Source organism: Neofelis nebulosa, chromosome 2 (assembly GCF_028018385.1).
Source record: "Neofelis nebulosa isolate mNeoNeb1 chromosome 2, mNeoNeb1.pri, whole genome shotgun sequence".
Lineage (NCBI taxonomy): Eukaryota > Metazoa > Chordata > Mammalia > Carnivora > Felidae > Neofelis > Neofelis nebulosa.
Window position 1 is genome coordinate 51,539,155 of NC_080783.1, and position 460,237 is coordinate 51,999,391.

Sequence of the window (460,237 nt, forward strand, 5' to 3'; positions counted from 1 at the left end):
AATATTCAACAAAGAATATGTATATCAATAAATAGAAGCTACAAATAAATGATACAAAAATCTAGTATATTACAAACAGCTACCTCAAAACAGGAGGGTAAAAGTGGATTGGTTAACAAATGGTCTTAGGACAATGGGTAGTTTTTTGGAAAAAATAAAATTGGATGCACATTGTAAATTACATACTATGATAAATTCCAAATGCATTAAGAATTTACATATAAAAAAAAGAAGCCCTTAAATTCTAGATGAAAATTCATTTTTCAATGGGAAGGCTTTTCTACATAGGAATCGAAATCCAGGCCCCTCAATTAAAAAAGATTAGTAAATTTAGAAATATAAAAAGAAAAAAATCTTCATGACAAAACACAACATGGTAAGTCAAAAGACAAATTGCAAACTTGGAAAAATTCTATAACCCACATCACAAACAAACAGTTAATCTCACCGTTATATGGAAAGCTACTAAGGCTCAACAAAAGACTGATAACCCAAGTATAAGAAGGCAAAAAATATGAACAGATAGCTCACAATTAACAAAATACAAATAATTTAAAAATATATAAAAAGGTAGCAACCTCACTGAATATTAGAGACATGCATACAAAAGCTACACTGGAGCCATTTCTTTTGTCATATTGGCAAAATTTTGAGTTTTATAATGTAATCTATCAGTAACAGGAAACAAGCCCTCCTATTCATTGCTCAGAGTGGTATAAATAAAAGTGACTGCATATAAAGGGCAATTGACAATATTTGTCAAAATTACAAATGTACATTTCACTTTTTTAAACCAGTAGCTTTATTTCTCATAGATAAATTCTTAACGTGCGAAATGATAGATGTGCCAATCTACAGAGTATATTGGCTAAATAAATTATGACACATTAATACAATTAAATATTTTTCACTTGTTAAAAACAAAGAAGAAAGTGCTCTATGTACTGACTTAGAAAGTTTTTAAAGATACAGTGTTAAATGAAAAAGTAAGGTATAGGAAGGTATAATATGCAACCATTTGTGTAAATTGACAAAGTGTGTGTGTGTGTGTGTGTGTGTGTGTGTGTGTGTGTGTGTGTATACACTCATTATATAAAACAGTTGTTACTGGGAAGGAAACAATTGGGAACTGGGCAGATGGAGATAATCTTGGAAGGAATCTTTACTGTACATTGTTTTAAACTTTGTAATTTTTTTTTTTTTAATTTTTTTTCAACGTTTTTTATTTATTTTTGGGACAGAGAGAGACAGAGCATGAACGGGGGAGGGGCAGAGAGAGAGGGAGACACAGAATCGGAAACAGGCTCCAGGCTCCGAGCCATCAGCCCGGAGCCTGACGCGGGGCTCGAACTCACGGACCGCGAGATCGTGACCTGGCTGAAGTCGGACGCTTAACCGACTGCGCCACCCAGGCGCCCCAAAACTTTGTAATTTTTGACCATGTGAATTATCTATTATATATCTAAAAGTCTGAATTAAAAGAAACTTTAATATAAAATTCTTTTTTTTTTTGATCCACAACATGGTTTTATTCAACCTGAAATCATGCAGAAATGGCAAATTTTTTACTAAGGTAGAAACCAAAAGCAAAGGCCATAGTTGCATCTTGTGAAAACTTCATTCTGCCATCTTAACCTTCCACCATATCCCTGTCCTAAGCCATTCTTTCTTAGCTCTTTCGCATCTATGCTGAAAGGAGCCTTTTTTTGCCAAGCCATGGGAAGTACTAAGAATGGAGTTGGAAGGCACAACGTCTCAGCTGGAGCTAAGAATCAAAGAGGAAATATTTAAATTGTCTAGAAATACATGTGCTGTGAATTTTCAGTGAAAGGTCGGTATAAAAAGGGTGTGTTTAGTTGGTTTTGTTGGTACAATATTTGGTTTGGGAAGAGAAATACATACATGGTACTAAATAACACTGAGACCCTTTTAAGGTGCCTTTTAATTTCAATTATATCAATGAGAAAGTCTTTGGTGATAATGCCGCTCTTGGATATTAATCTTATATCCTGTAATTTTTCTATAATTGTTTATTAATTCCAGAAGTGGAAATTTGGGATTTTCTACATAAACAACTATGTCATCTGTGAACAAAGATAGTTTTATTTCTTGCTTCCCAATCTGTATATATTTTACTTCCTTTTCTTGTCTTATTGCATTACCTAGGACTTCCAGTACAATCTTGAGCAGAAGTGGTAAGAGGAGTCATCCTTGGCTTGTTTCTGATCTTAGGGGGGGAAATTTTTAGTTTGTCATAATTACATATGACGTTAGCTGAAGGTTTTTTGTAGATGTTCTTTATCAAGTTAAGGAAGTTCCACTGTAATTCCCACTATATTCCTAGTTTGCTGAGGTGTGTGTGTCTGTGTGTGTGTGCATGTGTGTGTGTGTGTGTGTGTGTTTTTTAATTTTTTTTAACATTTATTTATTTTTGAGACAGAGAGAGACAGAGCATGAACAGGGGAGGAGCAGACAGAGAGGGAGACACAGAATCTGAAACAGGCTCCAGGCTCTGAGCTGTCAGCACAGAGCCCGACGTGGGGCTCGAACCCACAGACCGTGAGATCATGACCTGAGCCGAAGTCAGACGCTTAACCGACCAAGCCACCCAGGCGCCCCATGTGTGTGTGTCTTAATCATGAATGGGTGTTGGATTTTGTCAAATGCTTTTTGTACATTTATTAATATGATTATATGATTTTATTCTTGTTGATGATGATTACATTAATTGATATTTGAATGTTGAATGTGCCTTGCATACCTGGGATAAATTCCACTTGGTCATGGTGTATAAGATAAAAAAATTTTAAAAAGAAAAAATAAAGGATTTTACTATTGATGAAATAAGAAACCCTTTTATCCCCATTCAAAATGTAGCTGTTTATCCCATTCTCCCCTCCTCACAATCAGATTATGAGAGCATGTTTTCATAATGAAAGATATCTGATTTATTCTTCTAAATTTTAGAATTCAGACTACGCTATTGATATCCTTTAAGTCGCATGGTCTTACTTATAATAATGGTAACTGCAGTTTATTTTCACATGGAGCAACGTTTTATGCCACCTTTTATTTTGCACCTGGTTTAAATATTTCTGGAACAGGTTCAAATCATTAAGATGAATGTAGTAATTAAGGGTCTAGTAAAGATGAATCATCATCTATATTTGCTACACGAATTTTGATCACTCTGATATGCCACTGCTGTTAAAACAATTCATTCTTATTTTATCAAGTATTTTGTAGACTTTTATTTTCCTTTAGTCCTCACATTAGAAAGTTGTTTTTTTTCCCCTCTGAATACCACAAAACACTACCCATGTGAGATGAGGATTTTGCATTACAATAGTGACACCTGCAATCCTTAGTGTAACAGAAAATGGTAATAGGATCAGTTTCATGCTGCAAAAATGACAGTTAAAAACTTCTTTCAGCAAAGCTGCTACTTCTTTTTCTGCTACTGCTTGATTTGTTTCAGTTGTTTGTGCTCTTTAGTCTACCCTGTTCCTGGAGTTATTTTCATTTCCTCCAATACTTATTATCTTAGTATTGTAAACGCATTGGAAATGGTCATGGTACATCCTCTGTGTTTGATCTCTTCTGCATAGAAAATCTCCTGAGAGAACTCTCTGGGATAACCGGATTTTCCTATGTCTGGTTCAAGCTTTATTGGAGTTATGTTGGTCCATGAGGTCATATTGTATTTGAGTAGAGGCTCTGTACCTCAATTCATCTTCCATTTATCTACCTTGCCAGTTAAACTGGTACTCTGCATTCCCTCTGCAAAACCTAGCCATGTCCAGAGCAAACTGAATGTGGATAGCTGAGGATTGCTCTGTCATTTCTGCTCCTCCTGGGACAGGCTAATATTTACCTACCTTAAGTCAGGAAGCTTGTCCCCACACTTTATTTCTGTCAGCTTTTTTGGTAATCACAAGAAGATCATTTTAATTAAATATTCCAGAGGCTGACAGACTGAAAAGAAACTGATGTCTCTATGATAACTAACCCGAATGCTTTGGAAAGACTCCATTAAAAAGGTCACTTAAAAATCTTATCAGGTTAAGTATTAGTGAGATATCAGTAAAAACATTAGAAAAGAATTATACAGTATAAAATGATTTCCTATTCAGATTACTCTGAAGGGCCACATTTCTGAGATTTCTCTTCATATTAAAAAATGAAAATTGAAAATCCTAGACTGCATTAGGAGTGTGGTTTACACAGGAAATCGTGCAAAACTCATTGGAGTCCCAGGTAGTAAATTTATACTCACAAAAATTTTGGGCTCCACATGAAAAAACTGGAAAGTGAATATATGTTTGTATATTTTAAATTCAAGTAAAATGTTTAAAGTATGTATATAATACTTTTTGATGATTCACCTCTTTACACTTTAATTCACTAGCTGATATGTCAGATAAGATTTCAACTAAACTTGAAGTTGAATGGCTGTCTTTTTTTTTAAATTTTTTTTAATGTTTATTTATTATTGAAAGACAGAGACAGAGCATGAGCAGGGAAGGGGCAGAGAGAGAGGGAGACACAGAATCTGAAGCAGGCTCCAGGCTCTGAGCCATCAGCACAGAGCCCGACACGGGGCTCAAACTCACAAACCACGAGATCATGATCTGAGCTGAAGTTGGACGCTCAACCAACTGAGCCACCCAGGAGCCCCTGAATGGCTGTCTTTTTAATCCTTTCATGTGGACCTAGATTTTTGAGATAGGTAAAAGTGTATTTTGGGGATCTGTGTTTTTTTAAGATGCAGGCAAACTGATTAGAAAGATTTAAGAGAATATCTGATATAAGGGCAGAATGGCATAGGAACGGGGGCAAAGTGAGAAAAATGTGGATCTAAAAGTCATGTTCTTCCTATTCCCTCTGGAAGAAGTCCATGACTCACGTCACAAGTTAACACCCCTCCCCCCCCCGCCCCCACTGCTACCTTTTCTCCATGGCTTCCTTTAATAAGGGACAAAGACTTTCATGTCAATATTAAGAATATTCCAAATACAAAGTACTAGACATAACACCAGACATTTTTATTTTACCGTGAATGAGTTTTTATTTAGGCTTTGTAAAAATGACTGGCACTTATGGGGGTCCTGGAAGATAATGTGGATAAGAAACAGGAAGAAAAGCACAAATACTGGGCTGGAACAAGGTGGGACAGAGTGGACTTTCTTAATCCAGTATTAGATGAGGAAAATCTCTTTGACTGCATGGATAAAGCTTTTATTGATTGATTGATTGCAAGTGAGCGAGGGGCAAAGACAGAGAGATGAGAGAGAGAGAATCCCATGATGGGAGAGAGAGAAGCGGGGCTCATCCAAAGTGGGGCTCGTGTTCACACAAAGTGGGGCGTGAGCTCACCTGAAGTGGAACTCGAACTCACAAACTGTGAGATCATGATCTGATCCAAAGTCAGATGCTTAACAGACTGAGCCACCCAGGAGCCTGGATAAAGCTATTATTTTAAAAACTGTCCATGCAATCTATGGCATATTGTTGACCTGAGCAACTAAAATCTTATTCATGTTGTAATATCAACCCATTTCAAGCCTACCTGTTATCAAGACATTTCAGTCTTCACTATATTTGAGTAAGTCTATTCATCATGCCATTTACATTTTAATTTGTTTTGGTTGTAGCTAATGGAGCCACCATGACATTCATCTTTATTTGTAATGTAGCATGATTGGAAAGTGAGTCTGTAAGACCTAAATGGATAGAGTAGAACCTGAACGCTACCAAGTCACATGGTTTGATTTTACTGTGATGTCATAAAATCATTTTATGTTTTCTTCAGTTTCTGGAAAAAAAACCACATGCCTTTTATTTAATGAAGTAAATTCAGAGAGAAACAAAGCAGCATTGTCACCGTATAGCCGTCATAATTTGAGACTGTCCTGCATCATGAAATTGATTCTCCTACTTAAAATTGAGGGGAACTATGTAAACCTGTGTGTAATAATCTTTAAAAATGAAATTTGAATTGCTATAAATAATTCTTTGTTGTATTCCATTTGTTTTCAGTTATAGAGATACTTGAAACATTATTTCTTAACTTTGCAAAAATAGGAAATTGCTTACCATCAGTTTAGAACCCAGTTGGGCAAAGGAGTTATGAAAGAAAGCAAGCATAATTTTCAAGGTAAAAGACTTACTCCTTGTGGTCTAACAGAGCTATCCTATCACTAGAGGCAGAAAAAAGGCAACTAGAGTAGCAGAGACATAATTACAAATAAAAAGGGAAATATAATTATGTATTGTTGAATATGTAAAATGGAAGCTTTAAATTTTTTTTTAAATGTTTATTTATGAGAGACAGAGACAGAGACAGAGAGACAGAGGTGAGCAGGGGAGGGTCAGAAAGAGAGGGAGACAGAATCTGAAGCAGGCTCTAGGCTCTGAGCTGTCAGCACAAAGCCTGATGCAGGGCTCAAACTCACAAACCACATCATGACCTGAGCTGAAGTTGGTCACTTAACCGACCGAGCCACCCAGGCACCCCTAAAATGGAAGCTTTAAGCTTGTGCTTCTCCTTTCATTTGCTCAGGTGAATGAGAAATCTTGCAAAGTTGATAGTAAAAATCTCAGATTTTGTATATTTGGCTTCTAGGATAAAAGTGGTCTGGTTAAAATATACTGGCAATTTAAAATCTTATTTCCAGTGGTGGTACAGTTAAAGAAAACCTATTGTGTTTTTGCTTGACTTCAAATCTGATGAAATATTTGTCTGGAAAAAATATACCTGATTTTGTGTGTGTGTGTGTGTGTGTGTGTGTGTGTGTGTGTGTGTGTATTCACGTTCATGCATTTACATGTTATTATCCTGAAAACTTTCTTCCTTTTCCATTTATCTCCTCACAACCCAAACCAACTCTTTCTCACATCTTACATACTTCAGTCTGGCAATGAATAAAACGCTCTGAAAGTTGTTTACAATTAGCATAAAAAAAGGAAAAAGAAAGCACCCACTATAATTTAGTATCAATGTATCTGATTCCATTGATTTGACTGGTAACGCTTCCTACTTACGGGAATTACAAAAGCAAATATTATTGCCATTTCTTCTGCACTCTTGAGTTCAACTTATATTTGTAAGAACAACAAATATTACAAATTTTGACAATTTCCTAACATGATACCTGATAAAACTGAAGAGAAATATTTCTATGTGGAAACCTTGCCAGAGTGGAAGAAAAGCGGATTGTGCAAAAGTTTTTAGTTGCCTTTATGCAAAATTTGCTTTTACTAAGTTGACTTCTGTTAAAGCAAATCCCCAAATATGTAATACCTAATCATGTTTAAGTGTTTTGCTATTGTAGGGACCCAAATTCTCATTAAATGAGTAAACATCAAAAAGAAAAGGGAATGGAGGGGGAAAGGAGAGAAGGAGAAAATTTTCTGGGCTTATGATGTCTGTGTTACAGTGAGTCCCTGGATCCAGTGAGAGTCTCAAGGAGAGAACTTGTGCTGGACTCATCCTTATGTGGAAAACTACAGATCTGATGGTGCCTGGGTGGCTCAGTAGGTTGAGTTCGGACTTTGGCTCAGGTCATGATCTCTCAGTTCGTGGGTTTGAGCCCTGCGTCCGGCTGGCTCTCTGCTGACAGCTCAGAGCCTGGAGCCTGTTTCAGATTCTGGGTCTCCCTCTCTCTCTGCTCCTCCCCCACTCGTGCTCTGTCTTTCTCTCTCAAAAATAAGTAAACGTTAAAAAAAATTAAAATACAAAGAACACTACAGATTTGTTTCGAAGAATATAACGCGAGATGTGAATAAGGGGCTGGAATACATTTTTGGGTGCAAAGGACTAATAACATTTAAGTGTGAATCTTCTAAATGTTAATATAAAAGTGAAATTCCTGTTTTAATTAGAACTCCCAACAAACTAACTTTTTCAATATGATGAAGTCTTCAAAATTTTTTTTGAAGGAATAAATACTTAAGGTAAGGTATTTTTGAGAAGAGGACTAGAAAGGAGAACTTGCCTTACTAGAAGAGAACATGCTGTAACTTACTGTATTTAAATCAATATGGCATTGGCATCAGAACAGACCAGTGGAAAAGAATCAAAAGTCTGAAAATAGTTCCTGGTGAGGATGAGAATTTAACATATGGCCAAGGTGGTATTTTAGCTCATTGGGAAAATGGTGGTTTTTGTGCCATATGGTGCTAGCCCAACTGGCTATCCATCAGGAAGTAAATATGATTGCACCAGTACCTCACGCCATATAGATGAATTTTGGGTGGATTAAAAATTAAATTTAACAAAAACACAATAATGAACACCTACAAAAAAATCCAGAAGAACATGGGTATAAACTGAGGGGAAAGAATTTTATTTTTTAAAAAGTAAGTAGAGGGGCGCCTGGGTGGCTCAGTCGGTTGAGCATCTGACTCTTGATTTTGGCTGAGTTGTGATCTCACGGTTTGTGAGATCTGAGCCCCTACTGCACTGACAGAGCAGAGCCTGCTTGGGATTTTTTTCTGTCCCTCTCTCTCTCTGCCCCTCCCCTGCTCACACTCTCTCTTTCTCTCTCTCTCTCAAAATAAATAAATAAACATTAAAAAAAGTGAATAGAGGGGCACCTGGGTGGCTCAGTCAGTTAAGCATCCAACTTCAGCTCAAGTCACGATCTTGTGGTTCATGAGTTTGAGCCTCACATCAGCTCTGTGCTGACAGCTCAGATCCTGGAGCCTGCTTCAGATTCTGTGTCTTCCTCCCTCTCTGCTCCTCCCCCACTCACACTCTGTCTCTCTGTCTCTTAAAAATGAATAAATGTTAAAAACATTTTTAAAGTGAATAGAAAAAACAATATATTTAGAGAATATATTTGTATGCAGAACACAGACAGAAGGCTAATATCTATAATGCATAAAGAGTTCTTACAAATGGACAAGGAAATAATCCAAGAAAAGAATATGCAAAGGCTAACACCAGGCAAATCATAGAAGATCTAATAAAAAGGATTCAGAATCCTTACAGGCAGGCAAAAGTAAATTAAGTTTACACCTGTGTATCTCTCAGACTGGCCAAAATTAAAAAGAAGGAAAATACCACTTTCTGCCCAGGGATGGAGAAGTGAGTATATTTTCAGATTTTACTAACAAAAATGTAAATTATTGCATCCTTTTTGGAAAGCAATGTGGTACTATTAAAAGAAACAAATGCATAGTTGACTTTGATGGAGCAGTCTCTCTCCTAGGAATCTAGCCAGTAGAAATAATAGCACTCATGAAGATTGTATACAGAATATTGGTTGTAACATTATTCATAGTGGCAAAGAATTGGAAACAAAATGAATGCCCATCATAGCACATTTATACCATGGACTCTTTTGTATCCATTAAAGACTGTATAGAACCATACTTGGAAACTCAGAAAGATTTCTATGCAGTATTGGTGACTGAGCAAATGGATCAGGATGCAGATGATGTTGCATAAGATCCAAGTTTTGAAATATAAGTGAGATTCCCCGCACTCTAAATACATGTGTATTTTGTAAATACTTCTAGTTTTGTAATCTAAGAGTCCCTGTCACCTTTTACCCAGGTGGTGACGGTGATAGTGATGCTGTGGGTAGACAGGAGAAAGAAAAAAGAGAAGGGTAATGTATTAATTGTCTGCCATTGTATAACAAGTTAACACAAATGTAGAAGTTTAAAACAACATACACCTATTTTCTCATATTTTTTATGGGTCAGGATAAAAATGTGCTCAGCTGAATCCTCTGCTCAGCATCTAGCAAGGCTGCAGTAAAGGTGTTGCCAGGACAGAATTCTCTTCTGAAGCTTGTGATGCTTTTCCAAGCTCACATGACAGTTGGTGGTCTTCATTTTCTTTCTTTAAAAAAAAATTTTTTAAATGTTCATTTATTGTTGAGACAGAGACAGAGAGAGAGAGAGAGAGACAGAGAGACAGAGAGACAGAGCGTGAGTGGGGGAAGGGCAGAGAGAGAGGGAGACACAGAATCCGAAGTGGGCTCCAGACTCTGAGCTGTCAGCACAGAGCCTGACGTGAGGCTTGAACCCACAAACTGTGAGATCATGACCTGAGCCAAAGGCAGAAGCAAACCAACTGAGTCACCCAGGCACCCTGGTGGCATTCATTTTCTTGTGACTGTATGGCTGAGGGCCTTGTTTTCTTACCGGCTGGTGGCTTGAGGCCACCCTAATGTCTTAGAGCCCACCTGCAATTCCTTGTCATGTGTTTCTTTCTCTAGTCAGTTCACAACATGGCTGTTTGCTTCTTCAAGGCCAGGAGGAGAATCTCCTGTTGCTAAATCAGCTAAGATAGAGTCTTATAAAAAGGGATGTAATCAGAAATGTGATATCCCATCCCATCACCTTTGCCATATTCTATTGGTTAGGAGAAAGGTCCTGCCAACACTCAAGGGCAGGGGATTACTACAAGGATACAGATCACTGGGGGGGTTCAAAATTAGAGTGTGTCCATTACAGAGACACAAGCAAACAATGAAAAGAAATAATATTTCAAAAAGACCAAAAATGAATAGAACACAGAAACATAACAGAAATGTAATCATACTATGATTACAGAAATATACTAAGAAAAAAGAAATATAATCATACTCTATAAAATTGTACATGTGCATTAAATAATTTTTTAAAATAAAGAAATTTTTTAAAAAAGAAAATGACTACCATGTCTCAGATCATTTGTATTATTCATTCCCTTGGGTTCTTCACAGACCATTAATAGGCTATATGGTACCATGTCACTTCTTGGGGTTTTTCATGAAGAACATGCATGCCCTGTTGTTTTCCTCCATATTTCATCCATTCTAGCATGCCCTCAGTTGTCAAAGGCTCATTATTTTGTGTGCCACAATGAAAGAAAATAGGATGCTATTTAAACTAGGCTTTTCTAGCATCATTAATTATGAGACATACGCTAACTTAAAAGATATGAAAATATATTCATCTCAGATTTCATAAAAATTACTTGGGGGCATTTTCTTCTTGGACAAACTCTCTTTAGCTTCTTGCTGGAGGCCCTTAGACCCCAATGGGTTACCTCCTTCCTCTCAGACACTGCTTGCTGAGAGCCACCGCTTGCCTCACATCCTTCTTTCTTAAAATGTAAGTTAAAAATAACAATAATCAAATTGAGGCCAAGCAAGAATAAATAAGATACTTTGTAAGTGCAAATTCCTCTGGAGTCACTCAATAGTTCTAGGGCACTAGGATTTCATTTCTAGGTCAACTAATGCCAACAACTCTCTAAAGGTATATTTTTCTTTTTCTTTTTCTTTTTTTTTTCTTTTTGTGGAAAGAAGCACTGCTAAGGTGAAAATAGTATAGGAAAAATTTGAATTAATTTTTAATTATCAGCTGTAGATGTCTGGAAATTCTTTTAGCTAAGTATGGCAAATAGATGTAATTATAATATTGTGTATGAACAATGTTTTTCCTTAGATAAAATGAATGCTAATCAAACTTGAAAAGCAATTTAAATGAACTATCTCATTTCAAGTGCACTGAAAGTGACTCGACTTGTTTGAAAGAGGTTATATTTTTTAAAATGAAGGCAATTTGCTCTTTTCTTTGGCCATTTCTTTGTTCCAAGTCTCCCATATACTAGAAAACATTTTTCTTATGAGACCTATAGGTTGCTGCTAAATTTGTATGTGATATCTATAGCATTCTCCAGAATGACCTCTGTTACTAGGATTTTTCCATACCAGTATAAGGATTAATATTATAAGCTCTAAAATTAGTTTAATATACTTAGTAGGTCTTTGAAATGATTAGAACTTTCCAAAGAAACAGCCTAAATTGCTAACTTTAAAAAGTTTATATTCTTAGGCTTAAAAAAAATTCAAGTGTCCTTGCTTCCATTCAATATGTTGTAGATCTCAAACCCTTTTTCTTACCTTCTTCTGAAATTGAATTTCATGGTGCTATTCTAGTTTTCATCAATAAAAAGCTTTAAGTAGAATGCCAGGAATTTATTTACCTTTCCTGTTTCATAGTGACCTGAAGCTATCTGACTTTGAAGTTTGCTTTTTGCTTCAGAAATCAGTGAGAGCATATCAAATACAGCTTCAAGTTAGTCTAATTTTCAGTCACCTTACATACCTTCCACATGCGGATACCCTACAGATTTCAAAGGCAATGGTGAGGAGCAGGTGACCTGAATCAGCCCGCCATTAATGCTTTGTTAGTGTTATCATCTACAATTGTAGGACACAACGTTCTCTCTTTGTCTCTGATCTTGGTCATTGTTTGACTTTTATCTTTGTAAGTCTTCCTAACTCCCAGTCTTCTCTTTTGTTTTTTTTCAAACATAAGTCACAATGGATGCCAACGATATGGCATACGTTGCTGTGCGTGAGGAAGGATGTCTTTATTAGTAAACATAACTGCTTGGGTTTCTTTTCTTTTGAGCTAGAAGTACACGATGGCTTGACTTTCTATCCCTGGGCCCTTCAAAAATATATCTTGGGGTTTTGATATTGTGTGATATTAACAAGTTAAAAGCAATGTAAACTGATCTCTCATTTTCATGTTTTAACGTTACTAAGTGTTCTCACATGAAAGCTAGAAGACTTAGACTCTCCTAGAATTGGTGACATGGCCCTGTATCCAACCAGCCAGCCAGACAAGAGTTATTTTCCAAACCTAGTGTAAATTGGGGCCACCTGTATGCTGCTCACTAAAACAGAGAGATCTCTTTTCATGGTGATGCTCCTGCAGTTAGGCAGGTGCCTCAAACTCAATCTCATCTGTTAAAAGTCCAGAGGAGGTAACAGATATTTGGAAGAAATAGTCAAAGAGAGTCAAGCTAACTACCTAATACTCCAATTTCCATACTTGTGTAAAGTCAGAGCACCAGAACATATTGTACTTCCAAAGAGCTACCTCATCTTGCCTTCATTCCATGGTATTTGTAAGATTTTTTTCTTAGCTCTAGTTGCTATAACAAAATACCATAGACTTGATGGGTTAAACAACAGAAGTTTATTTCTCACAGTTCTGGAGGCTAGACATCTGAGATCAGTACCAGGAAGATTGGGTTCTGGTGAGGATCTTCTTCCTGGCCTGCTGACAGCTGCCTTCTTGCTGTATCCTTACATGGTGGAGAGAGGAAACTCTGATGTCTCTTCCTCTTCTCATAAGGGCACTAATACCATCATGGAGGATCCATCCTCATGACCTCATTTGAAACTAATTACCTCCCAGAGGCCCCATCTCCTAATACCATCACATTGAGGGTTAGTGCTTCAGCATATGAATTTTTGGGAAACATTCAGTCTCTAACAGATTTAAAGGTATTTTATTTTATATTTTTATGGCAGAACAACACACTGACACTGGGGTCGATGAGACAGATGAAAGGTATAGTTCTTCGTTACTTACTGTTCTAAATAACAGAAAGTTGTAACTCAGGGACACATAGGGAATTGTATCCAGGGACAGGGTAACAACAAGCTAGAACTATAGGAGGCAGCTTATATATGGTAAGATTGGTGAGTTTAGCTAGGTTTTGTGGGCTCCCTGTGGATTGGCAATTTGAATAACTTGCAGGTTCTGGAACATGGAGGCTGCCCCTAGATGTTTGCCCTGATACAATCAGGGCTGGTGTGTGTGGCCCAGAGTATGGGACTCTGATAAGGGAAGAGGCTGGGCATATGGACTCAATCAGCAGCAGCCTCTAGGCGGGGCCTTTAAACTGGGTCAAGACAGCATAAAAAATTATCTTACACATAGTTGCCAGGAGCATAATTTCATATTATTCTCTCAGTTTTAATTAGGAATTGGTATGAGCGCTGGCTATAAAAGAAAGATTTCATCATTTTTTAAAAGTACTATTGAAAATAGTGTTCACTGGCATCCATGATACCAACAAATTCCTCTTAGCATGTAGTGTTAGCGACAAATGTTTTCAAATGCATCAGTATGTGAGCATCTCATTATTGTGTAACAAAGTCTGTCGTTTCTGTTTCTTCTTTGGAACACAGACTTTTTCAATGAAGAGCTGTAGTCATGAGCAGAGGCCCCCACTTGTGCCTTGAGCATGCCCAGTGGCCAAGTATCAGGGTTTATTATTACTATTATTATTGTTATTGTTATTATTATTTTAAATCAGGAAACAAAGTTAAATTTCATGATGGGTGATACTGAGCAGGTATTTATCTTTTTTGAATTTCAATATAAAACGAGAGTAAAAGTTGTGTCATCATCTACTGAGTTTCTATAAAGTGAGACGACTTTATAGAAAGTGTATGAAACAATGTTTCATTAAGTAACCATTACATTCAAATAACCCAGGCTGAAGCCTGTGGGCATAAATGAAGTTATTTGGTATTAAAATCCACATAAAGAGGGCTTTTTAAGTTACCCTGCTCATGCAAGACCCGCTCTTAACTCCCAAAGTTCTCCATGTATATTTACTTATCTTCTGAAGATATCTCATAGGCATTCAAGGGCCCCTGTGGTTCCTTGCTAATATCTCTTCTATGCCCTGTAAGTCAGGTTGCTGGTGACAACCCTGAGCCCCAGGGCTTAACCCTAGTCTGGGGAAGAGCATGTAAAGTGCTTCTTGCTTTAATTTTATTTTGTGTCTGTCTCCTAGCCCTGAAACAAGATTCCTTGAGATTTCTTGTGCCTGACTTCCACATAGGCTTTCCTAGAGAAGTACACTAGGTCTTTCTGCTCCCAGATGTTTCTCTCCATATAATGTCTATGCCAGTCCACTGGGCTAGGCAGGAAGACGCTCACTGTGCTTTCACCTCTATTTTCATTTCTTCCTCTCACTAGATTCCTAGTTCAGTGCATGCACAAGCCTACATATTCTTATCTTTTCCTTCTTCTTCTTCTTCCCAGACCCCAGAACTTTCTACGGATGTCAATTAATGCACATAGATAATTCCAGAGCTGCAGTCTACTATCTGCAAATCTGCAAATCGCAGTTCATTGTGGATTCAAGTACAATACCTCATTATAATAATAATGACTTTGTCGAGTATCATTTCTTAGAAATTAAGCCAAATCCTTTTTCTGGTGGTGGTTGTTCTAACTGTGCTCCACACCCGTGGACTCTCTGTTGTTACTAAAATGCTTCCTTCCACCGACGATTGGAGTTTGGGACTCCATTTCTGAGTATGTCCTTGGATTTGTCTGTCCCCTGTTGTTTCTAGTCCCAGTTTTCTTCTCATTTTGGACCTATTTTGACATCTAGTCTTCCAGAGTTTTTAATTTCTGGGCTAGCTTTGGCTTCTATCAAATCTAGCTCAGCCTTTTAAGACCCAGCCCAGGCCAATGACTTTGCTTCCTACTCATCAGGGCATGGAAAATGGGTGAACTGATTTCTAAAAATAATATATATTCATTCCTGTCATTGCTGTGTAGGCCCTATATAAAGAATATTTGTTTTTCCTTACATTGTGGAACACTGTTAGTCTTGTAAGAACTAGGTTCAGGAGAGTTTAATTTTATTCTTTTGGGAAACTAGCACTGTATAATTTTCCTTCTCGTGTTTAGCTGCTCTCTGACCTAATGATATAGAATTGCGGTGCTCAAACCTGGCTGCACATTTTAAATAACCTTGAGTGGTTTTGAAAAAAATGCCTCATTCCAGATCAGTTGAATCAAAATCTCTATAGATGGATCTAAAACATAGGCATTTAAAAAAAATTCTCCAAGGTGTTTCCAATATACAGCTAGAATTGAGAACCAATAGGAGTAGAACAAGCTTTCAAAATAATCACTTGCTTTCTAATTTTAAATAGTAGTTCTATCTCATACTAAATATTCTCCTTCCCCTGCGCCCAATCAATTCTCTTTGAAACTAAAAGTATTTAAAAGATACTCACCTTTCAATTCTTGTTTAAGAACATTTATGTATCTGGAGATGGGTTAACCATTCTATAGTATTTAATAGTTAATAAATTGAACCATTAATTAAATTTTCAAATCTTATCCTCCAAAGTCTTGAAAACGTACATTTCTCTCCTGAGGCTATTTTCATTATTAAGTAAATGAATTATAAATTAGCAAACCAAAAGAATATGCATGAACTGTAATTCACATCCTGTAAATTTCAGACTAAATCACAAACCTCATTTTTCTTCAGGATGTGCTGTTATACTTTTCTTGTCTACCATCCTGAGCTTAATTATGTAGAAATTAAATACTGTGAAATCCTCCAGAATCTTATAAATGTTGGAAAAAAACAACATTTTGCTGTATTCACACAAAAATCAAACTTTTAAAATGCCTGTTGGAAATCTAAAACACCACAACACACTCAGAGGGAAGGAGAAACAATGGATTATCTGTAAAATGATAAAGATTGAAAGAAAAGTCATCTTAAATGGTTGAAAATAGTTGATGGGTTTAGAAAATAACAATATAATTAAAAAAAAAATGATGTTTCTTACTGACATTTCCCCTTAGGAGAGTGTGTTTGTTAGGTTGGAAACTAAAAAATAAGATTAGAGTCTCTGGCTTTTGTGTTTCCAAAGGCACAGCCACACTGGAGATTTTATTAGGTGCTCTTTGAAGCAAAAACATCTGATAAAAAAAGAAAAGATTCTTGTACTCTCAAAACAAGATTAAGGGTGGAAGTTTCAAGTGGAGATAGCTGAAGATTACCCCAGACTTGAAGGAGCTGGTGATTTTTGGTCACAGAGAAAGAGATGCATACCCCTGCTTCTGAGATAAAATCTTCAATTTTCAGACTTAAAGGCTTGGGATTTGGCAAAGCTTCAGAGAGGAAATGACTGCTTGATGTATTTGGATAGAAAGAACAGAGAGAGCCTGGTGGAGATGATTCCTGGGTCCCTAAGTGCTATGGACTTGAGTGTTTATATTCCCCTCCCCCCAATTCATATGTTGATTTTAATGCCCAATATGATGGCATTTGGAGGTGGGGCCTTTGAGCACTAATTAGATCATAAGGGTAGAGCCCTCATGAATGGGGCTAGTGCCTTTATAAAAGAGCCCTCAGAGGTAACTCACCATGTGAAGTCCCTTCCACCTTATCAGGACCCAGGGAAAAGTCAGCAACCTACCTTCCTTCTGGAAGGGGGCCCTCACCAGAACTTGACCATGCTGGTGCTCTGATCTCAGTCTTTCAGCTTTCAGAACTTTGAGAAATAAATTTCTGTGGTTTATAAGCAACCCTCAGTCTATTGTATTTTTGCTACAGCAGCCCTGAAATACAAACACACTAAGATTAATATAGAGGCAGTGGAGAGAACTTCTGGCAAGAATGAGGATGTCCTAAGTGTCACATGTGGGCTGATGATTGGATGGGATGCTGGACATCCTAGTGAATGTCTACATATCTTCTCAATTGAGGACCAAATGTGTTCTACCCAATCCTGTGGCAGTACGTAAACACCCAGGATTTAGAGCTCTAGAAAAATAAAAATTGGGATGTCAAATTAGCTAAGATTAAGGTTTATCATCCTGATGAGACAGATATTCAAAGTAGAAATTGGGTTTCAGGAAAATAAAGACAATTATACTTTTGTATATAAGTCTATGGAATTATATTCTTTAGGAATCTGAAAAAGATGAGTATTTATTACCATTTACATTCTTTTAATGGCATTAAAAAATCTTGTAACTGTAAAAGGCTTTAATTACATAGTTTTATAGCCTCTATTGCTTTTTTTAAAGAGCTTTGTAAAATTTATTTAATCATTTTTATTTTTATTTATTTATTTTTTTAAATTTTTTTTAACGTTTATTTATTTTTGAGACAGAGAGAGACAGAGGATAAATGGGGGAGGGTCAGAGAGAGGGAGACACAGAATCCAAAACAGGCTCCAGGCTCTGAGCTGTCAGCACAGAGCCCGATGCGGGGCTGGAACTCACGGACCGCGAGATCATGACCTGAGCCGAAGTCTGCTGCTTAACCGACTGAGCCACCCAGGCGCCCTTATTTAATCATTTTTAAATCTTTGGTCTAACTATTTATTCTGGTTCAGCCTGACTCAGTTTGGATGGGGGATAACAACAGAAGATACCTCCACAATGTTACAATATTCTTGGAAGAATAATTTCCCATATACATCTTAATAAATTTATAGGTGCTATGATCAAAATCAAAAAATTGTGGGAAAAAATGGATTTCAATTAGATGTTTAAAACAATAAATGAAGACCAAAAACTATTTTAAAAATCATTAAAAATAAAATAATTAAAATTCATATGAATATAAATATGCATTCCCATCTACTCAAATAGACTCATTTAATTAATATTACTATTGAAAAAATAAATACATTAAAAAATTATATTTTATGGGATCCTGCACTTGGCTTAATTCCCACTAAAAAAGCCTGGCAAATCTTCTCTGAAAGTCCAGTGGCATGAAATTCTCCTGAATTTGTATGTATTATGACTCTAATGTATCAGAAGGAAAATTTGATAAAAGGAACAGAAATATTTTTCATTTACAGGTTAGTTATAGTGATGTAAAAATCTTAGAATATCAATGTTTCACAAAGAATATTTCCCAATGTCAAAAACCTCTCTGGTGATTTTTTTTTTCATGGTGGGATCATGTAGCCACTCTGTGTGTGGCTCTGACAGGTTCTGCAGCATTTCCCTCTGTTGCTGTGGTTTGCTCACATGACTCTGCTCTTCTGGTCACTGGGGAACATAACTGACTGCACATTTCTCTGCTTGTTGGGTCACACAGTGTCTTCTCAGAGCTTGCTCACTCTCATTTTCTGAGGCATTTATAACACTTTTGAACATCATGATCAGTAATATTCTCAACTTTTGTGAAATTCTCAACTTTTGAGAATTATCATAGTGTTATTTTTCTATTTGGCCAAGTGAGTATGTTAATAAAACAAACCAATTACTACCCATTTTTATTATATTGGGCAAATGAATGTTTTTGTAAGGGGAATAGAGAAAACATAATGGCAGAAGTTAAGAATGTGGAATTAATTTACCTTCAGTTAAACTTATTGTAGTATTTTTTTTTTTTCTTTAACAGAGAAATCAATGACAACTTAGTAACTGACTGGTGCTGGACTAAGGCCTGGAATATGGGAGTCATTGCACTGGATAATTCCTCCTTCTTGTTATGGCCAATTTCAATGGCACCCATAATTCTAACATGGTGTCAAAACAGGAGTTGTCTTTCTCTAAGGTTTATCTTCTCTTTGTAGGGCACTCATTTATTTAACTAACACAATCCAGGCCTGTGCTTTGTGCCAGGGACATAGAGATAAAAGTCCCTGCCTCCTGAAACTCGCAGTCTGTAAATAGATAATTTTTTAGTTGAATCTTGTTACTGACTCACGTTCCTGGAAATAGTCATGTATCCTGAAAATACATAAAACAAATGTAATGCATACCATCTTTTAAAGCAGTAAACCTATTGACAATACGCAGGAAAAGCTTTCCATTCTTTCTATATTTATTAAATTCCCATCTGTATCTTCTCATTTTTTGTAAACAATTATCATTTTTATGATGATAAATTCTGTAAATTACTGTAAATTCTTTGGCTCCACCACTTTTTGACTATTATTGTATTGTTTGCCTTATTCATCAAACCCTTTCACTGCCTCTACTTTCCCTTGGAACCAGTAAATTATTTTCCAGTCTTTTTTCATTTTTTTCTTTTCTAATTCCTTCTCTGAGTCTCATATATTTTTAAATTTTTCCAGCAATTTCTCACAAATAAAAAACTCAAACATAATAACACAATGCCCATGACCTTAAGACATTGAGTAGGGAGCAAAGCAGGGATGAGAAAAAGAGTAAGATGGATATGAAATCTTGAAGTTCCTCTGATGCTAAAATTGGGGCTTTGTCAAAGTCCTCTCAAAGATATACGAATTTGGAAGAAAACAAAAATACCAACCTTCAGACATGAGTGTTCCAATATCATAAGTATATGTTAGATGTGAGTATGAGGTCCTATGAAAACAGGAAGGGCTAAGATATAATCCAGGTGGGTTGTGGAGGTTTCTGGAAGCAAGTGACACTTGAGACAATTTATAACAAATGAGGAAGAGTGAATTGGTGACGGAAATGAGTAAAGGCATCCCCAGAAAGGGAAAACTGATGCAAAGGCATGAAGATATGACAGAGTGCTGGGGCTGCACTCAAGCAGAGTTACTCAGTGTGGATTGTTGGTGTCTCCACAGAGACCATCTGAGCCCAGTGAACTGGATAGGCCACACACAAAGTACAGGAAGTCCCCAAGACCACCCTCATTTCTGATCTCAACTGCAACTTCGAGGGTCCCCCAAACCATCCTCAGGTTCAGCAACTCACTAGAAGGACTCACATAACTCACTGAGGTGATAGCTTATTACAGAAAGGTTAGAGATTAAAATGAAACAAAGGAAGTGGTGCATAGGACAGGATCCAGGAATGTTCCAGGCACAAGCTACCAAATATCCCTTCCTAGTAGAATTTTGAGGACAACACTAACTTTTCCCAACAACAATGTGCAACAGCATTCACAGAGTACTGCCAACCAGGGAAGTTTACTTGAGCCTTGGTGTCCAGAGTTTTTATTGGTCATGTAGATATGTTTGACTACCCATATGGCTGATCTGAGTCTCTAGCCCCTCCAGTGGTCAAGCTGACACTCTGTGACTTAAGGTTCCTCAACCATAATTGACATTGTTAGCACAGACTGACATGGCCCATTGTTCCCAAGAAAACAAACAAACAAACAAACAAACAAACAACACTCTTATCTGGTAAGGCATTCCAAGGGCGTGATCTCAGGCAAAGGCCCATCTTTCTTTGGGCAAGGTTAATACTTTATTACACACCAGAAAACTCTGAAGTTCCAGTCATATTTCCTTTAGAGGAAGTCTTATGTAAGGCATTCCTCATTGGACCAGGGGTCAGCTTCTGATTCAGAAATTCACTGAGGTCTGGTGGATCTCAGCCCTGGCTGCACATTGGGCTTACTTAGGGGCACTTAATATTGCTCATGTTTAAGTCTAATCCCCTGACCCAAGAGATCCTGATTTAATTTGTCTGGACCAGATCCAGGATTTGTGTTTTTAAAGTCCCCCCCGGGTGATTCTAATTTATGGGAACCACTGCATGGAAAACCTGGGAGAATTCTGCCCAGTAAAGATGCTCTCAGGAGCATGATGCTCTTTATCCTAACTCTGGCAGTGGATGTGCACAAAGATGCAGCCTCAGGAGAAGAAGCATAAACAAAGAAGCTGAGTCAAGAGAATGATTTTCTACCGGAGTTGCTGAGGTATCAAGACAGACATGCCAGTTTTCATGAGGCCTTACTCTACTTCTGCTAAGTTGTACCTTATCCTAAGAGTGGACATCTATCATCAGAGGTAACCTGTCTTTCAGCTGTGCAATCTGGATGAATTTGCCTAATATTCCAGCTTCTGCCTTTCACCTTCTGGGTCAGGTTAGCTAATCTTTTGAGCCCCAGCTACCTCATTGATAAACTGGAGATAATAGTAGGTACACCCATAAGTCGTCCTAGGATTAAATGGTTGAAACCTTATTATAGCCACTGTGCCAAATTATTTAGTTTAACACATGACATATAAATTAGTTCATTTAATTTTTATAACAGCCATTATAACAGCGAAATAGATGCCATTATAATTTTCATTTGATAGCTGAGAAACTAGGACTTATTAAAGTTAAATAATTTGTTCATGGCTTTAACATTAATAATGCTATTAATAAAACTGATATATTGGGATAAATATATTTAATCTATTAACAGGGAAATTGCTTACTTACCATATGACGATGTAAGGTTTTGTATTGCTTTTGAACTTTCCCAAGTGTTATAGTTTTATCTTCCCAATTAGATTGTAAGTTTTATCTTCCTAATAACATATCTTCCCCAAAAGATATAAGATATAAAAACCAGCTTATATTTTGTTTTCATCCTTTACTAATCTTGGAGCATGACAAGAACTGATCTTGTCATTTTAGAGGAAACAAAATTGACACCTAGGGATGTCAAATGATTTGAAGTTACTCACTGAAATGGGAGTAGAATCTCAATCTATTGGCTTTTATTCAGGAGTCTTTCACTGGACCTTACTCTCATGGAAATGGAAAAGAAATTTATTTAATAATTTCACATATCCTCAAATCATCTGTCATAGCTACATATTTACAGGAAGCAGTGAACATGGCATGAAAATGAACTCAATTGCAAATGAACTTTCAGGAAAATAGAGTATTCTAGTTAATCAAAGATTCTGGTTAACCAAGATTTTCTATGCATGTCATATAGGAATTATCCATTTTAAATATCCCCTCAATACTAAAATTCTACAGGGCAGATTGTACTTTATGCTTACTAGTTTGTAAAACAGTTTGCTGCTATGGTCTAGGATCAGAATACCATCTCTCCCTCCAGGTATAACTGAATAGATACACTAGATTATTTTAGATATATAATAAAGTGGTACTTTCATAAAGCTTTCACATAATGTTGCAAAAATGAAATGTTCAATCAATCATTCAGGAAATTAAAGAATTAAAACTTTTAGTTTCTATGGTTAATACTTTTACATGCATTATGCACTCTTTCACAACAGCTCTGTGAAATTGGTTTTATATTCATTTTGCACACACAGAAAATGTACCTCCAAGGGATTAAGTCAGAGGTTCCTAAATTTTTTCAGTTCACAGTATCCTTTGTGTTCTAGTAATTTTTCATGGCACCATTCTGCCAAAAGACACACCTAAAAGGTTGCTTTATTAAATTGTTGGTCCCAACTTAGGTTCTAACAATTTAGTACCCACTTGAAAATAAAAATACACAAATTAAAACCAAAATTAATATTTATGCTTCATTTTTAAATACCCACAATTACTAGTAGGATGTGTGTGCCTGTTGGAATCTGCACAACTGTGCAAACTTTGCACAGATTACACACTACTGCTTTCATTTTCTGTTCTACATTGACTTTCAAATGATACTTGCTTTTTATTACACCAATTGCTTAAAATTTGCGAAGAGATGTCATCATTCAGAGAAATGTGGCATTGTCCGATGTTGAGACCGTAAACTAGCTTGAGTTAGTAGTTTGCACTGTATTGAAAAGATGTCAAGTGCCATCGTGAATCCCTCAAAAATGTAAACTATCCTATGGTGCCGTGGGAATTCTATCATAACACCAGTTTGGGAACCTCAGGGTTAAGTAATTTCTCAAAATTAAATAGCTAGTAAGTTTTGAAATTAGAACTTGAAACCATAGTATGTTTATACATTCAAAATACCTTAATAACTGAAGATATTTGATCTTATTGACTAAGGGTTTATCAGGATGGCATTCAATGGAATCCTATTTAAAAACTAAGTAAATTTAAATTTTACTAATGTCATTTGAAGTCACGTGTAGAAGAAATGAATGAATCATTGAAAATTGTTCCTCAACAATATAATTTTAAAAACATATTAAAACAACTATCAAAAATAGTTTCATGAATGTGATTTATCTCCAATAACAGAGGCAGAAATGTTTGAATCTCTTATATTTCATTTAAACCAGGATTATTTAAACCAGGATATTAAATTTACTATGAAATTAAAAAAAAATTTTTAACGTTTATTCATTTTTAAGAGACGAACAGATAGAGCGCGAGTTGGGGAGGGGCAGAAAGAGGGAGACACAGAATCTGAAACAGTTCCAGGTTATGAGTTGTCAGCACATAACCCTACGTCGGGCTTGAACTCACGAATTGTGAGATCATGACCTGAACTGAAGTTGGATGCCCAACAGCACGAACCATTCAGGCGCCCCAAATTTACTGTGTATTTTTAAACTTGAATTTTCATGGCAACACCTGGGTGGCTCAGTTGGTTAAGCGTGGGTTCAAGCCCTGCGTCTGGCTCTGTGCTGACAGTGCTGAGCCTGTTTATGATTCTTTCTCTTCCTCTCTCTCTCCCCCTCCCCTGCTTGTTCTCTCTCTCTTTTTCTCTCAAAATGAATAAATAAACATTAAAAAAGTAAACTTGAATTCTCTTGTGAAAATTTGTAACCACAATATTTGCATTTCAAAATAGTTTTTGTCTTGCAGATTTGCTGTGAGAGTAAAAGCTCATGATCATGAAACTCATAAAAAGATCATGAAACTTCAGAAATGAAAAATATTGGCAGTTTATGGATGAAAACTGATCCCACAAATGATTTTTCCCATTCTCTCCTGTTGGATACATAATTTTGCTAGAAGAAAATTTTGTAAAATAATATGGTTTGTATTCATTTAATTTTTATGCAAATATTTTAGATTGGACCTACTTTCCTTTTGTTCAAATTAATTGACATCTTAACAAGTAGGGACAGAAAATATAACATGTTTACTTTTTTGTTTCTTTAAATATTTGCAGGGTCATCAATGAAAAGAAAAATAGAGTATAATGAGAGCCACTTTGACTCTTGCCTTATAACTAATTTATAAACAAACTGAACAAAAATATTTGGAAATCTTTATATTATATCGCTTTTTTTTTTCCTGTTTCCATACTTGGATATGATCTGACTAAAGACATGCAAGTTCCAGATACAGTCCTGGTTACAGGTGCTCAAAATAGAAATAAATTCCCATTGTTGCACTTGCATATGGAAGCATAAATATGTGGGATTTATGAGAGTTAAGTATTAGAGTTTGTTCACTATTTCTGAACAGTAGCCTATAAAAAGCTATTTCAATCCATAATATTCCTTCTTTCTGATATTTTCCCATCCCGAATACCTATGAAATTGGTTTCTGTCTAAGCAACCTGATAACACAATTCACAAGGACTAAATTATTAAATATCAACCACATACATTAAGAATACAGAATTTCTATAAATGAGATTATTTTGACATTAATTTACAGCTTGTTCTGAATATTAAAATACTGTGCATAGTTCTTCTGGGCTGGAGTCTTTTGTGAAGCAAAGTGGATTTGAGTTGACTCTTTTTCATCTCATTAAGAGCGACTAGAGAATGTGGAGCTGTTGGTTTGGTGCAGAGTTCAGTGTTGAGGTTGATATTTTGCGAGCGGCATGGAAGATATCTGAGCAGCAGGCCTGGCTATTCTTGTTTTGAGTAAAGTAGTCGTTTGGCAAACATCATCTTTCATTTATATTTAACTTGTTACTTGAAGTCAATCATCAGTTTCAAATATTATAATTCCTAACATTTGGTTATTTTTGTACTTTCCAATTCTTTTGGTTTTTAAATAGACCTGATTTTTTTCCTCATTCTTTTCCCAATATATATTTCTTGATGGTGTAAATTGCTGAATTTAAAAGTAATTACTAAGGGAAACTGCAGAGTCACCATATTTGGAAATCTTTAATCATAGGGTAGATTTTTCTGGGGCTTTTTAGGCTATAGTTGAAGGCAGAGGAATAAGCTTATGTAATTTTCAGAGTCTACTAGCTTTATGGTTGTGGAATCCAGAAAACAAACCATGTTTGTTTTTGTTTCAAACAAAATAGAAAATGAATTGAGATTTAAATTTGCTGACTGTTGATACTGGTTGAGAAGATTAGACTGATGAAAAGCATAATCAAAGAGAAATACTATGCCTTGGAATTACTTTACGTCAAATCTACCTTTTGGCATATATATTTGAGACACATTTTTTGAGGGGGAAGGTGTTTCTTCTCTTTGAAGTCACTTTCATCTAGTGCTGTTTTAAGGCTTAGTTTTCCTAGTTTCTGCCCATTCTTAGCTCTCTTCCCCACACCCACACTGTAGGTGGTAAATAGTTTGGAATTCTGAGTGGCTTAGGTGCTAAGTAATTCTATGTTATACAGCATCTCAAAATGGCAGTATATGGAATTGGCAGTGGGCTGAATCAGTTAATTGTGCATTTCAGTTATGGAGGTCAGGGAACTGGAGGTTGTGGGAGACATGAAGGAAACTGGGCATAATAAAGGTAGAGCCCACATTTACTGCTTGAGTGGTGCCCAGGAGGGAGAATTGTGGGAAGGAGGGACAGAAATGACAAAGGTCATCCCTAAAGGCTCTCATAACTTCAGCTTTTGTTCTTCATCTAAAGACTTCACTTGGGAATCTTTGCAAAGAGATTTGTATCTTCAGATGGCAAGTAAGTAATCAAAACAGAAATTCTTGACATCGTCTGCACTAAGCTTACATTTGCTTTCCTTATCTCTCATGCGCTTTGGAACAACTTTTATTTTTTTATACTTAGTCTTTATGCATTAATAGCTTATATTCTTAATTAAGAGTGTGTCTTTGCCTTCTATCTTCTTGTTTGTAAGATACTTCATTTACTTTCACTTTTCAATTTATCTTTTTGCTTTTTTTTTAGTCTTATGAGTTTCTTATAATTTAGTTTTATCTAATAATATTAAATTTTGAGCTGTTGGTCTTGTCTTACATTTTTATAAAATTAGGACAATTTTTTAAGAGTAGTTTTAAGTTCACAGCCAAATTGAAGGGAAGATACAGAGATTTCCCATATATTCCTTGCCCTAACACATGCATGGTCTCCTCCATTATCACCATCACTCACCAGACTGGTACATTTTTTATGAAGGATGAATGTGCACTGAATCATCATAATCACCCAGAGTCCATAATTTACACTAGAGTTTGCTCTTGGTGTTATATATTCTACGGCTCTGGAAAAAAGAATAATGACATATAATCCATCATTATGTAATATGGGCATTATAACTCAGAGCTCTCCCAATAAGATCAAGTACAAGGCAAATATCCCCTCCTATGACTCTTTTTCAGCATTGTATTGGAAGTCCTTGCTAATGCACGTCAAAGAAGAACTAAATAAGTGGAAAAATATTCCGTGTTCATACATAGAAAGACTCATATTGTCAAGACATCAGTTCTTCCCAACTTGGTTTATAGATTCAATGCAATTCTAATAATAATTCCATCAGTTATTTTGTGGATATTAACATACTAATTATAAAGTTTATATGAAGGGGCTATAGACTCAAAATAGCCAACATAATATTAAAAGAGAAATAAAAGTAAGAGGCTGATGCTACCTGACTTCAAGACTTACTAAAATACACAGTAATGAAGACAAAGTGGTATTGGTGAAAGAATAGACAAATAGATGAATAAAACAGAATACAGAGCCTAGAAATAGATTCCCATAAATATAGTCAACTGATTTTTGGCAAAGGAGCAAAAGCCATATGATGGAACAAAAATAGTCTCTTAAACAAATGGTACTGGGACAATTGGACAGCCACATGCCAAAAGATGAGTTAGACACAGACTTCACACTTATCACAAAATTAACTCAAAATGTATCATAGGCCTTAATGTAAAATGCAAAATTAGAACATTCCTATAGGATAACATAGGAGAAAACAGATGATCTTGGGTAAATTCATGTTTTTTATTTATTTTTTATTTAAATTCATTAGTTAACATACAGTGTAATATTAGTTTCAGATGTACAATATAGTGATTCAACACTTCCATACAATACCTGGTGGTCATCACAAGTGTCCTCCTTAATCCCCATCACCTATTTAATCTATGTCCCTAACCACCTTTCCTCTGGTAACTATCAGTCTGTTCTTTATAGTTTTGAGTCTGTTTCTTGGTTTGCCTCTCCCTTTGTCTTTTCCCTTTACTCTTTCGTTTTGTTTCTTAAATTCCAAATATGAGTTAAATCATATGGTATTTGTTTATCTCTGACTGACTTATTTCACTTGGTATTATACTTTCTAGCTCCATCCATGTTATTGCAAATGACAAGGTTTCATTTTTTATGGCTAAGTAATATCTCATTACACATATTCTATGATATATATATATGTACATACACATACATATACATATACATACACATAAAACATACATATACACACACACACACACATACCACATCTTCTTTATCCATTAATCAATCAGTGGACACTGGGGCTGTTTCCATAATTCAGCTATTGTAGGTAATGCTGCTATAAACATTGGGGTGCATGTATCCATTTGAATTAGTGTTTTTGTATTCTTTGGGCAAATATCTAGTAGTGCAGTTGCTGAATTGTAGAGTAGATCTATTTTTAACTTTTTGAGGAAACTTCATACTGTTTTCCAGATTGGCTGCACCTACAAAAGAATCAAACTGGGCCACTCTCTTACACTATACACAAAAATAAACTCAAAATGGATTAAGGACCTAAATATGAGACTTGAAACCATAAATATACCAGAGGGGCACACAGGCAGTAACCTCTTTGACATTGGCCATATCAACTTCTTTCTAGTTATGTCTCCAGAGACAAGGAAAACAAAAGCAAAAATAAACTATTGGGACTTCATCAGAATAAAACCTTCTGCACAGTGAAGGAAATAATCAACAAAACTAAAAAGCAACATACAGAATTGGAGAATATATTTGCAAATGACATATCTGATAAAGGTTTAGTATTGAAAATATATAAATAACTTATATACTGGAACACCCCCAAAGTGATTAATCACATTAAAACTAGGAAGAAGACATGAATACACATTTTTCTAAATAAAACATACAGGTGGTCAACAGACACATGAAAAGATGCTCAACATCACCGATCACCAAGAAAATACAAATCAGGGGCGCCTGGGTGGCGCAGTCCGTTAAGCGTCCGACTTCAGCCAGGTCACGATCTCGCGGTCCGTGAGTTCGAGCCCCGCGTCAGGCTCTGGGCTGATGGCTCAGAGCCTGGAGCCTGTTTCCGATTCTGTGTCTCCCTCTCTCTCTGCCCCTCCCCCGTTCATGCTCAGTCTCTCTCTGTCCCAAAAATAAATTAAAAACGTTGAAAAAAAAAATTTAAAAAAAAAAAAAAAAAAAAAGAAAATACAAATCAAAATTACAATGACATATCCCTCATGCCTGTCAGAAGGGCTAAACTCAACAACACACAAGAAACAATAGATGTTGTTGAGGATGTGGAGAAAGAGTAACCCTGTAATGTGGTTGGTGGGAATAATCATGCATTTTAGATACAACACCAAAGACACAATTCATGAAAGAGATAATAGGCTAGACTTCATTAAAATTAAAAATTTCTTCTCTGCAAAAGACAATATCAAGAGAATGAGGAGATAAGCTACAGACTACATGGAAATATTTGCCAAAGACATATCTGATAAAAGACTATTAGTCAAAATATATGAAGAACATTTAAAACTCAACAATAAGAAAACAATCATACTTAAAGATAGGCCAAAGAACTTAACAGACACTGTATTAAAGAATATATACAGATGGAAATAAGCCATGAAAATATACTCATCAAGAGTATTAGGAAAATGCAAATTAAAACAACAATGAGATGCCATTAGACACCTATTAGAATGTCCAAAATCCAGAACAGTGACAACAATAAGTTCTGGTGAGGATGTGGAAAAACAGGAACTCTCATATATTGCTGGTGAGAATGCAGAAATGGTACAGCCACTTTGGAAGACAGTTCGGTGGTATCTTACAAAATTAAACATACATTTACCATATGATCCAGCAATCACACTCCTTGGTATTTACCCAAGGGAGTTGAAAAATTATATTCACACAGAAGCTGTACATGGATGTTTATAGCAACTTTATTCATAATGTTTAAAACTTGGAATCAAACAAGATGTCCTTTAGTAAGTGAGTGGATAAATAAACGATGATACATCCAGATAATGGAATTTTATTCAGTGCTCCAAACAATTGAACCATCAAGCCATGAAAAGACATGAAGGACACTTACATGCATATTAGTAAGTGCAAGAAACTAGTCTGAAAAGGCTGCACACTATATGATTGCAGGTATATGAAATTCTGGAAAATGCAAAACTATGGAGACAATAAAAAGGTCAGTGGTTGCTAAGTGTTAAGGAAGTGGGAAGGATGTACAGGTGGAACTCAGAGGATTTCTAGGGCAGTGAAAATACTCAGTATGATACACTATGTTGGATACATGTTGTTATACATTTTTCTAAACCCATAGAATGTTCAAATCTATAGAATGTACAACACCATGAATGAATCCTGATGTAAACTATGGGCTCTGGGTGATAATGACATTCAGTGTAGATCCATCAAATGTAACAAATATACCATTCTGGTAGGGATTATTGGTAATAAGGAAGGCTATACATATGTGGAGACAAGTGGAACATGGGAAATTTCTATATTTTCCCCTCAATGTTGCTATGACCCTAAAACTGCTCTGAAAACAGAAAGTTTAAAAAAGCTTGGTTTTTGAAAGCCTACAACTTCTGTCATTGATTCTTTTTTCCTTAATGTCCCCCTGTGTTCTCCATGTTCTTGGGCTTAGCAAATGATTACTTTTATCATTTTAAATGGTTCTTCATAGGAAATGCTATTTTTCTTTTTCCTGAATATAATTTTATCTTCTCTGATAATTATAATGATTGACAGCATGTTTAAAATAAAGATCATTCAGTTAGTATTCTGGGAGATTTTCAAGAATTAACAAATTTTCCCTTGAAATTTCTTGTGTAATATCTTAAATTTGTGATTGCTAGCTTAGTAAAGGCTCAAAAAGCTGATAACACTTTGAGATAATGGGACTAGTTATCCAAACACTGTTACATGTAAGTGGGATATATATTTTAATGCATTGACACCATAAATTAACTAAAAAGTATTCCAAAAAAAATTAAGATATAATTTGCTTATATCTCATTAGAATTCTTTTCAAATATTAATTTTAAATTCTTATTATGTAGTATTCTTGCAAATTCTCTGCAATTTATAGGCACTTTATGTATAGTTCTGGCCATTCTTTAGGAAAAGTGGAAACTGTATATATTTATGGAAACTATATTCTTAGACATAGTATGTAATTTATTTTAGAATATATCTATAAAAGTGGTTTACTTTTGGGGTGCCTGGGTGGTCAGTTGGTTAAATGTCTGACTCTTGATTTTGGTGCAGGTCATGACTCATGGTTTGTGAGACTGAGACCCAAATTGGGCTCTGTGTTGACAGCACAGAGCCTGCTTGGGATTTGCTCTCTCTCTCTCTCTCTCTCTCTCTCTCTCTGCCCCTCCTCCCTACTCTCTCTCTTCCTCTCTCTCAAAAAATAAACATTTAAAAAGGTGGCTTACTTTTAACTTAATGAAATATTAGTGGTTTGAAATATTTCAAAATGAAATGAGAATGTAGATATCACTCTATGAAATTATAGAGGCTTAAATTGTTGCAATTTTAAATATTATTAATATTCTGCTGCTTAATTTTATTTTATTTATTGATTTTTTTTCTTTTTTCTTTTTTTTAATTTTATTTTTTATTTTTTAAAATTTAAATCCAAATTAGCATATAGTGAAACAATGATTTCAGGTGATTCCTTAATGCCTCTTACCCATTTAGGCCATCCCTCTTCCCACAACCCCTCCAGCAACCCTGTTTTTTCCTTCATATTTATGAATCTCTTCTGTTTTGTCCCCCTCCCTGTTTTTATATTATTTTTGTTTCCCTTCCCTTATGTTCATCTGTTTTGTCTCTTAAAGTCCTCATATGAGTGATGTGCTTCTTTCTTGGTATAGAATTTACATTTTTGGATAATGTTTCCTGTTAACCTGAGTTTTGTCTTTAAAAATGAATTAGCTGAAGGCCATATCTTGTTGAACAAAATAGACCTTCAATGACGGTTAATGCAAACTTTCTATTTTGCTACTCTCATGGTCTGCATTTTATCTGAGGACTTTACCTGCATTCTACAAGTATTAACAAACTTCAACTCACCCCTCCTATTCCATCCTCTTCTGGTCATCAGGGTGGTCATAGTTAATACCATTTTCATGGAGTGAATATGAGCAAATTCAATGATAAATTCTCAAACAACTACTTACTGATAGGAAAGATAAAGGAACTTCTAGAAGCAAGAAAAAACATTGTGCACTTCAAGTACAGCCACGGATATGGTTAATCTTTAGTCCTGACCAAGTTACCTTTAAAAAAATGTTTTTTTACGTTAATTTATTTAATAAGTAAATTCTTTATTACTCAGGGGCTGGGGCAGAGACAGAGGGGATATAGAGAGAGTTCCAAGCAGGCTCCGCACTGCCAGCACAGAGCCAGAGGTGGGGTTTGAACCCACCCGGAGGTGTAGTTAATGACCTGAGCTGAAATCAAGAGTGGGTTATTTAACTGACTGAGTCATCCAGATGTCCTATGTTGCCTTTCAAATTAATTTCAAAGATGAGTAGACAAAGTGAGTATATTTTAGCCTCCCCAGGATATCTTTATTATTATTATTATTATTTTTTTTTTTTTTAACATATAACCCATGTTAGCCTCTTAGATGCTCAATAGGTCTACTGGGTTATCTTGTATTTTTATTATTATTTTTAATCAATCTCTTCATAAAATTGGCTCCAACTTCTAATCCAGTGTCATTTTTTAAAGCGTCAGTTTCATGAATGCCAGTTACTACTGGCTTGAGTTCTAGATGTTATGTTATCCTCTTTGTCTATTGTACTATTTATCTTCCGCCTATATTAATTCTTTTCCCATACCATGTCATCCAATTATTCTGCCTCTAAATTACCACCATTGTCCAATTTTATTCTGCTTCCGAATTGTCACCAACATGGGCTGATTCTCTAGAAAATTTTTGTTGCATATTTAGAACAAAAGAAAGTTTACATCACAGGACAGCATACCATTTAAACTCAGATAATATTTAGATCTGTTAGATTTTGCTCCATGACAAATCACCTCAAAACTTTAAGGTAAGGTACCAATCATTTTATGGTTGTTCCACTTTATGTTTAAGGTAACAACTCATTTTATGAGTTTGTGGGTTGACCATGTAGTTCTACAGCCATCTGTGGGCTGGGTGTTCTAGAATGGCATTTCTCATTTGATGTTGGCTGTTGGCTAGGGTAATTGGGATGACCGGGCCATGCGTCTATTATCATCGAGAAGACTAGCCTTGGATTTTAACATGGTAGCAGCAACAGAGATCTGAAGAGTAGCAAGAGATAAACCTTTAATAAATAGGCACTTTCCAAATCTCTGCTTATGTCAGTTTTGCCACAGCGAGTCACGTGGCCAAGCCCAGAATCAGTGTGGAAGGGAAATAGTCAAGGGTAAGGAAATAGGAAGGAGAATTATTAAGCCAATTTCTAAATAACCTATGAAACATTGTCTAACTTCTATATCTTTTTTTTTTTTTTTTTTTTTTTTTTTGGTCATCTATTCTTATAGAGCACGTATATCCCATTACATTGCTGGGCTTCTTTTCCTCTGACCTTTTCTCTTTCTACCCTGTCTCAGTAACTCAATCTTGCCCATTTCCTGTTTATTTTATGCAAAGCACTTTATCTCTTTTAAACTCTTCCCATGTCATCTATTTTAATTATTTTATTTTATTTTATTTTAATTCCAGTATAGTTAACATACAGTGTTATATTAGTTTCAGGTGCACAATAGAGTGATCTTCTTGTGTCATCTAAATCCCGACCTCCAAAGAACCTAATTCTTGTTAAAAAACGTACTGATGACATATGTTTATAAATAAAATAGCTCTCTCCGTGATATTTCAGTAGACAACTTAAATCTTTTTCTCATAGCTAAACAAATATAAAGATGAAAATGTGAATTCTCACAAAATAGTTATAGTACTTTTATCTAATCAGTGTATAAATAAGGCTTAGGATTTATAAACTTATAATAGTGTTGGAGTCCCACTAAGTGTCCTCTATTGTTGAAAATTTTATAGCACATTTGGCAAAAATCTTTCAGATAATGTAAATTCCAAAACAGAAGAAAGACAACTGTTCAATGACAACGGAAGAAAGCATAAACATTTTGAAGTAGTGTTAATTGTTATTTTTTAAAAACAAGCTGTATAAAAATGGCCAATTTTATTTTAAAAACTTAAGAAACCTTTGCTGTGGAGTTTTCAAATCTAATGACAACTCTAAAATCTGAAAAATTTTACTTAATGACTTATTTTGTTTCTGGAAGCAAAGTAAGATTGTGCCCAGATCAGGCTCTAGGGGCCTTCCTTATCACGCTGAGGTAGCAACCTGAAGATCTGGGTGTAGAATAGGTGATTTCACTTTATGATTCCTGTATAGGGAGTAGAGTTTAGTGATCTGGTATATGTAGTTATTCAGTAATATAATCAGATACAATATTTGGATCGATAACAGGTATAACTGAATCTCTCTGATACCTATGGCACAGAGGTATGTGCTTGAGTAGGATTATCTGCTAAAACAAAGGAGTATCCACTTTAATTTGAATTTCAGATAAACAACAAATAATTTTTTAGTATGAGTATGTCCTATATACTGGATTGGAGATACCTATCTATGCTAAAAAAGTATTAATCTGAAAGTCACATTTATTGGGGAGTTCCATATTTTTATTTGCTATTTCTGGCAACTCTATCAGCTTAGGATAATATGAAGCTGAAGAGCCAAGACATATACATAAAAAGTAATGACATAAGGAAATGCATCGTAGCAGTTTAAAAACATATATCCACAAATCGTTTAACATCCCATAAGAAGTGGAGTGTATGTCCCTTCCTTTGAATCTAGTTAGATTGTGGAATTTGCTTGTAGCCAACAGAAGGCAGAGGAAATGCTGCTGCATCACTACAGAGGTGGCTGGGTCATGAAAAGCAATGCGGCTTTTGCCTTGCTCACTGTTGAAGCACTGAGCCTCCAGACAGAAGACCACCACTACCCTGAGGCCATCAGGTGACTGCTTCCTCCTCTAAACTCCTATGGCACAGATTATGTTAAACATTCACTTTGTACTTAACATGTGTATTACACCTACTATTACCGCATAACAATAACAAAAGAATTACCCCAAAATTTAGTGGGTTAAAACAACCCCTTTATTATGCTCTAGGACTAAGAAAGTCAAGAATTCAAATACCACACAGTGGGAATGGCTTATCTCTGTTCCACGATGTCCACACTTAAGCAGGGAGTTACTTAATGCCTAGAGGCTACAATCATCTGGAGATGATTTCACTCACATGCCTGGTGGTTGATACTGGCTCTAGGCTGCTACCTCAGTGAGACTTAAACAGGGGTTGTCAACCAAAGGACCTACTTCAGCCTCTCCATGTGGCCTGGGCTTTCTGGTTACTTTTCAGCTTTCCTTGAGACCTTGGCATTTGCCTTACTCTCTTTGTCTTTGCCAGACAAGATACATTCTGGCATTTTATCTTTCATCCATCCATCCATCATCTAGTTTATTATTGATGTGAACAGCTCATATTATACAATAGTCTCATAGTTACTTATAGTTCTTAACTTTGATACACTTATTTCTTTTGCTTTTTATTTTCTTTTTATTTTTTTCAATATATGAAATTTATTGTCAAATTGGTTTCCATACAACACCCAGTGCTCACCCCAAAAGGTGCCCTCCTCAATACCCATCACCCACCCTCCCCTCCCTCCCACCCCCCATCAACCCTCAGTTTGTTCTCAGTTTTTAAGAGTCTTTTAGGCTTTGGCTCTCTCCCACTCTAACCTCTTTTTTTTTTTTTTCCTTCCCCTCCCCCATGGGTTTCTGTTAAGTTTCTCAGGATCCACATAAGAGTGAAACCATATGGTATCTGTCTTTCTCTGTATGGCTTATTTCACTTAGCATCACATTCTCCAGTTCCATCCACGTTGCTACAAAGGGCCATATTTTGTTCTTTCTCATTTCCCTGTAGTACTCCATTGTGTATATAAACCACAATTTCTTTATCCATTCATCAGTTGATGGACATTTAGGCTCTTTCCATCATTTGGCTATTGTTGAGAGTGCTGCTATAAACATTGGGGTACAAGTGCCCCTATGCATCAGCACTCCTGTATCCCTTGGGTAAATTCCTAGCAGCGCTATTGCTGGGTCGTAGGGTAGGTCTATTTTTAATTTTCTGAGGAACCTCCACACTGTTTTCCAGAGTGGCCGCACCAGTTTGCATTCCCACCAACAGTGCAAGAGGGTTCCTGTTTCTCCACATCCTCTCCAGCATCTATAGTCTCCTGATTTGTTCATTTTGGCCACTCTGACTGGCGTGAGGTGATATCTGAGTGTGGTTCTGATTTGTATTTCCCTGATAAGGAGCGACGTTGAACATCTTTTCATGTGCCTGTTGGCCATCCGGATGTCTTCTTTAGAGAAGTGTCTATTCATGTTTTCTGCCCATTTCTTCACTGGGTTATTTGTTTTTTGGGTGTGGAGTTTGGTGAGCTCTTTATAGATTTTGGATACTAGCCCTTTGTCCGATATGTCATTTGCAAGTATCTTTTCCCATTCCGTTGGTTGCCTTTTAGTTTTGTTGGTTGTTTCCTTTGCTGTGCAGAAGCTTTTTATCTTCATAAGGTCCCAGCAATTGATTTTTGGTTTTAATTCCCTTGCCTTTGGGGATGTGTTGAGTAAGAGATTGCTACAGCTGAGGTCAGAGAGGTCTTTTCCTGCTTTCTCCTCTAGGGTTTTGATGGTTTCCTGTCTCACATTCAGGTCCTTTATCCATTTTGAGTTTATTTTTGTGAATGGTGTGAGAAAGTAGTCTAGTTTCAATCTTCTGCATGTTGCTGTCCAGTTCTCCCAGCACCATTTGTTAAAGAGACTGCCTTTTTTCCATTGCTTTGTCAAAGATGAGTTGGCTATACGTTTGTGGGTCTAGTTCTGGGGTTTCTATTCTATTCCATTGGTCTATGTGGCTGTTTTTGTGCCAATACCATGCTGTCTTGATGATTACAGCTTTGTAGTAGAGGCTAAAGTCTGGGATTGTGATGCCTCCTGCTTTGGTCTTCAAAATTACTTTGGCTATTCGGGGCCTTTTGTGGTTCCATATGAATTTTAGGATTGCTTGTTCTAGTTTCGAGAAGAATGCTGGTGCAATTTTGATTGGGATTGCATTGAATGTGTAGATAGCTTTGGGTAGTATTGGCATTTTGACAATATTTATTCTTCCAATCCATGAGCACGGAATGTTTTTCCATTTCTTTATATCTTCTTCAATTACCTTCATAAGCTTTCTATAGTTTTCAGCATACAGATCTTTACATCTTTGGTTAGATTTATTCCTAGGTATTTTATGCTTCTTGGTGCAATTGTGAATGGGATCAGTTTCTTTATTTGTCTTTCTGTTGCTTCATTGTTAGTGTATAAGAATGCAACTGATTCCTGTACATTGATTTTGTATCCTGCAACTTTGCTGAATTCATGTATCAGTTCTAGCAGACTTTTGGTGGAGTCTATCGGATTTTCCATGTATATTATCATGTCATCTGCAAAAAGCGAAAGCTTGACTTCATCTTTGCCAATTTTGATGCCTTTGATTTCCTTTTGTTGTCTGATTGCTGATGCTAGAACTTCCAACACTATGTTAAACAACAGCGGTGAGAGTGGACATCCCTGTCGTGTTCCTCATCTCAGGGAAAAAGCTCTCAGTTTTTCCCCATTGAGGATGATGTTAGCTGTGGGCTTTTCATAAATGGCTTTTATGATGTTTAAGTATGTTCCTTCTATCCCGACTTTCTCAAGGGTTTTTATTAAGAAAGGTGCTGGATTTTGTCAAAGGCCTTTTCTGCATCGATTGACAGGATCATATGGTTCTTATCTTTTCTTTTATGAATGTGATGTATCACGTTGATTGATTTGTGAATGTTGAACCAGCCCTGCATCCCAGGAATGAATCCCACTTGATCATGGTGAATAATTCTTTTTATATGCTGTTGAATTCGATTTGCTAGTATCTTATTGAGAATTTTTGCATCCATATTCATCAAGGATATTGGCCTGTAGTTCTCTCTTTTTACTGGGTCTCTGTCTGGTTTAGGAATCAAAGTAATACTGGCTTCATAGAATGAGTCTGGAAGTTTTCCTTCCCTTTTTATTTTTTGGAATAGCTTGAGAAGGATAGGTATTATGTCTGCTTTAAACGTCTGGTAGAACTCCCCTGGGAAGCCATCTGGTCCTGGACTCTTATTTGTTGGGAGATTTTTGATGACCGATTCAATTTCTTTGCTGGTTATGGGTCTGTTCAAGCTTTCTATTTCCTCCAGATTGAGTTTTGGAAGAGTGTGGGTGTTTAGGAATTTGTCCATTTCTTCCAGGTTGTCCAATTTGTTGGCATATAATTTTTCATAGTATTGCCTGATAATTGTTTCTATCTCTGAGGGATTGGTTGTAATAATTCCATTTTCATTCATGATTTTATTTATTTGGGTCATCTCCCTTTTCTTTTTGAGAAGCCTGGCTAGAGGTTTGTCAATTTTGTTTACTTTCTCAAAAAACCAACTCTTGGTTTCGTTGATCTGCTCTACAGTTTTTTTAGATTCTATATTGTTTATTTCTGCTCTGATCTTTATTATTTCTCTTCTTCTGCTAGGTTTAGCCTGTCTTTGCTGTTCTGCTTCTATTTCCTTTAGGTGTGCTGTTAGATTTTGTATTTGGGATTTTTCTTGTTTCTTGAGATAGGCCTGGATTGCAATGTATTTTCCTCTCAGGACTGCCTTCGCTGCATCCCAAAGCATTTGGATTGTTGTATTTTCATTTTCGTTTGTTTCCATATATTTTTTGATTTCTTCTCTAATTGCCTGGTTGACCCACTCATTCTTTAGTAGGGTGTTCTTTAACCTCCATGCTTTTGGAGGTTTTCCAGACTTTTTCCTGTGGTTGATTTCAAGCTTCATAGCATTGTGGTCTGAAAGCATGCATGGTATAATTTCAATTCTTGTATACTTATGAAGGGCTGTTTTGTGACCCAGTATGTGATCTATCTTGGAGAATGTTCCATGTGCACTCGAGAAGAAAGTATATTCTGTTGCTTTGGGATGCAGAGTTCTAAATATATCTGTCAAGTCCATCTGATCCAATGTATCATTCAGGGCCCTTGTTTCTTTATTGACTGTGTGTCTAGATGATCTATCCATTGTTGTAAGTGGAGTGTTAAAGTCCCCTGCAATTACCACATTCTTATCAATAAGGTTGCTTATGTTTGTGAGTAATTGTTTTATATATTTGGGGGCTCCCGTATTTGGTGCATAGACATTTATAACTGTTAGCTCTTCCTGATGGATAGACCCTGTAATTATTATATAATGCCCTTCTTCATCTCTTGTTACAGCCTTTAATTTAAAGTCTAGTTTGTCTGATATAAGTATGGCTACTCCAGCTTTCTTTTGACTTCCAGTAGCATGATAAATAGTTCTCCATCCCCTCACTCTCAAGCTGAAGGTGTCCTCAGGTCTAAAATGAGTCTCTTGTAGACAGCAAATAGATGGGTCTTGTTTTTTTTATCCATTCTGATACCCTATGTCTTTTGGTTGGTGCATTTAGTCCATTTACATTCAGTGTTATTATAGAAAGATATGGGTTTAGAGTCATTGTGATGTCCGTAGGTTTCATGCTTGTAGCGATGTCTCTGGTACTTTGTCTCACAGGATTCCCCTTAGGATCTCTTGTAGGGCTGGTTTAGTGGTGACGAATTCCTTCAGTTTTTGTTTGTTTGGGAAGACCTTTATCTCTCCTTCTATTCTAAATGACAGACTTGCTGGATAAAGGATTCTCAGCTGCATATTTTTCCTGTTCATCACATTGAAGATCTCCTGCCATGCCTTTCTGGCCAGCCAAGTTTCAAAAGAGAGATGAGTCACGAGTCTTATAGGTCTCCCTTTATATGTTAGGGCATGTTTATCCCTTGCTGCTTTCAGAATTTTCTCTTTATCCTTGTATTTTGCCAGTTTCACTATGACATGTCGTGCAGAAGATCGATTCAAGTTCTGTCTGAAGGGAGTTCTCCGTGCCTCTTGGATTTCACTGCCTTTTTCCTTCCCCAGATCAGGGAAGTTCTCAGCTATTATTTCTTCAAGTACACCTTCACCACCTTTCCCTCTCTCTTCCTCCTCTGGGATACCAATTATGCGTATATTATTTCTTTTTAGTGTATCACTTAGTTCTCTAATTTTTCCCTCATACTCCTGGATTTTTTTATCTCTCTTTTTCTCAGCTTCCTCTTTTTCCATAATTTTATCTTCTAGTTTACCTATTCTCTCCTCTGTCTCTTCAATCCGAGCCGTGGTCATTTCCATTTTATTTTGCATGTCGTTTAAAGCGTTTTTCAGCTCCTCCTGACTGTTCCTTAGTCCCTTGATCTCTGTAGCAAGAGATTCTCTGCTGTCCTCTATACTGTTTTCAAGCCCAGCGATTAATTTTATGACTATTATTCTAAAATCACTTTCTGTTATATTATTTAAATCCTTTTTGATAAGTTCATTAGCTGTCGTTATTTCCTGGAGATTCTTTTGAGGGGAATTCTTCCGTTTGGTCATTTTGGATAGTCCCTGGAGTGGTGCAGAACTTTGGGGCACTTCCTCTGTGCTGTCTTGAATAACTTGTGTTGGTGGGCGGGGCTGCAGTCAGACCTGATGTCTGCCCCCAGCCCACCGCTGGGGCCACAGTCAGACTGGCGTGTGCCTTCTCTTCCCCTCTCCTAGGGGTGGGATTTACTGTGGGGTGGCATGGCCCTTCTGGGCTACTTGCACACTGCCAGGCTTGTGGTGTTGGGGATCTGGCGTATTAGCTGCGGTGGGTAGGCAAGGTGCATGGGGGCAGGAGGGGCAGGCTTAGCTCGCTTCTCCTTAGGTGATCCACTTCAGGAGGGGCCCTGTGGCAGCGGGAGGGAGTCAGACACGCTGCCGGAGGGGTGGCTCCGCAGAAGCACAGCGTTGGGTGTTTTCGCAGAGCCAGCAAGTTCCCTGGCAGGAACTGGTTCCCTTTGGGATTTGGCTGGGGGATGGTCGAGGGAGATGGCGCTGGCGAGCGCCTTTGTTCCCCGCCAAACTGAGCTGTCGTCCTGGGGCTCAGCAACTCTCCCTCCCGTTGTCCTCCAGCCTTCCTGCTTTCTGAGCAGAGCTGTTAACTTATGACCTCCCAGATGCTAAGTCCCGCTTGCTGTCGGAACACACTCTGTCTGGCCCCTCTGCTTTTGCAAGCCAGACTCGGGGCTCTGCTTGGCTGGCAGGCTGCCCCTCCACCCTGGCTCCCTCCCGACAGTCCGTGGAGCGCGCACCGCCTCGCCGCCCTTCCTACCCTCTTCCGTGGGCCTCTCATCTGCGCTTGGCTCCGGAGACTCCGTTCTGCTAATCCTCTGGTGGTTTTCTGAGTTATTTAGGCAGGTGTAGGTGGAATCTAAGTGATCAGCAGGACGCGCGGTGAGCCCAGCGTCCTCCTATGCCGCCATCTTCCGACGATACTCCATTCTCCAATAAGTAAGGTCAAATGCCAATATGAACCAACTGGTGAAATCCTGGGTATGCTTTGGAAGATCTTTGAGGGCAGGGTGTGGTTTGATTTCTGTTTCAATTACTCATTGAGCAGTTCTGTAGTTCAGAAGTGTAACACGGGCTTCATGGAACTGAAATCCAAATGTCCATAGGGGTGCACTTCTTTCTGTAGACTCAAGAAGAGGATCTGTTACATTGCTTTTTCCTACTTCTAGAAGCTTCTTGTGTTCTTTGGCTCATGCTTCATTTGCCTTCATCTTTAAAGCCAGTAACAGAGCATCTAACTCTGCTTCCATCTTTATAACTCTTTCTGACTCTCCTCTTGTTCTCCCTCCTTCTCTTAGAAAGACCCTAGTGATTACCCCCTTATTTCTTTTTAAGTTTAGTGACCTGGCACATAGTGAACATTACGTTAAAAAAATAAAAATACTTAAAAGGCAAATCAATTGTTAAAAATCATCACCAGACTCTGGTAATAGATGGGATCATCTGTCTATTACTAATAGCTCAATTTCACTGTCCCTTGCTCTCCCCTTACCTGTAAGAACTTGCAAGTTTTCACCAGTTTAATACGTCAACCTTAGTTGAATGTGGTGGGGCGGTGCCTCATATGTGTCTCAGAAAAGTGTGTCATGTGCAGTCACTGGTATATTGTCTATCGTGGTTTTATTCTGTCCTTCAGTGAGCTTCTCTTCCCTTTGCCTGAGGGGGCTGTCAGTGCTGTACCTGCAGGTATCTCCATGACCATGCCCAGTGTTCACTTTCTTTGAACTTCCATAGCTGCCAAATCCCAAAGTGGGAGAGAACACAGCCTACTCAATTAGACTTTTATCTTGGAGACTTAAGCAACACCCTTTATGCGTGTTCTATTTTGGATACTCCTTTATGAAACAGTTTTTTTTTTTGTTTGCTTTTTTTCAGCTTTTGATTTCATTTGCTTATGCTATAGGTTTTGTTAGTAATGGTTCTCAACCTTGGCCGTGCATTAGAATCATCCATTTAAAAATGCTGACTCCCCAGCTCGGGAGGTTCTGATTTAATCCACCTAGGGTGGGCCCAGCATTAGGTGATTCCACTGTGTTGTGAGGGTTGAGAATCTATGGTGTATGGTCATTGACAGGAGACCAACATTGTGCTCCTCTCCACATTCTCCCAGTCTCTATTTCAGGTGCCTTCAAAATAGTGGTCTTCCTTTGGATCCTAAGAAACAAATCATGTGGAAGCACCCACCTGATGGCCAGACAAATCTGAATTTTAGTTTGGTGCTCAAAGTATAAGTGCATGGCAATTTTTATAAGGAAAGAATTCCAGACACAGACTTCTAGGGGAGAAAAAGATAGCCTTCCTGGTGTTGGAGGTTTCTCCATTCTAAGGCATGAGAAAAATCTTTGGCCCAGTTTTGGAAAGAATTGATTAGGATAGAAAACTATATATTACTTAATTTTCATCTTTGACCTATTTGATTTTCCTGTTCACATATATGAAAACATAGTTAATGTCATATATGATATTAATTCTGGATTTTAATAGATATCTCAATTTTCCAGGTTCATAATTTATATTGTGCACAGGAGAATCATTTGAAGAGTCAATTACACAACTTCCTCTGAATAATACATAGAGGTGGATTTAGTGATGATAATGAAGTTGAAGATTTAGGCCTCTAGAAGGACCTCTAGGAATGTGTTCATATAAATGTATGTTTTTGTAAAATTTGCGTAAGACAGGCGTTTTCTTTTTTTCTTAAGAAAAAAATTTCAGAAACTTCAGACCTCACTTAACCTGATTACGTGGAATCACAAAATACTACAAGATGGGACTTCGTCAAAGAGAAACAGTTATTATTTCAGCTGTCTTTATCTTCCATTTTCATTTCTATTAGAAAAAAATAACAAAAAAGACTTAAAACAGGTTTACTTTCAACCTATATGTACTATTAACCATGTATAGTTGCTAAATTATCGAAATATCACTCTACCTGTTGATAAACAGACATTGCCATAAATCCCCTAGTACCTCCTACTACCATTCCATCTAACCCAGATGTTCCCCTGGAACTTATCCCTGCCTCCCATGATTCAACCCTTAACAAGGTAACATCTGGCACATCAAAGAGGCCTCCAGGGCTCAGGTTCAGTGCTATAGTCACCAGATCCATTCAGATTGGTCAATACCTGTGCTAAATGAGTTATTAAATATATTGAACATCACCTTACTTAAAGACAACTTTTAAAAATTCTGTAGTTATACATTGTAGGTAAGAAGACTAAATGTTTAAGGAAACTAAATGTTTAATGAGGTATATTTATACATGAAGTGATCCTATTTAAAAAAAACAACTTTTTTTTTTTAGAAATTATTTTTGGAAATCTGTTTGAAGTCCATTTAATATCTGGTTTATGTAGGACTAAGAAAAGTCATGCCATGAGGAAACCAAATCTTAGATTAGTCAAAAAGAATTTGAGGAATACCTTAATGGCGCTTTAGTTTGCAAGTAGGACGGTTCTTAAAATATATTGAAAGGAAGCCAGCTGCTAACACAAAGGAGTACTACTCAATAGTCACTGTGTAGGAGTTGTTATGAGGGCTAGAAAGTAGACAGTACAGATACTCAACAATTGCTTAAATCTTTACCAAGAAATACTTTGGGGAACGTGCCATACTTAAACTCTATCTAGAGATGAGGTTTAGACAGTTATAAGCTGCTGGTATTCTGTGCATAATTTGGTAACCTAAGAATGAATACGTTATTTAGGTCAGATTTAATGTACACAAATATTGAATGGAAGTGAAAATGAATTTGAGGCTAAGTTGTTTTAGAAATACAAGCTCACTTTAGAAATAAATCATAGCATAAACTTTGGTAAGAGTGACCCCACATTATTTTCACAGACATTTTTGTTTGTAAGCTGAGAAGAATCTATGGTTACACTATATTTATAGATTCAAAGATGTTTTGATAAGTTTAATTTTTAATAAACAGGTAAAAATAAGCAACAAAAGGAATGGGAGAAGGATAGTATTGGGTAGAAAAAGCAATTCTCAGGCACTTTTAAGGCAGTTTCTTTTGAAGTTTCTCAAACACCTGAAAGCACACAGGGAATGCTCAAATTTGCAGATGCACTAGCTTTTCTGAGTAAAGACTCATGTGTTTATTCAGCTCTCAGACAACAGTTATTGGATACTTAACATATCCCAGGTATTGTATTAGACAACAGATATGAAAGGATGAAGACAATGCAGTCTCTGTCCCAAAGGACACAGTCCATGAAGTGGAGACAAGTTAGGTAAATATATAACCTCATCCAACATAACATCTAAGAGATCTGCAGAAATGAATTAGTCATTCTATATAATTATATATCTTTTTAGTATAAGATGCTGCTTGGCAGAAACTCTAAAGGAGTTTTCAAACCCAACACTGATTCTCTCCCACGAGTCTGACTCATCAGGAGGGATTATTCTGTCCTGTGTTAAGTGGAATCACATCATGCCATCTTGGAGCCCAAATTCCTTGAGTACATAATTGATAAAACAGTGGAACAATGGGAATTCTATTTGATCTCTGCCAATCCCTCCCATTTTTTCTGGTCTGGCTATCATGCTCTTCTGCTCACCTTCCTGAGACATAATATCTGCCTTCTAATCTTTTAGTAATGAACTTTAGCCATAACTGGATTCAAGGGCATACTTGTCCAGTTTAAATCCCAGGTTTGATCCCAAGTTCCACCAGCAGGTGGTAGGGAAGTCAGAGTTAACCTGTTTATAGGGGGCGGAGACCTCAAGGACAGTAACCATTATGATACTTCTGAGTCAATAACACCTATGTTTATAACAACACCTGTAGATAATGTTCCCACTCACTTTATTTGACTTGTAAAATCTGTGTATTTTTTTTGAGTCACATTTTTAGTTTCCCAGAATTTCAAGTGTCGGCATTATTATTATTGTTAAAAACTACTGTCTGCGAATGTGTGTACATATGTGGTTTGCCTTATATAAAGTAAACATAGTCTTTATATCCAAGAATATTATAATTGAAAGGTCTGAAAGTCTAATTTGTATGTGCTGATATTAATATCTAGGAAGATTCGCTTTCTAGAATAAAAAACTCAGAGAATGTATTTATCCATTTTCTATTTCATTTCTTATTCTGCAAATGAACCAAAGAGACAGGGATTTACTGACCATCATGGTCTGCATGTACTTGGAGACATTCATCTGCTTTTGGCATCCATCACCCCAGGATTCCTAAGGTGCTTTAGCATTCTCTGTGACATGGAAACTGGTGAACAAACATCAAACACCTATGGGTTTTTTTTCCATCTTTTTTTTTCAAATAATTTTATACAAGTCCCTGCATGTCTAAGCTTAAAATAAAGAAAGCAAAGGTTGAAGCAAAGGTTAATTAGAAGTCAAAAATCAATCGGGGCACATGGGTGACTCAGTTGGTTAAGTGTCTGACTCTGGATTTCGACTCAGGTCATGATCTCATGGTTTGTGAGTTCAAGCCCTGCCTCTGGCTCTGCACTGACAGCATGGAGCCTGTTTGGGATTGTCTTTCTGTCTCTCTCTCTCCCTCTCTCTCTCTCTGCCTCTCCCCTGCTCGTGCTTGAACACTCTCTCTCTTCCAAAATAAATAAATTTTTAAAAAAGTAGAACATCAAGCTAATTCTCCTTAACTGGCAAACTTTCTGCATATGTATGGGACTGTAATATTGCATTTTTTTAAAAAAAAAGTAAGTGTTTTTATTTATTTTTGAGAGAGAGAGAGAGAGCATGAGTGGGGGAGGAACAGAGAGAGAGAGAAGGAGACACAGAATCTGAAGCAGACTCTAGGTTTTGAGCTGTCAGCACAGAGCCCAACGTGGGGCTCAACTGGTGAACCACTAGATCATGACCTGAGCCGAAGTTGGACACTTAACTGAATGAACCGCCCAGGCACCCCAGATTGCATTTTAAATATACTTTGAATACTACTCGGTGATGAAAAAGAATGAAATCTTGCCATTTGCAAAAATGTGGATAGAACTGGAGGGTATTCTGCTAAGCGAAATAAGTCAGAGAAAGACAGATATTCTATGATTTCACTCGTATGTGGAATTTGAGAAACTCAACAGATGAACATAGGGGAAGGGAAGGAAAAATAAGATAAAAACAGAGAGGGAGGCAAACCATAAGAGACTCAAACACAGAGAACAAACTGATGGTTGCTGGAGGGGGCTGTGTGTAGCAGGATGGGTTAAATGGGTGATGGGCATTAAGGACGGCACTTTTCAAAATGAGAGCTGGGTGTCATATGTAAGAGATGAATCACTAGGTTTTACTCCTAAAGCCAAGCCTACACTGTATGTTATGTAACTCAAATTTAAATTAAAAAAATACACTTTGTGGCAAATATCTCCATGAATTATCCTAAAAGGAAATTAATTTAACGAAGCATGTTTGTTTCAGAACTTCTTTGTTTTTTAGGAAGCATTTTGAGACAATGCATTGCTTTCTTTAAGCATATTACTTAGTCAAGAAAAGTGTTTCTTTTCCAGCTTTTTGTTTCCTTTTTTTGTTTTTTGTTTTTAATTTTTTTTTTAACGTTTATTTATTTTTGAGACAGAGAGAGACAGAACATGAACGGGGGAGGGTCAGAGAGAGGAAGACACAGAATCTGAAATGGGCTCCAGGCTCTGAGCTGTCAGCACAGAGCCTGACGTGGGGCTCAAACTCACGGACTGCGAGATCATGACCTGAGCCGAAGTCAGCCGCTTAACCGACTGAGCCACCCAGGCGCCCCCCTTTTTTTGTTTTTGTACAACAAATATTTTCTTGATTTTGGGGCAACTCTATTTTAATAAAGTAATGAAGATAATCATGACAAATGAGTCTTTCTTGATAATATATTTAACCATTATCATATGAATTAATATTTGGCAATTAGAATGAGAAGTCACTTTTCTTTTGATACAATTTTCACATTCAAAAATTTAGTGTTAGGAAATAAAGTTAACTTGTCTTGATCTATTGCAATCAATATATTTGATACATGGAACATTTGGCATTAGGCATGTAGTGTTAACTTGAAATCTTAAATAATATTTCCTTTTGAACTCTGATGACATGTCATCATAAATTATGTTGTTGAAAAATCATTTGATGGGAATATAGAGATGATTTTTGGATCTCCCCAAATCCCCACATAGAAGTTAACACAGCAACTAGACAGCAAAACCAAAAATATTCATGGGCAATATTTATAATAAAATTAGGTGGCATGGTATTCTCTTGAATTCCAAAAGTACAAGTAGGTTCAAACTACCAAGAGGAAAAATACAAAAGATACTGGCTTATGTTCAGGAGAAAGCAGAGGAAAACAATGGAGAGTCTGAAGGACCTGGGACAGGAGATCCTAAAATAACGCACTAATGTTCACTAGAAAATATAGTGGAGGCAATCTGATAGCAGCAGCTGACACTGGGAGTGGGTTTTGCCCACTGTCAAGAGTGCTTTCAGTAAGGCCTGAAAGCACTAAAGAAGTCTAGGGCCTTTGGACTCTTAAAGTTGACCAGCTAAGATTTCCTTTCAAGACAAGATCCCACACCAAGGAGAAACTATTTAGAGTGGATTAAAAACTGGCCAATAGAGAGACAATCATAGGACCAAAGGACAGTGTTTAGATAAGACTGGGGGAGGAGACAGAGGCAGGAAATCTCAGCAAGCTGCTTATTATTTAACACTACACAAACAACAGTGGATCAGGAAGCCCTAAAATGAAAAAAATAGCTGAATTCTAAAAATTCATGAGAACCAATTTTACATAAAACACCCAGAAATTATTGAGATTAAATCTCAAAAAGCTGTTATAAGGGGCGCCTGGGTTGCTCAGTCTATTAAGCAACTGCCTCTTGATTTCGGCTCAGGTCATGATCTTATGGTTCCAGAGATAGAGCCCTGTGTCTTGCTCTGCTCTGACAGTACAAAGCCTGCTTCGGATTCTCTCTCTTCCACTCTCTCTGCCCCTCCCCTGTTTGCGTGTATGCACTCTCTCTCTCAAAATAAATAAATAAACAAACATTAAAGAAAATGATACAAGTTATGAAAAATAATACAAATAAGAATGAGAAATTCTAACAAAGTGACAATGTAAGAAAGAATTGGAAGCGGAAGAAAAATCACTTCAGAAATGAAAATTAAATTGAAGGAATACAAGACTGAATAAGCACAACAAATAATGCTTTAAAAGAAATATAAGGCAAAGAAAGAAAAACTTCAAAAATCAAAAAGAAATTTAAAATAAAAGATTTGAGAGAAAGTGATAGATACTGAAGATAGACAAAGAAAATCTAAGATAAGAATATTTTTTTAAGAACAAAAACCAAAGAAAGAATAAATATCAACATATAAAGTTTAAGAAAAAAATTTCTAAAATTACAAACTATATATCTGAACATATATTTTGAAAGAGCTTACCTGGGAATATTGACCCAAATGACTATCACTAATTTACTAATTACTAATTTACTAATTTACACTAATTTAGTGAAAGTACTAAAAGAAGAGGATATCTTATATTTCCCAACTAATTGATCATCAGAAATTTACATATATAATTACTATTTAATTGATGAAACTTCTATTTGATTATGTAAAATTGTGAATGTAACAAACTTGTTTCTGAAACCGAGTTCAAAAAAGGAATGTTCCATTTATCTATTGTTGCATAGAAAACCACACCAAAACTAAGTGGCTAAAAACATCAATTGCATTCATTTTGCTCACGGATCTGCAATTTTGTCGGAGCTTGGTTGGGTCGGCTCATCTTTACTCTATTTAGTGTCATCTGTGATAGCTCAAAGGCAAAGGAGTTGGAATCATTGAAGACCTACTTGCTCATTCATATGTCTGGCAGTCGATGATGGCTGATTGTCCAAACAACTACACATCATCTTTTCATGTGAGCCTAGGCTTCCTTACAACATGGTAGTTGGGTTTCAAGAGTAGCATTCCAAAAGGGAGAGATCCAGGTAGAAGCCCACTATCTATTATGATCTAGCCTTGGGTGTTATGCAGCATCATTTCCACTATATTGTACTTAAAGAGGACTCACAAAGAGTTCATCAAGCTCAGGGAATGGAAACTGACTGTCAATCTTTTGATGGAGGGAGTGGCAAGGTGCTGGATATTTTTGTGTTCCTACAAACATTTTTGGGCTTTGTTTTGGGATGCAGTAAAGTTACTAGAAAACAGTTTGATTCTTTCAAATCTTATTTTTGAGATATGTTAGCCATTCTCAATCGAGGGCTGATCATTCTCCAACCCTGAGGGAAGACCTTTTTGTATACTCTACTCCATGTCCTGTGAAACATGAATCTTCCACTTTGGCTGGTGGGAGGCAGCAATATCTCTGGTCCTGTGTGAATTCTAAGCACAGGAACAACTAATCTTCTTGGTAGTTATTTTCTTGGCCCCAGGTAGTCTCCTTACATTCCTGGTTGGTTGGTACTCAGGCAAATGCTTGACTGGGACCTTCTGCTGTTTTCTGGAGTTCTCTCTCTGCACAGTTCTTTCCCCTATGGAGCTCTGTCCTTCAAATCCTAGCTGCCTGGTTCACCCAGGACTCAGTTCTGTCTTCTCAAATCAGGGAGTCAACTTGGTTCTTCTTAGATCTCCCTCCTATGCTGCAGCTTGGAAACCCTCTCAAGGCAGTAAGCTGGTGCAACATAGGGTATACCCTATTTGTTTCTCAACTCTTCCTAAACTGACCCTTCCTTGTCTAACATTCTGTGTCTTGAAGACCAATATTTCAGATATTTTGCCAATTTTTTGGATGTTTCAGGCAGGAGGGTAAGCTATATCCCTGTTATTCCATCTTGATTGGAAATGGAAATCCTGCTTGGCTGCCTTTTAGTTATGCCTTAATTTATTATCTGTGCCTCCTGCAAAGACTCTTAAATCCATATTTAACGGAATGTTTCTCAAAGCACAGTAAATACCTGTGTTCCTACCTAATGTTTCAAGTGTTTTTCACTGATCTTATTTGTCAAATCACTAAATTATCTCTTTTTATTTCTGTCTCAATCTCTAAGGAATGTTATATTGTTTTTCTAGTGTTGCTGTAATAAATTGCCAGCAACTTTACAGCTTAAAACAACCCAAGTTTATTCTCTTGCAGTCTGTAGGCCAAAGGTCTGGTCCAAGAAGGGCTTGGTTTCAAGCTCCCTTGCCTCAAGTCCACAAGGCTGAAATCAAAGTGTCAGCAGGCCTGCGTTCCCTTCTGGAGGCTCCCTGGGGGAGAATCTGCTCCCAGGCTTATTTGCGTAGTTGGCAGAATTCAATTCCATGTGGTTGTAGCACTAAGGTCTCTATTTCCTTCTAGTTGCCAGCTGAAAGCTGCCCTCATCTCCTGGAGTACTCCCTCCAGTCCTTGCACAAAGCCCCCTATATCCCAGAACCAGCGGTGCTGCCTTGAACCCTTCTCATGCTGCCATGACTCTCTGTTTTGTCTTTTCCTGCCACATCCTTCTGAGAGACTCTTTTGCCTTCCTGTTCTAATTTTAAGGGTTAGACCAATCTGGATATTCCAGGATAATCTCCCTATTTTAAGGTTCATAATATTAAAAAGCCCCTTTTGCCATGTGGCATAACATATTCACAGGTTCTGGGGAGTAAGGTGTGGATATCTTGGAGGATGGACATTATTATGCTACCACAGAAATAAGTTGGTAATTATTTTTATTATAGGTTCTATTTCTCTGAAGCTTTAAAAAGAAAATACTGTGTGTTTTTGAATCTGGATTTCCTTTGGGGGCCAGTCTGCTTTTTGAAGAATTAGGTCTTTTCCTTTGTCAGATTGTTGAACCCCAGTCATGCTTTCTGAAAAGGTAATAACTAAGCATCTTCTTCTTTTCAACATCCCCTCTTTAAGAGAACTAGACTGGGGTCCCTCTACTTTTCCCATTTATATACATTCAATATGATTTCCAAAATCTCATCCTTTTCTTCTAGCTCAATCTTTTGCTTGCTTCTTGCCTTCCTTCTTTATTCTTTCATTATCATGCTTCTGTCTAAGCATATTTTTACAGCTAATTCAATCTCTTCTTTTTCTGAGCAAATATGATTTCTAGAGACAGATTGTTCCAGGAACAGTTATTTTAAGTTGCCTACATAGCTGTTGTATTTCCAATAATTTTCTTGAGTTATTTATATATATCAACTGAAGAAGATGGCATATTTCCTATATAATAAGGTCTCATAGTCATGGATTATATAATTAATAAGTTAGAGCCAGTTTAAAACTATTATACTGTGTGGGTACATGTGTGTACATGTGGGTACATGTATGTGTGTGTGTATGTGTGTGTGTGTGTGTGTGTCTATGGAGACTTCTAGCCTGTTGACAGCCTCGTGAACATGAGTTTAGCCTTTGATCTGTGGGTAAAGCTACAATAAGCTGCTGGGAAACCACAATGTCAGAATCCCACTTAAGTCTTTCTAAACTGTCAAACTTTAGAGCCACCTACAATGATCATGCCAGAAATCCCAATATTTAAGTGTTACAGTGGTCTTCATACGCTAGTCCCTGTTCCTATTTCTCAAGGTTTCTTATGTTTTATTCTGTTGTGATTTGGCAAATATTTATTATTTTATTATCTTGCTGAGTACAGAACTAACAGAGACATAGATAAGAGAACAGAGAGAAATCAAGATCTCAGCTTCATAACAGGTGAAAACCGGACTGAAGACTGTAGTGTAGATGTACTGCTGTAATGAGTTTCTTAACACATCACTCCTGCCTTAGCCATTCAGGAAGTGACACATCTAAACAATGGTAACTTAGCACTATGGGTTTCCCATAGGGTTGAGAGCAGCCTAGAGTGTTTTCTCTTTATTGGCAGGAAGGTCCAAAAGAGAAAACCCAAACATACTAAGTCAAGCAAACTCATTTATTTTCCCAGATGCACTAATTAGGTACATCAATTTTCTTCTTATGGAGAGGTGGAGTGAGTAATGAGGGATTTAAAGGACTCAGAAAAACATGAGATGAGAGGAATAAGGTTTTCCCTTTTCCTAACCAATTTATAGAGGGTGTGTTTATCATCTCTGTCTCCCCCACTCCAGCCATGTAAGTCAGTGAAGGTAGATATAATGTCTTGTGTAGATAAGTCTAGCTATTGGGTAGAATTTACTCCTCTTTCTCTTAAGATGTTCAACTAGATCTCTTACTGGGTGGGTGCTTTCCTCTGTGTTCAGAGACTATTGCATTCTCAGACATAAGACCTCTGGGTTACCTAGATTGTTAATGCTTTTAGTTCTTCCCTGGGTGGATCAGCAGGTATAGGCACATTGTCCAGAGATGGAGAACAGTGTGTATGAAAGGTGTGTGTGCCTTGACAAATGTATCAATTGCCCTCTTTACCTTCTCTGACTCATTTTCTGATTCCCTCATTCTCTTTCTCAATGGGTCAGGCGTAAAATCTCTGCTGCCCTGGCAAGGGGCATACTTTATCAAAAACACCTCCACTGGGCTGTGATTATTTAATTGGATTCACTTGGCTTGGCCTATTCTATTTTTGCCTGTATTTTGTACACAAAAGACTAGCTGACTTTTGTCAGCATAATTATCGTTTTACTCAGGCCCTACTTATAACAAAAACCAAAATTGAAATAATATAAAACTATAATGCCTCTCAATTTTGACTCATTGAACCTGATAATGGGAAGATACTGATCAGCCCTCAGGTGTAAAGAAAGGCATCCTATATACAGACATCGCCCACTATTCAAATCTCATTATCCATTTACTCTATATTCTTGCAAAAATTTTACCCATACTTCATTCTTTGAACTGAAAACCTGCTATAATGAATATGTTTGTGCATCAACAAAATCATTTTAATTGGGCAGGACTCAGGGCTAGAAGATGTAAAGCATGCCACATCTTAGCTGTTCTCCCAACAGAATTACAGCATGTGTATTTGTGTTGTTCAATATGTTTGCACTATTGCTCTCAGTTTTATTAGTTTTTCCCTGAGAGTTCAGTCTTTATGTTTTCCAGTGGTTGCCTCTGCAAAGTGCCTGTAAGTACTACCAATCTGGGGTCTAAATTAGATACCAAGTGTTAATTTTATTTGAAGTCAAAGGCATGGTTAGTTAGCATTTGAAATACTCTAATCAGGCACACACTCAAGCAGTTAGTTAGCATTTGAAAGAATCCAATCAGGAGAACATTCTCCGGAGGCACCTGCTACCAGGACTCTCACTATCTAGATCTTGATCAGTACTAGTAGGTGTCCTTATTATAACATATGGAATGTTGAAATGAGTTCTCACTGGTGAAATGAGAATGTTCAAGATACATGGGTTGGTTAGACACATTGCATAAAAAGAAACAGAGTATCCAGTGAACCAAGCAGCCTAGACCAGGGGTTCTCCATTAAGGAGTGACTTTGCAATTTGACAATGTCAACATTTATGATTTTTCAACTGGGAAAGGGGTTGCTACTGATATCTAGTGGGTAGATGCTAGGGATGTTGCTGAAAACACTACAATGCGCAGAAGTCTCCCACCCCTTAGCCCTGTCCCCCTCCCCAACAAAGAATTATTGGCCCAAAATATTGGTAATGTCAATGTTAGAAACTGTAGCCCACACTCTTCAGAGTTGTGCCCTAGGTCTAGGATTCTATTTATTTCTACGTATAGCCATTAACTGAGGAGTCTGTCTTCTGCTTCTAACTAGAAATTTAGTTGACATCTGCTACTAAAATATCGCTGCAATTCCTTCCAGTAAACCTTTCATGGGAGGTGCTAGTTGGAGTTCCTATGAGGTCAGAGAACTAGAACTTAACTATTTTTGTGCCTACTTGCTAATGTATGTTTGGATGTGTTGCAGAATTCAGTCTGAGACTTACTCTCACTGTAATAAACACTTGATGGATTGAGAGATCTTCAGAGCAAAGACCTATATAGTTTTTACCTACTATTTATATTGATGAAAATAGCCTAATTGTTGTGCATAACTAATTTTACTTAGATTAGTTCCCAAAGGGCAAGGGATAGCTTCAATCTTCTGTGGCACTGGCTACTACAGGATCTTGTGATGCTTTTTACATGCTTAAATATTTGTGCATACATTCAGTACGTTACACTGAGCACCTTATATGCACCAGGCATTGTTATAGTTCCTAGAGACGCAATGGTAAACAAAACAGACATAGTGTTTGCTTTCCTGAGGATTATATTAGAAGTATGTCTGAAAAAAAAAAAAAAAAAAAAAAGTATGTCTGAGTTCCTGTTGTGAACATGGGTGAGTTCTTTCGCTAGTAGGCAAGTCATTTCCAAAACAAATTGGTGGATGCAAATATATGTGAGAATGTGGGGCGGAGGGGCGGGGAGGGAACACATGCTATTGTCAATTTTTCAAACATAAATTTTGCCCCCAGAACAAAGATTTCCCTAAATTTTAGTGAAAATCTTTGCCTATGAAATATCTGGGCTAATTACTCATAAGTCAGAGAATTTACAAGTACAAGATCTGCAATTCATTGGTACAGGAGATAAAAAATGTAACAGAATATTTGATACAGTCTCTTGGGTCTCCACTTGTTTCAATTTCACCTCTACAAACCACCATTGTAGTGTTTTCATACCACATCACATTTATGCACATTTCTGTCTCTCCTGCTAGGTTGTGAACTATTTCAAAGTGGGAATGGCACATTCCCAGGACTTACCAAAGAACCTAGCACAAAAAGGTAACTATGTTTAAAGGATGAACGAAACTGATGAACGGATAAAGAAATTGTGGTTTATATATATGATGGAATACTACTTGGCAATAAGAAAGAATGAAATATGGCCTTTTGTAGCAACGTGGATGGAACTAGAGAGTGTTATGCTAAGTGAAATAAGTCATACAGAGAAAGACAGATGCCATATATTTTCACTCTGATGTGAATCCTGAGAAACTTAACAGAAGAACATGCGGGAGGGGAAGGAAAAAAAAAAAGAGAGGGAGGGAGCCAAACCATAGGAGATCTTGGAAACTGAGAATAAATTGAGGGCTGATAGGGGGTGGGAGGGAGGGGAAAGTGGGTGATGGGCATTGAGGAGGGTACCTGTTGGGAGGAGCACTGGGTGTTGTATGGAAACCAATTTGACAATAAATTTCATATAAAATAAAGGATGAATGAATACATTGATACTTATATACACTTATTTCTACATTCAGAAATAACACATATTATTTGTATTTATGGTTTGAACAGATGATTTAATATTCAGAAGAAATGGGTGAGTGTTTAGTTGTAGAAATTTCAAATGGAGAGAGCAAATAGCTAATATAATAGTCAAAGTGTCCACTTAAGAAAGACAGGCTGATAATTGGCCAAGGGGACTCACAGATGGCATTTACTATCTTGATAAGTATGTAATCCTAAATCTTGAATAGTTAACTCTGACAGTGGATGTGCTAACCACTGATGTGATGAATTGCCATTAAATGGATTCATGAGGTTGATATATAGCATATAATTATTAATGCAACAATATTCAGAAGCATTGGCATGATCAGAGTATTGACCTATAGGCACATTCATTTGGAAACAGAATCAGAGCAGTGAGATTTAGATACAAATTTCTTTAGTCTGATATATCCATCTCCCTTAAAGGGAGAGCATTTTTTCATGGGATTGAAGTACTCTAAGTGTAATTGGTTAGGATGTTTCCTTCCTTGGATGAAGCTTGGTGGGGCACCCCCAGTTTTTGCTATTTCAATTTTCATTTTTAAGACTTTCATTACAGAACACTTCTGATTTTCCATAACCTCCACTAATTCATGATGGAAACTTGCTTTCTTTAAGGATATTATTATATTCACTCAGATTAAATTTTGTCTTTTTGGCCAGTAATCTCCGCATTCATGCATTATTCATTGACTCTAAATCTCAGTGGAGACTGTCACACTGTAGCACCTATGAATTACGACATAAACTGTATTACTCCCCCTTTTCTCTCCCTTCTTCATGTCCCCCTCCTTCCTTCTCTTCCTCCCTCCCTTCCATTCTTCCTTTCTTTTTTTCTTCTCTCTCTCTCTTACTCTTATATCCTTTCTTCTTCATTTTTCTCTTTTTTAAAAATCAGATCTAATGTTGCTAAATTAAAGAAATGATAACAATCTAATCTAATCTAAAAGAAATGATAAACAATCAAAAGATAATTTAACTTTACAATTTTAAACTTTAACTTAACTTTTATTGAATACCATTGAAAATTTAAATAATTAGGAACAGAGAATTAAGTTCCAATCTTCCCCTTGTAGATTTTATAATCTTAACTGGACATTTAGATATAGCCACATACAAAGGATGAGCTCCTTTCTAAACCTAGATGGCAGATAATATGCTGATTTTAAGGGCCCTGCTGTGAAATTTAAATTTAACTTTTAAAAGAAAACTTAGAAAGAAGTAGGAGTTTTAGGGAAGGTCAGGTTTCCAGCACTTGAAGGCTTTGTAAACATTTAGAATTAAAAATGCAAGAGAAAGAATTTATGGGAAATTAAAACTCCAGGAACTCTTAACCTGTGAGAGAAAAATCAATCGACAAGAATTGCTTTGAAGTGTGTGCTAAGGTTCAAAGGTAGAGGTCACTCACCCACTTTTCTAGATGTGAAGATGGCTCCTTACAGAACTGGAGGGAAAGCTCATTCTTGTATTTTCCCCAGGGCTTTCTTTCCTCTGTTTCATGCTGTAGTGAACAGATGAGGAGGAGGAAATGAATTCAAACGTATTTACTTGCTAACAGACATATTCTACAAAGCTTTGCTTTGAGTAAGAATACTAAACAGCAAAGCAACCCTACCATTTTTTGTCCTTCAAACTCCAAATTGATTCTATCAAAAACACATTCTGTTAAAATACAGTCACTGCTTGGTTAAAAAAGAAATTCTCCCAATATGTTGAGCATTCATTTGACTTTCTTGTATGTGACTCAGATATTACTCAAAGTCACATCAAGTTGTTTTCTCATGCTAAATGTCTTCTTTAGTTCTGTGGTATATTGAACAAACATCACCTGCCTATTTAATGTTTTAAAGTTATTATTTTAAAAAATGTTTATTTTCTTATTTTGAGAGAGGGAGAGAGCATGCACCAGCAGGAGGAGCAGAGAGAGAGAGGCAGAGAGAATCCCAATCAGGCCCCGTGCTCTCAGTGTAGAGCCCAATGTGGAGCTCGGTCCCATGAACCATGAGATCATGATCTGAGCTGCAGCCAAGAGTCAGATCCTCAACCAAATAAGCCACCCAAGTGCCCCTAATGTTTTTATTAATGTTTTATTTTTTAAATGTCTATTTATTTTTGAGAGAGAGAGATAAAGAGAGAGAGAGGGAGAACAGGGAAGGGGCAGAGAGAGAGGGAGACACAGAATCTGAAACAAGTGCCAGGCTCTGAGCTGTCAGCACAGAGCCTGACATGGGTGTGGCTTGAACCCTGACTGAAGAGATCATGACCTGAGCCAGTCGAACGCTTAACTGACTGAGCCACCCAGGAGCCCCATGATGCCCCTAATGTTTTTAATTCACACAAAGAACCAAATCTATTGCTTATGTAATATATATATTAGACACTTTATTGTAAAAAGTCTTTATAATTCAGAAGTTTCCAACTGAATTCTAGAGAAATCTAATAAGATATAACACCTCCAGGCTTGGAGAAGGGGAAGTCAGCAGGCTTTGTCCAAACTTGACAGCCATTGATTTGCTTTTTTCTTAGTTTTGTATGTAAATGGCAAGCTAAGTATGCACTTTTGTTATCTTCTTAAAGAACTTTTCCTTTTTTTGAGCTCTAGTTTAATTAGTACACAGAAAACTTCATACTTTGGTAACAACCACATGGAATATTTTTAGAATTTAGAGTTATTTGTGTAATAGTGAAAAATTTAGGATAGCTTCAGTTTTAATTACAGAGATAATTTTACATTTTTAAATGATAGACTAGGAAGGAAGATTGATGTTTTGTGTTTTGTTGCTGTTAAAAGAGTAGAGAATTTGGGGATGTTTTGGGCTGGCATACAGGTACTCAAGACTGACTTACACTGGAAGGACATTTATCTGAAGTTACGAAAGTTAGCCAACCAGAGTGACTGTCATGAAAAGCAAGATCATAGCTCACTACTATCATTACAAAAAGGTCAAAACTCCTTAATATGAAACATATCACCTCATGTGACTTGGTCCTTGCTTACAGTTCTTAGTGCCTCAGTAATGTTGATCTGCTTTCTCACCTACAGGCTTTCACTCAATTGTTCTCTTTGTCTGGAACACTCTGTCCTTTTTAAATTTTTCACTGAACTAATTCCCACTCATCTTTTTGGTGTCAGGTTAAGTGTCTCCTCCTCTGTGAAAAGCTGGACTCCCTCCCCCCTCCCATACTTGGTTAGAAGTACTTACCTTATAAGTACCTTTTCATTCTGCTACAGTAGTACTTTGTTCTTACCTCTGTGATAATATTTTATATATTAAGTTGTAATTGACAATTTCCTTGTTCACACTTATAACTAGACTTCAGGATAGAAAGGGCAAACACTACATCTTTCTTATCATTGTAGTCCAGTACTTGGCACAAAGTATGCATCTGAATAGACATTTATTTGAAGGGATCAATGCATAAATTAACAAATGTCATTGTAAACCAGTGTTTTTCAAATGTGGGTGATTGATTGACCTTGCCTACCAGTGAATATTTGGTAATGTCTAGACACATTTTGATTAACAAGATTTGGGAGAGGTAGTGCTATGGCATCTAGTGGGTAGAGGCCAGAGATGCTGCTAAAAATCGTACAGTGCACAGGTTCAGTGCCCCATAGCGAAGTGTTATGTGGTCCAATGTGTAAATAGTGTCAAGACTGAGGAACTCTGCTATAAATAACACTGTGCTTATTATAACACAAGTGTCCTCAGGGGAAAGTAGTAGAAAAAAATGGGTAGCAAATGTAAACAACTGGGATGTTTGGAAGCAGTTCAAAGTGTGGTACAATTGGTTCACAATCAAGGTCAATGAGAGTAATGGGAGTCAATCTTCCTGTGTTAATGGTGCTTCCTGTGGTGCCTGAATAGAGGAGTTTAAAAGGTTCAAGCTTAGATGTGCTGTTCAATATATTTACTATGATGATGATGATGATGATGATGATGATGATGATGATGATGATAATGATAGAAAGAGAGCAGAGGAAGGGGAGAGAGAGAAAGAGGGAGAGAAAGAATCCCAAGCAGGTTCCACTCGCTGTCATCACAGAGCCCAACGCAGGGCTCACCCTCATGAACCGATAGATTATGACCTGAGCTGAGATCAAGAGTTGGATACTTGACCTACTGAGCCACCCAGGAGCCCCTACTATTATCTTCTTATTCCTTCTAGTTACTGCTCTTTTGTGTTGCTTTAACTTTCTACTGTCCATAAAATATTTATCACTCAATTGTGAAGTTTTAAAAAATATATTTTCTTTGAACATTCTAGGTTATATGCTGAGGAGGAAAACTGGAAATAAATAGCCCATAATTTATAGGAGAAATATGGTGGAGACAGAACCTGAAGCAATTCTAATACAGGGTTAGAGAAAACATTGTCTTTCTGACCTGTCTCCCTAAAACAAGGGATACATTATTTCATATGATCTGTATTACATCTTTCTTTGATCATATTGTATCTATTGCCAAGCATCTTAAGACCATTGTTTTTATATGTACATCTGAAATGAATCTAAATTTATATCAAACCAGCTTTTAAAATCATATATGGCATAAAAAATGGAACCAATTAGTAAATAAGAAAATGTTTGGAATATTAAATAAGGACAGATGATATTCAACTGGCTTCATAATTTATAGTCTATCATTCTGATTAATAATCAGATGTACTGTATCTATGGAAACGAAGAGGAAAATTATTTCTGCTTCCAACAAATGTACAAAGATGAGAAATATTGTGCTACTCTGAATAATCGGCACAGATGTTGCCCTCCTTGTTAACCTTGTGTTATTATCTATTTAATCATGAGAAAAACAAAGTCATGTGGGTGGAAATCAAAAGTTGTAAGATAAAGAAAATGGATTGATGTTGCCTTAAAGAAAGTTGTATACTGTCAGTTAATTTGGAATTCTGAATTGCTTTTTGAATTAGGGCATAAAAAATGTTCAAACTTACATAGTTTCTAAGTTAATTCTGTGATTTGACTCATGAATATGCCCAAGTTTTAAAGGCAAATTTTAATGGAAAATCTCTAAGAATATGAACATTGAAGAATGAAAAGTAACCAAAGAGGGAAGAGACCCCTAAAATACATTTCATAAACATAACACATCATTAATTTTAAAATGGGATGTCCTATGGGCCATGTTGATGTGAATCTGGTTTTCATCAGGATATGCAGCTTGATAAGATTTCTTGGAAGATACCATTATTTTCAAGGTGATTTTCACCAGATATTAAGGACTAAATGGGATTTACATGAGAGTTAGGGCTGAAATACAATTCCTATCACCCCCATATCCACGTCTTATCCCTCTACTGAAGTTAAAAGGTTGTTGTGTTCCTCTCTTTAGGTTTAAAACAGGGAAGACCCTATGAAGACACTGGGAGAAGATGGCCATCTACAAGCCAAGGAGGAACCAACCAAACCTCAGAAGAAACCATCCCCATCAACACCTTGATCTCAGATTTCTTGTCCCCAGAACTGTGAGAAAATAAATTCTGCTGTTTAAGCCATCCAACCACTCTGTGATATTTTATCATGGCAGCCCTAGAAAACTAATATGGCTCTTGAGGCTAGAATTCAATAGCCTATGAATGACGGATCTTATTTTGACTTGGTAATAGGAAAGAGTTCATTAATATTTTTATGTCGTTTATAAAAAAAAGATTTATATCAAGTTTAAAATTAGAGTATCCTAAGTGTTTTAGATACACTGCAATTCACCACAGCTGGCCTGGTAAAGGATTACATCTGTAATGAAGGTGCAATATGTATCTGTTTCCTAGATTTGCTGTAACCAGTAACAAACTGGGGTGTTAAACACCAGAAGTTCATCATGCAACAGTTCTGGAGGCTGGAAGTCCAAAATTAAGGTATCAGCAGGGCCATTCTCCCTCTAAAGTCCTTTCCTGCCTCTTCCTAGCTTCTAGTGGTCAGCTGGGAATCTCTGGTGTTCCTTGGCTTGTGGCAGCTGTATAACTCCAGTCTTTGCCTCCGTCATCACATGGTGTTCTTCCTGTATCTGTGTCTCTGGTGTAAAGACACCAGACATATTGGATTAAGGGTTGATCATTCTCAAATATGACCTCATTTTAACTCAATCAATTACATGTGCTAGGACTCTATTTCTAAATAAGGCCATATTTTGAGGTATTGGAGGTTAGGCTGTCAACATACCTTCTTGGGTCATACAATTCAACCCATAAGGGATTCTTTGGAATATGGTGAATTGTCATGGAAGAGGTAAATTTAGGAATTTCAAATGGTTAATATGTTTATTTATTGTTAGCAATTAAGGGAGTAGTTACAGTTTGTTTTCCAAATGTCATTAGCCTAAGTGGATTACAAATAGGGTCTGGATATTTATCTGCATTTAATAAAATCGTAGTGCTTACGGTGAGCCATTAATGAAATAAAGTGCTGATGGCATCAGTAGGAATAAAAAGGTTTTTACCAGACAGACATTTTCTTACTACTTGATTTTCTCATGGAATGAATGCCCAAAGTCATCTTTTTAAAATTCAAATCATTCTAGTTTATATTGGTTTGCTATAAAAATTTATATGAAAGTAATTAAAAACTCCAACTTAAAACATTTTTATCTTAATTCCAGTAGAGTTAATATTACAGTGTTATATTGGTTTCAGGTATACGATATAGTAATTCAACAATTCTATACATTACTCAGGGCTCATCCTGAGAAGTGTACTCTTAATCCTCTAACTTTTCCACTCACCCCCCAGTTACCAGCAGTTTGTTCTCTATAGTTGAGTCTGTTTTTTTGGTTTGACTCTTTCTTTCTTCATTTTTTTTTAAATTCCACATATGAGTGAAAACATATCATATTTGTCTTTCTCTGACTGACATTTCACTTAGCTTTATACCCTCTAGATCCATTCATGTTGCTGCAAATGGCAAAATTTCATTGTTTTATAGCTGAGTAATATTCCTTTGAATATATACCACTTCTTTATCCATTCATCTATCAATGGACATTTGGATTGTTTCCATACTTGGTTACTGTAAATAATGCTGCTATAAACATATGGGTGCATATATCCTTTAAAATTAGTGTTTTCATATTCTTTCAGTAAGTACCCAGTAGTGCAATAACTGAATCATGATAATTATATTTTTAATTTTTTGGGAACTTCCCTACTGTTTTCCACAGTGGCTGCACCAGTTTGTTTTCTTACCAACAGAGCATGAGGGTTCCTTTTTCTCCAAATCCTCAACAACACTTGTGCTTTTGATGTTAGCCATTCTGATAGATGTGAGGTGGTATCTCATGGTGGTTTTGATTTGCATTTCCCTGATGAGGAGTGATTTTGAGCATCTTTTCATGTGTCTGTTGGCCATCTGGAAGTCATCTTTGGAGAAATATCTGCTCATGTTTTTTGCCATTTTTTAAATTGGATTATTTCTTTTTTGGGTGTTGAATTATATAAGTTCTTTATATATTTTGGATACTAACCCTTTATCTGACATGTCATTTGAAAATATCTTTTCCCATTCAGTAGGTTGTCTTTTAGTTTTTTGTTTCCTTTGCTGTGCAGAAGCTTTTTATTTTGATGTAGTCTCAATAGTTTAATTTTGCTTTTGTTTCCTTTGTCTTGGGAGGCATATCTAGAAAAATATTCCTATGGCTAATGTCACAGAAATTACTGCCTGTGCTCTCTTCTCAGATTGTTATGGTTTCAGGCCTTACATTTAGGTCCTTAATCCATTTTGAGTTTATTTTGTGTATGTTATAAGAAAGTGCTCCAGTTACATTGTTTTGTATGTAGCTGTCCAGTTTCCCCAACACCATTTGTTGAGGAGACTTTTTTTCTCATTGCATAGTCTTTCCTGCTATGTTGATGATTAATTCATCATATAATCATGGGTTTAATTTCTGGGCTCTCTATTCTCTTCTATTGATCTACATGTCTATTTTTGTGCTGGTATCATACCAGCTGATTATTTCAGCTTTGTAGTATATCTTAAATTTTTTAAAAAATATTTATTTATGAGAGAGATTAAGACAAAGCATGAGCGGTGGGAAGGGCAGCAAGAGAGGGAGACACAGAATCTGAATCAGGCTCCAGGCTCTGAGGTGTCAGCACAGAGCCTATTGTGGGGTTTGAACCCGGTGAACTGTAACATCATAACCTGAGCCAAAGTCAGACACTTAACCAACTAGCCACCCAGGTGCCCCTTTATAGTATATCTTGAAAGCCAGGATTGTGATACTTCCATTTTGTTCTTTTTCATGTTTGCTTTAGCTATTTAGCTTTTGTGGTTCCATACAAAATTTAGGATGATTTGTTCTAGTTCTGTGAAAAATGCTATTGGTATTTTGATAAAGATTGCATTAAATCTGTAGATTGCTTTGAGTAGTGTGGGCATTTCAACAATATTTGTTCTTCCAATCCATGAGCATGGTGTCTTTCCATTTGTTTGTATCATCTTCAATTTCTTTCGTCGTACTTTCATAGTTTTCAGAGGATGGGTCTTTCACCTCCTCGGGTAAGTTTATTACTAGGTATTTTATTATTTTAAATTATCTATTTATTTTTAGTTTTTAATGTTTTAATTTAATTTTGAAAGAGAGAGAGAGATAGGGTGCAAGTGTGGGAGGGGCAGAGAGAGAGGGAGACATGGAATCTGAAGCAGGCTCCAAGCTGAGTGGTTAGCACAGAGCCTGACACGGGGCGCGAACTCACAAACTATGAGATCATGACCTGAGCCGAAGTTGGATGCTCAACTGGCTGAGCACCCAGGAGCCCCTAGGTATTTTATTATTTTTAATGCAATTATGGGTGGGATTGTTTTCTTAATTTCTCTTTCTACTACTTCATTATTAGTGCATAAAAATGCAACAGATTTCTGTATATTGATTTTGTATCCTGGGACCCTACGAATTCATTTATAAGTTCTAGTAGTTTTTGGTGGAGTCTTGAGGTTTTCTATATTTAATATCATGCCATCTGAAAATAGTGAAAATTTTACTTCTACCTTACCAATGTGGATGCTTATTAATTAATTAAATTTTCTTGTCTGATTGCTCTGGCTAGAACTTCCAGTACCATGTTGAATAAAAGTGGTGAGAGTGGACATCCTTGTCTTGTTCCTAACCTTAGGGGAAAAGCTCTCAGTTTTTCACCATTGAGTATGATGTGAGCTGTAGGTTTTCATATATGGCCTTTATTATGTTCAGGTATGTTCCCACTAAACCTATTTTATTGAGGGTTTTTTTTTTTTAAATCATGAATGGATGTTGTACTTTGTCAAAAACTTTTTCTGCATCTATTGAAATGATTACATATTTTTAACCTTTCTCTTGTTGATGTGATGTATCATGTTGATTGATTTGCAGATGTGAACCACTCTTGCATCCAATTAATATCTTCCACTAGATTGTGGTGAATGATTTTTTTAAATGTATTGTTGGATTTGGTTTGCTAATATTTTGTTGAGGATTTTTTGCATCTATTTTCATCAGAGACATTGGCCTGTAGTTCTCTTTTTTTGAGGTGTCTTTATCTGGTTTTTGTATCAGGGTAATGCTGGTCTCATAGAATGAATTTGGAAGTTTTTTTCCTCTTCTATCATTTGAGAAGAATAGGTATTAACTCTGTAAATGTTTGTTGAATGCCTGTGAAGCTGTCTGGTCCTGGACTTTTTCTTGTTGGGAGTTTTTGATTACTGATTCAATTTTATTGTTGGTAATTAATCTCCTCAAATTTTCTGTCTTCCTGATTCAATTTTGGGAGGTTATGTTTCTAGGAATTTATTCATTTCTTCTAGGTTGTCCAATTTGTTGGCATATAATTATTTATAATATTCTCTTATAATCCTTTGTATTTCTGTGTTGTTAGTTACTCTTTCTCCTCTTTCATTTCTGATTTTGAGCCCTCTCCCCTCGTGTGTGTGTGTGTGTGTGTGTGTGTGTGTGTGTGTTTTATGAGTCTGGCTAGAGGTTTATTAATGTTGATCTTTTCAAATAATTAGCTTCTGGTTTCATTGATCTGTCCTGTGTTTTTTTTAGTTTCTATTTCACTTGTTTCTGTTTAAAAAAGAGAGATCAGTCACGAGTCTTATAGGCCTCCCTTTATATGTGAGGGCACGTTTATCCCTTGCTGCTTTCAGAATTTTCTCTTTATCCTTGTATTTTGCCAGTTTCACTATGACATGTCGTGCAGAAGATCGATTCAAGTTCTGTCTGAAGGGAGTTCTCTGTGCCTCTTGGATTTCAATGCCTTTTTCCTTCCCCAGTTCAGGGAAGTTCTCAGCTATTATTTCTTCAAGTATACCTTCACCACCTTTCCCTCTCTCTTTCTCCTCTGGGATACCAATTATGCGTATATTATTTCTTTTTAGTGTATCACTTAGTTCTCTAATTTTTCCCTCATACTCCCGGATTTTTTTATCTCTTTCTCTCAGCTTCCTCTTTTTCCATAACTTTATCTTCTAGTTCACCTATCCTCTCCTCTGCCTCTTCAATCCGAGCTGTGGTCATTTCCATTTTGTTTTGCATTTCGTTTAAAGCGCTTTTCAGCTCCTCGTGACTGTTCCTTAGTCCCTTGAATCTCTGTGGCAAGAGATTCTCTGCTGTCCTCTATACTGTTTTCAAGCCCAGCAATTAATTTTATGACTATTATTCTAAATTCACTTTCTGTTATATTATTTAAATCCTTTTTGATCAGTTCATTAGCTGTTGTTATTTCCTGGAGATTCTTCTGAGGGGAATTCTTCCATTTGGTCATTTTGGATAGACCCTGGAGTGGTGAGGACCCGCAGGGCACTTCCCCCGTGCTGTGGTGTATAACTGGAGTTGGTGGGCGGGGCCGCAGTCCGACCTGTCTGCCCCCAGCCCACCGCTGGGGCCACAGTCAGACTGGTGTGTGCCTTCTCTTCCCCTCTCCTAGGGGCAGGATTCACTGTGGGGTGGCGTGGCCTGTCTGGGCTACTTGCACACTGCCAGGCTTGTGGTGCTGGGGATCTGGCGTATTAGCTGGGGTGGGTAGGCAAGGTGCACGGGGGCAGGAGGGGCAGGCTTAGCTCACTTCTCCTTAGGTGATCCACTTCAGGAGGGGCCCTGTGGCAGCGGGAGGGAGTCAGATCCGCTGCCGGAGGTTTGGCTCCGCAGAAGCACAGAGTTGGGAGCGAGCAAGTTCCCTGGCAGGTACTGGTTCTCTTTGGGATTTTGGCTGGGGGATGGGCGGGGGAGATGGCGCTGGCGAGCGCCTTTGTTCCCCACCAAACTGAGCTCTGTCGTCCGGGGGCTCAGCAGCTCTCCCTCCTTTTGTCCTCTAGCCTTCCCGCTTTCTGAGCAGAGCTGTTAACTTATGACCTCCCAGACGCTAAGTCGCGCTTGCTGTCGGAACACAGTCCGTCAGGCCCCTCCGCTTTTGCCAGCCAGACTCGGGGACTCTGCTTGGCCGGCGGGCCGCCCCTCCGCCCCGGCTGCCTCCCGCCAGTCCGTGGAGCGCGCACCGCCTCGCCGCCCTTCCTACCCTCTTCCATGAGCCTCTCGTCTGTGCTTGGCTCCGGAGACTCTGTTCTGCTAATCCTCTGGCGGTTTTCTGGGTTATTTAGGCAGGTGTAGGTGGAATCAGCAGGACGCGCGGTGAGCCCAGCGTCCTCCTACGCCGCCATCTTCCCTCCCTCTCTCACTTGTTTCTGTTCTAGTCGTTCTTATTTCCTTCCTTCTACTGGTTTTGGGTTTTATTTTTTCCTCTCTGGCTCCTTTATGTATAAGGTTAGGTTGTTTATTTGACATTTTTTTCTTGGTTCTTGAAATAGACCTGTATTGCTATAAGCTTCCCCCTTAGAACAAGATCCCAAAGATTTTGGACTATTATGTTTTCATTTTCATTTGTCTCCATGTATTTTTTATTTCCTCTTTGATTTCTTGGCTGACCTATTCACTGCTTAGTAGCATGTTATTTAACCTCCAAAGTATTTATGCTCTTTCCATATTTTTTCTTGTGTTTGATTTCTAGTTTCATAACATTGTGGTCAGAAAAGATGTATGGTATGAGTTCAATCTTTTTTGATTTGTTTAAACTTGTTTTGTGGCTAACATACAATCTATTCTGGAGAATGTTCCATATGCCCTGGGAAAGAATGTGTATTCTGCTGTTTTAAGATGGAATGTTCTGAGTATATGTGTTACATACATGTGACCCAGTGTGTCATTCTTTTTGGATGATCTTTCCATTCTTTTTGGATGATGTTTCCATTGATGTAAACAAAGTGTTCAAGTCTCCTACTATTATTGTATTACTATTGATTACTTCTGTTATGTCTTCATACATGCTTTATGTATTTGGGTGTTTCCGGGTTAAGTGCATAAATATTTACAGTTGCTATATCTTCTTGTTGGATTGTTCCCTTTATGATTATATAGTGTCATCCTTTGTCTCTTGTTTTAAAGTCTATTTTATCCAATATAAGTATTGATTTATCCCAGCTTTCTTTCACTTCTATTTGCATGATACATGTTTTTCCATCCCTTCACTTTGAATCTGCATGTGTCTTTAGGTCTGAAATGAATCTTTTGTAGGCAGTATATAAATGGATCTTGCTTTTTAATCCATTCTGTCATCCTATGTTTTTTATTGAAGCATTTAGTCCATTTACATTCAAAGTAATTATTGATAGGCACATACTTATTGCCATTTTGTTACTTGTCTTGTTGAATTTGAGTTCTTCTCTGTTTCTTGCTTCTCTTGCTCTCTTGCAGTTTGCTGGCTTTCATTAGCAATATACTTGGATTCCTTTTGTTTATTTTTTGCATCTCTACTACTGGTTTTTTGATTTGTGGTCATCATTGGTTTATATATAACATCTTGTGCATGTAACAGTCTATATTAAGTTTGTGACAGCTAAAGTTTGTATCCATTCTTTACTCCTCTCTTCCCAATACTTTACATCTTTTTATTTTGTGAATCCCTTGACTGATTTTTTATAGATATACTTAATTTTACTGCTTTTGTGCTTCTTACTTTTCTTACTCCCACTTATGGTCTGTCCTTTCCATTCAGAGTCCCCGCCCCACTCCCACCCCCCCCCTTTTTTTTTGCTACTTGTCTTATATTTATTTTTTAAAAACTTTATTTAAATCCAAGTTAGTTGGCATATAGTGTGATAATGATTTCAGAAATAGGATTTAGTGATTCATCACTTACATTTAATGCCCAGTGCTCATCCCAAGTGTCCTCCTAATGCCATCATCCATTTAGCCTATCTCCCTACCTAATATCCCTCCAACAACTCTCAGTTTGTTCTCTGTATTTAAGAGTCTCTTAGGGTTTGCTTCCCTCTCTCTTTTTACCTTCTTTTTCCTTCTCTTCCCCTATGTTCATGTGTTTTGTTTCTTAAATTCCACATTTAAGTGAAATCATATATTTGTCTTTCTCTGACTGACTTATTTTGCTTAGCAGAATACACTCTAGTTCCATCCATGTTTTTGCAAATGGCAAGCTTTCATTCTTTTTGATTGCCAAGTAATATTCCATTATATATATATATATATATATATATATATATATATATATATATACATACATACACACAATGGATAAAGAAGATGTGGTCCATTCATCAGTTGATGGACATTTATGCACTTTCCATAATTTGGCTCTTGTTGATAGTTCAAAGAGTTCCTTTTAACATTTCTTGTAGGGCTGGTTTAATGGTCATGAATTTTGGTAACTTTTGTTTGTCTGGGAAACTTTTTATCTCCCCATTTACTCTGAATGATAACATTGCTGGAAAGAAGATTCTTGGTTGCAGATTTTTTTTTCTTTCAGCACTTTGAATATATCATACCAGTCCCTTCTGGTTTCTGCTAAAATAACCATCTAATAGCTTTACTGGGTTTCTCTTGTATGGAGCTTTTTCACTTGCTGCTTTCTAAGTTCTATCTTTATCATTACTTTTTGCCATTTTAATTCTATGAGTCTTGGTGTGGACCTCCTTGGGTTGATTTTGTTGGGTGCTCTCTGTGCCTTCTGGATCTGAATTTCTATTTCCTTCCCCAGATTCAGGAAATTTTCAGCTATTATTGAGTTCTTCATCTCTGTTTAATTTTTTTTATGTTAATTCTTTGTTGAGGGTCTCACTGAGATCTTCCACTTTTTTCCTCAAGTCCAGTGAGTATCTTTATGACCATTACTTTAAATTCTGTCCCAGGCCTATAGCTCATCTATTTCATTTAGCTTTTTTGCTGTGATTTTTGTCTTGTTATTTCATTTGGGACATATTCCTCTGTCTCCTCATTTTCTCTAACTCTCTGTGTCTGTTTCTATGTGTTAGGAAAGTCAGGTATGTCTCTTGCTCTTAAAAGTACCAGCCTTATGAAGAAGAGGTCCTGTAGTGCCCTGCAGTGCAATGTTCCCTATTCACCAAACCTGATGCTTCATTAATGTTTTCTATATGTGTTGTATGTGCTCTACTTTTGTGGCTCAGATGCTTTTCCCTTCAATGTGGTTGTCTTCAATGGCTCTTTTTGTTTGTTGTGGGCAGGTTTTGGTCCTTGTGCTGTTAGTGGGCCAGTCTGGTGCTGCCTTGGGCTTGAGTTGAGTCAGACCAGGCATTGCCATAGATAGTAGCACTAACTACAAGGCAATTTCCCTGTGTTGTCCCCTGAGAAGTTTTCATTGGTGGGTAAGGCCTGTAGTCAGAGCAGATATCTGCCCTGGCCCACTGCTAGGGCTGCAATCAGATGGGTATGTGTGGTTATCTTCCTCTTTTCCTGGGGCAGGAGTCACTTTGGAGCACTGCTGGCCTCTTGGGGCTGCTTGCACACTGCCAGGTTTATGGCACTGTTTTGGATGAATTTCAGCCAAGGGATATCAAAGGTGGGGCCACGTCCACAGGAGAACATGGGGGTGAGGCATGTGGTGCCACCAATGTCCACCCTGGTCTGCTGCAGGAGGGGGCCTACAGCTGCCTGAGAAAACTCTGGGTGAGATCTGCTGGGTTGGAGGGGGCAGGACCATAGAAAAATATGAGGGTGGGCACACTGTTAGCAAGCTAGGTAGAGAGTGCTGGTACTGTGTTGGTTTCTGCAGGGGTACACGTATCTAGGTTGGGGAGCGGAGATGGGAAATGACACTCACCAGCTCTTTTGTTCTTGGAGAAATTTCCCAAAGAAACTTGCCCCTCCAGCACATGCACTGAGATTAGTAAATAAGTCCCCTTCCCATGTACCCTAGGTATTTTTCATACTGCTGACTCTATACTGTATCTCAGTGGGGCTCTTTTTTGTGCTGTCTCTTTAAGGGCAAGGACTTAATTTTCTCTCACCCTTCTGGCTCTCCCAGAGCTGAGTCTGCTGATTTTTAAAGTTTCAAGTGTTAAGTCCCACTGATTATAAGAACTAGTGGAGTTAAGCCTTTCTGGTTTTAAAAGCCAAATGTTATGTGGATTCATCTTCCTCATGCTCGGTTTGGGGGCCTACTCCTCTCCCCTCTCTGCACCAACCACGTTCTTCCTAACTATGGACAATTCTGTGGGTCAGTTTTGTTCTACACCATGTCTTTACCCTTCCTACCCTCTTTGATGTGGCTCTTCTCTACATTTAGCTGTGGAGAGTCTGTTCTGCCTGTCTATGGGTCATGTTCTGGGTTATTTACACTGCTACGGGTGTTATCTAGTTGTTGTATCTGTGAGACGAGGTGAGCTTAGGATCCTCCTACTCTGTTATCTTCCCAGGAAGTCTCTCATTTCAACTTTCTGAATATACCATATGCTTATTTCCAGGTATGAAAGAAAAAAGTCATCTTTCTCTTCTCAGATTTGCTCTCCTTTCAGACTTATGCCAACAATGACATTGTAAGTGACTATATACACTGATAGTCCTTGGCTGATCTCCAAGCTCCCACAGACCATGTCATTTGAGGGACAATTAAAAATATTTGTGATCCTTTACAGAAGGAATCTTCAGTAGCTTATTCACTTGTTAATTTTTAGAAGTTTGTCTCCCTGCTTCACTATGGGCTATTGGAGGGCAGGGACTGAATCCTACAGCAGAGTGCCTAACTCATTTACTGAAGATTCATTATGTGCCTGGCACTATTCTAAGGGAATTATCTCTCATTTTACAGATGAGCAGTTGAAGGCCTATAGAGTTTAAGTAATGAGTCAAATACTCCACAGCAAGTGAGTGGCAGATAGGATTTGAATATAGGCAGTCTGACTGCAGGGTTGATGCTCCATTAAGCATCTCTGCCTTCCAACACAAATGGCCAACAAAAAGCATTTCTTAAATCCATAGTAGGATATTTATTTTAGGATATGTTCTGCTCACTGTTTCCCTCTCATACTCAACCAAGTTAGAATTAAATGTTCATGATCTTGCAAAACTGTTTTTGGGTTTTTATATCACTCAAAGTAAAAACATTTTTTTCCCTTATATGTGATTAGAAAACAAAGTGCCTTTTAGGAAAAAGAAAGTGGAATAACTCCATTGCTTAGAATTTGATTTTAGGAATTGTATTTTTGAGGCCAGAGCAGAATTTTACATTCTTTTCTTTACTATATGCAAAATTACAAAGTAGTACTTAGTTGCTGCAACAAGATGGCAATATGAGATCTAAAAACATGGATCATATCTCCTTCAACTCTTCCTCCAGTCCTAAAGTAATCCATGTTAACATTCCACTGTTTACCCTTCCTTTCTGAGCTCACAGTAGGGTCAAAATATATACATTTCTATAACTTGCTATTTTCATTGAACAGAAATTTCATTTCTTCAATTTCATACATAAAGATCTAATTTATTTTTAAACTAGCAGTATAATTTCCCATTGTCTAAATGCACTGATTCGAGCATTCCCCTATTGATGAGCATTAGGGTTGTTGCCAATCACCCTGGCCTCTTGGCTGTTAAACAATAAGCTTATGAAAAGTGAGCCTTCTGGTCAAAGTACCTGTATATTTTAAAATTGATGTTGCCAGATTCCATTGCCCAAACCTTAGTCATTTAAACCTTTAAATGTAGATGTTCCTTTTTGAAATTAGACAATATTGCCTTTCTGATATATTGGAAGCTTTTAAGTCTTCATTGCAATGTTTTCATTATCTCCTATAATCAGAACAAAATTCTTAAGAAACTCAGATGGTAAGCCTGACAGATATGTAGGGTATTAAGGAGAATCCTTAAACTTGCTTCCTCTTCCCTTCCAAAAAATAGAAAGGAGTTTAAAAGAAAATAGATCCAGGTTATGCTTTGTTGTGAGGGACACACAATTTGAGTTAGTTTATGGCCTTGGGCTCCTTCTAGACTAAGGCTCAATGTTCAGAAAACGGAAAATTTTTCCTTTATGGTCTCTATGCAAAGATACTTTTTATTTTAACTAAATTATTCCTCACTCTTATCTACTTTGAAGGTATACATCCAACTCTCTTTAACAATTCTATAGATTGTTGAGTGTAATTTTTGAGAGTATCTCACACAATGGACCTGCTATCACATTCAGACAATTCCTTTAATAATATCTGACCCCTTCAACTCTTGTCTTTTTCATTCCAAAAAATGACAATCTGTCATAAGTCTTGTGTGACTATCCTTTTCTAAGTACTTCTTATGTCAAAGAAGATAATATATGAGACATTTGGCTGTCCAAGCTCTGCCATCTGGGGAAGAATTTCTCTTAATTCAATCAAACTCCATGTTTGTAGAACTGACAAATCTGCACATTCAGGATGGCACAGAAAGTTTATTCTAATTAATTCTTAATTTTGTAACAGTATAAATATTGAAGCCAGTACTACAGAATAGTTTAGTAGAAAGATGCCACACAGAACTGAATTTGAAACTCAGCCTCACCTTGTAGTAGTTGGTGGAACTGTCCACGTTAACTGTTTCTCCCAAGCTTTAATTTATTCATGTATAAAATGTGGCTATAATATCAATCTCTCAGAGTGATATGAAAAACAAATAAGGTTGCAAAAGTGGAGAAAATAGATAAATTACACTTTACCAAAATTAAAAACTTCTGTGCATTTAATGGCACAGTCAATAATGTGAAAAAGCAACCCATGGATTGGATAAAATGTTTGCAAATCATACACCCAATACAGGGTTAATATCTAGAATATATAAAGAACTCTGACAACTCAACGACAATAAAACAAATAACTCAATTAAAAATGAGCAAAGTACCTGAATAGGCATTTCTTCAAAGAAGACGTACAAATTGCCAAGAGACGCATGAAAGGTGCTCAGCATCACAAATCACTACAGAAATGTGAATCAAAACCACAAAACTACTGATACCATCTCATACTCATTAAGATGGATAGTATGAAAAAAACCTCAGAAAATAAGAGATGTTGGTAAGAATATGGAAAAATTAGAACCCTCTGTACTGTTTGTGGAAATGTAAAATGGTGCATCTGCTATGAAAAAAGTATGGTAGTTCCTTAAAAAATGTAAACTAGAAGTACCGTGTAATTCAGCAATTACACTCTGGGTATATATCCAAAAGAGGTGAAAGCAGGATCTTGAAGAGATAATTTGTATACCCATGTTCATAGTAGTATTATTCATAATAGCCAAAAGGTGAAAATAATATAAGTATCCATCAATACATGAATGGATAAATAAAATTCGATACGTTATACACTATATATACCATACACACACACACACACACACACACACGCAATGGAATGTTATTCAGCCTTAAAAAGGAAGGAAATTTTGACATGGATGAATTTTGAAGATATTTTGCTAAGTGAAATCAGTTGGTCACAAAAAAGCAAACACTGTATGAGGTACCTAGAGTAGTCAAATTCATAGAGACCAAAATTAGAATGGTGGTTGTCAGGGGCTGGGAGAAGGGGAAAATGAGAAGTTATTGTTTAATGGGTATAGAGTTTCAGTTGTGCAAAATGAAAAGAATTCTATAGATGGATGGTGGTAATGGCTGCACAAAAATGTGAATGTTCTAAATGCCGTTGAATCGTATGTATAAAAATGGTTAAGATAGTAAATTTTATGTCATGTGTATTTTACCATAATTAAGAAAATACTTCTTAAAAAGTATTTTACCACAATTTTTAAAAAATGAATAATGTATGAATAGCAACTAGTGTGGTTTCTAGTTCTAGTAGGTGATCAACAAAGAGTTATGAATAACAGCAGTGATGGTGTTTAATTTCACTGGGTTACTACTTTTCTCTGGCTTGTTTTATCGTTAATTTATGAAAATCCTTTTAAGTACATAAGCTTTCAAATATACAGAAAAGGTGAAATTGCTCACTAGACACCTGTATGCGTTTAGCCAAGATTCAACAAAGTTAACATTTTGCCATATTTGATACATGTAATATGTGTGTGTGTAAACACATCGTATAAACATTACAAAATGGGAATGTGTTCCACTCACTTAAATAATACTGTGATAAACCTTTCTTACAAGAAGCCTTTTGAATCATCTTGTAAGAAGTGTTCTTAAGCACTTCAGTACATATATTATAGATGTATATATATCTTTCACTCACTATAATAGCACTGTGCATGTATATTTGCATACATGTTTTTTAATCTATTTGATTTATGTATTGTTAGAATTTATATATTATATAAAATATATTTTTTACTGAACCATTTAAAATAAATTGCGGGGGTGCCTGGGTGGCTCAGTCAGTTAAGCATCTGACTCTTGATTTTGGCTGAGGTCATCATCTCATGATCATGAAATCGAGCCCCACATTGGGATCCACACTGAGCATGGAGCCTGCTTAGGATTCTCTCTCCCTCTCCTGCTGCCCATCCCCTGCCTGCCTCTCTCTTTCTCTCTCTCCAAAAAAGTAAAATAAAAAATAAAAAGCATTTAAAATAAATTGCAGAAATTATCACACTTACTAAGTATTCTAGCATGGATTAAAAATCAGAACAAACTTCTACATAATTACAATACCATTATAATAACTAAGAAAATGAATAACTATTCCCTACTGTCATATATTATTTATTCATAGACAAATATCTCAAGCTGTCTCCAAAATGTCTTTAATAGGTGATTTTTTTCAAAGCAGGATCTATTTAATGTTCTTGAATTATATTTGGTTGTTATGTCTCCTTAGAATCTATTCTAGTTTACTCACAATCTCCCATGTTTGTTTTACCCCATGACACTGGCTTTTTAAGAGAAAACACTGTTTTGAGGAATAGCATACATTCTGGATTTGAAAGAAAAAAAGATTTCCTTATGGTACAATTCAGTTTGTTCTGCTATGTCCTCTATTTCTGTAAAGATAGAAGTTAGGTTTAAAGCCTTGATGCAATTCAGATGAGATTTTTAAAAATAACTTTATCGAGATATCTTTGACATATAAAATTATATTTAAGGTGTAGGATTTCATGTTTTGATACATGTATAGACTGTGGACAGATCATTATAATAACCAAGCTAAATACCATGAATCACTTCTACATAGTTACCATTGCGTGTGTGTGTGTGTGTGTGTGTGTGTGTGTGTGAGAGAGAGAGAGAGAGAGAGAGAGAGAGAGAGAGAGAGAGAGAGAGAGATGAAAAAGTTTAATTTAAGATCTATCCTGTTAGTTGGCACAAAAACAGACACTCAGATCAATGGGACAGAATAGAGAACCCAGAAATGGACCCACAAACATATGGCCAACTAATCTTTGACAAAGCAGGAAAGAATATCCAATGGAATAAAGACAGTCTCTTCAGCAAGTGGTGCTGGGAAAACTGGACAGTGACATGCAGAAGAATGAACCTGGACCACTTTCTTACACCATACACATAAATAAACTCAAAATGGATGTAAAACTCTTACAAAACTCAATGTAAGACAGGAAGCCATCAAAATCCTTGAGGAGAAATCAGGCAAAAACCTCTTTGATCTTGCCCACATCAGCTTCTTACTCAACACGTCTCTGGAGGCAAGGGAAACAAAAGCAAAAATGAACTACTGGGACCTCATCAAAATAAAAAGCTTCTGCACAGTGAAGGAAACAATAAGCAAAAGTAAAAGGCAATCGATGGAATGGGAGAAGATATTTGCAAATGACATATCAGATAAAGGGTTAGTATCTAAAATCTATAAAGAACTGATCAAACTCAACACCCAAAAAAACAAATAATCCAGTGAAGAAATGGGCAAAAGACATGAATAGATACTTCTCCAAGGAAGACATCCAGATGGCCAACCGACACAGGAAAAAATGCTCAACATCACTTATCATCAGGGAAATACAAATCAAAACCACAATGAGATACCACCTTATACCTGTCAGAATGGCTAACCTTAACAACTCAGGCAACAACAGATGTTGGTGAGGATGTGGAGAAAGAGGATCTCTTTTGCATTGTTGTAGGGAATGCAAGCTGGTGCAGCCACTCTGGAAACGAGTATGGAGGTTCCTCAAAAAACTGAAAATAGAATTACCTATGACCGAGCAATTGCACTACTAGGTATTTATCCAAGGGATACAGGTATGCTGTTTTGAAGGGGCACATGCACCCCAATGTTTATGGCACCACTATCAACAATAGCTGAAGTTTGGAAAGAGCCCAAATGTCCATCAATGGATGAATGGATAAAGAAGATGTGGTATATATATACAATGGAGTATTACTCGGCAATCAAAAAGAAATGAAAGCTTGCCATTTGCAACCATGTGGATGGAACTAGAGGGTATTATGCTAAGTGAAATTAGTCAAAGAAAGACAAATGTCATATGACTTCACTCATATGAGGACTTTAAGACACAGACTGGATGAACATAAGGTAAGGGAAGCAAAAATAATATAAAAACAGGGAGGGGGACAAAACATAAGAGACTCTTAAATATGGAGAACAAACAGAGGATTACTGTGGGAGGAGGGATGGGCTAAATGGGTAAGGGGCATTAAGGAATTTATTCCTGAAATCATTGTTGCAGTATATGCTAACTAATTTGAATATAAATTTAAAAAAATCTATCCTGTTAGTAAATTTTAAGTATATAAGATGAAATGTTTTTGGCAGGAATATTTCATCAGTGTTGACTTTATATTAGTTCCCAAAAGGCACATAAGGCAGGTTGTCCTTCCAAGAGTTTGCTCAGAAAGCACAGTCAAATGTCTGTGCTGTAAAAGATATTACATAATTCCCAAGCAAACTATGGAATAACATGTGGGGCAAAGCCTGCTCCCTACCATCCTTACCCCAAGTGGCTTTAACATTATTTGTTATTTGAATAAATTAGTATTTCATTGGGAATTTAAAAATGGTGATGAATTAGGCTTCCTCCAAAAAGGCAAGTTAGATACTTAATTCTTTTTTTTTAATTATCACTTTTCAGAGTGAAGATTGGATGTAGTTATCTCCTCCAGTGGTGGCATATGAGATTTGTTTGTTATTCACTTCTAAAACACCATATAGACTATATAAATGTTTAGCAATAGGTTTTATAATGAAACAAACAATTTCTTTGTAGGTGCAGGACTGATATCTTGCCTTACGCCTTAAGGTAACAAACTCTCAATTCTGAAGAGAAGGCTGGCTGTTTAAACAAATAGAGGTTTAAACAACTTTCTACTCTTGCCTTTCTCCCTTACCAGATACTTTCAGTTACCTTACTGAAGCATTCTCCTTGGCTGAGAGAAAAGGAGACATTATTGTATGAATCTCTCCACCACTCCTCTTTAGGGAACACTCACTCTTCCCATTTCCTCCATCTCATAAAATATACTCCTGGAAAGACATCTTGCTGACTTCCACTGTCTCAATAATAAAGAATTACTGAATAGTTGTAGAATGTCAGGCACAGCATCAGTTCCTAAATCTATAGAAAGATAAAAACCACGGTCTCTGCTTTTTAGAAGCTTATGAAACATTCTGAAATTATCTTTCCAATAGGAGCCAGATGATACCTTACATATAAGACAAATGATGATCTGTGGACTATCATGAGGTCTTACAAAGATGACAATTAGCTTTTCTTAGGAAGTGAACACAGAAAAAGGTCAATTTTAAAAAGGACCTTTTCTGGATAATGAGATAGGGTTGAGTTGTTGCTAGGTGGTATATTTAGAATTCTGCTGGCATAATGGATCTTGATTCCCTTCCCAATAAGTCGCTACTGCATTAGAGACCTGAAAATTGTTCAGGTTTTGTTGTTACTCTCAGACATCAATTTTACTGAAATTTAAAGTAATTTTTATGCTGATAGTATTTAAAAATATATTATATATTTAAACGTATATTATATATATTTTATTCATTTTTTAAAATGAACTAACCTTATATAATTTACTTTTTTAATTAATTAATTTTTAAATTTACATCCAAGTTAGTTAGCACGTAGTGCAACAATGATTTCAGGAGTAGATTCCTTAATGCTCTGTACCCATTTAGCCCATCCCCCCTCTCACAGCCCCTCCAGTAACCCTTTGTCTGTTCTTCACATATAAGAGTCTCTTATGTTTTGTCCTCCTCCCTGTTTTTATATTATTTTTGCTTCCCTTCCCTTATGTTCATCTGTTCTGTGTCTTAAAGTCCTCACATGACTGAAGTCGTATGATTATTTTATATACATTTTAAATATTATTGTTTTTAAATATAAATTTGTTGTATAACTCAGCGTTTAGCACATTCTTTCACTGTAACATAACAGGAAAGTATCACTGTATATTACCTTTGATTCACTAACAAGCACTTCTTGTATTTTACCAGGATCTTCATTTTAACAATGAATTAGAGATTATCCTTCTTATAACTCATGACATTTGCCTTCACAATTCCACATTCACTTTAGATAAAGAAATAGAAATAATAAAAGGTTAAATGAGTCTCCAAGATCTCAAAGTTCGTAGATGACTATATGCCATTTTCTTAAGCTTTTGTCTTGTCACACTATCTCTTCTTTGATTTGATCTGTTGAATTATATTAAAAATATTTGCATTTGCATTTTCCATTCTCTCCCACTTGGTAAGACCTCAGTGACCCAAATTTTAAAAGAAAACATATGAAAAACATAATTCTAAAATTGTGAATTACAAAGTAAAAGTTTCTTCAATGTTAATAGCTCTTGCCATTCTCTTCGTAATCAGGAAGAATTGAATGAATAATCTGTGGGCCTCTATTGAAATAAAAACCCCAGTCCACAATCTCAATTTTTATGTATTTCAACATTACCATCTATGTAAAATGAATGAGCAACCACTTTTATAGCAGTAAGTTTCTAAGTAAGTAAGGTTCTAAGAACCTTATTAGTATTACTGCTATAATGGTCACATAAAGTCAACGAAATAGGTACTATTATTATTCTCATTTTATAGATAAATCAAAGCAAAGATAACTTAAGTAACTTAACCAGTATTCTACAGTAAGTAAGTGGCAGAGCCTGTGTGCTTTATCTTGTACCATCTCCCTATATGATGTCACGTGTCAAATACATAGCTATCTACACCCTTAAACTCTCCACCGTCTAGCCTAACTCAGAAGTCAGGTTAAAAGAGTATTAGGTATTAATGACTGTTCAAAGTATATGCATTGCTCCAATTATGTTATTGCTCTGATTATTATTTTTTTCTTACCCTATTTGAAAACAATAAGAAAATGACTACTGAATCTTGACCCTCTATAAAATGACATTCACTATTGTGTTTGATATCATGCCCTTTATTGATGGGTGCTATAAGAAACAGCCTCATAAGTCCATCACCGTATTTGACATGCAAATGCTACTAGGGACATTCTCTAATATATTTCTTATTCCTGCACTGTAAAGCATTTAGTGGTAGGAAATGGATTTGCTTCTGCTGAAAATTCTTCCCTCTTTCAACAGTAATTTACAATTGGCCATATCTCCCTTTTCACTTAGGTTACCAGGAATAGCATATGTATCTCAAATCCGTTATCTTAGAGTCAAACATGTAGCTCAATATTTAGAAATTTAAAAATATATTCTTACAATCTGTATTTTCCTATTTTATACTTTGTACTTCTTTCCTCTTTATGTGTGGCTTCCCATTTCAGTTTATACTTTCTGTGCTCCAGAGTTTTATTGACATTTTATAACCCTTTTGAATGTTTTGTGCTACCTCAAATCTCTCATGGGATAACACATATATAATCTTGTATCTTCTAAAATCCAGAGATGCCAAGAAATAATGGGCATAGTCTCTGATCTCATGAGGCTTAGACATGGTTGGGAATACAGCACATATAAGCACATACACAGAAATGAGTATTTCTCATTAATTAATAATTAAGGATTAATTAATAATGAGACTGAATACACTGTGAGTTCCAAATAGGTGGTATAGATTTAAAATAAAATATTATCTGACTTTTGAATGAGGTCTGGGGGAGTTGGAGAAAACAAGAATCAATAGAAACTAAGTTGGTCATTGAAGAAAGGCTAAAACTTCAAAAAGAGTAGTATGCAAAGGGAATTAGAATTTTTAGGAAAGGCCAGTTTCCTGAACCAAGATATAGAAATGAAAATCCAATTTATTTAAATGACAATGGGCATATAAACATGGGAGGAGATTGTTAGCTGCCTGCTCCATCATCCATTCTCCTACTCCATCTCAATTGTTGAACCTTAATTTTATACCAGAGCAGCCATACAAGCAGACACAAACTATCTTCTCTTCTCCACTCTGAAACCAGGTTCATTTAAGTAATAAGTTGTTGGCAGTGAAATGTAAGAAGTGCTGTGTCACTGTGTAGGAGTTTTGGAAAGTCTCAAAGAGAGGGAGTATGCCTTTCCTACCACCTGGAAGGCCAAAGGACTGTGACTCAGGTGAGGATCATAGACCCTGAGGATAAAGACCACACACAGGAATAGTGGAACAGGGAGCCGAAAATAGCCTGGGTTCCTGATGCTTTCCTGCAGCTGCCAGATAGCCTTAGACTGACAATCTCTAGATTCTTTTAGGTGAGAGACTAAAGCCTGGTGAGTTTAAAGGGCTATTTTCCAGGTTGCCCTGACTCATATCTAAAAGAAGTTCCGCTCGGATAAAACCATTTGGCCCAAGTAGAGAGGCCCAATATAGAGCATAATGAAAAACTGAGGGTCAGAGCTAATGTCCAGCAACCAAATGCAGGTTTCATTTTATTACTGAATGAAATAAATTTGATTGTAAACTTTCAAGCAAAATTTTAAACTTTCATGAAGTGAAATAATTTTCTGAGTTTTCATAATTTTCTGAGTGAAATTATGTTTTATACCAGTGACAAATATAGAAATATATGCCTAATCTGTGTTTACTGTTACTATAAAAACACTTTATGAGCGCACAGAAGACACATCTAGAACTTATTCTAAATAGTTCTAAATATGTTCAGTTTCAGTATCAGTTAAAGAAATCAGAAATATTAGTTCAATAAAAAACATTTTCCTTCTTTATTTTTAAAGTTTATTTATTTATTTAGAGAAGAGGGAGAGTGTGTGCATGTGCATGCATGTGAGTGGGTGAGGGGCAGAGAGAGAGAGGGACAGAATCCCAAGCAAGCTTTGTAGTGTCAGTGTGGAGTCCGACATGGGGCTCCAACTCATGAACTGTGAGATCATGGCCGGAGGTGAAATCAAGAGTCTGATGTTTAACTGACTGGGCCACCCAAGCACCCCCCAAAACATTTTATTTCTTGAGTTTATAAATATAACTTAAGTTTAATAACTCATTGTTTAATGACAGAATAAAAATAGAATAAAAATAGACCAACAGTATTAAATCTTAAATTGAAAATCTAACTCAAGGTAATTATACCATACTGCTGTATAAAAGTTGTTTATAAAACATAAGCATTACAATAATTTGTTATATATAAGGTACTGAAAACTCATTATAAGAAAAGTTAGATTTTCTTTTAAACCAAGAATGTAAACTACATCTAGTTAACTATTATGTTTTCCTTTTCTACTTTTGCAAGCTGAGATTTACAATTAGTCTCTTAAAACACTTTTTCTGGTCTCTGCATGCTTCAAACCTGTGCAAATTAAAGAAAGAATCACTGTATTTGCTTTAGAAATCCTACTAAAACCATTTTATTTACTGTGAAATGTGGGGAAGATGAGAAGATACATGCTTTTGTAATCTCCCAGTTTGGTGGTGTTTCACATTTAAATGAATGAAGATTTTATTTTTTACAACTATTTGACCCTTGGTTTGAGGGGCAAGTGTATCACATTCCAGATTTTCTTATGTAGACACCACAGAAGTAAATGGATAGTACTCCTGCTGTAAAATTCCTTCCCCTTCTGGAAAATTACCTTAGAGTATAAGGTCACCAGCTGTCAGAGATATCAAGCACAAATATGTATTGGCTGCCAAGAAAATGAAATTTCTTAGTCATCTGATTGGATGATTCCAATTGAATCAAAACCTTTTGTGGTAACCAGGTAATTTTCTTACTAATTTCCTAATTCTTGACTTCTCATGGTAATGTTGTAGCAAATTGTTATGAAATGGCATCAGTGGGAGTGATTCAGAATATCATGTAGCTAAATTTGGTTATGGCAGAAAAGAATATTTCTGCATTTAAAAGAGAATAACTAATTATTAATTAATTAACAAGGCTAGATTCTTCTAGCGCTTTTAACACTTCAGATTATTCATTCCAAATTATGACTAGGTAAGAAACAAAATTTATAAGGTTACTATGGATTGCTTGTACATTGCAAAGCAAGCATAAATGTTGAGCCAAATCTAGGTGCTCACAGAAATAAATTAAAAATTTGATTGCTTGAATTTTTTATGCAAAGGTCAAGTTTATAACATATATTTGCAAAGCAGTGTAGCTATTTAGAGAAGATGAAAAGCAAAGTCATAACTGATAGATGGTCTTAGACTGTTAGGAAAGGCAGTAAAGATCTGGCACATTTACTATAAATCACTAATACCAGCTTCCCAGATCTATAGAAATTTCTGCTCAGACAAAAACTTCAGAACTGAAACTGCTTAAAATCATAAAGTTGAACAAAAATCAAAATGGCTGCACTAATGCTTCAGGGAAGCTTGATTTTAAAGTAACCATTTTCCTTTCTTCCACAAACCTCCCCTCTGCCCTTTTTAGCCTTTTGTTTCAGGAACCTGGTAAAACCCTAAAGACATGATTAAGATGGCTGACAGCACTGTACTCAATTTCTGTCAAAACTGGCTAGATCCCCTATTTCTCTATAGTCCCCCCCCCCCCCCCAGCCTCTTCCTCTGGGCGGGCTTACAGTTTCTGAAGGACATACCTTGCTGCAGCCTCCTTTGCCGGGTAAAGCAATAAAGCTATTGTTCCTCTTTATCCCAAATTCTGTCTTTGTGTTATATTTTGGCTCCAAAACGGCTAGGTCGGTTTTTGACAATAGAACTTTCGAGACATATTATCAAGGGAAAGACCTAACACTGATGCTTTATCCAGTTCCATGCTAGAAATCATACCTTGGGTAATTGGAAAGAAATATTTAAAATTTAATGCCCACAATTCACCTCTTATCTCCTAATCATAGCATTTACACATAGCATATAATATATATACAATACATAACATATATTATTATACAAAACAATATATATTTAGAATGCAAAATAAACTAAAATCTTTCTTGTTCTTTTTCCCTCCATTATTTCCTATCATGCATCCTTCTTTTATTTTTAAGATATTATTTATTTTTTGAGAGAGAAAGAGAGAGCGCAAGCAGGGTAGGGGCAGAGGGAGAGGAAGAGGGAGAGGGAGAATCTTAAGCAGGCTCCACACCCAGTGCAGAGCCCAGTGTAAGGCTCCATCTCACGACCATGAGATCATTACCTGAGCTGAAATCAAGAGTTGGATACTTAACTAAATGAGCCACTCAGACGCCCTTTCCTTCTTTTCTTTTTAAACTTGTGTTTAAAAATATGATGGATAAGAAGTTTCTCAGTTTAACATGAAATATAGCTTCAAAAATTCCCTTATTAGAAGATGTAGGGACAAAGTTGAGGCAGACAGATCACCATGGGAAATGAATTGATTTAAAACAGGAGAAATTTGGGGCACCTGGGTGGTTCAGTTTGTTGGGCGTCTGACTTCAGCTCAGGTCAGGATCTCGCGGTTCGTGAGTTCGAGCCCCACGTCGGGCTCTGTGCTGACTGCTCAGAGCCTGGAGCCTGCTTCAGATTCTGTGTCTCCTCTCTCTTTGCTCCTGCCCTGCGTGTGCTCTGCCTCTTTCTCTCTCTTTCTCAAAAATAAATAAACACTAAAAAAATTTAAAACAGGAGAAATTTTAACAAGAGATTCTGACGAAGATTTTTTATGGCTCAATGAAGGGAAAATGTAGGAGTGGAATATGAAGGAAAGTTTGTGGTTGGGTAAGAATAAATGGCTTGTCTGTAAACAAGCAGGTGTTTTTAAAGTTTGAGGTAAGAATGTCAACGGAAGATCTGGAAGCTACCTCGAACCATCCTTATAATTCTGTTGCAGGTCACTCAAATCATTGAGCTCAGAAGCAACCTGAACTCAGAATTCTACTTTTTTATGTACCCTGCATCTGCAGGGCTGACCCAACTTCCTCCTTCTTTCTTCCTCTTTTGGTAACATTTGCCAATGAGAGCTTTTCTGAGAGTGGTAGTTGGGATAGGACAGCATCTAGGACCTTCTGCAAATTTGTTCAGTGGTTGGAATTGCTGGGATGGAGTTCTTCCTTCCAGGAGAAAGGAAGACTAAGGGGAAAATATGTTAGCTGTCTTCAGCTAACATATTCAATCCATTAAAGAGTGCTCACTAAATTCAAATGGATTGTCCCATGTTTCAGAGAGAATAATTAGAATAACAAATCATATTTTGGCTATTGTAAATAACATTTGAACCATTAGATTTTTTCAACAAGAGAACAGTCTTCTTTATGGGGATGTGAGTTTCTCATCCCCAGGAGTGGTTAAACCAGACATATAGAAGGCAGATTCTGCTAAGGCAGATGGCTATGAAGAAGGAGTCTTTGAATCTGTGCCTTTTATGTATCTATCACTAGACAATACAAGAATGTCTTATCATTTCTTCATCATTCTTCTTTCCCACCACACTGTCATCTTAATGCTAATGTGTTTACTACTTTTCTCTCCCAACATGCTACCTTCCAGTCACTGGCCACTCCCTACCAGCAACAAGAGTAAACACTATTCTGTCCTTTAAAAATAGAGATTAGAGGGGTGCCTGGGTGGCTCAGTGGGTTAAGTGTCCGGCTTCAGCTCAGGTCACGATCTCACTGTTCGTGAGTTCGAACCCCACGTTGGGCTCTGTGCTGACAGCTCAGAGACTAGAGCCCGCTTCCGATTCTGTCTCTCTCTCTCTCTCTGCCCCTCCCCTGCTCACGCTCTGTCTCTATCTCTCTCTCTCTCAAAAATAAATAAACATTAAATTTTTTTAAATATAGATTAGATTTACCTGTTCTTACAACATTTAAATGGAATTACTCAGTATGTATTCTACTATGTCTGGCTGTTGTTAAATGGTATCTGTGAGACTGATTCGTATTGTTTTGCGTAGTTGTAGAATACTCATTCTAATTGCTGTATAGGGTTTTGTTGTATGAATATTCTACACTTTATCCATTATACTGTTGATGGGAATTTAGGTAGTTTCCAGTTTGGGGCTATTTGAATAATGCTATAATGATCATTCTATAACATGTTTTTGTTGTTGTTGCTGTTGAACATATGTATGCGTTTCTATTGGAAATACACCTAGGAGTGGCTTGCTGGGCCATGGAGTATATATATGTTCAACTTAGAAGACATTACAAAATATTTTTCTAAAGTGCTCATATTCACTTTACATTCTCACCAGCAACATCTAAGAACTCTAGTTGCTTCATATCTTTGCCAACATTTACTGTCAGTTTTGTAATTTTAACTGAGCTGATGGATGTTTTGTAGTCAGAGTGACATTTTTAAAACTATAAATAAGATTACATCTCTTCCAATAGCCCTCCAATAGCTTCTAATTTCACCTAGAATAAAATCCAAACTCCTAATATGGTTTACAGACTTCTGAAAGGTCTAGCCTGGCCTATCTTTGATTTCATTTTATATCACGATCTCCCCTATTCTCTAGATTCCAGATCCACAGACTTTATTTCTGTCTTTTGAAAATTAAAAACTTTTTCTTACTTTAGAAATTTTATACTAGGTTCTTTATCTCAGATCTTCACTTATTCAGCTTATTGAGATTTTAATGCTAATATTATAATGTTTTGGTAAAAAGCTGATCATTTAGGTAGAAATAAAGAGACCAGACATGATTTGAAAGCTTACCTTGACTGGGGTAAATATCAAAGTTTGGGAACAGTGAGACTTTTAAAATCACTATTTTGTTTTCCCTCTGGATTTAGGCTTAGACTTTGCTGTCAGCAAAAATCATTCAGAATGTGGTGCTCAAACAAGGAGGAGAGAAAACTCTCTTCAGGAGCCTTTTAGAGTCACTGAGGTTGAAGAAATGTTGACTTTGACTCAAGCTCAATTTCTGATCTGCAGAAATTTCTTTTCCAAACAGATTTATAAGGAAGAGTACCTTTTCCTTTGTGGAAGATACATAGTTTGAGCACTAACAGTTTAAATACTGTACATTGTGATTTATTGAGAAATGAAAAGCACATTTATCATTTTTGGAAATCCTTTGTTTTTAGCATGGCTTTTATAAAGCATTCTTGTCATACACATGAAGGAACAATCGACTGTTTCACTTTTACTCTTTTTCTTTTTGTCAGTGTTATAACATTTTAATTGATTATATATTTATTGACAGGAAAAGATGGACATAATCTTGTACTTTTCACTTATAACAGTCCTGGTTTTACATAGATTCAGGATAATTATGACTGCAGTATTATTTCTTATGCTAGAAGCATAATAATTAATGATGATTATAAAAGCTTTCTGTTATTTTATATTATTAAGAATTTGTAAACACTAAATTCTATTCTTGAAATCATTATTACACTATATGCTAACTAAAACAAAACAAAACAAAACAAACAGGAAAAAAAAGAAAAACAGAGTAGCAGTCCATATAAACATCAAATAAGCATATTAGGTAGACAAGTTTGAAAAGATCAATATATTCTTTTTGAGGCAAAAAATATTAATAAAATCAAAATCATAAAATAATAACAGATATTAGATTATATCATAATTCTACTATTTGTAGATTCCTTATGTGTACTTGTTTTGTAAAAAAATAGTTGTCAAATTGTTTCATATTTCTTTGAAAATCCTTCACATCTGGTGAGAATGGGGTAACAGAAAATGCCCACCTTGTCACTTTGACATTTACAAGGAAGAAAATTCCTACAAAATGATATAAACATCTATGATCAATGATTTTCAACTCGAACATAAAAAAGAACATAAAGATATAATGAAGAGAAGAGTGTTACAGAAAAATAAGGTATCCAAAGCACATTTTGTACTCACTAATCAAACTTCAAAGCAACAGATTTTATAACACCAACTTAAAAAGAAAAGCTCCTAATGTTTTGTGGCCATGGCAGTTAAGCATTTCAATAGGAATCTTGTTGAAGTGATTTCTACAAACTGCCAGTCATTTTCAGTACTTGATAATGAGGGTTTTTTAAGATTAGCTTAAGCTATGGATGTTAGTATAACATTCTCACTAGGAAATATGCTGCCAGAAAACTGTTTCTAGGATTATATTCTTCAATGCATAGAAGAATTTAGACACTTTATTCAGTGGGCCAATTAACGTAAGAATTTATGTCTGTGACTGCACAACAATGTAGAGACAACAGTGCTGAGAAATTATTATTCTCAGGCACTAATACAAAAACTTAGGCAATGACTAGAATTTTTAATAATCAGGTAATATTTTTACAGAATTTTGTTTATTTGTTTTTATTTAAAATTTTTATAAATGTTTATTTATTTTTGAAAGAGAGAGAGAGAGTGATAACAGTGGAGGGGCGGAGAGAGACAGAGGCAGAATCTGAAGCAGCCTCCAGGCTCTGGGCTGTCAGCCCACAGGGGGCTCAAACTCAGGAGACGTGAAATCATCACCTGAGTCGAAGTCAGACACTTAACCGACGGAACCACACAGGCACCACAAAATTTTGTTTATTCTTATGTACCAGATATTCTTTCAATGATGGTGATATGTGGCTTTGAGTGAATACTAATTCTAATGCGCAGCTCAGTGAAAATGTATATTTCCTGCACCACTATTCATTAACATACGCATGTTACTAATAGTCTTAGCATTTTAAAATTTTTTTTTTTTTTTTTTTTTTCAACGTTTTTAATTTTTATTTTTGGGACAGAGAGAGACAGAGCATGAACGGGGGAGGGGCAGAGAGAGAGGGAGACACAGAATCGGAAACAGGCTCCAGGCTCCGAGCCATCAGCCCAGAGCCCGACGCGGGGCTCGAACTCACGGACCGCGAGATCGTGACCTGGCTGAAGTCGGACGCTTAACCGACTGCGCCACCCAGGCGCCCCTAGTCTTAGCATTTTAAATACAAGGCCTACTATGTTAAGTACCTAGTCAGTTATGTATATTACAAGATGAATAGAGAAATAGAAATTGAAAAAGGCTGAGATAAAGATGATATAAGCAAAAATTTTAAATGTCAGCTTGCTAATTATCATGACTTCCTAAAATCATTAGATAATATTTTAAGAAATAAAATTAGGGCAATGCATTCATTATAAATGAAAGTTAATGTAAATCCATTTTATAAATAGTCTTTATAATCTTAAAATTTCAAAGGCCTAATTAGATTGTCATTGTCTTCCTAGCTGTGATGACTGAAGAGCACTTCCTGGTGGGAGAAGTGTCAGCTTCCTCTATTTCTTGTTATTTGTTTGTGCTTACATTATTATTATACTGTCTTTAATCTTTAATTTATTTATGGGACTACTTTAAAGTTTATTTATTTTTGAGAGAGAGAGAGACAGAGTGAGTGGGGGAAGGGCAGAGAGAGAGAGAGAGAGAGAGAGAGAGAGAGAGAGAGAATCCCAAGCAGGCTCCACACTGTTAGCACGGAGACCAATGCAGGGCTAGAACTCACAAACCATGAGATCATGACCGGAGCCGAAACCAAGAGTCAGATGCTTAACCGACTGAAGCACCCAGGGGCCCCAATTTACAGGATCATTTTAAAGCAACTTGTGCATTGTCTGAGAATAAATTTAGTTAACACCATATAGAAAAATCTACAAATCAATTGAACTTCTTGCAACTCACAATATCCTGGCGGCTTGAGGCTCTTTTACTCTCAGCACCCAACAGCCAAATTATCTTTCAGACCTCAGCCTAGAACATTGCCATGCTTTCTTTTGGCTGTGGTCTTTGGTGGGAAACTTTAAATGGTTTAAATAGATATTTATTTCCAAAGGTTCCTCTCACTTCATACTTGCAGCTACCATCTCAAATACTTTCATGCAGTTAGTTCTGATTTCTTTCATTTAAAGGAATAACAACTTTATAGTTGGAAAGGATTTTAGAGCTAATGTATATCAATCCTCTTATTTTTATTGTTAATTTCTTTCCAATAAGTTTTCTTTTTATTTTTTCCCCTCTTCAGCTTATCAATGCTTTTGTCTTCCAGTTGTAGATTGCCTTATTTTTAAGTCAAAACAAGGCTATACTCAAAGAATATTAACTTAAAAAGATTCCTGCTAACTAATAATGACATATCAAACATTTTCTGAGAATATATCTTTCAAAGTTTTTCTCAGTGCAAAGTATATGCATTCTCAATACGTGTTCTTAAATGGTGAAGAAAGGGTTAAGTGGTTTTTAAGATTTTTTTTTGCTACCACACTATAATGTAGAAGACACGATTTTAAAGAATTGGATAATTTGCATGAAAAAAGTTCATTTACATATATCAGAATTTACTTGTTATGGCAAGTGTCATGAATTAGAAATAATTTATTTTATTGTAGTTCTTGAGATTTTGATTCTATTATCTTACTTCTATTATCAAACACTCCAAACATCTTGACAAAAACATTCACTGACAATATGTTTGAATGATGTCATGAATTCAGGTAGCATGGAAATTTGTGTTCTGTGAATTTAAGAGAAGCTTCACAGAAACCTTCGTTTGGTAAGGTTCTGTTTATTGTCTGGAGTACCTTACGTCAACTGAAGGCTCTGAAGTCAGGGAAGTGATTACCGTGAGTGCTACTGAAATTAAATTTGCCATATGAGTCACTGCCCAGTTGTGATGTCAGGTAACAGATTATGTTTGCTCCTCTCTCCTCGCTTTACATGAGTATTATGAACCAGATAGCACTGACAAGGCTTTAAAGATATAATACTCCAAGTGCTTCTCTGTTTATGTTTTTGAAAAGATATCTTGAAATCCTAACAGGATTATCTATGAGATTATGTACACTTTTCTCAAGGAATTTCTTTCAAATTTTATGATGAATTATGTCTAATGGAACACTGACTTTATTTTGCCAAATTATATTCTGAAACGAGATTTTTCTACAAAGTGGAAGAAAGAAGAAAATTCTAAGGCAGCTATCCAACATTAAAAGATGATGCCTTGGAAAATAATAATAATAATAATGGCATGAATAAACATAATGATAGTATTATTAACATTTTTTAAGTGCTTACTATGTGTGGGCATTGTGTTGAGTGCTGTCCATGTGTTTTTTCATTTGTATAACTCTGAGATAAGTAGTAATTATCTCCATTTTACAGATGAAGATTCTGAAGCTCTGAGAAAAAAGTTAACTTGCCAAAGTTCACATGAGTGGAAGTGATGGAATAGGAATTCAAATCTAGGTCTGCTTAATTCTCGAGCCCACGCTTTTAACTACCTCACTAGATACATCATCCATGGAGATGTTCAAGCCTAGTTCAGAAGATGGCTTGGCAAGAATATGCAAGAAAGGCTTCCAAAATCAGCTGGATGGTTGAACCAAGTGAATTAAAACTTTCAAACCCCGAGAATCTGTGATTCTATGTTTATATCAGTAAGAAATGTATTTTTATGTACCTTTAGACTTTAGAAGGAGAATCGTGACTAGAGTTTCATCAAAGATGGATTTAAAATCAGTTTTAATTTAAAACACTAAAAAGGAATATGAAATAGTTTAGAAAATTTGGTTCCAAAACAAATGTTCTCTTCAAATTGTGGGTTAAATTTAGTCAAAGAATTTGGTGCAACTTCTTTGAGAGATGCCTTGCTTCAGGCCCCTGTATCTCATCTAAATATCAATATCCCTTCTTCACTGGTCTCCCTGAGACTCATCTTGATATGCCATTTCCTGTTCATATCAGTCATCACAGAAAGCTCCAGTTTTCCTGGCCACTCCATCTTCAACAAAATCCTGACATCCTTGACCTCTTGAATAGTTCCTTTATGCTCTTGCTTTAGAGGAAACTGGCCTCTCCCATGAGGTCATTCCTTCCCTGCAGACTTCTCAGGTGGTGGCTACTTTTTATTCTATAGCTTTTACACAACTAGACCCAAAGATGGGGGCAGACATTCTCTTTGTCCCTCACTGCTGCTTTCAGATAATTCATTTTCTATCCTCTCTAAAACTCTGAATTCCATGCCCAGTTTCCCACTGCTTCTCCTATTTGCTGTTATCAACTAACGGGGGACACCCTCAACTCCCATTTCTCTATGATTTTAGTTCCTGGGTCACTATCACTTTCTCTAACATTGTGCTATTCTTGGTAAAGATGAAGCCTTCAATAATTGGCCTCCAATTTCTTAGATCTTCTTGTCTACAATGATCTATCATCCTCCTTACCTCAGCTACCTACAGTCATTGTTAAAAGACTCTTCTTCCTCTTACCCTGCTCTGCAATTTCTTTCTCCTTTCCCACCATCTCCAGCTGCAAGTGTGTTATTTATCATCTTATAACAGACTATATATTTTATAGTTTATTATGCTTGTTTTTAATTATTTGTTTCCCCTAGACTGAATGCAAATGTCTAAGGATCAGAGTTTTTTTTTTTTTTTTTTTTTAATTTACTGATTATAGGAGATATTGGCTAGTTATTTTTTAAATCTGTTTCAATCTTCCCTGGGCACACAGGTATACTATATTTCCTTGCTACTCTTGCTGTGTGGTATATCCTTGTGACTTCTTTCTGGCCAGCGGCATGTGCATGAAGTGACATGTACCATTGAGGCCTGGCCTCCATGTTCTCTTTATTCCCCCCTTTGCTGTATGGACACAGAAGTTCCAACCATTGACTGATGCTCTCTATAGGATAATGGAGCCACAAGACAGAGACAACCTGGGTTCCTGAATCACCTTCTGATGGTTGCCTACCAAACATACTCATTGATCTCTTACCTGACACAGAAGTAGAATTATATTGTGTTAAATCTTGGAAATTGTTATAGCAGTTAGCCTATCCTAAATCATAAAAAGGTGTATCCCAAGCACCTTGAATTATGTCTGGAGCATGGTAATTGCTTGTTAACGCATGCATTTTTCCTTTTTTTTCCTTAAATATGATGGAAATAAAAATGTCAAAATCACTAGTACCTGCTTAACTAGTATTTCAGAACTAGTAGTAGATTAAAGGCTAATAGAGAATATGGCTTGGCTTGAATTTCCCTGAATTCTTATGATCTATGCCAAATAAGTAGCTGTTAAGAGCATGATTTCTCTGGAGATAGGGTCCTCTTCTAGCTATAACAACAGATTAGAAAGGCTAATGAATACCCTGTGAATTGATCTATTCCAGAATAAGATCAAACATTAGTTTATTTCATGATGTTTGAAATCTTTGTTTAGAATTCAGGAAATTTTTGCTGGACTGGGAACAAACTGAACTGGTTATTTACCATTCTCACATTTCTTTCTTTCTTAAAAAAATTTTTTTAATGTTTATTTATTTTTGAGAGAGACAGAGACAGAGCTTGAGAGGGGCAGGGGAAGAGAGAGGGAGACACAGAATCCAAAGCAGGCTCCAGGCTCTGAGCTGTCAGCACAGAGCCAGACGCGGGGCACAAACCCACGAACTGTGAGATCATGACCTGAGTGGAAGTGGGACGCCCAACTGACAGAGCCACCCAGGCACCCCTCACATTTCTTTATAGTAAGAGATCTATAGTAGGCTAGACAGAGTTAAAGCCTTTATTTTGATACTTATGATTATCTTGGATATTTGAGGTAAGAAATACATTGCTTTTTTTTCCTAGGAATCCTCAAGATTTACCTAACATTTATTAAAATGTTTACTTTTCTTCAGAGATGGATAAAAATATCTGATGACTCTGAATGATTATGAATGTACAAATAAAAAATTTCCCTAGAAAAGCTAAGGTATAAAGGTAATGCCTAAATTCATAATTATCAGACTTACTGCTTGATTTCATGTGTATATCAATTTTCCTTAACCAAATGTTACTATTTGCACAAATGAAATTGTGTAACACAGACAAAACAAATTACTTAATGATCCTGTACATAAGTAACAAGAACATACATATGAATACATCAAGAAACATTATATCATTGAAAGAACCCTAATAACTTGGTGAAGGAAGGAAAATGCTATATGTTAGGAACACTACTGCTGCCTTTCTTTCTGTATTATATGCCTTTTTAAAGTGGAACAGAATTCTTCAGTTTTGCCCTTACCTACAGTGAGTAATTTGTAGCAATAATATAATCGAGGATAAAAAGGGCATTTGTTTTTCTTTTCAAGTAGACAATTTGATCACATTTAGAGACATATACCAGAGATCTGCAAATCATATTTTGATTTTCTAATTCACTCTTTTCTTCTGCCATATGCTATACATTCTGTGTATAATACAATACCATGCTGTGATTATATTACCACTGTAACATGGTATTGTAATTATATTACCATTAATTCCTGATTTATGTGTAACACATGACTTTTCAATGTCCTGTGTTCTCTCAGAATTAATTAGTTTTGTGTCTTTTTGGATTATTAGTATTATTTGTAATTTAAAGAGGCACTATCTGAATGAATAGAAAAGTTCTGGGGGCACCTGGGTGGCTTAGTTGGTTAAGCATCCCACTTCAGCTTAGGTCATGATCTCACAGTCTGTGAGTTTGAGTCCCACATTGGGCTCTTTGCTGACAGCTCAGAACCTGGAGCTTGCTTTGGATTCTGTGTTTCCCTCTTTCTCTGCTTCTCTCCCGTTCACACTCTGTCTCTCTCTCTCAAACATAAACAAACATTAAAAAACAACAACAACAACAACAAAACAGTTCTGGCTTGCAAGCTGAAGTAGAAGATTATCCTATGAAAAACTTCAATAGGAATTGACTGTGTTTGTGTTTGTTATGTTTTTTTCAAGATTTTTCTTGAAAAGACTACTCAAATATACTTCTAACACTTTTTGAAGTACTTTTCCCACAAGAATAGCTTTTTCAAAGTATTCTGAAATCTTGATGATTTAAAGATTCAACCTTTCTATAATCCAAAGTGTACTATATTTGAGAACTTCAAAGTAGTTTATGAATATTAATTTCTTTTTTTAAATGGTAATTTTTTTAACGTTTATTTATTTTTGAGACAGAGAGAGATAGAGCATGAACGAGAGAGGGAGACACAGAATCGGAAGCAGGCTCCAGGCTCTGAGCTGTCAGCACAGAGCCTGACGCGGGGCTCGAACTCATGGACCGTCAGATCATGACCTAAGCTGAAGTCAGACACTCAGCAGACTGAGCCACCCAGGCACCCCTACTAATTTCTTTTATAATGTATTCCAGTCTACAGGTATCTTCACTCTGTATTATGAACTGTATAAGCTGGGTTTAAAATCTTACACACATCTCTGCTTCCTGTTAGTCTTGTAAATTGTGATTTAGGAAATGTTTAGCTGGTTATCCACATGGAACATTCTTCCAGGAGTGGTCTGCAAACAGTTAGAGAATATGAACTGGTCAGTTTTTCCACTGTAGAGTTGCTGTTTGACCTTAGCGTGACCTGAGGGAACCCAGAACCACAAATGGAATCTGGTTCCAAGTGGGGAAATATATACTAGTGTTGCACGATCAAGAAAAGTACCAAAGAGGTCTAACCTAACCCAGATGGAAGTTTACTCACTGGGAGAAAGAACATCCTCCACACAGGAAGGTAGAAATCCTTACTTTGGGGAAAATATTCTAGCACCCTTATTAAAAGAAAAAAACTCCCTAAAAATCCAAAGAGAAGCAGCATCTGCCTCCTTGGTCTGTATGTGCGTTTGAATAAACTCCCAAGTGTATCTTTGACCTGAGCAGTTTATTGAGAGCAGTTGGCAGGCACAGATTTGGGCCCACATTCCATTAATCTGCCTTCCAAATTCCTTCTTGCATTTTGCTTAGCTGTATCCTGTGTGTTTCCACTTGGCATTTCAGCGTTTGTCACTGATCCTATTTTAAAAATCAAGCTTGCCGTTGTTTTGGCTCAGGTAGTTTAAAAACAAAAGTTAAAAAGCAAAGAACTATTCAGGAGGTCTTGGGAAAGAAGGCAATGCCAGCTGTTTCCTGTTACTAAGAGTTAAATCTGGACATGGGTTGCTTGGGGCTCTGCTCTTGTCTTCTGTCCACTACTTCTCTTCTGGTGTCTGAGCAAGTATCACATCAATGGACTTAAGTTGAGAATAAAAGCAAATTCTCCTTCCAGATTTCAGGGAAATTAATTGGGAAAAACACAAAGTTAGGTAAGGGGATGTTTATTTTATGTAAACTTGCCATAGGAATGAATTGGTACAGAAGCCTGATCCTAGGAGGAATTGTGACTGTTTCAGGACAAGACATTCCCACTGCTACACTTCTCTCTCAGTTCCTACGTCCCTGACTCTCAGCCATTGCTGCCATAAGCCTTGTTATTTAGCTTTCTTGAAGATTCCTCTTCTTCAAAACTTACTTGTCCTATTTACCTATCCTTTCAGAGAACTAGAACTCATTAGTTGATCAACTATGTTGTGTGAAGGTGTTGAAGAATAACTAATGAATGCTTTAGTTTTTTAATTTAAGTAAGCATCATTTAAATGCCTTTTTTTTTAATCCTAGAAATTTCTGGTTCTGTGACAGGACACTTCTGAGGGATTTTTGGGTCAGAGTGGGCCTTCCAGTAGCTGCCAAAGCATGTAACACAGGCAATAGCTTAATCTGCTTACATTCAGATGAACGTAGGCTTTTTTTTTTCCCTAGGATGTTTCTCTATGTACACTTCCCATGTAATCTGAAGAGTATGCCAAGTGTCTGTATGGATTATGCATTTAAATTTTTTTAATGTTTATTTATTTTTGAGAGAGAGAGAGAGAGAGCGCACGCACGAGTGGGGAGGAGCAGAGAGGGAGGGAGACACAGTGAAGCAGGCTCCAGGCTCTGAGCTGTCAGCACAGAGCTGAGTGCAGAGACTCAAACCCAGGAACCGAGAGATCATGACCTAAACCTAAACTGGAGGCTTAACTGAGCCACCCAGGTGCCCCTGGATTATGCATTTTAATTAGCACTTATTGGGTACTGTTGGTTAAGTAGGCCCGATTGATAAAAAAACAATTTATGTGCAATAAATTAGTTCTTAATTAGTTCTTGCCTGGAGTCCTTTCATTAAGCAGACATTCTATGCTCATCATCAAAGGCAGGAAGGCATAAGATCTAGGGTTAAATCATATCAACCTCAGTTGGTTTCCTGTGACTTTGCTCTTCTCCTCTTTTCAGGTAGAGAGATTCATTTTAGGAGATGAAATCCTACTATGCAGATATGAACAGCAAGTAGGTGATAGATTAGAAAGGATAGGCTAGAGATGTAGAATGGGAGCTCTACAGTGGGTTGGAAACCCAGCACTCAGAAAGTACAAAGGCCTCTGTATGTTGCAAATGCAGTTATTGACCAGGGCTGTCTATGAGGCCTTTTGTTGTTGTTGTTGTTACATCCTATTTTACATGTATTTACTCCTAATAATCCCTGACAGTGTACTTTCAATTTGCTTTTTGTTTTTGTTTTAAATTTGAGTTCATCTACAGAGGAGACTATAGTTAGTTGAAGTTAGTTATCTGGTAAAGATGGAATCATAAAAATGATTTGAAAGTAACCATATTGGTGAAATTTCAGTTTGAGGGTAAAAACATGAAATGAATACAATTTTCTATAACTTCTACTACTCCTTCAGGAGCAGTTCTTTGAAGCTACCCATCTTTCCTGCAGGGTAGTGGGCTTCTTTAATAACATATCAGTTAAAATACATGGTAGTTTGTCATTCATAGTTAAAAACCATTTCATTTTGGTTATTAATGCTTCTTTCTTCTCCACACTCATCCCTGTGGTATTGGTTACACAAGGAGGGAAATGAAAAAGATTTTTCCTGCCCCTTCTCTATACCCTAGCTGTATCAGGTATTTTGCTTATCAGGTGCTCCGTCACTTTCAGATAAGAGAAGATTACTAGTTCTTGCTTTCGTAGCAAGAGGAGACAGTTTGGATTCTCCCTTCTTGTTGGAAGGAGGGAGCCAGGGGACCCACCACCGTTGATTTTCTTTGGCACAGGAAGATGGAAGGAGGAATGGTTGTTCTCCATCAATTCTGCAGTGCTGCAAAATATCACTCCTTATTTGCTTCTAGGTCTTCTCTTGTATCTTTCTATGGTAAAAGTCACCAAACCAGTTTGGCCTTTGCTAACTAATTACATTATGTAATTACACAAAGAACTGGCATAAACAGGTCTTGGAATAAATACAACTGCCTCCTGGCAAGAACGTACATCAGAGTGTAGGGAGAGAAGTACATCTGTCTCCTGGCAAGAACGTACGTACATCAGAGTGTAGAGAAGGAGTCCCAGCTGTGAGCTTTCACCGTGCCATGGGTGTTAGTATGTTTTCTGAAGGAATGGAGGGCTCTTATAAACCTGGCAAGTCTATTACTGGAGGAGAGTTAGAGAGTTTTCACTGTAAGCTATGATATTTGAGCCACAAAGCAATTTTATGAACCTGAGGTTGAATAACTTGACCCAAATTTCCAGCTAATTAGTCATACTTAGGATATGAAATCAGATCTTCTGATTTCATTTGTAGGGCTCTTCCCACTATACTGTTTGTATCCCTCAGGGCTCAGTCAGGAAAGTAGAAACTATTCTAGATATTTCAATATTATACTGTGAATTATATTATATTATTCATAATAGCCACATTTGTGCCTTGACTATTGTGAATAATATAATGTTTATTATTTTTGTAATAATTAAGTACCCATCTTACTGGAAGATTGCTTCTTTTTACCCTTCAAACATGCCCCTTTTGAGCTAAGTTATTAGACATGCCATGTTTTTTCATACTCCATAGCTATGTATTTCCCCAGGTAATACTATTAGAATTACTATGTATCTATTCTCCCAAAGTAAGAATTGTACACACACACACACACACACACACACACACACACACACACACACTCAATGGAATATTATTCAGCCATAAAAGGAAGAAAATCCTACCATTTGCAACTACACAAATGGACCTTGAAGGAATTATGCTAACTGAGATAAGTCAGACAGAGAAAGGCAAATATGGTATAAACTCCCAGAAACAGAGCCTAGAGCAGTGGTTGACAGGGGCTGTGGGGTGAGGGAAATGAGATGTTTGCCAAAGGATGCAAACATCTAATTGTAAGCTATGTAAGTTCTGGGAAAAAAACAAATATTACACAAACAGTAAATAATAAAATTAAACATGGCCACTGCATCACTTATTCCTCTCTATCTTTATCATACCTTTTATACCTCTTTGTCTTTTCTCATCACAGGAAAAGAAGAGAAACAAAGAAGAACCAGAAAGAAGAGAAGAGGGGGTGGGGGTCATCAGAGAGGCAAACTGTGGAGAGAATCAAGAGGGCTCAGATAGTACAGGCAGAAAAGCAAGGCTAGTAACTGCAATTATGAATTAAAATGCTGAGATACTATGTATTCAGAATTTTAATGGATATTTTTCCCCTTTATGTAAGAGGAAGGAGGAGGGTGGGAAGGTGAATAGGAAGATCATATGAAACAATTCCTTCCCCCACTGCATTATTTTCCCTTAGGTTGATTTTGATTTCTTGCCACCAGAACAGGTGTCACAGATGTTTAAACCTTTGAGTCGGTGGTATGTCCCCAATCTCATATTTTTGTGATTATTTTTTAACTTTTTTCTTATGACTTAAGTGCATCTAGACTGAAGGATGAATGGAGACAGCAGAAGGAAGCATAAACAGAAAAAGGAAGCATTTATTTTCTTATAGAAGAGAATATGCTTAAAACTTGCCCATAAACAGAGGAGACAACGGTGTTGTGCTTCAATTCACACCCCCCCCCCCACCCCCTACCTCTCTCTTGTATGTGTCAGGGTTAGTCTAGCTGCTGCTCTGAGCATTTTGCTCTGTTCATCACCTAGCTCCAGTCTCTAATTGTGGTCAGATAACTGTTTATCACCTCTTATCCCCATCTGGAAAAGTTTACACACTGATAGTCTTGTAAGTTGAAACAGGTCACTGATTTTTAATAAAGTTAGGGATCTTTTCATTTTCTGCTTTTCATGATTAAAAGATGTTCATTGAGAGTCACAGAGACCCCCACCTAAGTAATTTATATCAAAGGCATTCAATATCATGACAGAATCCAGGATGTGCCGGGAGACTGGCAGGTGGGAAAGGAAAGACAGAGAGGAGTAGTTGGCAGGACCCGTGTGTATCATCTTCTCAGTTTAGAAGCACATATGGTGCTTCATAATGCTCTGCTAAATTGCTATATCATTTTAGTCTACATCCTATTAAAAATAAACTCTATTAAGAAGATTTCAGAAAAGTCATAAATCCCATACTGTAATTCACTGAATTTTTTAGGAGTGTTTTGACTTTAATATAGACTGACCCTGAAAGATAAAGTGAGGCATCTACTTTTTTAATGAAAACATAAACTATCACTGAAAGATGCTTACTCTTTTTAAAAATTACTAATTAAAAATTACAAATTACATGTCTTTGCTTTTTTAGTGTTTATTTTTTATGTGTGTGTGTTTGAGAGAGAGAGAGAGAGAGAGAGAGAGAGAGAGAGAGAGAGAGAACGCATGGGGAAGGGGCAGACAGAGCAGGGGATAGAGGATCGAAAGCAGGCTCTGTGCTAACAGCACAGAGCCCGATGTGGGGTTGGAATCCAGGAACCACAAGATCATGACCTGAGCCAAAGTCTGACGCTTAACTGACTGAGCCACCCAGGCACTCTTACGTGTCTTTGATTCAAGTAAAATTTTCATGTTGTGTACAAAAGAAAACAAAACAAAATATAACAAATATCCCCCACCCTCCCACCCCCCACCCCAGCCACTCCATCATCCACAATGAAGGCATTCCCTCTCTTTTGGTCTCTTGATGTATAAAAGTGTAAGTCTTAATTTTAAATCCTGAGGATGAATACCCAAAAGAAAGTCCCTGACCTTTGGAATCTTGTAATCTGATTTATATGGTGAGATTCAGCTATAAGAACAAGTTGCAGTGGCTCACCACAATGTTTAGTGATATATTAGAAACTAATCTTACAGTTAGATTAGTGTGCCACTGGAATTAGTCATACCAATCTGTAAGTTCTATTTAATTTTCTGGACAATTTTTGGAAAATGTAAATAAATTAAAGGGAACTAGACTTTATTTTCCATAATCTTACCAATATTTTAATATCTGCACTACTTATACTCTCAATATTTTGTATGCAGTTTAATATGATTGAGTGGTCTTCAATATTCATAATTGTGATTGAGTGGTCACAATATTCTTGTCAAGGTAAGAGGGCTACCCTGTCTTCTGATGGCTATCCTCCCTAATGCCCACTGCCTCCTGCAATTTTTAACTTAAGGGAAATAGAGTGGCTGCCTTGAACAGACTCCCTCAGAGCACACTCACAAAACCAGATTCCCACAAAGGCTAAAGGAAAAAAGAGATATGGAAGCAATGCACATCGGTGATAATTCTCACAAATCTACTCACCCTCTGATGTCCTTTATCATTGCCCTGTAAGTTCTGGCTTTTAAATCTGGAGACATATGCTTATTTTCATTAACATGATTTCCCCTAAAAGATAAATATATGACTTTGGCAGAGAATTCAAAACAAATGTGAAAATTGAAAAACATCCAAACTATTATCTTGACAATTGGCTTTTATACACTAGTTAGACATCTTCAAGAACCAAAGATTTATCATCCATTGACGTAAATCCATGGTGTGGAAATTCTAAAGATATGCCATGGAACCAAGAGATTTCTATTCCCAAAATAGGTATTAGTGTTTTATTGCCCAATAGAATGACAGAATATGCTATATAGGATAAAAATGAGATTCATAAAAATCTTATATACTAAAAAGTCACATAACAAAATAATCAAGACAATACTTAGAATATGATAGAATTATATGTAACTTAGTTCATTCTGTTTGAGCAATATGATAGAATAAAACTCTGACAAATCAAATATTGCAGTTAACAGATAGTAACAATGTATATATTATCTTAGTCTTTTAATGAGGTCATCACTATAAGCAAACAAGTTGCAAAATTTGAAAAAACTGGCAAACAATAAATCAACTATATTTAGTTTTTCTTTTCTGACACCAAAGTTTTGTCAGGGTTATTATTTGGATTATAAATTCATTCCATCCAGCAACTAACTAGCATGGCCCTCAGCAAATATTTAGTAAAGAAATATGTGGAAGCACAGGCTACTATGATTCCACTTGAGAGTACATGGCAAACATTACATAATATACGTAGCATTTACACTGACCTCACAAAAAGTTTAATTCATACAAAATATTAAATATTTTCATACATCTCCAATCATTTTTTTTACCCCTAATTTACTTGGTAAATCTACTTGGTTCAGAAACTTTGGCATTTTGCTTAGTGTTTACACACATACATACATCTGTCAAATAAAAGAAAAAAGAATCTATTTTTTGATTAAATCAAGCATAGTTAAAAAAATTACAGAATATATGTTAACATATTTTGAAATATTTAAGGTTGGGTTTTTAAGCTACACACTTTTGCTGAAATTACATAGGTTTAGATGTTACAAAATGGTAAACTAATTTTAAAAGGCATGTCTGATTTTAAAATAATCTAATAAAAGCAATATGTTTTATAATTGCATAAAATTATTAAACTGAGTTAAGATATTTTCAGCAAATGTTTCTAAATTCCTGACATAAAACTCTCAAATTGACTTTAATTTTTTGTGTTTTGGACTTGTAATTGATAGGTTTATTAGTTGGAAAAGGAATTTTGATATCCAGGCATAGCCTTAAGCCAATCATTTCCTGCTCTAGTCATGTCGAGCTTCATTTCCAATTGTTAATTTGGGATTCTAAAACTCAATTAATATTTGCTTTTCTAACATGTGAAGGTAATTAAATCAGAAGCAGATTTGCCTATAAATATTCATGACTAATTAACAAAATACTGAAATTTTCTTCTATGTTCATTGCATTAATACTCCATTATCAGTTAAATTAATTAAATATGTACAAATGTAGATCTAATGGTGAGCCTGGAACGGTTTTAAAAAGAACTTAGATGTGTAATAACTTTTTATAAACATTCAACATTCAACTAGATGTTAAACCGCACAAGAGCAGTCTAGGTTGGTAGGATAGCTTTTCTTATCCTCCTTCCATAGTACAGTGATAGTTCCCATTTATCTTCCAAGGACCCTGCTGACTAAGTTACATGTATTATCTCTCTGAAACTTCATGACAACCTAGTGAATGAAGTAAGTTCTATGATTAGTGATAATTTATAGCTGAGAAATCTAGAAATATTAAGTAGTTTCCCCAAGCTCACTGAAGTGGCAAGTCATGAGGCTGAAAATAGATCCAGGCTTATGTTTACCTCTTTTGTCTTCTTATGTTCAGATGAAGAAACTGAAATACAGAGTTAGTGTTTAGATCACTAGCAAGGAGCAGGGCCAGCTAAATCCAGTCACTGTGAAAACAAATCTAGCACTCGTTCTACTCTATCACCATGGTCTGCCAAATTCTTATAGTCTCTATGAAACTAATTTGTCCATTTAAATCATGTGAGGTTAGCAATGGCTTTAGTAGGTCTAGATTAGAAGTTATATATATTTTGAACTGTATTTATCTTCTTAGAAATACATCTTCTTTCTGTGATTTCCAGGATTATAGTCAATTGGCTTTCTTTCTTTGTTTCCTGTCTCCCTTCCTTCTTTTTATCAAGTAGATGATTGCTAATATTATATCAGGGGTTTTGGGTAATGGTAATAAGGAAAACAGTCGAGTTTTTTTGCACGGACTAAGCATAAATATGTAATTAGATGATGAATATTCAGTATTTTATGGAGATTATGGGAGGAAACATGTCCTGTGCATATATATTCACATATTCATAGTACTGCAAGTATGTACTCATATTTTTTGTTAATGTGAATTAAGACCAACATAAATATATATGCACATTCATTGTATGTATCGAAATTGCTTAAGTGGATGAAGAATCTTATACTTTGACAAAATCTGTGTACTTGTGAAAAAATGTAAAACTGTGCAAGATCACATTTCATTATTTTTGAATATGAAGAATATTACCTTTAATTTTTAAATATACTTAAGAAATTATTTGTTGTTTAATTTACATCCAAGTTAGTTAGCATATGGTGCAACAATGATTTCAGGAGTAGATTCCTTAATTCCCCTTACCCATTTAGCCCATCCCTCCCCTCATAACTCCTCCAGCAACACTCTGTTTGCTCTCTATATTTAAGAGTCTTTTATGTTTTGTCCCCCTCCCTGTTTTTATGTTATTTTTGTTTCCCTTCCCTTGTGTTCATCTTTTCTGTATCTTAAATTCCTCATATGAGTAAGTCATATGATATTTGTCTTTCTCTGACTGACTAATTTCACTTAGCATGATACCCTCCAGTTCCATCCATGTAGTTACAGATGGCAAGATTTCACTCTTTTTGATTGCCAAGTAGTACTCCATTGTATACATATGCCACATCTTCCTTATCCACTCATCTGTCGAAGGACATTGGGCTCTTTCCATACTTTGGCTATTGTCGATAGTGCTGCTATAAACATTGGGGTACATGTGCCCCTTTGAAACAGCACACCTATATCCCTTAGATAAATACCTAGTAGTGCAATTGCTGGATCGTAAGGTAGTTCTATTTTTAATATTTTTTTATGTTTATTTATTTTTGAGAGAGACAGAGAGAGAGAGACAGAGCATGAGCTGGGGAAGAACAGAGAGAGAGAGAGGGAGACACAGAATCCTAAACAGGCTCCAGGCTCTGAGCGGTCAGCACAGAGCCCGACGCAGGGCTCACAAACCGTGAGATCATGACCTGAGCCGAAGCCAGATGCTCAACCAACTAAGCCACCCAGGCGCCCCTCTAGTTTTAATTTTTTGAGGAACCTCCATACTGTTTTTCAGAGTGGCTGCACCAGTTTGCATTCCTACCAACAGTGCAAAAGAGATCCTCTTTCTCCACATCCTCATCAACATCCATTGTTGCCTGAGTTGTTAATGTTAGCCATTCTGACAGGTGTGAGGTGGTATCTCATTGTGGTTTTGATCTGTGTTTCCCTGATGATGAGTCATGTTGAGCATTTTTTCAGGTGTCTGTTAGCCATCTGGATATCTTTGGAAAAGTGTCTATTCATGTCTTTTGCCCATTTCTTCACTGGATTATTTCTTTTTTGGATGTTGAGTTTGATAAGTTCTTTATAGATTTTGGATTCTAACCCTTTATCTGATATGTCATTTGCAAATATCTTCTCCCATTCCGTCAGTTGCCTTTTACTTTTGCTGATTGTTTCCTTTGCGCTGCAGGATGATGTCCCTATAGCTCATTTTTGCTTTTGTTTCCCTTGCCTCTGGAGACATGTCAAGTAAGAAGTTGCTGTGGCCAAGGTCAAAGAGGTTTTTGCCTGCTTTCTCCTCAAGGATTTTGATGGCTTCCTGTCTTACATTTAGGTCTTTCATCCATTTTGAGTTTATTTATGTGTATGGTGTAAGAAAGTGGTCCAGGTTCATTCTTCTGCATGTCACTGTCCAATTTTCCCAGCACCACTTGCTGAAGAGATTGTTTTTATTCCACTGGATATTCTTTCCTGCTTTGTCAAAAATTAGTTGGCCATATGTTTGTGGGTCCATTTCTGGGTTCTCTATTCTGTTCCATTGATCTGAGTGTCTGTTGATATTGTCTCGATGATTACAGCTTTGTAATATGTCTTGAAGTCTGGGATTGTGAGGCCTCCAGCTTTGGTTTTCTTTTTCAAGATTGCTTTGGCTATTTGGGGTCTTTCCTGGTTCCACACAAATTTTAGGATTGTTAGTTCTAGCTCTGTGAAGAACGCTGGTGTTATTTTGATAGGTATTGCATTGAAAACGTAGATTGCTTTGGGTAGTATTGACATTTTAACAATGTTTTTTCTTCCAATCCAGGAGCATGGAATATTTTTCCTTCTTTTGTGTCATCTTCAATTTCTTTCATAAGCTTTCTATAGTTTTTAGTGCATAGATTTCTCATCTCTGGTTATGTTTATTCCTGGGTATTTTATGGCTTTTGGTGCAATTGTAAATGGGATTGATTGCTTGATTTCTCTTTGTGTTGCTTCATTATTGGTGTATGGAATGCAACCAATTTCTGTGTGTTGATTTTATATCCTGCGACTTTGCTGAATTCATGGATCAGTTATAGCAGTTTTTTTTTGTGGAATCTTCTGGGTTTTCGATATAGAGTATCATGTCATCTGCAAAGAGTGAAAGTTTGACTCCCTCCTGGCCGATTTTATTCCTTTGTGTTGTCTTATTGCTGAGACTAAGACTTACAACACTATATTGAATAACAGTGGCAAGAATGGACATCACTGTTGTGTTCCTGACCTTAGGGGGAAGGCTCTAAATTTTCTAAGTGGGTCTTTCATATATGGCTTTTATGATCCTGAAGTATGATCCTTCTATACTTACTTTCTTGAGGGTTTTTATCAAGAAAGGATGATGTATTTTGTCAAATGCTTTCTCTGCATCTATTGAGAGGATCATGTGGTTCTTGTCCTTTCTTTTATTGATGTCATGTATCACATTTATAGTTTTGTGGATATTGAACCAGCCCTGCATCTCAGGTATAAATCCCACTTAGTCATGGTGAATAATTCTTTTAATGTATTGTTGGATCTGGTTGGCTACTGTCTTGTTCAGGATTTTTACATCCGTGTTCATCAGAGAAATTGGTCTATAGTTCTCCTTTTTAGTGGGGTCTTTGTCTGGTTTTGGAATCAAGGTAATGATGGCTTCATAGAAAGAGTTTGGAAGTTTTCCTTCCATTTCTATTTTTTGGAAGAGCTTCAGGAGAATAGGTGTTAACTCTTCTTTAAATGTTTGGTAGAATTCCCCTGGACAGCTATCTGGCCCTGGACTCTTGTTTCTTGGGAGATTTTTTATTACTAATTTGATTTCTTTAGTAGTTATGGGTCTGTTCAAATTTTCTATTTCTTCCTGTTTCAGTTTTGGAAGTTTACATGTTTCTAGGAATTTTTCCATTTCTTCCAGATTGCCCACTTTCCTGGAATATAATTGCTCATAATATTCTCTTATTATTGTTTGTATTTCTGCCGTGTTGGTTGTGATCTCTCCTCTTTCATTCTTGATTTCATTTATTTGGGTCCTTTCTTTTTTCTTTTTGATCAAACTGACTAGGGGTTATCAATTTTGTTAATTCTTTCAGAGAACCAGCTCCTGGTTCATTATCTGTTCTATTGTTTTTTGTTTTGTTTTGTTTTTGTTTTTGTTTTTTGTTTTTTTCAGTTCGATAGCATTGATTTCTGCTCTAATCTTTATTATTTCCTGCCTTCTGTTGGTTTGGGGTTTTATTTGCTGTTCTTTTTCCAGCTCTTTGAGGTGTAAAGCTAGGTTGTGTATCTGAGACCTTTCTTCCTTCTTTAGGAAAGCTTGGATTGCTATATATTCCCCTCTTATGATCGCCTTTGCTGCATTCCAGAGGTTTTGGGCTGTGGTGTTATTGTTTTCATTGGTTTCCATGTACTTTTTAATTTCCTCTTTACTTTCTTGGTTAACCCATTCATTCTTTGGTAGGATGTTCTTTAGTTTCCAAGTATTTGTTATCTTTCCAAATTTTTTCTTATGGTTGAATTTGAGTTTTATAGCATTGTGGTCTGAAAATATGTGTGGTATGATCTCGATCTTTTTGTCCTTGTTGAGGGCTGGTTTGTGTCCCTCGAACATTCTGGAAAATGTTCCACGTGCACTTGAGAAGAATGTGTATTCTATGAGGAGAACTATAGACCAATTTCTCTGATGAACACGGATGTAAAAATCCTGAACAAGACAGTAGCCAACCAGATCCAACAATACATTAAAAGAATTATTCACCATGACTAAGTGGGATTTATACCTGAGATGCAGGGCTGGTTCAATATCCACAAATTGAGGATGAAATGTTTTCAATATATCTGTTACGACTATCTGGTCCATTGTGTCATTCACCATTGTTTCCTTGTAGATTTTCTGTTTAGATGATCTGTCCACTGTCGTAAGTGGGGTGTTGAAGTCCCCTCCTATTATGGTGTTATTATCAATGAGTTTCTTTATGTTTGTGATTAATTGATTTATATATTTGGGTGCTCCACATTTGGAGCATAAGTGTTTGCAATTGTTATGTCTTCTGGGGTGCCTGGGTGGCTCAGTCGGTTAAGCGGCCGACTTCAGCTCAGGTCATGATCTTGCGGTCCGTGAGTTCGAGACCCGCGTCGGGCTCTGTGCTGACAGCTCAGAGCCTGGAGCCTGTTTCAGATTCTGTGTCTCCCTCTCTCTGACCCTCCCCCATTCATGCTCTGTCTCTCTGTCTCAAAAGTAAATAAACGTTAAAAAAAAATAAAAAAAAATTGTTATGTCTTCTTGGTGGATAGACCCCTTAATTATGATCTAATGTCTTTCTTCATTGTTACAGTCTTTATCTTAAAATCTAGATCATCTGATATAAGTATGGCTATTCTAGCTTTCTTTTGGTGACCATTAGCATGATAGATGATTCTCCATTCCCCCATTTTCAATCTGAAGGTGTCTCTAGGTCTAAAATGGGTCTCTTGTAAACAGCATATAGATAGATCTTGTTTCCTTATCCATTCTGTTACCCTATGTCTTTCGACTGCAGTCTTTAGACCATTGATGTTTAGAGTGAGTACTTAAAGATATGAATTTATTGCCATTATGTCGCCTATAGAGTTGGAGATTCTGGTAGTGTTCTCTAGTCCTTTCTAGTCTTTGTTGCTCTTGGTATTTTTGAGTATTTTTTTTCATCTTTTATCCCCTCAGAGAGACCCCCTTAAAATTTCTTACAGGGCTGGTTTAGTGGTCACAAACACCTTTAATTTTTGTTTGTCTGGGAAACTTTTTATCTCTCCTTCTATTTTCAATAACAGCCTTGCTGGATAAAGAATTCTTGGCTGCATATTTTTCCCATTCAGCACGTTGACTATATCCTGCCACTCCTTTCTGGCCTGCCAAATATCTGTGGATAGGTCTGCTGTGAACCTGATCTATCTTCCCTTATAGGTTAAGAACTTTTTTTCCCCTTCCTGCTTTCATGATTCTTTCCTTGCCTGAGTATTTTGCAAATTTGACTATGATATGCCTTGTTGATGGTTGATTTTTGTTGAATCTAATGGGAGTCCTCTGTGCTTCCTGGATTTTGATGTCTGCGTCTTTCCCCAGGTTAGGAAAGTTTCCCCCTATGATTTGCTCACATAGATTTGCTCCCCCTTTTCTCTCTCCTCATTTTCTGGGACCCCTATGATTCTGATGTTATTCCTTTTTAATGAGTCACTGATTTCTCTAATTCTTAAATCATGCTTTTTTGCCTTAGTCTCCCTCTTTTTTTCTGCTTCATTATTCTCCATAAGTTTGTCCTCTTTATTACTGTCCTCTTTATTATTTGCTGCTCTGCCTTTCTGCTGAGGCATCCATTTGAGATTGCAGCTCATTTATAGCATTTTTTTTATTTCACTCTGACTAGCTTTTACTTCTTTTATCTCCACAGAAAGGGAATCTAATCTATTTTCAACCCCAGCTAGTATTCTTATTATTGTGATTCTAAATTCTGGTTTAGACATCTTGCTTGTATCTGTGTTGATTAAATCCCTGGCTGTCATTTCTTTCTGTTCTTTCTTTTGGGGTGAATTCCTTCATTTTGTCATTTTGAAGGAAGGAAAGGAATTAATAAAGGAAAAACCCTTAAAGTTAAAAAATTAAAAATAACACAACAAAATCAAATGAAGGATGCTAGATCCTAGGTGTGTTTTGGTCTGGTTGTTGAAAGAATCTTAAAGATTAGAGAAAAAAGAGAAAGATAAGAAAAGAGAAAAAAGGAAAAGAAAAGAAGGAAAAAAGGAAAAAAGAAAATGTTTGAAAATTTGGAAAAATGAATATAATAAAATAGAATAAAATGAAATGATGATGAAAGTAGAATATAAAAACTTTACAAATAAGTTAAAAATAAAGTAGAAAAAATTAAAGAAAAATCGTTAATAAAAATGGAAAATAATTTTTTTCTTTCTGTATTCAAGAATAAGAAAAGAAAAAAATTGAATAAAAGGACCAGTGAACAGAATGAAGTATGATTGAAATTACACCTGGTTTCCATAAAGGTCAAGTTATGAAGCACTTAATAGTCCGTAAACCTCAGCAGGCAGAGAGACTTGTGTTTGCAAGAGTGCTGTTGGCCCAGTTGGATGGGGCTTAGTGTAAAGGCTCCGTTCTCCATTTGATGGCGCTGCTTAGCTTACTCGGGTGGATTGCTGTGGCACATGTAAGCGTGTATGCGCATAAGCAGGAGGGATGAAAATGGCATTACCCAGCTACTCAGTCTAGTTTCAGAACTCTGCGTTCTCTGTGACTGGCAATCAAGTACCCCTCCTCTGTCTCCGGCTTCCATCCACTCCCCAGTTCTACACTGTCTGTGACCAAGCCGACAGGCTGCCAGGCGCCACTTCCCTCCTGAGTTACATCTCAGATGCGGCTGTTTCCCAACCCCTCACTTATCAGGGACTGAGGCTTTGACCCATCAGACCTTCTGGGGAAGTGTCTCGCTGAGCAATGACTGGGTGCCAGCCCGCCCCCAGGAATGTTCGCGAGACTGTGCTGCTGCCGATGCTCAGAGACTGCAGCTGGGTGCCAGCCCGCCCCAGAAAATGTTCACACTATCTTGTAGCAGCAGTGTTTCAGGGATTATGGTAAATCACAATACACATCTGGCACCAGGCTTCACCCTTAACTTCCTGCTACAACACCAGCGAACGTGGCTGTTCTCCGAGGTCTGCTGGCACCTTTGCCCCTGGGGAGGCCACACAGCCTCTACCAGATGTCCTTCCAGGAGGGGAACTGCCACCCCCTGTGTGGCATGCGGATCCCTCAGACCTTGCTCTGTGCTCCTGGGGATTCGCCCTTCCCACCAGAGCATCGCCAGGTATCGAGCTGTGGAGTTTCAGACTCTGCCCTCCCACTGTTTATAGAGTCTTAGTGGAATTTAAAACCTCTCCTTTCCCCTTTCTCCCTTTTTTGTTCAGTCTCTGCTGCTGTTTCCACTTTTCCACTTTCTTTCCAGCTGCCTTTGGTGGGGGTGCTTTTTCCCATACTCTCCCACCCCCACCCCCGTTTCTGTCCTCTGCAAGCAGTAACAGCTTCCTGGCTTCTGTGGCTTTTCTCTCCCCCAGTTCACTTCTCTGCGCCACGTACCTGCTGAGTTCTCTGGTTCAGGTTGTGCAGATTGTTGTGTTAATCCTCAAATCAGTTTTCTACGCGTGCAAGAGGGTTTAGTGTTGATCTGGCTGCATTTCAGGGATGAGAGACACAAAAAAAACCTTCCATACTGTTCAGCCATCTTGGCCCCTCCCCCTAAATATACTTTTTAAAATTTTAAAAATATAGAGACTCTTTTTAAAAATAATTATTTATTATCCATCAGTGTGGCCAATCTGATAATTTGGCAAGGTTTTGAAGTAAGAGAAATTATTCCTTTGCAAAATAACCTTCCTTTTCTGAATTCCTCATCTCCTTCATGTACTAAAGCCCTTGTGCCCTCTTGTGACTCGCCGGCTTTTTAAGAAATGATTTGATGTCAGTAATTTATATTTTTGTGGAACTTTAGGTCAATGTCTTACTTCTCCAAGAGTTATTTGCATGTTAGTATTTTAAAGTAATGCTACAGTAAAAAGTTTTCTTCTCAATATAATTTTAGAGATTCTCTAGAATGTGAGGTGACATATTTGGAGGCAGGGAAATGACTTCTTGAACAGAGCTGAGGGACCTTGTTTTCTACATCTACATAAAACTGATGATGAAAACAGCAAATCATTTGATAGGTGTTTTCACATGTATTTATTAAAATTACATTTCATTGTCACTAAATGTCCGTTGTATTGAAACTATAGTTAGGCTATTGATGCTACAGTATATGATGAACGTGGTACTACTTGTCTATAATGTGTTCAATAGTGGGTTACTTTTAGTAGCAAAATGAAGACTATTAGCATGAGCAATGATGTATGAAAAAAGAATTAGGGCTTTTTCTAGGTAACAAATAATGAATCACATATTCTCATAGATAGCTTTTTAAGTTAAGATGGAAAAATTATTTGTTTTTATTTTATTGCTTTGAAAGCTATCAAAATTATGCTAAAAAAATGTTCCTTTTGGGATAGAAACTCTCAGAACTTTGGTATGAAATTCTTAGAGTGCCTTCCTAAGGTCGCTGTTTGTTCTGGGGACTTAAAAGTAATGCAAGCCTACTGTTTGGCTTAGCAGTTTGTTGGAGGACAGAGAAAATCTTGAAAACTCTCAAATATTTGTGATAGTTCTGGAGGCTCTTATGCTTCTAATCTGTTGTGAGATCTATTTTTGATCCAGACAACTCAGTAATTTACCAGGAGTAAAACAGACCACTTTGGTGGGACTTACCTTTGTTCAGTGATCTTGATAATGAGATCCTATAAAAATGGTGTGGATACTCTGGCCATTCCTAATACTGTAGATTGATTTCAACATTATCTTATGTATAGGACTGAAGCAGAGATGAGTGGAAACATGAATGTTAGGTCTAGCCATAACTTACTGCTATTACAGTCTTAAATCTTAGCTTATATAATGTTTGATTTTACTGAATTACTTTTTACCACTTAAAAGTAGTTTTATAAAATCCAATCCCACATAAATTTGATTCAACCAACTTTAACAAACATTATACACCATAGTAGAGGACTATTAGACCTAAAATACTGCCAGAGAATATTTAGATTGCAAAATCTCGATTCACATTTATTGAAATTTTTCTCTTTTCTGGATAACTATTATATTAATTTTGAATTAAAAGCAAAACACCTGGAAGGAGCCAAATATCTGAAGCTATTTGCTTATATTGCATGAAGCAAATAGGAATATAGATGGAGTTTAGTTGGAAAAGAAGTAAGACAATATTGGGGAAGAAAAAAATAAAATTGAAAATTCCCCAAATTAACCATTCGTGAAGAACAAACTGCATGCCAATATCTTTTCACACATGTATCTCTTATTCTTCACAATATCTATGGAAGATATGGTTGTTCACGCATTTATTTAACAAACATTGGAGGAGCATTTATTTTATTCCAAGCACTATTCTAGATACTGTGGATGTATCGATAAGCAAGAGAGACATGGTCCCCTGTTTTCATGGGGCTTACATTTGAGAAGGAGCAACACACCATATACAGATAAGAACAGGATGACATGATTGGAAGTGTCACTTGAATTAGACTGGTATTTTGGGTTGGGTGGGCATATCAAGGATCCTGGCAGCTGCACACATTGAAGATATGAAGAGAAGGTGATGGAGGAGGGGATAAGAATCTCAAAGGTCCTGACCAGGAAAGACCTCTGTAAGCTTAAGGAATAGAAAAAAATGGCAGTGTGGCAGGAGCAAAATCAGTGAGAGAGAACATCAGGGGAAAAAGTAATCCAGAAAGGTGCTTTGAATACGTAAATCAGAGCCCATGACTCTCATTCAAAATCATCTAAGAATTTCTCAATACATGTAGAATAAAATCCCCAAACTTTTCGGGGGCTGAGGTAGATTCTGCACAGATATGACTCCTGGCATCTATCCATCCATATGTCTTTTAGTTTTCTTCCCACCAGCAACTCACATCCTTGCTGACTGGCCAGTATGATGCCAAGCATCTCCAGCCTCAGGGTGCAGTTATTTGTTGTTCCAAATTCTCTCTTTGTAGATATGTGCATAGCTTCTCCAATTTTTTTCATTCATTTCACTCTGCTCAAATATTCCAATCTTAGAGAATCCTTCCCTGAATATCATTGTAACATCTCATCTCCTCCTATTCCCTTCTTTTCCTTTACTTTGTTTTTCCCAGTTGCTATGGCTGCATAAAAAATTACACCAAAACTTAGTTACCTAATGGGGTGCCTTAGTGGCTCAGTTGGTTAAGTGTCTGACTCTTGATTTTGGCTCAGGTCATGATCTCATGGTTCATGAGATTGTGCCCTGTGTCGGGCTCTGCACTGGCAGCATGTGGCCTGCTTGGGATTCTCTCTCTCCTTCTCTCTCTGCCCTTCCCCTACTCACTTGTTTTTTTTTGTTTGTTCATTTGTTTGTTTGTTTTAAACCAAACTTAGTTGCTTAAAACAACAAGAATAATTTATTATCTCTCATTGTTTCTGTGGGTTAGGAATTAAAGAGTGGTTCAGCTGGGCATTTCTGGCTTAGGGTCCTTTATGAAGATGCTGTCAGACATTTGGCTGGGATAGGAGTCATTTCAGCTTTCATTCATATGTCTGGTACCTGGTCTGAGAAGACTCCAAGAGCTGGGGACTAGAACAGCTGGGCTCCTCGATCACCTTTCTCTTTCTCTATAGGGTCTCTCAGCATGCTGGCTTCAGGGTAGTAAGAATTCTTCCATGTGGTTCAAGGATCCAAAGGCAAATGTCTTAAGAGAGAAAGAGCCAGACAGAAGCCATATCACTATTTTGATTGTCTTGGAAAGGCAGGGGATGTTATTTCTGCTGCATTCTACTGGGGTTGGGGCAGTTACAAGGGTTTACCCAGCTTCAAGGGAGAAGGTGGAGGTATAGGCTTTGCCTCTTGAAGAGAAGTGTTGATATAACATTATAAGAACATGTGGGATGGTATATATATAAACATATGTAGACTATATATGTATATAAGTATACACATTCTCCAATGTTTGGAAAATCAAATTTGTCACATTGCTTTATTCTTCCTCCAAAGCAGTTTCCAGTCTGATTATTGCCTGTCTCCCTCACTAGAATATAAATCCTATAAAGGCAGGACTCTGGTCTGTCTTTGCTGCTGATCAATCTTTACTATCTGAATCAATGATAAGCATAGAGTAAGCACTCAACATTTTCCATTGTTGAATGAATAAACATCTCCCGAATCAATTATCTATGAAGCAACACAAGTATTATAAAAACCAGCGTTTTAGAGATGGAAGAAAATTTTATAATATTCTATAAATTTTCCCAGAAATGTAATAAGACAATAGAACATACTACAATTATATTTTTAATGGCAATTAGTGAATTTATTTTATTTTATTTTTTTCAATATATGAAGTTTATTGTCAAATTGGTTTCCATACAACACCCAGCATACTACAATTATCTTAAAAGGGATTTGGTTTTCACAGTGTGTGTCTAAATAGAAAAAGAAAAAAAAATTCTATAATATGTTGGAAAAATTATGACTCTTTTCATGACATTATTTTACTAAGTTCTCAGTGGTATAAATTGCAACAGATGAGGAGTGGCAAGTTTAGGCCACTTGTGCACAGATTATAACTTTGCAAACAGCATGTTAATCTTCTAGTCACAACAACACAAATGCAGTCATTTAGCTCATAATGATATCAATGAAGATGAACTGTATGGTACAGGGACTTACTCTCTGTTTTTGACTTCTCACTTTACCTTTTTCAATGGACCTAAATTTCTGCTTCTTTTAAGGTGGATTGTTGACATACAGAAGGAAATTATTGCTTGGATCTTTACTGCATCCAAGAAACATTAATTTGAAACTCATTCTCTGTAACACTAAATGTAGTGGTTTGTGACAGAAACATGGGAATTGGCCTTAAAATTGTCCTTTTAATAACAAGCCTCAAGGACATAAGAATCATTTCACCAGCAGGAAAAATAGGTGATTTTTCATGTGATTTGAAAACAACCTAAATGCTCACAAAGAAGAGTTGAGAAATTAATTATATATCAGCAGTTAATGTACAAGCATTTAAAAAGATGCTGCAAAATTCAGGGCAAAAAATAATTTTTTCATAGCTGACAGGAATACTTAACTAAAACTCCAAGATAATTAACTAAAAAATTAGAACTAATATAAATGTCAACAAATTATTTGGATAGATTATAAAAATATCAATCAATTTTGTATAAATAGCAATATTTAGAAGACCCAATGGTAAAATAAGGAAGCATAATACCTACCAGCAAAATATAAAACACTTAGGATCAGTGATAAGATATGAAAGAGGGACTAAATTGAGAGACAATGCGGTGAAGAATTTAAGGAGCATGGCCCAAACTGGCTCTTGTGACATCTTGGCAAGCCAGCAGAATGGGTCTGCAAATTCTAAGTGACAAAGTTGTCACTGGTGACAAAAGTACAGAAAACTGTGACTTCTGTTTTCACCACTAGAACTTACCAGAAGTTCATCTGTTCTTCGGCTGTCACAGAAAGAAAATATGTCACCCAAGAACGGGGCTAAAGCTGTGAAGGTGGCTTTTCTGTCACCTTTGTGGGATCCACCAAGGCACAGTATTTTAAGTCCCAGCATGAACAGCAAACTTGAGACTCGTTTTACTCTGGAGGACACCAATGGGTTAGAAAACTCCCCCCAAATCTGGATCCAGAAAGAGAACCAATAGTTCACTAAAGAAGTGGACACCAAACTGGCCAACGGAATTCTCCAGAAACAGTGGCTGAAACCAGGTTTGTAGAGACGTGTTTCAGTGGGCTGGCTTGGCTTCCTTGGCTTGCCTTGATTCCTCAAGCTCTCCCCACAGATCCCAGGAAGGCTTGAAAACCAAAAGGGCACCTCCAGGAAGAATGTCTGGTTCTTATTCCTTAGATAAAAGCATTACATTCACTTCTGAAATCCTAGAAGGCCTCCTGGGATGGTGTCCCAAGACAGGGAGCATCCTCAGAGGCCACAGTAGGAGAATGGCCCCTCCCAGACCTCGGGCTGGCCCTGACCTGCCACCTGCTCCCTTCCCCAAGTTGCACCTTTCTGAGGCGCCACGTCCTTAGGTCCTCAGAAGTAGAGGCCAATGGCCAAATAACCCCGGAATTTAACTTCTCTGACGATGTTGTCAGGAAAAGGGCACCCCGACCAAGAAAACTGGGAGAGAGAGAGACCTGGCCTCAACTTTTCCTTGAGGAGTCCAGAGGCGAGGCAGGAAAATGCCCCCAGGGAGGCACACGACAGTCCTGTCCCCCCCTCCCCGAGGGTCCTACAACCTAGACAACCCAAAGTGTAACCCATTTGTGGGTGGTGGAGAGGCTCGGAGCCCAGAGTGACCCTGGAGCAAGTCACTGCGCCCCAGCTCTGTGGTGAGGAAGTCCCCTCCCAGCAACCCTGCTTTCAGACTCAGCAATTGACAATTTATGGTGACACTGGTGGGAATGCGGAGGGAACTGTGAACTCCTCAGGTGCGTGGGTTCCCACTAACAGTTGGGTGGTGAGCCCACTGCCTCCTCTGGTGACCCAGTGTCCTCACTCCACGGCAGGGGCCAGCGCCTGCCTTGGACATGAATGAGGAGTGCTTCAGAGACCCTGTTGATGCTCTAAGCACCTGAGCAGAGGTTGATTATCTGAAGCAGTTTGGGACTTCCTGGTTTAAAGAGTCGGCCTTGAGGAAATAGTCCTTGTACTCGAGTTTTACTCAGGAGGAGGCCCTTGCCTGTGGCCCCTGAAAGCAGGAGTGCGCAGGATGCACACATACCTTCCTCCTGAAGCCCACCCGAGGCCAAGCTGGTAGAACTTGATTCCTTCGGAGCTCCAGTAAGTCCCTGTGTCCTCGGGCCAGGAGGTTCGTGGTAACCGTGGTGCCCATCGTGGACGTACTGCAGCACAACCAGAAAGACCTGGACCTGGCAGTGTAAGGATACAAAAGCTGAAGCTATTGGTGAAGAACAGGTATGAGGAGCTGTACGCAAAGAACCTGGAAATGAGGAAGATCTCCAACGGGTTTGAGGGGATCCTGGACCAGGTGCTGGAGGAGGCTTAGAAATAGAAGTAACTTGCCAGAGCCCAAATTCAGAGGGTTCTGAAAGAAAAAGACCAACTTACTGTAGACTTGGACTACATGGAAAAATCTTTCCCTGTCCTCTTCAAGTGGTTTGAAAAACACAAGGAGGTCATTGAAGGCTACCACATGAACGAAGAATCCGAGAAGTGTATGAGGATTGAAAGGAAAGACCAGAGATACCAAGCACTGAAGGCCCACATAGAAGAGAAACTCAAGCTACCAAACGAGGAGATCATGCAGGTCTGGAGCAAAGCCCAAGCCTTGGCCTTGGCCTTGCATGTGAGCTTGAGGAAGGAGCAGATGTGCATCCAGTTGCTAGAGAAGACCACTGAGCGGAAGACTAAAGAAAATGAACTCATCAGAATCTCTGACAACCTCATTTCTAAAATAGAAAAGATCCGAGGTGCAAGTTCCTGACCAAGGTCTGTCTCCATTATGTCTGACTCTCTACTGAAAGATCTCATGTTCTTTCTTGACTCTATAACTTGTTTTTAAACTGGATTGCTTTAAAAAGAAGACTAGTTTCCCTCTAGTCAATGGAGGAGGAAGGGAGGAGGAGGAGAATGAGGAGGAGAAGGAGGGAAAGGTGGGGGAGGAGGAGGGGAAGGTGGAGGAGGAGGAGGAGGATAATTATTTAAGAGTTTAAGGCTTTGGAATTATACAAATCTAGGTTTAAATCCTAACTCTGTCATGTACTAGCTGGTGGGCTTAATCTCTTTGAGCTCACTTTCTCTGTCTATTAATGGTTGCAATAATTGAAATATTAGTGTAAGATTGACAGAAAATGTATGCATGGAAAAAAAATAATAGCTATTAAATATAATTTAAAATGCATCAAAATATTATTAGTAAAACTGTGAGACTTACATAATGGACAGATGGAGCAATAAGATAGCACAGATGCTTCAGGGACAAATACTAGGATATATAAAAATATACTATTTGATAAAGGCCACAATACAAATCAATAACGGCAGAAGAAACATGTCAATAAATGATTCTGAGCTGTGGGTGAAAGCTTTGAAAAATATAGTACATGTGTACTTTTCACCTAAACATAAATAAATTCCATATAATTTAGAGCACTAAATAAACAAAATGAAACTATATCAATTAGAATAAATCAGACTCAGTAAGTATTTGGATATTGACATGGGGAAAAAACCTCCAGGACAAAAGAGCAATAGCAGAACCACAGAGAAGAGATGGACAGATTGACCACATATGAAGTTAGGTCGAGGGGCACCTGGCTGGCTTGGTGGAGCTCGTGATGCTAGATCTCGGGGTTGTGAATTGAACCCTGCATGGGGTGTAGACATTACTTGAAAAAAAATCTTGAAAAAAAAATTAGGTCTGGGGCACCTGAGTGGCTCAGTCAGATAAGCATCTGACTCGGCTCAGGTCATGATCTCATGGTTTGTGAATTCAGGGCCCGCATCAGGCTCTGGAGACTGCTTTGGATTCTGTGTTTCACCCTCTCTCTGCCCCTTCCTCCCTCACACTCTGTCTGTCTCTCTCAAAAACAAATAAACATTAAGAAACATTTTTAAAAAGTTAGGTCTAAATGACAGCAAAAAGGTAATGAAATATTTGCATTATTCATGATAGGCCAAAGGTTAATATAAATATTTAAAGAACATTTATAAACCAATAATAAAAATTATAAACCCTATTACAGAAAAATGAACAAAAGGTGGAACAAGTAATTTATTAAGTAGTACAAAGCCTCCCCTGCCAAATTAATACAAGAAATCTCAATAACAAATTTATTTTTTATTTTATTTTATTTTTTTTTAATTTTTTTTTAACGTTTATTTATTTTAGAGACAGAGAGAGACAGAGCATGAACAGGGGAGGGTCAGAGAGAGAGGGAGACACAGAATCTGAAACAGGCTCCAGGCTCTGAGCTGTCAGCACAGAGCCCGACGCGGGGCTCGAACTCACAGACCGTGAGATCATGACCTGAGCTGAAGTCGGACGCTTAACCGACCAAGCCACCCAGGCGCCCCTCTCAATAACAAATTTAAATTAACTTTTTTGTTTATTATATTGGTAAATAATTTTAAAGAAAAATATATAATATACATGATTCGCTAGTGTGCCCTGAGATTGGAAATTCATGTATTGCAGAAAGAGAACAAATAGGAGTAAACATTAAGGAAATTATACTAGATTTATAATCCTTGACCCAATGTTTTTCCTATACAGATTTGCTCTTAAGAAATAGAGATGCAGACTATTACTAATGTGCAAAAATATATTTATTAGAGGATTATTTGTAATAAAGGAAAATTGGGAAAAAATTAGGGATGGATAAATAATGGTACAATCAAATGATAGTATACTATGCAGTAGTTAGTTAAGCAATTTTGAAGAAAATTTAGGAGAATGGGAAAATGTCCATAGTAAAATTTTAAAAGGATAAAGGAGTATGCAATTTTATAAACCTCTATATCATACTCTGATTTTTAGTGGTTGTTTCCTATCACGGAACTTCCACTTTTTACTTTGAATTTTCCAGTATGTTGTCAAGTTCTCCATAATAATTATATGTATTTTAGTACTCAGGAAATGGGCAAAATGCTGCTCCTCATATTGTACTAAGTAAGCAAAACCATAAAATGCATATTCAGAAGGTCTCAACTATATAAATAAAAGTATTTATTTTTAAATCATTTTAAAATAAAACAAAAAGCCTGAAAAGAAAGTTTTATGTCTATTTGGCAGGCAGTGGACAACCTGAGAAAGTTCATGGGACCATGTGATTAGAGTGGCAGTTAAGATGGATGAATTGCTTCGCAGGGTGCTAATAACTGGTGGGGAAAGGTGATCCGGACCAGGCTGTGGTAGAGGGGACAAGAAGGGGTTGATATTGAGTTACTACAAGGAACAGAACTGAAAATACTTGGAGACTGGGAGTGGGACATGGAGGACAAGTAGGAGCCAAGAGCTTAAAAAAAACTCCTGAATTAAAAAAATACATACAATTATTGTAGAAAATTTGAAACAATAAAGAAAAATGCAAATTAAAAAAGTGAAATAAAAATAAAAGTGCCAATCTACAGAAACATGAAAATTTGGAGGAAAAGCTGGTGTGAAAGAGTAAGTTAATTTTTAAACTTAAGTTTGTGGCTACAAGAGGATATTAAAAATATATTTTAACATCTCCCTTAGTTTTTATTACATAATATGTAAACAGTAGAAAAAATCAAATAGGAGAGAAAGGTACACATTACTATCAAATCTCCTATTGAATTTCCTATTATTACTGGAAGTCCTTCTCTTCATTACCAGCCACTTTGAATTATTTTCAGTTTTATTTCCTCTGGTGATCAATTTATAGCTGTGGAGCTCAAACCTCGATATCTTGACCTATCAACATCAAACATTACCTGATGTCTCCACAGTCGGAAAGACCAAGAACTTTCTCTCTCTTCCTAATTTTTTTAAGTTAAATTATTTTGGGATTCTTTTGGTAACGATTGTAACATGTTACACTTCTGTAAGATGTTTAATACTTAAACTTTTATATTTTGATCAGCCAACTTCAAACATTATCACTGAATTCTCGACAATATAAACTGAGAATGTCAGTGATTATAAACTTCCTTACACTTCTCATCCCCCTGTTTTTCTCCCACTATCTGGCAGGTATGTGATTACTTATTAAAGTTCAGAACATTTATATTTGATTTGTAACTAAAATAAAAAAGACTCATATTTTCCCTAGTGGTTAAATTCTAAAAACTGATAAATATTTGATAATATTATGACTATGTAAATATTTTTGATGTAGAACAATACTACATGTTTGAGGACCCACTATGAAAGAAACATAATTCTTTATTTCTTTGCTTTTTAAACAACTTTATTGAGGTATAATTCGTACACCATATAATCCATCCCTTTTAAGTATACAATTTCAAGAGTTTTAGAAAACTTACTGAGTGGTGCAGTTTTCATCATAATCCAGTTCTAGAACATTTTCATCACTCTGATAAAATACCTCTTGTCCATTTACAGTCAATCCCTTTCCTACCCCCAGCCCCAAGTAACCACTAATCTACTTTCTGACTTTACAGATTTGCCTTTTCTGGTTTCGTTCACATAGGAAAACAGATTTAAGATTTATGTATGTTGTAGCAGGTATCAGTGTTTCATTCCTCTTTACTCTAGCTAGGGCTCCATTGTTTTGATTTACCAACATTTTGCTAGTCATTTATAAGTTGATGGACATTTGAGTTGTCTCCACTTTTTGGCCATAATAAATAATTCTGCTACAGACATTTGTGTACAGATCTTTCTGTGGACTCATGCTTTTTATTTCTCTTGGGTAGATACCTAGGAAATTAAATTCTGTACTTTCTAAACCAATCTACTCAAAGAAAAGTGTCACAATTATCAAAAGCATCTGGTGTTGTGGGAATCAGAGCTCAGAGAACCTGTACAAAAATGCCAGTAGTGTGGCTACTGCTTTTGGTGTGAGGAACAAATACAACTTTTTGTTCCTGACCCAAGGATAGGCTGGTAGGCTGATCTGATAGTCTGTATGAATGGCAAAATCTCAGAATCTTTACAGTTCTTGACATCTTTTTGTATCTGTTAATAAAATAAGGCATATCAATTTTATTGATCTTTTCAAAGAGCCAACTTTTTAGTTTGTTGATTATCTCTTTTGTCTTTCTGAGTTTTATTTCATTGATTTCTGCTCTGATATTTATTTCTTTATTTTTACTTGTTTTGCTTATCCTCTTAAGATTCTTAATGTGGATCCTAATGTCATTGATACAAGATCTTTGTTCATTTCTTTTTTAAATTTTTTAAAATGCTTATTAATTTTTGAGAGAGAGACAGAGCATGAATGGGGGAGGGGCAGAGAGAGAAGGAAACAGAATTTGAAGAAGGCTCCAGGCTCTGAGCTGTCAGCACAGAGCCTGATGCGGGGCTCGAACCTACAGACTGTGAGGTCAAGACCTGAGCTGAAGTCAGACACCCAACCAACTGAGCCACCCAGGCACCCCTGTTCATTTTTAATACAGCTATATAGTGCTATAAATCCCCCCATCCCAGGTACTGCTTTAGCTATTTCTCACAGATTTTGATATGTTGTATTTTCATCTTTATTCAGTTGAAAATACATTCTAATTTCCTTTTCAATTTCTTATTTGGCCCATGGGTTAATTGAAAGTGTATCATTTAGTTTTCAAGTATTAGGGATTTTTCAAAGATATTTCTGGGGTCAGAGAATATACATTGTATTTATATTCCACTGGGGTCATTTAATTCCACTGGGGTCAGAGAATATACATTGTATTATTTGATCTTTGTAAATTTATTGAGATTTTTTTATCACCCAGCATGTGATTTCTTTTGGTAAATATTCAATGTGTGTGCTTTAAAATAATGTGTATTTTGCTGTTGTTCAGTGGAGTGTACTATAAATGTCAATCAGGTCAAGTCTACTGACAGTGAGGTTCAGTTCTCTTATATACTTACTGGGTTTCTCTACTTGTTTTGTCAATTTTTAGAGTGAGATGTATAAAATATATGACTATATGACTGTAATTACAAATGTATTTATTTCTCCTGAGATTTGTTTTATTTTTGCTTTCATGTATTTTGAAGCTCCATTATGTGCATCTTCATTTTGACACCTTCATTTTTTAGAGGCCTATCTGTGCATTAAAAAGCATATTTACTACAATTTTTCCAATATTTGAAATGCTTTTTGACCTGGAAATTTTTGGAATATCTAGTGTGCCATATTGTTAAAACTTTGCATATTTTCTGGGGTTTTACTTATCAATTTATTTATTTAAAATTTCTTTTAAAATGTTTATTTTTGAGAAGGGGGGAGGGGCAGAAAAGAGGGAGACCCAGAATCCAAAGCAGACTCCAGGCTCTGAGCTGTCAGCACAGAGCCTGATGTGGGGCTCCAGCTCACAAACCGTGAGATCATGGTCTGAGCCGAAGTCAGACGCTCAACAGACTGAGCCACCCAGGTGCCCCTTTAGTTATCAATTTAGAAGTAGTGTGCTTTCATTTAATCAATGACATAATCTTTTTAGTTTGTTAAGGTTGTTTTAAAATTTAATCCTTTTTTTTCCTTGAAGCCATCTTTTTTGGATCCCCTGTTTCTTGTTCTAATTTGAATTAATTTCTTCCTAGCCCTTCTTCACAGAAGTAAACCTGGGACTTTGTTTTCAATCTCTATGGCTAGTTAGGTACAAGTCTCTGATTTTAGTCACTAATTACTTTTTGTTTCTCAAGTATACTGACTCAGGCAATTATTTTAGAAGATTATTTGAGTGGTATGCTTTCCAATTTGGTGCTCCTGAATATGTCATCATTTATCTTTGTCATTTGCTGGGTGCGAACTTGTAAGTTTAAAACTATTTCCCTCCAATTTATTACATGGTGCTAGTATAACCTTAATAAGAAAATCAATAAAGTTAGTGCTACAAATATTTCAAACATTTCACTCATGAATTAGGATGTAAAGTTTCTAAATAAAATGAAGACTAGCAATGCATAAAAACAATAATGCTCTATGACAAATTATTTGGAAAATAGCTCATGGTCAGTAAACCTACTGAAATAATTACACTTCAATCTGAAGGAGGAAAGCCATGTGATAGTATCAATAATAATAAATGCTAACAATTAAAACATTATTTTTTAATTCTAACAACTTAATAGAGCAGTTACTATGCTTCTGATACTGTTTTAAGTTCTTTGTGTATATTAACTCATTTAATCCTTACATCAGCATTATGAGAAAGATAATCTTATTATGTTCCTTTATACATGAGGGAACAGACACATAATAGTAACTTGCAAAAGATTACATAATTCTTTAAGTGAAAGAACAGGGATTCAAATTCAGGTAGTCTGGATCCTGTTCTATGCTGCAATATATCTTGGCATCCGTAGATACTGAAAAATCATTTTATAAATGTTTATCAACATTCCAATAAAATATTAGGTAATAAGAATGAAGGAACTACTTATTATAATAAAGATAATTTACCTGAATATAGAGTTAAAGCAAAAGAGATGGAACATATGAGAGAGAAGAAACAAATTGGATCAATTTTTACCCTAATTTAGTATTATTTTCTCAACTTCTCCCCAGAGCTCATATTGAACGTTTTGTTTTGGCAAGCATATTTTAATTTCCCAGTGTACTTTCTTGTTATCTTATTTCTCTGTCTTATGTCAGAATTTTTTTGGTTTAATTTTATGAATGCAACATCTCAAATTTTTCTAAACAGATTAATTAGGAAAGAGAAAAGTTGAATGCTATTCCCTCAGTTCTATTTTCTTCAATGTGATTTATTTTATTTTTATCCTATTTAAAATATTTTTTTAAAGTTTATTTATATTTGAGAGACAGATTGAGTACAAGCGGGGGGAGAGGCAGAGAGAGAGGGAGACACAGAATATGAAGCAGGCTTCAGACTCCAAACCTTCAGCACAAAGCCTGATGCAGGGCTAGAACCCATGAACCCTGATATAAGGTCATAACCTGAGCCAAAGTTGGATGCTCAATAGACTGAGCCACCCAGGCTCCCCTATTTTTATTCTATTAATACATCATGTAGACATTAGTTATAAACTAGAAAAGGAAAATTCTTTGAATTCTCTACATCAACAGAAATAATTTTTTGATGCTGCTTAAGGCTGAAAATTATATTGGTCAAAGATTTAAATAATAAGCTTTTCGGAATAGCTCATTGTTCAAATTTTAGTTTTATTTTATGAAATGCTTAATGCAACAATTAAGCATTTTTGTGTATTAAGGGTGTCATCAGTACACTAAGAGTTCATATGTATCAATATGTGACAGAAGTGAGATAGTGAAAGAAAGGGCAAGTAAGTTTCAATGACAAAATTCACCAACACTTAAGCAGAATAGTCCTCAATTTTTACATTGCAATACTATTGGTAAACTAGCCAATGTGAGGGCTTGAAATTTCTTCCCATAATTAGAAAAACATTTGTGCCCTGAAAGGGGTTATAACCTTAAGGACTAGGGTGTTTGGCTCATAAAATAGTAGTGGTGGAGTGCTTGCATTTTACAGAGATTTTTTCACTGTGATTCATCTCTGAGAGCACAGTTCAGATGTTGACTATCTCATTAAAGAAAAAAATCAGCTAAGAATTTATTAAGTGAATGTATCTAGGGTTATAAATGAAGGCACAGGGAAGGCAAAATCAGTACTTTCAGTGCAATAACTAGCTCATTTCTGACAATTCTAGAAAATGCTCACAGGGGTGAGGTTGCAACAATGTAAAGCTAGCTAAAGACATTACATTCAGCTGGAGTTCAGGAAACAACTCCTTGGAAAAAGGATAACTGAAGCCTCGGTTGATTTAACCTTTTCTTTTTTGAAAACTTCATTTTCTGCTCACCTTGTTGCCACGTTCTGTCCACGAGTGTGTAGAAGCGCCTGCGACCCCGTGGTGGTCCCTGCCCACCCGGCGCGGCGTCCCCGGGGCTGCAGCGGGTCCTGGGGGCGGGCTTCCGCTCCGGCTTCAGGAGGGAGCCCCCAGCAGGCTCGGAGGGCGCCCGCACCTCGCGCCGGTCCGCCAGCACGTGCCGAGAGGCCGCCGGTTGGGAGCTGGAGCGGCCGGTCCACCTGAGGTTCCTCCTGGTTCACAGCAGCGTCCCGCTCTTCCCTTTCAGTCTCTGTGGGATCTCAGTGCCGGTGGAGACCAGGCGTGACCCTCCGTGGCGGGGCGGCTCAGGGAGATGGGGCCGTGGGCGCACAGAACTTCCTCCCCGGCGCCCCCCGCGTCACACCCGCGGAGCCAGCTCCCTCGTGGCTGCTCTGGGGTGGCAGTGGCCACACGGCGCAGAGCTGGCAGAGGTGGGTTAAGATAAGACACCTCTCCAGAGGCTGGGGGTCAGCCCTGGGATCAATAACGGCGGAAGTGTGGCTTCCCGCGTCCAGGAGGCTGTCTCCGTCTGGTTAGAGAAGGTTCCGAGGCGAGGTGGCCACCCGACAGGAGTGGCTCCAGTGACAGCCGCAGACTTCACCAGAGCTGGCTGGCCCTGCTCCCGGAGGGTATGATACTGAGGGCAGCCAGGTTTTCAACGCGAGCCGCCAGCAGAAGCTTCTCCCAGGTCCTCTTGAGATTTATGAGGTAATGCCGTTACTTTTCCTTTTGTAGACGATGGTTTCGTTTGGAAGTCAAGGTTTGTGCCACCCAAATGGGTTCCTGATGAAAGGAATTTGAGGGCATCCTGCTCCTTTATTTGCAGGACATCAAGGGCTCTGGACGCTGTGAAAGTTTTCTGTGAAGTTATTATGGGAACCCAGAAAAGAGGCCTATACGACTCTGCCCAAATAGCGCAGAAATCTCACCTCTTCTAATTTGTAAATCAGAAGACACTTTTTTTTTTTTTTTTTTTTTTGAGAGACAGAGAGAGAGTGGCAGAGGGGGAGCTAGGGGCAGAGACAGAGAGAATCCAAGGAGGGGAAGAGAGTGAGAAAGAGAGAGAGAAGCAGGAAAGCAGGACTCACCAAAGTGGGGCACGAGCTCACCTGCAGCTGGGCTCATGTTGGCCTGAGGGGGGGGCCTCAAACTCAGGAACAGTGAGATCATGATCTGAACCGAAGTCAGATGCTTAAGGACTGAGCCACCTGGGCGCCCCAGAAGACACTTTCTATAACCATTTACAAAGATGCTTTTTACAGATATTATGATTTTGACCACCAGATGCGCTCAGTGTTTAGACACACATAGTAACTTTATATTGGAAGGCCTTGTTAGTAAAATCATAGATAGTGCCCACTTTAAAGGGCTGGCTTTAAATCTGGGAAGTATCTCTGTTTCTCCATTTCCTAAACTGTTAAATGGGAATATTACCTACCATTCATGGGGTTTTTGTAAAAATTTTAAAATGGTAAACTGTTAGGTACTAGGAACAGGGTCGGACATACAGTAAGTACTCAATAAATACGAGATGTTATCACGTGTCTACTACATATGAATATCGGTAATAGCAAGGTATCTTGTAGGGAAGGATAAAACTACATCTGGCTTTCTAAACAAGCAAGAAGAGATACTGCTTTTAAGTGTATTTTTCTTAGCAGCTTGCGGATAGCAATAGCTGTTGTGGAGCTCATACTCAGGGTCTGTGCTGGTTTCAAAGAAAGCTCACCATGTGTTGGGAGCTTGGCAGATGACTCAGTTCTGATTCCTTTTATGTTCACTTTCTCTCATTTTTCTTCTAAAATGCACAAGCGGCACAGCATCCATTTCTCTCCCTCTCTCCCTTTCTTCTTCCCCCCACCTTCACACATTCCCTTTACTTCAGCACACACATGCACACACACACACACACACACACACACACACACACACACACACTCTTCCACACTAGTTTCGTTTTATTTATTTTGTAACCCCCAAAGGATTCACGGAGCAGGCTGTGTGCAGCTGCCGTGTTTTCTACTGGTTAAATTGGCAGTTACCTACTGTGTGGAGTTGCTAGGAGAAGGTGAATAAGCATGATTACAGCATCATTGATGTACATAGTCTTTCAATAACAACCTGTGGAGCTCCGTGGTCTGTCTTCTGCATGGCTCTATGTGTTATTTTCTCATTGTTGCCATTAATTTTTATTGCGTTTGTTGTTAGGGCATGATATATCTTTAACTGTTGGTTCCAGATCAATGAAGAGACAAAAACCTTGGCATTTAAAACGGGCACTTTTTTCTCAGGGTGGTGCTGCTGACACTGGTTCCTACCATCTGCTTTCTTATTACATCCTGCCCTCTTTCTATTGGTAGAAGGGAATTCAGCTTCTTCTGGTGCGCTAAAGTCATTCACGTTTCTCTTGTGCATAATAGATCTCGTAAACTGTAGGAATTCTGATGTGCTTCAGTGCACCGAACGGTAACAGATGAGCTGCTTTTGGGGAGAGCTGGAACACTCAGTCGGTCAGTAGTACAGTAGCAGGCTCACATGTGCGGATTGCTCCTGTGAGGTCAGAGGATCTGTTTATACTGCTGTCTGCTTGAGAGGTTGGGTGATGTGAAGAGTGGATATGCCTGTCAAAGTCAGTAGCAATTCTGGCAGAGGCTGCCCTCAGCTTTGTAAATCTGCAGTATTTTGATAGATGAGAGATGCTACTGTATAACTGTTTGAGATTCGTAGTGGTCTGAGGAATGCTTGTTCTAGCTGCTGAAACTGACTGTAACTATATTGCCCTAGGAATATCATCATGGGGTCTACTGCTACAGAAATTGAAGAATTGGAAAACACCCCTCTTAAGTATCTGATAGGAGAACACACTGAAAAAATGTGGCAACGCCTGAAAGGAATGTGAGTAAGCTCTTTGCTTGGTTCTGTGTTTTTATTCCCACCACCCCACCCAAAACTTGACTATTAATATGACTAATTGTTCGTAATATCTGACTTTGTGGACTAGTGTTTCCTTTAGAAAGATTTTCTCTTAAAAAATAAAATGTGTGAGTGTCAGCTAACAACTTGCCTGAAGGATGGATAGTCTTTTTTGCACCTGTATGTGTAATGTAAAGTAAGGTAACTCCCTGAGAATTCACTTGACTGTTACAACACATGGTTTCCTTTATACATTCTGTATATATTCTTTAGATATGTGGTTTAGATATGCAGAAAAGTAACTAGAAAAGCTGCTTGCCAGGATACTTGCAGAAATAAAATTTCCTTCAGTAAAATAAAAAAAGAGTACTACTGATACTTATTTCTATGTGATTAGATTTTGAAAACACAAGGGCAGGAATAATATGATAAATACTTATATTCCACTGTGCTTCTTCTTTGTCTTAATTAATAATGTTTGCTTAAGAAAAAATGTGGTAAAAACACTAGTAGGATACCAAACTTATTGGAGAGTTTTGGCTTTAAATTAACCAATTCACTTCTTCTGAGAATACACAGTAGCTCATGGTATAAAATAGACCTTACTAACTTGGGCTAAGAGATGTGCTTATGTCAAACATGAAATGTAAGTACCTGGGTCAAACTTTAATTGCATTGCTATTCACCTTGCTATTTAAACAAGATTTAAGTTTTTTTCTGTCTATGCTACTAATTTCTGTTCATCTGTTCCAGCACCCTATGTATACATGCTTTATTTTAATTATAATTTAAAAATCAGGTTTAACATTTGGATAAAAATTTGCATTATGAATATATACAGGCCAGTGTAATTGCTCAGCATATTTGTAGTTCTGAAATGAAAATATATTTTCTTGTTTATAATCATAGCTGAAGGAATCCTATACCATGCAAAATAGAGATTTTCTAGGATTCATATTTCTAATGCTGCATTTACATACTGTTGTATAAATTGCAACATCTGAGTAAATTTAATGTGGTTGTTTTTATATCTATGATTTTTTTGAAAGAAAAATTATGTTAAACTTTGTTTAGAGGAAAAATTCCTTCTACTTTCCTCCACTTGAATGTATTTAATGATGTTTGTATATTTAAGTAGTATTTTCTGTATATTTTCTTACAGTTGAAGTAACATATGACATTACAGTGCACTAGTATAGAGCTCACTAATAATGCAAACAACATTTAACAGAGAACTTTTAAAAAGGAAGCCATCTTACATCATTTGAATGAATTAGAGAAATATGTTTTCAAGATCCATTGAAGACCAGAATTACAGTTTTTTGGGGAGGTGGTTCTCTAAGGAAACAAATAATCCTATAAAAGCAAGTAACAGCTTACAAAATTAATTAGCATAGATGAAAATTAAACATTGGTAGTCATCAGATGATTTGTCCTAACCTAATTAGTAGATGAACATCTGTACCGGAAAAATTATAGATCATATTACAACCTAGTTTAGATTTTCTTCCCTTTAGCAGGACAGGATGTTTTTGCTTGTTTGTTTGTTTTGTTTGTATTTGTTTTATTTTTCTGTAGTTACTTAAATGTATGAAGATGTATGGTAGTGAATCTGTGCATATGTCTTAAAAAAATTGAAAAGTGACTTTGTGTTTACCTGACATTTTAGAGCAGTTATCTGACTTTCACTTTATCAAGTGATCTCAAAGATCAATCTCATTTTATTTCAGTAGAGTCATTCAGCACTAGAGCTTCATGATTTGATATCCAACATTGATGTAAGATATAATAATACATGCATGTACTAAGTAAATTTGGTATTTTGCCTCCATAGAGTCACTGAAGGATCATTTAGGGGAAAAATTACTGAAACTAGTTTTTTAAAAAATTATTATTATTACCAAACTGATTGAAATGACTGATTGCCTTTGCATCAAAGAAAGAAGGAATTTGCATTTTGGTACTATTACTTTAACTTGTACTTTGACTTAAGACATTTTCAGTATTCTAGGTTTAGAATTTTCAAAACAAGAAGCTCTAAATCTAAAATCTGCATGACTAATGGCAACCAAATTGTTTAATTATGGTCTCTTGTGTAGTCTGCATTCATAGCAGTGATATGAGGGTCTCCTCATTCCATTGCTGGAATTGTCTTGCCTATTTAAAATGTAATATTGATTCAAACAGGATTTTTAGCTTCTTATAATCTCTACTTCTAGAATTTCACTTTTTAAGTGTTGGCAATTAAAATTATGTTATTCATGAAAGCTATCAAACAATTTTGCAATAATTTTTTAGTTTGTTCAAAAGCTCAATGAGGACTTTTAGATATTTAGAAAATGATTTTTCTACTTTTACTGTATCTAACTTCAAAGATACATTGATTTATTTCAACAGGACATTCTGTTTTTAAGTAGGTTTATAATATGTACGTTTTTGAGGTTAAATAAAAATAGAGACAAAGGTTAGTAAAATAAAGTTTATTCAAGTATACTTTAAATATGGAAACATGAACTACTGTAGGTAGATATTTATAAAAATATTTTATAAGCAATATCATATAACATAAGATTTTGTAACACTTTTTTTGAGTTGATAGAAATAATTTTTAAATTTTGTAGCACATGTGAAACATCAGTAAACTAAATTAAAATATCAATTATTCTCTACCTCTTTGTTGATTTTTTTCATTGAGTCCCTTTTTAATCTCCTTCATATAATATTTAATTGAGACACCATATTCGGTGATATGCCAAGAAGTCTCTTGTTCCTTTGTGGAAACAAAGGTGAAACCCTTTCCTCTTCCCATTTCTGATGTAGACTTGTATGCTTTATTTTATTAATTTTATTTTATAGTTATGGCTTTTTTCTTTAGCTTTCTTCAATCCATCTTCAATCCACCAACTTGTCTCTCAATATGACAGTTCAGATTCTACACTATGACTCACCATCCATGATGTTGGAAATATTAGCGAATGGCTATGGCATTATGCCCTTCATAAACAACACTTACAAAGAGTCATATACCTGTCCATACGTTATCGGTTATTTAGGACCTGGAAAACATTTCCTATTTCTTCTGCCATCTCAATACCTAATGAAATTTCTGGTTCAGAAGTTTTCTGTGACTCTGGGACCTGTACTAATTCCTGCAAACTAAGGACATTTTTCTAACACTAGTCTTTGCAAAGACTGTTAAGTTTATTGATTCTCATGAGGAACACTGATTTGAAGATTTTGATTGTTTTCATTTATGCAGTTTCCCCTCCAACTTTAGAAGGAATTCTGTTCTCTGTGTCATGGTACTTTTTCATTGTTATTTTTAATGTAAAATTGCTCCACAGCTGTGGATTTAAAAGAAAAAAAACATATTTAAAAAATTTTCCATGCGAGCATGGAACCTGATGCGGCGCTCAAACCCACAAACTTCAACATCATAACCTGAGCTGAAACAAAGTCAGACACCTAACAAACTGAGCCACTCAGACGCCCCAGAAAAAACATTTTAAGACATTGGTACTCCTCTTTCCAGTCAATGCCACTGTTCTAAGAGTTTAATGCAAGGGGCGACAGCCTTTCCAGAAAACTGTGATCAACTAGAAATTCCAGTGAACATGACATTATAACAAAAACTTATTCCGAGTGTTACCTTTTCCAGTTGTTCAACAGAAGGGAGGAAAGTTTAAACTACTTAAAACTACAAACTATTGACAAAAATCTAAGACTCATTACTTCATAGTAATTATTGCCAATCCTTTAAGCTTTTATAAATGTAGGACTAGAACCTGTGAGAATTTTACAGTTAGAAACGGACTTAACATTTTTTAACTTATTTTTTATTTTTAAAAATGTTTTCATTTATTTTTGAGGACAGAGAGAGACAAAGCATGAGCAGGGGAGGGGCAGAGAGAGAGGGAGACACAGAATCTGAAGCAGGCTCCAGGCTCTGAGCTGTCAGCACAGAACCCAATGCAGGGCTCTAATTTGTGAACCAGAGATCATGGCCTGGGCTGAGGGTAGAGGCTGAACCTAATGAGCCACCCAGGTGCCACTAAACTAACTTAATATTTGAGAATTAATTTTGCACATATAGATGCTTACCTCCGTATCTTGACAAGTGTCCAGATATTAAGATGTGGAATTGTGAATGCAACAGTTGAAAGACCTAAGCTGCTTTTTTTTCTTTTTTCCTCTGACGGGTGGCAAACACAATCATCAGTAATAGAAGCATAAAATATAGAGAAGAAGAGAGTGCAGGAGAAAGGAGGAAATGTGTAATAACCCTATAGCTAATTTAAAGTAACTGTAATTAAAGAGGGCAGTGTGTTGAACAGCTCTCAGATGCACTTGCCCAAACCCTTATCACCAAGAAGATGTAGCAGAAATACATATTTAGAATGAAAATTGGCAAAACAGGTAAAATGACAGGAGCTATTAGCACCATATTCCCAAACTGGAATTATACTTTAGGATAAAGCAGCATTATAGATTAGCAGATCTGATCCTTTTACTATCCTGCCTTCTAGTACCTTCCCTTAAAAGTTCAGCATCCTTCACCCTGTACCTGCTCCACATTTGGAACCTCTTTTCATACCTCTCCTTCTGTGGCCACCTCCCAATCAGCTTCAAGGTTGTCCCAAAGAAACATTGCGTACCACCCATCTGCATTTACTCATTTTGTTCTCTCTTCCCAAGGGAGCCACTCCTTTCTCCTCTCTCAGCCAGAGCTGCTTTTGTTCCCTGTGATGTTTTTAGAGATGTGTGGGGATGCTTCTGGTTATTGCAGTGCCTGAGGATGTTTCTGTATTCAGTGGGCAGCAGGGTTCAGGCATGATAAATGTCCTCCAGAGCTTGGGAAATTCCTTTTTCAGGAAGAATTATCCTACTCACAATGCTACTAAGGAACACTATTAAGAAATGCTCAAAGATCTTGTCTTAAATTTCACTTGCAAAGGAAATCCTTCTTGATCCTTCACACTAGGTCAGTTTCCTATATTTGGCTCGTAAAAGAACCTGGACTTCCCTTTTCATAACAAAATCTACCTTCACTACTGGACCACAAGTTCCTGAGGGCACGAATTATGTTCATTGTGTTTGCTTTTGGATCACCAGCACCTAGCACAATACCTGGAATGTGGTAGATCATGCAATAAATCCTTTTCAATGAATCAATGAATGAATAAAATTTGGAATCTTACAGTGGTTCTGACTTCAAAGTTGGAGGATCAGTCAGGTTGCCAAAATAGGGCCTAAGGTCAGGTTGGAGGAGTAGAGATAGATTCACAGATAGAATAGGGATGGAGAAGACGGGAGAAAGTAATATTTGCTTATCATCTACTAGTTGTCAGAACTTTCCAAATATAACATCTGTATGCTTACTTACTTTTCCAATGATTTCAAAAAGTAATTATCCTAAGTTGGTTAAATAGCTAGTGTCTGGCGAAGCTTGCATTTAAATACAGATTCATCTACCTGTAAAGCTTTTATTCATCTTACTTTCAAAGCACAAAAGAAGACATCCTCAGAATAGTTACCAAGAAAGATCACAGAAAAGGATGCAGAGTCGTGCTTCTGAAAACTTAGTCCATGAGCTTTGTGGTAGACAGAAGAACTGCCCCCTAGACATGTCCATGTCCTAATCCCTAGAATCTGTGAATCTGTCAAAGGGGAAGTAAGGTAGCAGATGGAATTAAGGTTGCTAGTCAGCTGACCTTAAAATATGGAGATGAGACTGCATTATCCAGCTGGGCCAAATGTAATCACAACAGTTCTTAAAAGTGGAAGAGGGAGGGAGAAGAAGAGGTCAGAATGCTCTGATGTGAGGAAGACTCAACTTGTCTTGGTCAATGATGAAGATGGAGGAAGCAGACTAGGAGGCAAGGTATGTGGGCAACCTCTAGAGGCTTGCAAAAGTAAGAGACGGATTCTTCTCTAAGCCTCCAAAAAGAATGCAGCTTTGCCAAAACTGATTTTAGCCCAGTGAAACTTGCCTCGAATTTCTGACCTACAGAACTGGAGATAATATGTTTGTGTTGTTTCAAGCTACTAAGTTTGTGCTAAATATGATGCAGCAGCAGTAAGAAACTAATACATTCCTTCTGTAATAGAGTAACAGAGTGCTGAATCAACATGACCATTTTTATATTCTTACCCTCTCCCCTACCACTACCCCCCAACACACACTTTCTCACACAGACAGGATGCTTAGGGTGAAGCCAGTCTTGGCCAGTCTATGGAGAACTGGAGTAGATGCTCTATATCTTTAGCCATTAAATAACTCCCTGTCTTCCATCTAAACCTGGTTTATATGCCTAGACCACCAATTTTCTGACAAAGCTCTGATATTGAGAGCTTATAGTAGATTCGTTTCAAATGTCAAAGAAGAATGTTTATGCTCTTTTTTGGAAATTGTTGATAAATCTTAATTTCTTTTCTCACATTGTTGAGTATATGATAGTTTTGATGGTTTTATCAGAAAAGTCAGCTTAAAAGTGTGTCCTTTAGTTATAAAAATAAAGAAAACCACCTCAAAAAAACCTATTCTGGTGTATAAATATAATCTTATTGTAAGGCTCAGTCCTTATATAATATTATGTTATATTTATAGAATAGATATCATTGAGGTAAAATACCTTAGAGATTAAAAACTGAACTGTGGAATCAGTCAGGTATTTTCTAATACCATCTGTCCTTTAGCTGTGTGACCATGGAAAATGTATTAACTTTTCTAAACTTTACTTTCTTTATTTGTAAAATCCAATTATTTGATTTGTTCACTCATTCAGTAAATACCCACTGGTTGTGTACTGTGTCAGGCACTAGTTTAGGTAGATGAGCCTACAGTTTAGTAGAGGAAACAAACATCAAAAAGGTGAATTATAAAAAAAAATAAGTTAATATAGAGTAAGAACTGACCTTAAGAAAATGCACAAGAGTTACTTGGGAAAGTATTTTGGTTAGGAATGATCTATCTTAGAAGGTGCCTTTTCAGCTGAGACATAGACAAAACCTCATGAGATCTTGGGGTCGGGGTGGGGTTAATGAATGACACCTCTCCTCAGCAGGGGCAAAGTCTGCCCTCCTAAATGTGCTTTCACAGATGAGACTGTGATTTGTATAAGCAGAATATCCCTTCCTCACTCTCTGAAAAGGATAGCTTGCACCCCCAGGTCTAATTCTTTATTCACAATTCACCAACCAAGTGCTCTTCCTCCTTTGTGAAAGAATGTGAAAAGTGGCAAAGGGAGGCCTGAAAGGCTTTTTCAGGTGAAGGTTTTTCCACTTGAAAGGGAAGCATTTGGATCTGGGTATCTGCATATTGCCCAAATCAAGGTAGTGCAAATTAAGTAAAATAATGTGTATAAGAAATATAGCACAGGGGTTGAGCATCTGACTTAAAAAAATTTTTTTTAACATTTATTATTGAGAGACAGACATAGAGCATGAGCAGGGGAGGGGCCGAGAGATAGACACAGAATCTGAAGCAGGCTCCAGGTTCTGACCTGTCAGCACAGAGCCTGACGCAGGGCTCCAACTCACAAACCATGATATCATGACCTGAGGTGAAATTGGACGCTTGACCAACTGAGCCACCCAGGCGCCCCACACCTGACTTTTGATTTTGGCTCAGGTCGTGGTCTCACCATTCATGAGATTGAGCTCTGTATGGAGATCTCAGCTGACAGCAAGGAGTCCGCTTGGAATTCTCTCTCTCCTTCTCTCTCTGCCCTTCCTCCTGCTTGCACACATGCATGCATGGGCTCTCTCTCTCAAAATAAATATTAAAAAGCAGAAATATAGGGGCACCTGGGTGGCTCAGTTGGTTAAGAATCCGACTTCGGCTAGGCTCAGGTCATGATCTCACGGTCAATGAATTCAAGCCCCACGTCAGGCTCTGTGCTGACAGCTCAGAGCCTGGAGCCTGCTTTGGATTCTGTCTCCCCACCTCTTCGCTCCTCCCCAGCTCACGCTCAGTTCTCTCTCTCAAAAATGAATAAATGTTAAAAAAATTTTTTAAAAAAGAAATAGCACAATACCTGGCACACAGTAACCTTCTCAAAACACTGTAGTTATTAATATTTCCATAATCTTAACCATTCTTATGTGTATATAAACTCTGCTATTTAACAGCTATATGATCTTCTCTAAATTGATTGATTTTTTGATGCCTTAGATTTCGTATCTGTAAAGTGGGAATGATATCATTATGTATCTCCTAGATATTAAAAAGATTAAGTGAATGAATCTTAAGAACATCTTAGAACAGTGTCCAGAATTCAAGAATTCTAGCTGTTGTCATTATTATTACTAATATTATATGGAAAAGCAGAATTCTATTTTTTTTAAAGTAATTTTCTCGTCAGAATCTGTGGAGAGAGTCAGGTTGTTAGATGAGAAAAGAAGACCTTCTATTAGTTCAATGGAGGTGCTCTTGCCAAGATTCCCAGGCTTTTATACTCAAGGATTTACATTTCCTTGGGGAAGGAGTGATGGGTGTGTAAGGAGAGAGAGCTGATGAAGAGAAGTGGGCTAGCCTTGGAGTTTCACCTATAGAATTGCCTTGATGGATTCAGCACCCTTTATTCAGTGTCATGTGGTGGACTTAGAATTGATTTTAGGGCTCTATAATCATGTATAAACCAGGGCCAATCTGATTTCCTGAGTCACTCTGGCTTGAAAATCATTCTTTAGGTCTTTTGTTATCCCAGTCTGGTTCTCAATGGATTTGACTTCCAAGTAATTACTGTCATGTCCCATAGTCCTTCCTTTTGCTGATTCATTTTAGAAAATACAAAATTACCATTATAGTATTAGATTTTGTCCCTTATTCTAATATATTTCAATCAGCTAATCAAATGTAAATATTTGAGCAAGTCTGATTCCCATCCAAAAGGTCTGTGCTATAAGCCTTTTGGATAGGAAAGGGACTGTTCACTAACATCATTAAACAGATGATAATGTTAAAGGCTCATGAGAATCACAGTATTCCAAATATCTGGTCTGAGCAAGTATTAGGCATGATTATTTATTGTCAAAGAAGCACATAAAAGTGATAATAGGTCATGAGAGGCATATAAATGAAACATTATGACTTTTTTGGTTTCTTCTTTAAACTACAGTTTCCTGAGTTGTTTAAAGATATTGTATTTTATTTTACATTTTATAAAATAATTAAAAACATAAATTTTTACCAAATAGGCTGAGAAAATGCTCAACGCAGATCATTTCTTCTAGGTAAATTTTTTTTTATTTATAGCTACTCAGATATGCTTATATTAAGGCATGAAAAAATAGTAGAGTCCTAAGTACAGTGTTCATAGGCTTTAAGTGTTCATAGTGTTCAAGAAAGTGTTCATACAGTGTTCATAGTGTTCAAGAAAACAGAGGTCAGCCATAATTAAACTCTGCATAAGAGTGGAAGATCAAAGGATTCTTGCAGTTTTGTATGAGTCAGGTGCTTGATGATTTAGAAGAAAATTAAAATAGATTTTGTATTAGATTCATAGTGGCACATGTACCCCGATGTTTATAAGCACTTTCAACAATTGCCAAATTATGGAAAGAGCCTAAATGTCCATCAACTAATGAATGAATAAAGAAGATGTGGTTTATATATTCAATGGAATACTACTTGGCAATGAGAAAGAATGAAATCCTGCCATTTGCAGCAATGTGGATGGAACTGGAAGGTATTATGCTGAGGGAAATAAGTCAGTCAGAGAAGGACAGATATCATATGTTTTCACGCATATGTGGATCTTGAGAAACTGAACAGAAGACCATGGGGGAAGGGAAGGTGGAAAAAAACAGATACATACAGAGAGGGAGGGAGGCAAACCACAAAAGACTCTTCAATACAGAGAACAAAATGAGGGTGGGTGGGGCGGGGTGGGCGAGAGGGAAAATGGGTGATGGACATTGAAGAGGGCACTTGTTGGGATGAGCACTGGGTGTTGTATGTAAGCCAATTTGACAAAAATACTATATTCATTAAAAAAGGTGAACTTTCTAAGACTTGGTTCAAAATAAACTGCCTTTGGGGCAGGATAAGAAAATACTGAACAACTTGGGCATTAATCATATTCCTTAGTTAGCTCAAACTCATAATTGAATCATAGTATTAATCATATTTTATAATTTTTTTGCTTTATAATTTCTAAAAGATTTTTCTTTTGATCTGTGTGGTTCAGCACAATTATTCCCAGTTTTTCTGATGAGAAAACTGAGCCTCAAAAGACATTAAATGACTTGATCAATGTGTCCTGGGTAGTAAGGGGAAGGCCAGATTCCTAAGCCCATACCTCTTCCAAACAACACTGACTTAGATAATTCCATTAACACTCAGACTCACTATAAAACCTGATATTTCAGGAATTAAAAACTATTCTCTTGTTTTGATTTTTCCACAATCCTGCCATCTGTTTGCCTAGTTTTGCATACTCCAAGGGGAGTTATCACTTGGCAAATGCTTTAGATGTCAGAAACTCCCTGGTTCTATTTCTCTCCTTCTCTTAGGCATGTACAACCATTACCTCTTTAATCAGCTTATTTTAACAATGATCCTAGCTAGTATCTTCAAAGGAATTTGACTTTTCCTAAATCATCTTGTCCCTTCAGAGCTTGGACACTTATAAAATTATTTTAATTTATTTGGCCTTTGATATCCCAAACAACAGAGAAAAACAAACGACTCTATGTCTACATAGTAGAGATATCTGGGTGTCTGTCTCTGAAGATTTTCATTTATAAATAAGAATAAAGCCAGGGGTTTTGTTGATTAAAATAGGTTATAAGTATTTTATAGAGTTCCTGGGTGGTTCAGTCAGTTAAGCATCCGACTCTTGATTTCAGCTCAGGTCATGATCTCAGTGTCATGAGATCAAGCCTGGTGTTGGGTTCTGTGTTGGGTGTAGAGCCTACTTGAGATTCATATTCTCTCTCTCTCTCTCTCTCTCTCTCTCTATCTCTCTCTCTCTCTCTCTCCCTCTCTCTCCACCTCCAACCCTCCCCTGCTTATGCATGCGTGCTTGTGTGTTCTGTCTCTCTCAAAAAATAAACCTAGGTATTTAATTCTTCCTATGCTGCTTCTTCTTGTTATAAAGGATTTCATGCATATAATAAAGTTCTTTCCTGAAGTAAAGTGAGCTGAATCTTTTCTCTTTTTGTTTACTTTAGAAAAATCATCTAAATGGAGTTTATTCTGTTTCATTCCCCACAGAGAACATAAACTATGTAAAGGCACACAACATTTTTCTCATTCTTTTAGACTGCATTTGGAGACGGTTATTAGAGGAGTTAAGGACCTCCTTTCTAACCTTTAGAACTCTCAAAATCTCTAGTACACCCAACTGGTACTGACTAAAAAAGTGTATTTATAAATGTGACTCTCTTAATATTTCATCCTCTAGCAAATCGCTGCCTTAATATCTCAAATTTTCCAAAGAGCTATTTCCCAGAAATTCTTCCATGCTTTTGTTCACAGTTGCAATATGGCCCAATTTGTGACTTCCAATAACCACTCTTGGATCATCCCTCCCATACTGACTCTGAGCTTGGCCATACAACTTGCTTTGGCCAGTGGGATCTTAGCAAATGTGACACAAGTAAAGATTTGGAAAGGGCTTATGCATTGGAGTATACTCTCTTTTGCCATTCTTTGGAACTCTTATACCAGCCTGGTCGAGCTTACTGAAGGATGAGCATGTGAAGCAGATATAAACCATTACAGTTGAGTCCCCTCTTAAAGCAACCAAACCATTAACTACCAGACATGTGAGTGAAGTCACCTGGGACTGTCTAACTTACTCAAAGTCATAAGGAAGTAATAAATGTTTATTGTTTTTGGCCACTAGCTGCAAGATGTTTGTTGCACAAAAACTGCCAACTGATATACACTCAAAATTAAGCTATTGGCTTATAAATGTTTCAGATAATACTTCTCTGGTTTTCACAGTTTTTTTCCCCACTACTACTCTACTTTTTTCCATCTCATCATCTCCTATCATTTACTTCTCTGATCCAATGAAAAGATTATGAAAATAAAAATTGAAGTCTCTATTTTCAGAAAATCAGTTCGATAAAACTCTCTTCCACTTATTTCCACCAACAACAATATCAATTGCATGTCCCTACTTACAATATTTCTTCCAATACATGATTTGTCAATGACCTCTGTGCTGAAGTTGTGTTCCTCTTAGGTTTCTGTGAACAAATGTAATTTCCCATCAAATAGAAGAGAAACGTAGAATCGTAGAATAAGGCAAGGAAACTGCCTGGTTGCATAAGGAAAGATGGTTCATATCCTGTTACCCTGGCAACAGGCACTGGGAAGGCCAGGGCTCCCCACACATCCTGTTGCCCTGACAACAGGTCATGCAGGGCATGGGAAGGCCCAGTTTCTACTCTTCTAGGCCTCTTCTTTGCAACCACAATGAAAAAGGAGAAAGTGATTTTCCATCTTGTTCCTCCTTACCTACATATTTCTTCTACTATGTGAATCACTCCAGTATAAGTTATCTTTACCTACATAGGGGAGGGTAAGAAAAACGTGACCTCAGTTTTTACATTCATAAGCTCTGAAACATTTGCTAATTTTTGATTGGGTCAAAGGAGTAAGTGATAGAAAAAAAAAAGAGAGAGAGAGAGAGGGATGGAACCAAAGCAGTAGGGGGTATAAATTGTGGAAACCAGGTAAGTAGTATATGAATAATGTGGCAGCCAAGAGCTAATTTGGGATATGTATCACTTAGCTACATTGGATAAGCATAGCTAATTTTTAGGGTGTTCATCTGAGAAAGTCACATATGTGAAATGGTTGTTTATTTTGTTACCTCTATTTTGTGGGCAGACAATGCATAACCAAATATAATAACATGATATGTTATAAATTTTTTAAGAACTTAATTTGAAATTCTGTATAAATTTTCATTTTTTTAATTTTTTATTCAACTTTTCTTTCATGACATATCCTTTCTTACCATACAGAGTTGATAAGAAAACAATCTGATAAAATTTTTGTTTTCCTTCCCTTGTTCTTCCTTAAGCAATCGTCTTGAAAATACTAAAGAAATAACCTTGACATTTGTTTTTGGAGCTCTATATTGCTTTGTCTTCACAATTAATGGTTTATATAAAGTAGTTGTCTATTCAAAACTGACGTATACCATTGGTTCATCTATTACCAATGTTTATCAATTTTTCTGTGAATTAAAATAAAATTTAGTTGACTCCTTTGGTTTAAAGATGGAGTAACAGCTTTAAATTCTGTAAAACAGAAGTCTTTAACTTTCGTAAGCCAAAAGTCTTATTGGTGAAGAGAACAGTGCCTGGCAAAATCTTCTCTTAAAAAACATGACAAAGGGGTTTGTGGAGAGAAGATTTTGAATTTAAATTGAATGAAAAAGGAATTATAGGCTGGTGAAAAGAAGTATCTATGAGACTGTAAGCATATTGAAGCTGAATTTCTCAAAGACCAGGTGGGAAAGTTGGAGCCCGATCAGAATATCATTAAAGTCAGAGAAACAATATTCATGATTATCTGAGACTAGATTAGGTGACCCTTCTAGATACTCTATTTGCATTTCATGTATTATTGTTACTGTCCATTAATTGTTCTGCATTTTAGGTAATCCTTCTCTTCCTCTTATCGAGGTAACAAGAGGAAAAAGGTGGAATGCATCTGCTTATTATTGTATCCTCAGTGCCCAGCATAGTATATTGCAAGAAGTAAGAACTGAAAAATGTTTCAATATAAAAAAAATAACAATAGGCAATATGCAACAACTTGACATTTGAATGATGTAGCTAGTAAAGCTGTAGTTCAGCAGCAACATTAATTCAGTCTGGAAGATCAAGAAACTTTTTTGGAGGGTATTTAAACTGTTTCTGGAGAAAGGAAGAGAATGAGGTATCAGAACCTGACCAGTAGAAAATACTGGGGATGTGACTACATCACAGATAAAAACAAAAACAGCAAAGAGAAACCTTATAAAAAGGAACTTATTATCTCAGTGGATTGTTGTGAGGGGTAAAAATAATGCAAAGTACACAGACCCTGTGTCTGGTGTATAATAAACATCTAAAAATGGTAGCTGTTATTGTAAATTTCTTCTGTGGCTCAACTATGTGTAAGACAGTATGCTTGTTTTTGCCCATTTCTCTCCCAAATATGAGATTAAATTTGACTCTGGGTAACTATATGATGGGTAGGAGGCAGAAGAGATTCAAACATTGACTGAATAATTGAATGACTGCTGCAAGAATTTAATTTCCTAAGTTCTATACCACTCATACTAGTAAAACTCAAATTTCTCTTTCATTATGTGGTTGAATAACTAGGATTATGTTGAGAATATCTTGTAGTCATGAGTGAATGTTCTGGCCTCATGTGACCTTGAAGCCCAGGGAATTCTGGGTGAGTGAAGACCCGTTTATCCTGGGAGAATTAATTGCCTGCTGAAGTTTCCAAACCGTAGTGAGTCAGACAGAAGGATATAAGCTGACTGAACTTAGAGGCCATCAGGCTAAATACTTCATATTAGCTTCCAGCTATTTGTCCACTACTGAGTTGAAGACTAACTAATCCTCTGTTTGTACAGAGCCTCACAGAGAAACTTGCAAAGAAAAGTAGTTTTGACATTTCATGATGTGATTGTGCAATTTTAACAGATCTTGAGTTTTATTTTTACCAGACACAAAGTCAAGGTGTGTGATGAAGTTTGAACTAAAGTCATCATTTTCAAACTGTTGTTTAATATTTTTGTTCTTTGACTTCATCATGTCATGTGAATCATATTTCAATAAGGGATAAATATTTATAAAATATGTATCAAAAGATGCCTCTGTAAAGACTACCCATCTATCCACAGTGGAGTCGTGGGTTAAGGAGAGATAACATAATGCTTATTGACTGAATGTTCCAAAATGAAATTCACAACCAAAATATTAATATCCAGTTTAAAAGATTTCTTGGCATTAGTCCCCAAATGACTTTATTGTATATACTTTCCCTCAATTTTACAGGAGGCATTACAACAAATTTTCTTTTTTTAAAAAAATTTTTTTTTGAGAGACAGAGAACATGTGAATGGGGAGAGGGGAAGAGACAGAAGGGGACAGAGGATCCCAAGCGGGCTCTGCTCTGACAGCAGCCAGCCTGATGTGGGGCTTGAACTGGCAAACCATGAGATCATGACCTGAGCTGAAGTTGGACACTCAACCCACTGAGCCACCCAGGTGTCCCCAAATTTTCTTATTTCTTACCAGAAACTGTTTTACTTTTCTAGATAAAAAATGACCATATGCAATGCTAAAAAGTATTTCATGTCTACCTTTATTGTATTTCTTTGATTTCTTATTCTATGCTAAAATAGTTAATGTTTACTTCTTATTTTAGACAACTTGGTTAATTTACTGATAGCTATAGCACTTGGAAAACAAGAAATATGATGGAATCACTTGAGAGCACTTTGGAAGTGGGAACCTATTTCCAGGCAAACTTAGATTCCCTAGAAAGAGGAAGTGTTTAGTTCAGAAATAAGGAAATAAAAAAATGTCCTCAATAAATTCAGATCATTTTGTAAATCAAGTCTTAGCCACTGATGAGAACTATCTTAAGAATGGGAGTCATCAGAAATAAAGTTGCAGCTTAAGCTAATCAGGACTATACTGACACTTGTAAAAATATTGAGATACTTTGGAAAGTAGGACTAACATCATTTGATTAACCCAACTCAGTGGACTTACTAATACAACTTTATTTGTTCATTCAATGAACGTTCATCACTGGGTACATAGGGAGCTCCAGCATTATTCTAGGCACCATGGATACAATGATAAATAATAGAGTCAAGATCCCTCCCTTGATCTCTCCCTTCATGGAGTTACCTTTGGATGGTAGGGTGGATAATAAATAAGCAAACAAATAAACATGCAATGTAATTTTAATAAAAGCAAACAGGGTAAGGTGACAAAGTGTCTGGGAGGTTCAGAAGTTGCTGTTTTAGAAGAGCTGTCGAGGAAGGGCTTTCCGCAATAGCAGCTGGTAGAGAGGGATTTAATGAAGTGAGGACTGAGCTGCACCAAGGCCCAAAGCAATAGCATCCCAGACACAGGGAAGCAAGAGCACACAGCCCGTCAGGCAGGGTGCATGTGATATGTTTGAGGAAAACAAGACCAGGAGGGCTGGAGCACAGTGAGTGAAGGAGAGAGTGAAAGACTTGAGAAAGGAGATAAAGGTGAAAGGCAGATCATCTAAGACCTAACAGGTCATGATAAGACATTAGGATTTTATTTTCAGCCTGGTAGGAAGTCTTTGGAGCTTTGGAGCAGCACGGTGGAGGATCTGACCTATGTTTGGACAAGACTTCTCTAAACAGAGAGTAGAATGGTGGTTACCAGGGGTTGCAGGGTGGGGGAAATGTGGAGATTTTGGTCCAAGGATACAAGCTTCCAGTTATAAGGTTAACAAGTTTGGGGAATCTAATGTACAGCTAATAATACTGTATCATTTCTTGAATTTTGCTAACAGAGCAGATCTTAAGTGTTCTCACTACAAAAATGAAATGGTAACTATGTGGAGAGATGGAGGTGGTAGCTAATGCTATAGTGGTAATTATTTATACATAAATTTAAGTTTATAATTATAACTGTATTTTATAAATGTATCAAATCAACAGGTTATATACCTTAAATTTAAAAAAAAAAAGAGAGAAGGCTTCTCTGGTCATTTTGTGGAAGCTAACACTGACAAGATGGGGAACAGGGAAGATAAGATTAGAATTAGGAGGATGTATTAGGAGGCTAAGGCAGTTGTCCATGGCAACATTCGTACTTATGGAGATGATAAGTGTTCAGATTTAGGACATACTTAAAATTAAAGCTGATAGAACTCATGAATTGGATGTGGGAGTGTGTGGAATGAAAAAAATGAGGCTTAATGCCTTGTTTTAGTGTGTGTGTGCATGTGTGTGTAAGAGAGTGAGAGAGAGAGAGAGACAGATCCTGAACAAATGGGTTTACAGTCCCTTATTTGAAACCCTTGGGTTTAAATGTTACCAAATTCTTAACTCAGATTTCAGAAAGGTAACAAGGTACCTATCCCAAAATTTACTAATTATTCCCAGAGGGGTCTAGGGTAGTTCCCAATGGATATTTCTGTAACAAAACATACAAGTATTCACTTAAATAAAGACAATAAATGGCCTCCACTAGTTCAAGTCAGGTTTTGCTTCCAAATGAGTTCAAGTCAGGTCAGGTTTTACTGCCAAATGAAAATGTTTGGTGTTGAGAACTTTCAGAGTTTCACAGCTGTGGATAAGGGAATATTAACCTTTATCATTTCCTGAAATGGGGAAGATGGTGCTGAAAATAAAAAGCTCTTTTGGATCCATGAATTTTGAGAAGCCTATTAGACATTCAAGTGGCCTTACAAACATATAGACAGCTGGACAGATGAGAGTTCAAGGCAGAAGATATAAATTTGTGAGTCATCAATATACAAATATATTTAAAATCATGGAACTAGATGATATGTAGGGAGTTAAAAAGGGTATAAATGAGATGAGACTCAGGGCTGAACCCTCAAGTACCCCAACATTTAGAGCTTGGGAAGATAAGTCAGGGAAAGAGAAGGAGGAGTGGCCAGTGTGCTGTGGCATCCTGGAAGCCTAAGATGACTACTTTACAAGAATGGCAAATGTCAAGTGTCCAATGTTGCTGAGCCATCATGTGCATTGGATTGTGCATTGACCAGTGGTTTTTGCATTGTGGGGGTCTTTGGCAATCTTGGAAAAATACTCCCAATGAAGCAAAAACATTCCAATCATTGTTCCAATGAAAGAACAAAAATCCTTATAGAAGTGGGTAGAGAGAGGACTGAAGGTGAAGAAGTAGGAGCAGTATATACAGCTAACTCTTTAATTTTCTATAAAGGAGACCCTAGAGATAAAGCAATGGCTCCTTTACCCTTTGAGACTAAAGGAGTTTATTACTGTGGGGGATATTATTGGAGAATCCTGATGAGAAATGATGACAGGAGTGATACTGTAGGGGATGAAAAAATCAACACAGAGAAAGAGAGAGAGAGAGGAGGATCTCCATCCCCTTGAATAGGTGAGAGGTAAGGACTGCTTGAGTGCAGAGACCAGATCTAGGAGCATGGATGGCTCATCCATGGTAACAGGAGGGAAGCAGAATGTTTGGGAACATTTGCAAGTAGGCAGGTGAAAACTTGGTGATGATCCCTCTGGTTACTTTTATTTTCTCAGTGAAATAAGAGACTATTTGTAGAGAGGAGGAGGGGAGAGAGGGAGTGGAGATTTGAGGAGAAGGTGTGAAACAGTCGGCTCAGCAAGGAGTGTGACTAAGGAAATGCAGTGGAACTGGTGGGCAGTGCTGAGTATCCATCTCGATCACATATTTAAAGTGAGATCGGTTTGCATCCCTGGGTGCTTTTTTCCTGCTACATTCAGTTCAGCCGCTTCCATGTAGGCGCAGAGCAGATGCAGAACTGGGTTTACAGAGTTCATATTTTGCCAGGAAATACCAGTGCCATGGATAAAGAAGGGGATAGCAGGGCTGAGGGCCTCTTTAAGGTTTAAGGTGAGGGGAGAGATGAGAATATGGGGGAATGATGGACAGTGAAAAAGTGGATAAGGTCAACAGATTGGAGGTAGAGAAGGAGATAGATAATGAACTTCTAGAATGACATACCAGGGTCAGTGAACTTTCGTTCTTTTCAAAGACCCAGAATGATAAAATAGACACATATTATGTATAGACAAGCTTATACAAGAAATACAGTTTGTGAAAATGATATCTGGTAAGTTTTATTCTTCTCCTGTTTATAGAAGCCCCCTGTGAAATCTTTTACCTTTCGTTATTAGGCTTTCTCTTCAAAACAGAAGAGGCCATTAGGAGTGTGGCCATTCCTGCAAAGAAAACAAAGCTCGCAGTTCTAATTTTAGGATGCTTTTCCTTGACAACAGCCTTTTAAATATTGCCATACAACAGTAAAAATTGGCTTTGGAAAATAATGAGACTGTGTTTGGTTAAGGAAATTCAATCCTCTTTTACACTTGAACCTTACAAGTGTCATGAGAACACATAACGGCTTTTCCTTCACTTTTCTTCAGTGACTGAAATTTTACCATTTGTAGTATTTACGACACATTTCAATGTGTGCAGCAGTAGCAATAGGCCAAGTATGCAATGAAGGACTATTGTGAAATATGGTTTTAATCACAAGGATATGGAGATTGTTTTACTACATAAGGGTTTTTGCTCTGTTTGCATTAATAGTAGCTTTAGTTGACCTAAATAATTCAAACTTTAAGTTCCTTCTTGAGATCCAAACCATTTTGCAATCTGCACACACTAAGCAAGCAATTATCCCTTTCTTTGATGACTGTAATACCAAGAGTGAAGCTTGTCTTGGTTGAAATTTTATAAAACAGTCACACAAAATGATGATACTTAGACACGCACTTTGGTGTAAGTGCAACTGCCATTCAGTACCACATACAAGTGCTGATCGGGCAGAAAGAGAAGTGAAAGTCATGGTTTCCTTTGATTTTTGTCACAGTGTCACTATACACAGAATTTGTGGGTCTTAGTATTAATGGATTATAAAACTTTAATGTAAAGGTCACTTGTAGATATATTTTACATCTAGTTTTTTTTCCAGGAAATTGAACCTTCTGTTTTTGTGCAACAAACTAATTTGGGATAATTATACATGGATTATGTGGATATTTAACAATTACTCTTCTGAAATGTTTGTTGAATTTCCTATTTAGCATTGCAGGGTTGATCTTATTTGAAGTTTGCTACTAGGCCTATGCTTATGCCCAAATAATCTTTGCATCCTTGGATCCTTGGTGGGATATTCCCTAGGTAATACTATGCATTTTATTGTTGGTAAATTGAATTTCTTTCTTAGCTCCTAGAGATTTCTCTTGATTTCCCTCTCTTTGAAAATTGGCTTGAATATGATCTGAGACTACATGATTCCTATTAATAGGGCATCAAAGATGTACCTGAATGTCTGAAATTGACAGTCATATGCTTTGACTGGGTCTTTAAAGAAATATAAATTTGGCTTCCTTGGTACTAATCCTATACATTCTATAACAATTTTAATTTCAAAAGTTAATTCTCATTTTTATTACACTAATAAAATAGTACCATGTGACAATGACAATAGTTTATTTTCCCCTAATTCTTGGCACTATCTAGGTCTGCTTCCTGAGACATCAACTTTATCTTTTAATTCTTTCTTCCTATAAATTATCTATATTTCAAGATGATAACTCAGTGTAGTTGGTTCTTGATTTATTGATTTTAAGCATATCTACTGCCTTCATATAACAGTGGCTGAAAATTTAGCACTTAGACCAAGCTCTAACGATGGCCCTCTTGAGTTACCCTCCCCCATTCTCCCAAAGTAGTTTTGTTACCTTTCCAGTGAATCAATATTTGGTATTTATCATCTTATGACTGAATTGCCTTCACTTCTGAGCCAAGAAATGGAATATCAATATATTTACTGTAGAGTACAGCCCCCTTGTTTTTCCTGGAGTTAGTAAATATCTCATTTTAATTCTTTGTTGGCCTTAATTACTGCATACCTATCACTAATTCTTTCCAAATTCAGAAAAAGAATTGTAAAATACCCTTCAATATATTTCCCACATTTCCAAGCACATCATGTGCTTTTTCTGTCCTGCTCTTTTCCTTGGAGACACTGTCCTTCCAGCCTTTGTCCTCGGCTCCATCTGGGGTTCTCCAAGCCTAAGGCACAGATGACCCTGGGATTGCCCTTTGTCTTCATTCTGGGAAATTCCTTCAATACCCTAATGAATGGGTCTCTTGTTTCCTGGATCCCGTGCTTTTTTGGTTTACACTCATTTAAGGAATGATCTTCTCTAATAACTTTCTGAAATAGAGCACTTGAGAAATATATTCATTAATGTATTTATTCTGTTTTGATATAGAATTGACTTGATTGACTCTGAAATCATATGTTAACAATTACTTTTTCTCATAATTTTAAAAATATTGCTTCATTGTCTTTTAGCTTTAGTACTGCTATCAAGAGGGTTGGTGCCATTTAGCTCTGATCTTTTCATGTGATGTTCTCTCCAAACCTCATGAATCAGGAATTTCTGTTTATTCCTTTTTCTTCTGAAATTTCATGATAATAACATTGGTGTGAAAATTTTGTACTGGGGCGTTGGTTTTTCCTTTCAATCTAGAAATGCAGCCATGCCCTTCAGTTTTTGGAAAGTTTCTCCATTTTTAATTTGATAATTTTCTTCCTTTCATTTTTTTCATTTATTGTTTCTGGGATTTTTATGTTGCTCCTTCTGGATTAAGCCTCAAATTTTCTTATATTTCCTCTCCTCTCATCCACTTTTGCTTTAAAAATAATTTTAAAAAACTTGAATATCTACCAATCCCTCCATCTGACCTCATTCTTATTTTGATTCTTTTTTTTTTTTTTTAAGAGAGAGTGTGTATACATACAGGGGAGGAGCAGAGAGGGGGGGGGAGAGAGAGAGAGAGAGAGAGAGAGAGAGAGAGAGAGAGAGAGAGAGAGAGAGAGAGAGAGAATCTTAAGCAGGATCCACACTCAGGATGGGGCCTAATGTGGGGCTTGATCTCACTATTCTGAGATCATGACCTGAGCAAGAATGAAGAGTCAGACACTTAATCAACTGAGCCACCCAGGTGCCTCCTTATTTTGATTCTTATTTGTAGCACTCTGTTCTTTTCATATGCATGCAACACTTTTTATAGCTCTGAAGTTCATTTTTGTTGATTAACAATTTTTCTTCTCCTTGAATAGGCTGTTTCTACTGAGTTACGGTTTTCTGTGTGTTTGTTTCAGTTTGTCTTTCCTGTTAAAGACTTTCCTCAAAGAGGCTGTCTGCTCAATTTTAAAAGACAGACACTAAAAGCTGATTGATGCTTGGTGTTAATAGCTAGTGTTTGTTGACTTGTGGGCTTCATAATAGAGTGGGAGGTACTTAGACATTTAATTAGGTACAAAATGCCAGTATCTACAGGTCTTTTCCCTGGAACCATTTATTTTCTATTGGAAAATAATTTAATCTCTGGTCTAGGATATTAAAATCTGGTTGCCTTCATTTTAGAACTGAGGGAAGAAAGGAGATGGGGTCATACCATTTATTATATAGTTTGCATTTAGTTTTTTTCTTTTTTACTTAGTTTACTTTTTTTAAATATAGCAACTCACATTTCTTACCTCTGTGGCTTAATTTCACCAGAAAATAAATATCTAGTCTTCCATAATGATGTGGGAGCAGTAGTTGCTAGGTACTGAGGGAGAAAATGAAGATCTACCTTCTGTTTCCTTTGGCTTTCAAATAAAACCCTACTTTTAGTCCCACTTTGATTCTCTGAGTTATGCAATGCCAAATGCCTCCAATTCTTGTGTCTTTTCATGGTTAAAAGTTGAAATTTCTGTTTCTAGCTGGAACTCTAAGATTTCCACTCCTCCATTTCAAACTTCTAAACTATGAGTTTATTCTCTTGTGTCTTGTTATCTTTTTTCCAATGCTGTTTGTCCTTCTGGGGGATTTACAACATTTTTATGTCCTTACTGTCATGTTAGAAGAGTTTTAGGAGACAACAATGATAAATACATGTTCAGTTAGCCATAGTTAAAAAATGATGCACTTGAGTTTTCCAATACTTAAAAAATTAATTCAAATTTTATTTTGTACTTTAATTTTCTTGAAAACCCTGAGAGGTAATACCATGTGCTAACTCCATCTATCATATAAGGAAACAAAAAGAGATGATCTTCTTAAAGTGATTATATTACAGAGTTCAATGAAGAAGACAGGAACCAGGCTTCTATTTAAAATAGAAAAAGGGGGCTCCTGGGTGGATCAGTCTGTTAAGTATCCAATTCTGCTCGGGTCATGATCTCATAGTTCATGATTTTGGGCCCTGCATTGGGCTCCACACTGGCAGTGCGGAGCCTGCTTGAGATTCTCTCTTTCCTTCCCTCCATTTCTGCCCCTCCCCTGCTTGTGCTCGCTCTCTCTCTCTCTCTCTCTCTCTGAAAATAAATAAACTTAAAAAGAAGAAACAGAAAAGGATTCAATATGGATTCAATAGATGTGTATAAAATCAGGAATGTTTGTAGGAGCTGGAAGTTAGGGGCCACCATGAAACTGGCAAGTTAAAGGCTCAATGCCACAGCTGTGATTCAAAGGCAGAAACAATCTGGACTGCCATCATTAGTGACTACCCTACTGCCAGTAGACAGTACTACCCTACTGCCACTAGACATCCATAGAGCCAGTGGCTGGATATGCAAAGGTGAATCCAGCCAATACAATTATCTCGTGGCCTTGTTTGTGAGCCAAAATCAGTAGTAGGAACATGGTTCCTCCTAACTTTGCCTTCCAAATATTCCAAATGCTTTGAGACTGCTTCTCATAGACATTACCTAATTCATATCTAGAACCTTAGCTAAAATGGCCTGGGTATAGATTTTAGCTTTCAAATATCTCCCAATAGAATGGCTCAATCTGAAGCATCTACTGTGGTAATACAGCTGGTTTGTGACAGAGTTACAGCTGGATCTCAGTTTTTGTGACTTTCAGCATTTTTCTTTCTACTGTTTCCTTTCATTTTAAAAATATAAAATAATTGGAGCGCCTGGGTGGCTTAGTTGGTTGAGTGTCCAACTCTTGATTTTGGCTCAGGTTGTGGGACTGAGCCCTGTGTTGGGCTGTGCACTGAGCATGGACCCTGCTTGGGATTCTCTCTCTCTTCCTCTCTCTCTGCCCCTCTCCCCTGCTTGCTCACCCTCATTCTAAAATTTAAAAAATAGCACAAAAGAATATAATAAAATATTAATATTTAAATCTTAAAAAATATAAAAATCACATAAAAATTTTTTTTCTAAATAGAATGATTATCTAAAATACACTAATGGGGGCGCCTGGGTGGCTTGGTCATTTGGGCGTCCGACTTCAGCTCAGGTCACGATCTTGTGGTCCGTGAGTTAGAGCCCTGCGTTGGGCTCTGGGCTGATGGCTCAGAGCCTGGAACCTGCTTCCGATTCTGTGTCTCCCTCTCTCTCTGCCCCTCCCCCATTCATGCTCTGTCTCTCTCTGTCTCAAAAATAAATAAACGTTAAAAAAAATTAAAAAAATAAAATAAAATAAAATACACTAATGGTATAGTTGACATGTTCTTTCAAGGCTTTTGTTCTCAATAGTATTTGATGGCATCTAAATATATAGGATAATATTTTGATTCTTATTGCACAGAGCATATGAAACTATATTACATACTTAACATTATACTAGACTACTTGTGGGATACAGAAATAAAAGACAGTCTTTCCTTTAACTGGGTAGATAAAGCTAACTCCTATTAATTGATGGTACACAATAAAATATGGAGTATATGTATTTTTCTTTATGAGTGAGAAAAATACTAACATCTGTTGTTTGTCAAGAACTCTGTATTTGTTATCTCATTAAATCTCCATACAAATCTTATGAGTTAATATTGCCATATTCATTTTAGAGAATAGTAATAGACACTCAAGGCAGCTAGATAACTCCACAGATTATGCTGACATTGGACTGTTGAGTGGGATTTAAATATTGTGGTTTTCCTTTTATACTAAGATGCTTCTTGAGGTTTGGGATGAACCTTGATGAAGAGTAAGATTTGGATGGGGAGAGGGGTAGGAAAGGTGTCTCAAACTCAAATTCCAACAGAGGTGGATTGGGTGGGGACTGAGGCAGCTCAGGGTATACTTGTTTCCCCTTGGGACAGCAGCCTCTTAGCTCATCTTCTTTTTCTTTGTTGGAGTATCAGCAAATAGTGGTCATGTGCTGATTTTATTTATTTAAAATAAAATAACATTGTATTTTTAAATGTTAGCAAATAAACCAAGCTTTAAAACCACTGTTGAGACCAAGGTACACCCTGTTCCACCTGTGAAGGCCAAGGACAATGCAAAAGGTGCTAGCCAAAGTCATGTACTACATGCTGGACTACCCATACAGGAAAACAGTGCAAAAATGAAATCTCTGGCATTAGAAAAAACCATCATCTATATTGAATGAGATAGTTAAAGGGAGGACTTCAGGACTTATTTGGAGGGACAGGTGTCTGTGTGCTGGTATTCTCATCACGTCCAAGGAAAAGTGTAAAGGTGAGAGACTGTGGCTGGTGCTATCTTTGTTTGTCAGCGAGGAGGAGTGTCCACTGGGCTTTGCCACCAACATCAAGGCAAGGAGGAATCTGTTCTCCTGTAGGCCAAGTAGACCTTTGGAAAGAAGGCAGCCTGGGTCAGTTCAAAGGAGATGCTGCCTAAGATGATTGCCTGGAAGTGTAGAGCAACCCTAACAGAGAGAGCTTGTGCAGAGTGGACTAATCCTGCTAGGGATGAGGGAGGAAGTCCTTAGTGGTAAGGTAGAAGACCAGCATGATCTGCCTTAAGAATTGTAGTCAGAGGACCAGAGAGAGAAGATCTCTAAAAATCCTGTGTGTAGGTGGATCTCACTAGTGAAAAAGTCAGCATCTAGAAGGAACCAACACAGGAAAGCAGTTCTATCTGCTGGGTAAAACTGTGCCCTTCCCCCTAATTCCCTTTCCTCTCTGTCTTCATAAGTTACAGAGTTGGGAAAAAAGGAAACTCTAACCTAAAGCAATTCTGAGCTTCGGGTTAGGAGGGTGTGGCTGGAAAATGCTTCACTTTGAAAGAATATGGAGTACTAATTGTTACACTGGATGTTGGCATTTTGACTTCTCAAATGAAAATCAACTTGTGACTGAAAGAGACCAGAAAATCTGTGGGACCTGGATTTCATCCCATAGTAGAAACAAAGAAATCCAGAGGGTGGGTGTGGAAGAACAATGAGGGGGAAAAAAGACTCTTTCCTGATTGTAGTATACTTCTTAAACACGTGTTTGCAAGACACATGTCTGTGTGCCAGAACTGTGTGTTCTCCATTTGCAGTCCCTGGGATAGGGAACGTTCTTTGGGGGTGGGGAAGTATGGCTGAGCACGGGGTGGAGAAAGCATGATTAGTAAATACTAAGTAAAAAAGATATAAAACTTTCTCTATAAATAGTCTGCATTCTGTTTTGTCTTTTTATTTCTTTTCATTGTAGAATCCAAGTGACCTTGTAAGGTCCTTACTACACATATAGATGAGTTAACAAAATCAATGGTGCTAATGCTTTTAGACATGTAGGTGGTAAAAGTTACCTTAGCTTAGGAGACAGTCCCGTAAAGACCATTAAACTTTATTCAAATGATAATACATGATGTGTTGATGACTCAGTAAATGATTTTGTATGTTCCTCTGAAGCCCACTGCAATTGATTTTTTAAAATGTACATTTCTCAAGGATTCAGCAAAATCACCAAATTAAGGAACATTATCATTCTCTGATTACGTAACTACTGAAGTGCCATCATCTGCTGTTTGGAATTTGTTCAAATACTGGTATAAAATGCATTGCAAAAGACAGTCCAGAAAGTCCTCTTGCTGATTGAAAGTTTGTGTAAGTTAAGGGAGAATTTTTGTAATATATGGCAAAGAATGCTTTGGCTAATTGTTAAGGGTTTTGTTCTCTGAGTTCCCGGAGTGTTCTGTTGTTTGGGGATCTTGTAGCTGCTGCAGTGATTAGAATGAGGTTAGCACAGAGTAGATGTTTTACACAATAAAATAAGTGTGGTTGAAAAGGCTGCTGGTCCCCTGCCCAGTTTCTGTCACTGTAATAGAACACACGGGCATTGCACTGTGTGACACTCATTCTGAGCCTGGAAATTGTTTGTGTAATTCCCCACACAGTTAAGTTTGTGAGTAACAAAGGCAGCACTAATGACTTTTTGGCATGTGGATATCTCTTGTCACAGAATCTCTTTGAGAATCAGACTTTATTTAAAAACATGTTGCACCAGATCAAAAATAAAATTCATTTAGCATTGTTTGGAAGTATAACAATAAATAAGTTTGTAGCTCACAAAAGGATAGGAAAATTAATTCTCCCTAAGTGAAACTAATTCACATGGTGAATATTTTTCTCTTGATCCATGGTCAATTTTAAGATCATACATACAAAGTTTCTCATTTATGTGATGATTTTGTAACCTTAAACCATTTACATTAGTAGGTCAGACAGTTTAAACTCAGAATTCCAGGAAGTTTGATAGAATCGTGCAATTAGAAATGTATGAGAGGTTTAGATATGAGAGTAAAAAGTACATACAGATCTTCGTTTATCCATTCATTGTCTATCCATTCTTCACTCCTACAGTTATGCCTGCTGTAGCTTGCATTTTCTTCCTTTTCCATTTTCTTCCTTTCTACTATATAATTCTGTATAAGTGTATCATATTTCCAAGTTAAAAAAACAAAAACTTAAAAAAATTTTTTAATGTTTACTTATTTTTGAGAGAGAGAGAGAGAGAGAGAGAGAGAGAGCAAGCGTGAGCAGGAGAGGGACAGAGAGAAAGGGAGACACAGAATCTGAAGCAGGTGCCAGGCTCTGAGCTGTCAGCAGAGAGCCCGACACGGGGCTCGAACTCATGGACCGCGAAATCATGACCTGAGCTGAAGTCAGACGCTTAACCGACTGAGCCACCCAGGCACGCCCAAATAAAAACCTTTTAACTTATGTCATCCTCCATTTAAGTCAAATTTTCCCTTGCAGTAAAAGTCCTCAAAAGAGTTGTCTATACATATTGTTTCTGCTTGCTCTCTTTCTATTTGCTCTTGGATCCAATAATAATTTTTTATATCTCTTTTTGCCAAAACCGCTCTTGTTAAAAATCATCAATGGCCTCCATCTCACCTGATCAACTGTTCACTTCTCAGCCTTCAGATCTTTTGGTCCATTAGCATACATTACCACTTGGTTTAACGTTACTCTTTGAAACACTTTCTTTACTGCTCCCAGAAGAATACTCTCTTGATGCTTTGTCTACTGTTGACTGCTTCTCAGTTTTCTTTGCTGATTTCTTCTTATTTTCCAACATTTGAATTTTGGAGTACCCTGGGACTCAGTTCTCAGATTAGTTGTCTTCTCTGTGTTCTCATTCCATTGATAGCATCCAATGTCATGGTGTAATATTCTATTACAGATTGGTGCCAATTTATGTCTCCACACTTCACCAGACTTCAAAATCCACACTCTATCTTACATCTCTTGTTGTTGAAACGTAACATTCCCCAAACTAAATTTGGTTCCCCACTTTTATCTCTCTATAAAACTGTCTCTTCTTATAGACTTTCTGATCTAAGTCAGTGGTAAGTCTGTTCCGTCATTTTCTCAGGCTGGAAGCTTTAGAGTCATCTGTGACCTTTTTTTTGCTCACGGCCACTTCTGATTCATGAGGCAGTGCTGTAGAATCTACCTCAAAATATATCTAAAGTGCAACCACCGCTCACCACCTCTAATGCAGCCTCCCTAGTCCAAGCCACTGTCATCTTACCCCAGGAATATTCCCACCAGCCATGCCTGCTCTCTCCTTGCTTCCACTTAGGCACTTCTGCCATTCTTCACACAGTGTTGGAGTCTTCCTTTAGATAGGGAAGACAGGGAGTACCTGATGGGCTCAGTCAGTAGAATATGCGACTCTTGATCTCTGGGTTGTGGGTTCGTGCCCACACAGGGTAAAGAAATTACTTAAAAAAATAAAATCTGGAAAAAAGAAAAGAAAGGGAAGCCAGGTCATGTCACTTCTCTGTTTTAAGAACTTTCACTGGTTCTTTATCTCAGAGTGAAATAAAAAATCTTTATCCTTTATGATTAGCCTCCTCCTCTACCTTTAACTTCATGTCCTGCTCTTCTTCTCTTTTCTCATCCAGTTCCATCTACGCTGGTTTTCTTGCTTTTCCTAAACTTGAAGTACGTTCAGACGTAGGTCCTTTGTATCTGCACTTTGTTCTAACTGGTACACTCTTGCCCCAGACACACATGGTATACTCTCTCACTTCCCTTAGGGCCCTACTCAGATGTCACCTTCTCAGACAGGCTTTCTTACAACAGTACCCTTATTATCACTCTGTAACCTTTTACTGTGTTTTAGTTTTACTTACAACACTTATCATTAAGCATATTTTTTATCTGCTTGATTGTCTACCCCTATTACTATACAAAATTCATGAAAGCAGGCACTTTTATTTTTAGTTTGATCACGCTCTTTCTTCAGGGCCTGGATCATACCTACAACCTAGTTGACATCCACCATTTTTTTGTTGAATGGATGAATGAATAGCATTTATGCATTCAAGTTGTTGAGTCATATCAAATTGTGTATTACATAATTTCTGGGATCGCTTTCATTGCATACTTACAAGCATTGCATGTTATTTTAAATTTTCACTAAGTTAGTGAGAAAAACATGTTTTTTATGACATATTTTGTACCTTTCATTTTTACATCTTATGTGTTGATAATTTTCAAAGACTTGATTTGGCATAATATAGTAGACATGGATTTATTGATATTTTATTAATGGTGTAAAGTTAATATATAAATCATATGAGTTAGCACAGCAGAGTATTTAAATGGAAACAAAACAAACAAAAAACAATACTTTTTGGAATACCTGATCTCCCAAATAAGGTGGATATTTGGAGTTCTATTATATTATTTCCTTTTCATGCATTGCCTCTTAGATATCATTCTGTGGTTTATTTGTGATCAGTTACTTGCTTTTCCCTTGTGTTTGGATATTCAAAATGACGCAGTTGTGAAGAATCCACTGTGGTGGGTTAAATTTTGGTAAATTAAATTTTGACATAGGAAAAGATTGAGATGTACTCCAATGCTGTAGTCATTATAACTGAACTATACGGCTCATCATATTTTGATGCTGACAGATTGTGAATGGTGAATTGCATCTTAGTTGTAACTTTCTGATTTATTAAAGCTAATAAATGTGATGGAACTAGTTTTTAGTAATTTGCAGGAAAACAATAAAGGTTGGTAATAACTGTGAAACTATATGCATTACTTAAACCCCAAATTATGTGTGTTCTATTTAACTTACACTATTTTTTTTTTGGTTCAATTTTGTAAGCTGCTCTGATAAGATTTACTTATTACAAATGACAGATACAAATAGTGCATTCAGATCTTGACATATGAATTAAATAATTGTTTGATATTTTTTCTGACATTAATATAGGGAAACCCCTTTGAACATATTATTCATGAGCCTTTCTGATACAGAACCTTTTCATTATAAAGTTTCTTAGGAAGCCAGCTTCAACTTAAAGTTTTTAGTTTACTATTGACATCTTTGAAGCCTTATTTAGGTATAATTTACATATCATAAAACTCATCCATTTTAAGTATACAGTTCAATGATTTTTTTAGCAAATTTATAGGGTTATGCAGCCCTCACCATGATCCAGTTCCAAAACATTTCCATTGCTTCAAAAATTTTCCATGGTTCAATTGGAGTCATTCCCCATTCCCACCCACTCCCAGTCCCAGAGAAAGGTTGGTTTGTTTTCTGAGATGTCATAGAAATAGAATCATGCAATATGTAGTCTTTAATATTTTTGTAGTGGATATCAAAGGTCATTCCTTTTTATTGCTGAATATCATTTGATTTTATGGATATGCCACATTTTGTTTATTCATTCACCAGCTGATAGACAGGTTTGGCTATCACAAATAATACTGGAAAATAATTGAAAGCACATGTTAGATGCAACTGTTAGATCCAATGGTAAGTTCATGTTTAATCCTTTAATAAACTGCTAAACTTCCAAAGTGGCTGTATGATTTTGCATTCCCACTAGCAGTGAATAAGAGTTACAGCTTCTCCACATTTTTACTAGTACCTGATAAGGCAGTCTTTTTGATTAGAATCAGTCTGGTGGGAGTGTAATTGTATCTCATTGTGGTTTTAATTTGCATTTCTCTAATGACTGATGATGGTGGACATCTTTTCATGTGCTTATTAGTCATTTGAATAGCTTCTTTGATAGAATTTCTATTCAAGTCCTGTGTCTATTTTTAAAATGGTTTGTTTAACTTCTTATTTTAAATTTTAAGAGTTCTTTATGTACTCTGGTTACAAGTCCTTTATCTGATATATGACCTACAAATATATTTTTTCTCTTCTATTGCTATCTTTCATTTTCTTAATAGTAATAGTGTCTTCTGAAGAGCAAAAGTTTCTAATTTTATGGAAGTCCAATTTATCATTTTTTTTCTTATGGATTGTGCTTTTAGTGTCATATGTAAGAAGTCTTTGACTAATCTAAGGTCACAGGATTTTCTCGTATTCTACTAGAAGCTTTTATAGTTTTAATCTTTACATTTAGAGAAGCTTTAATAGTTTAAATCTCTATATTTAGGTCTATCATCCTATTTAAAGAAGTTTCTGTGTGAGGGTTTAAGTTCATGTTTTGGCATATAGATAACCAAATAACCTACCTGGTAACATTTGAAAAGCCCATCTATTTCCCACTGATACCTTTATTAAAAATAAATTGATAAAAATGTAAAGATTTATTTCTGGCCTTTCAATTTTGTTCTCTTTATCTATATGCCAGTTTATACCAATTTCAGTTATCTTCATTACTGTGACATTAGAGTAAGTTTGAAATCATGTAGTGTAAATCTTCCAACGTTGATCTTTTTTAAAGTATTATTTTGACTATTCTAATATTCTTTGTAGTTCTATATCAGTTTTAGAACCAAGTTTACACTTGTGGCCAAAAAAAGCCTGGTGGGATTTTGATAGGGATATTATTGAATCTATAGATCTATCCTAAGGAATTGCCATGTTAACAATACCAAGTCATCAGGCCATGAACACGGTAAGTCCATTAATTTTTTCTTTAATCTTTATTTATTTTTGAGAGAGAGACAGAGTGCAAGCATGGGAGGAGCAGAGAGGGAGGGAGACACAGAATCTGAAGCAGGCTCCGGGCTCTGAGCTGCCAGCACAGAGCCCGACGACATGGGGCTTGAACTCACGTTCTGAGATCATGACCTGAGCCGAAGTTGGACGCTTAACCAACTGAGCCACCCAGGCACCCCAAAAGTCCATTAATTTTTATCTTCTTTAATTTTTCTCAGTAGTTTTTATAATTATCATTGTATAAGTCTTACATTTTTAAAATTACATTTATTCCTGACTGTTTTGTTCTTTGTGATGTTTTGAATGGAATTTGTTTTTGTTTTTTTTTAAATATTTTTGAATGCTTATTTATTTTTGAGAGAGTGAGCCAGAGCATGAGCGAGGGAGGGACAGAGAGAGACACAGAATCTGAAGCAGGTTCCAGGCTCTGAGCAGTCAGCACAGAGTCCTATGCAGGCTCTAACTCACGAACTGTGAGAACATGACCTGAGCCAAAGTCAGACACTTAACTGACTGAGCCACCCAGGCACCCCTGAATGGAATTCATTTTATATAGTAGTTCGTTGCTATTATAAAGAAATACAGTTGGACATTAAGTAAAATTATGGTGTAATCATTTCACAATACATGTAAGTCATGCTGTACACGTTAATCTTACACAGTACTGTATGTTGATTACATATCAATGAAATTAGGAAAGAGAATTTATAATATAAAAGGTAGAGCAATTAGAAATGGAAAACTATAATAAAAAATAAATAAAACTTAAAAAAGGAAATACAATTGATCATATATCTCCCAAACTTGCTAAACTTATTTATTGACCTCTGGCAGGTTTTTTCTTATAGATTCTTTAGAATTTCATACATACAAGATCATGTAGCCTGTGAATAAGGCAGTTTTACTTCTTTCTTTCTGATTTGTATGCTTATACTTAGATATCAGTATGATGATGAATAGGAATGATGTGCAGAGGTCCTTGCTTAGTTCTATCTTAGGTAGAGAGCATTCACAGTTTCTCTTAGACGTCCTTAAAGTTAATTAAGTTCCTTTTTATTCCTTATTTGTTGAATTTTTTTTGAATCATGAATATGTATTAGATTTTCTGAAATTTTGTTCTGGGACAAGGATATGCTTTTGTCTTTTATTCTATTAATATGGTGTATTGTATTAATTAATTTCCATATTTTAAACCAATCTTGCATTCCTAGAATAAGTCTAATTTAGATATTAGGTATAATCCTTTATATATTGTTAGGTTTGGTTTGCTGCTATTTTGTTAAGGTTTTTTTAAAATAAATGTTCATGAAGAATGTTGTTTTGTAATTTTCTTTTCTTTTGATGCTTTGCCTGAGTTTGACTTTATTAAGTGAGTTGGGAAGTATTCCTCTGGCCTGTATTTGGTGAAAGAGTTTATGTAGATTTAGTATTAGCATTATTTTATTTTTTTACCAAAAAATTATAGAATTTACCAGGGAAGCCATCTGGGCCTGTTGCTTTGTAATGGAAAATTTTTAATTACTCATGTAATTTCTTTACTTGTTATAGATCTATTTAGATTTTCTATTTCTTGATTAGTCAGTTATTGTTACTAATATCTTTCTGTGAATTTGTCCATTTCATCTATGTTGTCTAATTTTTTGGCATAGAGTTGTTCAAAATATTGTTCTATAGTCCTTTAAATTCTGAAGTCTTGACAGTGATGTTCATACTTTTATTCCTGAGAGAAGACTTTGTGTCTTCTCTCTTCCTGGTTCATCTAGCTATAGGAATAATGATTTTGTTAATATTTTTAAAGAGTGGACTTTTGGTTTCATTGATGTTCTCTCTTGTTTAATGTTATCTAGATCACTGATTTCTGAATCTTTCCTTTGCTTGCTTAGGATTTAGTTTCCTTTTTCTTTCCTAGGCTGTTAAAGTAGAAGTTTGGAGCATTTATTTAAAATCTTTCTTTTTTTCCAATATGCAAATTGAAAACTATACATTTACTTTTAAACAATGCTTCAGGTGCATCTCATACACTATGATGTGTTGCGTTTTCATTTTTATTAAGTTCAAAATATGTCCTAATTTCTAGTGTATTTACATCTATCCATGACTTATTTAGAGTATTTGTTTTCTGTATTTGTGGATCTCTCAAATTTCTTTTTGTTGCTGATTTCTAATTTAATATAGTTGTGGTTGGTGGGAGACCATACTTGCATGATTCCAATCATTTTAAATTTATTAAGAATTACGGGCTAGCAAGTGGTCAGTTCTGGGGAATATTATCTGTGCACTTGAAAGGACTGTGTATTCTGTTGTTGTTGGGTGCAGTGTTCCCTAAATGTCAGGTCTAACTGATTATTTTTCAATTCTTCTATATATCTGTATATTTTCTGTCCAGTTTATCAATCATTGAAATGCAATATTGCGATCTACAACTACGATTGTTTAATTTTCAGTTTTTAATTTCACCTTTCAATTTGGTCATTTTTTGCTTCAGATATGTGGGGCCTTTGTTAGGTATACATTTATAATAGTTATTATCTTCCAGATCTATTGACCCTTTTATCATTGTGATTTTTCCTCTTTGTCTAGTTACATTTATTGTCTCAAAGTTCATTTTGTATGATATTAATATGGCCACTTCGGCTGTCTTATGATTGCATGGCTTATATGTTCCCATCCTTTTATTTTGAAATTACTTTTATCTCTGTATATAACGTATGTCTCTTATAGACAACTTATGGTTGGATTTTGCCTTTTTGTTCAGTCTGACAATCTCTAGCTTTTGATTGGAATGTTTAATCAAATACATTTAATAGAACTATTGATATAACTGGATTTACATCTGTCATTTTCTTTCTTGTTTTCTCTGTGTCGTAGGCCTTCTTCCCTCCATATTCTGCTCCAAATCAAGTCAGCCACCTCTAGCAATGAAGTTTCTGGTTTTTAAGACCAATCTCACTATGGTAAAATTACCATATTGACTTAGCTGGTGGTGGTTGGAGGTAGCTCCAAGTCAGATGTTCAGTAGTTTTTAGTTAATACATGATTTTCAATTTGTAATTTGCCTTTGGTTGATGTCTGGAGCCCTGAATGGGTGTTTTTGACAATTTTTGTCTGGTTGTATCACTGTTTCTTAATGAAGAATATTTTTTTAAGTTTTTATTTTAATTCCAGGTAGATAATATACAGTGTTATATTTGGTTCAGGTGTGCAATATGGTGATTTAACAATTCCATGCATCACCCCGTCCTCATCACAAGTGAATTCTTTAATCCCCATACCTATTTAACCCGTCCCCACATCTACCTCCCCTCTTGTAACTATCAATTTGTTCTCTATAGTTAGAAGTCTATTTCTTGTTATGATTCTCTCTCTCTTTTTCCCCCCTTTTTGCTCATTGGTTTTGTTTAATAAATTCCACATATGAGTGAAATATATACAGTAACACACAGAAAGCCATGTAAAGCAGTAAACACACAAATTTTGGTTGTCATGGAGCTTATAGTCTAGTGGAAGAAGTCTAGATAGATAGATGTATGTGTATGTATAAATATACGAGAGGACACAATTTTAATATTTATTATTATAATTTTAATAATAAAGGGTCATGTGTTTCTTGATGTCTAAACAAATTTTTTTTCTATGATTGTCTCTGATTATATTATTATACATCTCTTTTTCACACAGGGTCTTGGCCCCCTTCACAATATATCAGCCTCATTTCAAAACTTCTCAATCACTTTGGTGATTCAATTAATATATATATATATATATTTTAAAGATGTGGTCCTGTGTATTTAAAATTATCAGCCTTGTATCCATTTTAGAACTCTTTTCATTCCTCCCTCAATCCCAGGTGCAAAAGTTAGAAGGAGTTACTTTCTGTATTTAGGCAACTGCTCACCCCACCTTCCTTCCTGGCCTCAGATGCTCTGGTGCTGAACCTGGGGAAAGGGCAGGACAGGCAGTGTCCCCAGGTCACTACAAAGTACAGGTGGTGGCTGTAGCAGAGAAGGAAAGGAAGGAATGCCCCCTTCATGAATACAGCCTTCACTGAAAAGTAACCTCCTTCTTTCCATCAACCATCTTTTTGTATTAGGAGACGTGTGTGTGTGTGTGTGTGTGTGTGTGTGTGTGTGTGTGTGTGTGTATTTCTGGTTCTGCTAACAGGGTCTTTTCCAGGAAGTCCTACAAGGAGGTGGCTCTCTCTGACAGGTCTTTTGCTTTTGCTCTTGGCTGTGGACTTTAATCACCATGTGCAGCTTCCAGCACCTAGCACCATTCTGTCCTATGTGTTAAATGGAATGAGTACTGCTTGACCACACTGATGGTAGTAGATTTTTGTCGCTGGGGCAGAAAATGATATTGGATTCTCTTTGTTGGAAAATTATTAGTTTTTTTTCTTAGACTTTTTTTTTTGCCTTAGCTGTCATACATGGAAATGCTATTGATGATCAACCTGGTAAAGGTCTTTTATTGTTTTGTAGTTAGTTGTTCTTGAACACAATGGTGCTGAATGTTTAAATGCAACAGTTCCTTGTAACTGAAAGGGAACAATAATTTATACTATGATTTTTGAAGTTCTGTTCTCTGTATGAAACAGAATAGTGGAATTTGTATTTAGTCAACACTGTTAATTTTCTGTAGAAGGTTACATTGCATTTCTTCTCTAGGTACATAAAGGAATCAAATGACTTCTGTGATAAAAGCCTATTACAAGGACCTCTGATAGTGAAATAAATACAGACAAGAAATAGTGATACAAGATATGATAAATATTATAATTAATATTTATCACATATATGATTTATACATTATTAGGTATTTAATGAATATTTATTAAATAAATGGAGTGTATAATAAAAACTGAAATGCAATGTATATTTATGTTTTTTTTGTACTCTTATCAGTCTTTTAGTGTTCTGTCAGTCTGCACATTAACACATTTTCATGCTTTGAAGCTAAATCTAAATAAGTCATATGTCCTAAGTCTGTCTGTCTTCCTTCCTTCCTTTATTCTTTCCCTGTTGTTCCTTTTTATGAAGAAAAGGGTAAAATTACATCTGGGAACTTGACACTAATGATTCTGTCAATTAGGGGTTGAATTAGAGCTTTCACATTTCAATATAACTTGTAAAGCCCAAATTTATCTAAGAATTGTTATGATTGCTAGCGTGGTAAGCTGTCAACATAACTATCTTTTGCGTGAACATTCAAGTGGGAGTAAATGTAAAGACAGGAATGTTGCTTTCATGAATCCTTAAGATTGCCTACAATGGCTGATTTTTATAAAAGTGAAGTTCTCTCTTCATGCTTTGAGTTTGTCTAAGAAAATTCTAACACTTCCTGTGTAGACTATCCTATAAACATGATCTGAAAAGATTATCCCTTAATAGAATTAACATTGACATCTTTTTGAGTTTGAAATATTTAAGGCCTCCATTCTTTATCCTCATTTCTAACTAACTGGGATCCGTAGGAAGTAATATACATGTGTGGATTCAGTAACTTCAAGCTAAAGTGAGCATCATCAATAAAATCCACTGTGTTTTAGAGTAAGATAGTAGATAGTCTCTGTTATAAAACAATACAATAGGAAAGGAGTCATTTATCAGACACTGTGACATTGTAATTTTAGTTTGAACAAGAAAATATTGTGGTAGTCAAGTTAGCAAAAGCCAGACCAGGAGCCAGTAGCTTTTGAAAAGTGGTAAGGTAAATTCATGACCCTTTTGTTTCTTGTGTGAGGAGAGATGTGAGGTGTTCATTATATTAGCTTCCAAATGGGAACCAAGACATGAGTAGCTATATAGAGAACAGCTGACTTTGCCAAACTAAGAAAAGGCTAAGCAGTTGTACAAAATTTCCCAAGCAGTGGAACAAATGGACTAGCAATAATATCCAGACATAATCCAGGTATCATATTTGGACCTGTGTTGTGATTTTCCCATTGTAACTTGGTTTGGACCAAAAACAATTTGCAGAGATAAATGACTTAGGGAAATAGCAAAACACATAGGAATGCCCCTTCAATGGGAGTTGCATACATCTGGCATGCACATAAACTTTCTTCTTCTTGTCCCATATCAGACATTGTTACTCTGTCATATCAACCTTTCCCATTGAGGCTGCACAACAACCGCACAGTGCTCTGGCATCCACTGCCAGTCTGTCATAATTAGAAAGAACTTGTTTTTTTTTTGTGTGTGTGTATAACAGGAGTAACCAACCCAGTGCTTGATTCATAGTAGTAACCAATGGATATGTTACATAAATAAATTGAGTAAAATTGCCCAGAATTTATAAAATTCCCTTGTTATTTTGTGAATTGTAGCAAGCACAGACCAACAAAGAGATTTCTCTTTAAAGTTGTTTGTTTATTTTCAGACTTCTAGTCAAAAAAAAAGTTTAGTAATGGGTCATTTTTGTGCTTCAACTTACATTGGTTTGAATAGATTCTTTTTGAGATTAATTTCAACCCTGCCTGCAGACACTCTTTAGTTGTCGTCCATATTGAAGAGAAGCTGTCTGTTGTCATGGCAAAAATATGAGTCATGCTTTATATTTTCTGCAACGAAACCTCGCCTTTTTCTCCTGTGCACCTGGTACCTAGAGAAGGGCGACCCTCCAGTTGTCCATAGAGGACACATACATCGCTTGAATGATCTTTTTGTGACTGGATTTTTGAACTATGCCATATAGCTTCTGTCAAAAGCATGGAAAGGCTTTAGATTTCCAAATCTTTAATAAGTCTTTACTCAATTTGTACTAAATATGCAATCTTGGGCTTTACAATCTTATCTGTAAAATGGAAATTACTATAAGAGTGCTCTTTACTTCTAGGAGTACTTTTGTGAAATGAAACTATATATGTGAAAATTCTTGTACAGTTTTAACATGTGTTAGTTAATTTTCAGCCCTGTACACTATCTTCTAGAACATAGCAATTACCAAATGGGGAGGCGGGTTGATACAGGGGTTGAAAGCATTGTCTTTGAAGTGAAGAACATTGGGGTTTCTTGTCTCAATTTCACTATTTACTGTGACTCAAAGTACATTGGCCCCTCTGAGTCTCATTTTCTTTAACTGTCTGGAGGAAAATGGATTTTAGGAGAATTAAATTGTCACATATTTAAAACAGCTGGCACAGTCACTGGTGCCCAGTAGTCAATTAATGACAGCTATTATAATCAATAAATACTATTTGACATAATAAAAATTATAATCAGAGAAATTCTAACCACCTTACATTTTTTTATCCTCAATCCTCAGCATGTGTTAGATCATCAGAAAGCTACACATATGGATTATTTTGAATTGTGTTACAGTGGAATTATTACTACAGAGCCTCCACCTCCTACGGTTGGCTTTTTATTAGTGTTCTTTTAAAGTGATGGAAATAGATGAATGCTTTTGAATTATTATGCTGTTTATTTTGTTGTTTGCTGTCCTTATATAATAACCCATGTGACAAATTCCTAACAGAATTTAAATATATATATCTCCTTTCATGAGATGAAATGAGTTGTGTATAATGCATAATATTTCCCTCTTTACTTCAGCTAGGAGCTGAGAGTTTGTTTTGTTCACAAAGCTTTAGCCATATTAAGAATTGAAACTTCTCTATGTAATTATTGTTTCTTGATCACTTTTATTATTAACATTTTCATTTTCATGTTAAAATATCCTGGTTTTATATCTTCTTTTTTTTTTGGAGGAGGGGGAGTAAACTGGCCCAAGTCCCTTCCAAGTCTCTTTTAAAATAAATAGATGAGTGAAAATTAGAAAAATATAAGCCACTCAATTCTCATGTTTAGTTTCACCTTTGCTATTTTGCAGTATTCTGAATTAATTTTATTAAATCAGGGTTAATTTTGAAACCCAATTAAGTAAAATGCCCCAGTTGGCATATCAGTGTGCTGCATATTAATCAAAATAATGTGTGCTTTATGAATTCAGCCTTAAATGGGTAACGCTAATTGTAAAAATTATAATTCATGCTAATTAATAGTTGATCAATCTGTGGCTATAGAGCATACATATTTATTGTCCAATATTATTCCCTTAAAAGAAAATTTTCCACAATATTAGAGTAGCCCTTTCAGTATTAGTATGATGTTTCTTTTGATCTCATGGATGAAATTTAACTTTTACTGTGTTATTTGGATGGCAAAATAAGAAATTGTTCTTTTCTCCTGCAACCTTAAATGCACCAGGAGGCAGAGCATCCTACCTCTTTAATATTTTTACTGTATTATCTGAAGGGTAAAATTGAATTAACAGAAATATTATTATATAGCATTTTAGGAAGCAAACATTTAAGGATTTAAAAAAAAAAAGCCCTGCCTCCATTCATAATACTCTTTTCTAGATATATAGCCTGAGGAAGCTCATAAAACACTTTTAGTAAGTTAAATAAAATGGAATTGTACCTCAACTTCATTAAAGGCAAGAGAGTTGAGGAAAAGATCTAGTGTGTTTGAAAAGCATTTTATGGTACTTGTATAAGGATGGAAGTAAGAGTGAATAGCCAGTATTTTTTTTCTAAAGGTTGTAAAATAAGTTTAGTGACAAGAAATGTAACTGTAGCTTTCCTAGGAAGTGTTAGTTGTACAAAATATCAAAGTAATAATGGAAATGATAAAACAATGTAGTCTGACCCCAATTTCCAACCCATCTCACTTTATATATTTGTCCTCAGTGAAATACTCTTTATAAAACATCAGATCTATTTGAGAGTGGGGTGGGGCCGAAGAAGGATGGAGACTCATTTAGTGTTAGTTCACTTCTCCTTCCCTGTCTTCGTTTGATCAGCGGTGCTAATTAATGTTCTGTCACCTGAAGGCCTCCATTTGCATTTGTTGCTGCTCTCCCAAACAACACCAATCTTGGTATTTTTTCTGGGGTCTCATCTTGACATTTACTGACTCCTCTCTCAGAGATTGTCCATTTCCAGTTGGACATGGGAGAAATTATGCAGGTATTTATGTTCCAGTTTATGAGAGAGTCTTTATTTCTATATGCCTGAACCAAGTTGTCTACATCACTGTCTTTCATTTTTCTCTTGGTATTTCATGTTGTCTTCATGTAAATTAGATGTGATAGCATCACTTTAGGTAATTGAGAGTTCCTGGTCCTCCTCTTTCATTTTTTAAAATAAAGAACAAACCAAGGAATCTTATTATGCCATATATATATATATATATATATATATATATATATATATAATTTTTCTCATCTTCTATAATTTCCTTTTTCTATCTTACTGAGGAAAAACAGTAACTTTATATGTCCTTTCTATGTCACCAAGAGAATTAACCTAATTAAGAAACTACTTTGTGCTTCAAAATAATCTCATGGAATTTTCACAAGATCCTTGAAAAAGAGGAATGTACATTTTACAAATAAAAAGGCCAAGATTCAGAGAGTTAAGTAACTTGCTTAAGATCACATAGCTATTTATGAGTGGAATTAAAATTCAATTCTAGAGCATTTTCTTAGAACCTAGGGTTTGTGCTCAACCACATCTAGGGTAATATTTGGCTCCTTCAGCAAATTTACTCCCTTGTTGTTTAGAGAACTGAATAGGTTGCCTTACTGTGTACATTATGTGGAGCATTCCTGTTGGTCCTTTTCTTTGATAAAAATGTTTACAAAGAGATTTCCACCCATTCAGAAAAGAGCCTATCCTAACCAAAGTGAAAGAATAAAATTTTCGTGATAGTAAGTACCTAGACCCAAGTAAATATATATCTATATGCTTATTATTCACTTTATTATTGCTTGTATTGAGGAAGCTTATACATCGGAACACTAATGGTAGGTTTTTATATTAAAGAAGTCTTTCTTAGTTCCTAAATAGATTTCAAGATAAGAAAGTTTGAGAAGAAGAGTGTCTCATGAAACTCCTTTTGCAGTCACATTGCTGAGCCATTGACTTTCTTATTGATATTCACTAAAGAGCTGGAACACTGAAGTGTGATAATTTCTTTCCTGTTGAAAAAAAAATTTCAACAAAAAAAGTGTTCTTAAAAAAGAACCAAATGCCAACCTAAAAAATTCTTTTCTCAGAGTACAGTTCAACCTAGTAGTGAGCAGTACATAACATCTTAGTATGTATGAAGAATTGGGTTGGCATATCTTGGAGAAAAAACACTTTGGAGACTTTCACCTTAACTTTCCATCCTACACTCGAAGGCTAGTCTCATTTTAGCTCAGATTTGAAAAGTCACGATTCAGATTAAAGGGAATGCTTTGTTTGGTTTTATTTCAATTGGGCTTCCTGTGATAACAGCCAACAATTGTACTGTGTATTTTAAGAGTTCTGGGGACTTCTAATGGTGGTGGTACTAGATGAGGTCATTTCTTTACGCATAAGTTTCTTGCTCATGTTTTTTTCATCTTCCTGTCTTGTGCCATGTCATCTCCTTTACTCAATGAATAATTATTGACACGTATTTCTCCATTATAATTTTTATAAAATTTTCTAAACCATGTGACTATGTATTATAGCTGGTGATTTAAGAGACTATTTTTGCTCTGAATCTAAATGTACTGGTCTGTAAAGCAAGTTGATTTCCATGGAACCACTTAGAAAATTTAGTTCACTAAATTGTGAAGATTGTCATTTGCCTACCTTCTGTTTTTTAGATAAGTGTATATAATTTTAACTGAAATGTTATTCCACCTACATGCAGCACTCAAGAACAAAAATCACTTAGAAATCAGACAAAGTAATTCATGAAAAACAAATTGCTATATCAAAATAGTCATAGTATCTCTGTAAAAATGTGAAGTCAAATGTCATCTCCCCCTGGATTGAGCTTAATGTTCTATGTGCAAAACTTTTTATTTTAAGTGCTTTATAAGACAATAGAGACTCTCTTCAGGCTGTGAACATATCCATTTATATTTCCTACTTGCAGCTCTGTGGACAGTGTGTACTGTCTCTTGCAGCCATGCTCCCTTCACCAAGTCAACTACTCATCCTTAAGGTCTCACTTAACATGACTCCACTGTCTGAAGGCTTTCTGGACTGCAAGACTGGGTTAGAGCACCTCCATTGTGACTTTTACAGCACCATGTATTTACCAAGATCGCCACACTTATCATGTCTCTATTGAAATTTCTAATTTTTCTCTCTTGCTAAACTCTTAAGTTCCTAGGAGGAAGGACTATCTTCTTGTTAATTGTTAAATAGCTATTCCTATAATAACCCCGGACAGAGAGTAACTGTTCAATTAATATTTTGGAGAATTGAGTTAAACTGAACATTGAAAATTTCATATTGAGAAATTGATTACCACGACACACTCCACAGATTCAGAATCTTTGGAAAAAAAAGGTGTAAGTGGGTGAGGTCAGGGAAGGGTCTTGGATGACCTGTTTAACTTGTGTAGAGAACAGAGGGAGATACCTGCATTTTTATTTCGAATATGTATAAATGGCACTTCCTTATGGAGAAGAGAGGCCATGATTAGGACCTATGACACAGTATTGTGATGTTAGCCTTAGTATAGATTTTTTCTCTCCTTCTCTATCTTTTTTTTCCTGTTGATAAAATTCATCAATTTTAAGTGTGTAGTTTGTTAAATTTTTGTAACTGTCTTCAATTATGAAATGACATCAAGATGTATGATAATTCTCTCACCTTAAAAAATTTCCTTGTTTTTCTTGTGTCTTGTTATACTTGAACAGGGCCAGCAGACCTGTTCTTTCCTCACCTCTGGCACAGGCAAAATCAGATCTGCTTTCTGTCTTTAGAGTTTTGTATTTTCTAGAACCTTATATAAGTAGAATTATGCAGTACATAGTCTCCTGGTTTGACTTCTTTTACTTAGCAAATGTTTTTTAAATTCATACATGTTGTTATGTGTATTCATATTTGATTCTTTTTCACTGGTGTGTAGTATATCATGAAATGGATATAATAAACTTTTCTTATCATTTAGATTGTTTCCACATTTTAGCTATTATGAATATGCTACTATGACATTTACATATAGGTTTTGTGTGGACACATGTCTTCATTCATTACTTCTTAGTAGTGAAATTACTAGGTCACTTGGTTAATTATTTGTTCAACTTTATAAGCTACTGATGTACAGCTTTCCAAAGTGGCTGTATTATTTTTTATTTCCAGCATCAAGGTATGAGAGTTCCACTTGCTTCATATTTTTGCTACACTTGTCATTTTCGATCTTTTTAATTTTAACCATTCTGGTGGGTATGTAGTAGAATCATTGTGGCTTTAATTTGCACTTTCCTAATGACTAGTGATCATTCAGAATCTTTTTATGTTAGCCATTCATATGTTTTATTTTGTGTAGTGCCTGTTTAAATATTTTGTCTAATTTTGATTTTCTTATTTTTCCTGAATTTTTAAATTCAGAACTGACTTTTAAAGAGCAGAAACTTTTGATCTTAATGAAATCTATTTTACCAATTATTTTCTTTTACAGTTTATGCTTTGAGGCTTACCCAGTATCAAAAATTTTCTCTTATTTTTTTAAATAGAAGTTTAATAGTTTTAGCTCCTATATTTAGGAACAATAATCCCAAGCTGATTTTTTTGTGTGTGATGTGAAGTAATGGTTAATACTCATTTAACCCTCATGTAGTCAGTCAGTTTTTTCCATCACCTTTTCCTGAAAAGACTATCATTTTCCTATTAAATTATCTTGGCAACTTTGCCAAAGTCAATTGAATTATGAGTTTGTTTCTAGAGGTTCTATTCTGTTCCACTGATCTATACGTCTGTCCTTATGCCAGTACCTCACAGTCTTGATTACTGTAGCTTTATATTAAAATTTGAATGGAAGTGGTATAAGTACTACAATTTTATTTTCTTTTTTTCAAGATTGCCTTAGCTATTCTAGCTCTTCAAATTTTGATATAAGTGTTAAACATATATTGTTAATTTGCTTTAAAAGTCCCAGTTACGTTTATGATTAGGACTGCATTGAGTCTAGAGATCAATTTGGAGAGGACTGGCATCTTAACAGTCTTGAGAGGAATGGTGTATCTCTCCATTTATTTAGGTCTAGTTTAATTTCTTTCAGCAGTGTTTTGTAATTTTCAGTGTAAAATCTTACAATTCTTTTCATTAAAATTTTTTCCCATATATTTTTTGTGATTTTGTGAATGCAGTTTTTTCTAAATTTCATTTCACATTTTTTATTCCTAAAAGATTGAAAACACTTGATTTTTTAATAATGACCTCAGTTATTGCAACCCTACTAAATTCACTTGTTAGTTTTCATAGCCTTCTTATGGATTCCTTGGGATTTTCTACATACACTATCATGTTATCTATAAGAAAAATATTTTTACTTCTTGTCTGTTCTGTATACTTTTTATTGTTTTTCTTACCTTATTGCATTGCTTTGGGCTTAAAGTACAATGTTAAGTAAAATAGTGAGAGCACAGATCCTTTTTCCTGATCTTATCTAGGATGCATTGAGCCTCTTATTACTGAGTTTGATTGTAGCTGGAGTTTCTCATAGAAGCTCTTAATTGGGTTAACAACATTCCTTTTTATTTCCAGTTTTCTGGGAGTTTTTAATCATGAAATGGTGGTCAATTTTGTCAAATGCTTTCACTGTACCTACTAAAATAATTATATGCTTTTCTCCCTTTATTAAATTAATGTGAGGAATTATGTTGATTGATTTTCAGATATTAAATCAACCTTTCATTCCTGGTATAAACACCTCTTGGTTACTGTATATTATCTTTTTTACATAATGCTCAATTTGATTTGATAATATTTAAAAAGAATTTTTTATCTATATTCATGAGAGATATCAGCTTACTGTTCTCTTTTCTTGTATTATCTTTGCCGGGTTTTGGAATCAAGGTAATTTTGGCTTAATAAATTGATAAGTTTTTTTCTCTGAAATAGTTTTTGGATGGTAGCTACTATTTTGTCCTTTAATGTTTGATAGAATTCACCATTAAAGTCGTCTGGATCCAGGGTTATCTTTTGGGGGTGGTTTTGATTTACAAATTCAATTTATTTGATTAATATAGGCTATGCAATTAATTTTTTTAAGCTTTTTCCCTTTTTCACTTAGGTTGCCAAATTTACAGGCACAAAGTTGTTCATAATATCACTGCTATTATTCTCCCATCCCCCAATTAACCTTTTAAAGTTTGTAGAATCTGTAGTGACATCCTCTGTTTCTTTCTTGATACTGGTAATTTTCTTTCTATCCTCCCTCCATCCCCCACTTTTCCTTTCTCCCTTTCTTTTTCTTCACCTCTCCCTCCCGAGATGTGAGGTATGTACACAGTTTAATCTTTAGCAGCCCTTTTACCTTGGTAAGCCTAATAGCTCAGTAGACAAACCCTGAGAACTCTTCTTCTTTGGTCCTTTTTGGCCAGCACCGAGTCAGTTTTTTTTGAGGTTCTATTCACCAAAACCATATCTATGCCCTACTGGTGGTATGGGTATTTCTTTCTGTTCATTATAATTCAAGAATAAGGATTCCCATGAGCAGAAAGAAAGAACTAATTAGGAGGAATAATAGTACTGGGATTTATGACAGAGGAGAAGCTATAAAACCTTCTGGAGGACATACAACATGGAAATGAATGGCAAGATCAGTTTCTTGATTCTAAAGAATTTGGTGGATCCATGGCAGGGCTACTGAGACCTGTGCATAGAAAGCCCAGTGCCTTTATCCAGTTGACTCTCCACCTTTTTTTTCCCTCTCCAACTCCATTTTCTTTTACCTTTCTCTACAATAAACTTGATCACATGTATGCCAAAAAAAAGAAGTTAGACTTACAACTGTAAATAAATAATAAATAAATCACAGTACATAAATTTATTTATATACCAAAACTAAATTTAAAAATTAATTGATTGATTTACAACTCATAAATTGACTTGATTTACAACTGTAGCCAATCATTTTGCCTCCTGCGCCATGATCTAATTGTGTGTACTTTTTAGATGCTTTATTCAAGAGTCCCTTCCTGAAACTTGAGTGATAAATATGAATAACACTTAACTCTTCATCAAAAATATTCAGTGACTTCCTACTATTTGATAAAACAAAGTATATAATTCTCTGTCTAGTATTTTAAGTCTTTTTCTTTGTCATTTTTCCAAGTTTCCAACTTCCCATTTTGTTATATTTTCATCCTCACTTCTCACATCAATCAAGATGGTTCACTGATTATTTTGCCAACACACCTGGTAGATTTCTACTTCTGTGGTTTCATTGTTGTAGGACTGACCTGCTCCTTAATTTGTCTCAGTACTCTATGAGAACTGAGGTCCACAGAAATGGCATGAATTCATCAATGCCAAACACTTTACTTAGGAGAGAATGGGAATAAGAACTCTAACCTAGAATTTTTCTATCTTAATCTGAAGGATTTGCATTTTATCTGCAAAGAAATGGGGAGCCTTTTACGTTCCTAGGAAGATAACTGTTGAGAAGAAAATGCGGTCTAAAGAAGATAAAACTGATTTCTTTAAATAGAAGGGAGGAAGATGAAATTGTGACAGGTATAAAAACTAAGAGGTTGAGGTATCCCTGAGGAGATAAGTCAAGTCAGAGGTTGTGGGACAAACAGAAAGATACTGATTTAAAGATACTATGAATTAAACAGTGACAACACATTTTAAGACCATGGGAAGAAAGAATTGGCAGGATACAAAAGCAATTAGGTTTGTGCAACACCTTAAAATTTTTACTCTAGATAACCATAAACCTTATCATATTATGTTTAGTACATTAGATATTTATGTTACTTTAATTTATTTATGCATATTATTTTTACCATCTACTTTTTCTAGGCATTGTTCTAGACACTGGAGACACAAAAGTGAACCATTCATTTAGTGAATAAATGTGATCTCACTACCAAAAATGCATATGCCAAAATTTTATTAGGGTCATTGAAAAAAATTTTGATTCTACAAATTTATTTTTTAGAAAGGATGTAATAATCTTTATTTGGGAAATAGTTAGGAATAGCTTTTGTGTTTGTCTGTTGGATAACACCATTCAGTAAACATGAAGCCAGAATATATGTATTTGTGTTTAATGAGGATAAAAATTATTTTTTTAATTACTTAAAACAGGTTTTAAGGTTAATGTTCACTAAGTAATTCAGTGATGCTGTTTCAAAACATTATACTGACAAAAGGATGAAGGAAATGTTTTCTAAACTGAAAAGGATCTATTTTTCAACCTAAAAAAACTTGTAATTCCTGTGATTTGTTACATATTAACACAGCTTCTTGATGTATCATATAAGCAATTGAAAGTTTTTGAGACACTGCTTTAAATTTTTTAATCAAAATATACTTTGGTTACTCAAATTCCAATTCTGTATCATGTATATTTGGAAAGGAAAGGTGTAAGCATTCTTAGATATATGCATTTTGCAGTATTTTTAGCTAAATGAAAAACTAGTCACTCTACTATGATTTATGAATAAACTTTAGGCTAAATTTGAAATATTTGATGAAGCCAAATTCCTGTTAAATTATTATTAGTGAAATCTTTATGGACCAAAGGCATTATCCCATCCTCTTGCTATCACCATTTATTCTTTATCATTTTCTTAAATTTATCCAAATAAACAAAGAAAATTAGGTTACGCCAAATTAAGCAACCCAAGATAATTCTCTAAGAAAAATGAAATAAAAATAAGAGGTAGAAAAAGTACACACACCTACTACTTTTGTTTAGTAGTCTTACAGTCTCACTCTTTCGTTAAACATTCAGTCAACACATTTTCTGAGTGCTCGCCATGTATCGGTGGTTGTGCTTAGCAGGAGGAATACACAGGTGAAGAAGGAATAAGGGTCCATGTAAAATGGTGCTTGCTTTCTGGCTGGTGAAGACAGGTATTAAAAAGATAGCAAATAAGTAACCAGAATAATTCCATAAAATGGTAAGTGACTTGAAGGAAATAAAGAATGGAATAGGGAATTCCTGTGGAACAGGAAATAAGCTGGTGGGTCTGCTTTACATAGGGTGGCCAAAAAAAGGCCCTACTGAGAGATATTGCTCGGGGTGTTGAAGAGCTAGCATTTAAATGGTTCACAAAATTGGGTACAGGAGAATGGACTTAGCTTTTTATAGCTCCCACAAAATAAATTAACCTTTTATAAAAGGCTAGGATATGAAAGGAAATAGCTTTTCCTTCATATCCAGGATGCCATTTCAGTTCTTGACACTTCCTCTACTTGTATGACAGACTCAAAAGACAATAACAAAGTAGAGAAGTGGAGAAGGCCTTGATATTTTTGGAGGTAATAATAAGGTTTGGTCTTTACATCATTTTCCTTTTAAGTATTTTTACAAGTGAAAACTTGTTATACTCTGAATGTGAAGAATGATTCTGAATATGGTGTTTCTTTATCACTAAACTTTTCTGACATTTGGCTTTAAAAATAATTGGCTGCTCTTGCTCCATATCCTACCTTGTTGTTCTGAACATAGTGCATCATTTGAACTGAGTGGAAATTTGTTGTTTCTTTAATAACTGACTATGACTAGAAGGAAGTCATAGCAGTGGAAAATAAGAGTGCTCACTTTTATAAGTATCTTTACTATTTGATTAAAAAGGAATTTGAGTACCCTCGCAAAGCATCCAGAAGTATTTAATGGATTTACAAACTCAAGTGGCTTCACAATAACTAAATGACTTGTTACAACTCTCTCCCCACTCTCAACACTGTCTCTCTCCAGAATTTCATAGATTTTCTCTGTTCAAAGAAACCCCTGTAAGTTTTCTAATAAATACAATCTTCAGTCATAGGTAGAACTGTTCATAAGTTGCTCCAGATAGAGGTTCATCTTCTATTTTTTTCTTTTAAGTCTCTTTAAAAAGAAGTTTTTTTTAAGTTTTTTTTTTTAAGTTCTCCTCTGACAGTGCCTTTCTAACACGAGAGCCTTTGTCTGTAAAATCAAATATAAAATTTAGTTTCATAACTTTAGTTTTGGAATGACTACTCAAAGTTCACAGAAGTGGGAAATTCTTCCAGTTTCTGTGATCCCAGCAGCCTAGAGAAAACATAAAAAATCTTGGAAGTTCTGGATTATTTGTGTGGTGTGGTGCAGGTGGACAGATCAGGATGGAGAAGAGAGCTTTGGTGGAGCCAGCCAAGCCATCACCATGACTCTGAACTCCTACTCATGTATCAAACAGATATAGTGAGAGGTTGGGTTGGCATACAAGCCGTTCTTTCCCCATCATCACTGGCTTGGTGTCCTTGCCAGAGGTTTCCTTGCCAGGAGATAGCTCAGTTACCATGGGCTCTCTGAAGTGCTCCTTGGCAGTCCTGAGTGAATCTCGAGTATGATTTCATGCTTATGCTTTTCTTCAGCTTGTACTTGTCTGTGATTTTGAAAATTAACTATGAATTGTTAATAGATTGTTCGTATTTTACATATTATTTGAACTCTGTAGGGACTAGGCCATTATCTCTTACATAGTCTTTAATAGTAACAAAGCAAAATTTTTGCTTTGTGTAGTGTACTTTTTCTTCCTTATATAGAGCAGTATGTGAGTGGGAAGATTCTCGAATTGTTCCTGCTTTTCCTTGCCAGAAGAAAATAAAAGTATGTCTCCTACAACCCTTTTCTTATGGTAACCAGTGTTATTTGAGGCTATCAAAATGCCAGCAGGTGGCTTTTTTTCTCATTGAATACAATGCAGCATAAATATTCTCTTCTTTCATATAACACAATTAAATTAGAGCGGATTTGCTTCTTATATCTAGAGGTTAATGGACATGGGATAAAATGTGCATAGTAGTGTGTGTGTGTGTGTGTGTGTGTGTGTGTGTGTATGCTGTGAGTGCTATAGGATTCATGGGGATGAGATATAGGTTAGTTTCATAATTATTTGTTTTTTAATGAATATTTTTAGATATTGAGATTCTTAGACCTTGGGTCATAATATTAATAAGATGCAGAAAATCAGTTACAGGAAAAATGTATTTAATTACTGATTTAAAGCTCATAAATATTATATTGTGGAACAATCCTTGTGTGGATAAACTGTGGTACATCTAGACAGTGGAATATTATTCATCCCTAAAGAGATATGAACTATCAAGTCACGAAGAGACATGGAGAAATCTTATAGGCATTTTACTAAATGAAAGAAAGCCATCTGAAAGGCTATATACTGTATGATTCCAACTATATGACATTCTAGAAAAGGCAAAACTATGGAAATAGTAAAAAGATCAGTGGTTGCTAGGGGTTGAGAGAGAGGGAAGGAGGGATGAATAGGCAGAGAATAGAGGATTTTAGGACAGTGAAAATACTGTCTGAGACCACCATTAACATTATTAATAAATAGAAAAATGGGCTGGCACAGTTGTTTGTGCAGTAAGAACACTTAGCATCATTTTAATTAGTGTGAATTTATGATACTGTTTTTTCTTTCTAGTGTTTTTAAAAAGTGGTTGCCTATACTTCAGTTCTGACTTCCTCCACATTTTACTTTGTTAGGAAAAGCTCTTCAAACAGGCATAATTTCTCCAGATCAGAGTTGGATGGGGTAATAAAATGAGTACAAACTGAGTTGGGAATTCTAAGACTTAGTCCTGGATCTGCTACTTCCTGTTATTCTCTCTGAGCCCTTAGTTTTCTCATTTTAGTATAAGACTCAAATGAACTCTCTTTATTTGCTTCAAAGTGCCATTGTGAAGATTAAATTAGTACCAGATATAAAATACCACCCCATCACTCTATTCTTTTATACTGCTTCTTTACTCTTACCAGTTCTTATCTTACACCTATTGTATAATATTCAAGGTAGGCACTGAGTAAAATTTTGTTGACTACACAAGTGAATAAAAATATTCTTATTTTTAACTGTTGAAAGCCTTTCTTAGGAAGCTTGTCTCTGAGTGGGGATTAGGTCCAAAGTCTTTGATATAAGGAGGACTTTCACACTTGATTTATGATCTTGTCTGGCTTTTTTCCCATTGTATCAGTATTATTCCACATTATCTCAAGATGATCGACAGCATCCTCCTAAAGTTTTCATGCTAGCTATTTGCTATAAATACTGTTTTTTAAAAAATAAGTATCTCAAAATCATGTATTCCTAGGTTGTGTTTGTTTGATAATATTGGTGCTTTATAGTTGAGTTTTTCCTTTATCAGTAGAGAAATGTGTGAGAATTTTGGCTTGAGCCTAATGGAGACTAAATTTTACTTTGCCCAACACAAATCATAAATACATTCTCAGATAGAAGTGATTACATTGTTAGAATCACAGTTGCTAGAAGTCAAACTGGAGAATCATTTAAAAAAAGCCCCAAGAACATAAGCAAAAGAGGCAGGAATTTAATCTTTGTAAGAGCTGAATGTGTCTATCTTATTTACTGCTATGTAATTAGTGCCCAGCAGAGGTTCTAGCCCACAGTTGGCACTGAGTGGTGAATGAGAGAAAGGAGAAATAATGGAAGGAAAGCAGTACAGAGAAGTAGTAAGGAAGATAAAGCAATGAGAGGTCAGGAAAGAGTAAATATTCTGCATGTGGTAAAAAAAAAGAAAGGCAGCTTTGAGCTTCAGTGGTGACAGCAGCACTGCACAACTCTGAGCATTCTTAGGTTATCCTTGATCTCTTTCCATGTTCTTCGTACCATCAAGAGTTTAAGCAACTAGAGGATAGACTGTACGCTGAGTTCACGCTGACACATGGCCTCGGTCCCTGCTCATTGCTTGAAAGAAGAGCAAAATCCCCTCTGATTGGCAATTCCTTTTGTAAGGTCAGGAGTACACAATACAATTCAGAATGATTTTAATAAAAAATGGTTAAACATTTTTAAAAGGTTTAAAGAATAAAGCCTCAGTTACTTAAACAATTGAGTAAGGTACATTATTCTCTGATCGTGCCAGTTAATAACCAAAATATATTTGGGGTGAGTGTGTATTTATGCCCTTGCATGTATATATATTTCCGTATATATGCTAATGTATTTCTATATGCTTAAAATATTTTTTATAGAGAGAAAAACATCTTTCAAGTACATATTTTCATAACATTTTATAACATATAAGGTCACTTAAATGTGATTAGGGACCCAACTTTTATTAGCTTCAATGGGATTTACAGAATACAGGCATAAGTTATCTGTAAATTAAATTTGTCAGAGAAAAAGCACTCGCATATGGTAATTCGTATATTTTTTACATTCTCTATTATTTCCAGAAACTGGTACATGAAACAGTGCCAGCTGCAGATATGTTTCCCTCTTTTATAGTTAAGATACATAACTTTTTACAAATGTAAGCAATTTTTTGTGTGTTTTGTATTTTTTATACATAATGAAAAGCTATCAGTTCACATATGTAATATTAATGTAAATCTCTCTGATGAATAAATTATAATTTCCAGAGCATGGCTCCTTGGAAATGTGAAGAACAAAACAATAGCATTAAAAGGAATGAGCCTGAATTGATCTAACCAGTTATTGATTTAATTAAACTGCTGGGGATTTTCATTTCCCTAGTAACGTTTATTTTATTAAAATAATTTTTTGAGAACTAGCTTGATGTCATTGGTATATTGTTTCCTGCCATGACCCAATAAATTCACTTGTGTGGGTAAATGCTCTATCTTTGGCCCCTAGGTTAACAGAGGCACACAAACTGAGGTGAAGTCATAAACTGGCCAGTCCCGAAATCCACTAGATTTCCACAAACTAGATTTCCTAGTTTGTTTCTCCAGCTGAAAACTTTCTGCCTCGATATGGCACTTTATGTCCCCATTTTTTCCATGTTTTTTCCTTTGTCCATTTCATCATTTTCTCTGGTTACTAAATTTCTGTGGTCTTTTGAAGATATGATGTTTGCTTGAGGATGCTTTTATTTCTTTTGATGCATGAGAGAAAAAGAGCAGGCAATTGGCAATAGGAGTAATTAAAGGAAATGCCAATGATAGTAACAAGGATGATAGTGAAAAGCCAGTATTTATTGAGGTCCTACTATATGCCAGGTACTGTGCTAAAAAATTTACATATTTATTTTATCTTAGTCAATCTTGATAACAACCCTATGAGGTAAAAATAACTTTAGTTAACATGTTTCATTTGGGAGTTAGTATAAATGGCTGACATGGATTGTCTATATTGGTTTACTTTAGTGTGATTTAATGGCTTTAAGTGTAAACATTTTTTAAAAATGTAAATGCTACATATACTATAGAGTTGTCGATATCTACTGTGATTCCATTTATTAGGGCAATCCTATAAAGGAGTTATTATTCTCAAGATGAAAATTTCAAAGAGTGAGTGTTGAGTGCCCCTAAGTGAGTGTGGAAAACAAACCTGAATGGGATAAAAATGGGACAGGTACACTTTTTTTTTCCAACTTGAATTGCTGTTGGCAATATTTAAAACTTAGAGACCCCCTTCTGCTGAAGGAGTAGAGGTAATGAAGGAAAGGAGGTGTTTTTTTTTTTAAGTTTATTTATTTCTTTTGAGAGAGAGAGAGAGTGAGCATGTAAGCAGAGGAGGGGCAGAGAGAGAGGGAAAGAGAGAGAATCCCAAGCAGGTTCGGGATGGCAGCAACAAGCCCAACGTGGGACTCAAACTCATGAAGCAAACAGTGAGATCCTAACCTGAGACGAAATTAAGAGTCCAGCACTCAACCTACTGAGCTACCCAGGTACCTGGGGAAAGAGGTGTTTTTTTTCCATTCTCTTCATTATTAATGGTTTTGAATGCATTTTTCATTGAATGAAGTTTTCATTCACTGTGTGTGTGTGTGTGTGTGTGTGTGTGTGTGTGTGTGAATGCTAAGTTGATGATCTTTTCATATGCTTTTTTGTGGGGGTGGTATATTTTTCCTGGATCAGTCTACATATTTGGCAGGGACACTTCCACATTTGAGTATATGGTCACTCAGTGATACCTTTTATTCACAGGCTTATTATAAGGTCTGACAATGCTAGTATCCTAAGAAGATCTTGAAGAATTTCTGGTGTGTGTGTGTGTGTGTGTGTGTGTGTTTTGTATGTTCTTGTAGATAGTACAATCTATCAATTTCTGATGGTTATTTATTTTAAATTTTAAAGTATATTTAAGAATACATTAACTTCAGATTCGTGGATTAGAGGAAAAGGACACTGCTTTATTCCATTTTGTGGCCTCTGTTTCCCCAGAGGAAAATACAGCATCTGACCTAGATGATCTCTAGAGTAACTTTCCACACTACCACCATAATTCATGTTTGTACCTGCCATGGAATGGAATCAGTAGATGATGACAATTCTGTAGTGCAAACAGCCGCTAAGTAAAAAAGTCATTTCAACTTTAGCCATTAAACCACACTAAATTAGACTAACTAGGACTATGCTGAAAGGGACTGTAAGTGAATACATTTGCTGGTAGATGAAAATTGGCTGGCATGCACAGTCATTAGCAGTGGGTGATAGCTTTTTTGGATGTTATGTGAAAAGAACAGAGAACTGTTTTGGAATGCCTTTGAAGTTTTTTCTCTCCGTTCTAAATATCTGAGATTCCTTACAATTTTCACAGCAGAGTGGTCCATAATTGTTGCTGGATCTTAAAAAGTCACATGTGCTTAACAATTATGGAGTTTAGGGTACCTGTAAATCATACTTCAAGAAGGGAAACTCCGAAGTTGAAAAGTAATTTGAAGTTAACTCTAAATTCTCTGTTTTTAACTGCTTCCAGTATGAGAAATAAAAACAATCTAAATGATAGAATTAAGGAAGTGATGTAAGTTTTTAAATTTTTATTTGAAACATATGTTCCAACATGGTTCAAATGTTTTAAAATAAGAAAGAAAGGAAGAAAATCAAAAGTTTGGGCACACCCAATGTGCCAAGCATGAGAGTTAGGAGCTTGAAATGTTAGGAAAGCCAAAGATTTGCATAATGGGAAGATTTACTGAGCTCACACTGTAGTGCTAAAATGCTAAAATGCAACTTCAGGTCATATGGTATGCCTGGGATCTTGGAAAACAGCCATAATACCCAGAGCCGTGGAACAAGAGCTTCATAGTCAAGGAAACAAAGTGAGAGCTCCAAGACAAGCTTGGGTTCTAGCAACATAATGTCAAAATTGTCCAAAGTCATTGCACATTAGCAAACATCTTTACAACAGAATATTGGCAAAGATCTGAAGCACAAGGTTGTCTAAGCAGTTTAGACATAATTCGAAGGTTGATAGTTGATATTCATTCATTTATTCATCCATCCATTCATCAACCACTTATTATCTACAATCCATAAAAGCCTTGTAGGGAAGATACCATGACCATAACAATTACAATACATATGGGGTGCCTGGGTGGCTCAGTCGGTTAAACGTATGACTCTTGATTTCGGCCCAGGTCATAATATCACAGTTTGTGGGTTCCAGCCCCACATCAGGCTCCACTTTCAGTGCAGACCCTGCTTGGGATTCTCTTTTCCTTCCTCTCTCTCTGCCTCTGCCATGTGAGCTATAAATAAAATAAACTTAAACAACAACAGCAACAACAACAACAACAACAACAATACATATAGAAAGTGAGTCATGCTGTAAGAAAGTATAGGTAAGGTCTGGTTTTTCAGAGAGAGTATGGGGCACCAGGAAAAACATCATTGAACAGATGGCTTTTGAGCTGAACCTTACAAGGTAGGTTTGGGCACCTCATAGCACTGATCCTTTAGTTTTCAAGTCTGCCCAAATTATTACCCTTTGGGAAGTATGAGGACTTTTATTTGGTGATGGTCTTCAGTATGTATCTTCTCTTCCTCTCCATTTGTGGTATACAATTTCATCAGCAAAGAGGGCTTTTTGTGAACTGAACTGGAGCTAGGGAGGGTTTTTGAAAATGGTTGGAATTTGATGGGAATGGGAAGAAGTGTGTGGGGAGATGCAGGTGTATGTCTGCAGTGTGTAAAAGGTCCCAGCTGGTTCTGATATAGTCTCCTTAGATGGCTATGTCTCTCTTTGACCTATTTGGAAATTATTACTCATAGATGACATGAGATATTAGGAAATCAAAATAAGTGCAACATTATTTAGGAGTATTTGGTAATTAGGAATACTAAATATATAAGAAGAGGTACCTTGTAATAAAATGTGAGATGTAAAATAGGAACAAAACGTGTGTGTACATGTGCTGTAGTGGCAGAAAGACACGTCTACCCTACTAGATTGCAGAGCTGAGTCTCTGAAATAAACTCACAACAAGCAGATTAAGAGGAGAAAAGGTATATAAAATTTATTAATTTTTATTCCTTGTGTGGGGGAAAAAGTGAATACCCAAAAGAACAGTAGATTTGAGAACTTTATATCATCTTGAGACAGGCGGGGCATCACACATGCAAAAATCGTGATTCATTCAGTTCAGCATTTAGGAATTGTGATACAATGAAAATCCTCAAGGTAAGCATTTTTCCAAAGGTTGTCCTTCTGAACCTAATCAGTTATAATTCTAAAGATTAATGTACAGTTTAAAATTAAAAACATTTTATGCAAACTTTCCATGTATCAGGCAGTAATATATATATATGTGTATATATATATGTAACCATATATATATATGTGTATATATATGTATATATATACACACACACATATATAACCTCTTTTAAAAAACAAGATCTCATGAATTGCTCGTAACTATTAGCCCTTTTTTGTAGATGAGGAAATTGAAGCTTAAGTATTTTAAACTTTCCAAAGATCTTGCACTTTGTTAGAAGAGGAGCTGGGATTCTAACCAGATTAGGCCATTTCAGAGATTTCATGCTCTTTGTATCAAAGAAGGTATGATGAAGGACCCATGGAAATATTATTTAACTATTTGAACTAAACATTTTCATGTCGTATGTAGGTCATTTAATAACCAAACAGTAAAATTAGTAAATTTAAAAATTCTCTTGTTCTCCTTACTTTTCCATTTGCAAAAGGAATAGTCAATCTGAATACTTACTCCCTACATTGCAGCAAATGGACGTCTGTTGTCAGTTCTTAAATCTGACATTTCAGACAGAGAATTATTAGTCACAGTTGAGGTATGTTGTCACCTGACCCAAACAGGAGACTGTACTTAATTTAATAAATGTTTAGTGGCAATAACATTTCCCTCCACCCTCTGACCTGATTTTATTTGTGCTAAACAGCATGCCTTTGTGTGATCGACGGCTAAGATAAATTTATCTTTGTCCCCTGTGAACTAAATCTTGTGAGTTTTCACTCCACTGGTATGCTGTTTAGCCAGGCTTGGATGGTCCAGTTCCCCTTCCAAGCAGGGTTGGTAACTGTACATGCCTTTTACTTCATACCATGTTAAGATAAAATATCTCTGAGAAACCATTGCTAACTATTTTACTTTTTAATGAATTTATTCTAGCTATCATATTTTAAGTACTTATGTAATAATAAAAGCTGAGATGATGTAAACATGATGACAAAACTGCCATTTATGTTGAAATGAATTGAAAAACATACTTCTACTTTTATCTTGCATATTAGCATTTTAAGTAGTGATAAATATTGAATAGGCATATCCCAGCATGCTATCATTTCTGTCATGACTAATTGCCTAATAAGGTTCCATGAAATTTTGTTTTGATGCTAAAGGCCCTTGACCATATTGAATTTTAAAATACTAAGTTATGACTGAGGGTTAAAGAAAATACTCTTAAAAGGAATGTGAAGTTTTATGCCAACAGACTAATTTTTAAAACAGCCCAAGTATTTTTTAGTTGCAATAATGGAAAAAACAACAATACTGGGCAGGAATGAAACAGGAAATGTTTAAATTGTTATTGCTGTAGGCAGAAACTGATCTAAGTAATGGTATTAAAGCTATGCAATATTTAGGCTCTTAATATTGCCTAGATGGTTGAAATATATTCTTGCGCTATATATTTTCATCTTTTGTATAGCTTTCACAGTGAAGCTAATTGAGTCTTATTGGCATAAATATTTTCCTTTAAACTCCCTGATCAGCTTCCTAAAACAATATTTATAGGTTTCAACTCTCCTGAAGGGAATCACCAACATTCACGATCCTAGAAAAAATAATCCTGTTTAGAAGGAAAACAATGTCATTTGATTCTATGTCAGATGGGAAATGGAATGTTTGTTTTGAGGAGATAGCTCAAGGCATAAACTATTTACTCTAAGTGATTTGTTTTACTGTTGTTCTTATACCAATAAAAAGCTGACTTTAGCCCATTCTATGAACCCTGTTGAGATCTTAATATTTATATTTAGAAATAAGTTTTTTTATATTTCCTCATTGTCCTTTGCAAATATCTAGATCTTCTAGATCTTCTAGATCTCTAGTAAATGGTCTTAAACTCCATTGTTATTTGTCTGCATTAGACCTAAGTGCTGAAAAAAAACAATCACTTTCCATAGTCATTTAATCTCACTGAATGCTTAACCATCACATTATGCATTTCCAAACTCAATTATAGTATGGCCCAACATAGTCTAAAATTCCATTTTCCACAGCCAATAAAAACAATTTTTTGACCCAGATCCAAAGTATGCCAACTTTAACTTGTTATCTCAGGACTGTTTTAGCATATGAAACCCCAAAGGGTTAGTTATCTTTTCCACTCTTTTTGTCCTTGTTTTATTCGAAAAGGAGACTAGTGTTAAATAAGTACTGAAGACATTCTGAAGAAAATATTATTTGTTTAATTACATATACATGCATGGATAGATGATAGGTTAGATAAATTTCTTTTAGTAGAGAATGCTAGATAGAAGCCAATATCCTGGTGATAGGTATGCTTATTTCAATTGAATTATCAGTGATTGTAGGCTCTCAGTGTACAGGAGGAGATAGATTTCTCCCCAAACTCAAAATTCATAGGTAGCATTTTGCAAAAGTCCAATATAGATATGCGTTTAATCATTGCCAACTTACTTAACACGTGGTAATGTGGAATACAAAAATGAGTTATTTTGTCAACACAAAATAACACAAAAAGTTACAGTTAATGGTAGACCAAAAGAAGTAAAAGAATTATTGCAATTATGCTATAGATGCCTTAGCAGTGGAAATAAGGGTGTTCAACAGCTAGGTAAGAGACATCTATCTCAGACTTGGTTTCCAGAGAAGGCTTCCAGAAGCAAGACATGTCTATACGGAGGACTGAACAGTAAGCAGGACATAGCTAAGGGAAGAATTTGAAGGAAGTATATTCTAGGCAGAGGAACTTAGAAACTGTAAATTTCTGGAGAAAGAACATAATGATCTAAGTGAACTGAAAATAATCCAGTATAGCTGAAGCCTGGAATGTATATCCATTTCATCAGAGTGAGTGGGGGAATTTTGACAGATATAGCTAGAATACATAATATATATGATTTATGAAACAATATAATATTATATACGATTTTTATAATATAATGTTGAAGAGTTTAACCATCTTGAGGGCATCTGGGAACCACTGAAAGATTTTAAGCAAATGAGGATTCTACTTTTAATGAGTTTTTAAGAATATTTTTTTAATGTTTTTATTTATTCTTGAGGGAGAGAGAGAGAGAAAGAGATTGTGGGGGGTGGGGCAGGGAGAGAGGAAGACACAATCTGAAGCAGACTCCAGGCTCTGAGTTGTCAGGCACAGATCCTGACGCGGGGCTCGAACTCACAAACAATATCATGACCTGAGCCAAAGTTGGAGGCTTAATTGACTGAGCCACCCAGGTGCCCCTAATTAGTTTTATTTAAACTGTTGTCAGAGATAATGTGTATATAAATAATTTTTATCCAAAATATGTTTTATTTGTCCCAGGAAAGTTAGAGAAACAGTGGTATGTGAGTTAAGAGTTGGAAGATTTTTTTCTATTTGAATAGCTGAGAGAAGCCTCTCTGAAGAGAAAAAAAAAAACATTTTGGTTGGGCTTAAAACTCATTCAGGGTTATAGATTACTTTATTTATTACTGATTATTTTGTCTTTAGTCACTGTGAACATAACACACAGATATTTTTCTCCTAAAGTTTTTAACCTTGAATCTGAAAAATGGTAGCATGAAATTTGTTTTTATTAAAAATTTTTTTAATGTTTATTTATTTTTGAGACCATACAAGAGACAGAGTGCAAGCAGAAGGGCAGACAGAGGGAGACACAGAATCTCAAGCGGGCTCCAGGCTCTGAGCTCTCAGCTCAGAGCCGGAAGCGGGGCTCGAACTCACGAACCGTGAGATCATGACCTGAGCTGAAGTCAGATGCTTAACAGACTGAGCCACTCAGGCACTCCACCATGAAGTTTTAGTGTAGCAAATTTTATTGTAAAATTTATTGTAAGATATAAAATTTGAAGGTACTGATGAATTATATAGTGCAGTTAAAAGTCAATTATGCATTGACTTTTCAATGTCTAAGATTTCAATACAATTTAAAAGTTAAAGTAGTAAAAAGCTTTTTTAAAAATATATTTTATATAATTTTAAAGTGGTAGTAATAGTGCAAGGAACTAAAGGAACAATTATTTATATTTTGCTCCATTTAATATGCATATAAATGTTAATTTTTATTATGTAAGTACAATAAAGTTAAATGTGTATTGTATAATACACACACTTTTTAATCAATCATTTGCACATCTACAGTACTATTATTAAAATTGAGAAATTTAAGTGATAAAATACTATCTAATCCTCAGTTCATATTCAAAGTTTGTCCTTGTTCTAATAATATCTTTTATAGCTATGTTATGCCTAGTCCAGGGTCAAATCTAAAATGACATATTATCTGTAGTTGTCATGTCTCCTTTGTCCTTTTTTTTTTTTTTGAGAGAGAGAGAGGGAGCGTGCAGGCGGGGGAGGGAGAGAGAAAATCTTAAGCAGTGGTTCCACATCTAGCACAGAGCCCAGGGCAGAGTCTGATGTGGAGCTGGATCTCACAACCATGAGATCATAACCTGAGCCAAAATCAAGTTAGGGACTTAACTGCCTGAGCCACCCAGGCACCCCTCTCCTTAGTCTTTTAATCTGAAACAGTTCTTCAGTCTTTCCTTGTGTTTTTTGACCTTGTGAGGTTTAGAGCACAGGCCAATTATTTTGTAGACCTTCCTTCAGTTTGGTTATATTTGATATTTCCTCATGGGTAGATTCATACATAAATATGACATGAGTGGTGTTGTATCAGGAGAAATATGCTCCTGGTTTGTCCTAATATGGATGAAGTAACAGTAGAGTTCTTAGCTTTTATCTTTTTTGAATTTGAATTTTAATTTTATTTAAATCCAAGTTAGTTAACATATAGTGTAATAATAGTTTCAAGAGTAGAATTTAGTGATTCATCACTTATAACACCCAGTGCTCATCCCAACAAGTGCCCTCCTTAATGCCCATCACGCATTTAGCCCATCCCCCCACCCAGTACCCTTCCAGCACCCCTCAGTTTATTCTCTGTATTTAAGTCTCTTACAGTTTTCCTTTCTCTCTCTTTTTATCTTATTTTTCCTTCCCTTCTCCTATGTTCATCATTTTGTGTTTTAAATTCCACGTGTTAGTGAAATCATATATGTCTTTCTCTGACTGACTTATTTAATTTAGCATAAACAGTCTAGTTCCATCCACATTGTTGCAAATGGCAAGATTTCATTCTTTTTGATCACTGAGTAATATTCCCTTTGTGTGTGTGTGTGTGTGTGTGTGTGTACACACATATATATACAATATAGACGATATATACCATATCGTCTTTACCCATTCATCAATCAATGGACACTTGAGCTCTTTCCATAATTTGGCTATTGTTGATGGTGCTACTATATACATTGGGGTGCATGTGTCCCCAGTGCATCAACAGTTTTGTATCCTTTGGTTAAATACCTGGTAATGCAATTGCTGGATTGTAAGGTAGCTCTATTTTTAATTTTTTGAGAAACCTCCATACTGTTCTCCACAGTGGCTGCACCAGTTTGCATTCCCACCGGCAGTGCGAAAGTGTTCCCCTTTCTGTGCATCCTCACAAGCATCTGTTGTTTCCTGAGTTATTAATTTTATTAATTTTGACAGGTGTGAGGTGGTATCTCAATGTGGTTTTGATTTTTATTTCCCTGATGATGAGAGACATTGAGCATCTTTTCATGTGTCTGTTAGCCATCTGGATATCTTCTTTGGAAGTGCCTATTCATGTCTTTTGCCCATGTCTTCTCTGGATTATTTATTTTTTGGGGTTTTGAGTTTGATAAGTTCTTTATAGATTTTGGATACTAACCCTTTATCCAGTATGTCATTTGCAAATATCTTCTCCCATCCTATTAGGCCTTTCAGTTTTGTTGTTTCCTTTGCTGTGCAGAAGCTTTTTATCTTGATGAAGTACCAATAGTTAATTTCTGCTTCTGTTTCCCTTGCTTCTGGAGACATATCTAGTAAGAAGTTTCTGTGGCCGAGGTCAGAGAAATTGTTGCCTGTTTTTTTCTGTAGGATTTTGATGGTTTCTTGTCTTACATTTAGGTCTTTCATGCATTTTGAGTTTATTTTTGTGTATGGTGTAAAAAAGTGGTCCAGGTTCATTCTTCTGCACGTCTCTGTCCAGTTTTCCCCAACACCATTTGCTGAAGAGACTTTTTTCATTGGATATTCTTTTCTGCTTAGTCGAAGATTAGTTGGTCATACATTTGTGAGTCCATTTCTGGGTTCTTTATTCTATTCCAATGGTCTATGTGTCTGTTTTTGTGCTGTACCATACTGTTTTAATGACCACAGCTTTGTAATATAGCTTGAAGCTTGAAATTGTGATGCCTCCAGCGTTGGTTCTTTTTTTCAACATTACTTTGACTATTTGAGGTCTTTTCTGGTTCCATACACATCTTAGGATTTGCTCTAGCTCTGAGAATAATGCTGGTGTTATTGTGATAGGGATTGCATTGAATGTGTAGATTGCTTTGGGTAGTATTGATATTTTAACATTTGTTCTCCCAGTCCGTGAGCATGGAATGTTTTTCCGTTTCTTTGTGTCTTCTTCAATTTCTTTCATAAGCTTTCTATAGTTTTCAGTGCATAAATTTTTCACCTCTTTGGTTAGGTAAATGGGATCGATTCCTTGCTTTCTCTTTCTGCTGCTTCATTATTGGTATATAGAAATGCAACCGATTTCGGTACATTGATTTTATAATCCTGCGACTTTTCTGCATTCACGTATCAGTTCTAGAAGGTTTTTGGTGGAGTCTTTCGGGTTTTCCATGTAGAGTATCATGTCATCTGCGAAGAGATGAAGTTTGACTTGTTCCTTGCCAATTTGTATGCCTTTTATTTCTTTGTGTTGTCTGATTGCTGAGGCTAGGACTTCCAGTACTATGTTTAACAACAGTCATGAGAGTGGACATCCCTGTCATGTTCCTAACCTTAGGGGGAAAGCTCTCAGTTTTTCCTTATTGAGGATGATGTTAGCTGTGGGTTTTTTGTATATGGTCTTTGTCATGTTGAGGTATGTTCCTTCTTTTTTTCTAAAATTTTTTTAAATATTTTTTTAAACATTTATTTATAGTTGAGAGACAGAGACAGACAGAGCATGAGCAGGGGAGGGGCAGAGAGGGAGACACAGAATCTGAAGCAGGCTCCAGGCTCTGTGCTGACAGCTCAGATGCAGGGCTGGAACCCACAAACTGTGACATCATGATCTGGGCTAAAGTCGGTCACTCAACCGACTGAGCCACCCAGGCACCCCTTTAAATTTTTTTCATGTTTATTTTTGAGAGAGAGAGAGTGAGCAGGGAAGGACAGAGAGAGAGAGAGAGGGAGACAGACTCCGAAGCAGGCTCCAGGCTTGGAGCTGTCACCACAGAGCCCGACGTGGGTCTAGAGCTCACACACTGTGAGATCATGACCTGAGCTGAAGCCGGTCACTTAACTGACTGAGCCACCCAGGTGCTCCAGGGTATGTTCTTTCTATACCTACTTTCTTCAGTTGTTTTTTTTTTTTTTTTATCAAGAAAAGATGATGCTGTCTTAGCTTTTATTTTTAAATTAATAAGCAATTTGTCAAAAGATTCTTTGAGATTATATACATATCCTTTCTTTTTAAAAAATACCTTATGGAGGTGTGTTTTATATGCAAAAAACTGCACATATTTAATGTATAAAATTTTAATGAATTTGGATGTATGCACCCATGAAACCATCATCACAACCAAGGTAATAAGCATATCTATTACCTTCACAAATTTCCTCAAGCCCCTTTTTGTGTGTGTGTATGTGATAAAAATATTAACATAAGATCTATTCTCTGAACAACATTTTTAAGTATATAATACAGTATTATTAACTATAGGTATGATATTTTGCAGCATTCGTTTTGAAAACTAAAACTTATTCATCTTGCATAACTGAAACTTTATACTCACTGAAAACAACGCCCCATTACTCTTTCCCTCCAGTCCCTGACAACCACCATTATATTCTCTGATTCTATGAACTTGACTATTTTAGATACCTCCTGTAATTACCTCATGTAATTTGTCCTGTGACTGACTTATTTCATTTAGCATAACGTCCTCTAGGTTCATCCAAGTTGTTATATATGGAAGAATTTTCTTAACTTTTTAACTTCTTTTTAGTTGTTTTTTTTTTTAATTTTTCAAAAAAATTTATTTTAGAGAGAGAGAGAGATCATGACGGGGGGAGAGAGGCAGAATGGAGAGAAAGAAAATCTTAAGCAGGCTCCATGCTCAGTGTGGAGCCTGACATGAGGCTCAGTCATAGGATCCTGGGATCATGACCTGAGCCAAAGTTAAGAACTGGATGCTCAACCGACTGAGCCACCCAGTTGCCCCAAGAATTCTTTACATATTTTGGAGATTTACCCCTTATCAGGTATAAAGTTTGCAAATATTTTGTCTCATTACCTTTTCATTTTATTGGCTGTTTCCTTTGTGGTGAAGAAGCTTTTTAGTTTGATGTAGTGCCAGTTGTTTTTCTTTTGCTGCCACTACTTTTGGTGTCATATCTAATCAATCATTGTCAAGAACAGCGTCAAAGAGTTTTTTTCCCTATATTTTCTTCTAGCAGTTTTACAGTTTTAAATCTTTTACAGCCAGTTAAGTCTTTAATCCATTTTGAATTGATTTTTCTATATAGTGTAAGATAAGGATCCAATCTGATTTTTTGTATATAGATATTCAGTTTTCCCAAAACCATTTGTTGAAGACTATCCTTTTCCCATTGTGTATCCTTGGCACCCCTGTCAAAGAACAATTGACTGAATATGTGTGGACTTATTTTTGGACTTTCTATTTTGTTCCATTGATCTTCATGTCTGTCTTTATGCCAGTACAATACTGTTTTAACTACTGTAACTTTGATGATATTTTGTAATCAGGAAGTGTGATATCTCCAGCTTTGTTCTTCTTTCTCAAGATTGCTTTGGCTATTGGAGGTCTTTTGTAGCTCAGCATGAATGTTAGGATTGTTTTTTCTATTTCTTTGAAAAGTGTCACAGGGCTTCTTAAAACTAAAAACCACTGATGAAAGAAATTAAATATGATACAAATAAATAGAAAAATATCCTATGTTTAAAGATTGGAAGATTTAATTTTTTTTAAATGTCCATACTATCTTTTTTTTTTTAATTTTTTTTTTCAACGTTTTTTATTTATTTTTGGGACAGAGAGAGACAGAGCATGAACGGGGGAGGGGCAGAGAGAGAGGGAGACACAGAATCGGAAACAGGCTCCAGGCTCCGAGCCATCAGCCCAGAGCCTGACGAGGGGCTCGAACTCACAGACCGCGAGATCGTGACCTGGCTGAAGTCGGATGCCTAACCGACTGCGCCACCCAGGCGCCCCTTAAATGTCCATACTATCTAAAGTCATCTATATTCAGTGCGATCCCTATCAATATCCTGTTTCTTTTTCATTATACTTTCACCCACTGTTTTAATATTCATTGATTTTATAGCTCCATCATTCCTTTGGTATTTATTAGATGTTATTTTACTTTAAGGAGGAGCTTTCTTCCCAACTTATTCAATCAATTATTTATATCAATAATGATTCAGGAATTCTTATTTTATTCAATGGGTAGCAATATGTTACCATCATTATTTTGTTTGATGTTCAAATTGTCCCATATTTGACCAATGGAGACTTAAGGCTGAGTTTTTTGGTACATCCCCATCATTGTTTGAATGTTTCCTTACTTTCTAGTACAAGAGTATAAGTTGATCTTATACTTTCCCTCCTCAATTCTAGATTCAGCCTATTTTATAAGGAATCCTGGTTTCTTTTACTACTGAGTGCTATATAGAAACCAAACTTTGAGTGTTTGCTGTAATTGCTATTGGTGTTCATTCTTTCTCAGCCTTCTCAATGGACATGGTTAGAATTATATATAGTATATACATAATCTATAGTTTATATTAGTACTTCAAACTCCTATGCAACACCTCAGGATATAATCTAGTCTTACCCTTTTCCATATTTGGACTTCCCTTCTCCAATCATGAGAAATCTGGTTCTTGCTATCCCTAATAATCCTTCACTCAAGACTAGGAATTTTCTACATTTGACAAAATGATTGTGTAGAAGAATGAATTTTTTGCAAAAGAACAAACATACATTAGTGTTGAAAAAAAATTATTGGGAGGAGAAAAAATTGAGTGAAGGCTGTCTAAACACTCAATGTTTTAGCATACTAAAAGCTACAATAATTAAACCAGAGTGGTATTTGTGCAGAAAAATCAACAGAATAGAAGAGAGACTAAGCCAAGTAAAAATGGAAATTAAATGTATGTATGGTAAAAATGGCATTTTAAACTAAAGAAGAAAATAAAGGATATTTTTAAGAAATAGTGTTGGGGTAATAGGTAATTTGAGTAATTTGGAAAAATCAAATTACATCATATTGAAAGTAAGCCTTAAATTTTAGATACTGTTAATTCATTTCCCCAAAGAGCACTATTCTTGTTTGAGGTATCTTTTTAAAAATGATACAGAAAGGAGTACCTGGGTGGCTCAGTCAGTTAAGTGTTGACTGGCTCAGGTCATGATCTCGTGGTCCGTGAATTCGAGCCTTGTGTCAGGCTCTGTGCTGATAACTCAAAGCCTGGAGACTGCTTTGGATTCTGTCTCCCTCTCTCTCTCTGCCCCTCTCCCACTTGCACTCTCTCTCTCTGAAAAATAAACATTAAAAAAATAAAATGATACAGAAAATATGTAAGGATTTATCATTTTTTTTTGCATGAATGAAGACACAAATAGGCATTTACTAGGATTGAATGGGAATATATGCCTGCAAAAAATTAGGAAGAATAGATAGCTGACTATGTGGTATGATTTAAAAGGCGTCTATAAATGAATAGCATCCAATCAATCTATCATAATTACTTAACGTTAGAGTTCTTGATAATCATGTTCTGGAAGGTAAAAGCAGGTTTTTATCATCTGCTAATCCACTGGCAGTATGGTTTCTTTGTCAGGTTATCTGGCTCATGTTTGAAGGAGTGAAACACAGAACGCAATTAAGTTTTTATAGAAATCAAGATGAGAAGCAAATACACAGACATTGATTCTAGATGGTTGCTGTAGTTCAAGACTTGAATATCCAGAAATCAGAATAGGAGCATTGGGATCCTGGAAGTGAATGCTGAAGGGTGAAGGGACATAGGAGACATACTGTGGCTGCTTAAATAATATACGAAGGTCCAGCAGTGTCAATCTTTTCTTTCTATAAAAAAACCACACACACTCAAAAAGGTTATCCAAGGGAACGCCAAGCTTAAAAAGCCATAGGACAACTTTGTTCTGATCTTTTATTGGATTCATATCTCTTGTTGAGTTACTACACATGTCCTCTCAAAAGAAAACATTGCTTGTAAATTTTAAATCAAGGAATTAAAGTAGAAAAAAAGAAACCTGAAAACACTTTCTTGAAGCAAACTATTGTCATATAAACAGATGGTCATATTTCTTTTTTTGTGACACCAAATATTTGTAAAGTTAGCCCATATCTTCTTTCCATAGGCAGCATTAAATGAAGTGAGTTTGAAATATCTAGTTAGAAAAATCTCCCAAGTTTCATGATTTTCTTGATTTCAGAACTTTTGTCTTACTGAACATATGATTGTTTCAGCACAGATATTGCTTTCATTAAAGCCTCTGGTGGCTTCCATGTTGCCAACTGTGATGGAAATATTTCTGTACTTTCTCTTTTTAATTGCTCTGTACCTTTGGTACCAGTAACCCTTTTCTTCTATTGTAGGAAAAACTTTCCCTCCTGACTTTTCCAGTCTTTCTGACATCATCACCTGGATACTCTTCCCTGTCCATATCTTCAATTGCCAGGGTTTTTACTCTTGGGCCTTTGCTCCTCTAACGTACATGTTCTCTCTGAGCAATACATGCCACACCTCCACCTCCCACCCATACACATTTATGTCTATAACTGACTCCTTTCTTCTCTTCCATAATTTAAATATCTAATTGCTTATGAAATGTCTTCACTTGGGCCATCCCTTGGTATTGCAAACTCACTGTGCCTCACCAATAAGCTTTGATCATACTTCTTTCTTTGCATTTCATCATTATTCTTTTTATGATCTGAGTCTTCCTACACCATCCCCCCAAATAACAAACTAGAAATGAAAGTACTGCCTTAGCATTCTTTTTTTCCTCATTCAGTATACCCAATTATTCACTAAGCCCTATGCTTTTTATCCTGTAATATTGTAAATAGACTCTTTTCCAATTAATGCCTTTGTCTTACTTTAAACCACTATCATCTCTCACCAAGAATCTAAGAGATTATTTACTGATATCCCTGCATTCAGATTTATTCTTTTAAAAAATATTTTCCACAGTTTGCTCAATGAGATCTAAAACTGCAAAACTGAAGGTGCCATTTCTCTGACTATAGCCAATCAGTAACTACTCATTGCCTATCGGATGTAATCTAAGCTCCCAATATGGCACAAATGATTTGGCCTCTGTTTAATTTTCCAACTTTAATCTCTTGTCACTCCCCCTTGTAGTTTTATCCTCACTCACACCAGGATCAGTACCAGTTTCTAAATATTATGGTATTTCACGCTTCTGTGTTATTTTTCCACTTTCCTTTTACTTGGCTTTCTCCATTTATCTTTTTTTTAATGTTTATTTATTTTTGAGAGAGAGACACAGAGCACAAGCGGAGGAGGGGAAGAGAGAGAGGGAGACACAGAATTGGAAACAGGCTCCAGGCTCTGAGCTGTCAGCACAGAGCCCTACTTAGGGCTTGAACTCATGAATCCTGAGATCATGACCTGAGGCAAAGTCAGACACATAACCGACTGAGTCACCCAGGTGCCCCTCTCCACTTTATCTTTCTAGTAAACAATTCTGCCCTGGCAAATTTCTATTCACTGGCTAACCCTTGCTGAAACAGTAATTTCCTCTATGACTTTTCCTTTCTCTCCCTTCTGAGCTTCCTTTGTCCCTTTTATTCATTTTATGAATCCACTTATTAAATTGTTTTGAAATTACCTTTAAAAGTACATTATTATTTTTTTTCCTTTTAAACTTGAGTTCCTTGGAGGCAATGCCTGTGTTTAAGCAATATTGTTCTCCTAACATCAGGTACAACCTTTGTCATATTGGCCCATGAAATTAAGCCGTGTTATATTTAAATGTAGAGTTTAAAGCAAAAATTGACCTAAAACAAAAATTTACTCTTTCAATGTGCATTGGTAGTTGCTGCATTGGAAATCAAATGGTAAGCCCAACACAGCCATTTTTCCCTCCATTGTTGGAACCATGTCGTTTCTTTGATTATATACAAGATAAAGAAGTTAGTATAAGAAAAGCCTCTATCTTTAAATATAAATAGCATTCAACAAGATGCAATTCTCATGTTATAAGAAGTTCTTGGGGATGGAGATCAAGGGAATGGCATATTCACTTCATATACCTCAGGGGCACTTGTGAGTAAGCCCCCTCTGACAGGAAAAGCAAGAGAACTTCTGCAGTGGTTGGGAGAGTGACTAGCTTAACCTTGAAGGTCCTTTCAGATTCCAGAAGCCTACAATTCTATTTATAACAAATAACTCACTAACTCAAGGTCAAAAAATTGATGTCCATGAACTTCTATACTGAAACAATGTGTACATTCAAAACAGCAGCAATATTCTATATTTGCAGAACAATTGAGAAAGATAAGTACAGAATTCCCACAAATTTAAGAAAGTTAGAATCAGTATACTTGAAGCTCATTATTGGAAAAGAAAATTGTTAATACAACAGGAGCAGAAGAAAAGAATGAGGATAAAAATGCAGAATGGCTGTGAGGAGCAGAGAAAGGGAATCAAAGCAAATCATATTAGATGGCCCCAGTCAAGGGAGGTGTTAGTAGATAAATGCATGAGCTAGGGAGGAAAGCAGTCCTGGACTCTCTAAAAGAGGGATACTAATTCCCATCCCAGCTTTTCCTCAGGAGAATTCTATATAATAGGATTTGTAGAACACTCAGCAGTGACTGGTATGTAATATGTGTCCAATAAATGGCAGCAGTTATCAATATTATCCTTGTAGTGGAATGTAGGGTCTAGGTAATCTCATAGGCAACTCTGAGCTTTACAAGTCTACAAATGGAGTCCATCCAGGTTTTTTGTGTGTGAAGATGAATTACCTAATAATGTTTTTGAGAGAGGGGAGAGAATTAATGAGTGAATTTTTTAATGATATCAATTGCTGAGAGCATGATTTTAAGGAGAAACTTTCATTACATGAACCTCATTGTTGGAGATCCATTCCGTATGTTGAGGATAGAACCACAACTCATTTATGTATTTACTCTGACTTGCTTTTTTTTCCTGGGGTTTCTCAGTGATATTTTGACTAAATGTTTTGTTTACTTTTGTTCAGTGAAGATTATACATCAAACAAATGGTACAATTTAAACTTTAAAGATTCCATATTTGTCTTCTGCTTTTTTTGGTTCACTGATCCATGCATGTTTAAGGCTTATATTGTGAGAATAACTCAAACCAAAGTAATGTGTCTCTGAAATCAAGTCTGAATTGTTGCTAGGATTCAGTCTCATTAAAATGATTAAAAAATTATATTTTAAGGTATGGTCATCCAAGATACCTTTTTATTTAAGGTTACTATTAAAATTAAGAATATGATCATGGAGAGGCAGTATTTGTTAAGAACAAAGATTTTGGCATCAAATAGAACTGGATTCAAATCCCATTACTGTAACATATAAGAGGTACAACATTTGTCAAATTATACAACTTTTCTCAACTCTAGTTTCCTTGAGTGTGACTTGAAGATAAGAGAATCTATCTTTTAGGTGTGTTATGCAGCATAACTGAAATAGTGGGTAGAAAAGTATTGTGCCTAACACATAGTAAATGACCAATAAACACGTGTCAACTCTCTTGTACCCATGCTTTGCATTGGTCCAGGTGGAGAAATGAGCAGATGAGAGAAGATTGCCATTTTGGGAGACCATAGAGCAAGATGAAGATTCATAATTTTTTTTAAAAGATGCAGAATTTCTAAAATAGACTTGATTTCTAATATTCTCTCAGGTATTGGGCTTTGATAACATGTCTAGTTGGGCTTGGGAAAATGTTCACTGGCCAGTTTAAACCCTGAATGGAATTAAAATTTAGAATTTAAATGAATGTACTAATAAATTATGGCAACTATTGCATGTCACAGAACAATTGATAGGAATAATATATTGATATGAGAAATAAGATAGTAATTCCAGAGATAAGATTTGCTAGGATGGGTCATTCCAATGGATATAACGTGGGGGAACATAAGTAGAAGTGGAGCAAAAAGCTGAAGATGGAATGAGGTTTTTGAGGAACGAATGGATATAAAGGCACAAATATATGTGGTCTGTATTTATTCTCTGTGCTAACTCATTTTTGTTTTACAAAGGTAATAGGGGTAATGACCTATTTCTATACATTTGAGTTATTTTCACAGAACTTACCACATGTACTATTAAAGCCTTGGCAAACTGAGTGACTGCTTCTATTCAAAGTCAATGTGAGTCAGGATTATCTCTATTGCTGTCTAATTCTAAAAGCTTGGAGAGTCAATAGGTTAGCATTTAGGAATTTTCCATTTACGGACACTGATTAATTCATTCTTGGTTGTAGTTCTGCACATTTATTCATAGGCATTACTGGAAATTTAAGACAGACTGAAAAAAAAAAAAACCTACTGACTGAGTTTAGAGTCATGTTGAAACCAAACTTAAAATATGGAGGAAAGCTGGTAATGATGACTCAGTACTGAAGCTAAGTTAATGATTTAGTGACAGGTTTCAGAGCTGCAGAGAAACTGAACAAGTCTCAGCATGCAACTACCTTTGGACAACTTTCCACTGACCAAAAACTGCAGAGAAGAACATTTTTGGCATGTTCAGGGGTAATGGAAGCCTCTGAATCACGTGCTTTTGAACTATTATATCACATCAGTTATTTCCTTCATTACAGCCCCTCTTAGGTGACGGTGTGAGCCTCTCCAGTTCTGCAGGCTAATGTGGCAGAAACGGCTGCATACTGCTTCGGCCACAGTGTGCCCTCTGAACAACTGTTGTTGCTTGGTGCTTAGGGATGATGAAACACTTTACTTGCCCTTGGTCTTCGCCTGCTTACTGAATATCCATTCATCATTAAGCCCCTGTTCTACCATCTCTTTCTTAGTCCTCTGACTCAAAGGGAATTTTATATTAAGGAGGTCCCTTTTTGTAATGTTTATTTAACTACCCACTATATAATAGTCATTTCCTTTTACAGGGAATTTATATGTTGCTTGATTACACAGTGAGCTGTGGGTGGGTGTTTGCTATGAGAATCTGCTTTAAATGATTTCCTTTGTTGTTGTTGTTGATGTTTTCACAGAATGTCACGCTTATTCAAAATAAATTGTCCTACTGCCAGAACTAAGCTGTCAGAACCTGTGGGAGTGCTAATTGGAGCCAATCAAACTTTAACTGACCTGCTTCCACACTTAAATGACAAAGAGGAATTTCTCCTACTTTGTGAAGCAGAAAGGCGAAGCTCTGATACCTGGCTGAAGGAACAAACTGGGGAACAGTTTTTCCTTGCCACTTGAAGCCATAAACCTGGTCTTCCTTATGAATTCATTTAAGAAATTAACAATTTTGATGGATTTTATTATGGAGTAAATGGCTAATAAACTTTAATTCTGACTCACAAGTCAGAAGTATCTAGTTTAAAACTATTAACAGGGTAAAATCTGCTTTTTGTCTACAAGGCAGAAAACATTTTTCGTCAAACTGAGAACCATTTCCAAAGTGATTATCAGCTGCATTGTGAATTTTAATATTCAATGCATTTATTCTCAGTTACTTAGAGTTCCTCATTTAAAGAAGTATAATGACAAACGTTTCAAGATGAAACATATGTAAGTATTAGAAAATGTTTTGAAGCATTGCAGGAGATCAGTAAGAGACTATTTTTAGGTTCTTACAGTTGTATAAGAGGAAAAGTTTTCTCTTCTTCTTTTGTAGGTTCTTTGATGGTCTAATTATTAAATTGATACAAGAGAGATTGACAGGAGAAAAGTAAACAAAAGTGTAGTAACATGGGTACATGGGAGAGACCCAGAAAAACTGAGTAACTCCTAAATGGCCAAAGCCATCAACTTAAGTATCATTTTCAGCTAAAGACAGATTATGGGGGTGGGAAGTCAGTTATAGGAGGCTTCTAGGAAGAGCCCAGTAAACAAAAATAAGACCGTTATGCAGAGTTAAGTCAAGGCTTTCTCCATTGATAGTAGGTTCTAGAGATTTGTTTTATTTTATTTTTTAATGTTTATTTATTTATTTTGAGAGAGAGAGAGCCTGTGTGCGAGCAGCGGAAGGGCAGGGGGTGGGGGGAGGGAGACAGAGAGAGAGGGAGAGAGATAGAGAATCCCAAGCAGGTTCCACACTGTTAGTGCAGAGCCTGATGTGGGTGACACTTGAACTCACAAACCATGAGATCATGACCTGAGCCAAAATCAAGAGTCAGACCCTTAACTGACTGAGCTACTTAGGTGCCCCAGTTTCTAAAGATTTAGGCATCCTCGTTTTTCTAGTATAGCCAGGGAGACAACCTTACAGATGGGGATTTCCCTTATAAATGTAAATATTTCTTACAAAAGGGTAACTTCTACTCAGTTTTCTGAGCTTCACCAGGATCTTCTGTTTCTTAAAAATAACCTGCTTAAGATAATCCATATGCCAAAGAGGTATATTTTGGAATGGTGTATTTTGCTTCCCTTTACAGACATGCATATAAGAAAAAATATATTTTTGTATAACTTGACTAGATTTATGTTTAAGGTAGTCAGGAACAGTTAGTTACATGTTCTGATTTTTTCCTCAGCTACTATATCCCAAAGAATCGGTTTCTTCATCATTACACAGATGAATTTGCAAATAAATAATTGCACATATTATGACACATAGATTATGATACTAATAGGGGAGCAAAGTATTGTAGGCATTATGAATTCAGATGGGGTTGTCAGAGAAGTCACCTCTCTGAGGTGAAACTGCAGCTGAAATCTGAACAATGAGCAGAAGCAATAGCATTTTAGACAAGGAAACAGTATGTGCAAAAGAGGCTGAAAAGAATGTGGAGTGTTCAAGGAACAAAATGCCAGTGTGGCTAATGAGAAATGAAGTAAAGAGCAAATGAGATAGGGGACAGATAGGTGAGACCAATGTTAAGATTGTGGTATAATTTACTCACTATGCACCCATTGAAATAAATAAGAAAGCTGTATAAAATAATGGGAATAACGTGCTATCTCTCTTCCATTTAATAAATAATGATCTTATCTTCTCCCAGTCAGCCAGAGGCACTATGCAGTGTAGGTAGTGGGATTATTTTTATCACAGATGAAAGTAAAAACAAGTAAGAAGCCAGACTTTAATATAGGCATATCTTGCAGATATTTCAAGTTCTGTTCTAGAATACTGCGATAAAGTGAATATTGGATAAAAGAAAGTCAAATGAATTTTTTGTTTTCCCAGCGCATAATACGTTATATTTACACTATTCTATAGTCTATTAAGTGTGCAATAGCATTATGTCTAAATAAACAATGCACATACCTTAATTAAAAAATACATTATTGCTAAAAAATGCTGACCATTTTTTATCTGAGCTTTCAGCAAATTGGTAAGCAACAAAATTTAATTGAGTAAATTTGAAGATCTAATTGGCTTTATTAAGAGATTTGTGAATAGGGCAGTATCCCATCAAGCAAGTAGAGAGCAACTCTGAGGAGTTGTACAAAAAAGAAGGGTTTTGTAGGAAGGAGGATGCAGCAAAGAAGTTATTAGCAAAAGAAAAGAAAGGATTGTTTCAGGTAAAGTCACTTTCCCTTAGGGGGAAGAACAGGGCTCTTATCTTGCAGATTACCTCATCTTCCTTTGAGGGATGGAGAAGGCCCACAGGACAGATTACTTTATGGATGATGAACAGAAAATTTCTGACTAACCTGTTAAGACTACATTTCTGGGAGATATTGAAGCTGTAATCAGGTTAGGTATTAAACCCTGGTTTGGTGACTTGGCCTGGAATAAGTGACTCCATCTTGGGCCTGTGGTTTTCTTTTTAACAGAGTAATAATCCTTTTGCTGATGGAGGGTCTTGCCTTGGTATTGATGGTTTCTGACTGATTGATTACATGGTGGTAGTTGTGAAAGTATGAGGTGGCTGTGGTAATTTCTTAAAATAGGACTATGAAGTTTGCTACATTGACTGACTCTTCCTTTCACAAATGCTCTGTAACAAGCTATGCTATTTGACAGCATTTTACCCACAGTAGAACTTCTTTCAAAACTGGAGTCAATCTTCTCAAACTCTGCCACTGCTTTATCATCTAAGTTTACATAATATTTAAAATCCTTTGTTGCCATTTGAACAACGTTCACAGCATTTTCACCGGGAGTAGATTCTTTCTCAAGAAACTGCTTTCTTTGCTCATCCATAAGAAGCAACTCCTCATCCATTCCAGTTTGATCATGAAATTGCAGCAATTCAGTCACATCTTCAGGCTCCACTTCTAATTCTAGTTCTCTGTGAATAAGGAGGCCCAAGGAGAAGGACAGAGTAAGGGGAATGGCCAGTCAGTGGAGCAGTCAGAACACACACAGCATTTATTGATTAAGCTTGCCATCTCAAATGGGCATGGCTTGTGGTGCCCCCAAACAGTTACAATAGTAACATTGAAGATTACAGATCACCATAACAAATATAATAATAATGAAAAAGTTTGAAATATTTGTGAGAATTACAAAAATGTGACACAGAGACGTGAAATGAGCAAATGCTATTGGAAAAATGGTGCTAATAGACTTGCTTAATTTGCCACAAACCTTCAATTACAAAAAAATGCGGTACTTACAAAGCTCAAAAAAGGGAAGCACAATTAAAGTATGACTGTACCTAAATGGAACTTTTGAGCCACCATAAGATAATAGTCCTTAAAGCCAGACTTTGTTCACACCAAGAGGGTTTTCCAAGTTCTGGTAGCTCTACCTAACATACATGATTCAGGATTGTAGATTTGAATATTGAGTTTATTATAAACTGTGGACAGAGGACACCTAGGAGATAAGAGAAGAGATCTTCTGCCACTTGAGATAGGGAAAGCATGTATCTTCTGCCCTGGTGAAATGTAGAAAAAGGGACCTGGATAGAAGGTGTTTTAAGCAAATGATCAGACAAAATATTTTGATCTCTTACTTCTGAGCTGAAATCTCAGAGTGGGGACCATGAAAGCTGAGTGAAAGCTTATAGCAGAGAATTTTCCCAGTGACTTTGTGTGTTTAGCTACAACAGAATAAGAGTGGTGGTATGGTGTGTCCAATCCCAAGCCTCCCTTACTGCCTGTTCTGGGATGGAGGGCTCAAGAAGTCCTGCTGAGATAGGAGCAGTTTATCTGCCATGAGCCTGCCATGCCCATAGTGAGGAGTCAGGGAATCCCACACAGGAAACAAAAGGTTAACAACCTCCACAGAGATCCAGCTGAAGGATGTAATTGACACTTGAGGATCCTGCACCACCAGTGAAGGCTGAGACTGGGTTCAGTCAGAAGGGGAAGACCATAGTTCCCAGATTGCACCACTCGAAAAAAATAGCCACAGATTCCAACAGTAGATATTTTCAGAGAACCAAGTGACCAGACAGACAAGGGACATTGTCATGGAGACCAGAGAAAACAAAGGGGAACAGGGGATTGCAGGTTTGCGTTTGAGGCCACCTTTTTCTGATGCTACAGTCATAGAAACACACCTCCCTATAAGGCCTCCTTGAAGGAAAACAGTGGGTTGGAGAAAATATGAAAGACTGAACATTTAGCAGATATTACCGGGTTTTTAGAAAAAGAATGTACAAGAGGATGATGAGATAGCATTAATAGGCACTTGGTTCATGTTCCATTCATTCAACAAATAACCACTGAATGTCTCTTATATTTCCTGCACAAGGACTACAACAGACACTAATCCCTTTCTTCCTGTACTTTACATTCCAGTGACAGTGGTTCCAAAGTGAAGCTGTAGAAAAAAAGGAAACAGCTTAATTAGAACAACTAGAGACACTACAATTTATTTTCACTTTTGAATAGTAGTGTGTTATATTTTTTAAAGTGCTTAAAAATTTTTTTAATGTTTATTTATTTTTGAGAGAGAGAGAGAGAGAGAGAAACAGAATGCAAGCAGGGGAGGGACAGAGAGAGGGAGACACAGAATCCTAAGTAGACTTCAGGCTTCAAGCTGTCAGCTGTCAGCTGACACAGAGCTCAAACTCAGGGACCGCGAGATCATGACCTGAGCCAAAGTCTGATGCTTAACCTACTGAGGCACCCAGGTGCCCCAGTAGTGTGTTATATTTTTAAACCTACAACTATGGGGATGAAAAAGTATTCTGGTGATATGCATTGTCTCATTGGGGGTAAGAAAAGCTAAAAATCACTATAGAGCTTATTCTTGTTTGGACACCAAGTTTAAATAACTCGACATGTTATCACAGAGTCAATCATAGAGTCACAAAGATTTGGAGCTGGAAAGGATCTTTGAAATCATAAGGCCCAACTTCATAGTTTGATGGCTAAGGAAACAGATATACAGGGAGTTGAGAAAAATCACTGCTAGACCTGGGGTGAAAATATATGTTCCTTGACATTAGTCCAGGGATCTTTGTAATAGAACAGTGCTTCCATTTGAATTTTAGGAGAACATATTCATTGAGCCCTCTCTAGGGCTTGCTTTTGCAAGTATTGGGAACCCCTGGGCAATGCAATGATATTTCAATAGGGTAGAGGATTAGGAGAATAGACACTCATTAGAGTGGCCGGTTCCTCCTTCTCTTTCTCAATAGAATATGAAATATAGCCCAGAAAGAATATAAAAGATAGCCCAGAAAAACCCCAAGCAACCTGAGTGGCAGAGTCCCCACCAAGTGACAGCCTACTCAGCAGGGGTAAGCTTGGGCTCAAGAAGGAGACATCTGAGTTCAAATTCCAACTCTACCACCTATGAACAAGCTTTGTAATCAGTTGTAAAAACTTGTAGCAGGAAATTTATTATAAAATATGAGTAAAATGCTGAAGGTTGCAAATGACTTACCTTAAAAGGATACATTAAACTTAGGGTTATCTCTAAATGATACCAGTCTTGTGCACTTACACACAAAAGTTTTTTGCCCAGTTCTAAAGGGGTAGAGTTATGACTGGCACATTGAGAATAGTTTCCCTTCTATTATCTCATGGTACAGTTGACCAAGTGGTGTTTCACTTTACTGATTCCATATTTATATGTCGAAGGAAAATTATGGCAGTGCCTGCATTTTCCTTTTTTTTGTTTTCATCAAAATTTAAGTACTTTTCTGATAGAGTGTCATATTCACATATCATCTTTCATGTATGATGTGTCAAAAATAAATAGGACTGAGAACTACTGAACTAAAGATTAGGTATAGGAGACATTCGATCACACACAGGGCTAGTGCTCACCTGGAGGGAAAGCAGAGAGGCAAGAGTGAGAGAATCATTTTTTTTTTATTTAAGTGATATTACTTGTATATAGTGATAAAATCTAAAATGCCATTTGATCCTTTCTGTGTTGCATTTCTTTCTCACTTCTCCACTTAATTTAGAACTCACTTAACTATATAACTTACAACATTGCATTTAACGAAACTCTGTAAGAAAAAAGTACACTTTGTTTCAGGTTGATATTTGATTAGACTTATATGGTAAAGTGATAACCTGTAGATACATTCATATTCCAGTTCTTGGGCTGCCATTAGTATTACATAATTTTTCTATCATTGCATGCTTTTTGGCACTTACATATAACAGACCTATAGAACAGGCTATTACTATAGAACAGACAATTACAATGAAAAAAAAAAAACTGTGCTGACAGTGCAGAGCCTGCTTGGGATTCTTTTTCTCTGCCTCTCTCTCTGCCCCTCCCCTGCTCGCATGCTCTGTCTCTCAAAAAATAAATAAATAAATAAACATTAAAAAAATAAGGGAAAGTAAATCTTACTTATTTTCCAAGATGCTTAACACAAAATGCCATGACACATTTCATATTCACTTGTTTGGGAAAGTCATGGAGCTAATCTGTTTTTTGTCACACACCATGGCTTATGTTGGATACATTGGTGTGTTTCAGCAGAACATTTTAACAAATTAACTTAAGGAATATTTATTAAACACCTGTTATGACAGTCTGTAACAGTGCTGAGTGGGGGAAATTGTGTGTGTGAGAGAGACAGAGTGAGCACACGTGAGAGCAGGAGATGTGGGTGAAAGTGTTAGGCAAGGTCACACTGAAAGAGAGTTTACCATAACAGGAAAAATATAAACAACATTTCTGATCCTTACCCCCAGGGAAAAAATATTCATAATAAGTTGTATTTGGTTTATTTTATAGGAGAGTTGACCTGGTTATTGATATAATAAGTTTTAGTATTTTATTATTTAAATATAACAGTATAATTGTGTTCATTTAAGGAATATAATTTGTAATTTGAGCAACAACAGTGGAGTCCTTTTATCTTATTGAATACTACATTAGAGTTGAATAAGTTAATAAAGCAAACTTTTCCCCCAGTGTTAAATTTAAATGCTCTTTGATAGAAAGTTTACAAAAATATTTAAGAAATACATATTTGTCTTTGTGTCCGCTGAATATTTAACTTACCAATATTTTCTCGTGGCTCTTTAGGTTTTTATATTGGGTTTAAATAATGGCACTTGATATAAATGGGAAGCTGAGCTTTCTACCTTAATACCTAAAGAGCAAAAAGAATATAAACTTAATCTGGAGCAAAAATATTATTTTCCTATAATTAATTTAACAACAGTCAGATTCTGTAGTTGATAATTAAACCTTTGAGCCTCAAGTTAGATTTCATACTTGGCTTGTCCTTTGAGCTGTCCCTTGGCTGGCTGTTTCCTAGTATTTGTGGTGAGTTCCTTCATCATGTAAATGAAAAAATCATTTCACCTTTCTAATTCAAAAGTAGACAAAATGAAAATTAATTTTAAAAGTTGATGAGCTTACTATTCTCTTGGGTTGGCCCTCAGGAGTATTTATGCTAAATTAATAGTATTATAAATAAACCATGAGTATAGAAATTGTCTGCCACCCATAAATACAAAAATCCTTCCAGAAGACCTGCATAGCATGTTATTTCTTATGTGCCTTCCTATACAAAGAAAGCCAAGGCACATGGTTATAATAATGCATTTATTCCAAAGGTCTGCATATCAGTTTGCATATAGATGGTCTCCAGATTTAACTGCAGTATCACACACATGTGAATTTATGATTGGATGCTTATTGATGGTGAAGGGAACATTGATTTAGATGTCTTTAAGTAAATATGTAATATCTACAGAGATACATACAATATAAAATTATCTTTTTATTTAGGACTTCTTTACTTATAACTTTACATATAAGCATGTATTTTTGGAGTACTAGGCATCATAACTTCTTTGCTAGATCCTTCGCAAGAAGCAAACTAATCATATTTATAGATAGTATGATACCACCATTAAAGCTGGAAAGGAACATAGAATTCAATTAATATTGCAACTTCATAAGTACAAAAACTTGGGCTCAGATAGGTCAAGAATTTTTCCAAAAATGGCTCGCATTTTCATGATAGAACTAGGACCAGAACCCATTTATTATTTTTAGCTCAATTCTGTCTCAGATTGACATCATCAGAAAGATGAAAAAAAAAAAAAAAGTATGTGTTAGAACTGTGCTCCATGTAATCAGTGATTTCTTTCTTTGTAACTCTCTTCTTCTTTGTCTTTCCTTTGAGAGAACAAAAACAAAACAAAACAAAAAAATACCTATTGCTCCCGCTGAAGGTATTTAGAAAGTGCTAAGAACTTCAGATTGCGACCATATAGGTCATAAACTCCTTTGTGTCATTTGACCCTTATTTGATGATTCAACTAGAGGCACGAGTGTTTCTCAGTTTCCCCTGCCTTTTATTACATGTGCTTTTTAAAAACATTTTAATCATGGTTTATTTTATTACATACCAAACTTCTGGCCTGGAATCTCATGACACTATTGATTGAGTAGGAATTTTGTTAGTAATTCAGATATAGAAATGTCTCCAAAATACACTATATTAAAATGTGAGGGTTCATCTTATCTGTGACTAGAACAGGAGTTCCTGCAGTGTGAGTCTAAGGTTTCCAAGTAAAACAATTTTTAATGTCATTTATTTTCGGCCGTTTACAACTTCTAATACCTACATTTCTTTCTTTTTATTTTTAAAATTCAAATTTGATCACATAGTAAAAACAAAACAAAACAAAAACCACCTTAGGTTCCCAGGGAGTTTAGGGGCCTTAAAAAAGTGTGTGTGTATTTGTGTGCATGTGTTTTCATATGTTTTTTTCAGTGTCCCCACTTAGTTGGAAAGCTACTCTGGGTACAGACATCTGGGCACATTGTCACTGATAGAATTGAGCAATTTTTGTTTTTCTAACTCTCGTAGCTCTGGCCAGCTTCACATGGGCTTCTATCAGTTGAAATTGTAACTTTGACTTCAGCCAAGTGTAGGTTATTGGGCTATGAGTGCCAAAAATCACGAGCGGTCTCCACACTTCAAAGTGTGAATAAAAGCAATATTGTAAAATAATTATAATCGTTTGAAGCAGAGCCAGTCACACAGTCTGAGCCCATCTTCCTTCATTAATTTGTATACAGTTCTTATTTTAACAGAACAAACTTCCAGAGGGTACTCACATGGGACTGCTGAACAAGCTGTACAACTTTTATTTTGAAGAAAAAAGTTGAGCCTCAGATCAGGCAGTTTTAAAGACAGGGAGGGACTTAGCTTTCCAGAGCTTGACCAGCATGTGGAAGGACTGCTCTCTTGGCTGCACTAACTCAGGGCGCTCCTACCTGGGTGCCACTAGAGTAGGAAGTTGTCTGTTTGTTTCCTTCTGTTTCCGAGGGTCCTGTGTGCTTCTCCTGCCTGTATCAACGTGACTGTCGGTGGTTTTTGCACACCCTGCTCTGTGGGGGAGTGCCCCAACGTGCCTGTCTTATGTGGCCTCTATGGACACACTGCTCAGCTGGCAGAGAGCAGGGAAGTTTTCTCCCAGCACCCAAAAAGAGAAAGAGGAAACTACTTTTTCCTTCTGGGCTCCTTGCAGCACAATAGACTTCTACATTGCCTCCCTGGATTTCTGGAGTGGTTTCCAGGAAGAAGTTAAACTTTTACCTTTAAATGGATGACCATGTCACAATCAGGAAGAAACATCTCCAAAGACCCATCTTTAGGTAAGTAATGCTACACCCCAGTTGGCTCCAGGGTTGTCAGGAAAAATAATTTCTCTTCTTCATCCTTAACTTGGGAATTCTGGCACTAAGTTACAGCGAAGCAGTACAGTGTGTCTAACGTTTAACTTCATGCATACCCAAGGAGTCCTTTTGTTTTCTATTTTCTGAAACTCTGTGCACAAACTGTTATCAACTCAAAATTTATTTAAAAAACATACTAGCTATTCAAGCACATGAATGACATAGCCCTGGAAAAACTTCTACAACATTATGCAATCCCTTGCTATTTCTAATGGTTGCATAGCCCTCTAAGTTGGAAATACTGTGCTTGGTTATTTCAACTAATTGCACTCAGAGATAGTGTTTTAGTGCAGCAAATGCTATACCTTTTTGCAGTAATGTGGGAAGACAAATTTGAACTTGATGGCTACTATACTAAAGTGTACATTTTACACCTAGTTCAGGAGTGTCTTTCTGCAGTTTAGGAAACAATAGGGCAACAGGAAAAATTTTATACTGTGGTGAAATTTGTGGCCAGAAAATATGTAGATACAGTGTAACAGATTGAGCTAAGGTTTTATTTTGGGGGGAGACTCACTCTCTAGAGAGCAGCAATTTCTTCACTGACTTCTTAACCCTTGATTCTTTAGTTATTTATTATGTACCCTAGAATTCAGAATTAGGAATTTAAAAAAAAATTAAAGAAGATAGAAATTCAACACAGTTTCTGCCTCTTAAGACAGAATATTTTTAAAAAGAAGTTAATTATTTATCAATGTTGTACTTCCTCCAAAATAATATCCTAACCAGAGCAGAGATACTACATGTTAGTAAAACTAAATGTTAAAGTCAAGTTACAGTCACCGGTTGTTGATCTAGAATTAATTACAGGATAATAGAAGTTTATGGATGGAATTCCTGGCATTCTGTGATTGTCACATAATGCGTAAGAGTGGGCCTTAAGGCACATATTTTATGCATTTATTAAAGCATTATTATAGTATTATTAGTAGCAACAGTATACTTTTGTAAAGCTTAAAAAATGCTAGCTCAAATCTCTTTTACAGCCTTCTCTTGAAGATAAATGATATTTAAATATGTATGTGTGGATTTAATATAATCTATGTCTACACAAATATACATTTGTACATTGTATGCACTGATGGCAATAAATCACCAAAAATCCAAACTGACCCTCAGAATTTGAATCCACCTGCCATATTTTCTGAAAAAAAATCTCTCAGTGTTATGTAATTAATATCTATTTTCTCCCAAGTGCATGTGTGACTTCAAAAGATCTGACAGTAGTATGGATAATTCCAAACTCAACTCCACTGAGGCACCATTAAAAGAAGGCACCTGCAGAAATTCAGGAAAGCAAGATTATGTTGGATAAAGTCAAATCCACTTAGCCAGTATCTTTATTATGTTACCCCATCAGGAAGCTGTTGCGATTGAAGCAGGTGGTACTTCACCACTGGTTATGGCGAACCCGTACCCCCTCGTGCTGAATTCTGTGCTTAGGTGCCACTCACAGGAGAATGGCAACTCATCTGTGCTTCTGTTCTTTTTCATATAAAGATGTTGAAATTCTTTACCCGAATAATTAGAATACAATTTGCTAAATTCAAATGATTGCTTCATGATCCTGGTGACTTAGAAGAGAAAACATAGCTGCCAGAGAGGACCTCCTTTCACTCAGTCAACTGTTTCAATATGTGCAGAAATGGTTGCTGACTGAAAACAGGGTAAGGCCAGATGTCGGGCCGGAATTGATTGGTCAATTGGCACACTGACAGCTGGCTTTGCTTTTCTCAGGATATGATTGTCATGAGGGAAACGGGAGGTGGAGAGTACCTTAATAAAGTATTCAAATGACTAGATATAATTCCCCAGAGAAATTTGTGGGATATTCTTCAGCAAAACACAGCATTGGCTTTCTGATAGTGAGTTGTACTTTTGAGCAAGTTAGGAAGTGGTTTAAGATTGTTTTTGGCATTTGATGTCTTTATCCCATGCCCCACTTCATTTTCCTTGTTGGCCTCGTTTCTCAGGTCCCTTGTCTCCTTGGGCTATTACTGAGCTGTCCACCTCTCACATTGAGACATCTTTCTCAAGTCTTGCTTTTTTGGTCAGATCCATGTACTAGACCTTTCCTTCTCAATGTGTACTTCTTTGTACCCTACTTCCTAAGGAATTTGCATACTGGTTCTCAATCCACTTGGTAAGCAAATTACTGCTTACCTTTTATATGTGCTAGACTCTTTTATATGTGTTAGTTATAAGTTTAACAAATTTTGTGAAAATAATGTTTTGACTTTATAAACACTTCATTTAGAATTTTAGTTATTAAGGGAGATCAGTCTGGGATTTTTTGGGGAAATATCTGACATATTGACACCATTCAAAATTTTATATACAGACTACTTTCTTCTGCAATTGAACCCACAGCTTTTTTGTTTGCTTGTTTGTTTTAAGAAAGAGAGACAGTGCGAGTGGGGGAGAGGCAGAGGAAGAGGGGGAGAGAGAGAATCCCAAGTAGGCTCCACAATAACAGTGTGGGCTTAAACCCAGGAACTGTGAGATCATGATCTGAGCTGAAGTCAGACGCTTAACCCACTAAGCCACCCAGGCACCCCAGAATCCACAGCCTTAATTCAATTCACCTGACCTTCTCTGATTGATTATAAGTGTCTAGATCTGGCTGACTGCACTGGGAAGGTCAGACATGATAACGAAACACAAATTGTAACTGCCTTCACATGACATGTCATCTAGTATACACCTAGGTAACTATGGCACAGGCAGATGATGGGTGCCAAAAAGGAGGTGACAATGTCCTGAAAAATTATAATAAGACAGCTTTCAATGATGACTAATTCTGACACCTTACTGAATTGATAGAGAATAGCAATATTTTATTTTTCAATTTAATTTTTGAGACTGAATGAACATGAATTTTTAATTAACATAATCTCCCTAAATTTCAGACAGGAAAAGTCATCCAAATGTAAAAAGTTAGTTGAGAGGTGTCAGAGCAGATGATAGATGTTGAAATTCCATGGCTGGATATGTTACTGGGGAGACTGGGAGAAATCTTACATATTATTTAGATTTTGCCTCTAAGAATGTGTCTCCTGCAATAGTGATTCCGCTGAATCGTCTCGCCTAGTTAAGTAAGCAAATCTATGTTTTAAAAGTCTTTTGTGGAAATTTTAGATATATATTTTCACACCAGGTCTGTGAGGCAAGGAACAAAGGAAAAGTTTATTTTATGGCCAAGGTGGGTTTATGGGATATCTTTTATGCATATCATGTGGAACTTGGGATCAGTGAGACTGACCACTCAGCCGTGAGGATATATAAATGGTGCATCTCAAACACACTTTGTGGTTCTGCCTGTAGACGTTCCTGTAGCTCAGAAACTGTACAGAAAAGTAATGATTCTTCCTTTACTCAAGAGAAATTCTTTAGATTTTATAATTTTCCTGGAAGGAAATACTATCACAGAATGTATATTAATGTCTTTTAAATATGCGTCACAAAGTTTGTTCCTCAGTACTTAGCAAATAAAATGATACAGAACCTTAAAATCCAAGATGTGAATAAACACTTGACATTAAAGGCATCCCACAGAGAAAGAAACATTGTATTAGACTTTAAAAAACCTCTTTTTCTGTGTTACCACTGAGTTTTATCTCTGGTAATAATAATTTATTTCTTTATATAAATAGATTAATCAATTTCTAATATATTTCAGATCAATTACCTTTATATAACTCCAGCAAAACAGTTGCTGAAGATTCTTCCATCTTATTGCATATTCGTATTGCTTAGTGAACTTTCTATATTCTCATGGGATAAATATAAACATTTAACGTTTATATCAAGAAAAATCTGTTTCTCCTAATAAAATTGCATCAGTGAGAACATTTCTTATATGAATCCATTGCCATGAAGTCAAAGTCTGGGTTTTTGTTATTATCATCTCCTACTCGATTTGATATTTTATTTTATCAAATTCTATTATATGCGTATTGTTTTCCATTTATTGCTTCAAATTTTTTCTTAAAGTAGGTAGGCAAAAAATGAATTAAACAAATAAATTGAATTGAAACTTTTCTTACATGTTAAGCCTTATTTAGTATTCTTGGAAACTAACAACCTATTGAACCGCTTCAGTGTTCAAAATGGATGCTATTTTTGTGGTGACTTTCCATTAGAAGTAGCACCAAAATGCCACAAACAAAATATGCAAATAATTGTTCATCAGCCCTAGATTTGAGAACTGGTCTATGCATCCAGTATCGGAGACATTAAAGTGCAAGTCAGATTTCTGCCAGGGCCTGAGACTAATGAAAATTGTGTTGAGATATTCACAGCATTTAGAACATGCTGTTTCTTCTCTTTATGCCTTTTCAAAATTCTTATTTTTACAAGTATCTGTTAGCAGAGGAATTCTGAGTGTGCTTTTGGCAGGCATATTCTCTTCACATAGAGATGGAGAAAGCAGAAAGATGAAATAAGAAAGCCCAGGAAAAGAAAGACAGATCCTAATGTTCTTTGTGGAACTAATGGGGATGGTTAGTACCTATTGGTATATCTGATTTCTAATTTCAAGGTTGTGATCTATGCTTTATAGAGGAACAGCATAAAATATCTGTTACATATTTAAAATGCTACCCCTTTTGGAGTGTAATCATTTTTATGTTTCCACTTTTTTTTTGAGAAAGAATGTGTGCGAGTGCGCACATGAGTGGGGGAGGGGCAGAAGAGAGGGAGAGAGGATCTCAAACAGGCTCCACACCCAGCATGGAGCCAGAGGCAAGGCTCCATCTCACCCCCTGAGATCATGACCTGAGCCGAAATCAGGAGTCAGATGCTTAACCAACTGACCCACCGAAGCACCTCTATTTCCATGTTTAAGTTCAGTGCATGAACATCAGTGTTACCGCAAAACCAGAAGTTGCTAATACGCAAGGGATACACTGCATTTCAGATTTTTACATGTTGACATGGCAGAATACCTGACTGACTGCAGATTTACGGTAGTTTTCTAGGTAAAATGTTTGGATAGTATTAAGTTATTCAGACATTGTGAACCCATTCCCCTCGGTGTTTTGGGAACAACAAAAAACCTGAACAGATATAAAATATCAAAGCACTCTAAAATTTAAACTAATTGTCATACATTGTTGGACATTGGGATTTTTTCTCATTCATATTTAAGTATTTATAATATTCTGTAATTTAATCCTCTTTTTAACACCTTCCTCTCACCAGAAACACATACTTTAGACAGGAATATATTTAGTACAAGTCATCAGAGTGAAAAATAATTACATAGAATAAAACTAAGTACGAGCTGATGAAGTAGTATAATATGTTAAATACCTTTTTTATGGAATGAATTTCCTCAAAGGAAGAAGTTCTATGTAAATAAAATCCAAAATATAATAAAATTCTGTATTTATGAAAATGTTTTAACATTTTTTGGCTCTAAAATAAAGGAGATTATGAATTTGTTTATTAAAAAAAGAGAAAAAGATGAATTTACCCTCAATGGTTACATAGTTACATGTTGGAAATTTAGTTTAATGGCTTTTCTTTTAAATAAGTGATGATTTTTATGTGACAGTTAATTGATAGAAAAAAATAATTATGTTTAAGTTATTCTCCCCTTGCTATGAAAGGAAAAATAGTTCTGGAAAATAGACATAGTGAAGTGAATTTACCATTTATGACACTATCAGGCACAACATTAGTTAATAGAAGAACAGTTATATTTTATAATAGACATGTTTATTAAAAATTAGTTTTTTATTGTTTACATCAGGATGTTATTGCTGCTGGTTAAAGGTCATTGCATGACTTATAAGGCAAGGAACAGAAACAAGTTGATCTTTAAAATGGACTGACTACAGGGGCGCCTGGGTGGCGCAGTCGGTTAAGCGTCCGACTTCAGCCAGGTCACGATCTCGCGGTCCGTGAGTTCGAGCCCCGCGTCAGGCTCTGGGCTGATGGCTCGGAGCCTGGAGCCTGCTTCCGATTCTGTGTCTCCCTCTCTCTCTGCCCCTCCCCCGTTCATGCTCTGTCTCTCTCTGTCCCAAAAATAAATAAAAAACGTTGAAAAAAAAATTAAAAAAAAAAAAATAAATAAAATGGACTGACTACAAAGATAAAGCAAAACAACAAACAAATATGAGTGTAAGACATACGGTAATGTTTATCATGCAAGTTATCAGACATAACTCTGCCTTTTTTTTCGGTTGTGATAACAAATAGCTCTAATTTTTAAGTGGTCATCACCAGTAGATAAACCATAATTTGTTATACATTTTAAAGTCAGGCAATAAGTAATTTACTCCTGCTGGTATTACTTCCTCCATAGTCAACACAAATTTAAGCTACCTCCAATAAACTTACCATCACCAGCAACAGCAGCATGGCAATAGCAGTAGCTATTAATGTTAATATTAAGAGCTGCTGTTTATTAAAATTTTAGTGTATTTATTTATTTATTTATTTATTTATCTTAATGTTTATTTTTGAGACAGAGAGAGAAACAGAGTGCAAGCAGGGGAGGGGCAGAGAGAGAGAGGAAGACACAGAATCCAAAGCAGGCTCAAGGCTCAGAGCTGTCAGCACAGAGCCCAACGGGAGGCTTGAACCCACTAACTGTGAGATCACGACCTGAACCAAAGTTGGACACTTAACCAACTGAGCCATCCAGGTGCCCCTAGTGTATTTTTAATAAAGTTTACAGGTATATAATCTTCAGAGAAATTCCTTAAAGAAGTAGTAAATCCACAATTTATAATTTGGGTATGGATCCAGGAACAGAGAATAGATTAAAACACAACAAAGTTTCTCTCTCTCAGGAACTACACAAATTTTGTTTGCTAACCTAGGGAAGTTTGGTGATAGTTGTGTTTATCTTAGACATTGTGTTCATGATTTAGAAATAGCTTTTCAAAGATTTGTAATGCTTGAAATAAGAAAATAAAGGTTATCCAGGTTAAATGATATACTAGATAATTTAATGGTTTTGGAAAATTTTATATTTGGAATAATCAGTCTATTACATATAGTGTTTAGGTTAAAAGCAATGAAAAATCATAGTAATAAGATTAAGGTGACCTATAGGATTATCAAAATTGAATAAGTTAAAGAGGTCTGCAGTATTTATAAACCCAGTCTCTTCAGTTCTGTGACTGGACATGACATAATTGTGATAGTTAGTTCTCATGGGAAAGCTTCCGTTTATTTATGTATTTGATTAAGGTCACTTGGCCATGAGCTCTGCTTGAGGAAAATCCAACATTTCCTGAACCAGAAATGCTGGAAGTGAATGCAGCAAATCACTGTGCATTTGAAGAAGCAGATGATAAAACTTTGAGATTTGTCATCTTCATAACATCCCCAAACTGCTCCATTAAAGCCATATTTTTTGTTATGGAGAAACACTAATTCTGAGATAAGTTGGTAACCATTTGTGGTCACTCCAGCCTTTAGCATCATAGGATATTATTTTTAGGAGAGTTGTTTGTTAAGACAGGTATTAAAATACTATGTATTTATTAACCTGTTGTTTACAGGCATTGAAAGTCAAGGGCTTTTATTATGAAAATCACCACTTCAGCTTTAAAAATATTAATATTTAATTTGACATTTTCAAGGATCAAAGAGCTTGGAACAAATTGTTTGGAGACCAAGTAATTTAAAACAGCATGTCAGTATCTTTAATGTACAAATGTGGCAATTTTTGAGTCCTAATTGAGGAAGGAAAGGAAAATCCTACTAGGTCAAAGTCATTTTTAAGTTATATAATTAAATCAAAATTTGGATGAAAGTAGAGAAATGTGACAATCTGGGACCACCTGTTTGTTAGATATCTTCTCTAATGAAGATTCCAAATGGTTATAGCTATTCCAGTGATGATATTTTTGTGGATCAACATGAAAGAGAAAAAAGAGACTCTTGCAAATTTCTGTGGCCACTAATTATGCATATGCTGCTCAGTTCAGCTGCACCTAATTTTTTCTAACTCAGAGATCTCATGTCATTTTATCTGGATTTCTTTTAGTGCACATATCGCTTCATCCCTATTATAATTACTTGAGTAAGGAGGTCAACCCTCCTAAAAAAAAAACCTGTAAGATTTCTGAGGCTGTAATTAATATTGAATTCATCTTTGTATTTCCCATAAATTTTGGTGGAATGTGTGTGACAAATAAGCACTTGGCTTCAAAAAGAGACTAAGTCAGTATTGTGAATGTATGAAATAGGAGGTGTTGGGAATTATGGTAGATAGGAAATGAAAACATTTAGTTTCACATTTTTAAAAACAGTGAGTCTAAACAAAATCCAGCTACAGATTGCTAACTGGTGACCCTTGAAATGAATGAATGATAGAATTAATAATTTGTTTAGTTAGGTCTACATAATGGGGATTGCTCCATTTTCAGGGTGAATGATGGCCAGTAAGTCTTGGCTGAAAATTCTGGCAGCCATATCCAGGAGGATTGCTATAAGGATGGGTAGCTTGTTTCTTGTTTGTAATACTAATTGAGAATGAGAAAACCAATATACTCTACAATGCACTATAATATACAGATTATAGAATCTGTATATAAGTTTGTAGCATTAAAGGAAAAAATGAAGAAACAAACTTGTTGAATGAATAAAATGCGTTCGTGTTAGCCCCAACTTGAATTATTCCAGAATCAGCAAATTCAGTGCCTGTAGCCCGTTCCACCTTTGAACAACCATAACTTGTTACAAAGTACTTTCTTAAATGGGAATCTGTCTTTTGGTCAATATAAACTTTTTTTCTCTCTTAGTAGAACTGGACCAAGAAAGATCCAAACTCTTTCACAGGACAGTTTCAAATGCTGAAGACATTTGTATCAGTGATTGCTATTTATAAATCTTCCTAAAGCATAGGGGCTTAAAATGACATGAGTCTATAGATCAGCTGAGTGGTTCTGTGATCTCAATGGGCTTTCTTCTGCATCTGTAGCCAGATCATAGGTTTGCTGTGAACTGGCTGACCGAGGAGGACCTTGGGTTACATGACTTGAATTTCCTTCATGTATCTCACATATCTTTCTAGCAGACTAGCCTGGATATTTTTTTTCGTAGTAACAACAGGAAACTGTGGAGGAAACAGAAACTCACAAACATTTTTTCAAGGCTCTGATTGAGTCTGAATTGAATCAGTTGTTCTGTCCCATTGTAAAAGTCAAAAAGTCACAGGGCGAAACCCAGAGTTGGTGTGGGAGAATATTAGTAAAAAGAAGCATATATAATTGAGTCAATTAATGCAATTAATGCTCTCTGAAAATTCTTGTGTTTTTTCTGATTCTTCTTTCCTTTATTCCATCCATAGTCCATCTTCATTCAGACAGTTGAAAAGACAGCATATATTTGAATTTTTATTTCATGTTGTTGAAGTGATCTGAGGATGGAAATATATATATATATATATAATAAAACAGTGAAGTTCTGTTGACTCTCATGTGGTTGATGGGTCAAATATTTTTCACCTGACATCAGAGTTAGAGTGTGCCTGAAATTCCTGGTTAAAAAAAGTTTTAAAAAGTTAAACATTAGGAAAGTTTCACTAATTGCTTAAAACATGAGCTATTATGCCCATGATGATGGCCCATATTTTCTCAGTTTCTTTTGGAGAATTAATTTTTACCAAGTGTCATGCTAACAGGCTTGAGACAATTAGTTATTTTAATACAAACTGAATATAATTAATTATATAATTTTGGGCAATCAATTTCAATTCCACGAAAACCATGACCCGGAATGGAGGGCTTGTAAATACTAAAATAAAATAATGCTTCCTTTTGCATTTGGACCATATTTGGTATTCATAATGCATATTCTCATCCATAATGCATATTCTCTAGGAACTTACGATTATTGTCTCTTAAAAATTATTTATTCTTTGTACTATAAAATCATGATATTATTTTCTATTACTGAACCCTTCCAAATACCACTATAATGAGTAAATGCTTTCATAAAAGCCAAATTACATAATTCCTCTTTTAAATCAGTGATTCACAAAACGGATCTGTTTGTTATTGACATTAGAATTGCAGCTTACAAAACAAAAACAAAGCAAGCTTCTGAAACCTTAACTCAGATATTCTGCTTTAGTAGGTCTGGGACTAGAAAGCTTTGATATATGTGTTTCCACATGCTCTCCCATTTATGTTGATTCATAGCTAGATATGGGAGCCACTTTCCTTAATGATACAATTTACCTGAATAGGAATGGAGGAACAGAGTAGTTTGGACAATGTTTTGATAATTTTGGCATCATTATTGAAAATATAAGCCAAATTAGAACTTCTAGTTTTCATTAAAAAATGTTTATGGGTACAGGAGACCTATGAAAATGAAGGGGGTTATATTTCTCCTTTAAAAAACTTAAACCCTTTTTTAGAATCTACATAGGTTTATAAAGTACAGAGACAAACTACCATGAACTCCAAACCAATGGTTTTCAGCGTTGCCTGTATCTTACAATCACTGGGGAATTAAAAAAAAAAATCCCAATGCCCAGGTTGTATCTCAGACTTATTATATCAAAATCAGTGGGTGAGACCCAGAGATCAGTGTTTTTTATAATTCTTTAGATACCTTGAATGTACGGCCAAGTTTGAGAACTACTGTCCCAAAGAGAAGCACATATGAAGTACTGAGACAGAGAGGGAGAAACATTTGATGATAAACATTGAAGGTTTGTATGATTTTGACAGGAAAGTGGAAGAAGAGAAGGATATTAATAAGGTGGTATAGCTTGAGCAAAGCCAGGAGATTACAAAAGTTCATGAAGTGTTTGGGAGAATTTGGGGCATAAGGAGAACTCCTGATTAGCTAGCAGAGAGTTGAGGATGTGTGGGTTCAAGTGGTTAGCACTAGTGAGTCAAGGGCCATACTGCAGTCATTTTGTGAATATGTGCTGTCACCCATCTGGTTTGTTGTTAAAACTGACAAATCTGATGAATTGAACTCCTAAACTCCTGAGCTCAAGGAAGACCATTCCCCTGAGATACTCCAAACAGAAGCATAAAATAAGTTTGGGAAATACTGCCTGTCATACTCATTCTCCTGTTAGAAATTTACAAGTCATATTAGATATTTTTTTGCAGTAAAACTGAAGTTTGCTTGGCCCAATATTTCCCCCAATTTATTCTATTTCTATATAACCCTTATTAATATCTACAGAAATTAGTGTTCCAAGGTACACATTTCAGTTTCTCTAAATTTTCCCCAAATATGTCTCCTTTATTTTTCTGAGATTCACTTTACTTTAGTTTTTTTTCGTCCTTTACTTCTTTTATTTTTGTTATCTGGAAGATAGTCTGACCCTAAGAAACTTATCTATAGTTAATATTTTTCATCTACTCTTAGAGAAACTCGGCAAATAAAGTTGCCTCGTTGAGAGAATAGTTAATGTTCTATTACATAACTGCAATGGTGTGAGTTTAAAAAAAGAAGAAGAAATATTTTGAAAAGATTGAGAAATGATGAACAATATCATGTTATTGAAACAGCTGAGGGTAAATTAAGAAATAACAGATGGGAGTTATCTGTGGATTATCACACCCAGGTATCATGTACACACAAGTTTGGCAGCATTTTACCTAGCTCTGGTGCCTTTTTCTTCATTTCATCCCAAAGAGATTTCTTTTTAAAGCATTGCTTTTAAATTCACACTTAGTGAAAGCAGATGATTCAAAATCTGCAAATAATACCATTTTGAATAATGATGGCTTATGCTTATGTAGAATCCCATAAAAAGAGTTTTGGAAAACATTTTTTTTATATCTTTTATACTAGATGTTCACACAATATTCTTATGAAGTAGAAAGAAAACTATATGGATCTCCATTTCATAGATGTTTTTAAAGCTCAAGGGGTCAAAACCAGCCAGAGGGAGAAACATTGAAGAGTACTGATATTAAGAACATACAGATTGGGGCGCCTGGGTGGCTCAGTGGGTTAAACGTCCGACTTCGGCTCAGGTCATGATCTCACGGTCCGTGAGTTCAAGCCCTGCGTCGGGCTCTGTGCTGACAGCTCAGAGCCTGGAGCCTGCTTCAGATTCTGTGTCTCCCTCTCTCTCTGACCCTCCCCCATTCATGCTCTGTCTCTCGCTGTCTCAAAAATAAATAAACATTAAAAAAATTTTTAAAAAAAGAACGAACAGATTGAGTGTGGCTCGCCATTACAGATTGCATCTTTATAAAAGATAGTGTTAGGACATCTTAATGTGTATGCCAGGCTGGCCATACTATCCTTCCTTGAGATATAATCCATTCTCACTAACCAAGGAGATGATTTGAATCACCCTAAAAGTTATTTTGAGCTACTCAGAAGTCCATATATTCAGAGTCATTATATTCATGAAAATTTTCTCTTCCAGAGGTCGAGCAAAAAAACAAAAACAAAAACAAAAACAAAACAAACAACAACAACAACACAACCAATGAACCAACCAAACAAACAAAAACAATGAGCAAGCATACATTATCAAGTGTTCTCTGGGTCATATGATTTACTGTGATGACCATACAAACACCAACATAGATTTGACATGTCATATATGAGGCACTTATTAGGAATTTTAGGACATAAAATACTGTCTCCAGAAGGAGTAAAGAAAAGAGGAGGGAAAAGAAAGATAAAGTTCAGGCACTTGTTCTGAAAGTGTTTCTATACAGAAGAGATTTGTTGCTACCATAATATAAACAGCATTTTCTTAGGCAGTAGAAAGACCCTTTTAGGTGTCGAAGGGTGTGGCTTTTAGGTTGTGCAAGACTAGAACTAGATTTCATTATGACTTTGTTATGATTTCATTAATAGACATGAATAAAATATAATTTCACAGTAATCATACTATCTTTCTTTTTAGGCTTTGCTTTCTGTAAATTTCCTAATACTCAAAATGCTTGAATATTACTGTTCAGATGGTATTCCATTTTATTTATTTTTTTAAAAAATTAAAAAAAATTATTTATTTTTGAAAGAGAGAGAAACAGAGCATGAGTGGGGGAAGACCAGAGGGAGAGGGAGACACAGAATTCGAAGCAGTCTCCAGGATCTGAGCTGTCAGCACAGAGCCCTATGCGGGGCTTGAACTCACAAACTGTAAGATCATGACCTGAGCTGAAGTCAGACGTTCAACCGACTGAGCCACCCAGGTGTCCTGAGATGGTATTTCATTTTAATGTACTTCAGATCACTCAAGAGTGCCATAAAACTTCCATATTTTATTACTTTAAAATATTTTACTTTATTGTAATTTTTTTTGAAATATCATACTAAGAATCTATTTTCTAGAGGGAAATACAGTATAATGCCCTTAAGACTCTTTAGTCTCTCTCAAGAATCAAATATTAAAAAAATTTTTTTTAAGTTTTTTAAAATGTTTATTTATTTTTGAGAGAGAGAGAAAAAGCATGAGTGGGGGAGGGGTAGAGAGAGACACACACAGAATCTGAAGCAAGCTTCAGTCTCTGAGCTGTCAGGACAGAACCCATCACGGGTCTCGAACTCACCAACCATGAAATCATGACCTGAGCCAAAGTTGGAAGCTCAACCGACTGAGCCACCCAGGTGCCCAAGAATCAAATATTTAAGAAATCTTTACTAAATATTTTAATAAAGATATTTGTGGTACAGAGTGGCAAAGACAATTTATTTAAAATACATTCCATTTCTAGAGGAGATCCATTATTTCTTGATATTTCCTTATTGAAAAAATGGAAAACACTTTCTGACTGCATTCTGAAGAGCCAAACAGCTGTTATCAAATGACAATTGACCTAAATTTTATACAAAAGTACTTATTAATTCTGTATACCAGCTTTTATACAAACTTATATGGAAGTTGAGGTGCTAAAGTTACATAATTTTGATCAATATGTATAATCTGGATACTGCTCTGCTTTATCCTTCTAACAACATATTGTTTCCCTCTCTGTTATTAGTCCAGTGGCCAATTTAGCCTTATTTATCCATCTAATGGAGTCTAAAGTCTGCAGCTTCCATGTCCTCTCTTTAACTTTTCCAGTCCCTTGCAAAATCAGCTCTTTTCATAATCTCAAGTATCTTCTCTGTTATGTGACTTCTAAATTTATATTTGCAGATCTCAACTCTATCCTGAGTGACAATTTACATCTCTTTCCATCTCTTAGGTCTACTGGAATGACTTCATGATACCTGATATTAATCCATCCCAAAGAGATTTATTATAAAACATACTTCCTCTATAGTAGTAAGTTCAGAAGAATATGTATGCTTGTCTCTCTAAACTTTGTCCCTTGCAGTGCTAGTGTCCCATGAGATTTAATAGTTTTACTCACACACACACACATACACACACTAGTACGCAATTTCCCAGAACTTTATTATGTTTATGTTAAATGTAAATATTTAAGAGGAAGATAAGATATTTAGTGTGTCCTGAATTGACAGTGGAAAACCTCTTTGTGTTGAATATTTATAAACATATCAAAGTCTCCAGTAAACTGTTGCTTGAGAAATATTGGTTAGACAAACAGCCTAGCCTGTTTGCTTTGAGGCTCTTTGTTGATAGCTATTAGAGAAAGCATCAAATGTGTCCCTGCACTTCTACTCTTTTTGTCATTTCAACTTGAAATCTATTATTTTTGAAGCCTCTTGAACTTACTGTCTTCCAAACAAAATGAATATCAAATTTATTCTATCCTGCTTTTAGAAAATTATGCTTCTCTCCTCTTTGTGCCTTTTCACTTCAAGGCCTTTCCCCCTCTTACCTAAAATTTTATATTTTTCAGATTAATCTTCTAATCTCCAGCCCTCCTTTCACAGTTCCTTGTTTCTAGAGTCATTAGATTAGCCCTTAGAGCTTTGTCATGGTTATGTAACTCCCTTCTTCTAAAATTTGCAGTGACCCTTCGTTTTCAGCTAAGTGAAATATTGATTCTTCTGGCATTTGAAGCACTTTATACCTACTCTCCATTTACCTCACCTCCTTCCTCCTTCCACAGATCCTACGTTACACTCATTCTGGATGATTCATTGTCTTCTTGGACCTGTCTCATGTTTCCCTCCCTGAGCCTGTGTCCATTCTGCTTCTTCTGCTTCAGTCCTTTCCCTACATGTCCTATCTAAACTTCTCTGTTTTTGTTCATGCTTCAAGACCGAATTCAAATACTACTATTGTCTTCAATAGAACAATGAACTGTTCCCTGATTCTTTCAGTGAAAAGAAGCTTCTCTTCTCTTGGGCTTTAGTGGTAGTAGGGTGTTTTTTCTTTGTTTTGTTTTTTGTTTTGTTTTATTTTGGTTTGGTTTTGGTTTTGTTGTTGTTTATTTGTGTTTTATGTAGTTCTGTATTCCTGAACATATTTGCTAGAAATTAATATGATAATTTATTATTTAGTGCATGTTCTATCTTCCCTTCTTAATATGAACTTATTGAAGATTGTCAAGTAAATAAATGTAGAGGACAATTAATAGTTGATGAGTATACATATAATTTTTAAATTCTCTGTGTTTACTACATATCTTGCAAGTTTTGTTTTATGTTGTTAATGAAAGTGATATTATTATCCTCATGAAGTAGCATTTCATAAATGGAAATGCTTTGCACAGAATGACACAGGCCACATGAGCCCAGCTATATTATTCTATTATATAGCCATGTATTAATTGCATTACAATTCTTATATGTTCATTAGAGAGATATTCCTACATTCATATTTATATTGCTAATCATTATTGTTATAGTTGGAAATAGTTAATATGAAGATATGGGCTTTCTTTAAAGTAAGTTTACTCTAATAAAGGTTTATTCATAGTTTCAAACTGTGGTTGCATTTTAAAATAGTAAATTAGTTGAACTGTTCATCATAAAATTTTAATTTTTTTCACAAATTTATAAAGTATAAATTTAGAAACCATTCATTAGGAGATATCTTATGGAATTTCTACTCTGAAAATGAAAGAAGGCAGAAAAATTTATTCGTTGTTTTGAACTCTTTATGATGAAAATTATTGTTCTTATTATTGATTGTGATTTGGCTATTTAATGATCTGATTCAAAATTCTCTATCATGAAGAGATACTGGGGCACCTGGGTGGCTCAGTTGGTTGAGCATCTGACTTCGGCTCAGGTCATGATCTCAAGGCTTGTGAGTTCAAGCCCCGCATCGGGCTCTGTGTTGACAGCTTGGAGCCTGCTTCAGATTCTGTGTCTCCGTATCTCTCTCTCTGCTCTTCCCCACTTGTGTTCTGTCTCTGTCTCTGTCTCTCTCTCTCAAAAATAAATGAACATTAAAAAAAAATGAAGAGATACCATATTTAATTTATATTAATATTTTTACTGGTAGGCCATATGACACATATAATTTTAATAATTCTGACCACTGTAGTTAAATGAGATCATGAACTCTGGAGGATCATCGATATAAAGAGATTTTGGCTTACCCTGTCCCTATGGTATGCCCAGCGATCTTCCCATTAATTCTGTTGTCATGAATGGAAGGATAAAGGAAGATCTTCCATAGACCTATCAGCAAATGAGAACATGGTAATTTTATAGCACCTGTAACTTCCATTTGAAATATTTATCATGGTTTGTAGTTATACATTTACATTTATGATTTGCTTCATGTCTGTCTCTTCTACTGGAATGGAAGAAATAGAGACACAGACACAAACTCCAGAGACCCTTCTCTGGAGCAGAGCCAGGCAGTCAAAGGTTAGTACTGGCAAGTCTCAGGTTCTGCCCTGGGGGACCCTGGAAAATTCAAGGTTGGTACCTGCCCCCCAGGCTTGGCCTCTGTTCCCAGGTGTCCCAACATGCCTGCTTGAAGTCTGCTACATGGTCACTCAGGATCTCTTCCTTGTGAGCACCTGTCATCAGTCTCTATTTCCTGCTTCTGGATAACATAGCCAAGGCCAGCATCTCAGCCAACTTGGGACATGATGGGATCGTAGTTCATACTGTCTATGGCAGTCACCTCGTTGCCTCTGGTATAAAAGCCATGAACTTTAGCTCCTCCAGCTATCTCAGGATGATGATGTAATTGAAGCCTTTTTCATACCCTGTGGTCCTGGCAGGCAGACAGTACCATGTGAGCTGGGCAGAGTGGATGGGGTTTCATGGGGTCTGAGCCCTGACTCCACCTTGGACTTCCCACCCTGGAATGCGTGTTCTGGGTCTACAAAACTGGGATTGTGTTTGCACATGTTTGCATGTGTTTGCATATCCAGTGCAAGCACAGTGTCACCCAATTAAAAGGTGCTAGATAAGTATTTGTCCCCATGAACGAATAATGTCAGGACATTTTTTCTAAGAGGCTCTGGGTTTATCTTACCGGTTATTTAATTAAGGTTGAACCCAATATTTGATATTAATCACTCAAGTCATTACTCCATCCAGGAGGAGATTTCTAACAGATTATTCATGATCTAAGAGTGAACTTGGAGCCAGATTTAGGAGATTCTTTAAGAAAGATGCTAGTTGAAGAAGGAGAAAAAGATTAGATTTTGAGAAAGAGAGGGTACAAAGGTAAGGGAGAAGGCTAAAGAAAGAAACAAGAGAAATGGTCAGTATTAGGAGGAGAGAGGAGAGTTAGGGAAGAATGGAGTAAGTCAACACAGAGTTGGAGAGCAGCAACTGACACTAACGAAAATGGAGCAAATGGGCCTTCTCTGGAGCCAGACTTGTGTCTCTGCTCATTCTCTAGCTGCTGAGACAAACTGCTTCTCTGTTCTGAGCTTCAGTTTCTCTCTGTGAGATAAGTGAATTTGCCTCTAGTGAATTCCACAACTCCTGAATTTTGTGAATAGTTTCTGTGAGAATGAGCAAAGGCCCTGGTGTTGATGATCTTGATAACATTTAAGTGAGACCTTTAGAAGAATGGAAGAAAGCAGGAGGCTGTGTAGTAATAAAGAGGGGACAGTGAATGTAGGTCATTTATATAAGCAGTTTATAAGAAACTAGGTTGGTAGAAGGAAAGATAATACATGTTAATTTAAATGTATTTTAGGAAAAAAAAAAAAAAACGAACCTTCTATTTAGTCCATACCTTATCACAGGTAATTACTGCCCAAGGAATCTGAAATATTTAGGGGTCTGAAGCACATGGCAGATCCAGGGCCAAAGCTAAAGGATAGTCATAGTAGTTAAATTTAATGAGCATGTAATACACGAAAGTGCCTTTTCATTTGTTTTGCACGTAAGATATGCCATGCTAGTGAGTATTTTTCAGAGTTGAGAAATTAAAAGTGCAGTTCAGCAGGGTTAGCTAACTTGTTTAAGGTCACATAGCTAGTAAGTAACAGAGCCAAGATTCAAATACACATCTGCCAAACTATAAAACCCATGAAAAGTTTAAGTACAATGTATTGTTTCAAATAGCTGGGAGTAAGAAATGGGGAAATATAAGATGGGGGGAGGATTTGGGTTGCTACTATTTTTTTATTGATAAATATTAAAAAAAAATTTTTTTTTAACGTTTATTTATTTTTGAGACAGAGAGAGACAGAGCATGAACGGGGGAGGGTCAGAGAGAGGGAGACACAGAATCTGAAACAGGCTCCAGGCTCTGAGCTGTCAGCACAGAGCCCGACGCGGGGCTCGAACTCACGGACCGCAAGATCATGACCTGAGCTGAAGTCGGCCACTTAACCGACTAAGCCACCCAGGCGCCCCATGATAAATATTTTTTTAAAAATAGTTATTTTTATGTAAATTGATTGACTAAATTCCATTGGCTAAAACCAGTGGTAATGCCAAATTTGGGGCAGTGGGGTGGTTCTCCTTGGGTGCAGGCACTATAAGCTGACATTTTCTATAGAGAATTAAAAAGCAGTAATAACCAATTAAAAGTCAGTCTTCTTTTTATTACCACCATGCGCCAGCAACTAATACAGCAATTAAACAGTATCAGTGATAAAATACTCCTCAAGTGTCCTATGCTGACTTAACTTCTATCGTTGTATATACACAATATTATGTGTTTATATATATACACTCGTATTATTATATATCTACATACATATCTTATATATGTATAGTATTTATAGTATGCATAAGTGTATACATATGTATTATAGATGCATATATATTACTTATTATTTGATAAACTCTGTGTTCTACAAGGGAGATCCTTTGGGGGAATCTCCAGTTATCCAATAGTCTCCTGGCACATGCAGACACAATACTTAACGTTTGTTTCAAGAGGAAGCAATCGGCCAAAGAACTAAGTTCTCTTTTTTGGTCATTGTGATATCGTTTATTTCACATATGCTGTTTAAAGTATATTGAAGAAAGCAAAAACTGCACTCAAATAAGACACAAATGATTTTGAACAATTTTAAACTTTGGAAAAGTTTACCAGGTATAATACAAATGTTTCCTGACTTTTCTAGTGAAGACATTTTAGTGGCAATTTTTCAACTGTAGTTGCATTTGAAAGCTTTTAGAATTGACCCAAAGAAACAATGACATGAATAGAACTTCATTGTGAAATATAATTCCATAAACCTTGCCAAAGTTATCTTTGATATTTTTTTCTATGTATTTTTATATCTGTTGCTTCATGTGAAGGAAACATTTTCAAAGTGCCCTTTGAATTACTCTGAGTGGAGATAGATGAACAAATCTGACAATGAATATGTGAAGAAGATAAATTTTGACAACATTGTTGAATGTATGCAGACATTAAGGCTCAAAACAGAGAATGCAATATTATTGATTACTTCAACAGAACACTGTGTAGATATACTTTTTTCTTTTTTATAAGCAAAATACTTAAATTAAAAATTAATCTGCTCTTTTTTCAAGTTTCTTTTTTTTTAATGTTTACTTATTTATTTTTGAGAGAGACAGAGAGCACAAGTGGGGAAGGGGCATAGAGAGAGAGTGGGAGACACAGAATCCGAAGCAGGCTCCCGGCTCTGAGCTGTCAGGGCAGAGACTGATGCGGGGTTCGAACCCATGAACCGTGAGATCATGACCTGAGTCCAAGTGGGATGCTTAACCAACTGAGACACCCAGGTGCCCCCTTTCTCAACTTTCTGACATATCTTTACTATTTATTTTATTAATTATATTTTTATACTGGCATACCAGCACAAATTCAGCTAGAGAAAATGTTTACTGTCTATATTTATTTTCTAGCCATTAGTATTATTTGTCTCATTTCAGGATTGTATCTGAGAATACTTTTTTCATATATAAGGGAAGTATTAAAAAACGATCCACTCTGGGTATCCAACATGCTAGGTATGACCCTGGCTAAAATTAAGGGTTATTTGAAAAATTCTTCTTGGATGATGGTGGGAAATAGCTTTTTATTTCTTGGTCTCCAACAGAGTTCTGAGCATAGCAGTTGATAATACATACTTATTGAATGAAAAGACACATGATAAATGAATAATAAACAACTGCTTAAAATAAGCCATGTTTGGTCTGCTAGCATTACTGGAAATCTACATTTTTACTGTGAATCTAAGAACCTAAAAATAATTTGACTGCTAATCAAAACTACTCCTTTAGGTTTTGGCTGAAAGATGAAAACTACTAAATAGTGCAGTAAACTTCAGAATGTTTTAATCCCCTAAAAAAATCCCCTAAAAATACTCTGTAAAAGATTTTGAAATTTCGGGACTGGTTTGATTTTTTGGTTTTTTTTTTCATATAATACGGGAGTGATAATAGTAGTACCATATAGGGCTGAAGTGAGAGCACAATGAGATAAAATATAGAAAGTATGTAACAGTGCTCAACATCGTCTGAACATTTGATAAATGGTAGCTATCATGATCATATAGAAGCTTACATTTTTTTGATAAAATTACTTTGACCTCATATGGGTCCATAAACCTTTCCATTTGAGGAGTAAATATTTCTAGGCTAATGTTTTATTTTTCTTTAACAAATTTTAGGACACAGGGGCACCTGGGTGGCTTGGTTGGTTAAGCGTCCAACTTCAGCTCAGGTCATGATCTCACAGTCCATGAGTTCGAGCCCCGTGCCAGGCTCTGTGCTGACAGCTTGGAGCCTGGCGCCTGCTTTGGATTCTGTGTCTCCCTCTCTCTCTCTCTCTGCTCATCCCCTCCCACACTCTGTCTTTCAAAATTAAATAAACATTAATTTTTTTTTAATTTTAGGATATAGAGATTTGGTACCTGTAGCTTTTGACAAAAATAAGTGAAAGCCAGAAAATGGTGAAAATGGAATAAAAAACTGTGGGAGAAAGGAATCAGATCTCTGAGAGACATATTCATGGTTTCTTACAAGCCAAGTTTACATCAGGACCACTTGACAAAATCCTATCTAGAACTTAGGCTCATGAAACGCCAAATTTCACTGGCCCTAGTGGCATCAAGCAGGGTCAAGCAGCAATAGGCTCCCTTTCACTATCAGCTATGTCTTCTTGTTCTCTTTATATAAATTATATTGGAGAAGTAGAAGAGTAACAATTCATTTACATGTTTAATTTCATGTAGCTCATCATTTTATCCTAGGGAAGGGCTGTACCAGTGGGGGGAAAATATACATATAAATGTAAGTATACATATATACATATATATACACACACACGTATACATACATTTATATTTATACACTTTTAAAACTCTTTTCTCAGTCACGATGATGTCATTGCCCAGCATGTCTGTGATGTGCATTGACTGTGACAAAGTGTACACCAGTTTTGTGTGATTCAGTCTGTTGTCATTTGGATATTGTTGATCCATAGTAGACTCTCTTTATTGCCTGCTTGTATGGTAAAAACAATAATCCCATCTCACATTTTTAGTTTGGGCTACTACAGAAATAATAAACGTAACTACCTGGGATATTTTTACACATTCTTCTATTGTTTTAAATTTAAAACAGTATAATCTGACACAAATCTTGAGGAAGGGGGCAGCATTTATTATTATTCCTACACATAATTGCAAATGAGATGGTTAGGTAAGTGTGGAGTCATGGGGTTACATGGTGAGGAAGTGGTAAAGTCCAACCTCTGCATTCTGTCTAGAGCACTTTCTACTTTATTATACAAATTTGTGGTGAAAATCGTGTCCATAGATAAAAAGCATTGGATTGAGAAGTTGTTATCTACAAGTGATAAAAGTTAACTAGGAATTTGGACTTTATTTTGAAACTAAGCCTGGATTACCATATTTGCCTTTTCAAAATTCCTATTGAACAAATAATCAGTAAAGGGAGTGGTTTTATTGTTATTGTGTTAGTAATTCCAAAGGTGGTTAGTAATTTATATTATTTTTTAGTAAGCACAATTCTGTGATACCCTTTTTCCAATATCGTTATATATCTATAATTTTGGGGACAGGGATGGGTTGGCCAGTACAGCAGCAATCAGTAGTGTCTTATGTCCCAAACTAGATCTTGGCAACCAGTTTTCGGTTATTTCCATTAATAAACATCGTAGGACTAAATTTATTTTCTCTTGACTCGTCTGTCCCTGCCCACTAACCTAAACTTCCTAGAATACCCCTTTATTATGTGATGAATGAAATTCAAACTTCTCCACTGCTTGCTACTGATGGTACTTTGTTTATTTTCTTAAACAGAGCTAGAAGTAGTGGTGTGCTGGTAAACTACCTCTATGAAAAGAAATTAAAAAGCTGTGATTTGTAGAATTGGCCAATTGCCCTTGTCTAAACATTTCCATCATGGACTTGGAGTTGGAAAGAAATGAGCATGATGAACTCTTCAGAGCTGGTGAGGGTTGGGCTCCAGTGCAGTACTGGGAAGGGAATTCAAGATCACCATACTCTGACTTGTAGAGTCACAGAGGAGAAAAGTCAAATCAAAAGCAAAAATGCACTTTTCTATCTTTTTTCTCCAACTATGGGTACCTAATTTAGTAATTTACCAACAACTACCTGAGGGGTGAGCAATTTATCCAAAAGCGGTGGTAGTGATGAGCATAGGGCAGAGTATTACTATAAAGTATCTATGGGGGATGAGATAAAGTGAACATATGTTGATAATCAGAAGCCAAAACAGATCAACAACAGGAGAATGCTATTCCTACCTACACATGCGATGCTGTAACCCAAACAGATTAGATAGACAATTTAAGAATCATTGTGCATTGGAATGGAGACATACCTGTAGCTTCAAAGAATCTGTTACAGTTCAAGTTTTTATTTTCCTATTTTAGTAAAAAGCAAAATCACAGAGTGACTTCCTCGTGCTGGTCCAGAAGTTTCTGGTCCAGAAATTCACCTTTCTAAAAGTAAACACAATGTATGAGGGAGAGTGTCTTCTAGGATTAACCAGCAAAGAATAATCTAATTGCCAGATCTTTTTTTTCTTCATTTTTCTCACTTTCTTTTCAAATTCAATCATGTAATTTAGATACTCTGTTAATTATAGTAATTACATTTTCTGGATTTGAATTGAATAGCAGTCATCAATTTTTATCCCCTAAATTTAAATGCCTTAAATTAGATTTCATTATAAAATGCTAATGTCAAGTTTCTGCCTGTGGAGAAATAGTCATGAAATGGAAAGTGCAAATGGTATTGTAATCTTCTGTCTAAAAATAAGAATGAGTAGTTGAGTAACTGAATGATATTTGAAATTGTGGTATATAATCAGATTTATTATATTTTAGACTTAGAATACACATTAGATGTTCAGTACTATTCAATCCCTTAATTATATTACTCTTAATTGATTTCTTTTGGTGGGGGTGACTCAAATAGAATCTAAAAGAATTTAAAGGTTAATAGTACATAGCCTTGTTTTGTAGTATACTCTAATATCTCTTTGCCAGCTTCAATTTATCATGCAAGTGGTGTTGGCTTATGGTAGTAAAAGACTATGTGGCCAGGCTTTTATAATACCAGGAATTATAAATTTTTAATTTTTCTAAAGATACAATAGATACTAGATGAAGATAATTAGATGAGCCTTAAGACTAGAATGGATGGACACCGAGTGTTTCAGTTTTTACCTGTTTCTAGCTATGAATCGATTATACACAGAACATTAAAAAACACTTAAATTTATAAATTGAAACAGATTTTTTTGTACTGATTATTCTTCATGTAGTAGCTAAGCTGTCTGGCTCTGGACTGTGCACAATTTCATATTTTTTACAAAATACGAACACCTTAATTGGGTTTGCAGACACAGATTTACAGGCTTTACTAAGGCTTTAGTTATATTAGTCTTATGAATGAATTACATAGAATCCAGACACTATGTGAAAAAGTCATTCTGAAGCAGCATGAATATGTTGTCTCCTAAAGTTAGCCTAAAACCTAACTAAATCTGCAAATAATAATACAAGATATCAAGGTGAGAAGCATCACAGATTAGTAGATGACTCTTTGCCAAGAAATGATACTGCAAGAATACTGTGACTTTCCTGAGGTATCAATGACTGAATGGAAGAGTCAAGGAAGTTTCCATGAAAGAGGTGGAAAATGTTTGCACCCTGCAGGAGGATAGGAGTCAGGTAGGTGGAGAGAAAGGGAGTTGGGTTTCTTAGTGGCAGGAATAGTATGGGGGTATGCCTAGAGAATAGACTTTAGCACATTGGATTTTTCAGCGATGGTGAGCTGGCTATTCTGGCTGAAGTTAAAGATTAGTTTAACTGGACTGTATTATAGTGTTTCTCAATTTGTCATTTTCATGCAATGCACCTGGACACGCTGTTAAAATGCAGATTCTGAACCAGTAGGTCTGGGGTGAAGACACTGCACTGCCAAGAAGCTCTCAAGTGATGTTGCTGCTGTTCTTCCTGGTCCACACTTAAATAGTGAAGTGTTAGATTTTATATTTATCTTTAACTGTTCACTTGGCATTTTAGCTTGGAAAAGTTAATTAGAACTTATGCATAGATGACACTTAACCGGATTTCATCTATTTTTACCTGTCATTACTGTGCTGAAATGATTTTGAAGCAGTTCACATCCTTTTAAAAGCTTTCCTAAGGGTGATACTACCATGATTTCCAAATGTTCTGGTCCTAGTTTTTGTCGGCTTGCCTCTTTGATGAAGTTTCTGACAGCTGTTAGGCTTGATTTTGCCATCTCATTCCCTCTTTCTTTCTCATTACACTTTTTTGAATCCCGTCTGCTGGACTAGTATTTGCCGCCTGTGGGATTCTCACCTTTCAATGCTCTAATTCTGTCTTCCCAATACCTTCCAGGAATATCTAACTGTGACCTCTCATTCAGCACCTCATCTTGAGCCTCCTTATTTGTGATCTGCCTCTGGTCTCCCTCATCCACCATGTCCATGTTCCTGGTCTGAAATTGCCAGATGACAGAACAAAAAGTAAAGGCACTAACGTTTTTGTCTGATATGACTTGACTAATTATAATTTTATTGATTGATTAATTAATACTTAATTTAATTAAAACCCTCTCAAGAGGCTAGTGATGTTTAGTCAAACTGACCAAGAACAATCCAAAAGTGATGCGTTCCATCCTATATTTGGTTTTTTTCTGGATATGGGGAACTTGAAAAATTGACTATAAAATGAATTGTTCATTGTTAGATGAGAGAAAAAGTTGGAATTTTCTTCTCCTTTTTAGTATAGAAGGATTTTGATATAGAGTCAGCTCTCTTGAATATGTAACTATAAAGAATTTCATACATTTCTTACAGTAATGTCCCTTCTGCTTTTCTCTTGGGTCATTAGACAGAGTTATCCAAGAGAGAAAAAGGTGGAGCTGTCAGATTTGGGGCTTGGGTGAACTTCTAGTCTGTCTGCAGCATGAAACTTCCTTTTGGATTATTTTCTATTTACCAAGGCCATTTTCAAAGCATACTTGTATTCTTGTAGAATATGGATTTAAAAAAATTTTAATGTTCATTTATTTTTGAGAGAGAGTTAGAGTGTGAGTGGGGTAGGGGCAGAGAGAGAGAGGGAGACACAGAATCTGAAGCAGGCTCCAGGCTCTGAGCTGTCAGCACAGAGCCCGACGTGGGGCTCGAACCCACGGACCACGAAATCATGACCTGAGCCGAAGTCGGACACTTAACCGACTGAGCCACCCAGGCACCCCTATCTATTCATCTTTTGATGGACACTTGGATTACTTAAATAATGCTGCTATAAACATAGGGTGCATGTATCTCTTTGAATTTGTGTTTTCATATTTTGGGGGCAGATACCCAGTAGTGCAATTACTAAATCATAGTGTAGTTATATTTTTAACTTTTTGAGGAAACTCCATTCTATTTTACACAGAGGCTGCACCAGTTTTCATTTCCACCAACAGTGTAAGGGGGTTCCCCTTTCGCCGTATCCTAACCAACATCTGTTGTTTCCTGTGTTGTTAATTTTAGCCATTCTGACATGTGTGAGTTGGTATCTCGTCATTTTGATTTGCATTTCCCTGATAATGAATGATGTTGAGCATCTTTTCACCTGTCTGTTGGCCAAGTGGATGCCTTCTTTGGAGAAATATCTGTTCATATCTTCTGCCTGTTTTTAATTGGATTATTTGTTTTTTGGGTGTTGAGATGTTTAAGCTCTTTATTTTGGCTACTAACCCTTTATCACAGATGTCATGCACAAATATCTTTTCCCATTCAGTAGTTTGCTTTTTAGTTTTATTGATTATTTCCCTCACTGTTCAGAAACTTTATTTTGATGTGGTTCCAATAATTTATTTTTTCTTTTATTTCCTGGGCCTCAAGAGACATATCTAGAAAAATGTTGCTACAGTCCAATGTCAGAGACATTACCGCCTGTGCTGTCTTCTAAGATTTTTATGGTTGCATGTCTCATATTAAATAAGATGGGTCTTTAACCCATCTTGAGTTTATCTTTTATACATTTTTTGAATGTACATTTATGGTTCATAGAGTAAGGACTTATAGCAAAAAGTGAACACTAATGGAAAAATAAAAACTCCCCTCTGGTAGAAGCTATTAATGTTTTGCCCTAGGCTGGAAGGTCACAGATGCTCTGACATTTTTGGCAGAAAAAATGAAAAATGAAAAAAAAAACAGAGAAAAGAAAGAAAAAGAACTTTGTGACACATTTAGGGCAGGTCATCCAAGACAGTGCCCACCCCATCAAGTGGTCTTTCTCTTGCTTGCTGTTTTGGCCTCAGTTTCCTAAACGTCTCCCTAACCTGTTCTTCCCTCCACTTTATTACACTCAAAATATGAATTCACTTTCTCCTCTTGCCATAAGAGAATGACTCTTTGAATATGCTTAGTCCCTTAAGTGGCTTAACTGGAAAACTCTCCTCAGGGTTGATGTGTGAGTCATCTGGAAGGCTAATTAGGGCGACAGTATCTAAGGAGACTCCTGTGAGAAATGCTGTAAAGAGGAGGGAGATAACGAAGATATTTGTGTGCTGAAAGCTGTTTCTGCTAACATAAACAAAGGCACATCATCTTGGAGCATTATTCCTAAAGGGTTTGTGTAGAAATTATTATAATATAAATGGAGTGTTTCTCACTTTGTAGAAGTATATTCTAAATTTTTAAATGTTTTTTTAAATTTATTTTTGAGAGACAGGGTGAGAGAGAAAGAGAGAGAGAAAAAAAAAGCATGAGTGGGGGAGGGGCAGAGAGAAAGAGAGGGAGACATAGAATCTGAAGAAGGCTCCAGGTTCTGAGCTGTCAGTACAGAGCCACGGGGCTCAAACTCATGAACTGTGAGATCATGACCTTAGCTGAAGTCAGATGCTTAACTGACTGAGGCGCCCAGTCACCCATAGAAGTATATTCTAAAATGTGCAAATCTATTGTCACCACGTCAGAGAGGTGGTTAATTTGAGACAATGCTTGGGAAAGAAAAAAGAAAAAATTAATTTAGTTTGCTCAGTCTCTGCTATATGGCAAAGACAGAATCTTCATTTAGTCATGTGAAAAGCACAAGTAGCGTGATACAAATGTTAAATGGCATGAGAAAGAGTTAAAGATAAAAATCAATTATTAGTAATTATTATGGATCATATAATATAACTATGGGACTTTCAGCAGCTATTAAAAAGAATGAAATAGATTTCTACATTAATTTGAAAGTATTCCCCAAATTTATTAATATTGAAAAAGTTAGCTGTAAAACCTACATTAGAATGGTTTCACTAAAAAAAAGGGATTGGGGCTCTATAGGTTTAAATATATGTAGTGCTTTTATAAACTGAGCATTGAGAATGATATTACTGTAGAATGATATATACCATAATATTAATGCTGATTAGTTTAAATCGATGAGATTGGTAAGAGGAAGGGGAACATACTAGCTTTTAAATGTATATACTAATGTGCACACACACATATAGATATATAATGTGAATATATACTAATATGAATATATGTAAAGAGTTAAATATATAAATATATATTTAGAATAAGCATGTACTAATTTAATTATTAAAAATTTATAAAATTGAGAGCGTATCGGTAGTTTCTGGTGATTCGGAGCTGGGAGATGGTTTGACTCAAAAGGGCACTGTAAAGGGAATACTTTTGGCTGATGGAACTCTTCTGTATCCTGAGTGTGATGGTGAGTAATGATACACAAATCTATGCATGAGCCAAAGTTCATAGAATTTCACACCAAAAAAGCACACTTAATTGAATGTGAGTTTTTAGAAACTGTAAAAGTCAGTGAAGAAAAAAGAAACCAGTATTTAACAAAATATTGAGAAGTGGGTAATAAAAATAGTCCTTCAAATTCTACCAATTATAGACTAGACTGAACAACCAAATTTTTTCCAAGAGAAAACTATGCCAAAATATTGAAAACTTTAGGGTTATTTTCCAATTTGAGACCACTTAATCACTGATAGTCAAGAGAATAAGTCAGTGAGTCAATAGGATGGGTAAGTATTATTTGCCCTGTTTTATAAATAGGTTAACTAAAGCTCAGGACAGTTTAGTAATTTACCTACAAATACATAGTTAATACGACTTTAAGTTGAAATCCAAACTTTAGAAAAAAAGGGGTCAAGATTTCTATAAGTAAAAAATATATATAGGATACAAAATAGTTGTATGAATGAACTATAATAAAGTAGTAATGAACTATAATAAAGTAGTAATGAAAAACTAGCAATATTTGGGATAGAAATATATTCCTTTACACTAAGAGTAATAAAACAGGCCATAGACATAAGTAGTTACTTGTGACCCACATCTATTCAGGCATCCCTGGAGGCTCTGTGGATAGTGATCACAAATTACTGTCATCATCTCAGTGTACAGTTCAATCCAGGATGCTGAAAATAAAGCAATATATTATTTTTGTCAAGAATCTTAATTCAACTCTGCAAAAGCACTTGACCTACATACTTGTAAAAGGGCTTTTAATGAAGTAGTAGGTAGCAAAGATGATAATGATTTAACATGGGGCCTTTGTAGTATTAAAAAAAGTATAAATTTGAAGCCTGTTTGGTAGTGCTACATTCACATCGCAATGTTGAACTCTGTGTTTTTGTGTCAATAGGAGTTAAGTGACAAAAGAGATCAGAGTTGCATAGTTAAAGCTGGCAGTCTACATTATAATTCATGGATATCTCCATTTGCAGTAATAACAGTGAATATTAAATATCTTTATTCCTTTTAAGTGGTCATAATTCAAAATGGCACATTTTAAATATAAACTGTTTTACAAGAGTAGAATAGGAATTTCCTCACTGACTTCATCCAATTCAAGTTTTATTTATTTGTTTTGTTTTAAATTCCCTCTGTCTTTCTTATTTTTTCAATGTCAAATACTGTTTTTCATTTTTGCCTCATCTATTTAAACCACGCGCATCCTTTCGGAGCTCAGTTGAAATCCCATGGTTTTTGTTTTTTTTTTTTTTTTTTTTTAATGTTTTTAATGTTTATTTAGTTTTGAGACACAGAGTGCAAGCGGGCAGGGCAGAAAGAGAGGGAGACACAGAATCCGAAGGAGGCTCCAGGCTCTGAGCTGTCAGCACAGAGCCCGATGCAGGGCAGGAACCCACGGATCGTGAGATCATGACCTGAGCCGAAGTCGGAAGCCCAACCGACCAAGCCACCCAGGCACCCCGAAATCCCATGTTTTTAATGTAAACCTCTTTGGAAATAATGCTTTTTATTTTCTGAAATCTTACTATACTTAGAATATAACATTTTTTGTTCTATGCAAGTTGCTTTTATCTCCAAAAATATTGTAAGCACAGAGACTTTGTCATGCTCCTTTGACATTTCCCTAGCATCCATTCATCAAGTAGGTATCGGTCACCTTCTCTATTCAAGGCTCCATGTTGACTGGGGAGGGAGATACAAAGATGACCTAAAACTCATTCCTTACCTTAAAGAATTTACTATCCAATAGAAGAGATAAGACTTGTCGTACATGTGACTCCAATAATAGACATTGTATCATACAAAGTGATTAAAAAAGAAACAAAGAACAAAGGACACTTCAGTGTTGCTACCATGGGTAGAGGATATTTTTCCCATTGATTTTTGAAATAGTCCATGAAACAGCTTTCCTAATCTAGTTTCTTTCTTTTTTTTTAATTTAATTTTTTTCATCATGATATATGTACTCTAATTCCCATTACCCATTTCACCCATCCCCATCCACCTCCCCTCTTGTAGCCATCAATTTGCCCTCTATAGTTCAGAGTTTGTTTCTTGGTTTACCTCTCTCTCTCTCTTTCTCTTTTTCCCCTTTGCGCATTTGCTTTGTTTCTTAAATTCCATATATGATTGTAATCATACAATATTTGCCTTTCTCTGACTGACTCATTCTACTTAGCTCTCTGCTCTATCTATGTAATTGCAAATGGCAAGATACTAATCTGATTTCTTATCCTGGAAATTTCCTCCTTATGTCTGACACTAACACTAATAATTCTTAAAATTATATATAACATTTTTTTCTAAGAAAGAGTTTATTGAAAAATACATTTTTTTCTGATTCATGCATTTCCCTCCATACTGCTATGTCCCTGAAATCAGGTTGTGTGTGTGTCTTGTCTGTTTGTTTCACTCTCAAAAACTTTATAGTCTTCCAAGACGGGATGATCATGGTACAGGTTCCAATACAAATTTCAATAAAATGTGTTTTTCTTAAAATTTTTCTTAAAATTTAAATTCAAGTTATTTAGCATACAGTTTGTATTTTTAAATGATGTCTTACAATGCCTTTTGGGGAGATGGCAATCATGATACTAGGTTAAACAATGTAAAATTACGATACGAATAATTTTTGACCTACACACCCAGCAATTTTGTTTGACATAATTGCCAGACCATTTATAAATTTTCCCATTTCTGTTCATCACATCATCACCTCAGTTGTGTTAGGTGCATTATTCTTACTATACATGTAGTTTGCTGCTCCTCAAAATGTCCTTAAAAATATCATACTGGAGATGACATTAAAATGAAAAGTAATTTTGCACATGAAAAGGTACAGGAACAAAGCAGCGGGGACTATATTTGACATTGGAGCAAGCATTTTTATGGAATAAGTGATCTTAAGTATCTGTTTTCCTGCAAAGCAATAATAAAATGCATAGAGAGCCCCAATGGGGGATATTCACAAGTAGGTAAAGCTGTGCTATGCTATTCCTTAGATATATAAACAAACATTACTTCTCATTTTCCCAGGCAATACAACTAGAGGTAAGAGCAGTTGTCAAAATCACCTGGACTGATAAAATAAATGCCAAAGTGATGAGAAGCTGGTGAGGCCACCATGGTCATGCAAGAATATTATAAAAAACATTTTGTTATAGTTTAAATGGCAATTTTTGTTTCCTTTTAGTGGTATAAAAATAATAGTGTGTCTTACACTGATGATATAGATTCATTGCAGTGAAATAATTGAGATGTTTGCTTGTTCTTGAAGAACATTTTAAAAGTTGTTCACATAAATTATGCTATAAAGAAACAAAGACTCTTTAAATGACTATCAACTTTTGGAGAACACTCAATCAGTGTATTTATTTATTTATTTTTATCCAGTCATGGCTAAAACGTGATTTCATTTACTTCTCCTTTGTGTTTTATTAGACATAAGTTCTGATTATTTTTAAAGTTTCTTTATATTTGTAAAAAATTCAGTGTGCCTGGGTGGCTCAGTCGGTTAAGCGTCCATCTTCGGCTCAAGACATGATCTCACAGTTCGTGAGTTCAAGCCCTGCGTTGGGCTCTGTGCTGACGGCTCAGAGCCTGGAGCCTGCTTTGGATTCTGTATATCCCTCTCTCTCTGCTCCTCCCCTGCTCACACTCTGTCTCTCTCAAAGGAATAAATAAAGAATTAAAAATATATACATATGTATTTGTAAAAAATTCAAATAAACTGTCATATAGTAATCATTTCTTGTTTTTATGATATACTTGATCTCTCCCCTCAATGAATCTCAGGTCCATACACAGAGATAGTATGAGTTAAATAATAGTTTCAGATGGCATTTGAGGTGACAGAAATAAATATGAAAAGATAACTGGCACAGACAAGAAGTATTTAGGAATCAAAAAAGGAAGAGATCTTGAGAAAAATATCAGGAAAGTCTTTGTGTCTTGAAATATGGGTGGAAAAAATTTTTATTCAGGTCTTTTGACCATTTTTAAATAGGATTACTTGCTTTTTTGCTTTTGAGTTCTATATATATTCTGGTTATTAATTCTTTTGGATATTAGTCTGATAGATACATGGTTTGCAAATATTTTCTACCATTTCTTAGGTTGCCTTTTCATTTTGTAGATTGTTTTCTTTGCTCTGAAGAAGGTTTTTAGTTTGATGTACTCCCAATTGTTTATTTTTTCCTTCTGTTGCCTCTACTTTGTGTGTCATATCCATCTTTGTGTGTCATTGCCGAGATGTTGAAGAGTTTTTCCCCTATATTTTTTTCCAGGAGTTTTACAATGTTAGGTCTTACATTTAAGTCTTTAACCCATTTTGAATTGATTTTGTGTTTAGTGTAAGGATCCGATTTAATTCTTCTGTATGTAGATATTAAGATTTCCCAATACCATTTGTTGAAAAGACTGTTCTTTTCCTATTGTACATTCTTGGCACTCTTGTCAAAGATCAGTTGACTGTATATTCTGGATTTATTTCTGGGCCCTTTATTCTGTTCCACTGGTTTATGTACTTGTTTTTATGCCCCTACTGTATATTTTGATTACTACAACTTTATAAATAGTCTGAAATCAGAAACTGTGATGCCTCCAGGTTTATTCTTTTTTCCCAAGAGTGCTTTGGCCATCCAGGGTCTTTTGTGGTTCCATAAAACTGACCACTAGGTACGTGAAAAGGTGCTTAACATCACCAATTATCAGGGAAATGCAAATCAAAACCACAATGAGACATCACCTCATACCTGTTAGGATGTTTGGTATTAAAAAGACAAGAGACAACAAATGTCAGAAAGGATGTGGAGAAAAGGGAACCTTTATATCCTCATTGTTGATGGGAGTATAAATTGGTATAGCCATTATGGAAAATAGCAATGTGGTTCCTCAAAATACTAGCAATAGAACAACCATATGATCCAGCAATCCTCCTCTTGGATGACCTGAAGGAAGTGAAATTAATATCTTGAAGAGATAATTGCACTCCCATGTTCATTGCAGCATTATTCATAATAGCCAAGATATGGAAACAATCTAAATTAAATGTTCTTAGATGGATGAGTGGCTATATATTCATGGAGATGTAGACCAAAGTGTATAAACAGGTCTTAGAAGAATGACTTCTGAGGATCTAATGTACAATATGGTTGTATTAGTTAATAATATGGTATTGTATACTTGAAAGTTGCTGAGAGTACGTCTTAAGTATTCTCATCACACACACACAACATGTTAGCTATGTGAGATATAATTGTGTTAATTATCTAGATCTTGGTAATTATTGTGCAATATATATATGTATATCAAGTCATAATGTCCTATTCCTTAAGGATATATAATTATGTTTGTAAATTATTTCTTAATAAAGTGGGGCAAAAAGAAAGATGGGTGGAAATAGGATAGGAAGAAAAGGGAGTACAGGTATCAATGAATGGAATATTAGAAAGACTGTGAGAAAAACTACAATGAGAAAACCAAAGAGATTTTCAGAGTATGGGAAGGATTTGAGGAGATTAATTATAAATGAGGTGGAGAGAAAATTTGGGACCAGAATGAGGGGTCCAGATATGGATTCTGGATTTTATCATGCTGGTGGTGAGGAGTAGTTAATGATTATCTTGATCGCGAGTTGCAGTAATTAAGCTGTGGAAACTATTAATTTATCAAACATAATCTTTTATTTAAAAATTTTTTCAGAAATATTTTTACAATACATTAACTTTCAGACTTTTAGTTATTAACATATGCAAGATGTTATGTCTCATAATTTAGGAAATGTCCATTTAATTCTTCTAGGAATAATGATACAAGTTCCAGAACAAAAAAATTAAATGTTAAATGAATAATAAAATGTTTTTGAAATACTTTGTGCAAAAAGAAAATGTCCCTAAGATTTTGCTCTTTTTTTCTATATAGTAAACTAAGCTTGTGTATTCCATGGTTTTAGATGCTATATTAGTTTTGTTTTGCTGAGTAACAAATTATCACAAACAATGGCTCAAAACAGCACCCATTCATTAGTTCAGAGTTCTGTAGGTCAGAAATTCCAGCACACTAGGCTGGCTTTTATGCTCAGAATATCACAAGAGCGAAATCAAGGTGTTGACCAGCCTCTCATTTAGAGGCTCTGGGAAAGAATATGCTTCCAAGTTCATTCTTAAAGTTGGCAGAATTTTGTTATTTGCAATGAGACTACAGTTCCTGTTTCCTCAATGACTGTTAGCCAGGAGCCACGTTTTAGCTTCTACGGGCTGTTCTTGATCCTCTCACATGGTTCCTCCATTTTCAAATCTTCAAATCTTTCTCTTGCTTTGAATCTCCCTGGCTTTTTGTTCTGCTTTTTTTATATGCAACCCTCCAAGGAAACCTCTCTACTTTTAAAGGAGTTGTATGATGATCTTTGGACACCTGGATTATCTCCCTATTTTAAGGTTAACTTTTCCCCGTAATAATACAGCAGAGATAATCCTAATCACAGCAGGGATTTGTCATCATATTCACAGGTTCTGCTTATACTCAAAGGACAGGAGGTTACAAAAGAATAAAGATCATTGGAGATTATTCTTAGAATTCTGTCTACCACAGTTATGTATTTGATTATTGTTAAAACTTATTCATAATATTATGAATGGTGGAAATAGCGTAAACAATATTTCTTAAAGAAATGAATAATGAGTAGGTACTAGTGAAAAAAAAACATATATTCCAAAAACAATGATTAAGCAAGAATAAAATAAAGTTAAAATTAAAAATATATAACGGTTATTCTTTGTTAGCAAAATTGAACTAAGTTAATACAGGTCTTATAAGCAATCCCTATTTTATGTAGAACACATGCCGTTATGCTGACACATTCAATTAAGGCCCTTTAAGAAGGCATTTGCCACTATCCCATGAACCACATAAAGGGACTCTTCACTAATCTCTCTGGCAACCATACAAAATCACATTTTGACCTGATAAGATGTCCTAGTAACAAATTCAGAAGTTTTGTGTCTAGGCTGGAAAGGGCATGATAGTAGTGGGAGTTGAAGAAAATCCCCTTTTCTCCCAACACCCTAGATGAAAACAACCTTGTGAGTGTCAAAAATCTATCAGAACTCCATTAGTTCTATTTCTTCTGAGAAATGTAACAAAACAAAACAACCTCCCCCCACAAAACCACACATAATTAATGAAGAAAATCTATCACATTCACATCAAAGTAATTACACACCTTTCATGACCACCTCCATATCCTTAAATGCTCTGAGTTTATTACTACTTCTCCATTCAATCACTGTTTTGATTCAAATACAACTATGACTCCTGGCTAGTAATGTTGAGTATGAATTGATGGCGTTCTTTCCCAGTTTTACAGCAGCATGCTCCATGTCTGACCTCTCACTTCTAGGGTACTGGTGCATTCTCAGGTGATCTTCAGTGCCCTTGAAATAACTAGTCTTGGGCCTGCTGAGGTTTATTCAGTGGTATTATCCTTGCCTTATGCAATGACCATAGTTTTTATTAGCTTATGAGTTGAATTTTATAAGTTACCATCAATGACTTACAATTATCCCAAAGATGAAGAAATAGTTGGGGCCCTGGGTGGCTCAGCTGGTTAAGCATCTGACTTCAGCTCAGGTCATGATCCTACAGTTTGGGGTTTTGAGCCCCGCATCGGGCTCTGTGCTGACAGCTCAGAGCCTGGAGCTGCTTCAGATTCTGTGTCTCCCTCTCTCTCTCTGCCCTTCCACCACTTGCACTCACTCTGTGTCTCTCTCAAAAATAAATAGACATTAAAAAAATAAAAAAATAAATAATATACCCAATTACAAAAAATCTATAAATTATTATTAAAAATAGGTAAGTAAGAAAAAAAATGTTTACTTAAAAATATAAATTTCAACCAAAATGACCCTTTAAATGATCCTGTTTAACATAACTTTTAAATTTGGTATAAAACCTAGAATGCATGCCATTGTTCTAAAAATGAACAAGGAGATGTATCACAGTGACAGAATGGGCAGAGGGAATGGTTTATTCTACCTGGACAGGAGACAGAAAACTTGGAAAGTTTAAAGAGGAGCTGAGTCTTCTAAGATGAATTGGTGTTAGGGAAGGGACCAAGGAGAGCATGAATAATGGTGGTGATCCAGAATCTCCAGCCTTGGTTATGAGATGCTGCAAAGTAAGGTGCTCATTCAAGTCTCTGGATCATCATGGTTGAATAGATGAGAAAATATCTTTATCCTGACAGAATCTACACCTAGTACTTTTGACCAAGTAAGATGATCCTGACAAATATCCACTTTTAGAAAGAAAAGATATTTCATAAATAATGCATGACCCTTTTTGTCTTGAAATAAAAATAGCCCTGTTAACACTTTATGCTTAAATCCTTATTTTATATTATGTTACTGTACATTTCTTTCCACTTAACCTTTACAGAATGATGCATTTTTATTTCCTCCATTTGCAGAATTATTTACTTTTACAAAATCCTTGCCTGTGAGCATTGCTTTATTCCTGTTTGTGCTATTAAAGTTCAGCCAGATGGAACTCTTCCAAGGCCTTATTTCTGTCAGACATTTGAACAGCTGGGATTGTGTAGTTTCTGAGCTTGAAGGAAAGGATCTGTAGAGCTCATGTCAGCAAGGGCCATGAGCTCTCATGATCTCTCTCAGTAGCTTTATATTCACATAGTTTCACTTGGAAAAAAAAACTAACATTTGTAATTTGTGCCAAGATGGAGGAGAGGATGAGAAGGAATTGCATTAATATCTGGCTTTTAACATTCTGAGACATTTGTAACTGTTCTATTAAATCCATTTTAGAAATTGTAATTATGTCATTATTCCATCTTGTGAAGTCATTTGCCATAAAGCATAGATATAAATAGTTTTAGAATGGACTTTTTTTGGAGAGGGTTGAGATTTACCATACTAAATTTAGATTGCTAAGTGGAAGATAATTAGGAAAAGCTGGTGTTGATGTAGCATATGAGATTTATCTCAAAGATTAAGTAGGTTTCAAAAATCATTCTTTATGCTACTAAAAATGGAGTTTATTTACATTTTGAAAGTAATTATAAATAGGATTTAAACAAAAAAAATTTCTTCCCTCTTCTTATTTGTATAGCTTAATATTCATAGAAATAATTTTTTAAATGTTCATTTATTTTGAGGGAGGGAGAGAGACAGAGACAGAGACAGAGACAGAGACAGAGAGAGAGAATCCAAAGCAGGCTGTGCACTGCCAGTGTTGAGCCCGATGTGGGGCTCAATCTCATGAACCATGACATCATGACCTGAGCCAAGATCAAGAGTCAGATGCTTAACTGGCTGAGCCACCCAGGCGCCCCTCATAAAAAAAATAATTTTAAAGATTTTGTCAAGATTTTCAACTTGTTGTATGTGCCTTTGAAGAACATGTAGCAAATGCTATGTTCAGATTAGAGACTACCCAGTTTTAATAAAGATAAAGCTATGCTAAAGTAGCAATGACCTTTAAAAATATGAAAATATGGGATAAGAAAAAGATTTTATAGTAAAGAGATGTAACAACAAAAAAGCAGAATTTTCATAGTAATGTAATTCTGAAGAAGATAAAGTGGGAAGATTTGAAGATTGACAGCCTCTGAATAATACACTGAATGACATCTCAGCTACATATGGTAGCATTTTATTTGAACAGTTCATTAGTTGCAATTAGAAACTCTTTAGAGACCTCTATAATGTCAAACTTTTAAAATATAACAGGCAAATAGCTGTAAGTATAATATATAGAGTTCCTTCAATAGTTATTTTTTTCAATAGTTATTTTTATCAAAGTTAATACTTGGAAAATTATTGGAGTCTTGAAAAAATATTAGAATAGGAAGACACTCTTAAAAATCATTTGGTCCAATTTTAGTTCTTTTTATTAATTGAGGCATAATTTATATATGACAAAACAGGTTATAAGAATTTATTTCAGTGGAACTTAACAGTTGTAGATACATGTAACCATAACTCCAGTTAAAGTATTGGATATTTTTCTCTCTCCAAAAAGTTAAGTCGATTTTGAAACACTTCGTCACCTCTGTTCTAATTTCTATTATCTGATCTTCCTTTTCCCTTCATGTAAGTGGAATCATTCGTTATGTACTCTTTTGTATCTGGCTATTTCAGCTCAATGTAATACTTTTGAGGTTCATCCATATTGTTTTGTGTATCAGTACTTGATTATTTTTAAAAATTATTTCTAAGTTTTATCAGTTTTAACAAATACCACAATTTGTTCATCAGGTTTTCTGTTGTGGACATGTGGGTTATTTCCATTTGGGGACATTATGAATAAAGGTACTGTGAACATTCTTGTACAAATCTCTTTGTGGACACATGTTTTCCTTTCTCTTGGGTAAATACCAAAGAGTGGAATGGCTGGGTCATAAAGAGTTTACATATTTAACTTTATGAAATACTGGCAAATTGATTTCCAAAGTAGTAATAAAATTTTACTTTCATCAGTGATGTAGGAAAGTTCTACTCACTTTACTTTCTTATCAACATTTGATAGGAAGATTTTATCCTGTTCTAATAGGTTCAAAGTGTTAACTCATTAGATTTAATTTATATATCCTTGATGACTATAATTACATTGAATATCTTTTCACATGCTTATTGACCATTTGTATATCTTCTTTGTGAAACATTTATCTAGTATTTGTCCATTTTTATTGAGTTTTTGGTCTCATGCATTTGTAGGAGCTCTTCACATATTCTGCTTGTAAGTATTTTATAGATATACGTCTGGGGATGAATATTTTTGTCTAGCTTGTGACTTGAATTTTTGTTTATTTAATGGAATTTTTAATGGTCTCTTTTGAAGAATAACAGTTGAATTTTGATGAAATTAAGTTTACCAGTTTTGTTCCTAATGGTTAGTACTTTTGGTGTCCCAAGAAATTTTTGCCTACACTGATGTCATAAAGATACTTTTCCATTTTCTTCTGTAAACTTTATAATTTTATAATTTATGTATAGGTCTTTGATTCATCCTGAAATTAACATTTGTGTATGATGTGAGGTAGAGGATAAAGGTTATTTTTTCCTATATGGATATCCAGGTATTCCTGATGATATTCATTACAGAGCCTGTCATATTGATCTTTAAGAGTTCTTTATTTTAATTTGATACATGAATAAATGCACATAGAAATTTTTAAACATCACATAAGAAAAAACAATACTAAGTATATACTACAATGAATTACTTATTAGTCTTTTATGTGGATTTGTCTACCTAACTAAACTTTAAATTTTTGAACACACTTGTACTCTGGCTAATATTTCTCCTCCACCATTTCCCAAATGCTTAATAAATATTTATTGATTGAGTGATTGGATGATTAAGGTGGATGATCCATTACTATTTATCAGTTTCTGTCTTTTTCTAGTTACTACATATCTATGTAGTACCTTTAAGCTGTAGCACATGATTTGGTAACTCGATGCAGTCATTTGGTTAAAGTCTAATTTCTTTTCCTGTGCTACTAGTATTTTCTCTTGCTTTTTAAATCATATTTCTCCCCCAAATATTCCATACATTTATAAACTCTGTCTCTCTCTTAATTCCTTCTTCATTGCCTTCAAATAAGCTCATGTGTGGAAAAAAAATACCCAGTTTTCAATTTTACTACCCACCAGGTACCACTCTTAACCTTTCTTCATTCCTCACTTCTATGTTTCTCAGATGGAATGCTATCATATATTGCAAGGGTCTGTGACTCTTTCTATGAGAAATTTGGCATTTCACTTTAAGGAAAATATTTGAAAGAGCCTTCTTGTTCTGGTTCATCTAGGAGACCACCTTAAAACCAAGTTCTACCACAGTTTTAGAAGTGCCCTTGGAATTTGTGTTTATAATTTCATCATGCCCAGAAATTATAACCTGATGATGTTTGTTCAAGTTCTTAAACAGGGAGGGTGGTTTTACTAGTAGATTGTGCAAAAAGTAATTTACACAGTTACTCTCTTCTTCCCTCCTTCCTTTACCAACCTCTTGTCATTTGACTTTGCCTTCCACCACTTTGTTAAGATTGGAAATTGCTCTCTCAACAGTATCCATATCAGAGTAGGCTGCCCTAAGTCCCAAAACAAGGCAGGTTGGATAGTAATTGTTCCCATTCCATTACTGCTACCATGTGGTATTTGATACTGAACACTCAAATTCAGAATGCACGGTCCAAGTAAATCAGCCCGGCTCCCATGATGCCTTTTTCCTTCTTGTCTTCTTGACTAACTACCACAGGTGAAACCTGGTGTCCTGTGAGGGCATGAAGTTGCCAAGCCTCAACAATTCCTCCCTGGCATTACATGGTGTCCTAGCCCACAGGACTTAGGCTTTTTTCTTACTCTCCTTTCATTAGTAATGAATATATCCCTTCCCTGTACACTATTCCTACCCTCAATCCTTTTCCTTAGGAAATCTCTTCTTCTGGGCTGCCATGTCCAGTTTCTCTACTGTCCAGGAAATGGAGTCTTTTCTTATGCTTTAGGTTGGTGTTTGAGCATTTTCTTCTTATGGGTATGTCCCCCAGGTGATAACCACTGGTCTGGTCTACTTCACTCGAGCATTCAGCACATTCTTGAATTTCTCTGTTCTCTGACCTACCACAAAGATTAGTTCTTCAGGATGAACAGCTTGTGAACTTGGATCTGAGGTTGTGGCATTGCACCCTCTTGGACATCGCACCTTCTAACTTTCAGAGGCAGACCCTGAGGTGGAGTGTGTGTCTCTTACCTCTGTTTTGCCTGAACCCGGATTCCTCACTAATTCAGAAAGCTGTATCTCCTTTATGCTTAAGGAATTTCTGTGATACTGGTTTATAACAATGTTACCCATTCAATTATTTAAAAAAATTTTTTAATGTTTATTTATTTTTGCGAGAGACACAGAGTGCGAGTGGGGGAGGGGCAGAGAGAGAGGGAGACAGAATCTGAAGCAGACAGAAGCTGAGCTGTCAGCACAGAGCCCGGCGTGGGGCTCAAACTCATAAACCGTGAGATCATGACCTGAGCTGAAGTCGGATGCCTAACCAACTGAGCCAGCCAGATGTCCATTAATTCTTTGTCATCACTATTTCAAACATTTCAATGTCTGCTGAGATATAGTGGGGAGAGTTTGCTAATGTTTTTATTTGCAGCTGTTGATATCTTTGTCTTTGTGCAATCCTCTTCCCTTGTTCAGCTCCCTCAGTTCTGTTAATGACAAACTTTTGTCAGAGTAAGCTTTCATCTCAGGAAACCTGATGGCCATATTTAAAAATAACATTTCAAATAAAATATTGCTTGGAGAAGTTTTTTCTGGTTTTCTTCTCTTAACAAAACAAAATTTGGCAGGATCTTGACCTTAAATAGGAAATGATGCCTGTAGGTATTAAAAGAATAATTTAATATGGAAGAAATCTATATTTAAAAAATGTTTATAATGCACGTTTTATAACCACTTTTTCCATAATCTTTTTTTGGGGGAACTGCTTCTCTAGTGTTTTTGAATGATTTTAGAGTCAGGTGACAAATTGTGATTCCACCCAGCTGCTACTTTGGATAGGGAAAGACTTTTTGCCTAGCCTATACCCCTGGGAAGTTTTCCTCCTGTATTTCTTGGGCATGTAAATTCATCTTGTTTGAGTCATCCTCCCTCTCTTCCTCTCCATTTCATGGGAAGCTTTATAGGGCCTCTCTTTGCAGTCTTTATTCTCTTTCTACTTTTCTTGGTCTTTGTTGGAAGGTCCATGAAGGCTCCTGAAAGATCATAAATTTAGTATCCTCAATGATAATCCATTTAACAAACTGTTAACCTCTTCTAACCCAATGGGATCACTATTTCAGCAGCACAGTCCTGTGGTCGTTCTCTGAGATCTTGAATTTTGAAAGTGCCCTTTCTGACCACAGTCTTTTCCCCATCTTTCCATAGCCTCTTAGCTCATCATAGTCCTTCCTCTTAGATTGTTGTTCACTCTTGGCTTTCTCTTCCTACTTTGATTGGAGCTCCTCTTAAATCTTTTTAATAGCAGTCTCACCAGTAACTGCTGTCTTGTCCCATTCTTTGGATCTTGCCTTGTCTCCTCTCAGCTTGATCATCAGCTTACTCCGTGCTTTTCCCTGGTGCTAGTGGTGCTCAAGAAAGACTGCCTGACACTGTTGCCACTCATCCTTAAAATTCCATCACAATGCTTCTTGATTCCTAATCAGTCTCATGCACATTCGCTCACCAACTCCTGGAAATCTTTATAACTTTCCTCAAAAAACTCAACCCTGCACTCAACAAACTGTTCTTTATTACATTTTCAAGAAACTAGAGTCCATCAGGCATGGATCCTATTAATTTCACCCATCTCCAATTCTAAGTTTATCTAATTAATCAGTCACTCTTTACTCCTCTTATCTGAAAGGAAAAGATGGACTTTCTTTCCAAGGCTTCCTTTATACTCATCTTAATTTCAAGCAATGAACCCATCTTTAGTCTTTCATTTGCCAATGAAGCTTAATTTAAATTCATTGTTTCTAATTCATTCTTTATGCCACTGCAATTTTAGCTTTGGTTCTCACCATATCAGTGGAACTGCTCCAAAGTCTTAAGGCATTTACTGATAGTCAAAGATTGGTTTCTGAGCCTCCTGTTCTTCTCATTTTCCTTGACCATGCTGCAGGATTTATCACTGCTTACTGGTCCTCCATTGAATGTTCTGCATCCTTCATTTTTATAACATTCTGGAGACCTGGAACCCACTGTAGTTAATCTTGGTAAAGACACAACTACTTCAAGGCATCCCTCCCTTTTTCCAATAAATGCTTTATTAAACTGGAAAGGGATCACTTTACATATATTTTTACTGTAGCTACATTTTGATCAATTAAACAATTCTTTTAAAGAAACTGAACTTAATTTTATGTCCTTAAAATGTAAATGGGTTTTTGCAAAAAGAAGCAATTACTAAATGTGCGATAAGAATCTATTACATAAAAACAATGCATCAAAAAGACTGTCTTAATAATGATGTACATGCTGTTCTGGGTTGTGAAAAGAGAAAATAGTTTCACGAAGTTATGCACACTGTTTAAATGACTTTTTGGATGTACATTAGGGTAGAGACAGAATGTAGAGTTAGATACAAACCTAAACATCCTACAATTCAGGCTTTTTAGGATGGATCAAATCTGGACTAGAAAGATGGAAGAGAACTAAAGTGCTTGATTTGACATTCAAAAAAGATTTAGTGAGTATTAAACAATACCTCATTCATCTCAAACTCCTTACCATCAGGCCTGTAATGGAACCAAAATTGGCACTTTTGCTCAAAACCAACCTGGTGTTTTCCAAATAGACAAAAAAAAATGTAACTTGAAATAAGAATGTAAAAATGCCTGGCATTTAATAAGCATTTTATGGGCAAGGAAGGAATTTATCACCTTCACTTTTCAGATGTGGAAAATGTGGCTCAGACAGTTTAGGTAACGTGCCTAAAGTCACTCAACTGGTGAATAGAACTGGGCACCCAGTCCAGGTTTTCAATCTCCACACTTCTCATTTTTCTTCTTCCCCATGCTGAATGAGGCTGTACATTTAACAGCAGAGAATCTGAGTTCCAGTCCTACGCTTCTATTTTATCTTATCATGTAACAACAGATGTGTCCATTGAATCTTTGCCAACCCCAGTATTGTCTTCTGTATTTAAAAAAAAAAAAAGAGGTAATAAGGATAAAAGGGAGAAAGTCAGCCAAATCTGAAATGTGGGAATTTTAAAGGATAAACGACATGATTTCTTCAACAAATAAATGACATGAATAAAAAGGAGTGGGGAGTGGGAATTGAGACTTAACAGATACAGGAACCAAATATGATGACGCCTGGTCCTCGTGGGGGTGGGCATGGTGGCATGGGCTGTTCTAGATTTAAATGAGAAACTGAAAAAAATATGTATGAGCACATTATAAAACTTGAACATGAACTAGATATTTGGTGATATTAAAGGACCTTTAGGAATATTGTAAGATGACAATAGTAGTATTTATAAGTGTTATAGAAAAAAAAGTGTTACTTGCTAATATACATACCCAAAACAAGTGAATTGATTTTGTGAGATTTGCTTTAAAATATTCTTGTAAATATAAGTGAAGTGAAGATGAGAAAGATTGGCAAATTCTTAATAATTGTTAAAGCAGAGTGGTGGGTGCATGGGAGCTCATTATACTGACTGCTCTACTTTTGCAGGTGTTTTAAATTTTCCAAAAGACAAAGTAAAAAAAAAAACAGAAAAAAAGATGAGGAAGAAATAAAAAAAGGTGAGACGTATTTACAAGTTTAGTTTCAGATGTAAGACTGAATTATGGAAAAATCAGACATAACTCTTCTATTATGTATTATGGCATTTGGGCATGGCAAAGTATAATTTTATTTTGTAAATTAATTTTTAAGGTATTAAAGAATAATTGGAGTTTTAAAACTTTGCTAGCCCATAAATGCTGCTTATCGCCACCACATGTAGTTTCACACCTGAATTGGCTTTGCCAGATTAATTTGTCAGGACTCTTATCAAGAAGTTAAGGACCCAGGATTCAGGAATGTTCTTTGGTTCCACCTCATTGATTTTCTTGGGAAAACAGTGTCTCACTATGAGAATTTAAAATTTATTAAAGTTTCTTGCCAACGTTTAATACAGATTCTAAAATTTTAACACATATTTGAGTTAGAAATACAGGGAGATAAAAGGATTACAGAAACCATGATGAGAAAATTTTCCGATTACATCATGTAATATGTATATCATACCCTTGTGGAAAAAGGAGCAAATTATTTTATATCTGATTTTAGTCATAAGAGAGGAAGTAGTTAAAAGGATTAATAATGATGGCTCTTATCTTAAAGAGCCCTATATTTACACTCGGATGGCATATACCTTTTTTCATCTTTTCCATGTGATTTCCAAATCAAAGGTATCAATGAAAGGGGATTATTTATGGTTTCTACATTGAACATTTTATAGATCATTAAGTATCTTTAACCAAAAGAAACAGCTTTTTTTTTTTCCATAGTCATCAATGATAATTTGAAGAAAAATACTCAACAAGTACTTGAAACTTGCTTTTATTGTTTGTGGCATTTTGTCAGGTTTATGGTTATCTTGTGAAGTAATAAGGCTGAGATGATTTAACATGAGCTTGTGACAGTGATGCTTTTCTCTATTTATTTCTGTACCACTCTGATTGCTCAGGAAGCTGCTTTCTTCATCTCACATTGGCCATGACTGCCAAGTCTACCAGTCAAAACAATTTCACAATTGAACATTAATGGACTCAGGAACATTAGCAGAAGCAAATATAGGCAGGATACCATAGTAACCCATGGAGTCTGAGGAAATGGTGTTCCATTAAAGGGAAAGATAATGTCCCCAAATAAGGTTTTACATAAATAGATTGGCTTCTCATACCTAAAGTGTCTTTTATTGTGAAACAAACTTCCAATTTCATAGTGCCCAGATTTGCCACCATAGTACTTTGAAAATTCTGTTAAAATTTAATTCATTTTTGAAATTTAAGAACAATAGATTATTAAATAATGTGGGAAAGGAGATAAAATTATTATATATAGAGGTAGTTTAAGATTTTTAGGGTTATATGATAAATTTTGAGAGGCAACAGGCAAGCATGGGCAATAAATTATTATGATTTTAGATTCAGCACTAACAGAAAAGTCACCTCATCCATAAAGGAACATAGGAAACATACCCTTCCTTCTATTTTTTCTCATTTTTTAACTTATATTGTTCCATCAGCATTCTTCAAATAAACATTTATTACAATGCATTTCAAACTTTTCATATTTGAGGCAAACTCTTTAACACTAGAAGTTTTGGAGCCACACTTGAAGGGATTAATAACACTAAACACAGAAAAATCATTAACTTTTTAAAACTAATTCTGGTAGAGGAACTTCTTACTGTATCTATTCCTGTCAAAGTAATAGTAATTTCAAAGAACTCACATCATCACCTTTCAACAGAGTGTCACTCAGTATAACTGTTTATTTCTAGGTGAACATCTCTTAGTATATAGGAGGCAAATTCTGGCACACTATAGCCACTTGATCATCTTTCAACATTTGGCTACACACTGAGAAAGAATATGGTAAATAGCAGAGGTGAGAACCACTGATTTATTGAGTGTCTACTGGGTGCAAAGCCCTGCAATAAGTTTCATGCACCCTTTCTACTTCTTTAAAAAAAATTTTTTTTTAATGTTTATTTTATTTTTGAGACAGAGAGAGACAGAGAATGAGTGGGGGGGGGGTGGGCAGAGAGAGAGACACACACAGAATCTGAAGCAGGCTCCAGGCTCTGAGCTGTCAGCACAGAGCCCAAGGCGGGGCTCGAACTTGTCAGCCGCGAGATCATGACTTGAGCTGAAGTTGGACACTCAACCGACTGAGCCACCTAGGCTCCCCCACTGTTTCTATTTCTTAGTTTGATTTCAGTTATACATAGGACGATAAAAAATAGATTTCTACACAAGATGCTAGCAAGTGGATACTTGTATTTATATTCAATCAAAAGGATTCTAAAACAGGTCACTGCATTTTTAATATTGAGAAACAAAGGCGAGTCTAAATAATATTAATTTTGTCATTGCAGGCCCAAGATATTGGTAAGAGAAAGAGGGAAGTAAGGAGAAGAAGGTAGGGTGAAGAGGAGGAAAAAAAGATGGAGCAAATGAGGAACCCGTGATTTACAACCAAAAATTAACTTAAGGATGTCTATTAGTTCTCTAAATTGTCCATTTTGTGATTGAGAAAATTTAGCTTAGAATTCAGTTGAATTTGATTCTCCTACCTTTGTAGTATATATTTAATATATTTAACTAAGCTAAGTTAAATTTATAGGGTTCAAAGTCATGCCAGCAGAGTAACGATTCAGAGATGGAGTCATGTTTGATTGCATGAAAATAGGAGCAAACAGCAATAGTAGAAATCACCAGCTATTTTAAAGGATAGCTTGTAAAGGGGGACTCGTATATATTCATTGTGGCTCATACATAGGATGGTTGTACTGGTTTATGTGCCTGGCATTGTTTCAGGTTACACTTGTTCAGAGTGTCCTATTTCAAAAGTGTTCTGGCTTGCATGATAGAGAATGTAACTGCTGTACTCATTAACTGAAGTTATAGTGATACAGATTTTTACTCAACTTTCCATAGGTTAAAATTGTCCAAAACGGAGAAGTTTACTTACAAGCCAATAGAAACATTAGAAGTTCTCAATCAGATGCTTGAAATTATTAAGTGTTTTAAGGGGTCTAAGCTAGATAATGGTTAGATCAGTAGATCTATTACTTTGAATTATAAAAGTACCAATATCTGGCTGTTTTAGATATACAAAAATGTCAGTTTCATATAGCTCAACCTAATATAATGTGTATCACTACTCTAGGAGTCTATTTTATGTTTTTAGTCTATTATATATTTGGAAAGAAACCTAAAAATTGTTTTATTTTAAAATCTTAAAAGTTTCAAGGGCACCTGGGTGGCTCAGTTGGTTAAGCATCCGACTTTGGCCCAGGTCATGATGTCATGGTCTGTGGTTTCGAGCCCCATGTCAGGCTCTGTGCTGACATTTCAGAGCCTGGAGTCTGCTTCAGATTCTATGTCTCCCTCTCTCTCTGCTCCTCCCCTGCTCATGCTCTGTCTCTCTTGTTCTCTCTCAAAAATAAATTTTAAAAAAAAGTTTAAAATCTTAAAAGTTTTTCATCAGGAAGAGTAAAAATTAGGATAACTCCTTATTGGATATAACCTTAATAGAATGTCAGAGCATGTAACTCAGAGGGATATAGCACTGAAAGCTGAAAGGAAAGTTGGATGTATTTTGATACCAAACTGTAATGAAATGTCGCTATATACTAGCACTTCCGTTAAGGGATAAGATTCCTAGAAAAGAATTCAGAATACGTTTTTTAAAAACAAAGTGTTCTAATATAGTCTGGGAATGCTGTAAAAGCCATGTTAAATTCAACTATGATTGATAACAGTTAAGATTAATGAAAGGCTTACAAAAGTGGACTAATATTAATTGATTGTAAGATTGCATTATAATCATGTTTTCCAAACAGATAACAGTCTCAGGGATCCCTGTCATGTGGGTAATTACATTGAGGCAATGGTAGCCTCCAAGCGTATTAACTGACAGACATTTTCAAGAGCCAAGGGACAGAAAGACTCACAGACCCAAACTAAGGTAGTAGACTTAACAGAGTTTATAGAACCCAATGAAAACACACAGAAAGAAGCAAGAGGAAAGAGTTGGAGATGGGTGAATGTACTTGTGATAGGTTAAGAGGAGGGGAAGGAACATCCTACTGGAATCCTGTGTTGCACAGCATTTACATGTCCTGCCTCTCTTTCTCTCTCTGCTACATTGGCCTTTATTATTGAAGATGTGGATATAACTTACATTGAACAAAGAAGCTTAGGGAAGGAAGATACCTGGAGTCAATACATTCTGTTCTACCAGAGGTATTTAGGGGCAGAACCTGGTCAGCTGCTCTCACTTTCACTGACCTGATGAATAGCTTTGCCTTTTCTCTGCACATGTAGGATGAAACATACATGGGATCAAAATGTAACCATGATATATGTCACAAATAGGGGGTTGACTCCGTGATGATATACCTTTCAATCTGGAGGCGGCATGATTTGTTTCTTGTGACTTGGTCTTTGTATTTATTTTCACTGTAAGTGATACTCCTATTTATTCCATTTATTTTTTATCATATATTTCATTTATTCTATTTGTAAGAAATAGATATCTACATCTTATAAGTTACTAATTTATATTCTAGTTATACTTTTCTTTTCTAATTATGCTTAACACTTATGAATTTTACCTATGTCTTGGAAGCCAATGGATTGTTCACCATCTATACTTAATACTCTTTGTGAGTTTCATCCATCACATTTTTCTTGTTTTCTGCTTAGCAGAATTAGATATTCTTAAATAATACAGCAAGAACATAATGCAGACCCACAGGAGGAAAGTAGAGGGAAAAATCAGTGTGAAGTCTGGGTATCCCCATTTCGGCTTCGACCTGAATGGCTGTGGTTTCTACTTTTACTATTCTGTATATCCTTTATGAGATCTTGTGTGACAAAGGTCTTACAGTGCTACTAAGAAAACAATCTGAAAGTCAATGCTGTAAAAATTTATGATGTAATGTTTGGGTTTTATTAGTAGTTCCATAATTATAAATGAAATTTTAAAATACATGGTTGCCACATTGTTAGGGGTTGAAAAGAAAATTGCTACAGGAATTGCAGATAATATATGAGTTTATTGTATCAAACCCTGTAACATAGGCACTTATCCCTGATGCAGATGCTAATGGTTGAAATTTGCTGAAAATCAGGTTTCATGTTTAAAGTGAATGATAGCAAAATAAAAATATCTTCATAGATTAAAAGCTGTGGCTTGAATAAGTTGCCCGAAATGATAGTCCTTATTTTACTCATTCATCAAATTATTGATTCTTCTATCTTTCTTACAAGTATCACTTAGATGCCAGACACTGTTCTAAGAGCTAGTGATACAAAGATGAATCATCCTCTGCTCCCATGCTCAAGTAATTCAGCCTGGTGGGGAACACAGAGAAGTAAAGCATCTGTTAAAATCCGGTGTGATAACTCTTTTAAAGGGTTTGCTTTGGAGACGTAGAGGAAGAGTAGGGAGGGGAGACACTATAAAGGAAACCTTCGTAAAGGAGTTGAATATTGAGCAAGAAGTAATGCAAGTGAGAAAATAATTGGGACGAGGGGAGGAGAAACACACTAATTGTAGAGAGAAGAAACAACATTGCTCGGGGGCATAAAAGAGAAGATAGATGTAGATTCCATGTGGAGAATTATCAGGAAATGAGACCTTGACACATCTGGTCATAAATGGCTTTTATGCTACAAAATGAAGATTGGAATTTATTCTGAAGTTGAAGAAAAGTGCCTGAAGAATTTTAGGTAAGAAGATGGCATGATTGCATGATCATGTTTGCAGCTGTAGTGGTAACTTTGGAAAAGGTATGGAGAGGAGCAAGAGCAGATTGATTAACAGTCCAGTGTCCGTGACAGTAGTCCAGTTGTGCAGGGGTGGTGTAAGGAGTGGAGGAGGAGATTCTCAAGTCATAGGAGAGCTACTGAGGATTAGATTACATCTTCCTACTTCTGAATAGTCCAGTAGTATTTCCAGCTCTTCATATCACCACTGTCACAGACCAGATGCTGGCTAATACCACATACATCTGCAAAATATCTCTTGGCTTACATTTTAATTCTGGAAGGTATGTGTCGACTTTGTAGTCACTCTACTTGTTACATCAGAAATGTTTTCCTCAAGTGTGGCTCCCTGTTCTGAAATTTAAGAATGATCAAATTCACACATATTTGTGAAATGGGTTAGTTTTCTTTATTAATATCCGTGTAATTAATATCACTGTTGCCTCTTATTGTGTACAAAGCAAATTATTAGCAAACGTGAAATGGCATTATTCATGTGATATAGAATAGTTGTTTTCCAAAGTAATTTATCTATGTTTGTTTTTAAACATGAAAAGTACTGACTCTCTCCTCAATCTATAAAACTCGTGAGATTATGAGTATCATATAATTACTGCACATGTTCATCAGTGTTCTAAGCAGACCTCGTATCTGTAGTTCATGGTAAACATCTTTTACTGGGACCACTGCTTTGCTAGTCTCTAGAGGCATTAGTTTCTAACTCCTCCTGATAAAACCATTCTGTGGTTAATGTTATTTTAAATGTCTTTAGCCGTTCAACTTTGCCTATTCAGCTTTGCATGATGCAGCTGAACAGGCTTGGAGAATCTGAATATTCGTTTCTGGCTTCATCTCTTATTACCCTGCTCCCACCTCACACTGGACCTTCACTCCTCTTCAAACACATAAAGCTTGCTCCCTGCTTAGAGTCATTGTATGTGTTGTTCCCTTTGCCAGGAACACACTTCTCCCCAATAATCACATGGCTCAGTCTTTTATCTCCCTCAAGTCTATGTTCCAATCTCAGCTTGTTAGTGAGGCCCTTCCTTGACCATCCTCCTGAAAAAAGTTGCTGCTCTGGGTCAGTTCTCTTCCTCCGTTCTGTTTTGTTCAATAACACTTAGAATTTTATAACATACTGTGTACTTCATTTATTTACTGTGTTTATTTTCAATCTCTCTTCCACCATTAGAACATGTCTTTGAAGTAGGGATTGTATCTTGTTTTCTTCCCTCCGTTCTCTATAGGAATGTGTGTGTTTGTATCTGTATGTTTATTAAATATCAACAACCACATTCTCAACAGACAAATCTGAAAATAATAGGAAGATTAGAAATGTAAATTGAAAATTTAAAGGAACACAATGTCTTTGGCATCTTGTTCAGGTTTTCCTGGGACCTGGTTTCAGTTTTAGTACCAAAAATCCCATGTTTTGGGAGCCCTTGCAGCTCTGTGCATCCCAGAGTTGGTCAACTTTCATTCTTATGATTGTTTGTCATTGTTTAATGTTTTTATCACCTATTTCTGTCCTAGTGGGAGATGGCTGTGCTACACTATGTTCCCAATAATTCTTAGTAAGATTGCTCATGTTCAGCCCCAACAAAAGCATGGAGCGGGGGGGGGGGGAGGGGGGAGGCTTTCTCCATTTACTGATAAGTCTCTAAACTGTCATCTCTTCAGTCTTCTGGCTTGATTTGCAGAATAAATACATGTTCCTCCCACTAACACTTCTCATGTTATTATGAGAGAAGTACCAGACTAACAAACAGATTCTGCCACAAATCTGCTTGAATCATCTCTCTGGCCTGACCTTGGTTTTTTATTTTCATAAAATGAGGAGACAACAGATAACCGTGTCCTTTCCACCACTAACATTCTAGGGTTCTGTTCTGTGGCATTTCTTCTGACCAGCAATGGAAACTTTCTTTTGCCCAGGATGACTTAGCCCCTGCTGCCCCTCAACTGGAGTGTTTGGCACTTGGGGAAAAGCAGAAGCCTTCTCAAAGCATGAAGGGTGGGAGAACTTTAGTTCCCTTATCTTCTCTGAGTTAGAGCCTGACTTGCCCTAGTAAGATTTCCACACGGAGAAAAGTGTGGTCTGGCTTTTCAACATTTTGCTTCTGAAGTGGCTGTGTTTCCTACAGAATGAAGTTTTTTTTTTAAACAAATACCCCTACTATCTTTTGAATAATTTAAAATTTAATTTGAATTTAATAATTGACCACCAATATCCTCATAATAGATACATATGTATGACTAAGATAACATATATTATACATACCTGCACTTATATTAGACTAGGTTATGTTACCATTTCATGAGTTTGCACAAAACCTAGATGACAAGTAGTTTCATCTACATGTAGCTCTCATATTTGAATCAAAAAATGCTTTGGGGAAAAAATGTTAGCAAAGCAAATGCCATCATTTGCAATTAACTACTTTACATTTAAATGATGCTTAGGTGTTTAGAAATCATTTCTTTTGTCTTCTGATCCTCACAGTGACTCTGAAAGAAAACAGATGTTCAAATCAGATTGGATTCATATTTTTGCTGTACCACTCACTAATTGTGGGTACTTAGGGGAATCAGGTCAACCCTCGGATCCTCAGCTTAGGCAGGTGTATAATGGTGATTATAGTGTCTGTCTCATTTAGCTCAACCCTTTTCCAAGTTGTGGTAAGATTAAATGAGTTAAGTCTTATAACTAGGAGAGTGCCAAATACATAAGCCACTGATATGATTACTCATGTTTATAGATAAAGAAATCGAGAGTAGAAGAGGTTAAGTGATTTGTCCATTTGACAAAACTCATAACTTGTGCACCCAGGACTTGTTTATTAGTCTAAGGCTTTTTCTCTGAGAACCACAGTAATATTTTAAAGCCTGTCAAGAATCCACTCAGCAAAAATATCAACTAAGATCAGGGCTGCATTATGACTTTCTTGGGCCATTGGCACTTTTGCCTTCTTGGGCTCCTTTCACCAAAGAAAATAAAAACAAACCCAAGTGGAATTCATTAAGATATATTCATTATTATTATATTCACTTTTTCTTCATATTTTAAAGGAAGTTAAAATTAGAAAATTTCCATGAATCTCTAAATACAGCATGGGCCCTAGGCACTGTGCCCACTGTGCCTAATGGTTAAATCAACCTTAAGTTAGGAAAAGAAAAAAACCTGTTTCATACTGAGGCAAACAATAAAAATAATGGATCTTCAATTCCTTTGTTTGGTCTTGCAGTTGAAAGAGTGTTCTAGTGAGATCTTTCAGCTGCCCCCACAGTGCCTCACAAAGTGTACTGTAGTTAGCTTCTAAACCAAGTTAGATAAAACTGGGACACCTGCCAGATCCTATTGCCTCACTGTGAATGATGGATGGGGTTATACAAATTTAAAAGTTGATGATAAAGAACTTAATATTTTAAGACATGTAAAATATGATTCTTTCATGTCAGGTAATGAAATCTAAGATTAATCACAAACACATTTGTACTAGGACATGTTGTAGTAATTCATCATGTCTTCTCCAGAAGTGGTATCTATGTTGAATGTTCCCAAATAGTGTCAAAGTCAGTGTCTGGAGTAGATGTAATCAGGAAGGGAAAAGGAGCCCAGAGTCATGCGTTTTAAATGTGTAGGCTGTATATGATAATCCCTGTGAGAAGGGGAATGCTACATTGAAACTTCTATAGCTCTTCTTTCATGGTATTTGGATTCCATTTTGAAGACTCTATACAATTTAGGAGTTCAGGGCTTGAACTGTAGAAAATCATTGGACTGTCTTCAAGACACAAAGCTAAATAAACACGTCATTGCTTGGCAATCTTAGGATAAGCCTACCCTTCTTTGCTGGGTAATTTTTGGTGTGCGTGACCATCTGAGTTTCCTCAGACAGGAAGGTTTATGAATGCAGGGAATAAAAGCTCATGGGAAAATGCCTTCTGTAACCTTTTCCCTGTTACTTTTCTTGATTTCTGGGAGCTTTAGTCTCAGCAGCGTGAAGTGTGTCTATGACATACAGTCCCATACAGATTTTAACTACTCAATTATTATACTGACATGGATATCAAACAAGCAAAAAATACTTAATTAAAGTGACATCAGCAGTCTTTTTGATGTGTAAAAATGATGTTTCAAACTGAGGGAAATGTATTAGTACAGATACAAACTTAGGCATCTGAATCCTTAAACGTAGATGCTGATTTCAAGCTGAAAAAGTCATTTACATTAATCATGGATGTGTCAGCTGAAAGCTTGTAAATTTGTCATCTCTAAAAGCAGTTTTACGTTATGAAGTCACTCAATAAAACCCTGCAAGTATAGGATAGAGGGGTTTATTGCCATTATTTATTACACATTTTAATGTTTTAACATGCTCGATTTTGTTTTGCTTTTTTAAAAAAATGAATTAGTGTGCTCTGATGGAGTGTACTTAAATTTTGCTTCAAATGGATCCTGGCTATCATCAGTTTCAAACTAAGGAAACATAATTGTTTATGTATGATTTAACTTAGATTTATTAAACTTTTAAAGAGCTTGTCTGGGAAGATGCTGTGCGTACCTCTCCCTAAGACCTACTCATACATGTTCAAAGAATGTTAATTAAATTGCTCAAGAAACATGTACAGCTACATTTTAGAAAATGCAATAGACATTGAGAAGTCAAGGAAGAAGGAAGGAAGGAGGGAAGGAAGGAAGGAAGGAAGAGGAGAGAGACAGGGAGGAAAGAGAGAAAGGGAGGGAGGGAGGGAGGGAGGAAGAAAAGAAGGGAAAAAAGCAGTATAGAGAGTTGATTAGGAACAAGGGTTATGGAGTTAGAGGACTTGAGTATGAATACAGTTTCTTCCAATAGCAAGAAACAAAGTCTTGAAGAAATTTCTTCTCTCTGCTGTTGTTTCCTTATTTTTAACACTGGGATGGTAATAGTCCAACCTCCTAGGGTTGTTATAAGGATCAGATGGGTTTATGCATGTTAAGTGCTTAGAATCATGCCTTGCACTTAGCAAGCCCTCAATACATGTTAGCTGTTAACTATGTATCCCTGCTGCCAAGAAACTCAGTGTATTAGGAAAACAAAATACAGATGCAGATACACTATAATACAGTTAATTGAATACTATGATAAAAAATCTGAACAGAGTGCTAGAAGAAGCACAGAGATGATACTAGATGAAAAAATATCATGGTGATTAGGAAATGGAGATGACAGGGGATGAAAAACATCACTGCAGGGTGACACAAAAGAGGAGAGATTAATTCCGATTAGGTGAGTCAGACCAAGCTTCAAATAGGAGGTTACTTGGAAGCATGTTAAGATTTTAGAAAGCATGCAGATGAAAGCACATGAGCAAAAATAGTGGGGGTTTGAAGATACAGATTTAAGAAGCGGTGATTGGTTAGGTGTCCTGAAGGGAGGGAATATCAGAGTGAGGGAGATAAGTCTGGAAAGGAAGCTTGGGATCAGGCTCTTTATAGCTTCTCACAAACATACGAGCACTAGGAAGCCATTGAAGGATTTACAAGAAAAGGTGACATCATTGGATCTATCTTGAAAAGATAACTCTGAATGTGAAAGAGTGGAATCTTGTACACCCAAAACACAGAAGTGGGAAATTCATGCAACTGTGAGGAACAGGGAAGGTGACTAAGAAATGGTTGAGAGGCAATCAACAAATGTCCATCTACCAGAGGTAAGAACGGCAGCAGTGCTCATCACAGTCAAAGGTGTGCCACTGCTTGGCCCACTTCCATCTCCCTTAATCTATAATTTTAGAGCTCAGGCCTCAGTGGGGCCAAATGCTGCCTCAGGACAGATTGCTTGGAAATCTAATACCATATATTTCATGATCTGATAACAGTAAAGTTATTTCATTGAGGCATGTGCTTAGCTCAAAAGAGCCCTCTTTGAATTGCATAGTGGAGCAATTCAAAGGCATGTCTGGAGTCTACATTACTTAGAGCAGTTAAATGCTGGTTTCTTTCAGGTTCCATCCAAAGCAATTTAGCAACTAAGGAACAAAAAGGGCATTGTAATAATATATTCTTACTCTTAGGGATTATATTGTTGTTTAGACTTTGAGTAAAGCCTTAGTATGAGGCTCTATTGAGAAGAGTGATCTGTGTGGTCTTCTTAAGTATTTATCATCTTTTCAAATGCCAAGTGTTTTGAAAAGCTCACAGATGGCGCAGAAACATATTGAAGAATCCTGTAGCTTTTCTTTGGAGGAAGAGTCTTGAGTGGCTATTGGGTATTTAATATGAATTTAAGAGTAATTTACTTTGTACTTTTGTCTTTTATATTTGAATTATTTCAGTTTAAGAAAACACCAAGAGGTATTTTGCACAAACATCCACATTTCATAAGTCTTTTCACCAAGGTGTTATTAACGTTAAGTATTTCTGTTGTGAGTTGATACAGGAAATAGTCATATTCTTATTTGAATCATAATGATCCAATAGCCAAAGAAATAAACAAACTTTGTGCAACTCTACAAAGCTTGTCAACAGTATAATTCAATATAGCCTAGTCTTTTAATATTGCAGATTGACTTCCTGTTCTAAAGAAAGGCCAGCCAACTTGTGATAATTTATATAATATTATTTTTTTACGTTTATTATTTTGAGAGAGAGAGAGAGGTGCAGAGAGAGAGGGGGGGGAGAGAGAGAGAGAGAGAGAGAGAGAGAGAGAGAGAGAGAGACAGAGACAGAATCCCAAGCAGACTTATTGCTGTCAGAGCATAACCTGCTGTGGGGCTTGATCTCACGGAATCTTGAGATCGTGACCCAAGCCAAAATCAAGAATTGGATGCTTAACCGACTGAGCCACACAGGCGCCCCATGTAATATTGTTTTTTAAGCTTTTCCCTTACATATGTTAAGATGATTTAAAGCAATAAACAGATTTTGGGGATGATAGTGTTGATGTCACCTAAGTGTTTAGACCTATGTTTCTTCTCCTCTCTGGTCTTCCTCTTCTCATTTCTTTCTTTATTTAACTTTTCTCTATGCTTTTTCTCTCTCCTCTCTCAGTACTTCATTGAACTGTCATTTCATAAGAACAATTATCAGGAAATGATTAGCTCATAAGAAGCCAATGAGAAATTTCTATTTTAGTATTAATAAATTAATGATTATTAATTAGTATTATTAAAAATTTTCAAGATAATATTTTTCATTTTCAAATAGATGCACAAATGTATTTATTTAACATAGCATATATCCCCAAGGCATGTAACCTATTGTTTTTGTTTTTAGATCTGTAGCTTATTGTTCTACCAAAGCATTCTGTAATCTCCTTTAAAGTCTTCTGTCTCTGGGATTCCAGCAATTTTGTAAAATATCTTCGTATTTTTTTATGGTTCAACTGTGTATTAGTATCAGCACTTAGCAGGGCAGTTTAGAAGCCTTGTTACAGTCAAACTCACCTTGATCTGTTTCAAATTGTGCAACTCTTACACTTTAGATATTACCCAACTCAGATTTTCCTATCCTGGAATATGAACAACAGTTATAAAACTGCTGGTAAACTCAGTTTTTTTCAAAATCTCTATAACTCAAAGCAACTTGAAAATGTTGCAAACAAACCATTTTAAAGGGAGAGTTATTTGAAATCAAAAACCTAAAATTTCATTAAATGTGTTTTCAATTAGAATTGTTCACTTTGAATCCTGCAGTGAAGGAACTATACTGAAATCATGAGTTGTCATAGAAACAGCATTGCTACCAAACTCGACCTTAAGTAAAACCTTTTTAAAATAAAAATTACTATGAAATTATTTTTAAGAAATAAATGCCTTAGGTAATTTGAATTTGATAGCAATGATTTTAGTATTAATGGATACATGTAAAATTCAGATGAGAGTGATATACGCTTGTAATAAAAGCCACGTAAAACATGTAGACATGAAATCTAGTCATTCAGAAATGGTTGAAATATTTTTTATATATTTCTTAGTTTTACAATTTTACTTCCAAAGCTAGACTTATTTTATAAGAACAAGAAATATCAAAATAAAATTTATTTTTTAAAGTAACAATTATTTTGGGCTAAAGTCTTAAAATATACATATATACTTAAATTTTATCTTCTCTGTAGTATGAAAGCAAAACAAATTGAGAAATTAATTCATTATCTAACTGTTGATGAGGATAAATTGCTAATTTTATATTTCATTTGTATTTTATGTTTCTTGTGTGTATGAGAAAAATTGGCTCATGCTAAATATTCATGTGAGTTACAACACAAGTCTTCTACTTATCCCCCTTGTTCTCCATATTTGGTTTACATTTTTTTTTACCAGGTGTATTAGCAAGTTAGTCAACTGTATTTTTTAGTTATACTTCAGTACAGAAAGGCAAGCATTAGAACACATACATTCAGATATAAAGCAATCAGTAAGTAAGCCTACATTTGCATTCCATACATGTATTTGATTTTCATATATCCATTTCACACCGAAGAATTCTGGATTTATCAAGTGCAATTAAGCTGCTACCATTGATGAATGCTAGCAGTTTAAATAATTAATTAACTGATTAATATTTAGAAAATCGGTGAAATCGAAGTATAATTGAACTCAGTGTGCATGTCTGCCATGACCATTAGTGTTTGCTTTCAACTGTAAAATACATGTAACTTTTCCATATGTAATTAGGGTAGCAATTGTCAGGGTACATTTTTGCCAATCCAGATGTTCATATTTAACTACCACAACTTTATAGTTATCTCATCGGAACTCTCAGGCCCAGCCCAACTGAAATGTAATATTCAAGTATTGAATTTTGATTTATGTATGCCTCACATATTTGTGATATACTAGGTTAATATGCTGATTTAGAAAAATGATTTTGAAGTTCTCACTGTAGAAGCAGGTTGGCTAATGGTTTCCTTTACTTGAAATGTACTCATTGCTTAACTGAATGTAACAGCTGTTTTTTGTTTACAAAATCTTATCTAAACTAAATGCTTTCTGTCATATATCAAGTCAACTCTTGTAGGCAACTCCTTTAGTCCAGCTAGCAATTGGGCAGAACACCCACACGATGAATCATTGTTTTTAGAGGATGAGCATTACTTTGCAGTCAGTTGAATGTTCTTGTCTTGCTGTCCATAAAATAGTTTCTTTCTTTCTTTCATTTCTTCTTTAGTTTATTTCCTTCTTTCCATTTCCCTTGGAAATGAAATGTGAAGTTAGACTATTTGTATATTCCATTTTAATTTTGGTTTAGTATTTTATATTTAAGTCCCTTTGTCTTAGAATAAATTTAGCCCTATTTAAAAGCTAATAAATTGGCTTATTACTTCCTCAGAGATACTGTCAGAAGATATGAGACTCCTGGGTCAGAAGGAAGAAGCTTTATTCCTCAGGGCCCTGCAAACATTATGAGTATCCACCTGTGCATCTACCAGCTTTGTTCCCAGCTCCCACAAGGGCTCAGATGGACACATTGACTGCATCACAGCTGAGGAACACTGAGCTTAGGAAATCTACCTTTTCATAGCTAGCAGTAGGCAAGCCTGCTCTTTGTCCCAAAGACATGCCCTCAACCGTGAGGGTTGCTTACTTCAACCACAAACTGAGAGATGGCCTGGGCGAAAATCAGTCATGGTCCTGCAGTCTTGCAGGAATGCTAGAGATCCGTGGAAGGTTCTATCACATCACACTGTAAATGTTTTGACAAGCCTAACCTTATTTTAGGTATGTTTGTGTGCATATTTCTTGTATTTTTTCTGCATATGGCTCCCTGAATGTGTACATGACAAGCCATGTGCTTACCAGTTGCCTTCTTAATCCAGATTATTTCCCAGAACATCAACATCAAGTAAATTATTAATATTAACTAACTATGGTTCAGATTCATTGCCTTCAGTAAGTTTACATGCACACAACACATCAGGGATGACAGGGTCTTGGCTCTGATTTTACCTTCAGAAGCTAGAACAGACTGCTGTGACTGATCTTAAAATGTCAGTGTAAGGTGCCAACACTGACACTTGAAACACTTTGAATGAAATGACTTGTTTGTGACATGCATGGAAAAACATTCCAAATTTGTGATGTAAAATGATTTATTCTCTGATAATCACCTTGTCAGATATTTTCATCTCACATACACAGTTATCTTTAGTTTTTATACACTAAACTGCTATTGATTTTCCCTCACTTGATAATCAGGTCGTAAAAAATATCTTCCAAATGTGGTCAATCACCCCAACAGCTTTCAAAGTTATTCTCTAGGAAATTAGATTTCATCATTTTGAGACAGTCAGAGGAAAGCAATCATCTAGAAACTACCCCTAACTATGGCCATTATTAATGTATTAGAAGATTTAAGCACTTATCTGCATTTACAGATTGAAAAGAATGGAAATTTTGATGATGACTTTGAGAAACAGCGGGTTAAACTGCAGAAGCAGTGAACTCTGAGGGCAAAATCGTCTGTAGTGCTCCAGTGGTGCTAGAAGGTATCAGAGATTATAATGAAATTGCTTCTGGAGTCCCTAGAAGACAAAGTCTGCCTATTTCAAATGCTTTTTTTTTCTTCAAATTATTACAAGAAGAACATGTTCTATTGGTCAGTGTACTTTTTTGTTAATATTGTTGAAACAAGGAAAAGCAAAATGGCCATCTTTCACTATAAGCTAACTTTGAATTTGCCATAATTCATAAAGATAAAATGAAGTAATACAAGTAACAGAGTTACAACAACAAGAGCCATTCCTTGGGATAAGGAAAATCAAGGATCAGAATATTATGAGGCAGGGAGTAAAGACCGATGGGTGAGGCAGCTGGTGAGGTGATATTGGTGGTAGTAGTGGTGGGGGTCAGCACTGTCCTAGCTGAGTACTGGGGGCCTCTACCCTGGTCTCTGCTGTGGCTCTCCTCTGGCCATGCCCACCTCACAGACTGAGAAGTGCACAGAAAATGTTCTCTTAGAGTTTGTAGGTGCCTCTCTTCTTGACCGTGTTTGAGAAGCCTAGAATAACAGAATTCTATGCCTAAGTGGATTAGTATCTGCTTCTAGGCCCCACGATGGCCTGGCAGCAACACTGCCTATTTTTAAAGAAACTTGGGGGTCTCCTATTCACTGTAGATTGGACAGTAGTCTCTTAAAGGGGAGATACCTGCTATAGTTTCCCCAGAGCCCATGCATAGGTGGGGCCTTGTGTATTGCCTCAGTAGCTGGTAGAAAGAAGAGCCTGTCATTCATCAGATCTCAACATGTACCTGACCTATCCATGGGGTGGTCTCCTGATTGCTTATCAGGATCTGCACATAACTCTGGGAATTCTGAGCTCCAGACAGAGAGTCTCCTTGGCCAGCTCTGTACCTTGGGGTCTCTCTTTTCCTTCTTCCAACCTTCCAAAGTCTGACCTGTGTTTATTCTGGCTTGCTTGAGGCTCTCTCTGAAATAAGAATTATGCAATTCAGTATGAATTGAATGCTCTTATATTTGCATTTAATACTGACATTGTACAACATAGATATAAAGACTAAAATCCATGCTAATAATTTCAATTTAATTTTTTTTTTTTACTTAGGATCTAATTAAATACCAAGAGAAAGGTCACAGAACAGAGGAAAAATACACATCTAAGTGTACTTCTTGCTTTTAAAAAAAGGGGCCTGTAATTTTGATTTGTTCTGTGCCCTGAAAATTGTGTAGCCAGCCCTATATGTAGCCATTTTTGGAGAAGCCATTTTTCCTTATCTTTAAATAAAGATACAATAGCCAGGCACACTAAAGCTAAACATAAGCATTTTTTATAACCAAACTACTCCACTCCTAGGGAAATACCTTATGAAAATGCATGCATATATTCATCTAAAGACATGAACAAGAATGTTCATAGAAGTACTACCTAAGCAGCCCTAATCTGAAAACTACCCAAATACCCTAAATTGTGGAAACAATTATATCTACAATAAACTGTATAAATGAATCTCATGAAGATAATGTTGAATGAGAGAAGCCAGGTATATAAGAGTACATACAGTATAATTCCATTTATATAAATTCAAATATAGGCAAGACTAATCTATGGTGTTAGAAGTCAGGATAATAGTTACTCCTTGTTGGAGGGGTTGGCTAAGTACTGAAAGAAGGCATAAGTGGAACTTCTGAAGTCTTGATAATGTTCTGTTTGTCTTTCTTGGTCTTGGTCCCAATGATGTGTTCATTTGTGAAAGTTTATCAAGTTGTAACTTAACATTTGTGCACTTTTCTGTATGTATGTAATACCTCAATAAAAAAGTGGAAATAAAATAGACAAAGCATGAAAAATCCTCTATTCTTTTAATCACTGCTACTGTAAGGTACGATCTCATTTAGTTAATGTGCAGTTCAGTGGAAGAAATAATATAACCAAAGAAATTTATGTTCTTTTTTATGGTAGAGTTATAAGCTATGTAGATGAAGAGGAATAAACCATTGTTTTTGACCAAACTTTAAAAAAATAAGGAGTAAACAAGAGGCAAAATATATTATTACAAAAGTCCCCCTAGATAGCAATTGGGATTGGCTTGGGAGGAGTGGTATTTTAAGAGCTCTTCTAAGGAGTGTAGTTGAGGAGTTAGAACCAACCTTGGTAAGTTTAAAGCAATGTGTTTTTGTAATTAAGCAACAAGTGGGTGTGTAAGAGGAATGTACTCCTGTTGATTTAGTCTGGTTGATTTATTTTTTCCTTTTTATTCCTTAGTTGTCAGTATTGACTTAGGGGCAATAATTTGAGGGTGGGTTTTTTTTTTAATGTTTTCTTTTTTAAATGTTTATTTATTTTTGAGAGAGACAGAGAGAGCATGAGCTGGGAAGGGGCAGAGAGAGAGGGGAACAGAGAATTTAAAGTGGGTGCTGTGCTGACAGCAGACAGCCCAATGTGGGGCTTGAACTCACAAACTGTGAGATCATGACCTGAGCCAAAGTCAGATGCTTAACTGCCTGAGCCACCTAGGTGTCCCAGGGTGGGTTTAAATTTTTTTTCAATGTTTATTGACTTTTTAGAGAGAGAGTGTATGAGTGGCAGAGGGACAGAAAGAGAGGGAGACACAGAATCTGAAGCAGGCTCCAGGCTCTGAGCTGTCAGCACAGAGCCTGGTGTGGGGCTTGAACTCATGGACTGTGAGATCATGACCTGAGTGAAGTCAGAAGCTTAGCCGACTGAGCCACCCAGGCACCCCATCAGGGTGGTTTTTAAATACCCTCAAATAGTTTCCTCATAGGAGTGAAAACTGTACTTTGGGAAATTGGAGAGGATCAGCCTAATGCAATTTCTTATAAAATATACGAATTGTAGAATATTTAAAGTAACTGATATTCTCTGCATTTCCATCATTTGACAATCTCAAATCCATGAAGGATGGGAATTAATAAAAAATACATATCCATTGATAAAACATTTACTGAATTTTTTACTATCTGTCTCTACCATATTAGCATATTCCTATACAGTTTATCTGTTAATAGTATTTTTAGGTTAGTTCAGTTTCCTTTATGTCACAAGTTAATTTCCTCAAAATCAAATCTGATAATATTAAATCTATATCTATTAAGCTTCAGTTGACTCCCTATTATCTTTGGAATAAGATCCAGTTGACTTAATCTGTTCTATAATCCTACAATTTGCTTGTAACCTGATCCCAGACTGTTCCCCTTACCTTGTCTTCTACCAATTCTATCTTCACTCTTAGCTTTGTAACCTTGACCCTAGTATGGTTTTAGGATTATGACATGATCTCTCTCATATGCCTGCTGATATACTTTGCCTAGAATGACTTTACTTCCCATTGTCCTCTATGCCCATCCAGAGTTAATACTCCCCACCTTAGTCATTTTGTGGGATTTTGTTCATACCCCTGTAATAGTTCTCAACTCAAAATATTATTATATATCTGATTGCATGTCACTAAACTATGTGAAAGTGAGCTGAATTCATCCCCATATTCCAAGGCCTTAGATTAGTGCCTGGCTCAAAGTTAGTTCTCAGTTATATTGCTTAAATAATGATTATTTAAAAATTGGAAATCAGATGGAACCCAGTAAATTAAAACTATCAAAAGGAATTTTTATTATAACTTGAGTTTAGAAAAAAGATTTTTTATTCTTAAAGTTTCAGTTATGTAATATGAACAAGTCCTAGAGATCTGTAAAGCATAGTGCCTACATTGTATACTTAAAAATCTGCTGATAGGGCAGATCTTATATTAAGTGTTCTTATCACAAAAATAATAGTAATTACTAATAATAAATAGAGAAGGCAGGAGGAAACTTTTGGAGGTGAAGAATATGTTTATGGCATAAGCGGTGGTGATGGTTTCATGGAAGTATACTTATCTCCAAACTCATCAAGGTGTATGCAGTAAATGTGTACAGCTTTTCATATGTCTATCATACCTCCATAAAGTGGTTTAGAAATACTTTGTGTTAACCATGAGCATTAGTTTGAGCATTCTTTCAGCATTTTGGACAGTTGAGGCAGTTCTAGGATGAGGCAATTAACTGTCTGCAAGTCCAATCTACTTTCATCTGATTATATAAATCACAGCATGTCAAAATAGTCCTCTACTGTTGCCCTCTGGAGACTTTAAATTATCTTGTCTTTTGAGTGTCTGTGTGTTTGTGCTTGAGTTTTAATTTTCAGATTAAGTACCATGCTTAGATGTCTATGGCTTTGGAAAAGAAGGCAACTTGACAAACCTTAATCTTCCTTTAAAAATTTTTTTTAAGTCTATTATTTATTTTGAGAGAGACAGAGACAGTGTGAGTGGGGGAGAGGTAGAGAGAGAGGGAGAGAGAAAGGGAATCCCAAGAGGCTCTGCACTGTCAGCACTGAGCCCAACACAGGGCTGGAACTCACAAAATGGTGAGATCATGACCTGAGCCCAAACCGATAGTCGGATGCTTAACTGACTGAGCCACCCAGGTGCCCCTACAAATCTTAATCTTCCTAACCAGAAGATTGATGGCTTGCAGAAATTTCAAGTACCTTTCAATGTCATAAACACTACTAAAAATTCTACCAATGTAGTCTCTGACCAAGAACACAAAAAACATGACAGAAATCTAGGCATAAATGCCTATAACTGAAAAGCTTTCCATTCACCTTGTTATAGTTAAGATCGCATGGACTCATGGCCATATTACTTTTTACTTTTTATTACATATTACTGATTTGTGCTGTCTCATTTGGAGGCCAGTATGTGATTTTGGCAAAGAGAAATGGAAAGCATGTCTTTTTCAGACATATTCTATGTTTATAATGTTTACTTGTGATATTTAAAAAAATTAAATTGTTCACACACGGGGGCTACCCTTTTCCTCAGTGAGCTCCATTTTGTAATCTGAACTTTAGTATATTGAAATACTGCTCTTAGCATCCACAGCAAAGAGCTTTCTGACTAAATAAACTTAGCAGTCAAAGGTCTGGTCTGTACACTCACTTGGGTTATTTTCAATTCTCCTGAGACTAAAATCACCATAGCAATGACATTTCATTCTACCTACCTCCTTATTGGAGATGCCTATTAATATACCATTTATCAGAATAGATTAGCTTATTTTGGTGTTATAATAACACTTTTTACAAGGATTTAAACTATCCCACCTCCTTTGCATAGCCTTTTCTATCTTGAATTCTTTCCTCTATTCACAGACAGAATCAGAGTTCAATCTGTTTTAGTAGGAAAAAGTATAGAACCATTTCAACTAGAATTTAGAATAAAGTTTAATTACCCTTCCATGCATGTAGTAGCCCAAAGCTCTGGCACAAGGTAAGATTCTGAGGGCTACAACTGAGGATGTGGCCAGACATAAAACTAAGGGGAACTAAGGTCTGCTTTTTGGATTAAAAAAATGGAATAGAATGGAATGGGCAGGATAATGTGGAGTCCAAAGAGTCATTTGGATAGATATGATCTAGACACCTCAGTAAAATGTGCTGAAGAGAGGAAAAATAGTCACTCCATGTGAGAAGAATGAGGAGAAATTCCCTGAGTCATGTGAGAACACAGGAGGACACCTTTTCTATAGAACCTGTGGCCCTACTGTCAGGTGGTCTGAGGCAGTTCATACGGGTAATACATAACCCCAAAGCCAGCGACCACAGAATACTAAAGTGTTCTATACATGTTCATTAGCCTCATTCACCTTTCTTCTCTACTCCTTTTCTCTTGACTGATCATTTCCCCTTCTTACTAGAAGGGTCTAACAGCCTGCCTGAGTTCGTGAAGTTTTCTATCAACATTACAGAATGGAGAAATGATCTCTTCCTGCTTTTTCCCTTATTGGTGTCTTCAAGGCTATTAATATAAAGCCAGTCTTTAACAGATACATCATTTTTCTTAATGATTTGAATTTATGGCTAAGTAGTAGATCCCAAAGAAATGACAGCTATACCGGTTGGCTTTACAAAAGCATACTATAAGGTACTTTGAGTTAAGTGATGTCTTTAAATCTCCAGGAGTAGTAAGCAGTTTAAAACATATCACTTTATTTGTGGCTAGCATGAAAGTTTTTCCCCATAAAAGTACTTGTTGCTTCCTTTAAACATGACCATGTACTACCATAACTGTATGCCTTTTATTTATGCTTCCCCCCTCATCTGGAATAAACATCTTTTAATTTTCAGTTTTCTTTCTTTTTCCTTTTCTTTTCTTTTTTTTTTTATTCTCAAGTTAGTTAACCTACAGTGTAGTCTTGGCTTCAGGAGTAGAACCCAGTGGTTCATCACTTACGTATAACACCCAGTGCTCATCTCAACAAGTGTGCTTCTTAAAGCCCATAACCCATTTAACGCAACACCCCAGCCTCCCACTCCCATCAACCCTCAGTTTGTTCTCTGTATCTAAGAGAACTAGACAGCAGCATGCAGAAGTATGAAACTGGAACACTTTCTTACACCATACACAAAAATAAATTAAAAATGGATGAAAGACCTAAACGTGAGACTGGAAACCATCAGAATCCTACAGGAGAAAACAGGCAGCAACTTCTTTGACCTCAGCTGCAGCAACTTTTTAATTTTCAGCTTTCTTGTCCCTGCTTCATTTCTGAACCTCTCTGTTAAAATCAATATTCCCTCCTTTGTGCTCTCATTGTGCTTTGTTTATATCTCTTTGCTAATGGCTTTGAATTATAATTACTTATGTATATCCCTGTCTTTCCCACCAGATTGTGAACTCTTTGAGAATACAGAATATGCCCTATTCAGTCTTACTGCACAGTACATAACCTGCCACCTGCCTTAAATTAGGCACTTGGTATGTATTGGAGAGTTTCACTACATGATGGATAAAAAGCAACTTTCCAAGGGCTGAATGCATGCTACAGTTAACAAAGGTACAAAAAAAAAAGTTTTCAATCCATGAGTGCCTCAGAAGCAAAGGAAGTAATAAGTTATTAATGGAGATCACGGGGGAGAAATAATTTTAACAAAATGAAATGGATATCCAAGTACATTAATATTCAAACAGAATATATGAGTTATGCAGAAGCAAAGCACAAATTAGCTATTAGACTACGGACTCTAAAGGTTTTAGAATTAGTTTCTCAGTTTACAATTTTAAATTAGGTTAATAGTCAAATGGAGGGAGACTGCCTTCCTTATAGTGGTGCCTTTTCATACTGCCTCCCCCCTGGCTTATTAACATGAAATAGGGCCGATTATTTACCAAAGGATATCTGGAGTTTTAAACAAAAATAAATTTTAAAATTCTTTACCAATATTTAAAGCAAGCATTTTCTAACCAAATGGCTTTTGCTTTTAGGCTAAATGGAAAAGCAAACTCTGTATCTTGCTACTTTCTTTTTTTCCTGACAGAGATGAAGACTTAACCATTAACAGTCAAATCTGCCTTTACAAACTTTATCTCAGGCTTTGCTTCAGAAAATTTCCCAGAGAATAATAGAGTGTCTTAACAGTTTACTTCTGAACTAGCTGCCAAATGAAGAAAATGTGTTCGTATGAGGGACAAATCAATTTTCTCAGGGGTCTTGGGTGAAATACTTGAGATTTTTCTTGGTGTGGGTTTAAGGTCAAATAGACAAGCTCAAATGAAGGCCCTGCCATTTATTCTCAAAGTGATCACGGAATGGCCATTTAAATACTCCGAGTTGATTTTCTCATTTTTGAAGCAGGATCGACTACCATTGTGTAAATATCAATAGACATATATTTGTATGTGCATAGATCATCTCTAAAAAGTTATAGAAGAAATTGTCACAATCTTTCCCTCCAGGTAGAGGAACTGGGTGCCTTCCAGGTATCACAGATGGGAGAGAGACTTACTTTTTATGATACCACTTTAAACCTTTAGAGCATTGTACCATTTCATGTATTACCCTTTCAAAAGTAAAATACTTGATTTAAAAAAAATAATAAAATATGAAATGAAGTTTCCAACACAATTGCTGACATCATATTGAATAAATAATGTTCTCTCTACTTTTTCTATTTAATTCCCTAATTTACGCTCTTTGATCTTTGATCTTGTATCCATAGGAAAAAATACCCACTCTTTGATAGAAGCTTTAGTTCCACCATATTTTAGAAAGTTAAGTGTTTTAGATTTTTAGCAACTAAAATGAGTAAATATAAAAGATGTTTATTTTTTAGAAAATTCAAACCTTGATGACTTAGCTTGTCATCCTTTTTTAAGAGACATATAGCCCTAAAAGCCTGATGATAACTCATTCATACCTCTAAGAGTTATTTCCATTTTCTGCTATGGGCTTGTCAGACACTATTCTAGATTCTTGAACAAGGAAGAAAAATAGCCTTGTCCTTGTAGAGGGTTAACCTACAGGAAACAGATGATAAACAGTAAACATGATGCATAAGTAAATTAACTTAGTACATTAGAAAGTGGAGTACTCAGTGGACATAAAACGAAGACGATGGAGATAAGGAGAAAAGGGAGAGCTGGGATGGGTAGTGGCTTTAGCCATGGTCAGTGTGATCTTATTGAGAAGGGCTTGAGCTGAGACTTAAAGATGGATGAAGGAATAAAGCCACACAGATATGTCAGGAAGAGTATTCCAGGCAGAGATAACAACCTTTCAGAGTCTAAACAGAAGCATGCCTGTGCGTCCAAGGAGTAGTGATGGAGTGGCTGGAGGAGGTGTGATTCAGAGGTGAAGCAGGAGAGGAGGACGTTTGGGAGGAAATAGGTTAATATCATGGAGAGCCAGCCTTTAAGCCATATTAAAGAAGTCAGCTTTTACTCATAGTGAGATAGGGAGACATGGAGGGTTTTTGGCAGAGGAATGACAAGTGCTGACTTCTTTTTCAAAGAGGTAGCTTTGTTCAGAATAAACTTATAGGAAGGCAAGAGGGAAAGCAAGAGATAGTATTTATCAGTATAATATAGGCAAAAAATTGTGTTCACAGTGGTAATACTGGGTTTGATATGGAGTTATGAATGAAAGATAAAGCCAAAGATAGTTGAAGTAATGTGGGCTGAGCATCTGGAAGAATGACATTTCTATTAACTGAGGTGAGGATAACTAAGAAAGGATCAGAACTGGAAAGGTAAATATTGGCAGTTCATTTTTTGAACAAATTAAGTGTGAGATGCCTATTAAATATCCAAGTGGAGATGGTGTTGAAGCAGAGAGGTCCAGGCTGAAGATATGAAGGTAGTACTCATCAGCTTAAATACAGTAGTCCCCCCACTTTGCCTGCATTTTTGCTTTCCACAGTTTCAATTACCTGTGGTCAACCATGGTCTAAGAGCAAATGATCCTCCTTCTGTTGTATTGTCAGAAGGTGAAAAGTAGCCTGATGCTACATCACAATGCCTACATCATTCACTGTACTTCACCTCATCATGTAGGCACTTTATTATCTCACATCATCACAAGAAGAGTGAGTACAGTACAGTAAGATATTTTGAAAGAGAACACAATTATATAACTTATTACAGTATATTGTTATAGTTATTCTATTTTATTCTGATTGTTAATCTCTTACTGTGCCTATTTTAGAAATTAAACTTTATTATAAGTATGTATGCCTAGGGAAAAGTATATATGCAGTTCATTACTATTCATGGTTTCAGGCACCCACTAGTGGTCTTGGAAGTATTCCCCTCAGATAAAGCGGGGGGGGGGGGGGAGACTATTGTAATCACTCTTTGAAAGCAGTCACTTCTTCCCACCCCAAAACCTTGTCAAGGATTGTTCTACATATAAAGGATATCCCAGTTAATCCTAAGAGCAGAGAGTTCGGTCTTAAGAGAAAGCCAAGGGAAAAAGGCAGATATCACCAAATTGGGATACAAAACATGTAACATTTGTTTCTGTAATTACTTCAAGATAAGGTACCCATTTCCGAATCCTGTGTTTGCAACAAGATGTTTTTCTCTGCAGAGGCTTCTGTCAGGGAAGGCAAATAACTGACACTTTGAACTTGAGCCAGCTCTGGATAACATGAGCTTTCTTAAGAGCTCCTGAGATTTTTGGGGGCACCTGGGTGGCTCAGTTGGTTGAGCGTCCAGCTTCGGCTCAGGTCATGATCTCACAGTTTGTAGGTTCAAGCCCCGTGTCAGGCCCTGTGCTGACAGCTGAGAGCCTGGAGCCTGCTTCGAATTCTGTGTCTCCTTCTCTCTCTGCTCCTCCCCCGCTCATGCTGTCTCTCTCTCTCTCCTTCAAAAATAAATAAAAACATTTTAAAAATTAAAAAAAAAAGCTCCTGAGATTTTTAAAATTGTGTGTGTGTGTGTGAGAGAGAGAGAAGAAATTAGAAAAACAAAAAAAACCCAACACACTGTTACAAACACTATTACTTTAGAGATGGAGGGGTTTTTTTTGTCTTGCAAAGGTGAAGGTATGATCATACCTTTGGTGCCAAATATTTCTTTGTTCAGAGAAAATCGCAAAAATGATGACATCATTGTAAAGCAGAGGCCATGGCTGGAGGTGGAGGTGTTCAAGAAGCAGAGGCGGCAATAGGCTGCTTTGGGTGATTGTATATACAGTGGTATGCACAGTGGATGCTTATCTCACTGTAGACCAGTTTCCCTTATAAAGTAGCTAGTTGTAAAGTACTAATTTGCCTCAGTTATTTTTTGGTTTTTGGAGAGGTTGATTTAATATTAGGGCCTGAACTCCGTTGTGTTGTGGTATTTATTAGGGAAAGATTACTGTCCACATTTTGGCCATTGAGGCCAACTATGAGAAGAATAAGCACCCAGGTGAGTGTCAAGAGCCTAGAACAACAGCAAGTGAAATGCAATGAGTAGCCTGAAGGAAATAATACAACAGGGCTCATCAGACCCGGGAAGATAATATATTTACATCTTCCAGACACACTAATGATGGAGGAAATGACAAAAGGAGGCTCAAAATGTTGTATGTAGCAGCTTAAGTGGAGGCCAAAGCTATAGAATGTTGGCGTATATACAAATGTGATTTCATTTATACACTCAGGGTAGTGCAGTCTGGAGACAATTAAATTATGTATAATTAAGTTGCCATCGCTAGGAAGATTGAAGCCAATTTACAGTCATTGCTAAGAATAATACAACTAAGCATGAAATGTGTTTGTGTATGCTGATCTTCTTGTTTTCTATGAGCTTAGTCCCTTTTTTCTTTGTAAATATTTTATTACATATTTGAAAGTTGCCTCGTATTCATATTTTTTGTAGCATGATGCAAGGTATAAATAATGGTTTTCATTAAATTTCAATGATGGCATCAAAAACATTGATAAAATGACTACTATGTCTTACATGTTGTAACATAATTCAGGAGAAACACTAAATATGGTTTTTGGGTATTTTCATGAAAGATGATGTTGAATAGTTTAATTCCTAAAAATGAGAAGTCATGAGTGGTAATATACTAATTCTCCCACTCTGAAACTCAATTTAATCATGATGGTTTTGATAAGTATATTACAAAAACACTTCAATAGTCTGAAGATATAAATCCATGTAAAATCCCAGCCTGTCAATTAGGCTGCAAAAATTTTCAAGAGTAAGAATTTTTAAAGATTGGGGCAATTGTAAAGACAATTTTCCATTTTTTTTCTTAATCTTAGAAGAAACATGTGCACTACAGTTTCTGAAAGGATAAAAGTCAAAAGATCATATAGTTAGGTCCTACTGCTTATGTTGTTATACTGAACACCTTCAGAACTCTTTCATATTTAAAAAAATATAGACATGCCATAAGTGGTTGATTAAAATACAGTGTTGTGTATCCATCCAATAAAAAACTTACCAAATTAATGCCATATGCTTGTACAACAGGCACTAAATATATTAATGTATAAACCAGGATATATTTTCTAATTCTGTTTCTCATGCTATGATCATATAAAAATGTTTATTAAAAATTTTCACTTTCAAACCACAAGCCATATGAAAAAAACAATAGTTGCTTTGCTGTTTTTTCTTCTAATTTCTTTTATTTTTTTAAATTTTTTTTTTCCAACGTTTTTTATTTATTTTTGGGACAGAGAGAGACAGAGCATGAACGGGGGAGGGGCAGAGAGAGAGGGAGGCACAGAATCGGAAACAGGCTCCAGGCTCCGAGCCATCAGCCCAGAGCCTGACGCGGGGCTCGAACTCACGGACCGCGAGATCGTGACCTGGCTGAAGTCGGACGCTTAACCGACTGCGCCACCCAGGCGCCCCCTTCTAATTTCTTTTAATAGATGTTATCTCATTAATTGTTAACCTTCCTTCAATCCTAATATCTACATTTCATGCTATGCATTTTCCTATATTTTGTTTTATCTGCATCTAATGTTTTGATATGTTGTATTTTCATTTATCTTTCAGCTCAAAAATATCTTGTATAATATCTTCTTTGATTCATGGATTAATCACAAATGTAGTTCTTAATTTCCAAGCATATGGGGGATTTTCTAGTTGATGTTTATCAGAATTGCATTGTGAATAGTGAACAGCCTCTACGTTTTAAAGTCTTTGAAATTTTTTGAGATTTGCTTTGAAATTTTTGGGATTTGACTCAATATTTTGCCAACTTCATAAATGCTTCCCATAAACTTGAAAATAATGTGTATTCCATAGTTGTTATTTACAGTATTGGATGCAGCTTAGTGCAGGATCTATATCCATTGGGTCAAATTTGTTAACAGATTTGTTCAAATCTTCAATGAATTTACTTTTTATTTTCTACCTTTTCTCAATTACTAAGAAAGCTCTACTAAATGAGCCCACTATGATTGTAGATTTGTCTATTTCTGCTTATAGCTCTGTCACTTTGTTTTATACATATTCAGGTTATACTATTAAGAGCAATTTTTTGAATTGCTGTATTTCTGAATTGAATTTTCTACATCTATGTGGTGTTTCTCCATGTCTCTAGCAATAATTTTTGCTTTTAAATTTATTTTGTCCGATATTAATATCGTGATACCCAGTTTTTTCTTGGTTAATATTTGCATGGTAGTTTTCTATTGTTTTATTTTTAATATTTCTGTTTACTTATATTTTATATGCTTCTCTTTTAAGAAAGTTTAATTTTTAGTCTACTCAACCTGTTTAAATTTAACATAATTATTAATATAATAATAATTTTTGGTTTAAATTAGCCAACCTAGAATTCACCTTTTTTGGTTTTACCTGTTACATTTCCTTTAATTCATCTTTTAAACGGAGTACTTTTTGTCATTTTATTTTTTCAATCCTTGTATTTGTTTGAAAGATACACATTCCCTTTCCAGTCTTCTTGGTGACTCTTTCGAAATTATAACATTTATGCCTGACTTATTAAAATCTGATATTAATGTATACTTTTAGCCTTCTGAGAAATGCAAGACATTAGACTTCTTGAACTCCATTTATTCTCCTTTTAATTTGTTTTTAAATATATTTTAATTCTACATATTATAAATAATACAAGATATTATTACTATTTATATAGTTACTATTTATGTAGGTTTATCCATAAATCTACTACTATGATATTCTTCATTCTTCCTGCATCTTTGACCTTCGTCAGTTCTCTAATTCATGACGTAATCTCCCCAAATATGACCCTTAAACCCATTCTCTTTCTCCCTTTTCTCCTTCTCGTACTCTAAACATATGTTAGATATTCACACTGTGTTCTCTATGCCACCTCTCTTTTTTTCTCTTTTTGTCTCTCTCTACTTCATTCTGGACAATATTGTGATTTAACTTCTAATTTACTCATTCTCTCTTTGATAGCATCCATTCTGCTGTTAAGCCAATCTATTGATTTCTTAATTATAAATATTGTATTTTTTCAGTTGTAGAATTTCCACTTGATAGTTTACAAAATCTTATGTCATATAATATAGCTTCTTGATGCTATTTTCAATTTGGTATTTATCTACTTGGTTGTTTTTTACTGTGTGTTTGCTAATTCCAATATCTGGAGTCTCTGTAGCTCTGTTTTTGTTGTTTATTATACTAGTTTTCACTCATGGCGTCTTGTCTCCTTGTGTATTGATTGAATTATCTGCTAAGAATCAAATTTGAAAAATTTAATTTGGAAAGAATTTGAGACTTAGGTTTATTTTCTTTTCCTTCAAAAAAGTATTTTATATTGTATTTGCCAAGCTTCTGAATTTCTAACAATTGTCTTAAATCAGTTTATAGTTTACAGTTATCTAAGCCACCTAGATAACTCAAAGCTGGGTACAATTCAGTTATTGTTACTCCTAGAATGAAGCCCTTCAGAATTCCAGCAGAAAGTTGGTAAAGGTAATCATAGTGATTTACCAGGACCCCAGCCATAACAGACCCTAATTTCAAACTACAGTTTGTGTCCTTACACATGTAAAGTTCAGCTTCTTATACTTTTTTCATATTGACCCCTGTAGTAAAAGTAGTATTTTATGAAAATGAGCCCACATCTCTGATTCCCATCATCTCCCAGATATTGATATTATATATATTTTTTACTATCTTATTGAATCTATATTGATTTTTTAAAAGGAGTTTAAAATTTTCTTCGGAAACAGATAATTCTCAATTACCTAGTCCTCCATTATAGAAAGCAGAAGTGATGAACAGCCATTATTATATTCACAGTTATATCTCTACTCACTAATATACTAAAGAGAATATTTTAAGTATACAGAGAACTTTTCCCTCTATTGTAATGTTTGTATTCTCTTTATTGTACACAGCAAAATATTACGTCCAGGAGAGCTTTCTGTCCTGCTCTCACTGCTTCACCAGCAGTTTCATAGCCCATTTCTGAATTCCTTCCCTTACAGTCTTTCCATTCACTCAACATGTGATCATGCATTCAAAAACATAGTGTCTTTAATATGTAGGGAATTCTAATAGCTGCTATAGAAAATAGAAACCCAAATGTTTGAGTCCTGGTCCCTGAGGCTAAAGGTCAACTTGATAATTCAAAATCAAAATATATTTGCAAACTATTATTGAAAGATAAAATATAACACTAAGTGTTCATTGGCTACATGATAGTTCATTATCGATCTGGGTGCCAAGGAGATCAGGGTTTTTATAACAATTGGATTGTATTAGATGCAAGGCTAAAAATTAAAACTGAGAGAGATTAAAATTTGTGTAAAATTTTTATATCAGTCAGGACTGGAAATTGGCCTGGAAATAAGTAGGATAAGCATTAACTCTTATTTGTAATGAATGGGCAGGAGTTGGAGCTACCATTTTATTGTTAAACGACCACCGAAGTACCAAGATAAAACTGCTTGATCTGTGACTATACCTGAGTTGACTATCCTTGCAGGCAATGACATTGTATATTGATTTATGCACACTCTAAGTAGAGGAACTGATTCACACGGAACATTCAGGTGATCAGCCAATGAGGATTTGGGGTTTATTTGTGTAGAAAACAGTGTGTCAGCCACATAGCCTAATTATTAAAAATATACTTGCATTCACTCTTAATATGCAATTTGCATGTGTGTATATACACAAACATATACATATATGTACACATATGTGTAATATATACTCACCTTATCCTGTATAAGATTTTAAAGAACAAAGAAAGTGTCTTATTTTTCTATTTAATTTCTCCTCAGTATAACACACTGGAGTGTCTAGTTATAAGCATTAAAGTCTATTGATTTTATACTAATGCAAGAGTGTTCCATACTAAGTTATTTCATATAGTTCCATTTCAATGATGATTACCATATATTTTAAATTGAAACAATAGAAATCCACTTGGTGTTTAAGTGATATTTTCTACTGCTGGATCTTTGAAAAAAGTTTCTGCTTTGGCTACCAAATTTGGTCCAGGTGTAATAAGAAAGAATGAAATGTTATCAGCCAAATCATAAAAGCTTATTGAACAGTTATAAAATTAACATTAAACACCAAATTCCCATCACCAAATGTGAGCAAATTCTGCTAATGTATATAACTAAAGGAAAAAATATATACCAAATTTGGAGTTTCTTCAAAGAAAATGTCCCATACGAACACAAACACTAAAATAAGAACAACTTTCTTCCTAATAGTTGCTCATTAAGTTATTACAAAGGAGATTTTATAAGTAAGGATCTATGCTATGTTTAGATAATGGCTAAGATAAAGCTACATCTCATACTCATATATTAAATTATCTGACTAGGTCACGATGGAGTTTCTGGAGTGGTGAATCTCCAGGGAGGGGAGCTAGAAGGTAGACTGTAGAGTTCTCACAGAGGTGCACCATGACTGCACGTTGATAAATAGAAATGAGGACATCTACAAAGATGTCATTAAAAGATAGACATATGCAAGAGTTACAGCCACAAATATTTCTATATCTTATACAGCTAGAAATTTGAATTAGATTCCATAAAATAGGGATATAGTTTCATTAGATAATATATAATTACATTTTAAAAATGTAATAATTTGTATGCCAGGTGCTAGGGGATGATCCTGCCCTGGTTGAAAAGTGAGTTACTGAACTCATCTTGGATCGTTGTTAACTTTTTATGGTAACTTTTATGCATTTGACGATGGGATTTTAGGGTGTTAATAGAAATAAAATTTGTCTTTTAAAAATTTAATTAGAGGCGCCTGGGTGGCTCAGTCGGTTGGGCGTCCGACTTCAGCTCAGGTCACGATCTCACGGTCCGTGAGTTCGAGCCCCGCGTCGGGCTCTGGGCTGATGGCTCGGGGCCTGGAGCCTGCTTCCAATTCTGTGTCTCCCTCTCTCTCTGCCCCTCCCCCATTCATGCTCTGTCTCTCTCTGTCTCAAAAATAAATAAACGTAAAAAAAAATTAAAAAAAAATTTAATTAAAAATTATTTTCTCCTGTGTTTCTTACCCAAAAAAACTCCTGAAGAACACGAGTCCTTTATGTCCTTTTTCTTAAGGAAAAGTCTACTTTCTGCCATGTTATTGTTGCTTCAAGGAAATATAATCTTTATGCAATTCCAGAAGATATCTAAGGTAGAAGTAAAGAAACAAACAAGAAAACAATTTTCTGCAATTAATCATATGTGAAAGTATTCATCATCAATAAGTTATTTTCAATATCTAGATTTTAGTTAAGTTCCTCCTGTTTTAACATCAGGGCCATAGAAAGGCTAGCTATTGTCCCTAACAGTCGGGCTATTTTAATGATATATAACATAACCATGCAATTTTCAGGGTAAACTTCCTGTTTAAAAGTCTAAAGATGTTAGATCTAGTTAAGGGGTTGCTTGTTTTCTTTGTTTTACTATTTTTGTATTCTGTTTCTAATTTCAAAGTTTCCATGTATTTTCTGTTTCACAAGAGGTATTTTATGAAGTGAGTTTTATAAAACAAGGTGCTTTTGGCTTAGATTATGGTCAAAAGAAAAAGGGGGCATGGGGAGCCAACATAGGTTTCATAAATTTTGTTCATCAGAATTCATTCCACTTGGAGCCTCTCTAAAAGTTTTGACAGCAAGCTAGTCTTCATTGTTGAAACAGACATTAGCAATGCAGAAATTATGGTGGAGCATTTTATTGGACAGACTTTCTGAAGAATAACATTTAAATTTGATGTAATTTGCCTGAAAGCAAGTGGAAATACAAGTTGCATATTTTAAGAATGACCTTAAGAGCATCCTTTTGCTTATTTTGAAGCTTCTTTTCACAATTCTATAAATCCTACAGACTGCGCATATTTCATATTGCTGTTTACCTTGGCCTTATTGTAATTCAACAGTCCCCATAAATTGTTCTTCAATAAAAGTTGCATTTTATGGCATAATCTCAGTGATCTTTCTCCAAACTATGAAGTAGAAGCTTGTTTTATCAGGGTCACTTGGTGGCAGGTTTATACTTCTACAATGAAGTAGGATAAGGAATGTATGGTTATCACCCTTTCTTCCTCAAGTAAATCGAGTTTAGGACTTTAGAAAATGAAACACTTTTCCTTCTTTCATAAAACATAGGCATAGTTGCATTGTGAAATGTATTATGAAATCCACATGAAGTAGACCGGCTCAGTCAAAATCTCATAGAATGTTAACATTTTTAAAAAGTTCTACAAGGGATTATGATTCAACTGTTTTGGGGAAACTTTGTCATAGATAGAAGTAGAATATTTACTTTTTCCTGAAAGAGGGTCAGCCCTTGCCTTCTAATTTCCAATTGTTTAAGATTTAGAAATGCACAAGGTTCTCCTAGGCTGAACAGAGCTTATAGAACTTGGAGGTATTTTTATGTGAGCATTTTGACCCAGCAAATTGGATATAGTCACCTCTCAAAAAAACTAAATTCTAATGATTATTCAAGATTGCATATTATTAATGAAAACATCTTATTCAAATTAAATTTAATTTTAATGACTCTAGATTGTGTTTGAATTTGATAGCTTTTTTAAAAGTGTTTTTTAAGGACTAGATTTTTTTATTGCCATGTTTTCATTTATAAAATGGAAATGCAAGGGTATTTTATAGATACAAACATCTAGTTTATACCAAATATTTCCTCAGGTGACTTGAGAAATAAAAAGGTAATATAAGATGAAGCATGGTAAGACAAATGCATCTTTGGCAAATACAAATTACATTGAAAGATTTCACAATCTATTAGGCAAGTGGAAAAGGCTGTATCTTGTGTCTCCTTTAGTTTTACCAAAGAAGGCCTCATTTATACACCCTATAAAAGTTTCTTTTGCACAATGTTTCAAATAAAAGGAAATATGCCTTTAAGGTTAGAACAAAATTATTCTTTCATAGATGTATGGAGAACAATCTTTGGCACAAATCCATGAGGAAGAGTTTAAAATTTATGTTCTTCAGCAGGATACTAATAAGTATCAAGTGAAAACAAGGTGAAGAGTTTCAGTGTATTAAATGTAGTCTGGGGCACCTGGGTGACTCAGTCAGTTAAGCATCTGACTCTTGATTTTGGCTCAGGTCATGATCTCATGGTTCCTGAGATCAGGCTCCACGTTGGGCTCTGCACTGACAACACAGAACCTGCTTGGGATTCCCTTTCTCTCTCTCTCTCTCTCTCTCTCTCTCTCTCCCCTGCTTGTGCACCTGTGCACATACACATACTCTCTCTCTCCCTCCCCCCCCCCCCCAAATAAATACACTTAAAAAATAATCAGTGCAGTGTAGCTACCACTGAAATGTTGTTTACTGCCATTGGTGCAGTCATGCAAGGAAAAACAGATGACTTACCTGCCTGTCCTCAGACCCTTGCCTCCTGGTTACTAATAATCCTATGCACTAAGCAGAAAGGTAGGATTGGTGACAGGGACTTCTGTGATGAGTCAAGTGGTTTTGATTGCATAGGTACTTATACCAGAAAGGAACTCCTATATTAGCTCAAGTGAACTAACATTAATTGAAAACCTTTTTCATGCTCATTTCCTTGATTCTTTATGAGCTAAGCTATACTATCCCTATATTGCAGATGAGGAAACTGATGCCTTGAGAGGCGCAAATACCCTTGCATCAAACACTGGGTGGTAGAGTCAGAGTTCAAGAGCAGGTGTTTCCGGCTCCAGCAGCCTTACTTCTACCCTTGTCCCATTCAAGAGAGAAAGAGAATACACTAAATAGATCCAGATATCATCTCTTTGAATGACTATCTCCTATCTGCAGTCTTTCTTTTAAAATGATGGTGTTAGAATACTTCAATCAGTCCAAATTGTGCTGACTTTGTGTAGGTACTGTTGAAGGACATAATAAAATGGGGGATCCAGTAGGACAGATATTATTACTAAGACTCAAATATGATACAGACATAAAGGCTCTAGAACTTCAAATGGCACATAACTCTTTGAGGACCAAAATTGTTGAGGAAGGCTTTGGTGAGTGTCTGATATTTTACCATAGACATTACCAATGATAGTGGGCTATTACACTTTATTTTCTTTGAGGAAAATAAAAGCTATACGTATCTTTAGCATATTGAAATGGACCATCCTACTTTTTGTCCAAAAGGCAGCAACAATGCATTCAGTCCAGTTTAACAAAACCCTATCCTATGATAATTATTAGAATAAGTGGCCCTTTAAGATTAGGAATGAAAACATATTGACCACATTTGGGGAAAGAAAATCAGGAGCTCATTTTGATGAGCTTCTGTTTGTTTCTGTTTCTTGGCTCTTCTAGCATCACTCTCTCCCCACCCTCTGCTTTTCATCCCTCAGTACCTAAGTTGTAAGGACTTTTGCCCTACCCAATAGGGTCTTGCCCTTGGTAGTTTCACTCAGTGCATTCTTTCTAAAGGTCTCTTTACTCTCAGGGCTTCCCTGGGTGCTGTATGTGGTTGGTCTCCAGACTTTGTGCTCTACTTTACCTCTTAAATTCCAAAGGAAGTTATACCAGCAAAAAGCAGATTAGCTGTGGCAAAGTCACTTTCTCTTAAGGGATGGTGGGGGTCTATCAGACAATCTCATGAGTGTTGATCAGATGATTCCTGATTGACTGGTTGAAGATTCCATTTCTGGGAGAGGCAGAAATTGTAATTAAGTCCCAGTTTGGGGATTAGCATAAGGGACTCTATTCTGAGCCTGTTGTCTTGTTTTAAAAAGTGGAAACATTCGTGAAATCTGATTTCTAGGCTCTAAAGGCTAGTTTTTACAGTTGAGATAACATGACAGGTTACTTACCAAAATCTTCAAGTAATTAATAATTTTATGACTTTGAAAATGACAGAATTATTCATTAGTCTGTCAAAGATTCCATGTACTCTCTTCCATTTAGATGGTAAATTTAATGTAGTTCAGTGTTATGATGTGATGAACTAAATATACTTCAAATACTCTTTAAGTGAAATTAACTGTGAAACTCTTAACATGTAGATTTTTTTTCTTTCCATTTAATGTTCTACTATATCTTTTTCTTTTGGATTTTTCTATGTAGAGGTTCATAATCTTTATATCTTTCCCTGCTTTGGAGGTCTTGCTCCTTACACTATAGCATATAATGCAGAGGGAACTGATTCAGGTGCCAGGTAGGAAAAAGAACACCTAATGTGTACTCATTATTTACTATGTACCAGATACTCTTCTAAGTACTTTATACTTTTATTTCATTTTAATTCTCACAGCCAACTTGTGATATAGGCACTAATTTTTTTATCCCCTTTTGTAAACGAGAGAACAAGGCACAGAACCATTAAGTAACTTACCTAGTCCCAAGAATCAAATCCTGAACTGTGATGCTTCTAATTAGCTGCTCCATAACTGTGTGATCTCAGCTAAATTACTAAGCCTCTCTGTACCTCCATTTGCTCATCTGTAAAGGAGGGAAGTGAGGTTATAAGATAAATAGATAAGCTACAAAGAATTCACAGTCTTCTTAGTAGCAATGTTAAGCAAGCAGGTAAAAACGTGACTAGAATTCAAAGGCAGAGTAGAACACAAAGTCTGGAGACCAGCTATATGCAGTACCCAGGGAAGCTCCGAGAGTAAATGGGACCTCCAGGAAGAGTGCTGAGTGAGATTACCAAAGGCAGGACCCTGTGGGGCACGGGAAGGGGCCATCTGACTTGGATACTGAGGGATGAAAAGAAGAGTATGGAATAAGTTAGGGTTAGAGTAGCACTGAGAGAGTGATGTTACAGGAGTTAAGAAACTGGCCAACAAGGCCAAACTTAACTTTTTATATTTTGAGGACTAGCCATGTCCTCATTTTGTTTGGCAATGAAGTCATCATTGACCTTTTGAGGGATGTCTTCCTAGAGCTGCAGTAGAAGTGAGGTTGCAACACATTCTGAGAAGGGAGAGAAGGAGGGAGGCACACAGAGAACGAATGTCCTCTCAGTTTGCTGCGAAGAGGCTGCAGCCCCAGGGAAAGAAGGCTAAGAGATGGGCTTGTGGATAGGGGACATCTAAGTGTGCTTCTACTTAACATTTAGGGATCAGAGGAAGAGCAGGGAGAGATGGAGAAGGGGAGGGGTGATAAAACAAGACATGGGAAAAAAATAGGCCAATAGTCTTTCTGCAAACATTTGCTTTCTAATGATTTCTTCAGTGCTGTTACCCAAGAAATAATTGGTGATAATTTGAGATTCTTTCAACAACTCATATTTATTAAGTGATTACTATATGTCAGACACCATTTTAAGTGCTAGGAATACAATATCAGTTGCTACTAAGCAAAACAGGCAAAATTCCTGCTCCCATGGCACTTGCATTGGAGAGAGTTTGTCTAAAATAAATAATAAACATGCAAATGAATGAATAGAAAAATATGGCTGGTGGATATAAGTGGTATGAAGAAAACTGAATTGGAATAAAAAGGTAGGGTGGCCTCTAGAGGGGCGGTGGGCAGTACGAGGCCCTAGGTGATGAGGAGATATTATAGGGGAAATCTAAAGCAGTAAGGGGCTTAATTTTATGACTATATGGTGAGAAAATGTTTCATACAGATGAACAGTGAGTGCAACAGCTTACAAGTGTGCAAAGATTTGGGGAGATTCAAGGAATACCTAAGAGGCCACTATGGCTGGTGTGGAATGAGTGGGGATAGAGTACAATCGCTTGGCAACCTAAATTGTCCAACCCTGTAAACGGTAGTTTTCTATGCCTCATGGTAAAGGCAGCTCTAGGAATGGGTTATATTCAAATTATTATGTTATTTTTACTATGGATAGTTTTTCAATGTCTCAGTAGTAATTTTTATGTTTTGTGATATTAGACCATTTTGAGAACAGGATGGAAACTATGGTTTCCATAGTTTCTCTTCTTAGAAAAATCATGTATTTACCCAAAGAGAAGAAATTGCTTACAATTTCAGAGGATTCTGCAAACTCTGCAATACTTCCCATGGACCCCAGTTTAAAAACTCTTGCTATGGAAGATGAGATGTTTTATAACACAGTTCTTCAATGTTACTTTGATTCTAAATAATGCAGAGAACCTCACTCCCTGTCCTTGAAGAGTTTATCATCTGGCTGTCACTACAATCGTATTTCACAGTGATTCCAACAAAGAATTCTGGAATCTCAGTTTCTTGATCCCCTTCTATTCTCCCCACTCTCTCAATCACCTATTCCTAGTCTAGGCCTAATAATGGTATCTCTTCGACAATCTCAGTTTCTAGCATTTCAGTCTCTAACTACTGCCTCCTCTCTTTCCAGTTTATTCCCTGTAGTGTCCCAACTCCAAAAATTCTTTATCCAAATGGAACCTACTATCCATTAATCCTACCACCTTTTTACTATGCCCTTGTCCCTGAACTGTGTCCTTATTTCTCTCCCTACACAGCTCATATTTAATGATCCGTTGTGCATTAATGACCTTCCTTACACTCTCAATGTCCTTGTTTCCATTATATTCTTCTGGCAAAACCCCAACATTGTTAAATTCAACTCCAAACTATTTGCACCGCCACTTGGGCAATGTAGCTGAATAAGAACACAGCCATGCTTAATATTCTGTTTAAATTCATGACCACAAACCTCAAATAATCCCTTAATGCTGTCTTCAACCATACTGCTTCCTTACTGCTTTAGGCTCAAATACTCTCCTGGAAACAATTTCACACCTTAGTCTCTCATCTCATATCACCTGCCCCCTCACTCTCAGATGGAGTCTTTCTGACTTTGTTTTCTGTTTCACTGAGAAAATAAAGAAATCAGAAGAAAATGTATAACATTTGTGGTACATTTACACACCAACTGTACCCATGTTTACATATTCTGCCTTCACTCCTGTAGCTGTGGATAAGCCCACCTGTTACACCCATCACTTCTACTTAAACACTAAATCACATTCTTTCGTACCTTCTCAAAGACTTTAGCCCTTGCTTCCTTTCTCCACCACATCAATTTGTCCTATTGGATTAGTGCTTTCAACATGACTTTTTTTTCATTTAGAAAAAAACCTTGCTTAACCCACATTTCTGTCCAGTGTTCTCCCCAGTCTTTGTTATCATTTAGAGCAAAATCCTAATGTGTTATCTGTATGTGCTTTCTCTATTTCCTCTTCTTCCACATTTCTTAAGTTCATTTAAATCAGGTTTTCCCCCCACATCCCCACTACAACAGTTCTTGTCAGTCTTCAGTGACCTCATGTTGCTATAACCCAATAGTCCTATCTCAGTCGGCTTATGGGAACTATCAGCAGCATTTGAGATTAACTGAGTGATCTTGAGGTAATTTCTTCACTTGGTTCGTCCTGATCTCATTGAACACTGCATCTGAATGACCTTTGTTGATTCTTTCTCATCTCCCTACCTTTAAAACTTGGATTATTTCTTTAAAAAAACCTCTACACCATTTATACTGACCCACATACACTTTCTTGGACACCAAAGCATGTCATTATCTCAGGGCTTCTGAAATTCAATTTTCCTCTGCCTGGAATGCTTCTCCTGCATAAATCAGCATTGTTTACTTTTCCTTTCATTCAGTTCTCTGCCACAACATCACTTTATCACTTTTTTTTTTTTTTTTGCAGGAGGGTCCTTAGCCACTTTCTAAAATATCCCTCACTCTGCTACTACTGACCCAGTCACTCTCTCTACCCATTACACTGCTTTATTTTCCCCCAGAATTGATCACTACCCAATATCACATATTTATTCATTTGTTTATTGCCTGTCTCCCCTCAAAGAAATGTCAGCTCTACTACTACTGGAACTTTAACACAACATAGTGTCCCCAGAGCCCAGACTGATTCCTGCCATGTACTAAACATTCAATAATTATCTGTTAAATGAATAAGAGATGAAAAACTGACTGAGCACCACAGGTTTGTGTGTGATATAATGTTTATGCAAAATATCCTGTGAGCTTTTTGAGCACAGAAACCATGACTTGACTTACCTTATGAATGAATAAGTGAATGAGAACCTTAACATGCTTTTCAGTGTTGAATAAATGGAAAAACTGAATTGTCAATATTCAGAGAAAGGTAATGTTGCATGCCTTCCTCTAATCTCTGACCCCAATCTACATGTTTACTTTTTTTTTTAAGGAATGCTCATTCACCTTTCTCATGTAACTGCAGGGATATTATTATTATTATTTTAATTGTGGTAAAATACACATGACATAAAATTTACCATGTTAACCATTTTTAAGTGCACGGTGTCACAGCATTACTTGCATTCACATTGTTATGCAACCATCACACTATTCCATTCCAGAAATTGTTTTTATCTTCTCAAACTGAAGTCCTGTACCCATTGACCAACAACTCCTTATTCCATGGAAACTACTATTTTACTTTGTGTTTCTATAAATTTGACTATTCTAGGTGTCTCATGTAAGTGGAATAATATAGTATTTATCTGTATTTAGTTGATATCACTTAGCATAACATTTTCAAAGTTCATTCATGTTGTATCATGTGCTGGAATTTCTTTTCTTTTAAAGCTAAATAATATTCCATTGTATTCATGTGTCACATTTTGTTTATCCATTCACTCATCAATGGATATTTGGATTGTTTCTACCTTTTGGCTCTTGCAAATAATGATTCTATAACCATTGGTGTACAAATATTTGTTTGAGCTTCTGCCTTCAATCCTTTTGGGTATATACGTGAAGTGGAATTGCTGGGTTATATGGTAATTCTATGTATAATTTTTTTGAGGCATTACCATACTGTCTACCCTAGCGACTACACATTTTACATTCTCATCAGCAAGCACAAGGGTTCTAATGTCTCCACATTCTTGCCAACAGTTATTTTCTGTTTGTTTTATACTAATCATCTTAAAGAGTGTCTATTGATATCACATTGTGTTTTGTTTTTGTTTTTGTTTTTTTTGAGAGACAAAGACAGACAGAGACACAGACAGAGAGAATGAGAGAGAGAGAGGGAGAGAGAGAGAATCCCAAACAGACTCCAAGCCCAGTGGGGAGCTGAGGCAGGGCTCTATCCCACCATGTGAGATCAAGAGTCAGTCGCTTAACCAGTTGAGCCACCCAGGTGTCCCTCATTGTGGTTTCGATTTGCATTTTCCTAAAGATTAGTGATGTTGAGTATCTTTTCATATGCTACTGGCCATTTGTATATATCTTCTTTGGAGAGTTGTGTATTCAAGACCTTTGCCAATTTTTAAATTGGATTGTTTGGGCTTTTTGTTGTTATTATGGAGTTACAGAAGTTTCTTTTTATGTATATGTTCTGGATATAAATCCATTGTCAGATATATGATTTGCAAATATTTTCTCCCATTTTGTGAGTTGCATTTTCACTGTTGATAGAGTCCTTCAATATACAAAATTTTTAATTCTTTTTATTTAAAAAAAAATTTCACGTTTATTATTGAAAGAGAGAGACAGAGCAACAGCAGGGTAGGGGCAGAGAGAGAGGGAGACACAGAATCTGAAGCAGGCTCCAGGCTCTGAGCTGTCAGCACAGAGCTGAATGCAGGGCTCAATCCCAGGAACTGTGAGATCATGACCTAAGCCAAAGTCCAAAGTTTAACCGACTGAGCCACCCAGGCGCCCCACAAATTTTTAATTCTGATCAAGTCAGCTTTTCCTATATTTTTCTTTGTTGCCTATACTTTTGGTACAACATTTAAGAAATTATTGCTGAATCCAATGTCATGAAGATTTTATTTGTCTTCTTTTAAGAGTTTCATAGTTTTAGCTCTTCTATTAGATCTCTGATCCATTTTTGGTTAGTTTTTTGTATATATTATAAGTGCACACATATACTTTCCAGTCACATTTGGTGCTATAGGTGAGCACAATATCTATGTATCACTAAATGAATTACTAGTTGAAGAGTCTAGATTTGCCAATTACTATCATACTCAAGATTTATATCTTCCTATTTCTAATTGTGCAGCATGACCTTCATTTATTACGCTTTTTGCTCCTGTTGACTTATCAAATGTTCATTCACACCCTGAGATTTTAGCCAGGATGTGCTGGTGGCATAGGAAAAGGAGCAATGAATTCAAAGTCCAAAGTTTGGCTTGAATTTCAGCAATAACTACTTCCATGACCTTGAGCAAGTCCTTAAAACTTTGAGAGTTGCAGGGGTAATAATACCTACCTCAGTTTGTTGTGATAACCTCAGTGAAAGCAACTGGCACATAACAAACACTTAAATGTTTGCTGAATCTATTGCCCAAGACAACCACTGATTTTTTTCTGAGTGACTAATCTCAGCTGACTTGGTTTTGCCTTGAGGGCAGTCAACCATACAGTACATGGAGGAGGGGGAAAGCAAATCACCCATGCTGGGAAAAAAAAATAAAAAAGACAGGAACCAAGAAATATCACAGAAGAGTATAGGTGTGGAGTGAGCACACTTACCGCAACAGGTACCCACAATGATTTTGTTTCTTTGTAGATTTGAGACAAAACATACAACTTAAGCAAAAAATAATGGCGGTAATAAATCTGACCTCTGAAGTGAATATGTTTAGCATTAGAAAGTCTAAAATGCTTGGAAATTGGATAGAAAATCTATTTTTTTAACAATTCATAGGAATCTTCTGATTTCCATCTATTTTTAATTTTCTCACATACATATAGTTATGACAAGAAAGTTGCTTTGTATTGAAATCCCCTAAATTTAGGCATTAAAATTATTGTATGCATATCATTTTCATATTTAGGATAATTGTAACTTGAAAATATGACTAAAATTGTATACATTGAGTATCGCTTATGCACATCCCAGATGGGAATTATGCAGTTTAATGTGAAGGGGTCAAAGTTCTGGTGAGAGAATGGTTGGAAAAGTTCTGCTCCCTGTCCCTTGACCACTGAGACATAGAACTTGTTGTGTTGTTTCCTCCTCAGCAAAACTGAAATAATATTTCTTATCCTATTTCCTCCACAATGATATCATGAGGTTCGTATGAAATGAAGTATATAATCTTCTTATGAGTATACTTTTCAGGAAATAGCCTAGAAAATGGATGGCAAAATTTAATAGCACCACTAATACTTACTGCTCTTTCTTCCACTCTCCTACAATGTCCCAAAACAAGGATGTCTTCTCTCCTGGCTATGGTCAGGTTCTGATTGACCCTTTGGCCCCCTAAGAAAATGCTATGCTGCATGTGAAAAAAACTGCTGCTTTAGAACTGTGCAGAGCATCACTGCAATGCCAGACTCTGTAGCTGTGCACAGAATGGTAGGACTACACGTTGGCCTACTCTAGTAGTAGGATGGAGAAGCCCTTAGAAATTGGTATAGCCTCTCACTTCTGGAAGAAATAGGGTGGCTCAGATGGTTGCTCTAAGAGCTCCTGAATTGCTACTTGCAATACCATCCATCCTCCTTGTGGTCAATGAGGGTTTCCTGGCCCTGTTCACTAATGACAGTTGGACCTACCTTCCAGGCAAGTACTCTGTAAACAGTGCTCACATTGGAGATGTATTTTTCTTGTGCTTCTCTGACAGCCACTTAAATCTTCCAAAGAATTCCCTCTTCCTTCCACAGATCTGGAAGAAATTTTTAGCTTCAACTACTAACATTAGGACAGGGGTAGAAATGTTTTCAAAAGTTCTTTTCTTTCTTTTCTTTCTTTTTTTTTTTTTTTTTGGCCTGGCTACAGCCTGCATTCAGCTTCCTAATTGTCCTATCTTCCTTCTTAGAAAAATGCTCATTATTTTAGATATTGCTTCCTTAATAGTGAACTTCTTTTTATAACTTTTGTGGCTGAATCTCTATGAAAGAGAGAAATAGATAATTTCCTGTATGGGGAGAGAAAGTGAGACTTGCTTTTCTTTTCCTGCATAAAATCATAAGATATACTAACCAGCATTGACAATAAGTGAATATTTTTAACTGGTCACAAAAAAAGAGAAATTGAACATGTTTTCCTATCCTCTACTTATATATAACTTCTTGGAATGTCCTTTAACTTGTTTACAGATCTGAAGGCCTTTACAAAAATGTTTATTTTAGATTTGTTTGTTATAACTCATCAGGTTAAAATAATATTTGCTTGATTTTGTAATAAATCAGAAAAGACTCTCAACTTTTTGTTGGCCTTACAAAATGTCACATTAACTGTATTATATACAACACTCAGAATATTGAAAACTCTTTGACATTAAACTAGAATTCGTCTTGTGGAAGCTAAATGTAGTTTAAAATTTTACTAACTCACATAGTTATTATATTATTTTCATGAAATGTAGTCTCTGATTTGATTTCTGGGTCTAAAGCTGGTTATACATTGATTTCTGAGAAGCCATTTATCTAATTTATCATTTCTTTCTTTTTAAGTTTATTTATTTATTTTGAGAGCAAGAGAGAGAGTGGGGAAGGGGCAGAGAGAGAAAGGGAGATAGAGAATCCCAAGCTGTCTCTGTGCTATCATCACAGAGTCCTACATGGAGCTCAATCTCACTAACTGTGAGATCGTGACCTGAGCCGAAATCAAGAGCCGATTAACTGATGGAGCCATCCAGGTACCCTATTATTTCATTCCTAAAATAAAAAGAAAAATTAAAAAAAATTACAGTTTTAACTATCTGTTTCACTGAACTCTTCTACAAATGTTTCCACTAAGCTTTATAAAGTATTCTGAATATCTCAAAGGAAAATTCTATCAATGTAAAAATGAAAACTATTGGTAAATCACATAACTTTTTACTTGTGTAGCAGTGACCCTGAATCATGAGCAGGAAACTGTGGATTCTGGGATTGATTCTGTGACTAACTATGTACCCAATAACAAATAAAGAAATTTCTGTACAACAATGAACTGTACCCTAGTGATGTAGATTCTATTCTTATCTCCTTTTACAAAAGAGAAGACTGACTGACTAGGAACAAAATCTAACTTGCCCAAGATCACACAGCTGATAAGTGGAAGGAAGGGGTTCAAAGAACAGTGTGATTTGGTAGCTTTTAATACCAATGATTAGTGACAGATAAGTACATTTTTATTATTTTTTTAAAAATGTTTAATGTTTATTTATTTTTGAGAGAGACAGAGACAGAGCACAAACAGGGAAGGGACAGGGAAAGAAGGAGACACAGAATCTAAAGCAGGCTCCAGGCTCTGAGGTAAAGAGCCCCACATGGGGCTTGAACTCACAAACCATGAGATCATGACCTGAGCTGAAGCTGGACACTTAACCGACTGAGCTACCCAGGCGTCCCAATACACTTTTCTTCTAAACATAATTATTTTGAAATTATAAAACCAGAGTAAAACAACATTTCCTGGGCTCATTGAATGATGAAACTGGAAGAGAACTTAAAAGATTATCTAACCTAATGACTTACAAATTGGTTCTTGGTCCTGAAACTTCCTTCAAATAAAAATTTAACTGGTGGCTCAAATAGGTAAAACATACAAGTTTAGAGAGTTCTACCAAAGAAAGTAGGGGCAAAGGGTAGCTATGCACAGTTCTTACTTTGAGGTGCCTTTTGAGGGAGTCCCAAAGAATTTTCCCAGAATCAGGTCCTAGGGGAGTAATTTATGAAATGACTGTACAATTCAACATCTTCATTTCATAAATGAAAAAAAAAACATATTTTCAGTAATGTAGTTAAAATGAAAGAATAATATCAAAGTCATAAAGACTCCCTTGTTTATGCCTTTTTTCTTTCCTTACAGACCAAAGAGTTGGACACTGACCACACTTACTTCTTTTTCTTTAAATCTCTGAGACCCATTTATTAGCACAGTGTTTGGTATCTAATAGGAACTCAACATTTTTCTGTGTTCATGAATTAAATAATTGATGTATTTGATAACTTTCTTAAAAGTGTGTGTATCTGTGCACGTGCTTGTGTGCATGTGTGTCTGAGTGTGTATGCTAAGATTTGGAAAGGAAAAGTAATTTTTACAGCCACATGTTGATTTGTAACTAAAACCTTCAGGCTCACTCCAACATTTTGCCTTTGGGAGACCTAGTGAACTATTAAAAATGGGACACCATGTCCTTTTAGCAAAAAGTGCAGAAATATGCCAATTGGAACTACAAGAGAACTTGGAAATTCTGGCTGTGATCTCATGAATTGGAATCCAGGCAGAGGGTATCAGTAACTGCTCTTACTGGAAAATGCCAAAACTGCTATTTTTAATGACCATCTTGATGTTATATCTCATTCAACATGCAAAACATCTATCTGCTTTAAATTAATAGTCACACAGAAGTCATTAGCAGTCATTTTCCCTAAATACCATTTATTGCTTCTCACTGAAACCAGATTAATTTTTCTCAAGGCACTTTATTACAGCCTATTGGAAAAGATTGAACATGTAAATATTAAGATACATTGGTATTTACTTATGGATTGCATACCTGCTTGTAATATAAAACAAAATATTTTGCAGATATGTAATCATTTGCACATGTGGGAGATTTTTGGTTTAGGGTAGTACCTTAGAGATCAGATTCCATGGAGACAAAGCAGTCACAAAATTGGTAATAGTGAATCTACTATTATAAACTGTCAAGATACTCTGTGAATTTGTGTAACATTATATTTAACAGAGTCTTTTGTAATGAGTAGCCCACTTGCAAATTGTTCAATTGAAGTTAGGTAAGAATATAAGAAAAGTGATTCGATCCTAAAAATAATTTTTAAGAAGCTAGTTTTATTGAGTTCCCCAAAAGAGTAAATTCAAAGCAAATTTCTACTTCAGGTTAATAATATCCACTTTCTGAGGTAAAAACGATAAATATAAATAAAAAAAAAGTTTCTTCAATTCCAGGAAATACTGTTCTTTTATTCTTATTTGGATCTATAATCCAGTTTTTATTTTTTATTTATTTTTTTTTTTTAATTTTTTTTCAACGTTTTTTATTTATTTTTGGGACAGAGAGAGACAGAGCATGAACGGGGGAGGGGCAGAGAGAGAGGGAGACACAGAATCGGAAACAGGCTCCAGGCTCCGAGCCATCAGCCCAGAGCCTGACACGGGGCTCGAACTCACGGACCGCGAGATCGTGACCTGGCTGAAGTCGGACGCTTAACCGACTGCGCCACCCAGGCGCCCCTATAATCCAGTTTTTAAATATAATTGTTATTTAACGTGTTTCTTAAGTCCATGCAGGGCTGTATGTTTCGCTTAAGTTTCCTTTCCCCACATTCCTCCTGGTCAATGTGCCATTCATGAAGACAAAAGCCTTGTGTCCCAACACAGAGGATCTGGCATATTATAGTAGGTATCCCCTGCATGAGTATATAGGTTCTGTGTTCTCCACACCTGCATCCACACAGACAGCCAACCAAACCAACCTAGTACGTTCTTGGCTCTTAGGACATAACAACAAAGAAAATGGGCAGAAGGCTTCCATATTAAGCTTATGTTGTCACTGACATCAGTGTCATACAAAGTTTTGTTTATGACTTTGAATATTTATTAATTAAACAATGTTCTATCTTTGTGCAGTCCTCCCTATGATCCAAGAAAATTTGTGTATCTTCCAGCTGGCCCTTATTTTACAGGTCTTAGTGAATAAAAAACACTGAGTGTAGGCAATATTGAGCCTACCAGTTGTTCAGTATACCAAGAGAATGCAGACCACTAGCATAGTATATATTCCTCTATAGAAGAAAATAATTTGAAAGTTTAAAGCTGCTTTTTGATTTGACATAGGCTCAGAATCCAGTAGAGACTAAATAAATATTCACAATCTTGTGGTCTTCACACTGAAGAAAATAATCCCATTGCATGCCAGTTAAACAATGTCCTTCATATTTATTCACTTTGTCTTGCCAATTTTTGGAGGAAATATGTATTTTTGTGTTCCTTGGTGGGTTGCTGTGTTTGCCAGCAGGAGCCAAAGTCATTCTGTAGATTCTAAAGAACAGGTATACAGAATGGATGATTCATTCAGCCTAGAGGAGAAAGAAGAGGGCTTAAGCATACTTCTCACCTTCCACATTGTCCATTTGAGCCATCAGAAAATCTGCTTGGGAAAATTATCCCTTAGCTTGGTTGCCATGGGATAAATGAAGTCTATATAATATCATCCTTCTAGTGCATTTTAAGCTAATTGTTTAAAGAGAGTAGCTTTGATTTAGAAGTATAAGAGTAAATACAGATGAAATTACCACTAATATGAGTAGTCTTAAGATGCAAAATTAAGGGCAGGACAAGAGTGAGAATTTTTATTGATTAACTTAAGGCCAGAAAAGAAGGGTTCAACTAGGATTTAAGGATTTATTTATTGTACAACCTTTTAAAATTATTTTCTTCAGTAATTAAGACTTTTATCATCAATGTCATAGATAATAGCGTTTGTTTAATAATATCAGTATGGACTTTACAGAATATGCTTAAGTTATGTAAAGATTAGGTGTTAAAAGTTTTTCTCCTAAATTCGTATAATTCTATTGAGATTTGAACCAGCAGATCCTTACAGAAATAAAAAAGAATCATTTTGTCCTGGAGTAAGAGACATATTTCAGGATTTTTTTTTTTTTTTTGGAAAACCAAAAGTTACCAAAGCAGGAAAGTCAACACATGATGAGGTATTAACTTACTCTTTCAGATCCGAAAACCACGAAGAGCAAAATGAAAGAGGGGGTGATGGAATAGAAAGAAAATATTCATTCTTACAGGCAGTTCTTAACACATTTGTATATACATGGGAGGAGTGACTAAGAAAATAGGATAATGAGTAATTTATGCTGACAATGCTAAGACATACTGAAGTAAATGTGGGCTGAACAGAGTCTTCTTAATGGTTATAATAATTAAGAGAATACAGAAGAGCGCATATCATACAGAAGGAATTGGGTGGCTCCAGAAAAAATTAGAACCATTAATGTTCTACAAAAATTTAAAAACCACAGAGAATCATCATGTTGCTACAAAGATATTACTTTTCCCCAGAGCTTCTATGACACTGAAGTATCTGATGACAGCCTCAGTCCTGTGGGTGAAGTTCTTTTCATTCACATATTTTTCATAAGGGCATTAAGATGAGAACACCCGTGAGAGTGTAAAACCAGCACACTACTACTGTAGCGTTTGTTTTTCTGGGAAAGAGCCTTCCTACTTCTGATCAAAGCTTTCTGTAAAATCTTGTTTCTTGATTATGTAGACTTATGTATAGAATATTGTCAGTCTTTCAAAGTGGTGGCAAACAGCAGGGATCATTTCTCTGTAGGAAGCAACATTAGGACAGGTGAGGCCAGGAGAGAGTGTGGTATGGTGTAGGGGTTTTCAGTAAGTGACTCTTGAGGTAGGTGGTGTGTGTGTGTGTGTGTGTGTGTGTGTGTGTGTGTAGATCGAACAAAACACAGTTGGCATGGTAGTTTTATATTTGGAAATAAAAAACATGGTGTGATTTACACTACAAACTGTAGTCTTTAAAATTCTTGGCTAGTGAAAATATCCAGATTATAGTGATTTATATTGAGCAGACATACTAGATCAGCAGGAATGTGGGGGTGAGATTTTCATGTTTGTCAAAAATGCAGAGGGAGGTTTTCAAAGTTTGGGAAACTTGGTGTAATTAAAAGAAGAATGTGAATTGTAGTTGGAAATTTTTGTATTCGAATTCCAGCCCTGCTTGTTGGGTAGCTTGGGGCATCTGATTTATACTCCTTGAGTCTTATTTCATTGATCCATAAATTGGGGATAATCATATCCACACATAGAGTTACACAACCATACCTATATATTAAGTTTTTTTTAGTTATAGTATTTAAGGTGCCTGACACAATGTTAATTCAATATATCCACTTCTTTGCCTATTTATTTCTCTCTGTCCCTCTTGTTTTTATTCTCTTTGTAGCTTTTCAGTCTCTTTCTTGAGCATTTGAGCGTACTTAAGAACTGATTAAAAACTTGAAAGAGAACCTCTGTTGTTCTCAGGTCCCCACCTTGTTACCACACTGGCTGTCTTTTTCCCTTCACAGTAAAACTTCTTGGTCTGTGTTCACTATCTCCACCTTCCCATTGTCCAGTCTTATCCTCCACCCTTTGAACTGGCTTTGATCTCCATCTGTCCACCATACCTCGTTCATTAAGGTTCTCAATTCCCTCAGTCATCAAATTTAGTCAGTAATTTTCAGTATTTCCTTTCTGGACTTAATCGTCAGAAACACTGCAGTTATAATAATTCTATTGCGTCCTTACTTGATTTTTTTGCCCTCAGCTCCCTTGCTGCTGGTTCTTTTCACTCTCTCTCCTTACAATGTTCATCTTCTCTTGCTCTTTCTTTAACTGTTGTCATTTTCATGGTTCCATCTTTAATGACCTTTTCTTCTGTCTTTATAAAGTCTTCTGGAAATGTTTATCCACATTTTGGATTCAACTACTCCTTATTACTGCATATGTGGTCTTTGAAAAACTTGCTTTGGAATCACAAACACTTAGCAGAAGTGCAGATTTGGGGCTGGACTCCAAACCTTCTTCCACCGTGCATTCTGGTGAATTTGAAGTATGTGTTACCATCACAGCTCTCTTTCCTGGAAGTCTGACTAAGTGCCCTATGTCCTGTTTGGCATTTTCACTTATATGTTCCATAAGCATCATAGGTTTAGAGTGCCTGTAACTGAACTTGTCATTTCTCTCAGTCCAGCTTGTGCCTCCCCTTCCCATGGCCACTATCTTGGTGATGCTCACAAGTCTTCTCCAGTTTCCTAAGCCCAAACATCTCCCTCTCTTTTACTACCACATCCCATCAGTCATCAAGCTCCTTCTTTCCACCTTCCCTGCTTCCTCATGTTTCTTCCTTGGGTAACAAAATAGTGTTGGTTTCCCTGCCATATCTTATCCCTCTTAAATTTATCCTCCACCCTACTACCATACTGCAGGAGTGGTATTCCCTACTTTAAATTGGTTGTTGACTCCCCCACAAGCCTCTGAATAAATTCCAAACTTCGTAACGTGCATATGGCACGTTCCCTGCCTGCCTTCCAGGATCATCAGCTGCCATACCTCCAGCAGCAGCCCTAAGATCCCTTCTTCTCTCTAATGATTTGCAGTTTACTGCAGGCCTCCTGACTTGCCTGCTTCCAAGCCTTTACATATGTTGTTGTTTATGCCTGGGATTCTATTTTCACTCGACTCCCACTGTAGCTTCAGTTATTTCAAGGATAACACCCAAAGATCCCCTTAGGAAACTCTCCATCTCATCTAGATTGAAAGATCTACTTTTTTAAAAATAGCATTCTGTACTCTTGGTTTATCACAACATTAATCATCTCAGATGGTGATTATCAGAGCACTTGTCTGTTGGCACTTCTAGTCTGTGAGTTTAAGAACTGGAGCTTTCATTTTAAAATCTGCAATACCATGCACAATACCTAGTACATAGTAGGTATTCAGTGTATGTTTGTTAACATATTGGCTTGTCAGCTAATGGTCTTTTCCAGTGGAGGATGTTGGCATTGTGAATGGAGAAGAAGATACTATTCAGAATGTCTTAGCTCAATGAATTGTTTTATTATATAATAATACTATTATTTTTAAAAAGCTTGAAAGAGATGTTAAAAAAGTCTGTTTTCTTAAAAAATTAAGCATAAATATTTAAAACTTAACTCTGGAGCCACATATAACTATCATTGTCATAAAGCTTAAATGTATGAGAGTGTTAACATCTGGTTAGCATGGAAATATGTTTAAGTGTGGGTATTAAGATGCATTGCATGACTAAACTTGTCTAAACTCCAGACCAGAAATTTATTATTTGGAAGCAAGATAAAACCAAAACATAAGCCTTCTCAAACTAAACACAGGCTGGTCAGAGGAAGAACAATGAAAACATGTCCATCTTTAATGTCTTGCAAAAGGATATAAGTAATTTTTCACTTTTTAAAATGAGTGCTGCACTCATTTTAAAAATCCAACAGCAATTTGGCAGATTTTCCTCACTTAATATTGAGCCAAAATGTATCAGAAATGAGAGAAATGACCATGCTTTTACTTCTGATTTTAAACAATAATACCCAATTCAGATAACCTTGAAATGCTTTAATGTATTTAGGGTATGAAGTCTATATGATACCTATTGAAAGTAAAAGTACAGTTTTAAAAAGTAAATACAAATTAAAAATAAACTCTGTATTCCTGATTCTCTAAATATGTCCTTTTCAATCCCCAACCAAAGTCAAGACTCCAGAAATCTTTTTACAAATATTGTTATCTATTAATAAAATTGTCATTGCAAATCCATTCATAATGAGATGAGCTTGGTAGAATGGAAAGCACTAGATTAGAATTCAAAAGATCTGATCTTGTCTGGGCCACATACCAAATGTGTGATCTTGGGCAAATCACTCAGCTCCTTTGAATCTCAGTTCATGCCTTTGTAAAATAGGAATAATAATTCCTGTTTGCTTACTTCTCATCTATGTCATCAAATGACAAAAATATATGATCTCTCTTTGCATGACTTTAAATGTATGTAAACTAACACATCAATATAAATAATGCCATGCAACTGTATGAAACATTTACATTTGCTTCAAAGTTTGACTATGTACACTACTTCATTTTCAAATGAGGGTCTTCTGTTACCCTATTTTTCATGATAGTGAATTAGGATAATCTCAAATTCCATCCTTACTTCTTGCTAAGCTGGGTATTATATTATGGACTCTTAGATGCACATCCCTAGCACAGGTCCTCCAGCTTACATACAGAAGCTCACTCAGTCACTGCTGGGAAACACCAGGATGTCTCCTCTGAGCTTACAAACAACTTTTAATTTTTCTAGTCCCTGACTGCTTGGTCAATTATTACTTCTTGTGAAGTCACTGTTGCCAGGTCCCTATTGCCAGTGTCCCCAGTAGAAATGGTGACGTGTTTGCTGGGAGGTTCTGCCTCTTAGTGTTACCAACACTGTACTTCTCAGAACCCTCTCTGCTGAAACTACATGGTGTGTTCTAGAGTCCCATAAAATCCCAGGTTAAAATAGTTTCCCATATCTGTGATCTTTATTTCTAATGGAATCAATTTTTGAAATTGGGCCAGGGAGCATTACTTCATAAGAAAGTACTGAACTGTTTTCTACAATGACTTTATCATTTTGTATTCCTATTACGTATGTTTGAACTTGTTCTACCTCATTGACACCACTAGATATTCTGTCTTTTTAGATGTGTTAGCCTTTGATGTCCAATTATATATGTGTGTAATTATTAAAATTATTTTTAAGTAGACTGTTCCATAATATCTCCTCTTCACAATCTATATATCAAAAAAGATCTATAATCAATCAATAATGAAATAGTGTTTACTATCAGATATTAATAGTGGTAGAAGCCACTTACTTCCTACCAATCTTCAACATGCTCATCAATAAAGATCAATACAAGTGAAATACAAAAGTATACAAAAAGTAGCAACATACAGAAAGAAAACAAACTGCCAACTAGAAAAAGATAAAGATGTCTGCTCTTACTGCTCCTATTCAATGTGGTACTGGAAATTCCAGCAAATGCAATAAGACGAGAAAAAGAAAAAATATATATCTAGATTGCAAAGAAATAAATAAAACTGCTATCGCAGAACACATAGTCATCTGTGTAGAAAGTCTAATAAAATTCATTTTTAAAGACTGCTAGAAGTCATGAATGAGTTTAGCAAGGGGGTAGGATACATGGTATTTACAACAAATAGCAGCAAAAAACTATTAAATACTTAGGATAAATCTGATAACTAAATGTACAAGGTTTATATATTAAAAATTATAAAATATAACAGAGAAATTTAAAAAGTCCTAAATAAATGGAGAGGTTTGCCATGGTTGTAGGTATATCATGTTTATGGATCAGAAGATTGCCAAGATGTCAATTGATCCAAAATTGGTCTATATATTCAGTACAATCTCAATAATAATTATAGCAGCCCTTGTTTTGTACGACATAAAAAGTTCATTCTAAAATTCATACAGAAATGTGAAAGATCTATAATAGCCAAAAACTTTTCAAAAGAATAGATTTAGATGATTAATACTATCATTAATCATTAATACTATGATTAATACATGATTATAAGACTTATTATTAAAAGCTAGTATAATCAAGACTGTGTGGGAGGCATCTGGTTGGATCAGCTGGTGAGGCATCCAACTTCAGCTCAGGTCAAATCTCACAGTTTGTGGGTTGGAGCCCCACATCAGGCTCTGTGCTGACAGCTCAGAGCCTGGGGCCTGCTTCGGATTCTGTGTCTCCCTCTCTCTCTCTGCCCCTTTCCCGCTCATTCTGTCTTTCTCTCTCTCTCTCTCTCCCTCTCTCTCTCTCTCAAAAATAAACATTAAAAAAAAAAGACTGTGTGATATTCGTGTTGGGTCGAAAAATAGAAAAACGGGCTAGAATAGAGTCCATAAATTGACCACACACACACACACACACACACACATATATATATCTATGTATATATATCTATATATATATAGATAGATAGATAGATAGATAGATAGATAGATAGATATAATTGACTTTTATCACAAAGCACAAATTCATTGGAGAAATAATAGCCTTTTCAACAAATTATGTTACCCAAGATTACATATTCATATATAGAAATAACTATCAATAACTCACATTATATGTAGAAAAGTAATTCCAGATGAATCACAGATCTAAAGGCAAAACCTTAAACTATAAAATGTCTTAAAAGAAATCATAACAGAAAAGCTTAGTGATCTTGAATTAGGAAATAAAATAAAATAAAAACACTGAAGAAAATATTTGCTATTTGCAAGACACTGTTAGAAAATAAAAAGGTGCCATTTACAGGGAGAAAATAGTTGCAAATTATGTATGTGAAAAATGACTTAACGGTTTGAATATATAAAGAACTCTCAAATATCTATATAAAAAAGAAAAGAAAAAATCCAACTAAAATAAAAGAAGATTGTTTTCATCAAAGAAGATATAAAATGGCAAAATAGGCACATGAAAAGATACTCCTAGCAGTGGAAACCATTAACCATTAGCAAATGCAAATTAAAGCCACAATGAAATATCACAATTCAACTATTAAAATGCCTAAAATAAAAAGAAATGACTCCAGTAAGTATTGGTGATGCTATTGAGATACAAGAACTCATACATTGATGTTTGGAGTACAAAATGGTACTATCACTTTGGGAAAAAAAACAGTTTAGCAGTTTCTTGAAAATTGAAACTTACCCGTATATATAATCCATCCCTAGGCATTTATATGAGAAAAATGAATTAATACCGCCATACATAGACTTGTAGGTGAATGTTCATCAGCTGAGGAATGAAGAAACAAATTGTGATTCATCCCTACAATGAAATATCATCCAACAACAGAAGAAACAAACTTCTGATGCATGTAATGACATGACTGAGCCTTAAAAGCATTATGCTTAGTGAGAGTAGCCAGCCACAGAAACTTGCAGACTATATGTTTCCATTATAAGACATTTTGTTTTTTTAAGGCTTCAATCTATTTTTTAAAATTTTATTTATTTTCTTTTAAGTAAGCTCTAGGCCCAACGTGGGACTTGAACTTATGACCCTGAGATCAAGGGTCACATGCTCCACTAGCTGAGTCTGCCAGGCACCCTGATTTATATGACATTTCAGAAAAGCAAAACCATAGGAACCTAAAACACATCAGAGATTGCCAAGCACTAGAAGTGGGGAGGGAACTGATGGAAAAGGGCAATGATGCAGCTCTTAGGGGTAATGAAAATACTCTAGATCTTTATTGTAGTGACTGTTACATGACAGTATGCATTTGTTAAAACTCATTGATCTAGGAATGATTTTTTAAATTATGTAATTTATATATCAATAAGCCTAACTTTGAAAAATGGAGTTACACAGACTAAACAATAAACAGAACTGATGAGTTATAAGTAAAATCAAGAAGTTCTGAAGTGGTCAAGAAAGTTTTCTTAAAGCAGGTTAACTTCAACTTGGTTGGAAAATAGAGTTTCTATTTGAAAAGGTAAACAGACAAGTAAAATTTGATATTAGTTACAGCAGACTTACTGCTATCACGGTAACCCCAAATATTAGTGACTTAACATAGTAATGGTATATTTCCTGACCACATGGTAGTACACTTCAGTATTCAGGAGGCAGTCTTCCAAGGGGTGATGCAGAAATCCAGGTCCCAGAAAGTCTATGTCCTTGGAATCCTTCACTACATGATCTGTATTAGGAAAGGAAGATAAGGAAGTAGAACACTTGCACGACAGATTGAGTGGAAGATTTTAGAAAACAGGCATGAAAGTTGTGTATATCATTTCTTCCTGCACTTTATTAGCATGGTCACATGGCCTCATTTATCAGCAAAAACTCTAAGATCCCAGGAGGGAATGATTTGGTGACTACCTATTAGTGTCTCTGCCACAGATATGGATGTGGAAAAGTGAGATATGTGGTCATAGAGTGTGGAGGAGTCCCTATGTATGTAGGAAGCTGATGATTGCTGTAAGGCAATGTGGGAGGAACAAGGAGAGGGCATTGAATACAAGATTAAGGAGTTTATGTTGTCTTTGGGGCAAAAACTGGCCAAAGACATCTTTGCAAAATAGGATGATACTTGCCAGCCACTCAAAGGTATGCTGAGGATGGAACAAGATAATACAATGAAGCTGTCTTTCAAGGTTTACAAAGTACTAATGGAGTATATGATGTATTTTGTATTAATTTGAAATTTTGCGATTGCAAAGCAATTTGTTTTTCTAGTCAATGAGTTTTCCTGGAAAGTTCAGTTTTTCCACAACTTTTGAACTTTGCTAATTATTCCCTCCATACCCCGTCACCAAAGGAATAGTTATTTCCTTTGTCTCATTCCTCTCTGAGGAGAAGATATTAATAAGTTATTAACTATAAAGGAACAGAAACCACAGGATTTCTTAGAACACTTCTGTTCTTGGCAATCCTGCTGTGTAGTGGTTAAGGATATAGAATCACCATCTGTGCTAATAAAAGTAACAATAATGTGCACCAATAATGTTGAAATGTAGAATGATAGAGTATTATTTCAAAAAATGAAATTAAGTCCTGTTTTGTTTCTTTCTGTGGATTTCAGTTTTGCCTTATCCATATTTTTCTTTTATCATTAGTACGTTCATTGTGTCCTGCCTCAATTACTCTGATAACTCTGCTTCCCTCCTTAGGGCTGTCTGCTAACTGATCACTTCTGAAACCAATTTTCTTGGTTCCATTGGCATTCTCTCCCTCTTTCTTTTTTAAATTACCTCCCCAGTGCCTTTGAATCCAATTTTAACTATTTTATTGAGTTACAGAAAAATGTTTCCACCATTCTTGAGCTAGTCACATCCATCACATGTAGTTCTTTCACCTCTCTGTAATTTTATATGAGCAGCATTCTTAAAATTGGCCTTTTTATACTCTTCCCAACTGTATTTCTATGCATATTTTTACCTGAGTGCATATGTCTGCAAAATAAGTTTTTCTTCAGAAATTCACTCTCCTCAGCTTTCAAACAACCGCTCATTTTCCAATGAGATTTTAACTGAAATGATTGATTTGATATTCAAATTGAATAAACTTATCCTTTCTCAGCTTTGATATTTTCTGATCAGAATCCATCAAACACGGATACAGTAAATTCTTCATTATCATTGAGAATAACTGTGATTTCTTCACTGGACAGCTGGCCCTCTATCATTCTCCTATCACTTTGGGTACATATTAGCTTTTTGTTTTTTGTTTTTTTAGACAAAATGGAAATGTTTTAAATTTTGATTAAATGGAAGAGCAATAAATTATTGTTCATAATTATAGAATTATAATAATGGTATTATGTCCAGTATCATTCTCTATACAACAAATATCAATATAAACATAGCATACTGATTTTTCTATAACTAATTTTACAGTATGTGAACTGAAAACATGGTTATATAAAATAAAGGGGTAATTCATTAGTCTTGTCTTTTTCAGAATTAATAGCAAATTTATTCTCTTAAATAAACATAAAAATATATCCAACTTTTTATCTGAAAAGAAAGCATAAAGCTCTTATTAATTTGCAAACCTTCTGTTTTCTCCCTTGTGGACCTCTTCATCACTTATTTTTTAAAAAAGCAAGATTAATGAGTACTTTATAAACTTATGAAGAGATGTTTATCTGACTTATATGATCAATTGTAAAAATAAGAAGTGAGGATAAAGGGAACGCTATTTCAATTTAAAAAGGAAAAACAAAAATGGCAAATTTGTCAGTGTGTATGGATGTTTTGTAGATAAATTGTACACTAAGCTGAATTTTAATAAATTCAATAGAGTTTTATGGGATACACACTGTACTTTATAACTGTAGGAAAAAAACATATACTTTGCCTCCAAATGAATAAAATAAATTATTTTCTTTTATTACACTTTTAATTCTATAATGTAACTCATGCTATACCTTGGGGGAAAAGATATGTAAACACACAATTGGATGAAAGTGAAAAATTTCTGTTGAACAACTTATAGATCTAAGGAGGGAAGAGGCAATCATTCCAAGGACCATGTGTTTCCTTCCCCTACCAATTGATCACATTTATGTGATAGTGTTGTTTAAAGTTTTAAAAACTGCACTTGACCAAATTTTACTTTGATCCATAGCTATTTCTGTTCATTCCTAGATTGTTTCATTGTATTTCATCCTTTTAAATATTCTAGTTAGGTAAAATTAAAGGTGAGAGAATATGATACACATAGGGATTTAGTTAACTTACAGTTGCTTATTATGCAGAGATTTGCTTTTTAAAGTTCTCAATAACTTGTACATTTTATCTTCTTTATTAAAAATTTATGAGAATGTTTTTTGTTTGGCACTCCAATATTTAATTTACTTTTAACAATTTAAAAGTGATGAATTGCATAAACCATATTCATCTTCATTGGAATCAAATAATGTCTCTTACATTACTTACATATTGATGTAATTATAGCATTAGGCTTTGAACAATGACTTTTCCATGCTTCTAAGTTATTATATATGTTACATGTAGTATGTCTTCTGAGTCCTCTAAGCTGGAAGTCATTCATTTTGATTCAGGTTCTAATTATTAAACTTGTGCAGACTAATACTGTCAACAAGTTCTGCCATTTGGAAAAAAAAAAAAGAAGAATTTCCCTGGTAGACATTATTCATCAAATTGTGTTTTCAATGTAATTGTCAATGCCTTAGTACTACATGTTCAAAAATAATTGTATTCACTTTTAAAGATAGTCTAGATTATTATAAATACATTGTTTTTACTATTAGAGACCTAATTTTGAAATATAAAATCTTGGCAATTAACTTTAGGTTATGTTTGATTTTTATAAACTTTCTAATCTTTTCATAGAGATATTGATGATCTCTTGTGACTGGAAGGACTTTTCAAAATGTTTTCTGAATCTAGAGGCATACAATACAGAATTTTAGACCATGAAGGAAATTTAGGAATAACTTAGCACAAGGATTGGAAAACTACAGCCCATGGGCTAAATCTGGCCAGCAGTTTGTTTCTGCAAATAAAAGTTATTATAACACAGTCACCTTCTTGTAAAAGCATCCCCTCATTCATTCTGCAAATCAGTAGCTCTTATACAGAAAAGTTGAAAGTTGAGTATGGAAAGCACAAATCACTGAAGTGGGTCACTAGGAGTGAAATAGTGAAATAGTAAAAGAAACTATTTCTAAGGTCTACAGAGTCATGTATTCTAGCTATTAGAGAAGCAGTACCATATAATAGCCATTGGTATGTAAAGGATAGGATCCCCATACGACAGGGAATGTCATCCACAAACTAATGGCGTATTTGTGCCTTTATAAGATGAACCCAACATGCCATCATGCTACCAGATTAGGAGTCACTCAATGTATTTTCAAGTAAGTGATTTCCCACAGTCATGAACTTTTGGTCACTTTTCCTTTGCTGTAATATGGCCCTTTCATTCAAGAATATGTTATGCAAGATTACATGATGATAAATTTCTCATTCTCTGAGACTTCAGATAGTATTGCTGGATAAAATTCTGAGGCAGAAAAGATAAACCCATCCCCACAATTTTTATCAGTCCTAGCAAAGACAAATTACTGCCCCTTCTGGGGAGGAAAGGGTCAGATATTACCAACTTGCAACCAAATGGCTGGTTGGTTTCCTCAAAGGCTAATATCACATCAAGTAATCACTCTTGGTCTTTGATTATGACAGATCAGTCAGTCAACAGAGGCAGTAGCTAGATCAACCTCATAAGGGAAAGCTCATGCATAGTGTGCAACTGTACTTCAATAACTTCTTCTCTCATGGGCCAGTGGGAAAAATAAACTATCCACTAGACAGCCAATTCTATCCAATTGGTAGTTCAATGCCTTTACTATAGAGGACATTTATGTAAGAAACAAAGATATACAAAGATCTAAAGTGCCTACTGCTATAATTTCTTATGCTAGTTCTTCTCTAGACACTATTATTCCCAGTCTGTTCTTTCTAAAGCCCCTGACCACAGAGTCAAGTCATTTGCTACTTCTTAGTAGTCAGATGCAATTCTCAAAGCCCTGCCCACTGGGAGGATTTCACCATACTATTGCCTTTCAGGGCAATCACTGAGTGAGGATGTAATGTGGCATTTTCAGCTCCCAGCAGCTTATTGTAATGACCCATCAATGAACCATGCTCAGATTTTTCTGCAGCTCCAACATACAGAAGCCCCCATGAGGCCATAGGTGTGAGCTAAGTATAAGTGCAACATGGAAGTTTAGTCTTCCTGCTCCGGAAACTATGCTTAATTCCAAATAAATCTTTTCCAAATGTGGTATGAACAAAATGTCTTCAATATCTAAAGAGGGCATTAAATTCTGTGTTTTTTTTCTTAGTGTTGGAGGTACAAAGTATGATTACTTGTTCTTTACCTTGGAGCATATATTCTGGCATGTGTCAGGCAAACTCCTACAAACTTCACCAAAATGGTATACCCTTGAATAATTATAGAATTTATTACCCACTCTCTGTCAGACATATGTCACAATGTGTGTTTCCTTATCACTCACTGCTGCTCAATATTGAGTACAGTGGACTACTGTGATGCTCTGCAGAGTGTTCAAGATCTCTCCACACTATATTGTGTTAGAGAACAGGAGAACTAACAGTGCTGAGGAATGATCATGAACAGATACTGCTATCCAACCACATGAATCTGAACTACTTTTGAACCTCCTTTCTGATGGATGTTGAAATGAAAACATTTGCCAGTTCAATAGCTGTATACCATGTATCAGAGGCTTTGTTAATCTGCTATAGAAAAAAAAAGTGCCACATTTAGCATAGCAACTGCAAATGGAGCCATTACTTAATTCAGTTTGTGGTCAGTTGACTGCCATCTGCCATGATCTAGCCTATTTTTGTGGAACCATAATGATGAATTAGTTGGGGATATGATAGAGATGATCATCTCTGAATCATTAAGTCTTTGAAGATGACACTAATCTCTGCCATTACACCCAGGATGCCATACTGCATCTGATTTCTATTCTTGGCCACAGGGAATAAAGCCATTTTAAGGACTTTTACTTGGTCTTCTCTACCATAATGGCTCTTAGTATAAAGATTTGGAAATCAAATCAAGGTTCTGCTAGTTGTTAAGTATATATATCCAGATTATGCATTTAAGGATTTGGGGAATAATCCACAGGATGGATGCAGACACAATGGATCCACTATGAGATAGGCTTGGGTCAGGATTCTGCTTATCATCTGGCATCTGTATACCCAAGAAAGTCAATGTATAATATTTAAGGTCCCTTGGTATCCAGTACACCTCAAAAGATATGAATAGTCTTTCTCAGTGTACAGTTCCCTGGTATTTTCAGGGAAATATTAGGAATTGTTACTCAATGTATTTGCTATGCTGTGGCAGAGTCCCTCTATAAGACGACTCTCCTAATTGATGGTTTTGGGTCTCAAATTGGTTCTGCTCTAGAAATTTGCTGAGAGCTTTTAAATTTCCACTATTGCAGCAAATATCAGTCTTCTGTTCACCTGACCTTGATCCTTTTTTTTTTTTTCTGAGTGTGTGTGTGTGTGTGCGTATCCAACCTTATTTTGCACTCCTTATATTTCAGTGTCATCAAGACTGATTCTTAGGCATGTTCTCCCATTTTTTGCTAGTATACAGTATCAAGCTCCTACAGCTCTTTGGGTGAATAATCTTTTTATTAAAGGGACAATACTTCCAAGTCATACTGAGACTTGATCCTAGCTCTTTATATGGAAGTAGTGAGATAACATGGGGGAAGATCAGTTTGGAAGCCATCTGCATCAGGTGAGGCCTTTGTATAGTCTACAGGGAAGGAAAGGCTCTATCCTTTAACTAGGGGAATGATTCAGATGAATTTGGGAATACAGTGTTACTAATGTAGCCACCCACATGTCCCCACCCCATATCCCATGGTCTCAGTTTTTTCTTAACAAGACCATACTTTAGCATAAATGACTTCCCAGTTCTGTGTTTTAGTCTTGCTCACAATAAGGTCCTAGGTTTGATTTATAATGTATTCCTCTAGTTATAGGAAATACATGTCTATTTAAAGGCTATATGAAGAATTTTTGGCCTTCACTCCCTCTCTTGAGTTGAGAGTAGGCTCAAGTGACATTTGTCATTCTTTCTTTAATCAGTACAATGGCTTGACAATAACCATTCAACTTCATAGCTCTTATAATTACCATTATCCCCATAGCTGACAAATGGTATGCATAAATACATTCTTCCATCTGTCTTTTATACCAGTCCTTCACAAGTGAGTTAGCAATTGTGCTGGAGCACACCAAGGATTATCACCACTGCAGTTACAGCTAGCAATAGGATTCTTCTTGCCATCTGGCTGGCAAGTTATCTAATTCCACTGGCTTGTTTATCTGCTTTTTATGTAGCAAAGAACTGTCTGTGTTTATGCCCCCTCAAAAGCAGGCCAGCTGATCTCCACAAACATTGATAAGGAAGTGGAGAAGTGATACATGGAAGAATGGTTATCAAGCAAACTACCAGAGTGGGAAACTGGACCTTGCTGGGGAACTCTAGGAACAGTGTGGAAGACTTGCCTCAGAGTCATGCCATGCAAGGCGTGAGGAAGTTAAGGTATTACCATAGCAACCATTACTATTGTCAGGTACTGGTTGATGCTGTGTCCAGAGTCAGGTGTGACACAGAGAGGGCAGTAGCATCCAGAGAAAGTCTCAGATAAAGAGATGTAGGCGCTGGATACTGGAAGTGGGAGAGTCATGGACTAAGGTGGTGAAGCCACTGATAGCACTGAGAGCTTCTGCTGTAAATGACTGGCCTAACATCTAAATCTATACATGGCAGAATGGAAACAAGACCATGGGCTTTCTGACTCCTCTTTGTGATCTTGTACTAAGCTGTTTCACATTTATCTTCCAAGAATGTTGTCTAGTTTATACTTGAAGGTGGCCTATACAGAAATGACTGCAATCCAATTTGATGAGCAAATCTGCTCTTTGTTTTCAGTGCAAGGATAAAAGAAAAAAAGCTCTCATCTTTTTTTTTCTTTTCCTTTGAGCTCAGGAAATGGAGTTACTGAGCAAGGACAATGCTCTTATGTGAGTGGGCGAATGAGAGAGGAAAGAGGATAAGTAGGGTTTTTTTTCCACTGATGGAAAAGATCAAAATAAACAAACAAAACAGGGCAGTGGGAGCTTTATACAATAGGTAATAGTTTTTGTAACCCCAGGGACAGCCAAAAGTTACTTTACAGTTAACCAAGCCTGTGGGAGAATATAAATCTTAGCATACCACTGGCTTGCAGGTTACAGTTTAGAAACTCCACAAAGGCAATTTTGCCAGGTATTCCTTACTTAAAGATGAATGTCCTCTTTACTACTTGGCCTCATTTATCTTGAGCAAGAGGTCCTGGGCCACACACTATTATGGCCTTAGGGGAAAGGACAAATCGATACAGGAAGGTTTCACCAGGAACAGCCATGCACACACTGACACACCAACATGCTTGCAAAACCAAGGTTGCTTTCTTTCTTTAGTGTACCTTCATTGATAAGCAAGTGCATATGCACCTTGACCTCACCTCCATTTCCCTTTGTGTATGACAGCAGAGAGGGGAGAGTAGTAAGTCTAAGCGAAGGACAATGAAAATCTACATGGTGGGATTGGACACAGCAGCCCAGAGAGCCTGTGTGTGCATTCCAAAGTAATCCCAAAGCTAAGTGAAGGCAGTTTACTTTTAGTTAGTGGTTTTTGGCTTAATTCCACGGACTCTAATGCGTCACATATACTTTTATTTCAGCTTACCATGGATATATTTTTAGTTTTTGTGTTCTGTTACTGAAGTTGAAACCTTGAAAGCATTATCCTGCTTGAAGTAGTCAACCAGTTGTGAACTTAGAATTTAAGACTCATCTGATCTCGTAAGTTAATTCACTAGTGAGACAAATTTGTATGACCAGACTTGGTGGGTTTCTTGCTAATGCACATCACATTATATAAATTTGACCAGAAAATTACAATTTCTTTTCCTTATAAGGAATCACTAATTAGCAGCATTCAGGATTCTGCATTTGTATAATACTTGTTCATTAATGTTAAATCACACATTTTTCTTCTCTTCCCATGTATATGTCATCCAGAAATAGTTTTTAGCTAATTTTAAAAGGAGACAAATTTGAAAAATTTAAGTTCCCTTAAAAGTAGACATTTTGGTACTCAATCTGCATGACCATCAGAATAGTTTTAGGGAACTTACTGAAAATTTTGAAACTAAGCCATAGACATATATTCAGTAGTTCCCAACATGGTCTGGAAATCTGCATATTGAAAAATTCTCCAGGTAATTCTGATGACTTTCTAGATTTAAGAAATAATGGTGAAGAAAACACTTTATTTGGCTTTAACAGTTTCAGTTCCACTACCAACTGAAACACTTTATGACCATGTGATAAGAGATACATGACTTCAAATATAAAGTAGGGATAAATTTACCTATTATATTTTGATTGGTCTCCTTTAGTTCCAATAAACACTTTTATAACAAAAAGGGCTATGTACATTGATATTAGTATGTATGAATATTGTTATAACCATAGGAAAATATTTGGAATGAGATGCATCAAGTTTTTAATTGGAAGAGACAGAGAGTTTTACCGCTTTATATCCTTCTAAAATATGTAGTGAGTGTATATGTGGTTTCTACTTACTTTTTGGGGGGGTTTTTGCATTATAAAAAATTAAAAATAAAATGCCACTTTTTAATTATTATTCAATAATGCAGAGTTGTAGATGAGAATATACTCTATACTAGGATTGGAATATACTGTGAATACTGAGTGTTCCTACTGTTGTGGAATATGTATTTTAAAAAGAAATTATTATGAAATTTTATGGCACAGCTAACTAAACAGAAATTAGAGCTAAAAATGTTAAAATTTCATTTTAATTTAAAATTAATAAAAATATGAAAACTTAGGAAAAAAGTAAAAGCTAGTAAAATAATTCTTTGTCAAAGTCATGGAAAAATATTAGATCTGTAGACACTACATTTCCAGATGCTCAATTGTTGAAAATTTAGGCATAAAATATAGATCAATACAAGTAACCAGGGAAAAAGCTTTCCAAAATATCTGCAATCTTATTTGATTATAGAATTATTAGAGAAAGAGCTTCTGGTAGTTTAGAAGTTTATATGGCTACCATTTTATAAAGCTACTTATACACACAAAGCATATCCAATAACTTGAGATTTTTTTTTATTTTGAGAGAGGAAGAGAGAGAGAGGGAGAGGCAGAGAGATGGAGGAGAGAGAGAATCCCAAGTAGGCTCTATGCTGTCAGCACAGAGCCCTACATGGGACACAAACTCATGTACTGTGAGATCGTGACTTGAGCTGAAATCAAGAGTAGGATGCTTATAGCCAACTGAGCCACCCATGCACCTTGAGGTTTTTTAAAAAGAGAGAATACGCCCCTGCTTCATTATACAGATATTTATTTCCAAATTACTGATACTTTTTCATAGATCATTATGTACTATTAATCTTATTTTTAGAAACCAAAAATATGTCCTTTTTGAAACCATCAATAACACAGCCGGTCTTCCTGAGCATCTGCTTTGCACAGCAGTGATTCAAAAGAATATTTGGGGAAGGGAGAACACAATGAATATATTTGCCATTTGAATTGGACACAAAAATGTGATTTAAAGGGATTTTAAGAAAAATCTTCTGAATGTCAGAATTTAAATTCTATGAATAGACAAATAATCATTTCCTTCAGAATTTAACAGTGCCCTTTCTACAAACCCCCCCTTCCCCCCCTCCCCCACAGCACTGTCTTTATTTACGACTTTGTCATTTCTTCTGTGCCTATACTATTGCAACCAGCTTCCTGCTTCCTGGTTACCATTTTCTACCCATTCCAGAATATTTATGCTCTAAATTAGTGTTGGGTTATATTCCAAATTAAACAAATTCTATTATTCCTCAGTATTCCCAGATGAATTAGTGTATTTTTGTGCTGAAAAGTTATGTTCATTTTCTGCAAAGATGAAAAGACACCACCCAAGTCCTCAAAGAGCTTAAAAATCCAGAGGCAGCACATTTGTGTAAACACATGTCAAACTACAGTGTGGTAAATATAAAAATAGAGATGTATACTACAAGCAATGATGTTACCAAAAGAAGGTGATTGATTCTACTTCATTATGTCAAGAATCTCACAAAAGGGAAAACACTTGATCTAATTTTTGAAGGTTGACTCGAAGTTTGTCAAGAATCTTCCAGGCATAGATATGCTGAGGTATTTCCTTTCTGAATTTCTGAAGGCAATAGGGATCCTGAAGAGTTTTACTTTGTTAAATGTGTGGCTTATTGAGATCACCTCAGTGGTAGTGTAAATGAAGGATTGCCTAAGCAGGACAGGAAGATGGAAGGATCTAGACATAGGCACAACCATGGGTAGACTGAACTGAACATCTAAGCAAGAGAAGATCAATATCTGAACTAAAGTCATGGCTGTAGAAAAAAATAAAGATTAAAAGAATGAGAAATGATGGAGAATCTGGGGAATCTAATGACTGAGTCTGATGGGTTAGTGTTAAGTGTGAAATCTGAGATTAGACTAATAACCACATTTCATGCTTGCAGGATTAGGTGAGTGGTGGTGGCATTATCTAAAATACAGTTTGTGGAGGAAAAAGCAGATTTAGGGGAAGGTTAGTGAGCTTAAATTTGGGGTTTTGGAGGTTGACGTTTCTGGGGACATCTAAATAGAGAACACAGTAGGAAGTATTGTATATTGATATCAATCTTGGGGAAGGGCAGGAAATGTAGGTTTATGCCATCAGCAAATAGGTGGCAGTATAATTTGGGGGCATGTGTACTACAGTGAGAAAAGAAGCTAAGATAGAATAGTGGGCATTTAACATTTAAGCAGGAGGATAAGAAAGAAAATAGTAAAAGGTTGTAAGGAGGGACCAGATGTGCAAAATAAGTCCATGAGTGTCATAGAAGGTATGGGAATACAGAATTTTGAAGAGAAGAACATGGTAAGGATCATCAAGGCAGGCAGGGGAGTCTGGACTCTTTACTCTTTATATACAAGGTAGAGACTCATCTGGAATAGTTTTCTTCATGTTTTAAGATTAAATTAAAGTTACAATTAACTTTACCCTTCTTACTCTCATTTTATTCCTAGTTAGTGTTGCTAGACAACAGCCTTAAGCTTTGGGGAAATTACTAAACATCCAGTTGAACACTTTTTAAAAAATTGTGTGACTGTAAGTTAAACTAATCTTTCCACTAAGAGATTTGGAGATTATTAAACATTTTCTTCTGTTTTGAATGTTGAATATGCTGAATACTCAATTTATTTAAAAAAAAGCTTACCCACATATTGCACACAAATATACTCATGCATATATATTCTCTATACTTTTTTCCTCAAATTTTGGTATAATAGAATCAGAAGATGAGATTTTGGAATTAAGTACATTTGCCTTTAGCAGACACAAGGCAATAATAAATTTCAGATCTGGAAATCAAGTGAAAAAAGAAGGTTGAATTATTACAATTAAAAAAATAACTGTAGAAAATGCCCTTATTATTAAATGTTAAAATGTTTCCTCTTGAAATATGCTTTCTCTTGAAACCAGAAGAGAAAACTAAACAAAGAAGAGTTTGTGATTAGAGAAGAGACATAAATACTAAAACACAGGGAGTGATGTCTATCCCTAGTTTAAATATTTATTCACATGTTTATTTGGTTTGTTCTGGCTGTTACATTATCACTGCTTCTTTGCCTCTGTGTCCTTCTATATGAGGCTAGCTCTATGTCCCAAGTGATTTGAAGGGCTCTGAAAAATAACTGCCCAAAAATATCTTTCCTTTTGTTTTGCTGTATTCCCCCAAATCCCAGTCATTGGAGACTTCAGAAGGTATGTTTTTATAAACATTTTTTTTTGCTAAGAAAGAGAAAGAAGTATTTCAGGCCTTGGCCTCCATTAATATATGTATTAGGATTTATTTTTCTGCTTTTATAATATCTAAGCAAATGGAAAGAGCATTAAGAATAACGATAATAGGTCAGGTAAATACTGGTTTTGTGAAGGGTGAAAGAAGAGTAATAAAGTAGCAAAATCAGAGAAGGAAACAAGCATAGTTGTTTTGGGATTTACCTAGGGAAATAATACCTTTGGGAATTACCTATGGCCAAGGAATCCTAAGAAGTTATGGATAAGCAGAAGTCGTGAGATGAGGAAATGTGAAATGACAGACCGTGAATCCAGGAGTAGAAGCTCCATCTTCACAGCCCCTGATGGCAAAATTCTCTGAACTGATTTGATTCACTGACAAAAGAAAGATCTTGAGCAGATTACTGTTAAAAAGATCCTTCAAAATTTGAAATTCAGAAACTTGATTATTTTGTAAGCTCTGCTGTAGCATCCACTCTAATATTGTACCTAAGCGGGAATGGTTTTGGGGGAGAGATGAAGTAGCAGAGTCAGAAAGGGAAGCAGCCATAGTGGGTGAGGCATAGAAATGCTAGAGGTGAAATATAACAAGTACATATAGATAACAGTTCTGGCATGGATACTACATCAATGCTGTCTTAGCCTTCAAGTTTCTTGCAAGCCATGAGTATTTACCCTCTCTGGGTATTTTCATGCAGAAACTAACACTATATGTTGGTAGCTCTTGGGAGATGTGTTGACTTGCTAGCCAGAAAGGTAATTCTGGGTAGCTTTGTCATAATCTGCTGTGCTATCCAGGTAGGATGTGCTGCATGATAGTTATAGAGCAAATGTGAAAGGATGCCTTAGCAAAATATTAGTATTCAAAATTAAGATAGCATGACTGTTAACAGACAGAACACATTGGCTACAGCTTTTCAGTAGCCCAGGACATAGACATTACATTGTGATTTATAAACATATTTGTGCTGTGTCGTTACCCTTGATAGCTTTCTGATTTCAGGCAAGTAACTTAACCTCTTTAGGCCTCAGTTTCTTAAGCTCATTCTTATAAAGTATGCATGTACAGTGACTGGCACATCAAAAGTTCTCAGAAACTATTAATTGCTCGGATTTTATTACTACAAACAGGGGAAGCAAAATTAAAAAGTCTCTATTCTACTTTTAGTTAACCAAATTACATTATTACAATATTTTAAAGTAATAAAAAAATGTTCTGTATTGTTTAAGTGTCAAGAATTTGGCTTTCTTTGTACTACTGTGCTTTTTGACTTTTAAATACCACATTATGAGTTTGTTCCACCTTTGCACTAAGATTTCTTGATACAAACAGAAAGAGTAATTTAATTAATTAAATTGAAGAAGATATTTTGTTCCAAACTTAAAAATTTAGTGGTTTTGGAGCACCTGAATGGGTCAATCAGTTGAACTTCTGACTCATGATCCCAGGGTCATGGGATCCAGCCCTGCATCAGGCTCCATGCTGAGGGTGGAGCCTGCTTAAGATTCTCTCTCTCTCTCTCTCTCTCTCTCTCTCTCTCTCTCTCTCTCTCTCTCTGTCTTTCTCTTTCTCTCTCTCTTTCTGTCTCTGCCTTCGCCCCTCTCTTCTACTCACTGTCTCTCTTAAATTAAAAAGAAAGTTTAATAGTCTCACTGCATGTAAAAATAGAAAGTGTTTAGGAAAAAAAGTCCTGATTAAGTGTAGAACATATATTTTCTACCCCTAGACATTCCTTTCAGAATTTTAGGCTCATTGGAAAGGGCAAAGGACACAAACTGGTCAGCTAAGCAGTTCTTCAGGCATAATTTGACCAGCTGGTTTCCAGCCACATGTAACTTTTGTAATGTTAATGTAAGACACAAGCTTGTTTTGTTCTGTTTTTCATCTCAGTGGAGTTGATTGGAGGTCTAGCTCAGTGCATAGAAAGTTTAATACTTCACTAATGAGTCAGATTTACTGAACACTATGTGTCCAATAGCGCTAGCAGTCTAGGTTGTAGGTGTCAGTGGTGAATAAAACATCTAAGAATCTCTGCCAACTTATATTACTGTCAGAAGAATAGAGAGATAGGTAGATAGGTAGATAGACAGATAGATAGACAGACAGACATAATAAGTAGATAATGTGATAGAAAGAAAAATATTAGGGGCACCTGGGTGGCTCAGTTGGTTAGGCGTCTGACTTCAGCTCAGGTCATGATCTCCCAGTTTGTGAGTTTGTGCCCCGTGTCAGGCTCTGTGCTGAGCCTGGAGTTGCTTCAGATTCTGTGTCTCCCTCCCACTCTGCCCACTCATTCTCTGTCTCTCAAAAATAAATAATAAAATATTAACATTTAAAAAAAATATATCAAATTGTTATAAATTCTATGAAGAACATTAAAATAGAATTGATGTGCTAGAAAGTGTTGACTATTTTATACTGGGCTGTCAGGGAGGGCTTCTCTGAAAAGGTGTCATTTAAGCTGAAGTCTTAGTGGGAAGAAGGTATCCACCATGTGAAGATTATAGAAGAGAGTTCTTAGAAAAGAGAAGAGCTGGTACAAAGACTCTAGGAAGAAATGAGTTGGAATGGTCTAGGAACAGAAAGAAAATTAATTTGAGTAGACCATAGTACATGATAAAGAGATTGGCATGAAACAAGTTCAGAAAGGTAAAGCAAAGGCAAGATTACCAAGAACTCTGTAAGTCAAGGTAAGAGTTTGGGTTTTAGTTAAAGTACTACTGGAAGCCATTAGAAAATTTAAACATAAGAGTGAGATGATACAACTTATGTTTAATAAAAATACCCCTCTGGATCCTGCCAGGAATTGGATTGGAGGAGAACCAGTGCTGGAAACACGGAGGATAGTAAGGGAACTAGAGCAATATATGGCTAGCTGGTCATCATACCCATTACCTCTTGCTTCTTGGCACACAGTTGGATTGACTCTCCCACCCTTCCTTAAAGTGAGATGTGACCATATCACTGATTTCTTCTCAATGTAAGATGAGTGGAAGTTATGAGCCACTTCTATCTCTCAACCAGAAAACCTTCTACATGCAGTGATGTATACTCTTTTCTACTTCACTGGCTTACTCCATTGATATGAGTGAGTCCAGTGATCATGGAAGCCATATACTAAAATAGTGGTACCATATGAAGGAAAGAATTTAGACCCAAATCATTTACTAATCAGGAACTCACAACTTGGCCTTTTTATTAGTGAGAAATAAACCTTGATTGGGTTAAGCTACTGTGTTTAAAGTTTTATCTCTTATAGTGGTTAGTGGTACCTTAACTAAAATAGTGGACTGGTGCAGTAAAATAAGTGAATTAAGGTGGTAGCAGTAAAGAGAAAAAGTGATGGATAGATGACATATAGGAGATAAAATTGGAGAGCTTTGACTGCAGATTGGACAAAAAGGGTAAGGAAGAAGTCAGATAGGACCCCTAGGTTGCTCTTTTATGAGCTATGTGAACATATTGCCATTTTGAATGTTAGATATCATAAAAAGAGGAAATACAATGAGCTCATTATTGCACCAGTTGATTTTAGGTCTTTACGTGACCTCCCAGAGCAGCTTTCTAGCAGCATATTTGAGATGAAGAGAACATTCTTTGGTGGAATATAATAATAGCAAGCATTAATTGGGTTCATATTATATGTCAGTTATTTTGCTAAGAACTTTACTTGCATCATTCCATGTGCTTAATTTTCTCAACAACCCAAGCAAAGCAGACACTGTTGTTATTTTTCCAACTTTGTAAATGAGAACACTAAGATTTATGTACGGTAACTTATTTGTCCCTTATCAAATTTCCCTAAGTAGTTTAGCTGAACTTGTTACTTCCCAGTGGTTTCTAACATTGGATTTTAAATATTTGATTTCACGTTCATGGTTCTGCAAGTGTGCTGTTTTTCTGTTGAACCCATCTGGTATCAGCTCAGCATGACTACAAGTTATAGATTAAATTCAGGTCTTCTCCCTATTTCCTCATTGTCCTTAGCAAGCTACTATTTGGGGTATGTTCTTTTCCTGCTGAATCACAGGAACCCAAGAGACCAAGCCAAAATATGCAAATACAGTCAGGACTGCTGCTTGTTTCAAGATACTACTGGTGAAAGCAACTCACATGGTCAAGGTCAGCATCAATGTAAGAAAAGTTTAGAAGGAGAAAGTTGTACTCTACTCACTCTATTGTACTGCAAGGACACTTAGAATGAGGGAAAATTGAGAAAAGAAAAAAAAACTTTAGCACACCAAACAAAGATAAGATGATGCCACAGAAAACAAGAAAGAAGAACATTTCTAAGTGTTCTAAAGTGAAACATGCTGCAGAGAGTTTGAGAAGCATAAGGACCAAAGAGTATTCTTAGATGTAGCCATGAAGAAGTCATTATGGCATAAACAAGTATGGTTGAGGTGCCATAGTAGAGGTGGAAGGCAGACTTTGAGGAATGAACCAGAGGTAAGAATATGACTATTTTGGGAGAAAGTTTGGTAATGAAGGGAAGGCAAAAGAATACAAGAATTGTAGCTAGAAAGGAGTGAGAATAGCATGGTAATTAATATAATAGTTAAGACTGCATTGTTACCTGAGCAACTGCTTAGTAGTGTGGCCTTCTGGTATCTCAGATTCCTCATTATAAAATGTAAATTACTTCATAATATTGATTTAAAATTAAATGAGTTAATATACATAAAGCACTCAAAACAATTTCTGACACAATTTAAATGCTTAATAAGTGTTAACAATTATTTTGTTTCCAGGATGGGAAAATATTCAATGTATTTATATATTGATGTCAAGAGAGTTCTATAAAGGAATGATTAAAAAGCTAGGAAAGAGCAGATTTTATGTCTTTTTAAAAAAAATCACCACTCATCTATATTTTCTGTTAACTTAGGTAGATGAGAGAAATCCAATTTTTTCTTTTCTTCTGAATAATTTTAGCCAACGTGTCCCCTTAAAACAACATCAATTTGTTGTATATCAGATAATTAATAACTTTACAATGAAATTCCATTTATATCCATATCTCTTCAAAATATATTTTATATGCATTGTAGAAAAGGTAGTAAAAATGACAAATTATGCAATGATTCTTAAAATTTGTGACTTTTCAATTTGATTTTATGTGCTAATTTTGTATTATAATTCTTAGTCATCTAACTAAACTCCCAATCAGTAAAATCCTCTAATGCAGCTATTTACTTATAAGTATAAATATTATATAAATATTATTTTGGATATAAGATTCTCTCTAGCTAAGAATTAAGCCAAATAAACCTACCAAAAACTGCTCTTATCATGACCATTTCCTAAAATCCTTTATGTAGCATAAGACCCAGACTCCTCAAACTGGAATTTAAAATCATAGACAATTGGAGCTTCCATGGGGTCTCAACCCCTGTTGCCAGCAGCACATCTCTGTTTTCTCCCATAAGTCATCTCCTTACCTTACAGTCTTTTGAACTCCTAAACTCATATGCTCTCCTGCAATAGGACAGGTTAGGGCTCTCAGGTCACTAGCTGCAGGAAAGCTACCACCTAATTCAGCTGTACCAAGGAGAAAAAGAGGGCAGGTACTTGATCATAGGAATTTTTTTGTTATTACAGAACCACCTCCTTGAACTTCTAATGGCCCAGTAGTCTTAAGTGACACTAGGTCTGAGATGTCGTTGACATTTTGCATCATCCTTAGAACAAGATGTTAAGATGGAGTTTAATAATGTGCAATCTTTAAAGAACCATGATGCTTTCACAACTGTGGGTGTGTTGCCATGGAATTCTAGCTAACCACTAATTTCTCCCTTGTCTGACTTTCACTTTATAATCTTTAGGTTTTTGTCAGAAAAAAAAAACAACAACTAAGTAATAGTGACGCTCCATTGTGTGTTTTGTTTTGGGGTCAAGATTCTTTGGGCGGATGTGCCTTGTTTCCTTCCAGAAAAACTTCATTCTGTGTCTTTCCTTAGTAAACTAATGGTCACTCATGATTTGTTCTGAGTTAACAGTTGAAAAGATTTTTTTAAGTTCGGAAATAAGTAATATCAAAAGCCCAAACAGGGCCACATATTGTTTTATAATTTTCTCAAATCTAAGAGTTATACTGTATATAATTTAATTAAGGGTGTCACTGGGTTATAAAGTGTGTGTGTGTGTGTGTGTGTGTGTGTGTGTAAAACTTCATACTAAAACCTTGGCTTCATATTGATAAGGTAGACTCCTCAAAGGATAGCAGTTTAAGCAATATGTTGTACTCTCTTGGAAATATTTGCTGATTGACTAATTCCAGTGGAATCACTGAAATCCTGCCATATAGGTGACCATTTACTACTAAGGATAGGACTTACTTGGCTATACATATGTGGACACAGGACAAATGTCTGATTTTTTTTTTACTTTTCTATAAGGTTTGCTAATCCTTGGGAATGATTACATCTAAACTTGACAGTTTAAACTTCAAGGATTTAAGAAGAAAATATTTCCTCCCTATTATTTATTGACATTGATCAATAAGTATGATTTTAGTCTTATTACCAGAGTTTATATAGAAGGGATAAGAATGGATTTCTTTTTTTTTAATTTTTTTTAATGTTTATTTATTTTTGAGACAGAGAGAGACAGAGCATGAACGGGGGAGGGTCAGAGACAGGGAGACACAGAATCTGGAACAGGCTCCAGGGTCAGCTGTCAGCACAGAGCCCGATGTGGGGCTCAAGCTCATGGACCGCAAAATCATGACCTGAGCTGAAGTCGTCCACTTAACCGACTGAGCCACCCAAGCGCCCCTACAATGGATTTCTGAGAAATATAGATTTGGTTTAGATATGCCTCTTACACTGTATAGATGTGAACATGTTAGTTAAAACTCTAAGTCTCAATGTCCTCATCTTTAAATTGAGAATATTTCACTTTGTGTGGATTACATAATATTTATGACCTTCAATTAGATCTTAAGTAGTTTATTGAATGAATTGGACTACCAGTGAAAATTTAGAACTAAGAGATTTATTATGCCAAAAGACATGCATGTAGACTATACATTTATAGATAGAATTAATTATTTGTAAAGTACAAAAAATCCAATTAAATTTTTAATATATGTGGGGAAATAATGCTGATTTTTGGAATTGTTCACAAATATATATATATATATATATATATATATATATATATATATACCTACACACACACACACACACACACACACACTTAACCTACACACACAACTAACACAAACTTCCAACATTAGGATACGAGATATGATATGAATGTTAAGAGGACATCAATGTTACGATCCTTGGGTGTGTTGTGTACAGTGGAACTGAGAGGTGAAATTTAGTGAGAATGGATCCTTTTGTACCGTTTTTATAATCTTGACTTAAGTAATCTTGAGTTTTGTAATCTTGCCTATACTGAGCAAGTGGGATATAATGGTCATAAGGATACCTATGAACTTAATTAGTTCAAAGCAGTGAATTTCATCTACACAGAAAGTTTTTCTTAGGAAAGAAGAGTGGTAGTTAAAGTCAGGGCATATTATCTACTTTAATATGCTAAAAGGATATTTGCTATCTGAATTTGCTGAAAGGGTAGGTCTTTTTTTTAAGTTTATTTATTTTGAGAGAGAAAAAGAGTGTGAATGCTAGTGGGCAAGAGGAGGAGGAGGAGGAGGAGGAGGAGAGAGAGAGAGAGAGAGAGAGAGAGAGAGAATCCCAAGCAGGCTATGTGCTGTCAGCACAGACCCTGACGTGGGGGCTCAGTCTCATGAACCGTGAGATCATGACCTGAGCCTAAATCAAGAGTCAGACACTTAACCGACTGAGCCACCCAGGTGCCCCCACTAAAGGATAGATCTTAAAATACACCCCCACCACCACACATACATGGATGGTAACTGTGTAAAGGTGATGGATAAGTTATTTAGCACAATTATGGTGATCTTTTCACAGTGCATATAGATATCAAACCGTTAAGCTGTACATCTTAAATAATATAATTTTTATATGTAAAAGATACCTCAATAGTTTTTAATAAAGGATGCAGTGACTTCTCCTGACAATAACCATCCCCTTCAGGAGCAAAGGAACAGGCAAGACCTGGTTGAATTGGGTAATGGAGGAAGGCTCAGACAGCAAAGAGGGAGTGATCAGAAGAAAGATTCAGGAGCAAGAGGATGAGGACATGTGACAGGAGAGGTGGAAGAGAGGTTCAGATTATGGCTAAAAGTCCTCAGTATGAGTGATGGAAGTGAGTGAGTTGAGTCACCAGAGTTAACTGGATGGGCCTACGACTTTCATTTTAATATTAAACTAAGTGGTACCAACATCCTGTTTGCATTGGATGTGACACTTTCAGGTGACAGAAAGTCACAGGTACCAGGGGAATAATTTTTATGGTCAATAATAAATATACAAAATTATATTAATAATGCTTTGGTTTCTTTTCTTCTACATTTTAGTCTGAGGTTTATTTCTCTAAATTCTACTAACTACATTTAATATTTAACCCAAAAGCATTTAGCTGTAGTAGTAGAAGCTGAATTGACCGTTTGCTTGTTTACTGCATGAAAAAAAAAAGAAACATTTGCCTCTTCAGTCAGTGATTCTTGCTGAATCAGATCGAGTGCACAATAGTCTAAGGGAGCCACTGAGAGAGGTAGTTATAAAATAATGTTTTCACAATCTTATCTTTTGGCTATACTGACATTTGTCAGACTCCACTGGCTTCTTCAAGTGTTTGGTTGTTAAAGCCCAAGGTGAATATAATGTGCATCGAGGGTGCATAGTAATTTTCCCTTTCTTAGTAGCAGAAGCACCCGCTCAGCAGCTGGCTCTTTCATGGGACATTTGATTACTAAAATTCTCATTTTGCCTTCTAGTCCATGTGGTTAGCACTCAGGGGGGCTTCTTGACATTACTTAACTACTTTATTGGTATCATTTAAAAATTTCATGCCCACAGGCTTGTTTTAAGTAGTTTCCTTGAAAAGCAAATTGTAGAAGAAAACAAGCATCACACAGGTGAGACAGTATACACCTTGAGATACAAATGCTAAAGTAACTGATGGAGACAGAAAATTAATGGTAAAGTTAGCAAATGAAAATGACTCATGCATTTTGGACTACACAGATTCCCTTACAGTATGTCTCCTGCAGCCTTTACAATTTTAGAGGGAGTAATGAAGTAGAAAAACTATAGAACTGCATACAAATCAAGAGACTAAGTTTCTAGTTTCTAGATAAACTCAATTCTCTCTACTATCTCTACTACTTCCAAATCTAAATTCTTTATTCCTTCTTTCCCCATTTTTTTTCTGCCCAGAAAAAAATTATCTTTTATTTGTGAAAATATTCTATGATTTTTTCAATACCAAATAGACAATGCTCATTTGTACTAGCTCTGTAAATTTTCTGCTTCATTATTGTCATTTTGTTATTTAGGTACTTCATCAAAACAAATTCCATCTTAGCTACACTTTACTAACATCCTTTTTGCTAATTTAGCTAGGCAGCAAGAAAAGAAAATCCTTACTTTTGAATAAAGATGGTGGATTGTCACATATATCTATTTCCCTTCCAACTTGAGACTTTCCCTACAATGATAGTAGAAAAGTAAAAATTTATAAACCCACAAAGTCAAAGAGAAAAAAAGAGAAGACATTAGAGAATAGATTATCTTTTTTTTAATGTTTATTTGTTTTTGAGAGACAGAGACAGAGACAGAACATGAGATGGGAAGGGGCAGAGAGAGAGGGAGACACAGAATCCAAAGCAAGCTCCAGGCTCTGAGCTGTCAGCACAGAGCCTGATGTAGGGCTCGGACTCACAAACTGTGAGATCATGACCTGAGCCAAAGTCGGATGCTTAACTGTGAGATGGGAAGGGGCAGAGAGAGAGGGAGACACAGAATCCAAAGCAAGCTCCAGGCTCTGAGCTGTCAGCACAGAGCCCGATGTAGGGCTCGGACTCACAAACTGTGAGATCATGACCTGAGCCAAAGTCGGATGCTTAACTGACTGAATCACCCAGGCACCCCAGAGAATAGATTATCTTAATGAAATTTTGAAATATGTAGATAGGAGGAATAGTAGTAACTGTCAGAATGGAACAGAGTGACCAAGCACATGTCTGTCCTTGGCAGAAGTAAAGGCAAGTTTTCAGATTTTCAAAGAAAATGCTTCTCAATCTAGAATATGCTGTCAAACTATCAATCAAATGGAAAGAAAGAACAAAGGCTTTTAGCATTCAGATTCAAAGATTTATTTATGTATTTTTAACATGTTTTATTTTTAATTTTTTTAAATTTACATCCAAATTAGTTAGCATATAGTGCAACAATGATTTCAGGAGTAGATTCCTTAGTGCCCCTTACCCATTTAGCCCATCCCCCCTCCCACAACCCCTCCAGTAACCCTCAGTTTGTTCTCCATATTTATGAGTCTGTTTTGTCCCCCTCCCTGTTTTTATATTATTTTTGCTTCCCTTCCCTTATGTTCATCTGTTCTGTCTTAAAGTCTTCATATGAGTGAAGTCATATTTGTCTTTCTATGACTAATTTCACTTAGCATAATACCCTCTAGTTCCATCTACATAGTTGTAAATGGCAAGATTTCATTCTTTTTGATTGCCAAGTAATACTCCATTGTATATATATACCACATTTTCTTTATCTATTCATCCTTCGATGGACATTTGGGATTTTTCCATACTTTGGCTATTGTTGATAGTGCTGGTATAAACATGGGGGTGCATGTGTCCTTTCAAAACAGCACACCTTTATCCCTTGGATAAATGCCTAGTAGTGCAACTGCTGGGTCGTAGGGTAGTTCCATTTTTAGTTTTTTGAGGAACCTCCATACTGTTTTCCAGAGTGGCTGCACCAGCTTGCATTCCCATCAAAGATTTATGTCATATGAGCACGGTCTTAGAAACTACTATAGAATGTGCTCTTTCCAGTAAAACAGGGGAGAATTCAGAAAAGAGGAAGTCATAGAATCCAGAAACAGGGGATCCATACCATAACGGAGTATGGCCAAAGCATGTCACAGGATGATAGCTATTTTTCAGATCTAGAGAGTAACTCATCCATGTTTGAGCCACAAGCTAAAGAGCTATAAGACAGAAGTCCCCAGAATAAAAGAGGGAAATTGTTGATTAATATTGGCAGATGTAAATGGGATTGGGGGGGGGGGATATAGAATAGACATAGAGAAAATAATGGTAGTAAAAAATGAAGTACTTAATAATTTCAGGAAATTTTTTAAACTCCAAGAATGGAAATGTGATCTTTATATACTTTTTGGCCATGTAATGAGCATTGTGTACATATCCTAAAAATGTAACTATTGATTACTGATTAAATTAAGAGTAGTATAGAACAGTATTGGGAATTTAGGGTAATATAAAATGGTCGGTCAGACATATAAAAGACCTAAACCCTTATCTATCATAACAGGAAGCCAATAGGCAATATCTAATATTGGTAAGTCAAGAATTAAAAAAATAAGTATACCATTTAAAAATATGGAGAAAAGTCCCAGAAGAAACAGCCAAAATATTTTAAAGTAGATATCTCTGGTAAATAGAACAGAGTGAGATTGAGTGGGTGAAAAAAAAAATGCTTACTTTTTTAAGAGAGAGACAGCACACTCGAATGAGAGAGAGGGGCCAAAGGCGAGAGAGATAGAGAGAGAGAGAGAGAGAGAGAGAGAGAGAGAGAGAGTCTTAAGCAGGCTCCATGTTCAGTGCAGGGGGTGGGGTGGAGGGGGCTGAGGTGGAGCTCAATCTTACCTGAGCCAAAATCAAGAGTCAGAAGCTCAACCCACTGAGCCACTCAGGTGCCCCAAACTGCTAATTTTTACGAAAGGATTTATAGATGATAGATGATAGATAGATAGATAGATAGATAGATAGATAGATAGATAGATGATAGATAGATAGATAGATAGATATCTGTGCATGATTTACTCTAATAAAAATGTTTTAAAAGTAAAGGCCAAAGAATAATCAAGGGAAAAAAATATCTTCATATTTTAGATCTTACAAAAATCTTCTTCTTAAAATAGGTAGATTCTATAAATTTGAAGACTAAAAGAATACAGGGTAGGAAACCAGGATTGATACTCTTACAAATGCATTCACTATGGAAAGAAGAAGAAAGCAAGTTTTTTAAAAAGTTGAGTTCATAAATGAAAATCTCTCTGTTTTGATTGGTCATTGGCTCCCCAGGGAACCAACCCTAAAGAAGACTGAGAGCAAATGGGTATTTGATCTTTGAGATCTACTTATCGCTTTCTGACTCTGAGAACATGAAAGGCAGATGAAATTTCTCCACCCTGAGATTATCCTGGGAACTGAAAAACAGGCATAGTTCTTAAACCCAAAGGCGCATGGACCTTATATAAATAAGAAAGGAAAAAGAGAATAATCTTTCTACCTTACATATTTCAGAGAGCCCTCTGATTTTATGGTGGTGGCATGCTTTGTGGGTTCCTATTTATCACAAAGATTTATGTTGTACTTGCTAAGAAATACAGGATGGTATTCCTTTCCTCCTGCTACAGACTATTTTTGAAAATCTCATCTGCTGCCTGTTTATAGTGAATATTCATTGCCTTTATAATAATATCGATAATAAATATAATTTATATAATAAAAACCAAGCTAAAAATGACAATCTGCTTTCTAAGAATTGTGACCACATACCTTATTTTTATTATACTCTGGTCATTGTTTAATAGAAGATAATTTATGGAGAGTCTCTAAAAAACTATAAAAGCCTCTGTTATTTGCCAATATCGGGTTTGCATTGGAAAAAGAAAAAAGAAATTAAGTTGAACCTTGTAATTTCAAGTTTAAGCTTTTATATTAATTCTCAAGTACTTGCCACTCTGTACAAATCTACTTAAACTGTGTTTGGGCTACTTTTAAAAATTAAAAGAAAAAAAAAAGGATTTCAAACCTTGGGTTGTTCAATCCTCTAGATAACCTTGTTCTACCCTGCCCCAACAGGTCAGGGAAGGCATCTCACCTACCTTTCTGCCTTATTTCCAAACCTCAGAAAAAATGTTGACACTTTCTGGTTACCATGTCTTATGTTCCAGGGCCTGTTTGCCCTTGGGTCTGTGCCTCACCTTATTCCCACTCTGCCCTGTGTCCATCACAGCTAGATTTCCCAGGTTCCTGTGTAAACTGGCACCTGGCTAGATTTGGCCAGTGGCTGATACCATCAGAAGATTGCAGGATAGGTAAGAAGGAAGAGAAAAGCCAGGGTATTTCCTTCTCCCTCTCTGCTTCTAGGAAGCCTTACTTGTGTCAGTTGTGTCTTTTCTGTGGTTCCAGATGCCTGTGCAGTAGACCTGTACTTTCTTTCCATAGTTTTTTAATGCATATTTCACCAAAAATCTACTTTAATTATTACTTTCTTTCTCTGCTAGTGTATTTTTGAAGTCTGTTGTTACATGGTACTGTATTAATTAAGAGCAAATGTCGTAAGCCCACTTTTAAACATACCTTTGTTATTTTTGGTGGAACTGGTGCTGAGCTTTCTTTACTCAGCCAATGCAGTACTTAACTTTGCTGGTTTTCAGTCTCTTATTACTTCAGGGACATGACAGTTTCATTGTGCTCTTTACATGCAGAGCCTCTTCATTCTCTCTAAACCACATTCTAATTTTACTTTTGTAGCACTACTCAATATGCCTTTCTCTGATTTTTCAAAAAATATGTAATATGTAATAAACTGTATTATACATATGCAATACTGTAATATACAAAACTAAATACATATGCAATAAAATAATAAATTCATCGATTATAGTTCACTGTGCTCTCATACTTTATGCTACTTCCTATATCTTTCTTTCTCTTCTTTACAGTTACATCAAAAATTTCTTGGGGCGCCTGGGTGGCTCAGTCGGTTAAGCGTCTGACTTCGGCTCAGGTCATGATCTCATGGTCCGTGGGTTCGAGTCCCGCATCGGGCTCTGTGCTGACAGCTCAGAGCCTGGAGCCTGTTTCAGATTCTGTGTCTCCCTCTCTCTCTGCCCCTCCCCCGTTCATGCTCTGTCTCTCTCTGTCTCAAAAATAAATAAACGTTAAAAAAAAATTAAAAAAAAAATTCTTTTTGATGAAGTACCTAAATAACTTACCAAAATAACAATAACGAAGCAGAAAATGTACAGAGCTAGTACAAATGAGCATTGTCTATTTGGTATTGAAAAAAATCATAGAATATTTTTCACAAATAAAAGATAATCTTTTTCCGTGGCAGAAAAAAAAATGGGGAAAGAAGGGATAAAGAATTTAGAGCTAGAAGTAGTAGAACTAGTATAGAGAATTGAGAGAATATATATATGTGTATATATATATATATATATATATATACACATATATATTTTCTTTTGTGTGTCTACCTCAAATCTGAAACACAGGGGTCTGTTTTCTGTTAGTTCAGTTCATGAGCTGGAACATGCGACAAACAGGTGTATATGTGATAACCATGTATAATTTTCTTTCCCTTGGCTTCACTGTGTGTCTAAAAGCCTAGAACAACTGGAGATTAACATTAACCATCAACTTATGTTTAGAATGTGTTGTGCCCTTTCAGTCTTTCTCTGTTTTGAATTCAAGATGAATTTCAACATCTTGTTATTTGTCAGTAATTTACATTTTTCATGGTGGGTGATTCTGAAACTATCAAGTAAAGGATCTGAATTCTAAGCTCAGTCACTTGTGTTGTGAGCAGTCTACTGAATATTCTACTTTAACAGGGGATTATGTCATTAAAATTATTTTTATTATTATCAAAAAACAGCAGTTGGGGTGCCTGGTTGGCTCAGTCAGTTAAGTGTGCACCTCTTGCTTTTGGCTCAGGTCATGGTCTCATGGTTTGTCATGAGATTGAGCCCCACATCAGGCTCCCTGGTGAATGTTGAGCCTGCTTGAGATTCTCTCTCTCTCCCTCTTTGCTCCTCCCCCACTCATGTTTGTGCTTACACTCTCTCTCTCTCAAAATAAATAAATATTTTAAAAACCCAGCAATCAATTTTCCAGAAATAGATAACTTCAATGATTTCTTTCTAGTTCTTCCTTCTTTAGCATATTTCCAAATAATATGCTTTTACTATTTCTTGATTTATCAATTTCAGACTTTATCAATTGACATCCATAATAATAACTGAGGAAATAGCTCTCACATATTCACTTCACCAACTTCCTTACCCTCATCTTTTCAAAAGAGTCATACTGCTCCTTATTTAGTTTTTAAGTCACTTGTATTTGTAAGCAGTGATTTCTAAATATTATTCACTTGTCAATCAAAGTGTCAATCAAATGACTTTCCTATCTCATATAACTTTTTTCTTTCTCCTTGATTTCATAATTGTTGTATTTTTCAAATATATTTTATAATTTTATGAATGCTCACTGGTCTGTCAAAACAAAGTTCCAAACATCCTGTCAGTTCCATTGTTCATCAGTTCCATTTTTTTCCCTGGAGACTTCCTCCCACTTTCTTTCCTCTGCACTCCTACTTCATCTAGACTAGTTTATTTCTAGGATGGTCACATATCTCTTATTCAGACACTTCCCTTATTCATTCATCTGCATTAGATTCATGTTATGTTCTTGTTTTGGTCAAATGCATCGCTCAAGTGGCTTCCTGAAAAAGAGTGCATGGAAAATCAAAGTTTGAGAGTCGTTTAATGTCTGAAAAAGCCTTTATTTTTTATTCAAATTTGATTGATAGCTTGACTGAGTATAGAATTCTAGGTTGACCATGGACCAACTACATAATGTACAGGGCCTGGTGCAAAATGAAAATGTAGGTCTCCTTCTTCAAAAATTAAGTATTTTGGGGCACCTGGGTGGCTCAGTCGGTTAAGCAGCCGACTTCGGCTGGGGTCATGATCTCACGGTCTGTGAGTTTGAGCCCCGCATTGGGCTCTGTGCTGACAGCTGAGAGCCTGGAGCCTGTTTCGGATTCTGTGTCTCCCTCTCTCTCTGACTCACCCCTGTTCGTGCTCTGTCTCTCTGTCTCAAAAATAAATAAATGTTTAAAAAAATTTTTTTAAAAATTAAGTATTTCAAGATGGTGACAGCAGAGTGCGAAACCAAGAGTGGTGTCTTTCTAAGCACAGGTCCTATGTGACTACCAGTTCTTATGCCCTTGAAACTGACTCTGGTGGGACCTTTCAAAATGGAGATTCTTAAATCTGGGTAATTGACTTTTTCGTTATTAATTACCACTATCCTTGATGTCTAGAATTTATTTATTTTTTAAGTGTTTATTCTTTTATTTTGAGAGAGAGAGAGAGAGAGAGGGAGAGAGAGAATGCATGAGCCGGGGAGGGGCAAAGAGAGATAGAGAGGGTGAATCCTAAGCAGGCTCCACACAATCATCATGGAGCCCCAAGAGGGGCTAGATCTCATGACCACGATATCATGACCTGAGCCGAAATCAAGAGTTGGACACTTGGGGCACCCGGGTGGCTCAGTCGGTTGAGCGTCTGACTACAGCCCAGGTCATGATCTCACAGTTTGTGAGTTTGAGCCCCGTGTTGGGCTCTGTGCTGACAGCTCAGAGCCTGGAACCTGCTTCAGATTCTGTGTCTCCCTCTCTCTCTGCCCCATCCCCACTCATGCTCTCTCTCTGTCTTAAAAATAAATAAAACATTAAAAAAATTAAAAAAAAAAAAGAGTTGGACACTTAACTGACTGAACCACCCAGGTGCCCCTTGATGTCTAGAACTTTAGTTCACTAGATATTAGATCTCCTGAACTAAATGCCTCTAATTTTCTTATCTTTATTTTTTTTATTTTCCCTCTTGCTGTCTTTTTGCCTACTTTATAGGATATTAGACTATAGGATATTAGACTTTTTCCTCTACTCCTTCTGTTGACATTTTTACATAAATCATTGGATTCATTTCCAAGAGCCCCTTCAATACCATTCATTACATTTTTAAAAAGTAGTGTTATGTTCTTGTTTCATAGATGAAAGCTCTTATTTTTCTCAAAGAAATCTCTTATTTTCTCATTTTTTTTCAATGTTTTTGTTTAGTCTCTGTATTATTTCCGGTTTCCCCAAGTTTTTTTATTTTATTTATATTTGTCCATGTCTTTCATGTTGGAGGTTTTCCTTTCACGCTTGCTCACTGTTGACAGGCCATTAATGTTAAAGAGTGTGGCTCTGAGAAGTGATTAGAATCTCTCTCTCTCTGCTTAGGTGGTACCTTGTCACCTGCTGAGCTTCACTGAAGGGTGAGCATGCTGTGAACTGTTTGTTTCCAAAATTTTCTTTCTCTGGGGCTTTTCAGTCTTTCCCACAACGAATCTCTCAGTCTTCATTCTGTAAATAGGTGGTAGAAAGAAACCTGGGGTATCGTTCAACATACTGACTTTCATTTAATCTGTCTATTTTCAATCTGGCGGTCTTGTCTCATTTCCATGTTTGTTGTAAGTATAGGTAAGGATAGTTTCCTGCTAGTTGGGGTGGAAAAATAAATCTGAAAGCTCTAACCAATCTCCTGTTTTGAGCCTGAAGCCAGATCCCTGCATTATAAGATCTTTGGTGTCCCTATCCCCTAAGCTGTTTCAAGGTTCTATGAGGAATAATTGTCTTGCTTCTCTGTGTCATCACCTTTTGAAAGTACCTTGGTTTGTTTTTCTTTCTTGGTTTCTGTTAAGTCAGTCACCATATCTCACTGTTAAATTTTCCCAAAAATGTGTTGTGAACTTTTCTCTGCTCTTTTTTCTGTTATTTTTCCTCATAGCTCTTTTACCTTTTCAATCCCTTTATGTGATGTTAGTGGTATTTCATTGGTGAACAGTAGTAAAGGCATTTTTTTTAATCCATCAGGCTTAAATATAAACCACAAATCCTTTTTGCCTACTTTTTTTTAATTTGAAAAATTATACCACATGCTCTCTGACCCAGCTAGCATCAATCATTCCACATAGCACCCCTTTTAAGCATCAGGCTGTTTCAGTGTGAAAGTGGCAATTTGGTCTCATCCATTCTCCTCCATTTCCTATGAAGCAGCTGACCCTCAGCATTTTGTGCAGTGTCCGTGAAGAAGAGCTCAGTTGATTGCTGATCACTCTAGAAAGCTGAAGTAGCTGTCCCATCAGTATGTTGCTCCTCTCCATGAATACCAGAAAAGGGTGAATATAATTAGAGTGAGCCCTCACTAATGTTAATGCCCTGTCTCTACAGTCTTTTCAGCACTCCCAGAGGACTGTACTGGAAGTATCTGAAAGTCTCTGGTTTGAGAGGATAGCATTGTAGGAGGTTGATACAAGTAAGGCAAAAAGGATGACATAGTCAAAATGAGTAATTTGAGGGGTAGTTAACAAAAGAGAGTATTTATATTTGTGGGATGCATGTAGGGAACCACCAGGATAATACAGTACTTCTGGGCTAGTAACAGGGGGTTCCAGGTATGTGTTATCCCCGATGAGAGACAGAAAGTTTGCAAGAGAATTCTGTGGAAAGGGAGAGTGCTGCCTGACAAGTGACTTTCTATAGGGGGTCAACATCCAGAGAGAAGAGAAGAATAATACTCTGACTTCATTCTTCTTCCTCTCTTCTACCTCCTGTGATACTTCCTATTTGTGAAACCCAAATTGTCACCTGATGTATTCTTTACAACCCCTGTTAAGGGCAAGGAGAAGTGTACATTCCCGTAGAGTGCAATTGGAGGGAAAAGTGAAAGATATTTAGCACAGAGTGGCTACCTGAGCTCTGTGCTAAATATGTGTTTTCCAAAGCATATGTGTTTTCTTAGTGGTTCTTTGGTGTGTACACCTTATTCCTAATCTTTCTTCCCTAGTTTAAATAAATACCTTAATAGTAGATGAAGGTCACTACTTTTTCTTCTTCACAACACATAGATTTAAATATATATATAATAATATTTTTTATTTTTATTTTTTAATCTTTATTTATTTTTGAGAGAGAGAGAGAGAGAGAGTGAGCAGGGAAGGGGCAGAGAGAGAGGGAGACACAGAATCTGAAACAGGCTCCAGGCTCTGTGCTGTCAGCATAGAGCCCGACGCGGGGCTTGAACTCATGGACCATGAGATCATGACCTGAGCCGAAGTCTGATGCTTAACTGACTGAGCCACCCAGGTGCCCTAGTATTTTTAATTTTTAAATAAAATAGTTTAATACATATTTTTATTTTATATATATTATATGGTAAATAAATATATTTACTATATAAAATAATAACTATATTTTATAAATATATTTTTACATATTTATGTTTTTATAAATACAAATATATATTTAAATCTATAATATATTTATATAGTTAAATATGTGTTTAAATATATATGTATATAAATATATATTTAATTATTGCATATTTATTTAAACATATATCCTTTAAAGAAAATCCTGCAGTCCATACAGCCCTTAGTATTTCAGAGGGGAAACAGTAACCAGGCACAAGTGATTGGTTCCCTCTGTGGAGTCAATATGACCTTACTATTCTTTTGCCTCCAAGGAGGAAAAAATTAATCTTGAAAGCATTTCTAACTATTCTAGTGTTTGTATCTCTGTACTTAAAAAGAATTCTTCCACATAGTGGGGATTATGCATGCCCATTTCTGTAAGAAAAAGTTTACTTAAGGTAGAATGATGAATAGTTTACCTAAATTGTGATTTTTGGGAGAAGAGAGAGAATAATTATATATTCCTTTGTATTTGAAAAATACTCCTCACCCAAAATACTTTTCCATCATATATTCTCCACCTTAGTGGGATTAGTTTTCTCCTTTAAATGTAGAATGTAAATTTATTTTAAAGGCCGATAATATTTGTTATGCAAATTTTCCCACTGTTTTTAATGACACCTATTGCTGTGGGAATTATTTATCTCATAAAATAAAGGTAACAGGAGCTTTATAATTACTCTAACATTTGACTATCTGAAAGAAAATGTCTTAAAAATACTTTAAATCTAAGAAGGCTTGCTTTTTAGACTAAGGTTAGGATTTAATTTCCTGAACATTGATCTGCAGAATAGGTAAGACAATTTCATTATTTAATGGCTTCTTATTATAATTTTTTATCATGTTGGGATCAGAGGCAACAGGACTTACTGAAAACTACATAGTAGCTTCTTTGTTGATAGCCTCTATTTGTGCGTTTTTGTACACTCCTGTGTGTGGCCATCTTTTGGTGCTAATGTTAAAATCTGCTAGAGACACTCTTTTAGTTTTACCTTTCATGCTTCTTAGTACGGTGTTCTTAGAACCATATCTTTCTCACTTTTATATTTCAATCAGGTCACAAATGGGGATGTTGATAGGGATTTAATGATTATCAATTCTCTTTTAAATTGCTTTTATTTTTTTATTATTCAGATTCTATGGCATTAGAGATGTCCTGGGCATTTTACATCCTAGAATTAATAAAAACTTGCATAGACACAAAAGATTTTTCAATATGAGAATAATCTTCTTTATGCAGGTGGTTCTTTTGCAAGATCGGGTCATGTAGCAGTATCTTAGAAGGTAAGTTTAGAGTATTTGAAGTACTTGATTATGAAAACAACACCATTTTACATTGAGTATTTTTTCATTTGGAAAGTGGCAGTTCTATATTTGAATATAAAAACACAAAATCATTTTCTACAGCTCGGGATTCTTTGTTCAAAGGTAGAAATTGTTTCTACTCTACAACTACTTCTTGAACCACAAAGCCAATCGGTTATGTTCAAAGATGGTGTTTCTATTTTCATTCCTGTTTTCTTCTAAGTATTCTGATCATTACAAGGTAAGGTAAGCTAAGATCAAAATCTGTTCATAATATTCAGGCTGATTTATAAGCCTTATGAATTATCAAAGATTAGTGTCATTCTCTTTAGGAAAAGATCATTAGGAGTGTAATGCTGCTTGATTTTTTTTGTGTCTCTACTAGTATGCATTAGAACTTTAATATTTTAGTAAGATTGGTGAAAAAGGAAGATATGTAAGAGAAGCATCTATTTTGCATACATCCTTTTTCTACCTCAAATTACTGATTACATATTTCATTTTTTAATTTATAATTTGGTAAAAATTGACATATGTATACACCTATGAAATCATGACCACAATTAGGAAAATGAACATCTCTCTTAATTTCAAAAGTTTCCTTGAGCTTCTTTGTAATATTTCCTTCCCTTTCCTCCCTGACTTACCCCCCCCCCCCGCCCTCTTCCTCCTCTATTCCAGGCAACCACTGATCTGATTCCTGTCATTGTAAGGATCATTTGCATTTTCTAAAATTTTGTGTAAGTGGAATCATACAGTATGCACATATCTTATTTCACTAGCATAATTATTTGGCATTTAGTCATGTCAGTAGTTCATTCCTTTTATTGCTGAGTAGAATTTTGGATGGATATGCCCTAGTTTGTTTTTTCTACGTACTATTGGGTTGTTTCCATTTGGAGGCTATTACAAATAAAGCTTCTATGAATATTGGTGTACAAGTCTCTAAAAAGACACATGTTTCTTTTCCCCTCCACCAAAGAATAGAGTGGCTGATTCATATGGTAGATACATGTTTAACTTTTTAAGAAACTGTTTTCAAAATGATTGAACCTATTTATATTACCAACAATAGTGTATGGTAATTTTTGTTGCTTTACATCTTTGCTAATATTTAGTATGATCAGTTATTTTACTTTTGGCCATTCTAATAGGTGTTTGATTGCATCTTATTATTGTTTTAATTTGAATTTTTTCTAATACTTAGTAATTTTGAGCATCTTTTCATGTTTGCAATGAATATATGTTTTTTGGTGAAGAGTCTGTTCAAATCATTTGTAAATTTTGTATTGGTTTGTTTGTCTTGTTATTATTGAGTTCTGCAAGTTCTTTTGGATGTTTTAGATACAGATCTTTTATTAGATATATGATTTGCAAATATTTTCTCCTAGTCTATGGCTTTTCTTTTAATTCTTTTAACAATGTTTTGAAGGACAGAAGTTCTTAATATTGATAAAGTTTAACTTACTACTTTTTCTATAGAGAGTGCTTTATGTGTTGTGTATAGGACATCTTTGGCTGATTCAAGATAACAGAATTTTCTCCTATGGTTTCTTCTAGGCTCCCAGTTTTAGCATATACATTTAGATCTATGGTACATGTATGGATCAAAATTCCTTTTACACATAAGTATTTCTATTTATCCAGCCCCATTTATTATGTAGGCTGTCTTTTTTACACTAAATTAGCTTTGTATCTTTTCTCCAAAATCAATTCTCTATATTTGTGGCTGTCTTTCTAGGTTATATTCTGTTCCATTGATCTACAGACTTCTCTTGGTGCTAATAATGTACCAGATTATGCTATTTTTACTGTACTGATTACTGTAGCTTTAAAATAAGTCTTGAAAGGGTGCTTGGTGGCTCAGTCAATTAAGCAGCCAACTTCCAATCAGGTCATGATCTCATGTTTATGGGTTTGAGCCCCGTGTCAGGTCCTGGGTTGACAGCTCAGAGCCTGGAGCCTGCTTCAGATTCTGTGTCTCCCTCTCTCTGCCCCTTCTCCACTCACGCTCTTTCTCTGTCTCTCAAAGATAAACAAAACATTTTAAAAAATTTAAAATAAGTCTTAAAGTCTTACAAGTATTGAAATAGTGTAAGTCCTCCAACTTGTTCTTTTTGTTACATTTGTTTTGACTATTCTAGGTTCTTTGCATTTCTGTATGAATTTTAGAATTAGCATGTCAATATATATAACAACAACAAAAACCTGCTAGGACATTTATTGGGATTGCATCGAATCTGTAGTTACATTTGAGGAAAATTATGCATTAACAATATTCAGTGTTTCAATCCATGAACACATGCATTTCATTGATTTAGGTCCACTTTTATTCCTTTCAGTAATGTTTTATAGTTTTCAGTGTATAGGGCTTCCATACAGTTTGTCAGACTTATGTCAAAGAATTTCATATTTTTTGGTACTATTTTAAATGATACTGCTTTTCATTTTAATGTCAGATTATCCCATGACTACATATAGAAAGGATATTGACTTTTTCTTTTTTTTATATTGCAAGCTTGTTAAAATAATTTAATACTTTTAGTAACTTTTGGCATATTATATCAGATTTTCTACTTAGAGAATCATGTTGCCTGTGAACAAAATAGTTTCATTGCTTTCTTTCCAATCTGGATGCCTTTTACTCTCGCCTTATTGCATTGGCTAAAACATCAGTACAGTGATGAATAGCTGTGGTGAGACTACACCCTTCCTTATTCGTGATGTTTGGCAGAAAGCATTCAGTCACTTAACCTTACTTATGACATTAGCTGTAGATTTTTGTAACCTTTATCAAGTGAGGATGCTCTTCTCTATTCCTGTTTATTTAGTCTATTCCTTTCTTATTTAGTCTCTTAATATAGTGACTTACATTGATTAATTTTTTAATCTTGTGATGTACTATTCTTTTAGATATTGGGGGATTTGATTTCTCAAAGTATTAAGGATTGTTTACATTTATGTTCATGAGGAATATTTATTGATAGGTTGTTCCTCCTCCTCCCCTTCCTCCTCTTCCTTCTTCTGCTAATATTTTCATCTGGTTTTGTTATATGGGAAATTTTGACTTCTCAGAATGACATAAGATTAGGATTAGGATATAGGATTTTTCTGGAAAAATTTGAAGACAACAGATATTATTTTTCCTTAATATTTTTTCATATTTCACCAATGAAGTCATATGGGCCTGAAGTTTCTTTATGTTAACACTTTAAACTGCAAATTCGGTTTACTCATTTCTTTTTGAGATTTGATAGTTTGTGTCTTTTAAGGAAATTGTGCATTCTATTTGAATTATTGAATTTATTGGCATAATGTTTTTTACATAATTGTGTTTTAATAATGATGCTTTTAATATCTTTGCCTTCTAATACTATCATCTTTGTCATATTTGGGCCAAGTTTCATTAATTTTTATCCTCATTATGGATCAATTATCCTGCTTCTTTGTAGTCCTTATCATTTTTTTATTGGATTGGAAACCAATTGGAAAAACATCATGTACACAAAATTGAAATTATAAGGAAGCCAGAGAAATTTCAGTTTTTTTAGTGAGGAATAAATGAAGTGTGGTTTAGTTTCTAAGTTGGAAGAGAACACAATGGATGGTAATCTTCAAAGGACTTATGATATAGGTAGCACCCAAGATATTCCTATTTACTAAGCATGATTTAGGCAGTAAAAGATGAGATATGGAGAAAGGTATTTCTGTAAGAAAGAAGAGCTTCAATCTAGGATGATATGAGAATGTTTGAGGAACAATGACTAAATCAATTTTCTTAGGGTTGTGTAAAATCGGGGTTGTGTAAAAGAAGTAATGGGGAATGTATGCATTTCAACATTTGACCATATTATGTGCATATGTCATGCTACCCCCAGAGATTGTAAATACCTTGAAGACAGATACTGTGGTGCACACACAAGTGCCCATGTCTTATACATGTGTGTGTGCATTCTTATATATGCATTCATATATATTCTTATATGTATTAATATATATGTATATAAATACATAAAATAATTTATATGTATAAATGTATATATTTACAGAGCCACAGGCATGGTAATAAATGCTTAATATCTATTTAACTGACTGGGGTTTTCAACACCTTTTTGGCAATATCATTGACCTATAAATAGCTGGCCTATGTTTGATAGAACAGCTGTTAACTCATTTTGCTACCCAGCAAAGTAGCCAGTGGAGTCTCCAACCACAGATTAGTGGGTCATAAACTGCACAGATTAGAACATCTAACAAGTCTACTTAACCTAAACTTTTGGAACCAGAAGAACATACCTAGACCTTAAGAACAGCATTAAGAACACTGTTTTTCACCATGCTTCTTTACTCTGATGAAAGAAACCAAATCATTATTAAAAAGATGTTTTACTAAATTAAGAGAACCTGTTCATTTTACACATGACTGTGATTCCTGTTTTGGTTCTGAGATTGACCCATAGGATGACTGAGTAATTAGGTAAATATAGTTATTTTTTAAAAAAAATACAAAACTTGGGGGTGCGTAGGTGGCTCAGTCAGTTAAGTGTCCGACTCTGGATTTTGGCTCAGGTCATAATCTCACGGTTCATGAGACTGAGACCTGCATTGGGCTCTGTGCTGACAGCGCAGAGCCTGCTTGTGATTCTCTCTCCCTGTCACTCTGCGCCTCCCTCGCTTTTGTGCACACGCTTTTTCTCTCTCAAAATACACTAAAAAAATTAAAAATTTGTATAGATATATGTGGTAAAGCATTAATATTTTAGAACCTACTAGTTTCGAAGTTATGATCATTTGAAAATGAATAATAAAGACATTTGACCTTTTTATCTATAAAGAGAATGAAATAATAGCCTAAATAAGATGGTTGGGGATTATTCTATGCATAAATTGAATACAAAAGCAAGTTCACTATTGGAATAATAATTATATAAATTATTCCATTAACCTGCTGTTCTGTTTATAAATAGTCTTTTTACAATGCAATAGTTTTGCTTTTTATGTAAATAGAACTTTGCACTCACTAAAGGAAATTTGGTGCATACAGGCAGGGGAAAAAAAGAGGAAGAAGTCCTAGTAACCCCCAAATATATATTTCCTTCTGGTCTTTTGGATCAACATAGTGAGTTTAGGAGTGTGTGGGTGGGGTGTGTGTGTGTGTGTGTGTGGATGTGACTATGATTTTATACTTATAAACTTATCTAACTAGATTTTCTAGGTGGTAAAACCTTCTTGGAGTATTTTTTCAGAGCAATTTCTTGTGTCAGAGTATAGATTTATACCCCTATTAAAATATCAAAATGCATAACTTTGTTTTTAAACCACATCAAGATGTCTCTGTGAAAGAGCATGTTCCCTGTCAGAGGTTTCATCAGGTCTGATCTGCTGATGGGATGATACCCCTGAGGACAACTGCAGGCTGTCATGATTGAGGAAGTGCACCTGTCTGTGGGCACTTTCCCTGGGGCATCCCCTCTCATTTTCTATGATGTTTCGCCATTTTTGAATTCTGAGTCATTTCTTATTCATTTGACTTATTGGTTAAGATTGGGCTCAGCTGCACATGAAAGTCTCAAAATAATAGTAGCTTAAACACAACATTTCTTTTTTGTTTTCTCATACGAAATAACTTCAGAGGTGGGTGACTTCGTTAGGGTGGATTCCCAGCCTGAGACTCAGGCCACTTCCATCTTCCTTGTCTGCCATTCTCTCGGGTAATTTCCGATTGCCAGATTGCCTCAAGACTCTAAATGGCTACTGGATCTTCAGACACTTCCACTGCATTTGGGCAGCAAGGAACCGGAAAGGATAAAAGAGACCCCCTTCCACCTGAGTTAGCCTTCTTCAAAATAATTGTTCCAAAAGTCTTAACAACCTCCGCATACTCTCCTTGGCCAGAAAGCTGTAAAATGACTATACCTAGCTTTAAGAGAGCTTGAAAAAATGTAGATTTTTTTAGTGGAGAGGATTGCTAACTCAAATAAAAATAGAGTTTATTTATTTATTCAGAAGAAAAGAAGCAATTATCTGAAGTACTTACTGCTTTTAAAATTAAGTCATACAACCATGAAATACAACCAAGCTGTACCAGGTACTTTTCACAAGAAGGATACATGAGGGATATATTTTTAAGTCACTGCAGACCTGTGAATTGTTTTCTTTTGCTTTCACACATAAAAGGCAATTTCACTAAATATAATGTACGTAGGTCATACACATTACAAAAATCTCTATGTGTTACTCCATTATCATCATATTCAGACAGGCTTAGTTTTCATAAGTAGCCTGCTTTAGTTGTTATCTTTGATTTGTTTTGTTTTGCTGACTATATGAATGAGAAATATTTAATTTATTAATACATAGTTTTATTTTGCAATGTGGTTATCTGCTAATATTTTACCATATAAAAGCATATGATACAAAAGAGAATTATTTGTAGATTTCTGAATAAGAATTTTTAGTCTAGGTGTGCCTTTTTCCTATGGAAAAATAATTTGTCAAAACCCTTACTGAAAATTTTAACTTGTCTTTACACCCTTAGCCTTGATATTGGAAATCATCCAAAGTAAATTTTCAGAAAATCTGCTACACTATCTTTAAGACAATGCCTAAAAGTAGATGTACTCCATTCTCTCTGAAATACTTTTGCTCAGGAATGGAATTAAATTGTCTGCCAACTTGGGAAAATGGATAAATTGTCTTCACATTTTTTATCTATACAATGTAGAGAATAAGGAATTTGTTTTCCTTTTCTGCCTAGTATAGGGTAATATCTTCAGAAACACTTGGTTTATAATTAAAGCACAAAAATTTCTAAAAATGTTAGAAACTTATAGCAGCAATTTGTATTGTCTCACTTCATGAAATATCTATTGCTGCATAAAAAATAATCCCCAAATTTAGTGGCTTCAAACAATACAATTAATGATCTCACGGTTTCTGTGAGTCAAGATTCCAGACATGGCTTAGTTGATCCAGGCTTTAAAATTCCTCAGAGAGTTGGGACACATCATTGTACGGACAAAAGCAAGAGAAAATATTGTACAGATTTGCCTCAGGTGAAAAATCATTTCAGTAAAAATAATAAGCATTCATACATAGATTTTTTTCTCATCATAATCGTATTTTCTCAGATCTTTTGCCTTTCATTTTTGTTATTGCTATATACCGTGAATAATTGCCACAGTAGTGGTAAAAAAAAAGTACCCTTAAATAATTTTTTAGTTCCAGCTCTAAAGAAGCAGAGCAGCCATAGAATAAATTCTAATATTGGGAACATACTTTTATGGAAATATCTATATTATTTTCAATTTTCAGAAAGACTGTCCTTGAAATATAGTACCTAAAATAACAGTGTACACCCCTAATATTATTGAGAGGTGAATATAACTTTTAAGAGTTGTCTAAGTGAGAAAAACTGATCTTAATTATATCAAAAAACTCCTCAAAATATTTCTATTTGATGACCTAGAAAGATATGTTAATAATTTAAATTGATTTGTGTATTTAATATTAGACTGTTTTCCATATGATTATAATAAATCTCCTCTTATTTCTCTCTTTTTTGACTACTTTTTTTTAAATAGACTAAGATGCTTAGTGAAGCAGCTGGAAAAAGGTGATGTTAACGTCGTAGACTTAAAGAAGAACATTGAATATGCAGCATCTGTGTTGGAAGCTGTTTATATTGATGAAACAAGGTAAGTTTTAGCCTCCTTTCCCTTTTATCTTCTTTGTCTCTCTCCCTTTTTTCCTTTCTTGGCCTTCATTTATCTCAAACATGAATTTAGCATATCTTAGTCATGAAACCAAAATCAAAATCGTATTAAAATGTAAAGAGATTTTTTTCTTAGAGCTACTTAACTGGACTATGATTCTTTCTAAAAAACATACACATTTTAATCCAAATAGTTGAATATCAAAAAATAGTCAAACAATTAAGTCATAAAATGAACACATTAGAGTCTCTTCTCTACTCCTTCTCTACTCTTCTCTACTCTTCTACTCTTCTCTACTCTTCTCTTCTCCTCCTACACTCATTGCCCTTAGGCACAGATTTGTAAACATCAGAGACAGATGTAAGCTTGTACCGATTTTTACTGATGTAAGGATTTTCCTATTATTTCCAGATTTAAGAGTTCCTTCTGAGAAAATGGGTGTCACATGCCCATGCATTCTCATAAGATATACCTATTAGACACTCTTCAGGGCTTGTTAAGAAACAGTCCCAAATGTGTATTTGATCACCACCTAAACCTTATCACCTAGCCTCATGCTTAGCAGAGTGGTAAGGAGATTAAGAAATGGGGATTTATTTGAAGAAGGTTGTTAGCCTAGTTCTGTGGCTCTTGACTAAGCAATTTGCCTCCCTGGGGTCATTTGGCAATGTTTGTAGACATTTTTGGTTTGGTTGATGGGAGTGTGCTACTATTTGGTGATGGGTAGAGGCTAGAGATGCTGCTACAGGAAAATCCCCCACGACAAAGAATTATACAGCCCCCATGTGTCAATAGTATGGAGGTTAAAAAACCCTGGTCTTAAGAGAGAACTGTGCATTTCCCCTTTTTTCTCTAAGGGAATACTTACCTCAGAACCTCAAGAGAGGGTCCTGAGGATCCTACTGCTAATAGAAGACTTAGTGGAGTATGATATGACAGTTTGTAAGAGATTTGTGCACTATCTCTAGCAGTTTAGAGGGTACTGAGACTGGTTCCTGATTCTCATCTCAACAGAGTCAAAGGTGGCAGGCTAATTCAGACTACCTTGAATTCACAGGTAAAAGGGACACTGTGGAGGCAGAGAATAAACTCCTTCCAGAGCTTAGCATAGAAAAGGCACTAAGTTTTTCAAAGTCATGAAGCAGATGCAGTATAGGTCTTTTGAAGGGATTGACCAGTATTGAAAGGCAACTGCCTTCAGAAGGTGAAAAAGAGGCTGCATATGGTGATTGTTGAATGAATGTGGGAGATAAAAGATTCAACCCAGACATCAGAGAACACATAATGGTCAAGGTAACCTCTTGGTATAGCAAGTTCTCTGAAGGATACACAAAAACTCCCAGAAGAGAAAAATAACCAGTATTTGGGCATTTGTCGCATAGATGACAACAAACACATCAGTCGTGTAATGCCCTTTGACTCCTATAATTTTCTGCCACTCCTATCACACTGTTGAATGGTAAGAAACAGCAGAGTGAGTGGTGCTGGTGATGGAACATGGAGAGTGAACATCCATCATGCCCCTTCCCTTCTGCAGGTGTCCATGTGTGAGTCAGGCCTGAGCATGGGGGAGGGGAGAACTGTTAAGCCAGATGTAAAATTGAAGTTTTGGTTTTTTTAAATTTTTTTTTAACGTTTTATTTATTTTTGAGACAGGGAGAGACAGAGCATGAACAGGGGAGGGTCAGAGAGAGGGAGACACAGAATCTGAAATAGGTTCCAGGCTCTGAGCTGTCAGCACAGAGCCCGATGCGGGACTCAAACTCACGGACCGCGAGATCATGACCTGAGCCGAAGTCGGCCGCTTAACCGACTGAGCCACCCAGGCGCCCCTAAAATTGAAGTTTTATATGTCTATGAGTAGTGGATGAAACACACACACACACACACCACTGTTGTTTCACAGGTAATAATTCACATGTTTAAAAAATCAAAATAAGGTAAAAGGTGCCTCATGAACACCTTGCCTCCACCCTTATCCCACCCCAATCTACTTATATTTCCAATTCATAAATTTATGTATATTTCCAATGATCTATTACTAATTTTTATTTCGTATTTTTCTGTTTTGATTTTATGGAAAGTAGCACACTATATACACAATGTTTATTTTGCTTTTTCCCCCTTAAATAAGGAAACTTGGAGATCTTCCTATGTCATGATATATCATTTATGTCACTGACCTTTTTAATATCAGATGAGAATTTTCACTAATAATGGACAGAAAAGAACATGGTGCGGGTTATGTTGCACAGGTGATTTTTTTTCTGTTAACAGAACTTTTCAGTTAAAACATAACTTAGATTCATAAATTAGGGGGAAAATCATAGGCACACTTTAAGATCATAAACTATTTGCAGAATTATTTTCTTCGTTAACTTTCACTGAGTGCGTATATAACGTATATGGTTCTTCTAAGTGAACAGAGATTCAAAGTGTATATTTAAAAAAATCTAATGTTCCTGTAATTTCCTTACTCCTTCATTTTCATGTGTGCTTTTTATTATTCACAAATTGAGTGGCCATTATGTCTAAGATTTCTTCAACCAGTCCTTGACATTTTATTTTTTATATTTATTTATAAAACTAAAGAACTTTTACCTTAAAGAATTGGAGATTTGCATTAACCATCTTATGATGGCATAATGCTAGCTATCTAATTTTCATAAATATCTTGCTTTTCATTTGATAGATTTTTATATTGTATTTCCTTCCAGAAATTATGATTCTATAGATATTTTGTTAACTTAGTTCTCCATGATCCCTAATTCATTTACACATGTTATATTTGTAAACATCATTCCTTTCATTTGAAAATTGTTTTTTTTGTGGAAAGAAAAAAATGTTTAACTGCTTCATGGTAGAACTGGTGTGTGTGTGTGTGTGTGTGTGTGTGTGTGTGTGTGTGTGTGTGTTCTTTTCTAAAAAAATCCCAGTTCTTAACACTACATGATCCCCAACTTTTACTCAAATGATATAAACCTCTTCACTATTTTATTTTAATGCTTCCATGCTTCCATGGCATCTTGATTTTTAACCTGGATTAATAATAATAACCCACATTTGGACCGTCTTCCAAGGGCTCACATTAGTCTCTTCACAATCTGATGCAGTTGGCAGGATTACCATTACTTTCTTCACTTCACCAATGAGAGAACCAAAGCTCTTAGAAGTAAACATGTTTTCCAAGGGTCACAGACTTAGGCTTTGGCAAAGCTAGGCACAGAAACTAAGGTATGACTTCTGTTATTGCTTTTAGTGATCTTTTTTCTATAACTGGCTCCTCTCGGGCTATTACTGTTGAGCAGGATGGTTTTTAATGACCTCTGAAAAATTAAGATGGCAATGCATAAAACATTCTGACAGTTGGAATGATAGATCCTGGAAAAGCAACACCCAAATTTATAACTAAAAGCCTCTTATTATAGTCTCCTCTGTGCCAAGAAATCTTTGAAGCATTTTAATACACTATTTCGTTTAATTATCACAGCAATCCCATGGGATAGAAACATTATTACCATTTTATATACTTCATGCATAAGAGGAAACACGTTGACAGAAAAGTTATACAACCTACCCGAGGGAACACAGAAAGTAACTTAATGGATTTAGGGGCTTGGGCACCCACCTTGAGGGCTTGGCTGTTAAGCACAATTCTCATCTGCTTCCCTTGAGTAACATCTGACTTGGGCAACTTCGGAGACTTCCTGGAAATTCTGAGGAAAGCTCATGTGCTGTCAGGGTTGTCAGAACCAGTGGTGTGGATGGTGTTTGCATCACTTCCAACTCTGCCTTCAGTGATGCCACATCAGTAGCTTGAAATTGGCTACAGTGGGAGTATTTCTTTACACTGTGGAAACTGGGAAATGCAACAAGTCAGGATTTATGTTTTTGGAGAGCCTGTGGATTAACATTTACAATCATGTCCCTCATTAAACCTAAGGGTATCTCTTATATATCTTCTAAGGCTGTGACTTTATGATAAAAAAAAAAAAACATCTCAAGAAATTTTAGAGCAACAATACTTGATGCTTGATACAATTTTTATTGTACTAATAAAAATGCAGATACCTCTAGGATACATATCATATTTCCAATTGACTTAGTAAGACACAGCAGTAAATTGAGAATGCTTCTGTTGAGATGTGTATATAATTATTAAAGTTGCATTTGCTTTTGGAATATTAGTAAAACATAATGATTTAGAAGGAAGAGGGATGAAGAAAAATTTAGTTGCTTTTAAACTTTAAATTAAAAACCTGCTGACTTCTGCGACATTTTTTAATGGAAAATTCTCTTTCTAGAAAAAAAATGGTTCAGGGAGTATTCCAGAGAGGCATTTTTTTTTTTTTTTGGAAATTTGGGCTGGATTGCACAAAAAGGTCAACACCTAATAAAGCAGGACAAAACAAATTATGAATCAGTTTAAAACCCATACACACATACACGCACACACACACACACACACACACACCCATCCCTTTTTCTGCTAAGCCTTGGTAATTTCAGGGTTTCAGTTAAGAAAACAAATCAAAACAAAACATCTCTCTTAACGGGTGATTTAAATAAGAAAAATAGAAACAGAGTTTCTGACAGAATTTGAATTCTGACCTTCTTTGAAGGATTATAGAATAATTTCCTAAATGAATACAAGTGTTTGTTGGTTTTTTAACAAGACATTTTCAAATGTAAATGCAAATATTTTATGAGTCCTGCTTTCAGATGTGTCCCTACAGGCTATTGTTTTTCAGAGCGGCAACAGTTGTAATCCAGAAACATGTAGCCTTAAGAGAGAGAGAGAGAGAGACAGAAAAATCTGTCTGATTGTCACTATTTAGATTTGGATATTGCCAGGCAAAGTAGCATCCGTGGCCTCATGAATTGCTATTCATGAGGGGAGGCAGCTGTCTGGGAGGGATACTTACAGAGATGGATATTATGTTTACTAATACCATTGAACAACATAATTTATATCTTCATTTTGTTAATGTGAATGGATCCAAGGCTTAGAATTACCATAGTTAGAGTGCTGATTCTGGATTTAGAAAGAATCGGTTGTTCAAAACCTGGATCCTCCATTCAATACTTCCTTTCTTTAAGCAAGTTACTTAACTTCTCTATTTCCTAGCTTCATCATCTGTAAAATAAGAATAATGACAATGCTAACCTTATAGGGTTGATCTGAGGATTAAAAGCAGCACAATACCTGATAGAGTAAAAGTTAATTAATAGCCAGTATTTTTACTATACTAATAAAAATGCAGATACCTCTAGGATACATATCACATTAAGATATATAACTTATGCTTCCTAGTGAATACATAAAATAATTTCCTGAAAAATAGGTTTTGATCCTGAAAAAAAAATGAAGACAGGTGGGATGTAGTTACCTGGAAATTAAAGCAAAGTCCAAACTGCTGGAAAGGAATCTTAATAGGCTATGCCTCTTGATAAAAACGTTCTCAGTTGACTTCTGTGTCTTACTAAGTTTAAGAGTTCTTCATTTTGTGAGAGATTAACTTGAGCAAGAATGCATTGATGTCAATCAGCAATTCCCGGAGTTATTCTGGTAGAAATCGACTGAAGTCAGGGGCACCTCGGAGCTTAAGTCTCTTGAAATCATTGAGTGTAGGGATTTACCAAGGAACATTCACTCATGAAACAAATAGTTACTGAGTACCTGAAATGAATACCAGACACACTGGTCAGTAGAATCAAGAGCACAACTGTACCCGTAGTTGGTGGCTAGAGCTGTCAAGAGCCAGGAAGATCAAACTAAGCACAACGACAAATGCTGCAAACAAGAAACAGGGAGGTTGTATGTTAGAGAGGGAAACCCAAGCACGGGGACAGATTACAGGAGGAAACATTAAGTAGTGGCATTAAGTCATAATCAGAGGAACTAACATGGAGTAAGAATTGTACAGAGTTGAGATTCCAACCTGGATATGATTGGACTTGCAGGTATTCCTTTAAGTTAATGAATTTTGTTCTTTGGCAAAGCTCCCCATGCTCATTCTTAAATGCATGACTTCTAACAAAACGACTTCCTTTTTTTTTAATGTCTGGAAAATGCTAGGTATAGGAGCACTGAAGTTCAGAAATGTAGTATCAAAGATGAGAATTTGGGGATTATAGCACAGAGGTCTGATTCTTTCATGCTTTATTTTGATTTCAGTAATTGGAACTCCTTTGCTATTTCAACATGATCCCCATCCTAAAGGTTTTGAGAATGGCCAGTGAGTGTTTACTTATTTTACCCATCTTCCCTGGCTATCACTTTCCTCTGCAGCCAGGTCTCTGGCTTCAAAATGATGAATCGCTCCCTTGCAGGTCACCTACTTTTCCTTCAAATTCAGAAATCTATAGGTGGGTTCCACTCCCAAGCATGAGCTCAATACCTGCTTCCAGTTCCCTAAACTGATGCTAGAATCAGCTGTAACTGCTGTAAGACCTTCCTGATGGATGCTTTCAGAACCCACAACTCAACCCCTTCCACAGAGGTCCCCTACCAGGGATTTCTCTGAATCCTCTAAAGTCGAAGCCCATCTTCCAGAATCAGATTATCCCCTATGGAAGTGCCTTTCAACATATTTTCCTATCCTGAGTTCAGGACCTCAAGCTCCAAGACCAAGAGAAAGAAAAGGGGCTATCAAAATTAATGTCAAGTTGTGCATTCATCTCAAGGATAAACAATTATGTTCAAAGACTATGCAGTGTAAATCCATATTTAGAAAAAAAATGACTTTTTTTTCTAAAATACACTGAATCTGCAAGTGTTTCAGCTGTGCTCCCAATGAGAACATTGTGTACATTACTGTTTAGAGATTGTTAGCCTCTTGTAGTTATGTTGTATCAATCTTCTGTATGCCAGAGTAGGGCCTTCATTTTATTCTTATATAACTAAATGACCTATTCAAAAGATTTTTCATTATGCAAAAGAGCAGTTTGCCTCAGTAGATAAAATAAAGCCTCTGTAGAAAAACAGCACATTATTTTTTGACTTTTCAAATGTGCATTTTTCTCACTTCCAAATGCCTTCAAAAACTCTTGGAGTTCCATCTCAATATGGTCACTATGTAACCCTAGTAACTGAAGTCAGGGGACAGGATGAAATGTGAAATAGAGGTGTGGAGTAGGAGGGTAGTCAAGGACAGATGTGGAAAAGCACTGAAAGTTACTAGAGAGGAGACATCAGAAGAACAGATATAGAAGCAGGAGGCATATCTGAAGATATGAAGCACCAAAAGCCAATGGGAGCTGGGTTACTATAAAGGATAAATCAAATGCCACAGGGAGAACCACTGGATGCAGTTAGGAGATTCCTGATGACTCAGTGGAGTTTCAGTAAAGAGAAAAGCCACCCAGATTATAGTAGTGTGAAGAATTACTATGGAACAGCTCAAGAAGAAATTAGATTATTTTTCAAGAATTTGCTAGTGTAGGAAAAAGCATAAATAGAACAGTTTATTAGTGGGAACACTTACTTGTTTGTTTATTTGTTTTATATTTTGTATAGAATGGAAGGCTTCCATTAGCCTGGAGATGAAGAATGAAAAAGAGATTTGGGTCAAAGAGAAATAATAGTTATGGAAAGATTAGGTAGAGAAGTTATCCTTAGAAGTGGAAAAGCATAAGTGGAAAATATAGATAAAGATGGAGCTTACTAACTAGTACACAGCCAAGGCCTCCTCATATAAGCAAAACATAAGTAACATTGCAAAATCAGAAAGGTTAATTAGTATTTATTTTAAACTCAGGTGTTCTTTATGGGTAAGAGTGCTACTATAATTATAGTCAAAATATAGACCATGTTCTATAAAACTATGGGTTCAATGTAACAATGGAGAGCAAACCCTTTGTGGTTAATCACTACAACCTGCACATATCATGATGGCACTGACTCATGTGTACTCCATGGACATTTAGAGCCAGCACAGGCAAGAAGGGAAAAAGAAGAGGACTAATGAACACCTTTCATGAATATTTCAATTATAAGTGACAGGAAGCCCAATCAAACCACCTTCAAGAAACTCTCACTGTCCACACATTGATGGCTAGTACTAACTATAAGCATAGGTGACTCCAGGTAAAAATGATGTCTAGGGACCCACCTCTGTTTTGTTTGCTCTGCAGTGGCCTCCTTCTGATCCTTTGAATGGTAGGAAGATGGCAGTAGTATTTTCAAGCTTTATATCCTCACACCTTCAAATCCAGCAGGAATGACAAAAGGTTTCTCTCCAGAGGCTCTGACAAACATAACCTTTATATTTCATTGATTCTAGTCAGGTAATACGTGTATCCCTCAAACAGTATATCCAGGGGAGGTGGGTATATAAATGCAGTGCTCAAACATCTCATGAGCCAGGAGGGGATCAATTTTATTTAAATCTCATGCTAAAAAAGAGAAAGAATAAAATCCTGCCATTTGCAGCAACGTGGATGGAACTGAAGGGTATTATGATAAGTGAAATAAGTCACTCAGAGAAAGACAGATATCATATGTTTTCATTCATATGTGGAACTTGGAAAACTTAACAGAAGACCATGGGAGAAAGGGAAGGGGAAAAATAGTTATGAACAGAAAAGGAGGGAAGGAAACTGTAAGAGACTCTGAAATACAGAGAACAAACTAAGCGTTGATGTGGGGAGCAGGGTAGAGGGGAAAATGGGTGATGGGCATTTAGGAAGGCACTTGTTGGGATGAGCACTGGGTATTGTATGTAAGCGATGAATCACAGGAATCTACCCCCAAAACCAAGAGCACACTGTATACACTGTATATTAGCCAACTTGACAATAAATTATATTAAGAAAATAAAATAAATCTCATGCCAAGGAATTGAGAATGGTGGAAAGTACTCCACTAAACAATAACAACTTTGTCCTCTCTAGAGTGAAAATTATGTTAGTACCACACGTAGGGGACCTGGATCAGGATCTGTGTGGGATTTGGAACAACTCCTATCCAGGTTTTGCTCCTACTAAGGATAAGCCCCTGGGCAAGTGTTTTTGATTTCTTCTTTCTCTAGTCAGTGGTTTTCTTGCATGGAAGATGAAGTCTCCAGCCCCTTTCTGTTCTGGAATTCTATGGTTTTATCCATGGTTACAAAGTCCCTTATAAAGACCTGCTCATGCCTAACCTACCCTGGCCACCAGCAGGGTGATAGGAGGGAGCTGCTTATCATTTGCTTAGTGAGGGAGCATTTACAGATATGGGCCTTATATATTAGATTGATTTTATTTGGAGGGGTCTCTGAGGAAATCAAGTTGAAAGGTATGTGCTAAGACACTGTTGGAGCTCAGTGAATCACTAAAAAGCAAATTATGATTTTTATGAACTCCATTTTTATGGTGTGAGTTGTAGGGAGGGGTGGTTGTTTGGAGTGATGTGTTTGTAGGCTGTTCTCACCCTGTGGATGGAGTGTGAAAACCAGGCTTAGAAAAAGTGCCGGTACATTTTGGGTGATTTTCATATTTTCGTCCATCTGTGGTGTCTTACTTTCTACAAACTTTCAAAAACAGCCTCAGTGGTGAAAAGGGGGAAAAAAAATCTGACCAGATCTTTTGAGAGATGACAAACAAGAAAAAGCTCCATGTATTATATAAGATCTTACTGTTTGTGAAATTTGGGGTCAATAAAATAGAAATTTTTTTAGCTTTTATTCATTTTTGAGAGACAGAGCATAAGTGGGGAAGGGGCAGAGAGAGAGGGAGACACAGAATCTGAAGCAGGCTCCAGGCTCTGAGCTGTCAGCACAGAGCCCAACACGGGGCTCGAACTCACAAACTGTGAGATCATGACCTGAGCCAAAGTGGGACGCTCAACCAACTGAGCCACCCAGGCTCCCCTAGGGTCAATAAAATATAAATGAATATTTACTGGATTTGAAAAAATATCACTTTAAATATTATTCTCTCCTAATAATGATATTAATAATAATTGTTTGACAATTGTACCCAAGGAAACTTATTATGCAGTTTGCATTTATGATTACATATAATTCTCAAAAAATCCTATAAATTAGATATTTATATTATTTCCACTAGAAAGTTAAGAAACTTGAGGCATGAAGAAAATAAATGGACTTGCTTAGGATCATATACTTATTAAGTGTCCGAAACAAGTTCAAACTTAAATTCAACATTCATTCTTCTCTTCTTCCTTGACAACAGAACTCATTCTTTTTTTTTTTTAATTATTTACTCTTCTCTGCAAAGACAAATGATTCATGGAAGACCAATTCCAGGCCCAGGGTCACAGTGAGTGAAATCTTAATTGACTAAACTAGTAATTAGCCTCCAGTTCCCTAACCAGTGAGTTTATATATGGATGTATGATGCCATTCTGATCAATGGAATATAAAAGGAAGACTGATGGGACTGTGGGCAAAAGCTTTCCTCTCCATAAAATGGGAGTCCTGTGCCTCTGGGTTTTGCTGCATCTGAGTTTGATGCTTGAAACTGATACAACCATCTTGCCATAAGCATAAAGCTAAATCTAACACTAAAAGTTGGCAGCATAGAAAGATGGAGGAAACCTGAGTCCTTGATGATGTTATCCACCTGCTGACTTTAAAAATAAGCCCTTCTTGGAGTCAACCTACCTTTAGTTTTCTTCTGAAGGAAAATAATAAATGTTCCTATTATTTAAGCCCCTTCAGGTTAGGTATGATGTCACTTGCTGTTGAGAGCATCCTAATAGCCACATAGGTCTGCCTTGTTTCAAAGCTCAAATTCTTAATCTCTAAGCCATCCAGGCAGTCGTCTTATCCTAATAAGTCCTAACACAAATGTATGATTTCTAAGTTAGCTACTTATAAAATTCACACTCTATTTTCCTTTAAAACAAGTAATAGGTTGATTCAGTTTCCAAGGTAGCCCACAAAACATATTGATTCCATGATACAGCTAAACAACAATACACGGTCCTTTGGCAAGGATTGAGTACTGGAAAGTCAAATACTTAAGACTTTTCTCATTAAATACAAGGGCATTATTTCCTTATTCGTTACCATATTCTATCAGCAAACCTACTTCCCAAGTATATTTTGTCTCTGTGTACTCTCCCTCACTTTTCTCTCATTGCCATCTCCATCAGTCTAGACTGAGTCACCATCATCTTTGAGGCTGTCTGTCTAGACACACACCAACCAGCTCAGCACTGGGATCTTGCTGTCCTCCAGTTCCCTTCAGAAGTGGGGGCTGGAGGTGGGTGAGGCATTCAGCTCTCTTCTGTTCCGGGATCCTGAGAAATTATTTGGGGGTGTGCTGTCACCCTCCTCAGGGTTTTTCTGTTTGGAGAAGGTCAGGCAGGATTCAGCATCCCTTCTCAAGATCCCTTCTGTCTTCCTTTGTGACTTCTCTTGTGTAACCGAGGGCGTCTTTGCACATGCATAGGAATGGAAACCCTACTCTGACTCATTATATCCTCTTCCACTGTCTTTGGCTGAGCCTCTCCTCCTTGTCTGGTATCTAGATTTTGAAACTCAAGGAACAGGAGTTTTCCCCCTTCAGGTAATTGTGTTTCATATATAACTTGAATCAGCGAATATAATCGGCTCTCTATATGGACAAAGGGCCACAGGGTAACAGCAAATATTTGTAAAAATATTTTGGGATATCATCTTTTCACATATAAAACAGGGCCTGACTGAAAATGTTAACATATATAGTATATGCATCAAAATAAACAACAAAAATGAACTTTTTTCCTCTATTAACTACTGTAAATATCTGAAAAGTTTAACCACTAAAACTAGAGATTTTCTGCCCATGTTTTAATACATTTATTCATTTATTCAACAAATATTTATGAAGGAGAGTCTATGTACATTGATAATTATTTTGCTATTCTGTTTGGCTATTGTTAATTCCCTCTTGTCATTCTTGTCATATTTTGGCCTCCTAGGTTTAGAAGGAAATATGTTCTTTGTCTTCCCTCACACTCCTGTCCTCCAAGCATATTGCAGCTCTTATTATCCATGCTCCACCCCTGCTCAGTTGAGAAATAACCTTTTCTATTTTGCAATTAAGTAACATACAGATAATTCTCATTTGTAACATCAGTATAAAATATTTATTAATTAAGGCACCTTCCCGATAGTTCACCAACATTTTTTATCTCCGACAGTGAAATATTGGGCGAATGGAAGTAACAGTGCTGCTAAATCCATGTTATGGAATGTAACTGAATCATGTTTTCTTGGCAGAGGTATTCCATCAATTGGCAAGCTGTAAATGAGTGAGAGCAGTTCTCAAACTTCAGTGTTCATGACAGTCATCAGGAGGACTTGTTAAAACAGAGTGCTGGTCTCCACCTCCAAAGTTTCTAATTTAGTAGGTCTGGAGTAGAGCCTTGAAGTTCCCAGATGCTGCTGATTCTGCTGGTCTAGGAACCACCTTTTGAGAACTACAGCCTTCGAGGATGTCAAAATGAGGCTACAAAAAAGTGAAAGAATGTTAGAAATTCAATGGTTAGAATCGTAAGATTTTATTAAGAATGTGGCCCAAATATTGTCCTGACTGGTACATGAGATAACTTTGTGCCGAAATGCCTCCTTCAACTGGGAAATTCCACCATAGATTAGGGGAATTAAACAAGAGGTGCTGAACTGGACATTAGCAGTTCCTCACAGCTATGAGTCTTGGGCACAGGGGAGGCAGTCCTGTGTTTTGATTTCTGGTGTGGTCACCTGTCTCAGATCTGGGAAACTACTGGCTCTTAGGCTTCATCTCTGGCCTGCAAGCCACCCTTTTCCTCCAACCTAGCACTCTCAGTAATCTTTGGAAAGACACACAGGTAGATGAAGAACGGAATGCCCTTCTCTCACGTCTTACTTCTCCAATTAGAAGAATCTATTCCCTGGACAATGAGGCAGGAAGATCAATACTAGGTAGATATTGTTGTATCAATACTAGGTAGATAAGATGTGAAAAACATCAAAGTTACTACTTTAACCACTTTAAAGTGTACAATTCAGTGGAATTAAGTACATTTACAATGTTGTTCTACCATCTCACTGTCCACTTCCAGAACTTTTTCATCATCCCAAAGTAAATTCTGTACCCGTTAAATGACAAACCCCACTTTCTTCCTCCCTTCAGCCCCTGGAAACTCGGTTCTAGTTTTTATTTCTATGAATTCGCCTATTTTACCAGGTAAAATTTTTAAGTAGGTAAAAATTATTTTTGGAAATTCCTCCCACTGACTCTTTATGATCCATAGACTCTTTTTTTTAATTTTTTTAAAGTTTATTTATTTATGTCGAGAGAGACAGAGATAGTGCAAGCTGGGGAGGACCAGAGAGAGAGGGAGACAGAGAATCCCAAGCAGGCTCTGCACTGTCAGTGCAGAGCTTGACATGGGGTTTAATCTCATGAACCGTAAAATCATGACCTGAGCTGAAACCAACAGTCAGACGCTTAACCAACTGAGCCACTCAGGTGCCCCTAGACTCTTTTTTTTCTTATAATTTCTTTAATGTTTATTTACGTGTGTGTGTGTGTGTGTGTGTGTGTGTGTGTGAGAGAGAGAGAGAGAGAGAGAGAGAGAGAGAGAGAGAGAGAGAGAGAGAGAACACAAACAGGGGAGGGGCAGAGAGAGAGGGAGACACAGAATCCCAAGAAGGCTCCAGGCTCTGAGCTGTCAGCACAGAGCCAGATGCAGGGCTCAAACACATGAACCACAAGACCATGACCAGAGCTAAAGTACGATGCTTAACTGGGCGAGCCACCCAGGTGCCCCAATCCATAGACTCTTTATGTTGTTCTTTGGCTCTCCAAAGTCATTTTGAAATTCCACCATAGATTAGGGGCATTAAACAAGAGGTGCTGAATTTTTCCCATGATGTCTCAAACTCTTTTATTCCTATGACAGGAGACCCTCCTTTTCCTTCATGTCAGAAATAGAAGTCTGCTTAGACTACCTAATGCAGATGTGTAAATAATGGGGGTTCTTTGAGGACTTGCTTTGTGACAGACACTTTTCTAAGTGCTTCTGTGCATTTATCCATTCCATCCTCATAACCCAAGTACTGGGGATACGATTATTACCATTTCTCTTTTATTGGCAAAGAAACTGAGACTCAGTTAGGATGAAGGATGTTTTCTAAGACCACACAACTAAAAGGTGATGGAGCCAGGAGTTTGACTCTAGAGGCAGTTCTCCTAACCAGAGGATGTTTATTAATCAAAAACATTGGTAATTAATAGAATGTGAAGCTTTGTGCCTAATGGAATGTTTTCAAAGATATTTTTGAGCCAAGAGGACTTTCTGGTGAAAAGCCAAGAGTCATCAGTCAGGCCTAGGGTAGTTTTCTGCTTTACCCATTCCCTCCATTTCCATCTCCCAACTGACTCAAAAAATACAATCTGAATCCCAACTGTCCAAGCAACTTGACTTCTCCTCAGACTCCTCCTCCAACATTCCCCTGGCCCCTTCTGCCTGTTTTGTGGGATGGAACCTCCTCTGCCTAGGCCTCTGCTTCCTTGGATGGATACGGAGGAAGCACAGAGACCTCCTTAGACCTTGAAGAAAGCTGCATCCGAACTTTAATATTCTCCTTAGCTGGTCTTGTTTTAGCCAAGATTTGCCTCTTGAGAATTAAGCTAAGGTCAGTATAACTAACTTGTCCACCCAAATATTCAGTCTCAATAGTCACTCAAATATAATTATCATCTTCTTACAGTTCAAAAAAAAAAGGCTAATAAAACCAAAAGAAGAAAGTTATCAGGTAGACAGAAAAAAGGAAAGGAAACTTCCAACAACAACAACAACAATAACAACAAAATTGTTGAAAAAATTTGCAAGCCTGACATCTTAAATCCTTTTTGGAACAAAACAAGGAATAAATAATAAATAAGTAAATAAATGTGCTTGGGTGGTAGCCTGGAAGAATTAATTCAAGTGTATTTCACACTCAGGAAGTAGGTTACTGACAAGTCAATATGGCATTTCAAATGTATCACCTATTCTTATCCCAACATTTAATTTATTGTATTTCAAAGTACCCTGAAATTCTCCTATACAGATATATTTCTCTATGTGAGAATGATTCAACACACCAGTTTTGAAAAATAAATTTAAGCTTCCTCCAACCAGAAATTCCCTGGTAGGCCAGGGATTTGAAAAATCAAATTTCTTTATGATTTTTTTTAAGATCAATTATTTTTAACCCTAAATTTCATGGTAGAGATGAGATAGTGAATAATGATCACTCATATTATTGCCTAATGTGAAGGTAGTCTGGGAACTTAGCAAGAAAACATGCATTTGAGGGAAAGGATAGCTGAGTAGTTAAAAACTCAGACTCTGAAATCAGACAGACTTGAGCTCAAAAAGCAGCACAGCCATTCCTCGTTGTATGACTTTGAGCAAATCCCTTAAGGTGTCTGTGCTTCAGTTTATTCATCAGTAAAATTAGGGCACTGATAATAATTGTATTTTCCTCATGGTCATATTGTGAGGATTAATTAGATGAAGCTTGGCTCCTCATCTGATTCATAGTAAGTAACAAAGTTAACAGCATTATCATCTCTATCCTCAGATAACTCTGAGGTCTGAGCGAAACTTTAGTACTACTCTTGGGGTTTTGTTTTGTTTTTGTTTTCATTTTTGTTTTTTGGTGGGGGGGGGCGGCAGTCAGCTCAGAGCACAAGTATGTATTATTCCAAGAAATAACACTAATGGATTTGCCTGTGTGAGAACCACTTACCACCCCCCACACACACCCAAATACCCATATTGCAGAATGATCAATTTCTCTTAATTCCCCCAGCTATCCCTGGAGGGCTCACTTAGAAGATATTTACCATGTACGTGTTCAATACCATCCTTAGCCCAAGGTCACTATAATTGCTTTTCTGGACACTGCCCCTCATTTTGGAGTGCTCAATGATGGCTCATTTTTGGTGTGCCCCTTCCCTAGGGTGACAGGTCTTCAAGCCAGGAAGAACCTGAAACTCATGCTCTTCTCCCTCTTCTAGGTTCTTGGACTGTGGAATTCCCTGTCCTGCCCACTGTGCTCCTCTCCCATATTTTGAGCACTGAGACCCCAGAATTCTCTGCCCAAAGATTCCCTAGCCTGTCTCCCAAGTCTTAACAGACTTCTTCTTTAGGTCTTTCCTCCTGAGAGAACCAAGACACTCTTGATATGTGCATCCCATCACCCCTAAAGAGTGGCCAAGAAGCAGCTGCTTTAAAAGCTGGGCCGGTTGATGAAAGTATACGGGGAGGCTGCAAAGTCCACCTGCTTACATAGTAAGGCACTGAGCAGGAGGTTAGGCAGGTGCAGAGGGGCAGCCACAGCCAGCTGGTCCAGGCTTGTCATACAAGGAGTTGAGAATTCTCGATTCAAACTCAACTTTCCCAGGCTTTTATGAAACTTATTAAAAGGTAGGAGGATAAAACACATTTAATAATGTATTCATTTGATGTATAACTTTAAAATACTTAATTATACGGTATTTGAAAGAAATGTGCTCCTTCCTTGGACCCAGCAAACATTAGGGGCAGAATTGAATGATTTAGTTGCTTGTTGAAGTGTGGCCTTTATACGAAGAGTAAAGCAGGGAAAATACACTTTCAAACTTACAAAGCCAGTGTCTAATTGCATTCAACACTTGCATTTTAATACTCAGTAGGTGTAAATGTGGGCACCAATTGCCTGGAAATAACTGTGTGGGTACACTGATGTAACCATATTCCAAGAGTCCATTGTGGACAGAAATATTTTCATTGATATAATTGTAAAAGTCAAAATCTCATGACCTCTCCTTCCGTGGCCGCCTCCTTCTTTAGTCCCTTCCCCTGCAAATTTTCTAGTTCAAAATATAAGCCCTTTGGGAGTTGTGTCATCTGATTTCAAGAGAAAATTTGGGGTATAAATAGCTCCCAAGGATCAGTTGAGCAATGATTGGGCAGGAGGTCAGTTTTCATGACTCCATGGCCCCCCATCTATACCCATGCTTAAGGACCCCTCACTTTCTGCTTTATTGACCCTCTTGGCACTAAAAAAAGAAACAGAGAAAGCATTTCTCAGAAGTCAACAGTGATAACATATTACACATATACTCTTTATCATTGTTTTTGTATATTGTGCACTTTAAGAATTCCTAAGGGAAATGCACCAATGACTGTGTCTTCAGGTTGTAAGATTCTTTTTTTTTTTTTTAGGTTTTTTATTATTTTATTTTAATTTTTGTCTCCTAATTTTTTTATTCTAAAAGTATATTGACAATGTTGTATTAGTTTCAGATATATATAACATATTGATTTGACAATTCTATGCATTAGTCAATGCTTACCATCAAGGTAGGTTTTTTTTTTTTAATTTTTTAAATGTTTATTTATTTATTTATTTATTTATTTATTTTTAATATATGAAATTTATTGTCAAATTGGTTTCCATGCAACACCCAGTGCTCATCCCAAAAGGTGCCCTCCTCAATACCCATCACCCACCCTCCCCTCCCTCCCACCCCCCCATCAACCCTCAGTTTGTTCTCAGTTTTTAAGAGTCTCTTATGCTTTGGCTCTCTCCCACTCTAACCTCTTTTTTTTTTTTCCTTCCCCTCCCCCATGGGTTTCTGTTAAGTTTCTCAGGATCCACATAAGAGTGAAACCATATGGTATCTGTCTTTCTCTGTATGGCTTATTTCACTTAGCATCACACTCTCCAGTTCCATCCACGTTGCTACAAAAGGCCGTATTTCATTCTTTCTCATTGCCATGTAGTATTCCAGGTTGTAAGATTCTTAAACACAAAGTATTTTTTAAGAGCACTCAGGATACAAACAATTATGCTCACTCTGCCGCCTAGCATTAGGATGAGGAGCAATTAAACCATTGGAGTTTTTGAAAGCAAAATTAATTATAGTATTTGAGATCCAGTTTTATCAACTTGTACACATTTATTCCAAAAATGAAATGAGGGCCAAGAGTAGTCCTATGTGTTTTACATGTGACATAATCTTATGTAAATATTCAGGTGTTTTCCCATGTCTCAAGAAAACTGTTTATGATCATTCTCTAACAAAAGCCCAAGACTGTTATTCCACATTATACTATAGTTTTTGCTTCTTCCATATCTAGCAAGATCAAATGAAACCTGAAGAGTCCTTGTGGTGCTCAGAGCTGGGAAGACAGAGTGGACAAGGCAGGTGTCAGGGAAAGGGAAAACGAAAAGGGGAGAAGAGAGAGATGGAGATGAGTGGGGAGAAATATGTGCCATTAGGTGTGTTAGCTTTTTAAAATGTGTTTATATTTAGGTTTTATTCACATGTCTTTATTCACATGTCTTTTATTCAACTTCCTTTTCTCTAAACTGGAATAATCACCTTCGTGAATCTGTTACAACTTATTTATAGCTTCATTAACAATGTCTTGCTATACTTGAGAAAGGAATATATGAATTAGTATTTAACAGAAATACAGTAAAACCTTGGTTTGTGAGCATAATATGTTCTGGAAACATGCTTGTAATCCAAAGCACTTGTATATCAAAGCGAATTTCCCCATAAAAAATAATGGAAACTCAGATGATTCATCCCACAATCCAAAAATATTCATATAAAAATGATCACAGTACTGTAATATGATACAAAATAATAAAGAAAATAGAAAATATAAAGAAAAATAAACAAATTAACCTGTGACTTACCTTTGAAAACCTTCGTGGGTGGTCTGAGGGAGACGAGAGGTGGGTTATCGTGTAGGATGATTTTCACTATCACTAATGGAATCACTGCTATCTATTGGCTCAATGGCATCTTTTTCTGTTCGTGCAGCTTTAACAAGCAACCTATCCAATGACACTTGCTTTTGCCTCTTTTTGAGCATTTCACAGAAATGTGACATTTCATTGATGATCACCCACAGTTCCACAGCAAGTGAACAAGCAAGTGAGAGAGAGAAAAAGAGATAGAAGAAACATTGGCTCAGTTGTGTTCATGTGATGTTCGGCATCATGTACTACTCGTATTGTGAGACATCACTCCTTTATCAATTTAAAATTTATTAGAAATGTTTACTACCTTGCAGAGAATACTTGCAGACAAGTTACTCGCAATCCAAGGTTTTGCTGTATTGGCTTTCTTGGCTAAAGGCATGCAACCAGTGTATAGAATTTTTAAAATTTCTTTTTCCTGTGCCTGTAATTCAAAATGCCATAAAAAATGTTTAATGACTTTTCCACACCAAATATGCATGATTCCCCATAATTTGCTTCAAAAATTAAGGGGTTATTCAAGGGCAAATTAACCTAAAGGCAATTAAGACGATGATTCACAGCAGTGAATTTACTCCCATGCTGCTGCTACTGCTGCTTATCAATCAGATAATACAGGACTCTAAAGACTAAAATTTCTTTTATCATCCCTAGCCTCATTCTACTCCTCAAAGGTAATCACTTATAATATTTCTGAATGTTTTCTAATTATTCAAGAGATACATGTTCATCTCTTACTCTGTGCCATGCACTGTTGTAGATGCTGGTGATACAATAATGCACAAAATCAGAACAACTCCCTGCTCTCAAGATCTTTACAGTTTAGGGGATGAAACATAAAATGAATAAACAAACTAGTATACATACAACATGATATCAAGTGCTAAGAAGTCTACAGTAGGACAAAAAGGCAGAATAGAGGTGTTAACTAACTGAGTAGGGGAGTCAAGGAAGCCCTCTTTACCCGAATACAGTGAGAAAATGATCCCCTCAAATTGGGAAGAGATACTAAGCAAAGCGAACAGCCCGTGCAAAGACCCGAGAGTAGTAGGAAGCCTGGCAGGGTTAAGCACAGCAAGGAAGTCAGTGTTGCTAGAACAAAGTTAGTGAGGGAAAACTGGTTAAGAGATGAAGGTAGAGAGACACAGCTTGTGATGAGCAATGTAGGACATTATGAATTAGGCATTGACATGGCCCGACTCATACTTGAAAAGAAGCATTCTGGCTGCAGAAGGGCGTCAGGACAAGGAGACCAGGAGACCGGTAGGGGGCTACTGCAGCAGACCAGGAGAGAGATGATGGTGGCTTGGTCTCTCTCTCATTCATTGCTGGTAGGAATGCAGCCACTTCTTCAGTTTGGAAGTTTCTTAAAAAACAAAACATACTCTTACCATACAATCCAACCATTGTGGTCCTTGGTATTTATTCAAATTAACTTGAAAACTCTGCATACAACTATTTTTACAGCTTTATTGTAATTGTCAGAACTTGGAATCAACCAAGGCAACCTTGGGTGAATGTATAAACAAACTAGCATATCCATACAATAGATTGTGATTCAGCAATAAAGAATTTCAAAGCAAAATGCACCTTAGAAAAAAGAGCTATTAAGACATGAAAAGACAGTATGGCGTTTAGATCCATAATAGCTAAAAAGGCATTTTAGTTCCTTGCCAATGACTTTTTATATTTCAAAACAGGAAGTACAATTGACTTGCTTAGTTAATTGAATATTAATATAAGATGGATTTGTGCCTTTGTCATCTATCTGATTTATAATCCATGCTGGTAGCTACCACAGAGTGTTTGTGAATGATGGAAATATTCTTTCTTAGCCTTTATATATATAGCTTACATATATAAAGATATTTATCCGCTTACTCTTTATATTATTAGAGGAAGAGAATGAGAGAGAAAGAGCAAGAGAGAGGAGAATGAAATTGACTGATTTTAAGGAATTGGCTCATGTGATTGTGGGGGCTGGCAAAACGGAAATCTGCAGAACAGGCTGACCCTGGCTGGAAATTCTGGCAGGAGTAAATGTTGCAATCTGTAGTCTCAAGGCAATTCCAAGACAGAATTCCTTCCTCTTTAGGGAATCTCTGTCTTATCTCTTAAGGCTTTCAATTAATTGAATGAGGCACCCTCACATTACAGAAGGTAATCTGCTTTCACATCTGAAAAACGCCTTGACAACAACACCTAGACTGGGTGTTTAACCAAATGCCCTAGCCATGTTTAACATATAAAATTAACCACTGAAGAGGTATTTGTTGCTTTTTCAAACTTTGCTTTTAATTAGAGAGTACCATAGCTCATACTTTCCTCTTTACACACTCTTCCTTTATTCCTATATCCACAAATGAATTCATATCACTCTTTCTCCAAGATTATATGCTCTTTTATTCTTATTTTTTTTTATTTTTACATATTTTTGAAGTAGGCTTCACACCCAGCATGCAGCCCAATGTGGGGCTTGAACTCAGAACACTGAGATCAAGGCCTGAGCTGAGATCAGGAGTCAGACGCTTAACTGACTAAGCCACCCATATACCCCCATATGTTCTTTCCTTCTTAATGAATGACATCATGCATCATGATTAAGAATTACCAGACTCCTGATCCCACATCCGCATATGAAATCTCATTTCCATAGGCTGATTTTGTCATGTTTGATGATCTGTCTTGGATAACTTATGAGTTTAGGACATACCAGTCATCAATATCAAATTTGTAAAGAATCAATTGGCCACCATCACAATGTGTCATTCTACTTCAAGTAGCTGCTAAAACAAGGCAGCAGTAGAATTCTTGGAGTTTGGTGACATCACAATACTACACCACAATGATTCTCAAATCCACCTGCCCTCTTCTGTAGCTTTATTTGATCACTGGATAAGAAATAATAGAAATGCCATAAGCCCTGAATTTCCAAACCATGTAGTGTGATATCTTGCTATAATTGTCCATTTGAAATGGACAAAATGCTAAAAAAAGTATTTTGCTTTGAGTTACAGTGTCAGTGTGTTAAGGGTAAATCAGAATCACCCAAACGTAAGTTCCGAAAGAAAGTTAAAAATGATGTAATGTAAGTATTAATCAGTATTAAGTTCCAATTATGTAAGTTTTTTTTGGTCTTCATATATATACATGTGGTTTTGTAACTCTAGCCATTAAGTTGTATATATTTTGTCATAAGTTATTTCATAAATGCATTTGTGCTTATTTAATGCCATGAAAAATAAATACTGGCAAATGACTGTGCTCTGTTTATAGAGAACAGCAGCACATAGAGGTCATCATATAATCTTTTGAGCCTTTTTTGGTAACACTGGGTGCTTTGGGTGGCCTTTCTAATTTTTTTTGCCCTTTACTGGGTCCCTGCCCTCTCAAGTTAGTGTGACTTGTTCTGGAGGCTTTAGCACACGCTGTCATTTCTGGCTACCTTCCATCAGCTTATGATTCTTAGGCTTCACTCTGTACAAAGAGATTTACCCAAGCGAATGGAATCCAAAAGTCAAAACTACAATGTGCTAAAAATACCTAGGATTTATTAAATTGGGGCACTGACAAGGAAATAATGAAGTCAAATGAGACAGAGCTGGCCTCTGTTCTTTCTGGAGGCAAAGCTCAATCGCTCTGTAGAGTTTCTATATTTTGTGGGGAGCCTTTCACACTATCTTGCCAGTTCAGACCTTTCGGGAGTTCTGGGTGATTGGAGCTGACCAGCCTTAAGGGCAGGTATTACTACCCATCAGTCCAGTCAGTGTTGTCTGTGTGGAGCTTATACAGGAGAGTGACAGAGCACCTGTTGCAGTGCCCGATCGCTTCCTCACTCACTTTGTTGATTTCCTCAGCCAGCAATTCTAAACCCACCAATCCCCACCCTCAGGAGAGCAAAATACTGAAGTTTTCCTCAAGAAGCCAGAAGTGTTTCTCTTCCACTTCCACTGGCTCTGTCACCTAAAATGAGCTTTCAAAATAATCCATTTGTTTCTTTTTTTTTCTTCACTTTTTAAACTGTGGTGCTGCTATCAGAATAAATATCTTTTAGAGTACTTAATTTATTATTTTCCTAAAATGTAGAGATCCTGATCAAATGAAATAACACTGACTTTTGTAAACACCAAGGCCTTATTCAAATAGCTTGTGCTATCAGTACCATATATACCCAAGATTATTAACTACAAGGCGACTTTTACAACTTCCAGTCCCCTTTGTTCTTTCCACTCCAGTTGCCTCCTTTAATAACAGACATCTGGGGGCGCCTGGGTGGCTCAGTCGGTTGAGCGGCCGACTTCGGCTCAGGTCATGATCTCGAGGTCCATGAGTTCCAGCCCCGCATCGGGCTCTGTGCTGACAGCTCAGAGCCTGGAACCTGTTTCAGATTCTGTGTCTCCCTCTCTCTGACCCTCCTCTGTTCATGCTCTGTCTCTCCCTGTCTCAAAAAAAAAAAAAAAAAAAAAAAAAACGTTAAAAAAAAAATAACAGACATCTGTTTATGAAACTTCTCTATTTTAGTTTTGTTCATTACAAGAATAGTATATTAATTGATATCTTCAGACTGGTATTGCTACACTTCAATGTTGGGGAAGCTGCAAATGTTCAAGGCCCTTAGTGCTTGCCTTCAGAAGAGAATCAGTTTGAGGAATTCAGAGCTTTCCAAATGTTAATCCAACCATTTTCCTTTTTTGAGACAGCTCATATTGAGGGGTGATCAGAGAGTGATTTGCTGTATTTTAAGTCCTATTGCAGTGTTTGTTTTGTTATCAGTTTTTCTTCACTTTTTCCTCAAGTTTAATCAGTATACATTTTTGTAGAAGACTGCTGGATACCGATGATGAGCTCAGTGACATTCAGACTGATTCAGTCCCACTGGAAGTACGGGACTGGTTGGCTTCTACTTTTACACGGAAAATGGGGATGATGAAAAAGAAATCTGAGGAAAAGCCAAAATTTCGAAGCATCGTGCATGCTGTTCAAGCTGGGATTTTTGTGGAAAGGTAAGTGACACTGTTAGTATCTCAAGATGATAAAATTTGGAAAGCAGGAGATAAACTTACCATATCAAAGTTATGTGAGTCAAATATTTTGCTTCTTGAAGAAAACTTCAATTATAAGTATACATAGAATGAACAAATTTAGGGCTTTATTATGAGCTTGCCTATAACAAAAATGTTTTATCCTGGGTTTATTATTTTTATTTCTTTTAAAATGACATAAAGACTAAAAGCAAAGACTTGACTACCAGTGCCCTCAAATGAACCTTTGTGAGTAACTGTTTAAGAAGTTATAACACACTCATATGTTACACAACTAATTTTACCTGTAAAATGTAACACTTCAGAAAAATGAGTTCTGTACTACATACTAAAATCAAACAGGCCTTTCTCTGTATTAAAGTGAAAAGACCATCCTCTTTCCATCATGGAAGGAAAGATCCCATGAGCTTTTGAAGAGTTTTTTAACATTTCTGTCACTGAAGCAAGGAATACTTGAGGGCTCCTAGAAGCACCAAATCAAATCGCTGTAGTTTCTGATGTGAAATACATGGTTTTGTTGCTATTGTTTTGTTTTTTGTTTTTTAGTTTATTAATTTGAGGGAGAGAAAGAGAGCATGAGCAGGAGAGGAGCAAAGAGAGAGTGTGGGAGAGAGAGAGAGACAGAGAGAGAGAGAGAGAGAGAGAGAGAGAGAGAGAGAGAATCCCAAGCAGGCTCCATGCTACCCAGTGCCCCATGGCGGGGGTGCACAGGAGGGGGTGTGTGTGGGTCAGTGGTGCTGAACCCACAAACTCATGAGATCATGACCTGAGCAGAAACCAGAGTTTGAGGCTTAACCACAAGGTGCCATCCAGGAGCCCTGTGAAATACATGTTGATGTGGCCTAATTTTATATTCATTTAGCCCTTAAGAATATAGGCTTTTTTTTTTTTTATCTAGCAAACAAGATGTTCTAGAATTAAAGTTAAAGACTTGAAATAAACATGTTACATCTGACAATTTAAAAAATTAGTCTTTAGAAATCTCTTAGATTAAAAAACAATTAAATTATATTAAATGATATATAAAAAGATGAAACATTTTTGAAACTAATAAAATTGAGGAACAGAATTTTTTGTCAATGTACTTAAATTTAATAGAGACCACATCATTTTTAATCTTTTGACATCTCTACTTATTAATTTGAATGAACATTATAAACTTTAATTTTCCTCTGTTAAAGGAACAATAGGAACACATTTGGATTTCTAAAAATGTAAATGAGAATGCATTGCAAGAAGTATTTGATGCCATTTGAAAATATAAATACAGCACATAAAGCTTGAAGTATCTTGGCTTGTGCCTATATTATATACAATAACAACCAGTCAGTGATTATTTAAATTATTTTGAGTATTTATTAACCATATCTAATTGGCTTTTATAACAGAATCTTCCATTAGTGTGGTGAGGAGATATCCACACCCCCTTACAAGATGCATAAACTGGTCCCAACTCTGCTGGGTGGGACCAGAAGTCTGCAACAAGGAGGCAGAGCTGGAGAGAAGGAATATCTATTCCCATTTAAAAAAAAAAAAACAATTTTGGAAAGTGTGTGACAGTTATTGATTCTCATTAACATCAAATCAATATTAACATCTCAATAGGAGTTCAGAAAGTCAGTGAAAGAATTACAGGTAAAAGACAGTATGTGTGATTTGCTGAAAGAATATGTATTTGGTCTTTTTAAAGAAAATATTGTAGAACTTGGCAAACTAAAAAGGAGGCAAACTGTGGAGGTAAATTTCTATTCCCACCCAATAAAAGATTAAGATTTCTGCAAAATACATTGATATCCTACATTTTCATTTTTTCCATATGCTACATAAAATATTTTACTTAGTAGGTTATAGAGATATAAAATGTATTTAAGACAACTAAACCAGCATGCAGTCTGGAAGAAATCAATATGCAACAAACACAAGGAAATGAAATCTCTTTATTACTCTTGTAGCCCCTTTAGTAGGTGCATAGAAATAATGGCATATGCTTCTCTTCAGTTTTCAAAGATAATTGTCTTCAGTTTTGAAAGTTAGAAAGACTTCCTGAGCATCCTGTCAAGTCTCCCCTCCCAAGACTCAGTGCCTTGGCAGATCCTGGCAATTTGCTCATCCAAAAGTACCTCCAATCTACTTGCTTTTCCATCTCTACTCCTGCAATTCCAGTCTCCATTTCTGTTACCTGCCATCAGAAATGGGACAGTAGCTTTCCAGTTGGGCCTCCGTCTTCCACAAGTGCCCTCTCCAAACAAGTCAATTTTAAATATATAAATTAGTCCCTGTCACTCTTAAGCTTAAAACCATCGGTTGATTTTCCATTTCACTTAGTATTAAAAGTGACTTCTGTATCATGGGTTTGCAGGTTAGGCCCCCTTTTACCTTCTCACCTTATTGAATGCTACCTTTATTTTTAACTGAGTATCTGTACTGCTCTGATTTCAACCCCATGGAGATCCCTAACTCTTTCTTCCCTTGGGGCCACTTGTCCTGTTATTCCCTCTACCAAAAGTGATTTTCCCCACTCTTCCCCCTTCCTGGTCCTTTCTGTCTTTTCAGAAGCCTCCCCTGAGTACTCTGTATACACTGTTCATCACTTTCTCTACCCTAACCAGCAGTTTACCTCATAGTGCTTAGTGTTGTTTTATATATATATGTGTGTGTGTGTGTGTGTATATATATGTGTGTGTGTGTGTGTGTGTGTATAGTTTATTTATTTTGAGAGAGAGAAAAAATGAATGGGGGAGGGGCAGAGAGAGAGGGAGAGAGAAAACCCAAGCAAGGCTCCACGTTCTACACTGAATCCTGCTTCATTCTACACTGAGTCCCGCTTAGGGGCTCAACCTCATGACCATGAGATCATGAGCTGAGCCTCAATCAAGATCTGATGCTTAACCGACTGAGCCACCAAGGCACCCCTGTAATCATATATTTTTACTTATTGTCCCTCTTCACTGCTCAGTAAGCCCTGTGAAAGCAGCAGATGTAGTTTTCTTATTTGCCACTGGTCTCTTACCTAACGCGGTGTCTGACATAAAGTCATTTTTATTTTTTGTGTGTTGTTTTGTTTTGTTTTGTTTAGGTTTTGAATTATATTTTGCAATTGCAGTAAAAACTTCCAAAAATAATCCACCGTATTTCCAGTTGAACTTATACCACCTGAAGGAACCTAGGAAACTCACTGTTCTTTTTCAGCAACTTCTAATATATCAGCTATTTATTCAAGTGTGAGGCAACTGTATTAAGGTTTCCCCTACATCGATTCTGATTCCAAACATCCTAATTTTTTGTCCTAATATTTTACTCCAAATTATTTACTCCAAATTAGGATTGGAAAAGAATAATGGAAAAGTTTCTCTGTCTCCTCAGAAAGATAATCTGCTTTGTCTTTCTTTACATTCCATGTAAGGAAAACGCACACTGATACTCATTTCTCAACCTACTCCAGGTCTAAGGAAACGGCACCAGAATTCCCACAGAGCCCAGGGAGCCCTGAAGAACCTAAGAACTGCAGCCAACAGCACTGGCTGCAGAATAGTGAGAACAGTAACATTAATACTAATAATGGCTTTCTTGTGTTGAGACTTATTATATTATGCCAGGCATTTACATCATTTACTCTTCACAAAAAGCTTATAATTATCCTTGTTTTACAGATGAGTGACATTAAATAACTTTCCAAAGGTCACATAGATAGTGAGTGAGTCTGTAATTGAAAGTATGTCTTTCAGTAGTGAGTCTGTAATTGAAAGTATGTCTTCTCTTCGTTACAGCCTACTGCCTTTCTGTGCCTTTCTAATGACTAGAAAAATAGAAAAGACTGGTGCCTCAAAAAAAAAAAAACACACACAAAACAACTAAACAACTAAACATCATTATTGACAATAATTATTTTCTGGGTCTGTTATAGTGTAATTGCTAGTTTCCTTGCCCTGCAAGACTAGAATAATTACACCTATCTCAATAGAGTAATTAATATAAGTATTTTTATTTATAAACTGCTCTGAAATCTTCCAATAGAGATAGAGGATAAGGATAATTTTTTTATTATAACCAATTACTCACACTCAAAAATTATTTAGAGTCATTTAAAATAAACATAAAATGGAAATATAGAAATAAATAATGTCTCTATAATAAAGTGGCAAAATACTTTATCAAGAAAACCTAGGACAGATATGTATGCAAATGCAGTATTTTAATTCTGAGCTTCCAAGAAGTCAAGATTAAAAAGGGAAACATGAATTTTTAGCATTTATTATTTTATGAAAAGATAGGTTTTACATAGAAATTAAGTAATACATCTTATAGATTTTTAATAGAAGGTATATTGAATCAAAAAGGTTAACATCTTCTGTAGTGGTTTTATGAAAGCTGCAAAACTTCCAAGTGACTATTCTTATGTTGACCTCCCTTGTTTAACTAATGATATAATCATTAAATAATTATTTTATTCAGGCATTTTGGGAAAAGTTACAACAATATAGTCGATAAATGCAGCTTTCTTATGCACTAATAATATAAAAAGGGATATGATTAATAAATTCTTTCTTCCCGGGACTTTGTGGATGAACCATGTATCTTCCAGTTCTGAAATTGAAGCCTATTGTTATTTCTACACATTGGGGTATCACACTGATCCTATTCTCACATGAACCAGTGGAGGCATTTCATATATTTGGTTTATATCATTTTGGTTGCCCATTGGAAGATGGAAAAAATCCAACAAATTACTGATTAATAAAAACATTTTATTGATGCTATCAAAATAGAAATAAATTTGTTCTTTCTGCATAATTTTTCTTAAATTGTATTAAATGACAATTTGAACAGACTTAAGCAATTTTTGTCAGTATGGTCTGCCCCAATGTTATTAACTTAAAAATACAAAAGCTGTATAAATTCTGATGATACTATGTATTGTCTCTTATAATTTATAATTTACATTTTATAAAAAACAAAGAAGAAAGGAATACATAAAGGCAATAATTTTAATGACATTTCAGCTTCTAGATTGAAAATTTTGCCACATAAATGAACACAAAACAAGAATACCCTTCTGTCATTGATATGATGACATGCCAGAATGCTTTGTTGCATATACAAAGGACAGTCTCTTTTAATAAGATGAAGTTACAGGCAAGATGTCAATCATATTGACTTTGTAGGCTGGTTGTGCACAAATTCATTTGAGCATATTCCACATTGTAGATGCTCAATAAATGGTGACCATAGTTGTCATCGTTACCACAAAGGGAGCTTGTCCCTAAAAATGAAAGTTGAAAAAGTCAAAAGTAATCTTTTCCCTCATCTCTTAAAAAATAGCTGAAAACTTTGAGTAAATGAGTTTTATATATACACTTATTTTTCTCTTTCAGGATGTACAGAAAGTCCTATCACATGGTTGGTTTGGCATATCCAGAAGCTGTCATAATAACATTAAAGGTGAAATGATTTTAATTATTTTAACTTTTTCAAACAGTCATTTTTCAAATCTTAAAATGGTTGGGAGAACATGAAAATAGGTCTTTGCTGCAGCTTATATGTTTGTATATAAGTAGTATTTTAACCATTTTCAACATGTCGTGTGTTCTGAATCATGACTCATTGTAGACTTAAATGAGGATTGATTGACACCAACAAGCTATCAATGCATATGCACGTGTGTGCACACACATATGTGCTTTCTTTTCTTCTTTGTGCTTTATTTAGGTGGATCTTGAATTCAGTTTTGAGATGGCACCAGGACTTGTCAGAATATACATATCTTGTTATGTATATACTATGGAAAAGTTGCATGCATTAAAAAAAATGTTTCAGGACAAAACTTACATGAAAGAAATTTGTTTGGAATTTTAGTTCTGAGAAAATATAAAAAGATAAAATTAAGAAAGAAAACAAAAGAAATTTGTCTCTCTCATCTCTGCTTTTCCTGTGGTTGAGGCCCCATTGCAGTATTAAATACGTTAGAAATAACTAGAGTCAAAACTCTGAAGTGGTAAAAGTTTTGGATTCACTTGTCTCCACTGTGTGTGCCCATGTGAGCACTGTTCCTATTTCTAGAGGCAGTTTGTAGGCTTATTATTCAATATCTCTTATTTCTTTCTATTGTTGAATTTGGGTAGAGACATTCAACTTTGTCTCCTCTAATAGTTTTATGGTTGTTTTCCTGTATCAACCAAGAATTTAAAGGACACTGGCAACAGAATATCCTGAGTTACTTTATTTGTGATTTATTAAACTCTTTTTCTAGTTTCAATTTATATTGTTTTCTTTTGTTAATTTATTTTTAAGGGTACCCTTTGCATTTGTTTTTTTTTTTTTTTCTCTGTTCCATATTAGACTTTCATCTTATTAACTTAAAAGGATAGTTTTTCTTGGGAACTTTTTTATGTTTGTGTTTCTTTTTTTTTAATGTTTATTAATTTTTGAGAGAGAGAGAGCGACAGCATGAGTGGGAGAGGGGCAGAGAGAGAGGGAGACACAGAATCTGAAGCAGGCTGCAGGCTCTGAGCTGTCAGCACAGAGCCCAACATGGGGCTTGAACTCACAAACCGTGAGATCACAACCTGAGCTGAACTCGGCTGCTTAACTGACTGAGCCACCCAGGGGTCCCTGTGTTTATGTTTCTAAAGCTATAATAAAGGAGTATATAACTGAAATGTCACATTGTAGGATATTAATTACTCCTTGGATCTTGTGAGATTTTTATTTACTCAAATGTGGGCAAGAATGTTACTTATTTTTATTTTTCTTATTTTAATAACCTTTACTTAGAAACCAACACAATGCTTTAGTATGAGAGAAAGTAAACATTTTTCTAAAGTTCAGTATAGAAAAAATATATAAACTAACAGGTTGCAGAAGGAAATAGCCACCAGTAAAGAATATTTTTGTTAAATAGTTCTTATTTCCTGAGATACCTTCTTGTCTTGTTTGTTCTTAATCAAGCATCTGCAGTAGTTTATAAATGTAAATTATCATTGTTGATAAAAATCCCCCAAAGTAGAGAACTAACCTTTCATTCAGTGGGAAACCCCTTGCAAGAACTATAAATAGCAGTTTCCTAACAATCTGAACTAATTCTTCTGTGTTAGCTTTGGAATTTGATAAAAGATTTGTTGGCCTCATTTGAGCTTTACGATGGCAAAATGCCTTCTAAGACAACTTTTAGCGATTCTAAATTTACAAACAGATAAAGCAAGTGTTTGGGGATCAAATCAGGGCCAAATGTGAGGAATTTAACAAAAGCATGCAAGCAAATAAAACAAAAATATTTCATTGGTGTTTTCAAGTGATTAAAATTACCATTGGAAGCTGTTATTACTATTTTCAAAAGCAGTATTTTTAGGAGACTGAATACTTTTTATCAGATTCTCAGGTTTCATCATGTTATAGTACAGATAATTGGCCTCTGTAAAAATGTGTTAAATGAACCAAGTTCTAAACAATGCCAGCCCAAATTCAAAATTAATACCTAGCTTTAAGGTTTCCCACTTACTATTCAATAGTAAACCTGTTGTGTGTATGTAAACCCACACTTTGCTAATAGTTTCTAATAATCAGAGCTGACTGTTGTATTTCTTTAAATTTTTAAAATTTCAGTGATTTGTTTAGTATTGGAGCTTCAAATTTACATTAAAACCTCCTTAGTATATAGGACATAATATCACTTGTTACAAGTCCATTTTGTGAACACCTCTGCAAGTATTCATCCTGCAATTACCCAAAGCAAACATCAGGAGGTAGCTGTAACAGTTTGGCTTTCTCTCCCACTGGCAGTGGTTTTTTTCCAAGGGTATGTATGTGTTTGCCTATAAGCCTGACCACTTCTCTAAAGAATCTCCTGAAATGCTGCAATTACTCTCCTCTTCCTTCACGTCAGTCAAAAGACCCACTTCTTTTTCCTTTTCATCTGTCCTTGGAGGAAAGTGTAAATGAATCGATCAAGGGTACAGTGAGTAACAAGGTTGTATATACTCTACCTTTCTAGGGTGTTTGCATCTTAAAGGAAGACATAAAATATCAAAGCTTTAAACCAAAGTACTAACTCTTAGGGTGTAATTTCAAGCCGTGTAGAAGGTGGTGGATGGGAAAGAGAAGTTGGGGCTACTTTCCCCCATCTCCCCATTGACATCACCACATAACCCGTAATTCTACCTGAAAATGAAGCCCACTCTGAGAAAGTGACTTATGGTATGAATTTGAAGAGAGATTGAGGATAAGGTTAGTATTATAGTGTTAACAGGTTTATTACATCAAGTTTGATAACTTTGGGATTAAAGGATTAAGGAAAATCTTAACACTACATTACACATTATGGCCTCACTTTTGTGAACCCATGGATGCTAAGTGGCCCTGTCATATCAAACTCTGCAAAATATAGTCAGATGTTCTAAATCAAAATGTAACCTGCTGAATCTACAATGCTTGATCTTTTCATAGAGAGAAATAGAACTATATAATATTGCCATTTAAAGTATTTCCTCTTTTTTTTTTTTTTACAGGATGTTGATAAATGGTCTTTTGATGTATTTGCCTTAAATGAAGCAAGTGGAGAGCACAGCCTGAAGTTTATGATTTATGAACTGTTTACCAGATATGATCTTATCAATCGTTTCAAGGTCAGAAACATGGGACAAAAGTGAAATGCTCTTAGAATTGGTTATCTGAATAAGAATGAAAAAGCAGAACATTGAGTCATTAATCAATGCATTTTTAATGTTTCTAATTAGCAGGTCACAGAACTAGGGGATGAGTTTACCACACGATATATCCATTTTCCATGACTCACTGACATATATCCACATGGATGTCATGAGGCCATTGTAGCATCATTCCAACAAGATACCAACATCCCCCTGAATTACTCCCAGAATAGTCATGTAGAGACTGTGAGCTATGTTTTCTTAAAAAAAAAAAGATGCTCTTCTATGTTTCACAAACACAGAATGAATCTTTATTGGCAAGTTTTCTTAAACTGAGCTGAAAGGGCTTCTAATTAACTTCATTTAGAGCCATTTAAGCAACAGATTTGATCCAGATTTGTGAGCACTCTGAAACTTGTACCCTTCAGCATTTCCAATGGAATCATGGCATTTTTAGAGCTAGAGGGTACTGGGAGGTCATTTATTTTAATCCTTTATACTACAGATAGAAAAAACAGACTTCAGTTGTAACTGGGAATTTTACCCTTTTAAGAACTAGCCTTCTGTCTTGACTCTGGAAGATATAAACATTTAAAGACCACAATATGGGTGATATTGTTAATTCATCTCTCTTAGTTAAACACATGGGTTTATAATCTTAGGATTGAAAGCTAACAGGTTAATGAAATCATTTTTCGGAACAGCCTACATTTAACTGCAAAAAAAACTCCTGCCCACATCTGACTCACAATTGTGTTCCATCCTGAACATTGTTGTGCTTATGTTGACTTAGTGCTACTATTTTATCAAAATATAATCATAATTATTACTTTTCGCAGATTCCTGTTTCTTGCCTAATTTGCTTTGCAGAAGCTTTAGAAGTTGGTTACAGCAAGTACAAAAATCCTTATCACAATTTGATTCATGCAGCTGATGTCACTCAAACTGTGCATTACATAATGCTTCATACAGGTATCATGGTAAGAAAGCTTTCCTAACTGAAGTTTGTTAGTTTGTAACATCAAATTCCTTTTCTCCATATTGCCATTGTCCCTCTAATACCCATAAAAGTATTATAAGAAGTAATCTTTTGTATTTTTTAGGGTTAGTGAGTTATTCATAATATACATTATCCAAAAAAATATTTTAACTCAATGATAAAAAGATACCCAGAGGCAAATGTAAATATACTGCAAATTTGCCAAAATTTGGACTCTAGAACATTTTGTTTATAAATTGTTTTCCCATAGGAATCAACCAAGAAAAGTGACCTAGATAAAAAGTCTTTGGGATAAAAGCTAGTTACAGTTCTCTTCCCTCATATTGCCATGTTCTCCCAAGCTGACTTCAGTGGATTTTTCTCTTTTACTTGCATTGCTAATTATAATGAAATCTTAATAGGGATTTTGGAAATTATTTATGTGAATTTTTCCAAATTCTCCTTCCTTTTCTTTACATCTGAATGAATCAATGAATAAGTAAATAAATAATCCAGCAGTGCAATCCTGGGACAACAGTGAGTTCATGTTAGGAACTCTGGCACTGCCTGGAATTTCTGAAATGTATCAGAGTTTAGGGTGACTCCCAGAAATGAAAGGGAAGGAATAACTCTTCTAAAAATTCCACACTGACATGGGTTCAAAGGGATATAGTCCCTGTGAGTACCTTTTTGATTCCTTATGTGTCAGCCTATGCTGAAGCAGTGCCACAAAGTGCATGTACGTAGAATGTTCCACCAAACCCCATAATATGCATTTCCTACCTATTTTGATTTCAGAAGTCACACCTATTCTTTTGGGTCATTGGCACTCATATCTATGTAACTAATGCTCTTTGGGGCCCCAAAGATCCTCAATACCTCATCTTTCCACACCAGAGACTATTCCTAACCTGGTCCCAAGCAAAGTCCCTACGGCCACAGTATGTTGTGCTGAAGATATTGAAAACTTGTAACAGTTACATAATTATTATATTTTATTATATACAGGAAACTTTATTATATACAGGAAATTCTCATAATAATTTTATTTTTTCCTAAGAAACTATAGTATGTTGCTTACTATATATACCATCCACTTGCTGTGATTCATCCAATAGTGTCTCATATGATGACTAAAGAAATTGTCTACTCCACTTTTTCATCTTTCTTTTCCTCCAAAATATCACAGATCTATCAATGCCTTGGGCTCAGATCCTACTCCTAAGCCATGTTTCAATTATCTGTTGCTCTAAAACAAACTACTCTAAAATTTAGTGGCTTCAAACAACAATTTATCAATATCTCTCAAGGGTCTAGTTAGAAGGGTCCCAACTAGAAGGTTGTCACTGTAGTCTCTCATGGGCTTACAATCAGCTAGCAAGTATTGCTGAAGATATCTAAGGACATCACTGGGAAAGACATCCATGGTGGCTCAGTCACTGGCTGGCAGTTGATAATGGTTAATGGTTGAAGCTCAGCTGTCTTTTTTTTTAATTTTTAGGTATTTATTTATTTAGTTATTTATGTAGCAAGGGGGAGGGAGGAGCAGAGAGAGAGAGAAAGAGACAGAATCCCAAGCAAGCTCCACACTGTCAGTGCAGAGCCTGAGGCAGGGCTCAAACTTACAAACCGTGAGATCATGACCTGAGCTGAGGTTAAGAGTTGGTTGCTTAATCAACTGAGCCACCCAGGCACCCCTTAGCTGGGCTTTTCATAAAGGATTTTCTTGGAATATTACTACCAATTCAAGAGAAATATGCATTCTACAACAATATTGCAAAGTAATATATGCTGCTTTGGAGTTAAATCCTATTTGGGTGAGGCAGAAATCTCAAAAACCTTCACTGATACAGTAGCATGACCTTCTCATGACCTTATTGAAGGCTGAACTTACATGTATTGTCAACCTCATACCTTGGGTTTTCCTGTTGTAAGGTATAAGTATGGGCATCACAGACTTATGGTATAAACATGCCCATTGGCTGAGATCAAATGCAGCCATGTCTGGACTTGCTTGGTCCTGGGTTGAAGTTTACTCACTCTTCTTTCTAGGAGTCTGATTTGGCATGGAAAGGGATGGAGTAGAAGTTAACAATAATAAGTAGAAAATAAAGCATTCAAAGATAGAGTTTTAGAATATTATAAGCTTTTAAAAAGTAGCATATGTAACCTTCTTTATAATTGTTTCTAGTATGTGCACTCACACACGCGCGCACACACACACACACACACACAAATTCTTTTAAAGTTCCTTTGGTTCTAATAAGACTTCATCATCACAGCTGTTTTTTGAACTCTTTGCCTCCTGACAGCTGCAAATGCTGTTCTACTTGAAAAAGTTGCTTCACTACCTTCCTGGTTAGAGCTGCTTACTGTTTCCTTTCTAAGGCCTTGGTCTTGAATCTTATAGCCAGATGGATTTCAAGTGTGGCATTTCCTCTTTGCTGAGTTCTGTGGCTTTGAAAAAGTTAACTCAAAAACATAACATGTAAGTGGTACCCTGAAATGGAAACTGAAGTGATTCAGTTTTTTCAGAACTTAATGGAATGGAAAAGTAAAGCCTTCAGTCTAATAAAATATCTACTTTAATTATGACATGCAGTGAGAAGATATATGCCATTTTATGCTGGGAGGTAACCAAAATTTCATCATTTAAAAATGTTTTTGCTTAAGTATATTTTATTTTCGCTATCAGTGTAAAGGGAGCTAAATAAAAGTCTCCTATTTTAGCCTCAGAATCTCTGTTCTGAAATGAAATCTCTGTTTGAAGAAATGAAGGATGCTGTATTATTGGTAAATAGAGAAATTCAAATCCACAATGGAACTTTTTCCTCGGAATTGTGAGGAGGACTTTTTCCTGGCTATACCAAACCATTCCAACTTCTCCAGAATACTGGACAAAGCTGGTCCAGCCCGGCAGGACTCCTAGAAGTTGACATTAGTGAAGATCACATAGTCACTCTTTGAGAGGACCATAACTTACCAGTCATAAACATAACTTCACTCTACTTTAGCAGGTTTTCTTGGGGGAACTTGTTTCTGATTTATTCATCCTTCAGCAAAAATGTGTGTTAGTGGGCTCTTTAATCATCCATTAGTTTGGCCATTACAAAAACAGCCTAGTGGAAGATTGTCACTGTTGTCCAAGATCAGGAAGATACATTTAAACTGCAGAGAGTAATGAGAAATTTTATGATAGATGCTAAGAGGAAAGGCAAAATGAATTACGAATTTATTGACAGTGTTGCCAAAACTAGATTTCACTGCCAGCTTTATAGCTTTGGGAAAGTTACTGAAGTCACTGACTTCAGTATTTTAGTTGATGTCCTGCTGTTTCAGGACAGTCTTATCTGTGTGACATTTATGGAGCACTCCAGTGGCAGCCCCAAATTGTCAGGTGACTCACACAGCCTGTCATCTGCAAAGTGTTCTAAGGACCAGTGCCTGAAGGGGATTGTGATGAAGCCAGTGTCCTTCCGTTTGTTAATGTCAGATGGGATACTCTTGGCTTGGGAGTAGACACTGCAGAGAGATTGGATGTCGGTACAGCCTCTGTCTCTTTCTATCCTTTATCACTTAGTTAACTTGTAGTTCTGTGCCAAGGTGACAGTGGTGTGTGGTAGCTCAATCCATTTGCTAAAGAGCAAATTCCTTCACCAAGTGCTACTAAGCCACCTTCAAATATCTCATTGAATTTCAAATCATCCGAGGTCTTGAAAGGAACACTTGTATTTAAGGGCTCCTGGCACTGTGTTCTAACATTAAGAGTAGAAGAAAGAAAGATGATGTGAGATCTATTTCCTTTGGCAGTTGCAGTCTACTGACCACACCCAGAAATAGACCCCCACACTCTGGAATGACTCAATTGTTCTCCAATCAGTCTACAGAAAATGTACCACTCTGTGTTCTACAAACTGTGTGGGAATTCTGTTTTTACAAACGGCTTCCCAGACAGCAATGTTTGGAAGAGTGGAAAGGGTACAGGCTTTCAAGGCAATCAGACATAGGTGTGAAATCCTGCTTTACCACTACCCTAGCTCACTTGCTCTCTACCTTGGTTTTCTTGTCATTAATATGTGGTTAATAATACTGACCACCAGTGAAGGGTCAATGATATCATATATGTAAAGCACCTAACCTAGTTCCTGACACATAATGGGTATTAACACACACCCTCACGTCGATAACAATTATTAACTTATTTTTATTATATATTACTTTATGTGTATTATGTATTAATATTATTATAACACTCACTTTCTATACTGGGTAAGTTATAGCAAACTATGTCATCCTATTCAAAGGGATAGAGAAAAAGTACCCAACCCAATAATTTAACTAAAAGAGTTATTAATTATGCTCTTTTAGACACACCAGGAACTAATAGGTCAATGTGATTTTCTGACCTGAAATTCTCCCAACCTTACACATAAACACACACACACTGAAAAATTGAGGTATGAAAATTTACATCATAAGTCTTAGAGCTTTATTAGCTTCTACCCATCAATATACCCAGTTAAATTATCTAGAAATTCTGCTTTTGAAACCTTAGAAGAATGTGTTCTGCATATTACCTCCCTCAAGTAACAAATGCTGTTGTCATCCATGGAAGGAATATTTTGATCTCTGGAAGGAACAGAAACTTTGAAATCAGATTTGGGGGTGAATTCCTGCTCTTCCACTTGATAGCTATGTGGCCTTTGGCAGGTTGATTCAATTCTTTAGGATTCAGCTTTGTTTGCTGCCAGATGAAGGTAAAAATACTTACCTCATAAATGGAAAATAGGATGATTATACAAATTAGAGACCATATAACTAAAATGTCTAGTTAATGTTAGTTTCTTCTTTCTTTCTGTCATCATTGTGCGAACTGTTGATAGCGGTCAGTATCTCCCTATGATGTAATTTGAGGACTTCTCATTTTTAGAGTTAGTCTCCCTAAGCATTCCTCTATGCAAAGTGAAAACTGTAGTTTAGATGAAGCACAGTGTCTGCACTGCTCATGACTCATCATTTTTACCCTTTATGCCTGTCCGTGAGGAATCAGAAGAGTATAGGTTACGTATGGATCACTATGCTAGTTGGGAAGAGTGATAGGATTCAGTCTCATTTTCTCTGGCGTGTCCTCGTGCATCATTTACAAAATCTATGCATTTAAACATTCATTTTCTGAGTTAGAATTCTCATTTGGCACCAGTGTAAAATGAATTAACAACCAAGAAGCTAAAAAATCAGCCCCAAATTCTACTTTTGCTAATGCAGAATAGATGTGCTTTTAAATTGAGTGTGAGGGTTCAGCATTTCTCTCTTTCCAAACCATTTTATAATTTAAAATTATTTATTAGGGCTATAATGTGGCAATAAATAAGAGAGATTCATGGAAGAAGTACTATTTATGGGAAGCAGAGAATAATGAGACTAAAAACAGGAAATAAGTATAATCAATTTTGACAGCTAGGAAGATAATAATTTTAAATACTTATGAGATAATCTATAATTAAAATTTATCTCTGCTGCCCTAATTGTATTTTTGTATAATTGCAACTTCATATTCTATGTTATTATAGATATTGAATGTTACTTTTTTAAAATCACAGTTAAATATATAAATCTTAAATATAATCAATAGGAAATACTTAAGAAAACAGGTGACTTTTTTCTAGGAATAATTTTTTTTTATAAAACAATGGGTTTCTGGGGGCTCAAGAACTGGTTTAACTTTAGTTGCTTGCTATTCATTTCATGGTGTTTAATTCCACGGTCTCGCTGGGGACATTGGAGGCCCAGTCTTACTTCAGTTTATAATACAGCCCATTCTTCCTTTTAATGACTCACAATTAAATGCACCCATAAACACAGAATAGCTAGCTATATCAACTCCCTTTGGTTCTGAAAATCATTTCTGCTTCAGTCATCCAGCTGTGAGACTATTTATTCTTGAATTGCAATCACTAAAGATATGTTAGCTCACTATTATTTCCCAGACTCAATGCCTTCTACAGTGCATTTAAGGTAATAAGTTCAGGAAAATGGCATCTGTTCTGTATTTTACTATATGACAAGATTTGTGAAAAAGTACAGCGAATACATTAACTTAAAACTTCTTTTAAAATTCCACAGGGAATGATCACTAATTCTATTTTCATGAGAGCTCTGGCTGAGAGGGTAAATAACTTGTTTGCCTAATGATCGACAAAGATTTAAAACCAGAAATTGTCTGATTCCACAATCTCTTTCAACTATTCCTTACTACCTCCTCCTAATACAAAACTGGTGAAATTCAAGTCAACAGACAAATATTAAGTTCCTACTATGTGCCAATTACCATGATAGGTTATGTGAAGGGGAGCAAAGATTAGTAAGATCATGCCTTTGTCAATTATGAAATTCAACAGTTGTCACCTCTCATTCCTGAGTCATGGACCTACAATGGCTCCCTCTTGCATTTTATACAAAATCCAAATTCATCAGCTCTAATCAAAGTAGTCTATCAACTCTTCCCATAAGCTGCACTCTCTTTCCATTCTCATTCCACTTGACTTTCCAACACAATTGGCAATTCGGCTTTCATATCAGCCTCTACACTCTCATTCTGCATTTGCTCTATTTAGAATCTCTCTGTTCCTAACACTGCATTTAGATACTAATCTTTGTCCATCCTTCTTTCAAGATCACTGCCATCAAATAGACATTCAATCTGCTCTTTGATTGTACTTCAAACTGTGATCTTTTATCAAGTATGCATGTAGTTTACATTATATTTTTCTGTTGCTTTGTACGATTTAATTGTTTCAAGTATATGGAATGAGACTACTAAGAGCAAGCTCCATATCATTTGGATCCTCCATTACTACCATCAAGTACCACCTACTGGTGGTTCTATCTAATAGAACTGTCTGTGATGATAGGAACACTGCAATGTTCCATCTGGTAACTACTTGCTACATGTGACTATGAAGCAGCTAAAATTTGGTTTCTGTGACTGGGAAAATGAGCTTAATTTTATTTAATTATATTTATTTTCAGTTTAAGTGGTCACATGTGGTTACCATAATAGAGGAGTAAAACTGTTATGTTAAATGTCAGTGATGAATAAACTATCAAATTACCAAAGTAGGCTTATAATAGCAGAGAAATTTGTTAAACCGTCCAATGGATAACAGAACGATCAATGTATATTGAAGCAGGTGGTCTGGATTTTATATGAAACATTTATTCTCTCTTTTATTACTAACTTATATGCACAGTCAAGAGTATGTGTGCTATGAAGAGCAAATTTAGTAAATTCTTAGAAACTCTTCCAAATTTTTAAATATAAAAACAAAGTTCAGTTTCTCTAATGAGAAAAGTGAATATTTTCAACTCTTAGGAAATTTCCTGATAGAAGAGGCTTCTACAAAAGTTGAGCTAAAAACATTTCAATGATATATGGGCTATATGTTAAAAATTACTAAACTAAAAGAAATCACTACACTATAACTGATTTCATGAGAACCCAAATTGCTAATTTTAATTAGCAACAAACCCCTTTGAATTCAAAAACCCAGTGAGGGTTCACCTTTTAAATCATAGAAAATTACTCCTTTTCTGATTAGCAAGGAACATTATAATGTCTCTTTTTGAATTTACAAGCCATGAAACAAATCATTGACTTCATGAAGCATCCATTATGCAATTAATGTATGTGAAATAAGGGAAAAAAGTATTTTAAGATCAATAAAAATAATTTAATATATATATATGACTACTTATACTGGATGCACTGAAAAATCTCTTTTGTAGAAATACAAGATGGCTCTGCTTTCTAAATACCATGGTATCTTTCTTTAATTTACTAGCACTGGCTCACTGAACTGGAAATTTTAGCAATGGTCTTTGCTGCTGCCATTCATGATTATGAGCATACAGGAACCACAAACAACTTTCACATTCAGACTAGGTAAGTTATATAAAGTATTAACTTTTAATTAAAACTTGAAATTTATTTTCCACATATTATTTTTAAGAAAATTTAAAAATAACAGCGAATATGTCTAATAAGAATAGTTTTAATAGATTTTAGCAAAATTTCTTAAGCTAACAAACGATTTTTATTTATCAAGAAAATTGTACAAATATTTGGTGACATATTTAGCAATTTAGAGAATGTAAAAATGTGTCATACAACTTCTTTCTGCCCAGAATTAATATTCTGAACTATCACACAAGTCAGACATCTGCTCACTGAGACAATCTTAGACAAACATATTGTTTAAGGCATCAGTTTAGTATCATTATGTATTTGAAAGTAATAAAATTGTACTTCTGAAAAAAAATCAAAGAAACTGTATTTCCAGGTCAGCATGAAGTTCTAAGCTTAAAATAGTTAGAAAATGATATTTTTTAGTGATGGTAATAATGGCAGTTATTAGAATCAAAATACCAGAGTGGAGATATATTTATCATCACAAAATCACAGATTGGGTGGTTTAAATAACAGAAATGTTCTCACAGTTTTGGAGTCTAGAAGTCCAAGAAATGTCAGCAGGTTTGGTTTCTGCTGAAACCCCTCTCGTTGGCTTGCAGATGGCTGCTCTTTCACTGTGTTCACATGGCTTTTTTTCTGTGGGTACACATTCCTGGTATTTCTTTCTCTTCCTATCAGAAAAATACCGCCATATTGGTTAGGCCTCACCCTTATGACCTCATTTAACTTTAATTACCTCTTTAAAAGCCTATCTCCATATACAGTCCCATTCTAAGGTACAAAGGGTGAGTACATCAACATAAGGATTTGGGAGGGAAATAATTCAGTTCGTAACAGAAAGGTGCTCTCTGCTCTTTTGGTTGCACAGAGATCTCAGTGCCTGGGAGGCAGAACGTGTCTAGGACCCATCATGATCCAATTCGCTTTCTATACATTGGATCCTGAAATTTCTCTGTCTTTTGCTAGTCAAATATGCTTGAGATGGAGATGTACATTGACAGACTGATGTTTCTCTGGAACTACTGTAGACCTGTCTATTCTTGTTGAGGGAAAATTAAATTTATTTTTTACTTTTTCATTTTTTAAATTAATAGACTTTATTTCTTAGAGCAGCTTTAGATTCTCAGAAAAACTGAAAAGTACATAGTTACCATGTACTCTTTCCCCACCCTACAGCTTCCCCTATTGTTAACATCTTGCATCGGTATGGTACATTTGTTATAATTAATGAAATATTATTTGTAATTATTATTCACTAAAAGTCCATAGTACATATTCTGGCGTCATCTTTGTGCTATATATCGCTCATTTCTTTTCACTGGTGAACAACAAACATTACATTGTATGCATGTGGCAAAGGTTCTCTCCTTATTCACCAATTGACAGATATCTTGGTTACTTCCAAATTTTTGAAAAAAGGTTATAAATAAAGAGGCTATAAACATTTATGTGCAGGTTTTTGTGTGGTCTGTTCATTTGTTTTTTAATAGCAATATTGTTAACACCTGATTTTGCAGCTATAGGAAATTATTTTTCAATGTGGGGAGCATAGGAACATTTTATTGAAATATTAGACATTTTTAGTGCCTCAAGTGACTAAGTGACAGAAAGCCACATTATGGATCATCTGGTCAAAGTCTCACAACCTAAGCAGAGAAAACAAAACCTCAAGAGGTGAAATGATCTATCTATGTACACATAGTCAGCTGATGGCAGTAGCAGAATTCAGAAGCTGAGAAGAGGGATACTCTCAATCTAGCCTCTTCCTACAACTCTGATCCCATGGCCAGAGGCAGATGCATGATAGTTCCAGTCTTCTATAGCCTGAAATGGGATGGGCTTAGAAAACATGGTCCCTTGATGGAGACAGAGGGAGAGTTGAAATACAGTGAAATATTGAAGAAGGCATTCTGTGTAAACTCAGAGTCCCTAAGATTGGCAGAACAAGAAGGGAAAAAAGAAACATTGAGGTCAGGTCATGTGGAAGGGGGTGTTAATAACCTACACATTGCAGAGTGGAGAGAGTTGTTCCATTTTTGTGCTGAACATCAGAGCAAAGGTAGACTGTGCAGATCATTTTTTCTTGTCAACGACTCTTCCACATCCCCTGAATCCATATTGAGTGAGATTTTAATTAAAGATAGCTCATTACTGAACTGAGCCCTGTATAGGGCAATAGTTTTAGGAGAAAAGGAGTGAGAGATTTGTTACCAATGAACACTTCTTGTTTCTACTTTGAAAAGTGAAGGCAATGGACTGGCCTTCTCCAGCAGCAGTGTCAGGCTGTCTCTTCTAGCTTTCTCCTTTACCATCCATTTACAACTGGAGGAAGAGTCCTAACTTACTTATACTTTGGACTGCAGAGAAGGATAAGGAAATGGAGAAAAAGAAGGAGGTGGTGGAAGAGAAGGAAGAAGGGAAGGAGGAGAAGAAAAAGAGTAAAGGAAGAGGAGAGGGAGGAGGAAGAAGAGTTCTTTTTTTCCCCCCAATTTTACATTAAGAAATTGTATATAAAGGAGAGAAAAGGTCTAGTATTTTGTTTATTTTGTTATAAATTGCTTATCAGGATCAATTTAAAGGATTAATTATACAAGAACTTGAAAATTCTATGAATAAAAAGTTTTAATGACCACAAATCTAACAATATAGTGTGCTTTTAAAACTCTGTTGCCTTTATATTTTGTCCAAGAAAAAATAAGGTCTTATGTTACTAATATCAGTAATTCTATTGTATTTTATATTATTCATTTTTACTTGAATTTAAAATGCTTTTCTAATTTGGAAAACTCTATACTGGGTAATGAAAAGTGAAAAATAATTTAGAACATAGTGCAGTGCTAAATTTGAGTTCAATACACACATTAAAATACATGAAATCCTTGAAAGTGTAAATAAATAAAAATAATTTTTTTGTGAAAATACTGAGCTACATGTTACTATGGATACTGAATGTTGCTTAGAGTTGTTCTTTTCTTAGCAAAGACCATCTCAAACATTAAGACAGTGCTGTATTCTCAGAGTCCTGTTGATTTATGAGACAAAATCATAATAGTTTCTTACAATTAAATCTGGTTCAAAAATACATTTTTGCTTGATGCTGAAAGCAGAAGACAGTATTACTTGGAGCTATATCATGTAATAACACTGTCATGGCTAGATTTGAGGCCATATGACACAAATGATATGTGATTTACAAGTCAGTTTTTCCCATAATCTGAGTGAAATTCTAGAGATTGGAAACATATATTTAATTATCTTTTAAATAAGGATTGCAGGTGTACTTTTCTGTATATTGAGTTATGATTATCGGTTAAGGAATTTTTAGGCCATGGTTGAAATTAAAACTATTTTGAAGTTATGTACTATTAGCTAATTACATATGTTTTTCTACTTCTATGATAGTCTAGAAACAGAAGATACGTAATTGTTCTTCTTAATAGGTCATTTTCCCTATGCTGGATTAATAATTAAGCTTGGTTTATCTGGTAGATTATTAGATACAAATCTCGAATAGGTAACTTACAACAAAAACCAGGTTTCTTTAGTTCTTTCTTTTATTTATCCTCACCTATTTTTTTTTGGTAAACATTCAGTGGTGAGTGCTATAATCAGTACTACTGACTGAAAAGCCTAAAACAAACAGTAAGTCTTAGGCTTAGTAAGACAAAAGTATATCCCTACCAGAAGGAACGAAAAATGAAGACTCTGGGCATTGGGGAAAGTGGAGGCAAAGTTGTACAGGTTTTAGATTGACTTTCCTTTTGCTATTTTTGCTGCCTACTTCCAACTTGCCAACTTATATACATGGATTTACCATTTTAATTCATTGAACATAGTGGTTCTGCTTCCATTCCACACTTGCAAAATGATCTGGCAACCTAAGAAGATAGAAGAATAAGCAACCAGAGCTCCATTATACAGATGTGAGAATGCTTGGAATATTTCAAACTTTATGCTAGAATACTAACTTCAACAATGCAACTTGAAATAGTTTATTTGATCAAGTGATATGATAAAATGATGTGAAAATATGGACAGGTGAAAAACAAAAGAAAACTTCCCTTGATGAATTCATTATTTTAAAATGTTCATTATAAATTGGTGGTGAAACATACATTTTGTTTAAAAAATGATTTTCTCAGTTAATTTAATGCTATGGGATCAAAATATTCAAATTGAATTGCAACATTATATGGGAGAAAAAAAAAACCTAGAATCATAAATAGACCAAATGATTTATATTATCCCCTCCATCCTCCATCCCCCACCCAAAGTAATTTTAGTCCAAGCTAATAGGAAATAGTGGGTAATCAACTATCTGGAATGGGTTGATTCATCAACAGAGGGTTGATTCATTCAGATTGAATGAAAATGTCAAGTAATTTTTTCCCTTTGTTTGGCATATCTAAATTAAATCACAGATATCTGGATTACAAATTTAAAGGAAAAGGCATAATATATTCAAACTATGATAATTAAAAGGAAATGAAACACTATAACCAAGTGGGATTTAGTCCCAAGCTGAACATTCAAAAATCAGTTAAGGTAATCATCATATCAACATGCTAAAGAACAAAAACACATGATGATATCAAGATGCAGAAAAGGCATTTGACAAAATCCAACACCATTCATGATAAAAATGCTCAGTAAACTAGGAATATAGGAGACTTTCCTCAACTTGATGAAGAATGTCTACAAAAACTTGACAACTAATAGCACACTTCACAGTGATAAACTTGAAGTTTTTCCACTAAGATCAGGAACAAGGCAAGGATGTTCCTTCTCACTATTTTTTTTTTTAATATCACAGTGGAAGTCCTACTTAATGCAATAAGATAAGAAAAGGAAACAAAAGGTATAGAGATTGGGAAAGATGGCATAAAACTGTCTTTGTTCACAAGTGACATGATAGTTTATATAGAAAATCCAAAAGAATTGATGAAAAAACTGATAGAACTAACAAGCAATTACAGAAACTTTGCAGGATATAGGGTTAACACACAAAATTCAGCTATTTTCCTGTATACCAGCAATGAACAAGTGGAATTTGAAATTAAAATCACAATATCATTTATATTAACATCAAAAAATTGAAATTCCAAACAAATGAAATACTTAGGTGTAAATCTAACAAAATATGGATAAGATATATACCAGGAAAACTATAAAACCTGATGACAGAATTCAAAGAAGAACTAAATCAATGGAGAGATATTCCATGTTCATGGTAGGAAAATTCAGTATTGTCAAGATGTCAGTTCTTCTCAATTTGATCTACAGATTCAATGCAATACCAAACTCCCAGAAAGTTATTTTGTGAATATTGACAAACAGAGTTAAAGTTTATATGGAAAGGCAAAAGAACCAGAATAGCCAATACATTACTGAGGGAGAAGAACAACGTTGGAGAATTGACACTATCTAACTTCAAGACTCACTACAAAGCTACAGTAGTCAAGATAGTGTGGTAATGGTAAAAGAATAGACAAATAGATCAATTTTTACTGGTGAGATAGATATCTTGTGACTTGAGTATTCTTATTCAACACTCATGAAATTTAAAGAATCCTGTACTTTACATTTTGTTTTTAATTCTCAGGTCAGATGTTGCCCTTTTATATAATGATCGCTCAGTCCTTGAGAATCACCATGTGAGTGCAGCTTATCGGCTTATGCAAGAAGAAGAAATGAATGTTCTGATAAATTTATCCAAAGATGACTGGAGGTGAGTTTCAGAGGAAGCCTAGAGAAAATTTAATTTCAGGAAACAGTTAAGTGATGTGATTTAAAGTGAAGAAAACGGATGAAAATCAATCTTTTATTCATGTTATAAAAATTCCCTTTGACTAGATGACTCTAAGAAGGATTAGTACCTAGAAGACTTCCAGGAGCCAGTCTCTGCTGGTGGGAGTTAAACTATTTTCCAGGCTAATTCAGCATCTGTTTCCATCATAGCCAACCCATAAGACCACATACCACACAACAAATACTTCCAGAGAGTAATTATGTACTCTCTTGAATGGAGCTCTGCTTAATTATACCAATATGTGGTCCTAAATAAATTCAAAGATTCCTTCCTATATTATTTTTCTATATGTGGAGTTTAGCTTTTTTTAAAAAAAAATTCATTGTTTGAAGGAAAAAATTACAAACATAATATGGTAAAATCACCCAGATGCAGAGGGAAATCTTACCTTTTCTTCAGGGCATCCATCTGCTTAAGATAAACAAAAAACAACAACAAAAAACATTCATGGATTGGTGATACTTGTTGCCATGTAGGGGGAGATAACAAGATGTACCCCTACTGCTCAGAGTAACTTTTCCTCCTCCTTCTACCTTTGGTCATCATCAACACCTTCATTTGACTATAAGGCTGCCGGATTTAGCAAATAAAGATAAAGGGTGTCCGGTTAAGTATGAATTTCTGATAAACATCGAGATATTTAGTGCAAATATGTATGTCCCTACTATTCAGTGAGACCTACTTATTTTTTTAAAAGCCTTATCTTTAACAAAGATTTTGTTAAAAGTTAGTGAGCTGAAAAGGTTCCCATTTAAATATCACAGGTTTTTAATTTTTTTCTTTAAATCAAGGTAAAAAGAAATGTTCAAAGAAATGCTTTGGGATGAAGAGCTGCCTCAAAATGAATGAATGAATGAATGAATGAATGAATTAAAGAATGAATGGTTTTTAAAACAAGCCCTAATTTCTGATGGTTACTTTTCCAAATACTCAAGCTTTCTGGTTTTTCAAGGCCACTTTTGAAGCTGTATAAAACATGGGCTCGCTTTTGCAACCTTGGAAGCAGATCTGATGTGGGGGGGGGGGAGAAATTTGGGAACCCAGTTTGGGCCTTTCATTTTATTCTGAAAGAAACAATAGCTCAGTTGTGTTTCCAGCTAAGAAGGCCACCATCTAATCGTGAAGGGATTTTAAAGCTACCACTGGTGGGCTATGTGGAGAATAGAAGGGTATACGTAGGAGCAGGGAGATAAGTTTGGAGGTATTTGCTAAGGTCCAAGAAATGTACTCTCTTTTGCAGAGTACTCATTTAGAGTATTAATTTAATTTTTATCAATGATTATTACTCCCAGAAGTAACATTTATATTATTAATTTTTACTGTTATTCCTTTAAATTAATCTTTTTCCTTCCCAAAGTTGATTCTGTTGCAATTTCAATGTAATTTTTTTCCTATTACATTTTTGTTGTTGAGCATCTTTAGTATTCTAATAATTTATTCCTATAATATTTTATAAATTTCTATACAGTAACTTCTCAGAATCATCCTAATTGAATGGTTTTACAGAATTGTTTTAATACTATAATATCATACAGATTGTAGAATTTAATAGATACAACACTGTTTCTAAAAGCTACAAAAGATATATTTGCTAGTATAAAATTGATAATATTTTACCACAAATTAAAATATAGATAGCTTTTTAAAAACTGTGTAGGTTTTTGGTTTGCATACCTATTTATTTCTTAATTTAACTTTAGTAACCATAAATGAAATAATTTAAAAATTTTGTAAGGAAGATTCATAAAGTAACATTACCTTGTGCACTATTTTGCCTAGTTTACTGATACATTATTAGCTGATTACTGATAATATCTAGCACTTACTAATCACTTACAAAGTAAAATGTACTAAATTTTAAGATTTCATAAAACATTCATCTCATTTTTTCTTAGTTAAAATGAATATTTTGGTTCAGCTGCTATTGTAATATGGGTCTCTTCATAATTCCAGAGAAAAAAATGTATTAAAAATAATTTCATTATCTTTAGTTTCCTTTAATATTTAGGAGCAAGTATGCTAAGCAGGCTATTCAATATCATTAACAGTAATCAGCGTAGTGATTTCTCACAGTGCCCATCTGAAAAATGCAATTTAATTAAGGACCCATAATTTTCAGCAAGTACCTCTAATATGCTTTTGTTAAAAAAAAAAAAAAGCATCCAGTCATACCACCTTTAGGTAAAATATCTTCGACACAAGATTATAATGCAAGTTTACCACACACCTTTTATTTAGCTTACTCCAGTGGCCATGCCACAGAATGAAAATAAAATATGATTTCCAGTATAAGTGACTTTTCTACCTATCTATACTGAGCAATGAAGCCTTTCCTGTGGTAACTTATTTCCAACTTACTGTGAGAATGAGTTATTCATGCATAGGTTTTGTGATATGGCCACTGTATTTATAGCTCAGATTTAAATTTGATCAAACTTTCAATAGCTCTGTCTGCAATATGTTGTAGTGTCAGGGTCCCAAAAGCTTAAACAGAGAGTTGCACTCACGTTAGCATCTTGACTTCTCTGGGGTTCTTATGATGATAGGTTGGCACAGTGAAGTGGTCTAAGTGTAAGCTTTAGGAGTGGGAACTCTTGGTGTTGAATCTTATCTCTGCCATGTACCAGCTACCTGTGTGACTGGGAAAACCCCAATCTCCTCTGGTGTGAAATAATAATACCCCCTATATAAAAGCACCTAGGACACTAATTGGGACACTACTTAGGACACTACTAGGACACTAGGACACTACTTAGGACACTACTTAGGACACTACTTATTCAGGACTTACCTGAATAAATAGTGGTTGTTTTAATAATAGCAAATACTGCATTTAAAATTAATTTTGGGAAACACGGGGGTGGCTCTGTCAGTTAAGTGGCCAACTCTTGATTTTGGCTCAGGTCACAATCTCAGTTAGTTGTAATCTGGCCCTGCATTGGGCTCTGCACTGGGCTGGGCCTGGAGCCTGCTTGGGATTCTCTTCCCTTTCTCTGCCCCACCCCCTCCTCAAAATAAATAAATAAACTTTAAAAAATAAGTAAAATAAAAGTAATTTTTTTAGATTTGTCAGGATACTTTCAGAAATAAAAACAATATTTAGTAATTATGAGTAGGGGAGGGTTGTACGTGTGGGTGGGGAAAGCAGGAGAGTTGTTAAACAGCATCATTCACAGATCGCTCTCCTGGGAACTTCCTAAAGCCATTAGAGTTAAAGGATGAAATAAAGTCAAAGTTTGCGAGCTCTTTTATATTTAAAAAGTAGCATATTTTTGCTCATACACATTAAGAAAAATAAAACTTAAGTAGTAATATTTGAAGAAATGTTTTACTTGAGAATCATCAAGGGCCAAATAAACCTTTCTTCTTTTGATGACTCCACAGGGATCTTCGGAACCTAGTGATTGAAATGGTTTTGTCTACAGACATGTCAGGTCACTTCCAGCAAATTAAAAATATAAGAAACAGTTTGCAGCAGCCTGAAGGGTAGGTTATTTTCTTTCATAATGTTAAAGTTTGGTGGGCTTAGATTCAGAAAAGACTGTAATTGATATTGGGGCACCTGGGTGGCTCAATCTGTTAAGTGTCTGACTCTTGGTTTCGGCTCAGGTCATGATCTCAGGGTGGTGGAATTTAGCCCTGCGTCAGGCTACACGTTGAGTGTGGAGCCTGCTTAAGATTCTCTCTCTCTCTCTCTCTCTCTCTCTCTCTCTCTCTCTGTCCTGCTGCCCTACCCCCCCCCCCCGCCCCCCGCTTATGCTCTCTCTGTAAAATGAAAATAAAAATTAGGGGCGCCTGGGTGGCTCAGCTTGTTATGTGTCCAGCTTCAGCTCACATATTGATCTCGCCGTTCCCAAGTTCGAGCCTTGCGTTGGGGTCTGTTCTGACAGCTCAGAGCCTGGAGCCTGTTTCAGATTCTGTGTTTCCCTCTCTCTCTGCCCCTCCCTTGCATGTATACTCTCTCTCTCTCTCCCTCTCTCTCTCTCTTTCAAATAAATAAACATTGAAAATTTTTTCAAAAAATAAAAAGTAAATAATTTTTTTTTAAAAAGACTAGAACTGTTTACTTTGCCCTAATAATTTGAACATGTCCTTGATATGACAGGATTGACAAAGCCAAAACGATGTCCCTGATTCTCCATGCAGCAGACATCAGCCACCCAGCCAAATCCTGGCAGCTGCACCACCGGTGGACCATGGCCCTGATGGAGGAGTTTTTCCTACAGGTGCCTCTTTCACACTATGTGCACATGTTTTTGGAAATAGTAACTACGCATATTGACATGCACCTTTTTTTGTTCCGAATTCAGGGCTTGTGACTTACTATTTATCTTTCAGATAAATGTATTTCCTAATCCTACGTAGTATACTATATATTTTAAAGAGAGTCAAATCTTGGATCTCAGATGCCACTCTTAGGAAAGAAAGAAACAAACAAATTAGTAGTGTTGTCTGCTGTTAAGAGGTAAAATGTTAGAGTAGAAACATCAAATATCTTTCATCATAAAATGGGAAAGGGGAGAAAATACAGCACTGCTGCATCCATCTTGTTGGTTATAACTTAGTCATATATGCATAGTTGCAAGGAAGACTGAGAAATACAGTTTTGTGTTAGATGGATGTATGCTTTGTAAAAAGTGGATTATTATATGAAAAAACAAGCCTAGCCATGGGGAATGGCCAGTGGTCTCTACCACAGTATACTTTTTTTTAAAATAGTCCACTCCGACCTGAGGTACCACAATACAATCGTGATGCTAACCGCCCAGAGTTAGCATCAGACCCCACAAGGTGAAGGCTCAGTCTTCCATAAGAGTGGCTCTAGTTCAGATGCCAACATCAAGTGGGGCCCCAGGACACCAGCCCTTCTGACCACTGGTTATAAATTCAGGATTCCCATGACCCTCCTCAGGTCTGACAATTTGTTACAATGATTCAAATAACTCAAGAAAGTTACAGTTTTAATTATAAAGAATACAGTAAGAAAGGGCCAATTGACATTATACCTATTCTGAAGACATAAAGACCAAATACATTACTATATTTGGATGACTCTGTTTTCTGTTTCCCATTGTCAATGAATATGCTATATGGTTTCACTTTGAAATAGCATAGCATGGTCCTAGAGAAAGTTACTCAGTAGCATCTTCCAAATTTAAGTATTTTCATACTAAAAATAGTCTTAAAAATATTTTTAATACATTTTGTGATAAACACACACACACACACACACACACACACACACACACACACGTTAAAACTTATCCAGTTCTAGAACTGTGTGTTATGGCCAATTAAAAATTACAATTTCATGTATTCAACCAAACACTAGTCAGAAAACGGTAAATCTAAAGAGAACTTAGAGATCTTTAAGAACAATTTTCTCATATTATAAATAAAGGAACAGAGAAACATGAACAGATAAAATGACTTTGCTCAAGTTAAGACAAAATTTTTAAGTATTTTAAATGATCATTAAACCACAATATGTGAAGTTCTGTGGAATGCAGCTAAAGCAATGCTTAGAGGAAATTGTATAGCTCTAAATGCTCATATTAGAAAAGAATAACAGTACTTGTAGCAATGATTTGAAGAAGTTAGGGAAATAAAACCAAAATAAGTTGATGGAAGGAAGTAAAAATATAAAAGCAGAAATTAATGAAACAGAAGAAAAACAACAGCAAAAATTAACAAGGAATGCAGTTTGTTCTCAGAAAAAATAATAAGATTGTTAGCAAGTTTAAAAAGAGAAAAAAACATGGGTGCCTGGTAGCTCAGTTGGTTAAGCGTCTGACTCTTGGTTTCAGCTCAAGTCATGATCTCGTGGTTTGTGAGTTCAAGCCCTGCATTGGGATCTGAGCTGACAGCGGGAGTCTGCTTGGGATTCTTTCTCTCTGCCCCCCTCACTTGCTTTCTCTCTGAAAATAAATAAACTTAAAAAGTGTTTTTAAGGGGCGCCTGGGTGGCGCAGTCGGTTAAGCGTCCGACTTCAGCCAGGTCACGATCTCGCGGTCTGTGAGTTCGAGCCCCGCGTCAGGCTCTGGGCTGATGGCTCGGAGCCTGGAGCCTGTTTCCGATTCTGTGTCTCCCTCTTTCTCTGCCCCTCCCCCGTTCATGCTCTGTCTCTCTCTGTCCCAAAAATAAATAAAAAACGTTGAAAAAAAAAGTGTTTTTAAAAAAGAAAAAGAGAAAAAAACACAAATCATAAGTAAAAGAGGAGTTTTCATTATGGACTCTACATATAACAAAAGGGTAAGGAATTTTAGGCATAATTTATGTTTTAACACATTTGACAACTTAGGAGAAATTGTCAAATTCTTGAAAGATATAGAATACCAAAACAAACATAAGAAAAAATGTAATTTGTATATCCATATACCTATTTTTAAACACTGAATTTGTATTTTAAACTCTTCCCATGAAGAAAAATTCAGGCTTAGGTGGTTTCAATTCTTAATTCTTATTTCAGTTCTCAATTCAAGTGAGAGATGGTGAGTTCTCTCAAACTTTTCAAAAAGAAATAATGCCAGTCTCACACAGATTATTTCATAATACAGAGAGAGAGGGAAAATTGTCATTATAACCCTGACAAAAGCTGGCAAAGATTTTGCAAGTAAAGGATTTTATACACCCATATCTATCATGAACCTAGGTGGAAAATTTCTTTAAATATTAGCAAATCCAATCTAGCAATATAGTAAAAGAGTGCATATTATGACTTGGGTTGATTTAAGTAAAAAATCATTTAAAATAATTTACTATACTAAAAGAAAAAAATCCTACTATTATCTCAGTAGACGCAGAAAAAGTATTTGACAAAATCCAAAAGACACTAATTACAAAACTTTCTGCAAACTAGAAGTAGGGGACCTCTCCCATTGTGGTAAAAGGTGTCTATAGCTTACATAATATTTCCTGGGGAAATACTGAACACTTTCATGCTAAGTTCCAGGTATCTGCTCTTACCACTTCCTTTCAACATTGCATTTGAAGCTCTAGCCATTACGATATATAAAAGAAAATAAAGAATAGATTGGATAAAAATAAAAAGAACTGTCTTTATTTGCACAAATATGAGCTTCTACATAGAAATTTAAGGAATCTATAAAAAGCTACTGGAACTGATAAATGAGTTTAACAGGGCTATAGGATCAATTGTAGTTCTGTATACTATCAACAAACAACTTGAAAATAAAAATTTAAATACAATATGACTTATAAAAGCATAAAAACAAAAAAATATTTGGGAATACATTTAATTAAATGCATATAATGCCTGAACACTGAAAACCACAGAATATTGAGAGATTTTTAAAGATCTGTCTATGTAGATTGAGAGATATACCATGTTATGGATTAAAAGATTTAATATTGTTAAGATGTCAATTCTACGAGGGGCACCTGGGTGCCTCAGTTGGCTAAGCGTCTGACTTCAGCTTAGGTCATGATCTCATGGTTTGTGAGTTTGAGCCCCATATTGGTCTGTCTGCTGTCAGCATAGAACCTGCTTCAGATCTTCTGTCCCCCTCTCTCTGCCTCTCTGTCCCCTCTCTCTCTCAAAATAAATAAACATTAAAATTTTTTTTAAAAGATGTCAATTCAAAAAATTGATTAATATACCTAACATAATCCTTATCAAAAACTGTTAACAGACTTCTTTGTAGTAGTTGAAAGAAAAGCTGATCCTAAAATTGACATGGAAATGTAAGAATCTAGATATAATCAAAACAATTTTGAAAAAGATTAAGAAAGTTGGAAAATTTACACCTTCTTATCACATGACTTAGTAGAAAGTTAAAGTCATCAAGGCAGTGTGTTATTGACATGGAGTCAGGCAAATAGATCAATAAAATAGAATAGTGATTCCAGAAACAGTCCCATACTTATACGATCATTTGATTTTCTACAAAAGCAATAAGATAGTTAAACAGTGAAAAGAAAGTTTATAAATGGCAATAGACTGATACTATTAAATATATGGGAGAAAAGGAATTTTATCCCTTATGTATACCATATATAAATATTAATTCAAGATTGACTCCAGCCTTAACACAAAACCTAAACCTATGAAGTTTCTAGGGGAAAGCTCAGGAGAATATCTCTCTAATCTTAGGGGTAGCCAAATATTTCTTAGAAAAGACACATAAAGCACTGCCTAAAAACGAAAAAAAAAAGTAGCATAGTGGACAAGAATGAATTTTAACACTTCTCTTCCAAAAATACCATTAAGGCAAGCCATAGAGTGAGAGAAAATATTTGTGCTACAAATATCTGTCCAAGCGCTTGTTCACAAATTGCATAAACTCCTACAAATCAGTAATAAAAAAAATCAGCCTAATTTGATCAGCCACCTCGTTAAAAAGTACACAAATTGGTAATAAATACATACAAGTGTACTCAGTATCATTGCTTATCAAAGGATTGCACATTAAAAGCACAGTAAGATACATCTACATCCTCACCATAATAACCAAAGTTAAAAGGATTGAAAATATTAAGTGTTTTTTATTATGTGGAGAAACTGGAAGTATCAGACATTGCTGGTAGGAATATAAATAATTACAACTCCTCTGAAAACTACTGGCTAGCATCCATGAAACTTAATGAAACTAACATAAGACTTAATATCCCTATGACCCAGCATGCCAACCCACAGGTGTATAACTTGGATAAATTAGTGCTTATGCCCACCAAATGTGCAATAGTCATAACAGTATTACTTATTATAGCCCTATACTAGAAACAGTCCAAATTTGCATCCAAAATAGAAATGAATAAGTAAATAATGGCATAGTCATACAATGGAATATTATACAATAAAAAATGGACTAATACAAACAACAATAAATCTCAAAAAAAACCATACTATATGATTCCATTTATATGAAGTTCAAAATTGGCAAAATTAACCTATGATGATTAAAATCTGAACAATGGGTGCCTGTAGGAGGTGAGATTCACTGGAAAAAGTTAAGGGAATTTCTGGAAGTGATGGAAATGTTTTACATCTTGCGTGTTAATTACATAAATATGTTCCTAATTTATGCACTTAAATTTTGTACATAAAATTTTCCTTGATTTAAAGAAGAATATAGCAGAATGACTTAAAGAACTCTAAAAGAGGCTCCTGGATGGTTCAGTCCAACTTCGGCTCAGGTCATGATCTCGTGGTTTGTGACTTTGAGCTCCTCATCGGCTCTGTGCTGACAGTTCAGAGCCTGGAGCCTGCTTTGGATTCTGTGTCTCCCTCTCTCTGTGTCCCTCTCCCACTAGCACTCTGTCTCTGTTTCTCTCTCAAAAACAGATAAACATTAAAAAAAAATTTTTAAAGAATTCTAAAAAAAAAACCCTGTTAATATAAGTCTGCAATAAATTCCAGCAACTCTTGAAAATTACTCTTAGATATCCAAATAGTATCTTGACTTATATTCTCCCTATTTTTTATTAATTTCAAACCAGACAAAGATTACCTGACAGAATCATGAGAGTAATGAATTTAATGAGATTGAGTCAAGATGTTTTCAAGATTCACTACCTTATTCTTGAAAAGGTGACTGCTATTAATAATGAAGCTTCTAACACGCAGTGATTTTTCACATCTGAAATTCAGGGTAGAGGTAAACCGTTCCATAAGGCTACTTAGTTCCTCTGTCATTCTCAGCGCCTGATAAGCAGTGACTCAGATATCTAAATAGAGATAAAAATGCATGCAACACAAAAGGTCAAGTCTTGGAATAGGTATAACATCATGATATTTGCATGTTTTTGTGATCCGAATTTTTCAGACTGTGTTACTTAGAGTATGAAAATGTCAAGTTTTTCATTTGTTTTTTTGACGGGATTCTTGATGGCAACAATAGGCATTTGTGTCATCCCAAAATGTTCACAAATGACTGTCTTTTCTTGAATGACCTTAATATATAAGGCAAGAAACTTACAGCTCTGAGACGAGTAAGCATACAGGTTATGGTGGACCATTATAAAATCAAATTATCCCTGTTGGCATTCCCTCTTCAACTATGAAATCCCTTTCAGACTGTATTAAGTTGATTTAGGATTTGAGCTTTTAATAATGGAATCTTCTATTTCGCAGTCTCTGGACTTTTAAAAGTAAGTGACTTTCAAATCCCCTGCAGGAATATATAGAGCAAAACAGGAGAATGTGATGTGAAAGGTCAGAACAAGTGAGTCTGTACTACCAACAGACATGGTTACAAGCAAAACAAGTTTATCTTTGTGAGATGTATGCTAATGTATGACATTGATGCCAACAGCTAAAATGTTTCTGTGCATTCAGTTAACTAAATGAATCTCCCAGTACTCTTACTCTGCCATATCCCATATATTAGCCTTTTGGAGGTGTGCCTGTATGTGTGCATGTACACACATATAAATTTACACACACAGAAACATATATGTGTATATGTATGTGTGTACATACATATATTTACACACATATCACTTAATGTTTCAAAAAAATCCAGAGGAATTTTGAGATGTGTTGACTTCTAAGTCAATTTCTTATTAATTTTTCTACTAAGTTCATTTTCTCCAACAAAAGGGATTAAATAGGCATTAAGAATTTTTAAAACACACCGTATTTCTGAAGGAGAAATCAATGCAAACCAAGTTATTTGCATTATTCTTTAAAATTACATCAGTGTTACCCCAACTCTTGGTGTTGGCAAGATAACAAGAAGTTAATACAAATAAAGTTAAAAGAAATACTTCCTGCTACTAAAATTTGTTTCTGCTTCATATTATACAAACCTAATAACTAAGTGAATTTTTCCTTTTTCAGCTGGTTGTTTTGTGTTACATGAAAAAAAAATTGTCAGTTATGTAAAATCTATATTTACCAATAGGTACTACCTTTTCAAAAAAGGAGAAACAAATAATTGGAATTACAAGTTTTGGGGAGCAGGACAAAACGATTATTTTATCCTAAATTGTATACTGCCAGGCCCCTTTATGTTCTTCAAAATTACAAGAAGTAGTGTGAAGTGTGTTATTTCAAAATAGATTGTATTCCCCATAGTAATATGGGGAATGTATTATTTAGTAATGTATTTAGTTAGGGCAACCTCAGCCAAGGATCTGGCATCAAAAATTCAGACACGACCACCACCAAAAATTGATAAATATAAAGAACCATAGCTATGAGCCCATATAATAACTTAAAATTTAAAAATCAAAGCTCATAGTTTTAAGAGGCATGCAAGGATACTAATGTCCTATACAATATTTATAACTCACAAAATACAATCATACAATATAAATCTTGCTGCAAGTGAATATGTTAGCTATAGTAATCATTAAACATTTAAACAGTTTTGATGGCTTCCTAGAATTTAGAAGGACAATTTTTAGCAAGAATGAAAGAAGGTAATTAGATGGCCTAAATCCCTTAAATAAGTTGTCCAAAGAATGTAAACTATCACTTCTTCCCCTTCTCCCTCAGTTAAATGTCCCTGTAGAACTTGTGACCCCTCAAATTCACCCTTGGCCTTGTAGTGGCCCTCAAGTCTGTGGTCAGAAGCTTCCTGTATGTTTGTTGTTGGTGTTGCTTCTGTGATTAAAACTTGTTTTCAATGCAAGAAGGTTCTCAAGATTTCTATACTTCACCATTTTGTCTTCAGTTTTTGAAAGCTATAGAAATTCTTTGGCTTCAGATAAAATGCAAAAAAAAAAAAAAGTGCCATTAAGTCACTGGATTTGACAACTTGTTGACCACTACCAGAGCATTTCATACTGTTAGGAAAGCATAAAAATATTACTGGTCTTTGTCATGGCCTTTCAAAGAAGCAACCTCAACGGCCTCCAAGGGAATTGCTGATACAGGGACAAGTCTGAGCACATCAGGCTGCCTTGTGTTTCCACATTTCTGGGGTCACTTTCTCCCCTTTTCCACCTGCAGGGTCATCCCCAAGAAAAGATGCAGGGATCCAGGAGCACAATTGGGTGACATTGGTTAATTGAGGTCAGTGGCCTTAGGGCCCTGTAATTTTATTCCAACCACTGTACAAGTCAATACACCAGAACATATGTATATTTGGTATTTTACTGATTTTTGAAAGTATATTTTGGCCTCCTGAAGGCAGCAACCTCAAATGAAAGCACATCCTCCAAGAGAAAACTAGATGACGTACACAATGTCTGTTGCCTTGACCCCAGATTTCATCGTTAGGGAGAGTAAATGCTCCCAATTCAGGGACCCAATAAGGAAAATTTTAACGTTTATCAAATTTATACTCAGGGATCCCAACTTTCTCTTTACATATCTTTCCCTCTCCCTTAGTAGTACCCCCCTGTCGTACTGGGTTTGTGGTGCCCCCATAGTCTGGCTATAGGGCCTCCTACTAATCTTGCCCTCATGGTCTTAATTCACCCTAAAGAATAACACCCTGAAATATTTATAAATAAATTAAATAATTAATGTGCTTTAGTATTCAATGTGCTTTAGCAGTGGAAATTTAATACCCTAATTCAATTGTGGAATATAAGAAGCAAATAGAATATAAAATTTCTCCCTCCAAATTTTGGGCGGTGGACCCTATATATATCTGCCAAGTGCCTAGGTCCTATATGAAAATGTTGCCATCTAGCATTCTATAAAATTTAGCTCATAGAAGGGAAATCACCACAATGCCTTTTTCAGGCCCAAATCATCATTTTTAGATCAAACAAAGAACTCCTATTATATAGTATAAAAATATACATATTAAAATATCAGATAGCAGCCCCCTAATCAATAAAAACAGTTATATAGGCATAGATCAGATAAGTGTCTACAATATCACATTTCCCATGAAGTCTATGAGGAGCTTTATTTCTATTTTAACAATAGCAATATTATTATTTATATTTTAATATAAACAATGATATTATTCTTGCACGTTATTCTCATTATGTTAAAGATCAAATGCATAATAGTCTTCAAATACAGCCCTCATTCAGATTGCCTTATTTCTATTAGTGGCACCAAAGACTCCTTTTCATTCAGGTTTGAAGCCCAAGATTCATCTTTAATTCACTTCAAGCAATCCCCCACACTGCTGACAAACCGATATTTCAAAAGTAAAAGTCCTATCATGTCAGTTTCCTGCTAGAAAACTGGGGAGGTCCTGAGGACAGGGGTGGGGAGCCAATGCCTCTCCATTACATGCTCAATTAAGTACCAGTCATTTATCCCGTGGTTTAAAACCATCTAAGATATGCATTAGACATTATAAATACCTCACATCTCGGTATCTTTGCTATTATGAAGTATGGTTCTTTCTAAAAAATTTTAATTCCAGTATAGCTAACATACAGTGTTATATGAGCTTCAGGTGTACAATATAGTGAATCAGCACGTCTATACGGAGCTCAGTGCTCATCATTGTAAGTGTACTTTTAATCCTCTTCACCTGTATGAAGTATGGTTCTTACTAGCTAATATTGAATGACCATTTACTAAATATTAGGCAGTGTAGCCTTCACATAAATTATCTTCGATAACCTCAGGATAGTCCTACTAGGTAGATACTATTATATCTTTATTCCTAATTTGAGTTAACCAAAATTACCAAGTGAGGTAACATATGAGGAAAATTCATTCCATCAAGTTTGTGATATGTCTGAAATAAAAGAGAGCCAGATGAAAAGCAGTGATTGAAGTGTGTATCTTGTAACTCTGAGGCTAATGGCACTAATAATTCCTTTCCCTCTGTCCCTTAAGCTGGGTGTAAATATTAACTCCAAATGGAATGGGTGTTGTTATTCTCTAAGGAAGGAGCACAGCTGCTGGGAGGGGTCACAGAAATTCTACTCCCCATTTTCTCTAAGCTATGACGTAGTCAAATGTTCCTGTTTACAGCTACTTTGTGTACTTCTCTGGTGACCATATCCAGATTTTTCCCCAAACGATTCTGATTTCAGACTTCCTGCTTCTTATGATCAGAGGTATGGTTTCAAGGAAATGCACCAGAAAACATTGTCAATGAATAACTTTAAAGCCAATAAAACATACTGATATGTTATTGTAAAGATCACAATGAAAAGGTGTTAAAGAAGCAGAGGGATTGAAAATCTGAGGTCCTCAAGACAGACACTGCATTGTTACATGGGCTCCACAACACAGCAAAAGTGATGGTCCCTCCCTTTTGTCTTCTGATTCGAGAACCTGGCCACGTGTCCTAAACTGTGGTCTTACATAAGTCACCGTGTGTTCTGTGAAGGTATACAGCCAACAGCTTAGGAGAAGATAGAGCCCAAGGCATCCTTCAAATAGCCAGAAGATCAAGGTGAAGAGACACAAGTGAAGTAGCTTCTCTTTCTTTTGTAAGCACATCCCCTTGAATGCCAAGGAAAGAACCTATGTTCGATGTTGGATGAATCTTGTGATAATAAAGTTTTGCCCACAGCAGCCACTTTTATTTTAGGAGATGAAAATCGAATCAGTTCTTGTGATGTTAAACCCAAACGTACATGGAATTCTTTAACATATGTACTCAATTAACTTACTATGGATAGGATCAAGTAATAAAAATCATTAACATTTCCATTTTCTGAGAATACGTTAAAATGATGCACACAGAATGTTAAGGATGTTGAAGATACTCTTCATTTGCTGTGGGAGATTCAATTAATGTTGTTTTATAAGTGGAAAGATGTTTCAAAATATTCATATACTTTTGACTTCAAAAAATAATATAATCATTAAGTCTTCATAGTGAAGATCTGTGATGTATTTAGCATGGGGGGACAAAAAGCATGAGAATCCACGAGCTTGATTGTTAATTAAATGCCAAATAACACACTAGGATGACTATTTTATGGCAATTGCAGAAAATTCCAAAGAGCAAAGGTTTGTCTCTTTATAATCAAGGGGTTTGTAATACCAAAGCAGAGTCTCCAGGTGCTGAAATGTTCATTTCTTTTTCTTCAGCAATAAGTATGTCCTCAAAAGGAGACCAAGTAAAATTACACCAACTTGGACTATAGTTTTTTTGTTTTATAAAAAAATAAATAAATAAATACACAGTGCCAATTAAGAAAAGAAAGATGCAATTTTTTTAGGCTTTGTATCTAGACTGCTCGTCGTCTAAGCTTCTCCAGACTAAGCCTGTACTAATGAGCTTTCCTTTCCACAGGGAGATAAAGAAGCTGAGTTAGGACTTCCATTTTCCCCACTTTGTGACAGGAAGTCAACGATGGTGGCCCAGTCACAAATAGGTACTGTTGTGGAGGGTGGGCACATGTGTGCCAGTTTTCAAATGGAGAAACCATGTTGTTTAAAGGGGCAAACATCCATGAAACTTCACACTCCTAACAATTTGATGTTTAGACTGATCTATATGGTGCTAAATGATAAGGATTTTGAAAAATTCTCACAAAATGAATTCAATCAAGCAGTATTAGTAAACGTAATTGTTATTCTATTTACAACCTTCTTACAAATGACAGGCTTTCTTCTTGTTTAAGAGACAGCTTTTTTTTGTATTGTGTTGCTGATTATTGTAATCTATAATTTAATCCTTTGCATATAGAACAATTCAATGAAAATGTTAATATATCTGTCCCGTTATCACTAAGTTTGCATAATATATTCAATATGCCAGTTTACATTCCTTTGGAAAAAAAATTCTTATGATATAAGAAGATAAACCAACAAGTTCAACCCATTATTATAACATATGGTTGCTATGCTGCATGCTCCAAATATTTGTAATGGTTATCCCCTGAGCCAGCACCCTCATTACTGAACGGCAAGATTAATAAACATTAGGATTGCCGCCTTACGGGGCGCCTGGGTGGCGCAGTCGGTTAAGCGTCCGACTTCAGCCAGGTCACGATCTCACGGTCTGTGAGTTCGAGCCCCGCGTCAGGCTCTGGGCTGACGGCTCGGAGCCTGGAGCCTGTTTCCGATTCTGTGTCTCCCTCTCTTTCTGCCCCTCCCCCGTTCATGCTCTGTCTCTCTCTGTCCCAAAAATAAATAAAAAACGTTGAAAAAAAATTTAAAAAAAAAAAAAAAAAAAAAAAGGATTGCCGCCTTACCTCTCTAGCTGCTCCAGTACCACCTCCAACAGAGCAGTAGTCAACTGTCAGAAAGAGTCTCGCTCTGACCTTTGCCCCTTCCCATTCAAGTTCCAACAGCTGTTTTTCTAGCCACCATAACACTGGTACCTACCATTGTTTAGCAGCTGTGAGCATAACAGGCTAAGAACCTCCTCAGGGAAACTGGAAAGAATGGAAGTGTCTGAGGCTTGTTGCTGTAATATAAATTGCTGCCCGGTTAGCAAGGTGACACCTCATTTGACGGTCTCCGAATTCCAGGCATTGAAAACTACAGACAGAACTTGAAATAGCCTACTGGTGGCCAATGAACATTGCTTTGAGTGGAAGGCATCAATTAAAACACAAAACTATTGCAGTTTTCTTGAATTAAAAATGCACCTTAATGTATAATATGACTAAGCCAGTTACTTAAAATGCGAATTCCTTTTATCTGTGTATCTGATGGATGGAATACTCTTCAAATGTGGATCTTTCTGAGTACAGTATCACTTTAAAAGCTTCCCTCCAATTTTCTCTTATATTCAGATGATCGTCCATATATCCCAGGTGTGTTTAAGGCCACAAGCACTTGATTTCCAGTGCCATACCTCTCCAGGGACATGTAGTGTTGAAATGTGTACACAGTTTAGAGTGGGTTGTCTCCTTCTCCCCATAAACACTGGGCATTGCCCCGTTCTCTCTGTGTGTCATTTCATATCTTGACGAGTACTTTAAATTTAAAGTCTGTATTCAATCCTGACATCTCAAGGTGGTGGAAATAATGCTGTCTCCCAGAGATGTTACTGTTCTCTTTACTGATTTGACAGAACACACCCACGTGCTGTGAACTAACGCTTTACATCCAGAGAATAATAAACAGCAATTTGAAATATTAACACACTGGCAGGAAGCTCTGACTGATATAGTCAGAGGGGGCAAAAAAGTGGGTGCCTTCCTGTGGCCTGAGAAGCAACTTCAATTCTCTTGTTTCTTTGAAGCTTAGATATTATTTTTTGTCGGTCAATAATAAATTCAACAAACAAGTGGAATCTTTTCAGAAAAGTAATGATCCCTGTCACTGAGAGGAAAATATAATCACTCTGGTTAGACTTGAATTTATTGTGAACAAGAGTATAAAAACTGAATATTAAATAGAAAAGCCAATATACTTATCAAGCTTAAATTGCATCACTTCCACTGCTTGAGAGATCATTTTATAGAGCTATTAAACTATCTCTAAAGATTGGGTTAAAAATAATTTCAGTGGGTAAACCAAACCAGTATGTAGCTGATGCTTTCTACCTGATGCATCAGACTCTTCATTATTACAGATTTTAGAGTTCAGAAAATTGTAGTGTTTCAATTCATCTCTCTCTCTCTCTCTCTCTTTTTTTTTTTTTTTTGCTTTTGTAGGTTTCATTGACTTCATAGTAGAGCCAACATTTTCTCTTCTGACAGATTCAACAGAGAAAATTATTACTCCTCTTATAGAGGAAGCCTCAAAAACAGAAACTCCTTCCTATGGGGCAAGCAGGTTTGGTATTTTCTCTTTTTTTGCGTCTTTTTTTTTTTTTTTTTTTAATGATTATCTTCATTATCTCTTATAGCTAAGTTGGAAATTCTTAGAATTATTAGATAGTATTGCCACCTAGTGGCTCTCTATTATATTGCATCTGCCTTTGAAATTCACTTCATGTCCACTACAAAATATATCAAAGTACTAACAAAGTACTAACTAACTAATATATCAAAGTACTAATGAATATAACACAAGAGTATTCAATACCAGAAGAATTAAAATATCTGACTTTTGTGCAAATGTATGTATTGTGTCTTGGATGTTAGCATATATAGTTGTGTTGGTTTGCTTACAAAGAAACCAGTTACAACCCACTTGTAGATCTAGAGAGATGCCTATATCAAAATAAAGCTTGCGGATGATGTGAGTACAACAGATCCATATAACATCTAATGGTAACAGTAGTATCCACTGTATATGCGATCACAATATTTCAAGCTAAACATTTTTCATTGACAAATTTGTTAAGGGATATTATTTAAAACTTCCAGTTGTAGATTAATCATGCTAAATTCTTGTCTATCTGAACACACAGCTTTTCCTAATAGCACACCACTAGGTTCCCAAAATGTTGCCCCAATGAGGAAATTGAGGAAATGTTCTCCTGAGAATGATTCAGGTTGGCCCCACTTAGCGCTCCAGAATCGTGATGCCCCATTTGTTATGTTCACCTGTGAACTCACCACCAAGTCAGCTCACCTCAAGTATCTGCTTTTCTAATGAGGCCTAGCCACCTTATACTGCAAGAGCGCTCCAACCTGCTGCTCTGGGAGTCCTTGACCAACCCAGGGAGTTCCAGCCAGAGTCCTGGCCCTCTCCATGATGGGAGAAAAGGAGGGATGTGAGCAGCCCTGATGCATGCTCAAAACTGGGCCTGAGCACCTGCCATCCTGTTTCTGCAGCTGGCTTTGTGAAGTGTTTCAGGCTTTGTTCCCTCATTCCATATCTTGACATTGGTGTTTTCTGGGCTTTTTTTTTTTTTGGTTGTTACTATTAGCATATGCACCTTTATTGGGTTCACCCAGTGTTGATTTGTTTAGACGATCAAATATGAAGGGCACCATGAACGATGGAACCTATTCTCCAGACTACTCCCTTGCAAGCGTGGACCTGAAAAGCTTCAAAAACAACCTGGTGGACATCATCCAGCAGAACAAAGAGAGGTGGAAAGAGTTAGCTGCACAAGGTATAGTTGTTTATGAAGCCTTACTACTCTCTCTTTCTGTCTTAACTCTTCCTCTGGGATTTCGGATTTTTCCCCCCTAGATTTCTTCTTTTATGGAATACACAAGCTTTTGGCGGTGCTTGGAATTGGCTACCCTTTGATTATTCATCACAAGGTTGGCTTATCTGTTAAAGAGATTCTGCTGTGTTTATGTCATGTGAACTGCAGAAATCTGTGCCAGTGGGTGGCAGTGACATGAATGCAAAGGATGGGGCAAGAAAATGGTGACAAAACTTTACGTGGCAGATTAACCTCCTGTTAATTTCTGGAAGTGCTTTTGAGCCTGTGTTTTAGGCTTTGCACATGGCTTTTGTGTTGCATTAGGAATGTAACACTCAGTGTCAGAGACTTGGCTGTGTTTTTTTGTTCAATTTTACTAAGTTACTTCTTTGGGTGACAGTTCCATTCATGTGTTGGAAAGAATCATTTGTAAATCTTCCCTTAAAGGAAACAAATGGGAAGCTAGTGTTAGCCATTTCTGACATGTTTTCTGATTCAAGTACATTCGTTGTTTTTGTTTACAAGACATGTGAATTTGTAGCAGTCATTATCTTTGTTCAGGAAATTAGCTTTCTGATTTCAAATCTGGCCCCCATCTCCCCTCATGCTCGCTCCTGTCCATAGCCCTGTGTCTCTCAGGTGCTGTACTCCCTGCACGGTGGCCTCTGGCAGGTTCTTGAAATACTCCCAGAGCCTTTGCGATGATTGTTTCTTCAGCCAGAGATTCTCCCCTTAGAGTTTTCTGCAAGGCTGAGTCTTCCTTGGCTAGCAGTTTGTAGTATGTATTTACTTTTATTTTGAAAAATAGCACTTAATTAACTCAATTTTCACATGGACCTTATAAGGTATATACTATTATTATTCCCCTTTTACAGATAAGGAAACTGAGGCAGAAGACAGTGATGTGACTTGCCCCAAATCCCACAGCTAGTAAGTGAAGGAGCTAGAATTCACTCTTTCTCCCCAATGCAGTGCTCTAAACCTTCATGGTAGGCAGCTCCACCAGGAGGCCCTCCTTGACCATGACAAGTATGTCGTCTGTCCTATTTTTCTCTGATTAGGGCCCAGTTCAGTCGCTTCAAAGTGGTATCACTAGTCCGTAATTGATGATATTTATTTATTCCTTTTAAAGTTTATCATCTGTTTTCCACAGGGGAACATATGATTCACACAAGTTGGGACATGGTCTGTTATGTTTTCCAGTATATTCCTTAGCTCGTAGCACAGTGTTGGGCATATCATAGGCACTCAGTATATATTCATTTAATTAAATAACTACTTAATGGTGTCACATTATTTCTCCACCTCTGCTATTAGGAAATAAAAGAAATAGCATTCTAATGTCTTCATCTGACTGTGTAACTTACATTTTCCTAAAAGTCTGATCTTTGTTGAGAAGAAATAGAGTTTCCCAGGCTTTGGTGGCTCTATACAGCTATCATGAGGGCCACTTGCTGTATTCACACAGCACCGCCCCCCCCCCCCCCGCCACACACACACACACACACTCAGAATGGCCCTGTACTTAAATCCTCTACTATCATCATCTTGAAATTCTTAAAAATTTTTCAGTCTCAGTTTTATTTTATATGGGGACCTGTAATTATGTAGCTAGCCTTAGCCATTACAGAGGGTCTTTGTAATACATTATTGTCACTCAATAAAAAATATAATGCAATATAAGACTCAGATGGCCAAACTAAAATATTGTCAAATCCATCAAATTGGAGACTTCAAATGATGAGAATTGCCCCTCTCTATGGACAATTACTGAAGCACAGTAAGATATAAATCCCAAAACTATAAGTCATTTGAAAACAGGAACAATGTCTATCTCATTGTCATGATTTTCTCAGAGCTAGCATGTCCCGGCATACTGTAGTTGCTTTAAAATTATTTAGTGAGGATAGTTTTGAATGAATGAATAAATGAATACTTAAATTCTACTTTGAATGTATTTATTCAGAAAAGAAAACAAATAGATATATTAGATATTCAGCGATGCAAGGAAGAGAGGAGGGGAGTAAGAATTCTGAAATCCCTCCTGTATGCCAGGCATTTGACATGGATTATCCTATTTCCTCCTGCAACAGTCTTCCTAACTAGAGGTGACTACTCTCATTTGCTACATATGGAAACTGAGGATCACACAGCTTCTAAGCGGTAGAGTTAAAACTGTTCTGATTCTTTACCCATTTTCCCCACTGCATGCGAGCACCTCCTAGTATACTACCTTTTCAAAAAAGTTTGAAAAAGTTCACTTGAAGCCTTTATCTTCAATGAACCCAAAAAATCCAATTGACCAAAACACACTCTCCTCTAAGAAAGTTTTAATTAAAATAAGCAACACTATGCCCCAAACATCAGCCCGTCACCTGGAATCTGTCATAAACCTGTGAAGGAAAACTCTTTATCAGAATTGAATTAATGACTGCAATTTTTCCCTTTTTAATAGACTTTCTGCCACTATGCTCTACTGAATATTTTGTTGCACACAGTAAACTTTAGATCTATATAAAGTTCTCAATTTACATTTCTGGAATTGAGTGATAATATCTGACTCCTATAGTTAGATAAGATAGAACCAAGATTTGAACACAGGCAGCCTGGTTTTAGCAAATTAGAATCATGGATCGTTTTGATAATATAATTTCCAAAGGATAGTTGTGTAGGGTACACACGTTTTGAGTAAAGCAAATACTGCCAGATTTGTTTTACTTGTAACATTGCATGGTTGGTTGCTGTTTCCAATGCAGTGGTGAACTAGATAAACTTAAAGAAATATCTCATGGTAAAAATAAATAAATAAATAAAATGCTGGGTGAAATATTGCTAACAAGAAAATGACAGAGACAGTGCTTCAAGAACTATTTCCCTGTCTTCTTGCTTGTAACAAGTAATGAAGAGTACTTTGCTTGCGACAACAAAAAATGAAAGAAAGAAAAAAAGAGAAATTGATGTCCTTAGAACCCATCCAAATAAAGATAAAACTGAAATTGAGAGAGATACAGAAACTTGGAGCCAGAATCTCTCTGGAAGGTATCTGCTTACCTTTGCTGGAGTCCTGGGTTTGCAGACTGAATTGACCACCACACAGGGTTTTTATGCCAGAAGTGCAATCACCATATTTTTTTTAAATTTTTTTTAACATTTATTTATTTTTGAGACAGAGAGAGGGTGTGAGTGGGGGAGGGGCAGAGGGAGGGAGAGAGAGAGAGAGAGAGAGAGAGAGAGAGAGAGAGAGAGAGTCCGAAGCAGGATCCAGGCTCTGAGCTGTCAGTACAGAACCTGACACAGGGCTCCAACTCACAAACCATGAGATCATGACCTAAGCAGAAGTCAGACACTTAACTGACTGAGCCACCTAGCCGCCCCTGCAATGCACCATATTAAGGATCAAGGGATAAAAACCTAAGATCTTAAGAGATGCAGAAAGAACATTCAGGAAAATTCAGTATTTATTCATTATAAAAATTATTAAAATTAGAGGAGCCTTTTTAATCTAGTATTTCTGTTTTCCTGCTTTTCTTGCCTTCATTTTTACTGCTTGGGTTGTTTATTTTTTCCATTCCAATTCATTTCCTTAATGGTGTGAAATATTTACACTTTATTCCTATTATTGTCATGATTAAATAGAAAATTTTAAATGCATAATCAATAGTAGATGACAATGAAGTTAATTACTTTACCCTTCCACAAAATAACACAAAAACCTTAGAAAACTTTGTCTCTGATGTTCAAAAATGTTATTAAAATAGATTTTATATTTAATAATTAAAATTTAAAAATCGTCCAAAAAATTTAAAACGTATTCTTGAAATTCAAGAATATGAGGACAACAGCTTTTTAACAACGTTTTCAAAAATCAAGGTAGTGCAGGAAGACTTTCTCAACATCTCTTGCATGCTTGCATAGTTCCTCAGTTAGCCAGAGATTGGAGAGAGCTATCTAGACTTTCCATGGCTCTTCAACTGCTAGGAATTCTCTTTGAAATCCTGCTCATCTACCAGTTACCCCAAACTTGGACTGCAACCTCAGGCTTGCAAAGCTGTGCGTTTTCCCCATTTATTCTAAACCAAACCCACTGTTTTACATTGTGGAAACCAGGGGGTTTTGCCCTCTGCTTCTATCCCAAATTGAGTCTACCGCCTCTGGCAGTAAAACTGGTTTCCGGTGCCATTCTCAAGCTGAGGTTGGCAGGGAGATTGGGAGTAGCTCCAGGCAAAAAGGTCACCAATTGCTGTTTTCCTTACCTGAATCGCTAGCAGTTTTTCAAGAATAAATGCTTCTTAAATTGTTGTGTTGCCTTGGTTGATTTCCATTGTGGTGGAATTGTTTTTGTTAATATTTTCCAATTGTGTACTTGTTTTCTGTGGAAACACTCGACCCTTTTATGTCACTAGAACAGGAAGTCCTCTTTCTCCACATTGGGTTTTGGGAGTTATATGAGGTGATTTGTAGAATCTGCTTAGAAGTACCTAAAATAGGGACGCCTGGGTATCTCAGTCAGTTGAGTGTCTGACTTCGGCTCAGGTCATGATCTCGGGGTTCATGAGTTTGAGCCCCATGTCAGGCTGCATCCTAACAGCTCAGAGCCTGGAGCCTGCTTCAGATTGTGTCTCCTGTCTTTGCCCTTCCCCCACACTCTCTGTCTCTCTGTCTCTGTCTCTGGCCCTCTCTCTCTCTCTCTCTCTCTCTCTCTCAAAAATAAACATTAAAAAAATAATAAAAAAAAGAAGTACCTAGAATAGTAGCACTATATGAGTTGACTATTATTATAATTATTATTGGGGCTCCTGGATGGCTCAGTCAGTTAAGCGCGTGTTTAGCTCCAGTCATAATCTCGCAGCTCATGGGTTCCAGCCCCGCATCCAGCTTTGTGCTGACAGCTCAGAGCCTAGAGCCTGCTTCAGATTCTATGTCTCCCTCTCTCTCTGCCCCTCCCCTGCTCACGCTCTCTCTTTCTCTCTCAAAAAATAAATAAACATTTAAATAATTATTATTTACTGTGCTTCTGTTGTGTTCTAGGAATTAGGGATATAGAAAAAAAGAGAGAGAGAGAGAGAAACAATAATCCCTACATTTATGAAAGAAGCTGTGGAAGCTGGGAGCAGGATTGCATTTTAAGGTAGCCAAGAAAGGCTTTCTTAAGGAAGTGATCATTTAAATAAATACAAGAAAGAGATTAGAAAGAGCAATGAGGAGGTGTGGGGGAATAAATTTTCAAACAGAGGAAATGATCAGCACAATATTTGAGAGGTGGAGTTTGCCTGACATGAAAAAAATAACAGGAGGTAAGTGAAACAGAAGATCGGGCAAGTGGGACTAATGTAGGCCCTGTGTTAAATGGATGACATGACACCACATCATTGGTTTTGGCCCAAGAGGGATAGGAAGCCAAATGTAGCATTTTGAAGAAGAAAAATAAAATGGTCTGAAGTTTTAAAAGGATCACTCTGGCTACAGAATGGAAAATATTCTGTTTGGGAGACAGAAAAGGAAACAAGGAAGTGAGAAAAGAGGCTGTGGTTTATAACACAGGAGAAAGATGGGGACTTAGACCAGGTAGTACTGATGGAGGGAGAAGTGTCTAAATTCTGGGTGCCTAAAGATGGTGACTGGAATGAGTAGGCATGAGAAAGAAAGGATAGCAACAAGAGATCAGATTCTGGATATATTTTGAAAGTAGAACTGATAAGATTTGTTAAGTGATTATATCTGGAGTATGAAATCAAGAAAAGAGTCAAGACTAACGCCAGAGTTTTTGGTTTTCTTACGCATTAATTGTATATATGTAAATTTATAGAATCATTCTCCAGAAAAACGTGGCTTTCTCTAGCAAAGCTGAAGACGCACATGCCATGTTTCCCAATAATTTGACTTCTGTATTTTTACCCTAGAGAGATTTTGCTCATGTGCATCAGAAGACATGAACAAAATATTCACTATAGCATTGGTATTGAGAGCAAAAAAGAAAAAACTGAAAACAACAGTAAAATGAATTCACAGGCTGTGGTGTATTCATATTATGGTAAAGCATACACTGTTAAGATAAATGAACTTTAGTTGTGAGTACCAACAAAGATGGAAGTCACAAATAATATGAAGCAAAATATACAAGCTGCCACAATAGAGCAAGAAGCCATTTATAGAAAAATTTTAAAAACCCACAAACTAAATAATAGGTTTTAGAATACACTTATGATAAAACAAAAGAAAGGGGAAAATATTCAGAATGGTTCTAGGGGAGTGATGGGACCCTTAGTAATAGTTTATCTCACAAATGTTCATTTTGTGATTATGGTTATACCTGACATATATACTTTATATGTGTAACTATAACCCATTTATATGAGTAGAATGTTTCATAATAAAAAAGTAAAAATGCAATCTGGTACAAAAATACATCTACTAAAATAGTCATCAGTTTTAAAGCCAGTATGTATCAGATGTTGCCATTGTAATTTCCTGCTGCCATCACCTCTAGTCTTAAGTACACTGAAGATGATAATTACTTTATTATAATTGCATTGAGATGAAAATAAGCAGGTTATATGATGCTTAAAGTTTTAGAATATTAATTAAACAATAAGGCTCTGAACAGAACCCCAGATTCTTGGTGTTCATATCAGCTCTGACAGTATATTTCACAGTTATCTTAAAAACATTTCACTAATCCCGAAGCAGGTATGGACACTTAGGCCCCATGGTATGAAGCTCCTAGACCATCAGTAAAAGAAGACACTTTTTAAAACAGTAATTTCACTCAGGGAGCCTCCTATTAAGGATCTGGGGGCATCTAAGAATGTTATATGTAAATACATTCCTTTTCAAAAAGTAAGAGATAGAAGTTAAAAAGTAAAAAATGCTTTCCTCCATTCCAAACTATTTTGGTTTTGGTTAAAACTTACCCATTTGGAATGAGGAAAATATCTTCATTATCTATTTCTCAGCATTCCTCAGCATCTAAAGTCTTTCCTTTTTCTGCACTACTTACAGAGAAGACAAGAGATTTAAGAGGGCCTGTGGCTAACCTCCTAGTGACACAAGTGGAGGGAAATAGTGAGAAAAGTTGCTCTCTGCTTTTATTTCTACCTATAAAGTTTCAGGCAAACCACGTAACTTTCCGTATCCTCAATAAATGTGATTATTGGGCATGTAATATCCACCCCCATGAAGAAGCCGACATTCCCAATTCCCATTTATGTTCCAGAGACTTGAAGGTCTATGATGCAGTTCTGAGAGCAAGGCACCTAAGAAAGTGAGGAGGGCGGGGCGGGGGGGGGGGGACAACAAAAAAGAGCACATTTGCCTCTACTGGTGGCTGTTGGTGACAGATGCCCGCAATTAGCAAGCAAGGAAACCATAGGCAACAAAGAAATGTAACAATTCTAAAGGAACAGATAAATGTACCTTGTTTTTGTTGGTGACCTGCCATCCTGTGTCACAAGCTGAAATGGAAGAGTGGCTTAGCTTCATGCCTGGAATTGTTAAAGAAGCATGTCTCTTTAGAGTAGCCCCCAAATGGCAAACATTAATATTGGTTCTCCTTCAAGGCAAAAGAGTTAGTTTGGTAAGCCACTTGATGGTTTGGTTTGTGTTTAGAACCAAAAATTACAAACTGAACCAGATCCACCAAGTCCACCTTAATTGGAACAAAAACTGCAAACTAATCCCAGATCTGCTTCTGATCTTCTCAAAGAAAATGTGTCTTTGACAAAAAAAAATTACATCCCAGAATGGAATTGGGAGTGTGGGGTGGGGAGTGGGGTCATACTGGAATGGAATACAATATGTTTCTTACTGTACTGGGTAATTTTCTGATTTATTTGATATAGATTCAAATCCCAAAACACTAGGCTTAAAGACGATTAACAAGTGAGAAAAGGAGGCAATATGGGAACTGAGACGCCATGAGATTTGCATTGTGAATGATTAACAGCTATTTATTTTATTTTAATTTTTTTAATGCTTTTATTTATTTTTGAGAGAGAGAGAGTGTGTGAATGGGGGAGGAGCAGAGAGAGGGAGACACAGAATCTGAAGAAGGCTCCGGGCTCTGAGCTGTCAGCACAGAGCCCAACACGGGACTCAAACTCATGAACCGTGATATCATGACCTGAGCCGAAGTCGGATGCTTAACCTACTGAGCCACCCAGGCGCCCTATGATTAATAGCTATTTAGAACCAGAAGGAAACCTAGAGCTAGCTTAAGGCAAATAAGACATTTTAGAATATGTATTAAAACTTGCAAATACACAAGTGTTTTCTAGTTTCTTTTGGGGACTTACTTCCTATGTAATTGCTCTACGGTCATAGAATATGTTCGGTATGATATTATTCATTTAAACTTTTCACACCTGCTTTTGTAGCTGCTTTTAGTGGCTCATAAGTTCCACCAAAAAAAAAGAAAACAAGTAGGATTTTGGTCAGAATTACTTTGATATTTTGGAAAGAATTGTCATCGTTGATATCAAGTCTTCCTATTCATATGTATCTTATATATCTTCTTTCATGTTTCTCAGAAAGTATACGTTTCCTTCATAATAATAATAATAATGGTCATGGAAAATACTTGTTAGCGTTATTAGATGCCCGGCATTACATTAAGCATATTATATATCAAGTAATCAATATTTATAATTAATAATAATTTATTTCAAAAGTTTGAATGTATTTTGTTGGATTTTCCATCAGTATTTTATATTTTTGTTGCTGTTCCAAGTGGCTGTTTCTTGCTGCTGTATAAAAATACAATTTTCTTTTGAAAACTGATCTTCTGCAAATAATGACAGTTTTTTTCTCTCCCAAATGTATATCTCTAATGATTGTTTTTCTTGAATCAGTTGCATTAGCAAGTTTATCCAGAAGCATCTGAAATGGAAATGGTGAGAGCATTTAGGTTGTCTCTGAATTCAAAAGGAAAAATATTCAATGTTTCAGCAATAAAGTGTGATATTTCTTAATTTTATTTTGATCCTCTCTTTATGAGGTTAATTACATTTCCATAAATAATTTGTTAAGAAAATGTATTTTAAATGAAACATTTAGTTTTATCAAATGTCTTTTCTGTGGCTTTTTAAATAATTCATATGATTTTTCTTTTTAATTAGTTCATATAATGAATTAAGAGATTTTCTAATGGTGAATCACCTTGTATTCCTTGATTAGACCCAACTTAATTGTAACGTAATAACTTTTTAAAATGTATGTGTTACTTTGGCTGACTTAAAAAATCTATATGAGTGAGGTGAGCCTGCAATTTTCCTTTCTAATACTTATACTTCTGGTATTGAGGTTAACCTCAGAAAATAAGTTGGAGTTTTTAAATTCTTGAGAGTTTGTGAGCCTTAAATTGGCATTGAATGTTCGGCAGAATTTACTTTTAAAAACCATGTGAGCCTGCTGCTTTCTCTGTGGGATAATTTTTTTCTGCTGATTCAATTTTCTTAATAGTCATAGAGCACTATTTAAGTTGTTTAATGTTTAGTTTTTTAAAAAAATATTGTGAAATATGCCACAAAAATATATAAAAACATATATGTACTATTTATAAGTCAATAATACAGTATGGGCAATCCTTACAGTGGCCTACAGGTAATAGTATGCTGGCAAGTTTAACAACTGGCTCAAAAAAGTATAGACACACACATACACATGTGGTTTCTCATATATTTTACACATAAAGGAAGTGTAACACATGTTTGAGAGTAGTAATAAAATATGCAGTAGCCTTTGTTGTAAACTCTATATAGGTGATTGGTTTTCACAGAATGCCTTAGTTGATTTTTACCAAACTCTGTGTCTATGGTCAACTTATGGTTGCAACTGACAAACATAAGTTGTTCAGGTAAGAACATTGATATTTGCATGTATATCAAGGAGTAAGATGAAAGTATAAAAAACATATGTCAAAACTTAAAAAACATAGAAGGCATATGTCAACTTCACTTGTTCATCAAAAATACAAATGACTTCTTGGTCACTTGAGTGGATAATGATTTTTGAATACTGGAAAAAATTTCCTCAAATTTCTTCTGTGCTATTTATGATGTAGCAGTTTTAGACATGACACACTTTTAAACTTAATCTCTATTTTTTTTTATCTCCAGCACTTTAGACAACAATGAAACAATAAATCAAGCCCTGATTCATAAAGTTTGATGACATCCATGGTGTAAATATTCCTACCATGGCCAGTTTCAAGCTGTCAGTATAAAGTCTCTGAACATGGGAACTGGGAAAAGAGGTGCACATGAGATGTTTGCATCATACAGATTTGGTAGCTATAATTAACCTGAAGACATAGATAATGAAAAAATGGGTCAAAATAATTAGGAAATGATTTTTAAACACTTATCACCTTTACTTTTAATACAATTTATTTAATTGTAAGTCCCTATAATTTTATTTTTAAGAATGACTAGGTTTAACAACCAACTTACAAAGTTCCTAAAATGCAACAATCAGGTTATAGGAGCCTGTACAGGTTGGAGTAGCATTTTGCTGCCCATAAGGCTTTATATATGATCCACATCTGCCCTGCCTCCTTTATCTTGCTGATTCAATTCCCATTTCTCTTTCTCTCTCTCACTAGCTCCAGTGCAACTACACTGTCCTTTTGTCTTCTTTCTTTCAACACATCAGATACGTTCCTGCTTTAAGTGCTTTGTACCAGCATGTCTTTTTTTTTTTTAACATTTATTTATTTTTGAGACAGAGAGAGACAGAGCATGAACAGGGGAGGGGCAGAGAGAGAGGGAGACAGAATCTGAAACGGGCTCCAGGCTCTGAGCGGTCAGCACAGAGCCCGACGCGGGGCTCGAACTCGCATACCGTGAGATCGTGACCTGAGCCGAAGTCGGACGCTTAACCGACTGAGCCACCCAGGCGCCCCTGTACCAGCATGTCTTTGTTAGAAACACGCTTCCTCCAAACACCACGTGACTGCCTCCTCTCTACTTTCCAATCTAGCTCCAGTTGTCACTTGTCAGTAAGGCCTCCTCTGGCAAACATTTCAAATTCCCCCCAGGTTCCTCCCTTGACCTCTGATCCTTTCTCAACTACTTTCCCATGACACTTCACAGATCACTGTCTAACCTATAAATAATTGACTTACTATGCTTAATTTTTGTTTTCTGTCTTCCTTCACTCAGAATAAGGTTCATGAGAATAAAGATGTTTATGTCGATCACTGATGTTTCTTAAGCTCTTAGCACAGTGACTATCACAAGGTAGGACCTCAATTAAGCATTGAAAGAAAGGAGGAGAGAAATAGAGAGACATGGGGAGAGAGGAAGAGAGAGAGAGAGAGAAGGAGAGAGAGAAAATGGCAATGAAGAGAGGAAGGAAAGAGAAAAGAAGGGACAGAGGGAGAAAACCTACCATCTAGGCCAAGAAATATATTACCATCCCTAGAAGTTCCAAGTCCTTTTTTAATCATGTTTTCCCTCTTTCCCTACCATGATCTAATCAATACTATGAATTTCATGATAATTATTTCTTTTTTGTTTGTTTTAGTTTTTTTTTAGTTTTTTAGCTGTTATTCCTCTTTCTGTAACCTTAAACAATACATAATTTAGTTTTTCATGTTTTAAAACTTAGTGTAAATGAAATCACGTGGTACACATTCTTTAATGAATATCTTTCTACCCAATGCCATATTTTTTGAGCTTTATCCATGATGAGGTAAATAGCTGTTATCTGTCTCACCAGGGAATTTGGGGATCTTGATAGAAACATGAGGCAGAAAAAAAATGTATCTAAATACTATGCAGATTTTTTTAAATATTAAGTAGTTAAGTCTTTTAAATTTTTTTTTTAACGTTTATTTATTTTTGAGACAGAGAGAGACAGAGCATGAATGGGGGAGGGTCAGAGAGAGAGGGAGATACAGAATCTGAAACATGCTCCAGGTTCTGAGCTGTCAGCACAGAGCCCAACGTGGGGCTTGAACTCACAAACTGCGAGATCATGACCTGAGCTGAAGTCGGACGCTTAACCGACTGAGCCACCCAGGCGCCCCAGTAGTTAAGTCTTTTAAGTAATATATTTATAGTACATATCAATTTCTTAGTCCATATCAGGTTCACAAATAATGTAACTTCTTTTACTTTTCTGTGACCAAATACAGTTTCTAGCTGAAATCCCCATGCTACATGTTTAAAGAAAACATAAGCTTGTTTCTAGCTGAAATCTCCATGCTACATGTTTAAAGAAAACATAAGCTTGTCATTCAAATGTTTTAGTTGAATTAGAGTAAGCCTATTCAATTGAGGGTTCTTGATTTCCTTTTTCTTCTTAGGTGGCATCAAAGTTCCTAATGTGACCATGGGATGGCTACCTTGCTTAACTTCTTCTTTCTCATCTCTCTAGACATACCCCCTCCTGTCTACTTCCTGCTCCTTCCATCTTCTACCTCTGACACGTGACCCCCGGGTTTGGCCACTGTAGGCCACCAAAGCTTTGCCATCCCCCTTTTGCTTGATCTCTCCTCCTTTTCTCCTAATGCTTCTGAGACCTGATTGTTAAGCATCACACCCAAACCAGCCACATAGCGGCACTTTCCCTCCCAGATGTCTATATCACTCTGTGATATTTCGCTGCACTTTGTCCCATAGATCTCTACTAAAGTTCTGCCCGCCCCCCTTTTTTTTTCTTATTTGCCAGCAATCTCTATCAGTACTTAATAGTGTTCCTAACTCTTCTGCATCTGCTGCTTAGAGAAAATAAAAATAGATTGTTTTTAAACAACAAAAACATGTTCATATTATTTTGTATTGAGTTACTTTAAAGGTTTATGTTTCTAAATACTTGTTCTTAAAATGTTTTAGTTATTCCTTCCCATTATCTTTTTAATCAGTCAAAACTCATCATGTAAACAAAATTACAACTTTCAAACTCCCAGGACTAAACCCAAGCATCTTTTTGAGAAAATACATGCATATTATTTAGAGCTCAGAAGGGACAATTAATCAAACAGAGGGAAGCAAAACCTTTCAAATAAAAACTAGAGCTCGCTCTCATTTTTTTTTCTAATCATGGTTTAAAAATGCAATTAACAGCAGTTTAAATGAGATCCTACCAGTAATTTTTAAATTGTATATTTAAAATTATTAGTAAATTAAATTCTGTATTATACATTTATTTTATTCCTGTTTTCAACTTAATCTCTTTAGCTGACATTCTATATTATATTATCAGTACAATAGAGCAGGAGTTTGCATTTGCTAGAATGGAACATTTGGAAGATCAGAATTATAAAGTTTTAAGAGGTGGTACTCACCAAAGTTACTTAAGCCTAGAAGAGCTTACATAACAGTTTGAACAGTGAGTATGTGCTTATTCATTCACTCATTCAATTATTGTAATGGCAGAACCCAATAGTCTTCAACCCTGGCAGCACATTAGCATCTTCTGGGCTATTTTATTTTTTAAAAGTCTGATATGTGGGGTCCCTAGGTGGCTCAGTTGGTTGATTATCCAACTATTCATTTTGGTTCAGGTCATGATCCCAGGGTCGTGGGATGGAGCCCTGCATTGGGCTTAAGATTAATATTCCTTCTCTCCTTCTGCCCCTTTCCCCCTGCTTGTGCTCTCTTTCACTCCCTCTTGCTCTCTCTAAAAAAAAAAAAAAAAAGTTAAAGTTCAATATGGCTTATCTCCAGTTTACAGAGGTAGGTCAAAACAGAACACTTTTGTGCATTGAAATGAATGCAGAGGACATGGAGGGGGAGAGCAGGGAACTTAATCACTTCATGATCAAGACAACCCAAGTACAGATTAGAATCTGAGCCAGCTTCACCCTGGCAGGCTGTACACAGGAAACAGCAGTGTGTACCTTGATAATGATATCCCTTAAAATATCTGTGTCTTGGGTCACACATCTCCTCTGGAACATTTGCCTTCTACTACTGGGAAAGTCAGTGGACTTTCTTTCTACTTTAACCCTTGTTCTTTCTTCCTCATGGAATGTACTCCTTTGGTCCCCTCTTCCACTTTGCTCATTAAAATCCTACCTATCTTGGGGCACCTGGGTGACTCAGTTGGTTAAGTGTCTAACTCTTGATCTCAGCTCAAGTCATGATCTCTCAGTTCGTGAGTTCTGGCCCCATGACAGGCTCTGCGCTGACAGTGTGGAGCCCACTTGGAATTCTATCTCTCCCTCTCTCTCTGCCCCTCTCCTGTTCATGCTCTTTTTCTCTTTCAAAAATAAATAAAACATTTAAAAAATCCTACCTATCTTCCAAAACTGCATTAAATCACCTTCTCCAAGAAGCCTGTTACTTAGTTATGTAAGCATAGCTGTGTTATTTATACTCCAGTTGGGATATTTATCATATGCAGACTTGCATTCTCTAAATGTGAAGGGAAAAATGCATTCAAAAGGGACCTCCCAAAATCAGTGTTGGGAGTAAGAGAGGGAATAAGAGGAGCTTCAGGATGTGTTTCCAATTGTACATGCCTCAAGGAGATTCCAAGATTCCCTTTTGGGGGGTGTGCACCATTTCTCCACATGAGAACCACTGCATATTATAAGATATTGTGATTAGAATGTGTCGCACATATTAAAGCAAGAAGTTGCTTTAATGGAACCTGACAAGAAGTTGAGAACTACTAATGAAGTCACTACAAAAATATTTACCTAGGCCTACTATGTGCCAAACACAAGCTGGTAGTTTTTTTGGAGAACAGAATTCATGGGATATTCAGCTTTAGATCTCTAGTTCCTGCTCAAGGCCAGGTAAAAACTTGGTTACTGTTGGGTAGAGGAGAATTGACTCCATTTCATAAAACTCTGATTTTAGTGGTGAGTCCCTATAACTGAAATGACATTACCCATTATGTTGTACCATATATTTTTTGTTAGTTAAAAGATCTCGAAAGAGAAAAAAACAACTGATAAATGGAAAAAGGGAAACTAAATGTGGGGGTATTCCCCAAAAGTCCACTGCACAATGTCTATACTTGCGATGTTCTCAGACACCCAAAAACTATTCACTTGCTCTAATGTTACTTTGTGCAATATAGACTTTGTCATATTCTCCCAATAATTCCAAATTCCAAGCACATTGAAAGCTTTGTTGTCTTAACATTAGACCTCTGAGCAAAAGATAAATCTCTTTGTCACCACTCACCTCTGTTCTGTCTCCAAAACCTTTAGTCTTATATTGCTCTTGATTCACGACCTCAGCTCCTCTCTTTCCCCTCTCTGCCACTAAAACTCCCTCAGTTGCACAGAACAGTTTAGTTCTGGCCTCAAAAGAACCCATTCAACAAAACAAAAGCCTGACTATCGGTCTAAAATGATATCTATAGTTCTTCACACATGCCTAGGCATGTCTCGGATGACCATGGTTCAGTTAGAGGCTTCAACTTCATTAGCATTCCTATAAAAAGCTTTATTTCCTATCAGCATCAGGACATTTTTTAAAACCTTAATCACTGTATCTATGCCTTCCTTTGTAACCAGCAGATCATCATATGAGTTACTAATAAGTTAAATATTTTCTTATCTTTGCACATTTTATAATTTATTTGAAATGTATTGAATATATAATATTTTAGTCAAACAGGTTCATTTAAAATCAATTTTGCTAGAAAATTTCATAGGTTTCTCAACAGGAAACAAAAAGTTTTCCAAAATAGGTCTTGTAATATTGCTTGAAAAATTAAAACACAAAATTGAAAGATTTTCCCACCAGAAATAAGGAAATATTTAAAAATGATGGGAAAGTATTAAAATTTTTGAAAGATAAAATTTACATTATGATTAACAGGACATTTTAATATATTGATAGGTTCATTATTAAACTTTATATTTGTTCTTTATATTTGAAATATCTTAAAATGCAATATTGTATATTACAGTATATATGGTAAGTGATTTTTGTAATCATGTTGGTATTAATGCTAAATAGAATGCAGATTCCTTTCCTACTAAGTACACATTTATTTGCCAGACAATATACTGAGTTCTTTTTTTTTAATTTTTTTTAATGTTATTTTTTTTTTTGAGAGAGAGAGAGAGAGACAGACAGAAGGCAAGTGGGAGAGGGACAGAGAGAGAGGAAGACAGAATCTGAAGCAGGCTCCAGGCTCTGAGCTGTCAGCATAGAGTTTGATGTGGGGCTCAAACCCATAAACCTTGAGATCATGACCTGAACTGAAGTCAGATGCTTAACAGACTGAGCCACCCAGGCGCCCCAAACAGCCCTGTGATTTAGGTATTATCACCATTTTACCAATGTGAAAACTGAGATCTGTGAGGGGCATGTAAATTGTCCAAATTACAGGTTTGTACACATATTACTTATGGATCTTCCTCATTCCTTTTCAGTTTCATATAATACACAGAAAATAGTATCATGACAGTAGTAAATCCAGAAAGAAGTAACAACTTTTTGTGAAAACTTACCCCAGAGTAGCATAATTTTTATCTCAACACAACTGATCCCATGAGCTTTCAAATGTGTACTTATATCCCATAGACATTTTTGTTTTAAAATGTTGGAAATTATGAATTTGGGAGTGAAATTTTACATTATTTACCTTCCCATGGGTCATTTATACATTTATTACAGCAACCTCACAAGGTAGGAGTTGTACTCTGATAAAACTGTGGCTCAGAGAACTTAAATTGTCTAAATCCATACACTTAGTTTTGGAAAAGACTGGGATTTGTGCTTCATTCATCTCAAATCAAAGCCAGTAACCTTCTGGATAGTTTCTAGATCATCCTCTAGAAGCTGGTTGTGACAGGTTGGTTTATTTACATTTTCTAAATTTTCTTCCAGAGCAGAAGTCTTGCCCAACCTGTTAGTTGATAGAGAAACTGTAACAGCGGCAGAACTTAGGGGCACTTCAAAGTGATATTGTTGAAGAGTGTGTGAACTCTCTGCTTGTATTTACATGGACAATAGAAGTTAGAAGGAAGGTGGAAGGAGCAGGCTTGCATCTCTAGTGATGAGCTGGCTCAGGGATGATGAAGAAATGGTTTCACCTGGGTACTGGGATGAGTACAAGCAGAGGTGAGATCTGTATTGGTAGGAGCACAAGTGGTATGATGTGCTCTTAATTTGGAAATGAAGCCGATTTATCTTGGGGCAACTTTGAGATTTTATCCATAGTTGGATGTAGTCAGGATATAAGAAGTTATTTCCAGATGGTTCCACTGATCCTCTCCATCCAAGGCACGCCTCTTTTTCTTTGTTTTGTTAAGGGCACTCTGATGGTCCTTAGTATTACAAAGCATTTGTTTTTCTTTCTTGAGCACTATTTCATTGTTATGCTTAACAATTTCAGCTAATTCTGTCTTTACCATCATTTTAGTTGGATCACTCAGAATTTAGGACATATATTGGTTCATACACAGAGTTTATGCTGCATTTATATACAAATGAATAAATATAAGTAAGTCCTATGTCAGTATCTATGTTTCAGTATATGTTTTCAGTGTATGATATTCTTTTCCTTAAAAATATATTTCTATAACTCTCCTAAACTAGAGACATAGTCAACATAAAGTCTTATAAATAATAAAAGGAAGAAACTTAACCTCCAATGAGTTAAGAATTGTTCTGAAACCCATATTCAGCCAAAAATGTCTTCCTATACTTTGTCATAGTGTTTATGAGCTTACCAAATGTTTCTGAGTTAAGGAAATTACTTATGATATTTATATTAAATTATAAAAAATAGGATCATATTGTACGTGACCATAACTTATGAGATACACACATAAGAAAAGCTTAATGATTTTCTCAATGCTTTCTCAGTAGATTAAGGATTGATAGAGTGCAGTTGTACCTGAAAGTCAAGTTATTACCTACATAAGGGCATTGGTCCCTCTAACTCTATTTCTTCAAAGAATTTGATTTTTTGTTAGGATTATTAAAATACATTACTAGGAAGAAGATAAAAGAAAAGGAAGTATAATTATATTTTTTATTTTTAAAATAAGTCACAGATTCCATATTATTTCTTTATATAATATAGTCCTATATCCTAATACTTGTATACTATTTGTTAGTAGACAATATTAATATCCTTCAAGATAGCTTCTTATTAGATTCGGAGGGTATCTGCTCTACTTGAAATCAACTAGAATTGAGCTCCTTTAGAACCCCGGCTTTTTAGGCAATAAATCAAATGGTGAAAAAAAATAAGTTGAAATAGAAAAAAAGGGGGGGGGGCCTGGGTGGCTCAGTCAGTTCAGTGTCTGACTTCAACTCAGGTCATGATCTCGCAGTTCATGGGTTCGAGCCCCATGTTGGGCTCTGTGCTGACAGCTCAGAGCCTGGAGCCTGTTTCAGGATTATGTGTCTCCCTCTCTCTCTGCCCCTCCCCTACTCATGCTCTGACTCTCTCTCTATATATATATAATTAAAAAAAATTAAAAAACTAAAAAAAAGTAAGTGAAAAAAGAATCATTTGAGTATCACTACTGATGAATGCAAAAGTCACAAACGGTTTTAGGAGCAAAAGTAAAATATTTTGAAAATTAAGAAAAACTATCAATTATATTTATCTTCTTAATTTTTCCACAATTCCTACAAACATGGATAATTATAAATGCTAAGGTACAGTTTAATTATTCCAACTCTTAGATAATATTGTCTCAAGGTTTTTTAAATGAGTATCCTTTTTTTCAGAAGCAAAAACCAATTCAAAGCATTAACTTTTCCTGATCAGTAAACATCCTTAAACAATACCTCATGTATGGTGGCAGCTCTAATGTGACCAAAAGACTTGGAGATTTCATTCCACTGCTGGAAATTTACCTGGCCCTGTGAGAGAAAAAGAACCTGTTTTTTTTGCAGATTGCACAAGTGGCATCAGTAACCACGTAAATAAAAGCTACAAATTCTTTGGTTGACGTAGTTCAACTGCTATGGCTACCCCAGCATCTTATGCTTTCAAATATTGGTTTAAATGGCATTTTGTAGCATTTCTCCTTACTGAAATAATATGTTGAGTGTCAATAAATTTTCTTTGAGCATCTAATCACTGTGTCATCTGCAATAAAGCTTGTATTTTCACTTTGATGTCCCTTTTCTAAAACATCAAGTATTTAGGTAATATAAAGGTAATGTGACTTCCATAAACTCATTGTGTTTTTTAATTAATTCTACCATTTTTCTGAACAAATGTCTTAATAGTTCTCTGCCATTAAATAAACATGACTGATGAAAATTTTAAGGGACAGATATTTTTGAAAAGTGTTTGCATTATAGTAGGAGTGAACAGCAAGAGTAAAATGGCTTCATATACTGTTTTTGGGGGGGGGATTTGAGAATGACTTGTACAACATATAATTCCATTTGTCAGATTAGCCCAGTTATTTCCCCCCTGAAAAACCTGTTGTTTTTTAAAACTGCTTTTATATACCTTCTTTACTGTGATTCCTTAACAGTTGACCTAATGGTTAATTGTAGTTGACTAGTGGGAACACCCCAATTAATTAGTTAGCTGAGACTGTCCTTGTGTTTAATATTGAAGAACATATTTTCACGAAGACATTTTTTTATTCTTATTCTCTGTCTCTGCCTTTGGAAAAAAAGGCTATAATTTACCATGATAGTTAATTTCAAAGATAAGGCATAAACTCATACTAAGGAAACACAAAAACATAGCGGCTATTAAATAAACTATACCCAGGAAAGCTGCATAGTGTACAGTTAGGATCTAGAACTCTGGGCCTTGACTATCTATTCAATTCTGGTCCCATCACTTACTTGCTATGTAACCTTGAGCAAGTTACTTAATCTCTCTGTTTCAATCTGCAGTTTTTAAAGTGAGGATCAGAAAACTTATGTCTATCTCAAGAGCTGTTGTGAAGATTAGATGAGTTTATACATATAAAGTATTTAGAACTTAGTGTTTTCTACAGTAATTGTTATTACTCTCCTGGGCTCATATATGTGCCTCCAAACTACATGGAGATCTTATAGAAGGCTTCCTTAAAGAAGTATATTATGGGAAAACACTGCTTGATCATAACAATTTTGATATGAGATAAAGCTTAACTCATGAGAAAATATGCAGTGGATCAATTCCATCAATCAAGTGGATGACTCAGTAGGTAGAGCATACAACTCTTGATCTCAGGGTTGTGAGTTCAAGTCCCACACTGGGTGTATAGATTGCTTAAAAGTAAAATCTTTTTTAAAATATCAAGTGAATTGATGTATGGTGATTTGATCTTGACTCTTCTATTACCTTTCCTTTTTTTTTTTATTTTAATGTTTATTTATTTATTTTTATTTTTTTATTTATTTATTTTTTTTTTTAATTTTTTTTTTTTCAACGTTTTTTAATTTATTTTTTTTGGGACAGAGAGAGACAGAGCATGAACGGGGGAGGGGCAGAGAGAGAGGGAGACACAGAATCGGAAACAGGCTCCAGGCTCCGAGCCATCAGCCCAGAGCCTGACGCGGGGCTCGAACTCACGGACCGCGAGATCGTGACCTGGCTGAAGTCGGACGCTTAACCGACTGCGCCACCCAGGCGCCCCTATTTATTTATTTTTATATGAAATTTATTGTCTAATTGGTTTCCATACAACACCCAGTGCTCATCCCAACAGGTGCCCTCCTCAATGCCCATCACCCACTTTCCCCTCCAACCCCACCCCCCATCAACCCTCAGTTTGTTCTCAGTATTTAAGAGTCTCTTATGGTTTGCCTCCTTCCCTCTCTGTAACTTCTGTTTATTTATTTTTGAGAGAGAGACAGAACATGAGTGGGGGAGGGGCAGAGAGAGAGAGGGAAACACAGAATCTGAAGCAGGCTCCAGGCTCCAAGCTGTCAGCACAAAGCTCGAAGCAGGGCTCAAACTCACAAACCATGAGATCAACACCTGAACCAAAGACATGTAATTGACTGAGCCACCCAGATGCCCCTCACCTTTCCATTGTTAATTAATCCATCAAAATTATCTATAGAGTATCTCTCCAAAGTATGTCTCAAATTCAACCAGTTTTCTGCAGGAGTGAGTGAAGGAATGAAGTGGCTTATTCTGAATGGTGGGTATAGTGGCCCAATTTGAAAAGCTGAACATGAACAAACTTTATCTAAATACTTTCTGTTGAGGATTCTGCCACTTAAGTTACTTGCCTTTATTTTTTCTTGGCATAGAACCTTTTAAGAAAAAAAAAATTTTTTTAAGTATCCTGCAGACCTAAAGGCCCCAAAAACGAAGAAGAAGAAGAAGAAGAAGAAGAAGAAGAAGAAGAAGATTTTAGCTAACCCAACAAACTTAGTTTACAGCAATTCACTTCTTTCCTAAAAGAATCTATTAACATTAATATTTTTACTCCTCAAAGTATGCCTGAGTTTAGATGAATTATTCTTCAATTCTGAGTTTACTCCTTCTGGGACTCTTGCTCATGGTTTGGCTAATATAATGTTCCCTTGTTAACTATAGGAATCTAGGGATTTCCTAGAAATCATGCAAAAAAAGATTTATAGCTGAAATTTTGTATCTTTTTTTACATACATTTAATTTCTATGAAGAAATTATGAAAAAATAAGGAAAATAAAAAATAATCCAAGAGATCTCTTCAGTTAAAGTTTAAAATATAAGCCTTCAAGAAGAAATGGTGAAAACAAAAAATCTGATGTTCAAACTTCATTTCCATAACCTCTTCAAAACCCAACCTAGGCCCATTCTTTAGCAAGACAATTGGTAGTGAGTAAGCTTGGAAGCTTTGACTAATTTTTATTTGTATCAGGAAATTTTTGTGCAAGTAAAGAATTCAGTACAATAAACTCATTACTCTGGACGTGGGATACGTTCAGAAGAGTCCTACGTTCCCATCCTTCCATCTTGGGCTAGGCTTCTATAACATATGTGGAGCAAGTCTGCTGATTAAAAAAAACCCAGAGACATTGGTAAGAAATAGAAATCTCATCAAAGGAATTCAACAAGAATAAGATAATAGTTTTGGCATTAGTAATGTAGAAATGATAAAGCACCTATGATTTATTTTAAATAAATTCATCTCCATCATGAGGCTAATCCTGTTATATGAGTCTTTATAGATTAGAGATTGTACTACTCCCCACAATTCTAGCTAAATGTTGTGGATCAATAAAGTGCTGTGTGACTAATTGCTTAAAGTGCTTTTATTTTAAAGCATGTATTTACAATTTATAAGTGTACTTTAATAGGAGCAATTTGCATTATGACCAAGAGAAGCAATTTATTTCACTACTACTTAAAGAAAAAAAAACTACAAGTAGATGAGACACTCTTCACACATCCTTTCAAATAGCCTCTCATCATAGCCAGCCTAAGTTAGATAGGAGCATGTACATAGGAGAGGAAAGAAAGTAGCATGGAAGGCATTTTTAAAGAACACTAGCCTTTTTCATCCCAGGTTAAAGGATAGCTAGATATGTGAGACTGATTTCTATTTTGGCTGATTTTTGAACCTTAATCAAGATAGCTACCAACTAAGCCCTCTAAGACTTATGACTTAAAGCTAAGTAAGATGGAGGAAAAAATTACTTGTTTGGGGTTTTGGTATCCCCAATTCAACCAGTCTACAAATTTGTCAAATAATGTTTATAGTCTATTATCAGGGACATCTAAAGACTCCTAGAATTTTGGAATATGCATACCACCAATATTTGCCGAATATGCTTTCTTAGCAGGTATCTAATTGCTGATAATTATGTATTCAGCTTGATGTAGATTCAAGTGGTTTTTGTCTCCATGGGAAAAATGAAGAACAGAGTCAAAGGACATATGCTTTCCTGACTCTTCTCTAGATGGAAACTCATACAAAAACAGTCTTCTCTTCACTAAAGAATTGGATCATAAACACTAAAAATTAGGAAACTTGTGATGTTTGCAGTCTTTAGGTTAGAAACAATCCATTGCTCTTGGTGTGGATGAATATGCAGGGAAAACAGTGCAATTTGAGATCCTTAACATCTACAGTGGATGGTTGACTATAGTGTTGCAGGGTGGAGAGTTGGAAATCATCAAGACAAAAATTATAATAGGGTTTTCACTAATTTACAACTTTTGGTTTTTTAAGAATAGGCACCTCAGTCACATATTTGTGTTGAATTTTAAATTGAATACTTTCTCATTGCTCCTGGAGTCACAAATCTCTATTATCTCTCCTCCATGGTATAGCAAGAAAACATTTGATTCTTTCTTGCAGCACTTTGCTTTGAAATTCCCCTGAATATAGGATTTGGCATCTGAGTCCTTCTTAGTCTGTCTCCTACTGTAGGTTTTACTACACAGAGTGGCAGTGAAAAGAGTTTTATTCTTTAGAAAATGCTTCTCACAATTCTTGCTATCAAATTATTCATCTCTGAAGAACTGAATTTTGAATCCTAATAGCTTGTCAGAGCAGGAAGATGAAAAATAGCATGTTTACACTTCTCAACTTGAACCTTTGCCATTGTTGTTTAGGCAACAAGGAATGCTTTCACTCTTTCAAATCCAATAGAAATTTGCCCCTTTGGGTCTGGGAGTTAGCACTGTGCAACCAAACCCTTTGGTTTAGTAGTGAAGTACATGACTCTGGGGTTGAATGCCTAGCTCTGCTCCTTAGCTGATATATAAACTTGGGTAATAAAAATTGTTGGGGAGATTAAATGATAAAATGTATGAAGCATTTAGCATAGTGCTTAGCACAGAGTAAATATTCCCTAAATGTTAACTACTCTTTTTGCTGCTGCTGTTAATATTATTATTAATAATAATAAAATTTGTCATTCTTACTCATTAATTTATATTCTTTGTTACCTAGATCACATATGATTTAATAAACAAATAATATAACAACACATTCATGTTAGAATACATATAGACTGGTTTTAACAAGAATTTTAGCTTGTAATTGCTGTATTGTTACCATTTGGTGATTTTGTTCCATATCCACTTTCATTACTGGTAAGTTCCTTTTCCTTAGTGTTTTTTGCCCATTGTAAAAGTTTTTCTCAAAATTTTGAGAACCAGAGAATTACTTATATTCCTCTTTTAATTCAGCCTGTTCTTTTCATTCTGTTCTGTTCTAATTTAGTCCTAAGTAACAGAATACTAAATCAGAAGTTTAAGCCATGAGTCTAAAATGTCAGAAATAAAACCTGTGAGATAGGAATTTCAAAGAAGATTCAAAGCCAATTATAGGGTGCTTATAATCCTTACCCAACTCAAACAAATGAAAGGGTCAGGTTGTTAATGGTTGAAAAAGGATTTGCGAGTAGAATTTCTTTAACAAGCTATCAGCTATTGGGAGAGGTGTAGAAATGCTTCCCTCTACCTGAAATCAAGAGAAGAGAGCTGCACCAGGACCCTCAGGAGATATTGGGAATGGAGTTTCGTTTAAACATGAGATCTAAAGGGTTAGCTGGTGACAGATGAGCCAAATGAGGGGAATCTCTGTAGGTTTCAGTCTTTCCTCAAGTAATTTATGGCAACAGTTGCTTCGTGAGTGTTTCATGTGATTCAGATGTGGCCCATCCCTATTTGGAAGGATGAAAGGACCTTAGCACATGGAAGCTAAAGATGCAACTATAAATTTCCAGGGGGCTGTCAACATTGTAAATAACCAGAGTTTCATGTGCCCATTGCAAGGTGGTGAGATGTCTCCAGCCATGGTCCCTGGCAAAGAGTCCCTGAAGAGCCCATGAATGTGCTCATAGAAGAATTAGTTTTCAACACCTGCCAGGTCTAGTGAGTGTGGAGCCATCCTACAGTGTGCTGGTCGAGTAGGAGCTTGGCTTTTCCTCTCAGCCCTTTCTCTCCCTTGCTCCAGCTCAGGAGTTAAGGTGGCCAATTGGGGAAGAATGACCCAGAAAGAAATACCAACCATGTGTCCCCAAACGCACACCATTTCTGGACTCTGCCACAAACTCAAGGTTGGAAAGGGATCTTCTATGATCTTTGTTTGATCTTTGTTTTAAGATTGATGTGCAATATAGGTGACAAGACTTTCTAATGTTGGTTAAGACTTGGGCGACTTCACGTGATCAGGCAATGTTTATATTATGCAAGAATGATTGCAAAAGTCATGACACTACCTGAAAATTTCATCCTGGGACAGAAGATAACTTTCCCTTTTTGAGTGTTTTAAAAAGAAAGCAGGAGACAAAATAATTTTGCTTCTTGAAAACACCCCATAAGTCTTATATGTTCATTAATTTTATAACCTCAATAAAAAATCTGTTGCAACTGAGATGACACAGTCTTACAGTATATATAAAAGGAATTATCCCAAAGATAACTGGTGTGATGCTTAACTTGTTAGTATATTTTTTATCTAAGTTCAAATAGAAAGAACATGCCATCATATATGACTATTTCCTGAATATTAAGGTATTTTGAGTAATTGGCTCAAAATTGAAATTGCTTATTTTATTTACTTTCTTTTCCATATAATAAGACTCTTTTATCTGTACATTTCTGCTTTATGTTTTTATTTTTGATAGATTAGATTCTAGGCAACCTCTTTAGAAATGTTGGCATATTTTCCATGTTAATTTTTTTCTTCAAGGTATATATAAATGGTGAGTGATTCAGAGACTGTAAATTCCATTAGTTTGTTTTGGCAGATTATGTCTTATCTTAAAAATTACTATTCTCTAATAGTCATGTGTTCAAATTCTTAGCAACTAAACCATGTATGGTAAAGGACACTGATCAGTAGAAGGGTTGTTTGAAACAACATGTTTTGATTTAAAAATATCAAGAAAAAAACATGCACAGTTTTTATGTTTGACTTAGTAGATGTTTAAGCATGTCTCATGAGTTTCAGTTCTGTATTACCAGATTAAACTACAACTTCATGACGTTGTGTAACTACCACAGTGTGACCTGCTGTGCTCTTTAAATGCACAGTCTGAAAAGAACGTGTTTGGTAACCATGGAGAAATGTGCCACAAAACCCATTGCAAAATGGAGTCTTCAACACTCACTATTTGCTTCAGATTCCTGACTTCATGAGGTTTTTTTTCCACAGGCTTATTTTGTTTCCGTTCATCTGTTTGCTTGTGTTTTAGGTGAACCTGATCTTCATAAGAACTCAGAAGACCTAGTAAACGCTGAGGAAAAACATGCTGATACACACTCATAGGTTTGAAATACCTTAAAGGCTTCTGTCATGTTAAACATGAGAGGTAATTTTATTTTTTAGGCAAGAAACATAATTTTTGAAATGAATGGCTTGTAGATATCATTAGAGGCAAAGTTACCTTATTTCAATGCCCTCCTGGAATCTTTAAAAAAAAAAAGTTTCTCCTGTTTTCTGAAGCAAAATCTTAAATATTTACTTTTTCAAAGAATTTAATTTGTTCATCAATAAAAATTATACTTAGTGAGACCTTTTAATCCTTTAAATTAATAATCTGGAGGCTGTGGAGAGGTTTAATCCTGATTTCTCTTCCTACTTCACGTAGGAAATATGAATGTTCACATTGGGTGATAACAAAGCAAGTACATATTATGAAACAGACATCAATATTTGCTAAAATCTATAGACATTTGTTTGCATCAGTGTTTTTTTAATTCAGCTTCTGGGGCCTGATTTTGATCTACTAAATCATAGATTGAATTATAACTCTGGGAATGATGCCTTGGAAATCTGAATTTTTAATAATCCCGTCTGTTGGTAATTCTGTACACTACAGTTGAGAACCATTGTCTTGGGCCTACAGAAGAAGTGCAAGCTGTTAGAAGGGAAGGTTGTGTAATTATAGTGGAGATGTCTTAGTGTTTCTTTTTACTTTTTAAGTAAGAAACAAACCCCACGTGCTATAATGAGTCCTGTTCTTGGGGGTGATGGCCACAAGAGAGAAAATGCTGAGTGCCATATACCAAGTCGTTGAAATGTTATCAGTAGCTCCTCACATGTTGCTTTAGATATGAAAGAGTTAAACTGTGGTTAGATTTTAAGATGATTTATCTCTCAGTATTCTTGAGTTGGTTGTAAGACTGTCTTTTCTTGATAACAGTTTCCTTAATACCAACTATCAAGTGTCCGTCACTGTGATCAACATCTTACATATATAGTATCTCACTTAGTTCTCTTAACAATTTCAGAGTCGGTGGTTGTGATTCCTATTTTACATATGAAGCTTGGGTAGATACCAAGCCCACAAAGTGGGTGTTCAGCAACTAAAACCGATGTATGTCTACATTTAACAATTTTAACATATTGTCTCATATTAGCTACAGCAATTTCTTTTCATCCCTCCATCCAAACTATAAATTTATTACTTTAGAGCTCACAGCTGTTTCAGAAGAGTCCTTAAGTTCTGATGACATACAACATACCCTCAAAGTATGTTTTAGGAAAAACTAAATTCAGTGGAGTATTTATAGATGTTGTAAGTACAAAAAGGTTTCTGTCAAATAAATTCCATTAGAAAACTGAGTGAAACAAAATTAAGCAAGAGTCTTCATTCCTACTCGATGACCAGTGCACACTAAGTAGCTTCAAAAGAAAAAAGTTAAAAATCAGCATTTCTTATGTATTTATGATATGGAACTGGAATATTTATGAACATTTTCCAAAAATTGTGTGTAGGAAACACAGGTCACCAGTACATTTGTAAAGCTGACTATTTAAGCTGTGAAGATGTCTCAGGCAAAAAAAAAAATTATCTATAAAATTCTGGCATCTCATCAGTAAAAGACTTCAATGGGATTCAACTGGCAGTTACTGAAGCCTCTTTTTTTGTTTTTCAACTAAAAAGGCTCCAAAGCTGGAAAGATTTGAGACCCACTCAAACTAAACAGTGGTATTTAAACTCAGGCAAGCTGTTAGACATTTTTTTTTTCCATCAGCACTAACTAAATCCTGTAGTTTTCCTCTCAATTGGAGAAAACTCTGCCTTTGGAGCACAATCTTCCAGAAATCATGGCCTTCAATAGGTGAAATTTATATGCCTTCAAGAAATAGGCAGGTCTCTAATATAAGGGAAGTAAAAAACCAACAGGAGTGGTGACAACTGATAACTATGACTCAGGCCCACTGTCTGGAAGGTGAGAGCAGTGGTCAGCCTTGGAAACTTCTAGAAAGGGCACAGCACACCTGACTAAAGGCTGCAGCTAGCCAGTCTTTGCATCCGACATATTTTCACCATGCACTAATTAGGAAAAAATCTTTCCATTTTTAATGTTGACTCAAAAACTTTTTGAAACACTATGTAGACCAAAATAAACGTGTGAAGGTCAGATTTTGCCTACAGGCTCCTAGTTTGCATATTAACCACACCTTCTTTGTGACCTATAGCTACTCTTTCACTGGCAGCCATCATGGAAAATTTAGATCTTATGGAAGCCTGGCTATATCTCTGAGAGCCATTGCCTGCTGCATTCTCAGTGTGTGGGCCCCAGTATGAGATACTTTCCCAGGAAACACGTCTAATTCAACGTGCACCATGATGAAACCCCATAAATCAATGTGCAACACTACACTTAGAGCAAGAAATCAACCTTTGAAATCTACTTGTAACACTGTTGTATAACTTCACTACTATTTCTAAGAAATTTCTATCCACAAAACTATTTTGTTTTGCTTACTTTTTGAAAATGATTTTGTTAATTCAAGTGAATGAGATTGGAATTGGATGTACAATGCATTGCTGCTTTATTATTTCAAAAGATTTTAAAAGGTGTGGACATATAATTTATTATACTGTCTTCTTTGAAGGATATATTAGAGGTTTCTGGCACTTCAAAAGCAAACCAATATCAGATTTGGTACTCATTGGGAGGGAAGTGTTCCCTTTAATGTTGAGAGTACTATCCAAGAAGAGGTCAAAACCTAATGTGTTGTGGTCTAGATTTAGTTTTGCATTTGCTTTGTTTGACTTCCACACTGATTTGAAATATCTTTTTGAATATCTTTAAGCAGGACTTACGCTCATTAGTTCACCACAGTCCTTGTGACTCTACTGGTTTCACATTCACACAGGCCCACTTACCTCATTTATACTGCCTTCCAGGCTTGTTTTTAGCTACTTGAGTTTGTGACTTCTGACCCAAGGAATCCAAATTTTTGCTGGAATTAAAGAAATAAAACATACACACACACACACACACACACACACACACACACACACGAAATAACAGGAATTCCAATGGGTGTAAAACAAATATATATTATATACTGATAAATCCTTTATTTCTGACAAGGTATATGAAGCCCAATGTGATATTACCACACAGTAATTGATGCATGTATATGACTAAAACATGATCTTCATTTTCATTTAGATTTTATTTCAGGATAATGAGAACGGGACAAAAACATCCTAAATCTTCAACTTTCCACAAAGCGATGTTCTCCTTTTCAACACACACGTGGATCCAGCCATTTTAATGGACTCCTATATAAGGAACTAATAAGAAGAACATAAATTCTGAGCTAGTAACTCTGGCCAAACAAACACATTCAAAGTTGCCATTTTTCTTGGTCAGTGCTTCTGCCATTGTCTTTCCTCCAAAAGACAGTCTTGGAGGAAATGTGTTGGTTGTTTTCATCCAGCTTTTTCAATCAAGTTAAGGAAATTTTTAAGACAAAAGTTGGATAGTTTAAAATTGTCATCACTTTGAACCGGTAATAGTATAGGTGACTATGTGATACATGTGCAAAAGATGAGGCATTTTTAAAATTAACTTTCATATGTATTGTTTTATGCAGAGTTGTGTAATTACAAATATTTCAAGGTTTTAAGTAAAAGGAAAGCAAAACAAAATTAGGGGCAAAAATTTTTTTGTAGCTCTGAAGAACAGGCTAGATTGTCCCTCTTTTAAATACATGGGAACAGCATGAGGGGTGGGGCTGTTCAGAAGCTGTGGTTGAAGTCCCATGATGACACTGGAGCTTTACCCTGGTCCCACAACCTAATGACCACTTCGTTGTAACTGTCAAGCTGGGAAACTGCAGTGAAACCTGTCCCTGGAAGCAGTGGACCAACTTGCCTCCATCTCTGTGGTTTCAGAGCACTGATACGTCACCCACACGGGCGTCATCACAATGCAAGTCACACATTACCTACGCTCTGGGATAACAAGAACCTCCAGCCATTTTTGGAGACAGATGTTAGTGCTCAGAATGGAATTTGCCTTCTGGGGTGTTGATCCCATTAGGACACAACAAAATATATTACAGGCCAAGGGATAAGTGACAAGAAGTGTGTGTGTGTGTGTGTGTGTGTGTGTGTCTGTACTCAAAAATATCTATGAAGATGGAAGCCCACACTTTTCTGTACAGATAATAAGATAATAGTATTGGGTGTGACTTTATAATTTTCCTACAAGAAACGAACTGCAATTCTTGGAGACTCTGCTTCCTTGTCATGTTTTGCCTGAGCATGTGCAGAGCCCTTCCTTTGCTCCAAACTGAAGAACTACTTTTATTTGTTATTAGCTGACAAGAAAAGTCAAGCACAATTAGGTGTTGTAACTTTTCACTGTGCGAACACGTCGATGATCCTGCAATGAATCTGTCTTTGTGAAAGGTAGAAACTGAATGGAAAAAAACAAGAGTAGCCATCAATTAAAGAATAAAGTGAAGGAGGGTCCATCCATCCAATGAGTTTTCTGTTGCACCTGCTTTTTTCCTGGGTTCCATGATGCTAAGCAATATTTTAGAAATTGATAGAATCAGAAGCTTTTAAGTCTGAGTGGTGGGATTTTATAACCCACAACTTAGATCTCCTTTAATGTGTAATCCATATTCTATATGCATATTAGGTATGCATCATTCTAATTTAAGATATATTTATGCATAGACTGTGCATAAAATGCTTTTAAATGTTCTGTGAATAAGGTCCTTAATTTTTGTTTCACCTGAATCTTGTGTAGAACTGAGCTAAATAACTGAATTGTATCATAGACATTATAATGCAATTGATATTTTAAATGTAAGCAGTACAAATTGATCTACGATGATATGTTGGGGGAAATTTATAGATATGTACATCATGGTGACTTTTTGTCTTTTAAAAAATGGACTTTTTATTTCTATTTATGAAGACATTATAACTACTGCTTTCAAAGTCTTTTTAAAAGTAGCTATTTACCAGCTAGAAAATATTCTGTATTTAAAATAGAATCTGACTATCTGGGAAGTGTAATTACTTTTGTTCTTATTTGAGCCAGTTGTCTTTCGGGAAAGCTAGAGAATCTCTCCAGGGAGAAGTAAATTGAAACATCGCTTCTCAATTGTCATAGGAAACTTGTCTATTTTGTTTCTATTGATAAGATCTATAGGCTTTGTTACGAAAACAAAAATTGAGAAATATAATGAATTCATCAGTGTCTGTATATGGGCTTTCACCTAATTTCCCAGGTTATTTAACTTATAAAGCACTGTGACTGAATTTCCAGAGGGAGTGGAGAAAACACGCTCCACTTCAGAAGAATTGTCACGCTGTTGATATGCTTTTTCCTTTTCTAATCTCCCCTCCTTTCTCCATTCCCTCCTTCCCCTCCCCTGTTCGCTTCCCTTGTTCTTTCTTTTCTTCCAAGAGGGCTACTAACTAGTGCTGACTAGAGGGAGTGGGCGTGGAGGTTACTAGTGCCCATCCCCCTGCAAACACCAGGGATGGGTGAGAGGGTCAATGAGTCAGGCCGCTGCATCTTGGATGTCCTGCTTTGCATTTTTATCCTCAGCTCCACAACATATATTCAACAATTTCATGCGCCTTTTTATTTAACCAGTAGCTGTTTTAATTTTTAACTTGACAAGCTACAATTCTTGTGTTTTTATTCTACTGTAGTTCTCTGTATTTCCTATTACATATGATTGTTAAATAAATCATACTTGAGGGAAAATATTGTGAAACATTTGGTGTCTGATATAATTCAATTTGGTGGGGCACTGAAAAGTTGGAGAAATCAGGAATACCGGACAGATGTGAGTTTTGATATGTTCTGTCAGAAAATGATTTTTGCTCTTTCTTTAATAGAAGAATTCATTGAACATTTATTATTTACAAGCTCCTGGCTAGATGCATGTTGCATATAGGAATCTGGAAACCTGGATCTTTTCTCTATAAACTTTATATCTTATAGCAGAGATAATTCATACACATAAATAACCAAAATGCCACATAGAAAAGTAACCAGGTGCAAGTAAAATGCACCTGTGGATATTATGGAGGGTAAAAATTGCATCCATCTTCAGGGCTTCTAAGAAGACTTAGAACAGCTTGCACATGAGTTGATACTTACTTAACAAATAATAGCAAAGCTCATGTTCATTGCCTATTTTCTATGAGCAGCCTCTGTGTAAACACTTAACACATATTATCTCTAATTCTCAATAATCCAGCAAAGTGTGTATTGACCTGAGTAGGGAAATCAAGTTTCAGAGAAACAGCCTCATTTAGGCCATGCAGGTCCCAAGTGGTGGACTCCAGACTGGATTTGCTTCTAGGTCTCTCTGTCACCAACAACCCCTTTTTCTTTCTACTACATCTCTGTGGGGCGGAGCAGAAGCACAGTGGAAAGGAAAGCTGTGTGAAGAAGAACCATGTGGATAAGGTAACAGTTGAGAGTAATAAAAAAGCAAAGAACATCGAATTAAGGTGCAGACCTAGAGAGTGTCAACTAAATGAATTAAGAGTAATTGGTACAATCCGTGTCACCTCTGAGACTCTAGCTCCACAGTGCCAAATCACTCAATTAAAACATAAAAACGTATCTAGTCATCAGATATATGACATTTGACTGAACTTTTATTTTAAATGTGATTCCCTGATAAATTTCCATGTCATAGCAAAAAGCTCTTAAAGGGCATATTTTAATTCTGAAATACAATGTGGATATAAAATACATATCTTCTTTGGAAGCTGTGTGAAGCCTCTGGTCGTCTAATTGCTTTTCTAAATATTACAAAGCTTATCTACCATTTAGTACAAGCCTTGAGCAATAAAGACAATATATAGTTTAGAGTTAAAAAGAAACACCTAATAATGTCCCACGTTATATACATGTTATTACTTCGGAGGGAATCCCAAATATTTAAGATACAAGTCCTATATATATAGACCAACATTGTATATTTAAAGCTCCTTTAGGAGCCATTTATCCTTTAGTAACATTAATAAATTTCTAGGCTATTTGCTTAACTCTTGTAATGTTTGGAGAGCTTCCTTTGAATCTGAAGCTGATATACATTTTTTATCTCTGACAATTAAACATTACAATTATTTAGTGTTTATTATAGTCTCACTGTGGCATTACATTATTTTCTGACATTGTCTCTTTTACTCCCATAAGTACTCTTTAAGAAATTGTTATCCCCAGCTGTGGGTGAGGAGTCATGGCAGAGGGTGAAATAATTTGAGATCACACAGCTGATCAGGGAAAGAGTCCAGATTTGAAGTCGAAGGGAGTGTGAGTCCCCAAACCATGAAGCTAGACTGCCTCTGTTCACTTCACCCACCATATCCATTGCCTGTCTTTTCTCCCCTTTATTCCATTCTCCCTTTCATTCTATATCCAGGTACTTGTCTTTAAAACCTACCACTTGGAGTGAGCAGAATTCCAAGTGACCAACAGCGAGAGTGGTGTGCTTTGGAGAACAGTTGAATCATATATTATAGCAGAGAAGGTGCCTTTGATTTCTGTGGACAGAATTATTTTGCATGCTTAATATGTGGCCTGAAAAGCGTGTTCTTCAAATAACCTACTGGTGTTCAGTACAGACCTTTGCTACTTAAAGTGTGGCCCCCACCGCCTACCTGGGAACTTCTTAGAAGTAAACGCTCTCTGGCCCCATCCAGACCTAAACTGGAATTGGCATTTAAGAAGATGCCTGGGTGATTCCTGTACATGTCATTGTTTGAGACAATAACTAAATTTTAGGAAGATGAATCTAAATGCCCACAGAGCATTCAAACATGAGGTGGTTTTTCTCCACTCTAGACAAGAGGCTCCAGAGTTCATGCTTTCATCGTATCACTACTCTCAAAAATGACACCAAACCAACCCCTGAGAGACGGCTGAACCGGACAGACTGGGAGTTCCTCCGTTGTTGAGAACTCACTACAGCATGGTGCTTGGGCCAACTGCCTTAAAACAATCTACTTGTGTAAGCACTGTAGCCCCACGTCTTTCTCTTCAAAGAGCATTGCATTGTTTACACCTTGACTGTCTTCCTTGTGCTCCATATTTGGCTTCTCTGCCTTCAGTTCTTTTCTCTCTTTCTTTTCTGTTCCTTAGTTCATTGTTTGGACCTATTGCTTCTTCTCTGCAAAAACAGTTTCTCCTCGTCTACACCAGTCGTCAGCAAACTTTTTCTGCAGAGGATGAGACGGAATACTTCAGCTTTGGAGGCCACATTCCATTACAGTGTTTCTCCTCCTTCTCTTCTTCCCTCAACATTTTTTCTTCTTCCTCCTCTTCCTTCCCTTCTTTTGTAACCCTTTAAAAATGTAAAAGTGATTCTCAGCTTGCGGGGTGGGGCGTCAAAAACAGGCCACGAAGCCTTTGCCTGTCCCGGCTTTCCACAGGGCTTCCCCCCCACTCCCCCCCGCCCCCCCCCCCCCCCCCCATCCAAGTTGCTCAGGACCCTAGAGTGGAAGAATGAGGATGCGTGTGCCGGCAGCAGTCACTCCCAGGGACTGCAGCTTCCCCGGGGGGGTGGGGGTGGGGTGGGGGTGGGGGGGTTGCCTGACCCCCGAGGAGGTCTGGGGAGATCAGCGTTGCCCCTTCACGGCACACACGGGAGTCTGGGAGGGCTTGCACCGCACGGGTTCTCCACCCGCTGTGGCAGCGTCACCCGGTGGGGCTACTGAACTACTGGTTGCCAAGGCCACGCCCCAGGGATGCGGAGTCGGTAGGTGTGACCTGGGGGCCCCGGGTGATGCCAGTGCTGCAGGACGGAGAGCTCACTCTGAGAAACACTGGTTTACAGGTAAACCTTAAACTCCTTACCCTAACACTCAGAGCCCCACGCAGTCGAACCCCGGGCTGTGTGGTTCACTTCACCATTCGCTCTGCTCCTGGATTTCTGGTCTGCCTTTGCATGGGGTGCCTCCTCGGCAAGGATCTTCGCCATCTTTCCCAGTGGCCGTGCTCGCTTCCTCCACGGGTCTGCACATTTGCCAGCTCTCCCAGAGAGCCTTTTCTCATTTCCCTGGTCAGGAGCCTTAGACCCTCTTCCAGGTGAACTCGGAACTTCCACCCCTCCCTGCCTGAATCCCGGAGCTCCTCTAGTCATACAGCTGCTGTCAGATTTTAAGGTCAGGATGCCCTGAACCTAACACGCAGTAGGTGTCCGGTAACTATTTGTGGAATAAGTAAATATAATGAATGAAGGCAGGAAGGAAAAGTTTGTATTTGTTCGTCTTATGTGTTTGATATGGGATCGAATTAATCCTTTTCAGATAACATCTCTAGTTAATTCAATCAAAATGAGACTCACTCGTCAAGCACTTTAGATCGACATAATTCTAAAAAGCCATTTGTGTTTTTTCTCAGAGCAGGCACAAGGGGAGTGCATTAATTCTTAATTAATACTTAATAGCTACTAAAAGCAAACCTGAATTATATGACAGAAACATTAGGATCTCCCCATCTGTCTCCTATTACCCTTGGGGAGATGGGTCTGCTGGTGCAGAGGTATATTAATTGTAGCTAATCTTACCAGATTTGCTAATCTTACAAAATCTTACCAAAGCTCACATTTCCTAGGTGATTTCAAATAGCCTTGATGATTAACAGTGGCAACCATGCAAGTTTGAAGCAGGAATGACCTCAATTCACAGTATGTCTTTGGCGGCTGGTAGCTGTTGACCTTAACATTTCCTAACCTCTCACCATGAAGACCTTGGCAAAGTCAAATGGCAAGATAATAAAGAATAATATTTAAAGGATCTGGACAGTACCTGACATCCTGTTGGCCCTCAATTAACATAAATTAATGTCATTATTTTTATATTAATCCATTTACCATTACTTCTTGTTGGATTTTATGTGAAGGATCTGAGGCAAGAAATATCTCATCCAAGGACTGAATTTGACCCTCATTTCAGACTTTGCCATGGTCTCTGTGATCTTAGACAAGCCTCAATTTTCTTATCTATGAAATGGAGATGTAAGAGTACCTATCTTATACCATCATGGGAATGATGAAATGAAATGGCCCATGTAAGATGCTGGGAATATTGACACAGATTTTTCCTATACTGAAATAGTATGAGCTATAAAAATAAGAATCTACCAAGATTCTCCTTTAAAGGAATCGTCCTCCTTTTTAAAAAAAATTAATTCATGATTATAGTTGCAAGAAAACAGCATGGTTTTAACTTCAGTAGCAATATCCTAAGAGTCCACATGATGGGGACATTTCTCCATGTAAAGATTAGGCTGGCCATTCTATAGTAGAGGGTGCATTATCATTAACCACAGTGTTTAATGTCCTTTATGGAGGACAGGCAAGGCAAAATATCTGTGCTATAGATAGACAGAGATAGATGGAGATATAGATTGAAATATTAGTGTATACATCTATGGACAGATGCTTATATTGATGTGTATGTTGATATAGGTCATGTAGACGTTTAATTCTAGGGGAAATTTTTTAATGCAAATATTAAGAAAAATAGCATAAAGATTAAAATAACAATAACCTGTAGACTTCCTAAATGGCTTGTTAAATGAAACACATTATTAGACATCCAGGTGCACTTAGGAGCAACAATAGCAGTTTCTTAAAAAAGAACTACGGGTACACACACCCCTGCACTCTCCACAGATCTCAGAGAACCTTCATTAGCAAAACAAAAAGGTCTTTCTTTGGAGGAAACAAAAAAAGGAGAGGACCTTTCACAATGAGGAAATTGCCCATAAACAGACACGTCCACTAAATGTGGTAAATCAGATGCAATCTAGAAGCCAAGTGGGTCAACATTGAAACCATAATCTTTAAACCCACCACAGAGAAAAGGGCTGCTAGAAATAGCCCTGGTGCCAAAGACACATTCAGATGGAGATGACTTGGCAGCCTGGGCAGGAACCTACTAAAAGCAAGTTGTGTGGCCAGGGACCCTGAGGAAGAAGGAGCTGGCCCTGCCTCTAGCTCAGCCCCTGGCTGCCTTTCTCTTCCCACCTCCCGCCTGGCTACCGCCAGCTCTTCGCCTTCTGTCAGGATGTCCTCGCTTTCTTCCTCTCATCTAGTTTATTCTGGACATCTCCCTCCATTCTCACTTAGCCTTTCCTTAACAAAAGATAATATGGAAGTGAGAATTTAGGGAAGTATTTCTTTAATAGGGTTTTAATTCTCTGTTCTTTAATAGCAAATGGGTTACACTTATCTTCTTTCAAACAGTTTCCTTTCGGGATGCCTGGGTGGCTCAGTCACTGAACGTTTGACTCTTGATTTTGGTTCAGGTCATGATCTCATGGTCTGTGGGTTTGAGCCCCACATTGGGCTCTGCACTAACAACACAGAGCATTCTTGGGATTCTCTCTCTCCCTCTCTCTCTCTCTGTCCTTCTCTCTCTCTTTCTCTGTCTCAAAATTAAAAATAAAAATTTATAATAAAAAAGTTTCCTTTTTTATATCAGTGCAATTATATATATATATATATGCATTTGCATACATATTTTTTATATATACATGTGCATATGTACATGTATACACACATATGTGTAAATTCTTCACACACATTCGTATATATATTTCTCAATGGAAAATATTTTAACTCCACATTACACAATGAAAGGAACAGGTTTGTAAAAATTAATAAATTAATAGGAAAACAAGCATGCAGATTTATTTATGACTTAAGTAAAAATTTATTGATTTTGGCAATTACATTTTCCCCAAAATAGCTTTTGGGAGCTTATGGTGACAATGTCTAATTTTTAATACTTCTCTGCCCATACTGTAAGAATTATTGTTCTTAAAAATCTCCTTTAGATATCAATTGGTTCCAATTAATACTTGTCCCACTGAACTGCTTCCCATGAAAAGTCTGTTTATACTGACCATGAAAATAGGTAGCTCAAGCTTGGCTATCCTATGAGAGTCCAGGATAATTGTACAGTATAGTTAGTAAGTATAATTAATAGTATAATTCCCATCTTAGGCATCACTGGTCTTCAGATCAAGTTTTAATTTTTAGACTACTAAGTGTTCTCAAAAGCGAATAAAGACTTTAAACACTCGCAAATATCACAAATAAGTGACAATTTCAAAATAGGAAATCTATGTCCCATTAAGGCAACAGGGAAAGATGAGAACATCTGGTAATGTAATTAGTATGATTAGAGAAACACATCCACGGAATTTATGCTTCGGGGGAAATGTAATGGGAAAACTTGCCCATCTATTGCAATGCCTTGACAAATGCCAGTCTCTTTAAAAAATAAAGAAGAAAGAGATTCTCCTGTAATTATTAAAGAGATGGCCAACCATCTATGAGCTTTTTTTTTTTTTTTTTTTTTTTTTAGGTTCTTATTGTTCTGTGGCCTTGATTCATATAAAGCCATGTTATATCTTTGCTCCTGTGTGTAGAACATGGTTTCTGGCTAGGTCTGAAAGTTAAACTAACAAAGACAGACTAATAGGAAAAACGCATACAGATTATTTAATACAAGTTTTACATGACATGGGAGCCTTCATAAGGAAATGAAGAGCCAAAGAAACAGACCTGAATATTGTGCTGAGGAAGAATGAGGAAGAATGAGGAAGAATGGTGTGCCGGAAGAATATGGTAAGTTAAGGAGAGTGTAGTAAGGGTAGTAAACTGGGGGAAACTTAGCAAGTCTTGTTCAGACTCTTCTTTGAATCCCTTTGACTTCAGAGACAAGGGCGCTCCTTTCTTCTGGGTATAAGTCACCTCTCACATGAGGGTTTTATAGCCTGTG

General features: G+C 36.0%; 1 protein-coding gene and 1 pseudogene across 9 annotated transcripts; both read left to right on the forward strand.

Annotated features, from left to right (window-relative positions):
- The first annotated feature begins 63,948 nt into the window (after positions 1-63,948).
- On the forward strand, positions 63,949-126,637 carry LOC131490396 (transforming acidic coiled-coil-containing protein 3-like; annotated as a pseudogene).
- Positions 126,638-126,841: 204 nt separating this feature from the next.
- On the forward strand, positions 126,842-453,201 carry PDE1A (phosphodiesterase 1A). Of its 9 annotated transcripts, none has more exons than XM_058712176.1 (16): positions 126,842-126,905; positions 128,982-129,092; positions 355,240-355,353; positions 378,920-379,102; positions 384,514-384,580; positions 387,643-387,759; positions 388,623-388,763; positions 396,604-396,704; positions 402,334-402,459; positions 405,925-406,026; positions 406,646-406,766; positions 417,675-417,756; positions 419,992-420,112; positions 421,183-421,343; positions 447,407-447,523; positions 450,627-453,201. In XM_058712176.1, exons 1-15 carry the CDS (start codon positions 126,901-126,903, stop codon positions 447,478-447,480), a joined length of 1,626 nt encoding a protein of 541 aa, XP_058568159.1. In that variant the 5' UTR covers positions 126,842-126,900; the 3' UTR covers positions 447,481-447,523; positions 450,627-453,201. The 9 variants fall into 9 exon arrangements, with proteins under 9 accessions (XP_058568159.1, XP_058568160.1, XP_058568173.1 ...); XM_058712177.1 differs by having other exon boundaries at positions 126,846-126,905; positions 421,198-421,343; XM_058712190.1 differs by lacking the exon at positions 126,842-126,905 and adding an exon at positions 128,155-128,265.
- The last annotated feature ends 7,036 nt before the right edge of the window (positions 453,202-460,237 follow it).

Coding starts and splice junctions, on each gene's coding strand:
- PDE1A (XM_058712176.1), top strand. Junction 379,103..384,513: donor GCTGGGATTTTTGTGGAAAG/GTAAGTGACACT, acceptor TTTCTCTTTCAG/GATGTACAGAAAGTCCTATC. Junction 420,113..421,182: donor CCTTCCTATGGGGCAAGCAG/GTTTGGTATTTT, acceptor GGGTTCACCCAG/TGTTGATTTGTTTAGACGAT.